General features: G+C 41.3%; 4 protein-coding genes, 2 long non-coding RNA genes and 2 other non-coding genes across 19 annotated transcripts; 4 read left to right on the plus strand and 4 right to left on the minus strand.

Moving 5' to 3' along the window:
* Positions 1-6104: 6104 nt before the first annotated feature.
* On the plus strand, positions 6105-105968 carry MAP1B (microtubule associated protein 1B). Of its 2 annotated transcripts, XM_042940688.1 has the most exons (7): positions 6105-6288; positions 14533-14634; positions 76807-76889; positions 79474-79614; positions 90381-96891; positions 100042-100280; positions 101482-105968. In XM_042940688.1, exons 1-7 carry the CDS (start codon positions 6105-6107, stop codon positions 101635-101637), a joined length of 7416 nt encoding a protein of 2471 aa, XP_042796622.1. In that variant the 3' UTR covers positions 101638-105968. The 2 variants fall into 2 exon arrangements, with proteins under 2 accessions (XP_042796622.1, XP_042796629.1); XM_042940695.1 differs by lacking the exons at positions 6105-6288; positions 14533-14634 and adding an exon at positions 73380-73657.
* Positions 45743-51619, minus strand: LOC122221426. The gene is made up of 3 exons (XR_006203217.1): positions 51446-51619; positions 46712-46969; positions 45743-46006 (listed from the first exon to the last, which is right to left on the minus strand). It is a non-coding gene; the product is annotated as an uncharacterized LOC122221426 (long non-coding RNA).
* Positions 105969-110333: 4365 nt separating the features above from the next.
* Positions 110334-241003, minus strand: MRPS27 (mitochondrial ribosomal protein S27). 5 transcript variants are annotated; one of them, XM_042940734.1, is made up of 16 exons: positions 240838-241003; positions 240490-240653; positions 222728-222839; positions 210947-211004; positions 207276-207380; positions 193102-193179; positions 184297-184469; positions 181812-181882; positions 179540-179598; positions 131121-131235; positions 127312-127390; positions 124013-124128; positions 120241-120343; positions 117494-117636; positions 115370-115537; positions 110334-112613 (listed from the first exon to the last, which is right to left on the minus strand). In XM_042940734.1, the coding sequence occupies exons 8-16, from the start codon at positions 181863-181865 to the stop codon at positions 112374-112376; spliced, it is 1077 nt and encodes a 358-aa protein (XP_042796668.1). In that variant the 5' UTR covers positions 181866-181882; positions 184297-184469; positions 193102-193179; positions 207276-207380; positions 210947-211004; positions 222728-222839; positions 240490-240653; positions 240838-241003; the 3' UTR covers positions 110334-112373. The 5 variants fall into 5 exon arrangements, with proteins under 5 accessions (XP_042796668.1, XP_042796658.1, XP_042796651.1 ...); XM_042940724.1 differs by lacking the exon at positions 184297-184469 and adding an exon at positions 238410-238453; XM_042940717.1 differs by lacking the exon at positions 184297-184469.
* On the plus strand, positions 198017-318229 carry PTCD2 (pentatricopeptide repeat domain 2). Of its 4 annotated transcripts, none has more exons than XR_006203247.1 (13): positions 198017-198178; positions 199163-199255; positions 202672-202801; positions 206790-206907; positions 210253-210331; positions 210991-211082; positions 213844-213957; positions 217465-217539; positions 225728-225841; positions 305301-305415; positions 313237-313559; positions 314984-315043; positions 317973-318229. XR_006203247.1 is itself a non-coding variant. In XM_042940749.1 (11 exons), exons 1-10 carry the CDS (start codon positions 198067-198069, stop codon positions 305376-305378), a joined length of 1005 nt encoding a protein of 334 aa, XP_042796683.1. In that variant the 5' UTR covers positions 198017-198066; the 3' UTR covers positions 305379-305415; positions 313237-313611. The 4 variants fall into 4 exon arrangements, 2 of the variants coding, with proteins under 2 accessions (XP_042796683.1, XP_042796697.1); XR_006203249.1 differs by having other exon boundaries at positions 313237-313383; positions 317973-318226; XM_042940749.1 differs by lacking the exons at positions 314984-315043; positions 317973-318229 and having other exon boundaries at positions 313237-313611.
* On the plus strand, positions 238256-257318 carry LOC122221496. Of its 3 annotated transcripts, none has more exons than XR_006203254.1 (3): positions 238256-238762; positions 241398-241538; positions 257257-257318. It is a non-coding gene; the product is annotated as an uncharacterized LOC122221496 (long non-coding RNA). The 3 variants fall into 3 exon arrangements; XR_006203251.1 differs by lacking the exon at positions 257257-257318 and adding an exon at positions 248028-248402; XR_006203250.1 differs by lacking the exon at positions 257257-257318 and adding an exon at positions 245314-245657.
* On the minus strand, positions 259837-259943 carry LOC122202373. The gene has a single exon (XR_006194624.1). It is a non-coding gene; the product is annotated as a U6 spliceosomal RNA (small nuclear RNA).
* Positions 311774-359220, minus strand: ZNF366 (zinc finger protein 366). 2 transcript variants are annotated; one of them, XM_042940703.1, is made up of 5 exons: positions 358970-359220; positions 330023-331368; positions 326445-326636; positions 316255-316429; positions 311774-313381 (listed from the first exon to the last, which is right to left on the minus strand). In XM_042940703.1, exons 2-5 carry the CDS (start codon positions 331352-331354, stop codon positions 312846-312848), a joined length of 2235 nt encoding a protein of 744 aa, XP_042796637.1. In that variant the 5' UTR covers positions 331355-331368; positions 358970-359220; the 3' UTR covers positions 311774-312845. The 2 variants fall into 2 exon arrangements, with proteins under 2 accessions (XP_042796637.1, XP_042796643.1); XM_042940709.1 differs by lacking the exon at positions 358970-359220 and adding an exon at positions 339987-340008.
* Positions 359221-517121: 157901 nt separating this feature from the next.
* On the plus strand, positions 517122-517227 carry LOC122202547. The gene has a single exon (XR_006194726.1). It is a non-coding gene; the product is annotated as a U6 spliceosomal RNA (small nuclear RNA).
* Positions 517228-576716: the final 59489 nt, after the last annotated feature.

The raw sequence follows: 576716 nt of genomic DNA on the forward strand, positions 1-576716 counted from the left end.
TTTTCATAGGTTTTCTGTGATTTATAGAAGATCGTCTAACTTTTCTGCATGTCAGTTTTTCATCTGCCAGCTAGCAAGATAATAACTTGTGGCAAAAAAAGAAGTCACAATGAAATTAGAAAATATGAAGTGAATATGATGAAAACACTGCAAATCAAAATGTATAGGGTGCAGCCAAGGCAGGACTTAGACATGTATCGTCTTTACTGCATATATCAGAAAAGAAGAAAAACTGAGAATCAGTTGTCTGAGCTTCTCAAGAGGCTAAAATAGGAAGTAAAATAAAACCCAAAGAAATCAGAAGGAGTGAAATAGGATAGCTAAGAACAGAATGAATGAAAATACATATGCACGTACATACAATAGGAAATGATTAGTAACATCAAATGTAGTTTTTTTGTAAAGATAATCAAAACTGATAACCCACTAGCAAGAATGAACAAGAAAAAAAAGACAGAAAATACAGACTACCAAGATGAGAAATGTAAAAGAGACCTTAAGGCCATGAAAATGATGAATAACAATACCAATTTCTTAAGAAGTTTGTGAGAATTCACTGAAGCAATATACTTGAACTACCTAGCACAATAACCTGGCTTGCAGAAACTACTCATGTCCCAGTTTGCTTGACAACAGAGTACATGTCACTGGTACACTTTGATTGAGCCCATGATCTGTACTGGGCACTGAGTTGATGGTTATGTGTGAGTGTCAAGGGATAGACATGGTTCTAGCCTCCATAGAGCAGAGAGTCCAGTGGTGAAGACAGACGAATTTTTTAAATTGCATATAAAAGTATGAAATTACACTGATGACAAAGGCTACAAATAAGAAGTGGAGCATGGAGCTGAGTGGTATAACTGCGCATAAAAAGGTTAACTGACCTAGTAAGGAAGGTCAAGGAAGGCTTCCCTAAGGAGGTGAGAGTTGAGATGCCAAATATAGGGCAAACAGACATTAACTAGTGAAGTTAACCACTAAGTGCTCTAGGCCAGTAAAAGAGAGCAAAAGTTCCTGCTTTTAGAAGTAGTGTGCTCTGGGGTGCCTGGGTGGTTCAGTTGGTTGAGCGTGCGACTTAGGCTCAGGTCATGATCTCGCGGTTCATGGGTTTGAGCCCTGCACGTTGGGGCTCTGTGCTGACAGCCTGCTTCAGATTCTGTGTCTCTCTCAATGTCTGTCCCTCCTCCACTCACACTCTCTGAAAATAAATAAATAAAATATTCAAAATAATAAAATTAAGAAAGAAGGAGCATGCTCTGGGGACATGGGTGGCTCAGTCGGTTGAGCATCTGACTCTTGATTTCAGCTCAAGTCATGATCTCATGGTAGCGAGATGGAGCCCCACGTTGGGCTCCAGGCTGGGCATGGAGCTCGCTGAAGAGTCTCTCTCTCTCCCTCTACTGCGTGTGTGCTCTTTCTCTCTCTAAAACCAAAGCAAAACAAAAACCAAAGTTAGAAAAAAAGGAAGTAGCATGCTCTGATATTATGTCATGTAGGTGAGGCTGGAAAGTAAGGATGAGGGGGCAGCTAGATAAAGCCGGGCAGATAAACGGGGGCCAGACTTTGTGAGACCTTGTAGGCCATGCTAGGGAGTTTGATCTTTATTCCAAAAACGATACGGAGCCACTTGAGAGTTTCAGGTAGGGGTGAGTAACATGATTGGATCAGAAGAGCTCACCCTCCATGGTGTGAAGATGGTTGGATGAAGGTCCCATTAGATATACTGATGCAAGTCAGGTGACCATTGCTACTGCACAGGACAAAACAACAGTTACAACTAGTGTTTATAATACAAATTAAACTGGAAATGGCTCAATGATGCCAATCAATAGTGGACTGGTTAAATAAATTATAGTAAATAAAGACAATGGGTTACCATGCAGCTATAAAAGGGATGAGACATATTCATCTCTGCTGTCATGAACATATCTCCAGGATATATTGTTAAGTGAAAAAAGCAAAATGGAAAAGTTGTGTGTATATATGCTGTTTATCTAAAAGAGGTAGGAAGGATATATATACATATATGCATATATATATATATATATGCATATATATATATATATTAGCATTTTTAATCTTTTTAAATGTTTATTTATTTTTGAGAGACAGAGACAGAGAGCCAGCAGTGGAGGGGGGCAGAGAGAGAGGGAGACACAGAATCCCTCCAAGTTGTCACAGACCCCAATTGAGGGCTCAAACTCACAAACTGTGAGATCACGACTTGAAGTTGGACACTCAACCAACTGAGCCACCCAGGCGCCCCTATAATAGCATTTTTAAAAATGGAAATCTAAACCTGGGGAAAAAGTTATAGGGGGAGAAGGAGGGGGGAAGGGCAGGAGGAAGAGAGGCTGAAGTTCTCTGAATACAAATTGTTTTGTAGATTTGATTTTGGGACCAAATATTTTAAATATTTATAAAGCAAAATTAAGTATAAAAATCAATTCATAAAAAGCAAAACCAAAACAAAACAAATAAACCCAATTATGTGCTGAGTTAGTGCCATAATCACATAAAAAGGAATTAATTGACGTGACTTTAAAACTGCATGGCTTTGCGATTTAGCTAATAACAAAGAAAATTGCAAAAAAAAAAAAAAAAAAAACCCCACAACACCCTAAACTGCTTTTAACATTTTTATTGTTATTCTGAGACTATTGTGTGAATGACTTCAGAAACCAATTTCTAACCTGAACACTACTACCTCTCACAATGAGAGTAGGTTGGACAGGCGTGCTGATGATAGAGAGAAGCGGATGGATTGAAGATATACTGAGGAGGTAACACTGACCAGACTTCATGCTAACTTGTACATGGGACTAGGGTTCAGGGAGGAGTCTCAGACACCTGTGAGGTTTCTGGCTTGCATCATAGGAGACATGGAGATACTATTCACTGAAATAGGAAAAGTGAGAGGATTAGGCTTGAGAGGCAAAGATGATTTTGGTTTGGAGCATGTTAAGTCTGAGATATCTTTGGGACATCCAGGTGATGACAGGTGTCAGCAGGTAACAGGCACTCTTCTATGTTAGTTTTCCCCATTTACCTCCTCAGAACTATATATATAATATATATATAATATATATAGTTATATATGTACTTATATATTATATACATATATATAGTTACATATATACATACATATATATATACACACACACATATAGTCGCAAAGCGATGCAGTTTTAAAGTCACATCAATTAATTCCTTTTTATATGATTATGGCACTATATATATAGTTTTATATATATACATATGTGTATGTATACAGATATATATGTATATATATATAAGAGATGGGGAAGCATGGGGACTACTTTTCTAGTTTGTACTGATACTTAACATTCTATTCCCATTTCAGAGGCGTTGGTATTTATGCCCAACTTGATGTCACCTGCACATTTAAAAAATGTTTATTTAATTTTGAGAGAGAGAGAGATGGAGAGAGAGAGAGAGAGAGAGGCAGAGAGAGAGAGGGAGACAGAGAATTCAAAGCAGGCTCTGCTATGTCAGCACAGAGCGCAATGTGGGGCTTGAACTCACGAACTGTGAGATCATGACATGAGCCGAAATCAGACGCTTAACTGACTGAGCCACCCAGGTGCCCTTCACCTACACATTTTGTGAGAATGCTTTTACTCCATTGTCCAGCAAACTGGGACAAAACAGGTGTATTCATCAACCATGCTTTGAATGCTTATTAGTCCAATCACTGTATTAGGTACTTACACGTTGTATCATTTACACCTTTCTTACAGTTACTCACACATTTATAAAGATACTATTCTCCCAGTATATTCATGAAGAGGCTGAAGATCAAGAATAAGTCACTTGCCCAAAGTTACAAAGCTGTACAGTAGCAGTCAGCATCTCTAGTCTGTTTTCTGGCATTATATTTCTATTTTTCAAAGTCTGGGCAATGACTTCGGTGGTTCGTGGTCATGGCATTTAATTGCACTGACTCACACAGTAAGAAAGGTCTTCTGTTATTTCCATCCAACCTTCTGTTATGACATGGAGAACAACTCAGTTAGGTGGTAATGTGTCTTAACACCACTCTAACACTTGCTAATCTCTGTCGTTAACCTAGAGAGAGTACACCTCCAGGTCAGAGTCTTCAGCAAATAACAGTGTAGAGCAGAAATTACATTACATTATTTTCATTATGTTTATGCTTAGGGATACCTTCTACTTATAAGTGTTATTAGTGTTTCCATTTATTTAGCAGTAAAGAATTTCACTAAAAAATAAATCTAAGTAAAAGGAATAGACCTACCGATATTACACAAATAAAAGTAAATGGTGGTTCAGAGAAAGGGAGGACAGTCACTAGATGCCAGCGGACTCCGATAGCTGACTTCTGGGAAACAATGCTCCTTACCAGAACTCATCACCCAATTATGGGCTTTGGTGCCGGCCTTACCTCTCTAACAGAAATTGAATGCCTCCTCTCGACCAAGAAGTAATGTTACTACCTCACTTGGGAACTCTTTGTCACTGTTCACTGGTGAATGTGGCTCACCAGTGAGCTTGTCACAGACCTCAACTGCTATGGGCCAGATGGTATCTTATTCCCCATTGATCAGACTGGCATGTAGAAAGGAATCATGACGTTTGGCTGCCTACCATGTCTCCCATGCCAGAGTTTCAGGAAAGAGCTAAAAGCAAAGAGTATATCGCCAATAAGTCATGGTGGTTAATAGGTAAGACAATGGGCTAATTTGGAAATCTTAGTCTATCCAAGTGTTTGTTTTTTTTTTTTACGAATACGCTTTCTAGTATTAAAAACTATACTGACTAGTCTAATTTCCACCCACTCCTCTTTCTTAAGCCTCTAATCCCTCAGTCTTTTATGGTAGGTAGATTTTGTCCCTTCTTCACCACCATGACCCCTTTCTTGGGACAGAAGCTATATTCAGTAGATCTGTGGGAAATGATTGTGGATGGGCTGCCTTTAAGCATTTTAATGTGTTCTAAACACAAAGGCAATAAAAATTCCCAATGCAATATATATATATACTTAAAGATATCCTTGTCACATGAAATAATTTTGCCTGTGTGTTCCCTAGGGAACTGAAAAGTACATAATAGTCACTGTAATCCTGCTGGGGTAGAGACAGTATCTTCTCTTTATTCTTTGTTATGCCTGATGCTATCTGTTCAGCATATAAAGAAAAGAAATCTGTATCTAGAAAAAAATGCATCTGTAGTCCTCTCATTTCCCGGGGTACCACGAAGCCAGTATTTTTTTTTTTTTTTTTTTTTTTTTTTTTAACCATTGGGACTTGGCAGACTAGTGTCCAAAGCCTGAACAATATTAGGCATCGGTTTGCATTTTTGATGTATTAAGTCAAGGTGGTAAATACTGGTAACTATGTCTTCTCAAGTCCACAAGGTCAAAGAAAAGACAGGTTCCATCTTCTTGGGCGGGGTACCCTCAGCACTACACCCGCTGTACTATCACAGCACCTGAAAATCTGGTTTCATCACAGGCGGGGACACTAGTCAGAGGCCTGACTTGTGCACCTCGCACAAGGTAAATCTCCCCACGATTGAAAATGGAAATCCAAGCGGGGTGGGTGGGTGCCTGCAGCCGGCAATGGGTGTGTGGGGGGTGTAAGAGGGGGAGTGTTTTCCCCCTTCACGGCCGCAGCAGGGGCCCTTCGGGTCCCCCAGGCCCTTGACTCGCGGCCCTGCCCCGACCATTGTCCGCACACCTCTTCCCTCCAGCTTCCGGGCCGCGGGCGAGTTGATTTGCTGCAGATGACATCAGCCTTGGGCCAACGGCTGGAAGAGCGGAGGCAGCCACCGCGTGAGGATGTGCCGGGTGGTCCTTTCCTCCTCCTCTTCCTCCTCCTCCCGGCTCCGAGCCTAGTCTCCATATAAAAGCGGCGCCGCCTCCCCGCCCTCTCACACTCCCCGCTCCTCTCCGCCGCGCTCTCTAGGAGAGGGCGGAGGGGGAGGCGGCGCGCAGCGCCAGGAGGAGGGGTACGCAGGGGGCGGAGCGGAGACAGCACCTTCGGTGATAATCCTTTCTCCTGCCGCAGAGGAGAGGAGCGGCGGGAGCGGGACACTTCGCCGAGGCATAGCGGGCCGGCAGGATGGCGACCGTGGTGGTGGAAGCCACCGAGCCGGAGCCGTCCGGCAGCATTGCCAACCCGGCGGCATCCACCTCGCCCAGCCTGTCGCATCGCTTCCTCGACAGCAAGTTCTACCTGCTGGTGGTCGTCGGCGAAATCGTGACCGAAGAGCACCTACGGCGCGCCATCGGCAACATCGAACTCGGTAAGAGGCCCTGCGTCCCCAGGGGACGCGCTCGAGGAGACTGGCAAACGCGACCCCACCCAGGGCGCGACGGCTGCCCTCCTCTTTAGGCGCACCCCGCACCCACATCTCTCCCCGCTACCTCCTGCACTCGGTCCAGACTCTTTCCTGGGCTCATTTCGGAGAATAATGCGGATTATTAAATTTGAGACCCAGTGGGAGAGTCTCTTCTAACCTTCAGGGATATGTCATCAGGCTGGGTCTGCAGATACTGGCTGGCCACCGCCTCTCCAGCTAAATGAAATGCAGGTGACAGAGGAGCGGCGGCCACAATAAAGCCCAAACCGTAGGGAGCAAACGGGGGTGGGGAGTTGATGCAAACACCCCGTTCAGTCCTCCTCTGTCCCCCGCAAAATGCTGGGTGTCCCCTCTTCCCCTTGCCGGCAGACCCGAGGCTGAAGCACCATGTGCCAGGGCCCGCATGGGAATCATCTTCACCACAGCCACCTCAGCCCCCGAGAAATGCCTTTTCTGGCTTAAAACCTCCCGATTTGTTCTTTCTTTGCAATGACTAGGCTAGTCCTGGGGCCACGCCCGTCCCCCCCCCCCCCCCCCCCCCCCCCCCCGCTTCACCCGGGACGCAGAGATGGAGAACCTCCTGCCTCCTGCGCTTGATTCCCAGACGGCGCCCGCCTCGCTACTGCCCCTGGGATCCTGGTTGCAGCTTTCAGAAAGGACGATGGGACCCCAAGTTGCGGGGTGGGGCTTCTTTCAAAAGTCTCAGCCTTGGTAGTGATGGCTCAGGGGGAAGGCGGGGTGGGGGGGGGGTGGTTAGCGGGTAGGGCCAGCGCCTCGCCCGGTGCGCGCACTAGGAGCGCGCTCTGCAGAGGCCGAATAGCGGTTCGCCTAGAACCCTGGGCGGGGCCGTGAGGGCCCGCCGGGCGCAGCCTCGGGCGCGCTGACCGACCCGCCCCCCAGCCCCACCCGGGCTGCCGCAGTGCCCCCATCCGCTCGCCGCACCTGCCCCCCGCACTGCGGCGCCCCCGTCGGGCGCGGTCCGCCTGGTGTGCGCTCTGCCGGGGCCTCGGGCTTGGTGCTGCGCACCCCCACCTCTCCGTCAGCCCGGCTTTGTTGCGCTCGAAGCCCCCCCCCCCTCCCCTCCCCGAGCAGGGCGCTCTGGTCTCTGCCTCCCCCCCAGTGTCCCGGACCTCCCCTCGCCGCTGACAGAGGTCGCCAGGTCCCTGCGCAGCCCCAGCCCGCGCTCTATTCTCTTGGGGTGGTGCTGAAGCGTTTCTGCCTGGAGACACCGGCTGGTGGGCGTGGTGCAGTCCGCACTGCGGTCTCTACGGCAGCCCGAGGCGGACAAAGGGCGTTCACGCAGCCCTCGATCCCCGCTCCCGGCGCACCCCCACCCCATAAAAGACGAAGACCTTATTTTCGATGAAAAAATTAACGCTTGTTTTCTGCCTCTGCATTTGGAAACGGCCCCTTGTCCCCAGAACAAAAGGCTGCAGGGTGGGGACTGGAGTTGCAGACCTGGGTCTTTTGTTTAACTTTAAAGCACTGATTTTTTCCTTCCAGCTTAAAAAAAAAAAAAAAAAAAAGAGCAGAATGCAGTCGTGTTATTTTATTCGAAAAAAAATTTCAAGAAGAGATTTCAATAGTGAAATGCCTTCTTTGAGCATCTCAAAAACCCTTCATTTTCAAACGTTAGGCCTTTAATCTGATCTTAGTTTGGTTGCACATTTTCTCCTTGGAAATTTCCTACGTACCGACTTTGGGTGTGGCTGCTCTACGAATCAATGACTTTGGATTAAAAACAATTACTGTCCACACCATTGCCGCGGAATAATAATACATTAAGAGGGGCTTTGCTATCTGTAAGATTTTCATAACCTCCCGATGTGGTGCCAGGAGAGGCACCGTCACCCCCATTTTAGAGATGGGGACCCAGAGAGGCAGGACGGATAAGAGGACCCGCTCAAGGTCACATCATTCATAAGTGACAGAAGTGCCAGCACGGCACCATTACTGTTGTTCTGGTCCTGTCATGATGTTAGTGCAGGGCAGGATAACATCAGAGGAAGATCAAACACGGGTTTTCCCAGCTTGTCTTTGTACGGTCATCCACTCGTGGGCAGCGCCCCGTGCAGCGAGGTGTTTTAGCAATCACCTTCCACCGCTGTTATCTTCCTGCTTTGTTATTCTGCTGGTCACCCTTTCAGTACCCCATTCCTCAGGGGGTTTATTCAGTCCTCTTCTGTTTGAGGAGAAAATTGATGTCTCCAAGTACTGCTATGAAGTGCTCTCTGTCTTTACTCCTTTTCATACAACTAGCATGCAGTCATAAAGTTCAGATTTGTCTTTTTGACATTAAAATTTAAAAAAATGAAATAAAAATAGAGAGGAAAAGTCACCGATCGTAGATGAGGAGCCTAGTGAATTTTCACAAAATGAACACACCCATGTTATCTAGATGGAGAAATGGACATTACTGGCATCCCAGAAGCCTCCTCATGTTCCCTTCTCAATCACCATGCCTTCCTGATTTTTAATTCCCTAATTTGGTCAGGTTTTTGCACAAAACTCCAAAATGGCTGTATTGATCCCATTAACAATCAATCAAGCCGGGGGGAGCAGAGCCATTTCCTCACATGTGGGAGCAGATGCTGCTTTTCCTCTGGAGATTGCTCTCCTGGGTCCTGGGATCCCGGATGCAGCTCGAGCTACAGGGCCTCGTGGTACTAAGTGACGCTGCTCCCCTAGCTTTTCAGACAGGCTGGGATGACTTAGCAACAGGGCAGGCTGGCTCTGTTTCTCTGTGCCTGACACGCTGCTGCCTCCGCCTGCGGATCCCAGCTGGGCCTCCTCCAGAGGTCACTCTGATACCACTGCTATTGTCGCTGGTGCCCGCGGGCCAGGGCCAGGTTGTGAGAAGCGCGATGGAGATGCTGCAGGGGGCTCCGCTTGGATTGTGTGCCGGCTGGGCATGCGGTTCGTCATTTGTTACGCTTGCGTCCTATTTCCCCTTTCGTCTTAACTGATGTTCTGTGGGTTGGGAGACCCTGGTGACTTGGAATTTTGCCATCTGATGACTGAGGGTTCTTTGGGGAGCCTAGAAAATAGATCCGTAGGAAGATGGTGATAATGCAATAAATTGACAGGCCTGAGACATCCCGATGTGACTGCTTAGGAAATGCTTTTTGAAACCAAGGATGAGAGATGGTCCCTCATTTTCTCAACTGTATTCAAAACGTACCATGTAAGGTTTGATTATTTCTTCTCAAGTCTGAAACACTTGGATGGGTCTAGCTTTATTTTGTTAGTTATGCAGCGCTTCATGCCTGACCACGGTTGCTACCACCAGATGCCATTCCTGGGCACCTCTTTCACCCTCTTCCTCATTAGCCCCCAACTTAGACTTAATAGCCATCGCCATTTTTCGCAGAGCCTCACTTCTCTAGTGTATATTAGAACATAGAGTATGATGCATCCATGCCTTGCGAACTGAATTCTAGAGCCTATGAAAGGAGTTGTCACTGCTTCATTTTATTGCTTTAAGGGAATCAAGACATCTAAGGAATACTAAGTGTCAGTTTGGTGCTTTCAATTACTGTGAAAGAGTGTAACTTTCCTGTAGGTAACACTGGGAATCAGCAAAGAATTTTTATAAAAAGGTAGACGTGTGTAACATCGACTCTCCTGAGTTTTTAGACGTGAGTTTAGCTGATAACATTGTAACTTTGTGATGTTACTTTATTGATTGTTTTCAGTTCAAGGTGGCTGAGAACCCAGGAAACATTTGGGGTTTAGTTTTCATTTTATTTTAACAGGGCAAAACCAACACATGGTGGAGGTTAGAAGAAATGTTGGAGAGTGTTAAATTTATTATGTTCATCTTTATACTTTTCAAAGTCAAAAGGCAGATGGATTTCTGCTTGTACTGCTTCATTGGTATTATCTAGTAAGGGCTCTGTGATCTATGCAGAAATCCAAGCCAGTCCTCAAACTTAAGGTTATTAGATTGATGATTCATGCTTAATCTTCTCTAAAGGTTTACTTTTTAAAGTAAGTTCTAACTTTTAAACCAATAATAGTCATAAATCACTTCTTTTATTTGTTTCCAATGTGGGATGCTATCAGAAGACCTAAAAATGATTTATCCCCAATGCTTTGAAATGATCTCTATGAGAGGTATTGTCTGCATTACACATAACATATATATTACGAACATCAAGTTGTTGGCTGAAAAAAAAAAAAAAAGAAAAAAGCCAATTGAAAGTTTGGTCAAAAGGGGAAAAATAGGAAAACTTCTTTGAGAGATAAACCTTGATTTTAGCTCTTTTTTTAAAAAAAATCTGTTTCTTTAGTTTATGATTCAAATCTGCCCTCTGATCACTTTTTAGCATAGTTTTACAAATAGAATCTTACAGTTAAGTTAATCATTTAGGTACTGGCAAAAAAAAAAAAAATACAAGCCTCTGGATCAGAGCGATCAACTAAAAAGTTCATAGAAAAAAATCAACTTTCAAAGGCCCAAATAACTGTCAGAACTCATGTGCCATTTCAACATGTAATGAATGGTCATTTTGTTGGATTTTTCCAACTTATTGCCTCTTTTAGGAGTACAGATTTTAGTCTTTACGTGAGAGGTGCTTTTTGAAAATTGTTGGCAAGGGGTGCCTGGGTGGCGCAGTCGGTTAAGCGTCCGACTTCAGCCAGGTCACGATCTCGCGGTCCGTGAGATTGAGCCCCGCGTCAGGCTCTGGGCTGATGGCTCCGAGCCTGGAGCCTGTTTCCGATTCTGTGTCTCCCTCTCTCTCTGTCCCTCCCCCGTTCATGCTCTGTCTCTCTCTGTCCCAACAATAAATAAAAAACGTTGAAAAAAAAATTAAAAAAAAAAGAAAATTGTTGGCTTTATTAAGTGATGTTGTAAAATGCTTGCATGATTACTCACTTGGCAAGATAGAACCTGTATAAAGTAAGGGAAAGTGGTTCCTTATTGTTCATCCTGTCTTGTCCGGTAATGAACACTTGCCCACCCCCAGCACGACACACACAACCTTTTCATTTCTCCCTTTTCCATCTGTAAATTTTATGCGCACTTTAGCCTCCCTTTTGTGCACTGCATTCCCCTGGATTCAGAGAACTGAGATGGGAAGATCCTTTGTTACCCTCAGTCACCTTGGCTGGAGGACTGGCCTGCGGACAGCGATGGTGCCCTGTTCCATGGCTGGGCAACAGACCCAGATTAGATGGGAGAGTTCTTAGGATGCCTCGCCATAGGCCAACTTCTCAGGGGTGACAGATGTCCTCTGGGCCCAGAAGTTTAATAAATGGAGGTTGACCTCCATTTGGTAGTTGTTCTGTTCTGGCCCAACCTAGGTAAGCCAGCATGGGGCACAGTCTTCGTAGAGTACTGGAGATGCAAAGGCTCAGGAAGTTTGACCTGGAGCATTTGGGGGGATAATTCTTAAAAAGGCTAGGAATTTATCTTGGCCTCTGTAGTATCCATGAGAGGCCAGGATGACCTGCTTCTGAAAGCCTCTCCTGAACCTCTTGATCAGCACCCTACTAGCCCCCAGCCAGGAATTTGGAGACAGAAGAATGTGGCAAGAGCCAAAGATGTCTTTCTGTCCTATGAACTTTAGAGGGCCCACTGTTGGCTTCCTCTTATGCACAGAGGGAAGATATTTAAACCTACTGAATGCAATATGAACCTTCTTTGAGAAATACTGTTTCTCTTTACTAGTATTATTCAGTGGAAGGTACGAAGTAATTACAAAATACGTTATTTCTAAAATTGGGATAGAAAGTGGCCTTGTTCCCAAATTTTCCTTTCCAATTAAAATAACCTTCAAATCTATTGTAGTCTTTATTTTATAAGTGGCATTAGTGACTTATGCATCGTTAAGGCATAATTTGGCTGGCTGGAAATTGCTCCCTTGAAAAGAGAACCCTAAATGTTTTCTTTCATTGGCATTATAAAAATGAGAACTATTATTTTTATCAACTGTTTCCTAGTGTAATTTAAAAATTAATTTCTAACTGGTTTGTGTGTTTTGTACTTTTTCCCTTGCTAAATTACAAATCATACAGCTAGGAGTTTATGAAGTACAAAGCAAACATTTAATTGCTTGTGTCATGACGAGTTTATTGAAGCCGAAGGGAAAATGGCAAACAACGATGTAAGAGCACGTCTACCTAGATGAAGTCATTCAAGTGATGTAGCAATTTGGACATAATGTAGAACAAAGGCCGAAAAATCGTATGAATTTAATTTAAATACATATGTCTCCTTATTAACTTAGTGACCCAGCTTGACAAGCCAGGATACAAAGTGGAGCTCAGACCTGGAGCAAAGAGAACCCACTTAACAATTACTAATTAAGCAGCTCAGACAGGAGCTCGACGGTTTTTCATACTAGCCGAGTATGTAGTGTATACATTGAAGTAAAATATTCTAATGAATTCAGGCCTCTCAACCTGTCAAGCTTTCTGTGAAACAAAAAGAACCCATTTATCATTTCTGCACTAAAAAGATCTGCAAAATCTCAACATGCCTTTCTTGTTAAAATTTAAATACTCCATTAGCACAAATGCAAGCTGAGGCTGTTGATGTTTCCAGGGAGACCCATAAAATTCTCCCTTATAATTTAGCCTCTCTTTAGGAATGTTAACTCTTCCACACCTGAATTCATCCCATTTGTTGTATGATAAATGTCTGCCTCTATTTAGTGGACATCCATCTGTGAAAATATTCCTCAGAGTCAAAAGGTGTTCGGCGTATAATCTGAAGATAGTCTAAATATGTAGTTAAGTGAGTTTCCAGAATCTTTGTGTGATATATTTATACATATACAAGACATATACATATGTATATGTACACGTGTATACGCATGTATATACACACATATATTTTGTTTCTTTGCAAGATAAGAAGACTGAACAAGATATAAATGGGGCTGAATACAGAGAAGCATTAAGGATTTACAGGTGTTCAAACAAAGCACTACCATTCGTACTGCCCCAAGTCTGTTTGAATGACTCATGACCAGCAAAAAATGGTTAAATGACGTGTTTATTTAGAGATAGTTCTTCTGCTGTATTTTACCTAGAGGGTCAATTCCCTGCTCTTAGTAGGTATGCAGTAAATGACTCTTGTCCCAGAGGTTTGTTCCTGGCAATTGAAGATGCTCCAGGAAGGGTACAATCATGGATGTTCCATAATGGCTCCACCATGAGCTACCTATTTGGGAAAGTATAAAAATACAGAAAAACAAACAAACACATTCCAGAGTTCTGTGGCTTCCCAGTTTTCCCTGGCTTGCTCCCCAGTTCTCCCTTCTTCCGTGTCCTCTGCGTCCCCCCTCTGGTCATCCCCTTCGGAAGGACGGGAGGAGAGGGGATGAAGGAGATAGTCCGTCTGAGTTCCTTGTACCCCAGCTATCAGCCTAGTGAATGGAATAGACAGTTCGTGGCCCCCGACTCTGTAGAATTTTTCAAAAGTATAAAATGTTGTCCCCCCCCCACCCTTTGTTTTTGCCTCGGGGTAGGAAAATTCAGTACAACTAACAATTGTGAAAGAAAGAACTACCCCGCTAAGCTTGTCCGGTAGAATAAATGGCGGAGGGGACAGATAGGTGAAGTCCTTAAGACTGAGATCCAGTCTTCTTATGAAAGGTCACGCAAGTTTTGGATTGATCTGTAGGAGTTGGGAAACCCAGGTCAAAATGAGGTGGGTAAAGAAAAGAAACCATACGTGCACACAGAATGCACATGCACACTGCAGAAAGTACCATTTGAAAACCAAAGGCCTGGACTTGAATGCTCGCTTTCCCACCCTCGTTCTACATTTTCTTGCCACCTACAAGGGGACCATGGGAGAGGTAGAGGTTATCTCCCGGCCTCTTAACTGCAACAGAACTTCCCATCTCCCTGTCCTTTCTGTTCATTCCCTCCCTAGAGTAAAGCCTGTCATTTTCCTAATAACTGTTTTCTTTACCCTCCCAGAAAAGCTGCATTTACGTTTTATGAGGGGCAGAAGTTCAACCCACACTGCTAGTCACCCCTCTCTTGTGGCCTGGTACAGAGACCTCCCCGGCCCTCCCATTTTGTGGGCATCCACTGCTAGCCAGCAAGCTCTTGAGAAAAGAGGTTTCCACATCCTCCCTTACAGCCTGAGAAATGTCACAGTGATGTTTTCCAAACCGCTCTGAAGTGACTAACTGGAACTCTGTCAATTCTCTTCCTTTTCCTCCCTAGGAATCCGATCATGGGACACAAACCTGATTGAATGCAACCTGGACCAAGAACTGAAACTTTTTGTGTCTCGACACTCTGCAAGATTCTCTCCTGAAGTCCCAGGTGAGGCTTTGGTTCAGTATTAGTCAGCCTAGACTTTGAAAGGACCTGGGGTGGGGGGGTGGGAGGGGTGGGGGGGGGGGGCGGGCAGGGATCGGCTGATGACTGGAAAGCTTTGCCTGGGGCATCAAAAAAACGTTCTTATTGCTAAAGATTTCTTTGTATTTGTTGTTATCAACGAGGTTAGCCAGAAGCACATTTTAAGAAAATCAATTCTGAGTTATCACTGTGTGGCTTATCAACTTTGCGGATTCTTAGTGAAAAGTTTTAAAGTTCTGGGGTACATTCTTTTTCTATTCCATTGCACTCTGACTTCAGGGGATTGCAAACTATTTAAATATTAACTTTATTCAAATAAATCTATGACTGTAAATTGGATGCCCCTCCCTGCCCATGCCACAACCTCTTTCCCTCCCTAGAAAATGGAAACATCTCCATTTCAAAATGAAATATACCTCATCATTTCATCATTCTATTATCACTCACTTTTCTTGGTGCGGGTAAAAGAGTCTGAAATTCCAAACTGCTGTTAAAATAGCCTTTCTTTCAGAGATGGCAAAGAATTCTACAGAGTAAAGGTAAGGACACAAAAATCTGTTATATGTGGAAAGGCTACCAAGAGCCAGCTGCCTCACTAGGGATGTACTCTGACCTATGCCTCTAAGCCTGGGGATATAGTGAGACGCGCCCACCTTATCTTCCTCTTGTGAGAGTGACCCGTAGGTGTCTCTCTTGGTCACCTTTGAGGATTATGAGCAGAGGTGCTGGACCATAAAGACCCTGAAACTCCAAACCTGTGTTTCTCAAAAGCTCTGCCATTGATCTATCATAGACAACTGTATTGCATTTTATTTCTTGGATATCACTCAAATTTTATGTAAAGTGGGGAAAACTCTTTTCTATCTGCATGATTCTGTTGGATGATTGCTAATTTTATTGGCATTGATATAAAATAGGGAATGGGGCTCAGTCTTTTTTTCCCCCCATTGATTACATCATATGCCATTAGCCTTGGACATGGCAAGAGTTGAAACCACTTGTAAAATGTCATCACTCCATGAATCACACTTGGCTGCAGCAACATGCCCACAAGACAATCCCAGTTCTTCGCTTTGAGTGTGAGATTAGAATAAAATCCCATACATTTCTGTTGTCCAAATGAATTGTTGCTTTCCAGCATGGAATTGAGTCAATGTGCTAAGAAAAACATAGCAGGAACGGGTTCATTAAAAGCTAACTTGCTGCACAGCCATGTGAAAAAATCAGCTTTTAAGTAACTTTGCTTTGAGATCAAAACAGAGAGATCCAGAGACTATCAGACAGCACATGGTTTGCTGAAGTAAAGGTATAGTATATGGTTCCTTCTTACATTATTGTGTTGTGTTTTTATGTCTTGCACATCTCCGTAACTTAAAAACACTTCGTAAAAATAAAAATAAGAGAAGTACCCTTTTCAACAAGTATGTTTCAAAATGTAAAAGGCAACTTTTTGTTTTTTCTCTGTAGAGTTTCTGGCTTTCTTATATGATTGTTTGTAAAGCCACTTTTTTTTTTTTTTGTAAACAAATCATGTGATTGCCATTGTGTTCATTCATCCTTGGATTGACTTTGTGGAATGACAGCTGTGTTTTGCAAAATGAAAGGCTACAAGAACCGCTGAGGAATTTACCATTTTCGGACCAAAGATCTAAGATTAGTTTTGTGAACTAGGAAGGTCAGGTTCTCCAAATCACCACTTTAGCCCAGTATACCCTGTTCTCCCTCCTTTTCCTGCTATGCTTGAAGTAGGGATTGGTTACCCACCTCGTTGTATCAGTGCTATGCTAGACACTCTGTTTAGAGATGGGCCTCTGGACCGGTAGCAATCCTCCCATTCTTGCTGACTCCAGAAAGGGTGGGTATTATGACCTTCCCTTTTAAGCCTAAGAGTGCAAGGTGCAGGGCTGGGCCTCCCCACTGAGGACTGAACATCTAGAACAGAGCCACTGGAGTATTGCCCTTGTGTGGAGAGCATTCAGAGTGGCTTGAAGGTGTTTAACCAAGACTATAATAGATGGTGAAAGCACATGTCAGATTCATTTTCAGGTAAGTGTGTTTTAGAGAGAAGAGACGTTATGTTAGAGGACACAGATGCCAAATTGGGGTGAGTAGACATCACAGGATGATGCTTGGCTTAGACCCAGTGAAGCCCTTAGCTTTTCCTGAACAAACTAGAAAGCTTTGAGGGGAAATTTGAAGTCTGTTTTTAAGTGGGTCCCAGTCTGGTGGTCTCTTCCCTACTCCCTGAAATTCTGGAGAAGCTAATATATGTACCTCAGGCCTCCTAAAATGGAGCCAGCTGCACCTCTTCCTTTAGTTTCAAGATTCTAAGTTAACCTAGAGTCAAGGCACACGATGAAGCGTGGGTTCATTAAAAGAATAAAGCCATTCAGTCAGTTACAAAGTACTTAAATAGCACCTGCAAGGTGCCAGGCACTCTGGGGTCAGGGTGGGTGAACAAAGTGATGAACAAAACCAACAGAGTCACTATTTTACTTGTGGGAGAGGAGGCATCCAGCAGTCACATGCGGACTAGCATAACCTCCAGTGCGCTGTACCAATTCCAAACAGTTTTTTATTTTATTTATTTTTTTAATTTATTTTTGAGAGAGAGAGAGAGAGAGACAGAGAGATAGAGAGAGACAGAGCACGAGTGGGGGAGGGGCAGAGAGAGAGAAGGAGACACAGAATCCGAAGCAGGCTCCAGGCTCTGAGCTGTGAGCACAGAGCCCAATGCGGGGCTCGAACCCACGGACCTTGAGATCACGACCTGAGCCAAAGTCGGGCGCTTAACCAGCTGAGCCACCCAGGCACTCCTGGTCTGGTATTTTTTTAGGCTAGCAGAGTTACAGTGGAACGTTCGTTGTCTTCCCTGACACAAATAGATTGGGAGCTAGGGTTGCTCTTACCTATTTTACAGTCATGTTATGCCTCTGTTGTTGTTTTTAAGGATTGGAGATGACTCATGAAAGACTGGTGATAGCCTCCAATGCAGCTAACAGATCATGCAGGTGGCACAGCCTCGTTTATTCTCTGGGACTAGTTTAACCCTTGTATTTGTTTTTAAATATGATTTTGAGATTCAGTTTGGCTAACTCTAAGACTGCAGGTCTCATTCAAGACCAGTCTGAAAGATTTAGTCATCTTGAACAAATACCCTTTGAACAGGAGTCTGAAATGTGAGTGCTTTCTCTGTACAAGGTGGGGGTCATGCGGTACGAATGGTGAGCTGGTGGCTCCCTGGGATCCCTGAAAATGTGTACTGGGATCCCTAAGCTCTCCCCCACTCTGACACACTATAATTCTCAGAATGATCGGTCATCTGGATCATCTTTTACCCTCTGGAACGTGTTGTAGCATTGACTTGCCTAAAAGAACATTCAGTAAACCTCTGCTGTGTGCCCTGGGCAGGTCTGCTGCCTCACCCTGTTGTAAGACCATTCTTGGCCACATCTAAGCTAGGGTCAAGCAAGACTAGTTATCTTGAGAGAAAAGGTTAGGTGGTCCATCATGAATGCTCTCCAGTCTTTTGCTCAAGTCAAGTCCAATAACTGAGTCTTTTCAAAATAGAGGAAATGTCTTGTTTCCTTATATTTATCAGTTCAAATACTATCAAAAAAGTTTTATTTATATATTATGGCATGTGTTTTGTACCTTGATCACGTTGAGTGAGAATCATTTTTGTAAGTCCCCACAAGAGTAGCTAGGTCGACCGTGCTGTATAGAATTTACTTCACTCTCTATTCTTATTTGCTTCCCTGCCTAATGTTACTTTCGATCTCTTGTAATAACAGAGGAGGATATCTCCTAGGGGTTACAAGAAGTGCCTCATAATTATCTGTGTTAGAAAGACATCATTTTAAAATGGCAAATGAAGGGTGCCTGGGGGACTCACTCAGTTAAGCATCCAACTCTTTCATTTTGGCTCAGGTCACGATTTCGCAGTTGTCGAGTTCAAGGCTACGACAGTGACAGTGCATAGCCTGCTTGGGTTTCTGTCTTCCTTTCTTTCTGCCCCTCCTCCACTTGGCTCTATCTTTTTCTCAAAATAAATAAAAATAAAACTAAAAAACTTAAAAAAAAAAAAGTACTTCATCCCAGGGCAAGGGACACCAGACTGAAAATTAATTTCAATTTTCCCCCCATCATTTGCCACTCTGATCTGCCTGTTAAAATAATTTTAAAAACTTGATAACCAAAATTCATACCAGCAACATAGCATAATGATTAAGAGTAGAGATCCTGGAGCTAACCTACCTGAATTTTTTTTTTTAAGTTTATTTATTCATTTTGAGAGAGAGAGAGAGAGAGAGAGAATGCATGATGCGTGAGCAGGGGAGGGGTGGAGAGGGGGAGAGAGAGAATCCCAAGCAGGCTCTATACTGTCAGTGCAGAGCCTGATGCAGGGCTTAAACTCACAAGAACTGTGAGGTCATGATTTGAGCCGAAACTAAGGGTTTGACGCTTAACTGACTGAGCCACCCAGGAGCCCCTAACCTACCCGAGTTTTGATCCTAGCTCTGACATTTATTTGCTGTAGGATCTTGGGCAAGTTATTTAATCATTCTAAGCCTTAGTTTAAATGTCTGTAAAACAGGGACAGTCACTTCTACCTCCTAGAATCTTCACGAGGATCAAATGAGTTAATGCGTGTGAAGATCTTGAAACAGTGCTTGTCACATGGTAAAATGTAAACTAGTGTTAAAATTGTCTCTTTTGTTGAAAGTCTATTTGCGTTGTGTATTTGCTGATTATTATTATCTGTGGGAAAAACTGGCCCGAGATAGCGGCTCCCTTTTGTAATAATATTAAAATTTTTATCAAAGATGTTTCTCAGAGAAACACTTGCCTTAGGCTTATCAGAAGACACATAACTGCTGGTTATGGGTCAGGGGCAGTAACATTGTAGGACTGAGTTTAGGAAGGTCCTTTGAGCATGAGAGCAAAAGGGAGGCAATCCGTGAAGGTGCTGGCATCACAGAACCTTTGGGCAGCACTGGGGACCATTTGTTAAAGGGTCTTGGTGTTAATGCCAAGAGGCTGATGTGGGTGGGGACACTAGTGTGCTTTCTCGCTGTGATAACCCATCTGTTGGTAACTCCTTCCCCTCCATTCTACTACTTGGTTCTCTCTCCTACCCTCTCCAATCAACAAGTGACCATAGCCTTTGCCAGTTTTAAGAAGCTGAGATTTCTGGTGGTTTATATTCTTAGTCAATTGGATACGTAGCGAGACCTTGGCATATTTACGTTTTGTCAGTAGTTTTATAATTCCTCGATCCCAAGATCCCAAAGATCTTCATGCAGATGTGTTTGGGTGGTTCTGCTTAAGAACCTTCTCTCTGGAAGACAAACCGTGGCTGAGCATCCTTAGATTTGTGCTGCTTGTGACTGCTAAAAATATCTGCCCTCTAGATTGGTTTCTGATGGAGAATTAAAATCAAGCCTTTTGAATTTAAGTCATGCGAATCCTCTACTCCCTTTGACATTAATGAGGCAGGGTTTTAACAATATTTGCCAGGAGAATGATAAGAAAATGCTAAAATGCTCTTAGAACAGGTCTGAGAATATTTTTAGTTGCCTTCTTACTCAGTCTAGACTTGTATGTTTAGTCTGTCGTTGTACAGAATTATAGCTTAATTGTATGTGCCTAGAATGCGTCAACTGCTCTATGACAATGAGTAATGAATGGGTTTTCAGCCCAGCTTCCAACCTTTAAACAATAAAGCACACAGATATACGTATTTAGTTGTATTCAAGAGGCTGACTTAACCCTCAGGGAACCTGTGTTTTCAGAGGGAAAGCAAATTCTTCATCTTCCTTTTCTCTCTCTTTCACATTGCACACACATAGGTACAGGCACTTGCCCACATGCCTGCAGGGCTTGTCTTTTCTCATGGTACCATCATCCAAGGTTATGGGAGGAACTGTGGTATGAGAAGAAAACCGCAGAGAGTCTTATTTTGTTGAAGCAACCAGACCTCTGTTTAACATCCATTGAGGTCAATGTGTGGTGCCTGGGAAGGGAACTCCCATTTTAATGCAAACCACTGGGCTTTCTCCCACTTGCCCCCTGCCCTCGGCCTTCCCACCCCGTTGTGGTTGGTGGGGAATTGGCAGCTCCTCCTGCTGCCAGCTCCCGCTCCACTGCTCCCATTCACACGTAGCCCAGAGCGCCCAGAGCGTGGAGCATCAAATTGCCTGGTCACCCCTACCTGCATTTATTTGACACAGTGAAAGGGTCAAACTTTCTGTGAAGAACTGGAGTTTTGTAGTGTATGCAACGCAAGGTAACTCCTGCAAGGTGTGTATTTGGCTCAACTTTGCAATTTGGGGATGCTTTATGTCCGCATATCCTCACACACTAGTGTGCTTTTTTTTCTGGTGGAAGTGTGGCCAACAGAGAGGAGTAAAATGGTGTTTGATTGCCGTGTTCATGTGCCTTTATTCCTCAGGGTTCTTAATGATGGCTCATTCAGACCACCCTGGAAATACCTATTCATCTCACATTTTTTTTTAGAGTAAAAGGGATGTTTTACTCTGCCGACTATAATGGTTTTGAAGCGGTTTCTAATGGGCACTGTGAAACCACTCAACACAGATATGCATAGGCAGGAAGGTGGCAGAAAATTGGCTGCCTGGGCCCAGTAGCCATTTTGGGGAATGTCAATAACCGCCATTAAATCCAACTAAGTGGATTTCAGAGCAGCTGTTAACATTGCCAACCAAGGACAGCATCTAACGCTGAACGTCAGTGCTTTTGTCTTCATTTCCAGTGAGCAAAGAAAGCCCATGGTTTTTGCTAGCAGAGTTTTATTATTGTTGTTGATTTGTTGTTCTTGTTGTTTTTGTAGTTGTTGTTGTTTTTAAAGCAGCAAAATGTCCTCAAACCACCAAGCAACTCCAGTCCCTTTACTTTTGATTGCCTGATTTTGCGTTTTCTCTCTGGGGCATTTTGTTCAGCCAACACGGACGTATGCTGGAAATAATGGTGGGAGATGAGGAATCAAGTATAAACTAATAGATTTCTTAAATAAATCAAGTCGTATTTTTGAGTGCTAATCAAGAAGCATGAAATTGTGAAGGGATGTTTGGGAGAATGAGGTATCCCACTGTTTGTGATTTACTTGGGAAAATAAGTCATTCCCAGCTTTAAAAAACACTAACAAAGGGTGTGTTCTTAGTTTACAAACTGTGTGTGTGAGGGAGACAGAGACACATGCAGAGAGAAAGAGAGAAAGAGGAGAGGGAAAAAGGAGTTTTACTCCCAATTCCTCCGGAAGACAAGGGGTAAGAATGGAGATCATAACAAGCATTGCGGTTTGTTCAGCCGCAGATTCAGTCATAATGACAAAGGTTACCCAGGTACCAGCACCCCCAGCCCCAGCCACAACCCGGAGCTAATTAAACGTTACCCAGGCAACCATCAAGTATCCTCAAACATCATACTCCAGGGCTTACGCCTTTTGTTTTCTCTCTGTGGTCTAAGGGTAATTTCTATTGCCTGTGAAGTCAGATTGCCTTGGTCCTAGAGAAATGTGAGAAAGTAAGAAGCGCCTCTGGGGAAGCACACTCAAAAAGGGACCACAGGGACCGTAGAAATTAACATAAACACAAGACAAAAATAATGTTATTTTACACAGTGTTCCAGCCGATGGTAAAGACCTGCCTATGGGTCGACCGCCGAGCAGTCTGCTGACACGAAACGCAACAAGAGGCTACAAATGTGATTTAAACATAAAATTATCTAATTAAAAACAACCACTCCGAGCCCAGGGCAGCCGGGGTTTCACTGGATGTCTCCTTCCTGCGGCAGTACCACACCTCATTTTAAACACTCCACCTGAGGTTGCCTCTAAAAATTGCCCTGCGGGATTAATTTCCTGAGGGGGTTCAGATACACTGTGAACCACTCGAACACTGCCTTGGTTTGGCAAGTTCTCCAAGCCTGCCCTTTTTAAAAAATTTTTTTTAACATTTATTCATCTTTGAGACACAGAGCATGAGCGGAGAGAGGGAGACACAGAATCGGAAGCAGGCTCCAGGCTGCCAGCACAGAGCCCAATGTGGGGTTCGAACTCACAAACAGTGAGATCATGACCTGAGCCGAAGTCGGACACTCCACCGACTGAGCCACCCGGGGGCCCCTCCAAGGCTGCCCTTTACCAGCCCTTTCTTTCTTAATCAAACAGGTTATCACTGGAGGCTATCAGTAAATGAGCCACAATTGAGCATTTTGGACCCGATTCACAGCTTCCTTGTTGGCGTCTCACAAGGATAGTCTAGGGAAGGAAGGACTGCTGCCCAGAGGGAGCACCACTTTCCCAGCCTACCTTGCCCCAAGGACATATCAATGTTGCATATAGATGTTGCTTTTTGGTTCCTGAAATGTCAGTCGATGCCACTGTCACATTTGAGCAAGGTAACTCGATAGCGGTAAACCTGAAGACGGCCTACATTCTGCAGCCCAAGCCAACGTTTTCTGGGTGCAGGGCCCCTCAGCCACTTGGAGCAGTTGTTTTCTGCCTTCTAAACTCTCCTGGGGTTTTGACGTCTGTTAAAGGCCAAAGAAACAGGTGTGAAAGCCGTTTGATGGAGCTCCTCCCTTTTTCATGTTTGTGACCAAGCGCTAGAGGGATGTGGGAAGGAAAGGAGGCAGGGAGGGATTCCTGATCATAGTCCAATCCATTGGAAAGAAGATCATCTTTTCACAGTCTATGGTATATCGTTTTAGAAGGTGCCCTATTTTGAGCAGTCTGTCATTACGTATTTATGTAGTAGTTCCTGCAGTTAGACACGGTTTCAGTTCTTGGCTCTGCAGGCCCTAAGAAGATGTATAAGTAATCCTGGCCTGAGAGTTATTTACAACTAAACGTGGAAATAAGATAACTAACAGAACAGGTCAGTGTATAGTCTGTGTCAAATGAGAATTTTGCAGGAGAATCCTTCCGTAAATTGTTTGTTCAGGCTGTTTAAAAACATACACATGCATAACAATATGCACAAAATCATATTACCTATACAAATAGAGGCACAAATACAACAGACCTAATGTACAGCCTTCTCTTTGTGATCAAGGAATTTCAACTCAAACTGAATTGGTCCCTAGTATGGGTTAAGCTCTTTAATTTATGAAAAGATTGAATGGCTCTTTACACCTCCTCTGAAAGCCTGTGAGAACAAAACTGCTGAACTGAATGTATGGGCTTGATATTAAGATTGTCTCCATCTTTGAGCGCTGAAAAATTGTCCATTGGTAGACTCTGGAGACACGTGGGAGAGACCATGAAATGAAACATTTTATGAAAATAAATGTGTAGTAATTGGTTGACTGCCCAAAGGCTAGAATGGACACTTTGGAGATGGAAAGCACCTGATTCAGTTGTTCCTCTATCCAGGGAAGCAGTGAAGTATGTGTTGTGAGCTGTTCCCCAGCACTTTCCCTTCCCCTGACCTCAAAGCCTGACCTCATGTTGCAGCTCTGAGGCACCTGACACTACTAATAGTACTCAAGTAGCCCCCTGCAAAGTTGCTGTGAAGGCTTTCCTCTTTTGCACCATAAAGGGATTAGACTCGATGAGGGTCTCTGGAACTTCCTTCCGGCAGCTGTGAGTTGTGTAAAACAATAGATGGTCAGTGGAGAAGAAGTCCATGTGAGATAAGTCTGGGAACCATGACATGCGAGATCTGATTTTTCAGGAGTCATAAAGTATGTAGCTCTATGTAAATAAACTTGTTTAGTTTTATATAACCACACATTTCCTTAACCTGTTTGATTAGTCCCTTTGACCACCACTCTTTCTCAGGGATCTAGATTTCTGTAGAACACAATTTGGGAGAGGAAGAACTAAATGATCTCGGAGTCCCTTCCAGTTTTTTTATTCCGTGTTTCCTTGAATTTTTACTAAATTGCCTCATCACTGACGTGTGGAAGAGAATTTGTCCTATTCTCTGTTTAGCTTAAAATAGTTTTTAATCCAGCTTTTAAAATATCAATGAAAGAATTTAGTTTAGCAAATCTGCCTGTCCCATCTGCTAGGATTAATTTTATTTTATTTTTTTTATTTTTTATTTTTTTTTATTTTTTAATATATGAAATTTACTGTCAAATTGGTTTCCATACAACACCCAGTGCTCATCCCAAAAGGTGCCCTCCTCAATACCCATCACCCACCCTGCCCTCCCTCCCACCCCCCATCAACCCTCAGTTTGTTCTCAGTTTTTAACAGTCTCTAATGCTTTGGCTCTCTCCCACTCTAACCTCTCTTTTTTTTTTTTTTTTTTCCTTCCCCTCCCCCATGGGTTTCTGTTATGTTTCTCAGGATCCACATAAGAGTGAAACCATATGGTATCTGTCTTTCTCTGTATGGCTTATTTCACTTAGCATCACACTCTCCAGTTCCATCCATGTTGCTACAAAAGGCCATATTTCATTTTTTCTCATTGCTACGTAGTATTCCATTGTGTATATAAACCACAATTTCTTTATTGCTAGGATTAATTTTAGGGGAAGATGCACAGCTTTATGACACTTAGGCTGATTTCCCAGTGGGAATTCTTGGCCCTTGACTTTTCCCATCTGTCTTTACCTCGCAGACAAACCAAATAAGACAAAACTTAAACATGTTTGCACAATGCCAAACACCTGCATTGAAAGTATCTCAAAAGTCAAATTCATGAGTGTTTTATCTACATAATGCCAAACTGTAAATAACCACATTTTTCCCCCATTAAAATGAGAATTTCCACATCGATGTTTGCTACTCCATTAAGCCTTAGATTAGCTACTTACTCACAGATCTTTGGAAGGAGGCTAAAGATTGAACCTCATGAGTTCATCTGTCAGTTGAGTGTGTTAAAAGTGCCAGGGACATCATTTGTTATGGACAATTGAGAATGGCCTGCATTTTAATAAGCATGATCAGCTATGCATATCTTGTCATGTGACCCATCAATTAGCACAACGTAATCTAACAAGTCAGTACATGTAGATATGAATGCCCTCGGGAAGCAAAGCTCAAAACAAATCATTACTGACAGTGAACAACTTGTATGCAGGTAATGATTATCAGGAAGCCATGATTATATGGAAGGAAAAGTGATTTTTATGTTGGTGCATCAAAAGGTATCTAACACCTTTTAGGTAATAATTTCAATTTGTGTTATTCCTAATGTGATCATGTTTGCCAAAAGTTTAAATCGCTCACTAGAACCTACTGATATTATTTTTATAATAAGTCTTACAGAGTATTCTAAAATCTGAATGAAATAAAATATGTACAACAACAAATTAATGAAATTCTCTCTGTGGATGAGAAGAATGGTGGTTTGGTTCATCAGGTGTTCTAGTTAACAGAGAGTTGCCAATAATTCCGTGTGTGATTATTATTATTTTAAGTTTTAGAATCCAGTGATACACTCCTTTCTGTTAAATGAATGCCTTAAACTTATCTAGGATACATTTAGAATTTCTAAAACAAATTTATATGATAGCCTAGGATTTTCTTACAACACATCCCCTTAGAAATCTGTAATTCATTTTTCCTCCAAAATAGCGTGGTATTTTCAAAGATAGCTTTTACAAGAGTCATTGCACTCAGATATTGGCATTTTATTGAAATGCAACCAAGGGAGGTTCACTCACACGGAAGAATGCACTTTCCCCCACCCTGTGGAACCCAAACTTAGAATAACCTAACTGAACCTTCCTCGGACGATTCAGGAGGAAAGTCCTCTGTGCCTCAGATCCTTATTGTTAATACTAATGGTCACTACGCTGTCCGTGTGGGAGTTTGCTGATGAGAAGTGAGTTCTTATTACTGAAATATTAGTGAGCAAACCATTTGTACGGAGTTGGCCAAATGGCCACGTCCATATGGATATGATTTTATTTCTGTGTAGGACAACAGATCTCCCTGACTATTACACTGCTTTAGAAAAAGAGTCATTGGTTCTAGATGTTGCAAAAGGACCTAGAGCTGCTGTAGAGAAACAGACAATGGCAGTTGTCCAGGTAGCTTAAAAAAAAAAAAAAAATCTCAGAGGTTGCAACATATGTATTAGCCAGCTGCATTTACGTTGTCCTGTTTTATATACAACTGGTGCATCCCACTCTTAAGTCCCAACCATTTTTCCTGCCTACTTCCTCTCTCTCTTGTATATGAAAACATAGTTTCTAAAATAGATAATTGTCTTCTCCCTTGCTCCATCGCCTTCCTGATGAACTAACAAACACAAAATCCCAACCAAGCGGTAAAAGAAATGAGAAGTGAGAGTATTTTTAAAGGTGTCTCGATCGCTCATGCTTTCAGATTGTCTAGAATAGCTGTAGATCCTAGAAGTAGAAAGGTTTTATGGCTAAAATTGCATGCACCCTTGCACACATGTATAGAATTGTATGTGTGTGGATGCTTTTGTTTTTATATTACTTCAAAAACATCCTTTCCATTTAAAGAAGCGTTAGAGCATCCAAGTCCATATCTGTTGATGAAAAAGTGACATTTCTTGTGGGTTCACCTTCTTTCCTTCCTTCCATTGTTTTCTCGTTTGGATCACTCATGCATGCCTTTTTCCCTCCACTTAATGTCACCTATGTCCTGCCTGCTTCTCTTCTCTTCTTCTTCCCTTTTTCCTAATTTGCCCTCTGCACTCCAATTGCAGCTTTCTTTTCTACAAATAATGCTGGTTCGGGTTATTTTATTTAAAAACATTTTTTTAGTGTTTATTTATTTTTGAGAGAGAGAGAGAGAGAGGCAGAGAGAGAGGGAGACGCAGAATCCGAAGCAGGCTCCAGGTTCCGAGCTGTCAGCACAGAGCCCAATGCAGGCTCGAACCCACAAGCTATGAGACCATGACCTGAGCCAAAGTTGGACGCTTAACCAACTGAGTCACCCACGCACCCCCAGATTATTTTAAAACATCTAATGAGATGGTTGTCTGCTTTTTAGAAGGAGCATTACATTATCTATTAGTTACACATATTATGCTGTGTCTCATTTTTGTTTTCTTATTTTATACATAGAACAGAGACTATTTGGAGCCTTTGGAATAACATTCCAGCATATAAATACACGGAAAATAATTTGGCAAATTGACTCAGTCCGAGGTCATTTAGAAATATGATTCCATCATCAGATAGAAATTTCTGTTGCTGGAATCCTTTAGCCGGCAAATGGGTTTCCTATGCTTGATAAGCAGACTCATCAAAAATATGAAATTAGTTCTCTTTTCCACCCCCACCCCCCCAAAGTTCCAACTTACAATTTAAAAGGAAGGAAAAGAAAAAACAACCAATCAAACAAAAACCTACTTTGAGTAGGTCTGAGAATGAGAAGATTAAAGACCAAAGAGCTTGAATCAAGTAGTCATAGGACTAGATTTTTTAAATCTTTTGGCACTTTACTTTCCAGGAATGACTTTTTCCCAATTGTAATTGAATGGTAAGAGAGAAGGAACACAATTGTCTCATAACCATAGAACTAAGGAGGCCTTAGGCTGATGTCCCTTGCTAAAGAGCTTTAGAACCGTGCCTGGCTCCTAGTACTGGCCTAGAACTTGTATGACAATGAATGATGAGGTGAAAAACTATATTTAGCTCCTTGGTTTGAAAAACAAGCTGCATAAGAAGCCTGAAAATTTGCACTGATTATTTGTATTGCAAACAGTTTCTTTATTGTAGATTTCCTTTAAACATTGATGTGTGGCAAAATGTTTATTTACAAACTACCAATTATTTTCAAAGTCTTGGCACTTGAGAAGCTCTGGTTAAGAGCCAATGTCTAGAGAAGCAAAGGACAGAACAACTGGAGTATGGGGATGAGGAGTGGAAAATCTGTGTTCTAATCCCACCTCTGCTGCTAAATAGATTTGGATTATTATGGACAAAATACTTAGCATTTATGAATTTAAGTTTTATTATCTCTAAGTTTCTTTTGTATTGTGTTTAATATTCTGTGATAGAATATTAACCCGTAGTGAAAAAAGCCATTCAGGTATTTAAAAAATGGCTTGCATATCAAGTTGATAAGCGCAGCTAATGTGTAAAGTCAAGCTGTGTTATTTATATAAAGTGCTTTGGAGTTCTTAGGATGCAGCGATCTGCTTGGCTTAGCAGTGAGTGAAAATATGTACACTCAGTCTATTCTTTGTACAGATATATATTGCTTCTCTTATAGATTCTGGTATGGTATGAAATAAGCAAAACAAATATAACCACAGTTTGTACCTGGTCTCTCAAGGAGCTCACGCTCAAGGTAAGGAGGTTGACATCAATCAAATGGTCGTACAGATATGTATTGCCATCTGTGCTAAGTACCAGGGAAGAGAATATGGTGCTATATAAGGATGTAAAGAGGAAACTGATCTAGGACGGGAGAAGTGAGAGAACTTTAAATTTGGGATTTGGGATGAATGCTTTTTATTTTACATTTAAGACATGGTACACTGTATTTATGTTTCCCTTTTAATGCATTAGCAATTCTGCCTGGTGTTATAGGTTCGAGGGTATACAGATATTTCTTGAATTTCACAGAGCTCAATGTGAAGTTACAATAGTATATTTCTTAGGAAACAGGAACGATTACATAGACATGATTTAAAGAGATTTCTGTGAAGATACAGACATTCTTGTAAAGGTTGTACCACTTTGCTCTGAGTCGAGAAAGAAAGTAAAGGAAGACTGAGTATTCATTGGCCTCTTAAAAAGCATGGGCTAATGCTGCAAACATCCTGATGATAGAGAAGTGAAGTAACCAACATTTCTGGATCAGAATTCGAAGGTTTGTATTGTAACTTAATTATGGTTCCTGTGTCCCTCTGGAATATACCTCATGTCCATGGCGCTTAGAAGTTCAGTATCTTTTTCCCAGCATCTTCCCTGTGCTCCTGCAGGGATACTTGGTGGTTGTCAAGGCTCTGTTAGGCCAGTCATCTCTTACTGATGTTTCTTTCATTCAGACTGAAGTGTCTGCTTCTTCTCTTCCATGTTAACTGGTATTTCTTGGTCCTAGTTGATGATAAAACATCTCAATGTTTGAATATAAGAATACTTTTCTTGTAGCTTCTAAGGTATGACTGAAGCAAATAACCCATGTGTTATATGAGACCAGTGCCTCTTATTGGAAAAAACAAAACCTGCCTTCACCATTAACTCCAATACAGAACAGATTTTCTTGTTCTTTATAGGATTTATTATGGAGGTGTTTAAAAATTCAGTTGCAGGCAGATTAACTTTCTCAGTCATTGGTGTACTCCCAAATCTTTGCTACTCTCCTGACTCTACCTGAAATTAAAATATGTTGTAAAGAAATCTTGAGCTACAAGTATGTTTCACCCAGCATGGGTGAAATGGTCTGAACTTTTTCAGTCTTCAGACTTCAGTCTTTTTCAAGTAGCAAAGTTCTTTTCGCATTTATCCTTTTCATTGTTTCTGTTACTGTTCTGATTTCAGCCTTAAGAATATGTATAATTCTTACAATATATCTTGTTTTTATACTCGTCCTCTGTCTCATCATTTTCTCTTTGATCTTTTCCCACACGTGTGTTTTGTACATCACTGTCAATATTCTGCAGTGGGCATTCTGCTCTTTACTTCCTTGGATGCAGATTTCATTCTGCTATTGCATTTGGTCTTTCTTGCAATTCTTTTGTTGATTCCTCTGGCTTCTTTTTGAATCTCTGCCTGTGATTCAGCCCAGTCTGTTTTCATTGTTCTCTGTCATCTCATAGAGACTGTGTCTGCCATCATTTGTAGATACCAAGTATCATTTTTCTAAAAATTTCTCTTGTTCCCTGTAGAAAGTCTTTTTTAGAGATAGGGTTTTCCATGAAGCCTCAAGACAGTGCTCAGTTTTTTCTTGTGCTGCAGAATCCTTTCAGAGGCCCCATTTTTCTATTTGTTTTCTCCTTCTTGTACAGGGAGAGGTCTGTCCGGACTCTGCAGTTGCTAACAGGCTTGTAGGGACTCCTTAGTGATTCTCACTGCCCACTTGGGTACTGTCAGTTTCACCTCTTCATACTTAGAACCTCTAAGCCTGTTTCAGGTGCGTATCCCCGGCCCAGACCCAGCCTATGTCCCTGGTCCAGCGGTCATTTGTTTGCTGGCCTGGGAAGAGATTGTGCTCACTGTCAGAGCTTCTGCCTCTGACAGAGAATTAGCGGGACCTGAGATACTCCTTTATACAAATAAGATACAGAGACCACACACCAGCGTGTGCTGCTCTCTGGGTTCTTCCTACTTCTGTTGGCCAGTGTGTTTCCTGAGAAACCATTGGGCTTAGGTGGTAATGCTGGGTGGGAATTCTGTAGCCCAGTCTCTGCTGGGTTTTGAAGGCGAGGAGCTGGAGAAGCTGGGAGCGGTGGGAAGGGAGGTATCCGTTTCCCTTCAATAAGGGACTCAGAGCTCTTTTTCTGGTCTTCGCGTTGTAGGCTTAGGGGCAGATATGTGAAGAGAGAGTCAGAGCTTTTCCAGCCTTCTTTGAGTCCAGCAGAATGGTGAAGGGTGGGGGCTCAGGAGGTGGGAGTGCCCAAATTCAAATACAGGTTCCGTCTCGTGCTTAAGTTCTCTGTGCCTCAGTTTTCTCTATAAACCTGTGCTGTAGAGAAGTTTTGAAAATTTGGTGGCTATCATGTAAAGCATTGGAAGAGTAGCTGGGACATATTAAGTGCTCTATAAATGTTAGCTATTGTTAATGTATGTATGGTTTTCCTGAGGTGGAGTGTATGCTCTAGAGCATTTAAGAATGTGTATTTCAATTCCTATCGATACACCTCTTCTTGCCCCCACTGAACCCCTCTTCTCTACCTTCCAGCGTATGGCCATTTCTTTCCTTTAATTCACCATGGCCAGTTTTTCTGGTCTTGTGTATTTTCATGAATATCTCAAAAATTCACAGATTTGGATAATGGTATATTCAGCTCTTTGTTCTGCCATCGTATTAACCCACCAGCCTTCCTAACTAATTCCAACCCAAAGTAATAATTAAATGATATAATCTTCATTTGAAAAAATCTGTAATGCTTGTAAAATGTGGTACCATTTTGGCATCTTGAATACACTTCAAAATCGTATTTTTAAAGAATTACACAGGTCATTTCTACAAAACATTCTCTGGTACACTTGATTGGTTCCATCAATCAGGCTACTATATTTACTCTAAATACTGTGTAGATATTTTATACTATAAACCAGTAGTTTACCAAATCTGTTATCTTTCTTAAAATATATTTTTAGATAAAAGTTTTTAAAAAAAGGAGAAAATTGTTCATGATTGATGCTTTTAACCTGCTCTTTAAGGAAATGAATAAGAAATGTTAGTCATGCAGGAAAAGCTGATTCATCTCGATGTAATGTTCAAATGATCTATAACCACTGGCTACTCTATAAAATCTACACTATTATTCAACTGTAATTTGTTCGGGCTTATGTTTTTTTTTTTAATTTTTAATTTTTTATAACATTATCAGTTCTCTGCACTTAAAGCTCCCTAGGGCCAAATATTTCCATTTCTCTTTATCTATCTAATAAGGACTTTGTACATTTCAAGTTTATATAAATCCCTCTTTTCTCTATGCTATTATGGAAAATCCCTTCCTGCAACCTCTAGCTTCTGCCCAAAGAAGTGCTACATTGATTCTTGTTACCATATGAAAACCTTATGAATTACAGCTTTGTGTTTTGCCTTTAGTTTCTGCGTGTGTGTGAGAGTTTTACGTGTTTACACATTGTCTTTTGTGATCCTACAGTTTGACTTGGTTGCATGAGAAAAATACAATTTTATTTGACTGGTCACTTGGGGGATAAAAAGTTTGCATCAGAAAATCAAGCCTGAACCCACGGCCAAGGTAGTCCTTTGATTTCTGATTCTGTTGTATTGCCTCAGCAAGACTCCACCACTGCATTAGAGGGTCCCATTGTGTCCCAGAGGGGGCAGCGGGACGGCTTGCCTGTACCCCACAGCCACCTCCCTTACCCTGCATATTAAGCCTGTGATTACAGCAGACGTGGCATTTGTCTCCAGCTTTTGTGGAATGATGTCATCGCATGCATGTCAAACAGGGGATTAGCATGAAGAGAGAAGTCTTACTGACATTTTTATTTTCATCAAGAAGAATCTGGTTTTATTTCATTTTGTTAACTGGAATTGTCGTCCTGCTTCATAGGAGAAATTTTTAAGTGGAAAAAAAGAACAGGGAAACCTTGAGAATGTAGAAGCAGACATGTACTGGCTGCATGGATGGAAATGTGTGCTGTTGTGCCACTCTGTCAATTAGTGAAAGAGTCCACGACACAAAGCATGCCTGAGAAATCTGCTTCTTTTCTTACAAAGGCAGAATATCATTCTTCTCAAGGCCCTTAATGGCCTGGGCCCTGCTACAGAAAATGCCCCTGAAAAGGGAAAGCAAAGACTGTGGCCACTGCTGGTAGAAAGGGTGTGCAGGCAGTTGGTCCCATAGACCTCTGCAATGTTTTCTCTTTTTCCTGATGGCATGGATCGAGTATGTCTTAAGGTTTCATTGCCTATGTCTGTCTCAGGGTCGAGCTGTTAGTTTCCTTCCCATATGAAAAAAAAAAAAAAAAATCAGGAAGAGAGGCCTAATGTCAAAGATGCTTTGAGCCCAGAGCTGAATCCATGGAAAAACGTAATTTTTCTCAATCATTTCCGACTCCTTCCACAAAAATAAACATAGGAGGAAAATTAAAGTCAGACTTGAGGAATGGGAGTCCTGTCTTCTTTTGAGCAATCTACCCATAACTGCATCCGAGAAGCTGTGTTCAAATACCAGCTCTGCCTTTTACTTAGCTCTGTGCCTTTGAGAAACTGAATGGATCTGCACCTCAGTTTGTCCATCTGGACAATGGAGTTAACTAGCAACAGTGCCTATACCTTACAGGTTGTGCCTGGTACCTATTGGTATTTGTTTTTCATCTCCAAAAATGAATTCCTTTTAGAAAACTAGATAGTGTTCTGAGGTGACCTTCTTACTCCAGTGAGTAAAGGTGGCAGCCTCCTCTTTTCCTTTTTCTCCCCCTCTTCTCTCAGGGTCTTGCAGACAGACTCTTGCTAATCCAGATTCCCTCCCTGGGCAGTAAACCTGGGAGCTAGGAGATTGAGGGTACCTGGAATAGACAGGCTCTGGAATTTCATTCTTTTTCAATTTTGCCAAAGCATTGGAAGTATTTTTAAAAGTTCCTGCAGATTTTCTTGGGAGATTTTCAAATCCTTATAATGTTTCCCACTTCTCTATATTTGGGCACCAGAATTTTCTTAGCATCCAGTTTCTTTGGAACAGAGTTCTCCTGTGAAGAAGGATGAATCCAATCCAAATCAGGCCCTCTTGCCAGGTGATAATTTTCCATCCAGATTGCCCTGGGGCCTTTCCATTTTCATTTTTGTTTTGCCTTGGAAGGCAACTGGTGAGCTATTTCTTTTTCCTCATTTGACTTTTCAGGTCCGATTACCTAGCCGATTGTTGCTTATTAGAATGGTATTTTAGAAATAAGATTCTGAATCACATTTGGTTTTGGGGTATAGCACAACTGGATTTGACCAAACGTCTTCAGTTGCAATTCTCCAAGGTCAGTGTGTTCCTGGTTGGAAGGAAACCTGGATATGCCAAGCTCTGTGAATGTTCTAGAAAGGACAAGACCATCCAAATCACATGGGCCATTGCCTTTGTGTGGAATGAGAGAAACGAGAAGGCAGTGACTCGTGTTGAGCATTTACCTGCTGTGTAAATTGCCAGTTACTGACATACACACACCCATGTGCCCTTTCTCTGAGATTCCCCTGAGTTTCTCTCCTAAGTTTGTAGAACATTGCCATTGTTTCCTTCATGCCTACCTCCAAGTGCTCCTTGGACTGTTGGAAATACAGGGCAGCTCTCTTATCACACGTTTCCTGAATATAAATGGAATTCGTAGAAAAAAACAGATTCCAAACAGGAAATCAGCAATTGCTTTTAGAAGCTGAAATTGTTGTGTGTAGATGGCCAGATGCTTTTTTTCCCAGGTGGCTGATGGGGCTATTGGGTCATGTTCCCAGTGCCTCAACTATGCCCTCTCTAAGCTCTCAACATGGTACTGTCATCTACGATTGTCCTCATCTGCAGGTTTAACTTAAAATCTGTTCTCCCCGCCATGCCCACCACCTCCTAGACCTAGATGGTAGGAAAAGGGAGATACTCTCAGTTGCTTTTCATTGGGAGATGTAATTGTTTTATTCCTACTGTGTGTCAGATTGTGCTCCAAATCAGACCTGGCCTAATGTTTTGTTCTCTCTACTTGAGTGTTGGCCAACCACTCCTTTCCCTTCCAATTAGAGTATGTTCTTGAATTGTTTTGCAACTGTTCTCCCCTGATTATAAACTACAAACTTGTAAATTTTGTCAATTACATCCAAGTCAGCCTTCACAAAAACTCTTGTCCGGAGGTTGCTAAGATGAATGAATAATATATGAAACTTTTTGTTTGACAAGGATAATATAAAATTTATTTTGTTAAAATTTATGAAATCGGTTTTGAATGTTTTACATTTGGTCATTACAAATTGTAGAGAGATTCAGATTTTTGCATCTTCTTTCATCCAATGGACTGAGTGCCTTCACTGTTACCAAAGCTGTAGTTAGGGCATGCCAGATCAGCAGGTTTATTGGAGTGATTGACGCTGTTATTTACAGCAGAACTTTCAAGGGCTGAGTAATAATTCACAGTGCCAAAAGTCGGTTCGATTCATTTATTGGGATGGGTTTTTACAAAGCAGCTGTTCCATTTATCTTCCCGGGGATGTCAGACCATTTGGTAATAGATCCTGTAGCTCGCCTGTTGACCTCCATGGATATGAGTGAAATCAATGACCTGTCTTGGCCCTGTTACTGTACTTAGTTGATCATCTTGACAGCTTGTTCCTGTAGAACCTTTGAGTGGATTGTGTTTCCTAGATCAGTTTATTAGAGGCATGCAGGCAACGGATGTGTTCTAGAACTGTTACTTTATGTAAGCCACACAGTAAACCATATTTTCCAGTTGAATTACATGGAAACCTTCTGAACTTGAACTGTCTTCATCCAGGATGAAGTAGCGGCAGCTTCTCTAATTTATTTACCTAAATCAAGTCTCTGTTGATTTTAAATGACCTACAGCTGGAACATATCAGCGTGTAGGAGAAACTCTGCTTTGAATAGGTGTCTTGCTAAAAATGCCTTGTATGAAAATAAATAGTAAGACTGCCTCTCTCCATTCATCTAATTGTTAAGTTTGGGTTTTCAGTGCTTCTACTTCCTTAATACCTGTGTTCACAAATGGCTTTGAAATGATTCAGGACTAAACTTTCCTTTCTCTTAATAATGTGTAATAGGTGCTTTTTTTTTGTCCAGTTAAGTGAAGTAAACTTTAAAAAATTTAAATGTGAATGAAGATTCTTAGTCATAAGATCCGTGTGTATGAAATATCATAAATAACCCCAGCTGACCATTTGTCTTTTGTTTCTAACACTTTAATATAATCAGCATGGAAGAGGCATTAACTCTGCATCCCATCTTGGAAATATGAAGAATTAATCAATTTTACCTTGTTTTGTTACCAGCAGGTGGCATGAGTTATTGCTATGCTAGTGACAGTGTAGAAACTAATGCATCTTGTCTCTTTAAATTTCATATATTTAAAATTGATTCCCAATGTATTTTACCCCAGGCAAAAGTTTAACATCTTTATTATATAGAGATCTCTTACAAATAAATAAGTGAAACCTTGACATTTCAGTAGAGAAATGGGTACAGATATGAACATTCAGTTTACACACACACACACACACACACACACACACACACACACACAGTGGGAAGGGAGGGGGTCTGGGAGAGAGTGAGAGAGGAAAATGGCCAATAAACCAACACATAAAAAATTTCAACCTGTAAATTAAGAAATACAAATGAACAGAACGAGATTAAAATGTTTACATGTAAGTTTCAAGTCTTTAAAAAATGATACTACTCATTATTGGCAAAGAGAACAAGATAGGTACCTACATATTCTCCTATTTGGATATAAACAACCTTTCTGGAATGGACTTTTCCAATATATATTAAGAGTCTTACCACTGCTCACACACTAACCCAGTAATTCCCTACTGTGAGTATATTCTGTAGAAATAAGCGGAGATAAAAAGCTGCTTACTGCCATGTTATTTATATCTGAAAAAGTGGAAAAACCCCATTTTCAATAATAGTGGATGGTGTAATGAATAATAATTCATCAGTAGGATGTAATATTTGGCCACAATACAAAGCTTATATTTAAAGAATCTTTACTGATGTGTAATGTTGAGTAAAAAGGCGGGATATATGAAGGTATTTGTCACTTTAATCACAGTTGTGCTCTGAAAGAATTTTTGTATCTTGATACATTAAATACACCCACATTTTAATATGGGTTATCACTGAGTAGTAGGTCAAGAAGTTAATTTAGTTTTCTTCCTTATCTTTTTCTGTAATAATTTACATTTTCTACGACAGGCAGATGTTGTTTTACGGTCAGAGAAAAGTATGCACATTTTCAAAAATCGTGTAAGCCTCGCATTGGAGACATGAATCATGATTGCTTTTGTATTTCTTATGAAAACGAGATTCAATAGTAAGTTATATGTTTGGGGAAAATAGAGCTCATTTGAGTCAGAGGTTGGAAAGCTCTTCTGCATACTAACCTCAGAAACCTCAAACTAGAATGTAGTGGAATAATGACATGGCACGAAAAGCCACAGATGTCACTTTGAGTTAAGGAGGTTAGAGTAGATACATAGAACAGCCAGTTGAGACAGAAATTCACTAATCTCTTATCTCCAGCTCTGGTAGCCTCTAGGGTCGTTCTGTGCCTCCACGTTTAATCTATATCAACGCGCACTGCACTGGGGCTGGGACTCCGAAGCCTGGATTCTGGTTCTGGCTGCTCTACTAATACATTTTGTACTTCCCCTTGGGCACGTCTCCAGAATTTCTGGATTCCGAGCTTTCTTCCAGTGCTGGATGTTTATTCTTTTTTTGCAGTTTGGCATTCTGATGCCGTTTTGAGCCTCACAAGGTGAGGGGTGAGGCTCTTGGTGGTGCCTGAGCGATGCTGAGGAAGCTTGAGGCTTCTTCTGGGTCACACCCTTGGATCAGATGTGGTTGACATCATCCCGGTCCTGTCTTTTTTGAATAATAAGTTACCATGACATGAGTCGGGGAAAAGGGCTGCAGTCGAGGCTCAGAAAGGCAGTTTAATTCTCTCTTGGAGATCATAAAATAGAAGGATACATCACAGAGTATGAACAAAGCTGGTTTATAGTTCTACAATATATATTTTTTCTATATAAAAATTCAAGTTAGCAATTATTAAGTTAATTCTGATCTTGTCAGTGGTTGTGGTAGTTTTAGAATTAAGACTACAGGGATGGCAGATATACATCCAGCATACAGCACATAAGAAGGGCCCGGTATGGGGGACTTTATCCTTTCACCTGACAGCAAACTTATATTCAGAGATGTATTGCATGGGAATGTTGTATAAACTTCTTTTGTCTTAACTACATTACAAAAAAATATATGGTGACCCGTGCTCACCTATAAAATTGAAGCAAGAAGTCTCACAAAACCCATCCTTAACTGTCTGCAATGCCTTGTGACATTTTCTCCTCCACGTTATTCTAATATTTGAAAAATACTGGTTGCAACGCACTAATTTGATTTTATGCCATGCTGAAGTTTTGCAGACTTTATCTTGAAGAACAGTGGTATAAAGCTTTTTTTTCCAGAATGGAGAGAAAAAATGTTAAACCTTGAGAACTATTAAATATCACAAATCTCTTTGCAGAGAAACAGGAAAAAAGAATAGATCCTTTCTATATTAAGCTCCTTGTGATAGAAACAAAAACTCGAACAACATAGTAGGAGCATGTTAAAGAGAAGATTTCCACATCTCCAATAATTTTCACTAAAAAATGCACCTGAAAAGAGGTAAAGCTGTACTATGGAAGCAATCACATTATGCTCACACAGTGGAATGAAATCCCTTTCAACTTCAGATAACTTGGGGGAATTAAAGGGCCAGGATCCAAGGGGGCCTTGTTTGGTTTCTGGTGTCCATCACGTTTTTTTTCCCCTTTGTGTCTCAATCCTGATCTCAGTGTGTGGGTCCTTGTGATGGAAATGCTGGCCTCACAATAACCCGGCCCCAGGCAGCAGCTCCCGCGGGTGGGGGCAGTGCATGGTCCATTCCTGCCCACCTTTTGGGCCGCTCTGTTACCGGAGTTGCCCTCAGTCTCACGTTCAGCAAGACTTCAGGTGCTTTTTCTAGCGTCTGTCTGTCTTGAGCCCTGCCCAGGACTTCACTCTCCCGCATGCTTCTCCGCAGCTGTTCCTGCACTTTGCTCTTCTCTCCCACTCCAGCTTCTTTCCTTGATCCCTCCCATCTTTTCCTCTCTTCCTCTCTCCTCTGCCCCTGATCTGCCAGTGGCTCTGGTGACCATGACATACCTCAGAGTGTGGCCGGCAGGGCTGAACAGTTGTCGCTCTGTGCTCTGGGATTTAAAGTGGTTGGAGGTCTTTGAATACGACTCGGTAGCCACAGGCCTTTAATTTCATCGGGCAGGCTTTTAATCGCCTCTGATACCCAGTTAGAAATAGATGAAAAGGCCTGAATTCTGAGCCTTCTTGCTGGGCATTTCACCAGCAGATCAGCCCTGTCTTCAGGCCAAATGGGTCTTTTGAAACCATTAACACGTGGAATGGAGACCAGTAGCCAGAGTGACCTTTCCTACTCATGGCCAGCCTGGACCTGGAAAAGGTTAGGCCCTTTCCCCAGTGAGTCACCCTCTCAGTTACCCCATAACGCATGACTCAGAGAGCTTGCAAGTGCCCTAGAATTACTTTCTCCATTCAGCCCAAGAAACAACGTGCAGAATCAGTCTGTCTGGAGACTCCTTATATGGAGAGGTTCTGAGACTATTTTATGTTTGGTTTGTAAGAGGATCATGGTTTAAAAAAAAGAGAGAAAAGAAAGAAAAGCCAAAGGCAATGATATCATATTACTAAGAGGCTTGGTAGAAAAAGAAAATACTCCTTCCAATTGTTTCCACCCTGATTCTGCATTATGGTGGGGGCGACAGCAAATCCATCATTTGTACTGGCTCTGGCTGACCTTCCCCTGCATCTTGAATGCTTCCCACCGAGACAGGCCTCACTGACCAGACACTGTCTGCCTGTAGTCTCCCAGCTCGGCTGCAGAGAGGCTGCGAGGCATACAGCCCTGCCACGTATTTCTGCAAATGGGTGGTTTTTATTATTTCTGGAACGCAGCCCCCAGCCCTAATTCCGAAAATGCTGACAGGGCTGAAGCTAAGAGACATGTGGAGCTTTAAGGAGCGACAGTTTGCTGACCCTCTCCACGTTGGGTCCCTGCTGGGAGGGGTGACAGCAATGAGGGACTGGCCCAGGGCTGGGCCACCCTCTCTGGGCCCACTGTGTGACACTCCCGCCCCCCCCAACCATCCCACTTTCCCTAGGAGGAAGAGGGCAAATTTGAACCCTTTTAAAGCCAAGGTTAAGGACTCATTAAACTTCCTCTCCCAGTAGAGGGGTCTGGGTGTGGTTCCAGGTGTGGATGGGACCTCAATGTGGAAGCCCGCCCACCTGTGAGAGGGGCCTGCATTTCCAAGTGCACATCATTTCATTCGGCAAGGAGGACGGGCAGTGTCCTGTAACCTCTGACTCATCAGGCAAGAGGCAGGGAAAACTGTGCCCGGATGACTCTAAGCCAGGATAGTGGAGCCGGTTGAGAAAGAGTGACAGGCAAACAAATATAATATCGACCCTTAAAAAGATCATTTTAAAAGTAATTACATAAAGTTGTGTGCTTCTCATTTTCAAAGATGATTTGAGGAGACTTAGACTTTTCAAGTTAAAGAGACTTGAAATGAAGAAAAAGAATTTCTCAGGAAAAGAAGTATACCCCAAGTGGAACAAGAAATTCCCCAGCATAAGTTTCAACGAAAAAAAAAAAAGCCTGGTAAACTGACTTCAGCACATGGTGTTCATGCAGAGACGAATAGACTAAATCAGAACTGATAACGGGCCATTTTTTATATGGGCCATAGCCTATATTTAAACATGTTTAGCTTCTGGTTTTTATTTTCCTTGTCTTAATAGAGGGGGAGGTGGTGGTAAATTGAGGCACAAGAGTTTTTAGGTGATTTGAAGACAAGATATAATCATTCTAAGGCCACCATCATAGTTCATCCTTCAGAAATAAGGTTTTCTGGTTCTTGTGTGAAATCCTTAGTGAAAGGTTTGATCGCCTAGGGTGTCACTAGGTTAGACTTTAAAGAAAGGATTTTTCTGTTGTGTTCTTAAGGGGTATGTGTGGTTTGTGTGTGTATGTGTGTATGAGCAGTTGCTATAGAAAGATACAAATATTGACTAAGTATATAGAAAAATTTTAACACATACTATAGATAAGCTGTATAGGTGGACCAGGATTCCCAGAAAAGGAAATACAAAATATTAGTCCCGAGGGTATAGGAATGAAAGAATACACTGCCATGTTGAGATATTAAATATAAAGAGAATGTTTAGTGCAATTCACGGAGCAAACAAATACATTTCCTTTTTAGGCCTGTAGGGTGAGACAGTGCAGAGAGGCCTCATTTGAACACCCTAAGCAGAATACAGCCCTTTAAAAACCAGATGAAGGTGATGATTTTGAATGTCCAGAGTCGGATTATGTCATTATGCCTTCAGCGTCTTACTGGAGAGAACCTGTTGGTTTGCCACCATGCGAAATGGTCCCAGCTGTGGTTTTTAAGTATAGCTATTTTTTAGAAAACATACTATCCATTTGGGACTCCTCCCTTGTACGGTGCTATAGTTGTTTCTTTCTAAATTACCTTTAGTTGTTTCTATGTACCCATTCTGGATCAGTTCCCTGGGGTTCCTTAACAAAGAATCCCAAACTGGGCAGTTGTAACAACCAAAGTGTGTTCTTTCATGCTTCTGGAGGCCAGAAGTCCAAAACCAAGATGTCAGGGAGGCTGGTTGCTTCTGGAGATTCTGAGGGAGAACTATTCTATGCCTGCTCCTGACTTCTGGGGGTTGCTGGCCATCCTTGGCATGGTTGGCTTACAGACGTATCACTCTAATATCTGCCTCTGTCATAACATGGTATGTTCTCCCTGTGTCTCAGTCTCTATTTTTTTTTTTCTTCTTATAATGGCATCAGTTGTTGGATTAGGGCCCATCCTAATCTGATAATGACCTTACCATCACTAATTATGTCTACAAAGACCCTATTTCCAAATAAGGTCATGTTCTGAAGTTCCAGGTGACCCAGTACCTTCCTTCAGTTTTATTCCTTCAAATCTTCAATAGAATCAAAACCTAGCCATTAAACCTATTAAAACTATCATAAGAAGAGAAAAAGAGACAGAGACAGAAAGGCTTGATCTGTGATAAACCTCGAGGGATCTCCCTAGAATAAAGTCCTTGAACTTTAGTGCTTTGACTTAGCAGTATCTATTTTTAGGACTCCCTCCCCCCCTGTTTTTACTGGATTCTAGGCTAAATGTCTTATAGTTGAGACTGCTGGATGAAGGACTTTTGCACACATGAAGTGTTATGCTTGGATCTTTTCAATAGTGCTTTTCAGAGTGCAAGGGAAAAAACAAGCCAGTAGTGCTCCTGAGGTGTAGTCTAGGCCGTAACCAGAAGTGTGGGAGAGGAGGCTGCATGGGGGGAATCCTAGAATACATTCCTTCTTACAACTAAAACACAAGTCCCTCTCTTGTCTTGGCCATCTGAGTTGCTGGCGACTGTTGCCTCTTGTGCATGATTTTAGAGAAGGGCCCCATCCCTGCCTGTCTCTAGAGCTGCCTGTGAATTACTCTCTGTGTCAGTGCAGATCACATTCTGTACAGCTGTGGGGGGCACTGTCTGGGACAAACTCCCTCCTCAGCTCAGTTTATTAATATTTTTGAGAACCACCCTTGTGCAGAATTACCCACTGGACTGTTGAAGGGAAGGGCATTGGCCTCTAGATAGAAACCCTGGTGGAAGATGCTCATCAGCACCATCTGAAATTATAGAGAAGATCTTCCTGGGAATTTGACATCTCTTGCATCAACCTTTCTATTTCTCTGCTGAAAGAAAATGCCAAAGCTCAGAGGAACGCAAAGAAAGAGAATGATATTAAACATAGAATGATTTTAATATTTGGCAGCAGCCTACGTTCTTAAAAAAATCCCGTTTTCATTGTCGTGCACCTGTCGTTACTCTGAATGAGTTCTCTCTTGATGGATGGTGGTCTTAAAAGCTTGCTGTTTTTCATTAGCAAAGTGAAATGGGGTGCCAGTGTGAATGCTTTGTCATTCTGATGGAGTATAATGCATGAATCAGTGTAATTATTCAGTGTTTGCGTAATCAGCAAATTTTGAAGGGGAATGTTGCACAACTCAGAAGTGGCCTAATTTCACCTGACAATATTCCATTCAGTCTCCAAGCATCTCCTCCAAGAAGCAGTGAAGTGTTGGTGGATTTCCTTAAGGCACAAGGCAGCGATGGTGGGAAATTGAGTTGCTCTAAATCACGTGCTAATTATGAGCATGCCCAGTGGGCCCTTAGAGGCTCTTACTCTAGATTGCAGATAGGTTCATCCCATTGTCTTAGAAATGCCATTTATTTATTATGCATGAAGCTCGGTATATTGTTCCACGTGGACCCAGTGATGAACAACCAGCCAAATCCATTAAATTCCATTCAGGAGTAGAGTGAGGCCCAGAAATATGGGCAGTTGGCTGGGAATCCTACCAGAAAGGCTGAAGCTGGATAAAGGGCTAGGCCAAATCAGGGACTCACTGAGAGTGATTTGAGAAAAGCTACATAGATTAAATGTCCACTCTTCTTTTTGAAGCAGAGAGTCTCTTTTACAAGGAAAGAGTTTGTTCAGTTGAGCTGTTTCAGAAACCTGTGCAAAACTGTTTGCAAAGAGGGCGACCGAATTTTTTATTAACTCATTTAAATCAATTTATTTCAGCCCAGCATGACGCCAGAACCAAAAAGTCTGAAGAGTGCCCCAAGGCTGTGTCTCACAGTCATGCAGCTCTCATCTAATTTGGACTAGATTGCTTTCTTCATTAAATCTAAAAATACTTTCAGGCAGGCCACCTTTCTAGGGATTTCATATGTGGTGAATCAGATTCTAGGGAAGAATCCTTGCCTTCCTTAGAGCTAGTGGCTTTTGAGTCTGGGTGTGTTTCCTTTCCTTCCATGAAGCCATCCTGACTTGATCTTTATTCTTGATGACAGCTCATATTAATAATAACTAACATTTGCTGAATGCTCACCATGTGCCAGGCACTGTTCTAGGCACTTCACGTGTATCAACTAATGTAATCCTCACATCCTCCCACAAGTAAGGTACTACAGTTATCCCCATTTAGCCCTGAGGAAATGGGCACAGAATGGTTAAGTAGCCTGCCCAAGGTCACACAGCCAGCGAGTAGTAGAGATGGCGCTAAGACTCCAGCCTTCTGGTTTCAGAGCTCACTACTCAATTCTGAATACCCTCGAATACCAGTGGAAGGTGTTCTTTAGTTACAGCACTCCAGTATCCCCAGGCAGAGAGTCTGAGGACCTTGTAGGTCTGGGGCAAATAGATTTCAAGCATAAGAAGTACATGCTTTTGACATGCAGTATCGGCTTCTTTCTGGGGTACCTAAAACCTTTTTAAAAAGCAGAGCCTAATTGGCAGTGGGATGTGCTAAAGTGTACTCTTATACACAGCTGATGGAAGGATCTGTTTTATCAAAATCCTCTTAAAAAAAAAAAAAAAAAGCAAAGCTTAGAATCAGCACTGCTGGCACCTTTCTCAGTGAAGCTGTATTAGAAAGGCCTGTCTTTGTTACGGGGCCAACATCTTGAAGAATACCTGTGCCTTATCAGTTGCTCTATAGCTATTTATGTTTCAGGTTATATGAGTTACTGGAAGAGTCCTTTTTAGTAATTAAAAAAAGAAAGGGGAGGTGCCTGGGTGGCTCAGTCAGTTAAGCGTCCGACTTTGGCTCAGGTCATGATCTCGCGGTTTGTGAGTTCGAGCCCCGTGTCGGGCTCTGTGCTGACACCTCAGAGCCTGGAACCTGCTTTGGATTCTGTCTCCCTCTCTCTCTGCCCCTCCGCCACTCGTGCTGTCTCTGTCTCTCAAAAATAAACAAACATTAAAAAAATTAAAAAAAAAAAAAAAAAGGAGGGAGGGAGATAATCTGGGAGGGAAAGAGGCCCTGACATGGCTGCTCAGTCCCTGGGTGAGTCCCTCAGTCCCTCTGTTCAGCTCAGAGTGAGGCCCACAGGGGACACCCCGCTAGGTGATTAGTTGTCTGGGATTCACGTGGCCTCGCTTGCACTGCCCATTCTCTCCCCCCGCTGCAGACAGAAGATTAGTGGGGTGGTGGGGATGGCCAGCTGGGAGGGGAGGGCTTGGGAGAGATGTCAAGGGAGAAAATTGGTGGCTATTCGATGGACTGGGGTTGGTGGCTGTTGCCTGGGAAACCCTGCCAATTACAGAGTGAACCAGAGGAGGATCCAGTTTGGTGTCTTCACGGACAGATTTATAGACTGAGAAACAAAACCTTGTTACCCAACCCAAAGGAAAAAATTAATGTGAGAATTAAGAGGGCCCAGGCAAAGTGGGGTTCAGGACAGTAGTTTCCGGAACTTCTTTTGGGTACAGAGGAGGGGCAATCACCCAAATTAGGGAAATGGTAACTTTCTTTGAATATAAGAACAATTCTTATCTATAAAAAATATATATATTTATCTTAGTGAATATTCACATGTAAATCCCAACACAGTTTTCTGCTCTTTCTAAACTTTAGAAAGCTACATGGTCGAGAATGTAGTATTCCACCCTGAGGTCTTGGGCAACACTGTTCCTTCAAAATATCTTGGAAGACATTTCCCGTTTCTAACCAAATGATTTATCTCCCCTTGGAAAAATGTATTAGTAAAGCACGTTGAGACTTAGGAGAGGTGGTAAGCAAAATCTTAATTTCCCTTTCTTCAGAACTGACATTTATTAGACTGTGCACTTTCGACATATATCTGATGAATGCATTTGACAAGAAGTGTTGGTGCTTTGCTGCCTTTGTTGAAAAGATTGTTAGGTCGGTAGTAAGACTGTGTCCAGCTTCCTGGGAATGGAGAACTTGATTTTCCAAACAGATTGTCTAAAGTCTCCCAGGATGCCCTCTGGATAGGGTCTGTTTGCTCAGTGGGGATGCCTCTGGCTTCTTCTGTCACTCCTCTCTACTTTCATTCAGAACCTGGGAGACACGCAGGTTGGAACAGAAAACAGAGGGCGGTGGGGACAGGAGATGGGAAAAAAAGAAACGTTTTCTCTTCTAGTTCTAGATAGACCCTGGAGCCAAAAGGCAGTGAGGCAAATGAAATTCAAAGAGGAATTTAAATTTATTCCTCAAAGCCAACTTCCCTGTGTATGTTTGGTTTTCTCTCCTGAATATTGGTGTAGCCACTTGAGTGCACCACGGAGAGGAAAATCTTAGTAGAATTAAGTTTATTTTAGGGTGTGTGTGTGTGTGTGTGTGTGTGTGTGTGTCATGTGGGATCCCACTGTCCTGAATAGGAGCTAGGCCTGGGCCATTTCTGTATCCTTTACACCCCTAAGTTTTCACCCATTTCTTACAATTGGGCAGTTACTTATTCCCACTTTGTTTTTACAAATATGAATGTGTTGACTTATTGTGCAACACAAGCAGGCTGGCTCACTTAAATCCACGCCATAGTTTTCTAGGTCTTGATGTCTGCTATTTTTATTTTATTATACACTTAATTGCGGATTGCACTTAAGATTTTATGCCAGTATTACTCCGGGCACTTAATTTCCATTCTGTGTTCTCATCTCAGATTTTCTCTGATGGTGACTGGTATTTTATTCTAAGCATCAGTAGCTGGCCACAGAGTCAGAATGGACCCAAACGTTCTGGAACAACCTGTTTTGTCGAATTTACCAGTGAGGAGTAACTAAAACCCAGAGAGAATTGGATACAGGACTGATTTTTTTCCTCAACTGCACAGCTGTAACTTTGAGGCACCCTGACGACAGCAGTTGATGTGTGGTTCCGTGAATTGAAAGCTGGTACACTGTGGAGTTAGTGGGCAGCCATTGACCCTTGTATTTGCAGAGCTTTGGATTAATGTGGGGAAGTCATCTGTGATAGGGCAGGAAGGGAAGACAGCAGGACCACGGTTTTCCAATATGCCCTCCACTGTAAAAAAAAAAAAAAAAAAAAAAAAAAAATGTAAGTATGGAAGTGAGAGAGGAGCAAGAAAGATTGCTTCCAGGGAAGGTGATTTAGGTGAATGCTGGCTGCTGCTTTGCTTATGGTGTCCCAGCTGTCCACAGTAGGCATGCATTTTCTTTCATAATTTGTTAAAGTCTTGGAATGGCCATCTCTTCAGGACTGAAAGGAGTGTGGTGTTACTGCCCTCCCTGTCATTCAGCTCCCGAACCCACCATGTGGGGCCAGCTTCACCCTGGGTCCTGGTTCTAGAATAATTCATGGTTCTCACAGCTCTCTCCCTTGTTTTTCAGATAGGAAATAACCACTGTTGGACTGAACATGTCTTTAATCACTTTTGACATTTATGTATTTAGGCATTTATTTTTGAATAATTTTAGATTTACAGAAAAATTTTTAGATTTTAGATATACAGAATTTTTAGTAATTTTAGATTTATGCAAAGGGTACAGAGCCTTCCTGTACACCCTTCACCCTGCTTCTCCTATTACATTATTAATAACTTATATAACCATGGCACTTTAATCAAAAGTACAAAATTAACATTGGTAGAATGCTATTAGATAAACTACAGATTTTATTTGGATTTCCCCATTTGTTCCATTCATGTCCTTTTACTGTTCCAGGATCTAATGTGGGGATTCCTCGGTTCATTTAGAAGGTAGTTGTTTTTATTTTTATTTTTTTTTAATGTTTATTTATTTATTTATTTTGAGAGAGAAAGACTGCACAAGCAGGGGAGGGGCAGAGAGAGAGAGAGAGAGAGAGAGAGAGAGAGAGAGACAGAATCCCAAGCAGGCTCTGTGCTGTCAGCACAGAGCCCAAAGTAGAGCTCGATCCCATGGAGCGTGAGATCATGACCTGAACTGAAATCAGGAGTCAGATGCTTAACTGACTGAGCCACTCAGGTGCCCCAAACGTAGTTCTTTTTAAAGGTAAAATCAGAACGGGATTCTGGCAGAGTAGGTATGTAGCTTTTCCTATCTTGTTTTATATACATAAAAAAACAAGGTTTTTTTTTTTTTTTCTAGGAGTGGTGTGATACAGTTAAGCAGTCAGCCCCTCACTTCTTAAAATGGGAATTTGTAAAATTCTGTAAAACCCAAGCCTCTAACCATGGTTTCTCCCCTGCCTACTCGAAGTGTTATTGTTGACCAAAAGCGGGTCTCTGAAGGAAACAGGCAGAAAAAAGAAAGTGTTTGGAAAATCTCATGCTATTTTTTTATGGCATTTCTTATAAATCAGCCAGGTTTTAAAAGAAGTGTAGCTTTGTTGAAAAAGACCATTTCAAGGGAGAACATGTACAGTTAAGCCTTTGCAATCAGTGTGGCTACAATGTGGATCCTGGGCCTGTGGCCGGCCTTGCTATAACCAGAAGCAATGTGGTTCCACAAGAGGAACCACAAGGAAACCAAGGCCGTCTGAAGTCTGAGAAGAAAGCTTGTCTAAGGTCCCAGGAGTGAGTATAAGAAAACAAAATTTAAGTCAGGAAATTGTACTATGGCTATGTTTGGCATCTGGCTCTATGAATTCTGAGCAGATTGTAGACAAATATTTACTCAGTTACCTTGTATTTGCCTCAGATATCTGTTTGCTGAGTCTTTTTGCACAGATTTGTCTCCCTTCCCTTCCCATTTGCACACATGAGACCACATGTTAGCTTTGCTCTGTTACATAGCAACAGGCTGTGCTGCTGGCCGCCTGAGTTCTCCTAGGAGGGGGCAGGGAGGGAGTGTACGGGTCCCAAACCTGCATTGTCTTCCCTGCTGTGAACGATTTCCCAAATGTGCAGGGACCAGATCTGCCTTGACAAGAATCCCCGAAGAATCACTGAAGCTTAGTCACGTGAAGGTAATGAGGTCTTTTAATTGGCTGGAAATAGTCTGGAAATATCTGTCAGGAGCAATAGTATTTTGCTGTTTTCGTGGGTACCGATCTTCCATTCCAGTCTTACTAAAGGGTAAAGTGACGACAAGCAGAATTGAGGGCTGGGGAGAGTGTGGTGATAATTTATAACTGTGGATTGGAACTGAGCAAGGCCACCCGGGCAGCGAGATGGTTTGCGGCTTTGGGTGGTAGTGGGGTGGGGTGGGGGGGATAAATAAGATGGGCAGTTAGGAATATAAACCGTTGAAGGTAACGAACTCAAGTCTCCTTTTCCTTATTAATTCTCCGGGTTCCCTTCTGTTGGTCCTCAAACAAGGAGAGAGGAAATCCCTCACCCTTTGTTTAGAGACCACAGGTCAACTTTGAATAACAAATGAAAATGGAAATGTCCAGATATCTCCCGCTCTCAGCTGTGGGACCTTGTGGCCAGGGTGCTTGCTACACAGACTCCTTCCTTCCCAAAGCCTTGTGCTGGTGTTTACGATTTCCATTAAAAGAAAAATCTTTCTTTAGATTGACAAGACAACTTTCAACACATAATTCCCAACTAAAACTTGCAGGTTGGAAATACAGTTAGCAAGCAGTTCTTGATTCGAATGCCCTGCACGTCTCTCATACTGAACACAAGCAAAACCAAAGCAAGTGTATTGTGATGGAGTTATTATTACTTTTATTATTTTGCTTATGTTTCCACCAGGGAATTAATTTCTTTCTTACTTGTCTCCCATGCCTAGGTCACTCTTGTGTATCTGTCACTGACACTGTCAGATTCTCTAGAAATGGTGTGTACCCGAAGTGTCCTCATGAGCAGAGGGCACAGGATTTAGGGCCCAAGGAGTTGTGACAGCCTTGCTCAGTGCCCATGTGTGACTCCACATAGACTGAGTGACTTTCCTCCAACTGTATGTTGGGTTGACTTGTTTTGGGACCATTTGGATGCCTTTGGTCCCATGCCAGTTTGCTGTAACTGCTTTGTCTATTTGTAGATAGACACAGAGGTAGTGCCTATGCAACACAAAAGGAGGTCTGATGAGTTTTAGTTAATGTGGCCAGTGCACATGGCCACAGGCAGGCGAGATCACAGGGAGTGGACGAGCATTGAGGCTTATCGTCTCAGCCGTGCCCAGCATCCTGCCCAGCCGAGCTCTTAAACTTTGCCAACCACGGTTTTCCTGAGTAAATAAACATGGGACCCCCACCAGCTAGAGAGGTACACGTAGAACAAGGCCTCCAGGCCTACCACTTGTACTGCTTTTTGTGACCAGCATCGGGGGATTTTGGAAGCTGCTTCTTACTCCTGGGGCCTCTTTTCCTCAGACCCACTGCTTCTGGGGATTCCAGCAGGTCCTGGGCGTTCTCGGGCCTTCCCCTTTGTGTATTTCTCCGTGCACTGTGAACAGGCACCTGAACAGTTCCTGTCAGCTTTTGTACATCTGGAGAGTGTCTTCTAAGCTGGGAGTCTTTCAGCTGGGGAGCCCTTACCCTGACAAATACAGGTGCACTGCAAGTTTTCATGTGTCATCATGGTGCTCCAAAGCCTAGATTATTCTAGCCTTCGGGCTGAACAATGGATTAGGTATTTTTCTGAAGAGAGTAGAAATGGAAGGCTGGGCATTCTGGTGAATGGGAGATAAATCTATGTCCTTACACACTGTGTCCTTTTCACTGGCTCAGTTACTGACTTTATACTAGAATACCTTATTTTCTAAACATTTTCTATGTAAAGATCTGGCCTCATTGACTAGAATATTAAACTCCTCAAGAGTGATAATCCCATGTTTTGTACGTTTGTTCCCTTCAGAGTATAGCAAAGAGCCAGCTTGTGAAAGAGCGTAAATTCTAGGCTGAAGAGTTTGGGTTCGGTCCTGAGGACACTTGGGAGCCATTGGTGGTTCTTGAGCGGTGGACTGACTTAACAAAAGCAGTGACTGAGAATATGATTTAGTGAGAATGTTTTGGCTCAGAAACAGAGGTTGTGGTTTCGTGTATTCCTGTCTTTAGAAGTTTCTGGTAGTTATACTAACAACAAAAATATGTGATGGATTAAATAAAATCTCTTTGTAAATAAGGCACAGTGTTTAAGTCTGTGCAAGGGTAATGTCCTTTATCAAGGGATTGCACAACCATCATTTCCAAGCACACACAAGCCACACTCAGGGTCTCCACACTGTGTTCTCAACATCAGCAGATTTGGGAGAGCAGTGGCCATCCATGATGGCCATTTTTAGGATGTTTCCTGAATCTTGTCATTTCTTTACAGTTTTCTCCTCGCTTTGAGTAGCATTTTGGTGGAACATCTGATACAAAGAGCACAGGAAGTTGTTGAAGGATTTTCATTTTGGACACATCTAGCTCCTCAGGCTTAAAGCTCGGTACCCCATTCCCTGCTTCTCACTTCCTCTGCTTCTCAAACACTGATTGCCCTTTACGACTTTCGCCATTGCACTGGACTGCACTTGCTACGCCAGACTGGCTGAAGGCAGTAGGGAAAAAGCACTAGCCTGGTGGGTGCAGACCTTACCCATGACATTGACCACTCCCTGCTCCTCAGCTTACCTTTCTTCAGTATGGAATTCCTTAAGTGCTCCCCTCCGACCACCATCATCACCCTAGGGAATGAGCATTTGATTTAGAAGACAAAACAGAAATCTTTCTGGCCAAATAAACACTTATGGACCAAGGAGTCAACAGATGGAGGCAGGAAATTTTAGAATCTCATCTTCTTAGGAAAGGAAAAAAAAAAGGCAACGTGAAAATGGAATTGCATGACCACATAATAAAAGCCATTGTGTGCTAATTGAGTAGTATAAGCATAAAATATGGCAGAGATGCTTAAGCACAGAAGAAAGAGGAGCTATTGATCCCTAATCCTGACGGTGATTGTTAAATTTCAGGATGTTAGTGACAACTCACATTTGTACCGTGCTTTCCAACACACTTCTCACACGTTACCTCTTTTAAGTCTTAGAACAACCCTGTAGATAAGAATTGTCATTGTTCCCATTTTGTATACTAGGAAACCAGGGCCTGGTAAGATTTAGGGACTGCACGGTACTCCTGGTTTCCAATTTCTGTTGCCATGCATTTTCCTGCACAATATGGGAAACGGTGTTTTCTCTGACATAAACAGGGACACAGAACAAGAACAAAGTGCCTGAGTTACCTTTGAATATCAGAGCATAAAGAGACTGTCAAAAGCAGCCAGTACAAACTCCCTCCCCATCTGCTGTCACTTTATAGTTGAGGAGACTGAGACCCAGGAAAACCTCTTGAGTCAACGCTGAGAAGCAGCATATGATGGACCAGATCTTTGGCCTTCCCGACTCCTAATCGCAGTAGGTTTATTTGTGTAGGGCAATGGATTGTAAGCTCCCCACGTCCACCCTAACTGGCTGGTGGCCCAGTGACTAGCGCTTAGTCAGTGCTTAGTAAATGTGTGTTAAACAGATGTATGAATGATTGACTGACTTTAATTGTAACCGTATGCAAATCAGTACATTTCTTTTATATCTGTCTTGACCTAGTTTTCCTACGCAAAGATGTTATTTTTCACTCTGCATTGAGAGGGTAATGTTTATAAAAATCCCGAGGTAATCAGCTGAGAGGCCCTGAATGTGTATAAAGTATCATCAGTGGTATCACTGAGTTGCTTTTCTGTGGTACTCTGGGTTAATCAAAGGCCTTTGTTATCGTTGTTTTAAGCACAAATCTCCAATTTATTATTTAGTTCATTGCTCTTATTAACTTATTTGAAATGCAAATAGCAGCAAAACATAGGTCAACAGCTGCAGCTGTGGGTTGCAGACAGTGGGGGCCAAAGCACAAGATGGAGACGGGATTCTTGGGGACGACCAGCAGTGGGCTCCCACACCCTCCCCGGGGATTGACTGCGGAGGACATCTTTGATTACAGGGGAGGAGGGAGAGTCTGGGGGACAAGTGGGCAGAAGAATCTAAAAGGAATTATTGATCTCAGTCCCTGAAAGTAGAAAAAATGAGTAGACAGCCCATACCTGCCTGGTAAGATTCATGGCCATCCCGTAATGGATCGTTGCTGGGGAAGCAAAGTCGAAACCTTCCAGTAATTGCTTTTGGACTATGGGAAATGACAGTAGTAAGGGAGATAATACGTGCAGCACGCTTGCCTTGCACGTAGAAAGCAGTTCCTAGATGCTAGCTAATATTATTCTTTTTCCTCTGATTTTTATTACAGTCCTTATAATCAGATGTATTGTACAGGATAGTCAGAAACTCTAAAATGATGCAGACCTCAATGAACCATAAATCTTGTCCTAATTTCACACAACTATTTAGGCAGCTAAAGCCATCAGAGAGAAGAGAGGTGTTTGGAAAATGTGACTGGATTCCCTTAAACATAGCAGCAGCGGATACCCAAGGGGCGTGTCATGTGGCCGAGTGGGGGAAGTTTTCAATGGTGTTTTGGTTGTGCGATTTTAGAATGACTAATTTGAAGAGAATCACCAATGTATTCATTGGTAGAGCAATGGCAACTTGGATTTTGGTCATTTCCTAATGAGATGCAAAAAGTGGCGTCAGTGGAAATGAAAAAGAAGTTGAGAGGCAAGATTGAGGTAATACAAGGCACTTGTGCTGTTTGGTTCTTGGACGGTCGTGGCAGAGCCGTTTAGGAGTGAGTGCTGCTGGTAGAGGACCCTGAATGACCCTGAATGAGTTGGAGCATCTTTGAGACAGGAAGAATTCTGGGGCTGCGGAGGTTTTACGTAATATATATAATTTGATTTTGAAAGGGTTCATTTATGGAGGAACTTTGGGATTTGGGCAATCTACCCATTTCAATTATTATAGTGATTATAGATATACCCATTTATTGAGCGCCCACATGCCAGGCTCCTATGGACAAGACCTCATTTTTCATTCTTCCTACAGCCCTACGAAATGTGGGTCCTGTTCATCCCATTTATTGATGAGGAACCTGAAGGTCAGAGCCAGAGAGGTTATAGCTAGCAAATTGCAACGTCTGGATTTGAACTCAGGTTGCCCATTTCCACAGCTTCTTTCATTGCCTCTGGGAGAGCAGTTGCCATATGCAGTCAAGACTTAAAAACAACAACAACAGCAACAACAACAACAACAACAACAACAACAACAAAACCCCGTCTTCTATAAAAAACTATAGAAAGATGATCCTTCCTTGAAGAAAGAATTTAGGAATCAGTCAATATATTACTGCTTAATAATATATTAAAGATATTAATTATATTAAATATATATCTATTATATTTAAATGACATAAGTATTATATACTTAATATATGAAGACAATATATTACACCCCATTATGCCTACATTTTGACTTACTTCATAGGAATCCTTAAAAGCAGCAACAACTCTCTAAGTCTTTGGAGGGAATAAAAATGTCTAGGGTGTGAACACTCCTGAAAAGGCAAATATGATATGTTAACATAAAGAAGAGTATTACTGGGTGCCTATTTCCTAAAGGGTGGAACGTAATTAATATCTCCCAGCTTGGCTTTGTATGTGAAAGTATGGGTTTAAATTGACGTTTTATATTGCTGAGAAACATTAGAACAGTGATTTATCTTACACCCTGGAGGATGAAGTGCCTTCTAGACTCTCTGAATGTTCACTAAAAGCAGGTATTGATGGATTTTAGAGGGAGCCTCGTAGGCATGGAATGATGGAAATCAAGAAAGGAACATTTGGGAAGATTCCACATGGATTTTAGGGGTCTTCCAGGAACTAGAGTTTCATGCCGAATTCATATGTGAGTCTGAGCCCAATTTTAAGGGGAACAATTTTCCGCGAATAGTGTGGGATCCAGACCTCACTCGTGGTTGTTTGAACTTGAGAAGCAGGGACATGCCGCCTCTGTCCACATGACATAATACCTTTAACCTGGTAAGATGATACCTGACTAGCTCCTTGTCATTGCCTTGTCTTTCTGGTGTCCTCTAGAGCTAAAACGCAGGACTGCTTTAGTTTTTGTGGAGGAGGGCAAAAATGTGCTTTTGAACCAAGCAAGGGAAGCAGTGCCACCCACTGCTTTATCTTCTTGTATTTCCATTTTCACTTAGAGCGTAGACGAGAATCTGGAAGCAGAGGAAAGATACTGTCGATGAGGGACAGAGAAAATGGGCGGTGTTGGGAACCCTCCTGTATGTTGTAGGTTGAGAACTTAAAAAAACAAACCCCGAAAACAAAACAAAACAAAACAAAACAAAACAAAACAAAACAAAACAAAAAACTCTTCTTGTAACCATTTCCCAGCTGTTTTTGAAAAGACTCTGAAAAGCAAATAGCATCTTTAATCAAGAGCAATAGTATTAGATCGTTTACTACAAGTTATACTTTTCTTTCAGCCTGTATTTATTTTGCAAGGCTAGAAATAGCTGGAGTTATTTCAGCACCCATGACTATTGTCTAGGAATTGAGTGTAGGTTGCAAATAGCCTGGATGACTACAGTGTTTAGAAATAAGCCTTTTTGTTTTGCCAGTCTCTTTAAGGCAGAAGGGTTTATAAACGTTCCTGTGGTTCGTTGTTTCATGGTGCCTTCTTTTGCATCAATTCAGTAGCCTCGCGATGCCATCATTTTATGCTAGAATATATTATTTTAGGTCTGTCGGAGAGTGACAGGGCTAGTCTGTGTTCCTTGAGACAGGTATAGAAGCAACTTCAGACTTGTAAGAGATCTGTTAATTCTCAGCAAGTAGAAAACAGACAAGGAGGAGGAATCATACCCTTTCCGTCTCAGGGACCAGAATCCTGTGTGACTTGCTAGAGGCTGTTGGAGAATCTTTGCCCGTGGGGATCTTTAAGAATAAGCTACAGTGGCCATGGAATTAAGTGCTCATTGGTCCTGGGGCTTGGAGTATTACCTGGATAGATGAGGTCTAGCCTTAGGCCTAGGGAATTGGTGATTCCATGTGCCAGAAAGATGGCAGAACATCTACCACTTGGTTGCTTAACTCCGGAGCACGTCACTTGCATCAGGTGAGTAGTTAATAGTGCTCCCAGACCTTGGCAACATGGTGGTCCTGTTAGAACATATTGCCTCTCCCTTAGATTTTGGTATCATCATCCGGAAGAATCCCAGGTCTGGGTCAGGTGACAGAAAAGAGCGCAAACTCAAGTCGGCCAGGGTGTTTGACTTGGTGGTTCTGAGGGGGCCAAAAGGATGAGCTTTGATTCCAGATGCACCTGGGTTCAAATCACAGCTTTGCCACTCACCAGCCATGGCTTTGGCCCAGTTACTGAATTTCTCTGTACTTAGTTTCTCCACATAGCCAGTGAAGTTCATTGGCTAGCTCTTGTTGACAATTCGAGTTAATGCTACAATATGCCAGGAACACATACTAAGCTGTCAATAAAGAGTAGCTGTATGGTTTGTATGGTTACTAGCACTGGTACTGGCCGGGATGAGCAAGCCGAAAACGCTTCTCTCAGAGACTGCGTGCCACTCAAAGGGCCTCCAGCCCCCACACCAGGAAGGAATCTGGCGGACAGACGGACAGGGGAAAATTCCAGTTAGTGTGGTCGGTGATGTTCCTGACGTCCTCTGCCCTGCTTTCCTACCCTTGGGATTTCTGCACTCTCAGCTCACATTTGGCTTTACTGATGGTGTGGTGAAAAAAACAGGTGCTGGAAAAGCCGGACTTGACAGCCAGTTCAGAGTCCTTACGGGCTGTTGAGTCTGAGACAGCGCCGTAGGCGACCTCACTCCACACGAGGAACCAGGGCGCTCGGCTGATCTGGTGGTGCTTAAGGCCTGATGTTCTGTGACCAGAGACATGGCATGTCACTTGGCAAAACGGTGGTGATTGACAAGATGAGTGTCTGAGCTGGGGAAAAAGGAAGAGCCGAAAGTTAGAGGCAGAAGTGGGGTTTTTTTTGTTTTGTTTTTCCATTCAAGTCATTGTTAATAGGATAGCGTAAAGGCCTCTTCGTTTCCTCTGACATCTCCTCAGAGTTGCTAACTTGAGAAATCTTTGATGGGGGTCCATGACATGATGGGAAGGACATCTTGTTCTCCCTTTTTATTTTATTCCTTGGAGGAGAGATGAGATGAAAATAAAATGGTTCTAAGGAAAAGGAAGGCACTTTTTTTTTTTTTGAAAGAGAGTTAACCTAAAATAGAAGGAAGTAGCTTTTTATAAACAGCTGACTACCTTACTCTTTCTGGTTACATGCATTACTGTATGGTCGTGTTCATGAAATATCTCTAAAGAATTAGAAGGATGATCACACAATTTTTGTTTCTGACCTTGGATTCTATTACCTCAGTGGAGCCCAGAGGCTTTGCTGTTTCCGTGCACTCTGAGGGACCCAACACAGTAGGGACTTAGTAAATATTACATCATTATCATTAAAAAACACTCCCTACACTCCGCTTGGAGACCTTTACGTTGTATGAACGCACACGGGTTGAATATTTAATTACAGCACCACGAGGGTTGCTCAGGGTGATTATGTCGCCCGGTGCAAAGCCTTCCAGTACAGTGTGTGGGGATTTTCATTTCATCCGTCTTTTGGAGTTTGCCACAAGGGGTCTCTGAGGGCTGTAAAAGCAAAACCTAGAGGAGCCCGAGGAGAGGAGACTCACTGGACATCCTGTGTTAGAGTCCCCTGCCTCCACTCTAAAGCGTTTTGTAAGTCAGGCAGTTAGGCTTTGCAGTCAGTCTGTTCTTTTTCTTTAAAAAAAAATTTTTTTAATGTTTATTTATTTTGGAGAGAGAAACAGAGCATGAGCTGGAGGAGGGGCAGAAAGAGAGGGACACAGAATCCGGAGCAGGCTCCAGGCTCTGAGCTGTCAGCACAGAGCCCGATGCGGGGCTCCAACCCATTAACCATGAGATCGTGACCTGTGCCGAAGTTGGACATTTAACCAACTGAGCCACCCAGGCACCCCAAGTGTATTCTTTTTCTAAAAGAAGAGAGGATGTGTGTCCAACAGTTTCAGCCTAAGTGGATGAGATTCCATATTTCTGCCATCATTGCCCCCAAATAGGTAACCTAAGAACTGAGCTTAAGTTGCTTCTCCAGCAGCCCATCTTTGGCTTCTACTAAGGAATCTGAGCAATGTTTAGGTTAAGAATCAAGGACCTTTGATGTCACTTGAGATGATACCACTTAATGGATGATACCACGGCATCTGTCTGCTGTATGAGTGCAGGTATAGGAGGAAGGCATCCCAGTCATACACAGGAAGCCTTGTGGGATCATCCTTAGTCTCTGCAGTGGCTCCTGTGGAAAGAAAAAGCTTGGGCTCCAGGATACCCATGCTTGACTCCGGGCTCTGCCATGATCTTGCTCTGTGACTCCGGACAAGTCACTGAGCCTTCCTGAAACTTAATGTCTGGAAAACAGGGATTTAGAATAGACTTGTCCAGATTCACATTTCTACAAACTGGGTTACTGGCAGTGAGCCCTCCCATTGGACTGCATCACCCCATCCCTGAGGGCTTGTTTTCCCCGGTCTTGGAGATAACCTGCTCTATGCCTTCTTGCTTCATTTTACCCACCATTTTTAGGTCCCATCTAGATGCCATCTTATATGGAAGCCTTCCTAAACCCCACATCTGCCTGGTGATCAGAATCATCACCTGGAGTTTTAAACTCACAGATTTTAACCCTGACTCCAAGGATTCTGATTTACCAGGTCTAGATTGGGATGGGTCGTATGTAATTTTAACAAGCACTCTATGTACTTCTGATGGGTCAGCTGGAGTCAGGAGCCACCTTTCTAGGACCGCTAGTTCCAGCTAGTTCCTGGTGAACCATTAGCTCTTAGCTTCATGTCTGTCTCCACAGTGGGTGCCTTACTACCTCATGAGGTAACCGACCCCATTCAGCCAGTCTTTGGAAATGTGCCTCGACTCTAAAGTGCTTTAAATTATCAGTTGATTGGATCTAAAACCCATCTTTGTAAGTAAAATATAGTCATTTATTTAATGACTACATTCAGTCAGTTACCTATTTTTAACAACTTGTTCCTGGATATTTATGAATAGGTAGAATCATAGCTTGTGTGGGATACATTTATGCAGCTATTTAAAAATCTCTAACTATAACTTTTAGTCTAAATCAACCTCTTTTCCTATCTACCTCATTTGCAAAGCCTCTTTACAACTATTCTACATCTGTTATTCCATCGATAATTACTGTGTTCTTTTCAAAAACCTTGAACTACAGTTTCAATTAGGGAGGCTTTTTCACATGGTCCTCTCCACTCACGAATAGTAAATAAATGCCCAAGCATCCGTCAGTGAGAAAGCACTGGATTCCATCTTGAAATCTGATCTCTGACATCAGAGTGGGCTTCCATGCTAACTGCGTGGAGAAGCCCCGTGTGGCATGTGTGGTCATAGGAAGCGAGCGGCAGCTGCTCCGGGATGGGCACTGGGGGAAGACTTGCCAAAGGTGCTGCTGTGTCTCCAAGACCTGAAGGAACGGTGGGAGGCAGTCAAGTAAATGGGAGGGGACAAGTATCCCAGACAGAGGGAACAGCATATGCAAAACCCCAGAAAGACCAGGAGGAGCAGACTGAAACATCCTAGCTGTGGTTTGCATCACTAACATAAAAACAGAATAATTTATGAGGCATGTCTCAGCTCTTTGAGTGTCAAGAATTTTTTTTTAAGTAAAAAAATTTTTTAAATGTTTATTTTTGAGAGGCAGAGACAAAGCATGAGTGGGGGAGGGGCAGAGAGAGAGGGAGACACACAATCTGAAGCAGGCTCCAGGCTCTGAGCCATCAGCACAGAGCCCGATGCGGGGCTCGAACCCACTGACCGTGAGACTCGACCTGAGCTGAAGTCGGATGCTTAACCGACTGAGCCAGCCGGGCTCCCCTTAAGTGTCAGAATGTTTTCTTGCTATTTTCTCCTGCGGTAACAGCTTCTGTGGCTTATACAGAGCCTTCCTCTGAGGAGTGCCACTGTGTGAGCCACATGGGAGTCCAGGGGAGTGAGGGCGGCATGTGAACCCGTTTCCATTCCTACCATCTTAGGGGAGAGCATGGGCCCCTGGAATCATGGTGGAGGGTATTCCAGGGTTCTGTTATATGACGGACACCTGTATGTAAAATGCATGGGATTTGGGCCCAATGAGTATTTGGTGTAGTCTAGTTCTCCCTGTCCTGCTGGACTGCAGCCCTGTGATGACAGAGCAGTGTTCCTACCAAAGAAGCTGGTTCCGAGCATCCAGAGGTGTGTCCCTCCCTTTCTCCCCCTGCTCTCTCAGGGACAGCCTTTAGCCCTTGTACTGTCTACAGTCAGCAAGGCCGCCTGATAACGTGAAGCCAAGAGGATCCTCCCCGTTGAAGTCCGATAGTGACAAGACTTGTCTTTCTGGCTGTTCTCTGATAATGTGTCAAGGGAAATGCAAGCCCCAGGCAGCAGTAGCTGGCTGGGTTCCAGAGCCAAAACTGAATTAGAAACTCATTAAATACTTCGAACCAGTAAAGCTGGCTGGGCTGTGCAGTGGCTGGGAAAGTTGCAGGCAGAGGAAGGGAAGGGCGGGCATCTCTAGTTGGCAACTGGCAGGCTGTGAACAGGGCAAGACGGTCCAGGAAACAAGACAAAACAGGGCCGACTTGTCCTTCACACAGACATGTTTGTGAGTATGCTAGTTTGGTGCAGCCGCATAATGTATGCTAATTGCTATATTTCTTTTTTCCCCTTTCACGGGAAATGCTCGGTCGGAGAGCTCCGAAACCAAAGAGGCAACACAGAAATGCCAAAATGTAGACATGACAAAAAAAGAGAGAGGGAACAAAGGGAAACAGAGGATTCGAGTTTACAAGATGGCTGAGCATTGCTGCTCGGTCAGCACCTGTCTTTTCTGTGCAAGTTGTAGAGAAAATCAGTAAGCACAATGGTGTGTGATGTTTTCTGCATCTGGTCCACAGTCTGAAATTGGTTAGTTGGATTTCTTAAATCCTGGCAAAGATTCCACCTGTGGCAAAAAGGGCAAGTTGGCAAGATGAATTCCTAGAGGAGTTACCATAACTTCCAGAAAATATGAGCTGGTTCCCTCTTTATAACCTCTGACAAGACACCTCTCTGGTTAGATAAGACACAAATGCGAACTTGAGAGGGGAAGGCACACAATGGAGCCCACTTAAATTAATTACCCACTAATAGGAAAGACTCACTTAGAATATTTTTTTGCCTATAGTGTTTGCTAAGATACCCTTGGGCAACTGTCATTCTTCAAATCAAATAAAAACAGACCAGCATATTAAAAGAATGGTTTCTCTAATGAAGCTTATAAAAATGCATAGGTATTTTATATTGGAAAGAAAAATGGGCTAGGGAAGAAAAATATTTTTTTTCACATCTGACATCAAAATTCCAAAGGTTGAAGTATTGGTGAGTGGACTTATCTTTACCACAAGAACACTTAATTTTTTAGAATAAGAAAAATATGTAATTTATTATTTTTTAAGTATGTTTTTAAGTTTAATTTTTTAAAAATTTATTTTGATAAAATAAATTTTTATTTTATTTTTTAATATAAATTAAATGTTTTTTTAAAATGTTTATTTTTTTAAATATTTATTTAAATATTTATTTTTTTAAATATTTATTTTTGAGAGACAGAGCGTGCACAAGAGGGGAAAGGGCAGAGAGAGAGGGAGAGGGACACACAGAATCTGAAGCAGGCTCCAAGGCCTGCTGCTAGTGTAGAGCCCAGTGAGGGGCTCGAACCCATGAACCGTGAGATCATGACCTGAGCTAAAGTTGGACGCTTAACTTATTGAGGCACCCAGGTGCCAAAAATCGTCCTTTTTCTTCCATGTGGTTTGCATAATAACTGGACTCTGGTAAACCCACTGGTACCTGCCTCTCCATGGAAGATAAGCTTGTACTGAATTCCAGATGCCAGACCGGGGAGAGCGCCAGGAATCATCTAGGACAAATGTGCATCCCTGATTGTGATCGTCACTAGGCCCTGACCTTCTGCACTCCAGCCTTGCAGTTAGGAATGTAGTAGACTTTTCTAGCCTCTTAGAAAAAAGTGCCAAAGACTTAAACCTGACCCAGGACGTATGTCACGACTTCCTAGGTGTTGGGGTCCCTCTTGTCTTTGAAGGAGCCAGGAATCAGGAACAGGTTAGGTTCTCCTGTCCTTGGACTGTGGACCTCAGGGGACAGGTCAAGCGCTGTTCACCTCTTTTTGGCTCCCCTCCCTGTGCAGCTCACACTGCTCCTCAAGGCCCTGAGCCAATGAGGACTCAGGCGTGCTCGGCTTCTGCCTTTCCAACCCTTAATTTTGAATCCTTGCCTTTTCTTGATATCTGAGTGTGTTGAGTGAGTAGTGCCCTCGACAACCTTTGTGTGCCTGTCTCATCGTTGTATCTTCTCTCGGGACAGCATCTCCTCCAAAACAGATGGGAAGTATTCAGTGCTACTTTCTGGAGCAGAATCAGATGCTCTTTCTTTCAGTTCTACTCTGGAGCTCCCTCTGAGGACACACTCTGGAGCCGGAGTCAGTGCATTCTTCTCCAGAGCTGGCTTACCCGTCAGCATTTTTACTGGGACAAAATGTACTCTCAGTGTACACGTTTTATTTGTGAAAGAGCAAAGAGTAGTGCATCATAAGAACTTTGCTTAGCGTGCATATGGATAATTGCATTATACTCCAACCCATAGGGAACAATGCAAGATAGGAGTGTAGAAAGTGATTTTATGCATGCTGATTTTCTTGGGGAAACCTGTTATTTCTCATGGAAATTAAAATCTGGAGATTTTCTGAAAAGCATTTTTGAAACTCCCCAGTTTATTTGCCTTCTTCTCTGAACTCATTCTAACCCAGAATTTTAGTTTTTGTTAAAAGAAGATCGAAGACAGTAGAATTTACTTGACTGCTTGTCTGAATCACTTCTGCATGGTAGGTTTTGGACCTTTATCCCCAGGAAAGCTATGTCTGTTGGTTCAGAATACATTTATCGATGGTTTGAAAACTCCCCTTAGCCAGATTTTATTGAATTGTATCAGAAACAAATCTCTGCTTGTTAAGTAAATCTTAAACCAACTACATGGCCCTGAACTTATTCCCTGTCTCCTATATCAAATTTACCCAGATCTGCAGATAGAGTTGTTCAGCTACAATCTTCTAGAGAAAGTCAAGTGTGGTATGGGGACATGTGGGAGTGCCCTTCCCTTGTAGTTGAATATAAAATCAAAATGAAATCTTCCTAACGATGCCCTCGTTTAATTTTTTTTAAGGAACAATAGGGGTGGCTGAATGGCCAGAGGCAAAATTCAGTGTACTTGTGAAAAAAACAAACAACTCTTGACACTTTGGGACGTTTGGAGGCTCTCATCATGTAAAAAGAACTAGACAATGCTTCCTTTTTATTTATGTAGGGCAGTGAGCTTTCTACGAATGGTGACTCAGGTGTATATTTTCCAGTTCCTGAAAGGTACATCACCTGACCTACTCATTTCTAAAGGCTGAATTTCAATCTACATGATTATATTAAATCCTATTCTGAAATTGCATGGATGGTGTGTACAGCAACAGGTATCTGTATTTTTAGCTGTCCTATTTTGAAAAAGACCGTTAATATCTGAATGCCTCTAAGTGGAATGCCTGATCTGGGTTCTCTGAGATTTACATGAAAATTGCCAACTTGGCACGTGATTTTCACAAGCTTGTGAAAGCATTTTGTTAACTAATACATTCTAATTTAGTTGGATGCCGTAGCTCATATAGAATTATGTGATCTAGGGACCATTAACCACCATCAGGACTTTGAGGGAAGAGACAACTCTGGGAGTTGGACAGGAGATCTTCCCAGAGGAAACAAAATGTGGGCAGGATCTGCAAGGGATTGATTAGATTTAAGTAGGTATGAGGGCTTACTCTATGACATAGTAAATGGTGTCATCAAACAACACCCTTTATTTAAAGCAACCTGTAAGCCAGCTGTCCCACTGGGGTGAAAAATAAATGCAGTGACCAGTTGGCATGAGTATCTGATACACTGAAAATTTCAGTTACTTCGTGTAAATTAAGTGAATACATAGACACTATAAATTACTGGTTTATTTCACGTAAACTTTTAATAGGATAACTCATTGAAGTGAAATGCTATTGGGTGAAATGAAGAAACTGAGTGGCTGAGTTGAAAGTCAAGGTCTTGCTTCCTGTTCATCAGCGTATGATTCCACATGAGGCCTGAGTCAGCAGTGAGCTGGGTTCCATACCCGCCCCTCCCCTCTAAAAATAAGAAGTGGTGCGAAGGGCCATAAGAAGGCAAACTCTATGTATGACGTTCTTAAGAGAATACTGAATTAGTTCATGCAACGGCTTCCTTTGCTCTTCTAATTGATATTTTGCCACTAAGAAGTAGGGTTTGGGTTTGGTTGAGGGTGGAGAGGTGAGAGGCAAAGGCTGTATGTAGTTGGAGAGAGTTCTTCTGATAAACGTTTCCTGTCTCTGGGCCCAACAAGAGGAGCTGCAACCACCCGATACACAGGGGCTCAGTATCCCCTGTGACAGAATCTCTGAGGACATGCTCAGAGCAGTTAGCCTGTGAAGACTTTGTTGCAATGGTCTTCAGTTTTTAGTCAGCAGGGCTCAAATATCACCCGAGGCTTTGTGTTCAGATGTCTTATGCAGTGCTCAAAAATGGCTCTCTTCTGCCAGTGCTGCCTATTAGAACAACATACAGAGAGTGGAAAAGAATAACGTGGAAATGGCCAGGGGAGACTTAACTTCTCCGTTAGAATGAGAGAAGGGGCACACTAAAGAGGAAAACCTGAACCAAGATGTTGGTCCTTCTGGGGCCATTTGTCAGAGCACAGCAAGGGATTGAAATGTGGTGGAGATCATGAAAGACGGTCTAGGAGCCACGAGTTTAATGAACAGACCTTTAAAAATAGAGAGAGTGTGCTGTGGAGTCAGGGAAATGTGAGGAGAGCACCTGACTGAGAGAAGGTGAGGACCAGGCTCTGAGTGAAACTTCACTCCGGGTCAGCAGACAGGGCACATAACTGAGGGCAAAGGACAGGAAGTACAAAGGAGTCAGGGCTGTGGTCCTGGTGTGCTGAGAATCCCCCTCCGGCCCCAGGACAGGGAAGACCCCAGGTTGGTAAGAACTGAGTGTACTTTTCTGGGCAGCCTGAGCGCCGAGCCGTGACCGGTTAACACAGACACGGTGCACAGTGGAAATATACAGGTGCCAATTCCACCAGCATGTGTGAATTAGCCGTCTCTGCCTCCGCCTTCTGAACGAGGCAGTATATAAATAAATAACACTAAAACAAACAACAAAAATCACACTTCCCTTGGTGTTGAGGCTTTATGCCAAATGCTTGAAAAGAAACGGCCAGATTTATTCCTACCAGCTGGAACATAGGATGTGACTATCTGCCTTTCTATTACCTGTCACAGATGGTGGTGGCTGAGGCACCACATCAGCTAAGATCAGATCTCAGGTCTCAGGTCATCAGCTAAGATCAGATCCCTCGAGCCTCATACTTTCAGGTCAGGATCCCTTTTTTTTTTTTTTTTTTTTAATGTTTATTTTTGAGAGTGAGAGAGCATGAGCTGGGGAGGGGCAGAAAGAGAGGCAGACAGAAGATCTGAAGCAGGCTCCATGCCCACAGCAGAGAACCTGATGCGGGGCTCGAACTCATGAGCCCTGAGATCACGACCTGAGCTGAAGTGGGACATTCAACTGACGGAGCCACCCAGGCGCTCCCCAGGTCAGGGTCTTGATCTTAAGAAGTAACCTTCCTGGTATGGTAGTTGACCAGGCTTGTTGCTTTGCCCTAGCCTAATGCCGCCACTGGAGGCAGCATCATCCTCCAGTCCATTTGGGACTTTACTGGGGGAAAAAAAAATCGATTCATGCTGTTTCTCCTTGGCCTAGAGCTTAAGAGTGTATCCAAGGGGTTCAATACTACGTGTGATATTTGTTATGTCAGCCATTTATAGTTTTCTTTTTCTGTTTCCTTTTCAATAGCCAGGACCAAAAGGACTAATTTGATTTCTGGTTTTAAGGTATCTGGCTTTGAGGGTGAATAGTGTGAAGATTTGGTTCTAAATAGTAACCGATGAGGGTGAAAGGTCGGCGGTTTCCCTGGATTTGATAAATGGCAGGAGTTGGATGGCAAATTAAATGTCAGATTAAACTGTCAGATGATTCCTAGAATCAATACTTACTGGGAAAAGTTTGAGCTTCTAATGATGACATTTGCTCTCAAGGGAAATAATTCTAGCACTATGTTCAGACATTAGGATAGGAATTCATTAAAAGCAGTGTGAGGATGACTTTAAATAAGATCACTCACTACGTTGTTGTTGATCAATAGTGTATTCTTTATACACACTGTCTTGTTTCTCAAAGAAGGGGCCACAGAATGATCAGAATTCTCTGAAAGATTGCAGAAATGCAGAGTCCCTGGCCCCACCCCTGCCTTCTGACCCAGACTGTCTGAGAGTGGGCCATGCAGATCCACATTTTTATTGAGTTCCTCAGAGCATCCTGGGGCATATTACACTCTGAGAACTGTACAGTCTTTGCTCCACCAGGCGGATGTGTCCCAGACAGAAGAAAAAGCCATGCCTGCCGGTTAAGCGATGTGATGCTGCTGTGGCTATGCAGGTCTCGGTGGTATATTTTGCGTTTGAAAAGCGCCTACGAGATGTTACTGGCTTCTTTAAGGTCTTTGGAATATTCTGTGTCTCCTCTCCTCTCTGTGGAGGTGGATTAGGTTTGCAAATCAAGATGGCATTGCAGGTATAGGTCACCTCCGGGGGGGTGAAGGGGAGGAGAGAAGGCAGTGGTACCATCGCTTTCCTTGTGCACCATCACCTTCACGGGTTTTTTGCTGCTTTTATCTGCCCTTTGTATAGTGGTGTTTCCTAAGACTTTTTGCAGCAAAAGGCTCTCAGCATTCTCTGAGAGCACCAACCTAAAAATACACTGATGCCCCCCAGATCTGGTCCAACCTATTGCCTCAGCCTCACATCCACATTTCTGCCTGCTTGTTGGACAGAACCACTGGGAACTCCCATAGGAACTTCAAACCCAGAGGGCCCCAAGTCAAACTGATTGTCATTTGTCTTCTGTCCTCCCTTTAAAATGTCTTCTTAGCTAAGAGCCTGGGTCTGGACACCGACCACCGGGTTTCCATCCTAGTTTCACTGTGTATTCCCGTGGGCTGTTGCTGAACTGCCCAATGCCTCATTTTCCTCATCAATAAAACGAGAATAGGGCCTTCCTCATAGGATTAGTGTACAGATTTAATGCAATAACCCAACATAAAGAACTTAGGTCAGTGTCTGACCCAGGTATGCAATATATCTTAGCCATTTTTATTATTCATTCCTTTATCAAATATTGATTGAGCTCCTGCTGTGTATGAGACACTACTTCTGACTTGTACTTCCCAAAGGAGACACTGTCAAAACTCCAAGTGTCCCCATTAAACTATCTTCCCTTCAGGCTAGGGCTAGCATCCCACCCATGTTTTAATCTCAATGCTAGTTTATGAAGGTAGCACTAACTTGCCCAAATTGAACTCTAGAAAACTGTGTCCTCCAACTAATTCACATTGTCTTAGTAAATAGGGAATATAGCATCTCTTACAAAGGCCAGGAGAAGCCCAGTAAGATTAAAAAACACTCTCTGAAACCTACTTTGATCTCAAGAAGGTGAGGTCTAATTGTTGAACCACAGGAAAAGTGCCATTTTTGAGTTGACGCGAGGTTGAGATTGGCAATCTCATGGTTTAACCGAACAGTTGGCAGGGTATCTGGCACAGGGCAGGTGTCCCTCAAAACAAAAAGAATTCCCAAACCTATATCCCAAATGCAGGGAGTATTCTATAATATCCTAAGGCAAATGTATCTCAAACACATCTTAATATTATTTTTTAATTTTTTAAATGTCTATTTTAGAGAGAGAGAGAGAGAGCAGGGGAGGGGCAGAGAGAGAGGGAGACAGAATCCCAAGCAGGCTCCGCACTGTCAGCACAGAGCCCCACGCAGGGGCCACACTCATGAGCTATGCGATCACGACCTGAGCCGAAACCGAGTCGGACGCTTCACCAGCTGTGCCACCCAGGCGCCCCAGGCAAATCTTATTTTTAAAAAATTAGGATTTAGACCTTGTAAACTCCTAAGACAATCTGAGAAGCATTGAGGGGCAATGACAAGAGTGGGGATCAGGAGTCAAATGGGCTAGATTTAACACCTAGTTTTATAGCTTATTTTATTCCTGTGTTGCTGGACAAGGCAGGTGGCTCTTACTAAAACAGCCTGCCCCACGAACTTCAATTTCTGTGTTTGTAAAGAAAGAATAATAATAACAATCTTTGTGATACACCGAGGTAACATGCAAGTCAAAAGATTTTATAGGGGCGCTTGGGTGGCTCAGTCGGGTGAGCATCCGACTTTGGCTCAGGTCATGATCTCGTGGGTTGATGGGTTCAAGCCCCACATTGGGCTCGCTACTGTCCGCGTGGAGCCTGCTTGGATCCTCTGTCCCCCTCTCTCTGTCTCTCCCCTGCTGCACTCTTTCTCTCTCAAAAATAAACAAACATGAAAAAAAAAAGGTTTTATAAACCATGCAGTGCGTCACAAATGAAAGGTAGTGCTCTTAGTATTTTAGCACCTATTCCCAAATAGAACTGTCTGGGGCAGGCATAGGAATTGCCTTTGGCAGCCGTACAAATGCAATAGTCACTCACCTATGATCAGGCCACGGTTCGCCCCTGAGGCTTGTCTTTTTCTTCTTTGAAGATAGTGGGGGGCATGGAATTGTCACCAGAGCTCCTTCAGGCACCCCCCCCCCCTTCCAGTTCTGTGAGATGAGGAAATTCTGATTTCTTATGCCATAGGAGTGACAAGTTCCTGTCACAGGCTCTCTCCTTGGCTGCTGGACTCCTTGAATTTTAAAGGCAGAAGGCATTTCTTTCTTGTGCGTGAGGAGCATACGTATTTTTCTTTGTCTGCAGCAGGTTTCATTTGGGGAACAGGGCACTGGGACCTCCCACCTTGCCCTGGCCCAGACGACCCAGTTCATAGGCCTGAAACACCATCATCAAGTTTTAAATGCACAAACCAGAGGAAAGTGCTCGTAAACGGGAAAGTACTAGATAGATGTGGATCTCTGTTTTTGCTGACAGTTGGAGTTGGCTCCCCTGACAGGTAATATATAGCCCTTCGCTAGCGGTGCCTTTTTTTTTTTCCCCCTCCATTTGTAGCATTCTAAAATCTGTACCTTGTTGAAGAAACAACTTTCAGGTTGTCGTCTCTCCCTTAGCTGGTGCCCATGGTGGTGTTGCTGTTTTTCCTTAGCTGTTCTCCAGGTAGCCAGGCCTTCATCCACACCGTCTATGGTACTTTCTACTTCTTTCAGCTAGGCCATAAAATAGATTAGAAGAAAAAGGAACCCAATTACTTTGTTCTACTCTCTCCCACTTGTAACCCTTCGTAGCCTGGATTTTCATTCCTCTCCCTTGAGGCCTTTAAAAAAGGGGAAGAGGGGAGAGGAGACCCTAGAAGAATGGGATTTGGGAGGAGAACAATGCCGTAGAGAGGATTGAGAAAGAGGGTAGTATGATGAGAACCCTACAGAAGGGATTGGGCCTGTTGCTGCCTGGCGTCCCCACCCCCACCAGGCCTGTGCCCCAGTGCGAGCAGTTCCCCAGTGGCTGGAACAGGAGGGGGTGCAAGATGAGGCTCCCTCTGCCACCAGGAGCAGGGCCTGCTGGCTGGCCTGTTGCTAAGGCTATGTCTGCATCTGCATGCACGGAACGCGGTTAGGACGAGGAGAAAGCCTCCGGGGTCCAGGAGGCATCCCTTATTTGATTATCTGGGTGGCTAATGGTGGGGAAAACATAGAGCAGAAGACAGTGCAGAACCCGAGAGAAGGATAGGGTGGAAGGACTGGTAAACCCATGAAAAACTAAACCAAATGACAACAAACAAGAAGAGCTAAATCCAGGAAATGTAGAGGAAAACCGGTATATTCTCAGATTCTATGATAACTAAATTCTGTATCACACAAAAGATGTCGAAGGTAAAATCCTTAAAAAGCTGTCTAATTCCCAAGCAATGATCAACGTGTTTAAATTAAAATCAATGGTTTATGAAGTTTCCTGAACGCGTTTATAATGGAATTCAAGTTCTTACTTACTCTCTTAAAACAAGTGAACCCTCAACATTCGGAGAGCGATGTGACTTGTTGGAACATACATCAGAGGTGAAACAGAAGCAGAGACAAACAAGTTTACTTCCAACTGAAAAGAAACGCCATTTCCAGGAATATCAGGGGAAAGGTGGGAGAGAACTGGGCTCCGACTGTGCAGCAGAAACAAAGAGGGAGTGAGTCTCAGGGTGCGTGTGGGAGGCCAGCGTGCCTGCCGAGGAGTGAGGGAGTCAGCAGGCACTGGCTGACCAGTGGCTGACCCAGGCTGTGTGTTCAAGGAGACTCTTGGCGTCACAATTTGAAGACCTTTCTTTTGGACAGAGGTGGGATCGGGAAGGGGGGTGAGGCTGAGAGCTATGTGAGCTGACAAAGGTGAACGATGAATGAGTTGCTTTTGATGTGTGAAGGCCCCTCCCTGGGAAATCCGACTCCTTCCAACGTCAGGAGTTTTACTTCCCTGGGGAGGGAAGCTGTGTGGGCTCCTGGCGATGCCTGGCTTTCTGTGTCCTGTGCTGACATTGTTGATCTTTGGGGACCATGTCATCAGGAGGTACCAAGCCTCCTAGCACCTCTGTTTTTTCTAAAGGCGTCGTGGTGGCAGGAACCAGGAGCTGAGCTATCTAGCCTCCCTCGTGGTCATGTTCTCCCTCATGTCTCAGGGGATTTCTTCCTTATTTCAGGGAACGGGGTGGCTGTTAGGTCGGGCTCCTCAGCCTTCCTGCATCCAGTTCTGAGCCCTCACGCTGGGGCCCCTGGGAAAGACATGGCTGCTTGTAGCCTCACAGAAGCACCGTGATTGTGTAACCCATGTCCACCCCCTTTTTTCTCATTCTCTTTTTCTTGCTTAGACATGATAAGGTGGGATAGAGGGAACACAGGGAGAACCAACAAAGGCTGCGGAGAATGGGCCTCTGCTGCTTGGGGGCTTCCTGGCTTGCCTCCCTCTGAGAAGGGAGCCCAGGAGCCAAGTTCCCACCAGGGCTGGGGGTTAGCTGCAAAGGATAGAGAAGGAAAGAGGATTCACAAGACCTTTGCTGATGCAGGCATCTCCCCTCTCTCCATACCAGCTCTCTCTCTCTCTTCAGACTTCCCCCAGCTCTTAGCATAGTTGCTTTGCATTATCCTGTGGATTCCTGCAGAAAGGGGGCCTGGATGTTATTCCAAATAAAAAACTTATTAAAAGCTGCTGGCAGACCCATCGGGAAATAATTTTTAGTTCCTGCACTGAGTACCATTCATTTCTTGATTTCACCCGTTTAGCTAAACTTTACCCTGGGGAGTGTTTTTTGCTCGTGGGGGTTGGAGGTGAGAGGTTTTCTCTTGGAAAATCCACTTTGGTGAGGAGGTAGAGTCAGAGAAGTCATTGCTTTTATTTTCTCTTTCCTTCCTTCCTCCCTGCCTCCCTCCTTTCTTTCTTTTCTCCCTCCAATGAAAACAGACTTTAACATCAAGACATTCTGTGCCTGTGGCCTTTTCTTGATCTCCCAGCCCTTGCTTTTGGCTAAATAATCCCAGTCCTTTACCCCAGGCTTTCCCTTTCTAACTCTAGAATCTTCTTTAACCCTTTTTAAGATTCTGCTTCTTCAAATTGGAAGTTTTTCTAGTGCTGAATCACAATATCAAATTCCATTTCCAAAAAGAATTCCCTCTGGTTTTCACCTGGGGATGGGGCAGGAGGAGTGAGGGGGTGGAGAGGGGGGAACAAGGGGCAGAGGTGGGTGGGTGCGAGGGCTCTTTGTCTTCCTGGAGGCCTTGGCCCTGACTCTCTCTCCTGGTCACCAGTGCATCTGCACCAGTGAGTCATGACCCTTCTCATTTTCTTCCTTCCATACTAAATAGATATTGAGGCTTTCTTTATTTTCTGTGACTTGCATTTCTAGATGATGCTTGCAAAGTGTTCATTTTTCAGGAAAAGGAAGTGGTAGAAATAAACTTCTGCATGGTGATCATTAATGGAGATGAAAATTAAACGTTCAGGCTCAAGACATACAGAGCGATTGCCCTCTTATGGGCGATCTGAAAGGTTTCATCATCGCTGGTTGTTATTTTCATCAGGGGCTCCCTCCTCCTCTTAGTGCTTCTCTGACTTTGGATCTGGCATTCTCTCCCTTGCGCTGGGCTCTTTCATTAAGCAGCTGCCTGTCTGTGCTGAGACTGTTGGGGGTCTTGCTCTGGCCCCAGCTGGGACGGTATCACTGCTAGGCCAGTGTGTTCTAGGACTGATGTGTGGGATATGTCTGGGAGAGAAGGCTCAGCTGGGTGCGAGAGAGAAGGTTCCAAGTCTTATAGGGATTGGTGGGTAGTGGGTGCCAGTGAATTCCGTCATGGTCAACCTGTTTAGAAACCAGGAAGGAGCCTGTATGTGTGTGTTTAGATGGATATTAAACTCTGTGGAGAAGAGACTCTATAAGCATCCTACAAGTTATATACTTAGAGAATAACATTTTGCTTTCAGAGATTTCAGTGTCTCCTGGATATAGTAAACCGTAAACCACTAAAACAGCCCAACCCTTAAAAATGCATAGATTGAAATAATCTGTCAGACTTGGAATGACTGAATAAAGTCCCAGCAATAACTGAAAATTACAGGCTTATGTGAGTCTCAAAGATAGCCTTTGGGAGTGTACGGACAGAGGTCTCATTGTCTGCAAGGACCCTGCTGCTTCAGGGGTCCCCCGGGCCATCCTCTTTTGATTTTACAGACTTCTTTTTTGTCATACAACAGTCCCTGCCCCATTCACCCCAGGATCGAGCCCTCACAATTACAGTGAGTTTTGTGGGGAATCCCTCAAAAGGCTTTTTCTTATCAAAGCAATAAGCAACACAGTCATTCCATCTCAAGCCCCTGCTTTTGCTTCCCTCAGATCGATGCTGAGGAGAGTTGACTATTCACGGGGGCTGCCTAATGGTTTGGCTGTGAGCAGCTTCTGGGGAAGGAAGACTATAATGGTAGAGAGAGAGAGAGAGAGGCCACAACCAGGTTGTCTTTCTTTCCTGGGAACTTCTTTTCTGAGGCAATTGAATGAGACCTTTGCAGGCGAGGGTGGTGGCCTCTCCTTCAGAATGCCTGGCCTGTTTCCCAGTGTGAAACATTCCCCAAATATGCAACTTTGCAAGCATCCCGGCTGCCTGCCGCCCGGGAGAGCTGGCGTTCCACTGGGGGGGTGGGGGGGGGGGGTTGTGCCGGGGCGGGGGCATGGGGCTCCAGCCCCTTCAGCAGCCCCTGCGCTCGCCAGATGCCAGCAAGGCCCAGCCCCTGGTTACATCGTCCAGGGAAAGAATCTGTCCAGCAGTCTGGCTGTGACAAGACCTTGAAGCTTCTCTCTCTCTCTCTCTCTCTAAATCCCCTCCTTCATTCAAATCCAATCCTATAAAAAGGCTTTTGTTGAAGGAGCAGCCATGGCATCTTGGTGCACGTCTGTGTCACTGCCTTCAGTCTTTCCAAAGATGGACAGAAAGTACATCGTTAGTTGAATTCCTGAGCAAACAGGTCTGAAAAATGACTTGGAGGGAGTAGAGGTAACCGGCGGCTGTCACATGTCATTTGTTGGGGCTGCAAGTGAGGAAGCCAAGGAGGAAGAGAGCTGCTCGTGGTTGGTAAGAAGCCCTCTGCCAGGGAGCGCCTGGGAAGCAGGGTCCTTGCTGTGTGTCTGGGGAAGGACCTGCTTGACTGGGCGAAGCTCGGACTGCCCTGGGCTATGGTTGCTTAGATGTGCATTTGGAAGCTGCGGTTAGCAGAATTGGGCACTGCGTAGATCCCTTTGGAAAGAAAGGGGCTCTAATTCCTTTACCATCTCTTGGGGAGGAAGCCGCTTGTGTGTACCTCGCTCAGGCCTCCCTTTGTGGGTTCCTACAGATAGAGCCAGGACTGCAGTCCTACCGTGGCATTGTGCTCCCTGCGCGCGGCTTTGTGTGTCGGAAATAGTCATGTCAAAAGTATGATCAAGGAAATGACCATTCATTTCTCCTTGGTCTTCAGCTTTTGCTTGATTTCATCTCAGCTCTGTGCTTTTGAACCTCCCCCACAGTCTTTGTTTCAAGGAGGCCACTGATGAAAGGACCTAGAAAGGGGGTGGTTTTCTGGGTTTTGCTGATTGTCATTCTATCATTTGCTTATTCAATTGGATGTTTTTTTGCTTTAGCGTTAAGTGCATATGGCTGTCCAAAGCAAAAACAACCAAGCCAAAAAAACAATGCCCAACAAATTATAGATTTTGGCATTCATAATAAGCATTCTTTCCCATGGCTTAAATTTATTTTTCTCGAAGCTCAGTCCTTCGTCTGCTCGAACTGTGTGCCATTGTTCTGTTTTGGGGTTTCTTCATTTTCAGGCATTTGGAGTAGGATACCACACACTTTTTTTCACCCTCTTTTTTTATGTGTCGGTACTCTGCCACCTTTGACTTTTTTTTCGCTTTTTGCCAATAATCTGTGAATGCTTTCTGGCTTCTTGCTTCTTGAAGCACATCCCTGCTATTACTCCCTTGGCTTTTCCCCTAACTCTCCCCTGGTGCTTACTGTTCTGCCGCGCCTGTTTTTCCAAATCCTGCTTCCAGTTACCACCCCCACAGAGCGGGGCAGCTGGGGGCTGTACAGCCAGGTGCACCAGGTGTAGGTCCTCACTCGAACACTCCCTAGTTGCGTGACCTGGGACTAGTTAGTGCTCCTTTGCAGACTTCTTTGTCCTCAGCAGTAAAAGGGGACAATCACAGTACCTCTGTCAAAGAGCCCTCCAGGCGATTAAATGAGTTAGTACTGGTGAGGTGCTTAGACCTTAGACTGACATCATTATTGTTTAGCTTGGGCTTCTTCTATTTCTAATGAAGGGTTTATTGAGAGATATTAGCTCTTGGGAAAGAAGACAATGGAGGAGAATGGGTTTGATGATGTGATGGTGGTATTTCAGTATGTTTGTTTCTATAGGACTTCTGGTCCTTCATGATATAAAGGAAGAAAATCCCTGTGGACCCTAGACTGGTTTCTTGAGGTACAGTTCACATGTCATACAGTTCACCCATTTAAAGTGTACTGTTCAACAGTTTTGGGTGTACTATTAATTTTAAGTTTTGGTAAAATACATAATTTTGGTAAAACACAAAATTTGCCAGTTTAACCATTTTTAAATGTACAATTCAGTGGCACTAGTTACATTTATAATGTTGTGTGACATCACCTCTATTTCCAAAGCTTTTTCATCACCCCAAAGAGAAACTCTGTGCCTATTAAGTAGTAACTCCCCATTCCTTCTCTCCCAGCTTCTGGTAACCTCTGATCTGCTCTCTGACTCTATGAATTAACCTATTCTAGATATTTCATGTAAGTGGAATCATACAGTATTTGTCCTTTTGTTCTGGCTTACTTCACTCCGCATACTTATTCCAAGGTTCATCCATGTTGTTGCACACATTGGAACTCCATTCCTTTTTATGCCCGAGTAATATTCCATTGCCTAGATATACCATTTTTTGTTTATCCAGTCATCAATAGGTGGACATTTGGGTTGTCTCCACCTTTTGGTTCTTGTAATAATGCTGCAGTGAACATTGGCATACAAGTATCTGTTCAAGTCCCTGCTTTCAATCTACCTCGGAGTGAAATTGCTGGATCGTATAGTAATTCTATTTTAGCTTTTTCAAGAACTGCCCAGCTATTTTTCTGGAAAGCAGTTGCTTTTTGATCATTCTCTATTCTTGTATTCCTTTCCTTTGGTGTTTATTTCCCCCAGATTTCACTCCATTCTGTCTTGTCACCCAAGTTTCCTTATACTTCCAAGCAGCAGACATATTCTTGTCTACCCTCCAACGACATGTTTCCCCTCCATATGTCTGAGGGAACACCACTCTTTTCTCTTCCTCATCAACTGGTAGAGCATATATAGCCCACTGTGGCCACACATCCACCTGGTCACTTGTTGTCTAATTGTCCAGGAAAGGGGAGAGTATATGTAGAAGGTCATCTACAGGCCTCAGTCTACTTCGACTGGAGATGGTTTCTGACACCCAGATGCCCCTAAAACCTTTAAGGTGTGGGAAATCAGTGATGTGGAACCAGAAGCCCTCTAAGATTTCAGTCCTCCTTAGGCTCCTTCACCCCTGCAACACCTTGCTTTGTTTTTCTCCATCAACTTTGCTTGTCTTTACAGGCAGTTTGACCACTCTGTCCGGCCGGAGAGTTGTTCTCCACTCTTCATTTGCTCACAGTTTCCCCACTTTTCTATGAGCAAGTGAATTAATTAACGAATACTCCAACAGCCTGTAAGCCTGCCTCAGACAGCCATTCTGGTTGTTGGGTAATTGTTAGCTGGGGTTTCTGGATGTCATTCATCTCACAATCGGGCTCCTAATTAATCTCCGCACCATTCTCACCAGAAGAAAGGCTGATGCGGAGAAACATCCCCAATTACCATGAGAAAGGAAATGTCAAGAGCCCCGTTGAGTTTTCCTGGCATCCACCCCTCATCTCAGATGAAAACCGCCATTAACGCTCTGAGGCAGCTTGGCGGGCAACCCTGAAAACTCGAGGGTTGTGCGAGCATGAGGAGCCCCAGACACCCGGACCCAACTCTGGGAGGAACCTGCAGGGTCCGTGCCCTTGTGTAGGAACACCAATTGTGTTTCCCAAGATCGCGTGGAGAGTCTCGGGGCTGCGTGCCCAGCAGAGTCTCTGCTGTCCCTGCAGCCAGCAGGGCAGTTTTAATCTGGAAAAGCTAAAGGTCTCCCCTTTTGTCTGTGTTTTTGTGTCTCTAGGACAAAAGATCCTTCATCACCGAAGTGATGTTTTAGAAACAGTGGTCCTGATCAACCCTTCAGATGAAGCAGTCAGCACTGAGGTAAGCATCTGGCTCTGCGGGGTCTGGGGCAGGGCCTCACGAGGTGGACAGAGACCACCATATTGGAAGGGCAGGGGCGGGTGGGGCAGAAGAAGGACGCAGGAGAGGAGAAGTTCTTTACCCCCAGTCAGCGGCTGGTTCTGTATCTGATTACCATGCCAGACTGCCCTTCCCGATGAGGACAAGGTGGAAGATGCTAGCCAGAACTAGAATACTTTGTATAGGCAGGGGGTTATGAAATCTTGGGTATTTATGGAGGGTGTGCTGCCAGGATAGTGTCTGGCTGGGATGTAGCAGGGGGAAATAGACTACAAGCCCTCAAACCAGGACATTCAGCACACAAATTTGGAGAAAAATGGTATCTTGAGGCAAACCCCCTTCAAGCCATTCTGCTCCCCCTCTAATCACCACTGAAAGGAGGATACATGGCTATCAGGAGTATAGCCTTTGGTGCCAGACTCCCTGAGTTCTGCCACTTTTTAGCTGGTGGCCTTGGGGAAGATTATTTATTGTCTTTTTGTCTCAGTTTCCATCTTTGTGAAATGGAGGTCACAACAGCACTTACCGTGTTGTGATTAGAAGTATCAAACGCTTAAAACAGAGTGTGTAACCACTGAAATATAAATGTTGGTTGTTCTTATTAATATTATTATTACTATCATTCGAAATCGTTGCCAAAAAGAATAGCTGGGTATTTCAGAGACTACTAGAAGATAAGAACTTGGCTGAAGCCAAGAATCCCTGGCCCCCTCCAGGCCAGAGGAATTGATATATCTCCATTTCCCACTTCTTTTATTACAGTTTAGTACTTTTGAGATTGGGTTGCTTCTTGGACATTAAAGTTGCCATAGTCCCTGGGGGGCCTTCATTATCCACAGCATCTCTTCTGCTCATGCTTTGAGCCTATTTTTAAAATTTGAGAAATAATCCACATACCACAAAATCCATCTTTTAAAGTGTGCAATTCATTGGTTTTTAGTATATTCACAAAGTTGTGTGCTTGTCATCGCTGTCTATTCCAAAACATGTCTGTCACCCCTCAACAGTCCCAAACCCATTAGCCAACAATCCCTATTCCTCCCACTTGCCAGCAAGCACTAATCTACTTTTTGCCTCGGTGGATTTGCCTTTTCTGAGTATTTTGGATAATGGAATCATACCATATTCTGTATGGCTTATTTCACTCAGCATAATGTCTTCAAGAGTCATCATATTGTAGCATGTATCAGTTTTTCATTTCTTTTTTATGGCTAAATACTATCCTACTGCATGGATGTACCACATTTTGTTTATCCATTCATCAGTTGATGGACGTTGGTTTGCTTCTACTTTGTGGCTCTCATTATGTAGACTATTTCTTTCTTTCTTTTTTTTTTTTTTAAAGATTATTTATTTATTTGACCGAGAGAGAGAGAATAAGCAGGGAGGAGCAGAGAGAGAGGGAGAGAGAGAATCCCAAGCAGGCTCCACACTGTCAGCACAGAGCCCGATGTGGGGCTCGAACTCACAAACTGAGATCATCACCTGAGTCGAGATCTAGAGTTGGATGCTTAACCAACTGAGCCACCCAGGTGCTCCTATGTAGACTGTTTTCATCCCACTTCCACTGGCTCCAGATCAGCAGGACCTGTTTGACGGTCCATGAAGGCGCAAGGTTGAGGCACATAGCAGGGTAGTAGTCTCTCTGTGACTAACAGAATCAGTAAGTAAAGACAACTTGAAATGGAAAAGGAAAAATGAGGAATTTCTTTAAGGAATTCAGGCTTGCTTGTAGAGCACATGGGGCTGGAACAGTTACTTCAGCCCATGTGTGTTTCCTTAATCAGAGCTTAGGGTTCTTGGGGGCCATGGGTCATATCCTGTTTACTTTTATATCCCTCCCTTGGTGTCTAGCATGCTGCCTGGCAATTTGTGCTGAACTGAGCTGTGATCAGAACGAATACCTTGGTGCTTGGAGCAGCGTGTCTGCTGAAGGACAGGCTGGCTTCCTGCCACTTAAAGAACAGAGAGTTCTTTCGTGCAAACCACTTACGATTCTCTTTAAAAGATTCCCATTTGCTGCAGCCTTTTATGTTCAATGTCGGGCACCTTGCTGATCCCACTGGAGCTGGCATTTGGAGATGAGCTTTTGGTGTATGGCTTGGAAGGAAAGGGGTCCTGTAAGGGAGGGCCTGACTTGGGACCCTCATTGGGAACCTGTGCTTCCTGAAGCAGCAGTCAGGGGATCTGGACTATACTTGGTGACTCAACCTGTGAGATATCCCCAAGTCTCACAGGCTGTGTGCTGCTAGCAGACACAGCTGTGGAGCAAATGATTGCCAACTGTATAGACTGCTTTGAGAAAGGCAAGGAAACTAGGGGGAGAAAGTCAACTACCACAGCTGGCTTGGCCATCACAAACATGGAAAATGGCATTCCTTGGCGAGCTGATGACCATAGTCGTTGGCTCTGTCCAGTTCCCTAGGGAAAATGAATGAGTTTCATTGGTAATAGATTTCAAGCCCTACCTGGGCCAGCCCTGTCCTGAAAGTGGGATGGTGGCATTGGATATGGCTCACGTCTTGCTCCCTGTGCTTTGTTTCAGGTGCGCTTAATGATCACTGATGCTGCTCGACACAAGCTGCTCGTGCTGACAGGACAGTGCTTTGAAAATACCGGAGAGCTCATTCTCCAGTCCGGCTCTTTCTCCTTCCAGAATTTCATAGAGATTTTCACCGATCAAGAGGTGGGCTCCTGTCTAAAAATATCTAAACTTTACAGTTGTTTGGTTACAGTTGTAGCCTTAGGCTCTACTTTGAAAGCACTGGGTGGAGCTGGGAGAAGGGGAGGGAATGTCTCACCTTTCAAATAAGTAAAACTGCATGATATGACATATGACAGTTCTGTGACTCATCACCAAAAGAATTTAGAGCACCCATCTCTAATGAATTGGTACCATTCTTAATGTGCTGGAGATACCAGTGGAGGGGGCTTAGATGGCAAAAATGATGGAGAAAATTGGAATGACAGAGCCAAAAAGAAAACCCAGGTTTCGTCTTCTCTGAGAGACTACTCCAAAGATCTCTTGGTCTTTTGGTAGGATTTAACTGCCCTGATCTCTTTTCAAATTTGTATTTACTTTTTCTGGTCTAATTATTTCTGATTGGTCTTACTCTTCATGCCTGGTCCCAATGTTTGAACAGCCCAACAAAGGCAGGGCTCAAGAAAGGAAGGCAAGTAGGAAAATGGGGCATATCCATGCCCCAAGAAAAAGATGGTTAAGGTCGCTGGACTAAACCTGGGCATTAATATTTCAAATAAATAAATCTTATTCGGTGATGATACAGGTGAGGTGTTAAATACTATAGGACATTAGTGGTATCTGGTAAAATCAGATTGAAGAGTTTAATTTGGTTATTTCTGCTGGAGAATTTATTTTGGCTGGGAAAATTCTCTTTCCAAAAAAACTGCCTCTTTCACTTTGTTTCTTTGTTTATAGTAGTTAGACACTTCAGGGCCACCAGCTTAGCAGGTTGGGACCTGGCCATAGTGGATGACAGGTTTCTACATGGAGGGGTTGAGGGATGTGTGCACGGAAGGAGTCTCTGTGTCCATTTGAAACCATCTTCCTGAGAACTTCCTGAGATACTGGCCCCTCTGTCCCCCACGTGTTGCAAAGGGCCATCTGTCTTTCTGCATTTAAGCTTCTTTAACCCTGGGGTTCACAGAGAGGTCCCTGTGTACCTGTCATCGCTGGCAAGAGCGGTAAATAAACCTCCCGGCTTTGTTTGGCTTGCCCGGAGGCTTTGTGAAAGCTCTGGCCAGGCGATATAACAGTGTTTCACTCTCCCCACACTGGGGGAATAAAAAACTGTGAAAAGGAACATTTCACTTAACATTTAAAGCCCTGGCTTTCAGAAGGTGTGATGTCAGCTGGGTTCTGAGGCAGACAGCCCTGGCTCCCCACAGCAAGAAGGGGCCCCAGGGTACACTCATGGCCCCTTTACCTTACCATCTTTACCACTTGAAAATGAAGGCTTTTGCCCCATCTTTCTCCAGAGCTTGTTATCTGTCCACCTCCAAGGCTACTAGAGTTTAGCCTGCATGATTGGAAATTGCTGGACTAGACCAATGGTCACCATGATTGCCTACTATGGCCTTGGAAAAAGGGTTTGAGTTCAGAATGAGTCAGTAACAAAGGGACCGTGAAGGTCACTGGTGTTTAGTTTTGTTACATTCATCCAGGCCTTGATAGATACTAGTCACTCCACAGAAACCAGAAACACCATTTAGGAAAAACAAAAGAAAACTGCAGTTTTTTAAGAATAAGAATAGCTAAAAATAAATGGACTGAAAAATATAATTATCAGTACATTTTGAGCTTCAGGTTTTGGGAGTCTTAGTCATTGGAAGTCAACTACAAAACCAGAATTTACAGATAGAACAGTCATCTGGCTGACCCATTCCTCCCTGAAATCTGAGGATGTGAAATCACATCTCCTGGGACATTTTTCAGTCTCTCTCTTAGTGAGTTTTTCCTTATTTGTCTCACTGTATCTTCAAGGAAGGAATGTGCTCCCTTTTCCACCTGATGATGTCTCTGACACCCTTCACCAACACTGCCAGGTTTTTTTTTTTTTCTTTTTCTTTCAGAATAATTATTTTCAGATCTGCACACTGTTCTTCATAAAAGAAGATAGTAAAAGTTTCTTACATTCTCTGGTCACTCTCAACCAAACCTGGTGGCAGGATGAGATGGATATGGGAGAAATTCAGGAGTTGTCTTGGTCATGTTTCAGTGCCTTGGCATTATGAGACAATTGGATACATGAGTTGAGGGCTCAAGGAACTCAGAGCTGAGCTGGAGATATGTGTAAGCCATCAGCATATTATAAACCAGATGACGTGATCTAGAGACAGAAGCATATTAGAAGAGAAAGGGGCTCTAGTCTAGCATTTAGAGGTCATGGCCAAGGAGAAGGAGCCAGCCATTTCAGTTGGCTTGTTCATTTGGTTTTAGTCTAATTTCTGTAAAATGTCATGACTCATACTGGACACCATACTACAAGGGCCACTAACCGGGTTAGGAATGTGTGTCAGTGATTTCTGTAGTTTTCAATGTAATCATCTTTTAAGTCTGAAAGTAACTTTTGACTGTCAACATCCTAATTAAATGTCAGTGGGGAGGGAATGCAGGCTTTAAGGAGTGCTGTCATTTACATAAATTGGGGGCTCCCCTTAAGAAAAAGAAAACAAAATTATCAATACACAGTTAAGTACAGGGCTTTGGGAGGGGACCATGCCAGTAAGAAGCCTTGAAGTTTAAGCTTCTTTAGCTTTATGATCAATCCATTTTACTGTCAGCTAAAATCCCTGAGTCTTTTTCATGAGTGTTGTTGTTAAGTCGCATTTTCCAATCTTGTACTTCATGCAGCTGGTTTATTGGACCCTGCATTTATCCCTTTAGAATGCCATCCTGTTAGAGTTAGCCATCATCATCCCAATGTCAAGAGCTTTTGTAAATGTTTTAGTTCTGCCATCCCACATTTTACTATGCCTCCCATTAGCAGGCCACGTACAGATTTGATAAGCATGTCTTCACCATTTTTATCCATGTCAGTGCTCACCAGGACATAGATGAGCCCTAGGGCAGCCCATCGTAGACCTCTGTCCAGGTTGACACTAAGCAGCAGGATTTATGACTGACTTCAAATCCATCTAATTCTGCTATCACACTGTTCAGAGATCTTATTAAACGTCTTGCTAAAACCCAGAGATACATTGTCCACTGTATTTCCTCATTAGCCAAGCAAGTAACTTAATCACAAAAGGAAATGTAGTTAGAGTAGGCCTCGTGGTTTAGAAATTCAAGTCTTACTTCATTATCTGCAATAAAGCCATTTATTTCCTATATCTTCCTTCCTCTTCCAGTATGCCTGCATTTAATTAGAAAAATTAGTTAACAAAAAAGACTGTCTTTGCCCCAGTATTTCTTCCAGTCATGTCTTTCATCTCTATTTGTGGGAACAAGGGAAGGGTAGTGTGCTTGAGAAGCATTAGCAGGCTCACGTCACTTCCAAAGCAGCCACTCCCGGAGGATAGTACATATTGAATTGGCCAAGTTCAGTGCAGTTTAACAAACATCTATGGAGCTGATGATGTATGAGGGAAACACAGATCATGATACAGAGTTACGAGGATGTGTTTCCTTCTGTTCGGGAGCTTTTACTATAATGGGCTACACTACCTACTATGATGATAATTTCCAAACTCTTTTAGAGGAAGACTGTTTCAGAATCCCAAGATTTACTCACAAGTTTCCTTGCCGCTGCTAACACTGTTGGCTCCTTGCGGTTCTCCTCTATGAGTTGCATAAGCATTGAGTGAGTAGACACTCTTAAGACTTAGTCTTTGTCCTGAGGCTCTCACTCCAGCATGCCTGATGGTATGCAGGTCTGGAAGCTGGCTTGGGAATGGGAGGAGGCAGGGGCTATTTCTGCTGTGTAGCTCCAGGACTGTGGCAGTTTTTCCTCCTAATCCATCTGTCTCCTTCACGACAGCCTCTCTGTAGCCCTGGCCTCTGCATCCCTACCTCCTCATGCCTGGTATGCTGCTGCTTCTCTAGAGGGACCAGGTTTTCCCTTTCTGAAATGAAACCTGTCCAGTGCTGACTTTCTTTCCTGCTTTCTCTTGTATTCCATACTTTTCACCAGGCTCTCTATGGTTTTTCAATACCCTTGACTTCCTCAAAATTCTGTGCAAACTTGCTTTCTTTTGGGGTCACATCTTCTTTGTTTCATAGGAACTTCCCAGCCAGAAGTGAAAAGATGGAAAGTAGAGAGGTATTCCTCAAGTCTTTTTACCTTCTTGAACTTTGTGATTAAAAACCCTCTACACACAGCTAGCTTGTACCCTTAGCTACCATACCCCTCAGAGGGAAATTTCAAAAACTGAAATGGACTAAGCTTAATTTTAAAATCTCACTATTAAAGACTCAGCAGTTTGAGTTTTCCTACATTTCTCACGTAAAATGTATATTATAAAGCATGAAGAGTTTGTATGTACTTTATGTGAAAATGAGGATTGAGAGAACCCTATTTTGGCTATAGTAATGGTGATGAGGGTCTAAGCTAATTATTGGATGACAAACCCTATTTGGTGCTCATGTTTGCTTTGGTCAGCAGATAATTTGAGTGAAAGCTCCCCCAGATGTGTTTTTTTTTCTTTTTTTTTTCAGTTTTCTTGCCTTCCAAAATAGTTGATATTTGAAATTGTTAAGTCAGAGGTAAACAGCAAAGTCAAAGTCTTCTTCTTCTTCTTTTTTTTTTTTTTTTTCAATAATTTATTGTCAAGTTAGCTAACATACAGTGTAGTCTTGGCTTCAAGAGTATATTCCCATGTACTTACATACAACACCCAGTTTTCATACCAACAAGTGCCCTCCTCAATGACCATCACCCATTTTCCCTGCACCTCTACCCCCACCCCCATCAACCCTCAGTTTATTTTCTGTATTTAAGAGTCTCTTTTTTTTTTTAAAGGATATTTATTTATTTTTGAGAGAGAATGAGAGAGAGAGAGAGAGAGAGAGAGAGAGAGAGAGAAGGGGTAGAGAGAGGGGGAGAGATTGGATCTAAAGTAGGCAGGCTCTTTGCTCACTGCACAGAGCCCGACATGGGGCTTTAACCCACAAACCGTGAGATCATGACCGGAGTAAAAATCAAGACTTAGACGCCTAACCGACTGAGCCACCCAGGTGCCCCTTTATTTAAGAGTCTCTTATGGTTTGCCTCCCTCTCTGTAACTTATTTTTCCTTCCCTATGGTCTTCTGTTAAGTTTCTCAAATTCCACGCATGAGTGAAAACACGATATCTATCTTTCTCTGATTGACTTATTTCACTTAGCATAATACACTGTAGTTCCATCCATGTTGTTGCAAATGGCAAGATTTCATTCTTTTTGATTACTGAGTAATATTTCATTGTATATATATGTATATATATACATATATATACAATATATATGTATATATGTATATATGTATATATGTATATATATATATATACCACATCTTCTTTATCCATTCATCAGCTGATAAACATTTGGGCTCTTCCCATAATTTGGCTATTGTTGACAGTGCTACTATAAACAGTGGAGTACATATACCCCTATAAATCAGCACTTTTGTATCCTTTGGATAAATATCTGGTAGTGCAATTGCTGGGTCATAGAATAGTTCTACTTTTAGTTTTTTGAGGAACCTCCATACTGTTTTCCAGAGTGGCTGTACCAGCTTGCATTCCCACCAACAATGCAAAAGAGATCCTCTTTCTCCGCATCCTCGCCAACTTCTGTTGTCGCCTGAGTTGTTAATGTTAGCCATTCTGACAGGTGTGTGGTGGTATCTCAGTGTAGTTTTGATTTGTATTTCCCTGATGATGAAAGATGTTGAGCATCTTTTCATGTGTCTGTGAGCAATCTGGATGTCTTCTTTGGAAAAGTGTCTATTCATGTCTTTTGCCCATCTCTTCACTGGATTATTTGTTTTAGGGGTGTTGAGTTTGGTAAGTTGTTTTTTTTTTTTAATTTTTAATGTTGAGTTTTGAGAGAGAGACAGAATGCAAATGGGGGAGGGGCAGAGAGAGGGAGACACAGAATCCAAACAGCCCTAGGCTCTGAGCTGTCAGCACAGAGCCTGACACGTGGCTTGAACCCACAAACTGTGAGATCACGACCGGAGCTGAAGTCAGACTCTCAACCGACTGTGCCACCCCAGTGCCCTGATAAATTCTTTATAGATTTTGGATACTAACCCTTTATCTGATATTTCATTTGCAAATATTTTCTCCCATTCCCATTGTGATCTGAAAATATGTGTGGTATGATCTCAATCCTTTTATATTTTTTGAGGGCTGTTTTGTGACCCAGTATGTGATCTATTTTGGAGAATGTTCCAAGTGCACTTGAGAAGAGTGTGTATTCTGCTGCTTTTGGATGAAAAGTTCTGAATATATCTGTTAGGTCCATCTGGTCCATTGTGTCATTCAGAGCCATTGTTTCCTTACTGATTTTCTGCCTAGATGATCTGTCCATTGCTGTAAGTGGAGCATTAAAGTCTCCTACAATCACAGTATTGTTATCTATACACTTATTTATGTTTGTGATTAACTGATTTATATATTTGAGTGCCTCCACAATGGGGGCATAAACATTTATAATTATTAGATCTTCTTAATGGATAGAGCCCTTATTTATGAAATAATGCCTTGTTCATCTCTTGTTACAGTCTTTGTTTTAAAATCGTTTGTCTGGTAGAAATATGGCTACTCCAGCTTCCTTTTGACATCCAGTAGCATGATAGATCGTTCTCCATACCCTCACTTTCAATCTGCAGGTGTCCTCAGGTCTAAAATGAGTTTCTTATAGGCAGCATATAGATGGATCTTGTTTTGTTTTGTTTTGGTTTGTCTTTATCCATTCTAATACCCTATGTTTTTTGATTGGGGCATTTAGTCCATTTACATTTAGAGTAATTATTGAAAGATGTGGATCTAGTGTCATTGTGTTACCTGTAGGTTTTGTGCTTGTGGTGAGGTCTCTGGTCCTTTGTAGTCTTTGTTGCTTTCTACTCACAGAGTCCCCCTTTAGGATCTCCTGCAGGGTTGGTTTAGTGGTCATGAACTCCTTTAATTTTTGTCTGGGAAAGCCTTTATCTCTCCTATTCTGAATGACAGCCTTGCTGGATAAAGGATTCTTGGTTGCATATTTTTCCTATTCAGCATGTTGAATATTTCCTGCCATGCCTTTCTGGCCTGCCAAGTTTCAGTGGACAGGTCTGCTACTACCCTTATGTGTCTACCCTTGAGTTAAGGCCCGTTTGTCCCTAGCTGCTTTCAGAATTCTCTCTTTATCTTTGTATTTTGCCAGCTTCACTATGATTTGTCTTGGTGTTAACCTGTTTTTGCTGATTTTCAATAGAGTTCTCTATGCCTCCTGGACTTGGATGTCCTTTTCCTTTCCTGGATTAGGGAAGTTCTCAGCTATAATTTGTTCACCTAAACCTTCTGCCCCTTCCTCTCTCTTCTTCTGGAACTCCTATGATAAGGATATTATTTTGTTTCATTGAATCACTTAGGTCTCTAATTCTCCCCTTGTGGTCTAGTAATTTCCTTTCCCTCTTTTCTCTGCCTCATCATTTTACATAATTTTATCTTCTGTATCACCTATTCTCTCATCTGCTTCTTCCATCCTTGCTGTAACTGCATCTAGTTTATTTTGCATCTCATTTATAGCATTTCTTAATTCATTGTGATTATTTCTTAGGTCCTTGATCTCTGCAGCAATAGATTCTCTGCTGCCTTCTATGCTTTAGTCTTATGACTATTATTCTAAGTTCATGTTTAGATATGTTGTTTATATCTGTTTTGAACAATTCTCTGGCTATCACTTCTTCCTGGAATTTCTTTTGAGGAGAATTCTTCTGTTTCATCATTTTAGCTAGTTTTCTGTCCTTTGTGTGTTTTAATAGCTTGTTATGTGTCTTGCACCTGTGAGTACTACTATATTAAAATGGGGTCATACACTGTCCAGGGCCTGGCACTTCAGGAAGTGTTTTTGGAATATGTTATGTGCTCTTTGTTGTTGTGACTCAGGTTGCTTTATCTCCCTACTCGTAGTGGTAGATTGTTTGGACCTTCCATCAGGTGTGCTTTGATTTGTGCCTAGAAAAAGTAAAAAAGCGGGGAGGGTTGGGGAAGCCTACCCCATACAAAGAGAGGAATGAAAGGAGCGGAAAAAAAAAAAAAAAAAAAAAAGACAAGGCACAGAATCAAAGAAACTCTAAGGCTTAATCCAGAAGGAGAGAGAGAAAGGGAAATAAAGAAGAAGGAGCCACATAAAAGGTATCAACAGAACAGAGTAAAAATGCCTGATTAAACAACCAGAACAGAAAAAGAAACAAAAACAAAAGACATATTTATATATAGCAGGAATTTACTAAAAGTCAAATCATAAACTATGAGCCTGATTCCAAAGTGGGGGGCGGGGGGAGGAAGAGGAGGGTAGAAAGAAAGGAAAGAAAAAGTGAAGAACGAAAACAAACCCATCAGCCTAACATACAAAACTGCAGGACAGTTGTCTGTTGGTGTCTTGGAACCTGTGGCTATGCTGGTCTGGAGGAGGGGCCCGCGGGCTCGCTCAGTGTCAGTCCCACTCCGGTAGATATGCAGTTACCAGGTACGGAGGGGTGGGGTTTGGTGTAGGCGGTCTGCCTCCACTGGGGACCGCTGTCCCCGTTCCCTGAAGCCCACCGAGTTGGTGACAGGGAGGAAAATGGCAACACCCCAGTCTCTCCTCCCCGGACCGGGTGTCTCAAACCACGCTGTTCAGGCAACCTTCCCAGAGCAGCACAGGTGGCTGGCTTGCCCCTGCTGCACAGTCTCCCAGTCTCCTGCGCCTCCAAGGTGCTCAGCTGGGATGCAAACCCCTATGTCTTAAAGGATCCTGCACCACACGGACCTGGTTCTTAGGGAGCGCCACTCTGCCCAGCTGACAAAGGGCCTCTTGGCTGGTACCTGAAGGGTCTTTTATCGTTGGGGGCGGGGAGCAATACACCTTCTTCCCACCGTACTCAAGGGAGGGGACTGTTCTCTCCCAGGGTGCCCTTGAGATCACTACTGAGCCCTGGGGCCTGCTCCTCTTCCCCCACCCAGGTGCATGCATTCCGCGGCAGCTCCGATTCAGAGAAAGTCGCGCTCCCCTGAAAACTCCGATCTTTAGCTCCTAAGGCTGTTTTTAAAGTAGAAACTGGCACACTCCATATTTCTCGTTCTCCAGTGCGTGTTCTGAAGAGGTTTTTCTCCTGTCCAAACAAATACCACACTTCCACAGCCTCTCTCTCTTCCGTCTCTCCACAGAAGGGGTTCCCCAACTCCGTGCCTAGGCTTCTAATTTTCTCTCTCCGACTTCACAAACACGCACCTCTGTCCCAGAAAACTCTCTTTCCACCTGTGGAGATTTTTCTGTCACTCCGCAACCTCTACTCCTGGCTGTTCCAAGTGTTCTGGCCTCAGTACAGCTGTGTTTGAGAACAAGGGAAATTCCGGTCTCCCTACTTGTCTGCCATCTTAACTCCTCTCCCAAAGGCTTCTTATTTTGCTATCTTGTGACCCTTCACATAAAATGTAGGACAGATACACTAACAAAACAAAAATGGCCATTTTACTGTAATCTAATGTAGGAAAATTCAGAGTCTATACATGGTCCCTCTACAAATACGCATACGAGTAGCCACACTAGGAGGTTGTGTGAGACAGAGGACACCACTCTAAGACCGGAAGGCAAGAGTTCAGACCTGCTGGCTTGGGGATGCCGGGGCCAAGTACAGTCTTTGCATTACCCTTTCATAGTTTAACATCAAAGACACAGAGCTCTTTTCACTTGAAACTCTGGGCTGATTTATGAGCTTTGCTGTAAGTGATAGAAGAGTGCAGTTTATAACATGATTCTTCCTCACTATTTACTAAGCCAAGACCATGAAACATATGGCTGTCATATGGAGTGAGAAAGAGAATAGCATTTTTATTAAACTGACATTCTCTGTTTTTATTCCAATTTACTCTTCTACATTCCCATCCTATGGTAGTAAACAATGCATTGAAAAAGTTTTGAGCCAAATTTGATCTTAGCCACTCATATCCAGTTTGCCCTGAGAAGAGCAGGAGTTGTGAGGGAGTAGAATGTCTCACCTTGAATTTAAACATGAGCAGACGGATATAATTATCCAATTGCTTTAATCATCATGATTTCAATCAAAGTATTTGTATTTGCAGAGAATCTACTGGGTGGACCACTCATGTTTTAAAGATGCTAGAATCAGTAATTTTTTGTCATGTGCAGTCTAGAACTATCTGTCTCCAATGGGAGGCAAATCACGTCAAACTTTTGTGTTTCGTATCTACCAAATTCTAAAAGTAGTCAACAAGTGCACTAGATCTAAATTCCTTTAGTGTGTCAGTAAGGCCTCTTTGCCAAGCCCAATGGAATAGAAGAAAACACTTTATATAGGTGGTGAAATGATTCACATAGGCTTCCCTGTGATTGTTTAAAGGGCATTTTTGCATGGCAGGTACCTGGGAATGAGATCCAAAGTATTTCATAACTGCTGTGGCACAGGCACTATTATTCAGATGGTCACTGGTCATAGAACTGGAGCAGAGGTCTGGAGTTCCCCTCCTGGGCAAGAACAGATGCCATAGGGGTCCCAGAGGAGGTGCTGGTGGTGAGGAGGGGTGGTTGAGGCAGAAGGGAGTGGTAGGAGGGGTCAGTACAGAGGCTATTCACCTACCAGAATGGAAATATTTCTGCATTTACCCAACTAGCATCTCTGAAATCAGCCCTGTGCACACCCAATGATCCTGCAATACTTAGTAATGGATGGAGGTGATGGATCAGTGATGACAGTTACTTAAAACTTTTCTTTCTTCCTTTATTATTATTTTTTTAAATCCCAGATTGGGGAATTACTGAGTACCACCCATCCTGCCAACAAAGCCAGCTTAACCCTGTTCTGTCCTGAAGAAGGGGACTGGAAGAACTCCAATCTTGACAGACACAATCTCCAAGACTTCATCAATATTAAACTCAACTCAGCTTCTATATTGCCAGAAATGGAAGGACTTTCCGAGTTTACTGAGTATCTCTCAGAATCAGTGGAAGTCCCATCTCCCTTTGATATCCTAGAACCTCCCACATCGGGTGGATTTCTAAAGCTCTCCAAGCCTTGTTGTTACATTTTTCCAGGAGGGAGGGGCGATTCTGCATTGTTTGCTGTGAATGGATTCAATATGCTCATCAATGGAGGATCGGAAAGGAAATCCTGCTTTTGGAAGCTCATCCGACACTTGGACAGAGTGGACTCCATCCTACTCACCCACATTGGGGATGACAATTTGCCTGGAATAAACAGCATGCTACAGCGGAAAATTGCAGAGCTCGAGGAAGAACAGTCCCAGGGCTCCACCACAAATAGTGACTGGATGAAAAACCTCATCTCCCCTGACTTGGGAGTTGTATTTCTCAATGTACCTGAAAATCTGAAAAACCCAGAGCCAAACATCAAGATGAAGAGAAGCATAGAAGAAGCTTGCTTCACTCTCCAGTACCTAAATAAATTGTCCATGAAACCAGAACCTCTCTTCAGAAGTGTAGGCAATACCATTGATCCTGTCATTCTTTTCCAAAAAATGGGAGTTGGTAAACTTGAGATGTATGTGCTCAACCCAGTTAAGAACAGCAAGGAAATGCTGTATTTTATGCAGCAGTGGACTGGCACCAACAAAGACAAGGCTGAACTAATCCTGCCTAATGGTCAAGAAATAGATATCCCAATTTCCTACTTAACTTCAGTCTCCTCTTTGATCGTGTGGCATCCGGCAAACCCCGCAGAGAAAATCATTCGAGTCCTGTTTCCCGGCAATAGCACCCAATACAATATCCTGGAAGGACTGGAAAAGCTCAAACATTTAGACTTTCTGAAACAGCCACTGGCCACCCAGAAGGACCTAACTGGCCAGGTGGCCGCCCCAGCTGTGAAACAAGTAAAACTGAAACAGAGAGCCGATAGCCGAGAAAGTCTGAAGCCAGCCGCAAAACCACTTCCTAGCAAATCTGTGCGAAAGGAGTCTAAAGAAGAAACCCCTGATGTTACAAAAGCTAATCATGTGGAAAAGCCGCCCAAAGTTGAAAGCAAAGAAAAGGTAACAGTGAAAAAAGACAAGCCAGTAAAAACAGAGACCAAACCTGTAGTGACTGAAAAGGAGGTGCCGAGCAAAGAAGAGCTGCCTCCGGTGAAAGCTGAGGTGGCCGAAAAGCAAGCCACAGATGTCAAACCCAAAGTCTCTAAGGAGAAGACAGTAAAAAAGGAAACCAAGGCAAAATCTGAGGAAAAGAAAGAGGAGAAAGAAAAGCCAAAGAAAGAAGTGGCTAAAAAGGAGGACAAAACACCCATTAAGAAGGAAGAAAAACCAAAAAAGGAAGAGGTGAAAAAGGAAGTGAAAAAAGAAATCAAGAAAGAAGAGAAGAAAGAACCCAAGAAAGAGGTTAAGAAGGAAACCCCACTGAAGGAAGCCAAGAAGGAGGTGAAGAAGGAAGAAAAGAAGGAAATTAAAAAGGAAGAAAAGGAACCCAAAAAAGAAATTAAGAAACTTCCTAAAGATGCAAAGAAACCATCTACTCCTCTATCTGAAGCAAAAAAACCAGCTGCATTAAAACCAAAAGTGCCCAAGAAGGAAGAGCCTGTCAAAAAAGATTCTGTTGCTGCTGGGAAGCCAAAGGAGAAGGGGAAGATTAAAGTCGTTAAGAAGGAAGGCAAGACACCAGAGGCCGCAGCTGCAGCCATTGGCTCTGTGGCCGCTGTGGCGGCTGTGGCGGCAGCAGCTGGAATGGCAAGTGCTGGCCCTGCCAAAGAACTCGAGGCCGAGAGGTCCCTTATGTCATCCCCTGAGGATCTGACTAAGGACTTTGAAGAGTTAAAGGCTGAAGAGGTCGATGTAGCAAAAGACATCAAGCCTCAGCTGGAGCTGATCGAAGACGAGGAGAAACTGAAGGAAACTGAACCAGTCGAAGCCTACGTCCTCCAGAAAGAGACAGAAGTCATCAAAGGCCCTGCCGAATCTCCCGATGAGGGGATCACCACCACTGAAGGGGAGGGTGAATGTGAACAAACCCCTGAGGAACTGGAGCCGGTGGAGAAACAGGGGGTAGACGACATTGAAAAATTTGAAGATGAAGGAACAGGTTTTGAAGAATCCTCAGAGACTGGAGACTATGAAGAGAAGGCAGAAACTGAGGAGGCTGAGGAGCCAGAAGAGGACGTTGAAGAAACCGTGTGCGTGAGCACCTCCAAGCACAGCCTCATGGAGGAGGAGGAAAGCGCAAAGGCTGAGGCAGATGTGCACATCAAGGAGAAGAGGGAGTCTCTGGCTAGTGGAGATGACCGAGCAGAAGAAGACATGGATGAGGTGGTGGAGAAGGGAGAAGCTGAACAATCTGAGGAGGAGGGTGATGAGGAGGACAGAGCTGAGGATGCCAGAGAGGAAGAATATGAGCCCGAAAAAGCCGAAGCTGAAGATTACGTCATGGCCGTGGTTGACAAGGCTGCAGAGGCTAGCGGTGTCGAGGATCAGTATGGATTCCTCACCACATCAATCAAGCAACCAGGAGCCCAGTCTCCTGCCCGAGAACCTGCATCTTCAATTCACGATGAGACTTTACCTGGAGGCTCAGAAAGTGAGGCCACCGCATCTGATGAGGAGAATCGAGAAGACCAGCCTGAAGAATTCACTGCCACCTCTGGCTACACTCAGTCTACCATTGAGATATCCAGTGAGCCCACCCCAATGGATGAGATGTCTACTCCTCGTGATGTGATGAGTGATGAGATCAACAATGAAGAGACAGAGTCCCCATCTCAAGAATTTGTAAACATCACCAAATACGAGTCTTCACTGTATTCTCAGGAATACTGCAAACCTGCTGTTACATCACTCAATGGATTATCTGAAGGATCAAAAACAGATGCCACAGATGGGAAGGACTACAACGCTTCAGCCTCCACCATCTCACCACCGTCATCCATGGAGGAAGACAAATTTAGCAGATCTGTTCTACGTGACGCTTACTACACTGAAGAGAAAGACATGAAAGCCAGTGCCACGCTGGTGATCAAAGACACCATCTCAGCAGTTTCAGATGAAAAACTTAGCCCACCCAAGAGCCCATCCCTGAGTCCATCTCCTCCATCACCCATAGAAAAGACCCCCCTGGGTGAACGCAGTGTGAACTTTTCTCTGACACCCAATGAGATTCAAGTCTCAGCGGAGGCAGAAGCAGTCCCAGTGTCTCCTGAGGTGACCCAAGAAGTAGTTGAAGAACATTGTGCTAGTCCTGAGGATAAGACCCTGGAAGTGGTGTCTCCATCTCAGTCTGTAACTGGCAGTGCTGGCCACACACCTTACTACCAGTCGCCCACTGAAGAGAAATCTAGTCACCTCCCCACAGAAGTAACTGAAAAACCACCAGCAGTTCCAGTGAGTTTTGAATTCAGTGATGCCAAAGATGAGAATGAAAGGGCTTCCATAAGCCCCATGGATGAACCTGTGCCTGACTCGGAATCTCCTATTGAAAAAGTTTTGTCTCCTTTACGGAGCCCTCCCCTAATTGGATCCGAATCTGCATATGAAAGTTTTCTAAGTGCTGATGACAAGACTTCTGGTAGAGGTACTGAAAGCCCCGTTGAAGGAAAGGATGGAAAACAAGGCTTTCCAGATGAAATAAGTCCCATCTCTGACATGACTTCTACTGGTCTTTCACAAGACAAACCAGAAGAGAAAAGCACAGACTTTATACCAATAAAGGAAGACTTTGGTCAAGAAAAGAAACCTGACGATGTTGAAGCCATGAGTTCTCAATCTGGATTGGCTTTAGATGAAAGAAAATTAGGAGGAGATGTTTCTCCTACACAAATAGATGTCAGTCAGTTTGGGTCTTTTAAAGAAGACACTAAGATGTCCATTTCAGAAGGCACTGTCTCAGACAAGTCAGCTACTCCTGTTGATGAGGGTGTAGCAGAAGACACATACTCTCACATGGAGGGCGTGGCCTCAGTATCCACAGCTTCTGTGGCTACGAGCTCATTTCCAGAGCCAACAACAGATGACGTGTCTCCTTCTCTGCATGCTGAGGTTGGCTCTCCACATTCTACAGAAGTCGATGACTCCCTTTCTGTGTCTGTTGTGCAAACGCCTACCACTTTCCAGGAAACAGAAATGTCTCCATCTAAAGAAGAATGTCCAAGACCAATGTCAATTTCTCCACCAGATTTCTCCCCTAAAACAGCCAAATCCAGGACACCAGTCCAAGATCACAGATCTGAACAGTCCTCAATGTCTATTGAATTTGGCCAAGAATCCCCTGAGCACTCACTTGCTATGGACTTTAGTCGACAGTCTCCAGATCACCCTACAGTGGGTGCAAGTATGCTTCACATCACTGAAAATGGGCCAACTGAAGTGGATTACAGTCCTGACATGCAGGACTCTAGTTTATCACATAAGATACCACCAATGGAGGAGCCATCCTACACCCAAGACAATGATCTTTCTGAGCTTATCTCAGTGTCTCAGGTTGAGGCCTCCCCATCCACCTCTTCAGCACATACCCCCTCTCAGATAGCTTCTCCTCTCCAAGAAGACACTCTATCTGACGTCGTTCCTCCCAGAGATATATCCTTATATGCCTCTCTCACCTCAGAAAAAGTGCAAAGTCTAGAAGGAGAGAAGCTGTCACCAAAATCTGATATCTCTCCACTCACCCCAAGAGAGTCCTCTCCTTTATATTCACCTAGCTTTTCAGATTCTACCTCTGCCGTCAAAGAGACCATAGCAGCTTGCCCCACTTCCTCTCCTCCACCGACGGATGCAGCATCCGCAGAGCCCTATGGCTTCCGTGCCTCGATGTTATTTGATACGGTGCAACACCAGCTGGCCTTGAACAGAGATTTGACCACATCTGGCATGGAGAAGGACATTGGAGGGAAGACACCTGGTGACTTCAGCTATGCCTATCAAAAGCCTGAGAAAACAACCAGGTCCCCAGATGAAGAGGGTTATGAGTATGAGTCTTATGAGAAAACCACCCGGACCCCAGATGTGAGTGGCTATTACTATGAGAAGACAGACAGTACCACAAAATCCCCATGTGACAGCAGCTACTCATATGAGATCATTGAGAAAACCGCCAAGACCCCGGAAGATGGTGGTTATGCCTATGAAATCACTGAGGAGACCACACGGACCCCTGAAGAGGGTGAATACAGCTACGAGGCAAGTGAGAAGACCATGAGGACCCCTGAAGTGAGTGGTTACAGCTATGAAAAGACCGAGAGGTCTTCTAGAAGGCTCCTGGATGATATCAGCAATGGCTATGATGACTCCGAAGATGGCGGCCACACGCTTGGGGATTCCAGCTACTCTTACGAGACCACTGAGAAAATCGCCAGTTTCCCTGAGTCTGAAAGTTATTCCTACGAGACATCGACGGCAACTACACGAGCCCCTGATACTTCCACCTATGATTATGAAGCCGTAGAGAAAATCACTAGAACCCCACAAGCATCTACGTATTCCTACGAGACTTCAGAGCAGTGCTACACCGTAGAAAAGAAGTCTCCCTCAGAGGCACGCCAGGATGTTGATTTATGCCTTGTGTCCTCCTGTGAATACAAGCATCCCAAGACAGAACTCTCACCCTCCTTCATTAATCCCAATCCTCTCGAGTGGTTTGCCAGTGAAGAGCCAACTGAAGAGGCTGAGAAGCCTCTCACCCAATCAGGGGGAGCCCCACCACCTCCAGGAGGAAAGCCACAGGGGCGACAGTGTGATGAAACCCCTCCCACCTCAGTCAGCGAGTCAGCTCCATCCCAGACCGATTCTGATGTCCCCCCGGAGACTGAAGAGTGCCCTTCCATCACAGCTGATGCAAATATCGACTCTGAAGATGAATCAGAAACTATCCCCACAGACAAAACTGTCACATACAAACACATGGACCCACCTCCGGCTCCCATGCAGGACCGCAGCCCTTCTCCACGCCACCCTGACGTGTCCATGATGGACCCGGAGGCCTTGGCCATTGAGCAGAACCTGGGCAAAGCTCTGAAGAAAGACCTGAAAGAGAAGACCAAAACCAAAAAACCAGGCACAAAGACCAAGTCATCTTCACCTGTCAAAAAGGGTGATGGGAAGTCTAAGCCTTCTGCAGCTTCACCAAAACCAGGGGGCTTGAAAGAATCCTCAGATAAAGTGTCCAGAGTGGCTTCTCCTAAGAAGAAGGAATCTGTGGAAAAAGCAACAAAAACCACTACCACTCCGGAGGTCAAAGCTGCACGCGGGGAAGAGAAAGACAAGGACACCAAGAATGCCGCCAACGCCTCCACATCCAAATCGGTAAAGACTGCAACTGCAGGTAGGTGGAAGGGTGCCAGTGTCCTGATATGGTCCACAGCTGTTCCGCCTTGACTGGAGTCTTTGAGGTGCCATGTAACTTGGTACTGGGAAGGGGAGAGGGTACATCTCTCCCTTCCCTTTTACTATTCTCTTCTGCCAAAAGGTGTGGATCTCAGCCCAACGTGGCTGCAGGCTTGAGGGTAGTGCAGCATATTGCCCAGAGCGGCTCTGATTCGCCAGGTAACCACTGTCTGGGTTTGCTCCGTCCTGCAATACAGTGACCATAGCCTTGTTCTAAATCTTCAGAACCAAGGACATGTGTTTTGAAACTCCTCTGGAAGCCTGTGCTGGCACAGGCCTCAGAATCAAGCTAAGGTGACACAGGCCAGGAGCTCCCAAAAGTCTAGGGAGAGCCAGAGTGCCAAGCCAAGCCTGGTGTGACCGGTGTGGGCCCAAGATTTAGATTTAATTTTTTCATAAAGAATTTTTTTTCAGTGAAGTTATAACATTTTTAAAATAAAAGTTGTAACACTTAAAATTAAAAATTGGAAAGTTTTTAATTAAAAAAATCACCATTTTAGACCTACATCCACATTAAAAGCAGTGCTATTTTCTTATTGGCCAGGGAACATCCTAATTTCAGCTGGTCAGTACCCAGTACAAATTGAGAGAAGAGCATCAAAGTCTCTTCTTATCCCCCTCTAACACCACAGTCTCACTCATAGAGAGTCAGAATTCTGTTCCAGGTTGAAATTCAGTTGGCAGGAGGAGATATCCCTGACTTCTGATCATTTCTGTTGGTAACAGTTCCCTTATTCATCAAGTTCTCAGTGATGACCTGGGTCTTCGATGGCCTAGCTTCATTTTGTTGCTTCAAACCAATCATAGGGTTTTGCATTAATACATTTTATTTCCTTTATGTAGTTATTCAGGGATTTTAGACCTCTATTCACAAAGTAATAAAATTGACCTAGACATGTAAAGCAAAAAATGACTTAAATAACATCTATTCATTTATTAGGGAAAAATCTGATAGCTGAACTGTGGGACTCTCAAATTCAGTACATTTTAAGAAGTATCACTTACAGTTGCCAAGTTTTGCTTTAAGCAACATGGGGGACCAATTTCCAGCTTGACTTCTCGTCAGTTTTCCTCTTTGTACAAGCATGCAGAAAACAAACTGAGTTTGTTCATGCTCAGAATTAATGGAAAACCACCAGGTAATTAACCTCTTGGTCTGAAAGAGTTGGCAACTGACCTATACTTAGGGGAACACGTGAAACCCTTTCAAACAGATAAAAGCCAACTGAAATTTGCTATCAAACTTGCCAAATATATACATTCTAGCCCACACAATTGTTTTTTTTAAATTTTTTTTGTCATTTAAAGAGATATTCTCAAGGCCAAGTAATAAAGATGAATTAATTTGAATTTACTTTTCCAAAAGATTTTTAAAACAACAAAACTGCATCATTAATTGATTTTTAAAACAAACCTGGGTTGACTGCTGTCAGCTTCCCTCAGTTTGTGCTTCTATGAGCAGCGTTCATTTGGTGTCGATGGTAGTGATTTCGTGCGCAAGAAAAACTTGCATTTTTAATTGTTGGAACTGTAACTCACAAGCTTCTGTTATAAGTCAGAATTCTTTGATAGGCCTAAATATGGACATCCTAACGGCTTTAGCTTACATTCATTAAAATGGCTAGGTATTCATTAAAATGAGTCCGTTTAACCAAGTATCAGTTTGGCTGATTCTCATCACTCGCTTCTACAAGTAAAACTGGACAAGTGATGGAATTCACTGGTGGTTTTGACTCTGGGGTGACAGTCTTTAATGATCCTATGGAGAAAGGAAAGAGGATTAAATATATAGGATCCAGCTGGTATTTTAAATGACTTTATAGTAGTGGTCTCAACCCAACTGCACATTAACATCATCCGAGATGCTTTTAAAAGATGGTGGTGCTCAGACCCTGCCCCAGTCCAGTGAAACCAGATTCTGGGGTATGGGGCCTGGGCATCAGTATTAAGCTTCCTAATCGATGCTAATTATGCAACTAGGCTGAATAACCACTGCCTTAGAATGCTAGTTCTATTACTGTTTCAAAAAGTTTAAACCTTCTAACCAGAACAAGTCAGAAAACCATCTCCTCAGACAAAGGTGCCAGGAAGGTTTTGGGTTAATCTGAATCTTTACTTTGCTTGGGTTCTCTTTCTTTCTTTTAAATATTTATTTTGAGAGAGACAAAGGCAGAGAGAGAGAGAGAGAGAGAGAGAGAGCGCAAATGGGGGAGGGGCAGAGAGAGAGAGGGAGGGAGAATCCCAACCAGGCTCCCCACTGTCAGCATAGAGCCCCATGTGGGACTCAATCCCACGAACTGTGAGATCACGACCTGAGCCAAAATCAAAAGTCGGTCACTCAACCGACTGAGTTACCAAGGTGCCCCTGCTTGGGCTTTCTGATTTAGACCAGGAGTTTAGACAGTGGATTCCCCTGTCCCCAGTCCGGTATGTCTTGATTGGCTAGAGAAAGCCCAGTCTTTCCGAACCTTTCTCTTGCCAAAGTTTGGTAGCCAACCTTGCCTAGGGAGAGATGTCTCACTTTTCAGAGTACTGTGCTAGGAGAGAATACAGCATTTCATCAGTTTATGAACAAGGTTGAGTTCTGGGGGCCTTGGAGATCATAGGAGGTTAAGATCTGAATCGTTTACTAAGTCAAATGTTGGGGTTTAATATTCAGCTTTGAGTAGAGTTGCTATCACATGAGATCCTAACATGGATTACTAAAGTTGTTTAACCATGGTTCGCCAAATGCAGAGGATTCCTTTTGACTTTCAAAATCTATTAGATCACTTTCCAAATTAGGGTGCACATTAGCAGCTTTTTGAGGAGTTATATTACTATCTAGTTCCATCTTTTGGGAAGGCCTTTAAACTCTCTTCCTTTCTAATGGGTTGTCCACAAAGGGAAACCATGCCATTCAACCATGTTGTATTTTCTCAAGTTGCCAGTGTTAAATGCCCTATACAAGAGAGAGAGAAATGTCCAGTGCCCCCTTTGGCATGTCCTGCAGGACCTCCTTGGGGAATGAGTAGGGAAGGAGTACCAGACCAGTGGGTCTCTTTGCATTTCTGTGACCCTGGCTTTTCTCTTTGTTTATTTACCAAAGGACCAGGAAACACCAAGCCCTCCAAGCCCTCAGCTGTGCCTCCAGGCCCCCCTGTGTATTTGGACCTGTGCTATATTCCCAATCACAGCAATAGTAAGAATGTTGATGTCGAATTTTTCAAGAGAGTGAGGTCATCCTACTACGTGGTGAGTGGGAATGACCCTGCTGCTGAGGAGCCCAGCCGGGCTGTGCTGGATGCCTTGTTGGAAGGGAAAGCCCAGTGGGGCAGCAACATGCAGGTAAGAGCCCTGGACAGTATCTGCACTGCACATGGAGCTGTGTCCAGAGGCAGAGGGAAGGAATCGTGTTTATCGCATAAGGTGCCCCATGGGTCTGTCACACATGAGATATCCGGAGGATGAAGTGGATTTCACACAGAGGAGACAGTCTAGAATATTATTCTTGGCACCACCAATAACCATGCCTGGGGGGAAAGCCACTTCACCATCCTAAGGCATAATTCACTTATCTACAAAATGGGCCCAAGACTACTTGTCCTTCCCCCTAATATACCAAGAATATGTGTGTATGAGTCAAAATGATATTTCCATGTGAGGGCTACTAGGGAACTGTCTTTACTACTTTGTGTTTCATGAATAGACCAAAGCTGGGGGCATGGTCATTTAGAAAATCACCTGTCCATGTGAAATCCCACAGGAGGAGCACTGCTGACATTGGTCCCCAACAGGACACTCCTAGCTCACATACATCCTAACTTGCTGTGAACCATGGTGTTATTTTGGCTGTGACCTTCGCTTATCTCAGTTTTACCTGTGATTTTGCACTGCCACGTAGTAAAATGTATTTGCATAATATTAATATTAAATAGAATTATTTGGTAGTTAACTACATCAAGTCCCATGAGAAGCACCCAGTGGCCTCCTAATGAATATTACATGGAATTTTTACTATTCAAACCAGTACCCACCTACCATCGCCAGCTGCGCGCGCGCGCACACACACACACACACACACACACACACACAGATATGAATCTTTGCTCTCAGGATGAAGTATTAGTTACACACAATTGGGCAGCACTGATAACTAAAGCTCCTGGATTTAATCCTCTGTATCTTTAATGCAAAATTTACCAAGTGTGTTAGAGGAAATACAAGCAATTCCACCTTAACTGAAGCCCTTCTTCTCTTACCACTAAAGAATTGAAAAACTGATGATGAGTAAAGATGAACTAATTGACTAGTCCTGAGTTGCTTTTGGTTCTAGTCTTCATCTCTCCCAGAAAAACTTCATTTTTTGCAGCTTTATTTTGATTCCTGGAAAATGTAACTTGAAAAGTCCTTTGTATGTCTGGGGAAAAACAGAAAATTTTCCTTTCTTCCCTTTTTCTTTTAATGGTCTAATACCTTATTATTGTCTTACTTTTTCATCTCATTTCTGGCTCTGCCCTTAAACAGGTATTTTTCTCTCTCCCTGCAGGTAACCCTGATCCCTACCCATGACTCAGAAGTGATGAGGGAATGGTACCAAGAGACCCATGAGAAACAACAAGACCTCAACATCATGGTTTTAGCCAGCAGCAGCACAGTGGTTATGCAAGATGAATCCTTCCCTGCATGCAAGATTGAACTGTAAAAGCCAAGGCCAGCCACACCACAGGATTTGAACTTTGTTTCCAGAAATTCTTCAATTTGAAACCACCTTTTCTAAAACGTCAATTCATCTAAATAAGTCACCGAACTGTTACCTGCCAAACGCTATACTGTGTCACGGTGATGCAAGTCACTAATATTTCTTAGTTTTTGCTGATTGCTAAGGGAAGTAACAGTATTCCCACAGTAGGGTTCAAGTTACTGCAAAATTACCTACCCCAGTTCATCTCTGCTAAACATTTGGAAACCATGCACTAGCAAACCCAACTGACTTCTGCTAGGTAGAGGCATTTGTCTTAGAGAGAGCGAGAGCGAGAGAGAGAGCGAGAGAAAGAAAGAGCGCGCGCGCACAATGAGAGAGAACACAGGAGAGAGAGAGGATGAGAAAGAAAAAGAATGCAGGAGAAGGAGACGGAATGGTAGAGTGCGGGTGAGATACCCAGAGAGAAAGAGAGAGAGCAAGGTGGGGTAAGGAGGAGAAAATAACCAACGCTTAGGTCTGCATTTTCTCAGGCAGTCTGTATTCTGTAGTCTACATACTAAACATTCTCAACTTGTGTCAGTCTGAGTCATCAAAAAGGTCTTAATTTTCCAAAACAGGTTAGCTGGAAGGAAACAAAAAGAACAAAACTCGTTATGAGGGCATGTGAGATTTTTCACGCCTTAATTAAGCTCCTTCAGTTTGAAGGCTGCACACTGACATAATGTAGTGCATGTAGACTGGATGTGCGAGTGATTTGAACCCCATTCAGAACTCTCAGACTCTTCAGACACACGAGTAGATTGATCTAAGGCATGCTCCCAGCATTTGTCCACCCGGTTAGTCCACTCTGAGTCGATGAACCTGCATGCAGAAACACCCAAGTCCACCCCAATTAATAAGCAAATACCAAAGCGGTTGGGAGTACATACGGTAGACAATTTGCCTTAGAAAGTGACTTGAATGTACAAAGATACTTGATGCACTTAATTTTTTAATGTGAGACCGCAAGTTTATAAAACATCCGTGTAGGATTATAGATACTCCAGTTAAAGGAGCAAGCGTGTGCGCGTGTGGGGGCCCTAGAAGCTGATCTGATTGGTGCAGTGGTTTGATGCTGAGTCACGTGTGTTGACCTCCACCTCAGTGTACCTGTGGCCCTCAGCCAAACAAGTTGAGCCTTTCATAGCTTCTTTACTACTGCAAGTTCCAAGACTGAAATGGCTTCTATGATCAGAACTGGGAAAACAGCGAGTCTTATGGTGGAAGAGGTTCTCGGCAAGTGTACAGTATTTACCTTCCTTTGTCTTACGTTGGCTTTTTGTTTTTGTTTAGTTTTCCATTAATTTCAGCATAATTATGGGAACAAGTGTACAGAATTTTTTTTTTAGATATGTGAGAACTTTTCATAGATGAACTTTTTAACAGGTGTTTTCATTTACAGGAAAATGCAAAGAAAATTTCAAGTGACAGTCTTTTTTTTTTTTTAAGTCTTTCATAAGACAAACAATGAAAAATGTTTTTTGAAGTTCTGGTGAGATTGAAGTCTGATATTGCAGTAATATTTATTAAAACCCATAACTATCAGGAATAGTGATACCTCCCACCCCTTGATTCCCATAACATAAAAATCTGAATATGTGTTATTTGAGAGTGGGGGAGAATAGCATGGTAGGCTGGCTACTTTTCTAGGCCTTTACATCACCCAGTGGTATTCTACATACTTCTTTCAAGATCTTTAACCATGAGGTAGAAGAGCCAAGACAAGATCAAAGAACCCTAGCAAAAACTTGCTTTGGGATTTCCTTTTCTGGAAAAAATGTAAAAGAAATAATTCATTGAAAGCAAATGAATTCCCATCTCCTACGATTCATCACGTAGAGTTCAGAGATCATTTCCATCATTGCCGTCATTGAACTATGAACCTGGAAGCCAGATCATGATTAAAACTGACGTCAAGTTTCAAGTTGCAGATCAATGCACCCAGTGTTCAGATGTGGCAAACTTCTCAGTGACAACTGTGCTGTGCTCTGTCACGTTGTGTTTCCTGCAGACTCTTAAGATCTATGGAGTAGTGAACAATGACCTCATTTTATTTTCTATGTTAGTTATTTATTTCAAAATTAACATTTTAGTTTATTTTTGTCTGATAAGTGTATGTTTTGCACTGCTAACTACTATGAGGGTTTAAACAACGCTTCTTCAGGGTCCCTTCACTGAGGACCTATGCAGTCTACTTAATGCTGTGAATTACATTTTTCAAATGTTTTAATTTTTTTAAAATTAATATTCTATTTTTTTTAGGCTTCTCTAGAAATGCAGCTTTTATTTATTACCCCAGTTCTTTCAAGTCCTTAAGAACAACACATTGATAAAGGGTACAAAAACTTAACACAAAATGGAAAACTCATTGTAAAAAAATGGATTGAGTATAAACTTTACTTCAAACTTATTTTATGAGACAACCTAAGATACTCATGATAGTAGTTATTTAATAATTAGTTATTAAGTTGAGTCAGTTGGATCCATGTAATACATGGGAAGAAAAACTGATTTCCGGCCTTCTTGCCAAATCCAGACCGCTGGTTGATTTTTCTTTGATAGAAGAGGGAATTATTTTCTGACTTCCCAAATTAAAGTTATTTAACAGGTGCATTATTTTGCTTTTTAAAAAAATACAAACATTTATAGCCGATCCTCTATAATAAGCATTCTATCTTACTCTTCTTTTTTTCTTTTTTTTTTTTTTTTGCTATGGGAGTTAATGGGAAAAATATACAAAAGCTGGCACTGGTCAGCTGGCTCTTTTTCCTATGAAATATATCAGTACCTTTTTCTATCCATTGTTCTCGGTGATGACCACAGAGCTTGAGTGTACCAGGAAAATCAATAAGTGCATTGCAGGTTTGCTCCTGTCTTTCCAGACACCTTTCCTACCTGTGTGACTAACCTAATTTTGCTAGTTCCATAAATACACAATTAGTTTAGTAACACCCATCACAATGTACCATGTACATTCATGGTGAGAGCTAAGGATTGACACAGACTTCTAGGAGCTTTATTCATACTGATTCTTTAATCCAATTGTACAGATTGAATATTTGCGTGAAAGGAATTTACACTCTGTTTAAATGATGAGACTCCATCAAGAGGACACTCATGATCATGAACTTTTTGGTAGTATTCTTAAGCAAAATTCTACAGAGACTAAATGTTAGAGATGATCCTCCACTTCCAATTTTAATGAATTCTATCCCCTTTCTCAAAACCCAATCCCCATGCATGCTTTCTCAGTCTTGTGGTGGGACTGGATACAATGACTGACCCCCCCCCCTCCCAATGCCATTTTCCATGAAGTTAAAAAAAAAAAAAATTTTTTTAAACCTTACATATCCTAGTGAATGGTTTCCCCAGTGTATATGAATGTTTTAAATGTCTCCAATAGCTTATGCAGTTTAGGAGCTTTTCAATACTCATTTAATAAGATTCAGTCATTTGCTAATGAAAATTCTACCACCTTCCATTTTCTGTTACCAAATTTCAGCTCTCAGGAGCTGCTCTATAATTCTGAAATTGCTTTTCTTGCCTCTTTAGTCACCTGTCACAGGAGGTTCTTGCTCGGTAATGATATTGTGAGTTAGATTAATAAGTTGTTTCTTCTGTTTTAATTTTATTTTTTTATTTTTTGTGTGCTTCAGATTTAGAAGATTTGTTTCCATTTGAAAGGAACTGTAAGCTTTTATCTTCTAACCAACTGAACAACACACCAAAAGCAGCCTAGGGACGAGCATTTCTTTGAAAGCAATTAGGTTATTCACCTGGTATTCAAACTATTTACTATTTTAAGAATCTGACTTTATTAATTTAAAAGGCAGCATCAAAAACTGAAAAGGAAGGGAAAAAAATAAGTAGCTTCTCTGCACTCGTTTGGAGCTCCCCAAATGGGAGCCATCAAGATGAGGCATCAAGACTGGGCTGCCCTTTCAAGAACACCATGCAGCGGCCGTTCAGAGTCCTGCTTACCCACGCTGTACGCAGCCCTCTTTCCGGCCCCGGAAAGTCTTGAGCCTGGCTGAGAAGCACCTCCACTCCTCTCTCTTGTTCTGAATGGTGTTTGTGTCAGTCTGCAGCTGTGTATGGTATTATGTCTTATAATCCTGCATCACTTCTATCCTATCCAGTCATATCTAATGTAGAAAATTAGTTTTCAGTGAAAGTAATATGTAGTGCTTTTATGATATTTGTGTGCAATATCCCCTCTTCCATTGAGGATATTTGATGTAAAAGAAAAAAAAAACTCAGTTCCACAATAAAATACAAAAGTGGCAAAAGTTCATGTGTGTGCTGTGCTGTCTTTTGTGTCCTGAGTCGGGCTCATAAGTTGGGATTTGCCACCCACAGTGGCGGGGGGGGGGGGGGGGCGGGGTGGGACACATTCATTCATGAGGACTGACTGTCTTTTCAGCGGTCCCTGGCTTTTGGCCAATTGCAGAGAGGGCCTTGCTACCATTTCAGTAACTGCTAACATCGTTCCCTTTTCTAACCAACCCCTAGAGAATGTTGGGGCCTAAGGACAGAAAGTGGGAGGTGAAGGAAAAAGATAATTACCATTACTGCTTAAGAAGAACAAGTAAATAGACCAGTGTAGATGAAGGGGTTATTGGGAGGGCTTCCTATACAAAGCAAAAAGCAGGTTTTGATCTTAACTCTGCCACAAACAGCGGCCTGACCTCAGTCACTTTATCTGTCAAGTTCCTTTACTTACCTGTAAAATGAGAGGATTTGACAGGATGGTCAAACTGGATAAATCCCTCCCGAGACTGACTTTCTGGGGCTCTACAAAGCCATCATATTCAGTAATTACATCCAATACCTTATCTCTCTCTTGCTTTCTTGTTCAGTTACAGAATAGGCTTATATAACTAACATAATACTCTGTGGATTTGACTGACACCCAAGAACTAAAAGCTGTTTAGGAAATGTGATTATAAATAACAAAGGGTATCTGAAAAAAGAAGGAATTCCTCTTAGTCATTCAAATGATCATTGTACCTTCACTCTACCCAGTGGTGGGTAATACTGTGGGGATAAACGTAAGTGCTGCCCTAAACTGACTGGAGTGACAGGCTTCTGAAATTCCAGGGTGCGCCTTGGTGACATAGGAGCACCAGAAGTGATGTCTAAGCTGAGACCTGGAGTGTGCGTGCATGGGTGTGTGTGCATGTGACAGCACATTCTAGACAGAGTCAACAGCTCACACAAAGGAGCAGGAGTAGTTATGTTGGGCAGCTCACTCAGCTCACATCAGCAGAGTATAGAGTAGGAGGCCTTGGCATCTCCATTCCCTCCATGTGGCCGGAGAAAATATGCCCACGAATGCTCAGTAGAGATCTCCAGGACACAGTCCTGTCTTCAGAGATGATCCTTTGGACTCAAAAGGCTATAGCATCCTGTCCTGAGTCATAACGACGTCCCTTTGTTACATACACTCCTTTTGATCTTAATATTGTGTCTCCAAAAAACTATGGGACTTCACTGACTGGCCCCATTAGAAGTTGCTGTTTGGCAGAAGGAACTCGGAAATGCCTTCAGAAATTCAAGGGTTAAGCAGGTGAGAACTCAGGATGGAAAATCATCATCAAGAGGTTTTAATTACATCGGTCATACTAAACATAGTTATTTTCTATTCCACTGCCGAACTATTCAGTTCCAGGAAGTGTCTGGCCAGATCCTAGGGTGCGGGACCATGTGGGTTAGCCCAGGTCTGCCCTAGTTCGGGCACTTCAAGTCCTGCGTCTCAGGAAGGTGGCAGTCCCAGGGAACCCCCCAACCGTTGTTCACACTCCCCAACACTCTCTGTGTGTTTATATCCCACTCTCTCCAGACCCAGGCACAGCAGGGATGGAGAAAGTTAATGCCCTTCCAGCTGGTCCTTTTCTAGACATTGGACGTAGTAGCTTCCTTCAGTTTTCTTCTGGTCTTCCAGGCAAATCAGCAAAGGTCTGGTAAGGTACTGACTCCACCTTCTCTCTCTTTATAATTATAGTGCAAATTCTAAATGTTTCTCTGTGTCCCTACAATGATCTTTCAATAAACTCCTCACTCTTGATTTCTTGGACTCTTGCATAATCCCAGATCACCATTTCCTCTTTGATCTTATCCTGTGCATCTTGAAAATCTATTGGAGTCATATATGCAGACTGGCTTTTGGTCACCCCAGGTTCCTTTAATATGAGCAGTTCTGGGTATTTCTTGGTGGGGGGGGGGGGGGCGGGGTACCTGGCAGTGTTTTCACAGATGATGCAGCATCATAATGACGCCTGCTTCCTGGGGTGATCTCACCATAAAAAACAGGCACAGCTCCGTGGCTCAGACTCTCCTCAGTCAAACCCAAACTGCATGTTACTGTAATGCAGTCTCATGGATTTGAATGCCACATGTAAGCTGATGACTTTTACAGTTTGTATCTCCAGTTTGTACCTCTTCTCTGGTCTCCAAACTCATATCCATCTGTCAATTAAGAGCCCCGTGTGAATGGCCAATAAGGACATTTAAAATAACCCAAATCAAATTTAACATGCCCCCAAACAAATCCCTAATTTCCCCAAACTCCTTCTCTCCCTAGGCTTTTCTACCTCAGGAAATGGCAAAGACATTACTCCACGTTGCTCAGATAAAAAATCTCAGGCGAGTCTGTGGATTCTACTTTCCAAATTCACCCAGTCCTACCCCTTCTCCTCACATTACTGTAACTACCTTTGTCTAAGCCTGCCATTTATCTCCTGGATTACTGCAGTAGCCTCCTAGCTGATCCTCCCGTCTCCGCGTTCACTCACCACAAAGCAGCTAGACCAGCAAACCCTCTGAAAATGTTACATCAGAGCATACCACTGGATCCTTCAGATGAGTCATCTCAGAGTGAAGGCCAGCACCCTTCCTAATGGGCCAGGAAGACTTATAAGCATCTGTCCCTTCCCTTACCCATCTCTCTGGCCTCTTCTCCAGCTCCTGTCCACCTTACACTTTCCACTCCAGCCACACCGACCTCCTTGCCAGTTGTCTGGCACTCTAGGCGGGCTTCCTTCTGGGCTCTGGTTCCTCTGTCTGCTGCGCCTTTCCACAGGTAACATCGTGATTCTCACCCTCACCCCCATGGATCTTTCTTCAACAGTCATCTTCTCAGGAAGGCCTTCCCTACCCAGTGTTCTCTTCCTTTCCTTGCTTTGTCTCTCTGCCACGTATTACCACATGACATTATTATGTACTTATGAATTAACTGTTGCCTTCCATAGAATGTATGTGCCATGAAGGAAGGGATCTTGGTCTACTTTGTTCCTTGCTGTATCCTCAGTGACTATTTTAATACTGCCCGACACATAATAGGTATTCAATAAATATTTGTTGAATGAATGAATGTACTTAGTCTCAGACTGGCACAGTGGTTATATGGTGTGATTGTTGGAAAGTGGGTTTGGAATCGGACAAATTTTGGTCCAAGTGCTGTGAACCCGCTTACTAGTTGTGTGGGCCTGGGCAAGTCATATGAGCCTCAGTTTTCTCCTCTGCAAAATGAGGGTAATAATCCCTGCCCTGCTTGTAAGTAGGTGGAATTAAATTAGGTAGAAAGGGGCATTCACAAAGAGGAGTTGTTGAATGTAATTTTTGTAGTCAAGATGGGTGCAACAATAAGCCAGAGCCTAGGAAACAGACATCCTAAAGCGGCCCAGCATACGGTTATTGGAGGAAGATTTTAATGGGCATTGGTTTTACTCCACATACTATTTTAGGCATATTAACCAGGGAGGGTATTTTAAAGATTAGAATTTTGCACTCTGCAGAGATGAAGCATCGTGGAAACCAAAAAAGCAAGTGACATTCTCTTACCACTGGGTCCATCAGAGAATGTACTTCTTAGAAATCCTTTATAAATCTTCCCTGTAGTCCTTGATCTAGCATTTAAATCCTAATATGGAATTTATTTTCAGATGCTTCTTACAAGAATAAACTTTGTTTTCTGAACATGTCCAGCTCAGATCTGGAATCCCTAACCTTCATATATAATAAACACAGCCTAAGAGTAAACAGCCTAAGAGTATTAAACAAAGATCCCAGTGGTAACCGCCACAATCTCAGGGGCATTGCTACTATCTTTTTTGGACTTCCTTGACACCATACCATAATAGCATCCTCATGGCAGTGTGTAATGTCAGCAAAAAGGCCCACTCAATGCGGGGAAGGAAAGGTTATTTTCAAGCTAAGAAGCTGTTACTTAGAATAAAAGGCAATTTCCCTGGCATAATGATGTTGAAAAGCATTCCCCACTTTCTAAGGTAAGATTTTAGTAAGTAAAGTAAGTAAAAAATTTATCATTGTCAGCGTTTGAAAAACTCAGCTCTGAAGATTAATTACCATTTAATGAAAATACCATCACACCACATTTTCTGCTTTTATGATTCACTATAGCCAAAGCTCTCTGAGCCCATTTCAAACTTCATCCCTTCCTCACCACGCACTCCCAGCAAGGTTACTGGGTGCAATGGTATTGAGTCCCAGTGACTCATAGGCCACATCACTGCAGATCCCCAGTTATATATTGCCATACAGCAAAATCATATAAATCATCATTTACTCTTTTCCATAATAGACTCTGTTTAGGAAGAATAATGGCCCACCCTATATTACTGCATATTTTATACTCATTTAGATAAGAAACCATTATTTTATTAAATATTAAAATAATTAGATATGTTAATTATTTTTTTAGCTTGAGAAATGCCATTTGTAAATGAGCCATTTGTACACACGTGCCCGTGGATGCCCTGCTCACACACCCTAGGCCATGGCTTCTGACCTCAGGGCACTACTGACATTTTGGACCAGATACTTCTCTGCCATGGGGGCTGTCCTATTGCATCGTACGATGTTTAGCAGCATCTACTCACTAGATGCTATTTGATTCACAGTGAAAAAATGACTTTAATAAACAAATTTTGGGGGCCTTTGACTGCATGTAAAACCTACAACAAAAATACCACGCACGTATCTGATATCCACGGCCAGCTACGAGGTATGAAAACAAAATGCAAAGTCTGGTGCCAAGACAACACAGCCGGAGAGGAGAGTAGGGCATTTCACTGCTGCTCAGCAGTTTTCATGCTCCCCACTCTGGTAATACTGGAAATCAAGTGCGACAGGGACAGATGGGGAGAAAAGAGAAGGCCAAATTATGAGCTGAAGTATTAACAACATGCTTCAGGCCGTGATGGTCAGTAATTTACTGAGCAAAGGGGCCTTCTGATTTATCTTGAACCTTCCTCTGGATATGGTAAAGGAGTGGCTGAAAAAGCCCAGCCCCTGATCAACTAAAATGTCACAAGTGACTTTTGGTCATGACCTTCTACCTAGGTACGACTCAGCTTTGCCCACCCACAAGACCCTGCGTTGGATGTGGCCTGCAGGTATGGATGGACATAACACGCAGGGTGAGCAGCAGTGCCAGCCAGTTTCCTCATTCAAGAATGGGATTGCTCTGGCCTCCGTCACAGGGCTGCCTGAGGTGTCGGCACAGTTAGCTCTCAAAAAATGTTAACGGGTGTGGTGCAAAGTTTGATGGAGACGAAAGGTTAAAAATTTGTTGTTCACAATCAGAATCACCATGCTGATGGTGTGACTTCCTCTCTCCCTCCCTTCCCACAAAGATAAAGAATATACCAAAATAATCCCAGAACATTTATTTCCACAGGTTCTTGATTAAAAGAACACGACCTTGAATAAAAGTATACCACTGTACTTACAGGCAAATGTATACAGCAAGCAGGAGCTGCCCCTGACCCCTTTCACAGAGAAACTTCAGGAAGGAATTTCCACTCCCTGGGAGGTTCACAGTTAATGTCGCCTATGCACTACAAACCCCATCCTACCTCTCGTTTTCTCCTATTTCTCCAACTGCAATGTGTGTTCACAAGTTGCACATGTGTGCATGCGTGGACACAAAAGGCTCACTTTACCTCCTCGAGGAAGGAGCTGAGACAATGCTTTGGAAAGAAGTTACCCCAACGTGATGGAGAAGCCAAGCTCAGGAGGGTTCAGAGCTAGAGTTATCTTTCTCCTCAAAAACGTTTCCATTCTAAAAATGTTACTGTGGGTGCCTAAAATTTGAAAGCCAGTGGGTTCATGGTGTCATGTTCATTCCTGTCCTCAACTTCTTCCCAGTTTAGGTCTGCAGAGCAGAGACATGGGGGAGGGAGAAAGTGAGATGTGTGGGCGTCCCACACCCAGCTCAGGCTGGGAGGACACTGAGGGGGAGGAGGCCTCAGGACGTGCAGTTTGCCTGCTGGGGAGAGAGGCCACTCAGAAGCCTGTGCTCAAGACCAGGCTTTCAAACACGGCCTCTCCCTCCACCACTGCTATGTATCAGGGACTTTCAACGTTCAACACTGATCCCTGACCCCGGAAACCCCACCATAAGCCTTGATAGCACCTTTTTAAGGTGTTTAGCTGGGGCTTCAGTCTGATCACCTGCCACTCAGAGCTCAGCAGCCCTCCTAGGCATCTGATGGGAAGTCACAGTGCCTTAATATGTTGAACACTGTGGCTTTCTGTCACAAGCAGCCTGCTTGAGGAAAAGGAGACAACAGGCAGAGGAAGCTGAGGCTGCCATCATGGTCAGCAAGAATCCTAGGACAGGGCCTAGTGAAGTTCCTCTGTGGGGCCTGAGGGCCTGAGGGCCTGAGGGCCTGTTAGGCAGATGCCTTTGCTGCCCTCCGGGCCTCATGCTCCTGCTTTGCCTTCTCCCTCTGCTCCTGTTCCCTCTGAATCAAGTGTACCCGTTCCAGATGCCATTGCTGCAGCTTCTGCTCATAGGTTGCGATATCCTCTGCTTCAAAGGTGGGGAGCTGTTCCTTGACGAGCTGGATGGTCAGAGTCAAAGGACTTTCTGATTCAACTTTGCCCAAAGCCTCAAGCTTAGAATGTAAGTCCTGTTGGAAGCAAAGAAAAAAAGAGGGGATGGGGTGAGGGAGGAGGGTGTAGGTGGGAGAATACAAAGAGGAAAAGAGATTAAATCACTTGCAAAATGTCCACATTCTGCTTACAGGCAAAGGCACTTTGCTGGGAACGTGTCATGCTGCCTTTCATCTAGGCACTGTTAGCATTTGCTTTTTTTTTTTTTTTTTTCAGTCCAGCAATTTTGCTAAGATGCACCACATGTGCTCTCTCTCCCTTCACTCACAAACGGTAAATGGAACTCCATATGCTGTGTTTCTGTATGTAATTTCTTGTTTTAAACCACAAAGACAGCACGAGTATAACAAATCTACATTTCCACTCTGACTTACACCAAACCAAGCAGCCAACTCCCAGAGCAAAGAACTCTTAAGATGCACACAAAATGGCAGAAGCAGCTGATAAACTGGAGCTAGCCGGTCTGTATCTTTTCCTTCTGAATAAGTGAGATAAATGCTTGTCTACCAGCATTCCCTTCAACAGATGGAAACCGGTGCAAGGAATTTTTTTTTTTTTTACTAATGGCATGCTAAACAGCTCCCAGGAGTCCTTGCACTATTATAAGCTTCCACCTGCTGTGTTCCATTGCAGGTCAGCCTTTACAAACTGACTGCTCACAGCTCCATCTGAAATGGCATCTTGGTTTGGTCGGTATTATATTCCCGGAGAAGTGAAGTACTAAAAACACTAATACACTTAAGTGCTTCAGGATGTAGATCATCAAGAGAGAGTCACTAATGGCTCCAGCTCTAGCTTAAACCACACCTCCCCACGTTCCAAAGACAAATGCCATTCACTGGCTTAGGTGATGAGGCCTGCTCCAATAAGGGGAGGAAGGTGGGCAGAATCCATGTGTCAAGCCGTGGCTACAGGCCTAGTGTGATGGATCAAGCCTATAAAAATGGACCCCAAACAAATTACCTGAGACTATAAAAATCAGGCAATAGGAAGAAAAGGAAATGTACAATGAAAATTATTTCGTTCTGGTATCACTTTCCATGTGGTTTGAGGCCAAGGAGACACCTTGGGACACCAGAAGGACAACTCAAATCTGAGCCAGCAAACTTCTGTTCAAATCCCCCATCAGTCACTTATGGGCAAGTTTCTCTCAGCCTGGTGTCATGTTAACGTAGGAAAAGCAGCACCGACCCGCAGAGCCACAGGGAAGATAAATGAAATGCACTGGTGCCTAATACACGGCTAGCAGCCAATAAATATTTGTCTCTTTTTGTTTTGATTTTCAAAAAAATGCATCTGTCGAAGAATGAGGACTAAGAATTTAATGCAGCACAGATTTCTACTCTCTTGAGATTAAATATAAGAAACAAGAGAAAGAAGTGGTCATCTTGAGGAGTGTTGTGGCAGCCTTGGTCAATATGAATATGGTAGATGATAAACTATGAGGCTAAACTATGGATGATTTTTTGTTTGTTCTTCAGCCTTTTTAAATCTGCAAAGTTAAGAGAAACGAACAGGTATGTAAATTCGTAACTTAGCTGCCAATTCTCTGTGTACCTAATATTAACCTTTCTTTCTTAGTTTTCAAATTATAAAAGAGGGACATTGAACGATGACTTTACAGAAGTACCAGGAGAAACAGCTGCTACGGGTACAGTGGAGTCCTCCCTATAACACGGGGAAATAGGTATCCCATAGCTGGTTCAATATAATTACTGAACAGATCTAAGTGTAATAATCAGGCAAAATGAGGGGCGCCTGGGTGGCACAGTCGGTTAAGCGTCCGACTTCAGCCAGGTCACGATCTCGCGGTCCATGAGTTCGAGCCCCGCGTCAGGCTCTGGGCTGATGGCTCGGAGCCTGGAGCCTGTTTCCGATTCTGTGTCTCCCTCTCTCTCTGCCCCTCCCCCGTTCATGCTCTGTCTCTCTCTGTCCCAAAAATAAATAAAAAACGTTGAAAAAAAAATTAAAAAAAAAAAAAATAATCAGGCAAAATGATACCTGTCTGTCTCAAAATGACACAACAGGTCAGCTGACATGGATGGGAAGGTTTTCTGTTTCATGCAAAGAATTCTCCTGTAGACAGCATTTTTTTTTTTTGCACTAAATATATTAAAAACAAAGCAAGGAAGAGGCCAAGGGGTTAACCTCTGAACATAGCTCTTCTTCCCTGAGTCTGATCACAGAGGATTTGGGGACATACAGTCGAAAGGTACCAATGGCAGCTTGAGCACTCAGATCTGTTCTGAAAAGACACGATGGAAACTTGTTCACCTCTTCCATGCGGTCCAAGTAAGTCTTCTCAGGGCCTGAGTGCACAACTCAAAGCCAAGCAACAGAAGATACCGGCATCTGATCTCCATCGTACTCAAATTTGGCTTTTTATTTCTACTTTGGTTTTTGGGTTATCGAGCACATTAGCGCAATATAGAGAAATGACCAGATCCTTTCCAGCTGGGGATGGAGTCAGGTGACTGCTCTGAGGCGGCAAGCTATTACCCATGCATCAGGCACATGTCAGGGATGAGTGGGTAATGACATGCTGCCCCAGTGACAAAACTGTGACTGATTAGCTCACGTACAAAAAGGAGCATAAAAATTCCATTTATTACTTTTAAAACCACTTCCTATTTGAAGCATGATTTTTGATGTCAGTTTTCATGCCTTTGTGTGGGACACTGATGCATGAAAGGGCTGCCTATCACGACAGAAAAGAAGCACGCATAATGCACAGCTTAGAGGGGCTCAATTCTGCAATTCTGCTACGACGCACCTTAAATCGTTCCAGGTATTGGGGAAGCTTGGACTGTTCAGTTTCCTCCACGTCCAACTGCTCCACCAGTTCTTCTGAGCCCTGGCTGTCTTCTTCTTGGGGCTGTGCCTCTGAAGACCCACAGGCTGGAGCAGTCACAGCCTTCAGCGCTCTGTCTAGCACATCCAGCTGTGGAGAGGACAAAGGGGCAGGGACTAAGCATCCTGTGAAGCACCCTGAAAACACGCTGTTAAGAGAGGGTAGGGAAGGGATAGGAAGGAACAGCTGGGATCTGAAGACTAGTGAACTCTTTCTCTTATAAAATTATAGGAAATAGACACGGTTATATGATTTTACATGAGAAACACCCTGTCAGATGGCATGGACAACTTAGTACAAAACAAATGGTACAGATCAGCAAGCTCAGAATTCTTTGTATATGAGTCAGCACAATGGCATTTGATTTCACCTTTAGTCAACTGGGCAGGAATCCAAAAATTATGTTCAATGGGTACTCAAAGTAATCCCTTTTCCAGGTCGTTCTTCCCCAACCAGTTTGGAAGTGGGAGAAGGAGAGAAAAACTGCCACAGAGCGCAACCAACAGAGGACCATTGTGAATGTGCGCAAGAGAGCCTCTGAATCCAGGCCAAGCACTTCCTTCACAGAAAGACTGTGGCTCGCGAGGTTTCTGTAAATTAGGGAGCTGCACAACCCTCATAAGCTACTGACAGAGACTTGACAGGCATACGTGAAATCCACAACGAGGTGATCTCTGTGACTTAGAAAGTAAATAAATTATAAAACAGAGGGTTTCTTTTTCTTTTGGCCTGTCGCCCACCACATTCACTTTGGGGCACACCTTCCCTTGACCCACCGAGGGCCTAACCATTCTACAACCTCAAGGTCAGCATTAGCACCTGCTTAGATACCAATTAATCCTACCATGTCACATTAGAACAAAAATCTAGGAAATACTCCAAGTCTTTTAATGCCATTACTACATTATACCCACACCTAACACATATCCCATTCTTGCTGACATCCGAATCATATTCCTATTAAGACAGATCACAAAGAATACAAATCTGGTTTAGGTTGGAAGGACTAATTTCCCTGGCAAAGGATTTATGTATAATACTGTGTTTTTTACCACTAGACTGACTACAACAGGGTTAAATATGAGTATGTATTTAGGAATGTGGATGTTCTGTTACAAATATCTACCAAAGAACATGATGATTCACTAGACATCAATATCTGGTCAATACAGGCACCAGACTTGCATATCTTCATGATGAAAATGAAGCCAAGGAGTGAGCCCTAGTGACTGGAATCAAGGGAAAACAAAGAATGAGCTCAAAGTTAACTTTTACATCCTGGTAATGCAACAACCAACGTCCACCTAGGCCTCCCTCTGAAGATGTAAACGGCTTGGACAGGAGCGGACACTGGCTGTCTGTGGGGCAGGAGGCTTTCATGTGGCTCTAAGATAATACGTTTCCTGTGGGCTAAGTCTGGTGGTTCCACAGTGTCAAGAGCCCTAGGTGACTGAGAGATGCGCTGGGGCCATAGGGAGACAGTGGCCCAGTCCAGCTAGAGTGAGCCCCTGAGGACTCTGCAGGGAACGTCCGACCCACATCCTCCAGCACCATGCGTTCACCACAGAATCGTTTCATAGAAGCAAAACAAGACTGTGCCATCTCTAGCCCCCAGATTCCTCTCTTGAGGGCTTTTATGGGGGATAATAATTGCCATGCAGTCTCCCAGGGCTACAAGGGTACAGAAAGGCCAAAAAATAAGATGAAATATTAACCTCTCTTGAGTTGCCACTGAGTTTTACTGGGGGAGAGGGTGGTAGTGTGGGCAGTGTTTTACTGAACTCAGTTTAAATTTCAGGAGACAGGGATAGTTTTCCTCCACACAGTGAGCTAGAGAGTCAACGCTACTCTTATTCTCTAATACTTCTGGTCAGGAACACTGAGAATGTGTGCCGTTTTTCATTCCCTTTCCACTGGAGAAGTACATGATTCCACTAGAAATACAGAAAGGAGGGGGAGGGGAAGAAAATGAAAACAGATTCACAGCCTGGCTCATAGGGAACAGGAGACGGCTAAAGCACACTGAATTAGAGCCGAAGGACGTACCGCTTCTGCACACAGCTTCCCGTCCTCCGGGGACGAGGCCACCTTCTCCATCACTTGAAGGGCTCTGTTGAGGTAGCCGGGTTGCCACAGCAGAGGCATGTTATGGTACACAGCCCGGAGCCCTCGCTGCAACTCCACCTTCCCTGTGGCCAAAAAGAACAATGAAGATGGCTCAGGCATGGCTTCCCACTACGTTTGAGGCTGAGGACTTGAAAGCAAAGTGAATATGCACCTGGCAGCTCTAGAAATCAAGAATCATTTCAAATATGTAACCAAGAGCTTCATCCTGGCGAGTGACCTGGTGCCATTTCAGATGGATGATGAAGAATATGGTAAATTCACCAAATCCATTTTTTAAATACGAAACTGTACAAATTTGCTTTTTTTCTTTTGCATTTGGGCTGGTGGAAATTATCATGAGGATGTATGAATCACAGGACTGAGGGAAGTTTAGAGAGGTTGATAATATCTGTCTCTTTAAGTGGAACTACCCTTATAAAACGAGTCAAACAACAGAAATACTATTTTTGTTTCAAGAACAAAATCTTCCTCAGAAAAAGAATTCCCACAATTCTCCTACAGTGAAAATCTTGTCAACATATGACAACTTTCCCTGCCAGCAAATGTTTGACATTTTTCAAAACGCTCCAAAACATCCCATCGACTGTCCTTTATTTGAGCTTCATCGGTACTTAAGCCATAAAGTCTGCATCATCCTTCTTGGATCTTAGGACATGAATGTTTTTCTTGATTCCTCAAACTGTCACAAGTGGAGCTCCAGACGTGGACACCAGACACCAGGGGCCTCAGGTGGGGCGAGGGGCTGTCTCTGTGTTCCTGGGGAATAGAAGCCCTCTCTGCACGGATGGCCAAAGTCACCTTGAGCTGCCAAGTCTTAAAGGACCTTAACTTATCGTTCCTGGGAAGGAGGATTGGGAGGGCTATAGTAGGGCAGAAATAGACAAAGCTTATCAGGTGACAGCTAATTTTAGACTTTAAGATACTTGGGGCTGGACTGCAGTCACATTCTGGGAAAGCTGCTTCCACTGGGGCCGGGTGAGGCCGTGCAGCACATGACGCAGTGAGAGCAAAGAGCTTTTCATCTGACAGCCACCGGTCCCGAAGCACCAGGGCCTCTGTGCAGAGACAGTGGTGACCACATACATTTTCTTAGTCCTGACAGCTCTCTGAATAATTCACATAGTATAACAGTCCCGAATGATCACCTGAAGGCAAAGGCAAAACACATAAGCCAACAGCAAAAAGAGATGGCATATAAGGAGAAAACGATTTTATTTTTTATTTAAAAAAATTAAAAAAAAATTTTTTTTAATGTTTATTTATTTTTGAGAGACAGAGACAGAGACAGAGCACGAGCAGGGGAAAGGCAGAGAGAAAAGGGAGACACAGAATCTGAAGCAGGCTCCAGGCTCTAAGCTGCCAGCACAGAGCCTACGTGGGGCTCAAACCCATGAACCATGAGATCATGACCTGAGCCTAAGTTGGATGCTTAACCAAATGAGCCACCCAGGGGCCCCTAAAATTTTTCTAATGTTTATTTATTTTTGAGAAAGAGACAGTGTGAGTGGGGGAGGAGCAGAAAGAGAGGGAGACACAGAATCCAGAGCAGGCTCCAGGCTCCAAGCTGTCAGCACAGAGCCTGATGCAGGGCTTGAACTTGCAAACTGCAAGATCATAACCTGAGCTGAGGTCAGACACTTAACCGAGTGCACCACCCAGGTGCTCCGAGAAAACAATTTTTAAAAAAGAGTGGTCAATTTCTTTTGCTAGTCTGATAGCCAATTGATAAACTCTAAATTCCTCTCCCTACATCAGTCTATATTAGAATCAGCACCCGAGAATGCCACACTACATTTTGTTGGTGAAGATCAATTTCAAAACTGCTAAAACTTTGATGATTTTCATAAAACAAAGGTAAGTCAAAGCAGTGCATGGTCAAGAGAAGGTACCTTCTGAAATGCCTGTCTACTTAAGACAATGGAAGAACAATGAAATAATATGCATTTAAGAAACTCTGTAAATCAGGACCCATTTTATGCACACTTAGGTTGGAGGTTAACTGCCCTGATTTCATACAACTCAGGTTCTGAGGCTTCGATCTCCTGACCTGTCTTTCAATTCAGTCAGGGCATGAAAGTAAAGCAACCAATCCCCTGCTTGGCACAGTCACACTGTGCCAAATGAACCGCTCTGCTTTCTCTAAGTGTTACTAGACATGCTGTCTGAGCTTCCCTTCCCTCACCTGAAAACGATACCAAGGATACGAGTTCAACCCTAAGTCTTGATTTCTTACCTCCTGGACTTCAGGTCTAAAAGAGACAGAAAGATCTTTGTTAATACTGGGAAACATTTTACTGGCTGGTTGGTTTTCCCAAAAGAAGGCCAGAACTTTCCATTCTTTATCCCTTCCTCACATTGATTACCACAAAATATGATCCAAAGCCACCAAAACTAGTTTTCACCTTACCAGTGGTAACAGGTTTTAGAAGCCTCTTTACTGTCTCTTAAGGCATAAGTCCATAAGTGTAAAGCTACCAAGGTCTATTTTTATGTATAAAAATGAAAGCTGTAGCATATGAATACAATCATACATGATATCGTATGAATAAAGCTGTATGAATAAAATCATTAGCACACTGAAATCAAAATAAAAATTTATTACAAAGTAGAAGACTGCATCAGTTCTATTCACGAAGAACAATATTTGTAAAGATCACTTAGCTTACCAAGAAGTGCATAGCCATACAACTGGGAACTCAACCCCACTGAGTTCTTTTGCTTTAGGCCTGGGAGTAATAGCGATGCACCAAAATTCCTCTCCTCTTCCCACTGCAACAGAATAAACCAGATCATGGTCCAGCCAAGCAACAAATTTGATTTTTAATGATTTTTAATGGGGGGGGGGGGAAACATGTTATAGCATTAAGTAAAAAAAACAAAAAACAAAACAAATAACAAAATAACAAAGCTATAGGTTCACTATGATCCTAATTTTATAAAGAGAAGATATTTATGTTTAATGAATAACATAGAAAAGAAATACCCTCTGTTTACAGATTTCTGGGTAATGAAATTATGAGCAGTTTTGGTTTTTTGCTTTATACTTTCATTATCTTCCACATTTCTGGCAATGAATAAGAGTTCCTTTTGCAATCAGAAAAGCAAAACAAAACAAAAATAAAGAGTACACTCTGGACCAACAATGCCTTGAGACAATCAGTAAAGATTACACATGCTGTCAGCCTAATATTCACCCACATTGCTATAGCATGCTGGGGCCAGCTTTTGAATTTTAAACAATTCAGCAATGGTAAGACTCCTTCTACTTCACAGTGTAAAAATAAATACAACTATTAGGTTGCTTTTAGATAGATTTGTGCCTCTTAAAAATAAATTGGACAATCAGAAACACTTAATGATCATTTCTTTCAATTCAGGGTGCAAAATTACACTTCATTAAAATTGGAGCTTTTTGAGACATGGTGGGGGGAGAAGGGGCAAAAATACAAGCATTGGTGAGCCTGCTGCAGGGCAGCAAGAATAGTGAAGAGGGCTCGCATAGACTCTGGGCTTAGAGGACAACCTTGGCAACAATCCAGACAATGAGAGCTGTGATCTTCCTGGTGCCATATGGGTGCACGTCAGCCAGGGCCCTTGTCCTGGCTTGAAAACAAACAACACAAAGCTCCGGGTGCCCTGCGCTGGTCTTTGCAGTCAGAGGTCAGGAAGGAAGCAGAGAACGAATGAGGCGTACAGGCTACAATTGTAGCCAGGTATAAGCGAGACACCCTGGGTGTTAATGGGCACCCAAGCCTCTTTCCTGGGAATGGCCTTTGTGTACTACAAGCGTAATTTCTTAAGGTTTTTCTCAACCTTTGAAAAAAGCAAAAATCTTGGGAGGAAAAACAAAGCCTCCTCAGGCACTTGTGCAGCACAGATAAGTAAAAGCTGGTAATTTGAAGACCAGGGCATTTCACTTTCAAAAGCAAATCGCCCTAAGGTTTGATTTCCCCCCACAAAAGCTGCATGAAAAGAAACCCAGTGAATAATAAATAAGGAGACTTAAATTTTTTTTTTTCTTTTCTTTAGGGAAAATCATGATCTGTAGTATCTAAATGTGATAGTGGTGAAAAGCCAAAAGAACGGTATCCTTGCTGCTCCGGGAATTGAGCAGGGGTGGCGATGGCAGCTGGAACAGGGACACTTCTGAAGGCACTTTTAGATGGATGAAAACCAACAAATGAAAGCCTTACAGATTTTTTTGGGATGATTCCCTGAAAATAATACAACCACCACTGCTCATATGAGAAGCTATTTATGTGTTAATGTATGAGTTCAGGTCTCTTCCAAACCTGTAGCTTCTGCTGTATGTACTATCAAGGACGAAGTCAGGTGCTATCGTACCAGGGTCCTCAAGGTTTTCCTACTTGGTGCTTCCCATTAATACAAAGCAAATCTCATTCTCCCTCTCTCCTCTCCACTCCCCTCCACTGCTAGGTATCTCAAAGCACCACCTACGCTAGCTGTCTCCTTTCTGCCCCTTGAACTTACTCCACAATCCACTCTAATTTCCTTTCCTGCTCCATTATTCTATGGAAACACAGGTTAAAATTGAGTGTCTTTAGGCCACTAAATTCAATGAATGTTTTAAAAGTCCTCATCTGACCTACCCTCTCAGAAGCATTCTAAACTGTAAACCACTCTCTTCCTGTGGTTTTTGTGACCCAATACAATCCTGATTGCCCATTTTCCTCTGTGCTTCACCTGCAAAAAGTTGTACCTATGTATATAAATTATGTCCCTGTCCAAATGTTTCCATGAAGATCTCAATTTCCCTCATGAAATCTCTTAGTTGTCTCAAAGGCATCTCAAACTGCAATATGTTCATAGCCAAATAAATCCAGTCTTTTTCCAGGGTTCCCCTTGCAAACACATGACAACCTTTCCATCCAGATACACAAGTCAAAAACTGAGGAGATGATTTCACCAGTATGTTCCTGCCTCCACATATAGTTCTCCACCATATGTTATCTGCCTCCCAAATATGTTCATTGGCTACTCTTAAGTCCATACATTCTGGTCCCCACCTGACCATTATTGCCTACTGAGACAACCATAGTTGATCTAATCTCCTAACCACATTACAGCCGATGTATCTGTTCAAAATTCAAATTGGATCATGTTACCCCTTCTTCTTAAAACTTTTCAAATGCCTCTATTTTTAGGATGTACATAATACAGCTTAGCATGAATTACATTCTCCAACCTTACCTCATCCCATGCCCTTCTTACCATGCTCTCTGTTGCATTTGCATTGACTGTCTTCCTATCTTTTTCCAGCCCCTTTCTGCTTGCCATGTTTTTTGTGCCACAGGGCTTTTGCATGTGTTATTTCCTCTTTTTGGACTGTTCTTCCTCTCTTCAACCAGTTAATTCCTATTCATCTTTCAAGTATTAACTCCAGAAAGATTTCCTGAAGGAAGCCATTCCTAACCTAAGTTTAGGATACAAACAAAAACTCCCCAATTTTGACATTTTTCATACAAGAGGTCTTTGTAGACCCACTGCAGCTATAATTTTAAATGCATGTATTTGGTTTGTTTTGCCTTGAATGCCTGTATTCTTTGACTGGAAGCAGGAAATGTTTGTTTACCACTGTACAACCAGTGCTTGGCAATATATGGAAGGCAGCAGTTGCTCAATATAAATTTAACGAACTAATGAATGTGAGCTGGATTCGATGGCCTTTTCAGTTCCTACCCAAACTAGGATTTTCTGATGTTACATTGGAAGTTGAGGGTAGACTGTAGGGCCAGACCGCCTGGCTTCTCCAGGTGGCTTCAGCACCTACTAGCCGGGTGGCTATTATGTAACATCACTGCGCTCCAGTCTGCTCATCTGCATAGAGTTGTGAGGATTATATGCATTAATAAATTTAAAACACCAAGAACAGAGTTTGGTGTAAAGTGGGTACTATTTAAATATTGGTTACTGTTGTTACTGTTGTTATTCTTAGGATAACAAGAAACAATGATTAAATAGCCTTATCTAAGAAAGGAAAATGAAACTTGGTCTTCTGGACTGACCAAGAGCAACCTTAGGAAAACACTGATGTGAAGTGAACACACCCAAGCTTGTGGTCAGTTAGCTGCCTCACTGCTTCTCTGATATGCAAGTCCCACTGTCAGTGAGAATCAGTTATCCAGTTCTGGATGTCTGAGGTGCATTCAGCTTAGCTCAAGTTTCAAAATGCGCCTAAGGACTTTGGCTTGAGATTCTTTCAAGTGAAGGGACATCCAGTTCCACGCTGTCAAAAGCCAGTCACTAAAATGTACAGAAGGAACACTCATTCCTGGTTGTTTGGGGTCTCAGAGCTGTATATCAGATGGCTTCTTTCATATTCTGGTGGCAAGGGTTTTCTCCAGGAACCTCATCCCTACTAAAGAGTTACTGCATGCTTCTAAGGCTCTCAGTACTACTTTACGGTCGATCACTTACACTGAAGTCTGTCTTCTTGGCCAGGCAATGGTATAAAACATAGAGGGACAGAAGCTGAGTAGAAGGCACTTCAAAGGCTTCTTGCAGCATGATCTCGAAAACCACGGATAAAGCATCTGGCAAGAAGACCAAGTAAAGAGAGGAAATTAGTTTCAGGTAACATCTCCAAATCTGTATTTAACTATAAACAGTCTTAAAAAGTAGGGCATGAGAGGGGTGCCTGGGTGGCTCAGTCAGTTAAGTGTCTGGACTCTAGATTTTGGCTCAGGTCATGATCTCACGGTTCATGGGTTTGAGCCCCACATCAGGCTCAGCACTGACAGTGCCGAGCCTGCTTGGGATTCTCTCTCTGCCTCTTTTCTCTCTCTCTCTCTCAAATAAAACGTTTTTTTTTTTTTTTTAAAGTAGGGCATGATAGAAAAACAAACAGAATTAAGAAGCAAAAAATGTGAGCTCTGATTCTAGTTCTTCCACAAACCAGATCTTTCCAAAGTCTTTAGCTTCTCTTGTGCTTATTATTATGTACTAAGTCAGGTGCTTTTGCACCAATCTTTTCAAGGACATTGAATAATCTTAATTTCTCTTAAATCTTTCCAGTATCATCTTCATAATGATTACCATTTGTCCCATCTACTTCAAAAGACTGTTGGACAGTCCATCAAGATAATACATATAAAAAATGCTCATAAATTGTGAAGCAAATTTAAGGCATCATGTCCATCAGCTGGAGGAGCTAAGGCATACAGAAAGGAGGCAAATATATTTTCCAGGTCACCCTGACAAGCAGAGCAGAAGCTGGGTTGACTGCCCCATTCTGTGTTCCAGAACCTTCTCCCCACTGGGGCAAAAGAAGACAAATGCTACAGAGGATCCTAAATCCCACATATTGTTTTAGAGACAGAAAACTGATGGCTATAAAAAGGATAATCAGGCTCAGTTTAAAAAGACTTGAAACAGTGGAAAGAAAAATGCTCATTCATAAACTATAAGGCTCTGACTATACCACACAATATATTTGTTTCCACATGAATGCTGATCATAGAAGTTCAGACCTTGAGCAATTTTTATTTTCCTTTAAGATTCTACAACATAGATGGAAGCCAAGAAAATCAAGTTCAGACAATTTCTTTTCCTTAATATTTGTTGTTAAATTAGAGAATGCTAATATTGGTTTAAAATATGGTGCCAGCACATAACATAGGCACAACACATGTTTTTGACTAAGCAAGTTGCTGTGTTAACCAATTTTTACATATAATCATAAGAGTTAGCACTGACTTGCAGCTGTTCCTATCCAGCTGGTTTTGTACATGTTGTTATGGTTCCTAATGAGGCCATAGGCAAGAACTTCTATATTCTTTTTGCAAACGGGGAAATGGAGATAGACCAAGAAGTCATCTACTAAGTCAGTAGCAAATAAGGACCTGGAACGGATTTAAAACAAACAAACACAAACTCCAAACAAACCAATATTTTAAAAGAACACAATTTTAAGCTAAAACTCCAGTTTAAAAAAAAAAAATCTGTTTTTTCAATTGTTCATTACTGAATCCAAAATTACACAAGAAAAATAAATCAAACTTACTTTATCTTTTATTTATATTCTGCAGATCATTCAGCTTGGGAAGTGAAATTAGACTGGCTTATATAATTAGCTAACTTTTCCTCCAAAATCATTTATGTACTTTGATATTGCCTATCCTATTAACAATAAAAACTATAATACTTTCTTTTTTTACTATTATTTGAGAGACAGAGAATGAGCAGGGGAGAGGGGCAGAGGGAGAAAGACAGAAAATCTTAAGCAGGCTCCATGATCACTGTGGAGCCCAATGCAGGGCTCCATCCCATGACCCTGCCTGCGATCATGGCCTGAGTTGAAATCCACAGTTGGATACTCAACCAACTAAGCCACCCAGGTGCCCCAAAAGTATAATAGCTTCTAAATCTTTGCCATAAATGACAATAATCTTCATTAAAACCTTATTTTTAGAAATCTTCAATATTATTTACTCCACATTTAGGGCAAAAAAAGTCCTTTAACCCCTCTAACATACCTTTTAAAGAAAGAGTGCAGGCAGAAAACTGCTTCTAATAATTTTCCAATGATATACTATTAAATGTAATGTTCATGGAGCATAGATTAAGAAACAGGGAAAAGCTAATTACCTTCCATTTGAATTCAGGAAATGTAGGTTTAACACTGAGTAAGAAATAGACAAGAGGGGATAATTGATATTTCAAAAAATAACATATAGCAAATAATCTTTGGCAGTCAACAACTGCAAGCCTTTTGAGGGAGAAGATAAAGCAGAGATCCAAAGAGAAAGGAGAGAGGTGTCCACACTCAGGGCAGAAAGGTCCAGTCCCCAGCCTGAGCAGCAGGAAAGGCCATCGGTGCTGGTGTGCAGGAATGAGGGGATGGAACCCAATGGCAGGAATCACAGGATAAAACTGCCCGCCAGGGCATAACCACGTTCCTGAGGTAGTAACTCCCCAAACACAGGCCTGGCTCCCTTCTGGCCTCTCAGTACCAACCCTGAGGATTAAATGGTAGAAGGGGAAAGCCAGTGTGTGTCTTTACACAGTGGCAAGATTCCTCTTTCCTCCTTCACTGTCAGCACAGCCACAAACACAAGCATGCCGTAATAGGATTCCCTGTCCCATGGAGACTGGCCGGGGTCCATCTGACTCCTCTGTAGTCTGTTGTAATCCCCATCTTTCCTCGGACTCCCTTATTGCAGTGGAAGTTGAGTCACTTTGAATTAATTGCACAGGATTAGAGAATTTTGAGGGTAAAGAGATCTCAGAGATTATTCATCCACTTATTCTACAGATGAGGAAACAAAAGCTTGGGGAGGTAAAATGACTCTCCTTGATAGCAAGTATACTGCTCTTTCCAGGAAGACAACTGATTTTATAGTCTTACATTCCACAAAGAATAACAACTGTGATTTAAATTAAAATTAGCAAATGGTACTAAAAAGAGTCAAGCTAAGAACTGCATTACTATAATCTTAACCAGCCATGGGAGCTCAGGCAAGGTTTATTGCTTAACTAAATTCATTGTCCTTTGCACAAAGAGACATGAACAAATAAACCTGACAAACTCAGAGGAAAAAACCTGGATATGATTGTCCTATCTGGCTAAGTAGTATGGTAAATCAACTATGCATCTATTTCTGACTGAGTGATGTAAAGAGATGTCATTCTGAAATTTAGAAAAGGAAATTGCCTGTATTTGCTTACCTTTAAGAGCTGAAGCTCCATTACAAATGGACCTGGGTTTGGTTTCTTACCTTTGTAATTTTCTTTTGTTATGAAAGAATCCATCAGTAAATTGAATGTAAAGTTATCTGGAAAAATTCCGTATTGGACCTGTAACGGCAATGAAAATAAAAGGAAAATAAGAGAAATATATTCACTTTCATTGTTTATAATATATGCCTATGCATTATTCATGACAAAACTTGCCACCATTAGCTTTCAGACATTTGACTATCATTTTACAGCATCTGTGACAGTGAAATAAAACCTGTGACTCATGAGGTTTAGTAATTGGAACTTGGTCAGGGTAAGAAAGTTGTGAGTGGGTGTCTGATATAAGACGGTATGTGAAAATTAAAGCTCAATTCTAACACCTCATCAAAGCTAACAACAACAACAACAAAACAAACCAAAACAACAACCCTCCCCCGCCCCGATATGCCACTGGTTCTGTGATTCTTTTTATAAGGTATGATTATCAATGCAAAACTGGACTCTCACGAGGAAGTACACATTATCACATTATGCAGCATTAAAACAATGCAGCATGGTTTTCTGGGTGTTATTTTTTTCTCTAACTTTATTGAGCTATAACTGACATGCAACATGTAAGTTTAAGGTGTACAACATGATGATATAATACATACATATATATACACACTGAAAATGATTATGATTACCACAATAAGGTTAGTTAACACATCCATCATCTCACATAAGTACCACTATGTGTGTGCATGTGCCTGTGTGTATGTGTGGTAATGATAACATTTATGATCTTAGCAATTGGAGATACCATTGACTATTGTTAACTATAGTCACCATGCTGTTCATTAGATCCTCAGAACTTACTTACCTTTTAACTTAAACTTTGTACCCTTTGACTAACATCTCTTCATTTCCCCCCGACCACCAGCCCCTGCAATCTACCATTCTATATTTCTATGAGTTTGGCTTTTTTGATTCCACATATAACTGAGATCATAGGGTATTTGTCTTTCCTTGACTGATTTATGTCACTTAGCATAGTGACCTTAAAGCTCGTTCATGTGGTCACAAATGGCAAGATCTCCTTCATTCTGATGGCTGAATAATATTCCATTGCATAGATATACACCACATTTTCTTTATCCATTCATCTGTCATTGGACAAGGGCTGTTTCTATTGGTTGGCTATTGTGAATAATGCTGCAATGAATATGGGGGAGTAGGTATCTCTCTGAGATCCTATTTTCATTTCCTTTGGGTATATACCCAGAAGTGGGATTGCTGGATCATATGGTAGTTCTTTTTTAAATTTCTTGAGGAATCTCCACACCATCTCCCATAGTGGCTGCACCCAGTGCACATTCCCACCAACAGTAAATAAGGGTTCTCTTTTTGCCACACCCACACCAGCACTTGGTATATCTTGTCTCTTAGACTGTTTTTTAAAGACCTTAGAAATATGCTAACAAAATATTACTAACTGAACTTCTGTTCATGAGCAGTAAAATATTCGAGAATCCAGATTTCCCAAAATGTGGATCCTTTAGCATCTGCCTAAGAATTTTCTAGGAGTGCTTTAAACAATGCAGATTTCTAAGCCTCAGACTTACAGAATTAGAATCTCTGGGAACAGGGCAAAGAAACCAGAAGTTTTAGTGAGCTTTCTATGTGATTTTCATGCACAATCAAGTGTGATTACTAATGATCTAGATTGTAGTTATATATTTATTTGTTTTAAATTCTTGCTTGAGGAGGATTAACTACCATCTTCCACCCTGCCCCATTCTTCCTCCACCAACTACCAGAAGTACCTGAGGAAAATTTTCAAATTATACACACCCCCTAGGGGAGTCTAATAGTCCTAACCCCCCAGTTGTGAATCACTGCTGAATTGAGTCACTGTTACAGTAGGCTGTATGGGATGCCTCAGATATGTTGAAATGAAAAAATGGTTTAGAAGCCATTGTTTTAAAGGCTGGAGCTCGTGGGAAGTTTCTCTATTTCTCAAAGCAGTCATCCAATTCAGCACTAGTCCTCAGGGGGGCATGGCAAAACCAAAATATTTTAGAATGATAAATCATTAAAGCTAGAAGGAGCCTTAGATATCAATCGGTTGGTGATTCTCAACCCTGGCTTCAAATGAGAATCAACTTGGGAGCTTTAAATGGATACCAATGAGGGATGAATAGGCAGTGCACAAAGGATTTTAAGGGCAGTGAAACTATATGATACTACGTGACACTATAAATATATACATATCATTATACATTTGTCCCAACCCACAGAATGTACAATACCAAGAGTGAGCCCTAATGTAAATTGTGGACTCTGGGTGATTATGATGTGCCAATATAGCTTCATCAATTGTAAAAGATGGATCACTCTGATAGGGGATGTTGATAATGGGGGAAGCTGTGCATGTGTGGGCAGGGAGCATACAGGAAATCTCTGTATCTTCTGCTCAATTTTGCTGTGAACCTAAAGCTGCTCTAAAAAATAAAGTCTATTAAAAAAATTTTTAAGACATTAAGAAAAAAAAAAGTTAAAGTCTGTGCTCCAGAAAGATTAGTTAGATTAGAATCTTGAGGGTGGTGAAAAGCATTTCTAATTTTTAAAAGTGTCTTGTGTGATTCTAATGGACAGCCAGGGTTGAAGATCACTGATTTAGTACAATTCACTTGACTCCGAGTTGAAAACACTAAGACCTAGACAGATAAAATTATGTGCCTGAACTTATGGGCACTTGGTGGAACTTATGAGGTTACAGCCTGGCTCTTCTGACTCCTTGTCCAGTATTCTTTCCACGAAAAGACCAGAGCAACAGAAAATGAGATAAACTTTTCTGCATTTCTGTACTCTTCTTGTTTTGTTTTCACAGACACCTTCTGTGAGTATAATCTGTGTCATTAAACTCTGAACTGATAAGAATAGGATTTGATTCATTCCTTCCTCTGGGCCTAACAGATTTATCAGTTAACCTGTTTATCTGCATTATTAAATGATAAGCTTCCTGAGGGCAAGGATAGGATACTGCTCATTTCTATAGACAATGCCATACCCAGTGCAATGTCTCACATACAAACTGTCTGCAATGTACATTACGTTGAATTGGGTCCAAGTCATGGGACCAAAAGCTACCAAAACCAAAAATTTTATACCCTTTTGAGTTCTAACATACAAGTCCAGTGACACTAAAGAGGTAATATATTTTCACAGAAATACTGTTAAAATCTTTTTATGGTCAAACTAGAGTTATACCTTGAGACTCACAAAAATAACATTCAAATATTTTGCTTATTTTATACTTCAATTCATACTATAAAGGTAATAAGACTCAACCCTTGGTGGAAGGTAATGTTCAGAAAAACCCCAATCATAGGGGACTCTGGGGCTCAAGGAGAGGAGTCAGGGAATTTAGAAGAAAGACATGCTTTGAGTAGCCTAGGAATACTTGTCTTTTAAAAATTGTGTAAGATAGGCTGAATATTCTGGAGATCATATTCCAGCAAAGTGGTCATGTCTTTTTCCCTAAACATCACCAAAGAGAACTGGGCAAGAAATCCACGTCTTAGGGATCAAGAATGAAATGACCATCAGTGCCAAGTTCTTTTGACTCAACTTCCTTTTGCTTTTACCTGTCCATTTCCAAGTCACTAGGTGTGGAGAAGCACAGGCTATGGGAATTTTTATATTTAATTGTTGATTAATTTCTATTCAGTTCCATTCTAAAAAGGATATCTGAGAGCAAATAAATATCAAAAGCTATTTCTTGTCCTATTCTTTGCTGTACTATATAGTAGGTGTATCATCTAAACTGAGGAAAAGAAGGTACAAATACCAGGAAACCACTCACCTTATTTACAAGAGTATATAAGGCTTTGTCTTGTGCACCGTATTTTAAACACTGCCTAATCCAGGTATGGATAGTCCAGTCTCTCAGGTACCAACAATTGGGGCTGTGTCGAAATCTAAATAAAGCATAAGAAGAGAGAAAACTGGTTGTTAACTCTGAAACATCAATGCCAAAATACATCCCTCATAAGAAGGTCCTTCCTTAGATATTTACAGATGTGAAGTCAGTGTGACCAAAAGTCATAAAAGTCAACGGTCAATAAAAACTTGAAGACAAAACTTGTTAACTATAAAGTATGAAATGGGAAAGGGGAGGTAGAATAATAATAAGTAACAAATAAAAGTATTATAAAAATTGTATTCCTTATTTAATGCCTCTTGATTCAACACCTTGTTTTAAAATAGGAAATTTAGGGGCACCTGGGTGGCTAGTTTCAGCTCAGGTCATGATATCACAGTTCATGGGACTGAACCCCACACTGGGCTCTGTTCTGACAGCATGGAGCTTGCTTGGGATTCTCTCTCTCTCTGCCCCTCCCCTGCTCAGGTGTGTGTGTGTGCGCGTGCTCTCTCTCACAAAAAATTAACTTAAAAAAATTTAAAATAGGAGATTTGTAAAAAATGATCTGGTGAAAATGTTCTACTAACCATGGCATTATATAAATATCATTTCATTAGAAGAGAGATATGACGCTAAAGCTGACACTTTTGAAGTTTAAAATAAAACAGGTGATGCAAAAATGAAGAAAGGAATGGCATAGCTACTCTGGAGGGGAATCAGCTTTGGGTTATACTGATATTTCTTATGGCATGTAGGAGATATTGGGATACTCTTCACTGAACCAAAAGAGAACAAAAAAGCACAAAGGAAAACAAAATTTAACATCCAGGTCGTCCAGGATCCATACTCCCAACCCACTGCCTCCTTCAAAGCTCCATTCTACCTCTTCAGTTTTTGCATTTCCTCTCCTCTTGCTTCCTGTAGCTCCCGACATGGTTTTAAAAAGCCTAAGCAGGCAGGTGTATGTGTCAATACTATCATACAAAAGAAGGAACTTCAAAAGGGATGCTGAGTGCTGCTCAGTGCCTCAAGTTTGCACACATTGGTGACACCTGGGGTTGGAGCCACTTCTTGTCCTGGGGGCATCCCTGCCACAGACTGAGGGAGAGAGGAAACAGAGCCATGAGCAGGGGTTTAAAGAGCTCCGTGGTTCCTTTTTTTGTTTATCTGCTTTGATTGGGACGCATCCTCACACTTTGTAACATGTCAGAGGAAGCAAGCTCCCGTCTTTTCTTTAATTGTCCAGGAAGCACATCAATCTTTAGGCTGTACAAAAATCAAACTGTTTTCTTAAATAAAAAAGGTAAGACAAAAACTTGGAGCGAAAGGATTTTATGTCATATATGAGTCAAGAATACAGCTAATACTAGTGTTTTTTAGAAGCTGGTTATTCAATCTGCCACCTGCTATTTCCTGCCATCTGCTATGGGGATAGTTTCCTGCTGAACAGGTTCTCTGCCAAAGTAAAAGCTGAGAAAAAGAGAGGAAGTGTGAAGTAGTATTTAATTTAGGATATTTATTAGTGCTCTGGTGAGAAATTTGGCAAAAATAAGATCTGAAGATGTTTTATGGATATGGAGTCACCCAGACCTCTCCAGACTTTTGAATATCTTACATTTTGTTGGAAATTATTTCTCACTCTTTCTCTTTAAAAGAGAAAAAACAGAAAGAATAGACGGGGCACCTGGCTGGGTTCGTTGGGTACAGCATGCAACTCTTGATCTTGGGGTCATGAGTTCGAGCCCTAAGTTGAGGGTAGTTTACTTAAAAAAATAAAAATAAATAAATATACAGCTCTTAAAACATAAAAGCAGAAAGAGAGAAATATGCCAATTTATGTTCAGGATGAGAATGACCCAGCCAGAGGAAGACACTGTAATAGGTGCCCAAGATACTAGATCTAATGAGATGCTCTGCAGAGACATGAAACAAAATATATCTTTTAGTATTTCATGCTTTCCCTCACATTTTAAAGTCAATAGTTGAGCTACTTGAGTTCTTCCCCTCGTTACTCTGAAAAATCTGAGATTTAAAGCATAATGGCCAGTTAAAAGTTTATTTTACTTTTCAAAGAATCGATTCAAGAGAAATACCAGGTGTACTGCCTAAATGATGGTGATGCTGCCTTGCTGGCCTGTGAGCTCCCTGGGCAAGGAGGGCCATGCCAACTTGCCCCACACTGGTTCCTCAGTGTCGGACACAACTGGTGGCCCAGAGGACATTTCCAGCAAGTAAAAAATGAGTTCAATCAACAAACGTATAAAACGCTATTATGTGCTAATTACTTTGCTAACATGTATGGCACATATGAAGAACTGTCAATTCCCTGTAATCGGCAGCATTTAAAATCTCATCACAAAAACAAAGTACACAAACATAGTTTAACAACAGTACAAGGTGGAACATAGTGCTAAGGAGACAAAGGGCATCATTAGTTGCTTAGAAGTGTTTGGGGTGGTAGTGACTGTTAGGTTCAGTACACTGACAAAGGGCATCATTAGTTGCTTAGAAGTGTTTGGGGTGGTAGTGACTGTTAGGTTCAGTACACTTTTCCTTTAAAAACAAACAAACAAACAAACAAACAAACAAACAAACAAACAAACATAATTTAAAAAGCCAATTGCCTTCTTTACCCAAGATTATTTTAAACTTAAACTTCATTTTAAGATCTAATCTTCTGCCCTAGGATGGCTCCGATAACTACAAAAGTTATGACTTTTCTTTCTGATAGACTTTAAGAGCACCACGACCAATTCCAACCAAATACCCTTTTCTTTTATTCACAATCAACAGACCGTTTTTAGGTTCTGAAGAAAACAAAGATAAATAGGATCTAGCTTTAGACCTTCAAAGCTCAAATTAAAATTTGTATAAACTTCTTAAAATTTGTATAAACTGCTTAAACTTCTGAGACTAACCTTCATACATGGAAGAACAGAAAAGTTTTATCTTCTCAAAGGTCTCGTCTTCTCATACCTATTTCTTAGAAGCCTAGAGGGAAAAGTTACTCAAGACTTCATACATCCAATATAATCATCTCAGCATAGGAGCAGCCTTTGAGAGATTTGTCAACAGACTCACAGTGGTCTTTAATAAGTCCATTCTCTCCCTCATCCTGGAACAGGGCTATTTGCTATGATCTCTTCTCTCTGAGGCCTAGTAATCCAGACACACACCAAGTCTATCAGATGTTCAACCAAGTGAACATATTAAATCAATTTAGAAATAAGAGGGAAACACACATTTAACATGAAATATGCTGTCCAAACTGCAATTCCTGCACTTTCCAGCCAGGCAGCATATAAGCTCCTTTCTAAGCCCTCACTGGTGTATGTTATCTAGCTGTCTAAAACACAAACAACACAAAACATTGAGAGAGTAGGGTCCATCCAACTTTGGATGGTGAGTCTGAGAAGAATGCCTCTATCAATGACATTTCAAGCAGTTCAGACAGATAAACTTGGGCCCTTTTCAGAACTGCTGGTGGTTAATATGATAGGCAGGTTAAGTCTCTGAAATGGGTACTTGCCGCGAATGATTCTGTGGACTGCTGGACGAGCATTCTCCCTTTCAGCTAGGAGAAAGGCAAAGAGACGAGAACACAACTAACACATTGATTTTCCAATCTGCCTGCAAACAGACTGGCTTTTGTTCTCGCCTGCTCTGACCACCGGCCTGGCAGATTACAGGCGGCCACTGTAGGAGTCCCCTCTGTGCCCTGTGCCATCAGCTGTTTGCTCACCTCGACAGAAGCTTTATTATTGTCCAGGCCAACAGGCTGCCAAGCTAGGCAAACCGTGTGAGTGTGGAAAACATAAACAAATGCAACCCAAACAACCTCAACAATGCTTGTGCTCATGAAGGCCAGGGACATTCTGAGTTTCCAACTTGTAAAAATATAAGTAAACTTACAACAATTCTAAGTACATGAGTATCTCCCGAGGTAAGGAAGGGCACAAGAAGGAGAAGGAGAGAATGAAGGAGTACACTCTCAAGCTCCACTTCTAGTTCTCAGAGGTGGTGTCCCAAAGCTGAAGATACTTTTGTCCACAGTGCTAAATAGAGTTTCCAGGCGAAGACAGAACTTGCCTAAAAAGCCAAATCATAGCCAGTCAAATAGCAGGAACTGGGAGGCTTCCTTTCCTTACACATCAGGCTATATTCAGGGCTGCTCAGGGCATTCGCCTGTACCATTGCCCATTCAAGATTAATGGCACCAGGAAGGAAGCAGAGCAGAATCACAGGATGGAAAACTGGGGGCAAAAGTCTTTGATACCGTAGAGATTTTTTTAGAGGGGAAGAGAGGTTATATCAAAGAAGTCAAGAGTGAAAAAAGCAAAACACCAGAGACTTAGTGTGATTACAGAAAAGGCACTTTACTGTGTGAAAAAGTCACCTGGGATTTCCTCTTTGTAATCAATTTCGTCATTTCATTGAAAAAATAAAAGTGGGAAACAGCCTTTTCTTCCGTGGGATTCATATAAAGGTTATCGTTGAAGGCAAATGTGGCAATGCTCATCAGCTCTTCCGAATAACAAGTGAAAGTGCTCCCGGCTGGGCAAGGCTAATGCACAGATGCCAGAGCCTGGAGCCCAGTGGCTGTACCATTTAGCTGCAGCACTGGCTCTTCCATATGAATGAGCAAGCTTTCCACAAGCTTTCTTTAAGGATGAGAGCCACCATCCTTAAACACACACATGCAGTATTCCCTCCTCCCTAGTGAATTCTGTATCCTGTGGCAACAGACTTTGCAGATGGAAACCTGCGCCTTTGAGCTGGGCAGACATGAAGACGATTGAGGGGCCAGGGTGAAGAGAGGAAAGAAAGAATGCCAAGAAGAAAATACAGCTGGCACCAAGGCGTGTCATGTGGACTGGGAATCTTATCTGTGAAGCAAAGTGTGTAATTATTAAAAGGTTTGAGCACTTTCCTGAACTGGAACCAAAGAGTAAGAGGGTGTCGTGTGACTATTTAAACCAGAATCTGATTCAATCACTGCCACTGACTTTCTCATTCTAAATGGGTAATTACGTTCTTTTGCATCCCTCTGGAAATTCTGCTTTCATCAATTATTAGTTGCTCCCCCAAAACCATAAATAAAATCAAATTTTGATGAGATAGTTTTCTAATAACTATTATATTGTTGTCAAGTATTAAAAAAGGAGTAGAGTCTACTACAGGAACTGATAATAAAGACACAGTATTATAAATTAAATCCTGTTCTCTGCTTGAGATCCCAGAGTCTTATTTTTTTATTTATTTATTGTTTGTTTGTTTGTTTCTTTTTGAGAGACAGAGACAGAGCACGAGTGGGGACGGAGCAAACAGAGAGAGAGACACAGAATCTGAAGCAGGCTCCAGGCTCTGAGCTGTCAGCACAGAGCCCAACGTGGGGCTCGAACTCACGAACTGTGAGATCATGACGTGAGCTGAAGTCGGCGCTTAACTGACTGAGCCACCCAGGCACCCCCCCCCCCCCAAGAGTCTTATTCTTATACAGGAACTTCAGTTAATTTTACTTTCAGCAAACTTGTCCTAAGAGTGCACTAAGAGAAGCCCTAGGAACGAAAGTCCGTTCCAAAACGCTCTTCCCTCAGATGGGCAACCAGTGTGGGCTCAAACACTTCCAGTGAATTCATTACCTACTTTGTAAAGCAGATTGAAAAAAAGATGTTTTTTTTTAAAGTTCTAATATTTTTTTCTTTTTTAAAAGACAAGTTTACAGAGATAGTGTACAGTCAAATTCATACTTCTCAGTGTATAGGTCTATCAAGTTTTGGCAAGTGTGTCCAGTTGTGTGATTACCACCACAAAGATTATGAGAACAGTTCTGCCACCCCTAAAAATTCCTTAACGCTTCCTTTGTAGTCCACCTCTCTAGGGTGTGCCGGTCAGTTTAAGCAAATTTTATATAGATAACCTCCTCAGGTTTCTTTCTACCCCCGGGGTGATTAATTTTATGAGAAGGAAAGCAAATAAGGTAATAAACCTACAATTTCTATAAGTTAGCTTATAATTCACATCCTGCCAATTTCCAAAAAGAATTTGAAAAAATTAAAACCCAGTTTGCATAAGACCTTCTGGTATCCTTGTTTGCCATTCTAAAAAGGGTGATAAGTAAGTGGATTTTGGTAGAGAATGACACAGGCATAGAATTTTGCAAATGTGAAGTGCTAAATAAATGCAGCATAACGACACATTTTTTGAAGTGAAGATGGATAACAGAGGGGCTTGTTAGATATCAAAGTCAAAGCCTAAATTTGTCAGACTCGGGGCTTAAAAATGTGTTTCACCTGGAAACACACCGGTATGACATATGAAAAAGTAAGAGAAATACTCAATTTTCCATGAGTCCTATCATGGAATAGGAAGAAAGCAATGATAAAGTAGGATATTATGGCCCCTGATTACTACCTCATTCTCTTCTTTCTGACCTGGCTATTGTTTTGCCAGATTGACCTTTCTCAATCCAGGACACATATTTTGTATTCATGAAGCAAGTTTTTACCAAATGGCTACCCTGTGCCAGGTAATCCATATTCTATCCCTGTGGGTCTACTTAATTTCCTTGAACTCCAGTCTTGAAGATGACCTCTCTCCCTTTCTGACACGGAGGGAAAACTTGAGAGAAAGAAAAACAGAGCAGGGGTGGACTGTTGTTCTTTCTCTCAAGGTATATAACATAAAGGGAAGGAGTGAGCCAGAATGAAGCGAACTGTTCTTTGTCTGAATCCTGGAACTCCCTTTTTATCAGCCTCCAAAAGGTGATGCATATGGGTGACAGGAGAGGATTATTTGTGAGAACGGGAGGAGAAAAAAATACAGTGATTGCTGGGGTGCTTTGACTGTCCGAAGAGCAGAAAATGGTTGTCTTCATGGCCCACAACTGACCTGTCAGTGAAACTACACCCAGAAGCACGTGGTGGGGTTCCTCAGCCACTTTAAAGCTGGACGCACAGGTTAGCTTCACACCTGAGATACAGTCACTAGAGGGCAAGGTGAGGCAAAAGGGAGGAACAGCAAGTTCTCTTAGCAAGGAACAGGAAGTTGGGAAAAACTGGATGTTGGAACCAGTCCCATATATAGAAGCACATAAAGTTGTGGGAACTGCCTTGGTTTAGGCAGAGACAATGGAAATATTTTTGGTTTTCGGTAGGAAATCTATAGCAATAAATGAGCCAGTTTCAAAAAGATGCAAACATTGCCTGATGTCTTCTATAGTTTGGCTAGGAACTTCAGACAAACTTCTGCAAAATCATGAATAATATGATGACTAAGACAGGAAAATCACATATATTTATTAATCACTGGTAGGCTGTACATATGAATAATTCCAAGGAAGGGGAAAGAGAGAAACAAAATGGAGAAAAACAAAGGCAGAAAATAAAAATAAAAATCACAATTTCTGGAGTATTCTCGGCTTAGTAAAGTTGTCAGGATTAAGTTTGCTACAAAAGAAATGAGCAGGCAAAGACACCTGGCCCAGGGATGAAGCATACCAGCAAAAAAGCAGGGAAGCATTAAGCTGATGTTGAGCTGATTTATATGTGTTTTTGTATGTGAGATTACAGATTTCTTTATGGGTAGGGAAGATAAGTTCAGCACTAATCTGGGTTTCTTAAGAGTCAGTTTTTTTTTTTTTTTTTTTTTTAAAGAAGAAAATTATCTCAGAGTTTTAAACATTCTGATTCTCTAATACATGGAAAAGTTGAATTCCCTGAGGATTCACTGTTTATAGCAAAAGGTAAGTTTGGATTTACTTCAGTTATGCACCCCAAGGTCACTGCTAGTTTCCATTTCTCTAACTCCACTGACTTCCCTATAAAGTTTTGGATCTCTTAAAAGTAGGGGAGAATTTTTCTATCCTCTCGTGTCCTGCCAAAGTAGGTGTTCGATGATTTGGCAATAGTGACTAGGCCTGCTCAGACTGTATAAATCCCAATAATACATGTTGAAATTCATGACCAGTGTTTATATTTGAAACAGTAATGCAATTTCAGTTTTGAAATATCATCCTGACTATAAACAGATGAAGGAAATGCTGCCTCTTTTTGTACAAGGCAGGAGGCAATCAGAGATGGCAGAGAACGTGGAATCATGTGGTCACTCTGCAAAGCCACCTACTCCTCACTTCCTCTACCTGCTGTTTCCCTCCCATCAAAAAGATCCATGGGTTCTGCAGTGTAGTAGTTTCAGGAAGAGACAAGCTGATGGAAGAGTAAAACCACAAACATGAGAATAGAAGACCAAATACATGGATTCAAAGAACTTCCCTAACGGGTTCTAAACCAAAAAACCTAAGACTCCTCTCAAGATGGGAAGAGACTCTGAAAGTCATCTAGGCCAAGTAAACTGGGGATAGGTGAAGGAAGAAACATTCCATACACAATTAGAGAATCTAATTTAGTGCTGGTAGGGACTGTCAATACCCACTGTTTATGGAACTATTTACTGAGAAGTTACTATTTTCTTTCCTTCTTCTTCCTCTTTTTTTAATGTTTATCTTTGAGACAGAGAGAGAGAGAGAGAGAGAGAGAGAGAGAGAGACAGAGCATGAGCAGGGGAGGGGGAGGGGTAGAGAGAGAGAGAGAGAGAGAGGGAGACACAGAATCTGAAGCAGGCTCCAGGCTCTCAGCTGTCAGCACAGAGCCTGACACGAGGCTTGAACCCACAAATTGTCAGATCATGCCCTGAGCTGGAGTCGGATGCTTAACTGACTGAGCCACCCAGGCTCCCTGAAAAGTTACTATTTTCTAAGCCCTGTACTGGGTGATGCAAAACCACCTAGTCCAATTCCTTTATATTATAGATGAGAAATCTTGGTGTCTAGTGAGATGAAAAGATTTAACCAAAGATAAGCACGGTTTGTAACAGGACCTAAACTAGACTCTTCACTCTTACTATTCCACCAGTGCCTCTCAGTTCTTTTATGTATAAGACATTTTTAAAAAGCATCTCTGCAGTTTGACAAAGGTCTCTAACATATTGAAATATAAATAACATCTCTTCTAAATGTAGCAGCAGAACTCAGAGAAATATACTCAAACTGTGAAATAGTTTTGGAATTAGTCAAACTAGCCGTTTGACTTTGGGAAGTCACTTGATCCTTCAGGGTTTCAATTCCTGCAACTGTAAACAGAAGAGGTAGGATTATCTGGAACTCAACTGTCCACAGGGGCCAGTCAGTTAACACAAATGCATGAAGAAAGAACCATGTAACACAATAGGTGCAAAGCTGTTTGTAGTACTATCAAATACAGTAGCGACTATTTTTGAAAGCACATTAGAAAAGTATACTGGGACTGTGGACTGGACCAGATCCCCTGAAACTCCTTCCAACTCTTTAGTTTAATGACTCTGAAGAATAATAAGCCTAATCTGCTCATTAAAACATCAGTCATTTACATGTTTCTATTAAGCCAGAAAAATGGCAGTGATACAAATAAGTGAATACAGATTCAAAGATAAACAAGCAGCCATTCAGCCCAAAGCCCATTCTACTCTTTTCCACTAGCCACTAGCCTCCATTACCCTACCAGCCGAACACCAATTAACCTAGTTTGGGCAGTCAACACAGATCATTATGGGGACAGCAGAACTTGCAAAGTGGCATCTAAAATTTCAAGATGAAGTGATAAAACCACTGAGGTTGAACTCAAGGCCCTGAAAGTAGATTTTAACTGGAGACCAAGTTTTGCAGGAAATAAAATTTTCAGTAATTGATCCGTCCATTAGTAAAGTATTTTCTACTCCAATGAATACTTTATTGTATTCAATTTATATCTAAGAGTCAGCCATCCAAAGTAACTTTCCTATACAACACAAATTGTTCTGTATGTTGCTATTTTCTCCTACTCCTTAAATGAATTACAGCTAAGCAGTCATAATCATCCAAAGAGCTTACCATCATAACTTGCTTATTTTTGGTATCAAACCCCCTATGATCTGATTATTTCTAGAGAATAAATAGCTGAACCCTTTAAAAAAGGGGGAGTGAAATAGGGGTGGTCATAGGGTTATTAAATTATTTGCCAGTTTCTGGAACCATAAAAGGGCACAATCACTTTTTTGTAGCTAAAGAGGAAAGACATTTGAAAACTGAGATTTGGATCTGTCAGTGCAATTGGTTTTCAGGAAGCCAATTCCTTTATTAATTCCTGGTAAATTCCTTAATTTACCAGTACAACACAATACAACGTAACTCCTTATTTATAGATGAAGGTTGGAAAATTAAGGTGGCCTTTCTTTCTTTCTTGTGCTGCCACATGGTTAAAATCAGCATGACTATACCCAATAAGCAGTTCTTCTATATTTAGCTCAGGCTAGCCCCCCGCCCACCACCACTAAAACCAAACTTAAAAAAACAACAACAACAAAAAAAAAACACCTGGAAATATTTGAAATTCTACAAATAAACATAATATACTAAGAAAATTCTTAAGGATGTCCAAATGCACACTTAATTCCATAGGAATGTTAAGGGTCCGAGACAATTCCTTTTAATATGATAATCAGTTATAAATTTTGAACAGCAAAGAGCTAATTTTTTAGTACTACACCAAACATAAAGATTTGGGTTCAACTGTTCTGGGTGTCAGATCTTCCATAAAACCACCATGCTACAGCTAAACAAAGGCTCTTTGGCTGGCCCAAAAGGAGGGAATGAACAAATTTGAAAAACATCTTTATTCCCCAAGAAAATTTTTTAAAATGTCTAAAAGTGCCAGGAGAGCTGTCTCAGTGTGACTGTGGGCAGCTTTCCAAAGTCCCTCTGCTTCTCTAAGTATGAGTCATAGGGAGAGGAGAGAGAGCATCTTGGCAAAGATACAGCCTTTCCTCTTTGGTTCCACCTTCCCGCCCCCTTTTATTCAAAAAACAAAACAACAACAAAAAAAAAACCCTTTGATGGATAATAGTTAAATAGAATCCAGACAGGCTTAACTGAAGAAGTTTGAACCCCAGAGAGGCAAAATATCATTGCAGAAGTCTCTATTGTTTGCATTGTGAGCCACAGACGCAGGGAAGGATCTTCTGCATCCTAAAAAGGGCTGGACCCATTGATCATGTGTCAGATCGTGGCTGTGCTTTGTAGGAGAGGAGAGAGAAATGAACTATGAAAATACCTCCCCTTCCCTAGCTTCAGAAACATCATTAGCTCATATGCTGGACAATTACAGCAAGCTGGAAGGGGCAGTAGCTCGTCCTTTATGAGTGCACATTAAGTGGATTTCAACCGCAACAGCTGTAGGCTATCCATCCATCTGTACATGGCTGCTACAGTGTGCGCAGCCTTCAATGAACAGGTACGATTTTTCCTTTGCTAATTTTAGGCAAAAAAGCAAGAGAGCTAGTTAATTTAAACAATAAAAATAAAAACAGAGAATACCGAAGGAAAAGCTGAATGCTCAACTAGAGAGAGAAGAGCTCTACTCTGGCACTGGCATGTGCTCATTTGTCAACCTACTATGAACCGAGATGTTATGCTGGGCACTAAGGGAAAGAGATAAACACACATACTCCTTGCCTCCAATTAGCTAGACCGGGAGTATCAAAACACAAGTATTTTGTGAGCTTCTAAAACAAGCTTAGAAGGTTAATTCATTACCATCAATGAAAGTCCTCATTTACTTTTATTTTGTAATGCCCAGGTAAAGAAATTTTTAAAAATTGGCTCTCAATAGGAAAATGAATCCAACTTTCCTCTCTTCTTCTTAGTATGTCTTTTCTTACTTATTTGCTTTCTTTGGACATAATTAAGAAATAAAATGTTACAGACAAAAATAAAGCTGTAACCTCCTCCTGCCGCTTTCTGAGGAGGAACGATGGTGTCCATCATGCTCATACATGTTTTTATACCTTTATCATCTAGGGATGCATCCAATTTAAGGTACATGTATCTGCCATTTAACTCTGCATTCAAGGCCTGTCTGATAGAGAACTGACCCAAACCACAGTAATAAATATGTGCTTCTCCAGGGGCAGAAGAGTAAGGACAGAAGTGACAAAATTATGGCTATCTCAGATAGGAGGGGGATCACTTGCCACTGTCACCGTGGAAATTAATCAGCACTGCTGCCAGAAAAATCCCTGACAAGGTGATTGCTCTGTATTTGACTGGAACGCAGCCCTGACTCACTGACTTGGTTAAATTAACCTGAGAATCAGTTTTATCATCTATGAAATAGAGGTGAAAAATACCTTTATCATTGGGTTATTGTGAAAATCAAAGGAGAATTAGGTAAGTATGTTAACAACTTTTAATCCTCTTTGGAACCAAAGAGAGTACAAATATGCAAAAAATGATAATATATACAATATGCATGTATGCAAGAAACGATCATAGTATCATTGTTACGGTTTACTTCATATAGAACTTGATGGCATTCTGTCCGGTACTGCTTACTAATTTCTGTGTTTATCTTTCCTAAGACTAAGCCCTGTGGTGTAACTGCTCTTGGTAGCAGAGTAGCAGTTAAGATCTACAATTTGGCATCAGGTAGACCTCATTCCTACTTTATAACCCCCAGGAAACGGACTCTAATCCTGAGGATGCTAACCTGTAAAATATGAGTAAAAGTTGTACCCACCTCACATGGCACAATCTGATTGCTCTGAGCATTAAGGAGATAAGACATGTAAACTCCTAAATACATGGCTAGCACACAGCACTTTCAGACCAGCTGGACAGAGCAGCTGACAGCACCCATGTGCAAAAGCCCACTGAGTTAAATGTGAGCTCTTATGACTATTCCCTTCACATGGGATGTGACTGCAAAGTGCTAGACACACACAAGCAGCAAATACTTGACTGTCATCAGCCAACTGGGAAGAGTAGGAAGGACAGGGTAAGAGGGTGAAGCATCCCATGTGCCCCATTCCTCTATAGACAATCTCAAATGAGGAGCTGGAAGGTGAACCAGAGGGGACAACAGAGAGGCTCTTCACAATCACAAAGGCCCAAAGCCAACCAGTACAGGGGTGTGCCAGTCAGTCTGATGACTGGTAGTAGGGTTTCTGATCTTATTTATGATAGAAAAAGGTCCAGGCAGGGAGATGGGAGTCAGGAGGTGACCTAATAAGGAGTTAGTTTACCCATTCCTGCTCTTCTGCCCTTGGACTGGTTTTCACAAGTTTGGCAAGGCAGAGTTACAACGCAACAGAGTTTATGCCTTGAGTCTTCTGTCGGTTCAATGCCCAGCAGCCTCTGGCTGGAGTCAACAACCAAGGAGTGTGAATACCTACTGAAGACAAATTGAACCACTCAAAAGAGAAGCTGCCAAGCACTGCTCATGGCTCTGGTCTATGCTTGGGACAGAATCTCAGAGGAAGGAAATAAGTATCTATATGGGACATACCACCCATCCAAGCCCAGGAAGTAAAGGAAAAAAGCAACAAAGGCAATGCATTTGCTGCTGAGCAAGCTGCTGTAATCTGTGCCAGCCCCAACCCCCTGCAGCCATGAGCCCTCTTTTCCTTGTCTTATCCACCAGTGGTAACCTAAAAGGACTTTAAGACTGAAAGCTCCCATTCCTGCCCCCAACCCAGATGGATCCATTAGCCCTTTCACAACCTGGAAAAAGTGTTTGATGGCACCCACATGATAGCAAAAGGGCCAGAGTTAACCTTTTTTCAAGTTAAAAAATATTGTGAATATAGCTAATCACTAATAACTGGGTTTTAGGATCCTATGTTAAGATAGGCTCAAAAATGAGACAGAGCTGTTGCTATGGTGACCACAGTATTTGATAATCTCTAGGATTTTCCATTAATCCCGTGCAAGTATAGAAAAGTCTAATTTATTAGCCACACTTGTACTAACTATATCTTTAGGAATGAATGCTTATAAAAAAGGGTGCAACATACTGAGAAACGTGATTTTTCTGGAATATTTAGATCTCAAAAAAAAAAAAAAAAAAAAAATCACACTGAAGGGAAGCTTCCTTTTCCCGGATCCTCATCTAACTGTGAGAATGATGAGGAGGATGAAAATAAGTAACAGCATTGTTAATTAAAAAGTACTGAACACTTCCTATCTGCATTATCTTAAGTACTTTATATACACTTTTTTGTTTTTACAGAGTAGGAAACTGAAAACTAAAAAGGATACAAATCGAGCCTAAGAGCTTGCAATCAAGCCAACCCAGGTGGTTTTTTATTTTTACTACAGTGTTTGAATAAAACTACTAGTTGCTGTCAAGCATCAGTAGTTAGTTTCCTTTAGACAGCCTGCTTTATAAGAAATGTGTCACCCTGAACACTAGGATTACACTTGGCACGGCAGGATGTTCATGTTATGAGGGGAACATGGAAGTGAGGACAGCAGGTTCTCACGTAGGGGAGGCTGACAGTGCTATTTTGTTGGATGATGTCCCCACCCTGCACCCAGCACCAAGAATCCACAGGTCTTTTCTCTTGGGGTGTTCAGTTTCCCCAGAGATGACTCATCCAGGCTCCTCCTTGAGAGGGATAACAGTCCTTGCATCTCCAAGTCCAGAGTCCTTCTGGTTCAATCTCTCCAGAAAGAAAAGTCTTCTACTAAGTTTGGAGAGAAACACTCTGGTATTTCGTTACTTCTTATGAAAACTTCCAATCAGTCCTCCTCTCCTACTACTTTATCTTTGTGATCTAGGGTCCTATGGTATGTATGCTCTTGCTGACAAATTTCTTCTCTTGCCAGCTTCAGCGGTAGCTTTCTCTTTCTGCTAAATGTGTTACTGCTTGTCCATCCATTTTCTAGCTTTCAAAATTTTGTTCCTGTTGTCTCCTCTTCTGTTCTCTTTATTTTGTAGTTTTTGTCTTTTCTTTTTTTTATCTTTTATTGTCATTTTTGTGGAGGTTTTACAAGGGAATGGAGATAAGAACGTATGTTCAATCTGTCCTGCTTAATCAGAAGGCGTTTATAAGCAGTTGATCTCTGTGAACTAATCAATGGAATGTACTTGAAAGCAATGATGTAAAGAAAATGGACTTCAAACATTCAAATGTATTTCAACAGTAATATCCTCTGTTTAAAAAAGAAGAACACAACTAGAGGAAGACATTTAACCCTCTGGATATCCATTTCAGTAAATTACAAAACAAAAGGTTAGATCAGAGAACGGTCCTTTAATAACCCTTTTAACTCTAAAATTCTTCAACGAAGGCCCAAAATAAATCACAGTGTTATAATTTGAATTATTTATTCAACCTAGAAAATTGTATTGAAAACATCTGGAGGTTGCCTGGGTGGCTCAGTCACTTAAGCATCTGACTTCAGCTCAGGTCATGATCTTACAGTTTGTGGGTTCGAGCCCCGCATCAGGCTCTGTACAGACAGCTCCGAGCCTGGAGCCTGCTTTGGATTCTGTGTCTTCCTCTCCCTCAGCCCCTCCCCTCCCCCTCCCCCTGCTCAAAAAAAAAAAAAAAAAAAAATTAAAAAAATATGTGTACATATATTAAAAGCCTAGTACATGGATGGTATGCTAAGTGTTGAAAACATTAAGACATAGTCCCTGAAGATACACGCAAATGACATATCGGATAAAGGGTTAATATCCAAAATCTATAACGAACTTGTCAAACTCAACACCCCAAAAAAAAATAATCCAGTGAAGAGATGGGCAGAAGACATGAACACTTTTCCAAAGAAGACATCCAGATGGCTAAACAAACACATGAAAAGATGCTCAACATCACTCATCATCAGGGAAATACAAATCAAAACCGCAATGAGATACCGCCTCACACCGGTCAGAATGGTGAAATAAACAACTCAGGAAATAACACATGTTGGTGAGGATGTAGAGAAAGGGGAGCCCTTTTGCACTGTTGGTGGGAATGCAAAATGATGCAGCCATCCTGGAAAACAGTATGGAGATTCCTCAAAAAGTTAAAAGTAGAACTACCCTATGACCCAGCAATTGCACTACTAGGTATTTATCTAAAGGATACAAAAATGCTGATTCAAAGGGGTACATGCCCCCCAATGTTTACAGCAGCACAATCAACAACAGCCAAATTATGGAAAGAGCCCAAATGTCCATCAACTGATGAATGGATAATGAAGATATGGTATGTGTATATATGTGTAAATATTAAGCGTGTGTGTGTGTGTGTATACACACACACACACACACACACACACACACACACATATATGAACAATGAAATATTACTCGGTGATCAAAAAGAGTGAAATCTTGCCATTTGCAACCACAAGGATGCAACCACAAGCATTATGTTAAGTGAATATAAGTCAAACAGAGAAATACAAATATATGACTTCACTCATGTGGAATTTAAGAAACACAACAGATGAACATAGGTGAAGAGAATGAAAAAAAAATAATAAAATAAAATAAAATAAAATAAAATAAAAACAGAGAGGGAGGCAAACCATAAGAGACTCTTAAATATTGAGAACTGAGGGTTGATGGAGGCAAGATTGGTGGGGGGATGGGCTAAATGCGTGATGGGCATCAAGGCCACTTGGGATGAGCACAAGATGATGAACCATTAAATTCTACTTCTGAAGCCAATACTATACTCTATGTTAATAACTTGAACCAAAAAAAAAAAAAAAAAAGAAAGAAAGAAAGAAAGAAAAAAAAGAAAAAAACATGGTCCCTAAATTGTATTATTTCCTCTTTTTTCTGGGAAAAAAAAAAAAGGATAATCACATCTAACAACATTATTCAGGATTTCTTGAGAAATGGAAACTAGTTTTGGCAAATTCTCTTTTAAGAAAGTAGGAAATTATGTAATATTGCAACAGTGTCTTAAAAGATGAAACTTTAGCCATATTCATAGAACTTTCTCTTTTCTGACGATTTTTTTTTAATAAGTGTTTTATCTATTATGTAAAGGGTCAAGAAGCTAGGGGAATGGATCTCACAAAATTGTGAAACCAGTACAACAGAATTGCCTAATTAGGTTGAAGTCCAGCAGAGCACCAAGGCATTTATGTGTTAACTTTTTTTTTTCTTTTTTACATTTATTTACTTTTGAGAGACAGAGAGGCAGACTGCAAGTGGGGGAGGGGAAGAGACAGAGGGAGATACAGAATCCAAAGCAGGCTCCGAGCTGACAGCACAGAGCCCGACGCGGGGCTCGAACTCACAAACTGTGAGATCATGACCGTGAGCCCAAGTTGGACGCTTAACCGACTGAGCCACCCAGGCGCCCCCTTATGTGTCAACTTCTTACAGCAGGTTACCATAAGCCTTGAGGAATCAGGGAGTACATCATGCCATATAGACATAGTCATCTATTTATCAGAAGAGAGGAAAAAAGAAAGGGAACAAGGGAAAGAGAGATACAATAACCACCCCTACTTACTGTCCTTAGGGTTAAAACAAAGTTAACACCATTTCCCCCAGTCCTGGAATTCTATACATGGACCCCTTTACTTTATATGGAAAGGACAGCCACAGTCTAAAAGACAGAAAAATGTCAGAAAATTTAATGAATACAGTGCCACATTAGAACAAGGAATAAGGACCTCTTCCTTTGCATATGTGGAGAAACACTGGCATTAGGACACAATACAGCACATAAAGCACCTGCTTCCTCGAGTATATACACTGAACTTTTCATTCTTTATAAATGCCACATAGGATGTGACATTACACACAAGCCATGTCACCCATTCAAGGGATAATAAAAACTCAAATGGTTGGGCTAAAAATTATACTTCAGTGAATTCAGGTCATTCAAAAATCAGGACTGTTTCCTATGTTTAATAATCTGTTGGGTTTCTGGTTACCACTGTCCTTTGCTTTAGAAAAGGGCCTGCCTCCAAGAAATGTGAATGTCATTTTTATTCACTGAATCAAATAAATATGCAAGATTTAGTAGCTCTGTAAAGAAGAGCTTATCTTTCACACCTATAATGTAACATATTTATTGATATGCATTCAACATACACATATACATCTGAATAAGGATGGCAGTCGTGGACAAAAGGCTTAAGGCCTATATATTAGGTCAGTACCTATCTGTCCCTGATATTACACTCATCGAGTAATATTACTTTACTACTGCCCAGGGCCATGCCTCGATAATTCTTCTCTCTGTAGGCACTCAACATGAAAACACCTACATGGTGTATTCAATGATAAAATAGTGCCCAACATTTCTGAACTCTTATGTTTTTCCAGTCAGTCTCTTCACTGCTTTCTAAAAATTATTTCATTCATGATCAGAACAACTCTATGTAAGGTAAGTATTTTATTATCTCCATTTTACAGATAAGGAACATCTGAGTTAGAACAAAAGAGTTAGATAGCTTCCCTAAGGTCACAGAGTTAGGATTTAAACCCAGACATTCTGACTCCAGAGCTCTTGACCACTCGTTTATACTGCCTGTTACTATAATCAGGTGATTGTATTTGTGTTTTAATTTTGTGACAACACTTTATTTTTTTAAGTAAGCTCTACACCCAACGTGGGGCTTCAACTCAGGACCCCGAGATCAAGAGTTACATGCTCCAATGACTGAGTTAGCCAGGCACCCCTAATCAGGTAGATTTGAAAAATTTTTTTAAATTATTATGTTTATCTATTTTGAGAGAGAGAGAGAGAGAGAGAGAGAGAGAGAGCGAGCAGTGGAGAGGCAGAAGGAGAGGGAGACAGAAACTGAAGCAGGCTCTGAGCTGTCAGCACAGAGCCTAACCCGGGGCTCAAACCCACAAACCATGAGATCCATGACCTGAGCCGAAGTCAGATGCTCAACTGACTGAGTCACCCAGGCACCCCAATCAGGTAGATTTTAAAGACAAAATTTCTGTTAACTTTCTACCAAAAAAACTGGGACTTCTTAATGTTCTAATCAGGGCATCAATAACAATACAGAAGGTGCTATTCCAGTTAAGACTACCCCCTAGAAAAAGGAGCTTTTGGCCAGAAAATTTGTCATTTTCAGAAATTAGAGATAAAATAATTTGGTTTGAATCATACTGAAAGTCATTGTCCTTTCTCTCCTGATCCTGGAATGCGATATTATAACTAGATGTTTAGCAAGCGACCTCAGCCCTCAGCCCTAGAATTTCCACTATTATTCACTAATGACAATCAAATGGCACCATTTGCTATCACATCTCCTTAATGACCATAATGCACCTAATGATATCACAGACAAGTATATCTGTGTATACCTGACATATTCCATGCATAATGGAATTATGTGTTTCATTCCTATGCATGTTTATATATATATACTCACATATAAGAAAATGCTATCACATGGAATAATATATACCTTATACCTAAACACAGCAACAGCCTTTCCAAAAATTTAAAAACCTAAAGGTATTAATAAATGAATAGTTAAAATTTAAGGGGAGGGGTAGGTAGAGATCTAAAATAAAATTTAAGAGGAGAAAAGACCCATGCTGACTCAGTGGCAAGGCATCCCATTGAAAGAATATTGTAGAGCTGTTAAGGGACGCTTCAACTTATCCATTCAACCCCTTTACTTTCCTCATAAAAAAGTGAGCTTAGAATGATCAGGCAAACTTGGCAAAGAGCTCTTTGACAATTTCATTATGTAAATTATATTAACTGAGCCTTCATGTATTGCCCTCTCTCTTTTTTCCCAGCTATCCAAAGTCATTTGGCATTGTAGTGGGTGTGACTGCAGAACTATATGGATGAGGCAAAGTGGAAGCAGTTCAGAAAGAAGCCTCACTGAGAAGGGGGAATTATTCCATGTGCCCTGATTTTGACATTTGCCTAAGTGATCCTCAAAACAATGAGCCTGTGACAGTACTCATTTTCTCATAAAATGCCCATCAATTTGGTACTCAGTGCCTCTATGCTGACTCATGCTCTGTTATTAGATCTCAAGAACAAGAAGAAAACATTAAGAGACTCCTTGAAGTCTAATGCCCTCATCCATTGATCATCAGAGGATAATACTATTCCTACAAGATGCTATTGTATGTCTTGTACAGAATAATCAGGCCATTCTTGGTAACCTCAGGATTTAAGGCAGGCTCTAAGATTATTTCCTAAAGAAATACAATATAAGTACAATAGATAAGTATCACAGATGTGTAACTATATGTCATTTACATACCACCAACAGGAAGGAAACCCAACCACCATAAGGTATACCACATACATAAACCTTGAGCTTTGACTCTTTACCCAACAACACTTCTTTATATCATTGCACTGTTTTTTGGTGGAATTTGTATATAGCTGTACCCTATTACAAATAGGTACATACCTTTGGGAAAATCTTTTATTCCTTCTCTCTTATAGTTTCCAACTCAGTAAATTACAATATTTTGAACAACTCGTTCAAATAGACTATGAGTCTATATATAACCCTGCCTTTGGAAGACCACAAATGCTTATAATATTTTTTCTCCCTACCTGAAAATGACTACAGATTTTTTTTCCTCCTGGCTAATCAATAAGTCTTTCTCTTCTCTCACCATGGGCCACTAGAGAAAAACTGACCACTGTGTCTGCTACATTTACCCACAAACCTGAATCAACTGAATCTGGTCTGGTGGTAGTTCTATTGCTCCCATGGAGATTCATGTGCACAGGTTTTATGGCTAGTGTGTTTCATTAAGACCAAAATTTCATATTCCAGGCCTGGTGGGGACAAAATAAGAATCAGACTTTTATGACACTTCAAATACAGTAGTATTTCAATCTTGTTAGTATTAATTCAGTGTAGTTTAAGGTAGTGGTGGTAAAGAGAAGAGATTTTAGAAATGACCGTCTCAGTTAAGATGGAATTTGGTGATTAATTAGAGTAGCAGAATGCCCTGCTTATTCACCCAAGGATCTGGTCTATAAGAAAGGTCAGAGACTTGGAAAGTGACTACGTTCTCTGATTTTTGTTTTTAGAGGCTTATCAAGTAAAGGGAAACAATACATTTTGTGCTTTCTAGGATCAAGACTGAGTAAGAACCATTTTGTTTTCATGATTTCAATGGCCAAAAAGACTTGGGGTAGAAATGTAGGTAACAAAATAGCTTAGATGCAGGTTAACTACTGAATCTACATCTCTAGCCCAAATATGGCCCATGGCTGCAGACCCATATATTCAACTGCTTCCTAGACATCTCCATTTGGACCCCACACACGTTCTTCACACACACCATATTCACAACTAAGCATATCTACTGTAACTCCCTCCTTCAACTATGGTTTAATCTTTCTGTATTCTTGATCTTTAATGACCTAAGATCACTAAAATCACCCAAATTCCATGATCTGAATTCTACTACCAGACCTCTTGAATATCTCAGCCTCTGTTCTAGTTCCTCTGTTCTAGTTCCTCAGTGGCTTCTTTACAAGCTTGAGTTTGAAAGCCCCCTCTCCCCTTTTTAAGTGTAAGAAACTATCTTTTCTGATAAAAATGCAGTAATTTAAATGTAAATTTAATCAGTATAGAAAAGTACAGAGAAGTAAAAATCATCTGAATTCTTAACACCAAGAGCTAGTGTTCCACTACTGATTTAACTAATTCTCTAGTCATTTACCTAATCTCCTCAGAATGGGCATATTTCACTATCATAAACAAAAACAGCTCATTTTCTTGACCTACGTACAAATTTCTCCTTAGGATAAATTCTACCCAAAAGTACCAATTTAAGTTCCTACCAGAGTTGGTTGAGAATGTCTGTTGCTATGAGAATGAATAGTGGTCCCTTTTAATCATCCTCATTACTGACAGGTAAAAACTATTTCATATGTTATTTGCTTGCATATTCTATTTAGTAGCAAGGCTGAACAGTTTTCCATATGCTTACTGGGCATTTGTCTTCCTTGTTTCTAGAATTGCCTTTGTAGTTTTTGTCTGTTTATCACTTATAGTTTAGAATGCATTATTTATTAAGGTTATTAACAAATTATTCATGTTTTAATTACTCTTTCTTATTTTTTTGCATCATGTTAATTAGATTAAGGAACTCTGCCTATATTTTACTTTTTAAATTTTCTTATGGACAAATTTGTTGTCCTTTATTGCATGATTCTTGACATTTATGTCATGTTCAAAAAGGTCTACATGTGTCAAGATTACAAGAGCATTTGCCTATTGTATTTTCACATAGTAAGATGGTTTCAGTTTTTAAACTTAAATCTTTAGTCACTTGGAATTTATTCTAGTATGAGAATATAAGAATACCTAAAGAGTATCTTCCTATTATGTATTTCTTAAGTTATATGTCCAGTCTTTCAGGCATTGATTGTTGCTTTCCCTACTATTTCTCAGAAATCTATCTGCTGATTCCTAATTTTAAGATAATCACACATAGGTTTTTGACTGCTGTGTTCTAAATCAAACAAGGCTCTAGTTACAACATATTTCATAGAGAGAAAAGTTTACCACAGTATAATTACAAAGGGCAGAGGGCATCTCCTGCTCCTTATCTTACAAACTTAAAAAAAAAAAAAAACCTATTTATCTTTTTGTGCTAAAAACAGTACAGAGATAAAATGGATGGCCATTGAGACAGCATGTAAATTCACTACATAATGAAATAGGTATCATATATAAAAGAATCTAGTCTTAACAGTGAAGCAGTCAAGTAGTCAAAACGTTATTACAAGTAATTAGGTGGTTCAAAATATACACGGAGCCAGTGTTTCCAGGGCAACTAAACACCAAGTTTCCTACTACTTCTACAATAATTAAATCATTTACATTTAAGTGGCACCTTCCCCATGCTTCTGAATATTGCTACCCTTGTGTGATTAAAATGCTGATCAGGAAACTGTAATTAAAAAAAATATATATATATGCAGCTGCTATACACTCATGGAAAAAAAAAAAGCCCAAAACTATTGGTACATTCTGGATGCTGTACTACATTTTTGTACTAGATTATGAAAGCATAATTAACAGTAGAAAAACTGGAAAAAAAAACCTTTTCAGCAGCAATAGCTCTGATCCTCATATAGTATTTATGAGTATCATGAGAGAATTGCTGACATGTAGTATCTCTATCATGAAGCAAAACAAAGATTAGTCGTAAAATTATCCACAATTTCATTCTTGTCCATTGCCCATTACCCTGCACTCCGCCACAGCCTTAAGATCAGTATAACATAGATTTCATTTGTAGGCCAATTCCAGTCTGTTGGCAGTGGTCAGTATATTGTTGCATTGAGGATTCTAAGGCTGAGTCACAACAGCTGAAATGTGTCCATGATCAAGTAGACAGGAGTACACAACAATTGGTGTGGTACAAATATAAGTTATCTGCCATACCTATAAAAACACCGATCTCCTCTGCCCCTAAAATCTGTCCATTCAGCAAGTTCCAACATATACACCCATGCACACTACACTAACTTCCATTTGGGAAAAATGGTATGGCATAGTGGCAAAAAAATTGGGCTTTAAACTCTTACAGCCTAGGTTTGACATCATGGCCAGCTACTTCCTAGCTGGTGTGGGATTTTAGGTAAGATACTTAATTTTTTCTGATTCCTGATGTCCTTGCCTACAACGTAAGGAAAATAAAAGGTCCACTGAAAAGGTTTTATGGCAACTCAATCAGTAACATATGATAATATGGTCAGCACTCAAAGGAGGGCTGTTGCTGTTGATATTATCATCCCTATGAAGTGCTGTTTTGTGGGGCCTGTTACTTTGTAGCATCCTCTCACCCCCCAATCAAAAAAACAACCACACCCATAAACAAACCCAGAAAAAGCATTTCAAAGTTCAGCACTTAACAACTCAGCAAACAGTAAATACTCACTAGATACCAGGCTCTGCTGAATGCTGGAGATACAAAGATAAATAAGACAAAGCCACCCCTGGATTGCTGTTGTACACTCCATTAGAAGGCAACCAAGTACTACATGCAAACTTCTTCATTCTAGTGAACATTAATGAACTAATTCTCCATAAGGATCGAGGGTAATAAAATCAAGTGGATGGAAGAAAAGGAGAAGAGCGCTCCATCTTGCTGATGGAAGGGAGAATGTACACTTCACAGGAATTATCCCAGGAATGCCTGCCTCCCATAAGCTATGCGATGGTGAATTCTGTGTCAAGTTGGTTGGGCCACAGGGTATTCGGATATTTGGTTAACATGATTTTGATATGCCTGTGGAGGTGTTTCTGAATGACACAAACACTTGAAAAATAAACAGATTGTCCTCCTCAGTGTGTGGGGGTCTTATTCAATCTGTTCAAGTCCTGAAAAGAACAAAAATGGCTAAGAGAAGACTCTCTTTATCTGTCTTTGAGCTGGCACATCAGTCTTTTCTCGCCTTTCACTCAGACTGGAATTAAACCATTGGCTCTCTTGGGTCTCCAGCTTGCTGACTCACCCTGCAGATTGTGTCACTTCCGAGCCTCTACAACCACATGAGCCAACTCCTTACAATAAAACAATCTAATAAAACAATCTCTCGGGGTGCCTGGGTGGCTCAGTTGGTTAAGAGTCTGACTTCGGCTCAGGTCATGATCTCACAGTTTTTGAGTTCAAGCCCCGCATCAGGCTCTGCACTGATAGTACAGAGCCTGCTTTGCATCCTCTGTCTCACCCTCTATGCCCCTTCCCAGCTTGCCTGTGCTCTCTCTCTCAAAAATAAACAAACATAAACCCAGCAATCTCTCAATCTCTATGTGATAGGATATAAATAATATAAAGGTATTATATTAAACAGAATCAATAAGAGACACACACACACACACAGTATAAAATGGATGAACCATGAAGACATTTTTATGTGTGTGTGTATCTATTGGTTCTGTTTTCTCTGGAGAACACAGACTAATATAACCTGTAAGTACTGAATGAAACCCCTATTTGATTCAATAATTTTCATGACTGGGTTCACTACATTACCCCACACACACTCCCCCAAAAAACACAGGTAAGGTTTATTCCTATTGCCAACAAGGTTGCCATGTTTCATGGTATGAAAGGCACTCTGGTTTTAATACCTGTTAAAGCATTTGTCCTTGATCATCTCCTAGGGCTTTTCTGTATTCGTAACACAGTGAATTAAAGAACATTAGATCATAAGGTATTTGAGGCAGGCGCTCTTCAATATTTGTGCACAGTATCCAGTTTTGTGCATATTAGGAACATAAATTCAAAACAGATCAGTTATCTAAACATAAGACCTAAACCCATGAAACTCTTAGAAGAAAACACGGGGCAAATCTTCAGGACACTGGATTTAGCAATGGATTCTTACATAAGACACTAAAAGCATAAACAACAAAAGAAAAATTAGATAAACTGGAATTCATCAAAAGCAAATTTTGTGCATTATCGGGCATTACCAAAAGGCAAAAAAACAACTTTCAGAGTAGGAGGAAATGCTTACAAATCATATATTGATAAGGGTCTAGTATTGAGAATACATAAAGAAACTAAGACACAATGGAGAAGCAAGTAGGTAGTAGGCTTAGAGAAGGAAATAAAGAAAAACATGGAAGAGCAATTAGACTGTGAAGAGGGCACAGACATGAAATTCGGAGCACTTTATGAAGCGAACTATAAAAAATGTTTAAGAAAACAACAAGATTTCATGGAAGAGTTGCAGATACTCATTTATTTAGCAGGCAATTATTGAACATTTATTGCATGTAGGATACTTTTTTTTTTTAATTTTTTTTTTAACGTTTATTTATTTTTGAGACAGAGAGAGATAGAGCATGAACGGGGGAGGGTCAGAGAGAGAGGGAGACACAGAATCTGAAACAGGCTCCAGGCTCTGAGCAGTCAGCACAGAGCCCAATGCGGGGCTCAAACTCACGGACCGCGAGATGGTGACCTGAGCTGAAGTCAGACACTTAACCGACTGAGCCACCCAGGCGCCCCTATAGGATACTTTTTAAGGCCTTTTGCTAATTATGATTTTATTAGACATGGTTTACTCAAAATGTAGACAATCCCATCATTTGATATTTTCACAAAGCTAGGCCACATGTGACCAATGTAACCTGAGTGATGCAAACTAAGTGCTACCAGTGTGCAAGTCAGGGGGTTACTGCTGGATGGAAGGATCTGAAATGGGATCATGGAGTCTGGACCCTTAATATCTGGAAGACTTTTAAAGGGAAAGGAATGAATTCCCAGGGCAAGAGCAAGACCCTTACAAAGGAAACACAATTAATACTTGTTAAGCAAACTGAATGAGCCAGAAAAGATAATTCCATAAATGTAGGCTTTTTGTTAGGCATTAGTGATACCAGGCTGGAAAATTAGGTTGGAACCAAATTATATAAACAGTCTGATCTATCTTTGAAATATGTAGCATCAAGGACAGGATTGAGCCATAAGGGGTGGGGAGGTTGGATAAACATTTTATTTCTCTTATAACTTCTAATCTAGTAAATGACAGTGGACCTACTGATGAATGTCAGAACATCTGAGTCACATAGTTTTATCACCTCAGTAAACAAAGTTTATTTTGATAGATGTCTTCTCAAAGAGTTATAAAATAGGTGGCTGATAATGTCCACATTTTTATTTTACCACTGGGAATTGTAAATCCAAGGAGCCATACATATAACTTGTAAAATACAAGCAATATCTAGTGTCTTAATTTTAAAAAGGAGCTTGGTTCTGTTAGGAAAACCAAGAATATGACTTCAAGTAGATCTACGACATTAATGAATTTAACTAAGGTCAATACCTTATTTTAAACCAATGATTAAAACTTTGAAATGAAAGCAGGATTCTGATTTGAAATCTGTTAATGATATTTTCTCTTCTTTGAAGATTTGCTGTATACAAAATTTGAATATGGACACCAGAAAGAAAAACAGAAAACAGGTTGGAGCTTGACATAGGATTATATTCTGTAGGAGAGAGAAGGGGAAGATACGAGAATATAGAGGGAGAAATAATAGGCCTTGCTGTAGTAGATAAAGAAATAAACCAAAGATGTTAGACTTTTTCAAGTAAGTCATGAAGAACAATAGAAAGGGGTGACAATTTGAGAGAATACATGTATATACCTATGCGTCAATTCCCTTAGTTTCACTGAACTGAAAAGATACTGGGTCTAGCAAATCAGATATCTGCAATGCTTCCTCTTATTTCTAAGACCCACACTTTTCTTGTCTGATGCACTCCTAATGTGTCAAGGAAGGGAGTATCTCTATCAGCTTCCCTCAAGGAAAACTAGTACAGTATATACACAACTGCCTCAAATCCTAACCTTTCCCAAGGCCTGGATTTGAATGGAGGTGGCGGTCCCCAAAGTGGCACCATGTGTTTTTTCATCTTCTATGTATCTGCTGCTGACTGGGTTCATAGTTATAGGCAGAGAAATGACAAGGAAAATGTTATTGAGAAGCAGCAATTGAGAAGGAACCAGGAATGTGCTATGTGTTACCATTATGTTCATGAACCTTTCTTCATAGTAAAAAAGTGCTGAGTTTTATGGCAAAAGGGACCCCAAACCTTCCCAAACTCTGGCTCAGAGCTCTAGGGAAAGCCATCAAGAAAGCAGTACCCCTGTGTACATCGAGAAAGCTTTTAACCTTTCCAGAACATTCCGACATGTATGAGCTAAGTGATTTCTGTGTAACTTTCCATCTTTATTTTAAAGATGAGAAAACTGAGGTCAGCAAGGCTAAGTGACCTGACCAGGATCAGACTATAATCATTTTCAAGAAGCACATCGAACTTCCAATTCCAGTCTAGGGCTTACTGCCAACCACATTACTTCTCTATTCTGTTTCACAATGAAATTTATTTGAAATGTCTAAAAAATTTATCCTTACTTGTTAAATGAGTTCAAACAATGTACAGACAAAAGAAGACAAAGTGTCAGAATTAAAAATGACGTTAATTTGCTACAGACTTCAATCCATCACTCATTTAACAGATATTTATTGAGAGTCAGCTATGTTCCAGGCATGGATTAAGCACTAGGAATACAAAATGAGACAAGATATAATCATTATCCTCAAAAAATTCACCTTAGATCGGTGGTTCTCTAGAAATGCATTTTGTTTGAAGTCAAAAATACCTACAGTGAAAACCCAATTTTCTGTTGCCAAATATGCAGATATCAAAACAAATTAAAAACAATCTGTACTATCTTGCAGTAATAAGATATCAAGATTTTTAAAAACAATGTGTGTTCAGATGCTGCTTTCTAAATAAATATCTTGGTGAACTATGTCAATCACTATAAAATACTTGGCCAGAAAGGTTTGACATGAGAGTCCAAATGATTACTATCTAAAAAGAAAAGTAATATTTAGAAAGAGAGAGAGAGAGAAAGGCAGGGAGAAATCTAGAGGCATTAAAAACTACTTTCACAGTGACTCCCAACCTCAAAAGCAGCTTCAGTAGTTTTCCTACTTGGTTCCAAATCTATATTGTATCCAGAGACTTGAAATTAACTTTTGTTTTTATGGCAGAGAAAGACCACATTAAAAAAAAAAGAATCAAAAAGCCAACTCCTTAAAATATGGTAATTTATAGAATCATAAACATGACAAACTTATCATAGGACTATACCCACAACATAACCTTACTCTCAAAATCATTTTCTTCTGATCGTCGAAAAGCCTGGAAGCTTATGGACCTCTACCAACACATCAAAACAATTATTATTCTCTTTGTATCACTGAGTATTTCTGAATAGGACGTATTCTAGTACCACTAGGGAAGGGTGATATGAACATGCCAGAAATATGAGAGTGTACTCTCAGCAAGATAAAACATACCACCACAATTTACTGATGATATACATTTAATCTGCCTGAATGCTTGTGGAATTAACAAATAATGTTTTTATAAGATTATGTGACATGTAAGGGAAATAAGTGTTCTTTCAGGTTGAGGGGAAGAACCTCAACCTCCAAAAGATGTAAGATCAAGTAAGCTGTCACTCACTAGCTGTTTGACTTTGGAAATGTTTCTGCTCTGGCTGCCTTCCTTTACCCACAAAAGAAGGGCAAAAACAATACCTGCCCTTTCTGTTTTGCAAACTTTTCCAAGAGGATGATAAACAAAAATGAGATGACAAGGTACTTTTGTATGGATACAAGTAATTATTATTATTTGACCTTTATCGTGATGGCCCACAATGTCACTCTAACTGATTGGGTGGCCAACTGGACTTTCAAGAGGTTTATCTACTCTGATCCCAATCTAGGCATTCCCGAAGGCAGGGAGTTGTTTAGTGTGAACAGCCACTTGTATTCCCACTTAAGGAAGCACATTATTGAGTGATGTAATTAGCCAGCTCTGGGGCTGGCAGCTCAGATGGGGAGGAGGAGGCAAGGGAAGGAATATGCATCTGGCTTTCCTGGTAATTCTTTCCCTGACTACATTATTTATATGGTGCAGTACAATTCAAGATTGTTATGATTGTAAAGTGGTTCATTTTGAGTGAGCACGGCCTAAAGGTGTGAAGAGAGACAAAACCCAGCCCTAGCAACTGTGTAATCAGGTACAAGGCTGCATTCTTCAGAAAAAGGTACTTTCCTCCAATTTATCTGTTTAGAAGAGGCAGTCTATTTCTTGTTTGCATAAAGATGACCTAAAGGCTATTTGAGGCCCAGGTCACATATCTGAGACTTTCAACCATCACTTGAGACCCCCCACTACAGGAAAAGAGGAAAGACTGTATATTCAAATAAGGTATTTGGAAAATATTTCTAACAATTTAACAAGGTTATTAAACAAAAGAGAAAGGGAAATAGTGGAAGTTGAGCAGAGAAGTGGACAGAATTGTGGACTTCCTCATCAGATATTAAAACATATTCAGAAGCTAATTAAAACAAGTATGATGCTACTGGATGAAAAGGCAGATCAGTAGAACAGCAGAGTTCAGAGACAGACCCAAACTCAAACAAGGAATTAGTATATGCTAACACAGCATAAAATATCAGCAGGCAAATGAGGGATTATTCAAAAAATGGCATTAGGATAACTGTGTAGCCATTTTTAAAAAATGTGGATATATGTATGTATGGATCTGTACTTCATATAATTAAACCAAAATAAACTACAGATCAATTGTATATTTACATGTTAAAAATGAAAGCATACATTCACCGAAAGAAAATAGGGGGAAATTTGTTGGGATGGAGAATGTCATTCTTAGTTTGATGTAAAAGCCATAAAAGAAAAGACTGATAAATTCAATCACATTTTTAAAAAAAGTCTACATAGCAAAAACTATCATAAAGCAAAATAATTTACAAAAAAAAAAAAAGAAATGAGAAAAATAAAAATATTCATCATTCAAAGCTATTCCCTAAACATTGAGAGGTCCTACAAACTAATAAAAGACCAACGATGCAGTCAAAAGACAGGATAAAAGATAAGAAAGTTCAAAGAAATATGAATGATCGTTAAGCATGTAAGAGTATGTCAACATCACCAATAAGGAAAAATGCAAACTAAAATTATATTGAGAAGATCCAAGTCTGTTCAAAAATATGAACTCCTAATTAAAATGATCTTTAAAAGAAAACTCCAGGCCCATTCAGGTGACTTCACTGATGAATGTTATCACATATTAAAGAAATAATATAAATCTTACACCAAATTTTAGAAAATTAAAGCAGAGAACACTTATCAGTATATTTTATGACATCACATAATCCTAACGCCAAAACCTCACAAGGATATTATAAGCAAAAAAATTTAGAGGCCAGTATTATCAGCAACACAGACACAAGTATCTCTGACAAATATTAGCAAATTTACTTTAAGAATACTTCTGAACAATACATTCTTGAGAATTCATCCCAAGAATGCAAGGCAGGGTTAACATCTGAAAACCAAAGCAATTCACTATTGTAACAGAATGGAGGAGTAAACCCATATGATCATCTTTATCTTTGAAGAAACAATATTTAACAGAATTCAGCATCCAATTATGATAAAAACTGTCAGGAAACTAGGACTAAAAGTGAACTTCCTCAAACTGATAAAGGGCAACTATGAAAAACCCACAACTAACATCATTCCTAAAGGTGTGATATTAAATACTTCCTGCCAAGACTGGGAACAAAAAGCAAGGATACCTGCCTCCACTACTTTTATTCAACATTGTGTTGGAGGTCCTAGCTAGTGCAATAAGGCAAGAAAAAGAAACTGAAAGGGATAAAATTTGGAAAGATATAAATGTATTTCTATTCATAAACAACATGACTGGATATGTAGAAAACACTAAGGAATCTACTACTAGGATTAATGAGTATGTTTATCAAGCTCTCAGGATATAAGGTCATGAGATAAAAATCAACTATTTCTAGAAGGAAAAATTTGGAAAACAAAATTCAGAAAAATAACTTCACTTACAGTAACATCAAAATCTGTAAAATATTTAGAAATAAATTTAACAAAAGACTTGCAAGGTCTCTACAATGAAATTTATAAAGCATTCCTGAGAGAAATAAGATCTTAAAAAAAAAAAAAGAGTTAAACCGTGTTCATGGGTTGGAAGATTCAATATTTTATGATGTCATATAAGGTCCCAATTAAGATGCCAATTCTTCTTAAATTGATCTATAGATTTAACAAAATTCCAACTGGAATCCAGGTAGGCCTGTTTAAGAAAAATTGACCACCCAATTCCAAAATGTTTATGGGAAGGTAAAGGAACTAAAATAACCAGAATAATATTAAAAAATAACAAAGCTGAAGGACTTACACTATCTGGTTTCAAGACTTACAGTAGTAAGAGTATAGTATTGCAGTAAGATAGACAAATGAATGGAAAACAATACAGAAAGCAGAAACATCCATAAAGAAAAAAAAAAAAAAGAATACCCACACTCATACCATATTCAAAAATTGGTTTGATATGTAAAATGAAATTGAGACATAAAATCTAAAATTTTGACACTTTAAAGAAGAAAATAGAAGAATATCTATGACTAAGGAGTAGGCATAACTACCTAGGACACAGAAAACAATAACCATAAAGTAAAAGATAGCTAAATTAGATTTCATCAAAATAAAAATTCTGCTCATCAAATCATGTCATTAAGAAAACAAATAGAAAAGCCTTATATACTGAGAGAGAATATTTGCAAAACCGATAGATGACAAAAGATACTGAGAATCAGATTTTTCACTGCCGGAAGAGAATTACAAAATTAGAGAAGGGACAAGTCCACAAGGAAACTTGAAGTGTTAGACTGGAATTGGAAACTTCAGGAAGAAGATAGTTTAAAGATATATATATATTTTTATATATAATATAAACATAATACATATAAAAATATATCCACATGAATGGATACAATGATATGCTAGCTCTGTCCACTGAGAAAGTCTGGGAAAAATAATAACTCAGTAGCAATGAGCACTTCCTATAAGCAGATTTTGACTTGTGAATGCCATTCTCCCTCTAAAAAGAACTGGGGCTCTTTAGAAAAATGGCTGGTGCCAAGGCTGGGGCAGGTATGGTGTAAGATGACATTAAAAGATGTTTTGTCTAGAAAAGTAAAAAATGCTCAAAGAAGGACAGAACATATCAAAACAATGCAAGAAGCAGGGTTTCCTACTCACTATATAGGGGACATTTTGAGTCTCAAAATAAGTAATGGATTATAACTTAGAGAATAAAATCAAGTCATGACATCTGGGAGATACCACCTTAATAAGGTGATCAAACTTAACATCACCAATACTGTAATAAATGATCAATACACATTGCCTGGTAAAATACACTGAGAACACAACATCACTTCTGTGGTACTCCTGTCCACAAATGCCTTCCTTCCTAGGAAATACCGTAACTGCATAACTGAAATATCATAGAAACCTAATTGGGTGACATTCTACAGTAAAACTGGCCTGTACTCTTAAAAAATGTCAAGGTTAGGAAACACACATACACACACACACATTAAAGCTGAGGAAGTGTTTCAAATTAAAGGAGACTGAAAAGATATATGATAACTAAATATAAAGTACAACCCTAGTTTGGATTCTGGGCTAGGACCCATAAAGAACATTAACGAGGCAACTGACAAAATTTGAATAGGGACTATATACTAGATCACACTCTTGTAGTCCTGCTAAATGTTCTGATTTTAATCATTGCATAGTAGTTATATAGGAGAAATGCCTAAGTAAAAGGTCAACTTATCAGTATTAATAAATAATATCTGTGTAAATTGGGTATCTATCAGTTAAAAAGGTCATCTTTCTTCTTCTGGGGCCTAGGTTAAAAAAAAAAAAAAAAAAAAGCACATGCCAGCCATTTGCTATTGTCCAGCATTTGTTACAGGGCTGATGAAATTTATACCTATGCCCCTCATGGGATACCAAATAGCCATGCAACTGATTGTCCCCCCTCAAGCTCCAAGCTGCAAAATCAAATAGCTCAGCAGTTAGTTTATATGTTAGTCTTTACTTCTTTCCCAACAAAACAAAACAGTAAGGATGGACGAAATGACATACAGGGATTTTTCTCTGAAAATTTTAAGGACAGGAGAAAATGAGGGTGTATATCAAAGGTTGGCAAACAAGGGTCTATGGACCACACCTGGTCTGCAGCCTATTTCTGTACAGGCTCTGGGCTAAAAAGAGTTTTTACATTTTTAAAGGATTGTATATAGAAAAGAGCCATATGAGGCCCAAGATTGTTATCCTTAGAAAGTGGGTAGTTACTTGGGGCACCTGGGTGGCTCAGTCAGTTGAGCGACTGACTTCGGCTCAGGTCATGATCTCACGGTTTGTGAGTTTGAGCCCCGCGTTGGGGTCTGTGCTGACAGTTCGGAGCCTGGAGCCTGCTTCAGATTCTGTGTCTCCCTCTCTCTCTCTCTGCCCCTCCCCCACTCATGCCCTGTCTCTGTGTCAGAAATAAACATTAAAAAAAAAATTAAAAAGAAAGAAAGTGGGTAGTTACCTCACCCAAACACGTATATTACCCTATCTTTCTGGGCAAGGTAGACTCTGCTCCAAGGTGGGCCAGTACTATCTCAAGATTTTTCAAGCAGGAAGTAAGAAGGAATTATCCTCAAATCTATTCAAATAAATTTCTTAACAAATGTAAAAATGGTTATTTTTCTGTGTGGTGGGAGAAGAGTTTAAATGCAGCTGAAGCCTCCTTATATACATCTCCTGATCCTATTCCTATCACATTGTCCTTCTTCACAGATAAATAATATCCTCAACTCTTTCTCATTCTAAAGCGTTTTCACACTCTTACATTTTCTACATGCATCCATATAAACATATAAGCCAGGGCATTGCTTTGCATGTTTTCAAACTACCTAAATGTTATGCTGTATGATTCTTTTTTTTTTTTTAATGTTTATTTTTGAGAGAGAGCATGAGCGGGGGGGCAGAGAGAGAGCGAGAGACAAGGATCTGAAGGGGCTCCATGCTGACAGCAGAGAGAGCCAGATGCGGGGCTCGAACTCAAACCATGAAATCATGATCTGAGCCAAAGTCAGACGCTTAACCAACTTAACCGAAACACCCAGGTGCCCCTGTATGAATGATTATTCACCATGCTTTTTTCCACTCATTACATTTTTGAGAGAGCCAAGCTGAGATGTACTGCTTTAGTTCATCCTTTCTCAATGATGGATGGCATTCCATTGTACAAGTCTATCATGGTAGTTTCCATATGTGTATAGATGCATCTCTGGGCTCTCTCCATTTAGTTCCAAAAGTCTAAGACAACATCTCATTTTTAGTTACCATAGCTTTCGAAGTCTTGTTATCTAGTAGACCAATCATTTTAGTCTTTTTGAAAATATCTTAGTTATTCTTAGCCCTTTACTCTTTCATTTGCATTTCAGGATCATCTTTTCAGGTTCCACAAAAAATTTTGCTGAGATTTTGGTTGGAACTGCATTAGCTTATAGAAGAAATCTGAGAGTTAGTGTCAACTAGTTTAAAACAAATTAAATGAAAAGATGTAGTTGAAAGCCTGGAGGGAAATACACTAAAAAGAAAGTGATTTTTCTTTTGTAAGTTGCAGCCCAATTTTCCAAAATACAATAGGCCACACAAATAGGAATTCTGAATTTCTACATCGGGGATGGGCGGGGGAACAGTAAAATAAAATAAATGGGAATGTTGACAGCATTAAAGATCTTCAGACATTCTGAGCTGCTCCTGTATACTCCAAACATCAGAGCTAACATCACTGGAAGCAGTCCCTCAATTTCTATCTCAACTGTTTAAATGTTCTGTCATGCTCCCAGCCCTCAGAGGAGACCTCTCCTTTCAGTTCCAATGTGCACTGTGATCATTGATTCAATAACATCTTATCGGACATCAGTTTTGGTGCAGGTTGTCCCTAACTGGCAACTGATCACTTCTGGGCTTCTCTCCCTTCTCCACAGATGAGAAGTAGATGACTTTCTGCTGCCCCCTTCTGGTTTTTGGCCGCTGTAAGCTTAGCAATAAGGGTAGATACATGGGACCTTCAATTAGTTGTCTCTTAGGGTCAGAGAGTGTCTCCCCAAATTGTGATATCCTTTCCATCTGAGTGTTAAACTAGGAGTATTCATAAGCATCTATTTCTCCCTATCCCTGAGTCCTGATACTCTGCACCTTGATGCCTTAGGTGAGGGTAGTGACAATAGTGAAGGACTACTTAGCAACTGAAATTAGAGTTCAAAATGTTTTCCCTAAGGAGAGAGATTTGAGGAAGAAATAGTCCTTGCTCTTCAAGATGTTACAATGCATCATAGACAATATTAAAGCTAAAACTTACTGAGCACCAACCTACTTGGTCCCAAGACTGTTCTAAGGATCTACTCTAAAGTACGAGAATTATTTTAATCCCTATTTTGATGAGGAAACTGAGGGACGGAGACTATAAGTGACTAAATCAAACAGCTAACAGATGGCACATCTGGGATTCAAATCTAGCCAGATTGGCTCCAGAGGCCATGCTCTTTTCCTTTATTTATTTATTTTAAAAATTTTTTAATGTTAATTTTTGAGAGAGACAGAACATGAGTGGGGGAGGGGCAGAGAGAGAGGGAGACACAGAATTTGAAGCAGGCTCCAGGCTCTGATCTGTCAGCACAGGCCCAACGTGGGGCTCAAACTCACGCACTGTGAGATCATGACCTGAGCCGAAGTCGGACGATCAACCAACTGAGCCACCCAGGCGCCCCTCCTTTTTTTTTAACCTTTATTCATTTTTGAGAGAGGGACAGAGTGCGAGAGGGGGAGGGGCAGAGAGAGAGGGAGACACAGAATCCAAAGCAGGATCCAGCCTCTGAGCTGGCAGCACAGAGCCTGACACGGGGCTCAACCTCACGAACTGTGAGGTCATGACCTGAGCTGAAGCCTGATGCTTAACTGACTGAGCCACCCAGGCACCCCATTCATGCTCTTATCTACTATACTATACTGTTCCTCAAGTAAAGAAAAAATAAGAAATACATATTTCTGACTAGTCAAAGAAAAAAAAAAAAAAAACCAACTAAGCACCCCTGAGTAGATAAAAGAAAATTCTCTGGAAGAGGGTCAGAGAGATCATATTCAAATGGCGAAAATCAGGGCAAATTTATGGATGTAGCAGTATTTGGTTGGGACAGGCCTTAAAAGAAAGGTTGCATTTTATCAGAAGGAGATGGGGAGAGGCCAAAGAGAAGAAAACATGTGGTGCACTCAGAGAATAGCAGTCCATTTCTGGTTGGAGTGTGAAAGCTCTGTGAAAGTGTGCCATCCGTGTTAACAGATAGTACCTGCTATTATCTCAGGAAATGGAGGGCTATAACAAGCTGTGTGTGTGTGTGTGTGTATACATACACACATATATATATCAAAACTCTGCGTGGCTTTCATCAATGAAGACAAATGGCAGATCTGCATTTCAGCTCTTGGTAACATCCAACACAGAGCCATCTAATAGCCAGTGTGTCATAAATATACTGATTATGTGCTATACTGGCCTGGAGTTGGACAACCTGGTTTTATGTCCCAGCCTTGCCCATTACTAGCTATGAAATGTGGTACACCATGGGTCTTAAAATCAGCATTGCTATTAAAAAGAAGAACAGAATAGATCTCAAAATATAAAGTCTGTATGGTAAAAACAAACATAACTGGAAATCTATCAAGAAAATCATTACAGCATGGGCACCAAAGAGAATTCACATCAATTACTTCTAGTTCCTCAAGTGTCCTGTTGCCTAGACACATGGCATCTGAAAATACTTCGGAATTTACTTGCCAGTGGCCTCAAAACTCATGATGAAATCAGTTCTCACAAAGGTCTTCTTGAAACTTCTGTGTAACTACTATCTTTCCCTTAAATACCATACCAGCTCCTGAGAAAATTTCTTAATTATCTCTAAATCAAACTGCCTTACATGCAAAATCCTGCTGAAGACACTCTAAGCATAAGACATTACAGTTATGTCTTTCTGTCCTATAGCTATAATTTCTGCTACCTTGATAATGACTTTGCAGTTATGAAAACAGCCAAGAAAATGATTTTTTCTTTTTCTGATCAAAGGACTTTATGCTCTGGAAAAAAACAACTTGGGATATATCTTTTTATATGAAACTACATAACTTTTTTTAGGTTTAATCCACAGAGGGTTCAGCAGCTATCAAAATAGATCTATTTTGCTTTTAAATTCCATGTATATGCAAGGCATCAAGAATAGGTGCTTTGTGGGCCCTCCAGAGAAAGATAATAGGAAAGTATCAAAAACATACAAAAAACTGGCTTCATGGAAAATAAGAGTGAATACCCAGCTTCTTATACCAAGAGATTTACTAAAAGTATTTACAAAGAAGACAGCAAATGAAGAATGTCACCCAAATCCAAAAGAGATTAAGAGATCCCCTTACACTTTCTGTTGTTTATCTATATTCACTAGTTTTTCTATGGATATTCATAGTTAATGTGGCTGAAAATTCAACTCCACTATTTAAGTAAAGTCCTGGGTAAGAAACTAAACAAAAACCAGAATCTCAGGCTTTCAAAGTCTGAGGTTTCTGGTGATAAGGTCTAGCTTCTAGATCAATGGGATTGAGAAACACAGAATTTTAGATATGCATGGTGACTTGGGAAGCATCCAAGATCAGATGCTCATCCAGAAAGCTAATCTCCAGAGAGTTCATTAACTGGCTCCAAGTTACAGATCAAAGTGGAAACTAAATTGGTCCTAAAATCCATGTCACCTATTTCCTGCCATCCTGATTCCTTCAGGGTCTTTACACTTTTTTTTTCATAATTATGCATTTTTCTTACAGTTGTATGTCTGTATATGCTAGTTTTTTTCTGAGTTTAATTAGTTTTATGTTACTCTGTTATAAGGTATTCAAGTATTCACTGAGTCTTTATGTTCTGCTTTATTCCTTAGACTGCCTTAGGACAAAGAACTGGCACTATGAGATACGTTGGTCTAACTGATGAGCCTGTGAATTGGAAGTGAGGCCTTCATCTGTAGCCAGTGCTTGGATTTGTTACGTGGCTCGTAAGAGATTGCTTAGCCTGCCTGCCCAAGTCTCAATTTCATAGACTCTGAAAGTTAACAGGACTTGAGAGAATGCCTACTCCAAAATTTCCCAGCTGGCACTAGGACATCAGGAAGACCCCAACATAGGTATAAGTTTTCCAGCTGTTCTTTCTCCAAAAGTCTGTGACTAGTTCCTCTGAAACAGTTCAAATGTGGTTGGTAGATATAAGATGTGATATAGCAAACTCAGAAATCTGTACATGTACAGTAAAAACACCAAAGAAAAACCTACCATCTTGCTGTCTTGCTGTCTAAATCTGCTTCCGGTTCAATACTTCCATCAATGGACTAGCCATTTTCTCATTTACCTGAAGTTCCATTTTCACCTCATTTTTGATCCTTGTTTTGTATCATCACATTCAACCTGTCACTAATCCTGTTGATCGATTTTTTTCCTTCCTATGTGTAAAACATTTCTCTCTTCATTTCCACTGTCAACTACCACGCAACAGGCCTTTTATCACCTTATGCAGACAATTAATTTCCCTTCAACACTTATCCCTTTCAATCCAAAATTTACTGTTATTAATATTCCTGAAATACCTTTATTATGATACATACTTCTCAAGAATCTACTGAGGGACACCTGGGTGGCTCAATCAGGTAAACATTCGACTTCGGCTCAGGTCATGATCTCGAGGGTCATGAGTTCGAGCCCTGCGTCGTACTCTGTGGTGACAGCTCAGACACTGGAGCCTGCTTTAGATTCTGCGTCTTACCCCCGCCCCCAGTCTCTCTGTTCCTCCCCCACTTGCACTCTGTCTCTCTCTCTCTCTCTCAAAAATAAAGATTTTTTAAAAATTTAAAAAAAGAATCTACTGATAACTATGTTGAGGATCTTTTTAAAATTTTTCTTTGAATAATATATATCTATGATATGAAATTCAGAAGGTACAAGAGAGAATTCAGTCAGTAGTCAACCCAGGTCTTTAAAAAAAAAAAAAAAAATCACCCAGGACTGTTCCCCCAAAGAAACCAGTTTTACCAATTTTTGTGGGTATATATATGCCATTCCAGAGACAGTCTATGCATATAAACACATATACACACATATGTATCAAAGTACATATACACATATTACATTTACATAGAATCCACGATGGTAATGTAATGAAAAAAGTCTATACTTTTTTTCACTGAATGCGTTTTATAACTTGTTCCATTGGAAATATGAATAAAGTTTTCATTCTTTTCATTGCCCTGTATTGTACTGTTAATAATTAATCACGCCCCTGTAGATCAACATAATCTTTTACTTTTTGTAATGGATATTATTTCATAGGTGTGTGTGTATGTGCATTATGTGTGTGAGAACACACCCTAAAACTGATATGGGATGCAAAGGACCTGAACCAGCCAAAATGATTCTGGAAAAGAACCGAGTTGGAGGACTTAGAATAGCTAATTTTAAGACTTATTATAAAACTAGAGGCATCAAGACAGTGTGGTACTGGCATCAAGATAGCAATGGAACATAGGTCAATGGAACAAAACAGTACTGAAGTAGACTCACACATATACAAACAACTGATTTTCCACAGAAACTCAAAGGTAATTCAGTTCAAAAAGAATAGACTTTTCAACAAACGGTGCCGATACAACCAGGTATTCTTATGCCAAAGAATTACCTTTGATTCTTACCTCACACCATATACAACACATAACCCAGAACGGATCACAGTCCAAACTATGAGGCCTAAAGCTAGGAACTTAAAGGAAACACAGGAGAAAAATCTTTATGCTGTTGGGCTAGGCAAAAACTTCTCCACTGGTGGCAAAAGCACAATCCATAAAAGAAAAGAACTGACAAACTGGACTTCCATCAAAACTAAAAACTGCCCTCTGAAAATCACTGTTAAGTGAACAAAAAGACACAACTATGAGATAAAGAATTCTTAACACCCACTAATAAAAACGCAAGCAATCAAATAAAAAGAAAAATAGGAAAAGGAGTTGAACAGTCACGTTACCAAAGGAGACGTAGACACGGCAGAAAAGCACATGAAAAGATGTTCTACATCATGAGTCATTTAGGCAAAAATAAATTAAGACCACAATGAGATACCACTAAACCCTATTAATAAGGCTAAACGTGTTGGCAACAATGTGGAGGATCTGGAACTGCTGTTGGGATGGTAAGACAGTAAAACCACTTTGAAAAACAGTTCGGAAAATGTCTACCTACCATATGCTCCACCCATTCCACTCCCAGGTATTTACCACAAAGAAATGAAGGCATCGGTCCCTACAAAGCTTCGTACATAGATGTTTGCAGCTGCCTGGACTGCTATGGACTCCTAGGATGAGAGCCTCCAGGGGACTCATCACTCCGGAAAAATAAAGTACCTATCTAAGGTATCAGATCCCGCTGGGAAAGCTAGGTAGCATGTGTGGACAAAAGCCAGGAAAATACCCTTGAAGGTCACCCCTCTGGTATGATGAGGCCCCCAGGCTGCAGTGAGACTGGTCAGGAGTTAAGTGCACAGTCTAAAGGAGCTGGGGACACAGTCCTCACCCTAACTCCCAGCACACTGCTCCAGCGGGTCTTTGGCAAGGTGCAGACAGTGCCCCTGACAATGGACTATTCTCTATTGCAGAGCCATTAACAGTAAGAAACTGTCTCCTAGGCCTGTGGTAAGGATTAGCAAATAAGAAGTAAATAAAGCACTCGGCAATATTAAAGAATGGAAGTGTTTTTTAAAAATGCTGTTACAAGTCATTTCCCTCCTCTTGGGCTCTTACTCATTTCTTAATAACGTTGAAACATAATGACACCTGGCAACAGGCTAACAGAAAAATCTCTGATTTCCTTTCATTGCTGTAATACACAATCCCCATGCCTGCAAAGGAAAATTACTACTGCTTAAGCTCCTCATCAGCTCCCACCTTCCCCTCTTTCGACAGACAGACACAGATTCTTACAACATGGGCCTAGGGTAGTGCGCTCACCTTCCAAGGAGCCACAGGGATATTTTTGTTTATTGAAAGAATGGAGCTATTTTGGACCGTCCTTTTTTAGACTGGCTGCCAACCTGGGACCTGGAGACATGCAGGCTGCCATCTGCCTCACCCCAGCTGTTGCTGACCTGCCATCCGTCCCCAACCACGGATGCCTGCTATCTGCCAGGTCAGTTAAGCAACTCAGGAGAGATGCTTGAGGCTAAGGTACGGTGTGGATGAACGTGTTGGCAGCACACAGCCTCCCACACTCACTACCTTGACTTACGCTCATTAATGGGTGGCAGGTCACTCCCCATGACAATACGGAGCTGTATTCTGAGGAAAAAAACCCTCTCATGCAGCTCTGTGACAATCTCTTCTTATTATAAGGCAATGAATTCAGTATTCCCCACATTTTTGCTAAAAACCAAGACTATTTTTAAAAAATGTTACATTCTTAAAATAGAGAGAATATGTTATGTACATCAGAAATTTCTATCACTTAGCCTTCAAGAATGATAATTGTGCTGCAGATTAAATTATCAGTTCTGATTACTGACACTCTGACAGTAAAAGGAACAAGTTTAATTTTATGCATGCTAAACTGCCATGGTCTCAAAAGTATCGGAAAGTCTAAATAAGACTTTAAAGATGTAATTTGCAAGCATCCTTGGTGAAGAGGAAGATACACATGGAAAGAAGGAGTTTTTATAGCTTGACTTTGCATTCAATTAATTCAGTAATCAAATACCAATACAGGAATTGTTAAAGCTTGTTAGAACCATGAAAACAATGGCTTTAACTGATGCCATAATTTTACCGATGACATACAGTTTTATCTCCTGAAAATGGAGATTACAGCCTGCCTCGGGGATCACGTGTATATATGTGGGCAGCACACATGGACTTGGGGAGTCCTGAGCTCAGAACTATTGACAAGGTAGCCTGACAAAGAGACGCTTTTCACCAACTGATAAAGGAAAACTCTAGGTAAGCTCACTATAACAGACTTCAAGTTGACAGATCTTAAAAGGGATGTCTTGTGGAGAAAAAGCTAAGACCACAGCCTCTAGAAACCAAGTACCATCAACAACCCAGAGACTACACAAAATATAACACATTTCCTCCTATCTCTTAATTTTAATTTTCTCCTGCTTTACCATGCTCTATACTCTGGTCTCTATGGAATTCCTTCTGTCTCAGTTTCCTCGAAAAAAAAGCATACTGGGACCCTTACTGATAATATCTTCCACTGTGCAAACACTACTGTTTTCACAGTACTGTCCCTCTGTTTACATTACATCCTTTTGGCTTCCCTTCTCTGCCTGGGTTAGGCAGCCGCTTACGTGCACACCATCTATGTTGGCTGCTCTCAGTGAATCTCTATGCTTTAGTCTGGGCATCAGTAAAATAAAGATGCAAATCTAATTCTTAGGAATGTTGTAAGTTTATAGTAAAGCAAAGACAGAAAGACATTTTTCTTCAAACGCCAAAGAGAGGGTACAGGGTAGGAAACAGAAATTAATCCTATGCCCGAGGGAAAAATATTTTGCTCAACTCCTTTTCACACTAACACGGGGCATATAAAACTCTTTTTTAGCAAATATAGAGCATAACTGAGCTGTCAGCTTCTTATGCATGCCTAGCAGTCAGATGCCCTGTGAAGGGCCCTTTCCTCTCAGCAGCCATCGGTTGCACAGTTACTTTTCTCCTCAGTGCCTTAACACCTCTGCTTACTGCTAAGCAGCATCATGGCTTCTCCCTCACCAAGCCCAGAGAACAGATGGGTGGCAATACCAAAACCAGGCAGAAGTGTATCCTGCTCAACCCCGCCCCTGCAATGATCTCCTGCCTACAGCATCTCTGGCCAGTCTGCATCTCTTCACTTTCCCCACATCTTCTTCAAGCTCTGTGGAGAAGCTTATGAGACTGGCTGTATTTAAGCTTTCATTTGGAAAACAGCACACCTATAAACCATATGTTCGTCTTACTCTATAAAGTCTAAACTAAAATAAGAAAAGAAAGCCTTCTTTGTAAGAAGGAAAAAACAAAGACCTAGAAAATTTCAAAAGGCCTGGAGGAAACCTAAGCAAAGGACTTTTCAAACACAATCTCATAGCAGGGTTCCTGACATTTCTTTGTGGCATGAATTCTCCGGCAGTCTGATGAAGCTCATAAACTCCTCAGAATGATGTTTTAAATGCATAAAATAAAAGCACACAGGATCACAAAGGAAACCAGTTACAGTGAAATTATCAAAATATTAAAAAAATCCTTAAGATGTGGGAACATGTGCTTCTGTATTAATGCACGAATTAACACTATCTAGCAGTAGTTTAATTCCAAATGCAATGTTTATGTATTATTATTATTTTTTTTTTGAGAGAAAGAGAGAGAGAATGAGTAGGGGGAGGGCAGAGAAAAGAGGGAGACACAGACTTTGAAGCAGGCTCCAGGCTCTCAACTGTCAGCACAGAGCCCAAAGCGAGGCTCAAACTCACGAACCACGAGATGATGACCGGAGCCAAATAAGCCACCCAGGGCCCCCCCAAATTTAATTTCTAAGCAGTGATGAGCATAATTTGTCAAGAGATCTGCAACAAACGTGTGAGATTTGAAAAATCTGCTTTTATTAGTGAGAAAGACACAGATGCTGCTTATAATACTGTGATCTGTTGCAAATATTCATAATTGAAGGAAATGCTAAATATTATTGAGAGTTTAGTGAAAATAAACACATAGTTTTATTCTCATTGAAGTTCACAGACCTCTCTACATTCTCTCCGCAGACCCCAACATATACATAAAGCAGTTGGAGGCACAGCTTCCCTGGCTTAAACAGAAGCAGAAACAGAAGCAGAGAGCTGGTGGCAGCATTGCCTGGCTTCTCTGTCACTGCCTTTTCCTCCCAGGCCCACAGCCCCGAGGCCCCTGTGAGCGATCAGCTCCAAGGCTTGTTGGAAGCAGCTTGAAAAGCACTCACAAAGAAGGTACTATTCGGCCTGTTGACAGTACGAGTGCAATAGCACGCCTATGCCTATTTTCCCACTCTCCCAGCCGTATCTATACATATGGTGTGAACAGAGTATGTGGGGGATCGGGTTCTTCTTACCTCATTTTCTGTTCACTTTTTTATTCTCCTATTTTAATCTTGTTTCCTTTATTTTGTTAGAGCCCACCAGTTCTTAGCATGCCTTCTCTTGTTTCTTACTGACGGATTTTGTTTATTGTACCTCAGTTTAGCGCTTGTGCTGTTGTACTCATTTTTACTCTTGGTTTTATTTTCCCATTAGATGTGTAGAATATTATCAGGGACTCTTTTTCTTGTCAACCTATATAGTGTCTGGTTTTAACTGCTTTAATCACCTTTAGTTCACATTATTCCTTTGTTTAAAGCATCACTGCCCTTTCCTCGTTTTTGATTTTGTTTGTTCGTTGTTGTTGTTTAATGAATGGTGGGGGGAAAAGCTGATCATCAGGTTGCAGTCCCCCAGGGGTCAAATAGGGGTGTTTGGATATTCTTTTCCCTCATACTCTCTCAAACGCAGCCTTTCTAACTCTCCTTAAAAGATCCCTGAAAATCTCAATCTTGAAGCCTCTAAACTTTTAAACCTGTGTCCCTCAGGAGAGTCAAAGGCTAAAATTCTCTCCTGGGAGGATAGAATGGTAACAAGCCGGCCTGTGCCAGCAGCACCCTGAACTGCTGGAACTTGTGCACCTGAGTCAACGGCAGATGCTCAGTCAGCCCTCCACTGGTCACGCAAGGTTCCAAACTTCTCTGGCTCTAATACTGCTTACATCATCAGTGGGGAGACCGATCACTAGAAGATGGGAGAACACAGCAGTTAGGCTCTACTTGCTGAGCCTGACCCGCACAGGCTGAGGCAGATAAAGAGTTGAGCTAATGACAGAGGTGGCAGCCCAAAGTCCTGTTGTGTGCCCTACCCTCAAAGATGGTACTGCCTGGGGAGTGAGAAATCCTCCCAAGAAGCTGTCAGTTATTTGGGATTAAGAAATGGCTTCATTTCCTTACTCTAGACTGGTGATCATAAACTTCTCTAAGATGTCTAAAGTCATCCCATGTGGGGATGCCGGGCACCACAACCACTACATGCTGAAGACCTAACTGGTGGCAATACCACAGGCCCTTGGTGTCTTTTGGATCGACATTCCTGACTTCAATTAATGCAGAGAAACCTTGAGAGTTCATTACTTGTAACTTCTAATTTTGCTGAGGCACAACCTTTATATATTCTCTAAAGCTAGAAAGCAGGAATGAGACATTTAGCTAATGAGTGAATGTAGCCAACCTCCATTATCTACATCTTGATGCAGTTTTTTGGGGTTATACCTAGTCCCATACACATATAACAGTAATTTCATGAAGTCACAAAAATGTTTATTTCTTTAAAAAAAAAAAGGCTGAGAAAAAAGAGAGCCAATTTTCTTGGCAATGGAAGGGAGGAGAAACAACAGAAATAAAGTGATGTCATTGTTAGAACAATAGTTTTGTTTTTTTTATTGAAGTATAGTTGACATTCAGTATATTAGAACCTCAGTTTTGATTAAGCAAAGGATGGGATGTCAAATTAAACAGTGACTCATCTTAAGATGGGTAAGAGTCTTCTATATAACCTATATGGAAACAGGAGAAAGAGTTTAGGAAACTTTCAGTAAGAGTCTAGGCCTAACAAAACTGACATCATGAGAGGAATCATGATGGTCTTAAAGGCGGGACTTAAATTTCTCAGTTAAACTTTAACGTATGAGGAATGGGACAGTCTTTAACTTGGTCTCTATACTCCAGCACCTTGGACACAGCCTAGGCATGTAACAGGTGCTCAGTAAACACTTGCTGAATGTTGAATCACTGAAATCAGTTATATACTACAGAGGTACTTGCAAATTTGGGTTGTATTTCTTCCAAAATCATGGCACTGTGTCCCACAGGACAGAATTCTAAGAAATAATTTCTCTTTAGACATTGGAACTATTTTCTGCATTTTGCCATCAACAAAGCAAAAGAACAAGAACTGGGAAGATGGTGGCCTGAATACACTTTCCACCACAGGCAAAAATAACTATCAAAGGAGCCCTACGGTGCCAAAGAACCACTAAAAAAGGCAGGGCTTACTCTCATTAAATAATACATTTATATTTAGGAGAGCACTTGCAATTATGATTTCAGGACTAGAATTTAAAATTATGAAATGATTAAAGGCAATCTTAAATTTCAAATAAATGCTTTTAATGGCGCCTGGGTAGCCCACTTGGTTGAACGTCTGACTCTTGGTTCCAGCTCAAGTCATGATCTCACTGTTCATGGGTTCGAGCCCTATATCAGGCTCTGAACTGGCAGCATGGAGCCTGCTTGGGATTCTTTCTGTCCCTCCCCTGCTACCACGTGCACACGGTATCTCTCTCTCAAAAATAAACTTTTAAATAAGTATATTTCAGGTGTGAAATCTAATGTAATTAAGATTTACATTTGTACACAAAACACCAAAAAGGTGGCAGAATTTACCCAATTCAGAAAGAAAGAAAAAAAAAGGCTCATTTCTGTGTAGCAAAATTATGTAAAAGAAAATTGAATACATTTTCATTAATATAAAGAAAGCTTTAAAAAATGTACCTAGGGGATACCTGCATGGCTCAGTTGGTTGAGTGTCTTACTTTGGCTCAGGTCATGATCTCAGGCTCATGAGTTCAAGCCACGCATCCAGTTCGTTGCTATCATTGTGGAACCCGCTTGGGAGCCTCTGTTCCCCTCTATGCCTGCCCCTCTCCCACTTATGCTCTCTCTCAAAAATAAAATAAACATTAAAAGAAATAATAAAAAATACCCAGATGGAAAAAATAAAAAACTCTCTTAAAACAAAGGACAAATGGCAAATTCTAATGTAATGCTTACTAAGAACATTTTTTAATTAATTTATGTATTTTGAGAGAGAGAAAGTGCAAGCTAGGGAGGGGTAGAGAGAGAGGGAGAGAGAGAGAGAGAATCTCACACAAGCTCCACTTTGTTAGCACGTAGCCAGATGTGGGGCTCGAACTCATAAACCATGCGACCATGACCTGAGCTGAAATCAAGAGTCAGGTGCTTAATCAACTGAACCACCCAGGCACCCCAAAACATTTTAAGCATCAGTTTGAATCTATTTTTGAAACCCAGGAATTGGAACAAATCATAAATCAGATTTTTTAAATCACAACAAGGAATCACAATAAAAAGTTGTAAGGTATCATTTTGATCTGATAGATGAAACTATAAGAAAAAAATCAGATTTATTTGACCAGTCCCTTATTTAACAAGCTTTAGGTTATTCACATCTTTTGCTACTACAGATGGTGCTGTAGTGAACAAGCTTCTTTTTCTTTGTACACACAGGTGAGTGTGTCTGTAGTTCACAGTAGGATTGTTCACAGCTGTGGGAAAGTATGAAGCAAATGTGGTAATGTCCGTAAAGTTTTAAAATATAGTGTTAATTAAAAATAGGTGCTGAATAGTGGATATAGACTGCACTTCCATCTGAATAAGAAAGGGAGAGAAGAGATATATAAAATTGTTCACCTATCAGACTGACAAAAAATCTCAAAGTGTGAAAACACCTGTTGACCAACCTGTAAAAACAGGCCTTTCTACTCCAGTGCTGGCAGTAATGTCAGCTGGTGAAATCTCAATAGAAAGAAATCTGGCAGCAGCTATTATAATTACAAATGTATACACTTATGGGGATTATGTGTAAAATTACATGTGTACAGGGTTGTTAATTACTATACTACACCTACTACAAAGAGACAGAGCAAACAACCTAAAGGTCCTGTAATAGAGAACTGGTTTAAATAATACATTCACAATAGGGAATATGATGCAGTTATAAAAAATGAGGAAGCTATCTATATACTGATATGGAAATATCTCCAAAACACAAACTTAAAAAGGTGCTAAACATTATGCATAATACCTACCACCCTTTGTGAGAGAATATATAGTCAAATCAAATGGAAAACTTACTTGTAAAGGTAATACTCTGCATGGTCTATCTCTTCTCTAGATGAAATGTTGTCCACAAACTGAAAGACAGAAAAATAAACTTTGAATACAGATTATGCTATATATTGGACCTGATTCACACAATGACCTTAAAAAAGATAGGACATCCAGGGGCACCTGGGTGGCTCAGCTGAGTAAGCATTCAACTTAAGCTCAGGTTATTATCTCATGGTTTGTGAGTTCGAGCCCCGTGTCGGGCTCTGTGCTGACAGCTCATAGCTTGGAGCCTGCTTTGGATTCTATGTTTCCCCTCTCTCTCTGCCCCTCCCCAGCTCATGCTCACTTGCTCTCTCTCTCAAAAATAAATAAACTTAAAAAAATTTTTTTTAAAAGATAGGACATCCATTTTATTCGAACACTGTTCCCATGGTACGGCTCCATTCTTGAAACCCTTCTGTGCTAATGCAAGGAACACACAAAGCCTTCTGTTTTTCTATGTGTAGATCAACCTTGATAAGAAAAACTGTTTGAAAACCAAACATGAAACTTGCCCAGAACGAGAGAGCTCCTCCTACTATGTTTATAATTAGTTATCAATATTTCTCACCTACATGAGAACAGGTAGGTGAAAGGAGAAAGACTCTAATGGCTGAAAAAATATGGCCCAAGAGATGAAAATCTAAATTTAGAAAATGTAGCCTTACGACCATTTTTCCTACTCTGACCCTGCTATGAACCAGTCAACCTGTGATCCTTCCACCAACAAAGTCTTCCTTTGAACCATAAAATCCTTGTGTATGCTCCTAACTCCAAAGTAAAGAAACAAACAAAAAAAATTATTCCAAGGATGTATTCTATCCTATAGGAGACACAGGCAAAAAGGATGGAGTAGGACAAAATGCATGTTGTGCCTAAAATTGAAACTTTATGAAGAAAAAGAGCAAAAGTGGAGAGGCTTTCTAAAAATGTCTAGGACTTAAGGATTTTATTTAGAAATCTCATTAAGGAGCAGATAAAACACAATTCAAACACAGGACTTAAAGTTGAGAACTCATTCTCCTGAGCGAGTGTTTGCTGTGTGGCACAGACAGATGGTACAGCCACTCCGGAACTTAGCTGGTCCATCTGCATTAAAAGAATAAGGGCACCTACACTGAAGAGTGTGAGACGCCAGTGAGAAAATGTACGTGAAAGCTCTTTAAGCTCTCAAGTGCTGCTTAAACAAGTATCAGGTATTATGGCATTCAGAAATCTTATCCATCATGTAAAAGATGAGCAATGGCTTTTCAGTCCCCCTCTGAAAATTGAGGCTACACAATTTAGGTTATGACCTAGTTAAAACTGCTTCCCTACTAAAAGGAAAATATCAAGAGGCAGAAAGAAAAGACTGAGACTAAAAAGGATAAGGGTTTCTTTACTTTTCCTCATGTAAATTTAAAAACATCCTGAATTTTATGGTGCCATTAATTTCTACAAAGAATTTTCACAATTAAGATCTCATTTTAGCATACCAGCCCTGTGGGGAGATCCCACACTAGAAATGAGGAAATTGAGAGGGGCTCAATTGCCTAATGTCACAAAATGAATTCATGATAAAGAAAAGATCAGATCTACTTGAGGGAGGCAACAGAGAAAGACTTTGATGTCACAGAGATTTGGGTTTGAAGCTCAATTTTTCTATTTATGAACTGTGTGTACTTGAGTAAGTTATCAACCAGTCTGAGTCTTACATATAAAATGCAGTTAACAGTGCTTATCTCATACGGCCGTTAAATGAATTAATAGAGGTAATGTACATTAAGAAGCTAGTACAATAGCTGGTATAGAAAGTGTTCAGTAACAGTTACTATCAATTACCATTCCTGATTTTCAGCCTAATATTACCCTCTGCTCCACTGCACTGCAGTATTAAACAGTAATATCCATTCTTTTATAGACTTTCTCAAATATCAAAATCACTTCCAATATTAACAAGTGAAATACTACTACTTTGAAGGGTGTATCAACATAAAAAAATCATAGTATCATAGAACAGAATATCATATCCTAGAAAAATTCAAATCAGATACACAACAATGATCACTGACACCAGAGTCTGGTAAATTTATTACTTTTTATTTCAATTATAGAAATTTGCTACTTTACCACAAAATATCTATTAGTAACTACAAAAACATACCCTACTATGCAAGAGTATTTCCTATGAAAGGTAGTCTTTATTTACACAGCTTCATTTAAATAAAGAGTCTCTCATCCTCCTCCTTTGAAAATATAGATGTTTAAGTTTTCTTACCCGTGATATTGTTAAAGAACTAACAGGCAGCTTTCTCTCATATGTTTTATCCATTAAAGATGCTAGATCAGCTGTGAAGACAAAGAAGGAAAAAGAACGTTGTCAAATACATATATTTCTTAAGAAAAATCTAACAGATAACAACTCCTACCAGATGGCTGCCAACATAGTGAAGTCATTATTAAAACAGATGCTCTTTCTTGCTCTTTTTATAAATCATTTTTGTATAAATTAGAAAGGATGAAGGAATATTAGTAATATTTTAAAAAATGGTTTACTTAACTGGAGTAAGGATTATTTTTAAAATCCTACCATATATTTAGCTTTTTAATTTTTTTAACGTTTATTTATTTTTAAGAGAGAGAGAGAGAGCACACAAGCCAGAAAGGGGCAGAGAGAGAGGGAGACACAGAATCTGAAACAGGCTCCAGGCTGTGAGCTGTCAGCACAAGCCCGACACGGGGCTTGAACTCGCAAACGGCGAGATCATGACCTGAGCTGAAGTCAGAAGCTTAACCCACTGAGCCACCCATGCCCTCGACCATATAGTTAGCTTTTAAACAGTGGATCAATAAAGTACCTCTGGAAGGAGATAGAATAAGGTGTTATCACTGACACTTTCCACGGAAAGGAATTACATAGTAGGGAACCAAAGAAAGGAGATCCTTCGTTGCTTACACATTTATTCTTTTTGCATTTTGAACCAGGTAGCTAGCTGTATTAGCTCTTCAAAAATTTAAAGATTGGAATTTATGAAATGACTTTTACACATTTTCTGAACAAATCTGAGACGCATTCTGACTATGTTTAGTAATTTTTGGCCTGAACTAATTCCTATTCTGGTTGCTTTGAGCAGAATATCCACAGAAATACTTGGCATTCCTGAGATTACATTGTTATCTCAGAGTCTAAAAAGATCTGAAACACCAAGCAACATACTCTCAAAAGAATTATTTCACACCTTCTCATTGCTTCTCAAAGTTACAATATGTTCTTTCCCCTTCTTTCCTCCCCTGAGCTCATGGTTTTGTGTCTTCTTTCCCTGAGTATAAAATAGAAGCAATCAACAGAACTTCATCCTCCTCCCACCAGGTCTCCAAGCTACCAGCATCTATGCACATATACTCTGCCTTCTATTTTTGAATAAAGGATGAACTTTATCAAACAAAAACCAAAATGACAAAAACCTCCCTTAACCTCCTATCTCCTTCCAGATAACTTCTCCGTTGCTCTGTTCCCCTCAGCAGCAAGAGTTCTCAAATCAGTCATCCCTGACACAACTATTACTACTTCCTTAGGTCCTTTCTCTCTTGAACACGTTCAAATCAGGTTTTAGTTTCCATTATTCCACTAACACCAAAGACCACCTCCACAGTGTTAAATCCAACGGTTAATATTTCATCCACATCTTACTTGACCTCTCACTAGCATGTTAACATAGTTGACCATCCTGTACTCTTTCTTCTCTTTCTTGGGTTCCTTTGCAAAATCTCCTCTTATTGACTTCTAAATGCTGGAGTCCCTAAGTCTCAGTGGTAGACTTTTCACCATCTTCTCAGTCCCTGGGTGATCTCATGCTCTCCCACAGCTTTAATATCATCTACAGATTATTTACTCCACGTATATATGCCTACCCTGACTTCTTTCTGCCTGTAACTTCAGACTTGTGTTTCCAACTGCAGAGGTGACATCTCCATTTGGATGCCTAACAGGTATCTAAACATGGCAGGTCCTCTTAATTCTCCAACCTTTCCCTCAGACTTGCTTTTCGCATCTCAGTAAACAGCTATTACATCTACTGGCTTATTCAGGTCAAAAACCTAGGTGTCTTCCTCAACCCCATTCTTTTTCACTCTATAACCAACTGTCAACAAGTACTAAAGGCTCTAGATTTGAAACATAAATATAAATATGTATTTTTTCCTACTACCACTGCTAATCTCACACCTCCCGACTAGTCATGTTAACTATTGCCCCCCCCCCTTACAATCTAACCTCTACACAGCAGTCTGATCAAGACTTTTAAAAAAAGATAAATCAAATACTGTCATTTTCTCTTCTCAACCAGCCAACAGCTTTCTATCATACTTGGAATAAAATCCAAAATATTTTCTATGACCTACAAATGCCTCCATAAGCTAGTCTGTGTTTGGTTTTTTTTTTTTTTTTTTGTATTTTCTGTCTTTTACACTTAGAAGAAGCAGAGGTAATCAGTCAACAAGTAATTATTGAAGACCTATTGCTGTGCATTTAGCCATTTTTTTTCCTCTTTCCTTTCCCTGGAGTAATGCTCTCAACGACTCAGTAGCTACTGGGGGAAAGCAACACAAAACCCTAAAAACCTGATATAATGTAAAAGTAATTACTTTTCTTACAAATACCTTAAAGGGATTGATACCAGGTAATTAAAGACTATTAAAACACACACACATGGAGGTCTCTCAAACCTCTTCACATTAAGGCAAATTACTATTGTTAAACCTACTTGCTCAGAAAGTGATATTAAACAGCAGTCTCATGGTACCAAATCTTTTTGATATACGTTGGATTGAGTTGGCTTCTGTAGCGTGGTAACTCAAGATTCCATTTTAATCCTTCACACCAAGACATCTTCTTCAGTCAAGTAAAATTGGTTGCGGGGCCTCAAAAAAGCAACAGCTGCATAGCAAACATCAGATGCATAACATTTGCATATTATAAGTCAGAGAGGGGTTTGCTGCTAAATATTCTATGTGACCAATCACCTTACACGATAGTGTTGGCGTGATGAATGAGGCAGAAAACTGCACAGAGCAGAGATGGCCAGGAAAGCTGGAGCAGCTGTGGCCTACAGAGGGCCAGCGCCATAGGGTTCTGGACCACGGACTTCAACAGCCAAAAAAACACTTCATGTTTCAGTGAGGGGCCCACAAATGCTCAGGTTTGGTTCAAAAAAATGTGCCACAGAAGATGCCTTCTTGCCTGTCATTCAGTTCCTCAGGAATATACACTGCAGCAGACAGCTGAGGTCCACAAGAGCCATATGGGAAAATACATCTTCATTTAACGAAACTTAAAGCTGTATAGACAATGTGAAAGTATGTCCAAGAAATGAAATGTATACTAGTATAAAATGCTCTTATCTGAAGAAAACAATACCATTGATGATTTAAGGTCATAAAAGATTTTATTTAAGGATCCTGCATGATTCCAAGTATAGGAGGGTACTTGTTCACAAACCCGGTTGAGGATTTGAATCATGTGCAGGATTTTAAAACTTTAAAACTTCAGGGGCACCAGCGTGGCTCAGTTGGTTAAGTGACCAACTCTTGATTTTGGCTTAGGTCATGATCTCACTGGTGTGTGAGATGGAGAGCCACTTAGGGCTCCAAGCTATCAGCATGGGATTCATTCTCTCTCTCTCTCTCTCTCTGTCGCTGCCCCTCTCCAACTTGCATTTTTTTCTCTCTCTCGAAATAAATAAACTTAAAAAAAAAAAAAAAAAGAACTTTAAAACTTCAGATTCCTATGCTTCACACCCAGAGAGCGATTTTAATTCTGTAGGCCTGAAGTGAGACCAAGGAAATACAAATTTTTAAACAAAGGCCCCAAGAGATTGCAATGCAACCTCACAAGAACTAGAGTGAATTATGTTTGAGAACTGCCATGGAGAGAACACAAAACACATCTTCAATATTGCTCTTAAGTTCAAAGATGATATTAAACTGAATTCCATTTCTGGAATAAGGTGGAAAACACCTAAATAAAATATTTTTTAAAAATTCATATATATGACAGTTTTAGGTGAGAAATTATTAGATGGTTTTGGTTTTTTATGATTTCTATGTAACTGTACATGACTGTTAATCAGTAAACACTAAACTCTTTCTGGGCTTAAGATCTGTGTACCTTGGGAAAAATGGGTGAAGGGCATTAAGGAGGATACTTGTTGGGATGAGCACTGATTGTTATCGATAAGTGATGTATCACTGGATTCTAACTCCTGCAGCCAAGACTATACTGTATGTTAACTAACTTGAGAATACATTAAAAAAAAAATCTGTGTACCTCATCGAACTTACATAATAAACTAGATACAAATTATTGTTGTTACCTCCTAGAAGTGATCAGAACATAGAATATGAAGCTATGTTTCTGTTTCCAGTATTAAAATGCAAATACAGGCACACATGACATATGTACAGAAGCAAAAGAAGGAAGGAGGGAGTAGGAAACACCTAGAAACCATTCTGAATGTAGATGTTTAGATTTTCATGTATCCACTTGTCGGTCACCAGAAGCTTTAAAACAAATAGTTTCAATAAAGGAAAAATCTAAAGGCAAGCTTTATACGCATATATACTAAGAAAAAGAGACTAAAGGAGGATGATATGGAACTGAAAGATTAGGAAAGCTGGTTTCAGAAAATGTCAGGCTTCAAGCAAGGTTTGAAAAATCACTGCAACAAGCCAAAGGCCTCCACAGCTGAAATGACACAAAACTAAACCTCAGCTAATGAGAGAAATGTTTGTAAGAGAGGACCACAGTGCTTTGCTTCACCCTAATTCAAACGAGTCAGCGGTGTATATACTTCTCTTTGATTCCGAAAGGGAGTTCTTTAAAAAAAAAAAAAAAAAAGAAGTGCTGAAAACCTAAAGGTATCCCTTACTTTATAATTACTTATAAACTGAAAAATCAGAAATAAAACATTTAATTCAGTAGGGCTCAGAAATCCAACTCAGCTCATCACCAGGGCCCTTACCCCTAGCAAGGTGATGCAAGCCAGAGACCTTTTTCTCATAGAAAGCAGGGAGCTTCCCCATCAGGCCTGCCCTCCTACTGGCACCCTATCAGTTTGCCAAAAAGGGTTTCTCCTTAGTCCCATTCACTGTGGGCCCTAGTCTGTAATTCAAAAGCTGCTCACTGGTTAATGCTGTTAACTTGCACCTTCTACTTCCTCAATAGATCTACATGGTTAGTGGAGGAATTTCAGAGGCGATGCTTTAATTCAGTGTTTATTTTAACCAAAGGGAAGCCCAATACAGAAACCAGTTTAAAACTGTAATCTTCTGACTTGAAATGGAAAGCCCAAGAACCCCTAGGGTTCTCTGAAGCTCAGTTGGTAAAAGTAAGGCCCTTTCAATAAAAATATCAACTGTTATGGGTTAAAATGTGTGGAATACTTAAATCCACGAGTTCATACTGATATTTAAAAAAATCTATCACCAGTGATCATTTTTGGAGGATGGCAGGTCAACCCATGATTTTGAAAGCTGCCTCTTTCATACAAACTGTACTGCTGATGAAAGAGATAACTAAACTGCTGATGAAAGAGAATTCTTCTAAGACATTTTCTGGGTAATAAATAAGAAACAATTGAATTAAAATGGTAACATTTTGCAGCTCCTAATAAAAGAGGAGATATAAGCAATAGTCATGACTGGCCTTTAACATCACAGAGGCCTTTAACATAAATGCTGTGTGCCTCTTGACAAAAGTAAACAACACTTATATTCATGCCAAAAGAAAAACAAAAAAACAAAAAACCTAAATCTGATCAAGTGTCCAACTCTAACTGCCAGCTTTAGCAGACAAACAGAAGGTAGAAGAACATGTTAAACACCACCAAAAGAATGAAAACAGCAAATCCAGAACGTGGGAAACAAAAGACCAGTTTTCCTCAACAAATAACAGCAAGAAAAAGAAACTTATAGATTAAAAAATATTTAATTAAAAGACATCTCAACACATTACAGTGTATGAACCTTACCTGGGCCCATTTCAACAAACTATAAATTAAAAAGAAATGTATAAGACATTTGGGGAAATGTAAACATTGATGGCACATCGAATGACGTTAAGGAATGACTAAGTTTTTTAAATGAGAATGGTATTATAATTGTATTTTTAAAAAATCCTTGTCTTTTAGAGGTACATGTGAAAATACACATAAAATGATCTGCTAACAAATGTTAAAAAGTAATCAGGTCATGGGAAAGGGGACTGATGAAACAAGTCTAGAAGGAATTGACAACTGCTGAAGCAGTTGTACCGGGTGACAGTACTCCGGAGGTTCATTACACCAACTTCTCTACTTCTATATATTTCTATAAAAAAGATTTTAAAAGAGGCAAGAGAAGGGGAGGATATAATGAATTGCACTGTATGGACCTTATCTGCATATTGATTCAACCAAACCATTAAAAAGATTTATGAAATTATCAGGGTAATTTGAACACTGTGTCTTTCACATTTAAATAATTATTAAAAATTTAAGTGTGATAGTGGTATTAAAAGTACCCTTATATTTGAGATATATATTAAAATACTTATGGATGAAATTAGATACTATCTGGGATTTGCCTCAAAATAAACCAAAGGATCAGCATGGTACAATCAGTAGAATTAGAGATGAAGTAAATATTAGCCATGAGCTGCTAATGGGAGCCAGTATTAGGACTTCTTGAGGGGGAGGAATGTTTTATTTCTTACATAGGTTTGTCCACCTTGTGATAGTATACCAATTTAAACATTATGATTTATGGACTTTTCAGTATACATTATACTGCAACCAAAAGGTATTTTTTAATTTTTAATGTTTATTTATTTAGTTTTTTGAGAGAGAGACAGTGTGAGCAGGGGAGGGGCAGAGAGAGAGACACACACACACACAGAATCCAAAGCAGGCTCCGGGCTCCGAGCTTGTCAGCAGAGAGCCCCACGCGGGGCTCGAACTCACGAACTGGGCCAAGGTGGGAGGCTTAACCGACTGAGCCACCCAGGCGCCCCAAAATGTATTTTTTTTTTAAAGCAAGAAATCCACTGTTCAGTGCGAGGGAAGACACTACTACAGATATCACTGAGAAAGCTATTTTTCAGCATAAAGGAAATGGGCTCAAGTAAATGTCAAAATATGGCCTCAGTTTCCTCATCTATAAGCTGCAGCTGCATTAGCTGGCTGTTGTGTGCATTAAATGGGATGGTGCGTCTTAAGTGCTCAGCACAGAACTAGTAACGAATGAAGGCTGCCTTTCGACTCTTTTGCCACAACACCTGACTTGCATTCATACCCTGCTTGATCCCTAAACTGCAGTGTAGGTACCAAATAGCACCCGCGGTTTTAATCAAGACCTCCGTAGTAATAAATTACCCTCCTACCGGGGCTGGACAGATCCCCATTAGGGCGCCCCCAAGGCTCTAATAGAAAACCACTGAGACTGAACAGGAGGCACCAGAGCCTCACGCCCGTCAGAGCAAGCACCGAACATCTCTCACGCGCAAGTAACCCGCGTGGAGGCGAAATCACGTAAGCAGATGGAAGCCAAAGCCGTACACCCACCCAGGAACCTTACCTCTCCCACCCAGCTCCACTCCACCCCACGCCCTCCAATGAAGACGCACGGAGTAAATGCCTCATATCGCCCCTCCTCCCTCCCCCAATCAACGAGCCCGCACCAGGTCCCAGCGCCCAATCACAGCGCTCCACATGCTAAGGGCAGGACTCCGCGCACGCGCGTGCACGCACGTACGGAGGAGGCTTCCCGAAAGGTCCGCACCCAAAAGCCCAGTTCCAAAGGCTGCGCAGCGGTCTCCTCAGAGGCGGCGCTGCCACCTACTGTACGATCCTCGGGATGCAGCCCTGGGCGCAGTGCCTCAATTCTGAGGACCCACATCTCAACCCAAACGCTCAACAGTTAGGGAAAATATGCGCGAAAGTTTTAATTACACTTTGTTACGTAGAAGGAAAAAAAAATACTGTCTCAGATAGCCTCTTTTCCTTTAGAGCAGTTGGAGTTTTAAAACCCTATCTCACTTCATGGCCTAATCTTTTATACAGCGTAGAATCAAGAGGCTAGGGATTCATTCATTTCACCTATTTCGGGAGCACCTATTATATGTCAGAGTGTTAACTGAAGCAGGCTTTATAATCCTCCCTAATTTATGGCAACAAGAACATGGGTTAAATAACAGTTTCTGAAAGCTGTCAGAGCTTGGGCTCACATCCAGATGTGTCCTCGAAGTGCAGACTTTTCACCACATCAAACGACACAACAAAGACACAAAGTGCTGTAAGAATACAGGGTGAGGAAAAAAATCAATTCTGACTGGATAGGGATCCAAGATGTACAGAGGATATTCTAGGCAGAGTACCATTCAGTAAATGGTAGCCGTTACTACTTTCCAAGTATACTAATCTTAAGAGAGAGAGGACAATTACCTACATTTGTTGCAGACTTATTATTCTCATTCTCTGGCAAATAGCTTCTGCTTATTCAGGAATCTATGACAAAGGTTCCATAATTTTGTCCCCTAATACACAGGGCTTACTACATCCTATACCAAGGCACCAAATACAATGGTCTTTTCTAAATTTCCCTTCGTACCTAGGAAAGTGTTAATAGCTGAATAGCTTTCCTGGCATATCATAACAACCTTGCAAGATAATTCATGGAGTCCATGTTGGTTTCATCATTGGAATGGTTGTTCCCAAAAAGAGCACTATTGGCCCCAGATGGCATAAATGCCCATTTTCTAAAGAAATATGGGGGTATTTTTTTTGACTCTCACAATGACTACAGGGAGTAGTGAGTGATCAGCAGACAAGAAAATTAGATAACCTGCAATGCAGAGACTGTACAACACATTAAAACACTGTCCCTGTTGGGGGCCAGAGTTTTCAGTATAGAAGGCTGATACAAATATGGACTAGAAGAAGGCAAGGAAGAACCCTCCGGGTATGAACTGGAATTGGAGGTTTTAGCATGAATTATTTGTAAAGTATGTACATGTAAGTTTATATGCATGTATGTGCATGTGTTTATGTGTATACGTACCTTTATTTTTCCTAGCTCTATCTACTGAATAGACCAAGAAGCAAAAATCCCATAGTAGCAAGAGTACAAGTAGTGCACAGATCTTGGTTTCTAACACCATTCCTTATTAAAAGGAAGCAGGACTCCTTGGAGAAAGAATTGATTCCAGGGATAGAGCAGGAAGATACAGGATGGAACATTGGGACTCAGGTTGAAAGGGCTTCTACCACCCAACTCTGAAACAATTTGACCACTAAAATAACAAGGATGGTAATGAATCATTAAAAGAAAAAGAGGAATCCACAACCCACAAGACCATACTGATAATAAACAGAGAAAGAAATGGGAGAAAAGGGAGGGCTCCTGCTTACATTAGAATACTGAGTACTAATCACGAAATGTGGAGGTATTAATAGAATTGGAAAACCATTGTTTTGCAAACATTATATTAAAGATTGATTCAGACAAGAAGCTGAATGGATACTAAATCTTAGGGGGAAACTCTTGATAAGCAGCAGGACACTGGCATGATATTAAAGTATCTGCCCACAAATTGCCCATTAGTCACAAAGGAGATAAACAGTAACTCTACATTGGAAAGATCAGACACATTTGACTGGGTGATCAAAGTTGACCTCAGCAGTGAGGGCAGAGGGACATCAGGTGTCTCCAGATGAGAAGTCGTCCTGAGAAGGACACAATATCCCTGACAATATTCTGGCCGGGGAGCCTTTTGAATCTACTTATGAAGAATATAAAACAAACCCCAAAAGACGAATATTCTGTTAAAAAAAGGGACTCGCTTCTTAAGAAACGTCGAGTAGTCTACACCAAAGCAGTTTAAAGGCAATAGTATATGCCACAAACTCCCAAATGGGTAAAAAAAAAAAAAAAAGAAAAAAGAAAAAAAAGTGTGACTGTAGATAAATGAGAAAGCAAAACAAAAAGGTCAAAATGATGACACCTGGTGAATCTAGGCAGAGACTATAGATGCTTTTTGTATTACTCTTACAATTTTTTGTAAGTTTAAAATTTGCAAATAAAAAGTTAAAATATTTGCCCCACATACCATGGCATATAGGACATGGCAGACAATTACACGATTAAAAAAAAGTCAACCTATTGATAATTAACAACTCCATTTTACATATAAACGCAAAGTACTTTTGGGGGCGTAATTTGAAAATAAGCTGAATTTTTCCATAGATGCAACTACCATGTAAACTGAAGAAAGCAGTCTGATTTGTTCAGAACTTTACCAAGAGTTGTTCACCATTTTGTGAATAAATCTGTGTCGCTCATGATAATGCCGCTCCTGGTATTAGAGTTTGCCAGTATACCACATCTATATCCATTTGCATTTCTATCTGATTTCTACATTTCAGTGCAAGTACATAGTGGCTCACCTTCAGATTCTCCACAGCTCTGCCTTGGTTAGTCCCTGTCTATACATCCATTCCAGGACACAGAAACCAACTCTGCTCTTGCAATAACAACATCAGGGGAGAAAATGAGTTATTTGCAACCCCTACCTCTTTCCTAAGCTAGCCACTGCACACAGCTACAAAACAGTGCCTCCCCCAGACCCCTGTTATGAGAAGAATCCATAAACAGAGGGGGACTTTATTCTTTAACATAAGCCCAAAAAAGACAAAGAAATCTGAGAAGATTAGATCAGCACTGGAACTGACAAAATATTAAATGAATCCCATAAAACTATCACCAATTGTCTGACTTTATTTATTTATTTTTAAGTTTATTGATTTATTTTGAGACATAGCAAGCAGGGGAGGGGCGGAGAGAGAGGGAGAGAGAGAATCCCAAGCACAGGGCTCAATGCCACAAACCATGAGGTCGTGAACTAAGCCGAAATCAAGAGACGGGTGATTGACTGAGCCACCCAGGTGCCCCCTCCCTTTTTTAATTGTCTGACTTTATTAATGTTCTGTTGATGTTATGCATAATATATATTACATATATGAAGTATTTACATTTCTACAAAGTGCTCATATGGTCAGTGATTTTCTCCAGGCCTTGTTATTTTAGAAAAGAAAGGCTGCTATCTGTGTAATATGACCTAAAGAACAGGGAAAGGGAAATAAATAAAATAGAAAAGAGTCAGAAACAACTCTGAAGACCACAAGTTAAGAAATAACAATAAAAAAGGATGAAAATATAAAAAATATTTTTCTCTGCAGATAATGTAAAACAGAGACAAGCTGCATGGTAACTAACTATATGACAAAAGTGGGCAAAAAACAAGAAAGAGTCGTTTACGTAATTTAGGGACACTAATCATCAAGGCAAAAATTAAAAAGAAATTTGCAGGATAGCAAAAATGATTTTGCCATGTGTGAAGTTACAGTCTAATTCTTTTTAAGACTTAAAATGTGCTTATCTAAATGGGATCATAAGAGCATCATTTCATAAATATAAAAACATGATGGTAAATATAGTGTGATTGACTTGACATATATAACAGCCTAATAGGTACCTACCAAGGTGACAATGTTCTTTTTCTCTTGCTTCCCATTTGTGGCTGTCCACATATGCTGCAGAAAGGAGGCATCTTTTACCTGAGGAAAAAGTCAATTATCAACAGGTGTGGTTTCACAACAGGTTCAGTTTATATGTCTTATTAAAAATATCTTTGTCCTATTTTCAATGTACTAGATTATGTAAAGATTCTTGTACAATACTCTAACCAATATTGCTCAGTTCATAATTCAGTACACGACAACATGCATTCAACATCTGCCAAGTAGAAGATGGAGAAAAAACTGACAATGCCTACAATGAGGTTATGGGTAAGAATGTTAGTAATTTTGTTCCTGTAAGTTTAGGACTGGAAACCACTTGTTCCCCCTAAATTATAGCATAGGTGAGCCCTAGAACTCCTTAGAACCCAAATACTTGCTGAACTATTGCTTAACTCACAAATTGAATGCTTTATAATTGTTAGTCCTAAAAACATTTCCGTCTGACTTGGATCAGCACATTTACCCTAACTTCACCTAAAGCAGAGTATCCTGCCCAGTAACCTAGCACCCTAGTTATGAATAAGAAAAACCTAACAAGCCAGATTTGAGGTAACTCACTAGAGGGCACAGCTGCATTCAGGGCACCTGGCGCAATGACTGGCATATGGCAATGCTCATAGACAGGAGTTCAAGGAATGAATGAGAATGAGCATAAACTTAAACAAAACTAGAAGCTCTTATGTTTCAAAGGACACCATTAAGAAAGTGAAAGGACAGGGTTGCCTGGGTGGCTCAGTTGGTTGGGTGTCCAACTTTGGCTCAAGTCATGATCTCACGGTTCATGGATCCGAGCCCCGCGTCAGGCTCTGTGCTGACAGTGCGGAGCCTGGAGCCTGCTTCAGATTCTGTGTCTCCTCTCCCTCTCTCTCCGCCCCTCCCCCACTTGCTCTTGCTCTCTCTCTCTCTCTCTCAAAAATAAACATTCAAAAAAAATTTTTTTAAACCAGGAAGGTCTCTCCTTTCTGTCAGAAACAGGAACAGCCCTTCTCGATGTGAGCAAGAGCTAAGGATACGACTGTTAAGCTATACACTTAAGGATACCAGTGACTTATTGTCTACTTATTATTATAATTTCTTATTCTCTATTTATTTTTCTAGAATATGCTTCATTCTAGCATAAAAAATCACCCCCCCCCCATTCTGGAGCCAGAAAAGACAATTATCTAGGTCAATGAAAAATTTCGAATTGGGAGATGAGACAAAAAGTAGGGGTGGTCAGAGTGGGGAAAGGTAGGAGTTCAAGAATGCCCTTTGTGTGCAGTTGTTCAAGGGCATCACATGAACTGAAAACAAAAAAACAAATAAGGACTAGTAAATCTACAAAAGGTAAGCTGAGCAACCTTTATATATATGTAAGCTGAGCAACCTTTATATATATGAACTATTTAATGTTTGCTTTTTAAGAAAGTAACCAGTAATCACTTTCCATCTCCATTGAGTGTAGAACAAAAGGATAAGGGTATAAGGATGAAGAATTTAAATTTAGCAAATAGAAAACTTTCCTAGACCAATAGAAACAAATAATAAATGTAGAAATGTATGGCCAAATTTGGTAGGCAGAATCATGTTCCTCCAAAAGATGTCCATGTCTTACTCTCCCAAACCTACGAATATGTTAGGGTAATAGCTAAGGGGGATTAAAGTTACAGATAGAATTAAGATCACAAATCATCTGATCTTAAAATGAGGTGACTGTATCGGCTTATCCAGGTGGGCCCAGTGTAATCACAAGGTCTTTAAAAGTGGAAAAGACAGACACCGAGATGAATGAAGGATGGAGTGATGTAAAGACGTGACTTGCTCTTACTCGTGTTAAATGTATTTGAAAAAGGGGAGCATCAGCCAAGGATTTCAAGTGGTTTCATGAAGAGGGACAAGACCTGGAAACAGATTGTCCCCTACAGAATTTGCAAGGAACCTGTCCCTTTCAACACCCTGATTTCAACATAGCAAGACCCTCTGTCAGACTTGTGACCTACAGAACTGTAATAGTTGTATTGTTTTATACCACTTTATTTGTAGTAATTTGTTAAAACTACAATAGGAAATCAGTGCACCTTAAAACAAACATTCTTTAAAGAATGTTTCTGTAAGCCTTTTAAAGATAGTAAGAGCCTCACAGGTTTAGGTTTAGGTGTCTGAGTCTGTAAATTCCGCTCTGAATAGGCCACCCAGCAGTATTTACAAACCTTTCTTGAACTTAATTATCCTTCAGCCAGTTAGCTTTGGTGGCAACCATATTCTCTAAAATAACTATCCACTATAAGAAGAAGTAATTTCTCCGTTTAATCTTAAAAAGGTACCTCCAAGGACCAGAATCTCAACGTTTAGTGAAAAGTGATTGGCTGTATCTATATTCTTAGTCATTTTGTAGTTACTTTGGCCTTTAGACCAATGTCTCCAAACATGTTTACCATCCAAAGAAAAGCAGTGTGATTGTCGATACAGATAGCCTTTTAGATAAAGTCACAAAATCTCAAGTTGGAATCCTTGGCTTGCTAAGAAATGGTATGAAATGGGGGCAAGTTGCACAAGCTGAGCTCCTTTCATGATACAAAAGACAGCGCCTACCTTGATCAGTTTAAATGAGGGCACATTATGTGTTTAATGTTCACTATGTAGGAGGTACCCAGTGAATTTCTTTTCTCTACCCTATTCATGTGTTATTTATTTTTAAAATACTTTTTTTTTTTTTTTTTTTTTTAAAGCTTATTTATGTGGGGGCAGGGGCAGATGGACAGAGAGAGAGGGAGAATCCCAAGCAGGCTCTGCAGAGTCAGTACAGAGCCCAATGTGTGGCTCCATGTCACGGTTTGTGAGATCACATCCCCAAGCCAAAACCAAGATTCAGATGTTTAACTGATTGAGCCACCCAGGTACTCCCCTCTTCGGGTATTTAAATCACTTTTCTAATTTGTACTAAGTATATTTTTTTCCTCTCTTACCCTGTAATGGCTCAAAATATTTTGATGACTTAATAGTCAAGCTCCTTATCAGCATTTTCAAATCCTGAATGGGTTATAATGCACTATCTTAGGTAATTTTTTATTTCAAGTTTTTATTTAAATTCTTAGTTAACATATAGAGTAAAATTAGTTTCAGGTGTAGAATTTAGTGATCACTTAAAACACCCAGTGCTCATCACAAGTACCCTCCTTGAGACCCATCACCCTTTTAGCCCATCTGCACTCGCCTCCCTCCATCAACCCGGTTTGTTCTCTCTAGTTAACAGTCTCTTACAGTTTGCTTCCCTCTTTTTTTTCCCTTCCCCTATGCTGATATGTTTTTTTGTATCTTAAATTGCACACAGGAGTGAAATCACATAGTATGTCTTTCCTGACTGAAGTTCCTACATAATTCTATTACTTGCCTTATAGTTTCCAGTTACTCGTTTCAAGACTCCTTTCTTCTATGGTCTAACCTAGTGCTTATTCAATAGAACTTCCTATAATGATGGAAATGTTCTGACCTATACAACTGTAGCCACCAAACATAGGTCTCTACTAAACATTTAAAAAATGTGTGACTAAAATTGAATTTAATCTCAATAGCCACATGTAGCTAGTAGCTACCACAATGGAAGAACACAGGTGTAAATTACATGTTCACCAGTTTAAGAACAAATGCTAACTTGAAAATTCTCGTAAGTCACCCTTCTCTAATTTCCATTCCCCTATCAGAATGATTGCCCCACACACAATGCAACCATGATGGTCTCCCTGATAAGCAATTCAAGGTCTTGTTTAAATTGAAAAGCATTTAGTAACCACCATAATTAAACATGCTAGCAAATAGGTACAGCAGCTAATTCTTAATGAGATGCCAGGTACTGTACATACTTTACTTAACATGTGAAGCTAAACACTTTCACCTGCCAGGTCAACCAATTAATTCTCAGAAAACCTGGTGGCTAACAATGAGGTTTCATGCCCATAGTTAATGGCTGTTGCTAAACAAGTGTGAACAACAGTGTATGTGCTGGTTTTTAACAGGAATTAGAGGAGGTATGTTGGAAACATCAACTGTGATTACTGCATTTTAATCATTTAATCATACTGTTAAGAATACAGTATAAAATTACATAAGACATAAAAAAGTGTTAATGGACTGTGATGGGTAAGGGAGGAGTCAAAACTTAAACACAAATTTTCAACTGCCTGGTATCATGTCCCTAATCCCTGACTTGTTCAAAACTCAAAGGTACTTCAGAAGTGCCTATTGTCTCTACACATGGAAAACTGTGGCATATAAATGTCATTCAAAAGTTGTGCCCCAGATCATTAAGTAATGCGAAATTAGTACTGAAATACTCATCCCATGTGGAAACGAAAGGTCTGGTCAAGTGTGAGGTGGTGAGGTTTTCGACGCCCCTCCAAGAACACTCAAGCGGGGAGGAAAAGTTCTAGCTCTGGGGTGGGCACATTTGGGCTCTTCATGGTCAGTGAAGAGACGACCACCCTAACACAAACCCTGCAAATCACAGGTAAGAGCCCTCATGCCATGACTTCCTTTACTCTTCGCGCTTTTGGGCTGGCAGGCACTATTCTAGGCAAGCATACAGGTCGGGGGCCTTACCTCCCCCTTCTGTGCTACCCAACGCTCCAAACGGTTTCTCTAGCAACTAGAACCCAGAAGCCTTTCCTATCCTGATGAAAACCCACAGCTCCTTTTACTTAAGGAAGAGTGTCCAGGTGCCTAATGAAGTACCCCACAAAAGGAAAGCAGCCACAAACCTGCCAGGGAGATTGGAGGCAGAGACACTCTCCGCGCCAGAAGAAACCAGCGCCTCGCTATGGGGGCTGCCATCTTGGAGCATACCAAGAGCAAGAACGCCCAGGGCTTGAGGGAAAGGAAGGGGTGGGGTCACAGGCTGATGCTCCGCCCCCTTCCCCGGCGCGCGTAGCTGTTGCGGCCCAGGATAACATGGCTGCTGCAGTTCGGCGTCCGAGTCACGTTTTGTGGTTTACGCTGCAGAGTTCCATGTCTCCCGGGGTGGGAGGCTCAGGCTCCACATGCTGCTGCTGCCCTCTCGGAGGTATCCGCGGGGTTCTGGTCGTGAAGGAGGGGAGGAATGGGACAGAAGGGAGATTGACACCTTAGCAGGCATCGTTTTTGGGGGAAATAAAAGCGCCTCAGTCGCTCACTGGCCTGGAGCAGCCTATGCTCTCGTGCCCTTTGGTTGCGCGCGTGTGCAGCACTGGCCCTTCGGTGTCGTCGAAGCCCCTTTGCTGGGAACCAGAGGACAGCCAGGCTGGGGTCTTGACCTGGGGGCTATAGTAGTCCTTCAGATGGGGCGACGCTGTTGTCTGGAAATCCCTCTCCCCCTTGGGTGTACTGTTCTGCAAAGTTTGGGAGTCGAGGTCTTAGACTGAGTTTGGTGTCCCAACTGGAGAGCTAACAGTCTAAAAGACCTTGAGCAGGTTTCTTCATTTGTAAGATTGTCCATTAATAGCTTTACGGGAATGATTAAATTTCATTATGCTGGTGAGTGATAATAAAATATTTGGCACTTAGTGTCAGCTATTACTCTGCATTTTAATTAAGTATATTCCTTTTCTCTTGAAACCACCCAGTGAGAGAGTTACCATTCTTTTCTTGGTTTACGAAGATGGGAACAGCAAGGCCAAGTAATTAGCCCAAGGTCAGAGGAATCTGGTAGAGGAGGGATTTGCCCTCAGGCAGCGCGACAGTATATTCCTACTGTAACCACTTCTCTGGACTGCCTTCTCATAAATAGACAACACTTTTTTTAAAAAAATATTTTTAATGTTTTATTTATTTTTGAGAGAGAGCACACGCAGGGGAAGGGCAGAGAGAGAGGGGGAGAGAGGATCCGAAGAAGGCTCTGTACTGACAGCTGTGAGCCCGATGTGGGGCTCTAACTGTAAGATCATAACCTGAGTCGAAGTCCGAGGCTTAACTAAGCCACCAGGCGCCCCAGAGACCATCAACCTCTATTCATGTTCTTCACTAACTATAAAAGAATTAAAATGATTTTGCTTTTTTCTTTTATTTGTAGCTAAAAGATATCTACTTACAGATAATGTTGTGAAATTAAAAGAATTTCAGCATAAGAAGGTGGTTATTGCAAATCATCTTCCTGGTACTAAAGGTAATTGAATCTATTTTGTTGGTTCTTTCATCGATATGTCATTCAGGTTTTTGGTTTTTGTTTTTTTTTTTTTTTTTTTTTTTTTGTCTTTATCCATTTGGTCTCCTCTAATGACCTTATGTCCGAGAAGAGATTGACATAGTTTATTCTTGATTTCCTAGTCTACTCTTAAACGTACTTTTCATCTCACTTTCTGCTACTACAGAGCCTACAGCTCTCCTCTTGTCACTTTTCCCAGGATCCCAGAGAAATACTAAAACTCGTGTTGGAACGAGTTCCCTCAGATCCCTGCCACCTAAACTAAGGGTCAAGGATTAGCAGCAACTGGGAGTTTCATAGAGATGCCCAACTTAAAGCCCAGACTATTAATATGCACAGTAAGGTCTGAGAAGAACTGCTCAAGATGACTGGCTTTAACATTTTTTGATACACCTCTGAGTAAAAAGTACATTTTGCATAGCATCCCCACTGTACACATACATATCTATACACAAATGAAACACAGTGAAACAAAACCATCTTGTGGGATGCATTTTCATATTTTTCTACTCTGCGAAAAAGTCAATAGGGTAAAACATTTTTTTTTTTTTAATTAGCAAAATATTGGTCATTTTGGAACCCAGGTGATGAGCACATGAGAGGTCATTATACTGTTCTCTTTCTGTTTTCGGGTATGTTTGAAAATTTTTATTACAAAAAGCTGAAAACTACTATCCTAGTTCTTATTCCTGTCAGCATCTGAGAACTCTTGTTGAATTCATTCCCTCTCTCCACATTTTTTCCAGTACTTTAAATTCCTTGATAAGCATAGCAAGACTTCCCTTTGTTAATAACAGTTTAGTTTGTTCCTACTAAATTTCTCAGATCTCCTTCCTCTCACTGTCAAATGTTTATGGGCACGTAATAAACACTGCTTCTAGCCCTCCAGAAATCAGTTTTTCCTCACCACTTTTCTATTCATATACATTATACCACCTAGGGAATGAGTAGATAAGCCTTCAGAGTGAGGGAGAATATGTTAATCTCCAGTGGACATTTTACTTCTGATTTTCTCAGCCTGGATTTTACTTCAGTCTTCTTTTTACTCATCACTTTTGGAGCTTTGTGAAGTTGGCAGTTAGGGCCTCATGTCATTTTTTAGTTACATCCAATTGTAGTGTTTCTAAAGCTGTCACAATTGAGCATATGTTCTGAAAGGCAGTTAATGTAATGAGTGCCGATCTACTCCATGGTCAGATTGATATTTATAAAAATCCTGTTAACATTTCTTCATTATAAGAACCGACAGTGGTCCTCTGTCCTACACCATATTATGTACATTCCCCCCACACACAGCCACCCACCCACTGCCACCAGCTTCCCAGCTCCTCCATAATGGGTCCCTTACCCTTTATGGAGTCCAGTATGATTTCCTGTTAATGTAATTACAGTTCTTCCCTCACCACTTTCCCCTGTGCCCAGTTCTATGCTATTATTCATGCTGATTCTTATACCAAGAATAATCCCCTCTCCTGAGTTTCTCCAGCCCTATCCAGCCACTTCCCTTCTGGTACCTTTCCACATCTGCCAAACCTGGTCTATTTCTGCCGCCCTGATTTCTTTCTATTTATATAGTTGGTCACCTGTCACTCCCTCAGTCATTGTTTTCAAAAAAAAAAAAAAATTTAATGTTTATTATTTTTGAGCAAGAGAGACAGATTGCGAGCAGGGGGAGGGGCAGAGAAGGAGACACAGAATCCACAGCAGGCTCCAGGCTCTGAGCTGTCAGCACAGAGCCTGACGCGGGGCTTGAACTCACAAACCGTGAGATCATAACCTGAGCAGAAGTCGGACGCTTAACCGACTGAGCCACTCATGTGCCCCTCAATCATTGTTTTCAGATAGCTTTGCGTAACTGTGTCATGTTTTTTTCAAATAGATTAAGTTCTTTCAGGAGGGGAACCCTGCCTTAGCCTTCCTTGTGTTGCTCACAAACACTTAAATCTTGATTTTTTGTTTGCAAGTGCAAATTATACTGTTGAAATTTTGGATTCTTAAGGCTATTGAAAAGTGTAAGTCATCCCATTAGAATTATTTACATTAGAAATTGTTTAGAAACAGTTAATAGTATAAATTCTCTTAAGTCTAATAAGTGATGGAATGAAAATGAGAACAAAAAATGATTTACTGGCAATTACTATATAGTAGGCCCTGTGCTAAATGCTTAACGTACGTTATGTCAGGATACCCCATGAGGTAGCTCTCACGATTCTCACTTTACACGTGGAATCAAGTCTAACAGACAAGGGTCTCCCCATAGCATGCAAGTAGCAGAGTCTAGCTTATAGCCCGGGCCTCTCCACCTCTGAAACCTTTAACCATGACCTGGCTCTGCAAATAAAGATTGGATGGTCCACAGTATTAACTTAAACCAGGTGGGCCTTCTTTTCTTTAAATTGAGAACAGTGTCTGCCTCAGCTTCCCAGTCTTGTGTTTTAATACATATTGTGCCATTCCTTTAAGCAGCCTTCCTTCAAAGCTCTGGGCCTTGGAGCAAAACCCGTAGACTTTTCTTGGCAGCTCCTGATACTGAGAACAGCTCTGCCTTCTAGAAAGCAGATGCTTCTTTAGTGCTGGGCTTGCATCTCACCCCACATTCTGCTGAGAATCTGATCCCTTCCTAATGCCAAGAAGCAGTGTTTCCTTTTCGTGTTTGACTGTCTCCACAGTTGATCAGATACAAGACGGGACAGAGATAAGAGATAAGTATAAGCATTTTGAAATGATTCTGTTACCAAGAGTGTTTGCTGCTGTTGAGAGGATGGGTTTTTTTTTTTTTTTACCCTGTGTATATTATGTAGTACTGTGTCATGCTGTCTAATAACTGAGTAGGGAGAGCAAGAGAAATGAAAGGTAGAGTTGAACCAAATGCTAGAGACTTGAAATATTGCTAAATCGTGTAGATCAACCACTGGGGCAAACCCATCTTCAGTACACATTTTCCTTTCAGTTTTCTTGCTAGATACCCTGCCAATTGTTGGTTTAGATGTCTTGGTTGCATTTTTTTTTTTTTTTTTTTCTAATGGGTCACCTGTCGATAGTTTTTTGGACCAAGCCTCTGGGACATAGTTCTTAAAACTTTAGTGTGCAGAAGGATCACCCAGGTAGTCAAAATTGCATATTCCTGTGTTCTTACCCTCAAAGATTGTATGTTAGAAAGTTTTGAGTGGGCCCCCATCCTGTGCTCCTGTAGCACAGATGGTTTGCTTCATAGACCTTCTGTCATACTGCTCTTAAGGACACTAGTCAGTGATGGGAGCCTCTCTCAGTGCCTCTTTGCAGTGTGCCAGAATCCAGCTTCCCCTTCTCCCTGAGGTGAGACTCCTGACAGTCCCAGTCAGCCTGAGTGATGGCCACCACACTATGCTTTCTTCCAGCAACCTACCTGAGAAACATGAAAGAGAAATTGGCCCAGAATAAGCTCATCTTGAAGGACGAGTTGAAAACCTTACTTCATTTGTGTGATACCCGGGATGATGTGGAACTGGCTAAAAATGTCATTTACAGGTGAGGCATTTCTGTACAATTCTGCCAGGTTTGGTTTCTTCTTTCTTTTTCCTGAAGAATCTCATCCATTTAACATGGATTCAGCTGGCAACTATGCATTGATGACTTTCACATCTCTTGTCCACATGCCTGCCCCCAGCTCCAGACGTTTATGTTCACTTAGCAATCGCTTCCTGGATTCCTTCTATATGCCAGGTACTAAGGATAGAAAACCAGAATTCATGTCCTAAGAAATCACCAGCCACTTACATATCCCCTAGGTCTTCACATTCAACTCACACAAATTGCTTCTTTTTACTATTTTCTGTCGTACTGACCCCTCAGGACGGATAACTGGGAGCCTCTTTCCTCTAACCTTACTTGCTCTCCTCCCTGACAGGATGAGAAATCCTACTGCTTCCACTTCCCTGGTTATCTCTCATCTCTGGCCTTCCTCTCTCTGTCCTCGTTACCAGTATCTTAGTTCAGGCCTCGTCATCTCTCACTTGGACCACTTCATAGACTCCTTGCTCATCTGTCTCCTCCAGGCGAATGTCTCTTTCTCTGATCCATTGTCATTTTCCCACGTCAGGGGAATTCCCGTGTAATCATAGTCTGCTGTTAGGAAACCTAGCAAAGGTTTCACTTACTCGGGAAGTGTATGAACCGAAATCAACAGGCTTTGTTTCTAAAATTAAATTCATGGCCTTTTTTTTTTTTTTTTAACCATTCCTGAAAGATAGGTTTCTACACGTGGACCTGCATTTATAATGTAGAGAGAGTAATAGAAGTGTGTTCATATGAAGAATACTGGAAGAGTATGTACCAAAAGTTAATTGTGGTTCTCTGGGAGTTATACATATTTTTTGGTTTAAATACGTAATTTTTTTAGTCTCAAACTTGTCTATAGTGGGCATTATCAATTTTATAATATGAAAAATTAATGTTATCTTTAAAAGGAAAAAACATAAAATTACACACAATCCATTGAAAGTTTGAAAAACACCAAAAAAGTAGAAGAAATACATCACAGATTCTGCTATTTCTGTTGTCTCTTGTTGCACACCAGAACATGATAACTGTTTTTTTCTGTTATCTATTGTTATCTATTATCTATTATTTCTGTGGGTCAGGAATTGAGGCCTGCTAGTTCTGTATTGGTGTCTGCTAAAGTCACTTGCTCCTCTATGGTCAGCTGCTGGCTGGTCTGAGCTGGAAGGTCCAAGAGGCTTTACTTGTATTTCTGATGCCTGAGTCCACGTGACCCCTCTCTCCTTGGAGTGTCTCGTCATTCATGAGTCTAGCCTGGCTGCACTAGCACCCTGCACAAGTGGAAGCTGCAGGCCTTGTAAAGCTGCCTGGAACTGGCACAGCTTCACTTCTGTCACATTGTCTTGGTCAAGGCAAGTTACCTGGCACACCCACACTCAGCAGGGAGGAGCAATAGTTCCACCTCCGGATGGATCAACCACTGTTGATATTTGATACATTTTGTCACTGATTTTTTTTTTAAACTTTTTTTCACTGTTTATTTTTGAGGGGGGGGCAGGCAGAGCATAAGTGGGGGAGGGGCAGAGAGAAAGGGAGACAGAATCTGAAGTAGGCTCCAGGCTCTGAGCTGTCAGCACAGAGCCTGATGCAGGGCTCGAATCCACAAACCACAAGATCATGACCTGAGTCGAGGCTGGATACTTAGCTGACTGAGCCACCAGACATCCCCATTTTCTCACTAATTTTTTACATGCAAAGATTGTATGGTTTTGATAGGGTTTATTTATACTTTTCTAATGATTACCGTATATATAATGATAGCGTTTTCTACTTAGTATTATAGCATAATTTTTTTGTTAACATACCTTAGGAGTTGTTAATATACCTTAGTCTATTTTAATGACTTTATAATATTCCATTGTATGTCAGGTACCCCTCTTGTTGAATGTCTGATTTTTGATATTTTCATCATATGAATAATGCCGTGATGAGCAACTCTATGCATAAAACATACTCTTTCTGTTTTGGAGATGATCAGAGAATATGAACATTTTAAAATTTGTTGATACAAATGCCAGATTATTTTCCAAAAGGGTTATGCTAATTTACATTTGCATGGTATTAGGAATCCTAATACTATCTCAGTTTCACAAAGATGAATCATATTAGACCCTCTGGCTTGTTTTATTGTCAGTTTTTACTACCCAAATCTAAATCATTGCTAATAACTCTGCCCAGTTGCTGTCTCTTCCCTCTACTGGTGGACAGCTGGAAAAGTGGGAAAATGGGCAGGTCCGTGGCCTAACCAACCTGTTCTCTGTCTTGCTGACACAGGCACCCCACTACTGGGGAAGAAGAGTAATGAGCTAGAACATAAGCTCTTTATGCATAGAGTCAAAAGTGAGGAGCAACTTAATCCCCCCCATAGTCTTGACCACATGCCGGTGTGTGGTTTATTAGGGGTATTTTAGATTCTCTGATTTGAACATTTCTTGTCAAGAAGAGGTAATACTTTGTGAATTTCTAGCACTTTTATTAGTGTATATGTTCTCTAAATTGGGAAAACTTTTGTTTTGCATTATTTTATTTTTAATCTGGCATAAATTTTTCATGACACTATTTTTGGAACGTATTGATTTTTAAAGATCTTTTCCACAGCATGCCTTATATTTTATAAGACCTGACACATATGGCAGATTTTCCGTGTGCTAGTAGGCATGTCATCTTAATTAATCGTTACAAAAAGTCTTTGAGTTGAACTTTTATCTCCATTTACAGATGAAGAAACTGAGGCATGGAGTGGTTAACTTATTTGCTCCTGGTTATACAGTTAGTAACTAAAAGAACTGGGATTTAAACTGTCAGCTTGGAATCAGAATCTAAAAATCCTTAGTCACTGTACTATATTGCGTTTAAATAACCTAATTCTTTCCCCCCCAGTATTATTGAGGTATGACTGACAACTAAAACTCATGTATATTTAAGGTGTACAACTGATATAATTTAATTCATAACTTGTAATGAAGCACTGAATATATTTTATAATTTCTATAATTTGACTACGAAGTGTATCTTTGAAAGTACATATCATCATTCTATTTGGCATTATGTATGTTTGGGATACACTATCCATGATGTTACTGTGACTGTCCTCCGTGATTTCGGCAGAAGTCTAAAAAGCGTTCTGGTTTTAAAGTCAGAGCTATTCCCCGTGGTATGTGTGATTTATTCACATAATGAGTCTTAGTAAAATCTGGTTTACAAGTAATCTTGCGATACTTATTTTGTCACCAGATTGTCTTCTTGGTGTCTAAAACAGAAAGAGTTGGTTATTGAAAGTAAATTTATGCTAGCAATTTTTAGTTCTGCATCCTAACTGGTGGACTGACTGCTTGTAGAAACCTCAAGGCACGTATAAGATGTCACTGTCTGAAATTAGCTTTTTGCTAAAACTAAACTTCAAAACAGCATTTAATTTGTTTAGCTAGGTGATGGTAGATCACATATGCCTTTTCCTGAGCAGAGGAAAACAGCGATGGATCTAAATTGTAAAGTACATCTGTAGGTTGTCTGTCATCCTCTATGGAGAAGTCACATTTGAGGAGGACAGAGCATCACTTCACTCCTTTGATTCGTTCCTCTCTAGATGGGGTCCATACAAAGACACAGTGCCATTCTCTTGAGTTTGCTGTGCAAGAGCCCTGTTGTTCCCTGACCTTTGCTAGCACTCATCCTAGCAGTTTGTTGATATATTGAGAAGATAATTACAATGTACATTTTTCCATTCTTTGATTTCATGTGGTTATGTGGGCCTCTCACAAACCCTTTCTATTTAAATGTCTGGCATACTTCACTCCAGAATTCCTCTGTCCTCGTTTCTGCACTTTTCTCCCTCAGGACTGTGAGAGTACCTCGTTCTTTATTGTGTCCCCAGCATCTAGCAGAGTACATGCCACAGTCGGTCTGTCCTTTTCCCTGCATCTCACTATTTGACTCACTGAATCATTTTCATTACCAGGTACCATACAGAGAACAGAAATGTCACTTTGGGAGAGTATAAATTTGGACCACTTTTCATGAGGTTGTGCTACGAGTTGGATCTTGAGGAATCTGCATTGGAACTCATCAAAGACCAGGTTATTGTCTCCCGATTACTGTCCCTGTCAGTGTGATTTCCTTGTGCTGAGCCTCTGGTGTTTTTAGTGATGTTAGGGAAGGCATCTCTCTTACATTATTCCTGGCTTAGATTTTTCAGATCAAGGTTCCTAAGCTGAAGGAATGAGCTCTTACCTGTATTTTAAGGTTTCCTTGGAGTCCATTGCTATGAAGAGGCCTTGCTCTTTTCAGACAGAGGTGTAGGACAGGTGTGGAAGAGATGTATGGACAAATTATAAGGGGTCTACCTTCCTTGGTTGTGACCTGGGACTAACCTCTCAGAGAAGCTTTTAGCGGGGGATTGTTTAAGACAGGCAGCCATTTTAAGATTGCCTTTCCTGTTACCCACCTGTGATTCTTCTTTCTTTTTATATTTTTTACTTCTTGTTGATGGCCACCTTGTATAGTGCTTTTCTGGTTTTCAGAATACCTTCACATCTTCTGATTTTCTTTTCTTAAAGACAAAAATAATGATAATTATTTCTGTAATTATTTATTGAACATATACTGTGTCCTCAGCACTGTGCTTAAGCACTATACCTGCCTGATTTATTTCGCACAGACCGTGGTGAGGTGGATACTGTCATTCTATCCATTTTTTTTTTAATTTTTTTTTTTTAACGTTTATTTATTTTTGAGACAGAGAGAGACAGAGCATGAATGGGGGAGGGGCAGAGAGAGAGAGGGAGACACAGAATCGGAAGCAGGCTCCAGGCTCTGAGCCATCAGCCCAGAGCCCGACACGGGGCTCGAACTCACGGACCGTGAGATCGTGACCTGAGCTGAAGTCGGAGGCTTAACTGACTGAGCCACCCAGGCGCCCCATCATTCTATCCATTTTACTGATGAGGAAACTGGTACTTACACACATGGTAAATTCATACATGGTCAGAAACATTTATTTTGGGGCCAGGGCTGGCAACCTGGGACCCTTTTGTATTTTTAGGAACCCTCTACTAAATTGTGTTTCTGTCTTGTACTCTTCATACAAAGTGTTCTTTCTTTTTTTTTTTTTTTTTTTAATGTTTGTTTATTTTTTGAGAGAGAGAGAGAGAGAGAGGGAGAGAGAGAACGAGCGGGGGAGGGGCAGAGAGAGGGAGACACAGAATCCGAAGCAGGCTCCAGGCTCCGTGCTGTGAGATCATGACCTGAGCCTAAGTCAGATACTTAACTGACTGAGCCACCCAGGCACCCTTAAAGTGTTCTTTCCATGGTAGAGCTGTGAACTCTTGACTTTCCCCTCTTTTAAGGACACGCATTATTTAGAAAGAGGATCATACTGTATTAGTAACCAGAGAAAAGGGGGTTTTACAACAGTGAGGATTAGTTTGAACCTATATTTTTCCTAAAAGAAAAATATACATATTTATATTTTAGTATATAGCTATTAAAAATCTGCAAGAATCTACATGAAATCCCTACTGCTTATCTTTAGGGGGTAGAATTACAGGAAATTCTTACTTTTTACTTTATATGTTTTTGTATTGTTTGACTTCAGTAATCATGTGTTGTAATTAAAGGAAAATGAAGGAAAATGAAAATTTCACTGTAATGACAGCCATGAGTCTAATGATTAAAAAGCAAAAAGAATATGCAACTTCAGTTGTTTTTTTGTTTTTTTTGTTTTAAACTTAGACCCATGCATGAAATAATCATATACAACCAAGTTGCCTGGAGTAGCAGATTAAACTGAATTTGAGTCCAGTGACATTAAAGCCTAATCCTGTTTCCACTCTTATTGTGTCCCCTACCCTGAACCCTGTAGTACTGCCCGTATCATAGCCACTGTCTGCATGTATCTATGGAGCCCTTGGACTGTGGCTAGTTGAAATTACATGGGCTGTAAGGGTAGAATGCATGATGGATTTTACATGCTTGATATAAAAAAGAAGAAGTGCTTAATTTTTTTTGATTACATGTTGAAATTATATTTTGCATTTAGTGGCTTAGATAACATCATTAAAACTGACTTCCTGTATTTCTACTTTTTTTAATGAAGCTACTTGAAAATGTAGAACCACATATATGGCTCACACTGTGGACAGGGCTGCTCTGGGCCTTCCCATCATACTCAGAGGAGAACTCAGACCCCTTACCATGACTTAGAGGTCCCTTGTAGTGTCTCATCACCTGCCATCCCCCTTGCTCACTCCACTCTTGGGCTTTCTTATTCTAAGAACTGCCACACCCATGGTCTCAGACTAGAATGGTCTACACCCTCGTCATCAAGGCCCTCCTTTACTCCATTGAGGTCTCCTCAGAAAGTCTTCCCTGATGACCTTCTATCATCTACTCTATCCCTTTTTCCCGCTTCATTGCTCTTCGTAGCCCTTATTGATAACTTGAAATTACATTTTTACTTCTTCACTGGTTTTACTCGTTCATCGTCTCCCATGCCAGAATTTAAGCTCTACTAGATTATAAGCCCCACTAGAGTTAGGGCAGGGTTATGTGTCTTGTTTATTATTTCTTTATTTTCAGCCCCTAGAACAGGGTCTGCATAGTGGGCTTTCAAAATAAGAACAAACTAGAGCAAGGAGGCATTTAATGGCATATTTGAATAGCATGTGTTACATTATCGTGATATTAAAAATGTTGAGGAAAAAATGTTGAGAACCACTCTTCTAGTGAATTATTTCAAAAAGTGAATATTATTCATTTGCCAAAAGAGCATCACAGCTTTGTAAGACTCTTCTTGCTTAGTCCTCATGCATACTTATACCTGCCTTTTCATATTTTTTTGACATTTATTCATTTTTGAGAGAGAGAGAAAAAGACAGAACACGAGCAGGGGAGGGGCAGAGAGAGGGAGACACAGAATCCAAAGCAGGCTCCAGGCTCTGAGCTGTCAGCACAGAGCCCGATGCAGGGCTTGAACCAGTGAGATCATAACCTGAGCCAAAATCTGAACGCTTAACCAATTGAGCCACCCAGGTGCCCCTGGCCTTTTCATATTAATATACTGCCACCCACATTGCAGGACCCCCTTACCAAAGTTAATTGACTTGTTTCTTTTTTTGTAAGCACAGGAGAGCCATGTATAATGAAGATGTCCTTCACTGTATTTCTGAAACCCAGAGAGCTCTTGCCATACTGCTTGCCTCGTTTGTATGCCCAGCCAAAGACATGACAGTCGAAAGAGTGGGCAGCATTTGAATTTTTTTGAAAAATAAATCCTGGTATATCAGAGATTTATTAGAGAATTCAGGGGACCAAGTGAATAAAGTATATGCAAAAATAAGTCCTGGATAGAGAAGATAGAATTATAAAAATATATCCTCAATAGTTAAAAACTTTTAACCAAACTGTGTTTGTTTTTTTATTAGCATTTACGAGGTTTCTTCTCAGACACCACGTCGTTCAATATTTTGATGGATATGTTATTTATGAAAGGCAAATATACAAGTGAGTATTAGAATTTGTTGAAAAATTCTGTCTTTGGTAGTATAGCAGTTAGGAAAAACAATGGAGCATGCAAAAGTGATCCTTATATACTTAAATTTTTTTTTTTTTAACGTTTATTTATTTTTGAGACAGAGAGAGACAGAGCATGAACAGGGGAGGGTCAAAGAGAGGGAGACACAGAATCTGAAACAGGCTCCAGGCTCTGAGCTGTCAGCACAGAGCCCGACTCGGAGCTTGAACTCACTGACCGCGAGATCATGACTTGAGCCGAAGTCGGCTGCTTAACCGACTGAGCCACCCAGGCGCCCCTATGATCCTTATATTCTTGATGAATGACTGAACTCTGGAGACTTCATTCTTTTAAGTTTGAAAACAACATTATTGCATCTCATGTCATACCTTAAACTAAACACCCTGATTTTACTTATGCTAAAAGTATAAGTAGGTTTAAAATATTAGTTCTTACTGTATCGTTTGATAATTTCTTTGAAATTTAGTTAATTGATAAATGACTTTGACAGATAGCTTTGACTTGCTCCTGGAATATACTTTTCAGTAGATGGTGCTAAACAGATTAGAATGCTGGGAATCAATAGTAGACGACTCTGAACTCACCTGAATGCATTTAACACTGTCCGCCCACTTCTCATTTTTGGTAGGTGCGCTGGAAGTGCTGATAGAGATGAAAAACCAAGATGTGAAATTCAACAAAGAAACCTATGTCCTTGCTTTTGCAATTTGCTACAAACTGGTAAAACTGTCTTCTCTTAACTTTTAGAGCACTGTGGGTAGTGTTTGAGAGAGGATTTTTTTTTTCTACAAAGAATAATTTTGTTTCTCTGAAGTCTTTTTTTCCATCTGGTGCAGATATTTCAATTTTAAATGTGTTCATTTTTAGAAAACTCAAGTTAGCCACGTCAGTTTTATCATGGAGAAAGCAATTTTATCATCTTTCACTCTTCTTTGGCAATTCTGTGGATAGGGAGAACAAGGAACAGTGTGCTGGCTGGGTTCAAGGTCTGCGAAGGATCCCCTTGCTATCAGTCTCATGCTGAACTCATTGAGACAAGACCTCTCTGTAGTTCTCTCCCATGGAAATCTGACCATCCTTCTTTGGTGAACTCAAGGGCTACTTTATTTATTTATTTATTTATTTATTTATTTATTTATTTATATTTTTTAATATATGAAATTTACTGTCAAATTGGTTTCCATACAACACCCAGTGCTCATCCCAAAAGGTGCCCTCCTCAATACCCATCACCCACCCTGTCCTCCCTCCCACCCTGCCCTCCCTCCCACCCCCCATCAACCCTCAGTTTGTTCTCAGTTTTTCAACAGTCTCTAATGCTTTGGCTCTCTCCCACTCTAACCTCTTTTTTTTTTTTTTTTCCTTCCCCTCCCCCATGGGTTTCCGTTATGTTTCTCAGGATCCACATAAGAGTGAAACCATATGGTATCTGTCTTTCTCTGTATGGCTTATTTCACTTAGCATCACACTCTCCAGTTCCATCCATGTTGCTACAAAAGGCCATATTTCATTTTTTCTCATTGCCACGTAGTATTCCATTGTGTATATAAACCACAGTTTCTTTATCCATTCATCAGTTGATGGACATTTAGGCTCTTTCCATAATTTGGCTATTGTTGAGAGTGTCAAGGGCTACTTTAATTTCATCTGAATATTTTCTGTGATTCAGAGTTGGAAGTAATATCCTTTAATTGTGCTCTATTTATATCACCTATGTGACATTTATCACTGCTTGATGTTATTCTAAGTAGATGTATGTTTCATCCTCCCCACTAGAGGATAAGTTTGAGGCATTTTTTGTACCAGCATTTAACAGTGCCTGGTGTACAGTTGATCTTTAATAAGTGTATGTGACACTAAGATAAACTCCTTCAAGACAGAAAACGTGACTTAGAAGTCCATGTCATTACTATATCAAGATTGTTTTTTTACATACAGAAACTATTTCTTCTTCACTGAGTGAATGAATCAGTGAATACATGACAGCTGATATAGTGCAGTGACCAAGGTTGCATGCTTTACTATAGACATTTGTGTTATTTAAACTTTGGAAACTTAACAAAACCTTTTTATGGGGAAAAAGAAGGAACCAGGTAAGGTGGAAGAGCATGGTCCATGAAAACGTTTCCCTAAAAAGGGTAGCAATAATTTTCCAAAATAAGAGAGGCAGTAAGTAGGGTGATAGTGGAAAGAAAAATCTTCTGGGAAATTGAGAAACATATAGTCTCAACTTTAGCATTCACTGGCTTTGAAGTGGTCATGTAATTCATTTGTGAAATGAAAGGGTTGATTTCAAGAGCCCCAAGCTTTTACTATAAAAGGCCGGATAGTAAACGCTTTAGGCTTTAGAGGCCATGTACAGTCTCTACCATATATGGTTTTTGTCACATATTCTATCTTTGTTTTTGTTTTTACAAACCTTAAAAATTTTGAAAACCATTTTTAGCCATAAGCTTGACTTGGCCAAGGTTCTTAGTTTGCTCCTTGCTGGATTATTAGGTGATCCTTTACAATCATATCATTTTCTTATTTTATGAAACAGAATGCCAAACACACAACACCTGAGCATCAGTTTATTCAGCTCTGTGTTACTGAGCTTTCTGACCTTTTTAGAGATGCCTTCCTGAGTGTGTGCTAAAGTGGAGAGAATTTAATTCTGCTCCTTAGGAAGGCCGGAGGACTTTTCTCCCCTGTACTGTGTCTGAAAATAACTTGTTTCACTCATTGAAGATGAGAGTAGAAAAATTGAACCAGTCAGCCATTATAGATTCCCAGCCAGTTCTGGAAACTGTCCTCGCTCATCGAATTCAGGTTTTACTTTGGGTTTTGAGTTGTGGATCACGTCATGACAGAAATACATAGATAGAAAGCTAATGCTGTTCTCACAAACCTAATCCACCTACAGCATATACAAAGGAAGACAATTCAGTTTTACTGCTGCTGTCTGCTTGTTTGTGTGTCATTTAGTTCTTGGATTTTTTTCAAGGTTTGTCTTTTCATGGGATTCTATCATGATTTCCATTCATATAAGTGTTCACGTTTTTAAGTATTTGACTTACATGGATATTTTCAGATTGGAAATCCCCTCAGGAAAACTTTTTAGTGTTGCTGGGCTTTACTCTGTTATTTCACAGAGTAACAGACTGAGTTTTTACAGTTTTAACGTTGTGGTACTTGTGTCTAGAAACCAGTCTGCCCAGATACAAAGAGACTTATACGCTCGGTAGTAAAAAGGCCCCAATTCAGAAAATTGACCAAAAGCTTTACAAATGAAGTTAATTTAGATTTGAACTGCTAATATATAGATAAGTTGGTCTTTTTGCAAGTAGCCTGTATATGGGGCTTAATCTATGAAATGGGTTGAAATAGGCTCTGGGAAATTCTTTTAGAAGGAAATCTGAAATACTGAGCACTATCAATCATTTTGTTAAACTTAAAGGTACATGACATTTATTTACTGAGCAATCCTGTCTCCTGCCAGAATAGCCCTGAATCTTTGAAAATCTGTACTACATTAAGAGAAGAAGCCCTAATCAAAGGAGAAGTCCTCTCCAGGAGAGCATCCTGTTTTGCTGTGGCACTAGCTCTGAATCAGGTAATAAGGCTTCAGGGTGTACATAAGTGAATTGGGAGTGGGAAGACTTGACTACTTGCATTTGTTCTTTTATTTATTTTTTTCCTTCTGACTGTATCCTAAAGAAAAAGTTCCCATAAAGAGACCAGTGCCTTTGGTGCCATGGCAACCTACATCTACACCTGTGCCTCCAAAGGATGTTTTTGTTTACAGTTGAGGACCTAACATGCATTGCTGTTTAGAAGGGGCTGGCCAAGATTTCTGTGGAGACTCAAGTGAGGGAAGCTCTACTCTGAGAGAAATTTGTCAAGTAATTCAAATGAAAATTTTAAATGATTGTTTTACCATGTAACGTTTCAGAACAGTTTAACTTAATGCTCTCCAAAGTGGAATTTACTTGAGGTGAATGAGGAATCCTGGGTCAGTTTGCTGTTTAAGTGGAGTCATCGTATATTTCTTAGTTAGACCCAAATACTCTATTTGGAAGAGGTTTTAGTGATCTTTTAGCCTCTCCATGTCTCAGGACAAATGAAGGCAACTGAGGTCAGAGAGAGGAGAGGTCTTTCCTGCCATCACATAGCAGTGAAGGACAATTAGAGCTGGAACCCTGGAATAATCTCATGGTTCGTGAGTTTGAACCCTGCATCGGGCTCTCTGCTGTCAGCCTGTCAGCACAGAGCCCAGTTCAGATTCTCTGTCCCTCTATCTCTGCCCCTGCCCCGCTTGTACTCTCCCAAAAATAAATAAATATTTTTTTAAAAAATTTAAAAAGTTATGCCATTTGGTGCTTAGATACATAGTTATGCTCTATCATTGATGTATATATCATTGTGAATCTGTCACTGTCGCATTACAAAGTGCCTCTTTTGGTTTTGTTGAGAATGCTTCTTTTTGGGATTTTACCTTGTCTAATGTTAATATCTCTCCCACCCCATCCCAGTTTTTTTTTTTTTTTTTTTTTTTTTTAAGTTTTTATTTTTGAGAGACAGAGTGTAAACATGGACAGGCAAAGAGAGAGGGAGACACAGAATCTGAAGCAGGCCCCAGACTCTGAGCTGTCAGCACAGAGCCCGATGTGGGGCTCAAACTCATGAACCATGAGATCATGACATGAGCTGAAGTTGGACGCTTAACCAAGCGTAATTGAGCCACCCAGGTGCCCCCCCCCCCACCCCTGCAACCCCAGTTTTTGTTTGCCTCTTTGGTTTAATTAGGTTTGCGTTCGCCTCCCACACCTTTTCCTATCCTTTTATTTGCCATCTTTTCTGAATTGTTTTGTGTGTATCTCTTGTACACTGCATAGATTTGAACATTGTCTTACGATATGCTGCTAGTCTTTTAATGTCCTCCATCTAGATAGACGTGGTGTATTTAATCTTAGGTTTCAGTTATGTTTTGTTTTTGTTTTTGTTTTCAACTTTTAAAATTGCTTCTAGCATGTGGTGGTTTTCTTTTTTTTTTTTGGTTTGTATTTTTGCATTAGTGGTTACTTTAAAACCATAAATTGATTTAATCTTCTTAGTATTCTAATGAATTTGACAGTACCTATTAGTTCCCTACTGTGAGTAATGCTGAAATTAGTATATTTCCTCTTTTTTCTCGTTTTCCTCCTCTCCACCACCCAATTTTGGTTGATATGTTACTTTTCATAGTACTCATTTTTCTCTTAAGTATGCTTATTTGTCAGCTTTAAATGCTATTTTTCTGACCACACATAATAAAGACAAGGCAACTAAGCATACTTTCTCTTATATATAGTCTTTCTCCCGTTGTCTTCATTATCCAACTACATAACACTTTGTGCTTCATTCTGTAACCGTATTCCCCACATTTTAGTCCTGTATGTATTTAAATATGTATTCTTACATATACTTGAACATATTCATATATTTTAAAATATTCATTTACTATTGGTTTTCCAGTCATCCCTTTGTTGATTGAAAGGCAGCTCTTCTTTTTCCTCATGGTGTCTTTATGTAGATCATGTGCTGGTTCATTTTTGAGTACTCATTGATAGACAAGTTTCTTAAACCAGCCATTTACAGAATATCCAGGTCAGAGAGAAAGCAGAGCCATGTTGTCATGTTCTAGACTAGTAGGAATTTTTTTTTATGTTTGAGTTTTGTCTACAAAAATGCCTAGGCCTTATTTCTCCTTGGCTACTGGGAATAGACGTGGAGGCAGTTTTCAGTGAAGAATCTCATTCTCTGCCCCTGTCGTAGTGACAGACTCTTTCCTGTGAGTATGGCTTATCTATGTAAGTTTTTGGTTAGCCTCACTTTTGCCACAAAAAGGATCCAGAGGAATTCTCCTTAGTAGCCCTAAATTCCATTGCCATTGTTGTAAACAGGAATTCAGATTTTGTACTTCAGATCGTGGCCCTCACCTTTGAGAACTACTTTGTGGGCTCCTAAGATAGGCAGCATTGTTCTCTGCTCACTGCTTTATCTAGAACTCACCCTGTTCTCTGTCTTCCATGTTGTTGGCAGTACTTCCATCTCTTGTGAGCTTTAAGGTTTCTGCTCTTCTAATTATGTCAGGCGTAGAGTTCGCATTTCTACTTCTCAATCTTGATTTCTTTTTCTTTTCTTCAAAACTTGTCCAGTGGGAGAAGAAGAAATGCCAACTGTATGCCCGCATCTTAAAAACTAGAACTCAGAGGCACCTAGGTGGCTCAGTTGGTTAAGTGTCTGACTCTTGATTTCAGCTCAGGTCATGATCTCATAGTTCGTGGGTTTGAACCTCTGTCACTGCAGAGCCCACTTGGGATTCTCTCTCTGCCTCTCCCTTGCTCATGCGCTGTCTCTCTCTGTCTCAAAATAAATAAATAAGCATTTTAAAAAAACGAACTCAGTTTATTAAAATGTTCGGTAATTTTCTAGATTTGGAGTGCATAGGTCACAGGATGAAAGACACCATAAGGAGTATAGTCGATAGCCTTGTAATAGCGTTGTATGGTGACAGATGACAGCTACACTTGTGGAGAGCACAATTTATTGTATAGACTTGTTGAGTCACTATGTTGTACGCCTAAAACTAATGTAACACTGTGTGTTGATTATACTTCAATAAAAATAAAGTATTTTGGAAACTATTTTTAAAATTTAGTAATATGCAAATGTAGGAAATATTTTGTAGAAAGTTCATTGTTTTTCCTGCAAACATACATTTATTTATTTATTTATTTATTTATTTATTTATTTAGAGCGCGTGTGAGCACATGAGTGGGGGAGGGGCAGAGAGAGGAATCCCAAGCAGGCTCTACACTGTCAGCACAGAGCCCATCTCAGGGCTTGGATTCATGAACCATGAGATCATGACCTGAACAAGAGTCAGGTGCTTAACCAACTGAGCCACCCAGGCGCCCCAAAAAGGTCATTTTTGATTACCAAAAAAACTTTTTCTTTGTGGACTTCACAACCCCTGGGGCACCATGAATAGGAATATCCTGCTGTCTTTAAAAAGTGTTTATGACAGCAGAGTAATGTTCATATGATTTGAAGTATAACTTGGTTTTCTTTCTTCTAGAACCAGGTGGCGAAAGCTATATCAATTTTTTCTCAAATCATGAAGCCAGAAAGCATTATCTGCACTAATTTAAATGTAAGTGACTTCTTTGTTTAAAGTAAGGCTTGAAAGGTAGTAAGATGATGTCTAGATTTTTTAAATCTGTGTATAAGGAATTTTGATCTCCTAAGATCTTGATTCAATTCAGTGATTTATTGAGCTCTGTGTTAAAGTTACATTATAACCCCTCTAACAGGAGTCAGTCGGCTGTGCTTCCAGGAGTTTATAAACGGGTGAGAAATGTAGATATGCTCAGATACAAGATGTAGCTAAATGCTGCAGGTATAACACATGACTACAGAAAGCTGTGGATACAGAGAGGAAGGAGATAGACTCTTAACTTTGTCTTGACTGAGACTTGAGAATAATCTTTGTGCTAATTGCATCCTGTTTATGGTACCTAACCCAGGGAGTTAGTATACCTATGGTGCATAAAATAGTGCTTGACATGGTAAGAACTCAACAAATGTTAGTTGTTTTCATTCTTGTGTTGCCAGCCTGCCATGACCCATCTGTCCCAGTGAGCAATGAGTCACCTACGCCTTACTGGTGCAATTAAAAAGACAACGAGACTCTTGTCATTAAAGACCCCATACACCCCATTCAGCTAACCCCTGCTGAGGCCCTGCTTGTATGCTGAGTATACTTGTGTTATGGGGAGTTGAAAAGAAAGCCCGTAACTTTCAAGAACTTAGTCTCCTGAAACATCACAAGGTCAAGATGAGGAAAACATTGTCAAAAGAACAGAAATGTGTTAATGCCAGTGTGGTATGAACTAGGACAAAGGGTCACAGCCAGGGCAGTATTGCAGCCTGGGGAGTGAAGTGCTGGCCAGTAGGAGCAAACTGAGCAGGTCTCAGTGAAAAGAGAATTGTTGAGCAGTGTCTGAAGGAGGACAGGACCATGGGATTGAAGGGATGAGGGTTAAAGGGCATTCTTTGTTAGGAGATTAGTTTTGCTGAGGGTTCCCATTAAAAGAATATAAACTTTTTAAAATATTTTTTATTTATTTACTTATTTTGAGGGGGATGTGGTGCAGAGAGAGCAGGGAGAGACGGAGGGAATCCCACGCAGGCTCTGCGCTGTCAGCACAAAGTCCAACCACGAGTCATGAGATCATGACCTTAGCCGAAATCGAGAGTTGGATGCTAAACTGACTGAGCCACCCAGGCACCCCTGCAAACTTTTAATTGTAACCACTTCTTACTAGCCTTAAGTCCTTAGGCAACTTATTTAACCTCTATGGTCTCCATTTTCCTTTTATCTGAAACAGCAATAGTAATAGAAATATTACCATCCTGTCATTGTGAAAATTGAAAGAATAATGCATATAAAGTAGATAACACAGTACCTGGCATGTAATCAGTGTTCAGTGAATGCTTGCTAATACCAGAAACATTTGTTTGAAATGAAGTGTGTTACATAAAGAGGAATATTTATATTTAACAAATCCTAGAACCCAGTGAGTAGGAATTAGGCATAACTCCAAGGTTCCATGGTTTTCTGTTCTTCCATAGTGATTATCCTCAAATGTCACCCCCAGACCAGGGCCCAGATGACTTTCAAGAAAGGACTAGGGGTGTTTGGGTGGCTCAGTGGGTTAGCGTCCAATTTTGGCTCAGGTCGGAATCTCATGGTTGGTAAGTTCAAGCCCCTCATTGGACTCTGTGCTGACAGCTCAGACCTGGAGACTGCTTCAGATTCTGTGTCTCCCTGTCTCTCTGACCCTCTCCCACTTGTTTTTTCTCTCTCTCTTAAAAATAAACATAAGAAAAAAAAGAGAGAGAGAAGGACTAGATGAGCCTTTCTGGTAAAGTTTGGAGAATAAGGTTGCCAAAAAATCTGAGATAAGAATACCTTATATTTGACCTCACATTGACTTTTCAAAGTCCTTTCGTGTGAGGGAAAGATGGCCAGGGAATGAGAAAGATGGATACAGTGATAATAGAGAAACTGAAAAAAAGCATGGTTTTGGGAGGGAAGAGACTAAATACTAGGAAAATATCCAAAAAAAGATCTTGTAGTTTTTAAAGGGCAGGAACCTAGATGGGGGTGAATATCATAGCTGTTAGTTAAGAGCTCATCTATATAAGACCAGCAGTGGGTCTGATATGAACTGACAAATGCCACAAAAAAGTGAAGAGGACCAAGAAGTGAGTTTAATAAGACAGCAGCGATGAGGCAGAGGAATCCCCAGAAAAAGACAGGGAAGAAATAGCACCAGTGTATAGAAATCTAAGAGGACTGATAACCCTGCCCGTCACAGCCTGCTGCAGACAGCCCCTGTCCCAAGACTGGGTGCCTATGCAGAAACTGCAGGTCAGAGCAGATGGGTCAGCCTGAAAAGCTCACAGGCATGAGATCTGGGAGGTCAAGGTGGCAAAGGTCCAGAGTCCAGAAGTTCAGGTCATTTGAGCCAATAGTATCAGTAAGCCAAACGGGAGGAAGCCTACTCTTCCAGCAGGTGCTGTGTGTGTTGTGCCTTCTCTGCTGGCTACTGGGTTTTGATGACTCTAGGTATCCAAGTACATAATTGCTTCTGAGAGAGGGAATGGCCTGCAGATGAACTCCTTTCAGGATTGGACAGAAGTAGAATTGCTAGGATTCCCAGTGTTCATAGTATCAGGTAGGAAAGAGGAGTGTTGTGTGGCTCATTGGTAGCTTTTCCTAGAGTTGAAATGAGCTTGGGAGGATCAGTAAGGATTGGTGGTGAGAAATTGAAGAGATACAGATCAGCACAGTTTTCATTTAATTGAGCTAAGGTACCACGCTAGGTACTTAATACTCATTGGTTCGTTTTATACAATGTAGGAACAATATTTCCCCATATCACACATGTGGAAAATGGAGATTCAAAGGGTAAATAAATTACCCAAGTTCTTGAAGCTACTTATGTACAGAGTCAGGCTGTAACACAAACACATCTGTTTGATTACAGAGCTTAGGGTTTCCCCACCACTCCAGACCTGCAGAGATAAGGGTTGTATCTTTTTATTCAGGATTGGGATTAGCTGATCCTCCTGAATGATGAAAAGGAATAGGATTGGATGTCAAAAAGCCAAGTTGCTGGTAGTGCACATGCTCCATGTTCTTGTGTTGAGAGGCTTCATCTCTTGCACTCCTTGGCTGTCACATTTATTATGAGAATCTAGTGATAATTGTTTTTTTCATCTGAGAAAGTGCTTTGGTGGAAATAAAACATAGCCTGAGAGTGAAGCTGTCCACTCACAGTAGGAGGAGAAATCCAGAGCCCAGAGCATGGTGGGGAATGCGCCCACCAGCCAGGACAGCAGGACTAGCTTCTTTTCTCTGAGAGCTGGGAAAGAAGCGCAGCCGATAAACTTGGTGGAATGGGTATGTTTTGGGCAAACACTATATAAGGAACCTTGAACTCATCTTGAATATGAATTGTCCCTCCATGAACTGGGTCACAGAAGTATACATTGTTCAGACACTTAAAGACCATTTTATTATTTATTGTATAAAAGTGCTCACTCAGGAACTTCTTCCAAATGTCCAACCCAGTTTCTTATATTTCAGGGTAAACCTGTTTTGGCTTCCTTAGGGATATTGAAAAAAGATGGTTGCCATTCTCAGGTTTAATAATCTTTCAGATTCAGATCTCTGTTATTAGAGCAGGCTTTTAAAAACTGATTTAATGGGCCCTAGCTTCTCTAAGGCTGAGTCATCTACTTGGAATCCCTAAGGGTAATTTGTTAATTATTAAGAAATGGAAACCTGACAAATAGGCTGTGGTAGAAAGTCAGTTCAGTCAGTATTAGCAGAAATAAATGAAGTTTTTTTTTTTTTCTGATCTACTTTAGAAATTAATGTCTTCTACTAAAATCTTTTCCTGCTGCCAGTTGGAATTTGAACTTACCTAATTTTTCCCCCTCAACTTAATTTTCTTTTCATCAAAATTGCTCTTGCTGCCAATATGACCCAGAGGGCCTGATTTTCCATTTTCCCAGCTAATACTTGCTACATACTGAATTGATTTCGCAGATGATCTCATGGAGGCACATGCATGTTGGCTCTGCTGTCTGAATTCAAACTCATCAATTTCAAAAGAACTGTAGCCCCCTCTTTAGCAATGTTAATCAATATCAAAAGATTAATCTCCACTTCTAAATAATGTTTGAAAGAGCTGAGACCAACATGGGATAGCTTTCCACTGATGCTATTTGAATTCCAATCATGTCTCTAGAAATAAGGCATGTCTCCAAGTGGATACCCATTTTGGAATTCAATTACCTTGCAGGGGAATTGACAATTGGTTAGTTTTGCTACTTTTACCATTATTTGTTAACACAGAAAAATGTTTTTTTTTAAATATTTATTTATTTTTGAGAAAGAGCATGTGCATGTGTGCTTATGTGAATAGGGAAGGGGCAGAGAGAGGAGAGAATTCCAAGCAGGCTCCATGCTGTCAGTGCAGAGTCCAGGGCGGGGCTTGATCCCACCAACCATGAGATCATGACCCAAGCTGAAATCAAGAGTCAGACGCTCAACTGACTGAGCCACTCAGGTTCCCCAACACAGATAGATGTTTTTCGGTTTTTGGGTTTTTTTTAAATGTTTGCTTATTTTTGAGACACAGGGAGACAGAGCACGAGTGAGGGAGGGGCAGAGAGAGAGGGAGACACAGAATCTGAAACAGGCTCCAGGCTCTGAGCTGTCAGCACACAGCCCGATGTGGGGCTCAAACCCACGAACCATGAGATCGTGACCTGAGCCGAAGTTGGATGCTTAACTGACTGAGCCACCCAGGCTCCCCCAGATAAATGTTTTAATGCCCCTTTCTGCAGTCACTAAGGTCCCCCTAAAGTTACAGTCCATGCTAGGAAGCCTCCTAGGCTGCATGGGGTAGGCAAGGAGATAGGACTCTTTCTCATAAATCCCTTAAGATTTTGGAACTTAAGAATTGCATTTTGGTTCAGAGCAATGTAGACTTGAGGGGAAAAAAAGGAGTCTGTACAACTGAGAAGCTTTGTTTTTCTTCCATGTATAAAAACCATGTAGATGGTCAGTCTAGGTCTGGTGTCACATTTTATGATAACATCAGGGACCCAGCCTCTTTCTGTGTTTCCCTACCACCATTGTAAGCATATGATTTTTATCTATTACGTCTTTTCCAGCGAGATAGAGGAAGAATGGAGGAGAAAGACACTGGACCCTTTTGAGGATGCTTTCCCAAATGTCTCACCCAGCCAGTTGTACTTACATGTTATTGGCCAGAACTGAATCCTGTAACCATACGTAGTAGTAGCAAAGAAACCTGAGAAATATAGTCTTAGAATTCTGTACATGACAGCATCAGTTGAAGTTAGGGAGTTCTGTTAATCAAAAAAGAAGGGGAGGACAGATATTGTTTAGAAAACTAGCAGTCTCTATTGCATTATGATATTCTACTTCAAATATAGCTAACTTAAAAGACAAAGACAAAATGCTAATTTCTGCATGTTCAGGGCTTCTGGTCCTTTATTTTGGTCAAAGGCACCCAATGACTTGTGAACATTTTTTGATGTTTCAGAAAACCAGAGGGGCAGGAGGTGTCCTTCTGTAGTTCTTGGAGTAGTTTTTCTTACCTAAATTCGCCCTATTCCTTGCTAATTTTCTTAGTCTTTGGTTTGAAATCTGTAAGATTGAAGCATTGTGCTGTACCTTGATCTAGTTTTCCTTAACTGTACCCTGAGGTTTCAGTTTGAGACCAATTCTAGCTTTAAATTCTCTCTTTGTCTTTTATCAGTAACTGCCTCATCTATATTGTCCTTCATCAGTCTATTTTGAGGTATTGAACTTTACTCTTGAAATCCCTTCTGAATCACAGATAGTTGCTGGAGGCAGGGAGGGAAATTGGGAAGACTTAAGAAGAGTTGAAATCTTCCAGGAGCACATCATTAATAGATCCTAGCATGGAGCTCCAGGAGGTTTATCTGTGTAAATTGCTAGGGGACCTCTGTTCTCCTTCTCATTCCTTATTGGCGAAGGTCTACTAGGTGCAAGGCACTAGAGACCTAACACCTAACAAGGTCAATTTCTCCTTGCCCTCAATAGGACAGACAATTGCCAACCCAATCAGAATTGGTTATTATTAATGTAAGAGCTTGAAGTACTATTGAGAGTCAGAGACTTTACCCTACTTTTAAGCTAATGAGTAAACCTTCCATAGTTTCATGGATGCTGGTAGAGTTCACAAGGCACTGAGAGGTGAAGGACATTTCCTTAAATCAGAGCAACAGTAGTAGCCACAACATTAGCATTTTTGCATCAGTTTCTTGAACCCAGTTCCCACATGGCAACCCAAGGTCTATATGCCTCTTACACATACAGGAGAACCCAGATCTCTCAAAATGGCAGTAAGCATGCCTGCCCTTTTCTCTACATGAGGCACCATGTCGGTCTTTCCAGGCTGTGGGTTCTATGAATATCCTTGAAAAGATAGTCTGGAATAAAGGCAGGTAGTACTTCTTCTGCTTGAATGTGAGAAGTCTGTAGAGTGTTGCCTCCCAGTGAAAAGTGTGCTCATGACTTGGCCTGTGCTTTACAACACTGAACTTAGATTGGGTTCTTTGGATTTAGCCTACTTGGAATCATTTCATTCTGTTCTTTGGGACCAAAGTTAGCCCCTCATCCCGATCAACTGCTAAACAAACTTAAATTGTTATAATGGTCTGTAGAAAGAACTAAGCTGGTTTGCTATATGAAAAGAAATATCTCTTCCAGAAAAACTCTTTTCCAAAGGATCAAGAGCCTTTAAAATGTTTATATTCTTTGACTTTATAATTTCACTTCTGGGAGTCAAGTCCTAGATATTAACAAGGTTTTTTTTTTTTTTTTTTAATGTATGCATTTATCAATATGTTGAGTTTATTAATATATTGAAGAGTGGTATTGCTTAAATTAACAAATTATCATATACGCATTCATCATTAAACATGAGGTATTCTATAATTTCTTAATGAGAAAATATTCACTGTATAATAGTTGACAGAAAGAATCAGATCTGGGGGAAAATTAATACATTTGGAAGATAATACATGAAATTGTAAACAGTGGATAACATTAGTTGGGGAATTCTGAGTCATTCTGATTTTCTTTTCTTTTTTAATGTTTTTATTTATTTTTGAGAGAGAGAGAGCACCAGCAGGGGAGGGGCAGAAAGAGAGGGAGACCCAGAATCCAAAGCAGGCTCCAGGCTCTGAGCTGTAGGCACAGAGCCCAACGCAGGGCTCGAACCCACAAACTGTGAGATCATGACCTGAGCCGAAGTTGGATGCTCAACCTGCTGAACCACACAGACGCCCTGTTATTTTCTTTAACCTTTTCTGTGTTTTTCAAATTGTACTAGTGAATGTTGGTAATGGGTGGAGCGAAGGGGGGAATGTGTTTTTTTCCTTGGGTTAAATATGTCTATCTGATGAAGGTAGTTAGTGGTACCATCTTAAAAGCCAAGTACAGTACCCAGTTTTAGAAGTTCCTTAATAGCCACAGTGTAAATAGGAGTACTTGAACCAGCTTCCTCTTGATACCTGCAACTGATTAGCCTGCAATTTCTAGGAAGGAAGGAAGGAAGGAAGGAAGGAAGGAAGGAAGGAAGGGAGGGAGGGAAGGAAGGAAGGAAGGAAGGAAGGAAGGAAGGAAAGAAGGAAAGAAGGAAAGAAGGAAAGAAGGAAAGAAGGAAAGAAGGAAAGAAGGAAAGAAAGGTAAAGGTATATTTCACCCCACAGTCGATCTTAGGAGATAGTCTCATAGTCCTCTGCTCCGAATCTGGAAGAAATAGGAAGAAACTGATAGTAATGTTTGAGTACCTGCTGTGTGCTGGTATTTTATTCCATATTCACAGTAATTCCAAATGTGAGATGTAAACCTATTTTACTAATTTTATAAATGCAAAAGTTGGAAGAGCTTAAATAGGTGGCCAGAGTTACATAGCTCATAATTGCCCATGCCAGGAGTCCAGCCCAAATATGCCAGACTCCAAAATCTGTATTTTCTCCGTTTCTATCTTTAGGTAAGTTTTGAAGTTGAGGTGTTTTAATTAGCTGTTGGAAACCCAAGTTCTGGCTGATAGACATATATTCGAAGCATTCTTTGAATTTGTGCAAGAGAATGAATTAGGTAATAGCATGAAAGCAGGTAGATGCCTATAAATGTAGGGTTCATACATCATTGTTGAGCGCTGGCTCAGTCTTGTTTTTGCTTGTTTGTTCTTTGTATTCAGATTTTGATTCATATCCAGTCAAATATGTTGAAAACCCTGATAAAGATATTAAAGGATGCTGCAGACGGAAATTTATCAAAATTTGTGAAAAGACAGGAGTTCTCAGAAGAAGTGGTGAGTATGAGATTGCTGCAGAAATGATTTAAAGGTGAAAGGACATACATTAGAGTGTCCACTTATTGTCTTCATTCTACAGGCCGCCACCTTAAAGAGCGTCAAGTATGGCAACATCTCTCTTTTTCCTGTTAAAAGATTTCTTTTTGGGTGCAAAGGTTTTTTTTCTTCCAACAGGAAGTATCCTCTGAAATTCTAGGAAAACTTGGTCCTCTTACATTATTTCCCCACCCCCCACATAGTGTTTTCCTGCGTCCTGGGTCCCCTTTTTCCTCAAGCCCTCCATACCTTCTGCCCACTCCCTGACCCCTGCGCCCTGGTTCATGGCGGAAGTAAGAGCAATGAGGAGAGAACTGCTGCCTCACCAACCACCTCCTGTCCCACCTGCTCATCTTCCCTCCTGAAGCCATGGCAATTGAATGCACCTCTCTGGAGCAGACTTCCCCACTGAGCCCTAGAGCCCATCCCTCAGACCCACTGCAGGACATCAGTTCAGAAGATATTTTACCCTCTTTTGAGCATCATGAACATCCCCGTCCCTGGGGATCATTCCCATCAGGAATAAGCTACAGTAGCTCTCATCTTAAAAATTAAAAAAAAAAAAAAAAAAGTGTCCCCACTTACACAAATAAAAAGACACACTGTGTGTTGAGATAGGAGGACTCAACCCCATAAAGTCAATTCTTCCCAACTTATTGTGATAATGTAACCTAATAAAAGTGCCATTAGTTTTGTTTGTGTGGTTAAAGTTTAGTAGGAAGAACAAACTAACAAGAATAACTGGGAAAACCCTGTGAGAGGAGAGCAGGGAGGGGTGCTAGACTTGCCAGAAATTTAGCCGTATTAATGCTTCTATAATCAGAACTTTGGTTTTAGGTACTGAGTAGACCAACTAATGGAACTGTATAAATGTTTTTGCAAAACTATAAAACAAAATTAAATAGAAATGATAAGCAGTTTCAAAAAATTGAAAGCAGAAGGAAACAAAGGAACCCATGTCTCACACTGATGGCTGAAGCACACAAAGAGGAGCTACTGTAAGTCCTTTGAAATTTAGTAATTTGTCCATCAGTAGCTAAAGGGAAAAAAACTGTAAGGAAATCGTAAATGACTGGCAGTGATGAGTTTGTTACTAATGATATTGGTATTGTTTTGACTAATGAAGAGGCCTGTTTGATTGGTTCGCCCTCCCTGCTTTCTTCCCTTGCCTTCTGACGGTACTGGTGCCTGCTGGTTGGCGGGAGAGGGTAGCAGGCTCCTTTCTCCCCCTCTGACACTCTGTTGCCCTCCCAGCCCTATCCCTTTTTTGGACTTGCACCCAAAGGCTTCTACCTGCTGGCAAAGGGAGCTTGTCAGGAAACTAACTGGATATGATTAATTTAAAGCTTCTGTTTGGATTCCTTAGCGCTGTGGAAGTTGTGATCCACCCAAACCCTTTTGGAGTATGTTTTAGGAAAGTAGGGTAACTGGAAATGTAAACCTGTTTTAAAGTGCACAGTTTGTGCATGTGCATCCATTACTGACACAACTTCAGTTTCCCCAACAGCACTAATGCTTATCACTCTACTTAGATCTGGTTTATCAATATGTTGTCCCCATTATATGACTGAAGCATCCAAACAAACACCACATTGAGAAATACTGATTTTTTTCCCTAAAGTCTGTAAGATTGACTTATTTCAAAAGCTCCCCCTCTAGCTGAGTGCGTTCCTGGCTGTTGTGAGGCTGCATGGGGAACTGCCGTTGAGAAATTATAAATAAACGCTCTAACTCCAGTAGCCTTTGAACAGCTCTAAATAACACTTGTAAGACTGTATGCAGAGTCCTCCATTATAAAACCTGCATCTTACAAGTGCTCTGGGTAGTGTTGATACCAACAGCTATTAAAGATGTCTCGTATGGGGCGCCTGGGTGGCTCGGTCGGTTAAGCGTCCGACTTTGGCTCAGATCATGATCTTGTGGTTTGTGAGTTCGAGCCCCGTGTCAGGCTCTGTGCTGGCAGCTCGTAGCCTGGAGCCTGCTTCCGATTCTGTGTCTCTCTTTCTCTCTCTCTCTTTCTCTCTGCCCCTCCCCCACTCACGCTCTGTCTCTGTCTCTCAAAAATGAATAAACTAGGGGCGCCTGGGTGGCTCAGTCGGTTAAGCATCCGACTTCAGCTCAGGTCATGATCTCGCGGTCTGTGAGTTCGAGCCCCGCGTCGGGGTCTGTGCTGACAGCTCAGAGCCTGGAGCCTGCTTCCGATTCTGTGTCTCCCTCTCTCTCTGCCCCTCCCCTGTTCATGCTCTGTCTCTCTCTGTCTCAAAAATAAATAAACGTTAAAAAAAAAAAAAAAAGATGCCTCGTGTGTGGAGATAAGGTTATACCTACCACCAAAGGAATGTTGAAAAGAATTGTTGGGTTGTTTTTTTTTTTAATTACTATGACTAAAATCTCTCCAAACATTCACTGTTTCTTCACTGATTTCTTTTTTGAAACTAACCTAACAATGGAGTAAAATCTCTTTTCTGCTTAAGTTGTAGAATGGTCCCTGTGACACCATTTGGTATTTGTGTAGTGATGGGAGAGAATTGATGCAGTATATGCAATTAGAGCAAAGTTATCTCCAGCTTGGCATGTTTGCTTGGCTGCTTTCGGAAACCATATGCTGCCCTAGGTCACCTCACCTTCAACATGGGGCAGGGACTAAACAAGCTATTCATTCTTCTTAAGAATAACATACATTGCTGAAACCTCTTACCTGAAGGTTCCTGGGAGCCCTTGTTTGAAAGGAAGGTATGTTGGCAGCAGATAGGGTTATGATCTATCTAGAAGGTGACCAGAGGATTTCTTAGGGACCTTGATCACACGTAAATTTTATAAGATGCGTTGTTGGATTGTATCATAAATAAGGATTGAATGAAGTCAACTATTGATTTTGTTCAAAAGTAGCTTTACATTGTTATTTAGAGCTCACCCATTTTTGTAGAATTAAATGCCATTCTTACACTTGTGAGTCCAATGTTTATACCTTTGGTTTAGACATCTCCATGTCTCATATTTGTGTATATCCAACAACCTCTTGACTTACCCACTTAGAACTTTCACAGGCATCTCAACCAGAACTCTTGATGTTTTTATGCTTCCAAATCTGTTCCTCCCATCTTGCCCATCTCCATTAATTACCTCACCCATCACCAAGTTACTAAAGCCCAAATTAGGAAGATGTCTTTGATTCCTCCCTTTCCTTGACCTCTTCCTCAATAAATCCTTTCAGTTTAACTCCCCAGATATACTTGATAGATGTCTACTTCAGCATGTTGTGTCTATGTTTTCCAGTCTAGACTGTGATCCTCTCTCATGTGGACTGTGGTATTGGCCTCTGGATTAGTCTCCACCCTCCCTTTCTCTACACGTTTAAACATTATCTGCAGATGTTTAAACCTAAATCAGATCCTGTCCTAATTTGGACCTTCTGACAGCTTCTAGAATACATTCCAGAAAACTTAATCATGTATAAAACCCTACATATTTGGCCGTGCCTCCTGCTCTGATTGTTAAATTTGGCAAACTTGTTCCATTGCTGTTTGACTCCTTTTCCTAGTATGTTTCATTGTATAGTATGTACCACATAAACACCCTTTTTTTTTTTAATATGAAATTTATTGTCACATTGGTTTCCATACAACACCCAGTGGTCATCCAACAGGTGCCCTCCTCAATAGCCATCACCCACCCTCTCCTCCCTCCCACCCCCATCAACCCTCAGTTTCTTCTCAGTTTTTAAGAGTCTCTTATGGTTTGGCTCCCTCCCTCTCTAACCTTTTTTTTTTTCCCCTTCCCCTCCCCCCTTGGTCTTGTGTTAAGTTTCTCAAGATCCACATAAGAGTGAAAACATACGGTATCTGTCTTTCTCTGTATGGCTTATTTCACTTAGCATCACACTCTCCAGTTCCGTCCACATTGCTACAAAAGGCCATATTTCATTCTTTCTCATTGCCACGTGGTATTCCATTGTGTATATAAACCACAATTTCTTTATCCATTCATCAGTTGATGGACATTTAGGCTCTTTCCATAATTTGGCTATTGTTGAGAGTGCTGCTATAAACATTGGGGTACAAGTGCCCCTATGCCTCAGCACTCCTGTATTTCTTGGGTAAATTCCTAGCAGTGCTATTGCTGGATCATAGGGTAGATCTATTTGTAATTTTTTGTGGAACCTTCACACTGTTTTCCAGAGCAGCTGCACCAGTTTGCATTCCCACCAACAGTGCCAGAGGGTTCCCATTTCTCCACATCCCCTCCAGCATCTATAGTCTCCTGATTTGTTCATTTTAGCCACTCTGACTGGCATGATGTGGTATCTGAGTGTGGTTTTGATTTGTATTTCCCTGATGAGGAGCGACATTGAGCATCTTTTCATGTGCCTGTTGGCCATCTGGATGGCTTCTTTAGAGAAGTGTCTGTTCATGTTTTCTGCCCATTTCTTAACTGGGTTATTTGTTTTTCGGGTGTGGAGTTTGGTAAGCTCTTTATATATTTTGGATACTAGCCCTTTGTCCGATATGTCATTTGCAAATATCTTTTCCCATTCCGTAGGTTGCCTTATAGTTTTGTTGATTGTTTCCTTTGCAGTGCAGAAGCTTTTTATCTTCATGAGGTCCCAGTAGTTCCTTTTTGCTTTTAATTCCCTTGCCTTTGGGGATGTGTCGAGTAAGAAGTTGCTGCGGCTGAGGTTAGAGAGGTTTTTTCCTGCTTTCTCCTCTAGAGTTTTGATGGTTTCCTGTCTCACATTCAGGTCCTTTATCCATTTTGAGTTTATTTTGGTGAGTGGTGTAAGAAAGTGGTCTAGTTTCAACCTTCTGCACGTTGCTGTCCAGTTCTCCCGGCACCGTTTGTTAAAGAGACTGTCTTTTTTCCATTGGATATTCTTTCCTGCTTTGTCAAAGATGAGTTGGCCATACCTTTGTGGGTCTAATTCTGGGGTTTCTATTCTATTCCATTCCATTGGTCTATGTGTCTGTTTTTGTGCCAATACCATGCTGTCTTGATGATTACAGCTTTGTAATAGAGGCTAAAGTCTGGGATTGTGATGCCTCCTGCTTTGGTCTTCTTCTTCAAATTACTTTGGCTATTCAGGGTCTTTTGTGGTTCCATACAAATTTTAGGATTGCTTGTTCTAGCTTCAAGAAGAACGCTGGTGTGATTTTGATTGGGATTGCTTTATTCGATACCAGGAATGATATTCAAGTACTAATTGTGAATTTTTTGTATAGCTTATAGAATCCCATGTAGTCATTCATACTTCTATGTGGCCCGGTACCTTGGTTTTCACCATTATAGGTATACACTATACGTTTTAGTGCATTTGGACCTCCGCTTCTTGGAGAATCAGAAGAACAAGGAAGAAATCTTGCATAGAGATAATGATCTGCTCTTTGGCTTTTTCCAGCTGGCCAAAGCAAGGAAAAAAGTGAAGGATGTACCTGCCCTTCTGGCCAAATTTGATGAGATCTATGGGAAACTCCACATTAATGGCCAGGTCACCACTTGCACTTTGGATACTCTCCTCTGCCACACCCCTGGGGACAGAAAATCCCACATGGTACTATTAAGTAAGAGGACAGTCAGCCATCGGACCTTCCAGCCTCTCAACCAGTCTCTGTGGGCTGAATAACCCTATGCTCAAGTCACTCATGGGTCTGAGCTGGAAGGGGCCTCCCAGTGAGTTAATGGCTTCCTAAGAAATCAGGCATTGTACTCCAGTGGATGCTATGTTAACAAACACTTGGTCTCCTTAAATTTCTGCGTTGATTTCGAACTGTCATGCTGATCTGAGAAGTTAATGTTGTGCCACCGTGAAGATCTAAATCGAGTCCAGCAGAAAGCTCCGCTCCCTCAGAAAGGACACTTCCTCTGTATAAAGTTCTAAGGATCCTTGAAGGAACATGACTGTGGTCTCCAGTCCAACTGCCGGTACCAGCGTAGAACCAAGTAAGCACTAATGGGAAGGAAATTGCCATAAGTGGTCAACTCCAGTAAATTTTGGGGGGAGTAGTTACTTGCAGACTATACTCTTGCTGAATTCAGGAGGTCTGGAACCCTATTTTGCTACTGTGAGCATTGGCTCAGGATGTTCTCACTGTTTCTGTCATCATCTGTCTGTGACCCTAAATAAGATGCTTGTGAATCTGCATATTGACTTGAAATTTTCATTTAAGTTTCATTAGGGTCACATTTTCTCAAAAATGAGAGAAATAAAAGATTCCTGAGAAGATACCTTGAAGTTATGTTTTGTTTTCTCAGTAGCACAAACTAACCCAGGACTTAGCTCTCAGAAGTGATAAGTTAACCAAAATTTAAATGGTTATTACTGTGGTCATAGGCAGGCCAATTGCTTTTCAAAATAAATGCCAGTAAAAACACATATGCTCTCTGTATTTTTTGTTTGTTTTTTAAATATTTGGTCCTACATTTCATCTTATTGATGATCTTCTCTTTTCTCTTGGAATGCTTTATTTTTTTGTAAAAGTAAATGTGTCCTGACAGCAGGTTAAAGTTTCCTCATTCTGATCGGTCACACAGTAGTTTGAAACACAGCACCGGTGAGTTGTGCCTTTTGTTTCTCAAGGCCCACGTGATGTTTGCACCTTTCACCCATCTTCCTAGAGTTCTGTACACTCTTTCTTCAGTGCTGCTTCAAAAAGCGAGGTTTGGGGATGCCTGGGTGGCTCAGTCGGTTAAGTGTCCGCCTTCAGCTCAGGTTATGATCTCACAGTTGGTGAGTTGGAGCCCTGCATCAGGCTCTGCTGACAACTCAGAGCCTGGAGCCTGCTTCAGATTCTGTATCTCCTTCTCTCTCTGCCCCTCCCCTGCTTGTGCGCACGTGCATGCTCGCTCTCGCTCTCTCTCTCTCAAAATAAACAAACATTAAAAATTTTTTTTAAAAAGTAAGGTTTGCTTTTAGCTGATTGTTATTCAGAGGCAAGAAGTGTGCATAGAATCAGCAATTTTAGAGTAGGAGGAATCTTCTGAATCTCCTAATTTAACTCCCTCGTCTTTCAGGTGAAAGAAATGACTTGTCCAAATTGGTATAATTAGTTGCAGGTGGAGCTGAGATGAAACTCCCGATCCCTGGTCTGATACCCTTCCCACTAGAGCACATGTCTCTTCAGAGTTCAAATACTAAAGGAGGGCTCCCACGACTCACAGTGTGGCGACTCACTGTGTGGCCATGGGCTCACTGCAGTTTCCTTGTTTGTTAAATGAGTTAATCATACCGACCTCCTAGGCCTGATGTGAGAGTGGAATGAGGTGATCAATGTAAAGCAAGCCAAACAGTGGCTGGCACCGAGCAAGTGCTGAGTGGACGTTAAGTATCGTCATTTCTGTCAGTAGCACTCAGAATGTGGGTACCTGGTTGAAGAATTATATAAACAAATGTGTTCTTCCTTCTGTAAAGAAAACCCGAAGAATTTCTTTTGCTTAAGCTTGGTGAGGCCTTACCCCTTTTAAAGAAAACTCTGGGCCTTCATAGAATCTTAATTGTATTTTTTATGCCTCCTGTTTGGATTTCTCTACCTTCAGTCTTAGGGAATAATAGGGCATGCTTCCTGTCCCCCAACTTACCTTTTATCTTGTCTCACTTTCACAAAGAGCACTAAAATGCCTTTTATGCCCTGTGTGAATAGCTAACAACCATTCATTACCAAAAAAAAAAAAAAACAGTAGATAGCAGCCATGACCTTCCTAAGCTCTGTTGCTCTGAACAGCTGGTGGCTATGGTGGCTCTGCTGACTGCAGAAACTGGGCGATTCGATCTGTTCCCAGAAGTGATGCTGAGAGGCAGCAGTACAGCATGAACTAATGAGCCTTATGTTTACCCCAAAATAATAGATGATTCTGAAGGCTAAAACCCCATCAAGGGGAAAGTTTGCTTAGTGGATCATGAGCATTTCATTCTTTAAAGTTTCATAATTTCCTTGAAAAATGATGTTTTCTTGCAATCGATAATTTGCCTAAAGCATGCACTTACTCTGTTAATGAGAATATTTGGACAGAACATCTTATTCCCCAACCCTGTTATGTGCCTTTGTAGATTGTTTCATTTATTATAAATGTCTCTTGCTTCAGAGTCCAGATGTCATCCTGGTGGATACAGCACAGTGTGAGGAGAGGAAAAGATCCCTCCTTCACTAGGTGTTATCGGGTAGTGTTCTGGTTATGTCTTGCTGTGTCTCTAAGCCACTAGAATTTAGTGGCTTGAAACACCAATCATTTTCTCATTATCATTAGAATTGACTGGCTCAGGCAGGCTGCTCTTACTCTGGGTCTCAGGTGGTTATCAGTTGTTGGTGGCTGGGATTAGAGTCACCTCAAAGGTTTCTTCACTTAATGTTTGTGGCAGTTGACACTAGGTCCTCAGCTGAGGCTCCCTGACAGCATAGTGGCCGAGTACTAGGGAGTGTGCCAAGAGGACCAGGCAGAAGCTGTTGTCACCTTTTACCACCTGGTTTCAGAAGTCCTGTGGCAGCACTTCCACTCAAATCACAAGCTCATCCACATTCAAGGCGAGGGCACATTCATTCCAGCTTTCAGTGGTGGCAATGTCGAGGGAACACATGTTTTAAACTACCAGAGACTTTTTTTCCAGCAAGCTCTTTAAACTTCTTTCCCATTGCTGCTTCTCTAATTAAAGTTACCATCATTAGTCCTGTGTCTTTCACCTATCTTCTCTACTATAGCCCACGAGGTTTCTAAAACAAATTTGTCCTTTTCAATTTAGAACCTGCTGAGGGCTCTTCACATCCCTCTGGATAAAGCTCTGTCTCTTCAACATGGTTTAGAAGGCCGTTCGTAATCTGGCCCCGGTTTGCCCAGCCAGCCCTATCCCTTGCTACTCCACACTCCTTCTTCCCTCCCACTCATTTTTCAGGCCATAACTTAGATATTTTTTCATCTGGAAAGGCTTTCTCTGTCTATCCACCTACCTCAAGTTCAGGTTAGGTGAACTGCTTCCGTGCCCCTGTGCCTCACTTAACAACACGTGTACCATGCTGCTGCCATTGTTCTCCATCCTTCACCACATTTAGGTTTCATGTCTATCTTGTTCTCTGCTGTTTGCCCAGAGCACGGTAGGGATCATATCAGAGGATGAGGACTCCTCAACTCACAAACTCTTTTATGCTGTGTAATGATGTTGGTTGTCATCATATCCCCCTGTGAACAGATTTTTCTCTCCAGTGACTTCCACTCAGTCCCAGACACTCCACATTTAGGCCTGACCCCAGGCTTTTGCTCAGCCTATTTTGTATCCTTTTCTCCTCCAACCTAAAATGCCCTCCCACTTTATCCATCCTTTTCTGCCTATTCAAGATCCACCTCACGTCACCTCTTCCATAAGATGTTCTCAAGATGGAGAGCCCTTATGGATTCTCCATTCACTCATTCACAAAGTCAATATTGAGCAGCTTACACTGGACAAGGCACTATGAAAGGCTCCTAAGATGCCACAGGAAGAACACATCATCTCCATTTCCCAAAGCAGAACATTTTTACCCTGCCATGTTGAACTTAAGGACCTTTTGGTCTAGTCATTTGTTCATTGCTCCTACAGACAGTACTCCTTACAGAGTGATCAAAATCTTCCCAAAGAATACTCAGTAGTGAAATAGACCAATCCTAAGCAATTCAGGCTGATATTTTTTTGACAGCAATCTAAGAAGTTAATACAAAATTGAACCAATTCCTAATGATTATTACTGAGAAATTATAATGGGGAGGTAAAGATTTATCTGCTATAATTTAGGTAGGCAGAATTGGAGGTTTCTCTATTTCTTTGCAAGCAAACAAATTTCTTTTTTTTTTTTTTTAACGTTTATTTGTTTCTGAGAGAGGCAGAGTGTGAGCAGGGGAGGTGCAGAGAGAGAGAGGGAGACACAGAATCCGAAGCAGGCTCCAGGCTCTGAGCTGTCAGCACAGAGCCCAGTGCAGGGCTCAAACTCAACAGACCACGAGATCAGACTGAGCCACCCAGGTGCCCCACAAGCAAACAAATTTCTTACGCACTCTGTACTCTCTGTTTAGAACCCCAGAGGAATTCATGGAAGACTTGATCTTGCTTAAAGGATATTTTGAGCTTTGATTTTTTTTTTCCTTTAGGTAAATGTTTGATCTTTCTGCATAGCTTCCTTTCACTCTTTTTCATAGACAAAATGACAGCTGGGTATAAGGCAGTGGTTCTCAGACTTCAGCAAGCATCAGAGATACCTGGAGAGTTTATTCAAACCCAGAATCCTGGGACCCATCTCAGAGTTTTTGATTCCACAGATCTGGAGCAGAGTCCGAGAATGTGTATTTCTAATAAATTTCTAATAAATTCTCTGTTGCTAGTCTGGGGACTGTAGTTTAAACCACTATTTTTTTTAGGAAGCTTATGTTTTCTTATGTGCAGGGGAGACTTGGGCTTCAGTTACCATCTCCGTTCTTCTGGTCTCTGCTGTGACAAGGAGGGAAGAGCAGGCAATGGGGCCTTGTCCCTGGACTCCTGAGCAAGTATCTGCTGAGGTGTGTATTGACTGCCATGTGCCTCCTGAGGACCCTTACTCTAATGTTGACCCACCTCCACCTCACACCCTCTCCACTGGAGTCAATGAATTAGGAATCCCAGGTCATTATGATTTAAGATCAATGAAAAATGTATTTAGTTTTTTCAAATTATACATACACACACAAATAGATACGTATACACATATGTATAAATATCCATGTAAACTAAGGCAGCATATGGCAGAATAACACAGAGCTTGACAACAGAAACCCAAGATTTAAATGTATTTAATAACATTTCTATCTACAAATTTGACATACATTATGCATTTAAAAATGTGCGGTGAGCCAAATCATTGTGAATTAACCCCCCAGTGGAAATATTTCAGAAAAGTAAAAGAGAGTTTTTAAAAGGAAATGGTTTGTACTGCATAAACAATGAATCGAGGAATTAAGTTGGCTTGAACAGCATTACCTCAAAAATATCTTGAGTGGGGCACGTGGGTGACTCGGTTGACCTTCCAACTTCGGCTCAGGTCATGATCTCACAGTTTGTGGGTTCGGGCCTGCATCCGGCATTGGGCTGACTGCTCCAGGCCTGCTTCAGAGTCTGTCTCCTTTCTTGCTCTCTCTGCCCCTCCCCCACTTGCACGCACTCTGTTTCTTTCAAAAATAAATGAACGCTAAAAAAAAAAACCGCTTAAATATCTTGAGCAAAACTTGATATTGGTGTAATTCTGATTGAAATTTTTGTTGTTGTTAATGTGTCAAAACAAGGGGATTAAAAAATGCCCTCTGTTTTCATGAACTTGGCATTCTCCAAGAGGAACAGACATTAAGTGAGTAACCCTGCAGGTGACCACATTGTTACAGTTGGGGTAAGGCCAGGGTGATACTTACTTCACTCTGTGGAATAGATAATAAGTGGCATGCGTTGTGAAAATACGTGCACATACACAGTAAGAGAGGACCTTTTCTGGTCTTTCATAGCACCAATTGTGTTGTTCATTTTGACATGTAAAGTGCATTACCTTGTGCTGTTAGAGAAATTTTTCCAAGTACAGTACATCTAGTGTCTCCTGAAGGACAAACTATCCTACCTGTGTTTTATGACCCCAAAGTGCCTGTGTAGCATATTCCTATACTATGATACTATAATGTGGCCTTTATATTTTTTGAAAGGGTGAATTAATTGGCATGTTTTAGTTAATGTGTATGGCCTCCCATGCTATGCTTTGAGTATTTCACAACTTTCTCATAAACTGGTTGCTCTTTCTTAGTTTTACATAAGACAGCCGAGACCTAGAGAAGTAGAATGCCCAAGAAGGGGGTATAGGTGACTAGTGTGCATTAACACACTGACCAGAGCCCTTTATCTTCGTTTCACTGCATGGGGTTTTCCCTCCAGTATTTCCAGGCTCTCAGCTAATCTGAGACAGAAGTGATTTGGGGAGAAAAGGGAATAGGGGGAGGGTACAAGAGTTTTACTCGAGTTTTCCCAGCTGCTAACGGAAGAGTTCAGAACCTTGCTGAACTGCACATTCTACCCACTTACGTACCTTACTGAGTTGATCTTCTGGGACTGTGACCTCCACGAGCCTCAGGGGCATATTTACCACAGTGATTAAAGGTGGGGTCTGGAGGGGCGCCTGGGTGGCTCAGTCGGTTGAGCGTCCGACTTCAGCTCAGGTCACGATCTCACGGCCTGTGAGTTCGAGCCCCGCGTCGGGCTCTGGGCTGATGGCTCAGAGCCTGGAGCCTGCTTCTGATTCTGTGTCTCCCTCTCTCTCTGCCCCTCCCCCGTTCATGCTCTGTCTCTCTCTGTCCCAAAAATAAATAAACGTTAAAAAAAAAAAAATTTAATAAAAAAAAAAAAAAAGTGGGGTCTGGAAAAGAAGGCCCAGCAGAAAGAAAAGAACCCCACATTTGGCTGCTAATCAGTGCCCGACAGCTGAAATACTCCAAAGCCGGGTGTCTGGGATAGAAGACCTCATTTGATTAGGCTCTGAGAGGAAAATGCACCAGCAGCTCCTGAGCCCACCTGGAAGACATCGAGGAATCGTGGTCTGTCACCTGCAGGCCTGCCTGGGAAATGCATTGCCTGATTAGTGATGTTCACATCCTTCATCTTTGCTGATTCCTTTTTCCTATCCCAAGTCAGGCCAACCTCCTCACCCAGAAGAGCCCAGCAGCACCACGTCACACATTCCACAGATCTCCCTTGTTGCCAGTCAGCAAGATCATCCCGTCCAATTACAAGTGACATCACAAAGGAAGACAGAACCTCCACAAAGTGACTGCCCTACAACTTGAATTGATTTTAAATCCACGAATCCAAGGGACATGCCTGGCAGCTCAGCAGCAGAGCCTCCTGATGGACCCCATTGCACTCCGGTGGGGCACATTATATAACCATTAAGGTTCAAGGGGATTAAGGAGGCCTTCCTTCACTTTCATGGCTGGGAATTACTGAATTAGTATCAGTTGAAAGAGTATGTTCTGATTGTAGCCAGTGCCATGATGGCTACGTGCACATCCACAGATAATTCAATAGGAATGCTGCTCACTGAGAAGCCAGGAGAGATCAAGCAACTCCACATGAGGCTTTGGGGCCATCGGGCTTATCATCCTCTTTAAAACTATGGAGAGCAGAGGAAATGTCATTTCCAATTTAGATTAGCAGAGCCATTTCTTTGACACATTGGTGCTGAAGTAACAGGGAATTTCACAACAACATGCTTTGTATGCTAGGGTTTATAACATTTAAAAAACCTGCTAACACATAATAAGACTTAATGATTGCGAGGCTGTCTGTACCAAGCACTTGGTAGACAGTATCTCATTTAACGTTCAGGAAAACCCCATTTCACCGATGAGGAAACAAGCTGAGAGAAGTTAAGTTCTTGACCATAGATGTAATATCAGGGAGTGGGCAAGCACAGGTGGTCTGATGCCAGAGCTCATGTTTTTAATTCTGTCTCTGTATTGTGTGTCCAAATGGTGGCTGTGTGTATATGTGTGCATGCACATGCTCATATGTGCACTTTTCAGCAGAACCTCGAAGGGGCCACTGAGTGAAAAAGGTTAAAATATACATGCATACACACATACATACATATATATGCATGTGCTATATACACATAGACACACATACATACTTAATGTTTGTGTAAGGTGTAATCCCTCCCCAGCTTCATGCTTTGCTCTTATCACTCATATACAGCTGAACAACTTAAGTAGACAGCAGAGGGCGCCCATAGTCACTATTTTTAAAAGGTGTTCGTTTTTGAAGGCATCTTTCATTTCTGGAATTCAGGGAGAACAGAGGTCCACGTTGCAGGCTAGAAGGCAAAGGTAGCTGTAGACAGACTTCAGGGAGGAAACAGAATATTCCCTTCACTCATATTGAGAATTCTCGTGTTGAAAGGGTGTTTTTAGAAGAGAGAAAACAGGATGATCCTCTGTAGATAGCATTCTGATGCAAGTGTATGTGGGCATACGCTAGATGTTTCATGAAAAAACATCTTCAGCTCCTTATGAAAGAAAAAGAATGAGCCTTTGTCTCACTTGGGAAGGGGTTTCCTCCTAAATTAAGAGGAAAAAATCCAGAATGAATGGTTTGCTATTTACTAAAATCATATTGGTATGGGAAAGAAGTAAAAAGGAATTAGGGGTGGCTCAGTCGGTTAAGCGTCTGACTTTGGCTCGGGTCATGATCTCACAGTTTGTGGGTTCGAGCCCCATGTTGGCTCTGTGCTGACAGCTCAGAGCCTAGAGCCTGCTTCACATTCTGGGTCCCCTTCTCTCTGCCCCTCCCCAACTTGTGTTCTGTGTCTCTATGTCTCTCAAAAAATAAATGTTAAAAAAAAATAACCAAACAAGAAATTAGGCTCTTAATTATTTGTTCTGTCATTTCTCCCTACTCAAATCCATCAAACAGCAACCTGTCTCTTCCTGCCATCATCACTGAGTTACTTGGAGCTTTCTCCTTTAAAGTAAGGGGGATCTCAGTATTCTGGTGTATTCATCCCTGTCCATTTCTAAGAGTAGGTCGAAGATCAACTTTTCATTATCACACATCTTTAATATACTTTGGGATTTCACAGAGTACTAATTATTACCATGAGCTGGGGTCGGGATTCTGGTGAAAGATGTCCTGACAAACACCCGAGACCCAGGAAGAGGCGAGCGGTGGGTGCTCTTGCTGAAGATGACTTTTGCTCATAAGTCTTCAGTAGATTACTTCTGGGAACGGCCAGAAGTACCTGGAAGAGATTCTGTGCCACTGGTGAAATTAAAGAGAGAAAGTGTTAAGTAGTCTAAATGTGGCCTACTGAGTTGGTATGGCTTGGGTGTAACAGTTCAGGGATAAAGGTACCGAAAAGAAGACCCAGGAGAAAATCCTATAGTACATGCTATTCCGCACATATAGTCTTTGATTTTTCTCACTTATGAAATGAAAAACTCACCGTCCACCTGGTTGATGGGCATTTGGTCACACTCCTCTAGGAGTCTGGAGTGCAGTGGCCAAAACTAAATCTGTCTTTACATGCTGGTTAGCAGGCTTTTATCCCATTAGATGTTGGATGTAGAGAGAGGGCCATATGAAGGTAACATTCCACTACACTGCACAGAGTGGAGGTGATCTCACTATGACATAATGCGTATATTGCAAGTAAAGAATCAGTGTCATGAAACTCACTCAGTCAGTCAGGATCTGTTTTGACAAGGTCGAGAGCTAAGCAGTTAACCAGTGAACCAACTTGTATGAATGGCAACTCTTGTATGAAGGGATACGTCTGTATCCCTGGGCTCCCACAACCTTTGTTATCCCCTTAGAGTCAAAATCCGAATCTCAGTGGGCCATGGTTCTGGAACAAAAGTGTAAATCTATTATTCATGTGGATCGTTCAGGTTCATTTTTAAAATCTTTTCCTCCTCCATACCATCTCAATTCCACATTTCACTTTGCATTTGTAGACATGGCTTATAAGTTATTGATTATGTCACTCTGTTGGAATCTCCTCAGGTGCAAAACATCTGGATACATAGGGGGAAACAAAGATAACCAGCACACCATTGGTACTAGCAAATCTCCTGACTTCATTTTGCAGATTCTGAGACAAATAGCTGATGGGAGTCCCATGTCGTTGAGTTAAAGTTTTGGCAGGTAAACCGGGCTGGAGTAGGTTGGGTGTGATTGTGCCTTCTGCTCACATTTCAATGGGCTAATGTCTTAAAATTTTTTTCCTCCTGAATTCTACTTCCTCTTTCTTCTTTCTCTGTTCTTCTATTTTGTGTCTTCCCCATCATTTTATTAATGTGTTCTCCTTTGGGAAAAAAAAAAGTATTTTAGATCCCTTTTTCTGGGGCTCTTCGGTGACGGAATTTAGCTTCCTGTGCCCTCACTGTTTCACTCACTGACTCAGAGTGGAGGCTGCTTTACTGGAACTTAAGAGAAACCTCAGTTTGTTTTCAGTCCTGTTTTCTCCCTAGCATAAAGCTCTAATTTTAAGGGAAGAAGTCTGAATAGGCCATATTGATAGAAGCAAGCAACAAGCCTAAACCCCATCTTCCTCACTAGCGCCTCTGGGGCTATATTCTGTAGAAAGGCAACAAAACCATTTGGAGCTGCCCATTTGCTCCCCAAATATAACTCCCATACCCAGGGTCTTATGTAGCCTTCCAAATGAGTTAAGTCCCTCAAAGTAGGGCTTGGGCAAGATTAACCTGCTAAAACTGTCTTTTACTGCAACCTAGGGTACATTTCCACTTTCCCAGTTCGTTCAACAGAGAATATTTAGCAAGTGTCCATTTTGCCCGGAAAACAGAGAGGACAGATTAGAAATAACAATGTGTGTGCCAGTTTAACATCTCCAGACCTAATATTAAGATACCTACTAACAACTCTGCAGTTCAGATCCAGGTTTAAAGTCCAATTTTGGGACTACATTTCCCATCCTCTGTTATAGCTTGGAAGATGCTTATTAGCACAAAATTAATATTATTTCATCACTTCCATCTTTATTGTTTTAAGCCAAGATCAAATTGCATTTGGCCGTGGCAACTAGGAGAGGAATATTTATTTTGGAGTTGATCCCCATTTGCTCATTCTTAGACATTGATAAATGAATAGAAGATGCTTAATCAGACCTGTGGGTAAAAAGTCAAAGACTGTATGCATGTGAGATTAGGGAAAATTGTACACCTAATGAAGACAACAATGGGAAAAGAATGAACCACGATGCTCATTATGACTCAGTTGACAACACTTTTAGGTAAAGTCCACACTGTTTGGAAAGCACATTTTCATCCGTGGTGTCAAAACCTCCAAAGCACACAGAAAAGTAAAAGATGCTGGCCCATGATGAGTTTGTCTAGGGTTATTTTGGAAGCCCCTGTAGTATTTAATGATAATGAAAATGTATTTTGTTTCTCCATCTTGTCTCTCAGACTCTCTGTCCAAAACAGTATGTCAAAAGGAAGGAAAAGCAACTAACAAATAGCCCATGACTGGATTTGTTCCAGTCAGATCCAATAAAACAGCCACATCAAGTTGCTAAAGAAATTTACCCACTGACAATGACCACAGCACAGCAGCATTTGTATCATATTCCCCATAGGTACTAAGCTGTTGTGGCTCAGGTTTTGAGAAATTTAACCTGCATGCAAATGTGTGACAGGGCTTTCCTGGCAACCTGTAGTTCAACAAAGAACAGGAAGTGAAACCATCATTGTCACCACAAGGTTTCTTTTACACAAGTTTCCATAACTTAGAGAGGTACCTTGCTGCTTACTCTCTGTCCTATTTCATCTATACTGCTCTACATTATCTCAAAATGAAGACAAGGAAGTACTTGTCTGAGAGGTGAAAGGTCTCAGGAATTGGATGTGACCCCTGGGGAAAAGGAACGGGCACCTCTAAGATTCAGCACCCTCCTGTTTGCCTCAAAACACTGAGATGGGGCCCCAGAAATCATTGCTTTAATTTGCGTATGAAAGATGTCAAAGTTCTAGAAAGTCTCAAGAATACTATTTGATACCATTTGATTTGGGGTTTCTTAGGCAACTTCAGCAGCACATAAGACTAAGGACCATGATGTACAGCTGTCCGAATTGTATCCCAACAATCCCAAGGACGCTTGTCAGAGGGACTAAGTGGAGACTAAAACCCAAGGCTGGATTTTCCTTTTCCTAATTGACCCAAATCCACGGAATGGACAAGTAGGGGATGTCAAAAGTCACCCTGACCCCTTCTTATTGGTTATTACCTCTCTCAAAACTTCCACAGGCTTCTCATCACACTGAGAATCAGCTCCAGGGCCACATGGTAACCCAGTCTGGTCCCTTTGACCTCTGCGACCTCAACTCTTACCTTCCTTGCTTGTATCTTTCCTGTTGCACGGGCCTTCTTACTGTCCCAGAAGACCCCCAGCATATTCCTGCTTCAGGGCCTTTGCACTGGCTCTTCCTCTGGCCTGCTCCCTCACTTCATTCAGATGTCTGTCAAATGTCATCTCCTCAGAGAGGCCTTCCCTGACCAACTGCTTTAAATTCCACCTTCTCTTCTTGCTATTCCTTATTCTGCTTTTTTTTTTTTTTTACTACTTGAATTTTATATTTAGTTATTTATTATTTGATTTCTCTCTAAAACTGAAAAACTACAGTATGAGGGCTAAATCATAACAGTCCTTTTTATTTACAAAAATGCTGCCTATTTTTGTAAATAAAGTTTTATTAGTATACAGCTGCTCGTGTTCATTTACATGTTGTGTTTGGTTGTTTTATTTAGAGTTAAGTAGTTGCAATAGAGACTGCATAGTCCATGAAGCCAAAAATATTTATTATCTGGCTCTTTACAGAAAAAGCTTGCCAACCGCTGCTCTAGAATGTAAGCCCTATGAGGACAGGGGATTTAATGCCTTTTGCTAACTCCTATATCTCCAACACTCATATTACGTGGCACTTAGTATTTGATAAATATTTATTAAATGGTTGAGCATCTGGATGAATGAGTATCCAAATATATCTAAAAAATTATTTTCTTGATTCAGTAATTACTGAGCACCAACTTGTGCCAGGGATTGGACTCTTTGCAGAAGATAGCACAGTGATAAGAAACCAATAAATTAAATTGTGCTATGAAGAATGTCATGTTCTTCATGACAGTTGTTTTGGGAGCCATAAAGAAAGATACCTGACCAAGGCATCAAAAGATAGTGATCCCTAGGGATGAGTTCTCCAAGCTAAGAGAATTGTGAAGGCATTTCAGGCAGAGGATAGGACATGTATTGGTACAGAGATAGGCAACCACAGTTGTCTAGGGGATCCACAATTTGTGTGGTAAATGAGAGTTGTTTGAAGGAGGTTTGAACAATTTCTTTATAGGTTTGAATAATCACTCTCTTCATCTTTCTGACTCTTGTTTCCTTGGTTGCTATTTAAAAATTGGAGAAAAGTAATTACTGCCTTCAAAAAGCCTACTATTCTCCTGCTGATGTTTTTGGCCCAACCCAAAACACATTAAGTGTATTTTTTAAAGAGATGTCTGGGATACATTATACCAAGATTTCTCAACCTTGGCACTAATGACGTTTGGACCAATACTTTTTGTTTTGGAGGCATCCTGTGCATTGTAGGAAGTTTAATAGCATCCCTGACCCCTACACCCTAGATGCCAGTAGCACTCCTGCAGTGTGACAATCAAACTGTCTGCAGATATCACTAAATGTCCTGTGGGGGGGCAATATCCCTCTTTTGGTTACTACTGCATTAGATGGTGCCAGTAACCTACACTGGGAAACCTGGGTCTCTGGAATAAAAACTGCCTATTCTTTTTTATCTCCAGATGATCATCCAACATGAGTATGACAAGTAGCTATAGAATCCGAGAAGTAAATATTAATTACTTCTTTACTTCGTTACCCAAGTGCCATTTCTTCTAGGGGCTCCTGGGGCCTGCGCCATACTGAAATGTGCCAAGTTAACTGTGCCTTAGGACAATAGAACCCTACTCAGCAATCAGCAATAAGAAGGAATATGCTTCTGATACGTGCAGCAATGTGGATGAGCCTCAAAGACATGATGCTGAGGGAAAGAAGACAGTCTCAAAAGGTTACATACTGCCTGACTTAATTTGTGTGTCTTTCTGGAAAAGGCAAAACTATAGTGAGCACAAATTAGTGGTTACAAGGGCTTAGAGTAGGGAGACTGTGTGACCACAAGGGGAGAGCATGAGAGCTTTGAGGGTGACAGAACTTATGTATCCTGATTGTGGTAGTTGTTACATGAATCCATACAGGCATTAAAACTCATAAAACTGCACATCAAAGAATTTAATTTAACTGTATGTTAATTAAAAAAACATAAGAATTGTTGCTGAAGAATATGATGGGCTTTTAATACTTAGCACATCTATTCTTCTAACCACAGTGAAGTATTGTGCCAGGCACAACGCCTTGACCACTGGTAATTGGAGTGTTCAAGGGAGAGGGGCAAGTAGATATTCTGGAACCAAATGAAGAGCTTCAGCTTCCTTGCTTCGATTCCTCTTTCACTTTCCATAGAACAAGGTGATCTTCACTTCCCAATCCAGGGTTGCCAAACTTCACCCCAGAATTGCTTGAGCCTCCTTGGGCAGAAGAGAGAAAGTATTTTCAAAACATGATGTATATTGGAGCAGGCTTACCACCATCCTTTGGGGTGTATACAACGTCACAACATTGTATCAATCTGACACTGTTGTGTAGTGATAAGAGAGTGCCTAAAAGTGTGGGGCTAGCTTTCCAGGGCCCAGGGTGAGAAAAGGAGCAGAGAGCATAATGAAACGAAGGGACTTGATTTTAAAAGAGATCAGTATCCTATTTTATTATTCATAGGAATAATGTTACCAGATTCATGCATATATGAAATAATTGTTATTTCTGAGGAATTTTGTACTCCCCTTCAATATCTAGTCTGTTCATCTATGATGACAATGGGGCCCAGGGTATATATGGGAAAGTGACCATGACCTTTATCTGGAATACTACCCCATTAGCATCCAGTTCAGGGTAAGGATAGTCAGCATCCTTCTGTGGTCGACATATGTGTGAAAAGGACTGTTCACAGGAAAACATTGCTCATCTGCTTATGCAATAATAATAGTAAACCACAGGATTATCACATCAGAAATGAATGTCCTTGACTTCTCAGAGAATGAAATGTATTGCAACAGTGAACATCAGAACATGTCATCTACCTGGTACTCGTCCTGAAAGCTACACAAAGCACGAATGATGTCACAGTCACAAACATTACACTTCTTTCTCTCTGTCCATCATCATCCAACAGTTACAGCAACATGACTTTGGATGGACAATTGAAGTGTCTCTAAAGTGTTTCAGAGGTTGCCTATTACATCAAGCATCCTCAGGAGCTATTATTTTCCCCCTTGGCTAAATTTAAACTGTGAAAATGAAGTCAAAATGACGGCCTCTCCATGTTTGTATGGTGGGCATAGGACAGGGTGGCAGTGGTAAGAAATAAGTTACAGAAGAACTAGCTCAGTTCTAGATGACTAGATGACTTCAGTCTTCTTGAAAGCAGAGCTTTGAACTTTTTAAATTTTTTCATCTTTTAACTTATTCAATTGTCATTACTACTCTCTCTCGCATGATGTAGGGAAAGACTACTTTATGCCCATTTAACAAAAACTAGAGCCAAGACATATGTACTTGAAGAATTTCCCAGAGGTCACATAGGGGGTTAGTGGAAAAACAAGGTGTGAAACCTGTGTCCTGATTCTGGAACCCCATGACTCCATTCGCGAGACCATATTATCAGGTGTCATCCAGCTTCACCAAACACACACCAAAACTAGGAGTTGAAGATGGTTACCCTATGTAGGAATCAGTGGAAGTCCCACTCCTATTCTCAGGCCTATAGGTAGTAACGCATCCATGGTTGAGAAAGTGCCCGATCCCTTTTAAGATGTCTTTCAAGCATCAAGCCTACAAGAAGGGTATTCCTACCCACAAAATAGTGATTACTTTCTTGGTTGAGCCCCACCATACCTTAAATACTTTGTGTATGTACTATCTTTGTGCATGTAACTCTTTAAAAAAATTTTTTTTAAGCTTATTTATTTTGAGACAGATCAAGTGGGGGAGGGGCAGAGAGGGAGAGAAAATCCCAAGCAGGCTCTGCACTGTCAGCACAGAGCCCAATGTGGGGCTGGAACTCACAAACCGTGAGATCATGACCTGAGCCAAAACCAAGAGTTGGACGCTCACCCTACTGAGCCACCCAGGCACCCCACATGTAACTCTTTCACATGCCTCAGGGCCTGGTCTTGCTATTCTTGGATTCCTAGATCCTAATAGTCTGTTTCATAGTAGGCACTCAGTGCTTGTGTGATGAAAGAAAAGCGTGGCATGAACTTTTTTCTTTAGAAGTGCAAATCAAGGGCAAAGTGGGCATGGAAAATCCTTGCAAAAGTCATTTACCCTCTCAAAGCCTCATCTGTAAAGTTTCCTCATCTGTAAAGTACGGATGATAAGGAATAACCCTTCAGGGTTATTGTATGTAAAATGCTTGGGAAGGTGCCTGTCTCACGGTAAATTCTCAGTAGAGTAGCTCAAGATGGCTCTCAGTGACTTTCACCTCCTCGTATCCACAGTTCTTTTTCACACTGAATAGGGCAAACTATGTGACCAATAGGACATCGGAGCATTGACAGAGTGGCTTATGAGACTAGGTCATAAAAATCATTGAGGCTTCCACTTTGTTCTCTCTGGATCATCTGCTCTGGTGGAGAGGAAGACACCATATCATGAAGATACTTCAAGCAGCCCTATCGAGAAGCCCATGTGGTGAAGAACTAGACTTCCTACCAACAGCCAGCATCAAGTCACCATTCATACAAGTGTGCCATCTTGTACTCTGATCCTCCAGCCCCAGTCGGTCCTTCAGATGATGCAACGCTGTCCAACATCTTGACTACAACCTCAAGAGAGACTTAGAGCCAGAAACCCCTGGTTAAGCATGTCCTGGATTCCTGACCCACAGAAATTGTCTGAAATAAATTCTTATTGTTGTGGGTTTTTAAAATTTTTTTTTAATGTTTATTTATTTTTGAGAGAGAGAGAGAAAAACAGAACACAAGCAGGGGAGGGACAGAGAGAGAGGGAGACTCAGAATCTGAAGGAGGCTCTAGGCTCTGAGCTATCAGCCCAGAGCCTGATGCAGGGCTTGAACTCACAAGCTCTGAGATCATGACCTGAGCTGAAGTTGGATACTTAACCAACTGAGCTACCCAGGCACCCCATCTTGGGGTAATTTGTTACAGAGCAATAAGTAAACAATACACTGTCATTATATGGTTGTGTGAGTATCAGTAAAGAGATATGTCCCACATGGTCAATCTTGGTTCTTGACCAACCTCAGTTCACAAGAGCTAATGGATAAGGAAGTCTGGTTTTAACCAAATTAGGACTTGTCCTTCCCTCCAACTGAAGAGGTAACTAAGATAGACATTCTCAGCAACCAACTTGAGGAAAGTGAGAAGGTCCCCCTGGTGCTATTTGCCACATTAGACAAATGTTGACTATCACTGCCTAATGTTATTTAATCATGTCAGGCCTATAGGTCAAGTCTCTAAATACAGTTCTGACCCCAAGAGCTAATCTTGGACTCTCTTTTTTCTCCCTGACCCCCTGCAGCTAGCATACCACCCAGACCAGTCCCTTACTTATGTTCACTTTCCCAAGTCTTTTATACCACAAAACTTGGATGAAAATGGCGATGACCTTAAAGGAGACAACGTTTCACTGAACATTGAGAAACCCTCATTTTTTGGGGGGTACACAGGCCTTGGTGATATTTAAAGCTTGAATTATGGGCAGGAAGGTATTTGGCTTTGATTTTTCACATGGTTGTGTTACTGTAACTCAACCTAAGTCCCTCCCTTCCCCAGTGATTGCTGGTATCTCAAAGGATTTGTCAGTTCTGTTAGACTGTTTCATTTTTCAATGAATGCTTTCATTCTTTCCTGCCATCTCCAATTCTTCTGTAGTCCCTGCTCTGCTCAGTTTCTCTCAAAACTAGAGGGTTTGTACCCTAGCCCCCACCCCAAGCAAATACAACTTTTCCAGATAAGTGAATAGTCTGACCCTTAGGTGACCACCGACATTGAAGGCCCCTTGAGGCAGCCTCTATGTAGGAATTTACTTGGTCCCTGGGCAGGAAGATACAACTCTCTGTTGTACTCAAAAGCATTCCTTGCCTATGAAAAATGCATGTCTCAAGATGGGGAATATGAGCCCTCCTTCACATCAGAGAGTCCTTTGCCTACTTGGAATCCCTCTTCCTGCTGAGAGGATGGCACAGACACAGTCTACTCTCATTGTTCAAGAATCCCACAATTCCCTTTGTTTTCTAGAGAGCTTAAATCAACAGATCTACCATGGCTAGTCTTCCCTGGATCCTGGAATTCCTACAGACAGAAACCGTATAGATATGACCATCACAAGTACCCTGGATTAGGACTAAATATCAACAAAACTGTGCACAAAGCTTGCCTGGACCAACTCCATTATGTTGAAAAGATCCTATTTTTCACTATTCCTACCTAAAACTCTTTTAACCCTTATATCCACCCAATGTATCTGTGACGGGATCAAGAGGAAGACATGGTGATTCTAGCCACCAGATTAAGCAATTAGTTTAAGGTTCACCCAGCACCTGGCCTTCTCCCATGTCTGACAGCAAAGCCCCATGACTTGATGGCTAGGACCTGCTTCCACATCCAGAGAGTCTCCAGAAAAGGCAGCTTTTTAAGGAATCCATGGGTCTCATATTGTCTGAAACATCTAATGGCCTATGCTTTAAGCACTAGACAATACATGAGTTGACTTCAGCACTCATCAGAGAAACCACTGGGTAAAGATTGTATCCTTGAGGTTGTTAAATAGAATTCAGAATTTTAACAACTTAGCTCTGCTTCAATAATGACTGTTAACTATGAAAGGACAAATTTTCTCTGTACCTAAACTTAAGGAAAAAGTATTCAGTGTTGGCTCCTAGCATAGTGCGGTACACATTGAGGGAAACCAATTAAGGTTTTTGATTTGGTTTCATTAATATTTCATTAAGTGGGAGGAATCACCAGTTTAACTTTTGCACAGAGGACTTCTTCCTCTGTTTTGTCAAGGTTGTAAGTTTGTTTTAGGACTTGAGCTATTTCAAGGAAGAGAGGCTCCAAGTTTAGCCTTGGGTAAAAGGAAAAGGCAGGTCAACCTGTCACCATTTTTATCCACTGGGTTTCCACCTATATTATTATTACATGACCCCTTGGGATCTAGGGGTTAAACTCCATCTTCTTTAGTCTTCTCTGCAATAAAGCTTACAAACCAACTCACCTCCAAACGTGGTACTTAATCTCTAGTGACAGAAAGACTTGTTTCAGTGCCAACATTATTTATGTTGTCTGGCATGCCCAAATTAAATAAATAGCCCTGATAGCTGCAAAATGCCAGGAAGAAAATAAAATTTACGGATTTTCACTCTTCCCAAGATAAATCCACGAGTAGCTTAGCCAGACTGCTGGCAACTTCTTGTAAGCAATTTCATGGTAATTTTACTATAGAAAAGAAAAAGGAGAAATAGAAGGTAAAGTCCTAGGAACTTCTCCTTTATCTCAGTCGTCCATCTCTTCTCACACTTGGAGTGACAGGAACAGAGAACAAGGATGGAAATGATATGAATGATACATATACAAAATCTCACTAGTGGTTAAGACTTTCAGGGGAAATTTAGACCACAGCCTCAGCTTCCCAGTGCTCACTACCCTTTGGAGTAGTTCTGTTTTTAAAAATAATAATAAAAAAATGCAACACTTGGAAGCTCCGTATTGGAAACATTATGAGAAATGAACAGCATTTCTCTCCATCAAAGGTGATGCTTTATAGGAGAGCTCATTTCCCAGAGGACTGACAGTTCCAAGCTTGTGACTGTCACAGAGAAGACGAGGAGGTAGAGGACTTGAAAGGGGTCCCTGCTTGAGACGATGAAGCCAGCTGTGAGACATGCTCTAAGATTACAGGGACCCGCCAAAGCTATGTGTGCCTAAATCACCTCAAGTCTTTTCCTATTCCTATCCTTCTGACACCTGTCTCCAGACTAATCCTTGTAATCTAAACAGCTGCCTTGGTCACATCATGCTTCGTCTTTAGTAACTCCCCAAGGCCTCCAAAAATGTCAGTTACACCCTAGGCTGGCCTTTATATTGTGCAAGAATCTGACTGCCTCTGACATTTAATCTCCCTCTCTCTTCTGCAGGAATCTGCCACTCCTGTCAAGAGTCTCTGCCTCACTTCCTATTTGCCTGCCTCTGTACCTTTACCTGTGATGGTCTCTATTCTCTTCACCCGGTATAGCCTCCTCTTCCTACCCCGCTCCTCAACACTCAACTCCAAAGCCTGATACAGAGAGTGGGATTCGGAATTAGGTAGATCTGGGTCAAATTTTAGCCCCACTACCTGCTTGCTGTGTGTCATTGGGCAAGTGCCTTATCTTCTAGGAACCTCTGTTCCCTCAACCATAAAATGAGAATGTTCACATCAGGTTCATGATATATGCTCAGTAAAGCTTAATTCCTTTTTTCTGCATATCTACCCAACCCCACACACATTCCCAAGGTCCTAACTCCTATCAAATGGGCCACAAAATATGGTTTACATATGACAATAAGACTTAGGTGCAGTAAAGTTATCAGCAAGGAATGGGCCAGGTCAGGAATGTAAAAATCACAAGACCCTCTCAGGACAAAACTCAGAGGCCAAGGCACATGGGTTCATTTCTGGCAATGACACACTGAAATTTCAGTTTCAAGGGAATGAACCCAATACAAGTACTTGGAAAAGAGCCAACCAGTCCACAGTTGGGAAATCACAGTATTGCCAGAACTCCCTGTTAGATAGTTGAAAAAATTCCTGAATAACACATTTTTCTAATACCTTAAAAATTGACAAAAGAGGCCAGTTGACAGATTCAGTTCCATGATACTTGAATCTTAAAAAGAAAAAAGAAAGCAGAGACATTAGATGTGCTTATGATTCCTCAGCCCCTTTGAAAGAAATCGACCCATTAACAGACCCTAAATTGGCAGTCAGTGTCATGTGAGGGAACCCCTCTTTGTGCACATCTGATTGGTGCAGGGATGGGCACCTGACCGAGGGGCAGCCAATCCCATAGTCTGGAGGCTAACTATGACTTATGTTCCAGTGCAAAAATATGAGCTAAGCCAATCAGATTCCCTGTCTTTCAAGAATTGGAACTAGGAAACACAGAAGGAATGAGCCTGTAGCAACAAGAGCAGAACCCGTGAGGATGCCCTGAGGGAGAGTCAGGGACATGGTAAGCAAAAGCCATGAGAAAGCCAGAGTTAAAGCTCAGAAACATCTTATAAACAGGATCAGCCAATTTAGTAGAGTGAGGAGAACTGAACAGAAGCACAAGCAGAAGCGAGAAGCCATAAGAAAGGGATAGAGAGAGCAGTGGGTCACTGGAGTTGACCAGTTCCTCAGGCTGTCTCAGTCTTTGGAGCTGTCTCAGTTCCTACAGTAAAACCCCCATCTCAAGCTAGCTTACATGAGTATTCCTTATAAACAAAAGAACCAGCTTACACAGTAGGAAAGCAGTGAGATATTTTACTACTTGAAGAATATAAATGCACCTATTCTGAATACACACACTATTCCACAAGTCACAAAACCAATAAGACCATGAGGATTATTCATTTTCAATAAGACACAATAAGTGCAGGGTTAGACTACCTTACAGTACAGATTAATGTTTTCTCAGAGCACTGGCAGCAGGGAGTCTCTTATCGCTTCACTTCTGAAGGAAACCACCACAGTCTGACACTTTGAAAATGTTCCCACCTCTCTGAGGACTGGGACCATCCCTGGTGGGAACGCCAGGGTGACTTGGAAGAGAGAGCAGTCTTTGGCAATGAGAAAGCATGCCACCTGTGCCCTGTGATTAGTGACCCCGAGCAAGTCACTTCAACTCTCTGTCAGTTTCTTCCCTTGTGACATCTGATCGCTAAAGTGACTTCTGGAATTAATAACATATTAATCTTCTAGGTAGAATTCTTCCTCCAGTTTAGATAAGAAAGAGACAGCCTAGAAAAAAAAGAAAGACTCTGTCTAGGTGGCACACACGACCCCTCTGGGTCTCGCCCATAAAACAAGGGAAGTGGTTTGTGCCTTATCAAAAGGGCATTTTCATTCCAAATGCCCGGATTCTAAGATCTCCAAACATCCCAAATCTATGACTCCAATGACTCCTTACATTTCTATTTAAAATTCCTTACCTTGTTTTTCTTTCTTATCCCTGATGATCCGGAAAGCAGTCTGTGACACAATTCTTAGGAAAACTTACTATTTCAGGTTGTCCAGCTACAGGCTAAGTATAAAAATGTTGGGGGGAAATCTGGTGTTTTTCAGTCCAAAGCTAGTTGGAACAGACACATGAACTAATTTAGGTTCCTAGTGGCACAAATTCTCCCGGTTGCTGATGGAGAACTGTGAAGTTGAAATGGGAAGACAGACCATATTCAAAAGGCAAGATGTATCTCCTTCCCAGAAAACCATAAATCCATAAATAGAAAATGAAAGCATGGAGCCCAAAGCATTCCACATGGCCTTTTAAATTTTCTTCTTTAAAAGATTAAATTGGTGGAAATTAAGAATTTGGGGGTCCACAGATCAAGGAGGTATGGGTCAACAGAATAAGGTCAGGAAAAAATATAGGTAATTATAAAAGAAATTAAATGCCCTGCAGTTTTAGTAAAACCTGAAAGACCCAAATGACTCCAAGATACTGAAGGTCATTGACTTTCACTGCTCCTCCAACACAGCAAATGCTCTAGTAAAACGATGCACAACACTACAGTAAAATTTTTAGTGGCCCAGAGATGCAGTTGACCTAAAGTATTCAGATACAAAAGGTGTGAACTGATAATTCACATAATAAATACCTACAGGAAAGAAAGGTATGAAAAGGTGTTCAGTCCCAGTAATAAATAAAATTTTAAATGAGATTTTTTTTTTTTAGGCCATCAGATTGGCAACAAATAAATTGCATCCAGGCTGCTAAGGGGGTAAGCAAATAAGCCAATCTTGTATGCAGCAGGTAATGCAAAATTTTAAATCTGCATAGCCATTGACTTAGTGATAGCAATCCTAGGAATTAAGCCATCAGAAATTTTTCTATGGGCATTTATTTAACAATGTCCATTTGCTCTTAATAGCAAAAATCAGGAAATTACTTGCATCAAAATTGGATTGGTTCAACAAATTTTGTACATCCAAATAATAGAGTGCTATATATAGCTCTTTTTAAAGCAATGAACTATATCTAAATGTACTGATGTGGGAAGATCTCTATGTGAAAAAACAAGTTTTGGAAGAGAATCCATAGTATGATCCAATTTCTTTAAAAGGTGCACAAGTGAGTACATGTGCATGGGCACACACAGATGCACACAGTGCTCTGAAAGGTCCCTTCCTGCTTCCACCCTCACAACTTGCCAGGTTCACCTCACATGCCTTTTTCTAGCATATACGGAGTCCCCAGCATCTCTACCACGTCCAGCATTCTCTTAAGAACACATGTTCTCTCAGCCCTGCCCCCGCCCCCTCAGTGCCTGGCTCCTTCCTAACCTTAATCCTCTGTTAATGCAGGAATCTGGGAGATTAGATACCAAAGTGTGAACATGGTTATCTGTGAGGCTGAGATGACAGAGTATTTTTTTTTTTAGTTTATTTATTTATTTTGAGAGAGAAAGAGAAAGTATGAGGGGGGGAGGGGAAGATAGGGAGAGAGAAAGAGAGAATCCCAGGCAGGCTTCCCTCTGTCTGCACAGAACCCAATGTGGGGCTCCAACTCACAAACTATGAGTTCATGACCTGAGCCTAAGTTGGATGCTTAACCAACTGAGCCACCCAGGCAGCCCAGGATGACAGAGTATTTTTCCCTTTCTGTATCATACTTTCCAGTACTATTTGAATTTCCAATAATGATAATTTTTTATGATTCATAATCAAGAAGAAGCCACTGTAAATATAAAGAATGAAACTGAAAAATCAAATGATCAGATTTTACCTCTTCCTTACTACTATTGCTACATTCAGTCTCCCAATTCCTCCAGTTCCAGTCAGATATCACCTATCTGTGGACTAAAAATCTCCAAATAAAGCTTCCCAGGAAAATCTAGGATAGAGGGAGTGAGACAGAGAGGAAAAGGAAGAGATGATTTACCAATGATATTTAAAAAGATGGTGCTACTTGCACATTTCAAGTTAGGAGACTAGGGTATTTTCAGTCCTATGGCATGAAAGCTGAAGCTTTGGTTCATTGTTCAACTGCTCAGAGAACCTAAACAGAGAAATAACTTCAACAGCTGCCTCAATGTATTCTTTTAATTACATTATGTAATTATATTATCAAGGCCCTCCCACCCCAACCAAGCCAAAAATTTTGTTTCAAAGACTACCCTTTTTTTAATTGTAAAATGAAACAAAGCCCCATCACTTAGTTAATATCATACAGATTGAAGAAGTATGATATATTTGAAAAACCCTAAGTATCAGAGCATCTGGATATAATCTGATTTCTATGGTAAAATGGGATGCTCATGTTAGTGTCTCCCACTTCAAATATAGGAGGTTCATCTTTAATTTCTTCCTCTCCAGCATGTGTTGATCTCCCCACCCTCCATCCAGTGAGTCTCCAGGCTCTGTTGATTCTTGTCCCTAGGTGCCTCGCAAACCCATTCACTGGCACTGCTCCACCTTAGGTCAACATTCTCCCTCACCTGAACCACAGCCTCCTTCCTATCTTGTCTTCTTAGTCTGAGCAGTCTATTCACACTATAGCTGGGCTAATGTTTTTCAGTCCAAAATGTGACCTCGTCTTTTCTCTGCTTTAATCCCTTTGGTGCTTTCCCAGTGCTCACAAGACAAAGTCCAAACTCTGAGTCAAAGTGAGGCTTAAGGCAGCTTTCCTACTAGGACCACCTTGATTAAAGCAGTGATTCTCAATCCTAAGGTTTACCCAAAAAATTTAATTCTGATGCATTTTGAAAATTCATCCCAGAAGATTGTGCCCTACTTGTCCAGATGCCTATACTTAGAGAAGCACTGATGAGACATAAGGAATAAGGAAAGTCAGAGGTACAGGTGTGGGTGCTAGCTGGAATTTTACATTAACCAAAGGTGGCTTTCTAGTCCAGTTAAATCACTGTTCTCGGGATCTGCACCAAAAAAGACTCATTTCATCTCATCCTCTGGCCCAGGAGGAAGGTTCTAGTCACATGCTCCACTGAGGGGCTCTTTTAAAAAGCAGTGCAGGGGCACCTGGGTGGCTCAGTCATTTGAGCATCTGACTTTGTCTCAAGTCATGTTTGCAAGGCTGGTGAATTCGAGCCCTGCTTTTGGCTCTGTGCTGACAGCTCAGAGCCTGGAACCTGTGTCTTCCTCTCTCTCTGCCACTTTCCTGCTTGTGCTCTCTCTCTCTCTCTCTCTCAAAAATAAATAAACATTAAAAATTTTTTAAAACAATGCAAATATTGAATCTTTCCTGTTGGAGGTTTATAAAAAGTGAATATTAAGCAGCAGTGTGGCAATTTTAATTTGGAAATTAATCCGTTTTCAAAATCCAAGAGCAAGATTCCACAAAGGCAGGACCAAATCATATAAATACTGAGTCTCCATCACTTCCCCAGCCCTTGTTCAAACACATAACACATGGTGGGTCAGGGGCAGGAGCAGGAAGTACACTGCATAGATTGCCTTTATCCCAGAGTTTCTCATTGAGCTTATTATCTCTCTGCCTTCATGTAGGACTGAAAAATGATTTCAGACAACATGCATCTATTGAATGTTTGAAAAAGACGAGGAGAGAGTGTCTCTTAGGTAACTATGCATTCTAATTTCTAGGTCTTATTACAAGGGCACTTTGTATCTATACTAATTATCTCCTTTTGTCATTATTATTCTTCAAACTAGATGGACGTAGGCTTGAATACCATCCTGTAGAGCTACTAGTTTTATGATTCTGGTCAATTTACTTACCCTCCCCTTGTCTGTTCTCTGGTTATTCTTTTTATTTAAAATAAGTAGGTAGGACCTGGGAAAAAACAAGTCAGTTGCCCAGTGAAAGTTATTGCCTTTCATTTCCCCTCTCCCCACTTCCCAACATGTACCATAGCATCAGCTCCGGAGAGTATTTGTGCAGTTGATAATCTCCTTTTGGTCTAGAATTAGCATGCATTTTCTTACAGTTACACACTCTGGGATAATGTCAGTTCGAAGGAAACGTTTGGTCCCTGCATGGTCCAGTGGAGTATCGTCTAAGAGAGCTACTTGTTAGCTGTCAAGGGGCCTTTCAAAGTGGCATTTATTCCGTGGGAATTCACGGTGGTCCAAGACCTCATCTTCAGCCTTGCAGTCATGGAACCTGATTTGTCCTATACTGCTGGAGGGTCTCTCCTTCCCAGGAACTCTGTGTTAACTGTAGTCACAGAGATTGATACATACAAACCGGAATGCTGATTCTTTAGCTTATAGTGAAAACTATACCAGTGGTGGTGATGGTGGTGGTGATGCTAGTGGAGAAGGGCGGACAATTGACTCGAGGTACAAAACAAGGGAAATTGGCTCCACAATGTCAGTTTTTAGCAGGCCCTGACAGCGTCCTCCCTCCTCTTACAACTAGAGCTTGCTGAGGTGGCCACCTCCCGCTTCTCGTGTTCTAGATTCCATTTTCTATGTTCTAGTCCATGCCTTTCTGTTCATGCATCTTTCTCCAACTAAAGCACAATAACATTCCAGTCCTGTCATTGAGTTCTCTGGGGGTGAAATCCTGGGTGCCCTCTACTCTCAAGTCACGCAGTTAGACTCCGTGGTCTACTCCTCACTACATCAGAATGCTTTTTCCTCTGGCCAATGTTTCCTTCTTTATGAGGGAAGATCAAACATTACAGTGGCCTGGACTTTCTTTTTTATTTATTATTTATTATTTTTTTTTAATATGAAATTTATTGTCAAATTGGTTTCCATACAACACCCAGTGCTCCTCCCAACAGGTGCCCTCCTCAGTGCCCATCATCCATCCTTCCCTCCCTCCCACTCCCCATCAACCCTCAGTTTATTCTCAGGTTTCACTCCCCCTTCACTCACCCCCTCCCCTCCTCACCCTCCAGGAAGATAGAGTGGCTTCTCTACTTGGTAACTTTGGGGGACAAATGGGTATACAAGGGCAGCTCCTTTTTTTCTCTTTGGCAGTAGACCTGCTCACAGAGAGTGGGATTTCTCCTGTGTGCCAAAGGTCATGCTTCCCATGTGAGAGGTCCAGCACTGCCTGAGTGGGAAAGTCTACCTCCTTATGGGGTTCAGTATTAGGGAGCCCCTCCCAAAGATAAAAGCCTTGTTACCTGATGTAGGTTTCTTCGTGAAAAAGGTGACCCCCATCTATGTTTCTTATTTCTCAGTTGTTTCAGAAGTTGAGCAGGGGCTAAATAATGCTATTTATTAGGCCCTATCAAGCATCCTGTGGCTGTTAGATGTTCACCACAGCTGCTGCCACTTCTTGCAGCACTATGCTGATCAACTCTCCTCATTCATGTGGGAGGTTGGGCTTCAGGTGCTAAGACTGGGACAGTCCCAGGCAAACCAGCATGATTGGTTACCTTACGGGGCCCACAGGAAGAATGTATTTCCCACTCTCTCTTGCAGTGGGTTGAAACCATGGAATGTGGGTGTTAGTGAGGCCCTGTTGTATTTTCCATTACCCTCTATGCCCTCTTTCTTTTTTATCTGAATGCCTGAAGGTAAAAGACACCAAGGTGGTGGGGCCATTCAATGGAAGAAGCCTAGGCCCTTGAATCAACACTTGGAGGAAAGCCTCACAATCCATATCAGATGTGATGAGAGTGATAAATAAAGTCTTAATTGTGTTAAGTGGCTGAGATTTGGGGATTATTTGTTTCAGCAGTGAGCCTGTTCTGTAAAGAGCTCTCTATCTTCTGTTGGGGAGCTGAATGTTGATTTCAGAGGAAAGCCTGATTTGCTTGTGGCTGAGTCCTACAACACTGTATTATCCTTTTACGGGTGGCATTTTGGAAGAAGTTCAAAGGTCAGGTCATCTGTATATCTGTGGTGTGCGTTCAGATCCAGTCCTTAAGTAGCTACAAAACCTTGGACCAATCACTTGGCTTTCTGAGCCTTATTCTTCCCATAATTTAAATTAAGGGGATAGATTTTATCAGTGGTTTATAAATATTTTTGGGTCACAATCCCTTGAAAATCTGTTGAAGGCTGTGTTCCCTTTCTCCAGAAAAATACACATACATCAGATCTTTGTAAACTGTCAGGAGGTTCCTATATTCACCTGAGAGTTGTCTTTTTTTTTTTTTCAATATAAAAAATATGGAATGCTTCACGAATTTGCGTGTCATCCTTGTGCAGGGGCCATGCTAATCTTCTCTGTATCGTTCCAATTTTAGTATATGTGCTGCCGAAGCGAGCACGAGAGTTGTCTTTTTAATCTCCCTCTTAGGGGTGCCTGGGTGGCTCAGTCGGTTGAGCATTCGACTTCAGCTCAGGTCGTGATCCCACAGTTCATGAGTTCAGGCCCTGCATCGGGCTCTGTGCTGACAGCTCAGAGCCTGGAGCCTGCTTTTGCTTTTGTGTCTCCCTCTCTCTCCGCCCCTAACCCACTCGCATTCTGTCTCTGTCTCTCTCAAAAATAAATAAACATTAAAAAAAAAATTTAACCTCCCACTGCATGTCCCCGCCCTGAGCTAGAATCTGTTGCTTTCAACACTTAATAAATGAAAAAATTTATGAAGGTCCTACTGTGTGCCAGTCACCATCCTGAGTTTTGGTGTTAAAATGGGGAACAGAATGGATGTGGTCTATCCTTCATGAAATTCACATTCTAATCTTATTATCAAGTCTTATTTTTGCATTCCTGGGAAGGCTCTGAATAGTATCTGACCACAGCACATTTTTATGACAGAGAAGGCTCTGAGCCTTGGAATCAGGCAGATCTGGGAGGAATCTCAGCTCTGCCACTTACCGGCTGTGTGACCGTAGACAAGCCAACTAACTGCTCTGAGTCACAGTTGTCTTTTTTTTTTAATTAAATTAAATTTAATTTAGTCCTCATATGAGTGAAGTCATGATATTTGTCTTTCTCTAATTTCGCTCAGCATGATACCTTCTAGCTGCATCCACGTAGTTGCAAATGGCAAGATTTCATTCTTTTTGATCGCTGAGTAATACTCCAATGTATATATATACACCACATCTTCTTTATCCATTCATCCATCGATGGACATTTGGGCTCTTTCCATACTTTGGCTATTGTTGATAGTGCTGCTATACACATTGGGGTGCATGTGCCCCTTCACAACAGCACACCTGTTTCGCTTGGATAAATACCTAGTAGTCCAATTGCTAGGTCATAGGGTAGTTCTATTTTTAGTTTTTTGAGGAACCTCCATACTGTTTTCCAGAGTGGCTGCACCAGCTTGCATTCCCACCAACAATGCAAAAGAGATCCTCTCCACATCCTTGCCAACATCTGTTGTTGCCTGAGTTATTAATGTAAGCCATTCTGACAGGTGTGAGGTTGTATCTCCCTGTGTTTTGATTTGTATTTCCCTGATGATGAGTGATATTGAGCATTTTTCCATGTGTCGGTTGGCGATCTGGATGTCTTCTTTGGAGAAGTGTCTGTTCATGTCTTTTGCCCATTTCTTCACTGGATTATTTGGTTTTTGGGTGTTGAGTTTGATAAGTTCTCTATAGATTTTGGATACTAAACCTGTATCTGATATGTCGTTTGCAAATATCTTCTCCCATTCCATCAGTTGCCTTTTAGTTTTGCTGATTGTTTCCTTCCCTGTGCAGAAGCTTTTATTTTGATGAGGTCCCAGTAGTTCATTTTTGTTTTGGTTTCCCTTGCCTCCGGAGACGTGTTGAGTAAGAAGTTGCTGCGACCTATATCAGAGAAATTTTGCCTGCTTTCTCCTTGAGGATTTTGATGGCTTCCTGTCTTGCATTTAGGTCTTTCATCCATTTTGAGTTTATTTTTGTGTATGGTGTAAGAAAGTGGTCCAGGTTCATTCTTCTGCATGTTGCTGTCCAGTTTTCCCAGCACCACTTGCTGAAGAGACTGTCTTTATTCCATCAGATATTCTTTCCTGCTTTGTCAAAGATTACTTGGCCATACATTTGTGGGTCCATTTCTGTATTCTCTATTCTGTTCCATTGATTTGAGTGCCTGTTTTTGTGCCAGTACCATACTGTCTTGATGATTACAGCTTTGTAATACAACTTGAAGTCCAGGATTGTGATGCCTCCTGCTTTGGTTTTCTTTTTCAAGATTGCTTTGGCTACACGGGGTCTTTTCTGGTTCCATACAAATTTTAAGGTTGTTTGTTCTAGCTCTGTGAAGAATGCTGGTGTTATTTTGATAGGGATTGCATTGAATATGTAGATTTCTTTGGCTAGTATTGACATTTTAACAATATTTGTTCTTCTTATCCAGGAGCATGGACTATTTTTTCATTTTTTGTGTCTTCAATTTCTTTCATAAGCTGTCTATAGTTTTTAGTGTATAGATTTTTTGCCTTTTTGGTTAGATTTATTCCTAGGTATTTTATGGGTTTTGGTGCAATTGAAAATAGGATCGATTCCTTGATTTCTTTCTGTTGCTTCATTATCGGTGTATAGGAATGCAACCGATTTTTGTGCATTGATTTTATATCCTCCACAGTTGTCTTAAATGTTAAATTGCTATATAAAGTACCTGATGTGTTATGGTGAGGATGAAATAAAATAGTGCATGTAAGGTATTAATAGAGAACTTGATAGTGAGCACTTAATATATGTAAGTAGGCACTTAATGATGTGATAAATGTAAAATGTAATAACCTATGTGCTACCTTTCTCCCCTAAACATAAGCTTCTGGCAGGGAGGGACCATGTCTATTCTTCTTGAGGTCATAGTAGAAGCTTAATAAAGGGCACCTGGATGGCTCAGTTGGTTAAACATCCGACTTTTGATCTCAGCTCAGGTCATGATCTTATGGTTTGTGGGATTGTGCCCCACGTCAGGCTCTGCGCTGACAGCGTGGAGCCTGCTTGGGATTCTCCCTCTCTCACTCTCTCTCTTTCTCTCTGTCTGTCTCTCTCTGCCCCTCCCCTGCATGCACACATGCTTTCTCCCTCTCAAAAAATAAACTTTAAAAAATGTTTAAAAAAAAACAAAGCTCAATAAATGTGTGTCAATTCAACTGACTAGTTATATGATACTCACATAAGCCCTTATCTTAATTAGTCTTTTGTCAGTAGCAACAATCATGGCTACTTTGTTTCAAAACTGTGGAATTATGTAGATAATATAAAGTATGTCTTGTAATAGCTTTATACTTAATTTTCTATATTTTGAATCCACCTTCTCATAAAATAACAGTGATTCCTATCTGTGATTTTGATTAAATCTTCACAAACATGCAAATAATTTTATTGTTGAAAACTAAAGAAATTTAAACTCTGATTGCTTTAATACTTCTGTGTGAACACATAAAAGAAATCTCACTGATTATAAACCTGAATGGAAGGAGACATTGATACCGAAACTTAAGAGAAGGTTAAAATATTTTCCTTTTTATTTTTGGGTAAAGATGTGTCAATGATCCTGGAATTCTCATTGTTTCAAATAAAGTGAGGTCATCGTGAAAAGATTTGGTTTGGGAGAGCTGAGTCATACTTTTTTATCCTATCCTATCAAACTGCTCCCCGATCTTTACCCCGTCAGAAAAATTGGCGATTGCACCTCTCAAACTGATGGAAAGCGAACATAAGCAACACTTTCTGTCTCAAAGCTGCCCCTTTTCTGTATCCTATTTCCTTGATGTTGACCTAGAATCTTTACTTACAGATTTTAACTGGAAAAGACATTAATAGATTTAGACTGCTATTGGCAGATTGCCCAGTAAAATTAAGTTGATAATGTTAACAAGAATGTTAGTGCAATTTTTGCTAATGATGACTCACACTCATGATACTGTAGGAGTTCATAACCTGGGCTTTCGTAAAAAAAATCCAATGACACTTATTCAAGATGGTGAGGCAGACTTTATTTGGTACCACTAGGTGTAGGGACCACTTTGATAGAATTTTGCAGTTGGGGAGAGAGATTGGATTCAACTTTGAATACCCCATGGGCAAGTGGGAATTTATAGCCAAGGAATTGAGTGGGAATCAGTGCTTGGAAAATTCCTTAGAGGAAACATCAGGGGTCGGGGCATTTTGGCTAAACCAACCTAACAGAATCCTTACTGAAGACAAACCAGGGTGATGGGACATGGCCTGAAGGATGGAGAGGGATGATCAGATATTCTGGTAGGAGGTTCTGGTTAAACTGACTCAGCAGGGTTCTTGCTAAGACAGGATTTTACAAGGAAGTGAACAGATAGGGTCTAGGAGAAGGTTCAGGAGCCTGACTCATGTATGGTCAAGCAAAGAATCTTTGTCAGTTCCCTAATCTCTATGGGTTCTTGTGGGTCCCTGAATGAAGCATTCAAAACACAAGCTCTCATGGTCCATCCCCACATGAAATTTTCAGCCACCTGGGGAGAGACAATAAACAAGTAATTATAGAGTATAGTAAGTAGTAAAATGGCACAAACAGGAATCTGTGAAGGAAAATAAGGAGGAACCACTTTGGTAAAGCCTACAGGGGAGACATTTTGAGGAGGCTTTGAGTAGAGGAAAGAAAAGGTGCTGGTTAAGGGAACAAGCAGAGAGTGAGCTCCCAGGCAGAGGAGAGCAGTGCAAAGCACTGAGGCAGGATGAGCCTGGTGTGGTTTCTGAAGTAGGGGAAAGCCTGTGTGGCTGGAGTGCAGGGGGGACGATGCCGAACGCTGAAGTGGAGAGCGAGCCAGACCCGTGTTTTATTCGACATACAGTGGTAAACCAGTGACGACTTTGTCAACCAGGTTGAGGTTAGACCTGGTTTGCCTCTTATTTGTTTACTTGTTTGTTTTCCCATACAAATAGATGTTTCTAAAATGTCAATCACAAAAGCACCAGGATCAGATGGTTTAACAGGCAGATTCTATCATTCTTTTATTATTATTATTATTATTATTATTATTCATTATTATTACCCTTGGTTTTTTCTTAAGTTCTTATTCAAATTCCAGTTAACATACATGTAATATTAGTTTCAGGTGTACAGTATAGTGATTCAACACTTCCATACATCACCTGATGCTCATCATAAGTGCACCCCTTATTCTCCATCACCTATTTCACCCATCCCCATCCCCTCCCTGCTGGTAACCATCAGTCTGTTCTCTACAGTTAAGACCATCAGTTTGTTCTCTACAGTTAAGAGTCTGTTTGTTTGTCTCTCTCTCTCTCTCTCTCTCTTTTTCCCCCTTTGCTTGTTTGTTTTGTTTCTTAAATTGCACATATGAGTGAAATCATACAGTATCTGTCTTTCTCTGACGGACTTATTTCATAGCTTCTTAAAGTGATTGCTTTGCATTATACGAAGAGAACCAGTTGTATTGGGGCCAGTACAAGAGCCAGGGAGACCAGTTAGGAGGCACTGCAGCAGTGAGTGAGAGGTGATGGGGCTTCTGTAGGCTGATGGCAGTGGGGCCCTGAAAATGCACAAATAAATATACCTCATAGTTAAATAAATGCTTTTTAAAAATAACAAGGATTGAGTGTCTTAATGTTGATGTTGCTCCCAAGAAATGCACTAACATTATGGAACAAATAATGTCCACTTTCCACATAAATGCATAGGATTGACTTGTAATTTTTATGTAACTTTTATTTTTATTGACTTCTCTTGCCTGGGTAGAAGGAAACACCTACACCAGCCATAACCATAGGAGCTGAGAGACAGTGACTGATTCTTCTGCCAAGCAAACTCCTGTTCTCTGTGTTTAGCAAAGCCTGAGTCATGCAGGCAACAGTCCATTTATATACAGTTGTCTTAAAATAGGCTGGATGGTAGAAGGAGAGAAGGAGGAAATCATACTCCCAAGTTGCCCTTACTAATATCCTTTTTGGGGCATTGGGTGCGTGATCCATTATCAAAGATGTATCAGCTCATCCTGAGAGGATGTAGAGAATGAAGATTCTGTGTGCATCTGTGTGTGTCTCGCTACTTTAATAACCCATACGTCACCATAGTTAACTATAAACAAAACAAGTTCACAGAAATTCCATTAGTGAAAAGGTTTCAAGAGAAATGGCTTCACTTGGTGACATAAATACCACCCCCCACCACCACCACCATAGTAAACTTCATGCGCATCTAAATTGCTTGGCAGCAAATAAACATGTTTGAAATAAATAATTTGGTCAAGTCCCTCTAGAGAAGCTACAGTCTGTAACGTAGACTCTGGGTCTGTAACTTGTTCTCTGGGTAATGACTTTATCACAGAAAATAGTGTTCTTTGTTTTGAGCCTCATTAGGGAAAGGAGACTCAGCACTCTGCTTCACCTTGGCCTTTAACCCCATTTCCTCTCTTGAGGCTGCAAGCTGTGGCTTGGGTGATTGACATGTTGCAGGCAGGAAGGAGGGGGACTCCTACCTGAGGCTACAACAAAAAACTGGGGTCAGCTGAGCTCCCGCTTTCCCACAGTGCAAAGCAGTCAGTTAATTTGTTTGCTTACTTACTTACAAACGACATTTTATGAATGGGGATGAAAGGAAAATGCTTACTATAAGATAATTTATTTTACAAGATTTTAAACATATTAATCAAGCATTAATCCGGGACGTAGAAGATGCTTTCCACCACCCATATGATTCAGAAATTGGCGGTAATCATTGAGGAAATGCTGGCAAAAATTTCAAACAATTCAGAAGCATAGAAAAAACTAACATTCCCTTTCTCCCTTCCCACACCTCCTCCTCCACTCAAACCAACCACTGTTAACATGTGGTCCAAATCCTTTCCCATTGCTTCTAAGAACACGCAGATTTATGTGTAATAGGTAACATAGAACTGACACATAGCATGTAGCATAGATTTAAAAAAAATTATTTTTAACGTTTATTTATTTTTGAGACAGAGAGAGACAAAGCATGAACGGGGGGAGGGCCAGAAAGAGAGGGAGAGAGACACAGAATCCGAAGCAGGCTCCAGGCTCTGAGCTGTCAGCACGGAGCCTGACAGGGGGCTCTAAATCACGGACCGTGAGATCATGACCTGAGCCAAAGTCAGACACCTAACCGACCGAGCCACCCAGGCACCCCTAGGATAGATTTTTAAAAATAGGGACTCTACTACATATATTGTTCTGCAAACTACTTTTTTACTCTCAAGAAACTGTACTTTAAGAGCCACTTCATACCTTTTAATGAATGGATCACTATCTTGCCAGCATCCCATTAGTAAACATTTAGAAATTTACTTTCAAATAAGAAGTTTTCTATGTAATGGTAGGATTCTTTCTATGTAAGGGGAGAATGTATGTACCTATGCTGTTGTACAATTTTTCTCTAAATGCTGAAACCAACTGTGGATATGAACTGAGAACCATTTGAATTTACGGAAAACAGGCCCTGAGACATTTAGGAACTTGTCCAAGTTTGAGGGGCACTGAGCTGTCCGCCTCCTTCTCAGCCTGGGGTCTTTCTTTTTGAGCCAGTGAAGCAACTGTCCCCTGGGGATTAGAAGGGCACCGAGAGGGGGAAGAAGCTTTCAGTGGAGAAAATAATACAAGGAAAGGAGGCAGGAAAGTGACACAACGGGCAAGGGAAGAAGGAAGGACAAAGGGAGTTGGTGACCTTGCCAGGGGCCCCGAAGAGAAGAGGGAGACCACAGGAGATCCTTGGAACCATTTTTTCAAAGGATATTTTGTTGCCAAAATAAAATTTAAGGAAGAAACCAGAAAGCATTCACATAGGAAGGACATTGTGAAATTTGAATTAAGTCCTGGCAGATGACTCAAAGAACATTGCTGTGACTCAGATTGGAATAAAAGAGCATGATGCAAGCTTTGGGGGGGTGGGGGATGATTTTTTGTGTGGTTATTTTGGGGCTTAAGCATGATGAAGGTTAATAAAAAATGAGGTATGTTGCCTCCTGGCAACATTGCAAAGGAGGTACCAACCCTGGCTGGGTCCCCACTTTCTCATCCTCAGCTTTCTCACACTTTGGATGGCATCCTCCACCATCTAATGCCCAATTTCTGTAGTGGGGGCGGGGGACATGCTTAAGGACTGCAATTTGAGAATGAGATACAGCAAGACAAATAACAGAGTTTCCAAAAGATGTTTTTATTCACATTCTACGAGTATTAAAAGAAAGTTAATTATTCACCTCAAACAGTATTTCTCTTACTTTATACGAAGTGTTCTGGGAGATTGGAGAAAGTGAAATCCTCCCCAAGTCACATACTTCATCCTTTGTACTGCTGGCCATGGCCTTCATGTTCTCTGCTTCCTTGTCATCAAAACTTGCTTTGAAAACAGGTCAGGATGAACTCGGAAAAGGCACTTCTGGATCAGAGACACAACTGTTACAGTGAGTGGGCTATCTGCATTATGTCAGGGGACGAAACCTAGGCCAAAGAATCCATCTATTTGGGGTGCAATATGAGTTGGAGGAGTGAGTACTCTGGAAGAGAAGTTGGTCTTCACAGGCTCTGATGTTTGTCTACCTCTCTGCCTGCTCCTGAGGCCAGGCCAAATAAGCATCCAGGGATGTAGCCAATGGTTTTAGGATGGGGAGAGATTACACCATCATTAGTCAAGTAAAATATTGGGTAGATTCTTGAGTATGCAAACATATACAAATGGAGAGTTCTTCATTGTGGGTGAAGTGTGCTATTTTAAATACATTGGGCCCTCTTCATGTGACCAAGGCGCAATGAGGACATAGGAGCTCTGGTGAGGGGCTCTTCAAGGCCTGAAAATAAGGACTGCCCCCAGGGAGTTTGTACGAGGATGTCAAAATGGAAGTTTCAGCCTAGTTGTTTGATGTTCCAGTGAATTTCATTCTGTGCTGCCTTTCCTAAGTGGAGGAGGTGGGTTAGTCAGAGACTGCAGGAAACAGAAACTACTCTAGATATTTTAATCAGAATGAGGTTTATTTCAAGGAATTTGGTGGTTAGGAAATTTTAGAAGGGCTGGAGGAGTGGATTGTAGGCTAGGCCTGCAGAAGTGACTTTCGGAACAGATCCACTGAATGGGCACCCAGGGGAGCTGTTGCTCTGGCCACCATCCAGAGGTGAGGCGTCAAGAAGCTGATACTAGAACATGAACCATGATGTCAAGTGCAAACCGCCGAAGCTGTGATCCAGAGATAAGGAAACCTCTACCATGACTGATGGAAATGCTTCTTCATGTTCGTGAAGATGATGGGTGGACACTGAAACACGGATGCAGAGGAGTGCTATCTCCACCTCTGTGGCCTTGCTCACACTGAGAGACCTCTTGCCCACCTCCCTGCTCTGTTCTGCCTTCTAAGTCTTGTTCAAGTGCCATCAATTAGCAGAACCTAATTTGTATCCAGAGCCCTAACTACAGGAGAATCTGAAAATGATTATTTTCAATTTTGCAGTATAGGAAGCTCACAAGAAAAGAAATCGGAAATGATGCTAGGGACCAATTCACTGTGTCTGCTATAGAAGGGAGGACTAGGTGGGGGGGTCGTGTCAGGGGGATGATTCCCATTTCCTTCAGGTGCAGGAAGATGAGCTTTAGGGACACTACTCAAAAAGCTAGAAATGTGTTCTTTGTGGCTTGCAGTTTCCAAGGGATGAGGGGGCGTGAATTCTGATCCCTGCCTGGGGAACCTAAAAATGAGAGGTGCTCTGACTGTAGGAACAAAGGTGATTTGGGTGCTGCATTGTGACTGGCCTGTTCTCCCAGAATTTGAGACTGAAAGGAAGAAAGTGAAAGGATGCATGAAGGTTTCTAATGGACATAATGGCCCCCAGTCAAGAGAAAGCTGGTGTGCAATTGACTCATGTCTGTGCAAATGGGTTTTCTGGATCAGAGGAGGAGCTTCAGCAGGAAGAGGATGGAGTTCAGCTGTGAATTCTTAGGGACTGAGCAAAGAGCCATAAGCACAGAGCAGGAGGAGAGTGTAGCAACCACATCAAGAAGGACTCCCAAGAACTGACAAACTTTAACCCGGGGAGAAGCAATCTCTTTTTACACTGTGCCAGGCCTGGGGAGTGTGCCGAAGGCTCAGGCCAGCTTCAGATAAGTACAAATGGTCGCTTCCTTAACTCTCTTCACTCCCCATATTTATGAGTCAGAAATTAGGTGTAAGAAGGAAGGAGCAGGAGCTGCATGGGGATGAAAGCAAGTTCTGTGGACTAAATTGTGTCCCTCAGCTTCATTTCAAATATTGAAGCCTAATTCCCACTGTAGCTGAATTTATGACAGAGCCTTTAAGAAAGTGCTTAGAGTTAAATGAAGTCATAAGGGTAGAGCCCTTATCCTACAGGATTAGTCCACTTATAAGAAGAGACACCAGAGAGAACTCTCTATCCACCTGGAAAGGATACAACAAGAAGGCAATTATCTCCAACCCAGGAAGATAGTCCTCACCAGGAACTGAACTGGCCAGGACCTTGATCTTGGACTTCCTAGCCTTCACACTGTGACAAATAGATGTGTGTTGTTGAAACTACCCAGTCTACAGTATTTTGTTGTGATAGCCTGAACAGACTACACAGTGAGAAGCCATCCAAGCCCCTTTATCTATCTGATTGTGACCTGCAAGCTGGAGGAAGGGAAGACTCTCAACTTTAAAATGAGTTTGGAGTTTCAGTGATCACATAAAGCTGGATATTTTGCTTACTAAACTGAGACCATAACCTATTACATGTTCTCAGAGAGTGAGCAGAAACATCATGGGATTGTTCTAGATATTTTTCCAGAGACTAGAGAAGAACTAGTGCAAAGAGTGAATTAAAAGAGACAGTCGGGACACAAGAGAAACCTGCTTGATGAGGACATCCCAAGAATTGTTCTTGTTTAATATCTTGATTACAAGTTCGCCTCAGAAATCAATTTATCATGTTTCATAGTCAAGATAACCCACATATCCTTAAGGAGATGGGATGACTACAGGCCTGTTAGAAATGACTATACCCAGGGGCACCTGGGTGGCGCAGTCGGTTAAGCGTCCGACTTCAGCCAGGTCACGATCTCGCGGTCCATGAGTTCGAGCCCCGCGTCAGGCTCTGGGCTGATGGCTCGGAGCCTGGAGCCTGTTTCCGATTCTGTGTCTCCCTCTCTCTCTGCCCCTCCCCTGTTCATGCTCTGTCTCTTCTGTCCCAAAAATAAATAAAAAACGTTGAAAAAAAATTTAAAAAAATAAAATAAAAGAAATGACTATACCTGGCTGAGTGTGCCAGTCAAAATTGAATCGGCTCACCATGGAAACAAAGAAAAGAGAGTGGGAGAGCAGGCTGAGGTTATTGATACCTCTCCAAGTCCAGCACAAGGGAGGGGTCTTGGCCCAACAACCTGAAATGTTTCCATTTCCATGGCAAACTGTCCCTCTGGTGGGTGAGAGGGCATCCATCTTTCTAAGTAGAGAGATCCTCCTTAAGATTGATTAATTACCATTGCTGTGATTCCATCATCATCTTTGGGTAAATTGGCTCACCATGTAACAAGTTGAGAGAGAAAGAGAATGAGAGAGGTGCTGAGGAGGGGGTTGGGGGAAAGGAGGGAGAGAGATGGTGCAGTGGGGGAAAGCTAAGATTATTTCAGCTTTACGGTTGCATTTCTCACACCGGCAGTTTTGATTTTACCTGGGCTTCCTGTGGCTGGGGGTGAGAGTAGGATGCACCCATTTGCTAACACAAGTTTTTGAGTCTTTGGGATAATGTGACAGTGCATGGTAAATTCACGGATTGACATTGTGGTTTGTGTATACCAGTCCCAGTGAGCTTGGTTAATGTGAGCCTGCCCCTGCAGGAAGAGTCCATTCTCAGTATCCCAAATATCAATCAGTCAAGCAATGGATTCGTAACATTTTAGTTTTAAGACTGTTACTCATGCACTAGTAAATTATCAAGGTAAATACCTTATGAGGAGTCTCTTGGCAACTAGCTTGCTGTACTTCTGGAGATAGGCATTATTAAAATGCTTTTCTGTTTTCAAATGTACCAATGACCTATATAAACAGAGGGAGAATTCACACTTGTAAGCCCTCAAGGAATCCATGAAGATCATAGCATTTAAGTTGGGGTTCTTTAATGAATCACAACCTAGTTTCCTCTATTGTTCATGACTGTTTCATGGTTGCTGAAAATGTTTGCTAAGCAAAGAATCTTACAACTTCTTACTTTAACATACTAATGTATTTGGCATGTGATAGGTAAATTGCCTCAGGTGTTCAGTGCAGAGACCAGTTATCATCGATGTGGCAATCACAATTGTGTAAATAGTCTGACAAGGAAATGTAATTTCTTTCCAGGTACCAAAAGCCAAATCAAGGAGAGTATATCCATTAGCCTCCTTTTGGCTGGTTTCTTCAGCCACTCTGGCCCTTTTCCCGAGCAGGATAATTCTCATTACTAAAATAGCACGGCTCTAAAGCAGGCCACATGATGTTTAGATGGGGTGAGGATTTGTGGCAAACATTCCTTTTACCAATGTGAAACCAGAATAGGTTAGTACCCTCTTTTTAGGAAGAAACCTTATCTGTTGGGTAAGGGAGGACCCAGATTTTGATGAGAAAAGTTGACTCTGATGAAAGCAAAATATGTGGTCTTTTTTCACCACTTGTCTTTAAATCTTTTAATTGACTAAACAAAATGAAACCATTCTTGCTCGCTTAGGAGTCAGCATTTCAAATATGTCAGTTTATTTAATGTTAGATTTTGAAGATGCTGACTAACATTATCAAGATCTTGTATATCCCGTAAGGAAATTAACATACACTTTCAAGTCTGATTGTAATTTAGATTGCTCAGTTTCCAAACAAGGGACAGTGTAATGTGTTTGGATTCGCTGTCCTATGTGATCCTAGGATTTTACCGGAAATGAATGAATGCATAGCAAAGTAGTGTGGGTTTATAGGTTGAAAAGTCAATAAAGCTAAAGATAAAAACTTAGCAAAATTGAGGTAAAGAACAATTCACTAATTTACATACCATAAAATTTACCCGTTGTGAGTGTTCAATTATTTTTAACCAATTGGCAGTTGTGCAGCCATCATCAGTCCCAGTTTTAGAACTTTTCTATGGCTCCAGAAAGTTCTCGTATGCCCATTTGCAGTAAATCTCCACTCTAGCCTCAGGCTCAGGAACTAATCTAATTTCTGTCTCTATAGATTTCATATAAATGGAATACAATATGTTCTCTTTTGTACATTTGGCTTCTTTCAATTGGCATCATTTGACTATTATGAATAACACTGTGATGAATATTCTGTATAAGTCTCTGTAGATGTTTGATTTTTATTTGGGGGGTAAATACTTCAGAGTGGGATTTCTAAATTGTAAGGTTATGTTTAACTTTTTAAGAAACTGCCAAACGGTTTTCCAAAGTGGCTCTACCATTTTCCATGCCCATCAGCAATGTATGAAAGTTCCCATTTCCCCATGTCCCCTCCAACACTTGTTACTGTCTATCTTGATTTTAGCTATTCTGATAAGTATGAAAAGGTAAGTCATTATTGTTTTAATTTGCATTTCCTTGATGAGTAATGGCGTGTACCCTTTTGCATATGCTTATTAAATATTGCTATATCTTCTTTGGTAAAATATCTATTTAAATCTTTTGCTTATTTTTTATTGGGTTTTTTGTCTTATTGAGTTGTGAGAATTCTTCATATATTCTGGATACAAGTCTTTCATTAGTCATATGACTTGCAAATATTTTTTCTCCCAGTCTGTGACCTGTTTCTTGTTTTCTTAGTTTTCTTTTGGAGCACCAAAGTTTTTAATATTGATGAAGTCCAATGTATCAATATTTTTATTTTATGGACCGTCTTTTGGTGTTACTGGCTTTTTGTTTTTCTTCCCTTTTTCTTTTTGGTTCTACGATAAACTGGTTCATGAGGACATATATTCTCCCCTGTCCCCTTTGCTATATCCCTAAAATTGCACAGAAATATTCTTTTACTTAAAACGTTTATTCATTTATTTATTCAGAGAGAGAGAGCACGAGCACATGTAGGGGGAGGGGCAGAGAAAGGAGATAAAGAGAATCCCAAACAGGCTCCACACTGTCAGTGCAGAGCCTGACGTGGGGCTCAAATCCACAAATTGTGAGATCATGACCTGAGCTGAAATCAACAGTTGGATGTTAACCAACTAAGCCACTCAGGGGCCCGATGCACAGCAATATTCTACTGAAGGAAAACTACAATACAGAAGAGTTTCCATACTGGCATATCTCTAAAAGACTGTCTCAAGAATGAAGACAAATGAGCTTGCATGAGATGAAGTGGGAGCAAAACTTAAAACACAACACGGAAGTTACTGTTACAGAAATGGTGTGGTAAACCTAACATTAAATTAATAGTCACAAGAGGATGGAGGAAAAGGGGTAAGAAGTGGCCAAAAAGTTAATATTGTGGATTCTTTCTGGGGATTATAAAAGAAAAAGAGGCCTTTGGGGAGACTTTAACTCTTGGTGGGCCATGAGAGGGGCTCGTGATGTCTTCTTCTCTATTATTCCCCTACCTCTCTTCTGGTGACACAGATTGAGTGACTTAGTAGAGTGTCAAAGAGTGGGAGGAACAGAGCACTCAGTCAGTAATATATATAGAAAATAATGTAGAAATGTTGGGAGTCAGAAAACTCAGGCTTATATCCTGGCTGTGTCCCAGCTTGATCTCAGAGTGTTGGTTTCTTCCCCCTTTAAGATGGGAACAACAATTCCACTTCAAAGGGGTTTATGAAGATCGGGTTGGGGGGGGGGGTCTACTTGTAAATGTGCCTGCTGCACAAGAGGACCTCAGTCAACTCAACCACAAGGACCCAGAGAAGTTCAGGGGCAAAGCATACTTAGGGGTGGAAAGTGTGCTGGCATTAGGTCCCACAAGTTGAGAGATTAAAACAACAATTTGTGGCAAAATTCTACATTCCTGCTGTAAATTTACCTAACCAGACACTAAGGAAAAGAATCCCAGTGTCATTAGTAATCTGATTTGAGGAGTGAAATATAGGAAAGGCTATCTGGGAGAAAGAAACCCCAGAGGTTTTTTTGTTGTTGTTTTTATCTGAAGTTATTAGAGGTATAGGCAATCTTAGACTCTAATTGAAAGATAAATGATACTGGAGGACAAAGAGGAAGAGATTAGTTGTTATCTAAGCACTATCATTAAAAAAGAAAAAAACAGGAAGAGTTTTTCTCACTAGTCAAATAAAGGGGTTGTCATAGCTAACCTCTGAGGCCATTTCTTGTTTAGGATTCTACCATGAGGAAAAGCTTTTCATAGAAGTAAGACTGTATTTGCCAGAAAGAGACTTTCCAGAGAGATTTTAAGGGTGTTGATAAGAGAGTTGCCCCAAAAACCCCCTAAAGAGGGAATGAATTTTGAATAAAATAAGAAAGCAGAAATAAAGAATTCCTCCCTTAAGACACATGCCAGTATTGAAAAATTAACATACAGAAAACACAGAGATAGAATCTTCTTTATATAGGAATTCATAAAATGTTGATATTTTGGAATGTGATGCTGGGGATGGGTAACTCTCAGATTGCAATGTTAGACATAGTAATTAAAGGTGGAAGGCCTGGAAATTTGCAATGGATTATGTGAATCAGGAAGACAATTGAAGGACAGATCATTTAAAGGGCCTGGGCCTACACCTGGGATTGCAGGAATACCGTGGCCCACGTATGTCATAATTAAATAGATTGTCATTGAAAAGAGTATTTCCAGAGACTGGCAATTTGCCCCTAATTTTCTAGGTCTGCAAACCTGGTTGCCAGCACCCAGCTGCCTAGACCCACCAGGCAGATTTATCTGTGGCTTATATAATGGCTATGACAAAGTTTTAAAATATATGCTTCAATACTTAAATATGATGTTCTATAAAAATATAAGTACTAAAATAACCTATTCCTCACACCTGTGCTGAATATTTCTCATTCTTTCTTCTTTATCTTTTCTCCACCCTCCACCACTTTGCTCTCAGCCCTGGGAGGCTGCCCTGTTTGGATTGTATCGCAGGGCCCTTTGCCCCCTAGATCCCTGGGGGGACCCTGGCAAATGCATACTTTAGTGCTAGGTTAGGAAAGAAACCTGATTAAATTTATCAACCTTGGGAGAATGGGAATTTTGTCTGTGTGTGTGTGTGTGTGTGTGTGTGTATAACTACAATAGCAACATATGCTGATTTTGAAATATTTCTGAATATATCAATCTGTATAGAGGCAACATTGAGAGGCACCTTTTCCTTTTGAATCACAAGTTTCTAAAGATACATCAAAATAACTTACATGGTTTTAGTTCAGAATTATCGATACTGTCTCTATGCTCAGCTTCATAGTGTCGTGCTCACAGCTCTTGGTTGTACGCTCACAGCTGAAACACAAGTAAAGGGAATGCTGACTTTGAGCAATACTCTCTCCCAGAGATTCACAGTCTCTATCTCTGTTTTCTTCCTCTTTTCAGCAAATAACGATTTATTTGTGAAAACCTGGATAGCCATTATCTTAGAGGAGTTTTTTCTTTCAGAACAATGTAAAGATATTTTTGAGTAAAAGAAATATTTTTTAATTTCAAATATAGTACATTACTATGAACACTTTAAGCAAAAATAAGTAAAATAAAATGTAAGGGTGCCCTGTTCCCCTCTCAATCCTCACCCCCAAACCACCCCAGTTCCATTCTCAAGGGTCACTGTTGCTTAAACATATTTTGAAAATACCTGAATAAGCAGAACACATTTTCTTAAGATGTTTTTAAGTTTTTAAAAAAGAAGTTGGAGTAAGAGAATTAGCCTGTATTTGCCCATTTTAGATTGGCAGGAAGGATAACACTGATACTAAACGGTTCAAGGTGAGAAAGAAGCTTGCAGAGGGGGAAGCAAAAGAGAGTAACAGCCAAGGTTTAAAAAAAAACATTCTGAGAGAAAAGTGTACCCCTAGAGAGGAATTCAGTTTGTTGGAGGGAAATGAAGAAGAGATTCAGTTTTACCAAGTTTTAAGAATTGAAACTTCCAGAGAGAAGTAGAGATAGAGTGTGGTTCACACGGCATGGGAAATGGCTCAGCCAAGGGAATGTGAAGGGCTCCAGCAGGAGAGTGACAAGGTCCCTCAAGGCTGTCAGTGAAATGAAGAACACAGTAGGTGACATCTGATTGCTAGATGCTCAGTTTTAAGCCCTTGGGCACAGCCCATTTAGTATAGAGGCAAAGGGATGATGGGATGGACTAAAAATGGCTGGTAATAAGAAAGTACTAGGCAGACAACAGAAAGCGAGACGTGAGAAGAGGGACATTAATGACCCTAATGTTACATTGATATTCTTAACAGAAGACTTATAATTCGAAAGTGTGACTAAGAAAATAAAGACTGATATTCACAAGGGCACATGTGAAAATCTTTCTGTTTTTTGTTAATGGCTCCAACGGTTTACAAACCCTACTCATTTGTAACCAGGCTTTTTAGAATTTCTTTTTTCTCCCAAAAATGGCCACTGTATTTTGGGAGATCTTTGTGTTGAGATTAGAGCCCTAAAAGCATTTTGCGTGAGAAAACATTCGAAAATAAGATCCCGCACAAACTTTCACAGGACTAATTATGGGCTTGAGCCCATTTAGGAAAGAGAGAAAAATCCTCCTTAAGGGGAAGTGGGAAGAAAAATGAGGAACAAAACTGTAAGAAAGAGGTAGGCTAGAAATGTTTATGCTCGGTGACTTTGTGTTATCGGTTTCTGAGTGTGGTGTGAAAAAAACTTAATAGAAATGATTGAATAGGAAGTTGGAAAGTAGAGAGAAATGAATGAATTGTCCAAAGTAGGGTTAAAGTATTTTTGTTATTATTGTTGTTAAGCACTTACTATTCGTTGAGCTAGATTTTTTTAAGTATAGGAATTATGAAGATAAGAGAGTTGTTGTCTAGGAAGACATAGGGCTTGTTTTGTTACTTTTTAAAAAATGTTTATTCATTTTTGAGAGAGAAAGCGCGAGCATGAGTAGGGGAGGGGCAGAGAGAGGGAGACAGAGGATTCCACGTGGGCTCTGTGCTGACAGCAGCAAGCCCAATGTGGGGCTCAAACTCTTGAACCGTGAGATCATGATCTGAGCCAAAGGATGCTTAACTGACTGAGCAACCCAGGCACCCTCGTTACCTTTTTTTTTAAGTTTATGTCTTTATTTTGAGAGAAAGAGCACATGCATATGTGAGCAGGAGAGAGACAGAGAGAGAGAGAGAGAGAGAGAGAGAAAGAGAGAGAGGGAGAATCCCAAGCAGACTCTGTGCTGTCAGCACAGAACCCGTTGTGGGGCTGATTCCAGGAGCTGTGAGATCATGACCTGAGCCAAAATCAAGAGTCAGATGTTTAACAGACTGAACTACCCAGGAGCCCCTGTTACTTATTTTTTAAAACCTCTTTTGTAGAACTTTTCACATTAGGGTATGTTGATCATTAAGTTGAAATCTGGCTTTGAAAAGTCAGCAGTATATTTCTCCTAATTATCCTGTAGATGGATGCCTAACTGTTGACCCTCAAGACCAGAGGGAGGACTTTAGAGCAAGCATTTCTTCAAGCGGGCAGACCCAAGCCAGTGAATAGCAGAGGGAGTGTTTGATAGAAGTGGCAGTAAATAAAGGAGTAAAACCAGCTGATTTCCACCTCTGGTCCTGAGTAGCTGTTTAAACCCAGAATATCAAGATGGCAATTTAATTGAACTACTCTTTGTAAGTCACATGCTTATCAGCCACATGCTTTAAAAAGATAAATAAAAATAAAAAAGCCCACTTGCATTTCAGTCTGTTGAATATCAAAAGAATTGAGAGCCCCTGTTATGGTTAGAATGCCTTTGATTATAAGGAGCAATGTGGCCACATGCTAATGCAAGAAAAGATCCACATGCAAAGATCCAGGGAATCTGACTACAGGCCATGGGAGGGGTGAGAACCAAGCCGGCTTTGGACATTGGCTATGTCCTCTCCTCTCCTGCTCTCCCCATCTTTGCCTTCCCCCTTCTTTTCCTCCTTTCCCCTCCCCTTCTCTCATCTTCTTGTCTTGGCAGCTTTCTTCTTTCCTCTGTCGACTCAGCTGATCCAAAATGACTTCTTCTGGATGGCCCACCTTCTCTCCTTCAACCCTCACATTTGTGAGTGCTGCGTCTTCACCCTGGACTGTCCTCCCTTCTCTTCCTAGCTTGGTTAGATCCTGTCTGCTGCTTCAGAGTTTTCTCAGGTGCAGCCTTTTGCAAGCAGCTGCCTTTGATCCCCCCAAGGCTGGGCAAGTATCCTGCCTTCCACAGGTTTGCCCATGCTAACTATTGCATCTTCCGACTTTCTACTCTGCATTGTACTTCCCTGAGCACTTGTGCCTTTCTCCCACTGCACTGGGAGCTCCTTGAAGGCAGGGACTGTCCATTGTTCCCCCAGAACTTTACACAGAGCATGGAAACATCTGTGGATGACCTGCACTGGGTAAGAGAGTGCCCCTCTGACCAAGAGCTCAATATATATTCATTGACTGGATGAGTGGGTGGATACCTGAATCTGTTGCTCACACTTTAGCATTACACATCAATCGTTTGTATTGTCACGACACTTAGTCTTCCCATTTTTGTCTTCCTTATCATGGAATGCATCACATTCCCTCGAGTTTAGACTTCAAGCCCAGTGATTTTATAGTGCAAATCAGTACAGGTATAGTACTAAGTAAAATTGTGCTGAAACCAATAGAGAAGGGCACTGACTCACCTCTTGTCTTGGATTCCCTGACTGAGAATTCCAGCTGGCAAAGAAACAGCACACCTGCAGGGAGATGGCTCAAGATGAGTGGCTTTGTCCACATCCAGGAGACAAAGTCTGCTTTGGATAGCAAGTGACTGAACTGGTTGCTACTCCTCTTGAAAACTTCCATTCACAGTGTATAAAGAAAATAATGGTTTCTGGTTTATATTTTTGTGATTTTAAGGACATTCCCAGGAGACACCTTTGTGTTCATTCTCTCACCAGGCTTATAAAATTCTTGTTTTGGTCCTTTAGCTAGACTACAGAAATTGATTTGAATGTTTCTCATTTGACTCCATCATAGTCTGTGAACACCACACATTAGCCTTGTCTATAAAGCAAAAATGGTCTGTTTTACAGTTACTGGTTCCTCCACAAGTCATTACTGCCCACTATAATCTAGGCTCATAGTCATCTGTAAAAGGAGGGTAAAAAGTGGATTTAAACCCTAAAATATTTCACAGTCTAATATAGGTGACACTATTCAAGCTCTTTTCCAAAAACAGCTCATCTTCCTGCTGAGTTATAGGTGGCATAGTCCCAGTGAGGCTTATTGTGAATTCTTGCGATCTCAGCATAAATAAAAACCATGTTCTGTTTCTAATTTGAAGCAAAAAGATATAAACTGTATTTTTTATGAGAAAATGGGATTTCCCTCCCAAACCCCTTAGGGAAATTTTTCGCTTGCATGATTTTGCTGCCACAACCATGGAGGTTAAAATATCCTTAAGTATAAAAAAAATACTTCCAGTTGTCAAACTCCATACCAATTGGGTATTAATTTCTCTCATGGCTAGTTACAGTACCCTTGTCCATAGTTAGGTTTCATTCTCAAGGATCATTTACTCAAAATAAATACACAAAAAAAATCTTCATAGTAGCCTCAGGGACTACTCCTTACATATGAACACAAGAGGAGTTTCCAAAAGCAAGTGATGTTCTGGGATGGGAAGGTCAGAGAGAGAAGTGGCTCAGTCTCGATTAAAAATGGCCACTTAACCAGTGAGACTTTAATATGGATAAGGGCAAGGAATTTTGCTTTTATGAAGCCATTGGATGTGTACTAAATATTTTGTTCCATTAATTTCAACTCTAGCTTTTGGTTTCAGTGACATTTTGGATTTGAAGAAGCTGAAAGGAGGTAGCTTTCAAGTAAATTATTTCCTTTTGCAGTACAAATAACCCAACTGGTGGTGTGTTGGCTGCTGGCCATACCCACTAATGAAGCTCCAAGCCAAGATTTGTTCTTTCCTGAGTTAAGGTTTTTCCAGATTTTTAAGATTTTTCCACATTTAGGAGCAACTGCATCCTTCCCTTATTAAGACTTGAGCGGTTGAAGGAGGAATAGAAAAGGAGGAAGCTTGTCTGCCGGCAAGGTCATTACGTATTTCATTCCCGAAAGCCAACTGGCACTTGGTCAGCCATTGAGAACTGAAAGGCCACAGAACACCTGGATCAGGTGCTTCCTTCCTTACCTTAAGAATAGAGGTGCCATATACTCGGACAATATCGAATGTGAACTGACCTTTCAGTCCCCCAAATCCCCCTGCAAATCACATGTCAGGCAACAGGTGATGCCAAGAATACTTTTTTTCTATTCAAAAACATCTGCCCCACTTTCCAGTCCCTGATGTCTGAACTGTATTAAGCCAGAGGTTTAGGATTGTCTTTGGGTTATTGTGGAAAGTCACTTAACCTCTATGACCTCATTTCTCATCTAAAAAATTGGATTGATAATGCTATCTTTCAGGTTGTTCTCACACTTTTGGCACATATGAAAATTATCTTGGGTGTTTGTTAAAAATGTAGATATCAGGCTTCCTTCAGAAGATGATGTGGAGTATGTGGGTGGCTCAGTCGGTTAAGTGTTCAGCTCTTGGTTTCAGCTCAGGTCATGATCTCACGGTTTCGTGAGTTCAAGGCCGGGTTGGGCTCTGCACTGGCAGCCCGGAGTCTTCTTAGGATTTTCTCTCTCCCTCTGTCTCTGCCCCTCCCCGACACGTGCTATCTTTGTCTCTCTCAAATAAACTTTAAAAAATCTTAAAAAATAAAAATAAAAGTTTGATGTTTATTAACTCATTTTATGAATGTAAAGACTTGTATAAATGTAAGTAATTGCTCTTATCATCTTGGGCATTCCTGGAAGGGTTAACACTTTGGGTGGTTATCAGCCTGTTATACATCTGGAAAGGGAGTTAAAGAGATTGATATTCATTGAATACTTAATATGGTCTAGGCCCATTACCCACATTATTTAATTATATGAGGTAGGGATTAGTATTCCCATTTTACATATGAGGAAATTGTGGCTGAGAGAAGTGAAGATTCTTGTTCAGCATCAAATGGCAGGGTCTATGAACCTGCCTCCAAAGTCCAGGTTCTTCCCACTATAGCTGAATTAATTAACTGATAGATAGAGATCCTTTTTCTAAGTGACCATAGCGGAGACCAGGCTTTTAGAAGAGGAAAAATGCAAATAAGAGGTCCTCCAAGTGTGGTTTCCGGAACAATATCTTTAGCATCATCCTGCGAACTTGTTAGAAATATGAACTCTTGGACCCTTATTCCAGGCTTTTGGATCAGACGCTGAGCCTGAGCACAGCTGAACAACTTGCCCAAGGTCACACAAAACTCCAACCAGTCCTCTCCACTCTCTCCTTCTGACCTTTTGGCAACCCCTGCAATGAACACATGCACTCTTCTCATGGGCTAACGAAGCTTGGGGTCATAGTTCTTTCTATTGCATCCCAGTCCTGATGACGCGCCCTGTTCCCTAGCAACCATTCACACATGCATCCAACATCATTGGCTCCTCGGGAGCATGAAGGGGCTCCTACCTGATGCCCTCATCTATGGGTGGAAAAAGACATAAGCTACCATTTACAGTGCAGGATGCTTTTGGAGAGACTAGGCCCATCAAACTTTACCTGAGGGTGTCAGGAAATGGTTATAATGGCTAACATTTATTGAGCACTTACCACACGCCAGGAACTGCTCCAATTTTTTTACACTTATTTAATCATCTCAACAATCCCCTGAGGAGGGACTATTATTATACCATCTTACTGATGAGAAAACAGTCACAGAGAGGTTATATAACTGGCCCCAAAGGCACACAGTTAGTGTAGGCTAAACATTTCCATTATGTTTTGTCTAAAAATTCAATTCAGAGGACAACATATGTGAGTTTTGTGGCACTTTGACATGACTCTTAAGAGCTGTATTGTTAGAGCTAATGTTTGATGATGTGGTAGCTAGGGTATTTTCTGTGGAGAAAGAATCATGTATGAATGTGCCCATGGAAACGGCTTTGATTTTTAACAGTGTGGTTGGCTCACCTTTGAGAGTGAGATTGGGGGCAAGAGAGTTAAATTGGTATAGACGTGTCGTTTTCAAAATTGATAATTTGGGGCACCTGGGTGGCTCAGTTGGTTGAGTGTCTGACTCTTGATTTTGGCTCAGGTCATGATCCCAGGGTCGTGGGATGGAGCCCTATGTTGAACTCTGTGCTGAGCATGGAGCCTGCTTAAGATTCTCTCTCTCTTTCTCTCTCTCTCTCTCTCTCTCTCTCTCTCTCTCCCTCTCCCTCTCCCCACCCTGCCCCTCTCCCCTGCTTGTGCTCTCTGTCTCCCTAAAATTTAAATTTAAAAAGATAACTAGAAAATTTTTATGTGAAAAAACAAAAACAAAAAACAACTGATAACTCATTTCATTTAGGTGCTATTGTGCCTGGATTAACTTTTCACTCCCTGCACTGGCCACCCAGCCTTCCTTCTGGGAAAAGTCCTGTTTTGCAGGGTATATAGTCAAAGACTATACCGCCCAGTCAGTCAATTTGCTTGACGTGTGACAGTGGTCACAAGAGAAACTAGCATGGGCGACTCACCGTGACCATCACTGCCACTAGAAAAATATCTCAAACCAAGACTTACTGGCTCTGATTTCCTGGTATCATTTACCTAAAGAGCAGTATCATCTCATTGATCCTAAAGGAATCCCCTTCAGAGAGGGGATTTCACAGAAGTGCCTAAGCATGCAAAATGAACAAGAATCCAAATTTGACATGGATGAGACCTGTGAGAAAGAGGACTCAAGAGGCATTTCAGAAACAGGTTGGCTTGGAATGGAATGTGGACTGGGCAAGGAAGACAGAAATGGTCTATCCTAGGAGAAGGTTTGAGATCTGTTCTCACAGAAGGACTAAGGGTAGGAGCTGGGAAAGGGAGTCAGGAGAGTAGCAGCTTCTTGGGGCAGTTTTCACTCTCTTGTTTTCCTTCTCAGGAAGACTGGCCCCATTACATGGTTGGTCTCTGAACTCCCATGTCCAAATTACACAACTCTATTCTTTGTGAGGCATAGTTGATTGGTACAGGGGACACCTGAGCTAAATGGGGCCAATAAGATTTGTCTCTGAAGGATTTGGAAGTTTGAACTGAGAAGTACAGATTTCAGTACATACTGTTGAGCTAGGGTAGTCTTCTGGAACTGTTGCTAATGCTAATGACCCAATCTGCCTTGAGTCCAGCCCTCCTTCAGGCTGGTTGTCCAGCTCTTCCTGGGATTTCCTTATTTATTTGTTAGTTACTTACTTGGTTATGTTTAAGTTAGCTAGGTTTGATTTCTATAATTCAGGATCAGGAGAGCTGTGTTTTAAGACTTTCCGCAACTTGACAAACACCTCTTCGGCTTCATTGCTATCTTCTCAATTCTGATGGAAGGAAACTAATTCTTCTAAGTGAGATTGACAGGTTAATTAGCCAGAAATTAAGACTCCATTGAAGTTTGAGACTACTTAAGAGTGGAAACCAAGAAAAGTGGCCTCTTTTTCTCTCTCTCTGTCTCTCAATTTAAACTATATTTCAGGGACCATGATTAAGGACCAACTGTGATTGACCTCAGCCACGGGTACCTGGGCAGCCTGCCACCTGATGATGGCTAAGATTTCTAAAACATATTACTGTCTTCTAAGCCAGACTCATTGCATCAGAATATCTAGGGCTCAGGAGCATTCATTTTGCAGGGGGAACATGGATTTTAAATAACCTCTCTCATTACATTTTATGCTACTTAAAAAAAATTTTTTTTAATGGTTTTTCTTTTAGAGAGAGAGAGAGAGAGAGACAAAGCGTGAGTGGGGGAGGGGCAGAGAGACTGAGACACAGAATCCGAAGCAGGCTCCAGGCTCTGAGCTGTCTGTGAGATCATGACCTGAGCCAAAGTCGGACACTTAACCCACTGAGCCACCTAGGCGTCTCTATGTTACTTTTTGAATATATTGTGTGTGTGTGTATGTGTATATATATATATATATATATATATATATACACATATATATAAATTTGTATATATATATACACACATATATAAATTTGTATATATATATAAATTTGTGTATATATATATATGTATACACAAATTTATATATATTTAATAGAACATTTAGTTCTTCTAAAACACTTATTCTCAGACTACTAAACAAATACCACAAATTAGGTGGCTTAAAATGACAGAAATTCTCTCACTGTTATGAAGGTTAGGGGTCTAAAACCTGTGTGTTGGCACATTCATGCTCCCACTGAAGACTCTTCTTGTAGCTTCCAGTGGTGTCTAGCAATCCTTGGCATTCCTTGGCGTGCAGCTGCATCCCTCCAGTCTTCACCTCCACCCTCACATGGCCTTCTCTCCTGTGCATCTGTCTCCATATTTCCCTCTTCTTATAAGGACACCATTCATTGGAGTAGGGCCCACTTTAATTGAGTATGGCTAATCTGAACTTAATTATACCTGTAAAGACCCTATTTCCAAATATGGTCACATTCATAGCTACCAGGGATTGGGACCTGAACATACATTCTTGGGGCACATAGTCCAACCCATAACACTTACTGCTGGACATTTATGTTGTTTCTAGTTTTTTCCAAATGATAATGCTACAGTGAACATTCTTTTATACAAATCTTTGATGTCATAGTCTCTGATTATTTCTCTATGATAGATTACCAGAAGTGAGTGGTGGGTCCAATGGAATGTCGATCAGAGTCTAATCTGGAAAACAAAATATGTATATAACAGTGGGAAATTCATGCAAAAAAAATGTTTATATAGGTTCTAGAAGTAACTGTGGAGCCACTCAGGGCAAATGAGGCAACCCAGAGTTTAGGGTTGAAGCCACTACTACCCCTGTGAGCCCCTGATGGAACCTAGAACTGCAGTCAGGCTGTTGGGTAGGAGGTAGATCCCTAGCAATGGATTTTGGAAGTACCACCAAGGTAAAAAGAGGGAGAGGAGCCTGCCTTCTCCTTTCCTCCCACCCCCCAGCTTCTGATTAGTATCTCCCAAAGGCAAGGGACCAGGGAGTCTAAAACACATGACTCACAGGGAGAAGCCAGCCCTCTGCAATTCAGAGCAGACCAGGCAAAGGCAGAAGTGACTTGGGGGCAAACGGGCAGAGGCTGGCTCAGATGTGTGGCACTGTAAGCATCTGTTACTTTGTTAAATATTTTCCAGAAAGTGTCTATCAATGTACACTCTCATAATAATAAATGAGGGCCTGTATGATAACACTTTTGCTTGTAGTGAGAATTTAAATCTAATAAGTAACATTTTCCTCTAATTCCAAAGGCAATGCATGTTTACTGTAAGAAATTTGGAAACTAGAAAAGCAAACAAAAAATACTAAAACCTTCTCTAACCTTACCACTTGGTGACAACCACTGTTAAGGAGGGTCTCGTACACATCAGCAAGTGTTCAATAAATATTCTAGAAACTGAATGGAATTATGTACTAATGGCCTCTTACATGCAAACTGAGAGTTGCTGTTCACAACCGTGTCTATTTTTTTAACATTTTTCTGAACATTTGCTCTCCTGAATTCTTGAACTTGCATCCCAGCATGATGCAACTAAAAAATCCAGCAAAAAATCCCACAGATTCTGCCTTCTGGTACCCCAGTTTAGTAATTCATATTGCTGCATGGCCAACATTCAGAAGGCCTTTTCTTCTCTGCTTTGTATCCCCAAATCCAGCCCAGCGTGAGGCCTATGGTAGGTGTTCTATATATAAGTGTGTGTGTGAGTTTAATGATAACAGAATGACTGCACGAGTACTCTCTTTGAAATTAACCACATCAGCACCATCAGCATTACATAAAGTCAAAAGTAAGATAGGGAATAATTTTCTCACGGAATAGCATAATAAAATTACCGTGCCTGGCAGTGTTCTCATCTTGGGCTCTGAAATATGCCACAAGTGCTAGAGTTTACTCTTCCTCAGGTAAGGCAGCTTCCTAGGTCTGTGTCCAAACAGATTTTCCAGTAAAGCGATATATGAACACATCCAAGATTCAGACCAAAAGACAATACTGCCTTAAGTATATAACAGCCTATAGGATCTTCAGAAAGAGACGAAGCAGTTTGTTCATGTTCATTTGCAGATAACTGAGGCAAAAACAGAACCTTGTTCCTAGCCCCCAGCCCTCAGCTCACAATATCAGAGACTCAGGCAAATCAAAGGCAGAGGCTGCCTTTAAGTTCCCATCACTGGACTCTGCTTTGTATTTTACCTCCCCACATTACTAAAGTGATGACAGAAAGGCTCCGCAGGCACTGTAAGAGATGTGAGGCATTTTGCAACTTTGTTGAACACTTGAAATAATTTCCAGATACTTGTTCTCCAAATGAGACAGACATTGTCCACCAAGATGCTGGGTGTCATGTTAGACAAGGTTGTGAGTTAGGAAGGAAGGGGAAGGATGCTTTCTGGTGTTAGGTCTAACCCAGGTGCTTCATAGGGAATTCAGGGGAGCAAGGCTGGATAAAGGGAACTAGAATCAGGACATGGGGGTTGTAGAAGTGTAGCTATCCCAAAGAGGAGCAGAGGAACAAGAGCCAGACACCTTGGCTCTTCTTGTCTGGGGTGTTCATGGAATTGAGTTCATCTTCCTTTATGATCTAGCTGCTGCCCGAGAGTAGTTTTTCCTTCCTACCCTTTTTAAGCCAAACTGTTCAATGGGAAACATCAGGGACTAATGTCAAGGCCAAGAGGTCCCCACACAGATTGGAAGTTCTGGAACATTTCTAAGCAGTTTCCATTGTTCCATGCTCTGCTTGTCACTCCAACATCTCTGCAGTTGACTGAGACTCCCAGGAGAAGGGGCTACAGCTCCTTTCCTTACCCCGCCATGCTCAAACATCACCTCACTCCTCTACCCCAAAGGTGTTTAAGAATTCAGAGAATGTAACAAGAGCTCCTTAGATTAGGCAAGTGATTCTTTCCACAAATATTTACTTACCCTGACTCAGGTTTTGCTCTTCTTGGTGCTGGCAATGCAACAGCAAGCAAAACAAATCCCTGCACTCGTGGGGCTTATGATTTGTGGGGAGAGCCAGACAATAGCAAACACATATATAATATGTTAGATGGCAATAGGTACTGTGGACAAACTAGGGCAGAATAAGGCAAGACAAAAGGAGATGAAGGTAGGATGGGGCAGGGTGGTCAGGAAAGGCCCCTCTGATAAAGGACATTTGAGCAGAACCAAAAGAAAGTGGGAGAATAACCTGTGGGATATGTGGGGGAGAATATTCTAGGCAGGGGAAATAGCAAATACAAAGGGCCAGGAGTCCAGGGTGAAGGTGGCTTGTTCGAGAAGCAGCAAGGAGGTCAGGATGCCTGGGACACGCTGAACACAGGAGGCTTTTGCAAACTTTCTACCCAGACACAGATGGTGCGGCTTGGCCTGAGGCAGTAGTGGTAGAACTGGTTGGGACAGGGTCAGATTCATGAGATTTTGAGGGCAGAGCTGTCAAGATTTGCTAATAGATAGGAGAGTCGAGTATTAACAACTTGGAAGCAGTGGAAGGAAATTGAGAGCTTTTTATTTTATTCATTTTTTCTTTTTTAGGTGTATTAGTTTGAGATATCTTTTAGATATTCAAGTGGAAATGTAGAAAACGCAGTTGACTGTTGAGGTCTGGAATTTAGGGGAGATACTAATTTGGGCATCTGAGGTTGGGGAGATGAGGAGGCTTCAGCAGGGGATAACGAGGAGGAGCTGTCAGTGAGCAGGGATGAGAGAGGAGAGGGAGAGGTCTGCTAGCACCAAGTGAGAAAATGTTGGAAGAAGGCGGTTGTGATGGGCTCTGTCCAAGCTTGAGGAGAGAGTAGGAGGAGGCCAGGGGAAGGGGCGATGCAGAGGTGAATAGTGACCCTGACTGGCGTTGTTGGTGGGGTACAGGGAGGGAACTCAAGAGAAGAGAGGGACTGATGCAGAAGCAGTGGGATAAGATTGGCTCTAAATGGAAATGGGAGATGGGGTAGAAGCTGGAAGTGACATGGGGCTAAAGGAGTGTTTCTTCATCATGGGAAGTAAAAGTATTAGTTTTTCTTTCATCTCGTGTTCCTTTAATTATTAATTACATGAGGAATACATGTTTCTCGTAGCCCCATTAGAGAATACAAAGAAGAAAACAGGAAGAATAAATGTATTGAAGAAGCCTCTGATCCTACCATGAAGCCCTGTAAGCTCGGTAAACATTTTGGTGTGTAACCTTCTGGACCTATGCAATGCTATGCAGTGCAAGCTGTTTAGTAACTTACTTTTTAAATTTCACAATATAATTTGAATACTTTTTTTTGTTGGTGCACATTTCCATCATCTTTATTCAGTGTCTGCACAACATTCCATTTAATGGAATATACCTAGATTTGCTTAGCCAATCTCTTATTAAATATTTAAATTGTTTTCTTCTTTTAACTACTAAAAAAACTTCTTTGTACTTACATCTCTGTGTACCTGTCCAATAATTTCCTTAGAACTGCTAGGTCTATGAACGTTTTTAAAAGATATTTTATATATGGTAGATAATTCTAATGTCCTAACTGTAAGGTCCTACATTTCCCAAGAGTATAAACAGTAATGTGATATCATGTTCTCCATGGCCCCTCTAGAACTGAAAATTAAAAGCCCTCAGGTTTTTTAATTCAGAAATTAAAATGGAACCAAAGATCAGAAGGTTTTAATAGTAGGAACGTTGAGGAAAAGAGAAACTTTGATGTATTGGCATAAGGCTTTGAGTATAAAGCTTTTATACAAACAAAGATTAAAAAAAGTGTTCAGATTGGGGTGGCTGGGTGGCTCAGTCAGTTGAGCATCTGACTCTTGGTTTCAGCTCAGGTCATGATCTCATGGCTTTGTGGGCTTGAGCCCCACATCAGGCTCTCTGCTGGCAGCACAGAGCCTGCTTGGGATTCTCTCTCTCTCCCTTTCTCTCTGTCCCTCCCCCACTCATGCTGTCTCTATCTCTCTCAAGATAAATAAATAAACTTTAAAAAAAATTTTCAGATCAGATATTTTGAAGATTATGAGAAAATAAAACTTAGTTTGAGTAAAGTTTTATTAAAAGTTGTCAAGTATGCTCTTTCTCTGTGTCTTGTCATCATAGAATTCAGTCTTGGCTGACTCATTTATAAGTAACTTTTCTATGAGCTGCTAACTGCCATTGCTTATGATTATATAACCTTGTTTTGAGATTATGGTGCTTGTTTTCTTTTTGTAGGAAATTTTATCGACTTGTACTTTTGTTAAAACAAATCGATTTTTAATTTATTCAGCAACCGTATAATTGTTAACTCATGGAGTATGACTTCAGATGATTGACCTTGTATTAATAAACCCAGTCGGTGTAAAACTTGTTCTGATTCTCCTAGAAATAAGAAAAATGTCCCCCGTCTACATCATGTAGAAACTTCTAATGTCTGTCATTTCTTTGGCTTGCACTTGGACAGTGGCTTCTTATAGATGGGTTTCCAAAGGTGTGTGTGTGTGTGTGTGTGTGTGTGTAGGGGACAGGAAACTCATCTGTTATCATTTCCCACTGGTTACCTCAATATCACTGCACCTTTTCCCAAATACTGCTGTTGTTGTGGACTGGCCCTCTGTTTGCTGGTGAGGCCACTCTAGACAGGTTTCAGCAGATCTGTGCCTTCACTAGAGCCTGGACATGAGTTCCCAGCTCTACTCTGAAGGCCAGCAGAGTCATTTGGCATCTGGTCTCTGCAGGTATCACATAGGTCCTGCAGGTCAGACCCTGCTCCATGACAACCCACAAGCCCTACCTCTCTCCTAGTATTCTGGAAACCAATGAACCCAATCAAACATACTCTCCTCTTTTATCTTTGAAACACAAAATGCTTTCTCCATGCAGGACAATCCCCAGGCACTTGAAAATAAGGGCTCTTTGGAGCTTCCTTCCTAGTACTGAAGATTTCCTTCTCTCTTAATCTCTCTCTCTCTTTCTCTTTGTGTGTGTGTGTGTGTGTGTGTGTGTGTGTGTGTGTGTGTGTGTGTGGCATTACTAAGGCATATAAAACCAATGTTAACTCCTATTTGTGGGGAGAAGGGGATAAAATCCCCTTTTGTCTCTTTCCAAAAGTCTAGAGTAAGGAGGAAAAAACAAAAAGGCAAAAATTAATATAACAATAACTCCTCTTGTTGCATATTAATCCGTGCCAGATTCAAAATCAGGTCACATCTGGATTCCAAAACGGAAATAAATATGAGCCAGAAGAAAATAGTGGGGTGGTGGGGTGGGAGCATTTATGCTAATAGCAACTGCATTCCTAAGGGGAGAAGGCAGGGGCCTATTGCATGTCTAAATGCCCAAAGATCTAGACTCCTAGATTCTAAAAAGTGGAGGGAATCATTGAGACTTGAACTTCCCTTCTAATTAAGCAATCTCTTTCAGGATATCTCTTGCAAATGATGACCTTGTCTCAGACTACACGTGCACAGCAGGAAAGAGCCTGCTTCTTTTGGAGGTGGTTCATTCCATCCCTGGACAGTTCTAACAGCTTTTAAAGTTCTTCCTTATCTTAAATCAAAAACATTCTATAGTTTGTCCTTTAGCCTTAGTTTTGCTTTTTAGGAGTAATGTGGGATAGGGCAGTGCAGCATTCAAACATTTAGAGCCAGCTTTTACACTCCCCCACCTGGTTCCTTGAGTTCCCCAATGTCCGCAGCTGGAGCTGCTGGCTTCCCCTCACTGCAGGTCAGTCAGGGTGATACACGAGTGCATGCCCCATTTAATCCTGGGAACCACCCTATTAGGTAGGTACTATTTTTATTCCCATTTTACAGGTGAGGAAATTGAGATCACATAGCTAGATCCTGCAGAGCTGGGATTTAAACCCAGGCATTCTGGCTCTACAGTTCACATGCTTCATCACTAAGCCAGTGGTCCTCAAACTTGAGCACGCATTAGAATCACAGTGGGTCTGTCCACACATAGATTGCCAGATGTTTCTAATGAATTCAACAGGCCTTGACTTGGCCCAAGTATGTGCATTTCTAACAGGTACCTAGGTGATGTTGGTGCTGGTAGTCTGAAAACTACATTTTGAGGACCACTAGTTGGTGCTAACTAAATCTTACTCTTGATCTGCATTTTTGAGTTCTCTCATTTGTTGCCCACACGGCACCCCAATGCCTCAGGAACTGGACAGCTCTTTCTAAGTTCCAGAGTATGACTGGGCTCCCACTCTTTGCTCTGAGATAACCCTAATACTACCAGTTTTCCCGAATCTCTGCCTGTTGTCATCATCTTCAAGGTGTTCCTGTTCTCCATCTTCCTTCCTGAGCCTCCAGCTGCTAGAAATCTCTGCAATTGCAGCCACTCGATGGTGGGTTTATCTTGTCTGTGGACTCCACTCTGTCCTGTCTGAATACTGACCAAGCTGTGGCTATGAGAGCCATCATCCCTTAAATCTTCTCTGACCTAGAACAATCAACATGGGCCACATGTTCGCAGGTAACATGGTCTTCAAATCTGTCACTGTTCAGCTGACCCTCCTCTGACCTCTCTCTAGGCCATCAATACTCATTTAGTGCACAGAGCTTAAAACTAGACATGGTGCTCCATATGAGGTCTGGCCACAATTCACTGGCACCATCACTTCATTTCTTTCTGACTTTTATATTCTATTAATACTGCCTGTGATCGCATCAGTTTACCCTTGTGGCACATATTGACTTTGGACCCAAGACTTCCGAATATTTTCAACTAAACCATTCTCAGACCCATCTTCCCTCCATTTTATGCTTCTATAAAATCTTCTTACTTTGACAGAGGGCTTTTCAGTTACTCATGTTAACTTTCATCTGGTGTGTTTTTATATTGTTCCAGTCAATGGATTGTTTTTTCTTTTTGAAATAAATCTCTATTATTTTTTCCTTATTTTGAAAGGAATACTTCTTCATTACCAAAAAAAGTCATAAGATATAAACAAAAATAAGAACACTAAAAATTTTATTATGCTACTCACCCAAAGTTAATCATTATGAATACCTTGGTGCATATCTGTCCACACCCTTGATAAACATCTTTCAAAAATGTCCATACATTTCTGTACATAAATGATCCATAGACATTATTTTTAGACTCACTATAAATCCAGTATATTTTGTATTCCTTCTAGTTCTGTAAGCCACAAAGTGACTTCTGTGCTTCGTTGATAAAATGTTGTGTAGGATGAGCAAGAACAGGTTCCTGCCACGTAGCCCCAGATTCTGCCCTCCAGAAGGCTACTGATTCATCATTCAAAATTCATTGGATAGCAGTTTTTAGCCAGTTGGAAATCCACATGTTAGTGTCCTTTAGTCCAGTTCTCCATCTTATACTGATAAATAGCATGAGAGGCTTCACCTGTTTCAGTTGTGATGAACATTGTACTACCTGCAAATGTAATCTGTCTGGTAATTCCTAAATAACCAGGGTTCACATTAAGTTGACAATTGTAGTTTCCAAAGCCCAAATTATACTATTCTCCCTCCTTTCAGGAATATAGTCATTTTTCCATTTCCAATTTTTCAAGCACCTTTTCCATTCTTTTTGATTTTCCAAAAATTACTGTCAGTAATTCTGTAATTTCTTTGGTTGGTTCTCTCAACACCTTGGGAGAGAATTCATCCAGGTCTGAAGAATGAAATCTTTAACAGAGGCTTCATGTTCCCTTACTATCTCAGCTCCTATCTTGGACTTCAGTCACCTCTTAACCATTGTTTGTTCCACACTTTCAGCTTTGAAGATCTTTCACTTTCATAGAGAAGATGGAAGCAAGAGTTGTGAGGAAGTTCTCCACTCCCCAAACCTCTTCACCACCATCATTTGTTAGAACATCAGACTCAGTACACTGTTCTGGTCATGTTGCTCTGGTCATATCCAACAAAAGACCCTTTTGATGCCTCCTGATTTTTTCCATTGTTTGATTCATTTTTTTTCTTGGCTCCAGCCTTCCAGCTATAATTCTAACTCTTTTATACCAACCTTTCTTTTTCCCCTTAGTAATATACTATTCTCTGACCCTGTGTGTGTGTGTGTGTGTGTGTGTGTGTGTGTGTGTGATCTTTCACAATCATATTTCATTGAAGTGGCCCATTATGCACTCATTTGCTTCCTTACATTCCTCTCTCTTTTCTTTTGTACCAGGTCATTTTTTAAAATCATATTTTCAGATTTGTTGTTTTGGTAGAGTCATAAGCCACTTACATATAGATTTGGAGCTATATCAACATACCTGTCTCTTCTTTGAGTTTTTGAAATATCACATAGATGCCTTACTATTCCCTCTGTTTTACTCTGGGTTACCACAAAGATGATATGGAGAGTCATATTCAATAAGGGGTATATGGATGTCAGACTTAACATGGCTATTAGCTTAGTAGCTGTAGAAATAGATGGTGGCTAAGTTAAACAAAAATGGAACTTGTTGGGAGAGTTGAAGGTTGAAACTGATGAGAAGATTTGGAACCAGGCTGTGAAACAGACAGAACCAAGGTGGTTCCAAGAGTTCACTCAGCAGGAATTATTCTCTCCGTGTGTCAATCTACTTAAGACCAAAAATTTTAGGAGAGACAGTGTATCTGACTGGCCTAACTATGGCTGACACCTATCCCTTAGCTAGGAGCAGGCAGGAAACCCTGACTGACATATGCAATAAGACTGTACTCAGTTGTGGGGGGTTGGGGGGGGATGTAATCACTCCATAGGGAATCAGGATGCATTTACCTGTAGTGGGATGAATAGAACTCTCGAGAACAGCAAATGCCCACTAGTTACTATTTCCCAAGGTGGACCTCACTTCTGCTTTACCAATACATTCTACCTTTTTTTCTTAGAATTAAGCATTAGTCAGTATTGGCTTTACTGATCCATCTGCTTCTGAAAAAAAATGGTGTTGTTAACAAGGGGTATTAGGAATTTATGAGATGCTCTGCTTTTAGCAGCAGAAGACTTCCCACAGGTATCTGAACAGTGTAAGTCTCAGGAATACCGGTAATCTCTGTGCCAATTTTAATAATACATCTGAGATTCTATTTACCTTGTGATCCCAAATCTTTTAGAAGAGTTATGCACAAACAAATGCACTTATCTCATATTAAAATATTGAATTACTCAAACAATCATGTTTTGAGCTTATCGGACATTGGGGATCATAAATATTGTTCCTGAACCTTTCCCATTATTTCTTTTTGAAAATTATGAGCTGTCTCCTCAATAACATTAATAACTCCTCCATGAGAGTGCTGACTCTGGACTTCCTGCTACTCTGTTTCATCTTTCTTACTCATACCTAGTATACCATTTATAATATTTGATATTATAGTTTTTCTTAGACTTTTCCTCCATTCCCATCATTTCAGGAATGTAATTTATCTTTATCCTATTAAATGTGTTCCTTCAAAGCTCCACAAGTGGTCCTCAACTTTTGCCAGGAATTTATGCCAGCCATGTAGCTAGCTGGTCATTTCTCAGGACCATCTTCCTTTAAAGACAGAATCTTCAACAAGGAGGGATAAAAAAATTATTGTGATGCCTATCTAGAATCAGAGATATGATAAGGCCCCTGGGTGGCTCAGGTCATGATCTCGTGGTTCATGGGTTTGAGCCCTGCTTTGGGCTCTGTGCTGACATCTCAGAGCTTGGAGTCTGCTTCAGATTCTGTCTCTCTCTCTCTCTTTCTCCCTCTCACACCTGCGTGCTCTTTCTGCCCTTCCTCTGCTCACGCTCTGTCTCTCTCTCTCAAGAATAAATAAACATTAAAAAAAATTTAGAATCAGATATATGAACGTTTCTTCTAATTTTACCATTTGCTCCCATGTGGTAGTTGACTGAAGGGAGACTTCCCTTGTCAAACGTTGTTCAAAACAGACAACTCAGTTCTAAAGGGACCAGGACAGGCTAGGTACAGTCATCTCCTTATCCCTCACTGTGGCTAAGCTCCACAAAGCACACCTTCCACATAGCAAATTGTTGGGCATATGGATGTTGGAGGAGTAAGAGCAATTCTTAGAACCATTGATTCAAAGACAAAGTCTTTGGAGGTGGTGATAGTGGTTGGAAATACAAGATTAAGGAGAAACATGGTAAATAGAAAAGAACAAAATTCCTGATGTTTTTCTGTAAATGAAGTTTCTCCTATTATCCTGGAGATCTCCCCTGCTTAACAAATCAGAGTGACAGTAGAACTGGGAGATTATTTTTTAAAACTTCTGACTTCCAGGGACTATATTTGAAATTAAAGCAGGACACACAAATAATCCTAAATATCATACACAGGTGTTATCAACCCCCAAAAGGCTTGGAGTTATCAACACCAAAAAGACTTATAGAAGTTGGTGATTCTTAAACCACAGCTACCTCGAGGAGTTGAGAGCCCCATTCGAAGTTTACATTGGAACCTGTCAATGGGATGCCCTTTTAGTTTCAGAGACATACTCATCTGGAAATTTGAAACTTCCCCATGACTCAGTTTCCCTTCCTTTCACCTGTCTTTAATGAAGTGACAGTATTTGACAATGGCCAAGCAAGCAGCCACGGATGGTTCCCAGGCTCTGGCACTTACTAGGCAAAGGAGTTTCTGGGGTACTTGCATGTGAGGGAGCTGATGACAAAATAACATCTGTATAAGAGAATGCTAAGAGTCAAACAGGGGAAGCCAAGTTCATGGTCCAGGGATTCAAGACAGAAGAAAAGAGGAGAAAAGGCGAGAGGAAGGAAAGGTCATTTTGCCCTGTGTGAGACCGGGAAACAAGCTCTCTCATATGACTGACTGACTCCCTAGGGTGTGGGTAGGGCAGCCTGGGTTGAAGGCACTGTATAGAGTGAATAAGAGGCCCCAGTTTTACACAAACATCCTTCATTCTCTTAACCTACTGGCAAAGTACAAATCTAGAGACTTTCTCCCAGAATGCTCCCCTCAGTGATTAGAAGCTGAAAAGGCAGAGGGATGGTTTGTTGTACAGTGTATCTAAACCAGCAGCCACTCCTGAACGTCCATGTAGGATGGTCTTGGGAATGAAAACGTTGTCGGTAGAAGGGGCTAGGAGGCCTAACTGAAGCTAGATTTAGTTGGATTGCACATTTATTTGGGGGCAGCTCTGAAGTTGATGGAAATGGGGGCGGTGGCTGTGGAAAGGCGAGACTCCTCAAACCACTTCTTGGCACCATTTCCTTCCACAACTAAATTAGTTTACTGATGATTAAGGCATGTTGTGAAAGATGCAGAGAAGGGTGGGGAAGATGTTTGCAGGGGCTGTGATGGTGGTGGAGGACAGAGCACATAAAGATACGGCCTGACTCCAGCAATTTAATATATACCAGTGATTGCAAGGGAATACAATTCAGAGTTCCAGGCTGTATTCCCATTTCATCCATGCAAATAGGGAAATAATGAAAAGAAGGGTGAAGGAAAAAGATATAATAGGAATGAGATTATTTAGCTCCATCAAGGAAAAGGGAGCAAAAGCATTAATCTTTAAGTTTAAAAAGGATACTTGGTAAATAATAAGCATACATTCTCCATGCCCAGAGTAGACATAACGAAAGAAAACGGACCACAGCCACAGCCAGAGGGGACATTGATCTGGGTAGTAGAATTTTCTCCTCACTAGGTCTCTGGAACAGAAAAGATGCCCTTGTTCTGATATGGCTTAGTTGTAGCTCCACCCCTCAGCACTGTTCTCACTGCCTCAGGCGTGGTAAGCACAGCCCATCTTTTCAAGATGCGCCCTGCCCCAGACTCTGCCCGACATGTTGACCATAACTGACATGCGGACCACAAACTCATGAGAGGACCATCAGCCAGAATAACCCAGACTAGCTGCTCCTGAATTCTAGACTTAGAAGATGATAATGCTTATTGTTGCTTTGAGCTGCGAAGTTTGGGAATAATTCATTACAGTAAATAACCAATATTTTAAAAACCTGAGGAACAGAAAGGGCAGAGCCAAGTTTGGGCCTAGGAAGCAGTTGAGCTGTGATCACCTCAGTCAACCTTATGAGAGTTTCTGAAGCTGGCATGACCCTTTAGAGTCATATGTATTCACACAGATCAAAATGTAGAACTACACCCTAGAGTTGGAATTGCTGATAGCCAGGCTTCTCATTCGTTGGCGGGCACTGATCTGTAGTTGCTTGGCCCTTTATGCTCTATCTCTCTACCCCTGGTTCTCACCTAAATGCCGGAACCTTTCTCCCCTATATACTGCCTGGAGATCCTACTGCACTCCTCACACAAAGGACACTTTATGTGAGCTTGGAGAACATACCTGAAAACATTATGGGTGAGTTATATCAAGACATTAATAGAGACCTATCTCAACAAGTCCCCCACCATGTCCTGCACAGACTCTCAGGTTAATACAAGGTTCTCAAACACTTATTGTGATGGGACACTGTGAGAGACTCAAAAGAACTAAGACTCGGTCTTTACTCTTCAGGAACTGAAAATCAAGTCTACCCGCTAACTGGGACCCACAGGAGCTGAATCCAATCAGCTAGTTTTTCTTCCTCACTGATACAGCTCTAGTTACCAGGGGAAGGAACTGTCTGAGGTCACTGAAGCTGTGAAGACACTCTTTAGTAGTCTTCCCTCCCTCCCACCACTGCCCTGTCTCCTTCCTTCCCTTTCTCCCACCCCCCACCCCCAACACAGTTTGTGATAAAGGAGAATTACGCCATTATGAACAGAAGGTATTGGCTGAATGACTTGGGTTTCCCATTATCTTCATTTAATTCTTTAATCCAGAGTGGGTATTTTCATTTGTTTTGTTAAAATGCACGTATGTATTGCCATACATCTAGTACTTCAGTGGCTTTCAAACTATTTTGACAATGACCAATAGTAAGAAAAAACATTTACCTTGTAATCTATCCAAGTATCCATCTATCTATATATATCTTTCTTTAAAAATATCACCAAAAGCATGTGGCCCTATATGCGCAATATTCTGGAATAGATCTTTTCTATTCTAGTCTATTTCTTTTTGTAAAAATACTGGTCTTAACCCACTTGATTTCATGAACCATTAATGGGTCGCGACCTGTAGTTTGAAAAACACTGCTGTCTTCTGCCATACCACAGGCCTGGCCTCAAATTCAGGTGTTGGCCTTGTGTAATACAAACCTTAAAAGCCAGTGCTGTCTGCTTGCTAAATTGTTCTTCCTTTAGAAGTTAAAAGTTATCCTCGCTAAATGTACTGGAAGCAACATAAATCTGAGACTTTCTCAGAAGTTGGCATTAATGGGCTGTAATTTGGTGCCAGCACTGGGAATATCAGTAAGTGCACCTGGCTCTGTCATTCTGCTTGATTGTCTGTCACAGTTGGGGAGGTACTTTCCCTCCAGATGCCCTTTGATGCAGCTCCCTTGAAAAGAATGCAAATTCTAGTCAACTCTGGCCAAGACTCCGATGGCCCTGGAGCTGATTGGATTACATGGCAAAGAGGCATGTGTGTCTGTCACTGGGAAGAGTGATGTGTTGTATGGGGAAACCAGGGGAGAAGGCAAGGAAAGGAGGGCAGGTATGGGAGAATTCTCCCTAACCTTATGCCAGCACTCCCAAAGCAGTAGTAATGATCCCACATTTGTGTTCAGTTCAGTCACGAGGATGAGGGAGAGAAGCCGACACGATCTGCAAGTCAAACTGTGTGTCAGGCCCTTCTGTGGGCACATTTCCATATGGTCACTGTAGTAAGGAGCTGACATGTATCAAGTGCTTATTTTGCTTTAGGCGTTTATGTGCATTATCCCTTTTTAATCTCACAATTCTTCGAGGCGGAGGCTATGTGAATCTCAATTCTGTAGGTGAGAAAACTGCAGCTTAAGGAGGGAGAATAATTTCCCCTAGGTGACACTGCCAGTATAAGAGGGAACCATGACTGGATCCCAGAGCTTCCCGAGCCCGGAGCTTGTGCTTGTCACCACCACTCTACATCGTCTCCATCGGGTAGATAGGAAACTGGCTCAGAAAGGTTGTGTCCAAGGTCACACAGCTAACAGGTGGCAGAGCCAGGATTCATGTGGAGTCTGTACTGACACCATGTTCTTTGACTAGAACCACTCAGCGCTGCCATATCCCAAGCCCACAATGACCTGGAGTAATTGAAGGGGAAATGTGGTTCTTCCAGGAATGTCAGCTTGAATAGGGCAGAGTGAAATAATCACAGGGCTGCTATTGAGAGACGTGTACTCTAGTGTGGATTCTCTACAAGCTTACTGGGGGTGGAGGGTGAGGAGGGCAATGTCTCAGATAAATCATCCTGCATCTTCAGACAACTAACAGTAATAATTCAATCTCCTGGACACTTCTGAGCTCCCTAAGGATCAGACTTAAAGATGGGAAGGCTTTGAAAATTTTTTAGTTTGGTAGAAAGACTCGACTCTTAAAATTCCTTCTTAAACCATGCACCTTATGAGAGGCCAAGAGAAATGTTATATTCTTCATTGCTTAGATAAATAGAAACAAACTCCTGGAGGGCAGGACCATGCTGCATGGTACTTCTACTTAGCACTCAAGTCTTTCTCCACTGTTACCTTGTAAAGCCCCAGAAAAGAAATTTCTAGTGCCAGGGAAGATATTTAAAATTGGGTGGAGGGAGGGAAGTGGCAACCCCTACCAATACCACTGGAGGCATTTAAGCAACAATTGTAATAGTTGTTAATATTATCTATATATGCGTATAATATTATATATAATGAATTAATATTACATATAATTAATTAACATAAGTAGAATTCTAGAATCATTATCTCAACAGGAACTTAATTATTCTGCTTATAATTTGGAAACTTTCCATATATTGGATGTATTGTTGTTTATTAGGGTCCTCATATCCATGCCCTTTATATATAATGGCCTCACAAGCTTATTTAGGACAGTGACTGTGTCTGTAATGCTCATTCTGGTGAGCACAGTGCCTGCCACATAGCAGGTGCTCAATAAATATTCACCGAATGATTGAAGTTGTTGATATCCTCCCTCTTTTTTAGTTCAAATGGGAAAATAATGGTTGACAAATACCACAGACCCATTTTTAATTTAAGAGTGAGGATCAAGGTTTTGATGAACGAACACTGTTCCATAGTCTTACAGGCTCAGTGGAGGCTTTTATCACTAAACTTAACTGACATTAGTACTAAACTAGCCACATTGGTTCTTGCTCTCCAAACAAACAAATGTCTCGTAGAGATTTTTTGGTTTGGGCGAAGTTTTTACAGTTTAAAATTTGCAACCCTGGACAAGAATATAGTTCCCAGCAACTTGCATCATGGCTGGATGTATGTTCCTCCCACTCCTGCTGTGTGCATGTGCGTCACCACCCTCCCTGCCCCCACCGAAATGGAAGATGCATTTCTCCCTACTGTTTACAGACAAGTCCCAGGAAAGACCAACCTCAGTCTCTTTGGTACAAGTTTTACAAGGGCCACCCAAGGGTACAGCCAGCTGACTCTAGCTGTTAGGACATCTGACAACTCAGGGTCAAGGGAAAATAGGATCTGAGGCCAAAAAAGAAAATAGACTGGTAAACTGGAGTAAAACAACTGGAATAAAGACTTCCTTTCAAAATTCAAACAGAGTCCTCACCCTTTGAAGGATAGGAGGTACAAAACAATGGCAAGACAACAGGAATAAAAGCCACATAAATCACTGGGCTTTTCAGTTTCTATTTACAAAGAAAAAGCTCCGGGTCATCCTTTATTTTCTGTGTTTATATTCATGAGAAAGAAAAAAAAAAAAAAAACAAGGAGACTATAAAACTGAATATGGATCTCAGCATTACCAGCTGAACAGATGAAGGAATTTAAATGTGTTAATTTAAAAATTATGATCACAATGAAATACCGCTTCATACTCATTAGAATGACTGTTATCCAAAAAATGGAAAATAACTAGTGTTGGAGAGGATGTGGAGAAATTGGAACCTTTGTGCATTGCTGATGGGAATGTAAACTGGTGCAGCTATTGTGGAAAACAGTCTGTCAGTCCCTCAAAAAGTTAAACATAGAATTAGCATATGACCCAGCAATTCCACTTTTAAGTATATACCCCAAAGAATTAAAAGTAGGGACTCAGGTAGATCTTTCCACCCACTGTTCCTGGCAGCATTGTTCTCAACAGCCAAAAGGTAAAAACAACACAGCTAACTGCTCATTACAAGACAGGTGAATGGATAAATGAAATGTGGTCTATTCTATACGTTCAATGGAATACTATTTAGCCTTAAAAAGGAATGAAGTTTTGACACATGCTACAAAATGGACGAACCTTGAAAATATTAATGCTGCATAAAATTAGCCGGACACAAAGGGCAAATATTGTATAATTCCGCTTATATGATGGCATCTAGAGTAGTCAAATTCATGGATCCAGAAAGCAGAATGTAGGTTACCAGGGGCTAGGAGTATGGACAGTGGAGAGTTAGTGTTTAGTGGGTACAGAGCTTCTGTATGAAACATTTCTGGAAATAGATAAGTGGTGATAGGTATGAATGAACTTCATGCCACTGAATTACACACTTTAAAATCATTAAAATGGTCATGTCTATGTTATGTATATTTTATCACAATAAAAAGAATATGTCGTCAAACCTGTGAACCGATTCATTACACTTGCAGTGTCATATCAATGTTACCACCAGCTCCTACCACCTCCCAGTGAATAGGGCTTGCGTAGCACATAGGCAGAGGAAGTGGGAGCTGCCAGTGTTCACCAGCTGCTCAGCTGGCCTTGAACCGCTCTCCTCCACCAGGAACCAGGGGAGATGGGAGCTGCTGCTTGGCTTCCAAGTCCCCTGGAATAGCACAGACTGTGGGGAAAGGAGGCGTTGCACTCACCAGCTGCCCCACCCCATTCCTCCTTACCAAGCAGGGGCTTGGTGGGGGGACCCCTTTCTGGCCACCCACCTGTAGGTTTGCACAGAGCTAGGGAAATGGGAATTGCTGTTTGGCCGTCAAGGTTACCTCAGCCTGCCACAACATGGATCTGGGTAGGTGGGATGGGTGCAGCCAGCCTTCCGCTGTTCCTACTGAGTTCCTGTAGGTTTTGTTGAAAAACTATTTCGTAAATTGTTGTCAGCCCTTTGATCAATCTCCAGAGATTTTGTATGATTGTCTTTGCTAATTTTTACTAGCTTAATACATGTCTCTCCAGGGATGAAGTTTCACTGGGATCCCTGCACCACCATTCTGGAAGCCACGCCTTCTCTGTAGAGCTTCAACTAACCATAATGGAAACATACATATTTTCGAACAGCAGCATTTTGTACAGGTCACTTTGAAGGATCTTCCTTCGTGTGTCAGTCTTCTACCTTTCTTACAGTATCCCAAGGAGAAACAGAGATAGTGGTCACATCCAATCTCAGGTTTGTCTAAAAACTTGGAGATGATGTGGTGGTGGCCAAGCCCTTTGCTCAGAGAGCTAACAGCCTGAATAAGAAGCATGATTTGATTAGATAAACCTGAGATCAAAAGTGAAGTGTCCCTGCAGGAAGGTAAGGGGATTAACAGTGTGGAGGCATGCAGAGCTTTTGGAAAGACAAGCCCTTTGAAATCCACACAATCATCTGCGTCTCAGATAGGGGCTTTGAGTGACTTCTGAGGGGATTAGACCCTGTCCGTGGTGTTTGCTTCATAGAGATGCATCATTATTCTCAATGATGTTTATTGAATGTCCCCTCAGAGGCTGGCATTGTAATTATCCGTTTCTAAGTCTCTGCATAGCCTTGCTTTGATTTTGCTTTTTTTTTTCCTTTAAAGACTTTGCTATTGCTGGGGATTTAATATTTCTCTTATTTTCTGTTGGTTTTTAAGGAGAAGAGGCAGTTGACTCAATGCTCTGTATATACAGCCTTGTAAAGCCACAGCTGAAGATTTTAAGTATTATCCTGCTTCGGATAACCTGCCACTGTACAAGAAGCTGTTTTCTTTGCTAGACTTGCTACAGGTTGGAAGGGAAGCTGTCCTTCAACAGTGGCAAATGACACAGCTATCATTTCTCAGGTCCAGAATGATTAATAGGTTTTGCCTCATCCATCCCCTCTTCTGACAAGGTTGGATAACAGTTTCATTATTACTACTTTCTGGAAGAAGAAACAAAATTATTTGCCAGCATGCTTAAAATGATGAATTGCTAAAATGAAAGAAGTATCTTTATAATCCTTTTAGATGTCTCTTAATGTAGCTCTTCATTTTCCTTCCAAAGACCATTTGTTTATTAAGATCTGCCATGTGAAAACTCGCAATGCGTATTTCAAACATCAGTTTAAAATGATTCTTCAGGTGCAATGCCAGTAACTTTAATAGCCCCCTTTGCAATGCTTCTGTGATCTCCCCGGCACGTCCTTCGAAGCTCCCTCCTGTCTCCCCTTCCCTACCCAAGTGCATTCTGAATAACAAAGAGTTTCTGGCTGGACTTACTGTTTGGGTCAAGTTCAGAGAGTGTCCTTGTGTTTCTTTCATCATCTAATAAAGATGGGGGGCGGTGTGGGCAGTGGTCAGGGAAAGCACGTCGTAGAGAGGAAAGGCAAATGGAGATTTTTTTATTCAAAAACTGTGGCCCCATCACTTTCTCTTACATAAAAATTGTATTCATCCCACACTTCCTACTGCAAATCACTCTGGTACGACGTGACAATGCAGCAGATACCCAAGGACTTTTCCCACATCACACTACAAACACAGTCACCCTCTCTGGGGAACCTAAGAGAAACTTTTGGGCTTCCACTTCCCCTCCATTTGTTTGAAGGATCAAGAGAACACAGTTCCATTTTCAACAAAAATTAAAAAGGAAAATCATGAAAAGAGCCAGCCTCCTCTTTTTTTCTCTCTCTTAATATATTGTTGCATCCAGGGAAGAGGAAGCGGTGAGCGCCACTGATACTGGGTCCCCAGGGACCCTATAAGGGTCACTCCCCAGCTATCAAATGAGCATGTCTTCCTCCACTTGCACAGCAAGTTTGTAATGGGACTGGAAGTTACTTTTGGCTCAGCTCTGCTGTGCAAAAATATGAAATGCCATGGTGCTTCAGAGATTCAGGCTGTGTTCACACCTGGGTTTTCGTAGGGAAGATAGTTTTCAGTTTTAAGGCTTTAGAGATTTGAAAAGCCATTAGCCATATTCCCGCCAGCCTCCATCTTAGCCAGGCCTTGATAAGATGTGTGTGTTCCTTAAGGACAGGAGCAAATTCCTTCCACACATTTTTGTTTTTTATTTCTTCTTTAGGTACTGTCGGTGGTGCCAATGGGCCAGTTCAGTTTGGGACTTAAAATATGACAACATCTCATTTATTCTGCATTGTTGCAAAGTAATGTGTCCAGTGGATAAAAATGGTCAGATGACTGAACTGTCACTCTTCGAAGAATTTAAAATGAAATGTATTTGGAGTGCATTTAGTTAATAAATAGGTAGAGATGATTAACCTGGTCTTTGACCATGCAAGTTCATTATTATTAACATGCTTTTACTGGCTGCATCAGAGATGTCCTCAGGGCCTATAGGGATGAAAAAGACTTTCTGCAGCCTCACTTATGGTCTTGGAGTCTTTCCTTGGTTTTCTGATTTCTAACTGTGTGCTCATTTGTCCTCACTTCTGCCATTCCTTCCCAGGATCTGTGTCTGACAAGTTTCATTATCGTCTTTGGTCCCAACTACTTCACCAGCAACTGTAACCCAGAACAAAACTGAGAGAAACCAGATTGCTTAATTCTACATACATTACTTGGTAAATATGCTCTCTTGTCAAATGAGTAAAAAGCATGGGTTTTATGGTAGCTCTGAGACTCTGATTCATCCCTTCTATCATTATGTGAGGAGATGGGCTTTATAGTAAGTGGCATTTTGTGCTTAGAAAAATACATATTTTTGTTACTATTATAATTAGCCTTCAACAGAACAAGTCACTTGGACCCCCAAAACAGATTTTGAACCGCCCACTTTAACTCTTCCTTGCTACCTCCTTAATCAAGGCCAATATTATCTCTCACAGACTATTAAAACTGCCTCCTTCAGGTCTCCCAATATTATTCTGGCTTCCTTCCAACCCATCCTCCACACTTTAGTCAAAATGAGTTTTGGAACATGTTAATCTCATTATCTTGCCCTCATTGCCCAGTGGCTTTCCATGTCAACCTTGCCCTACATCACTCTCCCTCTCCTGCTGTGTGCTGCCCACACCATCTTCTCTCTTTGGCCGTGTTCTCTATACCACAGTCCTTTGTGCATGCTGTCTTCTCTGTCTGGAATGCTCTTCTCCCAGTTTTCCCCATGGTTGGCTCCTGATGTCCTTAAGTTCTCAAATTAAATATAAGTTTTTCAGACAGACAATTCCTAACCACTGTAATTAAAGTAGGTATTCCCAATTATTCTCTGTCTAGGGTGGATAGACATATGGGAGTGAACACAAGTATGAAAATCTTTGTATCACATATTAACATCCATTGGGTCACATGCACCACGAAAGAGACATTTAAAAATCAGGCAGACAATGACTTTGCCAGTTGACTTCAGCCCTCTGTCAACAGCCACTCCAGTGCTAAAACAAAAAACATATGAATGAAGTGGCCACAGTAACAGATATGGAGGCTATACATGGGCCCAACAGCATGAAGTACATTTGCCAACGCTGATCTAACTCCTATCACTGCTGAATATCCAACATGCCAGCAACAGAGGCTGGTGCTGAGCTTCCAATATGACATCATTGCTCATGAAGATCAATCAATCACTTAGTGAGAAGTTGACTATATTGAATCCTTTTCATCTTGAAGAGCGAGTGGTCTTTTGGTCATAGGAATGGATGCATACTTCCAAGGGTAGAAAAAGGAGTTGGTCCCACCTGTCTGCACTGACAGTGACCACTGTTCTACTTTTCATCCCTGTAACTCTGCATTCTGCAGGGTTAGAATTCTCATCCTCAGAAAGGGATACACTTTCACTCGGGGACATAGCAAGATTATCCATTGAATTATAAGCTACAGCTGCCATGTGGGCATTTTTTGCTCCTTGTCTTCAGGGACCAGCAGACAAGGAAAAGAGTCACCATTCTGGCACAGGTAATCAACCCAATCATCAGGAGGGAGAAGGCTGTTGTTACAAAACGGGTCATGGAGGAATAAGTGTGGAACCCTGGTAACCCATTGCGGTTTCTTTTGGTACTTCTCTTCCCACTTGTGACTAAAAGAACAAGTGCAGCAACCCCTTGCTGAAAAGGGCATGTGTCTTAGTCCACTTGGGCTGCGATAACAAAATACATAGACTGAGTGGCTCAAGCAGTAACATTGATTTCTCACAGTTCTGGAGGTTGGGAATTTCAAGATCAAAGTGCCATCAGGTTCTTTGTCTAATGAGGGCCTGCTTCCTGTTTTGCAAATGGCTGCCTTCTTGCTATGTCCTCAAATGGTGCAGAAAGTCCTCACATGGCTCTGGTCTCCTCTCCTTGTAAGTGCACTAAGCCCATCATGGAGGGGCTTCCATCTTCATGACTTCATCTAAACCTAATTACCTCCCAAAGGCCCTACGTCCAGATACCATCACTCTAGGGTTAAGGGCTTCAACATGTAAATCTGGGGTGGGAGGACACAACAACGGAGCAACATGGTGGTTGAGGCTCAGATGCTTTGGGGATGAGGATATGGGTCACACTACCTGAAAAGCCACTGAGACTGGCAGAGGTGATACCTGATGGTGACAGGGATGCAGACAGGTAATGGAGGAAGGAGAAAATAAGCACGAGCTATTTCTCCTAGACTAATTACAGGAGCGGGGGCTAAAGCTGATCCCACTCATCTTCCTCTTCTAAGTTTTCCTTGAGAAAGAGAGACCCACTGGTATCCTGGAGGAGATGCCCATGAATATATACAAAGAAGTGGGTAGGAGTGAGCAAAGGGTGGGCTGTGGTAGACACAGAAATGAGCTAAGCAGTGTCTCTTCAAGGAAGGACTTGTACCGAGCTGTGGGGAGTGCAGTCAGCAGACAGCCTCCAGCCACTGGCTCCTTCAGGGTCTGTCCCTGCTACAGAGATCCTGAGATCATGCCCTTCCCAGGGCAGCCCATACCTGGTGACTGAGCGAGGTGGGTGTCAAAAGGCCTGGACATCACTGCCCAACCTGGTGCAACTTTTGGTGGGCAATCCTTGCCCAGAACTGCCTGCTTTGTTGGGTGAGGCTTGGTCACAGTTTGCCTTCTCTCTTTATTCAGTCTTCTTTCCTGCCCTTTGTTTTCACTGCTGCTAATCCCTATTAAACATCTTGCGCCCAGATTTGTCTCATCATCTACTTGCAAAGAAACCAACCTGGTATAGGCTACATGCTTTGGCAGCAGATGAAATTTGCTAACTAGGTCATTTGGAGGAAGTTATTTCACTCTGTTGCACCTCCATTTCTTCTTCAGTAAAATGGAAATAACAACATTTGCCTCTCAGGGTCATGTGAGGTTAAATAAAATCAAGTGTGTAATTACTTGGCACGGTGCTTGGTATTTTAGAGTGTATAACGTTTAAGAGAGAAGCTCTCTCAGAAACGGCAACTTCCCATGCCGACACAGCTTTGTGAGTTCTCTGTTGAGAAGGAGCTGAGTGTTCAGTTTTCTGGCCACTGTGTTGATAACAACGGCAAATTCTTACATAGCAGACACAGTGAGCCAAACACTTTTCAAGTGTCTTGCATATACTAACTCATTTAACCCACAAACAACTTGATCAGGAAGGTTCCTAATCCCATTTTACAGATGAGGAAACTGAGGCACAGAGGTTCACAAACTGGTTCACAGGTCTCAAAAATTGCAAGTAGCAGAGCTGGGCTTCAAATCCAGGAACCTGACACCAGAATCTGTGTCAGGTGCTCATGCCCAGTATAGTACATGGCCCCTTGGGTCAACTTTATCCTAGAAAGAGCTTGATGCAGAATAAGGCAATCTTGCCGCTAACCTCCTACTTCCTCATGACACCCTTCCAGAACTAGTTTTTCTGAATGGGAAATAAAAAGAGGATGAGGAAGATGTCACCTGCCTGCAGATAGTCTGAGGTTCACTAATCCTCTGTGAAGCCTTGAGACAGGGAGAATCCAAAATCTGTGTCTTCCTGGGATTGAGGCCCCAGCCAAACGGAACCTCCCTGGCAGAAGGTATGAGAGTAGGGATGAGAGACACTGACAATGGCAGTTTCCTTGTGAAATTTGGGGCATTTGCAAATAATCAACTCAGCCTTTTCAACAAGTCTTTATTTTGCTTAAATTAACAAAACATAGGTTACATGCTATTTTCAGGTAAACTGCTTTATCACTGAAGCAGAAAGCGATATTCACAACTTGGGTTGCTACACATTTGGAGTTTTAGTTTTTAAATAGCAAGCCAGAATTCTGTACAAAATCAACATTTGGTGTAATGTTGTCCAAATATGTGAAGGATTTTAAATGTTAGCTCTGTTACATTTTGTTCCAGCAAAGCAGACAAAGATCATGATTCAAAACGCGATGTTAATATTTTATTAAATGCCTTTAGGGCTTAATAAATACAGTATGAACATTGGGCTTTCTCATGCAGCTACTCATATACAAATATACCAGATACCCTTGTGGGGTTATGGAAGGTCAGCCTCAGTCTCATGGCCAATAGGGAGTCAAATTTTTAAAAAGAAAGAATGAAAGAGGAATTAGAAGGCAAACAGAGGGGGGTAATTATAGGCCTGAATAAAAAGGATAAAAGAAAAATATGCCTCTTGGCTGGTCAGTTGGCTGTTTCAGAGTGACAATGGTCAAAAGCCTGGAAAGCATTTGGTAGTGACCTATTTTCAGAGTGTCACAAGGAGATGAATGCCATGCTGTCCTGGCCCTTAGAGTGCTGGTAACCTTGGATGGTTTTATCCTTAATTCTCTCTAGATGATCCCCATGGGCTCTCCTTCAGGTGTGCATTCTGGCTAATTAGCTCATCAGGCAAGTTTGGCCAACTCTTCCCTTAGCTCTGCACTTAGGCACAGGGTGTCCATATAATTGGTCACCCAAACTGGGATACTTTTTTTTAAATTTTATTTGTATTTATTTTGAGAGAGAGCTAGAGAGCAAGTGGGGGAAAGTCAGAGAGAGAGGGAGACAGAAACCCAAGGAGACTGGGCACTGTCAGCACAGAGCCTGATGCGGGCTCCAACTCCCAAACCATGAGATCACGACCTAAGCCAAAATCAAGAGCTCAATGCTTAACTGACTGAGCCACTCAGACACCCTGAGGATCCTATTTATATTTTAAGTGTACTTGTTTATTGAGAGAGAGAGAGAGTGAGAGAGAATCCTAAGCAGGCTCTGCACAGTCAATGCGGAGCCTGACTCAGGGCTCAGTCTCATGAACCTCAAAATCATGACCTGAGCCAAAACCACGACTCAGACATTCAACCAACTGAGCCACCCAGGCACCCAAACTGGGATACTTTTGAGAGTTAAAGTGACACTCTTAGTAATTACTCTGGGACAAAGCTATAAACCAGGGTTGTTCCAGGTAAACCAGGATGTTGGTCACTCAACAACATACAACACCAAGATTTTGGCCACATTTCTCACAGAGTCAGTGTATATTTACCCTCAGGCTAGATCTAATTAAGTCTCTCATACCCAGAGTTAAGAACTAAAAACAGGCTTTATAATATACTTCATAACACTTTTTAAATTACTTTCCTTAGATATTTTTTTCTCCCTCAAAATGAAATTTTACTTGGAAGGCTAACATGAAAAACAAATGAAATTTGAACCACTTTGAGTGAAGTGGGAATGAGGGCTGAGAGTTTCTCCTTCTTCCCTGGCAGCTCTGGAGGGACCCAAGAGGGACCTCTGACTCCTCGATCCACAATTTGGAAACCTCCATTCTAGACCATCCTCTCTCCATCTCAACATGAACTTGTTCTTCAAACATACCCACATGATTCATTTGGTTGGAAAAGACTAGAGTTTGCTATTCTGGATTTCCTGGTTCCTGTTCCAGCCTGTTCCTGTTCCATACCCAGAATGAACCGGAAGTCTGCAGCCCTTACAGTATGTCTTTGACACAGGGCTACTGAAAGAATGAACACGTAACAGGACCCCAATAGCCAGAGGCCTCACAGACCATGCTGCCAGCCTTGTGAGTGATGTCATCAGAGGCACTAATGAGCGATATTCAAAATGAACGGAAGGCAAGTTGCCCCTCTGAAGACTTGGAACAGTTTCCTGGCACAGAGCTGTGCTTGCACCACAGAAACCCACACTATTCCACTCACCATCCCCTTTGCAGGTGCTTGACCTCAGGGCATGGGTGGCAGTAGGAAACCCAGGCAGCTTTGGCACTTTGTCATGGTGGTGAGGCTGAAAGAAAGAGCTTTAAGCAAGGTAGCAGGAGAAATGTGTCAAGACTGACAAAGCCCACGGGTGGATGATTCGAAGTAGATGCGGCTGAGGGGGAAGCACCTTGGCCAAAAGAAAAAGCCACATCCAGCAGTCAGAGATGGGCCAGGTGGTCTAAAGAAATGTACTGGGAACTTTAGGAGAAGAGAAAGCAAAGTAATAAACAGTACCTACCTCTACGAATAAGAGTTGAGACTACCAACCAAGAGGCAGTTTTTACATAAACACAGACACAGTACCAGAGGGTTACTGCTTATGGCTAGTCACAGGTATGCGACATCCTGTAGGCTCTGCTTTATTCGGCACCCATGCCTAAGGAAAGCCTACTGCTGGGCTCAACCCACCCACGGTAGTCTTCACCCCTGACTAGAATCACGATTCAAGCATCTAGGAAGAAATAATTAGTCACTGTAGGCGGGCTATGTATTTTTAGACTTATTAAGTGACCATAAACATCACAGGCATCATCTTCTAGTACACAATTGTGTGATTATACAAGAGTACGTGTGTGTGTATTGTGTGTGTGCATGTGCGTGTGTGTGTTCATGTCAAGAGGCTCTTACAGAACAGGTGAGAAGCCCTAAATCAGCAGGATGATTTCAAGGTCTCCTACTCCATATTTTAATGAATCTGAAGCCAGAAACAAATATTTATGGAGTCCCTGGGAGGAGTCTTGGCAGCCACCATTTTAACCTCGTCCGTCTTTCTCAACCCTGGCTGCACAGAAGAATCCTCTGGGGGAACCTTTTAAACAAATACCCATATTGGGGCTCCACTGGACCAATGAAATCAGACTCTCAGCGGCTGAGGCTCAGCCTTGGTATTATTTTTTAAGGTTCCCCTAGATGATTCTGATATGCAGGCAGCTTTGAGAACACAGCCCAGAATCTGCTTACCAGTAATTACCTGATGGTTAGCATAATACTCTAAATAAGCAGTGCTCAGATTTCAAGAATTCCTCCCCACATCCCTGGTCTGGCACTGAGAAGAAACCCACTGCGCCTAAGGCTTCCTGCGGCTGCCTTGTGGGGCATGAGGCCTCAGAGCAAGGTCTCCAGGAGGGGGCTCTGCTCAGGACACAAGGGGTGAGCTGGGACACACTGACCACTTTGGGGACCATCTGAAAATGCGCGCCACAAGCCATACCTGATGACGGAAGCTGCTGCAGAACAAGGCAGACCCAGGCAAGGATCTAAGTTCTGCTGGGTTTTCATTAGTTAAAAATTATTCCTGTTTTCTTAAACATGCGGAAACTACTTGAGAATATTCTCTTTAATACCTCACCCTCCTTTGGCATTTTTGGCATTGTGGATGATTCAATAAAGGTGATTTTTATATATACAACTACTAATATTTTCATCTATCTGGAAAAATATTATAACTTCCACACATTCAACTAAATCATCATTAATAAGGTAACATGTCAAGCACCGTATTTTTGCAACTAAAAAGAAATCTACCATGTATTATGTGTTAGTCAAAGGAAAATAGAATTTCTAAAAGCACCTCAGCATCTGCTTGGAATTAGGTATCTAGAATATGTACAGCTTATTATACTGGAGAAGCATGAAAAAGCACTGAAGAAGCCCCTGCATGCATGTTAAAAATCAAGGGCCCAAGGAATGACCTGAGAAGCATTTGTATTAGTGAGGACAATCCCTGCTCGTTTAGTCCAGGCCATTTGTAAAGATCTGCGCCATTTGCCAGTCTCCAGCAAATGACAGCTCGTGCAGAAAGCTATATTTGAACTGCCTATTCTCATTTTCCAAATGTAATTTTAGAGCTGTCCACTTAGATACCTAAAAGCACTGCTTGTTTTTCCATTTTCCTCTCCAGTAATTCCTTTAAACTCTCATCTCTGTGCTTGAAGTACAGGTAATCAGAAAAGGAGGGGCCCCTCCGAGCACTCTGCAGAGCCCTGAGACGGAGACACTCTTCCTTGTGGGCAGATTCTCTCTCCAGGCTGCCCTCTGCCCCCAGGCTGTCCTTGCTCCTCTCCTGGTGCTCTCTGTTTGGCTTGTCCTCCTTTTCCTCCTCACAGGTGTCCTCAAGCACCCTGGGAGCCTGCTCGGGCTGGGTGGTGAGATCCTGGGGGGTGCAGGGCTGCCTGGGTTGGGGGTCCAGGCCGGGGCTGTCTCCACCCACTTCATAGCTATTGTCCTCCTCCTCTTCCTCATGGCAGGAGCTGCCCCGGGCACTCTCTCCATCTGACTGGAACGCCGGCCCCTTCACTCCACGCTTCTGGGAAAGGTCAAAGGGCTCCTCCTGCTCCAGACCCCTCAGCACTCCTGCCGTCTGCGCCAGGGCGATTCGCCCCCTTCCAAAACCTGTGAGAGCAAAAGCAATGTTCAGGTCCCAGGAAAAGCTGTGAAAATGGCCCACTGGGTGGTACCCAAGGCCATTTAGTATAGTTTGATTTTACATTTTAAAAATAAATTCCCAGTAAGGCTGTGGAGAGATGGGCCTTGTCACAGATGAAGTTTGCATCCGTGTAACTTCCTTAAGGTAAATTTGGCAACATGCACTAAATGCTTAAAATAAACATAGCTCTGACTTAGCAATTATGCCACTGAGAATTTACACTATGAAAACAATCACACAGGTGCACAAAATATATGTGTAAGGATGCTCATCACCACATTTTTTATGGTGAAACTGAAATGATGGAGGTTTTTTAGATAAATAATACACTGAACCATGTGTAGAAGATGTAGAGACCTACAAATGGTTATAAAAAGGTATTCTCTATATATTTTAAGTAAAAATCATATTTACCATATATATTTATAGTGTAGACCAAATTTTATGAATCTTTATCAAAATATCTGGAAGAATTTACATCCAAATCTCAAAATTCCATGATTCGGACATTTTTCTCTTCAATTCTAATGTCTTTCTTATTTTCAGTGAGCAAATATTTTACCAGAAGAAGAAATAAAATCATAACAAAGGTATTTTCATCTTGAAAAAAAATGCACAAAAATATACCATTTGGGGACAAGAAGGCCGCCTCATAACCAGTGGTCCTAAGCACAGACTGGAGAGGGCACAAAGAGATCCCCTTGAGGAACTCTAAAGCCCCTGTGTCCAACCACAAGCATCCCTGCTATTGGGCACAGTGATGCAAAAGGGTCTCACTTTTAGTTTCAGTTGGAGGGCCCTGTTGGGAGGGACTTTTCAGGAGCCAGAAACACATAGTAGGGCTCCGCCTAATTTGATCTTGCAGGTCTCTGCCCCTGGTGAGCCAACAGCCAGGCCCTGAGGAGGAGGCGGGCAGAACCAGGCTTTTGGCGTGGGGGCAGACGTCCAGGTCTGCTTGCCTTATGATATCGTCAGGCAATGAATCTGTCTATAGCTTTAATCTTGTCAGGGGCACGGGAGGCTCTTTTTAATCTGAGTCATGATTTTTGAGCCATTTCAAACACTAGAGTGAAAAAGCACTAACACCTTTTGTAGATGAAAACATTTAAATTGTTGAAAGTCTGTTAACTTTCAAAGCATCTCTCTGATACATAGTGATGCTCTTTATTTTTTCAGAAGAATGACAGAGTCCTTAGGTGCCTTTTAGGATTTGAGCATCCATATGGGGTAAGTTGTGGTGACCAGGTTAAGCTTTCAAACGGATGAACATCTCACCATTGCCTTCTGTCCCCAACCCCGGCAACTGAACAAACTTCACCTATTCTGGAAAAATCCAGGTCTAGGTTGGAAATTGGCTCAGGCAACTAGAGATGCAAAGAACAATTCAGGAGAAAACCAGTCTCAGGGAAAGAAAACTGCTTTTGTTTTTTAACCAGAATATTTTCAGGGGTTTTGCCTAAACTCTGGGCTTTGTTTTATGATGACCACAGTTCTCTGTAACTCAGGAGCACTATAAGCTCAGTGGGTGAAAAATATGAAAACTATAATTATTCTGTTTCATGCTGCAGGTGCTTGTGTGCATCTTATTTATGAATACGTGTGCCTGCTTGACCAGCTCTCTGGAAAGGGTAAGAGAAGCAGGCAACACAAACAAATCTGTGTTTGCCTGGTGTAGTGAGCACTGGTGTAATTCAGAAATTCCCGAGATGGGATCCCAGTTCTGCCTTCAGACCTGCCATGCCCCCTTGGCCTCGGTCTCCTCTTATATAAAATGAGAACAACACAGTCTACCTTGGGACATTGTGGGCACAAGCAATAGGATTTCTGAAGTGCCTACTGCCGTGCTTTAATCATACTGGTATCAGCAAACAGTGGTTAACATGATTTTGTAAGGTCCATAAATGTGTGTCTTCTCTCCTCACACACAGACCTTCTAGGGAGCAAAGATGGTCTCATCCCCCCAGTATCTTCTGCAGCACCTAGGGCTCTGCTTTGGATACAGGTGCATTTATTGCCTGTTCATTGAAGGACTGCTTGATTAAGTAACTAGAGAACAACCTGGTGAACTCAGTGGATCTGGAACATAAACTCGTCACGGCTAAGGGCCGTGGCACTGAGGGGGCGAGAACTGCTTAGCAGTTCACTTCGGGCTCAGTGGGGGAGACGGAAGCCCCTGCTCTGCAGATGGGCCAGTGAGCCCTGCCAAGCAGGAAAGCCGTCCCTGGGTGCATCTAGTTATGAACAGGAGACCCAGCCTGCTACACACATCCTTCTGTGGAGGCAGAGCTTACATGCCTGTTTTTTAGAAAGGAAAGAAAAAGAAAAAAACCACATGTCCTTTAAGAGCAGCACGATGAAATGGATACAATAAAGACTTTAATGTCTGGAAGGTCTGTGTTCCAATCCTAACTCAGCCACTTTTTCAGTTGAGCAAGTTTGGGCAAATCACTCTCTTGAAGCCTCAGTTCCCCCCATCTGTAAAATGGGGAAAATATAAGTTCCTCCAGCCTTGAGTTGCTGTCAAGATTAAAGGAGGCAAGGCACCTGATGTGGTGTCTGAAGCAAGAGCTAATAATCGTACTGACTGGAGTGGTTATGATGTTCTCATCTGTCCTCTGTAATTCGCTTTTACCTACTACCTTCAGATAGTACTACTGTATTTGTTAGAATAACACTGTAAGCCTGTTTCTGCTCCTCTGCTGTGGTCTTGACACTATGATCCCTTTTTCAACAATAAGAATACCCCCCCCAAATAAAGCCCCCTAAAAACAAGTTCAGCTCCCTTTTTTGTCATCCACCAGCCCCAGCAGCCTTGGGTGCTTCCTGGAAGAGTGATTACCTTGAGAATGGAGGCCCCGCTCCATGACTCCATGCTTGACTTTCATGTGGCGTGTCAGGTTCCCCTTTAGGGTGAATTTGCTTGGGCAGTAGAGACACTTGAAGGGTTTGCTGTCGGAGTGCAGGTGCATGTGGCCCATTAGGTTGTGCATCCGGTTGAATTCCTTCCCACACAGCTGTCAGAAACAATGAAGAGGATGAGACAGGTTACTTGTGGAGTTGGGCCCTGACCCGCACCTAGGCCTGCATGAGGACGGATGTGCCTTCACTTTGTTTGGATCTTGGCATTTTAAGTGGCCTCCAAGTAGAATGTCCCCAGTGAAGTCAGGGAGGGTCTGGACTGCGCCCAGGCCCAGAGGTGGAGCAGGGAGGGATGGATTCATGGGCTTGTGTTCCTATGGCACAGGGATTTTTCAACTCATGGCAAAACTTGCAAAGCTAGTAAGGCTTCTTTTGAATGCGAGATGCAGAAAAGGAGAAAAGCTGAGCTGAGAAGCAATTGCTCAAAGTGTGCTTCATTTTAATAATAAGTATATGATTACCTGTTTAATATTTATGGAACATTTATAACATGGAAGAGACTGTCCTAAGTCTACCATGGAATATCACATTTAATTATATCAATCCTATAAGGTGGGTGCTGTATCATCCCCATTTTACAGATGGGCAAACTGAGGGATTAAGGCACTTGGCCAAGGCACACAGCTAATGGGTGTTGAAGCTGGGATAATGAACCCAGGCCACTAGACACCAGAGGTCACATGGTCAACCACCACACCATCCTCTGTGCCCTCAATATAACTCTTCTGTTAGACTGTATCATGCAATGCATTTCTAATTAAAAAAAAAAAAAATTTTTTTAACGTTTATTTATTTTTGAGACAGAGAGGCAGAGCATGAACAGGGGAGGGGCAGAGAGAGAGGGAGACACAGAATCTGAAACAGGCTCCAGGCTCCGAGCTGTCAGCACAGAGCCCGACTCGGGGCTTGAACTCACGGACCGTGAGATCGTGACCTGAGCCGAAGTCGGACGCTTAACCGACCGAGCCACCCAGGCGCCCCTGCATTTCTAATTTTTTAATTTGCTTATTATTGGAACGGATAGCAAAGTTAGAAGGAACAAAAGACAGATCTAAAGAAGGAGTGTGTCTTTTTCTCTGGGTAGAGATTTGAAGTCCTGAAAATATTATCTCAGGTGTAAACATGTTTTATTCATTTCTTTTTTTTTTTTTTTGTCATTTTGTCATTTCTATTTCTAACAAAGTGCAGATGCATGATGGATCAGAAAAGTGGTTCTCCAACTTCTTTTGAACAGAACTGCCTTTTCAAAGGCAATTCATGCAGATACGGAAGGTATAAAACAGAGTCCACTGCTCTGGGTCTTTCCGCCCTCTTCCTGTCCCCCGGCCCTAGCAGAGCAGGGTTCGGAGAACCCAGCCCTTCCTTGGCTGTGCTGGGAGGAATACAGAGAAGGGTTTTGTGTCTGTGCTCGGGCCCGAGTGTTAAGGAGGGAACATTTTCCTTCCCTTCCTAACCTCAGAGGCCCATGCTGTGAGGGCAGTGATATGGAGTGAAAGAAAGATCTTTGGAGAGAGAAGTCAGGGTACAGTGGCCCCTGAGGCTGACACCAGTTTTCCTTTTGCACTGAGAGACATTTTCAGGGACGATGTTGGGGGTACTGGATTGAGTATTTATGAATGAAGGCACTGTTTTCTTCAGGTGGCCATGGAGATGGGAGTTACAGGAGCCATGGAAGAATGCATAGACCTAACAAACAGAGACGTAGGAAGACCAACTGCAAAGAATGCCAGGTGGTAAGAGGCAGCCAGCTGGGGTGACAACTTTGTCACAGATAATCCACCCATGGATAATGAATAATTGTTTCTGTGTTTTTAAATGATTCACATTTGGGACTTTTAAGTACTTTTCCCCTTTTTACTTCCTTACTGGCAAGAATGAACTTGGCATACTGGTGTCCCACACTCAGTGTTCAGAGTAGCTGCACAGCACATTCATTTGGAAAGGGTGACCTGAGAGGGGAAAGGCTGGGAGTGCTGATCTAACTTTAACATCCCTACATATGGGATGGATACTCGCTTTCTTTTATTCTCAATAGAGACAGTTTTGTAAGATGCATCAGTCTGTGATTCAACTTTGCACAGGTGAAAGTTCTGGCAGAGTATTATTTATTAGCTTAGTTTAGTTTATCCAGTTCTCTATCCTGGCCAAGGGGGGAAAAAGCTTTGAATCTACTGATTTGAATTAGCTTTGAATCTACATTAGGTATTTCCAGTCTTGAGCCATTTTGGAGAAAGTAGATCTCATTTGGTTCATGGGACGGTTCCTGATTATTTGGAGTGAGCCTGCAGCAAAAGATCCGAGAACAGCACAAGCCATGGGTGATTAAACATATGACACAAAGGAGGAGAGAAGCTGGAGGCTGGAAGATTAATTAGACTACTGCACTAGTCCAAGCTTGGATGAGTCTCATGGTCGTTTAAGCCAGATAGAATTGAAGAGATGGGTGCCTTCTGTACTTCGCTCCTATAAAGGGGTAGGGATTCTACTTTTAGTTACTATCTCTGGTTGCTGAGATATCAGAAGCTGGACTAGTCTGAAAGGTTTTTATAAAGGAGAATTTTAGCTCAACCTTGAAGAATGTATAGAATGCCATTTGTTTTTATTTTGACACAGAATAAAGTCTCTTCATTAAGTATTTTCAGGCACTTTATTCAACATTGAACTAGAGGCAAGATAGAAATCACAGTTGTGATAATGACCAATTGTTTGTTGTTGCCACAGCTGCTGCAACTCAGTGGTCAGAACAGTCCTGGAATTCATGGGCCCCAAAGTCCTACCTCCCTTCCCCATCCTACTCCCACCCCAACACACAGAGAGGGGCACAAATATCAGAATGGCTACTAACAGGGGCACCTGGGTGGCTCAGTCGGTTAAGTGTCCAACTTCGGCTCAAATCATGATCTCACAGTTTGTGGGTTCCAGCCCTGCATCGGGCTCTGTGCTGACAGCTTAGAGCCTGGAGCCTGCTTAGATTCTGTGTCCCTCTCTCTCTCTCTACCTCTCCCCTGTTCATGCTCTGTCTCTCTCTGTCTCTCAAAGATAAGTAAATGTAAAAAAAAAAAAAAAAGAAAAAAGAAAAAAGAATGGCTACTGATAAGTATTTTCCACCTACTTCCTTAGCTTTGGACAAGCCACATTTTATGATCCTTTAACATAACCCAGTGTGTGTTTTTCTACTATAATGTTTTTCTGACTCAATTCATCCACCGCTGAACTTCCTGGGACATTTTTTAGTGGTACATGCATATATTAGGATATTAAAATGATATTGTCCCCTGAAGTCAAGGCATATGGCCTTAGGGAAGGTCCACTGTAGGGCATGTCTGGTCAGTTATATTATCTGAGGGTGACTGGTAAACAATGCACTTTTGTGCTGTTGGTAAAATCTATTTTTTGTGTATTATAATTCATGATTTATGGTAGCCTAACGGGCCGACCAATGGAGAGTGTTTGCAGGGTTGAATGGAGGTGTGTCAACTCTAAAAATGTTTGGAGCATTAAAAGGTACCCTAAGTTATCTTTTGAAATGCAAGAGCTTCCTTCCTTTTCTTTGTGGCCAACCTCAGTATCAAGCACAGGTCTACACACATAGTAACACTTAATAAATACCTAAGTATTTGGCTGGGGGAATAGACAAACAAGTCAGGAAAATATCACTACCCCGTGCAAAAATCCAAAAAGCAGCCATCGCCAACTCTCTTCTTTTCCCTCACTGTAATATGTACAACCCTATACACACTAGTTTGTAAGCCAAAATCCTCAGTGGCAGAAGGATAGAGACAGATAACTCAGGACCCAAGGTACTTGGACACTATTCACATCTCTGTGGTAGGCACCCTTCGCTTCTTCCTTTCAGCCCTTAGCTCTTCCACAAAGCCCTTTGGTCCTTATCCAGAATACTTGGGCTCTTCATCTTTCTTAGAAGACCATCCATCAGTATAGAAGACATTTTATGGCTCTGAAATTCAGAGGGGGACTTTTCAGTCACTGTTAGTAAAGAGAGGCCAGAGGAAGAGAACTGGGTGAATTAAAGGCAGTACCCTTGGGTGGGGTTTGAGATGTGAGCTCCCAGAAAAATTGTCATAGTAGAGAAGGGGAGGTAGACTGGAAGGAAGAAGAGTTGGGAGGGAGCACCAAAACTCTAGTTTCTTTCTTCTCCTGGGAAAAGCAGTCAGTCTATGTCAAGGCCCCCTATAATCATGACATGTGAGGCTAAGAGCTTGCCCAAGTCAAGACTTGCTGAATCATCTCCTGCCAAGGTCTGTGGGGATTGAAATAGGGGTAGGTACTGACACAGGAAGCTACTGGAGTGGTGATATCTCAGATTTCATGGGACATGTGGCCATCTCAACCAGTCTGCCCCTCTTGAACTTTCAGTTCCTCTAGTGAGGGGTATTAGTGTACCTCTGGCATTAAATCTCAGCTTTTCCATCAATACTCACATTTATTTATTTATTTATTTATTTATTTATTTATTTATTTATTTATTTATGAGAGAGAGAGAGAGAGAGAGAGAGAGCGCACGGGGAAGTGGGGCAGAGGGAGAGAGAGAGAGAGAGAGTGAGAATCTTAAGTGGGCTCTATGCTCAGCACAGAGCCTGACTTGGAACTTGATCCCACGACCCTGGGATCATGACCTGAGCCGAAATCAAGAGTTGGACACTGAACTGACTAAACCACCCAGGAGCCCCCATCAATACCCACTTTTATGCCTACTTTTTAAATGGAGGTGAACTTCAACATTTAATAGAAAATGGGAACAAAAGTTTTGTTTTAATTTTTTTAAGTTTTATTTATTTATTTTGAGAGGGAGAGCACAAACACAAGCAGGGGAGGGGCAGAGAGAGAATTCCAAGCAGGCTACATGCTGTTAGTGCAGAGCCCGATGCAGGGCTTGAACTCACAAATCGTGAGATCATAACCTGAGCCGAGATAGAGTCAGACACTTAACCGACTGAGCCATACAGGCACCCCTGCAACAAATGTTTCGAACTGTCCTTTAAAAATGGGTTGCATGGATCAGTAGGTTTTGAGATAGCAAAGCAGAGAGGTGATGGTGAGACCCCAGAAGGATAGAGAACTTGCCCCATTTTCTCTTCTGTAAAATGTCAGTGATAATAATAGTTTCTTATGAAGGTTGTTGTAAGGATCCAATGAGATAATTCATGTAAAGGGCTTGGCAAATAGTAAGAGCTCAATAAATAGTAGCTCTTATTACTATCATTATCATGTACATAGTAGACTCTTTTAAATTCTGGAAATAGTTCTTCAAAGATAAGACTACTTCTTAAACCAAATTATTTGGAGGAAATATGAAAGGGAGGACGAAGTAAGGAATCCTTTTGAGTAAATACTTGCCAGGTCACTTGAGGCATATAGAAATGGAAGCAGTTGTACCTGACCCAGCACTGAGAAATGTGGATGGAAAGACAAGATTCATCCTGAATTGCAGGCTTTGGGAGAGCCCTTTATGCAGCACCCAGACTCTCAGTTAGCCATTTAAACAGCTGGCCGATGCCCTTTTCTCTCATCCTTATAGCAGTTCCGAATTCTGGCCTCCTTGTGCTCCTTCCCTCCCTGGTTCAGGGCTAGAAACACCTCAGGTAACTTCTTGTGAGCTGCAGTGACAGCATGGACAGCCAGCCTCACCAAGAAGTCAGCTGGGTGCAGAGACTGGGTGATGGCAGTGGGCAGCACTGGGCCAGAGGTCCACAAAGCCAAGAAGAGGCACACTACTTCGTGCCAACCAGCCTAATCGGAGCCTGAGGACTGAGATGCACCAGGAAGCCTGTGCTTTCCTATTCTAAGAGAAAAGGTCAAAGAGCTGGAGCCTGCGGCCGAGGAGAATGGCCTCTGCTAAACTGCCCTTCCCTTACATTCTTCTCTCTCTCTCTCTTTTAATAAGAAGGGTGTTCCTTTCCTCAAAGGGAGAGAGAGGGAGGGAGGGAGAGAGAGACTGTAAACTGTCCAAAAGGACCGTGAGAAAACAGGAAGCTTTGAAAAGTACAAGAGAAAGCAAGATGAAATCTATTTGCAGGCGGGCCCCTGGGGACATGTGAGGCATTGTTAAGCAGGCAGTTCATACAGCTATATCCTTCCTTCTGCTGAGGAGGGCTTTGCTGCCAAAAGGCTGCTATCTGGTCACTGCCTTAACCCCCTCAATGCCAGCCTGAGTGCTTGGACCCAAAGTCCTGGGCCCCTAAAAGCCCCCACCTGGTTTGTCCCCCATGGGGCATCCAAGAGCTGGAGTAGGAAGCAAACCCATGGTGGCAAAGGTGGTGGGGACCTTTTTCAAGGAGACCTCATCCTCTTCTATCAGCCCTGCCCTCCGTCTTCAGGCCTCTACTTCAGACGAGGCTGCAGATGACCTGGTGATTCATAACTTAGGCAGCTCCCGGCTTCACCCATCTCAAAGGAGAATTTGTCCCGGAAATTCTGGATGGCTGCTTTTCCTGGACAGGTTTCCCAAAGACGGCAGCTGGTTCTTTGCTATTATGGAGTGTGGCTCTACAAGGATAGCATCCAAATCAACCCCTGCATGCTTACGCAGAATCTGGGAAGCATATTTCTGAAACATGGCTTAAGTCTACAGGCGCAGGTCTTTGGAGATACTCCAGCTGGCTCCAAGAAGCAGGGAGTCCAGAAGTGGAGCCAATAGCATAAGAGCCCAGAAGGGCAGTAATTTTTTTTATAAAAAAAAAAAAAAATAGAAACACAGAATGGAAACCTTTCCTCTCCTCTAATTTTCCATCCTATTGTTAATGCTTAATCTCACAGCAAGCGAATGTTTCTGCTTGCTGTGGACAGCTGTTTCCACTGAACACGGGGCAGAGAGAACAATTTCATGTTGCAACAGGGGGAGGGCTGTATGTTTGGAAGGATTTTTAGTGGTGCAAATCCTAAGAAATTAGAACCTGTTATTTAAACAGTCTCCCCTTTTTATAAGTTTTCGAGTAAAGGAGACAGAGCTGACGCTTGGAGTACAACTGGAGCAAGGCCTGTGTCTTTTTGCTAGCCATGTCAACCGTGTGAGGGGAATAACCCTTCCCTGTGACTACAATAAAGCTCGGGTTTAGTTGTCTGGGCCTTTTCTCCAACATCACTATGCAGCCAGCCAGTCACCCGTGTCTGATTGACTCTGAATTCTGTAGCAAGGAGCAAATGGCCCTCCATCCTGTATCTAACTCCCAAAGCACCATCAACCTCTACCCATTACCAGATCTCCAAGGATCCACAACAACACTGATGGGGAGCAAAGGCTACAGGACACCATCTCGAGATGGCCCACCCAACAGTGGGATCTGGATCTGGAGCCTGGACAGGACACAAAGAGCCCTGTCATGTGATCTGTAAACTCAGACATGCTCTGAGATTCCTCTGAAGTGAAGAAAGGCAGCATTTTGTGGGGACATGGGGACAAAGAGGAGGAGGACCCTGGCAGTGCTTCTGGCACTTCTCAGGAGGCAGAGGGCTCTCCATTGAGGTGACTGATGCCTGTCCTCGTTCAAGAAACATCTAAGAAGGGAGAAGGGCCACCTGTTTGACAAAAATACCCTTCAACATCCAATTATTTTTCTTCTGATAGTAGATACATTGTCCGAGGCAGCCACCTGACCCAAAGTGTGGTCTTCTGGGACAACCTGTCCCACCCCCCACCCCCAACCAGGAAAAGGAGGCCTTTGCAGATGACCAGTCCAATTCGTGCACCAGGCCCATCTGGTACTGAAGAGTATAAACTGTGCATCATTTCAGAGCTCATAACTTATACTGCAAGCCCTTCTCTTATGGAATCTGGTGGTGTGAGCATACATCCAGAGCCTAAACCATTCTCAGGGAGAGGTCATATTGAGTTTCTGAACCATAAAGCTGATCATCAGGCACCCTCTAAACCATGTATGTGCACTATCATTGGGGTGGATGGAGGAGGAGGGGGCAGTTATTCATGAAAGGAGACATAAAGCTTTGAGCAGGGCTGGTTCACTGCATCATTGGGCCCAGGTTGCACTACAGCATGCAGTCTTCTGTGCCCTGGTGCCAGAGAGAATCCCCTAAATCCTCGGGTACCACCTGGTCCAAGAAATCCTCCAGGCCACTCAGAGGCCCTTGAGGTAGGCAAACAGAACTGCCTCTGCGTCCCCAGATCAAACCCAGCCTGCAAGCCCTTTTCCTGCAGCGGCTCTGCTCCCTGACATATCCCTTATTTCAGAGGTATCTTCTGCCTGGTTTCACAACTACTCCTGGACCTGACTTGAAAAGGCAGAAGTGTGAGTTAGTTGGACCGGACACGGGTGGAAGGGACCACAAGCATGGCTACCTTCATGCCTTAACAATGTATGTGTTCTGCCACCAGTTGGTTTGATAAAAAATACAGTTCATGCTGGAAGCCCAAGAGTAAACTCAGCACAGCAAATGAGGAGTGGCAAGCAGTGCCCGTTTGCACCTTGACTTTAGGAGACAGCAAACTCCTGGCAGGCAGGAATAGCTCTGTTAAAAGCAAAAGGCTCAAAGTGGGAAGCGGGAAGGAAATCCAAGTGCCTAATCAGAGAGAGAAGAAGTGATATACGGAGTCCCTGGGCTCATGTGGCCAGGGCTAGCTTCGTGGGTGTGTGACCAATGCAGTCACACCCAGCCCCATCTCAGAAGCGTCCTGAGTTTGGTGTAATGTTCTATTTGTACCATCTCGAAATTTCTTAATAACATTTGAACAAGGGGCCTTACATTTTCATTTTGCATCAGGCACTATCAATTATGTAGCCCCTTCTGCACGCAGCTTCCTTCTCCTTCAACTCAGATGACTCAAGATGGACATAAATTGACTTGCAAACCACTGGGAACTTGAAGCAAAGGAGGGGAAACACAAGTGGGTGGCAGGAAAGGGCTGGAGGGAGAAACCTCCCTCCCCCACCTGCAGAGAATGCCCACACAGGTCTAGGGAAGCTCTGGTTCCTGACCCCGCTCACCCTGTCCAGGAGTGGCCAACACAGGAAAGCAGTCAGCTTCACAGGGGGTTCCTTCAAGAAGGGGGGGAAAGGGGACATGCTGTAGAGGGATTAAAGCAGGAACCGCCCCTCAGATGGACGGAGAATATCATCTGGACCCAATAAGACATGCAGTGACAGAGAAGGGAAACTTCCATTTCAAACAGAAGGCTCTAACAATATCTGAGGGTGTGATTTCCCTCTCCTTCCCCCTCAGCTCTCTCTCTTCATGATGGGGATGGCACGTGCCAGTACATTAAACTACCCAATCCTCATCAAGATTCCTTCTCATTCTAGAAGTGGAGAAGGGAAACAATGTGGGGAGAGGATGGGAAGAAGGGGGAAAAGCCTGGAAAGCCCAAGCATTTCTAAATAATACCAGTCAATGCCTTGAGTTTTACAAATCTCCAACTCACACATTTTCTCAGCTGATAAAATAGCAATTCAACCAAATGAATCTGATGCGGACATTTTAATGACGATGCTCAAAATCCCTGAGCTCCATGGTACTTAGGAACAAAGAAACACTTCAGATGACTGTGCTCACAGTTATTCCTTGGCCCAAACAAGCATTTCTAAGGTCGTCAGAGGACTAACCTTGGAGTCTCTTTCATCCTGCCTCAGAGACCTGTCCTCAAATTACACTTGAAGTCCAAGTGTCAGGAAGGCAGAGAGGGGTGGGGGAGTGCAGTGTGAGAAGGGAGGGGGCAGTGCTAGAAGACTCTGTGACTCCTTTCTGTGTTTCACTCATTGGCTTGTAAGGAGAAGAGTATTACACTCAATTGCTTCTTTCTGGAATGGGAACTTTCCACATCACCTTCATCCTTTAACAACCTCATTTCCCAATGGGCCTTCCACCCTCAGACTTCCTCTACTGGCTCCCTCCACCCCTGCACACTGATTCCACAGTGAGACCAATAGGACAGGCTTCTCAGGGACCAGCTAAAGGCTGGCGTGGTACAAAGAAGAGAGCAGCAGATGGGCCTGGGGTTAGCCAAAGACCTACTCTGAGCCTCAGTGACCCCACTGGTGAAACATAGTAGGAAGTTTCCTGGAGACTCTCTCCCCTTGGGCATTTGTACAACCCTCAGAGTCCTCCCTGTCTGCATTCCTCCCAGGGCCCACTGCCCACCTTGCATTTGAAAGGCTTCACATCAGAATGAACGATCATGTGTGCCTTGAGGGTCTGTTTCTGCACAAAACTCTTGTAGCACAGGTGACACTGGTAGGCGCGGATGTTGGTATGAATCAGCACGTGTCTCTTCATGTTGGCCAACAGAGTGAACTCCCGCCCGCAAATCCCACATTTGTGTTCCTTCACACCCTAGAGGGAAGCAGATTCAAAAATACTGTGGTTAGCAGGTAACAGGCTTTCATCAGAACTGTAGTCTTCATTCTTCTGTTTGCCACACAAATCCATGAAGAGCCTGGTGACAGATGTTGAGTTCCAAATGGTGTGGCTTTAGCCTTGTTAACTACTGTTTTCTTGAAAGGTGTTGATTACGTAATCTTTTTTTGTCTTCTGAAAACCATTAACTAAGCCAGAACTTTATTTTTTTTTAATTTTTTTTTAACGTTTATTTATTTTTGAGACAGAGAGAGACAGAGCATGAACAGGGGAGGGGCAGAGAGAGAGGGAGACACAGAATCTGAAACAGGCTCCAGGCTCTGAGCTGTCAGCACAGAGCCCGACGCGGGGCTCGAACTCACGGACCGTGAGATCATGACCTGAGCCGAAGTCGGACGCTTAACCGACCAAGCCACCCAGGCGCCCCTAAGCCAGAACTTTAGAGGAAAAGAATGCTACTGCTTTTGTTGTTCCTGATGCTACATGGGTTAATTCTACAATAACAGTTTCGGGGATTAAAAAGATTTTGGTAGGAGCACTGTGGAATGATAGGTGAAATGAGTCTATAATCTCCCTTCATGATAATGAAAAGAAATAAAACCTCCTAAAGTGATAATATCATTTCTCATATGAAAACCAATGTTTTCTTGAGTTCTCATTAATACACTTGAAAATCCCAGGAGAACAATTCATATCTACTGTTCAATAAATTATAATAGGTCACAGTGACCTGGGCTCCCATAGGTCATAGTGACCTCTATGTGATTTGGCTATGGAGCCTCCGCTCAGCTAGCTTCTGTCCTATAGAGAAATTTGGCAGTGGATATTTGAATACTTAAGCATTAATGTCCTCACTTGAAAACATTTCCAGGAACTCATAGCATGAGTAGAGTATTAGCTAGTCCCAACTAACCAGTGCTTCCCTGAAAAGGCCTTTGCAAGCTATCTTAACACAGAATGACTTTTCAGAAGGAAAACTTAGAGAACCATGGCATTAAAACTAAAATTATTATGGAATTATAACAAGTTGCTTAGTTAACAACTGTACCTAATAAAACACATATTGCCTGGTATCCATAATGACCTGGGAGAGAGGAGTTCCAAGCTTACCTCTGAGTCTCTCTGCCTATATGTCCATTTCTTTAATTTGGGACTTGATAATAAAACAGCACTCCTCAGTTTTGGTGAGCCCATGGCACCCAAGGACAAGTTCAGGTCTCTGCCCAACAATTTACTGGCTATGTAACTGTAGGCAAGTTTCATGGCCTTTCCTGGTGATGGTTCTCTCATTTGAAGATGGTGGGTCATGAGCCAGGGACTCTTTCCAGCTGGAATACTCTTGAGTCTAGATGATTGCAGAAGAGTATGGATATATACTAATGAAGAGACCTAAATTTTAAGGCCCTCCTAAGAAGATGAATTTTAAGTGTGTTGCATATTCAATCAGTGAATTTAAATTTTTGAAATTAACGAAAATTATGTTCTTGATGTTTTTTAAAAGTTACTTCAGCATTTTTCTTCTCAAGATTGCCTCTACACTCATCTATGATTCAGCTGACCTGGGACCAAGGAGAAGTATCTACTTATCACTGTTTTTGGAATTCTCTCAGAGAATTCTATGTCCACGGTAAAATTCACCTATGGGCTGGCCTAGAACTCAAGTGAATGAAAGCCCAGACACAACTCCGGGAACAAAGGAAGCCACCTTGTCACTAATAGGATCAGTGAAATCAGAGAGGGAGCCTGTAGGGGTTTTCAGGGGTGAGGGAGGGAAGGGGGTGGAGAAGAGAAAGACTTGACAGTAGTGTTTCAGAGTCAGATGCTGGAGTCCAAGATTCTGGGTGACCACCCCATGCCTCAGCGTCTTCATCTGCGAATCTAGAATAGTATCTGCAGGTTGCTCTTCCAGTTGTTAAAGAGGATTAAATGAGAAGTAAAGCACCTGATATACAGCAACCGTTATATAAACACTACCTCTCACTGCTGACACTATGGATTAAAATGCATTTTGTTTTCTAATTCCAGTGAGATGTTTCAGATACGAGGCTGCTTTGCCCATTTTGACTTCATTTTCTACTATCTTATGGAATTTTTATATGTTCTGAAATGCATCTTTGATTCCTTTTCCACACATGTAGGAGCCCCTGAAATCAGCAATGGTCTGCTTTGTGGGTGAATCTCAGTACAGGTTCTTTGCTGAGGGTTCCTGCACTTGGCAGGGGCCTCCTCTCTGGATGGTATCTACAGGTGCCTTTTGTGGGGCAGGAGTTGTTTGTGCACTGCCCACAAGGCAGCCACACATTTCATCTCCACTGCAGAGCCAAAAAAATGCCCCATGTTTTGTCCTAACCTATCAAATGAAACACACTATGGCCCGGTAGAGATGTTATCTCAGCTGAGCAAAGTCCTCCAGTGACCTTTCTGAATTAAAGAGTGTTTTTAGAAACTCTGGCTTGCTAGAAGTCTCTCCTGCCAAGAAAACCACTTGCAGTCAAAAGCGTGAGGGTAGTCAATGGGGCAAACCTCTCCTCTTGGAAGCTCAAAGCAGACCCAATCAGCTTAGCTGGGTAAGTTATCAGGGACACTACTGTGGCCTCGCCTTACTTCATCCTGAATGACTCCAGGGCTCTGGTTGCAAATTAGGCTGAATTTAGACATTTGTGCCTGTATATCTCCTCAAAGACCTGAGCCCAGGAAAGATAAAAACAAAGCAGACAGAGCAGGATGCTCTTTCATTCCCCCCACAAAACAAACCACAGGGCCCTACACCCACCTAGGCAGGGGCTCTACCAGGGGAAGCAGAGGCCTTGCTGGATCCAGAGCCATGTGCATATGTGAAGCACTTCTCACAGCTGAGGGTGAAAACACCCCAAAATGTAGGCACTACTTCTGCAGCAAAGGACCAAGAGAATTCTCTAGAAGGTGGCTCTGATTAGCATACCCCAGGCACAGAAATGGTTGGGGTAAATAATACCTGATGGCACACGCATGCTAGGGCCCTGGATGAAGTTTCCAGAAACAGAATTTTAGGGGTGGCAGGAGGCTAAGAAGCAACAGCACAAGGACCAGCTGTTTCCTTCCGCCTTCCTCACCCTCCTTTCCAAACTGCCCACATTATTTATTTCCAGGCCCATCTTAGACTCTAGAAGGCTGGATGGCAAAGGACTTGGTTGCTGGCCCCCCAGCGTCCCCCATTTCAAGGAGAGGAAGGAGGCCAGGACTCAGGGAGAAAGCCCCTCGCCCAGGGTTATACAGCTCCTCCCCGCCCAGGTGCGGGGCGGCGAAGGTCTGCGGGCCCCGCCCCCCCAGGGCTCTGCGCCTGCTCCCCGGGCGCCCGCCCGCGGCCTGGGTTCCGGGGGTACCTTGTGGGTGAGGGAATGCTGCTTGAGGTGGTGGGGCTGCACGAACTCCATGCCGCACTCGGAGCAGATGTAGGGCCGGATGTCCTTGTGCTTCATCATGTGGTTCTGCAGCTGGCTCGGGTACTGGAAGGTCTTGTCGCACTCGGAGCAGCTGTACTGGATGGGGCCCCGGTGAGTGGTGAGGTGCCTCTTGAGCTGGGCCAAGGTGGGGAAGTCGAGGCCGCATTCCACACAGATGTTCTCGCGCCCGCTGGCGTGCTTGGCCTCGTGGGCCTTGAGCTCGCTGGGGTAGGCAAAGCCCCGGCCACACACGCGGCAGTTGTGCGGCTTCACCTCGCTGTGCTGCATCATGTGGCGCTTCAGGTGGCTGGTCTGCGTGAAGGCCTTGTGGCACACCTGGCACTTGTGGGGCCGCGTGCCCTGGTGGGTGAGCATGTGGGTGTGCAGGTGGCTGAGCTGCTTGAAGAGCTTCCCGCAGCGGGTGCACGCGTGCGGCTTGATCCCGCTGTGGCCCAGGATGTGGGTCACCAGGTTGTACTTGGAGGTGTAGGACTTCTCGCAGGTGGGGCACTGCCAGCGCTTCTGCGCCCCGCCCACGTCCACGTAGTAACTGTCGTCGATGCGCACGTTCACGTCCACCCGCTCCACCTTCTGCTTGGCCTCCTCGCTCTCCTGAGGCTCGGCCTTGCGAGGCAGCGGCGCTTCCGGGGGCTGCTTGGGCAGAAAGGTGTGCCGGCTGAAGGGGAAGGGGGAGGCCGAGGGCATGAAGAAGGGGAACATGAGGCCCGGGGGGACCTTGGGGTAGTAGGGGTAGGGCGCGGGCAGAAACGGAGGGGGCGTCGGCTGGGGCCACACGGCGCTGGGCTTCACGGGCTCCTGCTTGACCGGCTTGCCCCCCAAGTGTTCCAGGGTGCGGTAGAACTGGAAGCCCACGTTGCACAGGTCGATCATTTGCAAGTCATACTTGGGGCGCGGGGGCTGCGGGAAGAGCAGGGAGAGGTTCGGAGGGCCGTGGTTTTTGCTCTCCTCGGAGTGGAGGGCCAGAGGGGCCTCTTCTGCAGGGTGGCTGTAGGGCATCTTCGTGGGCATGCTCTTCCGTTTCCGAGACCCTCCTCCTTCAAAGACCCCCGGGAATCCATCTAGGTGTCCTGGAGGAGGTTCATATCGAAACTGGGAAAAAGGCCCCCGGAGAGCTTCTGGGAAGGGGTGTCTTTGGGGAGCCTTCCCTCGGGAAACCACTGGCTGCAGGCAGTGGGGAAAGGAGGGGGCTCTCTTCACACCCAGATTGAAATGCACATCCTCATCTTTGATCATCTTCATTTCCTTCTGCATCCTTGGCAATTTTCCTTTAAAGAAAAAGAAACTTACTCTTTAAAAAAAAAAAAAAAAGAGCCCCCTTTTTCCTTAAGGGTTTTGTCTAGATGATCAGTACTAATTTATGATGAGTGATGTTTGTTTAATACTGACCCTCCCTTATCCTAGGGCCGCTCGAGGTATCACTGTTTTTTCCCCCTTAGGAACCCATTTACTAATGCGGAAAGCTGTGGCCTCCCAGAGTGGGACCCTAGAGCTCCAGTGTAAATCCACAGCCACAGAATATCATCTGGGGGTTGGGAGGCGTGGGAAGGAACCTGAGAACTCAGCCAGCCACTGTGCCCACTTAAGATGAGGGTACCTAGGCCCAGACAGATGAAGGGCACGTTCATGCCCATCGCCCCTCAGTACAGAAGTCAGAACTGGGATGTGTTCTGTGGGTTTTTTAACCTGAGAAAGAGTGCATCTGCCAGTGGTGACTTAAATGTGTCTTTTGGATTGTTTTCTGTTTTTAGGGAACCAATTTCCCCTGCTCTCCTCTCTGTCCTCGGGGCCTTTGCTGCTGGAGGAGACGGCGGTGGGGGGAGTATGCAAGCCCACACAGGTGAAGAGACTTTCCTGCTCAATTTGGATCTCAGATTTTCCGAGTCACCCACTCCAAGCAAGGTGTGCTGCTGGGGTACATCAAGTGGATGAGATCGGTGTGATTAAGAAAAGCATACAACCCAGTGTTACAAAGTCATCTTGGTAATTTACACACTTTAATCTTCCACCTGGAGCCACCTCAGGTGAAAAATTCCAAGACTGTGAATCTCTAAAACTTAGAGACACATGTGTCTAAGTAAAGCTTGGCCTTCGAGGACTCCTGAGGCACCTGACCTTGCCTTGCTGAGCCAGTTACTGCATCCTGGTGACTCTATCAGGTATGTGTGGGAGAGCCTGTGAGCTGGAGTCTAAACCAAGGATGAGGCTTCCTTTCCTGTGTCTCCTTGTCACTTTTCTATACTCCTCATGTGGGTAGTGGTAAAAACAACCAAGTGGCTGACTTGATGTTTCCATTGAGGGCCCTTTCTACCCAAATCCTCTGAGCTTGAATGGGATTGATCCCCTTTGCTCAACAGAGGCTTTCACAGAGCCATTTGCCCTGGCCGGGTATGCAGTCTGGTCTGGGACCAACGGAGACAGGGCTGGGATAGGGTCCTGGATTAACTGAGGGCCTTGGCCCTTGGGAATGGCTGCATGCTGAGCAGTTAGGGTGAGGGTCCCAGGGGTGAGAAGGCCAACAGCTGCTAGCGATTTTCTCCAGTCTTTGATGAGGCAAATGCGGTTTCTGCAAGCACCTGAGTACTCCCCAAATCACACATATGTCTTTGAGGTTTGAAAACTGCAGCACATTAAAGCAAAAATGGGCCTTTTTTTTTTTTTTTTATACTGGGTTACCAATTCCATACACAGACGATCTAACTGGGAGGAAAACCCTTGTGCCTTTATTATATGAATATTTGGCCATTACTTAAAAGTGTTACGTTAAATCATCAGAAAACTGAAAAGAAAATAATGTCTATTAATCTTTGCTTTGTGTTTATGTGATGGGAAGATAGTCCTGGTTTGTCCTCTTTCTGTGGACTTGGGGCTTGGGGTGAAGAGAAAGAGCTTGCTTGTTTAGCAGAAGGAAAGCCCAGACCTGTGCGTCCTATCCTTCTGCTTCCTCCTAAAATTGTTAACCAAATGCAAGGTTCTTCTACTGCTGACTCGAGGACCTGTCAGAGGTCCGGGAATGCTGCTCTGCTATCCTCAGTACCTAAGCGAGGATGGAGAGGGCAGAGGCTCTTGGGATAGTGTTCCACATTTACTAGGTCTCCGTTTGCATTTCAACAGGTTCTGATCCTTGAATTCACATGCAGTTATAAAGGGTGTGTTGGGCCCTGGTGTGAGACTTTGTTGCTCCTATAAGAATAACTGGCTTCCAGATCAGATTAATGTGTCCTATTGAAATAGAGAGGAAAAAATGGCAGCTCCTTTCTCTGGATGTCATTTTGTCTATGCTTGGTTGTATACCCTCTGTGGAGAGAAGATTCTCTTTGCAAAAAGGCTCCTTGGACTGGACCCAAATGCCAGGCTACACATGACTGTGACAGACACTGGCAGAGCCCATCTGAGTGCACACTGGTTCTGTTTTATTCTGATCTGGTTTAAAGAGCTAATGATTCCTATTTCATAGAGCTTCATAGAGCTTGATTGTAGAATTAGTTAAAAAAAAGAGGGGGGGACAGACATATCAGAACATGGGCCAGAATTTAATGAATTTTTTGTGTATTTTATTGTTAAGAAGGTATTTGAAAATGTATGACTAATGATGTCTGGTATCTTTAAACCGTGTGTTATATCTTATACTAGAAGGTACTTACTTGGAAATGAGTGTTATCACTAATGATGAAACAAAAGGTATTTTGGTATATACAATTATTACTGCTTTTGTTTAATATTCGTGTTTTCAGTTGTGACATAGTATACTAATTGAGTCACTTTACTGTATTAGAATTGACATCTTTTTTTTATTTAAAAAATTTTTTTAATGTTTATTTATTTTTGAGAGAGAGACAGAGGGTGAGTGGGGGAGGGGCAGAGGGAAAGGGAGACAGAATCCGGAGCAGCCTCCAGGCTCTGAGCAAGCTGTCAGTACAGAGCCTGATGTGAGGCTTGAACTCACAAACTGCGAGATCATGACCTGAGCTGAAGTTGGACACTTAACCGACTGAGCCAACCAGGCGCCCCTAGGATTGACATTTCTAATGCAATACTAATTTCAAAAGCATATTTATTTTCAGTGTTTGCATTTTTATTTGATCACCATCGACCTTCTAAGGCAAAGAACATCGTTGAACAGAGATGATGTGTCCTTTAACATCAACAGCAGAATTGTGTCCCCCAAATGCAGAGACTTTACATATGTGCATTGTAATTTCCTCCCTATTTTAATATGATAAAAATTTTCCCCAGTTTCTGACTTGTGTATATACACACCCCACCCCTAAAATAGTAGTGTGCCTGTTCTAGAATAAAATCATTAACTCAGGAGCTTTAAAAAGGCATTGAGATCCATCCATGGACATCTTTTCCAGATCTTTAAAACAGCAGTCCCCTCTACAAAAAGGTCCTAAGGGATGCTACCAATCTCTACAGAAGTCAAGGAGAACTAGATCTGCTTCCTCTCGGCATTCTTGAGAAATAAATCAGGTGTAGCTGCTACTAGTTATTAATATCCCTGTCTTCTGAGCACAGGGTGCTAAGGAGAAGCCCTAGGGTGTAAAAGAAAAACACAAAAAAGCAAACTCAGTGGGGATGGGGAGGGTTGAACGGAAGAGCAGGGAAAGGATGTCATCCTTGGGAGGTAATCTATGTTGAAATCAATCAACTTAAAACTCCCAGTGGACTCTACAAAAATATTAACAAACTCCTAGAAAACCTCACTGTGTGCCACCCGCATGCTTCCCTCTATTTCTAAAAATAGGCCCACAGACATCCATGGCACATAGGGATTCCCATGCAGGAGGCAAGAGAGATCTGAGAGCAGCAGTAATCTTGGCCAAGGACAGAGGGTAGGGGGGCTGCGGGCCCTCCCCCGGCCAGTAACCTGTGACTTTTCCCGAAAATTGCATGTTATAAGACAGTTCCCCACCGGGATGAGCAAGACAATATTCAAAGAAGAAGAACTGAAATTATAAAATAGCCACCTCTGGGATAATCGGGAGCCTTGCTTTGGAGGCTGAGGGTATCTGGGTTTGAATTCTTTGTGTTAGCAGTTTTGAGAAACTGAGCAAGTTAATTTTGGGGCTTGGTTTCCTCATCCATGGGGTTGGGATATCCTCCCCTGGGTTTTTAGAGACTTAAAACAGAGCATGTATGTGAAAGTGTGTTAAACACTAGTCAGTGTGGTGCTTGTGAGGCTAAGAAAGAGTGGACAGGAGGGGAGGACAGCTACTGGGATCAGTAGATAGACACTGACTGACAGCATCTCTCTTTTCCAAGCTGAAGCTCTTGTCCACATCTGGGTCTCTGCTTTGCAGGTCAAAACCAAGACTTGACCCATTTGCACTGAGTTGGTCTTGTCACAGCAGTGAACGTGAACCAGGCTAAAGGAGGCCATTGGGTGAGGCCAGGAAGTGTGTGTTCCCTCAGTGTGGAGATCAACCTTCTAGTTTGAGAATATTCCCCCATCTCTTCTCTGTGGATCTATTTTCTATTGGGGAGATAGCCCTGAGCTTACATTGATAACAGATGGTGAGTGGGGACAGAAGGGATTGAGTGGTCTCCTGAGCTACTTCAGCCAGTCTTTGGGACCCTGAAGTATCGCCCCCAGTATAAGATCAGAGGTCACCTTCCCAGGGACAGAAGGACCTGTTTGTCAAACCCTAAGTCTCCAATACAAGGATGGTGCTGAGTCAATACTGGCAAACTGACTCTTGAGACTCCCGCTGGAGTGTGAGGGCATGGGCTGGGTCTGTTTTGTTTACTGCTGCATTTCCAGTGTCCATCATGGACTGACAGCTAACCTCTCTGTGTCCATATGAGAGGTTCTTGTTATAACATCCCTCCAAAGTGGGATTTTTTGCAGAGCAGAGGCTCAGTAAACTGCTATGGGATGAGAGAAGGAATGAAAAGTTCTTGTTTTTAAAGTCTCCACCTGGAACTTTTAAGTGTATCATTTTATCTTACTTTATTTAGACTGCAGGTGACTTTTTGAAACATCCCTAATCAGAGCATGAGCACACTCATAAACTCTCAGGTAGCTATTGTGGGAAGAACTCGATATGTACACCTTGTGTGCACTGTTGTTTATCCCCCTGAGTTTTCAAGGGCTCCTTTCTCTGAACTGTCCCTCAAATCACGACAAACCATAAACCCTGGCTATATCCAAGATGGGAAATACATGGAAAATAATGCTAGGGAGCCATCTTCAAAGTGCCACAAAGTTCTGCAAACCACTCAGAAAACAGATGCCTGAAAGTCCAACGGGAAATAGTGGATACAAAGACCCTTGGATCAAGACTGGGAAACACAGATCAAGACTAGGTAGTCACCCTGCACTCTTCTACCCAAAGGAGATGTTTGAAAAGTTAGTAGCAGTCCACTTTGTGTACTATGAGGTAAGGGTGCAGGCTTAGAATAATGAATTGCTATGGTCAGAGAATGTTCCTGACTTTCTTCCTTGTATACTCAATCACCATAGCAAATAGGCTGTAAGTCAGAAGCACATAGCTTGGGGAGGAATATATTGTGTCGATCTGTGTTAGAGGCATCTGGGACTCAAGATTTCTTCTTTAACAGGTATCATCCACAAGAGTTAGTTATGAGGAAATAGAGAATGAAAAGATGTTAAAAATAAAATCTTCTTTTGAACCATAAAGACCAATTAGAAATGCAAAGCCTAAGATGAAACTGCATTTAGTTTGGAGAAAAAAAAATGCTTCTAATAATGCCCTTTAATCAGGAATTCACCTACTGCACAAAAATATAAATATTCCCCAGATAAAATTACTGGTATTTTGTGGTTCTCATTCAAATCGAAGGTCATTCCAGTAAATGCTATCAGAAGAGTCATGGTGAGTCAGCATGCCAGAGTCAGATCTATTATCTTGACTCCATAACACTGATTTTTGTTCATCTTGAAATTCATGAAGTAATATTCTCTTGTGTTCTTTATTCCTTGAAGATTTCCACGTTTCATTGGAAAATGTTACATTTTGCTACTGGAGACACTGGCTTCCCTTTTAATTTGAGAGAGTGGCACTTTCTTATGTGGTCTGCCCTGGAGCTCTGCTCTCAACAAAGATGGAAGCAGGGAGGAGATGGGAGTTGAGGGGACATTTCAGAATAAAGAGCAGTGCTAAGAGAAACAAAGGGGTAGGGAGTTGTGGGAAGGTAACAGGAAGGCGGGATGGCAGATGCATGGACTGACAACTAACCTCTCTCTGTCCATGTGGGAGGAATGTTACAACATTCCTCCACCGTGGGATTTTATTGGATCACCTGGTTCTTTGTGAATTTTTGGTAACAAAGGGAGACTTTGAGTCTTGAAATTAAATATTCTAATGATTGAACCCCATTGTCTTAATATGTACATAGTTATATTGCTAATTTATTCACCTGCATATATTTGGCAAATAATGAGTCAATCTTATTTTGCTGTAATTGGCAGGAATAGAAGGATCTGTGTATGCAGATGTTAGATTGGACGATATGTTCTAAAGAAGTGAATGGTCAGCAATGTCACTCCCTGGATTGTAGGATTGACAAGAAAAGGTAGTTAGATACCTGGTAGCCAGACCCCAGGTAGCCCCTTCTGGATGCCCATGTGGCCCTTATTTAATTTATAAACCTGAGTTCCTCCTATTTTGTTATAAAAAGTAATCCGTCAACCCATAGCATGAGCTGAGTCTTCTAGGGAGTCAGAAAATATTCATTGGTAATGAGACCTGTCTACATGTGAAATAGTCAATCAAACTCACACAGTTTATTTTTAAGTTCCTAAATATATCACCAAGACATTACATAGTTAAAGTCCAGTTTAGTTTTTCTTTTTCTTTTTTTAAATGCTTATTTTTGAGAGAGACAGAGCATGAGTGGGGAAGGGGCAGAGAGAGAGGGAGACACAGAATCCGAAGCAGGCTCCAGGTTCTGAGCTGTCAGCACAGAGCCCAACATGGGGCTTGAACCCACGAGCCTTGAGATCATGACCTGAGCTGAAGTCAGATGCCCAACAACTGAGCCCCCAGGCACCCCTCAAATTTAGTTTTACAATGTTTAAATTGTCCATGCTAGTTTTGCATATATTACCCCACACACACACATGTATTTTTTAAAGAGGCCTTATTAAAATAACGACAACAAAGTCTGGTACTAACTTGCATAGATTAAATAGATGTGGGGCAAATAAATAAATAAATAGATGTGGGTTTCAGTTAAGAAAGTGTTCAATGCCTAGGTCAAGTTTCTGGAAAGCAGGAATGAATATAATTACTTGAGCCCTGGGACAGCTGCTAGGGTGTTGGGGTTATCTCTGCCCTCGTGACCCATTTAAAGGAAGGAAATGAATTGGAGATGTGACTTAGCAGTTCTCTGTCCCAGCCCTCAGAGCTAATATATCTCTTGTGGATAGGGCCCTAACTAGAATGTTAAAAATTTTCTCCTACTTTCTTTTGGGGGAAATGTCTTTAGAATACATGTCAATTTTTTTTTTTTTTTTTGCTTTTATGATCATAGGTCGAGTACACTTGATATACCTACTCTTAGCTAAGCAAATATACACATGAATGTTAGAAAGCTTCATTTTGTCTGTCTCTGGGGAATGACAGCATATTTGGTAAGGTAGGCCTTAGAATGGGTAGTTAATGCCAGAAAATATGACCATCTGGCATCAAAAGTGGTAAGAATTAACATGTAATAAATGAGATGAGCCATTGATGGAGAAGGAACCTATCTTCAAAGTAGAACTTGAGGCAGTATTTTTGGGAGAGGGGAGGGAAGAACTGTTTTGTACCTTGATTATGGTGCTGGTTACACAACTATGTATTTGCCAAAACTCCTAAAACTCAAATGAATTTTACTGTATGTAATTTAAAAATAAGCTTAAAAATATTTTTTAAAAATGCCAAAAAATGCTGCTCTGCGCATTATTATAAAAAAGAGTAATGGAGGATATTTGAGAAATATTCAACAATAGTCAAGGAAACCAGATTCCATCCTCTAATCAAGTCTTATCTTTGTAATGCATCTAATAACATGCATATGGTATATGAAGAGGGGAGCTTTGTTGTAAGTATTTGATGATCTTAGTTACTGCTCTTTCCAAAGGGGAGACTCAGAATATGGCCAATATACCAGTTTTTTTTACTTTGTTTTGTTTTGTATGCTATTCAGCAAGAATATTATAGGGGCACAGACGGTGTTTTAAGTTATCCTTCAAGGTCTAATCTGTGGCCCTGATTGCATATTCAGTAAAGAATCTTCTGTAATTTCTCCAACATTTTTGAAATGTAAAGTCTACCGTCAATGGACAAGATCAGTCTGGTCATTAGGAAATATATTTCGGGGCGCCTGGGTGGCTCAGTCGGTTGAGTGGCCGACTTTGGCTCAGGTCATGATCTCGTGGTGCGTGAGTTCAAACCCCGCGTCAGGCTCTGTGCTGACAGCTCAGAGCCTGGAGCCTGTTTCGGATTCTGTGTCTCCCTCTCTCCCTGACCCTCCCCCATTCACGCTCTCTCTCTGTCTCAAAAATAAATAAACGTTAAAAAAAAATTAAAAAAAAAGGAAATATATTTCTACCCTTTGTAAGTCAATAGATTGGTATCGACATTCGGGTCCGTAGGTAACTCTTGTGAATGAACCGTTTCTTCTAAGAGTGGTTAACTGAGTGCTCTACAGGAGGCAGAGAGAACCTCACCTACTGGCGGCTTTATGGAGACTTACAGGTGAAACTTTCCTTTCTAGCAGAGCTGGAAGAAAATTCCTCACTTCTCTGATATTTATCACATTTGTCTGATGTTTTACTCATTGACTAGTTCCTGTGCTGCTAGTCAGCTTTCTGTGTAGGTAGGTATTTTATATTTCTAACACAATCTGGTCAGAGAGTCAGAAACTTGCCTGGTACCTTATCTATTGTTGGGATCCAGCGATTGTGTGGGAATTAATCAGACAAGTCCCATGCTCTAGCTTGCTCTTCTTCCCTGATTCCAAGCAGATTTTTGATGTTACCTGAAAGAAGGAATAACTGGTTGACTTGCCCTGGCCTAAGTCCAGCCCAGGTCAACTTCACATCAATAAGCTGCCAAGAACAACTGTGGTGAGGAAGGTGGTTTAGCTAAGGTGTAGCAATGACTAGAGTTTTGCTTTTCAGAAAGCATGGTCCCCCCTTGCTTCATCCTTTTATGCCATCCTTAGCCTATGTGCACCATATTCCTTTGACCTGGAAGGTGACACTGAAATAATATGAATGAATTTGGGAGGGCTCTGGAAATGCCCATTGGTCAAATGCTACAGAGGGTATGTGTCACCATAGAGTAGAACATGCCCACATTCTAACAAACAATATCCTAGAAAGGAGGGGCATAAGAATTTCTCTCAGTTTTTCCACAATTGCAAGTTCCCCCATGATTCTCTGGGCAAATGCCCATTAGTCTCGTGGAAATGCCTATCCTAATGGGCAGAGGGGTCTTTGATTTCACCTTTTCTTTTTATTTTTATGTGGAAAAAAATCCTGCTCTATTTCCATCTTCTGATGAGTGATCGCTTTGCATCCTGGATACCAGTTTTCCCCTCACACTTTTTAGTTCAAGGTCTTCTCATTGCCCTGCTTCATGTTGATTTTTCTGTTGATTCTGCTCACTAAAAGCATTCTTGGAAAATGCAGTATATACATTTATCACCTCATGTACTTGTACCTATAGCCTGTCTCTTGAAGGAAATACAAGAATCTGGTAATACTTGTTGCCTCTGAGGAGGAAGACTGTATAGCTGGTAGAGGTAGGGTGGGGAATCCAGCATTCGAGTTACCAATTCAGGGTGGAGCATTGCCGTCATAATCTGTAGGACGGTGCCCTGTGGGTGTAAGGTTCTCTGGGTGGAGAGGAAACTTTTAATTATATACCCTTCAACTATATTTTTGCACAATGTGACTGACTTAGCTATTCAAATACTTGCATTAATAAAATAAAAATACATATTGATTTTGAAACAGCAGACATTCAGACAAAATTAGACTTGGGATCCCCTTCTTTTTGAGTGCTGAAGAATTATTTTGAAACATTTCTTTGGACTCTTCAAGTTTTCTACCCAAGATCCCTGGTGCCCCTGGAATAGTTAACCCTGGTTTATATTTGGGCATGCATCTTTTTGACCCAGGCAAATAAAGCAACTGCAAAGACTCAGACTTGGAGAAGCCTTCTCGAAGGTGTCACTCAGCAAACTGCTTCAGGTGCTTCCTATGTGCCTGCACTGTGTGGGAGCCAGAGGATGATGTCTAATAAACCAAATGCTAACTTAAAAGTACTCACTATCTGGGAGAAGAAACTGACAGATATATGTGGAGAAAAATATTCTAGGAGCTACAATGGAGGATCCTTGGACTGGCAGGTTGATTAGCTGATGAGAGAACAAGAAGCCGAATGACATTTTCTTTCAAGGGATGCCTGGGCGGCTCAGTTGGTTAAGTGTCCAACTCTTGATTCTGGCTCAGGTCATGATCTCAAGGTTTGTGGGATTGAGCCCTGCATCAGGCTCTGCACTGACAGTACACAGATTCTTTCTCCTGCTGTCTCTTGCCCCTGCCCTGCTCACTCTGTCTCCATCTCCATCTCTCTCTCTTTCTCTCTCTCTCTCTCAAAATAAATAAAATTTATTCTTATTTATTTATTTTTTAAATGTTTATTTTTGAGAGAGAGAGCCCATGAGTGGGGGTGGGGCAGAGAGAGAGTAGGGGACAGAGGATCCAAAGTGGGCTCTGCACTGACAGCAGTGAGCCCGATATGGGACTTGAACTCACAAACCGCGAGATCATGCCCTGAGCCGCAGTTGGGTGCTCAACTGATGGAGCCACCCAGATGCTCCAATCTTAAAAAATATTTTCTTTCAAGGGAAACCCTCTTATACTGTTGGTGGCAATGCAAACTGGTGCAGCCACTCTGGAAAACAGTATAGAGGTTCCTCAAAAATTTAAAAGTAGAACTACCCTACGACCCAGCAGTTTCACTACTCGATATTTACCCAAAGGATACAAAAATACCAATGAAAAAAACATCGGCACATGCACCCCGATGTTTATAGCAGCATTATCAACTATAGCCAAATTATGGAAAAAGCCCAAATGTCTGATGATTGATGAATGGATAAAGAAGATATGGTGTGTGTACACACACACACACACAATGGAATATTAGCCATAAAAAAGAATGAAATATTGCCATTTGCAATGATGTGGTTGGAGCTAAAGTGTATTTTCCTAAGCGAAATTAGTCAGTTGGATGAAGACAAATACCATATGAATTCACTCATATTAGGAGTTAAAGAAATGAAGCAGATGAATATAGACGAAGGGGAAAAAAGAGGGAGGCAAACCATAAGAGACTCTTAACTAGAAAGAACAGACTTGAGGGTTGCTGGAGGAGAAGTGGGTGGGGGATGGGCCAAATGGGTGATGGGTATTAAGGAGGGCGCTTGTGATGAGCATTGGGTGTTCTGATGTAAGTGATGAATCACTAAATTCTACTTTTGAAACTAATGTTACAGTGTATGTCAATTAGCTAGAATTTAAGTAAAAACTTTAAAAAATATTTTCTTTGAAGATATTTCTCTATTTCCTTTTTTATCATTAAAACTTCAATTAGAGTACCATGAAACAGATGAAGGAGTATCTGTGGATGTGAGGAAAACCTTCCCTCTCCCCAACCAGTGCCCCAGCCTTCCCTATCATGTATCCTGCAGAGCAGATGAAGACTTTGGTGACTTGAAAAGTGGGCTGACCTTTAATTAGCTGCACCAAGAAAAGCAGGTGTATATAAGACAAAAATAAATTACATTCAACCTTGGAAGTTCAGATAAAGATGAGTTTGATGTGAAGATTCACAGTAATTACAGAGTCACACACTGCAAATACGACTAATCCAGTTTCTCCATTCCGCCCATCCCTGAGTTTTTCCTTGGCTCCTTCCCCAGTGCTGAGAAGCAACTTTGGGATGCTAAGGGTGAGACCCTTCGATTTGGGGCAATGTCAGGTCCTCCCCCGGTAATTACTGTGTAATTAAGTTGTGTAAAAGCTTCCAGGGTAAAAGTCAAATCCTATTTATGCCACTGCAGAATCATAAAATGTCAAAGCACAGGCATGCTCCAGCCCTCAGAGAGAATTAGTGCCTTCTTCCTCTCAACTCCCCTGGTTTGTGCCTCCAGTGACCTGCTTCCCCACAACACTGTCATCCCCTTGTAGTCCAGACTAATTCCTAAACTTTTCTGAGTCTTCACTGCTTTGTGAAATTACTGGGACTTATTAACATATTTAAGTGATAAAATTTCAAATTGTAATAGTTTTCTAGTCGTAAAATGATCTTGTTCTGTTTGTTAGCACAAACAAGTAGATAAAACCACAGAGAAGTCGTGGAATTCTTTCCTTGTACTCTTTCCCTTCTACCTCCCTTCTAACAAATAGGCAGAACGCTTTGTTACTGTTTAGAATTAGTCATCAAAAGAAACAATTTGTTTTCAGATCTGGTTCATCTTGCTTTTTAATCACAAATGTATTTTATATTCTAATCTGTTCTAATAATCTGTTATGTGTTGTCATTTAGAGAGTCGTCCTGGAGAGCAATACTTATTTACATTCCCAGGAAGGAGTACATTCATATTAGAATCCATAACTTTGATTATAACTCATTTCTTTTGCATACCTTGGGTGCTTATTACTTTAAAATGTAATAATACTCCAGGATTTGTAATTGCCTCAATATATCTCTTTCTAGCATTTTTCTTTGTTAATTTCTCCATTTAATAAGTTTTCTCCCATACACCCTAAATGCTAACTTTATGTAAAAAAAATAAGGAAGAAAGGGAGGAAGTGAAGGAAGGAGGGAGGGAGGAAACCAAGAAGTCACCCTGCCAACACCTTGCACATGGACCATGCATTTTGGGGTGATTATTAGAAAATCTTGTTCACTATTCCTTAGAAATGACTCTTAGCTTCTTTGTTTCCGTTCCTAGATCTAGGACTGTAGTTCAAGTGCCCACTTTACTCCTAGGTTACTTTCAACAGTTTCCATCCAATCTTTCAGACCTTTTTTCTCCATCTTTAAAAATTTCTTGAATACCAATGTCACATCCATCTTCTAAAAAGTCATCACTTTTTCTGAGACAACCCTGTTCAGGAACCTTACAACAGTAGAATATAGATACTGCTATACATAGTGTGTAGAATTTGCTAATTGCTATTTCAATATTCATTCCTCCTCCTTCCTTTAGAAAGGGTTTCTAAAGGAAATACAGGTTTTTGCTTGTGTTGACAATGTGCCCAGCCAAAACACTAGTCTTGTCAGACTAACCCCTTCAGTTAGGGGTTGCCTTGTACCACAGTTCTGACCAGTGAGATATAAGCAGCCAGCTGCTAGGGATTTCAGAGAAACCCTTTTGCATTTCTAATGTGGAAACCACTTGCTTTATCTTTTCCTTTTTTTCTTTTTTCTGCCTGGAATGTGGATAGGAGACTGGAAGTACAATAGTCATATTGCAACCATGGAGCAACCAGGTTAATGACAATGCTTTCCACAGAGTGTAGTAGAGGGGAAGAGGGAAATTTTCAGTATGAAACTCGTACTCTCTTGCTGGCTATCTTGTTATTAGATAAAATGAATCCTTTACTTGGTTAAGAAAATGTATTCAGAGTTCTATGGCTTATAACTAAACACAGTCCCCACCTGATGCACAGAGCAATGTAAACTCTTCTCCCTGACTCTCAGGTCCTTTAGAACAGATCCAACGCAATTCCGCTTCTCACTAAAATCGTCTCAACCCCAGTGAGACCAGGCTTTCACTATTCTGTACATGGAGCAAACTGATTTCTACCTCTCTGTCTTTGTTTAGACTGATCTGCCATGCAGGAATATTCTTTCCATTGATCCATTCCATCCTTCCAGGCTGAAGTTAAGTTCAGCTTCTTCCTGGAAACCTTTCCACCCTACTCTTATGCCCAGTTACTTTACCCTTCTTTCACATCCTATTGTATCGCCCCGCTCAATCCTGAGTTAAATACAGGTTTTTTTCTTTGCTTATTGCACTCTGGTTCTTTCATGCTTAGGTTTTGTTTACCCATAAGCTCCCTTCGGCCTGGATCCGTACTCTTCTGTCTGCCATTGTGCCTTGCATGGTAGTGATTGCCATGAAATTACTTAATACAGAGCTCTTACCTGGTTGGGATTCTTACTATGCACTGCTGTATCTACTTTTTAAAGAAATTTTTTTTTCAATTTTTTAATGTTTATTCATTTTTGAGAGAAAGAGACACAGAGTGCAAGTGAGGGAGGGGCAGAGAGAGGGAGACACAGAATCCAAAGCAGGCTCCAGGCTCTGAGCTGTCAGCACAGAGCCTACCCGGAGCTCAAACTCACAAACTGTGAGATCATGACCTGAGGCGAAGTCAGACACTTAACCAACTGAGCCACGCAGGCACTCCTGTGTCTGGTTTTTAAAACACGTTTGTCTATGGCTTTAAGAGGACATGTGAATTTAGGCTGTATTTCTGTCTAGTAAGTTAGTATTCCCATAGGCTGCCAATTCAGAATCAGTATGAATTTGCCAGTTGGAGAAAGTTGCAGCAGCAAACATTGTCATTGTGGATTGTTGCTGTGATCATTGTGTTGAAGTCACACATTATTGATAGAGCATTTGCGGGCATTGGAGATCACTCTCCAGGCCTTTAAATCTAGGTTTCAGCATCAGGAGGATGTGAGATGAGGACTCTTGGAGCCCATTTCTCCCTGCCTCACGAGGACTACAAAGGCGAGTTAAAACACTCCGTTTGGGTGAAGGGCCACAGATCTGCTCTCGAGCTCCTCTGTTGAGCTGGGCTGCCACAGTGGGTGAAGCCAGCCCAATACTCTACTTAGAGGGTGGCATTCCTGGTCTTCCACTGAATGCAAAGAAAGAAAGGAGGGGGAAGAGGGGAAAACAGCATCTTTGATTAAGTCTTTGGGGATTTAGTTACTCTTCTATGAATTGGAAATAATCACTGGACTTATGTCATGGACAGTTTTGTATTCTTCCTTGGACACTTCAACTGTGAAAAACAAAAAGGACATCAGCACAGGGAGGGGGTTCCAAATTCAGAACTGAAGTTCATTGTAATTTCTCACTTTTCTATTTTAATTTTTCTTCAATGAGATATCACCACATTAATATACTGGCTTTCTTTCTGTCTGAAACATACACATATATGCATGCATACACCCACAAGCCATGCAAAGCTATATTTTATACAAGTTGTTAAATTTTGTGTGTTATATTAACAAATATAGCCATTATGGAAATATGTATGGAGGTTCCTCAAGAAATTAAAAATAGAACTACCATATGATCAGCAATTCCACTTCTGAGTATATACCCAAAGGAAAAAAAAACATTATCTTGAAGAGTAACTACACTCCCATGTTTACTGCAGCATAATTCACAATAGTCAAGAGGTGGAAACAACCCAAGTGTCTGTCAATGGATGAATGAATCAAGAACATATATACAGTAGAATATTATTCAGCCTTAAAAAAGAAGGAATCCTGGCATTTGTGACAACATAAATGCACCTTGAGTGCATTATGCTAAGTGAAATAAGATAAATACTGCATGATATCATTCGCATGTGGAAATCTAAAGAAAAAAAATTGAACTCATACAAACAGAGAGTGAAGAAGTGGTTGCCAGGGGCTGGGGTGTAGGGGAAATAGAGGGAGCCTGATAAAAGTGTATAAACTTTCAGTTATGAGATGAAAAATCTGAGCATCTAATGTAAAACATGGTGGCTGTACCTGATAACACTGTACTGTGTATTTGAAATTTTCTAAAAGAGTAAAACTTAAATGTACTCACCAAAAAAAGAGGGGGGGGCATAAATATGTGGGGTAATGCATGTGTTAGTTAACTAGTTGGGGGGAATCCTTTCACAATGTATATGTGCATCCAGTCATCACATTGTTTAAATATTTTAGAATTTTGTTTGCCAATTTTACCTCAGTAAAGCCAGAAAAAAATGGGGAATTCTCTTCAAAGATAAAGTCCTCCTAATCCCTTAAAACATTGGCATGAGTGTGTATTATACAATAACAATCCCTAGTATAAGAAATTGCAATGGCTTTGTTATTTGGTGTATTAATCTCTATTTTAAAAAATTTTAATTAGCAAAACAAGCAAATAAAAATGATAGGGAACATGAAATAATTGTCTTTTGGGACAGACCTTGGGGAAGATGCCCACAGGACCCATTCATAAATGTCTGTGAGTTACTTTGGGGGCACTCTGAGGAGTCTCGGTGTTGTTTAGTAAAAACCTACCAGGCAGTCTTGACAGAAAAGAACAGAGTCAAAGCTTATGAGCAGCAACACTGGGGCTTGCAGGACTCACACGATTCCTTGAGGCCTCAAGGGCTCAGGAGTGACCTCCAGGCTGCCTCCATAAATTGATCTCTGATGTGTCTGTTGCTCACCTCAGGCAAGGCCCATGGGGGTGAGGAAAGAAGGGACTCTTCTGAAAAGATATATAAGATGCAGTGCCTTTCTTTTGGGAGCTTGCCACCTAGTTGAGGAAACAAGCTAGAGTCGGCAGGATCACAGATTGTCTGAGTTGGAGGGACGTAAAAAGTCTAAAACATAAGCCACATTGTAAGTTTCTTAACCATTCAGCGTTCTTGGTTTCCACATTTATGAAATGGGCTGATGTTGCCTACCTTAGTAGTGAATTGAATGAGATCACGTATCTTGTAGAGAGCCTGCCAATAATAAGTGTAGTTCAATCTGCTTTTAGTATTATCATTATTATAAAGTCAGCAAGTTGTGTTCAATAAGTGATGCTGATAATAGGATATCACTTCAAAGTGGAGCCATGAATTAATAGAGGGTGGAAGGGGAAAGAAGGAGGGGGAATGCTGTCAGTAAGTAACTGAGGAGAAGGTATGCCCTGTGAGGCTGCTTCTGGTTATAGTAATGGACCTGGGCTATCCAGAGAGTGTCTCCATTGGTGAGTCAGTCTATAAAAACTGGGCTCAGGGGACACAGTGGCACCACTTGTCCTGAACAAGAAGAAGGCATGTAACCACAGCCCCGTCCCTAGCCCTGAGTGCCAACAGAGCTTAATACAAGCAAAGAAGTAAAGTATGACCCCACAGTGATGGTGCCTGCATCATTTAAAGTTACATGATCTCCCATCCTCCAGCTTTTCACAGCCCCAAGCTTTATTTTCCAGTGTACTATCAGAAAAAAATCTTTGCCATTCATTTATTTATTCTCTGTTTTGCTCCACTAGACCATAAACTCCATGAGACTAGGTCCTTGCCTATTCTATTCACTGTTGTACCCACCTAGAAGAGTACCCTGCCCATAGTAGGTTAGCACGTTGGAATCACTTGGGAACTTTTAAATGTACAATACCCACCCACTCCCAACACCTAAAAACAATGCCATGCCTAGACCCCTCCCCAGATCTAAATTACACCAGGATCTCTGGAGGTGGGGGCCCAGCATTGGTGTATTTCAAGAGCTCTGTAGGTGATTCTTACAGCCACCCAAGATTAAGAATTACTTGAGGGAGGTTTGCGATAAAGCTCTGTTGAGTATAAATGCAAGAATGTATACAATAAGGGAAAGGTGAGTGGGCGTAGGGTGGTAGAGGAAGGATTCTGATGGAAGAAGCCCTGTGACATCCTCTTTCTGCCACATAACGAGGCTACTAGAAATGGGTCTATGGGTAATAAGATTCTTCTCTAGACAAGGCTGAGTTGATGAGGCATAACCCATGCAATGGCCATTTTGGAGTCCACGTAATCCACAAAGGGAAGCATCCTGAGCACGTCATGCTGTACCTGGTGGTGGTAGGGTACCACCAGTGCACCATTTGAGTACATATGAGTTTTAGACTAGAGAATCTTCCCCACCACTTTTTTTCCTCCCAAGCCCCAACCTACCCCCAAGGTCCTGCCTTGCTACCTGCTAAGAACCTGGGCTGCAGATATGGTCCCCACTAAGGGATGGCTCTTCTTGGCTCTGCTAACCTGCAAAGCTTGACAATGAGGAAGGAGCTCAAGAAGGTTTTCTCCCTGCATGACTATGATACTTCTGAAAGGTTGAGCTGTGGGATTTTTTTTTTCTCACTTCTCTCTTGGAAATCACCTCCATATGCTGATTGGACTGTAGGATAAGACTTCTTCTTTACATTGAGAAATCATTTCCCATTATATTTAGGAAGCAAAGTGGAGCTGCTGTTTTTTCAGCTTCCCTAGTGACTTTTAATGCCATTTGTTAAGTTTGGTTGTCTTTGAAAAAAAATATTTTTTTGTTTTTGTACAATAAATGACTAAGTGCAGAGTCTTCCCTTGTACTTTGATTGGGAGTTCACACCTTTTAGAATATCCAGCTCATATTTTTAGAAAGAAACAGCTGATACTATTGACATTTAATTCCATTAAAATGCCTCATCCAATTTCCCCTGCCCCATATAGGATACACAGGTTATTGGAAAATATTCAATGACACTAATCCAAATGTCTGTATTAAGTGTGGAGGAAAGGTAGAGTAATGCTTTTAATATCCCAGAAGCTGAGCTAATGACATCGAAATGGCTGATGTTTAGAAAGCCATTGTGGCAGGAAAAGGTGACTATTTTAGGTGCTGTTGATATCTGCAGTGGGTGGGGGGGGGTGGTCTTTGAAACTGGGGTTGAACAAGCAGGTTTTTATTCCTGGGTCATTGTGAGTTTTACACAAAGGGCTTTGCTATAAATCAATGCTACCAATAGTAAAATAATGGCTATAATTAACTGAGGATTCACCACATGCAAGGTTTTTAACGTGGATTATCTTGTTCAATTACTACTATTATCCCACAGATAGGGAATCCCACAGAGGCATTATAAGTATAAATTATTTGTCTAAGGTCACATAGCCTGAAAGTAGCAGCTCTTAGCCAGGTGTTGGTAAACTTTTACTGTAAGAGTCAGAGAGTGAATATTTTTGGCTTTGTGAGGCCTACAGTCTCTGTTGCAACTATTCAACCTGCTATTATTGTAAAGAAAGCAGCCATAGTAGCCATGTAAACAAATGGGAGTGGCTGTGTTCCAATAAAACTTTATATACAAAAACAGGTGGTGGGGTGGATTTGGCCTCAGGGCTGTCGTTTGCTAACTCCTACTCTTAGCCATGACACTAAGCTCTCTTCTGAGGCCTGTTGCGGGATTCTTCTGTTCTAATAACCCTCTTTCAAGATCTTTTACATTTACATATGGGCTATTGCAAACACTAATCAAGCCTACTTACACAAAGCCCTACTGGGCAAATAATTGAATTTTTTGATGAATCCTAATCCTCATTGCCAGCAGCACTCTAAATGTTATGATAGGAAAGGGCTTTTAGATGAGTGGGATTATAAACCACACAAGGACTCTTCAGAGGAAAGCTTCCAAGTGCATCTTAGCTCTCCAGAGTTTGTGAGCTGGCAGAGTAGAAGAGGAGTTAGGTTTTCGCAGCACCCACTCTGCGCCAGGCACTGTGCAGGGCTCTGCATGCTCTTCCAGTTCTCGAGAGTGTCTTTATGTACTACTCCTTCCATGCAAGTTTCAAGGTGGCACTCAAAAATATACAATACCAACAAGATAAGAGAACTAAAGAAGTTGGGGCATTCCATAACTTAATCCTCACATCAATCCTGCGAGACCATTATTCCTTATAGATGAGAAATAGAAGCTCAGAGGAGAAGTTACTTGCCTGAGGCCAAAGAACAAATAAGTGGCTGAGTTGACATTTCATCCCAGATGTGACCACTTTCTTTGCCTGTACACCTTCTGTTAGGTCACGCTGCCCGCTTCACAGTAGACTGTACCCCTCGCCTTGCTTCGAAACTCAATCACAGACTCACTTAAGTTTGGAAAGTCAGTTAAATTTGATATTGTATTTACTCCTTTCTCTAGAAAGGGTATTTTCTCTAGAAAATAGAAATATTTTCTCTAGAAATAGAAAGGGTATTTTCTCTAGAAAATAGAAAATATTTTCTCTAGAAAATAGAAAATATTTTCTCTAGAAAATAGAAAATATTTTCTCTAGAAAATAGAAAATATTTTCTCTAGAAAATACCCTTTCTAGAGAAAGGTATACCGCTTCTCTGATATACCCCACGTGCTTCACAGAGTTGCTGTAATAATCAAACATGGTACTGCAGGTGAAGGAAGGATCCTTGCAAAGGGTGAAACACACTGTAGATGTGTAGTAGTGTTATCTATCAGGGAACTGGTTGTAGTTCTGGTGAGGCAGGCCCCTTCCCCTCCTTACCACACTGCTGACCACTGAAAGTATTCCCCTGCACCCAGGGGACCCTGGCCACTGAATCATTCAGATTGCCCAGGTCTGGGAAGGAATTGGTCCCCAAAAATCCCCTGAAATCAACCCAAAGTCCAGGAACTTGGAAAAGGTTATAGAATAGTCATCCAATTTCTAATCACATAAGTGACTCTTATAAGCACACATATTAAGTGTCATTGCTGTGCCTCCCCACACTGTATTCATCCTATTTCTATTCCTCTAGTTTCAGAATGGACTTTTTACCCACAAGATGAGTGTAAATTCAACCAGATCTTCCAGACTGGTCCCCTGCCCAGTTGTTTCAACAACGTGGTAGGGAGCAGTGGTACCTGCTTCATTCAAAGCCTGGAGCTCCACCTCACTGGGCGGAGGCTTGCATGTGTCTTTGCCCTGAACTTGTGACTATTTATTTATTTATTTATGGTTATTTATGTATTTTGAGAGAGTCAGACAGTGAGCATGAGTGGGGGAGGGACAGAGAGAAAGGTGAGAGAGAATCCCAAGCAGGCTCCACACTGTCTGCGTGAGCTGGATGTGGGGCTCCATCCAATGAACCATGAGGTCACGACCTGAGCTGAAACCAAGAGTGGGATACTCAACCGACTGAGCCACCCAGGTGCCCCAAACCTGTGACCTTTTAAAACTCTTGGCTAAAAAAACTTGAAAAGTTTGAAAATAATTTGATTATACAAGGAGAAAAATTCCTGTATGTCAAAAATCATGTAAAATTCAAAAAGAAATGGCAGACTGGAAAAATAATTGCAACATATGACAGAGAAACAATATTACCTCGTATCGAAGAACTTCTACAAATCAGTCACAAATGTGACTACTTAAAGTGGAAAACTGGGCAAAAGCCATCAAAAGGGAATGCACATGAATAGTTCTAAAGACAGATTTAAAACAAACAAAAAAAATTTTTTGAGCTAGTTTCAAGTAACACCAGACACCCAATTCTCATGGAGTCACCAGTAATAGAAATGTTTTGACAAATCATACAGTATCATATCTGGCATGTGTGTAGTCTCTGTATAAACCCACACCTGCCTGAGGCAGTTTAGGTGATTGAAGAGAATGATACCAGAGACAAGGATTGGACTGAGTTTCAGATTTAAAGTTTATGAAAACACCATATACAAGTATAACCAATATTTCATCACTGATATTTTTGACACAGGGGGAAACAAATTATATATATATATATATATATATATATATATATATATATATATATACACACACACACACACACACACATACATATGTGCATATATATTTGCATATATATGCATATATATTTGCAGAGAGAGAGAGAGAGGAAAATGGAAGCAGCCTCGCAAACTCTTGTCTTGCAACAATGTCTGGAACTGAAGTATACAAGGCCTGAGGCTCATCTAAGGCTAAATTCACACAGGGAGAAAATCCATTCATGAAACTAAATCATCCTAATGCAGATGACATTTCATGAGTAGAGAGTACAACCAAAGTGTGAAGGACAGTTTCCAAATCAGTGTAAAAGTGTGAAGAAATAGCTGGATCTAAAGTGAGTAAGAATTGTGTGACAAATTGATGAGGTGGTGAGGAAAAGCCAATTAAGATACTGACAGGCTTACTCTGAAAGTCTGAATGGTACAGGACTGAATCTGGAAGATTCTGGGTAAAGATTATTTCTTTGGAAGGATTAGCAAAAGAAAGAATTCTTTTAAGTGCTTCCTCTTATCCTATTGTTTGTTCCTTGGAGCTTTTTGACTTTGAGCAGTTGGGAATAACTTGGTTTTAGCTGATCTCTCTGTCTCTGTGTCTCTCCCCCTCTCCTCCACTCTGCATTACGAGCAACAGGCTGATTCTGTTAGATTATTAACCTTCTATGTTTTTTTTTAACAAAAAGGGTACATTTGATAGATGACATCATTTAATGGGGTGTTTGGGATATAGCCCCTTTAAGTTTTCATCTTCATTTGTGCTGATTGAAGAAACGCTGAGGCTAACTTAAGATGAGCTGTATGAATAAATAATAGAACATCTTTTGACTTACCATCTAGTAAGAGGTAACTCATTTGGATTCCATTTCATAACAAAATATGAGCAAATTCAATCTAGAGTTTAGCGAATTATCTTTAATTTCTGAAACCTTTGGTTTTTCAGAGTAAAAGGCTATTCTGTAGTCATTCATGGGAAATTTGATGTGAGTGGAGAATGCCTCTGCCTGAGAACTTTTTAGGGAGAATCCAACAAGCCACACTTAAGAGTGTTGCTTGGTAGGTTTTATTCTCAAAGAAATGAGTCCTGGGCCGATTTGTATCTTGTGAACTTCATGTGAAGAAAGAATGTTTGGGATATTCTAGGAAAGAGCATCATATGTGGACAGTCTAAAACTGGATGGTAAATCAGACCTCTGGGTGCTCTGTAGACTGCTGGCAAATGACAGGCATGATATAAGGCCCACAGAGTGTTGTGGTTAGCAGAACAGGAAGAAAATCATGAAAGCAATTGAGATAAGCTGGCTATTGATCAGAATGAATTAAACACAAAATGAGTTAGCACCACAATTAGATGAAGGTGAGCAGCTCTATACAATTTATTTTTAATGACTTTTAAATAATATGAATTCATTACCATTGTAAAGTTTAACACTAAAATGTTTGAAGAAGAAAACGAGAAGAAGAATACCATTACCAAGAGTAACTGTTAATATTTTGGTTTGTTTCTTTCAAGTCTTTTATATGCATGAATATGTCTTCTTTTCCAACAGTATTTACTGTACGTCTCTATGCCATATACAAATACCACTGTAGTAGATAACTTTTATACATAGATATTGGTTGAGTCTCTAACATTTCCTTAGATTAGATTCTCTAGACATAGGATTACTGAGTCAAAGGATGTGAATCTTCAAGTCTTAGTACATATTACCAAATTGATTTCCAGGAAGGTCAACTACTCATTTCCTTAAATGCATCTTTTTACCATCTTTGAATCCTTTTGTTTTCCACCTGAAATTATATAAGCTGCTAAACTTAACCCAACATTTTTGTAATAGGAATAAAAAATAATTCCAGGTTTATTGAAAGAATTATTTTGCAATATTGTGGTAAATTACACTAAGATATTCTCAAGTTGTAAAAATAACTTTTATATCCACTATTACATTTAGTTTCCACAAAAACCCCATGAGATGAAGAGAATTAATTGTAGGTTGTTTCAAGCATGGGAGAGGATTTCAGGCATCATCTTGGTCAGATTGTATTAATATTTCTATGTGACAGAGGCACAGAGAGAAGATGAGAGTTTTAAAGTTCCAGAGCCCAAGTGTCTAGAATCTCAGATCATGTATTACTTCCCACTGGATGACCTTGACTCTATACTGGCTCCTGTAAGCCTTTTGTCATTCCCAAGTTCCTCCTCCCCTACACTTTGTTATCAATCCACTGGGAAGTATACCTCTCAGTCTCTCCCCATCACATGGATTTGCAGATAACTGGAAATCTAGACTCAGACTCATAAGCAGAGAGAGAGAGCAGTCTGGAAATGAGCATTTTATCTGTGATGTATATGATGATTTAGAAAAGAAGGATATGGGTGAAAATGAGCCATTGGAGTTGAGATAATCAGGTCTGAACTTGGAGTGAACTTGATAAACCAAGTGGTCAAGGGAAGCTTAGTAAGAACAAGTCTAGGGGCTGCAGGGTCAACATATTTTACTGCCAGACTGTTCTGATCATGAGGACTGCCCAATGCCAGAGTATGCTGACACAGGGAGAATCATTTCCATGGATAATTCTCACTTGCTCACGTGAATTAGATAGCACAGGTGAGTTGTGTCAACAGACAGGAAGAATCCTCAATGAAAATTGTCAAGACTTCTTCTACCCCAAAGATTTCTATACTCTGCAGATGATCATCTGGTTAATGCACTTATTTATTCTTTGGCCTCAGGCAAGTAACTTCTCCTCTGAGCTTCTATTTCTCATCTATAAGGAATAATGGTCTCGCAGGATTGATGTGAGGATTAAGTTATGGAATGCCCCATCTTCTTTAGTTCTCTTATCTTGTTGGTATTGTATATTTTTGAGTGCCACCTTGAAACTTGCATGGAAGGAGTAGTACATAAAGACACTCTGGAGAACTGGAAGAGCATGCAGAGCCCTGCACAGCGCCTGGCGCAGAGTGGGTGCTGCGAAAACCTAACTCCTCTTCTACCCTGCCAGCTCACATCTGGTTACGATATACTGCTTAGAAGCTAAAACAGCACTCTGCTGATGTTTGGCAGTCCAGAGGTCTGCCGTGGCCTCTGGTCAGCTGTTGCCTCATTTTATTTAGAAACATCTCAGTAGTATTTCCATTTTGGGGGTGTGTAATTTTAATTCAAAGAAACCATTTCTTAAAATGCTTGACATTTAAGAAAATCTGGCACTGGATTGCCACCACTGAAGCCAAGTATCATATGTGTGGAAAGTAGCATGGCTTAGCGTATTATGTTCGCCAAATCTTCCTTAAAATTAACATTTGTGCCATATGTTGGTACCCTAAACTCAGTACTCTTTTGGCTGATGAAAATGCAAAGGAAAACATTCTCAGACTAAATCCTGTTCTCTTTCTCTGTATACACTTTTGTGTAGTCACTAGCAGTGATATTCCTTTGGGAGTGAAAATGAGTGCCTGCCTTGTAATTCTCAATGAGAGGTCAAGTATCCAAAGGCTCGAAAGCGGGAAGATATGAGCCTGTCAGGCAAGGGTGTCTGAAGGTATCGAATCTGTGAGATATAGTCCTGTGTTCTCACTTTGCTATTCAGATCCTTGCAATGTCTTGGGCAAGAACTTGGACATAGACTCCAGCCTCCTCATCTCCCAATACAATGTTTTGGAGGGTTGAGTGGATAGGAGGTGGCTAGAAATCTCTCATGGAATTTAGAGAGAGCCTTACAACAGAATTTCACAAAATGCAAGACAACCTGACGTGACAAGGGATCTATACTCATATATCCTCCTTTGTGGGTCTTAAGTGCTATGCCCTGTGGTCTTTGAGGTTACATCCCCTCTGAGTTCCCTCCTCTGCTCCTACCTGTTCCCATCCCATGTAGCCTCCATGATGTGAGGAAGAGGTAATGGTCTTTATGGCTTTGGACCAGCCATCTGCACCATTCTGGGTTTGCAATGTACTTTGTCTCTATGGTTTATCACTATGCTCCCTGAGGCCCTGTGAGGCTCAGGCAGAGTGTGGGGATCTCCTTGACACCGAAGGCATAGGCTTTGCCTATACATGCGCACGCGCACACACACACACACATACACACACACACACGCACACATCCTAAACATGTACCAAAGTGTGGGATGAAAGGGCAAAGTTATGTTACCACTAAAAACACCAGAGGTTTAAACTATGATGGGAATTTTGGACCCAGGGCTTTGTTCCACTGCAGTGTTAAATAAGAGTGTGTGTTCTCGATGCTTAGGTAGGCCTCTTCATCTGTGCGATGAAGCATATGCAGTATTTAAAGGGAATGTTTGAAAATCCTACGTCTGGTAGTACCTAAGAAAGTCTGAAAATCTACCTTTGAAAAAGAAACATGTTTATTATGTAAATACTCAAACTATAAATGCAGAGAGAATACCACAATGAATCCCCATGTCTCACACCATGTTTCATTTATGACAAACCATATTCCATCTATTCCCTACCTTCTTTCCTACCTCCTAATTAGGATGATTTTGAAGTAGATTCACAACATCATATTTTATCTATAAATATATTTAGGATGTACCTCTTAAACATAAGGATTTTTCTTAAAACATAGGCACAGTACTCTATGTAATATCTAAAAAATAAAGAGTTTCCTTAATCGTCAGATATCCAGTTAGTATTCAAATTTCCCCAGTAAATCCAACTTCGTTTTTTGTTTTTTTTTTGCCTTGGAATGAAAATCATTCTTAGAATTTTGTCAGTTCACTATTGAACTAGCCAATTTTCTACCTTCAGATATCATAGAAGAATTTAGAAGTTTGGAAGGAAGGATATCTTTGGGAAATGATAATTAAAATAAAGAGAAAGAAAAGCCATTTGAATTTCCTTAACCTGGAGTCAATGATTGTTGAGACTGACAAGGTTGGTATACTTATGCAGCACCACAGCAGTTCCTTTTTGTAAACTGAGTCATGGAAAAGAAAACTAATTGCCTTGAATTCACACAATTAATCACAAAGTACTCAATTTTGAAATTTAAGAAGCTGTATTTAAACTAGTTCGTATAGGGGCGCCTGGGTGGCTCCGTCAGTTAAGCAACTAACTTTGGCTCAGGTCATGATCTCGCGGTCTGTGAGTTGGAGCCCCACATCGGGCTCTGTGGTGACAGCTCAGAGCCTGGAACTGCTTCAGATTCTGTGTCTCCCTCTCTCTCTGCCCCACCCCCGCTCATGCTCTCTCTTTCTCTCTCAAAAAGAAATAAACATTAAACAATATTAAAAAAAAATAAAGTAGTTCTTAGCATTTTAAATCACTGTAGAAGCAGCTATTTCCAGTGTTTTGTATGTGGTTTTAAGATCTGTGTGGCCGCTGGAATGGCTTAATGGCATGTCGTCCAGTTCAGTACTCACTAGCCCTGTGTGACTTTCGACCACACAAAATATGACTAATCCAAATTCAGTCATGCTATACATGTAAAAAGCACACTGGATTTCAATCATTTAGTTTAAAAAAAAAAAGCAAAGTACCTCACTGATAATTATTCTATTGATTACATGCTTAAATATTTTTTGATGTTTTGAGTTGAATAAGTTATTCAAATAAATTAAATTCATCTGCTTTTTTTTTTAAATATGGCTTTTAGAAAATATAAAATTACATTGTGGCTTGTATTATATAATGTTTCTATTGGACAACACTGGTTTAGAGATTGTGCTTTTTTTTTTTAATGTTTATTTTTGAGAGAGAGAGAGAGAGAGAGCGTGAGCAATGGAAGGAGGGCAGAGAGAGGAAGACACAGAACCCGAAGTAGGCTCCAGGCTCTGAGCTGTCAGCACAGAGCCTGATGCAGGGCTCACACTTACAAACTGCGAGATCATGACCTGAGCTGAAGTCCGACGCTTAACCGACTGAGCTACCCAGGCGCCCCAAGAGACATCGTGTTTTCTAAGCAGGACTGCATCAATTGATTATACAACAGGGCTGTGGGGCCGGAGAGGCCTGGGGACAGTCATCTGTCTCACCCTCTGTTCTTGGTAAGGCTGGACACTAACTAAACCATCCTACAGAAAATCCTATTTTTAAATATTTGTGGAAAAAAATAGATGTTCTTTCTGACTTACCCTCTGGCTTGGTCTAATACAAGTAGGTGAGTTCTACAAATAGGAGAGTCGTACATCTGCTGGCACAAGTATTTTAAACAAAGAACTGGGAATTCTTCTTGAACTCTCCCTCTCCGTCACCCCTCATGGCTGATCCAAACCCAAGCTCTACTTTCTAAATACCTCTCAGATCCCAGCCTTCATTTTCCTCTTGACCACAACAGCTCTCTCCCAGTCCAAGCAAGCACCAAGCACCAACTCACCAGAGCTGCTGTCCTTGTCTCGTATGTGGCCTTCCACATCCCTCTTACTCCACTCAGCAAGCACATGGGAACATCATTCCCCTGCTAAGGCCTCCAGTTGTTTCCCATTGATTTCAGGGTGAGGTTCACACTCTGAACTCAGCCAGCAAGCCCAACAGTCTGACCCTGTCCATTTCTCCAGCTGCATTTTGCTCATGTTCCCCAAGCTTTCTGCATTTTACTCATATTGGCTTTCTCTCAGTTCCTCATCCATACTGTGCTCCCCCTCCCTTCTTAACCTCTGTGCATGCCATTCTCCGGGCCTAGGACGCTCATCTCTCCCTCTGTCACCTTTGTCTGGTTGGCACATAGTTATTCAGATCCCAGCTCAAGTGTTCTTTCCTCAGCACCTCCCGACCAGGGCAGACATACCAATTTTGACACTCAGCATGTGTCACAGTGGTCATTTTACATTTGTTATTGTGATTATTCACTTAACACCTGACTCCCTTTGTGGACTGCTCTGTAAGGGCAGTGATCCTATTAGTTCACATTCACTGTTGTATCCCAACACAGTGCTTGGCACAAAATAGGCTCTCAATTAACAGGAAGGAAAAAAAGACAAAAGGTGAGGTGATTGCACCAACAAAAATCCTGCCTCTTCTTCCTTTCCTGGAAGTGAAGAAGGCACATCCTTTGTCACCATTCTGTCACAGCTCTCTGACATACTCCTGGACAGACTTCTGGGGTACCCCAGTATAGGGATTACCACACTTTCTGAGTTGTGTTTTAATTTCCTCTGCAGAATCCAACCATTTCTCACCACCGTCACTACCCCTACCCTGGCCCATGCCACAACAGCCTTCCTCCAGGAACTTTAGCTTTTACTCTAAAATGGATGGAAAATCACTTCCTCATAGCCTCCTAGCTCTTCTCCTGACTTCCAACTTTTGACTCCCTTTAGCCTACTCTTAACACAATAGTCAAATTGATTCTGTTAAAATGTAAGTTAGGTCTTTGGGCACTTGGGTGGCTCAGTTGGTTGAGCGTCTGACTTCAGCTCGGGTCATGATCTCATGGTTTGTGAGTTTGAGCCCCATGTCGGGGTCTGTGCAGACAGCTGGGGGCCTGGAGCTTGCTTCAGATTCCGTGTCTCCCTCTCTTTCTGCCCCTGCCCCGCTCATGCTCTGTCTCTCTCTCAAAAACAAACATTAAAAAAAAATTTTTAAATAAATAAATAGGGGCACCTGGGTGGCTCAGTCGATTGAGCGTCCGACTTCAGCTCAGGTCATGATCTCATGGTTTGTGAGTTTGAGCCCCACATCGGGCTCTGTGCTGACAGCTCAGAGCCTGGAGCCTGCTTCGGATTCTGTGTCTCCCTCTCTCTCTGCCCCTGCCCTGCTCACACTCTGTCTCTCAAAAGAGTGAATAAACATTAAAAAATATTTTTTAATAAATAAATAAATAAATAAATAAATAAATAAATAAAATGTAAGTCAGATCTTGTCATTCCCCTGCCTAAAATTCTCCTGTGATCTTTTTGGAGTAAAAGCCAAAGTCCACCCAGTGGCCTCCAAGGCTGTCCATGATGCAGTTACCCCTCGGAACTCATATCCTACCGCATCCTTTTGCTCACTGTACTTCAACCACACTGGCCTTTGGTTGTTTCCCACGCACAGCATGCAGGCTCTGACCTCCAGACCTTTGCACTTGCTGCTCTTTCTTCCTGGACAGCTCTTCCCCAGATACCTGCATGGCTCTCTTTTGCTTCCTTCAAGCATTTTCTTGGTACTACCTTTTCAGTGAGGCCACCCTAACCCTGCCTTCCTCAGCACTCTCTATTCACTCTTTCTCCTGCTTTCTCTTTCTCCATATCTTCTGACGTATAACTTACTTATTTTGTTCAGCGTCCATTTCCTTCCGCTAGGATGTAGTCTCCATAAGCATAGAGATGTTTGTCTTTTGTTTCATGATATATCCCCAGTGCCTAAAACAGTGTCTGCCGGGACAGGTTATTGCCAGATAAATGTTTGTTGAATGAAAAAGACGCAGCCCACGCCCCAGAAAAATAGGCAGGCTTGAAATCAGCCATCTAGTGTGAACATGCGGAACCTGCTTTTGTTGTCAGCAGGCTGACTTGGCTCTACCTCAGAGCTGCTTCAGGAATCTTGGAGGTTCCCTAAGCCCGGATTAGCTGCCCAGTTTCCCAGCTCCATTCTGGTAACTGTCTGTGAGGCCCAAGGAAGCAGTTTGTTTCCAGAGTGCATCTAAATGTCTCCCCCCAACATCTTCCCCTCCTCCTCCTCCTTCATCACACACAAATATACCACACAACCCTCTCACTTTCCAAGGACACAACTCAGGCTATTTCTAAAACTGAGATTCTGATCCAAAACAGTAGCCAACACATAGTGCGTCTCCACGTGCACAGGAAGAGACAGGAGACCTCTGAGCAATTTCCTGGCCCTATATTTTTCCATTCCAGTAAATGAGGCCTTCTTTAGCTCAGGAATCTCTCTCTGAACCAAGCCAATGCCTTAATGGTACATGCTATTTGTCACTGTCTGGGCTTGTTTCTTTGTTCTTTTATTTACTATTTTAAGTGATAAATGCCTGGGTCCCTTATGTCAAAAAATTTTCGACCTCCAGCTCTACCAGATGTTGACTACTAGTTAAGGCACATGTAATGCTAATGGAGAGTTCCTTTCCTAAATAGGCATTTTTATTTAATAACATATAATACTTAAATTGCACTCTCTGTCTCCAAAGGGTGTTGCAAGCTATGTACTCTGTTAGGCTGAGCAACACTTGAGTTCATGCTTTATGGCTCGGAAACCAGCAAGGTTATATAATTTGCTTAGTTTGTAGCTAGCTGTGCTTCAGACAAAGCACTTTGCTTTTGTAACAGATAAGGAAAATGTGACCAATAAAAAATGTTATTAACAACTGTCTTAATAAATAAATTAGTTTTGAGTTATTTCCGTATGCTTTAAAATTTTTTTTAAGTTTATTTATTTATTTTGAGAGAAATAGAGCACGTGAGTGGGGAAGGGGCAGAGAGGGAAAGAGAAAGAATACCAAGCAGGCTCTGCATGGTCAGCATGAAGCCCAACCCTGGGATCTTGAGCTGAGTCACAATCAAGAGCCTGATGCTCAACCGACTGAGCCAAGCCGTATTTGTAACTTGCTCACTAGGCTATGCTGGCTCCTCCCCCTCTCCAGATATCATTTCATGGTCCTCTTGTCCCTTCCTCCCTACCCCTTCTCTTCCTCCTTGTTCTCACCTTTATTCTCTCCTTGTTTCTGGGGGTACTCTCGCTGCCAAGGGAAACCCACCATACCCACAAGCCTAAAAGTAACCCTTATCCATATCCTTCTGGGACCCATTTTCATCTGATAAGCATATTGTTGTTCATGGATGGGGAGGGCTTGAGGTCTGGTTTCTAGGGGGTGCTGAAAATCAAGAATAAGTGTATTTTTCTGGTTTATTAATTTTATGTAGTGGTGAGTGATTTAAAATACTTTTTAAATATTTTTTTTGAGAGAGAGAGAGAATGAGAGAGAACAGGGGAGGAGCAGAGAGAGAGCGAAGGAAAGAGAGAATCCCAAGCAGGCCTTGCGCTGTCAGTGCAAAGCCCGACATGGGGCTCAATCTCACAAACCATGAGGCCATGACCTGAGCTGAAATCAAGAGACACTTAACTGACTAAGTCACTGTGGCACCCATAGAGCATTTTAAATACAAACAAATGTGGACATATAATGAAGCAGAATGTAAAACAACAAATACACCACACACACACACACAGGACTGGTTAAAGTTTGCAATTGCACCTGTGGCAGACCACTTAGGATTTCTCTTCTCTCCCATTAGGGTTACTTGGATTAGAAAAGTCTGAGGGGAACTAACATAGCATAGCATTTCCTCTGGGGTCCAGGGAGATGAAATATTGGGATTGATTTTCTAAGAGCTGGCACAGTAAGTATTGTTATTTCATTCTTTCTTTGAGCAAGAATTTTTTTTTTCTGGAGATTATCTTGAAAGTAATAGAGGGAATCTGTGACATCCTTTCCCCTGGACCTTGAACATCGACCAGGCAGCAGTCTTACCAAACTAAGGCCTGAGTGGCCCTTTTCTCATTAGGCACCAAATAAAAGCAATAAGTAAGGAAACCTGTTGCACTTGATACTGTGATGGAAAAGAAATGTGTTCAAAGATGAAGCTTCTGTTACATAGTGATTTCACACCAAGTGTGCTAAAGACCTTTATAGGGAGTAGAAATGGGGATGATAAAGGCTGAGCCACTATGACTTTGATTTGACTCTAACCTGTCCATACCCAGGTGCACGTACGTACCTCCTTCTTAGCCCCACAGACAATTTATTTGGAGAGAAGATACAGCACTACGTATGTAACACCATGCTTGTAGAATACACCTACTATATAGGAGAGCAGAGAGCCCAGGAGACCAAGTCAGAAAACCTGGCTTTGAATTCCAACTCCGTCAGCTACTAGCTTTCCTAAGCATCCATTTTCTCAGCTCCAATAACACTTTATTTATCAAATGTTTCTAACTCCCTGTACATATAGTTGGATTGCCTTTCTCTATTCCCTTTATAGGTAGACTGGCCTTGAGACTTGCTTTGGCCAACAGAATGTGAGCATATGTGACATGTGTCATTTCCTTGTGGAATCTTTGAGAAGTAGTTCATGATTTTGCATGATTTTCTATCCCTCTGCCATAGCAACCTGAAACATTTCCAGTAATAGCTATTCTGTCAGCCTGAGGCCTAAAGTTAAGATGACCTGGAACAAAGTCACATTTGATCCAGGTAATGGATATGAAATGGAAGTAAGATATAAATCCTTGTTTTCTTTCTTTCTTTCTTTCTTTCTTTCTTTCTTTCTTTCTTTCTTTCTTTCTTTCTTTCTTTTAAAACCATGGCAATTTGAAGGTTGTTTGTTATTAAAGTACAACCTAGCATATACCCTGACTAATATACTATTTCATGGATCTGGAGAAAGATTAAAATGAGATACCTAATAGGTAGTATGCATGGCCCATAATGGGTGCTAAGTAAGTGTTAGTTCTTCCCTCCTTCACCACAATTCTCTGCTTTGATCCTTCTCAGCCCTTCCTTATAAGCCCTGAGCTGTGCTACTCTGTAGAGAGTAATTTTCAATTAAGAGAGAATGAAAATGAACTTTAAGACTTCCTAAACAACTCCCTAAGACTCTTTAAAAAGTAAGAGAGCCAGAGTGGAGCAGAATGGAGAATTCCCAGGGTGGAAAGAGAACCTTCTCTCTGAAACTTATAAAAGAGAAAAGAGCTAAGGGTCTCATCAAGGAACTCGGCCAGAAAGCAAAACAAATGAAGTCTGTAAATATCCAACCACAGATAGGCTGCCACCCTATAGCATCGTTCTGCTGTCATGGGACTGGAATCCGGGCATGGGCAGACATCTCACGGGATTCCAGTTCTCTCTTTCCTTTATTTATTTTTTTAATATAATTTATTGTCAAATTGGCTTACATACAACACCCAGTGCTCATCCCAGCAAGTTCACCCTCCTTTAACAAGTTATCTGTCCTGCGGTGAAGTATATTCCTTGATCTACTTGGTACCAACTTCGTTGACATTTCACCAAGAATGAGGAAACCAGCCAGACCTCCAGCTTTTAGCATTTTTCTCACTGGTTTCTTAAGAGGCCTCTCCCTTCCTCCACTCACATCCAGACTGTAGCTTCATGGGTCTGAGAGAGGAAGCCTACCAGGGCTTCTGATGGTGCTTTGACCACATCACTTGAAGTTGACCACTTCACAATTCATCCATTGAGGTCATCAACCTAATACCCTCTTAGGGTATTTAAATCCACTTTAAAGGAAAAAAATTTTCTACTGAAAGTTACTGTAGAAAGGGGTGTCTTTGAGCTTCACTAAAAGGGTAAATCATAATTGATCAACTTAGACTTAGGTCTCCAAGTTGTTGAAAATTTTGAAAAGAGGGGAGGAAAAGAGGAATGGATGAGACAGCTATATGAGGTCTCCAAGTTTAAAGTTGCTTCCAGTAATTAGAGGCAAGTTGGACAGCTCTGTTTCAGAACCTCCACTGGTAGAAGAGATAGGCAGAAAATGGGAAGGGTGACAAAGGAGAACATTCATTTAAAAGACCTCTCTTAAGCATCTATGGAGGGGAAGGTACTGTGCTGGGCATGGAGGGACAATGGCAAGAAGACAGTCATGGCCCTGACCTTTTCAAAGGGAATATACATTATTGCTCTTTTGTGTGGGTTCATTGCAGAATTTTACCATCCCTGCCCATCCGCAACCACTAGATGCCAATAGTGGCCCCTATTCATTCTGATAAGCAAAAGGTATCCTCCCTGTTTTCGGATGTCTCAGCAGGGGACCAGACTGCCTCCAGTTGAGAACTACTGAGCTTGAGTAATGATAGCTACTGAAGGTGATATAACAGAGCCATCAAAGGGGCTTAGGGACCCCAGTGAGGGTAGAAGGAGTGAAAGAGGCCTACCCTGAGACCCCTTCCTCTCCCTGAGATGTCTCTTGATGTCTATGTATTTCCCCAAGGAAGACAAAGGATGATAGGAAAAAGGGGGCACATTCATTGTGTGCCCAATATGGCTGGGTAAAGTACTATGAATGTTCAAGGGTGTTATGTTAGAAAGAGGCTGAGCAATATGTGGGAGGAACACAAACTTGGAAGTCAGGCAACCCAGGGTTTGAGTTCTAGGTCCTCCACTTACCATCTGTTATAGGGCACGAACTGTCTGCATCCCAGTTTCCTCAGTTGTAAAATGGTGATTAAAAAATGAGTAAGCCACCTCACAGGGTTATTATGAGATCCCATAAAATAAGAAATATAAAGCACTTGATACCAAACAAACAAACAAAAAATGGCGCTCAAATAGTAACTATCATTTACTAGTATCCGGGCTTCCTAACAACACTGGTAAGAAGATATTCTATTAGTTGTAAAGAGGAAAGAAGAAGACCTAAGACAAGATTAGGGCTAGGAGCTAGAAAAATAATAAGGCAATCAGTAATTCTCATTTCAAGTTCCTTGATTTTTACTTCATCTGAACTGGCTGAGAGAGAATACCGGCAGTTACCATGGCCCTAAAAATGGGCCCCCTGGAGCCCAGTCTTTTGCATACTGACCAGACTACTGGGATGGGGGAAGGAGACATTTTGGGTCAAAGACGATGGACGGGGACAAACTAGTTTGCTGAGGTGTACAACATGCTGCTGGGGAGGTCTAGATTAAGTTGACTGAAGGAACCCGTGAGTTATGAAGGAGGTGGGTTGGAGGCCTGGGGCTTGGTAACATAGGTTTACATGCTTCCAAGAGCTGATACTTGAAGGACTGGATTTGTTCTGTGTGGTCCCAGGGGCAGGAACAGGGCCAGTGGATGGAGGTGACAGGGATGCATTCTTCTCTAGTCAGTACAGCCATTAATTTACTGGAAACTTGTGAAAGGCTCGAACTGGAATTTATTCACTGTAGTGATTGTAGCACGAGCCCAGAGCCTCACCCACGTGGGACAGCTGTGGAGTCATAGCTGCTAGGATTATTACCAGCTGGTCTTAGAAAAAGCAGCCAGCTCTGAAAAGCTGACTGTCTCTACATCTGAGACTTATGTTAAAAAAAAGTATGTCAGCCAGCACTGAAACTCAGGGCAGCCCATCTATTAAAGCCCAGCAACAGGTAGTTTACCGTTACCTTCAACACTGCCCTTTGCAAACACTGAAACAAACAAACAAAAAAACCCCTCTATTAGGCTCAAATATTGTTTAGGTAATAAAGCCAAATAACTATCCATGGGATAATCTGGAAGTGAAATTTTAAGCTAGATAAACATTGAGCCTGCTATGAAAGTTCATTCTAACTTCCTTTGACCCTCTTATAACTGTGGTCCTCAGCATTTTGGTTTGTGGTAAGAAAGCATTGCTTCTCTCCTATCTAGAAGGTCTACTGGGCCTGTTTCCTCTTGCAGTTTTTAAAGAGGAATATAACTTGCACTTGAGTTCCAAGCCCAGATCTTTCTGCCTAATTCTGTTTTGATGCATCTGATACATAAAGTTGATAGACTTGTAAAGTGTGCGGGACCAGAAGAGACAGAAGCACCATTATCTCTCTAGCTTGAGCTCACTGAAGTAATAGCTCCCAAACACAGCATTTGCATAAAAGCAGCTGTCCTAACTGCCTGCCTATGATGAAGGAAATACAGATGACGAATCACATATCTAGAATTGCCCTCTCTTCCTATTTCATGGTTTCAGTTATTCGTCGTTCATTCCAAAAACGTCTATCAAGTCCCGACTATGTGTCAAAAACAGTGCTCAGTGGTGCCTAATGCAACAATAATATTTTCTGAGTGTTTCCTATGTGTCAAGAATGTATGAAAGACATCACATGCATTAGCTCGTGTGACCGTCCCAGCATCATATGAGGTAGGTTCTTTTCCCCATCTTGCCAATGAGGAAATGGGTTAAACAAACTGCCCAAGGTCACACAGATAAGAAGGAAGGAATCAGTAGTTTTTTTTGAAGATAATTGTTTGATGAAGAAATTAAACAATAATGATACATACTTCCAGACACTTTCTAGACTTCTGTCAAATATACAAACTGGCTGTAGGCAGCAGTTTAAGAATGGGAAAGCTGCTTGCCACCCAAGACCTAGATTATTTAAAGTACCTCCCTGCATTTTATTAGTGAACCCCAGTTTTGGTCTCCTGCAGTGATTCCCAGACTTCTCAGCATGAGGACTCCATTGTAAATTATAAAAATAAACCCATTTTCAAAACCCCCAGTAGGTTAGAAACAATACAAAATAACCCAAAGCCCTTTGAATTCAGTAACATTTAAAAATTAATTTATACTTTATTAATCACCCTAATATAGTTATATTTGAAGAGCAGAGGTACATAGACATTCACAACACTGTTTAATCAGTAAATTTAATCTGAGTCCTCAGATCCCTAGAGATTCACAGAGCTGTATTGCTTCAGCCAAATTGTTTCCCTTTGAGCCTCAGTTTTCTCATCTCTAAATTGGAGATAATAAGAGCTTTTTTAGAGGATCTCAGAGAAAGTTAATGTGAGGCCAGCAGGACCGTGGAGGGCTCTTGTTCTTGAGACTACAACAATGCTTAAAAGCACAGTCCCTGACAAACATGATTCCAATCCAGTTAGGGAGAACAGAAGCACATGAGAGAGTTAGTGAGCTGGGCATCCCACTGAAGTAAACTGCCTTCTGCAACCTAGTTGTAGAATTTGACTTGATAATGTATAAGGCAGAGAGTGTGTGCACAACGGGTTCACTATCACCTTATACACGGGAAATTTAATTCACTTGAAAGCTATCAATTTTTCGTTGTGTTCGTGTTGGGTCGCTGTCTCTGACTGAGGCACTTGAAGTTACAGGGACCCCAGGTGGTCTGGGTTTAGATTCGTCCCTTGCTGTGCTGCCCGATGATTGCAATGGGGGAGCATGAGCCTGTGCACATCATGGTGATGGAAGATGTTTGATTTGGTTTGGTTTGAAGCTACAACTCACATTTATTGAATGGCTGCCATGGTGAGGGGGTTATGCAATGGCCCTAGTATTAATATTTGATGATATTTTGATCCAAATATAATTTAAAGCACATTTATCATGCAAATTGAAACTTGCTGTTTAACTTAGCTGGCTCAACCCCCAGCCTGAAGTCACAACCTTACACTTTTATAGCCTGCATTCACCACATTTTCAGGATATCGTTGACTCCAGGGATAGAATCTTCTAAGTTTCCCTCTGTGAGAGTGGCTTGGGGGCAGCAGAAATTACTCCAGTATCTCCCTTTGGGTTCTGGGACTAAGACAACAAACCGTTCTGTCACCCCCAAACCCCTACTTCATGGCTGTAGTGAGCACACAGCTGGATAACCTAGCTGCCTCTCTTCCTTCCACTGCCAGGAAAGTGGGTCCCATGAGCAGTGGAGTTCAGATTAATAATTAAAAGGCCAACATTTATTGAATATTACTGTGGGGCAGGCACTGTATGAAGCAATTATGTGAATTATCACCCTTCATCCTCACAACAAACCCTAAGAGGGTGGTGCTATTTTACACCTGTCATGCAGATGAGATTAGAACTGCCCATTTGTTGATTATCACACTGCTGGCAAGCAAGAGGGTTGGGACTTAATTTTAAGCAGCCACCCCCAGAATGTGAGTCGTGAGCACGCCTCTGTATGGTCTTGTCACTCCTCCCACATACACCTTGCTTGCTGGGATACCTTCTCACCCTGGTTGATGGCCACATTGTACATGTTGCCAGGAGGATGGGGACCAGATACATGGAGAGGCACCTGAGTGAGAAAGAACAAAGCCTTTGGTTGTGGCTTTATATATGGCAGTTGGCGATATGCTGAGAGGGGAAGATCAAGAGGGATCCGATGATATGAGATGATTGTCCTAAAGAAATTCTCAGAGTTTGAACTTGAAATCAGAAGCATCCTTAGGGATCAACTGACCAATCCCTTCATTTTACAGATAAGAAATAGAGGCTCAGATAATTGGCCACAGCCACGGAGCTGGTGTGGGACTCAAAACTCCTTTCTCTCTGTCTCCCTCTCTCCTCTCCTTATTTTTGATTTGGTACAAAAGGATATTTGGTGACAATGTTTCCTCTATACCCCTTCCCCTACCCCAGCCATCACATTCCCCTACCCAGAGGCAAATCCTATTAGCAGGTCTATTGTATCCTTTTAGAGATATTCTCTGCACCTCGAAAGTATACTTTTATTTCGTTATTAACAAAATTGGTAGCATTATGCAACCTGGCACAATCTTGCTTTTTGTACTCAACTATACAGGTTGGAGATCGCTCCATTATTACAACATATTTTTTTTCTTTCAAAATTATAACAGCTTTATTGAGATATAGTTTACATAATATAAAATTCATACATTTCCAATTGTCATTGTGATGAGTTTTAGAAAATTTATGTAGCTATACAATCATGACCAGAATCTACTTTTGGAAGAATTTCATTACCCCCAAAAAGTTCATTATGTTCATTTGCATTCACTTCCAGCCTCTACCTCCAGCCCAGGAACCACCCAGCAACTTTTCATCTCTATAGTTTTTTGCTTTTCAAAATTTCAAATACATGAAATCATTCAACATTTGTTCTATACCTGGCTCCTTAGATAACATGTGTCTGTTTATTTCACTTAACGAATTTTTGAGATTCAGGGCGCCTGGGTGGTTCAGTTGGTTAAGTGTCTGACTCTTGATTTCGGCTCAGGTCATGATCTCACGGTTCATGGGTTCAAGCCCCGTTGGGCTGGGCGCTGTCAGTGCAGAGCCCACTTGGGATTCTCTCTCTCCCTCTCTGTCTGCCTCTCCCCCACTCACTTGCTCTCCATCTCTCTCAAAATAAAGAAGTAAACTTTTAAAAAAAGGTTGCTTTTGAAATCCATCTACATTATTGCATATAACAGTATAGTTCCTTTTTGTTGTTGGGTAGTACTCCACTGTACAGATATAACAATTTTTATCTCCTCTTTGATTGACCTTTGAATTGTTTTCAATTTGGGGCAACTGTGAATAATGATGCTGCGAACCTTTGTGTGCAAGTCTTTTATATGGACGTTTGATTTCACTGTTGAGGAGTAGTTACCCAGAAGTAGAATTGCTGGGTTGCATGGTAAGTATATATTTAACTATTTAAGAAACCGCCAAGCTGTTTTCCAAAGTGTTATACCCTGTAACATTCCCAGGGGCGGTGTGTTAGAGCTCTAGTTTCTGCACATCCTCAACAGCATTTGGTACTTTCAGTCTTTTTGGTTTGGGACATTTTACTGGATGTGTACTGATGTCACGGTTTTAATTTGCATTTTCTTTTACATATCTTTTCATGTGCTTGTTTGCCATTTGGACATTGTCTGTGGTTAAGTATCCAAAATTTTTGCAGTTTTTAATTGGGTTGTGTGTCCTATTATTGAATTGTTAAGAGTAAGGGTTCTTTATATATTCCATATATATTCTTTATCAGCTCTGTTTTGCAAATATTTTCTCCTAGTTAATAGCTTGTCTATTTTTCTAAGGGTGGGTTTTTTTGAACAGCAAAAGGTTTTAATTTTGACGAAGTCCATTTTATCAATTTTTTTCATTGATTGTGCATTTTGTGCTGTAACTAAGAAATCATTGACTAACCATGGTTACAAAGATTTTCTCCTATGTTTTCTTTTAGAAATTTTATAATTTCAACTCTTACATTTAGGTCTATGATATACCCTAATTTTTTTTTCTAAATATAATATATTGTCAAATTAGCTAACATACAGTGTATACAGTGTGCTTTTGTTTTTTGGGGTAGAATCCCGTGGTCATTGCTTACATACAACACTCAGTGCTCATCCCAACAAGTGCCCTCCTCAATGCCCATCACCCCTTTTCCCCTTTCCCTCACCCCCCCCCCACCCTCAGTTTGTTCTCTGTATTTAAGAGTCTCTTATGGTTTGCCTCCCTCCCCCTCTGTTTGTAACTATTTTTTCCCCTTCCCTTCCCCCATCGTCTTCTGTTAAGTTCCTCAAGTTCCACATGTGAGTGAAAACATATGATATATGTCCTACTTTAAGTTAATGTATGTGTATGGTGTGAAGTAAGAGCCTGAGGTTGTGTTTTCTTTTGGATATAGTTATTCAGTTATTCCAGTGCTATTTGCTTCACAGATTGTCTTTCCCTCACTGCATTGCCTTTACACCTTTGTCACGGTTGAGCATACCTAGAGTCCATTCCTGGAGTTTATTATATTCGTTCTTTTGTAAGGCTGTATAATACTCCATTCTATAGATGCTTAATTCAATCATTTCTTATTGATGGACAATTATGCTATTTTTAATCTTTTTATCCTACTTCAAATAACGCTGTGGCAAATATATTGCATTGTAGGAATGTGTTTTTGCATCTTATAGGATTAATTCCAAGAGAAGCCAATTGTACATTTTGATAGACATTTACAGTTTGCTCTCTGTAGTAAGTTTTGATCATTCACTATCACACCAGCTGTATGAGCGTACTCTCCAGATCCCCAGAAACAAATATGCTAACAAATGTTTCATCTTTTATTTCATTAAGTAGGTAAAAAAAATAGTATCTGGTAGTTTTAATTTGTATTTTCTTATTATGAAGTAGGATGAGTATCTTATTCTTTACAAATTTTAGGGTCAAGTATATCTCATTTTACGTGAAATGTGGTTTATGTCCTTTGCCTCTTCTCTCACCATATTAAGTTCCTTGTGATAAACATTGTGTATATTTCCCCTAGTTTTGTGTTTGTCTTTTGACCTTGTTTATTGAGTTTTGGCCCTATAGAAGCCTTTTATTTTAAGTGATAATGTATAATAAATAAGTCTTCTGGGTAAAACCAGAAAACTTTTCCTACTCTGAGATTAGAAACAAAAATGAATCTCTCATTTTTTTGTATTTTTTACGTTCTTATTTATAACATTTAAAGTTTTTTATCTATCTGGAGTTCAACTTAAGAAATAAAGTAGGGATATAAGTTTTTCCCCCTTAAATAGCTACCTAGTGGCCCTAACATAGTTAATTATATAATCCAACATTCCCCTCTGATAGGCAGTGCTTTTTTTGTCACCTACTAAATTTCCATATGCATTTGGGTTTACTGATCTGATTTATGTATTCTCTGACTCCTTCTGTCCTGTGCTACTTATATTTTCAAAATAACACAGCAAATGAAGCACTTTATGAATTGCTTGCAGTAACACTTAAGTCCTTTCTCACCTTCTATCCTAGTGTTACTAGCTAACAAAATTCAAACTCTTTTTTTAACATCCCAAAGGAAAATATAATTAGGGTAGTAAGTCTCTTTGGAAGTATAGGCAAGTAATAATCAGATACTACATTTTTGAGTCAAATAATTCGGTGCTAATCCATGGTTTCCTTCTAGAACAACCAATGATTTTTGGATAGGCTGTATCTCTGTACATATGTGTATGTTTGCACACATGTGTGTAATGTCCATGTGCCATGAACAGAAGAAATAGCCCTTTATTGAGTAAACTGAATCCTCCTCCCCCCAAATCCGTATCGGTTGAAGAACAAATAAATCTAGCGTTTTATGTCTTAATCATTCTGGGGTGGGATTTGCTCATGATTCAGGGTCCTCCCTGGCCTCATGTATGAAATATGTGATGACAAAATTCCTCTCCTAGGAGGGTCAGAAGGAGCACAAAGGAGGCAGTGTAAGTCATAGTAAAGAATGGGATGTCTGAGCACTTAGAGGTTGTGAAGGCACACTAAATAGGATTGCTTTCTTCAGAATGATGTGGTCTTGTGCTGTACCTTCTTTTCCCAAAACTGGGCTCTCCACTCCTTCCCCAACATCCTGTACAGACCTGGGGCCCAGGCTGCAGCCAGGAGATAAGAACTCTCTACCCCTGGGAACCTGGACCGAGCCAGAGATGGGTCATTGTGCTGAGGAGGGACTGGGTGGCAGGAACACTGTGGCTGAAGTTGGAGGAGATGCCGACTTGCTTGCTGCTTTCCTGGATGTCTCCTGAATGTCAAGAAAGATGATGCTGGGAATAGTCCCTCCTTACCCAGCTCTCTAAAAACCCTGGCAAGAGGAGGGATTCTGCATATACCTATGAGTAACTGTGGAACTTTTTTTAATGTTCTTCACCCTAAAAGTTCAGTGTCTAATAATTCAGGAACCCCATCTTGATGGATTAAGTACAGTTCTCCTTAGCACCTTAAAAGTGTTTTATATATATATATGTGTGTGTGTATATATATATATATATATATATATATATATATGTATATAATATACATATATATATGTTTTATATATATGTGTGTATATATATATACACATATACGTATATTCATATACATAATTATTTTTATATATGTATATATAATTATTTTTAGCATAATGATGGAAGATCTCTCTTTATTTTTCTTTTTTAACTGAAAAAGTCCTGTAGGGTGGGAGTTGGGGGAGGGAGGATCCACTATGCTGTGGGGAAGAAAACTGCCTGAACTAGAAAAACAGCAAGAAAAAAGTGGTGGCATACTGTAATGAGTGTTCAATAAAACTGGGATGAAATCGTGAAGTTCTTCATCTCCCAGCACTTCCTGTGGAATAAGGCCAGAGGGCCTTGATTAAGGGGGAGAAGCCACCATCTCCAAGCAGGCAGAGGCCTGGATGAAGCAAACCAGAGGCTATTCCGGTCCTCTCCCTCACTCTCTTCCGGCCCTGCTTCCTTTCCCCACCCCTCCAACAATAGCCCCCTCTTGATTTCTGTTCCAAGACAGAACAGTGAGTGCAAAGGAAACTTTAAGGATTCTTTCCACAGAATTTTCTAACTGGGAAAAGTGAGGTGTATGTGTTGGCATCTGCTCCTTGGCTGTGATGCTGGAGACTGAGGCCCCCTTCCTTCTCCCAGGGGCAGACTCAAGGCAGGTGGCAGAGTTTCTTGTCCCCAGTGTCCAGCATTCCAAGGAAGAAGCTGGTAGAGAAGCTCTTCTTCCTGGAAGGACTCTGAGGTTATTCTCTCTTACATGGTTGCTTTTAATTTTTTTTTCAAGCTGCTGAAAGCTGAATGTCTTTTGGGGCTAATGTACCCCAAAATACTTGTCACTACCCCTGCTGGGACTTCCTTACCCTAAGCTAGTAGCTTGTAGGGTAGGCAGACCCCCATCCCCTCCCCAAGATTCATTAGATCTGGGGAAGTCCTGGGAATCTGCCCCAGGTGATTCGGATGTTTGGTGCTCAGAATACACTTGAAAAACAATACCCCAGATCTTTCCTCTCTCAGATTATCAGGGCCCCTTAATGTGGAGTTAACTTGTTTGGTGAGACCACAAAAATCATACCTAATGTTACTCAGAGCTGAATAGAGTCAAGACTTAGCCAGTAACCACTATAACCACTCTCCAAGAGGGAGTTATGTTGTCTTGGATAAGGTCAAAGTTAAAAAATGGCTTTGTAACTCTTTGGAACAGGAACCTACATTCTGAAATCACTCTGTATACAACAGGTCACAACCCTAAGGTAGTGCTGCTCAAACTTGAATTTGTACCTTCATCTCATGGAGATCAGGTTAAGATACTGATTCTTTTTTTTTTGTTTTGTTTATTTATTTTGAGAGGGAGAGAGTGTGTGCAAGTGGAGGAGGGGCAGAGAGAGAGAGAGAGAGAGAGAGAGAGAGAGAGAGAGAAAGAGAGAGAGAGAAAGAGAGAATCCCAAGCAGGCTCCTCACTGTCAGCACAGAGCCCATTGAGGGGCTCAGTCTCACAAACCATGAGATCTTGACCTGAGACGAAATCAGTAGTCAGACGCTTAACCGACTGAGCCACCCAGGTGCCCCAAGATACTGATTGTGACGCAGGAGGTCTAGGATGGAGCTAAAGGTTCTGCTTTTCCAACAAGAAAAATCATCATCCTGGGTGATGCCATGTTGTTGGTTTTTAAACTACATTTAAGGAACACTACCTTAAGGAATACTTAATTTTTAAAAATATTATCAGCTACAGGTAACACTTTCTCCTTAATGAGAAAGCTGAAAACAAGCCAACATCAATTTAGTGGCCTTGAGTAAATCACTTCCTTTCTATAATTTATCGGTTAAACAAGGTGGTTGTTTTTTTTTTTTTTCATTTCTGAAATGGGAGCAAGAGAGTATTAAGTGAAATGATGTGTATTAAGTCCTTAGCTGGCCCACTCCTCCACAAACACTGCCACTGGTGGTGGTGGTGCTCTGGCAGTGCTCATTCTCCTGTTGGATATCAGTGGCTGTCACAGATGGCCAAGGGAGGCCATAACCTATTATTGGAAAATGGGAGGATGGGTCAGACTTGCCTTTGAGTACCGTGGTACTTGGCTTAATTACTGTGAACAGAGAGTGCATTTTCCAGTTTCTGCAAATAACAGAAACCTTAGACCCCTCAGGCCCCTTGTTGTTATTCTGTATTTATATTTACCCCCTTATATTGGCCAAATAAGTGCAAAACTGCTTCATTCCAGTATTTATTCATTTGATTGTCTCCATTGCCCAATTATGTAAAGGAAAGGGTATTGTGCTCCACAAGGATATCACATTTCCCTCCCTGGCTTCGCCCCTTCATGTTTGTGTAAACTCAGCCTAAGTGGCATCCCTTTACTTGAATTTACAACCCTGCCTATAAAAAACCAGACAGTGCTGAGCATTTCCTACAAGGCTGAATTCTGGCTCACAGCTCTTGTAGCCAAGGAAAAACAAATTCATGCTTGCTCGCTCGCTCTCTCTCTCTCTCTCCCTCCCTCCCTCCTTCCCTCCCTCCCTCCAAAAACAATTTGCTAATCCATCATCTGCCCAGAAAACAAACGGAAAATAAAATGCAACTGAGTCTTTTTTGTGTATCTGATAAATGTTTATCTCCCATGAGCAAGTGGGTGGGGTCTTTGCCAAGATGACACATTAATATCCATGTAGTAGCCCCATGCACATAATGGTGGAAGGAGCCATAATTCCAGTCAATTCAAGTGGGGAATAAATATGTCAAGCTGGCAGTTTGGCATTGTCTAGACCCCAAAAAAGTTTGACTAACTTTTTCTTATTAACTGTTGCATTTGGCTTTATATAAAGATAGCAACTTTCTTTCTTTCTTTCTTTCTTTCTTTCTTTCTTTCTTTCTTTCTCTTTCTTTTTCTTTCTTTTCTTTTCTTTCTTTCTTTCTTTCTTTCTTTCTTTCTTTCTTTCTTTCTTTCTTTCTAGAGAGCACACGAACAAGGGAGAGGGGCAGAGAGAAAGAGAGGGGGGGAGAGAGAGAGGTAGAGAATCTTAGGCTCTATGCTCACTGCAGAGCAGTGATCCCAGTAGACCCTGGGATCATGACCCGAGTCAAAATCAAGAGTCAGACACTCAACTGACTGAGCCATCCAGGCACCCCTAAAGATAGCATATTTCACTCTAAAACCCACTTATATATTATCTATTCAACAAATATTTATTTTACATCTATTATATGTCATGTGCTATTCCAGGCTCTGGGCACGTAGCAGCGAACAGATGAAGTCCCTGTCCTCATGGTGCCTACTTTCTAGTGAACTCGTATAATACACATATCTCTTGGTGAAGACATGTTCTTTCTCTTTTTCTCTAAATGTCTTTGTTTTTATCTAAAAGTATTTAGTATTTGAATGGTCACAAAAGAGCAGTGATCGTTAGGCCATGTTTGTTGTCTCTCTGTTCCTGTCAGATGCAGACCTGCGTCCATTGCTGCTCTCTGAACATATGAGAAAAAAATTGAGTGATTTAGGTAGAAATAAGAACAACTTTTTCTGTAAGTTGCAGATTTTTCTTATAATTAAAGCAGACTTAACATGGCTTGTCAGTGCTGGTTTTTCACACACCATTATCTGTCTTTTGCCTTTCCATGTCACCATTAACTTAGGGATGAGGATCTAATGTCTAAAATAGGCTCAGCAAACATACATTATAAAAGTGTAAAAATAATAAAAAGCTTATGAGATTAAATCTAGCAATAATTTTTTAAACTTGAGTAGAAAAATTTAGTATCTGGTCTCTTTTTTTTTGACTAAATGAACAACGCATACTCACTATAAGATGAAAACAATGTAGAAATGCATCAAGCAAAAATGCTGTGCATGTGGCATTGCAATATTTATACACCTATGTAATTGCTCTTTTCTCTTTTTATGATTTATGTATGGTTATAGAACCCTGGTTAGTCTCATCAGATTACTTGAGTAAAGTTCTTCAGTAAAGTTCTTACTTTATAATACGAACAGCTTCTAGAATAACAACTGATAAATTCAAAACTAATTTTTAGAAAGAATATCCAATGCTGAATAGGAATTCCGCCTAAAAGCACGGTTCTTAAAACATGCATTTTTATTTAATGTCAGTGCAATCCTGAGGAAAACGAAGTAAGACACTTACCATTCATTTCAGAGAATCAAAGAACGTCTGTATCAGAACCAAATAGATCATCCAGGGCAGCGAGCAGGGGAGAAGAGTGGAAACCACCCCCCCAGGTGAATTCTGATATACACTGAACACACACAGACCACCGTGAGAATTCATCATTTTGCCGACGAGAAAACTGAGGTCTGAGCCAGTAAAGAAACCTTTCACGTCACACATACAGAGAATGGTAGAGGTCAGACCAGAACAGAACAACAGTGTTGTGCCTCCCAGTCTACTCCTTGTTCCACTACAGTAAGCCACATTAGAAGATACCTTTTGCACAACAGTGTAGAACAACTCAACTTCAATTTGTTCTCCGAAGATTAAGTATTCCAAACAAATCTATATTATATCAAAACCTCTTAGTCCAACAAAAGAACCTCAAAGTTTTACGTTATTAGTGATAGATTTCTGGTTGTTGTTGTGGTTGCACGTTTTCTTCTGGAAAGTGGAGGCGGAAGTTTAACCAAGACCTAAGTTAAAGTATCATTATTATTGACAAACTAATCAGCCTGTAGGTTTTAAAGTTTAGAGTGAGCGAAATAGCAGTTAAATGAACCACACCTCCCACCCCACCACCCCCACCTCCAGTCACACACACACTATTGGTGATCGTGGTGTTCTTTTTATCTGTGTGAAGCTAAGTGGCTCTTTACTAAAATGTTTGGGGAGAGAGATCACTGAGTGTGCTTTGCCCTCAGTAGGGAGAGAACGTGTCATTTCAAGTCCTTTCTGTCTAGCTGAATCGTGGAACTGCCACAGTGGTCTCCAAAAAACATGTCTCCAGCCCTCCAGGGCCAGGGAAAAGGTCACCAATGACCAGAGCTCAAGAGCTGGGGGAAATAGGTGAAAGGGAGAATAAACATCTACAGCATAATTGCAGTCTTTTAGAACATTCGTCTAGGTTGAAAACTTTTATTCCAAGGCAACCTTTCCCCTGTATTGAGCTCTTTTGAACACAGCTGGCATTTTAATGAGACTAAATCTGGTGTTTCTGCCATTAGCGGAGATGAGCATCAAAGCATTAAACTCTACCTTCCTTTGTTTTACAAGAACTTAGGGTTCAGGATACCTTCACTAAATATGTGTCCAACTCTAAAGCTATGAGGAATACATTTGTTCTGATAGACCTTCGGCATAGTATTGATCAAAGATAATAACACAAATTACAAAGGATGTATTCTATTATCAGCATGAAAAAAATAGAGCACCCTCAAGTATTAGCACCTGACTTAAAAAATTACAACTGACATTGATTGACTCCTAATCTTTGCCATGCATTGTCAACAATTGCCATGGTTAATGCATTGCATAAATAATCTTATTTAATCCCCACAACTGTATTATGTGGGTGCAGTTTTACCTTTGAGGAAACTGAGGCTTAGAGAAGTGAATAAGCTGTCCTAAAGGCCTGTGGTCAGTAAATGACAGAGCTGGAATTCAAACCCGAATTTGTATGACAACAGAGTCTATGCTTTTGATGTTCTGCTTTCTCCAATTTGATTCACATCCCAACACAAAGGCCTATAGGACACATCCTAACATAATTTAACATTTGTTTGACAAATTTGTAATTTTATTATAGGCACAGTTCAGGCACAAATAACAAAATCTTCTTTGTGTCAAATTCTGGATCATTCCACGCTGGAGTTCCCCTAGTGATATCACAAAAGAGCCTCTGATGACCCCAAAGAAGAATCACACAGTGGAAGTTTCCACACAGGCTAACTCACTCCTTGCAGTTGAGTGGAGACAGATTGGTAGCAACTAGACTAAATGAGTCAATGGCTTTTTTCTTTAGGGATCTGAATTTCTTCCCCCCAGCATCAAACACATATTCTCATGGCAAAGGCTTAACAACTTAAATGGAAATAATGAATATATATTTTTCTTTTAAAGAACACATCCTGAGATCCTTTATCTCGGGGGCCACAGTGAAGACGCATGCTAGAAGTGGGGCTGTTATCTGCACCACTGTCATCATGCCCACCTTTTGCCTCACTTGTCTTTAGTCCATGTGACTCTACTGTCACTTTTTTGTCACACCATGTTCCATCTGATGCTTTTATTCGGTAACCAAAACTACAGAGCTTTCTATGATGTTGTTTTAATTGAGCACAAAATTAAATACGTTATCAAGAAAAAATGAAACTGAAAGAAGCAAGTCAAGATCGCAACCAAAAGTTTTCCACAGGGGTCACAGTGGCTGACAAAAAAGATGCAAAATGCCCCAATCTGTCAGTCCTGCCTACTTTTTGACCCGAAGATCTATGAAACGGGTGGCTAGGGTAGGTGGTAGGGGCCTGGAAAGCATGTTCAAGTGCTCTTAGAACCATTTTGCATCCTCTAGCAAGCAGACGCTAATCATAGCTCTCTTAAATTGCTCGCTTTATAGTGCTCTTAAAGAAAGCCTCTTAAAAAAAGGAGAAGAAAAAAGAAGTCTGACTAATGGAACAAAATCTGCACAACAGCCTGGTTGTATCCTATATTCTCCCTCTTGTTAAGATGATGGCTCAGTTTTGACTCAAGATGAATTGCTTGATTATGGCTAATACACGGTCTGGCCAAATTAATTTATAAATGAGAAACTAGTTGCTTTTATCACACTCTTCCAACCAAGATTACTTCAATCCCTAAATTTTATAGAAATGAATATTTAAAAAAAACTCTGCATGATTTTGTCCTTCACCCATTCAACACCTCTCTGAATTAAATGATTAATATGAGTAAATATACGTTGTCTTTCCAAATGACCTTGCTGGCCTGTTTTGACAGTGCTCTTGGCTCCCTCATGGCTTGCCATCATGAGTTTTTGGTAATGTTATCCTTTCTGACAAATTTAATTGAGGCAAGTTAGACTTTCAAAAACTAGTTGTCTGCATAAGCTTGACCAGTTTGCTATGGAAAACCAGGTGCTGGGTGAATATTTTTCATCTGCGTCTATAGCTTAGTTTTTCACTTGTACTGTAAGAGGAGATCAATCTTAGTCTTCCTATTCTAGTCACATGTGGTTGTCCAAAACTAAAGCTCTATGACCCCAAATCTTTGCCGCCTTTTGTGTGGCAGATGACATCTTCCATCAACAGTGGATAATAAAATTTACATTCGATCCCCATGTGGAACCTGAACACGTAAGCACTCCCCCACACAGTACAATTCAAAGTGACATTCTCTTCTATTTTCCTTCAGCCTCAGTGATGCAGAATAACAGTTATACGTTAACATTCCTTTGGCAGGGGCGGGGGAGGGGTGGTCTTGAATATAAAAAAAAGAACACGAGAAGGCTACCCTCAGTCTAGACAATGAGTGACAAAAGTCCCAGAGCAAACCATAGTTGTTAGCAGACACCCTCCTAAGGTTCCCAGGATACAGCACTGAGAAGGAGTGAATTCTCCAATGAGACACATCACACACTCCAGGGCTCCTAGTTAACCCGGCCATGTTATCTGTGCCAAAAATCAGTTTTAACACCCTGTCCTCCTAAGCCCCAGTGCAATTTTATTTCCCGTTCTGCCAGCCTCAGCTCTGCAAAGCATCAGTATTCTCTTAAGAAAAAAAGTAAAAGCTTAAATTCTGGGTCATCCATCAGTCATACCATTTGATTAAGGATTCTACCCAGCAAGGTATTTTCCATTGAAGGTGCCCACGTCAGTATCCATCCCGGGGACATTGAAATGGAAGTAGAAATGATTGCATGGGTAACTTACCAGCTCCTGAGTCTGAATGGCTGCAGCAACCCCAGTGCTTTACCTGATCCCTTGCTCTCTGTCTCTCTCCCTCTCTCTCTCCCTCTTTCTCTTGTGTACAGATTGCAGGGAACTTAAAGAACTCGCAGGGACAATGTTTCAAATGACTTAAGAAAGAACAGGAACAATACTTCGTTCTCTTTTTCTCAGATGAGTACCTTCGGGAAGAAGGAAGGAAGGGAGGGGAGAGGGAGGAAGTCAACAACCCTTTGCTTTCCTGAAAAAAAATAAGGAAACAGAAGATAGACATCTCATTTTCTCTTAAACAAAATGTTGGAAGGGGCAAAAAAAAAAAAATCTTTGAAAAAAGGAATTCCTCAAATATGCTCTCTGCCCTAAGAGCTTTAAAGAGATGAAAAGCCTTACTGGCCTGTCCTGTCCAAACAAATGGTGTTCCAGAAAGGCAGGCTCTCCTGAGCTTGCAGCCTCTGGTATCTTGTTTGCAGAACTGACACAGCCAAAAGGGAACAAATCATGTCATGTTGCCTCTGAGCAAGGGAACGTTTGGTCTGTTGTGCTAACTGAGGCAATCCTCCAGCCTGTGAGGCTGGGCAGGGTGACGGTCAGCCAGGATGTTTGGCTCTTCCTGGGCTCTTTGAAACACCAGTGTTGCTGCAATTTTTGAGCATGATCCTAGAGCCTTAGAGTTCTTCCAGGAACAAACAGCCGATTTATGCACTGGTCACCGAACTTTATGCAGTGGGCCAAGTCAAAGCTTCCATCTTTGCTGATGTTTTCAAAAAGAAAAAAAAAAAAAAACAACTTGCCACACTGCTGTTGGACATAACTATCTTGTGTGGGATTTAGTCATCTCTGGAAAAACTGAAAGGCAATTTCTGTTTTCAAAATACTGTGAAGCAGCCTAGTCTTAGCGAAGTCAGCCACAGTTTGTGAAAAGCGACGGGGAGGCTGATGAGAAGGAGAGAAAACATGGAATGTTCTTTAACAAGTTTTAACGGTGCTTGGCAGTCCAACGGGTGGCATGAGCTCTGTTCAGAGTAGTTGCGCTCTGATTATGCCGTGTATCTTGTGCCCTCCATTCATCTGGTTAAGACCATTTTCACCACAAACAGGAACCAGCAGTTATGTGGACCTTTGTGGCAGCAGAAGAAAAACCAACTTTAGGGTACTTCCTTCTTTCACTCAATTGTGAAAAAAAAAGTGGGGTGGAGAGTCATACCTGATCCCAAGGAGCAATTAAAGTGAATTCAGGGAAAGAGAGATTCTGATTCAGTCTCTTTGAAAGGCATTTGTTGGGTTCTGTGGTCAATAAGGTTACTCTTTTATCCCCACAGTTTTCTTCCCCCGTCTATCATCTATCTGTGTATTTATCTATGTATCTATCTATGTATCTGTGTATCTATCTATCTATCTATCTATCTGTCTGTATCTATCTGTCTGAATATGTGTGTGTATATCAAAGAGGACATAGGGAGACTGTTACTCAGTAGGTTGGTAAGAGCCGGAATGGAGTTGTTCCTTGCGTTCCCCGTGGCACCATTCCTGGCACAACTTAAGGATTTCTGGCATGGGTTCCCCCAGCCCCACGTACAGATGAGAAGACTCACGCCCAGAGAGGCGTCCCTTGTACCACTGGCCCAAGGCCACACACATCAGTGGCAAAAGCCAACAGGCTCATCTGTCTCCTGAGTCAGCTCTAGTGCCCTTTGCCCCCTGCTGGCCTTCCTCTGTACCCTGCCTTTGTAGAAATGGGAAGGAAGCTCACAATGAAAATCTAGGAGAACAAAAGAAGAGCGCGAGGGAATGGAGTAGCTCTCCTGGGTGCAAACCTGTGAGTGATCTTGAGGCTGAGGGAGCCCTCTGCTGAGATGGTCGGTAGAAAGTGGAAGTAGGTGGGAGTGAGGTGAGGGTGAGTGAGGAGAAGTAGGGAGAGGCTGGGCTAGGTGTCTGTGGCATCAGTCAGCAGAGGGAGTGAGGGGCCGTGAAGGAACAAGGACGCTCAGGTTACAGAATTCTTGCAGGAAGGAGCAAGTGTCTGATCACCCGAAGACTGGAATCGAAGATTCGTGAGAGCTACAGGCACCCTTTGCGTATTGTTGTTCCTCCTGCAGCCTCAGGCGAGGCCAGGGCTGAGCCCCAGGAGCCCAGTCAGAGTCCAGAGGATTTCCCTTTCCAGTGCACAGAATGTGGGAACTGTCACGTTGAGGCCTGTTGTTTGCTCCAAGCCGGCTGACCCGCCCAAAGACAGGCCGGACTGGACGGGGGCCTGTGCCATCCACACCGCTGCGCAGCTTTGATGTGACGGGGCGGCATCCAGTCGGGGTCTGGCGACGTCACCTCTGGACAGACTGGAAGGCGATTTCTAACGTTTTCAAGACACTGTGAAGCGGCTCACGCCTTCGTAACACATCGGCCACAGTTTTCAAAAGAGAATTCTCAGCCCTGCCTGCGCCACGCCGTTCCATTCGTGTACCTCGTCGTAACCCTGCCTGTGAGCCTCCTAGGAAAGACGTCCCCCCTCCTTCCCTGCTCTGCCCAGCCCGCGGAAGGTCACCCTGTGGCCCTTGTAAAATCACCCACTGGGCGTCTAGAAGCTGAAATTCCTGAGCCCCTCCCACTAGGTTTCACAGGAGAGATTTCTAATCAGGTCACTCAAGCTGGTGAAGCTTACTGCCCCGCTGTCTCACGGCTCCTTCGGATTTTGACTAAAAGTGAAGGGAGTGGATGTTTGTACTAGAAACGACTGAGGAAACACATGTGCAGAAATGGAATATGGTCTGGTCACTCACCTCTCAGGTAAGCCCCATGTTGCTCTGGATATCATAGAGATCATTTGAGTAGAAAGAGGACTGTAAGAGCCTGTGACTGGACCGGAGGACAAGGAAAAAAACCAAGATATGAAATTTGGTGAGGCCGAAGCAGTGACTCAGAAGTCAGAACCAGCAGTACAGAAATATGAGGTCTACTCAAAATGGCTTCCCACTTCTGAAGCATCCTATTTGGTACTTCTCCATCTTCTGATTATCCCGAACTCTAGGGCTATCTGTTCACCGCAGGACTAACTTAACCCCAATCACAGAGGGTGAGGAAATGAAGGGTGGACTGAAATATAACATAGGGTCAGGACAGTACACCAAAAGTAAGTGTACGTGTCAGTGAACTTCCAAAATGAACATATCTGAGTGACAGAAACAGAAGACCTGCCCCCACCCCATGGCACTCCAGCCACTACCTCCTCTCAGGGGTCACGTGGCTCTGACATATCACACCTGATGCAGATGTGAATTACTGGGTTTTGAATTTACATAACAGATGATACCAGATTTTGTTTTTTGTTTTGGATTTCTTTGCCTCAATATTGCTGAGATTCAGCCCTATTGTAGAGTGTAGGTATGTTTCATTCTCTTTCCAGAGAGTATTTCACTCTGTGACAATACCACAATTTGTATATCCACTCTACTGAAGATAGATGTGTGGGTTGTTTCTAGTTGGGCACCATTACAAATGGGCTGCCAGGACTTTCTGTCTCTGCCAGATGTCTTTTAAAAAGTCTGATATAAGAATCACCTCTCTCTAGGATGATTATCCACAAGTGATTCACAACCTTTTTGCTTGGGTTATTTGTTTGTTTGGCATTTGCTTCCTCTCCCATGGGATGCATGGCATAGATTTTTTTTTTAACTCAAATAGATTCAGTTTGAGGATGTGATACCATTGGAGACACTGGCAGCGTTCCTGAACAGCTTTGGAAGGACTTGGGAGCCACAGAGCTGACTTCCTCCTGGAGCCTGGAGATGCTACTCTGAGTCAGACTCCATCGACTTCCCCTCTCCCATCGACATTCTGTGGAGAGTGGATCTGTTCTCCCCACTCTGAGCTTGTCCTGGACATGCTAAATTTCATCCTATTAATGTGCAGAAGACAGGGCCGAGTCCTGGGCCTAAATTGCTTTCTTCTGTCTCTCTCTCTCTTTTTTTTTCAGTTTATTTATTTATTTTGAGAGAGAAAGAGCATGCAGGGGGGAGGACCAGAGAGAGGGAGAGAGAGAATCCCAAGCAGGCTGTACACTGTCAGCACAGAGCCCAATGCAGGGCTTGAACCCACATTCCCATGAGATCATGACCTGAGCAGAGATCGAGAGTCAGACCAACTGAGCCATCCAGGCACCCCCTGAAATTGCTTTCAAACTTCCTTGGTTCCTTTGATTTATTCCCTTTGTCTTCGCCAAGTCCCATATCCTCCAAGTCTCAACTCTCAAAATGTGAGAATATTCATTTCTTCCTTTTTAGTTTTTTCTTAGCATGCAAAAATAATAACGAAATATTTACTTAAACAAGTTATTAAACACAGTCTTTTTATGCTTCTATTTTCCTCAATTTGACAAGAGGATATAATAACATTATTCCTAGTTTTCATAGTATTAGGGGTAAAGAAGAATAGCTCAGGTCTTTCACATATTTACCATGTACCAGGCACCCTTTTAAACACACTACATGTCATAACTTAATGGTGCTATTATTGTCCTTTCCCTCTTCTTTTTTTATAGATAAGGAAAACTGAGACATGGAGAAGTCTACTCCCCCAATATCACATAATTAGTAAGATTTCAAACCCAGGGAATTCTGGCCTAGAATCCTTATTCTTTTTACCACAAAGCTAACTTGCCCTGCCCTCTAAACAAACACTCCCTGGCACATAGTAACAACTCAATGAATGGTCCTTCAAATTGGAGAATAACATGTTTTATAACATAAAAGGTAACAATGCAGGGCACAGAACCTCTTTCTCAAGTCATTTTGTGAGCATGTCTTATGAACCAGTAAGCTCCGTGCTAGGTGTGGTTAATGTGCTTCTTGATATTGCTGCCTGGTAGAGGAGAGATATACCAAACGAATTGAACCAATGGCACCTGAATATATAAATACAATTGTAGTCAGTTCTTTGAAGAGGAAATACAGGAGTTAGGAGAGCTTAAAATAAGGTACTAAATCTGGACAAAAGGTCAAGGAAGGTCCTCCTAAGAAACTGACAAAAAAAATATTTAAAAAAAATTGAGACATGAAGATTGAGCAGGCATGTGCCAGGCAAAGATGGGGAGATGGCAACTTATGCAAAGAGAAGCCTGGTAGGTCTGATTCTGAACTTGATGCTAAGATGGGTGGGAAATCATTGAAGATTTTACACAGAGGAAGGACATACTCAGATTTGGATTCAGAAATCCTAGTTTGATCACAGTGCAAAGAATGGATTTTAGAGGGGCAAGAGTGAAAGCAGATGAACACTTGTAAAGTCTAGTCTAAACCTGATCATGCCATTAAGAGTTTATCAGGAGATGCAGTGGACATCTTAATGCCTAGAGAGGTCATGGGATGATAATATTTGAGAGTTATCCTGATACATTGTGTGAAAAGAGTGTGTTGGAAAATGAATATTGATAGTGCCTGGCATAAAAACAGCTGACTCATGAAAGATACATACCTTTGAATGGCAACACCTTCTACCATGTCCCCACCCCTCATCCTCAATATCTAGAGCCTCCAAAGCTGACTACTTACCTGCCCTGCTCCACTGCAGCCTCCTGGTCTGCTTGTCTTGCTGTCACTGTCCTAAGGTGTATCCATGTGCCTGATTTTTTTTTTAATTTGAGAGAGAGAGAGACAGACAGAGAATCCTAAGCACGCTTCATGTTCAGGGTGAAGTCTGACACAGGGCTCGATCCCATGACCCTGGGATCATGACCTCAGCCGAAATAAAGAATCGGAAGCTCAACCCACTGAGCCACCCAGGCACCCACCCCATGCCTAAATTTCTTAACATTTGCCCAACAGAGTTCCTCTTCCTCTAGGATATAACCAGTGCTGTCATTGAAAATCAGTGGCATCCTCAGACCTGGCCCAAGAGTGGTCAGTTTGAGGGATGGAGTGCAATTCCGTGTTTGAACTACTACAGTTGGGGGAAATGTGCTCTAGATATTCCACGTTGGAATCCAGGCTGGAATTTTCTAAGGAAAGTCTGTTGTATGTGGTAGATTCATAGCATTGTGTTTCAATTCCAGCGTATTATGGGTCTTAAGAACTGGCCTGTGGAATTAATCACCAAGGAACATGTGCTTTATATGGGAACATGCATTCCGAGCTCTGAATATCTGATACAAGCAAATGGGCATTTTTAAAAACATTTTATTTAATTTTAGAGAGAGAGAGCATGCACGTGTGCAGGGGAAAGGAAGAAAGAAAGAGAGAATCTTAAGCAGGCATCCATGCTCAGCACAGAGCCCATCGTGGAGCTTGATCCCACGACCCTGGGGTCATGACCTGAGCCAAAATAAAGAGTTGGACACTTAACCAACTCAGCCACCCAAGTGCCCCCAAATGGGTATTGTTAATTTACAGAATGGCAATCATTGTGTTAAGAAAAACAAACAAACAAACAAACACCTGCAGATTCATTATCTTGCTAGAGGTGGGCAAGCATTCTCCTCCAGTATTCATTTCTACAATCCAGTAGAGCTCATTTTTTGGTCTTCCTCCAAAGTGGTCACAAAGACCTTTTTCTCCACTTAATAAGCTCTCTCCAAACATCCTAAGATTGTATATTGCTGTGGCATGCAAGAGACAAGAAATAACTTTACATTTATAAATTAAATATGATGAGAGTGCCCTCTCCTTGATAATGCTGGCTAGCAATTCTGTATCATCACTTTTCATGGCTCTCAGGCCCCACCTTAGTCTGTAACTTTAACAGTCATAGGAACAGCACTGAGACTTGATGTATGTTGGCTGGTTCATGGTCCCCTCAGCGGTGGCCGATTCCAGTCATGGCTCTAGGCCCTCCGTGCCAAGTTCTGTACAGAAATGTCCACCAAATATTCCAAGACCATATTAATTAAAGCTCAGATCTTGGGTGACCCTTGTCATCTCTACAGCCCTACATGGGTGAGATCCAAGGTTGCTGCTACTCTAAGAAAATCTACAACCTGTCTCATTTCCTGATCTTCTGGGATCCAGCTCATGCAGTGTGGTCAGGCTTTTCTCTTCCTCAACCCCATTGCCACAGCTTTCAGCCTCCTTGGACGTAGATCATCGGTAAACCCAAATACTAAATTAACCAAGCAGGTAACACAGATCAGTGCCCCATGCGTAATACAAGAGGGTATAGTGGGGAACATGGCAAATCAGAGGGTCCGTGTCCCATCTAAGGTAGTTTGTAACCATGTGAGAACATAGGCCTAATGTAACTGGATTATCAAAATAATAATAATAATCATAAAAAATAAGAAATCTGAATTTTGATGTGGAATCTCTTGATTTTAAGATTTTAAAATTGAAAACATTGCTTTTAAAAGATATTAAGGAGTTATTAATTCAAGGGGATTGATAATGGTATGGTGGTTTTGCTTTTAAAATATATATAAAATCACATAAAATGTGATTTAAGATTCTACAAGAAAAATTAAATTTTATATGCAAAAGGAACCTAAATTTGATGGTTTTAAATGATGTCAGTTAAAATATGTCTATAAAGCCTTTGATATTCCTCTCTTTAAGAGAAGATGGGAACTAATTTTTCCCTCCTTTGAGATCTAATCACTTAGACTTAGTGATTTGTTTCTAAAAATAGAATAAGGCAGATGTGCTGGGGAGGGAGGGACGGGAGAGACCGGTCATAAGAGGCTCTGAGCTCTCCTCACTCTCTCAGATTGCTTCCTCTGAGGGAAGCAGTCCAACTGCCATATCATTAGGATACTTAAGTAACCTTTGGAAAGAGCCACATGAAGAGAAACTGAGGCCTCCTCTAACAGGCCTGTGAGCGTACCATTTTGGCAGTGGGCCATCCAGTCCAGGCAAGCCTTCAGATGCCACATTCCAAGGCAGTCTCATGAGAGCTCCTGAGCCAAATCACCCAGCTAAACTCTTCATGAATGCCTGACCCATAGAATGCATGAGGTAATAAATGTTTTTAAGCCCCTAGGTTTGGGGGAAATACGTTACACCCTGAAAGATAATTAATACATTAGCACCAGAGAGGCTGCTAGTGTACTTTTGACCTGAAATTTCCAAAGCAAAAATCCCAGGTGAGAATAGCTACTGGTGGGAATTGCAGTTTGACTCTGAAACTCCACAAAGCTATTAACTGCTCCAACCACTTCCACCTCACCACCAAACAAAGGGGATCAGTTTTTAAAGTATTCACATACTTACTGCATTCTTCCTGGGATACCTGAGCAGAGAATGTACTAGTGACCCCTGCTATGGGTATAACAGACTATGAGAGTTCAGCTAACCATCTGTATCATTTATTTGTTTGTGTATTTCTCTCCTACATTTGTCAGTGAGTGGGGCAAGTTTTCTTTTTAGGTGTCTTTTTTTGATAGGTTTCAAATTGCCAGGGGTTGGAAGATGAGCAACTAATTTGTTGTGTGTAGTGGCAAAATCTGCACTTAGTGTTGTGAGTGCTTGGTGAATATCAGTTAATGCTTCGAAAGCTAGATATGGGAAATCCTTTATTTTTTAAAAGGAGAAACGAACTAACAGAACCATTTTATCAAGAACATAATCTTCCTTAGAAACTAGTACAGACGACAGATTATTAAGTTCGTGGGAACCCAGACTTTGCTGATTCATTGTTGTATCTCTAGTGTCTAAAAGTTACCTGGCATGTGGAAATTGCTCAATAGACATTTGTTGAATGAATGAATGAATGAATGAGACCAAAGAGAAGAAGGTCCATTCGAGGGGAGAGTAGCATACCATCCATTAGGCATTCTTCTTAGCCCTTCCTTCCCCCATCCCCTCTCAAATGCCATCATTGCTCAGGTGTCTTTGAGGAAGCCAAGACTCCGTGAGAAACATGGTTTTAAATGCAAGGACCAGGAAGAACCCCCTGGGACTAAACATGAGGAGACCTGGCTCCCCATCTTTCCACTTACTGGCCACAAGGCCTGGCAGTAGGCTTCACCTCTCTTCTTTGGTCCTGATTTCTTCTTCTCTCAAATGATAGAAGCTTCCAGCCTTCATTCCAGAGGTGTCATGAGTTTTTCCAGGCTTCCCCTTCTTTTAACACTCACCCTGAAGGAGGCAAGTCACCACTTGTGAAGTGCTTTGAAGCTGACAAACCGGAGGCCTCAGGGTGATGTGACCAGAGGCGCACAGCTTGGCAGATGACCTGATACGACTGATGTTCAAAGCAGCTGTCAGTGAATAGAAGGCAGCTTGCACAAAGGAGCCAGCCAAAAATAATGAGGGAGGTGAAAAGAAAAAAAAGAAAGAAAGAAAGGAAAAACACACAGGGCAGGGCTTGGGGTCACTTGTGTTTCCTCTGGTCTCACCTCCTCCCTGTCCTCCTCCACCCAGTCCTCAAACAACCCCCTTCTGCCTCCTCCAAAAGAAAAGTTAAAAGCTTTCTTTTGGAAAAAGGGTAGTTTGCTTAGACTGCTGCTGTTTACCTTTGGTAGGATAGCCATTGGTGGTGAGTTCAAACACAGGAAAAGGCCTCTGCTTACAGGAAGAGCTGCAGACAGGCCTGGAAGACTTGCCGCGATGCTGTGAGGTTGCACCTTTCCCATTGGTGTGCAGCTCTGGGACCTGACGCTGGGCCCTTGCCTCCAGTCAGGCAGCCAACCTTCAGCCATTGCTTACCCTGCACTACTTCTCCCTTACCTCAACATTACTGATCCTGAAGCATAAAGATGGTGGAGGATGGCAGGTGGGTGGGCAGGGAAGGGAAAACAAAAAGAGGAAAAGAGGTTTACATCACAAACAAACTATAACCTTATTTCCAGTCTAGCATGGAAAATATAATTAGAAGCAGCAAACTTTGGGTTTACATTTGGGAGTTTTATTTATTTGTTTTCAACCATTAAAATCTCCCTCCATGAACTAAAGAGGCTGCATCTGCCAAAACGAGGTGATAACCCCTCTCTGGAAAACTGATCTCTCTACAGCTGCTTAGAACTCTGTGATTTATTCATGAAAGGTAAGGGAAAGAATAATCTGCCCTCTTTTCAAAGCACTTGCTCATGAGACCTAGCCACGCTAAGAAGGGTTAGACTACAGTGTGAGAGAAAGGAAGAAAATCACACTGAGGAAACAAATGCTGGCAAATAATCAAAATCTTCTGGGGCTTCCCCATTCCCCCCAAATTTCTTTCCTCTAATTCCACTTCAGAAATTCCCCTGGCTCCAAGAAGCACTAGACTTTCTGGTCAGGCCATTCTCAAGTTTACCATGAGGATCTCACTTCTCTCTTTCCCTGATTTTCGAGTTATTTGTTTCTGGCTTCAGAGAGCCCATGGCATCCTGTTTCCCCCCAAACCAAAAGGGAAATAAAAGGCTGTTAATGTCATCTCCAGGCACCCACCTCTACTTTGTTTGACACTCATTGTTAGTGAGCTCCTGACACACCTGATGTACTATGTAGTGAAAAGCAGCAATTTCTCCTCCAGTGAAGAATTTTCTCCAGTACTTCAAGCTCACCAAACCTTGGTTGCAGTATTTTACTTGGTGTGGAATCAGTTTGTAAAAGTCCTTTGGCTCTTTCAAGACTTTTTCTCTTCAAATTTCATTTTCAGCAGTTTGACCCTGATATCCCTGAGTGTGTGTGTGTGTGTGTGTGTGTGTGCGCGCACTTAAATCTATGCTGTGTGGGTTTGCTGCCCTTTCTAAATCTGTAAATATAAGTCCTTCTCCTAATTTGGAGATTTCCATCTATTCTTTTTTTAAATACTCTTTGCTTCCCCTTTTTAAACTCTCTTCTGCTTTGTTGACTCCAATTGCACATATATTAGACCTTTTGATAATGTCCACAGGTCTCTGAAGATTTACTCATTTTTTCAATCTCTCTTCTCTCTGTTCTTCATTTCTACTATTTTTTGAACTACTTTAACGTCCACTGATTTTTGTTCTGTTGTCTCTATTTTACTCTTAAGCCCAACCAGGAAATTCTTTTCAGTGTTGTAATTTTCAGTTCTAGAATTTTTATTTGGTTCTTTTTTAAAAAATCATTTTTTTAGAATCTCTTCCTGATCTTTTACCACACTTATCTGTGAAACAGCTATATGAAGAATGGTGGGATACTTTTCTTAGTCCTGTTTTTTATCTAGAGAAACCAAGGAATTGAGAGGCTAAACAAATGTGTCAAGATTAGAAAGGCAGCCACAAATGGAGCCAAGATATATAATATATAATATATAAAATGGTGGAGGAAGATGGAGAAAAGAAAGAAACAGGGAGATTAAGAAGTGTGGGAAAGAGACAGAGTTTACAATTTCAAATAGGATGTTTAGGGAAGGTGTCAGTGAGAAGGTAAGTATAGAGAAAACATCTGAAGGAAGCAAGGGAAGGGGTAGAATCTATTATTCAGTGGCAAGAGCAAGTGCCCACCGTAGGATATGTTACATATGTATGTCATGTATGATCGCTGGATCCTCCATTATATTTTTGCAAGTTGGTGGGGGCACAAGTTTATCATTTTAAAGTCCAAGGGCCAGAAGTAGTCAGGACTTTAAAATGTCTTATGAACTATTTCACATCATACAAGATGGGGTTCTTTGAAGGGATTTGATGAGTGCTACATAATAATTTTGGTTCTGTAGGATAACTTACATTCTTGGCAAATGCAAAGTACTTTATAGGAACTGACAAACTGATAAACATAGAAATAAGAGACTATGAAAAATTTTCTTTCTTCTGATGACTAGATAAGTTCTATCTGCTACTCCCAGTAACTGATGACTGGGAAATTTGGAACAACCCTCCCACTAAAAAAAAACCTAAAGAATTAGATGAAAATGAAAAACACCTTCTTAAAAGCATCAAAATGTCAACAAGGTAGTGAGGAGTTTAAAAGCCGAAATCTAGAAGAGGACAACCCAGAGAATAGGCTGATATTCAAATCTGACTTTGCCTGCTAGGCAGTTACCAGTCCTAAAGAAACAGCTGCAAAACTAAACCAAACTTCTGACAAATTCCTAGGGTTGGAGGCAAAAGGAAAGACCGGCAACCTACCAGAGGTGGGGAGTCTAGTAAACTACCTTCTCTTTAAACTGAGATCCCAAAGAGTTACAGCTTCAGGTAAGGTGAGTCATGAGTAAACCTCTCCCTGCAAGCAATTTCCTTCTGCCTTTATGCCATTTGGGTTGTCTAGGAAGTCTCAAGCCTTGAGCTTAGTTTGAGTTGGATCTAGACTGATAGCACCTCAGGTGTCTGGCAAAGTAAAATCCTTTTTGGAAGGAGATACTATTGTGTTGAACTTCAAATTATTCTTACAAATAATTTTTAAAATACAGTGTCCACTGTTGGTGGGAATGCAAACTGCTGCAGCCGCTCTGGAAAACAGTGTGGAGGTTCCTCAAAAAATTAAAAATAGAACTACCCTACGACCCAGCAAAAGCACTGCTAGGAATTTACCCAGGGGATACAGGAGTGCTGATGCATAGGAGCACATGTACCCCAATGTTTATGGCAGTGCTTTCAGCAATAGCTAAATTACGGAAAAAGCCTAAATGTCCTTAACTGATAAATGGATAAAGAAGATGTGGTTTATATATACAATGGAATACTACTTGACAATGAGAAAGAATGAAATCCTGCCATTTGCAGCAACGTGGGTGGAACTGGAAGGTATTATGCTGAGTGAAATAAGTCAGTCAGAGAAGGACAGATATAATATGTTTTCACTTATATGTGGATCTTGAGAAACTTAACAGAAGACCATAAGGGAAGAGAAGGACAGATATCATATGTTTTCACTTATATGTGGATATTGAGAAACTTAACAGAAGACCATAGGGGAAGAGAAGGGGGAAAAATAGTTACAGAGAGGGAGAGAGGCAAACCATAAGAGATTCTTAAATACAGAGAACACACTGAGGGTGGGTGGGGGCGGAGAGAGGGGAAAATGGGTGATGGGCATTGAGGACGGCATTTATTGGGATGAGCACTGGGTGTTGTATGTAAGCCAATTTGACAATAAATTATATTCATTAAAAAATTAAAAAAATAAAATACAGTGTCCAACACACTGTCAAAAATTTTATGGGAAAATAAAACACATTGAGCAAGAACCAGCAGAAAGACAACTCAAATAGGCCCTTAAGCACTGGAGATAATGTCTGTTGGAATTATTAGCTATAAACTATAAAACCACCTTGCTGTGTTTAAAGAAGAGAGAAATAAACTCTTGTTTGAAGGCTGTGTTTTAAGAAGAGAGAGAGTGAAAGGTAATGATTTAAGATATAATAGTGGAGAATATTCAGAATTCATGAAAGACATCTTTCCATAAATTCAAGAAGCCTAATAGATTCTACACAGTATATTTATACAGCACTTCCAGACACATTATAGTAAAAACATAGATAACCAAAAAACCCTGAACTGTCTCTATACCATACATTAAAAGCAGCCATAGGGAAAAGGATGTATTGCCTTCAAAAACATAAATTGACAGCTCACTTCTAAAATCAATAATGGAAGTCAGGGGATGCCTGGGTGGCTGAGTTGGTTAAGTATCCTTCTTTGGCTCAGGTCATGATCTCACAGTTGATGGGTTCAAGCCCCGCATGGGCCTCTCTGCTGACAGTTCAGAGACTGCTTCACATCCTCTCTCTCTCAAAAATAAAAATGTTAAAAAAAAATTTTTTAATGAAGTCAGAAGAGAGTAAATGATGTTTTTAACATGCTGAAAGAAAATAATTGCCTGCTTAGAATTCTTTTCCATATACATATAAATATACATAGATATATGGACTAGAATTACATATTGATACATATACTGATATATATGTATATATGTGTGTGTGCATATATATGTATATACATATATATACACATATATTCTATCAGTAACAAAGATTAATAAAGACTTTTTTTAAATGAGAGAATTTGGTAAATTCTAAAAGATCTATTTCAGGATAAAGTAAAATGATCCAGATGGAAAGTCTGAGACGCAGGAAAAATTTGAATTAGTTTAACAATGCAAGGTTAAAAATATAATAAATAGCAACACAAAAAGTTTTTAAGCTAGCCACTAAAAGAAGAGATAATTAGTGTAAATCTTCCAAAATAGTAAAGGGGAAAAACTAATGATAAACAAATCTTAGTCATTCAAAAGGGAGTCAGAAAACAGAAGTAAAAGGATTATTGAAGATGTAGGATGTATAGAAATCTTGAAATAAGATGATAGATTAAGATCCAGATGTGTCAGTAATTACATCATATGGAAATGGATCAGGGTTACTATTGCTTAACAAGTGCGTGTGAGAGGGCTGTGAGGAATATGAGAGTGCTCTGGGCTGAGGGTGGGGGTCCTGAATTCGGGTGCTGGCTTAGTCATTAGCTAACCATGGAATCCCGAGCAGTTCTCAGGACCTGAGTCCTCTCAGGAAATGAGGATGTTAGGTTGGATAAAGAATGAGCTTCATTCAGTCCTTATAGACATAGCGATTGCTCTCATGACCTCTTTTCTTAGGTCCCAGGTCTTAAGATAGCCTTTTGTTGCTAAGGGCTTGTCACATTCCTGGAAGGAAGGGACGCCCTCTGCTGAGATAAAATTGAATTCTCTTAAACCTCTGTCAGCTACTGGACAAGATATCTGACTGAGATTGGCATATGGAAATGGCATATGTTAGAGACAGAGAGGCCTTAGTTAAAGGTGAAATAAATGCCCCTTTCAATGACTGTGCATACCCTTGCTAGAATCTACAATAATCATTTACTTGAGTTAGCAAATGAAAAATACAACTTACTGGTCTCTAAAGAAGAGGGGACAGCACTTCCAAAGCTATTCATATTTATCCTGTGCATCAAAAATTTAGATTTATCCACACTTAATAGATCTTATGACACCGATGCCCTCACTTAGTCCGTATGTAAAATGGCCACAGTTCAAACAAAGCTGGAGTCATCCTGAGGGAAAGCTGGAAAACGGGTGACCCTTACACTATCACTCCCCTCCTGGCTCTCAGTGTATTGCAACCTAATGCAGCTTGTGTGTTGCCAGCTAAGAGTTTGGACATTTGGCTTCGAAGGATGCCTGCCAAAAAAATTACAAATTGAATAGGATATTAATAGTGCAAACTGAAGCGAAGAACAAGAAAACAGCACAGCTGACATTTTCCCTATTTCCTTCAACCGTATTACAAAGTAAAAACAGTGATAATGTAATCAGATCTGCAAAGAAGCCTGCCAGAAATACTAAACACTATCAAGAACGCTTTTGGAAATATAGATTTATACCCTTCGTCATTCATGACAGCCTCAAGTAGTAACAGCTGATATCAGTTCATGATGGAATGGGACTATCGTAATTAGTAGAAAACCTTGAAGTATGTTTCACTACATTTTTTTCATTCTTTTAAAAAATTTCTTCTCTGTATATTTTATAATGAATGAATGTTGCTTGTGTGTATAATTTGTAAGCAATCAGACAAACAGACGTTAGAGCTCAAATAATGGGGCAGGGGTGGAGGGAGTGGGGGCAGGAGGGGGAATATATAGACAAAGAAATCTGAAGACCTCAGGCCTAGTTAACAGCCAGATCACTGGGGCTCACCTCGAGAGTGAGATGAACATTAAGGCTACCTGGGAACTGAGCAGCCTTGGGTCCTCGGGTCCTGTAAGAGTTGAGCCCTGTGGTGGAGTGGCTCTTAAGGCAGACAGAGACTCCAGTTCCAGTCTGGGGGTCTCTCTACAAGTGGGACATTTCTAGCCATAGCTGGGGGGTCAGACACAGCTATTTCAGCCCCAGCTTGCTGGTTGGTGGTATTGTCCCAGCCCCCTGCCTAATACAGAAAACCTGGTCCACCATGATGCAGCGTTCACATGGCCCCCTTTGCCAAAGGAACTCTGACAGGACCTGGTTTCCACAAACCCCATGACTTCAACTTTCCACACATTTGCTGCTTTTTCTTTTAAAAAGAGATTTTTCCTTTTGTTTTTGAGTATGTGTGATTTGGTGGTATATAATAAGAAATCTGTGTATTTGGTTTTCCTCTCCTGTTTCTGACACACTTTCTAAAACGCTTGGAATTTCCTATGTGATGAGAGCTAAAAGGTATCTTTTGTTATGTTAACGAGGCGACTTTTGGACAGCACCTAAGGAGGAGAGCTGGTTGCCAGTGGAGCCAACCATATGATTAGAGGGTTAGAACTTTGAGTCCTCCTCTCACCCCAGAGAGGGGAGAGGGGCTGGAGTTTGGATCAATAGCCAGTCGCCATGATTTAATCATTGTGCCTATGTAAGGAAGCCTCAAACCCAGAAGCCATCCCAGCTTGGTGAACACAAGATTCAGGGACAATGATGCACCAGGAAAGGGCCTGGAACCTCTGTCTCTTTTCCCCACACCTTGCCCCGTGCATTTTTTCCATCTGGCTATTCCTGAGTTATAGCCTTTTTTTTTTTTTTTAAGTTTATTTATTTTGAGAAAGAGAGTGCAAGCAGGGAAGAGGCAGAGAGAGGGAGAGAGAGAATCCCAAGCAGGCTCCATGCTGTCAGTGCTGAGCCCAATGTGGGGCTCAAACTCATGAACCATAAGATCATGACATGAGCTGAAATCAAGAGTCAGATGCTTAAACGACTGAGCTACACAGGCACCCCTGAAGTTACATCCTTTTATACTAAATTGGTAATCAAGTAAGTAAACTGGTTTCCTGAGTTCTGTGAATCACTCTAGGAAATTAATTGAACTGGAGGGGTTGGGGAGAGTCACCAGAACCTCTAATTTATAGCAGCTTAGTCAGAAGTATCAATGATGATCTGGACTTGTGATTGGTGTCTGAAATGGAGTGGGAACAGTCTTCTGGAATTCAGTCGTTACCCTGTGGGTGACTCTGTCTTCTGGTAAACAGTATCAGAGTTGATTAGAACTGTAGGATACCCAGCTAGCTGGTATCCCAAGAATTGCTTGGTGATATATAGAAATATATGTATTTCTATATGTAGAAATCTTGCACACACATAAACATTGGATGGATCCCCCTCCCGTCTCGTACACACATACACATTGGAATTGGGTCCCAAACTCTTTAGTGTGATACCTATTTTTTTTAATGTTTTATATTCCATTTATATCACCATTTCCATGTGTTTGTATTAGAGTAGAGAGAAATACTCTTGTGATTACTTTGCTGTCTCAACTCAAAATCTTTGGACATTCATTTGAAATCCTTACCAACTGAAGCCCCGACAAGTTAGTGGAACTTGACAGGTACCATAGCGAGGTGTTTTTTAAAACCAAGTTTCTTGATTAGGATACAATGTGCTCTCCAGTTCACCACATTGAGTTATAGGATTTTATTTGCTTTGTTTGTCTTTTTATGTAAAATTATTTATTAAGCTTCAGTAGCCTGGGGATACAAACATAATAGCATCTCTTTTGTTTTTCAGACTAAAGCATTTCAGTTGGGATAGTAGAACGCATAGTGGCCCTGTGCCCTCTCTGTGAATTGTCCAAGAACATTAGTGGTTTGGTCCACAGTAGCCATTCCTGCTGTCGTGGTGCTTGTTCTTCTCTCCCCAAGAGATATCTCACTCCAGATTACTCCAAGCCATTCAGTATCCAATTATTTAGCCAGCAAGTGGCTCAGCATGCAATTTGTGACCCAATTCTAGCCAATTAATCATGAGAGCAGGGGGGAGAGGTAGGACAGGAGGGACTTCTGGGAAAGACTTTCTCACTCTTAATAAGAGAGATAAGACAGGAAGACTCTTGTTTCCTCTGGACATTGAAAATGTCTAGATGTGACTTGGGACTTCCACAAACACAGATTGACCTTGAGCTGAGCCAGATGAGAGTAGAGTGGGAAAATGAGAAGCACTGAACCCTCATGATGCCATTGCGCATCATTAACAACCCTAGCACTTCTCAGCTTCTGTTATCTCTATGAGATAATACATGTCTTTATTATTTATTCCACTCTGAGCTGAAGCTTGTTACCTGAACAGTAAAGCATCCCAGCTGATAATACCTGCTTTCCAAATGGCTCCAGCAGTGAGAATGGGATCACCTAGGCTGCATTGTCCAAGAGAAAAACAATGGAAGCCATCACTGGGGGCCACATACATCATTTAAGACTTTTTAGTTTCTACATTAAGATGAAATTAATTTTAATAATTTAAACCTACTCTATGCAAGATATTATCATTTTGACATGTAGCCAACATCAAAATTGATATTTTACAATATCTTAACATAAAATAACACAAACTGTAAGAGAAAAAATTTTTAAATTGGACTTCATCAAACTTAAAACTTTATGTTCTTTGGAAAATACCATTAAGAAAAAAAGACAAGTAACATTCTGGGAGAAAATATTCATGATACATGTATCTGATGAAGGACCAGAATATATACAGAGCTCCTACAACTCAATAGCAAAAAGACAAGTAATCAGTTAAAAAAAATAGGCATATTTGAGCAGTTGCCTCACAAAAGAGGACATAGGAATGGCAAGCAAGCACATGAGAAGATTCTCAACATCACGGATCATCAGAAGATGCAAACTAAAATCACAATGAACTACAACTACAAAACCTCTAAAATGGCAAAAATGAAAAACACTTAAAATGCTATGAATTGGCAAAGCTATGGAGCAACTAAACCCCTGACCCATTGTTGGTTGGTACAGTTTATTATGTGTAAGTTATATTCCACTTAAAGCTTTAAAAAAAAGAGTTAAGCCAATGAAGTTTCAAAATAATGGTAAATGATTCACATGAAAAGCAAAAAACAAAAATTATAAAGGTGTAATGGAGTTACTGCTAATATTTAAAGAGGCACTTTGCTAAATCTTCGCTTTATTTATTTCCTCATTCAGTCTTGAAAAAGAGCCTACGAGGGAGGTATACTTACTATCTCCATTTTAGAACTGACCACACTGAAGCTTATAGAGATTCAGTGGTCAGGCCTGAGTTAATGATCCTATCTAAACTCTTATGGCTGCTGTGTATTCCCTTCACATTTTTTCATTTGTAAAAGAAAATAAAATACCTCCTTAGAGATTTATGGGCAGGATGAAATAAATAACATAGGTAAAGTTCCTGGCACTCAGCATGCACTAAGATGTTTATTTTCTTCTCTTCCCTAATGGAAAGCAATATATTTCATATTCTGATAGAAAGTGAACCCTTAGGTTACATTGCAGTCTTGAATCTAGAACACACTGGAGGCCCTCTTTGGTTTGGATTTTGAGTATTCATACAGATACCCCCCCATTTACATTCGTCCCCTACTCCCAGACAAAACCCCATCTCCATATAAATGGGTCCAAAAGTGAGACATATTTATTCTAATTAACCTTGATGTTTGAGAGAAATAAAAACATGCTCACATCATTTCAGAGTCTGGGTACAAATACAGAAAGAATCTGAGTTTGGTTAATCAGAAGACTGTCCGTTTGAGCACACAGGTTAGTGGAAGTTACAAGGAACCAAGTAGGAAGCAGATTAAGTGGATTCTTCAAAAATTCAAACTGACCCCAGTGCCCTAATGCACTTATATTCCCAATTCTGCCAAACCCAGCCCTGTAAATCTGTCATTTGCTTTGTCTATCCCATCTCTCTAGATTTGGCTCTCATGTCCTTCGTATGCCTTGACGTGAGGACAAAGGCCATTTTTCCACAGAGGATCCAGCAGTTAGGCGGACATCTATCATAGCAAAGGAAAACCAGCCTTCAGTTAATGCCTCAATTTCTCGAAATTTTGAAAAATAAAATGGGGTGTGGAGTTACACCTGACAGCAAGGAGCTACCAGAGTGAGTCTGGAGTAAGAAACATTATGATCCAGCCTCTAGGGGTGTGTATGTGTGTGTGTGAGAGAGAGAGAGACAGAGAGAGGAAGAGAATGAGAACACTGAGGACATAAAGAGACTGTTACTCAGTAGGTTGGTAAGAGCCGGAATGGAGTTGTTCCTTGCGTTCCCCGTGGCACCACTTCTGGCACAACTTAAGGATTTCTGGCATGGGTTCCCCCAGCCCCACGTACAGATGAGAAGACTCACGCCCAGAGAGGCGTCCCTTGTACCACTGGCCCAAGGCCACACACATCAGTGGCAAAAGCCAACAGGCTCATCTGTCTCCTGAGTCAGCTCTAGTGCCCTTTGCCCCCTGCTGGCCTTCCTCTGTACCCTGCCTTTGTAGAAATGGGAAGGAAGCTCACAATGAAAATCTAGGAGAACAAAAGAAGAGCGCGAGGGAATGGAGTAGCTCTCCTGGGTGCAAACCTGTGAGTGATCTTGAGGCTGAGGGAGCCCTCTGCTGAGATGGTCGGTAGAAAGTGGAAGTAGGTGGGAGTGAGGTGAGGGTGAGTGAGGAGAAGTAGGGAGAGGCTGGGCTAGGTGTCTGTGGCATCAGTCAGCAGAGGGAGTGAGGGGCCGTGAAGGAACAAGGACGCTCAGGTTACAGAATTCTTGCAGGAAGGAGCAAGTGTCTGATCACCGAAGACTGGAATCGAAGATTCGTGAGAGCTACAGGCACCCTTTGCGTATTGTTGTTCCTCCTGCAGCCTCAGGCGAGGCCGGGGCTGAGCCCCAGGAGCCCAGTCAGAGTCCAGAGGATTTCCCTTTCCAGTGCACAGAATGTGGGAACTGTCACGTTGAGGCCTGTTGTTTGCTCCAAGCCGGCTGACCCGCCCAAAGACAGGCCGGACTGGACGGGGGCCTGTGCCATCCACACCGCTGCGCAGCTTTGATGTGACGGGGCGGCATCCAGTCGGGGTCTGGCGACGTCACCTCTGGACAGACTGGAAGGCGATTTCTAACGTTTTCAAGACACTGTGAAGCGGCTCACGCCTTCGTAACACATCGGCCACAGTTTTCAAAAGAGAATTCTCAGCCCTGCCTGCGCCACGCCGTTCCATTCGTGTACCTCGTCGTAACCCTGCCTGTGAGCCTCCTAGGAAAGACGTCCCCCCTCCTTCCCTGCTCTGCCCAGCCCAGCCCGCGGAAGGTCACCCTGTGGCCCTTGTAAAATCACCCACCGGGCGTCTAGAAGCTGAAATTCCTGAGCCCCTCCCACTAGGTTTCACAGGAGAGATTTCTAATCAGGTCACTCAAGCTGGTGAAGCTTACTGCCCCGCTGTCTCACGGCTCCTTCGGATTTTGACTAAAAGTGAGGGGAGTGGATGTTTGTACTAGAAACGACTGAGGAAACACATGTGCAGAAATGGAATATGGCCATGTGTCTGACCCAGCAGATGTGTTCCAAGTTATATGGAATGTACAGTTTAACTAAGAGGTAGAGGTCTGAAAGCCCTTGTGATGGGGTGTGGAGGAGGAGGAAGTTTGCAGCTGAAGGGTGAAGGGCGAAGCAGCACCGGCAGAACTCTGAACTCACACCCCCGTGTCCTAAACTGCGCACCATAGTTTCCCACCATCCAAGGCATCTTTATTCCTATTTCCCACTTTAGGTCCACTTATCCAGACCAGCAGGGCCATCATTCAGCCCAGGATTCATTTAACACGAGACTACTGCTATTTTTTTCTCCAGGAATTTTAAGTGTAACATATGTACGCACAAATCATAACAGTCAGCTTTATACACATCCAGGTCCTGACATGGAGCGTGACCGGTACCCAGGAGCCCCTCCTGCCCCTTTCAGCCTCTGCCTCAGATAACCATGACTCTGACTGACTGTAACCATGACAGTCTGCCTGTTCCTGAACTTGCTTTAAAAAATAGAATCCTATTGGGGCGCCTGGGTGGCACAGTCGGTTGGGCGTCCGACTTCAGCCAGGTCACGATCTCGCGGTTTGTGAGTTCGAGCCCCGCGTCAGGCTCTGGGCTGATGGCTCGGAGCCTGGAGCCTGTTTCCGATTCTGTGTCTCCCTCTCTCTCTGCCCCTCCCCCGTTCATGCTCTGTCTCTCTCTGTCCCAAAAATAAATAAAAAACGTTGAAAAAAAAATTAAAAAAAAAAAAATAGAATCCTATGGTGCATACTCTTTTATGTCATTTTTGTTACTCAAGCTTAGGTTTGTGAGAGCCAACCATGTTATGTGTAGTTGTGGCTCGTTGACTTTTGCACTCATTCTTGTAGGTATTCTGTTGCTTAAACAGGCAGGATTTATATATTCCTTATACTCAATAGGCCATTTGGGGTAGTTTGGTTTGTGACCACATGCATAGTGTTGCCATGAACATTCTAACACACGCCATATCATATTTTGGTTTTTTTAATGTTTACTTATTTATTTTGAGAGAGAGAGAGAGAGAGAGAAAGAGAAAGGGAGAGAGAGAATCCCAAGCAGGCTGTGCACTGTCCTCGCAGGGCTTGACACGGGTCTTGAGCTCAGGAACCATGAGATCATGACCTGAGCCAAAATCAGGAGTCACACACTTAACTGACTGAGCCACCCAGGTACCCGCCCATAACATATTTTAAAATTTTGATGCAGGACTGCCCATCATTGCTCTGATCCTTGTTACCAGGAAGATGGTTCACTCCTAAGATTTGCAACATTTTTTGAATTATGATGCACTATTTTATTTCATTAGTCACCCACTTCCTCCTGAAATGAAGCATGCATAGGTTTCTTTTTTTAAAATAAAATTAACCTGATTTAAGGACATGGCAGTGTCATTAGCATGTACTCACTTTTTTGTGCCCTTAGCAGCTTGTCCTGCACAAAGCAAATAATTTCATTTTTTCAGTTGCGGTGAATTGTTTGAGAACAATCTCCCCCATACATATTTTTCACAATTCGTCCTAAACAAAATACCATCACTCCCTTAACCATTCTTCATACCAGTTGTATTCTGTTCTTTTGCTTGGCTATACCCAGGGTAAAATATTTTTGGAAAACACCATACACAAACACACATTTTTAAGCTGACATCTAAAAGTTTTATTATCTGTTCAAATGAATCAAAAGGTGGAATTTCTGCCATATTTTTTTTTAAAGATGCAGGTGCTAGCTATTTATTTATTTATTTATTTATTTATTTATTTATTTATTTATTATTTTCAAGTAGGTTTCATGCCCAGTGTGGAGCCCAATGTGGGGCTTGAACCTCAAGATCAAGACCTGAGCTAAGATCAAGAGTCAGATGCTTAACCGACTAAGCCACCCATGTACCCCACAAATAAATGCTAATTTTTCCCCCAATGTGGGGCTCAAACTCATGACTCTGAGATCAAGAGTCATATGCTCTACTGACTCAGCCAGCCCCTCTGCCATTTTTTAAAATTGTTTAATACCTTAAATATTTTCTTTAACTTTGAAACTGTAAGCTTAGCTCATACAATTTATAAAAAATATCCACCATGTTACATGATCGACAAAGCTGTCCTCATGAAAATTGATTAGCAAAATCAGACTTACTTTCATTCATATGTGGCTTTCTGTTTTTTATTTTTATCATTTCAAATAAACCTGTAAATACCAATTCCTTGGCAAAGATTACATCTAAATTTAAATTCTAAGCTACATGGATGGATAGATGAATGGATGGATGGATGGGTGGGTGGGTGGGTGGATGAAAACTCACCATGACCTTTTCCCCTGAGTGAAACAAAGAGCCACACTTTGATATTTCCTCCCAATGCTTTCTTTGCTTTGATTTCATGTCACTCTCAGAAAGGATGCATTCTTGGGTTGTTTGGTACCCAGAAGTCTTTTACACTCCAGAGTAATAATACTCCACCGTAAGATCCAGAATGGGTGAGAGGTCTGTTTTTCTACTTTGTTAAAATGAGAGAAGGGAAAGGGGAGATGGAAAGCTGTGCTCTGAACCAATTTTCTCCACACTTTCTTTCTAAAACCATATGGAGGAGAAAATGGTGTTTTAAAGATGTTAGGTCCCTTTATTTTCTCATGCTTTAAATAGGCCACCTATAAGGCTTAGTTTCACCTTTATGTCAGGTATAAAATCTCCATGGGGATCCAGAAACTAGACAAAGGATAGGTTTTCCAGTCTCTGAAGAAAATGGATTGTAAGAGATTTTCTGATAGGATATTTGCTTACTGAGTATTTGGAAAGTTTAAAATTCTCCCTCTGAATTAGTCTATTTTGCTTGTTTATACTGTGTTCAGGTGTTTTCTAGATAGTATTAGAATCAGCACTATCATCAGTTCTTAATTATCTAACAATATTTATTCTGTTCATTACCTGAGGTCAATTTTTAATTTGGGTTGACTTTTTCTTGAAATTTAGCAGAACAAACATCTTGGCTCATTTGCCCCCCACAGCTCAACTAGTTTGAGCTCATGGAATGCAAACTAATTTTAAAATAAGCAGGAGACTCCAAAGGCAAGATTTTCTGCCAAAAAAAAAAAAATAATAGTAATGCATTAAGAGCCAACTGATATCACTCTGACATCTGGTACCCCCCATTCTCCACAACATCTGCAAACCTGAAAACATCCCCAAAAGCCTCTGGGAGTGAACACTCGGGAAAGATTCAAACCTTGAAGGTTACAGAAGATACAAGACAACCATTCTTCCCCCAGACAATAGTGCATTCCCAGGAGACCAGGACCTCTAAAGGTCATAGAAACCATCCACGGAGAATATCAAAATACAGAAGCCCAGGAGAACTAGGTGGGAGAAAAATGGAAGGAGCAGAAAAAAGTGATGAAAAATGAGAAGCAAGTGGCAAAAGAGAGAAGCCAGAGCAAAGCCTAGAAATTTTGATGATTCAGGAAGAAACAAACTCCCTATAAGAGAGGAGAAAGGACATGGGGAAACCCAGAAGACAACCAAGGAAAAGCAGCAGCAACCCAAAGAGCAGAGCAGACTGGAAGCCTTCAGCCCCAAACACCTCAGTCTTCTGAGGGCCTCTACACGGTATTCAGTGAGGGTCCCTGTTGTATTTCCATCTTTTGGGCTTTGATGAATAAAGATCCACTCATGACCCTAGGGAAAAGAGAAAGTCACTGAAAGAATCCATGTTATTAAAACACAATTTAGAACTGGAAAACTATCAGGAAGTAAGATGGCCTAAGCAATCAGCTCTTCCCTCCTCTTTCTGGATCACAGGATGCCCACAGACCCTGCTTCTCTCTGCATGTGGGCTCCTTCACTCTCCCTCACTCAGCCCTTTATCTGTTTCATCATAATTACTGCTTCCTCATAGCTGTGCTTACTTATAGACTGTCAGACAGTCTTCAGCTCCAACTTGTAGGTCACTCAGCTTGCCAGTCTGTTCCCATATCTGTTTATACCAGGAGTGCTTTTATTATAATTTTGTAATTTAATTAATTTATAGGTAAACTCAAAGCTTATAAATAGAAAAAAAGTTAATGTTTCTACAAAAACTAATTTGAATGCTTTGAGAAGACTCATAAAGTTGGGTTTCACACATGACAAAAACCTCACTATCAAATTAGGTGTGATAAAGACAATTCTAAAAGACTAGGGTAAAATACCAGAAAAAATCTATAAGTATTCTGCACTCAGCTTACTTAAAAATTGTCTTTAAATTGTTGATTCACTTGAAAGAAATCAAAACTGAAATTGGTAGATGATTCTCTATGAGTGTGATTTATTCCAGAAAGACAATATAGAACTTCAGTGAGCCAATCCATAATCAAAGCAGAGGTCTTAGCCTTACATGAAAAGATGGCAAATAAAATTATATGTATACATATTTATATTAACTCATGTGTTTACATGTTAATCTAGATATATCTGTACAGCTAAAACTTTTTAGGTGGTATTATTTTTAAAAATGTTTTTCCTCAGTAACTACTAGCCATCAGTGCAGTCGAATTAGGTAGGAGGATTTCTGCTGCAATTTTCATCCATTCTGGCCCTCCCCATTTAGTGACTTGCTTAGCACCAAGTACATAACAGGCACTAGTGAACCCTTGTTCCTTGACAACCTCAAAGGAGGTAAATAGGCCAAGCAGTGATAACCTAAACTCCGTCCCCAAATTATTTTTCTGGCCCAGTACTCCTCAAGGAGTGAGCCAACTGTAAGCAATAATGAACTCAACCCAGTTCCAAAGAAATAAAATAATGTGGTCCCTTGTTTTGAATTCATTGTTAAAGGTTTTTAAACAATCCTCTCAAACAGCAAGAAACCTGCCCTAAACACCGTCCTTTCCCTGAGGTAGGGTAAGCAAGAAAATAGGAACAATGAAAAATAGAGATCATGCATTTTTTTGCCCTACCCCTAGGCCAACGAGTAAGAGCACAACTCTAGAGTCTGAAGCTTCTCGGCATTAACTTGCCATGAGAACCCAGCGACTACCTAACCTTTCTAAGTCTCAGTTTCCTCTTTGTAAAATAGGTTGCCCTGAGAACTAAATGAGGTAATGCATGAATGGAAAGATAAGGTTTTCTTTTCCACTCCTACGCTTTCTTCTTTCTCTAACTACTCACCCACCATGGTACAGGGGAAGGTGGTAAAGACAAGAAACACCCCCCTAATAAGGACTAGAGTCATATGCAGAGTGCTTAACAATAAGAAGAAAGAGGAATATTATTATGTTTGCTGTTCTCTGAAGAATATGAAGGGCCTAAAAAGCCCACAGCTTACTGTAAAGCCCACAGCAGGAGCACCTTGAAACTGTTCTCCAGGATGCAATCATTCATTCATTTAATGAATACCATTTATGTGCCAGGCATTGTTTTTTGCACAACAGTGAACAGAGCCAAGTTCTCTCTCACTGAGCTTACATGGCATTTAAATTGAAGAAAAACCAGAAACTAAGAGGTTACCCATGAAACCTATGCACAATGCCTGTTGCAAAGTAAGCATTCAGTAAACACCAGCAGTGTTAATCATTGTTGTTATTAACCCAACTGAAAAATCTAATTTAGGATTATTAAAATGTCTTTCTTGACCTCACACCATATAGAGGATTTTCCGACCCTAAAGCTGGATCCACCTCACCCTGGCTTTCTCACCAACCAACCTCAGAACCCCTGTGTCTTTCTCAGCACAGAACTCCTTATTTTTCACCATCTTTCCCCTCCCCTACCTTCCTACTGTTTTCAGAAATCACAACTCTTTTTCCAGCTCTCCAGAGGTTAAGCATGGAAACTGGGGAAATCAGAGCTATAATGTTCTGTTAAAATATGAACAATTTGGTGTGTTTTTTTGTTTTTTGGGTTTTTTTTTAATTTTTTTATCGTTTATTTATTTTTGAGACAGAGACAGAGCATGAACGGGGGAGGGTCAGAGAGAGAGGGAGATACAGAATCTGAAGCAGGCTCCAAGCTCTGAGCCATCAGCCCAGAGCCCGACGCGGGGCTCGAACTCACAGACCGCAAGATCGTGACCTGAGTTGAAGTCGGACGCTTAACCGACTGAGCCACCCAGGTGCCCCAGCAATTTGGTGTTTTGATAGAGATTGCATTGGATCTGTAGATTGCTTTGTATAGTATGGACATTTTACATCTTCCAGTCCATGAGCATGGTATATCTTTCCATTAGAATATAGGTCTTTCATCTCCTTGGTTAAATTTATTCCTAGGTATTTTATCTTTTTTGGTGCCATTGTAAATGGGATTGTTTTCTTAATTTCTGTTCCCTCTGAACCCACTTTGTTGAGAGTTTTTATCATCAACAGATGTTGTATTTTGTCAAATGCTTTTTCCGTATATATTGATGATAATATGATTTCTATCCTTTCTCTTGTTAATGTGCTGTATTACAATGATTGATTTGCAAATATTGAACCACCCTTGCATCCCCGAAATAAATCCTGCTTGATCATGGTGAATGGTTTTTTTTAATGTACTGTTGTATGCAGTTTGCTAATAATTTGTTGAGAATTTTTACATCTATGTTCATCCTGGACATTGGCCTATAGTTTTCTTTTTTTGTAGTGTCTTTGTCTGGTTTTGGTATCAGGGTAATGCTGGCCTTGTAGAATGAATTTAGAAGTTTTCCTTTCTCTTGTATTCTTTAAAAATAGTTTGAGAAAAAATGTGTATTAACTCTTCTTTAAAAGTTTGGTAAAATTCACTCTCTTTCAGAAATTAATAGGGTGCCTGGGTGGCTCAGTCAGTTAAGTGTTTGACTTTGGCTCAGGTCACGATTTCATGGTTTGTGAGTTCAAGCCCTGCGTCAGGCTCTGTGCTGACAGTTCAGAGCCTGGAGCCCATTTCAGATTCTGTGTCTCCCTCTCTCTCTGCTCCTCCCCTGCACACACTCGGTCTGTCTTTCTCTCTCTCAAAAATAAACATTAAAAAAAAATCATCTTTGAAGCCATCTGGTCCTGGATGTTGTTTGTTGGGAGTTTATTGATTACTGATTTAATTTCAGTGCTAGTTATTAGTCTGTAACCCATCAAGATATGGAAGCAACTCCAGGGTCCATCAAGAGAGAATTGATAAATAAGATGTGAGCTACATGTGTAGGTGTATATACATACAAATATGTACACACACACACACACACACACACACACACACACACCTAGAGGGTATTATGCTAAGTGAAATAAAGGAAAGATAAATACCATATGATTTCAGTTATATGTGGAGTCTAAAAACCAAAACAAACAAACAAACAAACCAAACTTCTTAAAAAAGTAATCTCTATACCCATCATGGGGCTCAAACTCATGACCCTGAGATCAAGAGTCTCGTGCTCTACTGACCGAGCCAACCAGGCATCCCCCAAAATCAAACTCCTAAATACAGAGGACAAACTGGTGGCTGCCAGCGAAAAGGTAGATGGAGGGATGGGTGAAATAAATGAAGGGGATTAAGAGCTACAAATATCCAGTTATAAATTAAAATTTCCAAATATGAATGATTGATGGTCCACCTCTCATCCTATTCTAGAAGTAAAAGATAACCTCTCTGCAAGGGTCTCCAGCTCTGTGCACATCTGTTAACACAAAGAAGTGACCCTGAGAGGATGCCCTGGGACAGAGGCAGCTAATCTGCACATGGCCAAATTCCCACCTGGCAGGTGTCCATTGTGTGGTCTTCAGGGCTGCCACACAGCCACTTATTTTGAACTGGAACCCCCCACACTCTGATCCCCCCTTACCCACTTACCTATATTGTGACATTACCTTCTAACATGTGATTTATGTATTTATTAGGCTCTTTATTTTCCCTTTCCTCCATGAGAATGCAAATTCTTATGAGGGCAAATATGTTGGGTTTGTTCATTAGAACAATGCCTGGCACATACTAGTCACTCAGTAAGTATTTGCGGAATGAATGAATGAATTAAAACTTCAGAGGAAAAAGATTTCTTTCATTCCTAGAAGGGCCTTGGGGCCCTTAGTGGAGGCTCTGAAATGCAAAAGCAAGCAAAACTGAGACAACTGGCTGAGACTATTTTCTCATGTAAACTGGAAAGAAAGAGGAGTGGAGGTGGAGGCTCCAGCCCTTACGCCCTACAAAGGAGGCCAAGGCTGCAAAGCAGGGTAATGATGCCCCTTCAGCTTTCTGGAATACTGGCTGTGTTTCCTGTCTGTCTTGTTCCCATTCTTTTGACAGCCCTATTCCTGGCTTTCTATTGTGAGCCTGTTCTTTCAATATCATGGCTATTGTGATTAAATAAATTGAATAGGGATGAATGCATCATTTTCCCCCACTGCAGCATGAATAGCAGTTAGTTGGGCCCAGTAGACAGGAAACACAAATACATAATGAAACTGGGGTTTGAAAGCACCACCTTCAGCTGCAGGATCTGCTTCTTAAGAGAACTGACTGCAGTGCCCACACGAGCCCAGCTGCATGCAGGGCTTCATTCTCGGCCCTCCATGCGCTGGACCAGGCAAGGCAGGGATGAGAGGAGAGCAGGCAGTGTGGGGGATGTGGGAGGGGAGCACTAGCTCTCTACTCACGCCTCGTTCCCTCCCCCCCCCCCACCACCCCCACTAGCTGGAAAAGGCTGCATATTTTGGGCCTTCCATGGTTTCATAGCTGCTAGAGCAACAGCAGGTGACCAATGTAGTGGGAGGAGAAGACAGTGGGAGCAGGCTGCATGGAGCCTGGAGCAGGGGAAGGCCAAGCCACTGTGGGCTGGGTGGCCAGGGAAGCTCTGCCAGGATCTTATGCTCCTACGTACCCTGAGGACAAGCTAATACTTGCTGGGAGAACTAGGGGTCACCCTGTAGAGCCATTTTTGTGGTTTTAACCATCTTTGCTCCAGGACCTAGGGCTTGAGGGTAGAGGTGGGGTGGGAGGGTGGGGCTCTTCCCTTCCACGGGCCAAGAGAGAGAGAGACTTTCTGCTCTTGGCTCCCCTCCTTGCAGAACCAGCTGCAGGGCTCTCCTGGTAACCTCTCCACTTCCCCTGCAGATTCTCCTGACCACCTTGCCTCCTTGGGATCCCCCACCCCTGAATGGCTGCAGCACTTTAGCAGTTCACCTTATCTCTCAGCCCAGTTTGAGTCTCCCAGTTAAAATGTAAAACACATAAAGAACCACATGCTCTTTTTTCTTAAGCTTCCTTTTTTCTATTTATTAAGTGCTTCTGCAGTTTCTCTTGTGTTCAACCCAGAGTAATGACCCTCACCAGCTACTAATTGGGTGACTTCAGGAAAATCCTTCTGGACTGGTGGTGTTCTCAGCTGCAAAATGAGATGTATAAGGTCCTTCCCAGTTTTAAATGCAGGGACTTTCCAAAGAGACTTAAAGTTGGTTTACTAGGTAGAGCTGATCTGGCTACAGTGGTTTGGGATCTAAATGCATTGTTTCTGGAGGTCATGGGTTGATAGCATCTGTGAGCAGTCACCAGGAAGAGGTGACCCCTGGCTTCTTCCCTCCTGGACACTCACTACCTGCCCCAGATCTTCTAAAACTGAGTCCCCACTTCATAACGTGTGACCTCTCCAATACTGGCAGGGTATAGGAAAAATGCCTTCTCCTATAAGTTCAACGCTGAAAAGCAAGAAAATTTTCAGGAAGACTTTTTGCTAGGAAATTGTAAAATAGAAAAATGGAAAACCATAGATGCATCCAGTCAGAGCCCACATTTGCTAAACTTTAATAAAAGGCAGACATTGGTTAGCACATTTTAGGCAACCTTTAGCCCCAGGTCATTTCCCTGAGCTGAACCATGAAGGAGAAGGATGTCAAGCCAAAGATACTGAATCTTCCACCATGCAACATATGCTGCCCCCTTCCAGGGTCTATACAGAGGAAAGAACCCAGCTCAGAGATCATTCACATGTCAGTTTGACTTCAGTCCTGGCCTTTAATCGCTGGCTGGCATTGAACACGCTTCTTAAATTCTCTGATTCTCACTTTCCTCTCTGTCAGATGGGAATAGTATCTTCTATCCTGTTGAGTTGAATGAGTATTAAATAAGAATGTATGTGTATCATTCAGCATTCTTCATTGTAAGCAAGCACTTACCCCTGTGGGCTTAATAAACACAGCAGCAGTTTATCATTATTGGAGGCAGTGAAGTCAGAAAGTCTTCCCAAATTACACCAGCACGTGCTCCCAGGAGCCCCTCCTACTCCAGCAGCTGGCACAGGCCCCATAGCCTATACTACTGTTCCTAGGCCTGCAGGTCCTCATGGCAGCTTTTGCAACTGCTCCTTCCCAAAGCTAGACTTCCCAGGATGCCACCTTCACTGCAGCACTGCCTTCCAAACCAAAGTCTTACACAACCCTCTAGCCCTGGCATAGCCCACCCTCTCTGACCCATTTCCCTCCATCTTGTTTGATTAATTTGAGACAGTCATCTGCCTGTTTTTTAGGTTAATTGGACCCTTGGGTGAAATTCAGCTTTTTAACTCTTCTTCAGGAAAAGAACAGCATGACCATGGAGGGAAAGACCAGCTTCCCCTGCAAGCTCACCGCTTTACCCCCTCACAGCCCCAAGTTAGTACCTTATCCCTTCCTGTCAGAGCTTACACCATCTTTACACCTGATACATCCCTATGTCTAGTTCTGAGTCAAGGTCAGTTACCAGCAGAACCGCCACTTAGATGTTCTTTGATTCAGTTTACAAATGCTTCCAAGGTCCAAACTGGGGGTTCTCAGCCCCTGAGTGCATATTAGAATGCAGGGGGTGTGGGGGAGCTTATCCTTGGAGAGTCTAATTTATTTCATCTTGAGTGAGCCCAGCTGTAGGCATTTTTTAAATTTATTTATTTTGAGAGAGAGAGTGAGAGAGAGAGAGAGTCCCAAGCAGGGTCTGCGCTGTCAGTGCAGAGCCTGACGCAGGGCTCAATCTCATGAACCATGAGATCATGACCTGAGCCAAAATCAAGAGTTGGACCTTAACCAACTGAGCCACCCAGGTGTCCCTGAGCTGTAGGCATTTTTAGCAGCTCCTAGTTTATTTTATTGGGGGCACTGTCTTCTAAATTCCCATCAAGGTTTTACTTACAACAATGAAAGCTATAAGCAAGGGGTAAAAATTGAAAGCATAATATGAAACAAGAGTGGGAGAGGGAAATATATACTCCCAATCTCTAATAACTGTTGACAAATATTAATTTTTGAGTTGACATTTTTGCAAGTAGCAGAGACGAATTAACCTTTTGGGACCATTTTAGCTTCTGGGTTTGAAAGTCATGCAAATTCTTCTTAGCTCATGGGGTACCTATTAATATTGAATTTAAACAGAAAACGGGCTGGAGGAGAGAAAGGGGTCTTTAAGGGATGTGACACAATGCCTGGTTGTCAAGTATTTTTAAGATAAGTGAGGAATGGCAGATTCTAAATTCTGTTTATCTCACATGTTTGATTCATTAAATAACATGAGTCATCTGATGACAGAGTGATTGAGGTAAAAATATTGACAACTATGAAAATGCCAGGGTGTTTATTACTCGCCCCTGACTCCACACATCTCTTTTCAATTTCCCCATTTACGTACCATTCAGAACTGTCAATTACAGTGATAAGAAAGGAGCAGGAGGGGATCAGTATGCCTTCAGTGAAAGAATAGGGAAAATGCTATAGAATGGTGGAAAAGTATGAAAAAAACATCTCACCATGACTCACCTTATGTAGCTGACTCACGAGCGTCGTGAGGGTGTGGTGTGGATATCCATGAGAACACTGACGTGCAATTGCTCCTGCCCTTGTGGAAAAAGCTGAGAAGACTTGTCCAAACTGCCATTTGGTGCACAATCAGGCAGAAGCACAAGGACTAAGGAACAAAAGGAACCCACTGGTGGTGGACACATGTCATTCCTTTTTGGCCAGTTATTCTGAATCCCTGTCCTTTGCTTGGGAATTGCCCACCTCCCACTATAAAAGCTAAGAGTGTCAGGCACTCATTTTGCCTGCTGCTCTTGTAACCAGGACACAGGCATAGGGACCTGATGCAGACTCCCCCATCAAAGGTGACCTCCAGACAGAATCAGAAGACCAGTGACCAGAAATGGCGCATGGTGGCATTAGGCCGCGGTTCCAGCAGATGGGTCGTCAGCAGCAGCAGCAGCATGGTGGGGGCGGCTACAGCACTGAAGATGTCATACTTTGGGGGCTCAGTGCAGAGCCAGTTCTACACTGCAGTGGGGCTGGCTGTCAGACCTCTGAGCTCTTTGATGAGCTGCCCAATATCTATTTAATACAAGTTTTCTTTCCTCCTTAAATGACCCTGGATCATTACAGCAGTCATGTAATTGTTACTCTACCTCACACCTTGGCCTTCTATTGTCTGTTCTCAGTGAAGGATCTAGAACGTTCCTGTGAAAACATCAATCATGACATACTGTTGCTCAGCTCAGAACCTTTCCAGTGGTATCTCTTCTCGCTTACAGTAAAAGCCAAAGAGGGGCACCTGGGTGGCTCACTCGGTTGACCATCCGACTTCAGCTCGGGTCGTGATCTCATAGTTCATGATTTCAAGCCCCATATCAGTCTCTGTACTGACAGTTCAGAGCCTGAAGCCTGCTTCAGATTCTGTGTCTCCTTCTCTCTCTGCCCCTCCCCTGCTCACGCTCTGTCTCTCTCCCTTTCAAAAAAAAATAATAAAATTTACATTAAAAAAATTTTTTTTAGAAAGCCAAAGATGTCCAGTGACCTCAAAGGCCACTGGTCATCCCTCTGAACACACTGGCATTTCCATCCCTCCTCACTCAACCTATAACAGCCATGCAAACATTCCTGCCTCAAGGACCATTCACTTGCTGAAATTCTTCCTGGAAATTTATGTCAGTCTCTCAGCCACCACTAGAATGTAAGGTCCAAAAGGGGCAGGAATCTTGGTTTTGTTTGCTGCTGCGTCTACACTGCCTGGAAAAGTGAGTGCCTGACACAGAACAGGTTCTCAGTAAATATTTGCTGAAAGAATGGATGAATAGATGGATGGAGAGGATGTTAATGACTGGTGACAAGTGTACGTTTACCTGACAAGGGAAAGGTGGCAGGAATGAGAAGGTGAACTTGTAGATGCATGCCAGGTGCTATAGTTCGCATTGTAGGGCTCTGAACTGAGAAGTGTTGTGCCATGAATGGTTTCTTGCAAGGGACAGTCAGTGACAACATTTGAGGACTCCTTATTTTTGCTTTTTATGGAATAGGATGAATTTTGAGAGGAAGCCAGCAATCAGTCTTGGTTGTCGGAAATTCTGACATCAAACAAACAATTGTGCAAATTAATTTGAGGAAGAGTTGGGACAGTATAATAGCAGTAATAATAATAGCAGCTAAATTTATTGAGTATCAAATGTTGGGTAGTTCTTTAAGGACTTTACATGGACTGGGGTGCCTGGGTGATTCAGTCAGTTGAGTGTCTGACTCTTGATTTTGGCTCAGGTCATAATCTCACAGTTCATGAGATTGAGTCTTGCATTAGGCTCTTTGCTGATCGTGCAGAGCCTGCTTGGGATTCTCTCTCTCTCTCTCTCTCTCTCTCTCTCTCTCTCTGTCTCTCTCTCTCTCTTTCTCTCTTCTCTCTGCTCCTACCTGGCTGTGCACGCTCTCTCTCTCTCTCTCAAAATAAATAAATAAAACATTTTAAAAAAAGGACTTTACATGGACTATCTCATATTTTCCTTGCAACCGATTTATGAGGGAGGCACTATTGTTTTTTCCATTTTGGAAATAAGAAAATGAGAGGCTAAACAATTCGCCAAAGGCCATACATCTAGGAACATTTCACTTAATTATTTGGTTATGTTTCGAGCTGAGACAAGAAAAAATTTTAAAGTGATCTGATTGTCTTATATTCTACAAATGACTCTACAGAATTATATATTTCAAGTATGATGTTGTAGAACGTGATCGGGCAGATGGGTTTTGAACATCAGTTCTGCCACTCAGTGTCTGTATGACTTTAGACAAGTTACTGATCTCTCCGAGTCAATTCCCTCATTTGTAAAATGTGAAATCATATGCTTCTTGCATATGTTACCATGATTAAATATAATCGCACAAGCAAACACCTAATATAATGTCTGTCCCAAAGAAGTCACTCACAAAATGGTATTACTGTTGTTGCTGTTGTTGTTGTTACTGTTGCAGTTAATAGTGAAGGAATTCAGAGTCTGGCCTCTTGACTCCATTCTGTGAATGCCTACATCTGTGCTTTTGAAACATTAGTGGATGGCGTTTAGAATTGACTAGACTGCAATATAAAAATGTCAACTTCTGAGTTCCATCCCTCAACACTCTAATTTAGTATATATGATGGGGCCTAGAAATGTCACTCTTGGATGGAAAATTGGCCTTCTCTTAACTCCAGAAAGAGAGAGAACATCTACCTCTCCTTTCTAATGTGCCAGCTGAAATCCTTATATGACACTGACCTCTCACGCAGTGTGGTCTAATGGTTAAGGGATTGGGCTCTGGAGTCCCACAGCTCTTGGACCCTGTCTATGCCTGTCTTTATGTGTAAAATTGGGATAGCAATATACCTCTTAGAGATGAAGCAAGGCTTAGAATAAACACATAAAATAATTAGAGCTTGGCACAGATTAGGTTCAGTAAAGGTTAACTATTATCTTTTGAATCTACCCCCCATTCTTTGGACTTGTATTGATGGAAGGATTTAGAAACAAAACAAAACAAAACAAGTAGAAACTTTTCCAGTCCCAGACTCTGCAAACACGAATCCCTGGTTCGTGTCCATGCTGGAAAAAGATGACGCTCCAAGCCCACTTCTGCCAGGTCCTTGTTCCATAGGAGGTCAGGCCTGCTGAGGGCCCCAGACTTACCTTATAGAGCTTTTGCCAATGTTTCATGTATATGAACTTAGGATCTTACAAATCAGTGTTCCCCATATGTTGGTGTGGGAAAGAGGATGTGCATCGATCTCCTGAGCTGCTCAGGGGCTCCCTAAGTTCCTTGCCATGAGCCCCTCTCACCTGCTAGAGGCCACAGCACTTTTCCTCTACCTGGGGTCAGATCTGCACCCTTGCCAGATTTCACATGAAAGTTTACCTGTGCCAAGGGACCTTTTCTGAGTACACACTCACAGGAGCACCTCTGGGCTCCCAGCACCTAGACGGGCACACCGTCACCTCCATTTACTCTCTTGAAGCCCTCTGTCTCCTTCACAGCTTTCCTCACAAGACATCATAACTTATTTCCTGCTTTCCTGTTTGCATACTGCACTCCCTCCCCATGCACACATGTCCGCAAGAACACAGGGCTCACATCTGTCTTGTTCCCTCCTTTGTCACCAGCATCTACCTCAGTGCTAGCTCTCAACACATAGCAGTTCCCAACAAATATTGAATGAACAGTGAATGAATTTAACATCTTGAATCTAAGGAGGCATTTGCTCTGGACTCTTCTACCTGAAAGAAAAGGTGAGTGGATGGATCTGAATAAACAGTGAAGGACAAAAGCATTAGGCACAACCGCTGTAATTTCCCAGAGTGTAGCCGTCTGTGAGCTTCATAACAACGCTTTTAAGATCATTCAATGAAGATTTCCCACTTTCAATGTGAAAACCAGTAGTTAACATAGTTACACAGAGGCTGCTAACCTATTGAAGTCTTTGGAAGGGATTATGAGTAAAATAAAGTTCAGTATCTTTTTTTTTTTTATAAGAAGAGAGAAAAAACTTTGATGAGATCTAAAATTTCCTGATCTTTCTGAGAGGAGAGAAGTCAGGTTCTTTCTTCTCTTTACCATTTTTGTCATTTTGATTTTTAAACTTAAATTACTCCCTCGGCTTCCATTTGAACCACTATCTAAGCCCTGGGTACCCTCATTCCCTCCCCCTACCTGTTTGGATGAGTTTTGGAGTTGGAGGAACTTTAAAAGTAATCTTGTCTACTCCTTCCTTTTGTTGAAGAGGAAAAAGAAGTTCAGGCCATACTGTGAGAGGGTCTCAGGACCCAGGTCTCCTGAGTCCCCCGCTAACCCCCCCCTCCTCCATGTTAAGTTCAGCTCACTTTGACTCGTCCCCTCTGACATAGCGTCCACTCCACTTTTCAGCCCCAGTACAATAGTTTAGGAGGCACCTAGTCAATATCCTGTCTGCTCTGAAGATAAGAACAACCCCATAGATGTCAGCCAAGACCTTTCTTTTCTGACAGCACTAAATGAGCCTTCCTTTCTCCAGTCAGCAGGTCCAGCCAGGATATTTCCAACTAGGGACTGTCCCATCCGTGAAGATAGTTTCTTCTCTCCTTAATCTCTCCGGGTTTGCTCCATAAGCCTGACGGGCATTGCGAATGGAAGTGGGCCTAGGGAATGTCCCACAGTATACATCCTAATCCTCAGAAAGCCTTGCTTCTCTGCCCTTGAGACCGCCAAGAACAAGGCCACATCTTCCATCCTCTTTTATCCTGTTCCCACTCTAGCAGGAAAGAGGGCTCCTCAAATGCTTTGGCGATGTAAACAATAGGTCTGAGTCCTGACAGCCAGGTGAAGGTTGAGGAAAGACTATGTCCTCCTTCACAGCCAGGTTGGGGCCCTGCTCTGGACTCCCGAGTGGTGTTGGACAGAGCTGAATCAGGTGGTTCTGTCTCTCCCCTCCCTTCTGTCTTCCTCTACTGCAGAAACTGCGATGTTTCTGGCAGAAACTGAGATGTGCCAAGAAATCCTTGTCTCCCTAGAAACTCTGTTCACTCAGCAATAAGTCCCATGGGAAGTTCTTTTTTTTTTTTTTTTTTTTTTTTGCATGGTTCTCTTTATCGCCTAGTTCTGGTTTTTTCATGATTTTTGTGGTATTGGTTTGGGATTTGGGGCCAGGTCTGGGTGCAGATGGGGGAACAAGTAGGATCTGATGATTTTAGGACAAAGTGACTCACCTTCCTATCCATCTCTAAAATTGTCTCTGTCTGAGCTCATTTTCCCTTGATCACTTGATTCATCTCACCAATACCAGTATTTGAGTTTCGGATTCAGTTTATTATTATTGTTTATGAGTTTTCTTTTTTTATTTTTGTGAAAGTGTTATTTATTTTCAGATAAGGAGCCCACCTTCACTTCTAGAACAATCTCTTCCAAAAGTTAGATTCCCTACAGTGCTACTTTTCCAGGCACCTTCAGTGGCATCAATATCTTCATATTCCCTCAGTCCATGAACTAGATTATCTTCATCTCTTTCCCCTTTTCTTCACTTGGCCACCCATTTTTCTTAAAAGAGTTTCTCATAAGAACTTAATTTTGAGGGGCACCTGGGCAGCTCAGTCACTTAAATGTCCAGCTCTTGATTTCGGCTCAGATCATGCTCTCATAGTTCATCACAGTTCGTGGGTTCAAGCCCTGCATAGGGCTCAGTGCTGAAAGCACAGGGCCTCCTTGGGACTCTCTTTACCACTCTCTATCTCTCCCCACTCATGCTCTCTCTTTCTCTCTCAAAAATAAACATCTAAAGAAAAAAACTTAATTTTGATAACTTCCAGCTCTATATTCCTCATAAATTGTACAAATTATTGGTGTGAATTCTAGTTAAAATTGTGTTACAAGTTCAAATCTTGAGGCTTTGTTTTGCCTCAAAGACACTGCCATGGTATCTATAAAATAGAAAAAAAGAAAATCAAAAAGCATGACCATCTTCAAAACAAGGTAAATATCTCTATGTATTATAATTAGAAGAGAAACAAAAAAATGGCAAGTAAGTCCAATGGTGTCTGAATCATAAGTGAGCGGGGAAGTAATTCTAGCTCCTGTGGGATTGCTTTCTTGGTATATAAGATTGAGCTCCGCATCAGGCTCTGAGATGACAGTGTAGACCCTGCTTGGGATCCTCTCTCTCTCTCCCACTCTCTCTACCCCTCCCACCTCAAAATAAAGAAATAAAAACATTAAAAAATAATAACAATAAAGTAAAGGCAAAAGATCCTGAGGCTCAGAGGGGGCAAAAGGGCTCTGATGGATGGTTATCAAGCTGAAGTCATGAGGAAGCAGAAACTCTGAGGTCACAAAATTGAGAAGCTGAGAATAGAGGATGAAGTGCTTTTCCTGCTAAAAGAGGAAAGCAGACCCATGGAGAGATTTGGAGTCCTGTTAATGCGGAAAAGGAAAGCACAGTTCTGTAGCTCCTACCACGGAGATCCCTAGGAGTGCTCCAGATTTTGAAAGTCTTTCTGATTTCAGCTTCCTGGAGACCCAGCTGTGCAATCACAACAGCCTGTCCTCCCAGAGGCTGTTTGTTTGGCTTCACCTCGGTTACTATGAAGCTTGGCCCCAGCCTCGGACCTCTATTTCCTTGGTTCCATGGATATCTTTATGTCTGTCTCCTTTCTGCCACTCCAATTACTTAAGCTTATTTGAATGAGACTGTTCCTTACAACTGAAACACATGTTAAGTTACTTAATCCTTCCAACAACCCTACAAGGTAGAAATAATATTCCCATTTGTAAAACTGGGGGCTGTAAGACATCAAGCAGCTAGATCACATAAGTCCTGAGCTGGTCATTTGCCTGTTTGCTCTCGTCAGTATTTCCCAGCGCTGTCTTTGCTGACCATGCACACTACATTTCCCAGGCTCCCTTGCCAACTGGCTTCTGGCTCACAAAGGTCCACTGGCAGGAAATGAAAGAGTAAGAAAAAGGGAAAATCCAGGGTATTTCTCCCTCCTTGTGCTTTGGGCAGCGTCTCTGTCAGTGATTGCATCTTCTTCATGCCCTAGATCCCATGAGAGTGCCTTCCTTACATGTTCCAGGCTCCCACTGGGCAGCCCAGTCCTCTTTTTGACCCTTTAGGCCTAGAAGTGAGAGCAGCTTCCTACTTTTGCTAATCTTTGAGTGGTCTCGCTGTCTCCTGTATAGCTTTTCATCTCTTTCATTCCATTTGCAATTAGTTCGCTGTATTCAGTTTCTTCTGTTAACTGGGATGGCTTTGTTGTCCTGCATGGACCCTGACTCATGCAGCAATTAAGTAGCTGAGAAAGGATTCCAAATTCAGTCTGATTCCAAAACCATACTCTGAAGACCACATGATATTGACAGTTAAATCACAGATTTCTCTGAACTTTGACTACAAACTAAGTGATGTTTCCCCCAGAGCACGCCCGTAGAGAGGGCTTCCCACTTTGTGTTTTCACTGCTCACTGTCACAAGTGAACTCTGCAATGCCACCAACCAAAAGGTCAAAATCAGGCCAGGAGAGTTCATTTCTAAGGCCTTCTCTGGCACCACAACCCTGTTCTGACTCTACTCCCTGAACCCTCAGGGCCAGTCTAGTAGTACTGGATTTGATAAGTAGTAGCTCTGGATTTGCTTAGAGATGGGGAATTCTCATGGCACTGAACACTCACCGTTAAGGCAGTTTGAAATCTCAGGTTGCTCATTAGGGTTGCCACTGCTTGAAAGCAATGGTCTCTCCCTAGTGCTCTTGTTCTGGCCCTCCCCTAAGCTTCAACCCTTGGAGACCCTATTTGTTCACTATTATTCATCCTACTTGGATCCCCAAGTATTTTGCTTGTGCCCCCTCCCTCCTCTCCCCCAGATTCCTGACTTTCTGACCGTCTGACCTCCCAGGCTAGGAGATGCCTGCTAAAGTAAATCGCGTGTAAATAGTTCTCTGTTGGTCAGTCATCAAGATTCATGTTACTCCTGGTGAGCTACCATCATCTATTTAATGTTGCATAAGATCTGGCTTTCTATACTCTATTACATTTAGGGGAGCCTGGAGATGGGTAAATATAAGATTTCTCAAAACTAGATGCTCTTCCAGAGGGAGCAGAGTGTTCTGATCATCTTCCCTGAAAAATCTAAAAAAAAAAAGAAAAAAATCAGAGAAAGAAGCTTCAACTTTCTGGTCTTTAAATAAACCTATAATTGCTTCCCTAATTGTAAATGCCTCCTGCACCTGGTCTCAATCCTTTAAATACTAAGTTTAGTCCATTCATGGGTGAAGGTGGATAATTTCAGCATTCAATTAACAAGTGTATGATGGGAAATAGGCTAAGCTCTTGAGGTTTGTACTACACAATATCCTGTAACTACTGACAAGTGACAGTCTATGTTTTATAGACCACAGTTGAACAATCTGTACAATCATTTGTAAAAATAACCAAGTCCTGTTATAAAAATCAGTGTTATCTTTGGCATCTCCCTCCTTACTCCCTCCAGCCACCACCTCCCACATCCCAGCTGTCTCCTAATTCTGAGAGGGTTTTTGTTTCCCCAAAAAGCTTTAGTGGCTTCGCTGTTCTTCCTTTTCTCTCTCTAAGGAAATCTCAGTGTTACCAGAGACTAAAATGCATGGCCATATGTCACCGAGAATGAAATCTCCTTTCCCAATCCCTGTCTTTTGAGCTGACCTCGGAGCCTTTCCAGTAAGGCAGAAGGCTGGACTACAAACCCTGAGGAAGTCTCCTCACCCCACCAGCAGGCGGCTAGCTCCTGTTCACCCCTCAGGTCTCAGCAAAAGAATAATGTCCTTGGGAAAATACTCTCCAACCCTCAGCCTAAGTCTCTGTTTACAAATAGGTCTTTGTTTCACCTGGATAATAACTATCTACTCCAGTAGTCTGCAAGGTCCATGAGTATTTATGTCCCAAACTGTATTTCTTTTTTTTTTTAATTTTTTTTAATGTTTATTTATTTTTGAGAGACAGAGACAGAGTGTGAGCAGGGGAGGGGCAGAGAGAGAGAGAAAGACACAGAATCTGAAGAGGCTCCAGGCTCTGAGCTGGCAGCACAGAGCCCGACGCGGGGCTCGAACTCACAAGCCGTGAGATCATGACCTGAGCTGAAGTCGGATGCTTAACTGACTGAGCCACCCAGGCACCCCATGTATTTCATGAAAGTAGTGTGGGTGGGGGTGCTTTGGACTATGGCACATACATTTGGGAAATGCTGGTTTAATCCAAATGAAGCAAATTTCTTTACTGTAGGACTTCTTGAAGCATTTAAAATGCTAATGTGGGGGCGCCTGAGTGGAGCACTCAGTTAAGCATCCAGCTTCGGCTCAGTTCATGATCTCACAGTTTGTGAGTTTGAGCCCTGCATCATGCTCTGTGCAGACAGCTCAGAGCCTGGAGGCTGCTTCGGATTCTGTGTCTCTCTCTTTCTCTGTCCCTCCCCTGCTCACATTCTGTCTCTCTCTCTCTCAAAAATAAGTAAACATTAAAAAAAAAAATTTTTAATGCTAATGTGTGTAGTAATTTCCAGTATTTCGCAAACCATATTAACCATGAAACCTTTTTTCATAACACACGTAAACATTTGGAGCAACCTAGTGTTCTGTGGAATGTAGTTTGAGAAGAGCCAATATAAAGTGAATTCCAGTTTCTGCCTTTAACATTATAGCAGCTTGGTAATTGTCACTAGCATGCACATTTTAAATAACCTTGGAAGCTGCAGTAGAAAACTGACAAAACTTCAGAATGAAATAATCACATAGAAAGAGATAGTTAGGGGTGCCTGGGTGGCTCAGTTGGTTAAGCACCCGACTTCAGCTCAGGTCACCATGTCATGGTTGGTGGGTTCAAGCCTTGCGTTGGGCTCTGTGCTGCTGACAGCTTGGAACCTGGAGCCTCCTTCAAATTCTGTGTCTCTCTCTTTCTCTGCCCCTCCCCTGATTGTAGTCTGTCTCTCTCAAAAATGAATAAACATTAAAAAAAATATTTTTACATAAAGATAATAAAAAAAAGAGATAGTAGAGATAAGGTCAAGTTGAGGCAGAAACCCCAAAAAAGCAGAAGGTATGAGAAAGAAAGCTGGTTTGTAGGGTGTGCAATGATGGAGCTCCAATGAAAGTAGAATACATGCCAACCGGCTAAGTCAAAAGAGAGCTGACAAGATTCTCCTCAATACCTGATGCTGATGACTGAGAACCAGTGTGACCCTGGCTGACATCTGAGACAATAAAGGAAAGGAGTGGTGACCTCGGGTTTTCTGGCTGGCTTTTATATATAACAGAACCATATGGTTAGCTTGTTTGTGATAATGTGAATTTCAAGATTGGTGAATTTCAGTTCAAGTTCCACAGGGTTACATTATTCAGAAACACGGCAATATGCAAAATTATACTTCATTTTTTAAAATAATATAAACACATAAAAAAATCTCATTTTTTACTTTTGGGAAATTCATCTAAATAATTTTCAATGAAGACATGTAAGTACTACTATGAGCTATTTTTATACGTGTGAGGTAGCAGTAGATGTTTCTTGATATCCCAAAGGGCTGTCTCAGATCCTTTATGGAAATAGAGGTATAGACTTGATAAATGAATGTTGAACCAGTTATTCCAAGTTTTATGGCTAAGCAAGTGATGTCTACGTTACTATGGCTACAGATCATCTTTTGGAGTTAATCCGGTGGGTAGGGATTTTCTTTTTGAGTTTAATTTCTCAAGGCATGTGATCACACGTGAACAGTGGGGGCTCAGGATGGAAACCTTGCTTTGAAAATCAGCTACCATTTAGCTTTCCACTTCAGCCACTCAACTGAGGTGGCATTTTCGTGATGAAGATTCAAACCAACATTAAGTAAAATTTGTCTTAGTGGAAAAAATGTAGAAGTTAGTTGTTTGAGAGTTCGAAGGCTTTTAGACATTTGCATTACTGCTGAAAACCATAATTTAATGTAGGGTACTTCTGAATGATCCATAAACAGATATATAGTACAAAGGCAAAAATAGGAAGAGATCTTTGGACAATGCTAAATGGTAGGGATTTGACTTCATTGGGGCTGTCTTTTATATCAACCCTGGAATCCATCTTCAGTTTAAAAGTTGAATATTAAAACTGGATCAATTCCAAAAACTGGCCACCCTTCAAAAAAGGTTCTTGGGTCTTGACAAATAGATACAGAAGTAGAACTTGCATAGTCAGGACCTAGAGGTTGATTATCAAAGATTTTTTTTTTAAGCCTCTGTGTTCCTGAGGTCATGGCTGTTTCACTAAGTTCTGAACTGAGGAATCTGAAATGCTGGATGAAAAGTCAGAGAAAGAGTTAGTGTGGAAGGGGATGTGGACATGTCCCTAAGGGAAGGAGGTTTGGCCAGATGCGATGACCTGGTGCAAATCCACTCTGCTTTCTCATGTACAATCCCCCCATCTCTGTTCTCCATCTTCCCAGACTCAGGACATTCCTTTCAGTAACTTTTGGGTCCAGCTACTTCTGCCTCATTGACGCAGAACCTACCTTCTATCTTTCTTAACCCCCTAGAGGGACGACTCACTTCAAACTTTCTCAGGGGGCTTAAAAACATGTAAGCTCTTTACTTCCCCTGCCAGAGGGAGGGGTGTGTGTGTGCATTTAGAAGGGGTGGTTCTTTCAGCACAGGCTGTGATATGAGAACTTCTCAGACTTTAGAAACGTGGTACTAGCTTCTCGTTCCTGAGGGGAAGGTAAAGACTGGTAAGGCTTCTTCATACCTCACCCTACTGTGTGAAGAACAAGAGCCTGCTGTTTGGTCCCCAGTTTTTAACCAGATTTCCCTGCCCACTGAGTGGGGCTAGTGGGAGCATGCAAAACACAGCACCTGCCCCATCCTCCTGCTCACACATTTTTGCTTTTGCCTCCTCCATCTTTTGGATCTCCCCAGCCTGCTCCCATATGTGCCTCAGGCTGCTTGCTTTTCTAAAGGCTCTATCCTCAGGATTCCAGCTCTAACACAGTGTCAGAAAGCACTCTCAAGCCCCAGGAACCACAGCTGCCTTGGGACATTCTAGTGCCTTCTAGTAGAAACAGACCAGACACCTTTCAAAATATAGCCCCCAGAACAAGAGGTGTCTTTATCCTGTGTCCTCAGGGAAAGAAAATCTCTCTCTCAGGGGTGACAGATGCATGAATAATTTTATTTCTAGCCTTATTATCAGTTCCAGAGCATCCTGCACACTTACTGTAGTCACAGAACCACTGCCTCCTAACCCACTTTGGAGAAAGTCAAGCTGTCTCTCTCCTAAGGCTCAGCCCAGCTTTTCACCCCAAAGGGGGAAGCTGGGGTTGGAGCCACAGTGCCTAAACCCAGCCTGGAGTTCCCCCTCCCATTTTCTCACTCAAACCAGTCTTTCTCACTCAAACCAGGAGCCCACCACCAATTGTAAAAATTGCCCAGTTTCTTTCAGTACCCCTTTCATAGCCATCTTAGGCCTTTAGGTTTGGCTTTTCTTTGTGTAGAACACATCACTATGGGCAGAGTCACCTTTCAGCCTGTCTGGCAGCCATGTTGCACACACTACATACAAACTGTCATTGAGGGTGGAAAGGCCTTCCACCCAGCCTGTCTTCTAGATTAGAGATTGGCTTGGGTAGCCCCTCTGCCCCAAGAGCCCAGAGACAAGGCAGGCAGTCCTATGCTCCCTGTCAGCCCTGGGGCATCCCGAATATCCTCACTGAACTTCGGGGCCATTGTTGCGTCCCAGGCAAGCAATAGTTTTTGTTCAAGGCTCAGACCAGGAAAGTTACATACTTTGTAACCTATATTCTGTTTTATTCAAATGAGTACAGCTTCCTGGACTCCTCGGGGAATGTGTGTTCTTTCAACTTAGTTTACATTCATGAACAAGGAAAAAGAAAATTGTCATGGCTGTGTAAGCACCAAATGTTCATGTTCACATGTCTGAGAAGAAGCAACATGGAGGCAACTTTCTGATCTTTTATTCTGAATGGGACTGTGGGCACCATGGAAAAGACAGGCCACTTTCTCCCTGTATGCTGCCCATCACTGGCCTGTGCCTGTGACGATGAAACTAGATCTAGCATGGCCCCAAGCCCTTCTTCATGTCTTCTTCCCCCTCCTCCAGAACTTCAAACTCTAAGGCATATTGGGGGTGACTTAGGGAATGAGGTGCAGGCTTTGGGGACATCAGGAGTCGTGGGCTGGCATGGGTCCTTCTGATCTTTAAAAGGTCCTAAGCAGAAGCAGCTTCACTTTCGCCATTGAGAGCCACAAAGACAATGTGACTTCATCCTCCCTCTGTCCCTGGAGGCCCTACTGTGCACAAAAGGAAGAGGCATAGTGAGTTAAGTGAGTGAATGAGTTCTCCAAAGTGAGATTCCTGGAGGTTATCTTACTTTTCCACTTACAATAATCCTTAAACTATCTTAATAAGTTTTCCAACATTTCAATTCATTTCATTTATCTTCTTAAGATAAGATGGAAAAAAGTTTTAAAATTACCTCCAGGCTCTTTGCATCAACTAGATAAATGGGGAGGTCTGTGAGAGGTTAATACCTTACAGCCTAATCTTTCTTTGGTATCCCATCAGGGCAATTGTGATCTGTTTAATAGCAACAGGATGACTGCAGGTCTCCTGGAAGGAGTTATCAATGAATTTCAAACTAGAGATAAAAGCCTGTGAAATATGCAAACGCTCCTTTCTAATTAAATAATTCACTCACCAAATTTTGTTCAAATTTAGTTTCCCCATTTAGAGCAAGTTCTATCCAATACCCCAAGGAGAGATGGCAAGATGGGTGATGAATAAGTCTTTGGTGATCAAATTTGATGATTATCTGCTCACAGATGGTATGGCAACCATCTGTAGGGATTATGAAAAGAGGACATTAATGACTTTTTAAAAATCATATTTTGGTCTCTGCTCCATTCCACAAATCCTTTACAAAGAATCGACTCCCAACCATAGCAAGGTAGTAGGAGTCTCTGCTTCCACTCTGGGACATTCTACAGTTTTTGTACAGGTTGGGATTGGGGGGACAATGCCATGAAGGTTTGTATATATAGGACTACCAGCCATTCGGGGGAGTTCCAGAACAAGAGGTCAAGCTGGAAAATGGTATTATAAGAAAGCGTTCCCTGGAGGGAGGCCATACCTCTTGATCTGGGAGTTTATACTGAGGCCAGGAAACATTACAAAAAAGATGAGCCATTTTTGCTCTGGCTTTGGGAGTCAAATTTGTTCCAGTTTTTAAGAGTACAGCCAAAGGGTGAGTCCGAAAGAAGAGGGAGTTTGCTCCATAGTGGGAAATATGGGCTGCCAGTTCCCACAAGGGTGTCCCACCAAAAGGAATGGAGCTCCCACTTGTGGTCGCAATTTTAGTCAGGGGTCACACTGACCTAAAATAGGACTGGACCTTATGTATGGCAAATGACTACTGGAGTGTACCACCAAGGAGAGGGTTACAGCAAATGGCGATAGCAATTCCTGCTGGGATGTCCTCTGCAACAGGGAAAGCCAGACACCGGGTGGCCAAACCAGGTGGGGAAAAAGGAGGGGGTGGACTCACCATTCAGATGGGTAGGAACATGTTTTGCCCATAGATTGCTGGATCCGTCGGAACAAAGGAAAAAGGGAAGGGGACCGAAAGAAGCAAGGTAGCTGAGAGTCAGCCAGCATCAGGAAAGTATCCCAACCAAGTCCATAATGTGTGCATATCTGCCCTGGATGACCTACAGATGGAGTGGGAGAAGGAGGAAAGGGGTCGTTTGCCCTCATAGGCACAGGCAGTCTGACCTGCTCACCTTCAGAGTTTCACACCACACCAGGGAGCCACCCTGACCAGACACCTTCAGTTGTGTGAGGAGTACTAGGGTTATACTGTAGAAGGGCTGGAAAGAGAAAGGAAAAGGAGGAAAGCATCCCTCTGAGGGCATGAGGGGAAATCCCTCCCCTACCCAGGCAAGGACTGTCCACTTGTTCCTCCTGGGACTTTGGATCCTCCCCAAGGAGTAGCCTCTGCGGGGAGGTGGGTGGGGAGCGTCTTCACTTCCCCAAGGAGAAGTAGAGTTGGTCTACCGAGGGAAAGTCCTGAGAAATTCCCAGAGCATCCAGGGAGGGTCCCAGGCCAGAAGAGGGTCCCCAGATGGACTGCCAAATGTGGGAGCCTGGCAGCAGGAGGAGTAGAGAAGGAATTCACCCATGGCAGAACAAACCTCAAGTGAGCAGCAGACAGGACAACAAAGGAGAAACTGTCTGTGACGAGGCGGTGGTGAGGGTCCATAGTTATCGGTGGAGTGAGGAAGTATGGGGATCAATGGAATTTTCCCTTTTTTTATTTTTTGGTAATCTTAGGAACTGTGCCTGCTTGTAATTGCTCATTTAGGACCTATGGTTATTTTGAAGAGAGGTTACTTAATGAGCCTGTTTGCATCCAGGTCAGTGGTCGCTGTGGGCCTTTTCCCTTTCTCTACACAAGCTACCCCATGACTTCCCCATATGATTAGAATTGCCTTTGAAATGGACTCCCTTCTCCCTTTGTCTCCCTACAGTCTGTTCTCAACACAGGAGTCAGATGGCTTCTGTGAAACTGTGAGTCACATCATGAAATTCCTCTGCTCAAAACCCTCCAATAATTTCCCATCTCACCCAAAATAAAAGCCAAAGCCTTCACGGCCTACAGGGCCCTTCCTAATCTACCATCCACCCACAGCAATCTGACCTCCCTCTTACCCTCCTCAGCACCCTACTTACTGTCTTTGCCCATTTCCTTCCTTCCTTCTGTTTTTTTCTTATAGTCCTTTCAGTGAGTCCTTCTCTTACCCCTTTGTTTACTGTCACACCCCTCCAGTTTTCTCTGTTCTTCCCTGCTTTATTTCTTCTGAAATACATTTAAACATGAGACATCATACTTTGCATGTTCATTTTACTTTATTTTCTTCCCAATCCCCATCCCCCTCCCTACCACCACCTAGATTATAAGCTCTAGGAAGACAACCATTTTTGTTGCTTTTCTTCACTGCTTTATCCACAGGGCGTAGGGTAGTGCCTGCCACGTGTTAGGCACTCATTTAACACTTGTTGAATAGCTGAATGACTTGTGGCGTGAGTCAGCCACTTGGGAGGCCACGTGCAAGATCAGTAAGCAGAGGAGGGTAAAGGAAACGAGAACATACATGGGGCAGGGAGGGGAAGCCAAGAAAAGAGACTGTGAACCCCTGAGAGACAGAAAGAATAGCCTCCTTCATCAACCCTACCAGTTCCAGTTCTGACTCCCATCGGGTCTCTGAGATGTAGTTTATTTCCTGTCTTTGTATGGGTCCACATATGTCCATGATATTACCCACTTTATCTTTACAGCAACACTCTTTTACTTGATCCTGCTTCAAAGGGAGAATACAAAGAGACAACATTAGAAAAATAGGCAGCCCAGATCACCTGGGGTCTTATGGGCCATTGTACATACTTTAGCTTTTGCTCTGTTTGAAATGGGAGGCCACTGCAACATGTTTGTGTTCAGAGGCGTGACATGCTGATTTTTATTTGAAGGAGCTGCCTCTGACTGCTGTATGTAGATAAGTGTTGTGAGGAGGTGTATTAAGGCTCTCCAGGGAAGTAGAACCAATAGGGAGGGTGTGTGTGTGTGTGTGTGTGTGTGTGTGTGTGTGTGTGTGTATACATATACATAACGTACACATATGGAGAGAGAGAGAGAGAGAGAGAGAGAGAGAGAGAGAGAGAGAGAAGGAGATTTATTTTAAAGAATTGTCCCACACTGTTGTTGGGACTGGCAAGTTTAAAATCCATATTGCTGGACAACACCATTTTATACCCATTAGAATGACTACTCTCCAAAAACAAACCCCAGAAAATAACAAGTATTGGCAAGAATTGGAACCCTTATACACTGTTGATGGGGGTGTAAAATGGTATGGTTACTGTGGAAAACAGTATAGTCGTTCCTCAATCAATTAAAAGTAGAACTATCATATGATCCAAAATAGCTCTTCTGGGTATATACCTAAAAGAATAGAAAGCAGAGTCTCAAAGAGGTATTTGTACACTAATGTTCATAGCAGTGTTATTCATAGTAGTTAAAACATGGAAACAACCCAAGTGTCCATCACCAGATAGACGGATAAGCAAAATGTGGTATATATGTACAAAAGAATGTTATTCACCCTGTAGAAGGAAAGAATTTCTGACATCTGCTACACCATAGATGAACCTTGAAGACATTATACTGAGTGAAATGAGATAGTCACAGAAGGACAGATGCTATATGGTCCTACTTGCATGAGGAACTTAGGGTAGTCAACATCATAGAGACAGAAGTTGTAATGGTGGTTTCCAGGAACTGGAGGAAGTGAGGAATGGGGAATTATTGTTTAAGGTATTATAGAGTTTCAGTTTTACAAGATGAAAAGATTTGTGGAGATGTTATGGGGTGGTAGCTATACAACACTGTGAATATATTCAATACCAGTAAACTGTACACTTAAAAATGGTTAAGATGGTAAATTTTATGTTATATGCATTTTACCATAATAAAAAAAATGGGAGCAAAGAAGAAGAGGTGATGTTGCAGTCTTGAATCCAAAGGTGGAAACTCAGGTAGAATTTCTGGATTGCGGGGTGGAGGCAAAATTCTTTCTTCTTTGGAAGGCCTCGGTCTTTGCTTTTAAGACTTTCAAATGAATGGATAAGGCCCTCCGCATTACAGAGGATAATTTGCTTTACTTAAAGTCTACTGATTTAAATATTACTCACACCTAAAAAAAAATGCCTTCAGAGCCATATCTAGACAGGTATTTGATCAAACAACTGGACACCCTAGCCTAGCCAAGTTGACACATAAAAGTAACTGTCACAGGAGGCTAGGGTGGAATCAGGGAGACCAGTAAGGAAACAATTAGGACAATCCAGATGGGCAATAGCGGTAGCTTGGGCCAGTTTAGTAAGCAGTGGAGATGATGAGAAATGGTAAATTTTCAATGTATTTTGAAGGTTGAACTGACAGCATTTACTAATAAATTGTATGTCGGATGTGAGAGAAAATGAAGAATCCAGGATGATTTCAAAGCTCCTTGCCTGAGCAACCAGAAGATATTGTTTCCATCAACTAAAACGGAAAGGCTGCAGGGGGAGCAGTTTGCAGGGAGAATGAAAGAAAATCAGGAGTTCTATTTCAGACCTGCTCTGTTGGGATGCTCGATACCCATCCAAGTAAAGATGCTGAATAGCCAGTTAGATATATGAGCCTGGAGTTTAGAGGAAAGAAAGTCTAGATGGGAGATAGAAATGTAGACATTTCAGCATATACAGGTAATGTTAAAGTCATGAGACTAGTGACCTCAACTGTAGCTATTTTGGTGGAGTGATGGGGCCACAAGCTTGATTAGAGGAGCTTCAAGAGAGAATAAGAAAAAGAGATGGTAATGAATCTATAGACACTTCTTTTCAAGAGTTTTTCTATAAAAGGGAGAGCAATAGGCTAGTGGGGTCTGCAAGAGTTTTTTAATTAAATATATAATGGTATATTTATATGCTTATGGGAGTGGTCCAGTAGAGAGGAAAAAAAGTCAAGGATTTTAATGAATGTTTACTGTGTGTCAGGAGCTGTGCTAAGTACATATGTCTGGTCTCTCTTGATCATCACAGCAAGCCTATGAGGTTGGAACTGTTATTATCCCTCCTTCACAGCTGAGAAGACTGAGGAACAGAGAGTTAAAGTCACTGTCAAAGTCACACAGGTAGTAAGACAAGAGAGAGAGTAAGAACCTGAACTCAGGAGTGTCTGATTCCAGATCCATGGAGCACCTCCCTACACAGTCCCTACATTTAGCCCCCCATTTGTAGAATCCACTAAGGATATGAAGAGATATCTCAAAACTTTGTCTAAAACTTTAATGAATTTTATGGAGAAACCTCTGTATTATAATAATGTTTGCTAAAGTGGGGGTTCTGGGCTACTCCTCACTTCTCTTTGTTGGGTTAATTCCAGCCAAGTTCAGTCACCTTTTTGAGCTTCTCCCTAGTCATTCCCCGACAGTCTGCCCATGTGACATTATAGTATAGGCTCCATGTTTGTACAGTTTCAGGCAAGGGATCTACACTCCTTGTGTGTGCCAAGATCTGCTACCTGAAAAGCTCTCAGTACATCTTTGTCAAATGATTAATTAATCCATTTAGATAAAGCTGACAATCCCTTGTTCTCAGAGATGAGAAATTCTCAGAGAAGTGGAGGATCCCCTCCTCCCACCATGCCTGGGATTTCTGGCAATGTCTCTAGCATGTTTTGGTTATTGCAACTGGGGTTGAAAAGTTACTAGTGAGGTCAATTGGATAGAAGCCAGAGATGCTGTTAAACAGCCTACAGTGCACAGAGTAGTTCACCACAACAAAGAATTATCTGGCCAAACTCTCAACAGAACGGAGTTTGAAAACCTCTTTCATAGATTAAAACAGAAAATGAGGTTCTCAGATATATTCCAACAAGCATTTTTCCTGCCTTTTTTCCCCCTCATTCTTATTATTCCTAAGTTAGGGTGAGATGCTTATTTCATCAGATGTTGGGTTCCTTCTCCATCAGCTGTAGCCTAGACATTTTGTCCCAAAACTGAGGTAGTTCTCTAAATCGAAGAGACACTAGCCTATTACCCTTAGAATTAGGTTACAGCTCTCCAAATGAGGTGCTGAAAACAGCTGTTAACTTCCAGATTCTCTCAGGGATTTTCAGAATATTTAACAATAAATATATCAACACTAACTTCCTATCCATTCCGGAATACATTGGGGTCACTACTGCTAATAATCTATGCACCAATTCCCTCTAAAGCCACCAGATTCCAAAAATCTATAGACAAAAGCTCTTCCCAAGCTTGCTCCCATCTCCAAGTACAGAAATGGAAAACAGAAGAAAAATCTTCCTTAGATTGAGCCCCCTCCCCAGCAAATACAGAGAAACATTGGGTAAATGTTTTAACAATATATGTCACGTTCAAAAACAAAGAGAAAGGTCTAGGTGCCAGAAATGAAGATGGGCTCCTTGGTCCTGCGTGGAATTGGGGTTTTGTGACCTACAGGACTAAGCAAACTTGGCATCAGGTTTTCTTGCAATTTAGGGATCGGCATATGCAGGAAAAGGGGACAGGAACAAAGGCATAGGCCCTGCTCAAGTGACGAAATTGAAGTGACTTCCTGGACCAAGCTGGGAGTTGGGGGAATCTTTGTCTGCAGTTCAAGAGCTTGTTTTGGACGCAAGTGTGAACCACTCTTATTGGAGAAAAAGTTGTTTGTTTGTTTGTTTTTAATTGCTTTTAGTTTTTATTTATTTTCTTGTTTATTTATTTAGAGAGAGAGAGCATGTGTGTGAGCAGGGGTTAGGGGCAGAGGGGGAGAGAGAAAATCTTAAGCAGGCTCCACACTCAGCACAGAGCCCAACCCAGGGCTCAGTCCGCTCAATCTCATCTCTTGAGCTGAAATCAAGAGTTGGACGCTCAATCATCTGAGCCACCCAGGTTCCCCAGAGAATCGTTCTTGAAAAACCAGAGCCCCCAGGCTGCTCTGCATGCAGCTGTGTGGCCAGACTTGTGTACTACATAGAGAGAGAGACAGACGGACACAGAGAGAGACACACAGCTTTGAGAAATTGGCAAACCGCGTCAGAGGTGCTCTCAAAACTGAGCTAAAGAGTTGCGTCTACAACTCAGAAGTGCATAGGATACTTGAAGAAGGTAATTTCTGCTGCAGATAAGCTAAAAGCAAATAAGGAAATGCAGTTTGTTCAGAGATAATCAACTGGTGCTAAAATTGGAGAAATTAAACCAAAAGAACTATAAATATTAGGTTAATCTGAAACTGATATGAAAATAAATATGTTTAAGTGTTCATCAAGATGAGGAAAGAAATAGAGCTCATTAGGCGAGATGGGGCATTTTGAAACAAAAGAGTAGAGAGATTGGAAAGACACAAATAATGAAAGAAGTATTTTTAAAAAGAGAATCTCTCAACAGTGGAGAAAGTAGCAGCTAGAAAGCGTTTAAGACCCACTAAGACAATAAACTACCAATTATTTGCTGTACAACCAGGTTACTGAGGAGTAGTCTTAGCTTACTGAGGTATAAACATTTAAAATTTTAAATTTTTTCTAATTACTTCTAAATAGGCTCTCTTGACACCCTTCTTTCCTGTAGGGTAGATGGTCTAGCAATATCTCTTGGCTGGCTTCTATAACAATGTTTTCACAGTTACTGGAACTATCTCACTTTGATATTTAAGACTAATCTTACTTATTTTAAAACTTCATTCTGGTCTCATCTCTTCTCCTCCCCTAAGCTCTGAGATGAAAGTAAATGCAGGGTTCTCTTCACACTGTTTTTCTTTTCTTTTTTCTTCTTTTTTTAAATGTTTATTTATTTATTTTGAGAGAGAGAGGGAGGGAGCGGCAGAGGGAGACAGAGAATCCGAAGCAGTCTCCATGCTGTCAGCGCAAAGCCTGATGCGGGACTCAGTCCCACAAACCCTGAGGTCATGACCTGAGCCAAAATCAAGAGTAGGATGTTTAACTGACTGAGCCAACCAGGTGCCCCTCTTGTTCCTTTTTTACTGTCTTTGAACTTTCTCCTTCCCTACTTTTCAGATGTGGACCAAACTTTTGCCTACTTCTGGTGTCCTTTGCTGATGGGTGTTCTACTGGCAGATGGTCTTCCAGGCTTACTTAGTGTGGTGTCCAGCATCACTCCAGCCCCTCTGTTGTTGAACCCCTCTCTCCATGGGCCAGCTGTATCTCCATTGGAATCCATGCATACACTGTGATTCTTCTGCTGGGTTGGGCATCCCTTTGTATGACCCAGTCACATAGCTCCTGGCCCTCTACTACCCTCTGAGCTCCTTTATGTGTACATGAGGATCCAGATCCACATCCTTTCAGGTCCATGGATGGGGTGGGGTGTCCCCTCTTTTCCTCGTAGGCATGCTGGCTGTTCATTGAACTTGGAATGCAGAGTGCCCAGTGCCTGTTGTGCTCACTTTTGGTTTAGCTGCAATCCTCGGACAACAGGAACAGTCCCACTTAGCATCTTGCACTTCCACACTGTGCCATGTCACTACACTGGCTGAAGAACCAAGGCTCGGGGAGGTTAATAAATAACTGGCCCAACTAGTCACCTGAGGGGCATGGATACAAATATAAATTTTTCTGACTCCAACATGAATGTTTTCCACTATGCTCTGCTGTAAGAGAAGATATTCTTCTAGAAAAGATTTGGAGAAAATTAAACAACTTACTACTCTGGGAGAGTTAGCACAAAACTGCAGCAGGAGTAAAGCATTAGGGGAGAAGCACAGGGCTTGCAAGCCATGGCCCATTGTGGATCTGAAGCTTTAGCTGGGAGTCCTCTGATCTAAGGAATCTGGGGTGGTGTGATGATTTAAGGTGGAGGTCCTGGGGATCCTGGGGGATCAAGAGCAGAAAGACAGATGAAAGGACTGTCTTTTGTGCTTTGGAAGGTAAGCCCCAAAGAAGAGGAAGCAGGAAGCTCTGTCCTCCTGATGTCTCTAGAAGTAAAGGAGCCTCCTGATTCTCTTCCAGGCTGTCCACATAGGTCAGAGTATCAGGATTAGGAGGAGGGAAGGCAGCCAGGTTAGTAGCTCTTTCCAGGAGTCAATACTATACATTTTACTGGCATTTCCTTTAAACTCTCCTCCAGGAAGTATGGGTAGAGGAGTGGGCATTCACATCCACAATTTTCAGATGAAGAAATACAGGCCCAGAGAGTGAGCATGACTTGCCCAAAGATACACAGAGTCAGGACTTAATCCAGGGTGCAAAGTCTAGTGTTTGACTCATCTTGAGTCTGGTCGCCTGCTCTGCTGTGCCTTCCTTCTTGTGTCCCTCTTGGGGTCTGTTTTTTAGCAAAGGAGATATACAGCTGTAAGATACTCAAAAAATAATAGTAATAATATCTGTAAAAACATTTTTAAGACTGTAAAGCTATATAGATGCAAGAAAGAATTACTATCAAGTGTGGAAACGGTTTATAACATTATCCTTCTGTAATGACTAATTATTTTAATTTCTCATCTTCCCTGAGAATGGAACATTAAGTTAGGACAAATATGACTTAGGGTAGATGAGGTGAGTGCCAAAAATGGAACATTGTAAAGAAAGATTTCAGACCTTCTGGCAAAGAAATTGGGGAAGGAGCCCATCTCTCTAGGTGACTTCTCCCTGAATGCAAAACAGACCATGAAAATCAGTTGTGGAAGAAATCCTGATCCTTCAAAGAGGAGCTATCAAAACTTGATTTTTCAGGAAAATGACTCTGATTTTTTTTAAGTCATCTGCTTTGGGGTACCACCTACCTAGCCAAGAAGGAAAGGAAAAATATGAAAACTTCAGGAAGAATACATGTGCCCCAAGAATAAATGATTGACCAAACTTGGGGTCATGTGTGAAAGAAAGAAAATAGCATTAACCCAGAGTGTTTCTCACTTTCCCCCCAAGTCCTCAGCTGGCCAGGAAGGGAAATAACACAATTCCCTTTAAGGGCTTTTTTAGTGAGAAATTAGGCCAATCATCATCTAGCTGCTGAAGGCCATCTATTGAAGGAAATGAGACATGTTTACCAGTCTCAGACAGATGCATTTATGAGTGATTATCTAAGTGCGACCCCTCCTGTCCAGCTTGTGTGGCACTCACAGAGGAAACTCTAGGTTATTTTATGGGCTAGAAAGCATAGAAGCATGAAATGTTAGAGTTGGAAGGGGTTAGAGAACATCCAATCTAGTTTCCTATTTTACAAACCAGTGATAAGGGCCCAGAGTGATTAAGTGACTTACTCAGCATTACATAGAGAGTGCAACCCAGATCTCCTAATCCCCAGTCCAATATTTTCCTATCCTCTTGACAATATTTCCCATAAATGCCATTGGTTTGGGGTGCCTGGGTGGCTCAGTCGGTTAAGTGTCCAGCTTCGGTTCAGGTCATGATCCCACAGTTCATGAGTTCGAGCCCCATGTTTGACTGTGTGCCGACAGCTTGGAGCCTGGAGCCTGCTTTGGATTCTGTGTCTCCTTCTGTCTCTGCCTGTCTTCTGCTCATGCTCTGTCTCTCTCTGTCCCTCAAGAATAAATAAATGTTAAAAAAATTTTTTTTGAATGAATGAATGAATAAATAAATAAATAAATACATAAATAAATAAATAAATAAATGTTGGGGTTTTTATTTTTATTTAATTTAAAAAATTTTTTTTAATATTTATTTTGGAGAGAGAGAGAGAGACAGAGCACTAGCGGGGAAGGAGCAGAGAGAGAGGGAGTCACAGAATCCGAAACAGGCTCCAGGCTCTGAACTGTCAGCACAGAGCCCGATGTGGGGCCCGAACTCATGGACCATGAGATCATGACCTGAGCTGAAGTCGGATGCTCAACTGACTGAGCCACCCAGGAGCCCCAAAATGTAATTGGTTTTATGTAGTTGGTTACAAGACCTGTCTATGGAAGATCATGAAAACTAAGTATTTATTTCCTGTGGGCTGAATTATAAAGAGGATATTGACATCATTTACTTGATCTAAAGCAGTGCTAATCAATCAGTAATTGAATCTTAAGCTATTAATTTGAACTGTTAAAAAGATTTAAAACTCTTTCCATATTTTCCCCATTATACATCACACATTTATGTAAAAGATTACACCATTTCTTCTCAGCCCAGAGTTCATAGTGATTTTCAAAGGAAAGAAATTTCACCAGGTAACAGGAACAGTCAGTATGGAAATCAGAAGGCCCAGGTCTCCTGAGATTCCCCCCAATGGCCAGTTGTGTTGGCAGCTGTTGTTTTCTATTTCCTATCTTCCTGCTCACAGCCTGCTGAGTGCAGCCAGAGGGCATCATGCCACTGTGTGCACTGGATGTCCCACAGACACAGATGATCAAACCTGAGCTGCCTCCTCTCTACCATCCAGGAGCATTGGGCTCGCTCCCTCTCAAGTTCCTTCCAACCATTCTTTTACCTTCCCATGTTCTCAAGCTCTCATTCCTCTTGGTCCCTTCAGTCTATAGAATGATCTTGCCCCAATTTTTATGAAAAAACAGGCAAAGTCATTCAACGTGGCATAACAGAACTTACCTTTTCTTCACTCAAAAATGTCTCTTGATCTTCTGACCTTTTTCAAAGGAAAAAAAGGTTCCTTTTTTCCTTCAAAGTCTAGTTCTCTATTTGTGCTTGGGAATCCCTCCCAGGACAGTGCTCCATCAATTACCACTGCTTTCTTCTTCATTTCTCTTTTCTCTCTTTTCTTTCTGACTTCTCTCTTGCCTAGAAAAACACTCACATTTTTCCTGAACTTAGAAACGAATCTTTGACCAATTTCTCTCAAGCTAAACCTCTTCTCTACTGTTCCTATTATTGCTGGATTTGATGCACTCTTACCACCTCCTTAATACCTTTAATCTCAGTTTTATTCCATTTGTTTCCTGAAATCATTTTGTGGAAAGTGAAAATAATTGATATTTAATCACTAACCTCAATGGTCTATTCTTAGTTTTTAGTCTTTCTTGAGCTTCATGCAGGGTTTTGTTCACTCAGGAGATATTTACTAAAACACCTGTATTGGCAAGGCCCTGAGCTCAGCCCTGTGGGGAATAAAGATGAGTGATGTCCTGCCAGGAGCTTATAAACTACTGGAAGAAATAAATACAGAAATGCATCAAGTGAGTGCTTTTTCCTTTCCCAGGAATTTGGTTCTGTAATTTCAATGACATTTTTCACACTATTTATTTATGTGTCTGATCACCCAAGCTAGAATCTAAGTTCCTTGAGGAACAGGACACTTTTTTCTGTCCCCACTTGTGCTGTGTATAGAACCTTGGCCCTGATAAGTGTTTGTGGCAGTCAGCCTCTGAGATGGCCGCAAAGATCCTCACCCTCTGGTATTCATGTTCTTGTGTAGTGTCTTTCTATATTGAATAGGGCTGACCTATACCACCAGTAGGGTATTGAATAAATTACAGTTTGTCACTTTTGAGGCTAGTTCATAAAAGACATTACAGCTTTGTCTTGCTTTCTCTTGGATCACTCAGTGTAGCAGAAGGCTGTCATAAGAACACTCAAGCAGCCCTATGACTGAGGCCACCTGCCAATAGCCAAGTGAGTGGTCTTGGAAATGGATCTTCCAGTCCCAGTCAAGCCTTATAGTGACTGAAGCCCTAACTGACACCTCGGCTGCAATATTATGAGAGAACCTGAGCCAGAACCTCCGAACTAACCCGTCACCAAATTCCTAACCCACAGAGCTTGTGTGTGATTATACATATTTCTAGTGTTAAGATGTTATATTTTTGATAATTTGTTGTACACGAGTAGTTAATTCAGGGGCACCTGGGTGGCTCGGTCAGTTAAGCGTCCGACTTTGGCTCAGGTCATGATCTCACAGTTCATGAGTTTGAGCCCCATGTCAGTCTCTGTTCTGACAGCTCAGAGCCTGGAGCCTGCTTTGGATTCTGTGTCTTCCTCTCTCTTCCCCTCCCATGCTCGTGCTCTGTCTCTCTCTGTCTCTCAAAAATAAGCAAACATGTAAAAAAAAAAAAAAAAAGAGTAGTTAATTCAAATTTAGTACCTGAAAGTGCAGTAGTATTACTATAATAAAAACCTAAAACACGGGAGTGGCTTTTGAAGTGGGAAGCAGGCAGAAGTTGGAAGAACATAGAAGAAACTGTGAGAGAAGCCTGAAGGGCCTTGAAGGCTCTTATAGTAGAAGTTGATCACCTTTGAGGGAGCTGCAGGGCAAGTTTAAAGGACAATAAGGAAAAGGTTATTGGAAACTAGAGAAAAGTTGATTCTTCCTATGAAATGGCAAAATGAGCCCCAACAAAGTGGAAACTAGAAATATACCTGGTGAACTGGCTGACCTATCCAAGGAGATTTCCAGTCAGAGTGTTGATGCCACCTGGTTTCTTCTTGCTGCTTATAGTAAAATGTAAGAGGGGAGAGATAAGCTAAAGGAAGTACTGATAAACAAAAGAGCCCCAGAAGTATTGTATTTAAAGTTTCCCAGTTTGCCCAGAATTCTAGCATGCTCTTCTGAGTACTCTCAGAAAAACATGATCTAAAGATGAAGCCAAGGATTGACTATAAAATCCTCCATTAAGTTATCAGAAAGATCTAAGGCTGTGCTTCAAGAACTATTCATCCAAACAATATGGCTCCTAAGAAATCTAAGGATGCTGTGCCCTAGCAGTCTCAGAGAAGCTCAGGAAGAGAAGGGCTTATCTTGAAGCAATTTGTGGATGTGACTTTTACCTAATGAAATGAACCCCAATAAGAGTGCAAACCCACAACGTTTTGTCAAACCCACAGATTGTATTGTCATAAATATGGCCAACTTCACATGTACCCCAATGTTTATAGCAGCGTTTTCAACAATAGCCAAATTATGGAAAGAGCCCAAATGTCCATCAACTAATGAATGGATAAAGAAGATGTGGTTTATATATACAATGGAATACTACTTGGCAATGAGAAAGAATGAAATCTTGCCATTTGCAACAATGTGGATGGAACTGGAGGGTGTTACGCTAAGTGAAATAAGTCAGAGAAAGACAGAAATCACATGTCTTCACTCATGTAGAACTTGAGAAAGTTAACAGGAGACCGTGGGGGAAGGGAAGGGGAAAAATAGTTTCAAACAGAGAAGGAGGCAAACCATAAGAGACTCTTAAACACAGAGAACAAACAGGTTTGATGGGGGGAGGAGAGGGGAAAATGGATGATTGGCATTGAGGAGGGCACTTGTTGGGATGAGCACTGGGTGTTGTATAGAAGCAATGAATCACAGGAATCTATCCCCAAAACCAAAAGCACAATGTATACACTGTATGTTAGCCAACTTGACAATAAATTATATTAAAAAAAAAAGTGACAGAGGAAATCAGTACCAAGACACCATCCATGCACCCCAGGAGACTGTAGGGATTGTTTCCACATTGGGGCAGCCTGCTGGCCTTTCTTAATAAAGGAAATTAAACTGATTTATGATAATAAAAAACAAATATGGCCAACTTGTATTATAAGGGGCAGAGATAGTATGAAAGGATAAGTGGCCTCTAGATTCCCAAACTTCTGCAAGAGGAAATGAGCCGAGACAACTATGCAGCTGTCCACACAGATTACCTGTGATAGAAAAGAAGGAGGGTGGAACCAAGAGCCATTGAGAATCATTCTACAAAGGAATAGCACTGACTAGTGAGGCCTCCTAGGAACAGCCTGTGAAGAACTAAGGCCTCTTACCGACAGCCGTGGAAGTGAGCAGTACTAGAAGTGGATCCTGCGGCCTCAATCAAGCCTTCAGATGACTACAGCCTCACTGGTATCTTGACTTCAACCAGAATCACCAAGCTAAATGGATACCAAATTCTTGACTCTCAAACACTCTGTGAGATAATAAGTGCTTATTTTTGTTTTAGGCCACTAAGTTTTGGGGTGCTGTGTTATGTAGTAATTGATAACTAATATAGTGTTAAATAAATATTTGTTGATGAAATGAAATAAATCATATCTCAAGAAGGAATGTAACCAAATCCCCATTATGACCCATAGTTAAGTACAAGGAATCGGAAATGTGTACCAGTAGGCCTTTGGTAGGAACAAAAGTTGACTCTTAATCATAGTTCTCATGTAGACCCATTACATGAAGAGGAAGCATGTGGAGGTGTTACAATTCATGTCACCAGCTGACTACTGTTGTCCTCTTGAATGCTCAAGGAGTGTCCAGAGCATATGTGGAATGGCATGGCAAACACATTGTGACCCAGGAGATCATATTCCACGGGAATTAAGGTTCATCACCCTCTCATTCTCCCTTTGTTCCTCTCATCTACGTCTGAATTTATCTTTACTGTCATTGCTTCATTTCCCAGGATTATATGCAAGGACCAGAGTATGGCAGAAGAAAGCAGTATAGCCAGGAACCACCATCTTATTTTTATACTTATACAAACATTCCTTTGAACAGGAAGGATTTAAATACTAGTTCCCAAGAGAGCAAATGCAGATGAACCATCCCAAGAAAGCAGTAAGGAAGGTATAATCCTGCCTCTTTAATAAATCCACAGGAATCCATGGAAAGTTATCTCCCAAGAAGAGAATTGTCACCAGATGGAAAGGTTGAAGGGCCTGATGAGAACAGCATTCACACTGGCTCTGTATTCATGGGTCTGATGCAGAGTTCTTCCAAGGAGTTCATGTCACTGTCTGAAAATTCCTAATGTAAATTCTTACCATGAAGGATACAAGACGCAACTGTTGTTGTTTTAGTATTTAAAAAAAATTTTTTTTATGTTTATTTTATTTTTGACACAGAGAGAGACAGAGCATGAGGGGCAGAGAGAGAGAGAGAGAGAGAGGGAGACAGAGAATCAGAAGCAGGCTCCGGGCTCTGAGCTGTCAGCACAGAGCCTGACGTGGGGCTTGAATTCATAGACCACGAGATCCTGACCTGAGCCAAAGTCGGACGCTCAGCCAACTGAGCCACCCAGGCGCCCCTTTGTTGTTGTTTTACTTTTTTTTTAACAGTAAAACAGTTGTTTTACTGTTATTACTGTTAAACCCAACAGCACTGCTGAAGAATTACCCTCTGAGCTGAAAATCCTAAAATTAGGCTTATATTTGATTGCATACAACAAAAAAGCCTGCTGGAAATGGCTTAAAAATATGGGAGTTCTCTCAAGTGAGAAGGTGCCCAAGGAGTGGACAACCTGAGCCACCTTTGGCTTCCTGTTCTGCCATCCTTCAAACATCAGCTCCAGGCAGGCATCTCGGTCACCTTCCATGCAGGAAGGAGGGAGAAGGAAAAGGGGGCAAAAGGCAGAATGGGCATGCCAATCACATCAGTCCCTTTTGAAAAGCTTGCCCAGAACCTATATCCAGTGACTCCCACCCACATCTCAGTGGCCAGAACTGGGTTGCTTGACCGTTTCTACCTGTGAAGGAGCCTTAAAAGGTGAAGTTTTAGTTCTCTTGTCTCTTCAACAGAAGAAAGCAGGGAGAGGGGAGTTGCGAGTGCCACACTGAGGGATATAAGAGAGGCTGGTGCTCTGCTAATCTGTCCTTCTGCCTCAAATATGACTATTCCCCAAACATAATCCTCTGTAGTAGAATCCATAGTGAATACTGGAATAAAGAAAAAGATCTCTCGCCCCACTCCCCACTTGCAGCAGAACGAAACAGCAAGATTTGTCTTTTAGAGAACAAATGCCTTGGGAGTCCCTTCACTGGGGGTCAAACCTGTCCTCTCAGCAGGCATAGGTGATTATTTTTCTTAATTACATTGCTTCGCATCTTGTTATGTGAGCTGTCAGCGTCTTAATTTAGCTAAAGACTCTCCACAATCATATTAGATTTATTTGGTACCTAATTTACTTAACATAGCTTTTGCTGTGAGAGTTAATCAGAGGCCCCAAAACTCTTAATAAGCTCAATATTTTACAGCAAACACTACCCTGAGGAATGCTTTATGAAAATGATGACAAGGCACAGGGTCTGTAGCCTTCAGAATCAATAAGTTACTGACTAATGAATTAAGAAGGTCTTGAACTTACACTTCACTACAGGCTTCACGTAGCAGATGCACAAATGAGCTTTTGTAAATGCAGCTGGTTCTTAGTAGAAAATTTCTCTTAACCCAGCGGCTGGGTGTTGGAGAATCTCTGTAGTCTTCTAAATAACAACCAAATAACATTTACCATTCAGTAATTTAAATGATCTGGGTTTTGCCACTACTTCTTTCACTCTTTCTTTTGTGATAGACTTTTGTTTTCTTCTCATGTTTCTAGAAGTCCTGATTTTTTTAATGTTTATTTTTAAATTTATTTTGAGAGGGAGAGAGGGAGAATGAATGGAGGAGGGGTAGAGAGAGAGGGAGAGAACAAGAATCCCAAGTAGACTCTGCACTGTCAACACAGAGCCTGACTTGGAGCTCGAACTCATGAACTGTGAGATCATGACCTGAGCTGAGATCAAGAGTCAGAGGCTTACCCAACTGAGCCACCCAGACGCCCCAGTCCTGACTTTTGATATCAGCGGAAATCACTGAGGAGGATAAAAATACCGTGCTGAGGTATCTCTCTCCGTATATCAACTAGGGATGAGTTCAGTGCAAGGACCCAACATTGTGTAATTTATGATCCAAGACTGAAAAGACAAACGTGGAGGAACACAGGACAATCATAAAACAGACATACCATTTAAAAATACAAATAGCCACCATACCATCTATCTATCCTCTACCTTCACCACTAAATATCTAACTTGTGTCCTGCAAAAAGTAGCAACTCAAAGAACATTTGCTGAATAAATTATTTTTGTAGTGATGGAGAGTAAAAGGAAGGGAAGAGGGATAAGAACAGACAGAATATATGGTCTTGGGTAGACAAGCAGTAGGTGTTTGTGGCAAGGCTGGAATTTTTTTTTCTCCCAGATAAAGAATTAGATAGAAAACTTCAGATTAAAAGGAGCAAGAGAGAACACTTATGTTTAGGGTTGGATGGGAAGATCGACCCAAGTTTCTAGGCTCTAACCTGGAAGGCATGGAAGATCCAGAAACACTGACACGTGGGCCTTTGGGGAAGCAGAGAGAAGCTGGGGCGTTGGGAGAGGACAAAAGAAGTGAAGCACTCCTGGATGCTGAACCTCAGATCCCTCACCCCTTAAATAAAAATAATATTTGCTCTGCCTACTTCAGTAGTGTTGTGAGTATTTAAAAAAAATTTTTTTTTAACATTTATTTATTTTTGAGACAGAGCATGAACGGGGGAGGGTCAGAGAGAGGGAGACACAGAATCTGAAACAGACTCCAGGCTCTGAGCTGGCAGCACAGAGCCTGACGCGGCGCTTGAACTCACGGACCATGAGATCATGACCTGAGCCGAAGTCGGCCGCTTAACCGACTGAGCCACCCAGGCGCCCCGGTGTTGTGAGGATTTAATGAAATGGTGTTGTGAAAGTGTTTCTAAAGCTTGAAGACACTCTGTTAACACAATAGGTCCTTTTTAAACTAATTTCGGCAATGGAACGAGTGAGCAGGTGCTCATATGATGGTAAACTCTGCACAGAGGCAAGACAGGAAGGAATTATGGCCCTGGACAGAAATAGCCCAGGGCACTTTAAAGGTCACGGTAGGAATCTCAGATACCCTACGCTTTTTAGGGCCCCAAACTTCCTGAAATGTTTTCATATAAAGTTGTGTTTATCGCCAGTAGGACTTTATGCGGGATAAGGAGCCTGAGACTCCTGAGGTTAAGGTGCTTAGTAGGCACATACAATTGGTTAACAGCAGAGCCAGTACTAGGGCAAACTTCCTAGCTCCTACTGTAAAGCTCAGACCACTCCAGAAAAACCCTCCAGCATTATTCAAATCCTTGAGTGCCAATTTCCTTTGTTTCAAACCCATACAAGTTAATGAACAAAAACAAGAAGAGATGATATAATTTCCCTGTACTTCTGATACCTCACCTATGAACAGTTTTCACAGGGGAAGTAATGGGCACCATGTTGCATCTAAATTGGTTTCCTTGCTGCAAAGCCAAATCCATCTATTTTCAGGTGAGAAAAGCTGGGTGCTTATGGCCTCCCTGTGGAGTTCAACATGGAGATTTGACAAGGCAGAAGCATCATGATGGGCTCTTCTAATGAAAAAGCTAACCAGTATTAGATTGCAGAGGGGTCACATCTGTTTGTGAGGTTCTCTGCTTTGAGCTAGATTTCTTTATGTTGAAGCTGGCCAATACATTGATTTAAAGGGGTGCCTAGGTGGTTCAGTTGATTAAGCGTCCAACACTTGATATCGGCTTAGGTCATGATCTCACAGTTCATTGGGATTGAGAGCCACGATGGGCTCTGTGTTGACAGCACAGAGCCTGCTTGGGTTTCTCTCTCTCCCTCTCTCTCTTTGCCCCTCCCCTGCCCATGTACACATGTGCTCTTTCTCTCAAAATAAGTAAACTTAAAAAAAAAAGATTGCTATGTTAAAGAGTTTGTTCAGTTCAGGGTGCTATAACAAAAATACCATAGACTGGGTGTCTTAAACAAGAAATATCTATTTCTCACAGTCTTGGAGACTGGAAAGTCTGAGATCAAAGTGCAGATAGACCTATTCTCTCTTGAGGACCTGCCTCTTGGCTTGTAGATATGTTACCTTCTCCCTTATACTCACGTGCCTGAGAAAGAGATGGTGTCTTCTTACAAGGGCATTAATCCCATAAATGTGGACTCCACCATTATGACCTAATTATCATACCTCCATATACCAACACATTGAGGATTAGGCTTCAACATATGAATTTGGGGGGGAAACAAACATGTAATTCATAACTCCATTACCTTGCCTGTTCGACCTGATGTTGACTCTGTCTGATTTATATCCCTCTAAGAAGTGTAAGCAATAGCCCGTTTTTTATTTCAATTACACAGACCATTTTCCTTCCTACTGAAATGAGAATAGGATGAATTTGCAATAAAATAAGTAGTTTTGTGAAGTAAACACTCAAACTAATGAAGGCTTGTTGTGTAACAGAGGTGACCTTTCCTTCCCCCTTCACAGTATAAGTAATAGTGTTATCAAGGCAAATTTGTATTATAAACTTTTCATCAAAGAATTATATATGCATCATTTATATGTGCACACATATCGCTAGATTTTTATGAACCTTTGAAAACCTGGAAATACAATTTATATTGCTTTTGTAGTCTATACCACACAATTAAGCACTTAATTATGCAGTAATTCTTTTCACATGTTAGTTTTGAAAGCCCTTAGGAGTTGAAGGTCATGTACTAAACTTTTATGTCCTCCACCAGACCTAACACAATCTTAAGCATGTAGAAGGTGTTCAAGAAATATTTTTAATTGGTTGATTTCAACAGATAAAATATTTCTCCTTAAGTATTCACAAACAGCTGCAGAGGGAGGGAGGATCCAGTGGATGAAGAACTGTTAAGTGCCATGTCAAAGAAGATGTGATCACATTTTCAGCTTAGGAAGATGACTCTGAAGCCTGCGTGGGGGATGGGGCTGGAAGGGGAAAGGAGGTGGCAGATGATGGTAGCAGGAAGATCTTTTGGAAGCTGTTTATTGGCCCGGGTGGGAAAAATGTCTCAATAGTGGCAATGATGGGACATGGAAAAGATAAAACAGATGCAGGAGATATGTAGTAAATACAATCAGTGGAATCTCACTGGAGTAGAAAAGGGAATCTGCAATGACCCCTAGGTTTCAGGCTTAGATAGTTTTGTCATTATCCAAAATAGGAAACACTGCATGATGAGTAAGTCAGGAGTGGGAAGGGATAAAGAATTTCATATTGGACTTTTTGAGTTGGGGAACCAGCAGAAAATCTAGATAAAAAGTTCTAGTTAGAAATTATAAATGTGTGGGCCCATCTCACGGAGAAGAGGGAAGTTTGAAGCACAGATTTAGACTTGAGGGTTGTCAGAGCACGGATGGTAGTTGAAGGTGTGGGTGTCGATGAGAGGGAGTGAGGACAGGAGCATGTGCAGCTTTATGACAGGCCCAGGAAGGAACTTGAGAGGAAGCTACTGGGGGCTCAGGAGAGGTGAGGGTGGTGCCCTGAGGCCTCGCGGGGGCACACAATAAGTGACTACAGTCAATAAAATCAAAGGTCAAACTGCTGGAGAAAGGTGACTGGTGATCAGCACTCAGAGAAAGCAAATGTCAGATGATGGCAGTGCCCAGGTTGCAGCTGCAGGAGAAGCTCTTGAAGGTTCACTCCTGACACACTCCTGCACTGTGACCCTTACTAGAGCCTCAAACTTTACCTTTTTCCTTTGTATTCACACCTTCCCCCTGTCTCCAAATCTCACAATTCAACCATAGTCTCACTCTTGCATGCAATCTCTCTATCCGTTCCCAACATAGGTTCTGTTGTTTGTTTTGAAATGGTGCCATTGGGGCTGTGTTTGTTGGACAACAAAAAAAGGCTGTATGACCAAAAGACAAAACTGGGTTTCTTACAGATATAAAAGGAACCAATGACCAATTAGGAGGGAAATTGTGATTCAGTATAAAAAGCCTTGTCTAACTGGCAAAGCTACATAACAATGACATCGTCAGCCCAGTTGGGTGCTGAGTCATCTATGCCTGGAAACATCCAGGAATAGAGGTGATAATAATATCTCTTATTTGTATCCATTTTATGATTTCCAAGGTGCTGTATAGGGAGACTCCCTTTCTTGGCTTTGTGTTTAATGACCTTGCTGATGCTTCCCCATCTACTTTGGTCAAGAACTTCAAAGTAAAAGCCCACTGCTAACCACTGTCACTGACATTTGAGTTGGTTTCAGAAAGTCCCAAATGGTTTTTGACAACTGAGCAGCATTTGTTGAACCATTCAAGTATATTTGTGCACATGTGATATTCATTCATCTGTCCATTAATCTATAACATGTATTGAGCATCTATGCAGTGCCAAGCACTGTCCAGGTGCTAAGGATGCAGAGAGAAGGAAGCAAAGCCACGATCCCTGCAGCAGAGGGTGTTTATGCCCCAGTAATCATCTATTCATCCTGTAAATCGCCTGCTGACAGGTCCCATCCAGGCCAATGGCTTCCAGCTTCTCTGTGCCTCAGGGTGTTCTCTGGCCATGGCATACTTGGCCCATGCACAGGAGCGTTCCTCTGCCCATGATGGGGGTAAGTTGGTGAATAAGTGCCCCCACTTCCTTGTTCTTTGGTCAGACAATGTGAGGTGTGATCTTTTTAGAATGTCCAAGGCTTGCCAATAGAACTGAGCCCAGTTCTTGAGCCCACAGCAGAAACGTTATTAAAGCTCTGTCTCTTGTCTCTCTTCCATTCCCTGTCTCACTTCCTCACTTGAAAACTGTGCTTCTTTTTTTGTTTGTTTGTTTGTTTGTTTTTGAGAGAGAGAGAGACAGAGCCTGAGCAGTGGAGGGGCAGAGAGAGAGAGAGGGAGACACAGAATCCAAAGCAGGCTCCAGGCTGTGAGCTGTCAGCACAGAGCCCAATGCGGGGCTCGAACTGACAAACTGCGAGATCATGACCTGAGCCGAAGTCAGACGCTTAACCGACTGAGCCACCCAGGAGCCCCTGAAAACGGTGCTGCTTGGGAGCATCTTCTAAATAAACTACTTGCACTCAAATCCTTAATTCAGGAATTGCTTTTGGGGGAACATGTCCTCAGGGGCCTTCCAACCTAATAGGGCACATGCATTATTATTAAGGGTATAGATTCACTTGAGTAAACCATACTGAGAAAATCAGAGGCACCTTCCTTAGGAAGGACAAATGCATCATGTGGCTATCCCTTTCAGTGCCTTTAGGACAGAATTTAACTTGCAAAAAGACACTCAGGGACACCTGCAAGGCAAAGCCAGTCCAGAACACCTGTGCCGAGCTTTGGCACACAGAAATGAAATTTCCAAGTATCCCACAGGCACCACCATGCAGTACATGTACAAGAGGAAAATAGGGAGAGTACGGGAGGAAAAAGATCATTGTAAAGTGCCCTGTAATGGCCTCATTTTAGCCACTGGTTGTCTTTGTCTTCACTGGGGAGCACACACTCTGACTCAGTAAGACTTTTTATCCCTGGACACAAGGTCACTCCTGTGGCAGCTTTGGTTGTTGGCTGCTGGTTGGGAGGAATTTGAAAAATCTGGGACTTCATGCCCCCAAAAGAGCAGCATCATGGAGAAGGGGAAATAGTATCTGACAGGCAGCCTGATATCCTCCTTTTATACCAATGTCCTTGAAACACAGGTTTAAGTGATTAGGATCACAACCACAACCTTCTCTAAGGCCATCTAGTATCCCCTAGTCAGACATGGTTTGTGCAAAAAGGATCAGTGTGAGCTTTAGGGTCTGCTCCCCATTGAATTTCAGTTAAGTTTAAGCATGTCTAGCAAACTATTGGAAAAGCTTCAAGACCAGTCCATATCATAAGCTGATTTACCTGAGGGCTTTTATTGTTATAGGGAGGAAGCTTTGAGCTCTGTTTTCTGGGGCAGAGAAGGCAGATATGAGGTGACTGTCCTCTGTCAGTCCCCATGAGATGGGTCCTTCAAGCCCAGTGGAGAGGACTTGAGGAAGAGGCAGAAGGAGTTGTTATCCTTGTGGAGGCCCAAGCAGAGCAGCTTTGGGCATGTGTTAGCAATGGGTCAGAGTTCAGAAAGATGATCCTCTCCATTTCCCTCTGGACACAGCAGGGCGGTAAGGCCAGAGGAAATGCGGGACCGTGAGATCATTTGATGGGGTCTCTGGCATGGGGGAACCAACGGAGGGAACCAGGAGCCATGCTCCTTTGCTCTCTGGCTGTGTTGCAGCAGGCACACACCCCTCGTATGAATGAGACCGCAGAACACAATGAGGGGGCTGGGAAGGAGACATTAGAGAACTATGGGAACTCCTTTAAAATACCCACAGTGACCCCAGAAGTGATCAGCAGACATTTTGTACCGGGACAGAGAAAGAATTTGGTTCTTTTTTTTTTTCTTTTATTTTTAAAATTGAATTTATTTATTTATTTTTGAGAGAGAGAAAGAGAGAGCGCATGTATGCACACACATGTGAGAACATGAGAGGCAGAGAGAGAGAGGCAAAGAGAATCCCAAGCAGGCTCCAAGCTGTCAACGTGGAGTCCCATGTGGGGCTCACACTCATGAACCATGAGATCATGACTGAGCCAAAATCAAGAGTCAGACACTTAACCAACTGAGCCACCCAGGTGCCCTGAGAATTTGGTTCTTTTGCATGGAGATAGGAGTGAAATTTTCAGTTTAAAAATTCTAATTCAAAGATTGGGAGAACTGGCCCAAACTTGTATCTGTATATGGTGGAGAGGCTCGCCCAGTCAAGTGCTGTTCAACAGCTCCTGGGAATCCATAGGCAGAACCACGTGGTCTTCAAGGGTCTCCAAAAGTTACTGGTCTCCGTGCACGCCATCTCTGGGCACGAACAATGAACTACTGGCCAGGGAACCCAAATGTTTCCAAAGGCCATTTGTCCAAAATTTGACTTTACAGGTGTCCAAATCATGTTCAGAGTTTTAAACTATTATTATAAACTTGTTTTAATTTTGCAGCTTTATCCTTAGCTAATCTATGCATAGGTGCAAAAGCAAGTTACTTTTCTAGGATTTTTATCGCTCTGAATTAGGGCCACCAGATTGAGCTGATAAAACACAAGATATCTAGTTAAATTTGAATTTCAGATAAACAAATAATTTTCATTATAAAAAATTAGCATGCAATATTTGGGACATATTTATACTAAAAGTTATTCATTATTTATGTAAAATTCAAAATTATGCATCCCGTTTTTTATCTGGCATCCCCACTCTGAATAGATCTTTCCCTAGAGAGCAGAGCAACAAAACATCTGGAATAAGGGAAAACGTTCTGTGGCCCTTTTTCATGCCGGGTAAAACTTCAAATAGCTGATTGATTTGTCTTTCTTAGGTTATAGTCTCCATTTACTTCCCAAAAGGATTACAATGGCATAAAACAAAAGGCACAAACAATCAGACTATTAAAATAGAAACTGAAAATCAAAAGAAATAGAAAAAGATGGGAAAGTTTGAATTCCAAAAGCCTAGACTGATATGATTATGGTTGATCTTCACGTTTGCTTCTGAACTCTTTGGCAGGCCAAAGCCAAGAGAAAACATTGTTGAATACAAGGACACAGACGATTCAAGCTTTTTTTCTGGTCCTAACTCTTAGAGGACTCTACTGTGTGGGTCATTATACATAGAACAGCATGCTAGCCAGTGTGGTCTGACCTGACAGCAAGGTAGGGGGCTCCAATACCTGTAACACCTCACCCCCTTGCTTCAGCTCTCACCTTGTTTACTCATCTATAGCGAGACATCCCCCATTGAGTACATTACAAACATAAGATATTGTTACTAGACCCGGGACTAAGGATATCAACAATGGCAATAATAGTAATGTGTTCTGGGAGGGTTTTACAGAAGACACACAAACATTCTTCAAGTGACTGTTGTAACACTCACCCTTGATTTTAAAAGACTGAGACACAACTTTCCAATGTAATTCAGCAAAGGCCTTTCTTGCAAGGCAGGTCATAAAACCAAGTATATCCTGGCTAACCACTTGCCTCTTGAACTTCATAAATGGGATGAAGCTCAGGGCAGTCCGTGGGTGCTGTGGCTTCACAGAGCACCAGTAAACCAAAGAATCTTTCCTTTACCATTGCTCATAATCTCCCCAGCCTGGAACTTGAAAAATTGTCTGGACCGAAAAGTAAATGGGAGTGCCCATCTAAACCCAAAGCAGGGCTGCATGCAGTCCTTCTCTCAAGGAATTGGCAATGGTTGGCCACAGCACCAAGAGAAGGAAAGATACGTGTCTGTGGCTACCCCTGGATTTTCAGACTGGCTGTGGAATGCAAATGCTTGGTCACTGAGAATGGTTGCCAGGAGCCAGTGGAATATCAGTATGGCTACCACTGGGTTCTTTCTGCATCAGCCATATTTGTGTGTTGCCTGCTTCTCTTTCAAAGGGGAGGGTCAGAGGGCTCCCGTCCTACTCACAGAATCCCTGGAGATAACATGCTTCATCCTGGAAATAATGTAGTAACAGCAACAATCGTGAGATGCTGTGCTGTTTTATATGCCTGACCTCATTAAATCCCAATAAGAAGGGTCTAGTACTACTCTCATTTTACTATAAGAAAACAGATTTGAAAATGATTCTTTCTACCAAGTGACTAGGGGAGAAAAAGACCTCTGGGACTCAGGAAAGAAGACTGTTAAATTTTCTGTTCTTATTTGCAGGGGTGGTTAACTGGGAGAGGTGAAAAACCTGAGGGCCTTTCATTCACAAACTGAAATCACGATTAAGTCCTTAGTACAAGACTAGCATCAGGATAATCTCATGAAGAATGCACAGATGGCTGCTGTCCACACACACTTACAATCTAGTCCAGTTTACAAATTAACTGGTTTAGAATATACCATTGGAAAGGTGTCAACAAAACCTCCTGTCCCCCTACCATCCCTTCTGAGCCACAGCCTTTCTCAGATGCTTCATTTGAATATCAAAGGCAGCCAGAGGTGTTGATAAGGGGACATTATTTTGCACCTGACTGATTCCCTCAAGACACAGAGGGTTTAGAGGCCAAGTTGACTTTTAGGGTCTCAAGACGGTTTGGTCCAGCTGGCAGGCTGCTTCCCTGGCACCTTTGAATGAGGCCCCTGATTTTTCTAGATATATGCAGGCCTTTCAGACTTGAGGGGCTTCAGAGTGCCTTCATCCCATTGGAGATACTGGCCCACCTTATTTTCTGTCTAAAATAGTTACCATCACCTCTTGGGCAGAGAATGGAGGAGGAATGAGGTGGGTGCTGTAACTCATTCTAAAAATAGACCACACTGGTGAGTGAGGGTGAGAATGGTTGGCCATAGAGGTAGGGGGTGTGTGGTGCCTCTCTCCTTTGGAAGGGTGTTCCTCATTGGGGCATCAGAGCCACAGACAGCCCCCAAGAGCCACAGCTCTGAAGGACAAACAAGCCAGCCCTCCATGGGACCACAGAGCCCCATTTCCGGGATTTGAAGCAACTTGAAGCTTTCTCCATGGGAGCCTCCCCAGTTCTCCCTGTTTTCCAAGCAAGTAGCCCGAATTGTAAAGAGTTCTTCCTTTGCTTTGTGTACTTCTTGCATTTTTAAACAGCAGTTTCTCAGAACAGATGCTCTCTTCCCTTCTTTCTGGTGGCCTTTCTGCACAAACAGCAGATTGTCTGCTTCTGTCATCTTAATCAAGGGAAGGAGAGAAACATGTTAATCATGTTATTTTTCTCTTCCTTCTGCCTGCAATTAGTTATGTGAGCCAAGGGCCCCCCTCTCTTGTGCTAACACCCCACGCAGGTGATTTTCCTGTGCACGGCTCACCAAACCTGCTTCCCTTTGACTGGAGGGGTTCTTTTAAAACAGACACCTTGGTTTCTTTTTTAGATTTTGCTTCCTTTGACCTCGCCAGAAGTCAGGTTGCCTCGCAGTCCCTGGTTATGTCTTGATTTCTGCTCCCCCTGTATATTAAAGTCCCAAGACCAGGTTGAAATCTATGAGGACCATCCCATAGATGCACCACACAGCTCCAGGGGGCATCATTCACACAAGCTGTGTATCTATCTGATGGTCGCGCAATATGATGGACAGATGTTGTGCAAAACAAACACAGTACTAAGCCATAAAACAAACGTAATGAAATGCAATACAATTGTGGGGATTTTTCTCATGATAACTGCTTTAATGCTCGTTTCAAAATAACACATATAGATTCCCCTCCAACACTCTTTGTTTGGTGCTATAAACTCATGAGTAGCCCACCGAGTAAAACCACCAGAAGGCTCCTTGCATCTCTCTGCTTTGGCAGGTGCCCCCATGTGCCAGAGAACTAAAATGGGCATATTTAATCCTGAGAAAGAAAAGAGTAGGATGAGCATGAAGATTTGCCTTCCAGGGGCACCTGCGTGGCTCAGTCAGTTAAGTGTCTGTCTGACTCTTGACTTCGGCTCAGGTCATGGTCTCACGGTTCGTGGGATCAAGCCCTGCGTTGGGCTCTGCGCCAAGTGTGAAACCTTCTTGGGATTCTCTTTTTCCCTCTCTCTTCCCCTCCCCACTCAGAATAAATTTTAAAAAAGAAAAAGAAAAAGATTTGCCTTCTGGAAGAGTAAATCGCCGTAGACCAGTAGTGGGAATAGAGATTCTCTGCCTCTAATAGGTTCTCAACCTACATAATTTGCTCCAGGCTTCCTTTCAGGGCTGCTCTGAGGAACAGTGGCCTGGCAGGTCTCCTCCCCCTTCCAGCAAAGTAGAAAGGTGGGCTCTGCTGGGGTCCTGTGTGCAGGAATGTCAGTTGGCACCTAAGCAGGGGAAACAGAAACCATGCAAGTACTTAAAGCAGAGAAGATTTAATGCAGGAATAGGTTATGCAGGTTTCTTGCTTGGGGTCCCCAGAAGACCCAGAGACAAGGATTCAAATGCGTGTCGTTTCGCTGGGAGGTGATGCCAGGACATACAAGTAGAGAAGTATACAGCTGGTTGCTAAACACAGCCATTATTAAAAAATAAATCACATGAACTTGTAATTAAATATATTTTATTAAAAATGGGTCATAAATATTTAAAACATATCCCTATGTAATCATTTTACTTTTATCTGTGTTCTTTGGGTGATTTATGTCTATTGTACAGTATAGTAAAAACACTGTATAATGGTATGCCGCGGTGCTTTTCTTATCAGCTCCGTGTTCAGTGATGTTACATTGATGGCCTGAAATCAGTCACGATAGGAGTATTTACACCATGGAAATCAAAAAAATGCTATTAACTCAGGGCATGACTTACTGTTTTATTGTTTGTGTAGACTTACGAAAAAGAGAAAACGTTGATAATGTAGATCGAACTTAAAAGTTGTCATTATATAGACGTTGTTCTGTGGATAGCCCCCACACACAAATCGAGGAAGTATTCTCCCAGTATTCAAGAACTATAGTCCCAATTCAGCGAAGAAGTTGCTAACATCACTAATGGATAGGTGAAGTTCTGGCATGCATAGCACCAAAGCTGGAAGAGGGTTCAGTGTAATGGATATAGTCTGTGCAAAGGTAAGAAGTACTTTAACAATAGGTTACGTATCAGAGTAATGATGTCAACTTTATGGGGGAGAAAGGCAGGGAGGCACTTCCATTTGTCAAATCATGGTTGGCTGCAAATACAAGAGTTCAGCAAAAATCACTTAAATCATTCTGTGAGAATCCATTGGCTATATGGAATTTACAGTAAAGAGTTTGTATAGTTTATTATTAATTATAAATTGTGCACTGCGTATCCTTTATCCATAATAAACTTACATTCATGTAGTGTATTGGACATTTTCTTTTTCCTTGGAAAGCTAATTGTTAAACCTTTACCTGCATACCACTGGTGAAGTACATACATTTAAAGGTGATTCTGCTCCACAAGTTATACTATATTAAAACCCTGAACATCTTGGGGCGACTGGGTGGTTCAGTCGGTTAAGCATCCAACTTCAGCTCAAGTCTCGATCTCACAATCAGTGAGTTCAAGCCCCACATTGGGCTCTGTGCTGACAGCTCACAGCCTGGAGCCTGCTTTAGATTCTGTGTCTCCCTCTCTGTCTGCCTGTCCCCACTCATGCTCTGTCTCTCTCTGCTTCTCAAAAATGAATATATGTTTAAAAAAAATTTTTTTTAAACCCTGAATGTCTCATCTAATCCAGATATCTGTAAACGTAGGAAAGTATTTTCTCTCATCCAAAGAATAACACTCCAGTATTTCAATTTCACTTACCAAGTATTTATTAAACATCTATTGTGTATTAGAATGGTTTCATTAAATCATAGGAGCTTAAGAAATCTTTGAGACATTTGAATTTAACCTCATTTTTAAAAATGTTTATTTATCATTGAGGTATGGTTGATGTACAATGTTATATTACATTCAACGTAGTGATTTGACAATTCTGAATATCACTCAGTGCTTACTACTATGTAGTCGTCATCTGTCACCATACATAATTATTACAAGGTTGACCATATTCCCTGTACCGTACTGTTATCACTGTGACTTATTTATTTTGTAACTGGAAATTTGTATCTCTTTATCCCCCTCACCTATTTCAGCCATCTTTCACCCCACTTCTCCTCTGGCAATCATGAGTTTATTCTCTGAATTTAAGAGTCTCTTTGTTTGTTGGATTCTACATATAAGTGAAATCATTATCCTATTTGTCTTTCTCTGACTTATTTTACTTAACATGATACCCTCTAGGTCCATCCACGTTATCACAAATGGCAAGATTTCTTTCTTTTTTATGGCTGAGTAATACTCCATTGTATATCTATACCACATCTTCTTTATTCATTCATCTATGGACGAAGACTTGGGTTGCTTCCAGATCTCAGCTTTTGTAAACAGTGCTGCAATAAACACAGGAATGCATATATCTCTGCCAATTAGCGTTTTCATTTTCTTTGGGTAAATACAAAGAATAGAATTGCTGGTTCATATGGTATTTTTATTTTTAATTTTCCCAGGAACTTCCATACTATTTTCCACAGTGGCTGCACCAACTATACTTCCACCAACAGTACAGAAGCGTTCCTTTTTTTCCCACATCCTCTCCAACACTTGTTTATTCTTGTCTTTTTTAGTAGCCATTCTGACTGGTGTGAAGTAATATCTCATTGTGGTTTTGATTTGCATTTACCTGACGATTAGTGATGTTAAGCATCTTGCCACCCATGTGTCTGTTGGCCAAAAATGTCTATTCAGGTCTTCTGCCCATTTTTTAATTGGATTGTTTTGGGTTTGCTTCTTTTTAATTTAAATTTAAGTTAGTTCACATACAATGTAGTCTTGGCTTCAGGAGTAGAATCCAGTGATTCATCTCTTACATATGACACCCAGTACTCATCCCAAAAAGTGCCCTCCTTAATGCCCATCACCCATTTGGCCCATCCATCCACCCAGCACCCCTCCAGCAATGCTCACTTTGTTCTCTGTATTGATTTTTTTTAACATTTATTTTCCCACAGGTTTTTTATTTCAATTTTTGGTGTTTTGGTTTTTTGTTTTTTTTATTTTTTGTTTGTTTTAGTATAGCTGATACATTTATGTTACATTAGTTTCAGGTGTATAACTTAGTGATCTTACAAGTTTATACATTATGCTGTGTTCACCACAAGTGTAGTTACCATCTGTCCCATTACATGCCTATTACAGTATCACTGACTGTATTCCTTATGCTGTGCCTTTTATTCCTGTGACTTATTCATTTCATAACCAGAAGCCTGTATCTCCCTCTCTCCTTCACCCATTCTGCCCAACTCCCCATCCCCTCCTCTCTGGTAACCATCAGTTTGTTCTCTGTATTTGTAGTTCTGATTCTGCTTTTTGTTTGTTTATTCTTTTTTTTTTTTAGATTCCATTTATGAGTGGAATTACGTGGCATTTGTCTTTCTCAGTCTGACTTATTTCACTTAGCATGATACCTGCTAGGTCCATCTATGTTGTGTAAATGGCATGATCTCATCCTTTTTTATGGCTATGTAATATTACATTCCATATATATTCCATGTATATATACATATATAATTATTTATATTATATACATTATATAATTATGTAATTATAGATATATATGTATATATATATATGTATATATACCACATTTTCCTTATCTATTCATTGAACCGTGGGGTCTTTTTGTTTGTTTGTTTGTTTGTTTGTTTGGTTTTGAGTTACATAAGTTCTTTTCATATTTGGGATACTAATCCCTCATCAGATATATCATTTACAAATATTTTCTCTCATTCACTAGGTTGCTTTTTTGTGTTGTTAATGATTTCCTTTACTATGCAAAATCTTCTCATTTTTTTTAATTGAGATAAAACTCGTATGACATAAAATTCACCATTTTAAAGTGTACGATTCAGGGGCGCCTGGGTGGCTCAGTAGGTTGAGCATTCGACTTCGGCTCAGGTCATAATCTCACGTTTCGTGGGTTTGAGCCCTGCATCGGCTCTGTGCTGACAGCTTAGAGCCTGGAGCCTGCTTCCAATTCTATGTCTCTCTCTCTGCCCCTCCCCTGCTCATGCTCTGTCTCTGTCTTTCTCAAAAATAAATAAACATTAAAAATAAAAATAAATAAAGTGTATAATTCAGTGGTTTTTTAGTATATTCACAATGTTTTGCAACCATCACTAATATCTAGTTCCAGAACATTTTTATCATCCCCCAAAGTAAGTCTGTACCAATTAAGCAGTCACAACCCATTTTTCCTTCCCCCAGTCCCTGCCAAGCACTCATCCACCTTCTAGCTCTATGGATGTATCTATTATAGCCATTTCCTATAAATGAAATACTATAATAAATGACCTTTATCTCTGGTTTCTTTCACTAACATGTTTTCAAGTTTCACTCATTGTAGTGTGTATCCTTTTTATAGCTTCATTCTTTTTTATGGCTAAACACATCCATTATATGGATGTAACACACTTTTTAAACCATTTTTATTCATTCATCAGTTAATGCACATTGAGTTTTCTACTTTTTTGACTCTTTTGAATAATGTTGCTGTGAGCATTGATGTACGAGTTTCTATTTGAACATGTTTTAAGTTCCATCAAGTGTGGCCTTACTGGGTTCCATGGTAACTCCATGTGTGACTTTTTGAGGAACTACCAGACTATACTCCACAGCAGCTGCACCATTTTGCATTCGCATCAGCAGTGGATGACGAAAACACCTCAATTTCAAAATGAGGATTCTTAGGCCCAGGAAGGTTAAGGGACTTGCACAAAGTCACGATAGAACTAGATCTACAGTCAAAGCTCTCAATGGCCGCTCTGGTGCTCCTTTTACCAGTGGCTCTGCTCAAAGGCCAAGGCAGAATGCTCTTCCTGTTGTATAACATAGGGCAGCGAAGTGGACATTGTAGAAAAAAAATTAAACTTTGGTGAAAATAAAAAGGATGGGTTTTCAGGTAAACTGAACCAGAAATTTAATCAGCACCCCCACCTCGTTTGTCTCCCTACCCTGACCCTGCACTTCACCTGCATTGATTCAGCTCCTCACAGTTCTGCTCTACTAAAGCAATTCTTTTCTATTTTTTAAATTTTTTAATTTTTATTTTGTTTTAAACTTTATTTTGAGAGAGAGAGAGAGAGCGCGCAAGGGAGGGACAGAGAGAGAGGGAGAGAGAGAGGAATCCCAGGCAGGCTCCACACTGTCAGCACAGAGCTGGATGTGGGACTCAAACTCAGGAACCATGAGATCATGACCTGAGCCAAAATCAAGAATCAGATGCTCAACCAACTGAGCCACCCAGGCACTCCCTTTTTTGAGAAAGAGAGACAGAGAGAGAGCATAAGCAGGGGATGGGCAGAGAGAGAGGAAGACAGAGGACCTGAAGTGGGCTCTGCACTGACAGCAGGCGAGCCTGATATGGAGCTCGAACTCATGAACCATGCAATAATGACCTGAATCAAAGTCAGACCAACTGACAGAGCCACCCAGGTGCCGCTAGAGCAAACTCTTCTAATAACATGCTGGCCTTAGCGTAAACACTCAAGAATAATAAGATCACTGTTTAAGCCCATTTTTACAGTATTTTTCTGAGAGAAAAGCCTTGATTCTTTTTCTTTATTTCTAATTTTTGTTCTACTTTGGGCCCCGGTCATTCTTTACCCAGGCTTTTACAAAAGCAGCTTCTCAGGTCTCCGTGCTCCTGTTTTTACCCACTGCCCTGACACCTAGATCCTACCTGTCCCCTGCCAACTATCGAAAGACTAAGTTCTCCTATAAATAACATCAGTATTTTTCTCAGAGTTCACGATCTCTCAACATGCCCAGCATGTTCATGCTTTCAAGTGTTTTCCATATTATAGTTAACCTAAAAAACAATGGTAAGAGCCTTCTATGTGCCAGTCCAGGAATTTAAATTAACACATTTTCTGCCTTCAAAGAATAAACTCACAGGTGAAGCTCCCATTTAGCAAATACTAACAACAGGATCTTATATAAAATAAATACAATCTTTTATATAAAATAACAGATTTACAGGGTGCTTGGGTGGCTCAGTCACTTGAGCATCCAACTCTTGATCTTGGCTCAGGTCATGATCCCAGGGTCATGAGATGAAGCCCCAGTCGGGGTCTTTGCTGAGCACAGAGCATGCTTAAGAGTCTCTCATTCTCTCTCTGCCTCTGCCCCTTTCTCCTGCTAGCACTTGCTCTCTAAGATAAGATATAAGAGATGAGATGAGATGAGATGAGATGAGATGAGATGAGATGAGATAGGACAGGACAGGACAAGACAAGACATTTGCAAAGTCCAGAAGTAGAGCAAGGTAAGAAATTATTAACTTTCTAGGAGTAGTTCGTAAAAAGCATCACAGAGGATGTAATGCCAGTTTCAGCTTTGAAGGATGAAGAGGAGCTCACCAAATAAAATAGAGGAAAAGCAATCCACGCAGAAGGAACAGCCACTCAAAAGGCAGAGAGGCAAAAACAGAAAGATATGAAGGAATTCATGGCAGTTCTGGAGAGCAGGGAAGGAGATAGGCTGGAGAATGGCAGGAGTTGGCCCTAGGAAAGGTGTGGCTGTGTGCCAGACAAAAGTCTTGTGTGCCAACTAAGGAGTGTGCACTTTGTTTTAAACAGAAGAAGGACAGTTTGTGTTTAGCTAGATAATACAGGGATCACTTTAGGAAGTGGGTTTGAGGGGCCCCAAAGAGTAGAGGCAAGGAGACTCTTGATACAGTCCAAGTGACAGACAATGAAGGCCTGGCCTAAGACAGTGGGGGGTGATAGTGATAGAGCAAGGGACCTTCTTCACCTTGTCACCCATCACCTCCTAGCTGGAATTAACCACAGCCTCTACTGATATCTAGCACTTTGTACAAACCTCCACCACAGCCCTCCTCTCATGGAATGAGTTCTCTTTAATATATCAGTACTCCACACACCTCTGGACTATAGATCTGGAAAGACAGTGGCCAGGATACCTTGTGTCCCCAGCATTCAGTACCCTCTCTCTTCCTACAGTGCCTCTCAAACTTTCATTAAGACACAAATATTGGTCTAATAGTTCTTGGGTGGGAATAAGAATCTGCATTTCTAGCAAGCTCCAAGGGTTTATGCTATAGACTATGCATTGAGTGGCAAAGATTTAGCACACAGACTTGTTGGCTGGACAAGAACTGCTTCCAGAACCTAGGCTTACAGAGCACACCCCTCCTCTGCTTCCTGGTCCTCAGAAAAGGAGTTCATGTCATATGGCATTGTGTCCTCAGTGAAGGGGAGAAAATTTCCGGTGGAAATTCTTCGTGGCTAAACCGTTGTCTTTAATGGAAATGCACACCACTGTTGGTTGGGTCAGAATGGTGAGCAAATCCAGACCCTTTGGATGGACACAGAGTAACAGGGCAAAAAACCCCAATTAGGCCTCAATACATTAATGAATGTCCTTGGTAGGCATAGGGCCCTTGAATAATTGATGAATGGGACTGTTCAGTGTTTGCTGCAGTTCTAGCCAACAACTGCTCATGATGGGGGATGATTCACTCTGTTCTATGGAACACATTGTTCCAAGGTCTGACTCTACTTCCCTTGCCATTTTTTTAATAAAAAGCATGCACCTGTGGAATTCATATGCATGCAATTGTTTCCAGAATACAAATGAGAGAATTAATTTGTGTCCCATGGCCCATGATAGAGCAACCTTGGAGGACCCTGTCAGGAGACTTAGTGCTGGAACAACTGCTTTCCTCAGAGAAGAGGAAAGATATAGATATGTCAAGTCTTTGCTCATTGCAAAGATTTCATGAGCAGGATGAACTTCAAAGAGACCACCTTCCCCACTAAGGCTGGTTATTTCCTAGATTTGGCAAAGGGGTGATTGGTATGCAAACTGTATGCCTGTATTTTAGACTGCATCTGGGAGCTAATTTAGTGTGTCTAGTTTCTGTTAGCCACGTATTTCTAAGTGCTTAGAGTTGCCTTGTGAATTGGGTGCAGAGGACAGTTTAATTTTGATCTCAGTCTGATGGTTTAACAAACACATGTCAATCTGCTATGGTTTGTCTATATCCCTTTTCTGTCCTGAAAGCTTGGAAATTTCTCAGTTTCATTTTTCCAATTTATCATGTTGATAAAAAGATGCCTGTTTGTTTTATAAAACAAAGTAAAACCAACCATTTCGCTGAACATATTTCTCTCATGGCTGCCATGTGTGCAGATTCAGCCTGATGACACCCTGGGTGAGAGAAGAAGAAGGTAATGGCCCAGGACACAAGGGTCTCTTATTTATACAACCAGACAGTCTTCAAAATTGAGAGAGTTGGGTGGTCCGACAAACCCAACAGTCCTGAGCCCAAGCATGAGCCCTGGAAAACATCCACCCCTTTCTGGTCCACTCCGCAGATGCTAATATGGCTTGGCCCAGTCCCCAGAGTATAATCTGGATTGCATTGGACTCAAACCTGGACCTTGCCGTGGTTCTCTTCTCACTGTCTCCAGCAAAACCTCGGACTGACCCAAGCTCTGGACCCACTGTACGAGGGACTCAATATCCCTGCCAGATTGGAACGAAAATCCCTGAGGAATCCCAGAGACTCAGAATGACTAGCTCTGGTAGAACAGACAACCATGAGAGAAAGCAGCCTTCTTCATCCTCACTTTCTGACCACTTTCTTGAGACCTAATGAACCAGTGATCCTTTGTGAGTAGGAGATCTTTGCTTTAGGATCTTTGTTCTACATTTTCCAGGGAGATTTTCAAACGTTGTCCAAACATAGGAGCTAGAAATGTGGAAAGGCAGAGATCTTCCATCTCTTCTCTCTTGTTCTTTGGCTGCTGTGGCATCTACTGCCTGTTGTTGAAATTTGGCCTGGCTAGCAAACTGTCTTATTGCCCTCTGTGGTGCTCATTTGGAAGGAGCAGTGTCTGGACAGTGTCCGTTTGTCTTCTAGCCGATTCTAGAGCAACTGAGGATGTTGAACCAGATTCTCAAGTCCACCGGCTCTTCCTTTGTTCCCACCTCCACTGTTGCTTTCAAGTCCAGGTTCCCTTTAATGCCCAGATGTGTCAGAGTCCCACAGTGATGGCCCAGACAAGAAAGAGATGACAGCATGTGCTGGGTAAGGATGTCACGCCAGGCAGTTCTCCTCCACAGTTCCTCCTCTGCAGTGGAGGATGACCTCTTCTTTGGCCGAAGACTGGGAGGGTACTTCACCAAGATGCAGTTCTCATCCCAAGTGAAGGACAGAGCAGACTGCGTGAAAGCATCCCAGACTGTCCTGTAGTTCAAAGAAGTTTCTGCAAAGCCTTTGGGAAGTCCTTGAGTCCCATGCTGGCTACCAAAGGAGTCCCGTGTTTCCCTGGAATGGGTCTGCAGTAGTATCTCTGCCATGAGTGGTCACTAGCTGGGAACAGCCATGGGAGACATGCCCTCAGTGCAGATGCAGCAATGGTGTTTGTCTCCACCCCACTCCCTACACCAGGTCTTTATAGGCTTAACAGTCTAAGCTTCCCCATCACATCCTAGCACTCCCCCTCCCAGAACAGGAGAGAAAGGACAACAGACATTTGAGTGGAGCTACACCAAAGCAGAGGAAAGTGGACAAGCCTGGGTGGGGGGGGGCAGGAAACTGCAGAAACTCAAGCCTGCCTCCTGGGGCGTACTTAAAACAGGCATTTGACCAGTGCTCAAAGGTCACAGATCATAAGGCTCAGGCTGGTCCTGGTTGGAACAAGAAGGCTGTTTGCTGGGTCTACAGCATTTCAATTTAACCCAAAAGGTTACCTCTGCTTGTAATAAAAACCCAGTCAATATAAGTGCCCAGAAAGTCTTTCCTGCAATCCATTCCTAATTTTCACCTAACCCCACTCGACACATTTAAATAAATGCTGACCAGAATTTGGAAAGTGGGTTCCCAATGGAAATAAATGATTTAAAATGCCCACTGGTTCAAGATTCCATTATTTCCCTTCTCTTTAAAAACAGTAGCAGTTCTGAAGTAGCCGGAAATGGCTCTTTTGGAAAACTTTGAGTAAAAATACCATGAAATGGTAAAGTCCCATACAGATTCTTAGTGACAGTGTACAGCATCGTGACCATCAGACCCCTCAGTTTACCTGGAAAGCTACTGCATTCAGGGCCTAGGGCCTCTGATTGGACAATTACAGACCTTCATCTCTAGCCTCTGGCTTCTAATGTCTTCATGAAGAATCTGGGGTGTTGCCATGGAAAACATTCCCAGCTGGTGCACCAAATTCAGGCTGTTTTTAGGTTTGAGTCTGGCTGGTGCATATTATCTTGTGGCCAGGCTTTGATATAACCATATTCAGAGATTCACAACACATACACACACACACACACACACACACACACACATACACACACACACACACACACACACACACACACACACACCATGAAAAGAAAAATCAAATGGGAACAACTTCTGATGATATTCCATGATTTTCCCCCACTCAATTCCTATTTTGGTAAAATATGAGGAAATATGAGGTCTGAAATTTAGGAATATTATGAATCAAAGAATTTCTTGCTTTCTCTTACATCCTATGTATAGTGTGGCCAACATTATACACCAAGCAACTAGAGGAAGTAAACAAGAAAAAGGAGTTTTAAAGGAGGAAAGCTATGGTTTAAAGTATAGATTGTACTCCAGTAATGGACCAAAGATCCATACAAGGACAGAGATAATCTATAAGAAAACACAATGATTTTAAAATAGTGTCTTCCGCAACAACATGGATGAATATCTCAAGAATATTAAGTTGTGCAAAAGAAGCCACAAACAAAAGAATACACTATGTTGTACCATGTATACGGAGCTTAAAACTAATATTTGGCAATAAAAGTCAGAGTTGTGGTTTTCTAAGGCAGGTTGAAGGGTAGATTAACTCGAAAGGACCATGAGGGAATCTTCTGGAGTAACGAGATGTTCCATATCTTAATTTGGGTGATAGTTACACATCGGCAGTAGGCTGAGTCTGGCTCTCATGCTCCTGAGAGGCAGTTCCTAAATAATCGGGATAATTTTGTGAGCCAGTTGTTAAACCATTGCTAGCTTGAATCAGCCATGGTGGGAATATTTAAACCATGAAAATCAATAAAAGTTACAAATCAGGCTTTGTTTTTTGTCCACAGAGTTGGCTTACTAGCACATCCCTGAATACATTTATCAGATTCCATCACAGGGTACACTTAAGATTCATGAAGTTTCCTAGATATAAATTATGCCCCAGTAAAGCACTAACACACACACACACACACACACACACACACACACACACACACACAGAGAGAGAGAGAGAGAGAGAGAAAAGCTAAAACAGTGTCTTCAACTAGTGACCTAGTCCAGTTCATGCATGACTTTCATGCCCTCAAGTGTCCTTTCAAACCCTCATGGAGTTCTGTTTTCTAAAACCGAGGATCACGGTAACTAATTGCACACAGCTGGTTTGGCACTGGATACTCTTGAAGTCTTTGAACTTATTTAATTCACATATAACTACTTTTAATACAATATCTATCCTAATTTTTACCCCCACTCTTAAAAGATACTTCACATAACATATAGTTGCACCCCACTTTAAAAAAAAAAGTTTAATATGTAAAGATTTTGATATGCCAAACAGAGCAAATATTATATTACTGAATATTAACTTAGTTCACAAAGTATTCTTTTTAATTAGGTAAATCCTTTATAGGTTCTATGTTTTATTTTCATTACTTTTTGTAGGTTTTTCATCCATAAAAAGGGCACATTGGGTGCTATCCAACTCAAATAATACAAAAAGGCAAAAGAAAATGCCCCTCCCCAGACTCTATCCCAAGTGCCACTCTGTAAAGGTAGCCATGATTAAACATTAGGAGTTATCTGCCCAGTCTTTTTCTATACCTATATTGTTGTACCTGAATCAAAACATATAAATATATACACATGTAAATATAATACTCTCATTATGCATAATGGCACATAATTTGGTCTGTTTAATATTCTGTGGTCACCTTTCCTTTGCAGTATAGATTAGTTCCACCTTATGTTTTTTAAAAGCTTCATAAGGCATGCACCACTATTGATTTAATCAGTCTCTTTTGCAAAACGTTTAGGCTTTTTCCAAACCTTCATCATTGCAACATGCCAAAATGAACACCCTTGGGTTATGTGGAATCATTTGAAATTACTGTTTTTGAATATGAGAATGGTTGATCACAATAATTTTATATGATTCAGGCTATACAGTTGTGGGTTTTTTTTTAAATTTTTTTTAATCTTTATTCATTTTTGAGAAGACAGAACACAGCATGAACTGGGAAGGGGCAGAGAGAGAGAGCGAGACAGAATCCAAAGCAGGCTCCAGGCTCTGAGCTGTCAGCACAGAGCCGGACGTGGGGCTCTAACTCACTGACAGCGAGATCATGACCTGAGCCGAAGTCGTATGTTTAACCCACTGAACCACCCAGGCATCCATACATTTGCGTTTCTATAGGATATGCCTCCTGAAGTATGATTGGTGAGTCAAAGCATATGTGCATTTTAAAATTTTGTATCCACTGCTACACTGCCCACCTAAAAGGCTGTGTCACTTTACACTATGCTCATTTCCCCATCCCCTTGACAATAATAAATGCTTTTAATCTTTTTAGTTTTTGCCGGAAAAATTATACCTCGGTGCTTTGTTTGGCTTATATTATTATGGAGAAGGCTGAGCATCCTTTTGTATGCATATTGCTCCCATAACATTGAAAATATCATTTGATTCTCCTGCAACTCTCCAGACACACTTCTATTTTAAAAAAGAGTGTCAGACCTGTTTGTGAAAAAATTACAGAATATACACCTATCATTAAAATAATCTCTTGAGAAGCTGGAATGGATTATTTGTCGGCCTTCATATTCTCATTTGTTTCTGTTATGGACATACAGACATGGACTGTTTTTACCCACAGTGAACTCCTTTGACCTCAGTCTTCTGTTTTGTGAATTTGAACCACTTGGAAAGTCCCCTGGGCTCTGAGGACATCCAGCGATAGGCTCAGTAAAGAGTGTGGCCTGCCTGCCAGCAGGGGGCCTCTACAGCTCTGCCCACCTCCTGGATCGAGCTCCATTTTCTCCTAAACAAGCTTCATCTCTGGCTCCAACGCAGAGGCAATTGCTGGCTTCTGCTTAGGCAGACTAATTTACTGAATTAAAGTCGTTTGGCTTCCACCATAGCAATTAGTATGCAAATTACCGGTATATTACCTGCCGAGTCATAAATTACATTGACAAACTTAATATTCACAGATTCAACATTCCAGTGTGGGTAATTTTTCTATTTTTCAGTAGTTGTAGACCAGGGCGATTCATCGCCTTATTGAACCATTACACATTAAATCATCAGTTGAAAAATTAAGCGTTTTTCAAAGCATTTTGTTATGCATTTCTTTCAGCAAGCAGTAAAGTGGAACATTAAATATGCAATGTGTCTAAGTGTACTAAATGGCTGGTAAATACATTTAAACCTAAAAGAATTTTTTTTGTAACTTTAAAGAAGAGACCCAACAAAGGAAAATCTATACCATAATATAATCTATTGAATCTTCTGTCATTAGAACCAAATAGTTCCTAGTCCAAATTCCCATAAATGTGAAGAATCATTAATCTCCAATATGTGATTTCAAGCTAATGTTGCTCACAACTGGAAAATGGCTGGTCAATATGATTTAAATTTTGTAAGTTTTCACCAAGGTGTTTAGGTATGGACACAACATTTGAGCATTGGTCATTAACACTAAATTAATTATATCCACTTTATTTTTTGTTTTGAGCAAATAAGTAATTGAGCCTTCAAATTGGGAAAGGGGTGGAGTCATTCTTGGTGGGAATGGACATATAGGCGGGGTGCAAGAGCAGCTGGTTCCAGGGGTCCCAAATACACCAGGTTGGGCCATTTGCTGCTGACAGAATCCAAAGGCAGAGATGTGAGCGGTGGTAAAACAAGAAAGCGATTTATTTCAGTGAGGCCAACACTGGCAAAATAGCGACTATCTGTCTGAAAAGCTATCTGCAAAGTGCCAAAAATACTTCCAGGTTTATATCAGGAAAATGTGGGACAAAGGTCTGTGGGCACCTGCAGGTGGGCAGTAAAGGTCAGATCAGTCATTTGTCTTGGGGTCAATCATGGACGGGGTCTTGCTGGCTCAGGGTAGTCCTTATTGCTGGAGGGGGTAGTTTCAGTTCCCCTTAGGGGAAGCTTTGCCTGCAGGGTCCTTTGCCTGAGTTAAGAGATAAGCTGGAAAGAATTTATCAGTTAGAAAGTACAGACTGCAGTCAAAGTGGAGGTAGTTGAAGTCCTCTTTCAGACAGGTCAAGTCCAAACACACTGACACAGTCCTTTCTTCAGTCACCCATGAAGCAAACTGAGGCTGTGTTTTGTGCCAGGTCAGTGGGATGAATCCTGTCCCCAGGGAGACTTCAGGATTGTTAGGTTTGAAGTCTCTTAGCTTTGTACCAACTGATGGAAGAGCACCGGGAGCACTAATCACTCAAGATTCATGGGGACCCTTCTGGCACCAAATCCGCCCCCCCCCCCCCCCCCCCCCGCCCCCAGCTCCTCTCTGCACACTCCAACAAAATAGAACTACCTTTTCTTTAAAGGTTCTAACCTTGCTACTAAGGCAATCAAAAGACATATATTTATTGATCAATTAAGCAAGGAGATCTGAGAATGTTACTAGTTAACGGGAATATACTGAGACCCATTCACAGATGTGTGCATAATGCCAAATTGTACGTAAACCATGTGGCTGATATATTTGGTGCTTAATTTTGAAAAAGGTTTTGGTTCATACAGAGAATATTTTCTTCACATCAAACAAAAATGTCCACTGTGAAAACGGTGTGAGGGTTAATCTTAAATGCCTACTGGACGGCAACATAAGATGCCTAGATAGCTGGTTTAAACATTATTTCTGGGTGTGTCTGGTGAGAATATTTTCACAAGAGATTAGCATTTGAATTGGTGGACTGAGTAAAGCAGATGGCCCTCCCGGTGTGGGTGGGCCTCTTCCATTGGTCTGACTGAACAAAAGGAGGAGGAAAGAGGAAGTCACTGTCTGCCTTACTGCCTTAGCTGGGACATTTTCTCTTGCACTCCACTCTCTTGTTACTCAAGATTTCACACCCCGACTGGAATCTATACCATTGTCTTTCTGGCTTTCAGGCCTTGAACCTATACCACTGGCCTTCCTGGGCCTCTAGTCTGCAGCTGGAAATAAGTGGAAGAGATCCTCCTGTATGAGTACCGAGAAGTGAGGATAATTATATAAGCAAAAAGAAAAAATATGTGCATCTCATAGTTTCCTCCTCCTTTCCACAATCAGTCAATAACTGAGAGCATGGAGAGAGACAAAAAGAACAGACTTACACCAACTGCAAATAGTAATGTCTCTGTCCATAGATTGGAAGCTAAGGATATTTGAGCTCTTGTCCCATCAAATCCCACCATGCGCTGTGGTCTGTGGCCTGACTTCTCCTAAAGGTGAAAGGTGGGAAACTCCTCTCTTTTGTTAGAGGAAGGAAATATCTTTGCTACCTACATTGGCTCCTGATCTTTGTCTCAGCCAAGTGTAACCTGGGGCCATTATCGATGTTTAAAATTGTATTTCAAGGGGAAAAGTCCATATCCTTGTGATGTAGGCAGGCTGGGTCCAAGGAGCGAGAGAGGGGCTCCCGCAGGTCTAGCCAGGAGGATGGAAATCAAATGTGAGCTTCACGCAGGATGGAAAACAAACATAAGCCAGCAGCATCCAAGAGACTTGGAAAGGAAAGGAGCACAAGTCTCGTCTTTGCTTGGGGTCTTGCATTTTTATTGGCAATTGTGGCCTGGTGCGCATGTCCTCTTAGGCATCTAGGAACTGGTCAGAGCAAGGACAGCATCCAGGTGTCCTTCATAATTCATTCATTCCCTGAAATCAGGGGACTTGGTGTCAAGGTATTTGGAGTCAGTGGTCTTGGAGAACATTTAGGACCGCCCTACCCAGTCACTCCTTAGATGTTATCTCTTGTGCTGGAAGACTCCAAAGATAGTATTCTCTCCTTATCCCTTATAGGAGGACATATGCTATTTGCAGTACAAGGCATGTGTAGAGTGCAGTTGGGGTGCAGGCTATAGCCAGAATAGAAGCCGGAACAAAGGAAAAACATGGCTTTTTTCATGACGTCCTTTCAGTTACCCTGTCTGACCTGCACCTCTCATTCCATTTTCTCAGGAGCTTAAGTCTGTTGCCGAGTACTCAGAGAGGGACATAAGGCTGTGCCAGTTCTAAGGTGAGCTGAGATGTTGCTGAACTCCAGGATGGAATACAAATCTCCCTATTCACTCTGAACTAAAGGTGGAATCCCAGCTTCGCAAGGTGTGGGTCCGGAGGCTAGAAATGACCCCAAGTGACAGTGACCCAGACTGCTAGAAGGAGGCAGTGATTCAGCAGACCCAGAGGGTTGATCATAGTTTGTAAATAAGAGGAAGAAAATCTCCCATTTCCCTATCTCTACATAGACTGAGCACACATTTTTTAAATTTGAAAGAAATAATGGAGTATATATGGAGTAACTAAATATATATATGAGCATACTTTCCTGCTGTGTTGTGGAAACAAATTAATTGTACCATCTAGGAGTTTCTGTCCGTTGATCTTAGCCCTGTCTACCTGCTGTGTCATTGATGAGAGGGCAGGAGAGTGAGAGGAATATTTTCACTTTCTCTGCTTGGTCCAGGGGTTGGATTACAGTCACATGGTTCTAGAACTGTGGAACCAGCGTGTTTATATTTTTAGAGGCAACTGGCAAAGTATATGTGGAAAAGAGGTCAAAAGTGATAGGGGCAGACGGTAGGCAACCTGTAGTTACTCACTTCCTTTCCTAGTGTCATCTTACTTTGCAAATGTTAACCATATAAGCATTTCTTGTTTCCCTTTAGACACAGGGAAACAAGGGAGACAGTGATCAACCAACTTGAGTCAACCTAGCAAATTATTCCCAGTCGTTGAGAATTCAGCCCTACTAACTTCAAATCTATCCTCTTGCCTTTACACACATTTCCTCTTCAATGAAATAAACCTTATTGGGGCTTATGGGAAGGAACTTTCAGAATCCAAAATACATTTCCCAAGAGTAGCATAGTCACTCACTGCAAATTTTTTCTTAGAGCAAAATACATTTGTTTATCATCCAAAGAAAAGATACTGGAACTTACTGTTTCCTTGTCTAACAGTATTTATTGCTGTCTACTCCTAAATGAATGAAGGCAGTTTTCCAGAAAGGTGGAGGGATGCAACCCAAGTGCCCCATTCATTCAGTGCCAAGTACTTGATTAGAGAGGTCGGATAGGGGTGCCCGGGTGGCTCAGTCAGATAAGCGACCGACTTCGGCTCAGGTCATGATCTTGCAGTCTGTGGGTTCCAGCCCTGCGTCAGGCTCTGTACTGACAGCTCAAAGCCTGGAGCCTGCTTCAGATTCTGAGTCTTCCTCTCTCTGCCCCTCCCCACTCACACTCTGTCTCTCTCTCTCACTCTCTCAAAAATGGATAAACATTTAACAAATTTTTTTTTTTAAAAAGTCCAAATAGAGTCACAGTAAGGAAGCTTTGTGTATTCACCCAAGGGAGAATACCTTTAAGCAAGTTGTAATACATATATATGTGCATATGTATAGTTATTTTATATATATGTAATATATACATATGGTATATATGTTTTACATACATAAAACGTGTATATATTATATTATATTATATTATATTATATTATATTATATTATATTAAATGTATCATAAGAATAAGCAACAGGAAGATTGCCTTAAAAATCAGGACATTCATTCATCACCGTGAGGCAAAACCATTCAAATTTTTCTGTCTTCCTCCCAGCCTATCAACAGCTGAAGTCTGTAGACTCAGCTCAGAGAGAAAGAATTACTACAACATAGAGGAGATACACCCACCAATATAGCTTAGCTGGAACTAGAAAGAAGTAGGCCATAGTGCTGGGGAAACCAAAGAAATGTCAGCTCTGTTGCTGCCTTAGAGAAATTGGAAAGAGGACAGAGGAGACGTTAGAGAAGTCAGAAAGGTAAACAGACCTGTTCCTAACTTCTCCTTTCTGAGCCTTTGCCTACGGGAATGGGGGATATTAAAAACATTGAGGGTAGCATTAAGGGCAAGGTTGTATTCCCTTAGTTACCATGTTGGATTCAAAATGCATGGTCACACAGAGAGAGCGTCTGTTTGGTCCTCACAATCAAACCCCAGTTCTTGCATGGGATGAATAGTGTAATAAGAGCCAGCCGTAAGTCCCACTGTGGTGGGACAAGCTGACCTAGGAGCAGAGGCTCAAATGAGCCACCAGTCCATGGTACTTGATGAAGAAGTCATAGAAATCCTGTGGTCTGCCTCCTGTGACAAGGAGAGTTGAGTCATCAAGAGAGATGGCTTATATTTACTGCAAGCATATACACATCGAAAGAATGGATCACAAGTTCACTGGTCATAATAGCAATTTTGGAGGCCACCAGACCATTCAAAAAGTCTAAAGCCAGCCACTTTAAAGGGCAATCAAGAATGAGCTAGTGCAAACAGAGAACCAGCATGAGGCCAGTCATCCCATCTTTGCATAAGACCATCATGACATAGAAATTCCTCTCCCACTTGGTTGCCATCTTCAGAAAAGAAGCAGCAGGTGAAAGCAGCCTTCAGAGACTGTATTCAAATGACGTAATTTCCCAGGCAAATGGTTTAAATTATTGTATCAGGCTGAGTTAGTGTAAAGGCTTAGTGAAAAAAATCAAATTAGCGATTATCTGTTGAGCACTTAATTACAAAAAAATTCAAGAAGTTCTGTTTTCTCCTTCCATCTGATTTGTACAGCATACTAAAGTCTGCACATATCCAGTACTGTATGAGCTGTACCCGTTCTTAGCTCCGTTGTCTTCTTAAGGTATTGGTTAATATGTTCCATACTCTTATATTCAGGTTACATCAGAAGAGAGTACACATACCTAGGAATACTGGTTTTAAAAGCAGATCCCAAACTGAGAGGTAATGACGTAGAGTATGCTTTACTGATGGCACAAGTGCATCTCAATAGCTTAAAAGGAATAAAATGCAGATCTTGGACTGGGTGGTCTTGCAAAATGACTTGATAGCATTTTACTTCTGTTTTCTTTGTAAAATAAAATTATATTTAGCCTGAAAAAGGTTCAACAAATATGGCCATGTGTCCTGAATGTGTTTAGATCTCCTTGTCAAGAAAAAATACCTTCCAAGATATGAAAAGAGCTTGCATATGAGGGTACCCAACCACTGTCACTGACATTTATTTTGAGAAATTGGAAAGCTAAACATAATCACATGTAGAACAGATGTTTAAAGAGGAGAAAGTCAATGCTACAAACTAGAAAGTGATGACCTTGATATTAGTCCTAGACCAGAATCTAGAAGGGAGATTTAGGGCTGGCTGGTCCATGCCCCCTTAGCATAAGAAATTTTGCTCAGTTAAAGACAACACAAGTTCACAGTGAATAAATCTTGCCAGACTGCTCCTCCTTGCTTTCTGTGGCTGTAATGCTAGACTCAGTAGAAGCATGCCTTAGAAATTCTGCACTTGAATTTTAGCAAAGGATTTGGCAAGGTCTTCATGATGGACAAGAGGAAAAACATGTGAGCTGAATCACAGTACCATGGATTTGTAACTTGACCAGTGTGGTTATCAATGCCAATGTGATAGAGACTCTGATGTGCACTGGGGGGTCTGTCTTTGGCCTGGTTCTGTATTTTGAAGCAATGACTTGAATGAGATTAGTGATGGCAGCTGATGAAAACATGGGTGGCATAAAGCTTTAAGGGAACAGTCAATATATTGGGGGACAAGTCCAGGATCCAAAAGATCTCAGCAGGCTAGAAAGATGAGTCAGTCCAACCTGATTTATATTGATATTGTCCTCTGCATTCCCCCTTCTCAGAAAAGTTAGCCACCAAAATATCACACCAGTACAGAAGGCAGAATAGCATCAAGTTCAAGAGTACCTCCTTTGGAGTCAGAATTATTGAGGCAAGTCTCTACTCGTGTGAGTCTCAACCTATCCACAATACACTGTGAGGATACTTACTACGTCATTGGGTTGATGTGAGGATTAAATGAGATGCAAAAGATGCAAAGTATTTAGCACATTGCCTTGTCCATAAAAAGCACTCAACAGATAATAACCAAATATAGCTATATACACACACAGTGGCTTAGCAGGAGCATGTGTGAAATAGACTTGTGGTTTTAATTGAGTCCAAATTCAACATGAGCCAGTGATCTGATGTGGCCCCCCAAAATAACTGATTCAACTTAGGCTGTCTTTCAAGAGCCATAGTAGGCCAAATAAATGAAGCAACGATTCTTGCCAGATTCCATGTGGACAAGACACAATATGAGCCCCATATTCTCCCCATAGCTCACCATTAGAAAAGACCTTTGTAAAATGAAACCCACACAGCCAGGAAAGCCTAAGAGAAGAGCACTTAAAACCATGGCCTAGAAAGAACTGGGCTTGTTTAGCCTGGAGAGAATACTTAAGGGCATCATGACAGCTGTTTCAAATATTTTTAGGACAGTCACAAGGGAAAGGAATTAGTGTTGCTCAGTGTGGAGCCAAACTGGTATAAGAACTCTTTCTACAAAGGAAATGCCAGGGGTTTGGAAGAGAGGCACTAATTGATTGAAAATATAAACAACAATAATGAAATAAGAGATTTCACTGTGCTTTGAAGAAAGTCTAGTCCAGCTTTGAGCCTTTTTTAATTTTGCTTTGTTTATCATTAAGCATAGGGGACCATCTTTCTGAAAAAGCCTTTCCAGAGATTTTGATCAGCCTTGTGATTAGGTATATATCATCACCGTCACATTTTCAGGGGGTGAAAATTAAACAAAGGAAAGGTGCTTCAGTGATTTTCCCAGTTCCTCGGGGAGATTAGAATTCACCACTCCATCCTTCTCACTCTTTACCCCTCTAGCTGCTGAAATCGACAGGCTTCAATGTCTTTTATCTCAGTTAGCCATCTCCTTGAGTTCTGAACAGGACAGTAGTCTCCACCCCCTCACCTTTGTTTAAGCTGTATTTATTTTTATACTCTTACTTTTTAAAATGTAACACCCAAGAAGAGTTTTAGAAAAGCATTTCGGTGGAGAGGTATGCAGCCAGCTACCATGAAACCCAGAGCACGACACAGTGACTTCAGCATAAATGTGCATGGCTGCTTGAACACCATCTCAAATTCTCATTTCTGCATTGCCCTCATACTTTCCCTGCTTTAAAATAAGCTATGTTTCTTAAATAACCAGAATCAAGTGATTTGTATTCTGGTCACAATATAGATCTTTGATGGAACAGGCTCACATCTCTCTCACCTGATCACTGCATCCAAATGAGAAAAAATGGAATCTCGTTCACAATGCAAATATTACTGAAAACCAGATATCATTCTGCCTTATAATCAAAACCAGAAAGCTGTTATTGTAGCTCTATAGCATTTCCTACAGACTATTAATTCACTGCAGAAATCCTATTCTAAAATGAAAGTCTGGGCAGAATGACATTGTTTCTGCTAAAGAACCACTTTGTCTTAGTGGCATCATTTCTAAAGTCATGGATGAAACTGACAATAGCTGATTAATTTGTGTGCTTTGTTCTGGTCACATATTTGTTTGGAAATAAGAAGTTCACTTCAGTCAAAGCCAGACAGAAATTAAGTAATTAGGACAATGGCTGCCCTGGTGACATTTATTAGAGATGGAGAATTAGAGTGTTTTCTTGAGTTAATATTCTGTTTTACAATCACCATGAACTTCTTAAGGTAAATCTAACAACATGACTGTTGATTCTGAATTTTTAAAGTATTGTTTGAAGTTTCTCTTGGGTTTTTTTTTCTTTTTACATTTTTTCACAAAACGTTATTTGGCAGCAAACTTCAAAGGATCCAACAGTGATTTTCAATTATATTTATTATTAGCTCCATAATCAGCCAACATATTAAAAAGAGCAAAGGCAGTAACTTGGACCACTTGGGAATTGGCATCAAGTTTCAAAGTTACATTTGGCTTTTATAGAGGGTAACAGATTTGGTGAAGATTTTATCCCAGTTCTATTTTGTTTTGTTTTATTTCATTCAGTCTTTTACCAATAGTTTTCCAAGTTTAAGACAGCTCTGTTGCCTTTACTGAAAGGTAAAAATCATATAAAAGTATTTGAGGTGTTTTTCCTTTAAAAATGTTTCATGGGTCCTTATGCCACTAATCTACTTCTCTTTGTTATTTCCCTTGGACTTTTCTTTGGGAGGAGGGGTTTAGGATTCATTTTGATACATTATTGGATCTTTTCTAAAACTTTATGAAATTACAGTTGTCATGAATTTCAATGACGCTGATTGCTATTGACGTAGTAAAACACACACAAAAAAATGTTTTAATAAACATAGGTAAATGAGATCCCCCTGAATGGAAAGTCCTAAGGAAATAGCATCAGTGAGTCAGTAGATGATAGTATTTTTTCAGGCTTTCAAATAATGATTTCTAAGTGTCATCTCCAACTTGAACTAGAGACACCACTTTTGGCCTCCAGTCCTCACACTTCAGTGCCGTAGCCCTGTGAGTCCATTTCCCAGAGGGAAGCTGGGATTTATTCCACCAAGAAGAGGATGTTGCTTATACCAATAGCCACATCAGTCAGATTCTCTGGAATTCAAAATAACCATAATGACTGTATTCATGACAGAATGTTATGTTCTTTGAAAACCAAGGCAGTATTGGGGCGCCAGGGTGGATCAGTCAGTTAAACGTCCAACTTCGTCTCAGGTCATGATCTCGCAGTTTGTGAGTTCGAGCCCCGCGTTGGGCTCTGTGCTGACAGCTCAGAGCCTGGAGCCTGCTTCCAATTCTGTGTCTCCCCCTCTCTCTGCCCCTCCCCTGCTCATTCTCTGTCTCTCAATAATAAATAAACGTTAAAAACCAAGGCAGTATTGTTAAGGGGAGGAAAGACTGACATAATGAAAGGAAACAAGGGAGAGAGAGAGATTGGGCTTGAAACTGGGATGGAGAGGAAGGCTCTGAGGCTGTCACCCTACTCTGAATAGGACAGGTTCAGCTGTTGGTATCTATTTCTCTGCGGTTTCCAAATAGAAAAAGGGCTTCAAGTAACCTGCCTCTGACAGAGGCTTTCACAACCTTCCAGGGATTTATAACTGAGTTGGAGTGGTTATCACTGGACCAGGCCCAGCTGCAACTCTCAAACTTAACCATGTGGCAGCAGCCAAATTTCACAGGTCAGTTATAAAGCTCATACTGCACAGTGATCATCCATGGGCTTAGAGTGAATTGAACATATTGAAAAGTCCATTGCTTCAGTTTTCATTTGCCCCCAGGCGAATGCTCAGGGATGGCTCCCAGGTCAAGAGCTCCTCCATCCACAGTAGCTGCCACTGACTCTGGTTTTACAGGCAACTTGTGTAGATTTGTTGGGAGCATGTGGTATGGCTTGTCAGGTCCCCTTTTTCCCTTGGCCTCCTCATAATGTTGGAACGAGGCCTTAGCTCTTCATCTGATTTAATTCTCGGAATGTGATACTCAATGTCCACCAGCACTGAAATGAGAACATTTTGCATATTCTCAATTATAAGATGGTGGGAGCAAGGCCTTAGTCAGCAAAATACAGGCTAACACTTTCTCTCCTATTGAAAGTGCAAGATATTGTTAAATGTGCTGACAGTTCACAGCACTTTATGAGATCTACAGGTTACATTTTCAGAGTGTACGTCTCCTGCTTTATTGTGTCATTACAGGCGACAATTTTAGTTACTACCAACATGCACAGGTTGAATGAAGAGAGCAATATTCAGTTAAAAAGGAAGATGAAGAAACTCCGGTTAGCCAGAAGCTTGGTGGAAGTGCTTTTCCACCAACAAATCAAGACCCAGAAGATCTACATGGAGAAACCAACCACCTCCCAGTCCTTTGTGCTCTTACTTCAGTCATGTTGATGGTGAACGTCAAGAGCTTTGGGTACCATGAAAAAGAGAGCTACAGAGAGGGGCAAATAAAAGTTCTACTGGTTCAAGTAATTTATTACCATACAGAAATACATATTTTAATGTTTATTTATTTTGAGAGAGAGAGAGAGAAGGGGGAGGGGCTGAGAAAGAGGGAGAGAGAGAATCCCAAGCAGGCTCTGTGCTGTCAGCTCGGCTCAATCTCACGATCCATGGGATCAGGACCTGAGCTGAAATTAAGATCTTAACTGACTGAACCACCCAGGTGCCCCTGGAAATACATTTCTGAAAAGACCATCAAAAATGTGTATCAACCAAAGTAGAGGTTGTTGCCAACAGACCTCTAGTCTTTGGTCTACACACACAGACACAAACCTCAGTACGGCCTGCAGAAAGAAGGATTCTGAATCTGAGTTCATCTCAACTAATAAACAGATCCAATGGTAACACAGTGCCCCCCTCACCACCACCACCACCATGGAGATTCAACAGCCAATAGAAAACTACATAAAGGCTATGAATAAAATAAATTTAAAGATATAAGGACTAAGAAATTAGTGAGTGCTTAATATTTATGGTTCACTGAGTTTTCTGGATAGAAGGTATAATATAAAAGTATAAATGTATACTGTTACTACTCATTGTCACAAACTTCGGGTGCTCTCTGAATCTATCTCTCTTAAAAATGGTGTTCTTGGAGCAGCTGGGTGGCTCAGTCTGTTGAACATCTGACTTCAACTCAGGTCATGATCTCGCAGTTTGTGGGTTTGAGCCCCACATCAGGCTCACTGCTGTCAGTGTGTCAGCCCAGAGCCCACTTTGGATCCTTGGTCCTCCCCCCTGCCCCTCCCCCACTTGTGTTCTCCCAAAAATAAATCTTTTAAAATGGTGTTCTTGGGAAACATTTCCTTCTTTAATTGAAGTATAATTATCATACAGTGCTGTATCAGTTTCAGGTGTACAACATTGATGCGACAATTCTGTACATTACTAATTGCTCACCACGATAACTGTAGTCACCATCTGTCACCATACATCATTATTACAATATTGTTGACTATATTCCCTATGCTGTACTTTTCATCTCTGTGACTTACTTATTTTATAACTGGAAATTTGTACCTCTTCATCTCCTTTATCTATTTCACCTATCCCCCATTCCCTTTCTTCTGACAACCACCAATTTATTCTCTGTATTCGAGTCTGGGGCTTTTGTTTTATTTTTTTAGATTCCACAAAAAAAGGAAACCATATGGTATTAGTCTTTCCATAACTTATTTCACTTAGCATAATACCATCTAGGTCCATCCATGTTGTCACAAATGGCAAGATCTCACTCTTTTTTATGGCTGAATAATTTTCCATTGTGTATGTATATAAATATACCATATCTTCTTTATCCATTTATCTACCTGTGGATACTTGGCTGCTTCTGTATCTCAGCTGTTGTAAGTAATGCTGCAATAAATGTAGTGGCACATATATCTTTTTAAATTAGTGTTTTCATTTTCTTTTGATAAGTACCCAGTAGTGAAATCACTGGATCACATGGTAGTTCTATTGTTAATTTTTTGAGGAACCTCCAAACTGTTTTCCACAGTGGCTGCACAAATTTACATTCCTGCCAACAGTGCAGAAATGTTGCATTTTGCGCATATCCTCTTCAGCACTTGTTATTTGTCGTCTTGTTTAATCTAGCCTTTCTGACAGGTGTGAGTTGGTATCTCATGGTGGTTTTGATTTGCATTTGCCTGATGAATAGTGATGTTGAGCAGCTATTCATGTGTCTGTTGGCCATGTGAATGTCTTCTTTGGAAGTATGTTTTTTAATTTTTATTTTTGAGACAGAGACAGAGATAGAGACAGAGCATGAGCCGGGGAGGAGGATGGAGGGAGGGAACACAGAATCTGAACTGGGCTCCAGGCTCTGAGCTGTCAGCACAGAGCTCAACGCTGGGCTCAAACTCACGAATGGTGAGATCATGACCTGCGCTGAAGTCAGATGCTTAACTGACTGAGCCACCCAGGCGCCCTTCCTCTGCCCATTTTTAATCGGACTATTTGGGGGTTTTTTTGTTTTTGTTTTTGGGGTTTTTTTGGTGTTAAGTTGTATAAGTTTTTTACTTATTGTGAATATTAACCCCTTGTTGGCTGTGTCATTTACAAATACCTTCTCCCGTTGACTAGGTTGCCTTTTTCTTTTCTTGATGGTTTCCTTTCCTGTGAAAAACTTTTTAGTTTGATGTAGCCCCAATAATTTCTTTTTGCTTTGGTTTCCCTTGCCTGGAGAGACATATCATAAATATGTTGTTAAGAGTGATGTCCAGAAGATTACTGTCTGTGTTTTCTTCTAGGAGTCTTATAATTTCAGGTCTCACAGGTGTTTAATCCATTTTGAGTTTGTTTTTGTGTATGCTGTATGAAACTGGTCCAGCTTCATTCTTTTGCCTGTAACTGTTCAGTTTTCCCAGCACCATTCATTGAAAAGACTGTCTTTTCCCTATTACATATTCTAGCCTCCTTTGTTTTAGATTAAGTGACCATATAAGTATGGCTTTATTTTTGGCTGTCTATCCTCTTCCATTGATCTATGTGTCTGTCTTTGTGCTAGTATCATACTGTTTTGATGACTATAGCTTTGTTGTATATCTTGAAATCTGGGATTTTGATACCTCCAGCTTTGTTGTTTCTCAAGATTTCTTGAGCTATTCAAGGGCTTCTGTGGTTCTATACACATTTTAAAATTATTTGTTCTAGTTCTATGGAAATGCTATTGGTATTTTAATAGGTATTTTCTTGAATCTGTAGACTACTTTGGATAATATAGACATTTTAACAATACTAATTCTTAGAATCCATGAGCAAGGTATACCTTTTCACTTGTTTGTGTCATCTTCAGTTTCTTTCATCAGTGTATTATACTTTTTCACCTCTTTGGGTAAATTTATTCCTAGGCATTTTATTCTTTTCGGTGTTATTGTAAATGGGATTGTTTTGTTAATATATCTTTCTACTACTTTGTTATTAATGTATAGAAAGACAACAGATTTATGTATATTAATTTTATATTCTGCAACTTTACTGAATTTATTTATTAGTTCTAATAGCTTTATTTGTTCATTATGTTTGTTGAGAGAGAGAGAGCACGAGTGGGGGAGGAAGAAGAACAGAGAGAGAGGGGGAGAGAGAAGCCTGACATGGGGCTCTATCCCACAAACTGTGAGATTGTGAACTGAGCCTAAAATCAAGAGCCAGATGCCCTACCAACTGAGCCAACCATGTACCCCTTGTTCAAATAGTTTTGGGTAGAGTCTTCAGGGTTTTCAATTTATAGGTGCATAGATATATGGTATCATGTCATCTTCAAATAGTGAGTTTTACTTTTTCCTTACCAATTTGGATGGCTTTTATTTCTCTTTCTTGTCTGATTGCTGTGGCTAGGACTTCCAGTGCTATGTTGAGAGTGTCTTTGTCTTGTTTCTGATCTTAGAGGAAAAGCTTGCAGTTTTTCTCCAGAGTATAATGTAAGCTATGGAGTTTTTTAATATGGCTTCATTACATTGAGGTATGTTCCCTGTAAACCCACTTTGTTGAGAGTTTCTATTATGAATGGATATTGTATTTGTCAAATGCTTTTTGTTCATTTATTGAGATGATCATATGTTTTTTATCCTTCCTCTTGTTAATGTGATATATTACATTAATTGCTTTATGAATATTGAACCTCCTTTGTATCTTTGGAATAAGTCCCACTTAGTCGTGGTGAATGATTTTTTTAATGTATTGTTGAATTAAGTTTGCTAATATTTTGTTGAAGATTTTGCATCTATGTTCATCAGAGATAGTGGCTGGTAGTTTTCTCTTTTTGTAGTGTCTTTCTTTGTCCTCATAGAATGAATTTGGAAGTTTTCCTTCCTCTTCTATTTTGTAGAATAGTTTAAGAAGAATAGGTATTGACTCTTCCTTAAATGTTTGGTAGAATCAAATTCTGCATTAATCATTGACTAAAACTTGAATGTACATTAGCTCTCCTACTGCTAATCAGTTTTCTGGTGAATCACAAAGAGTTTCAAGCAGGCCCATGTTCCTTTCTAGCCACCAGTCTTGGATTAGTAAAAGGAAGGAATTATTCTGATTCCACAGTTCTTTGCTATTCAGACTGTATAATTGTTATGGATTAGAGATTGGTGCCTTAGATTTAAAAACTTTTTTATACACTAGCTCTTTTATATAGAAGGCAGAGATAATCATCCTAACATATGAGTTTCTAGTATTTTTCTGCACAAATGTCACATGTTGGAACACTCTGTTACGCCTCCATTTATACATGCTCTGTGAAATAAACTTTGCAGATAATGAATGAAGGTACGAATGAATACATACATACATACATACATACATACATACACACATAAATGGTAGAGTTGACCTGGAAGCCATCTTGTCCTGGGCTTTTGTTTATTTGGGATTTTTTTGATTACTGATTCAATTTCATTACTAGTAATTGGTCTGTTCAAATTTTCTATTTCTTCGTGATTCAGTTTTGGAAGATTATATGTTTCTAAGAATTTACCCATTTGTTATAAGTTGTCCAATTTGTCAGCCTATAAGTTTTCATAATCCTTTCTTCTAATCCTTTGTATTTCTGTGGTGTGCATTGTTATTTCTCCTTCATCTCTGATTTTATTTCTTTGAGTTTTCTCTCTTTTGTTTCTTTATCAGTACAGCTAAAGGTTTATCAATTCACTTGTCTTTTCAAAGATTTAGCTCTTGGTTTCAGTAATATTTTCTTTTTTTTTTAATGTTTATTTATTTATTTTGAGAGAGAAAGAAAGAGAAGGAGGAGCAGAGAGGGAGGGAGAAAAAGAATCCCAAGCAGGCTCTGTGCTGTCAGCAGAGCCCAACATGGAGCTTGATCTCACAAACTGTGAGATCATGACCTGAGCCAAAATCAAGAGTCAGACACTTAACCAATTGAACCATGCAGGCGCCCTTCTATTTTTTTTAATATCTATTTCACTTATTTTTCATTCTAGTCTTTTTATTTCTTTCCTTCTACTAGTTTTTGGCTTTGTTATTATTTTTCTAGCTTTTTTAGGGGTAAGATTAGGTTGTTTATTTGAGATTATGCTTGTTTCTTGAAGTAGGCCTGTATCACTATAAGCGTCTCTCTTAGTAGTGCATTTCCTGCATCCCAATGACTTTGGACTGTTGTGTTTTCATTTTTATTTGTCTCCATCTATTTTTTGATGTCCTCTTTGGAGTTTCTTTGGTTGTCTTTTTTTTAATCCCTCTGTAGTTAGCACACAGTGTTATATTAGTTTCAGGCATACAATATTGCGATTCAACAATTTTTTACATTACTCAGTGCTCATCATGATAAGTGTATTCTTAATCCCCTTAACCTATGTTACCCATCCACCCGCCTCCCCTCAGTTTGTTCTCTATATTTTAGAGTCTTTTTTTTGTCTCTTTTTTCTTTGTTCCTTTGTTTCTTAAATCCATATATGAATGAAATCATATGGTATTTGTTTTTCTCTCACTGGCTTATTTTTCTTAGCATTATACTCTCTAGATCCAACCATGTTGTTACAAATAGCAAGATTCTAATTTTCTTTTATGTCTGAGTAATTTTCCATTGTGTATATATATATATATATATATATATATATATATATATATATACCACATCTTTTTTATCCATTCATCTATCAATGGTAATGTCCTCTTCGATTTCTTGGTTGACCCGTTCATTGGGTCTAAACATGTTGTTTAGCTTCCATGTGTTTGTGCTTTTTCCAGGTTTTTTTTTTCTTTTTTTTTCTTTCCTTTTTTTTTTTTTTTTTGTTAACTGATTTGTAGTTTCATACTGTGTGGTTGCAAAAGATGCTTGATATGATTTCAGTCTTTTTGAATTTATTGAGATTTGTGTTATGGCCTAATATGTGATCTTTCCTGGAGAATGTTCACTGTGCACTTGAAAAGAATGTGTATTCTTTGTTTTTTGATGTAATGCTCTGTATATGTCTGTTAGAACCATCTGGTCCAATGTGTCATTCAAAGCCACTGTTTCCTTGTTGATTTTCTGTCTGGAAGATCTATCCATCGATGTAGTGGGGTGTTAAAGTCCCCTATTATTATTGTATTGCTGTCAATTTCTCCCTTTATGTCTGTTAATATTTGCTTTATGTATTTAGGTGTTCTTAAGTCAGTTGCATAGATATTTACAACTTTTATATCTTATTATTGGATTGATCCTTTTATCATTATGTAGTGTCCTTTGTCTCTTGCTATAGCCTTTGTTTTAAAATCTATTTGGTCTCAATAAATTATATAAAAAAATAAAATAAAATAAAGTCTATTTTGTCAGGTATAAGTAGTATTACCCCAGGGTGTTTTTCCCATTTCCATTTTCATGGTATATGTTTTTCCGTTTGGGAGAAATTTCTAAGACTTCACTGGTTTTGAACTTGACAAGAAAACCTGAGGGCTCTTTCTTCATGGAAATACAATAGTTTGTGTTTACATTTGGCCTATTATTTGATTTCAACTGGTTTAGCTTCCAAGGTTAGCAATGCAATTTTAGGACAATGCCAGTGGGAGGGTTATTCAATGTTTTAATTGTCTGTTGCTCCTGAAAGTCATACTGAGTGAATTTGGCCTAATACAGTGGTGTTGGAATCTGGTAGTTTCCTTGCAGTGGAAGGGAAAACTTTTTTTTTTTTATTACATACAAAGGCTATGACTAGTTCCATAATCACCATGATGGAGCACAGTGATCTTTCCTCATGTAAAAACCATCCTTTGCATTGAAGAGAACCTTTATGTAAAAACACCTATTTAAAACACAAACACACGCACACACACATACACACACACACACACCACTAATGATTTCTTTCTCCCTAAGAATCTCATCTAAAAACAAATCAAAACAAAACACTAAAATAGTTTTTAGGTTAAATTTTTTTTTCAAGAACAGATAAAGCTTTGTCAGGACAGGGAGATGTGAAGGAAACTACTTTAGACCATCATGGGACTTTCTAAGAATAGAAAGGCAATACAGTCCCCACTGTTTGCCTTCGACACTCTTCTCTTGCAGTAGGCCTTTGACTTGGGGCTTTGACAGAGTCCCATGTCTCTCTCCTAAGATTAATTTGACACCCATCACAGGACAGAGTCTATCTGAGGCATAATCTCTGCAGTTGTCAATTTCCAGTACACAGGAGAGTGCAAATTGGCTAATGTATCCCCCTGCCATAAACATTACAGGTGATATCCCTACCCTGATATGCTTATATCCAGTTTATCCCATTAGCAAAGAAAATAGAAAATGAAAATAGAAATCTCAAACCCATACAGGTCTAATATTCACTTACACATACTCACATGCACATGCATGAGCAAGATGCATCCAATCCTGAAGCATTTTGTTTTATTACTTGCAAAAAAAAACTGTCATGCCCATTCTAACAATTATGAGATAGATAGGGTGCTGGTGGAAGAGGCAGCTACAGTTGTCTCCTTTTTTTTTTTTTTTTCAGGTTAATCTAAGTCTTAGACAAGTAATGGTGATTTTTTTTTCCAGGATTTCTGAACGAAAAAAAAAAAAAAAAAAAAAGATGGAGTCAGGACTTCCTTGGATTATCAGGCCCTTACTACAATTGCCTTAAACCTAAAATTCACTTTTCCTCTGTTTCTAATTTTTACTTTCTCTACAGCCTTTAATCCTTCTGGAGTTTCCTCCCTGTTGAACTAATTAAATAGACAGATTTGAAGAAACCCAGGCTCCTAGAATCTGAGAAAACCCACACCACAAAGTGATGTGAATCAGAAAGGATTTGCATTTCACTCCCTGGGTATAACTCCATGCCAAAGTCATAGAATTCCCCCTTCTCTCCAAGTTTAGGTTAGCTGTGCCTCTTGTGGGTCACAAACTCCATTTTCTTCCTCCATCATGAAAACTGAAGCAATTCTGCTGTGTGCTGAAGAAGTTAAGGAAAGAACCTCTCAGCCACCACATGTCAATAGAAACGCTAACCCAAATCTGGTGTGTTGATGTGTTCGGTATCCAGAAGTTCTAGAACCCACATGCTGAATTTCCAGTGTATGGAGCAGCATGACTCTTCCCTAGGAGAGAAATTGTGAGGACAGAGAAAACATTAAGGTAAAAGAACAGAACCATGTCTGAAAGAGACAAGTCCATTCTGAGGGTAGAGACCATGCTGGTCATGCAGTGGTATATCTGAGAACAGTGGTTGTTGCCTGAATTTCTGAGTGTTAGACTCAGCCAAGAGCTAGTATTTAACTCCTTCTTCAGTTTTAAATGCCACACACAGAAAATGGCTAATAAGGATGTGAGTGCTATGCCCCATTCCTTCTTCTTCACCACCTGTTCCTTGAGGCAACAGCTTATTTGGAGGAGTCACCCTGGCAGGAGGACCCTCTGTATAGACCCCTTCAATGGCAGGAGGCAGAGAATGGCCATCCCTTGGGCATTTTTCACACTATGTTTCCCAAGCTGGCACTCCTAAGCAAAGATGAAAAATTGATTAGCTTCCTAAGGATAGCTGGAAATGAGTGATGCTGATGGGCCACAGTATGGCACCTTCTGGTAAGGGAAATCTTGCTGTGAGGAATCTTCTGGCCTGGTTAACATGACAGCCCCAGATGCCCAACTCCAGTGACAGTGCATCCCAAGGCCAGTAGCTTGAAAGCAGCTCACTTATCAGATTTACCCCCTAGATGACTTCCTTCTTAATAAGGAAAAGCAGGCCAGCAATGCTGTGCTGCTGTGTGCCTTCAAAGGCAAAGGAAGCCACAAAGATCCCCTTGGAAGCTACATGCTTGCCTATGATACAGACAAACCATATTGAAATCAGGTATATAATTCAGAGTTAATGTATAAAATAAATTTACCTTTGTATAAAGCTCACATTCCCTAACACTTTTGCATGGGTCATGCAATAACTAGAGCAAATTTCACTACTCTCATTTGAGGACTGAGGACATTCAAGCTTTCTGATTCCCAATCACAGGTATTTGTGCACATGTGGCCTGTGTAGTTATTTCTTCATATCCAGCTTACATTTTTATTATCCTGCTAAAGGAATTTTTCTCATCTCTTTTCTCTCTCACCAGCCGCATTGTCCCAGACTCCCACACATGAAGCGTACAGCAAAACAGAAGGGCGCACTCCTGGAGATGGGAGGTAGGTGGGAACCAGATGCTGCCACATTTTTTGCTGGCTACCTTGAGGTAATCCTGCCGGGCCTCCTCTCCCATTTCATGTTGGCAGGTCCTCAACATACCAAATGAATAGGGTTGGCCTTTTCTGAGCTTTCTCCCTCTGCCCCCAGAGCATGCTGGATGTTTTAAATGGATTGCATGGGAGTGGATGACTCACACGTGGGATGGTAATGAAATTTTAGAAATGAATATCTACAGAAAAGCAGAAAAACTGCAGGCCCTGCAGGACTTGAGGATGCTGAGAGCATATCCCCTGATGCAAAAGAAGTACAAGAACTCTCAATTTAGACTTATTAAATAAGGGGGCTAGGAAATAATGTAAAAATATGCTACAGTAATTTGCTTTTTAAAGAGGCTCTCTTTCTCTCTCCCCTTCTTTCCCTGTCTCCCTCTTTGACTAGCTACACACACACACACACACACACACACACACACACACACACAAATGGGTATGCATGCTCAGTAATCCTGTTCCCAATACAAGATGAGTTCCTCTCCTCTTTACTGTAGCCCAAAGGGGATTTTAGCATAATGACTAAGGTAGCAATTTTTGAATAACAGTTCTTCAGATACGAAGAGTGTTGTGTTTCCAGATTATAGACTCAAAGCTTTGGCAAACATTATGCCATTCTGAAATCTTCTCAAGGGTTCTATAGGAGTAGGCAACACACACAGTGTCCCCATGCTGCAGCAAGAAGACCATTGGGAAAGAGAGTTGGAGAAAGACCTTTGTCACGGAAAAGTACTAGCCTAGGAGTCAGGAGGGCTGGGGGCTGGCTCCGGCTCTGCCTCCCATCAGCTCTGCAGTCTCAGGTGAGTCCTCACACCTCCCTGGGACTCAGTGGATCATCTGGCTACTACCCAACTGGCCAAGGTAATTGCTCAGCTCTCTTCCAGCTGTGACAAGTGTTAAGACATTTGAACCGTGTGTTCCAGTTTACATAGCCCTTGCACGTCTGTTAACCCAGTCTTCACCACATCTCGTCTTCCAAATTGGGGAAACTGGGAACCCAGAGATGACAAAGGATTTGCTTGGGGATCACAGAGCCAATAGTTAGGAAAGCCAGGTTTGAGAACCAGGCTTCTGACTCTGGATCCACGTTGGTGTCAAAACCCCAGGCTGCCTCTGAAGGAAAGGCCCTCTGTGCTTTTACTTTCTAGAAGAGAAAAGTGAGAGTTTTCAACAGTTAAAACAAAAACAATGAGTGTTCAAGTTTGTCAATCCAAATATCATAGCCAGTCAAGAGCAGTAACTTTCCAAGGGCCAGACCATGAATTGCCTCCAGAGAATAAGCCTTGACCGCCCCTGGAGAAGACTACAGTGAAATGTGTACAATCCACATCCATATATCCATGCATTCAGTCCTAGGTAATGGGGGTATCTCTGGGAATGTTCTGTTTGTGAAAATGTATTTGGTAAGTCAAGTTAGAGATGTTGACATCACAAAGCACATCTGCACTTTAAAGTGGTCATCTTTGCACCTTTTGGGATGAGCACTGGGTGTTGTATGGAAACCAATTTGACAATAAATTTCATATATTGAAAAAAATAAATAAATAAAAATAAAGTGATCATCTTAGAAACTTCTTGCAGACTTTAAAAAGAAAGAAAATATTTTCCTAAACCAGTAGTTCCCTACCTGGTCACATTCCTGGCTAAGTAACAGAGCAAGTAGGCAAAGCGGGAAGACTTTGTGCAAGGGAGACATACAGTATGAACTCCCAGCGGTCAGTGCTACTCACCACCCATTCAGGCAGAAGCGCTCACTCCCACAGCTGCTGCTGATTGCTGGGTGTTGCTAGCTCACAGCTGAGCCCCCATGCCAGCACCTGCCCAAGCAGAAGACAGCTGCCTAGCACAAGCCCCCCGCCACCACCACCACCAGTTCCCTGGTGCAGCCTGGTTAATCATCTGTATACAAAAGTAGAATGAACCCTTTGCCCCAACTAAGGACAACCCTGCAAAGCCAGTCCAGCTCTAGAGCCCCACCAGGAGCTAGGCTTAAGTTTCTTTCGTGGCTGCATCGCAGCCCAGATTATCCCTCTGTCCGATCCTGCTTCCCTCGCTCCCCGTAAATACGTTGCACCCCATTCTCCATCTCAGAGTCTGCTTCACGGAAACCTGACCTGCCACGCGTATCTTCCTGTCTCTCAATCCTGAGCCAAAAGACATTCTAAAAACTCCACGTCTTTTTAATTGTTAAAAGCAACCATCCTGGAGGGGCACCTGGGTGGCTCAGTCGGTTAAGTGTCCAACTTCGGCTCAGGTGACAGCTCAGAGCCTGGAGCCTGCTTTGGATTCTGTGTCTCCCTCTCTCTCTGCCCCTCCCCTGCTCATTCATTCTCATTCTCTCTCTCTCTCTCTCTCTCTCTCTCTCTCTCTCAAAAATAAATGATAAACATTTTTTAAAAATTATAAAAAAAAAAAAAAGCAACCACCCTGGCAAGGACTACAGAGGTGGAACATAGTATTGAGGAAGATGGGGCATGGCTGTTTGTGAATACTGATCCACATGTACGTATGATTTGGGAGGTTGAGAACAGGCTTTCAAGACAAAGCCATATAAAGAATAGGTGATTTGGCATAATAAATAACATACAGAGAAAATGATGTTGCACCATAAAGAGGAAAGTCTACGGCATATTCAAGAACTTTAGCAGAAGAAATCAAAGCCCTATATGACTTTTCTTGAGGGTCCATGTTCTCAGGCCACATTATGTCTGCTGCAATGTGATTGCACTCACCTTCCATCTCTCATGAACACAACAGTGATGACTTTACCGATGATGTATTTTCCCATGAATTCTTCACCCTAAATTTCAGGGTATTGGTGTTGGTAACTTGATCAGCTTACTATGCTGTGATTTTTTCCCCCAGTCATGAAAGCAAATTATTCGGTTTCAGAACCTAAGTCTACATAAAGCTAGCTATATCCTAATTCATGATCAAACCATAATAGGCAGGTCCCATAATCAAGAGCATTTCTCAGGACCTCATGTTCATGGACAACTAAATTATCCATATGGTGGATAGCACAACTAAAAGAGTGGTTGTGCACAGGGAGTTTCAATTGACAATGTTGTCTAACTTTTTGAGACTCTGCATTTTTTACTATAGGTTAGAAAGTATATAAAAAAACAAAACAAAACAAAAAACTAGAAGACAGAAAAAAGTATGCCAGACTCTAACAATTGGGTCAGTTCTAATTTAATTGTGAGAATGTTAGGTACAAATTGTGACATGTAATTTGGAAAGAGCTCTGAGATGGGAATCTGATTTTGCCTGTTGGATAGCAGATTTAACTATAAGTGTTGAATGACTAAAATCTCCCAGAAGGTACTGACCACAGCACAACAGGTTTGCACATCAGTGAATATGAAGAAGGACGAGAGGGCAAAGAAGGACTAGGAATAGGACTTACAATTCGCATCATTCTGGAGCCCAGCAGGAAACAGAAGTACACCCACCAGAGGATGCTCCAAGAGTGGTCTATGTATGAAAGTGTGTGCAGGGTATCGGGAAACCATAAGGAGTAGTGCAGAACTCCAGGGCAAGGGACAGTGGAGCTGCTGCCATTCCTAGAGCTGAAGGAGACAGGGGAAGGAGCATTTACTAGAACCCAGAATGAGAAGTGGTGAGGAGAGGCAGAATGTAACAGAAGACATAACCTTGAGTCCAGAGAAACAGCAAGCCTGAGATGATGAGATGACCCCATTGGGAGGAAGCAGGAATAAATACCTCAATTTCCACCTTCCTCCTCTCTCTAATCTGCTCCCTCTCTCTCATCAGCCAAGACCAAATGGAGCCCCTTTATGTGGTCCAAGCAGGTTAGCCTACTGGCCAGAGAGCAGGTAGAGAAAGAAATTCTGGAGGGACCAAGGAGGATAGACCCTACTCCAAAAAATGGAAGCCCCTCAGGATGCAACAGTGCATCAAGATTGGAGCATTAGCATCATTTCCCCCCTTTCATTCCAACCTCTGTTTAAAAAAGAAGATAAAATCAGTTAAGAAAATCGTCCTGGAAATAAGTTATGTTTTAAGAAAGAAGGGAACGTGGCTAGGGGTAGTCAAGAGGACTGTAGGAAGAGATTATTGATGTTGCTGCCATCTTCATCTGATATTTCAAATACAGCAAAAATATATCACCTGGTATATCAAATACAAAAAAAAACTATGTACTGTCATCTTCCACATAGTTTCTGCTATATTTGAAGGCAAGTGTCCCAATGACCGGTCAAAAAAGAAAAGAGGAGGCAGACCTACATTTCAAGGAGCTGCTTTTCCCATGCTTCATAATGCTGTGCCCAGAAATAAGCTTTGTGAAGGCAGATTGTTGATCTTCTGGGGAAGAAAAGGTGGACATGTCCTGATTCACCACTGGTGGGACCAAACATCTTCTTGAAGTCCTGGCTCTAGAATTACATAGGCCTATGTAGATCTGCACCCTGGCTCAGCCACCTAATTGGTGATCTAGGGTCAAATTTTGGAAGCTTGCTAAGCCTTAATTTACTAATTTGACAACTGAGGACACAGTACCTCCCCCTGGCATTGTAGTGAAGATTAAAGAAAATAACGTATCTGTATTAGTAAAAGTTCTTTGGTTGCAAATAATAGCATCTGATTCTGGCTAATTTAAGCAAAAAAAAAAAAAAGAGAGAGAGAGAGACAGAGACAGACAGAGAGAGAGGAAAAGAGAAAGATTGGGTGAGAAATGGAGGGAAGGAGGGAAGAAGAAATAGAAGAAGAGTATTTGTTAATGCTGGGGTGTCTCGGTGTTTAAGGAAGAAGGGAAGAAGGAGTGGTTTGAATGTTCATATCACATACAGACCTCACCGTAATTCTTAATGGTTTCAATCTTGGCAAATGTCTGAGAAAGCAGGAACCGGGACCACTCTGGGATCCTGGCAGCAGCTGTTGTCTCCCTTCTTGCTGGAACAGATGGATATGTGGCTTGGTTTCAGTGACTACAGTCCGTGGCGTCTTCATTCCCAATGCAAATGCCAGAGAGAGAATCTCATTGGCTCAGCTTGGATCAGGTCAATCAACTAGGTCAACCAGCCACAGTGAGAATAGGGAAGGGGTCTTGCAGCACGGCAAGGACACAGCCATGCATGTCCACCCATGAATGTCTAGAAAGCATTCCTGGGGAAGGAAGGATATAATGAGCCATGCAGCCCCGGTACCTATAGAAAGCTGTACCATACAGAACCCAACACATAGAAGTCTTCATGAGGTGTTAGCTGTTGTTATTTCAGTGGTTGTGACAAGAGGTAGCATTTAGAAATTCAAGTTTCTTGTCCCTGAAGATCGTTTGCAGATCATTAGCCGTTACTGTTAATATCTATACCTTAAAAATTTTGGATTTATCTTCTCTCTCTCATTAGATTATAAATCCATGAGAAAAGGAACCATTATATTTCCCACTGTGTCTACGTCCTCATTATTTAATGAACAGTGGGTGCCCAATAGATGTGGCCTACTCCCTAAAGCTCATCAATCTATACTGATATCAGAGCTCCTATAAGCAAATTGTACTCCCATTTGCCCTTCGATAAAACCTAACTCATAAATCAGTGTCTGTTCAATAAACTAGATGTTTATGTAGTTTATATTACTAAAAAAAAAAACCTGTGTTTCAATTTGCAGAAAAAAAAATCATTTCAACCTCCACTTAACATTTTAGGAATTATTGGAAATGGCTTACAATAAATGTATGTCTGCTGCCAGCTGTGATCAAATGGTGAGAGCTGCCTGGCACTACGTTGAAAGGGTTTATGAGAAAGAGGCGGAGACACAGAAAATGCCATTATCAATTATTAATGTCCGGCATAGACACAGGATTGAGAAGTGGTGGCATGTATGTTAAGTATTTGGCATTCCTGGGTCATATTCAGAAACAAAAACAGGGGCACCTGGGTGGCTCAGTCGGTTGGGGTCTGACTTCAGCTCAGGTCATGATCTCATGGTTCATGAGTTCGAGCCCCGCGTCGGGCTCTGTGCTGACAGCTCAGAGCCTGGAGACCGTTTCAGATTCTGTGTCTCCCTCTCTCTCTGCCCCTCTCCCGTTCATGCTGTCTCTCTGTCTCTCAAAAATAAACATTAAGGAAAAAAAAAACTTTAAAAAAATGTTTTTTAAACCACCTACGGACAAGCTCACTGTTCCCACTGAGGGCAGGCCACATTTGCAGCATCTCTATGACAACTATAGTCGGCCAAGAGTCACCCTTGAACATGTCCTCTTTGACAATGAAAACCAATATGACGCATGTAAACGTGGGTGTTTAAAACCTGAGAATTTAAGTTTCTACTCTTCCCTTCTGGTGCTAATTATCAGGTTGTTGGTTTTTGTTTTTTTGGCTTTTTTTTTTGTTTTTTTACCTTGAGTGCCACAAAGCTGCAGAGAACCAACATATTTAGCATAGAATGTGCTGGTTGTCCGTCTAATCCAGGAGTCCAGCAGAGATAAAGATGGGCAAAGCATCTGGAAATAGTAAAGGCCCGAATTACGTCTGATATCCTTGTGACCAAGCACTGGCTCCCAGTTCTCTGGGAGCATTTGAACAACTCCATATTCACTAGATTTTATTTTGCTAACGATTATGTGGCCTGCATTTTCTTTCTAATTATTGCTTTATACGCATTTTACAAGGCTCTTGAAATAGGAACAAATTTGATTTATGTAGTGGAACCTAACATCAACAGTTGATTTAATTATGGGGCAGAAATGCATATGGAAATGTTTAAAAGACATTCCCATTGTCAATTAGTTCTTGAAAACAAAGAAAATTCAAAATTTTAAATATAAAGAGATACACAGTAAATATGGAAGGATATTTTAGGACCAACAATATGTAATTTATTTCCTTTGTGTATTTCTACTCGCACCCCTGCCAAAAAACAAAAAAATCTTGTTATTAAAATGTTTCAAAATATATTATTGTCTTTTTGTTTCCCAAATTGAATTACAGCCTGATGGATTAGTTTCATTAAAAAATTACAAAGAATTGAGGGGAAAATCCAGTAATAATAAAGATATAAATAGTAAATAGTAAAATATACCGACCCAAATAAAATAATAAAGACAAGTAGAAAAGGAAGCAAAATACTCAAGATACCATTATCTATATGACTCTCGATATCCTTAATTTGAGTGATTCGTAACCTATTTCTAGAATACTGACTGCATGTTCAATGAATTCATTACCGATTCAATTTTAGTTTTGATTAGTTCCCTTAGAATTTATGGGTCAAATATTCAAACATAGAAATTCCTGGCTTCTGTCTTTGCAACTTAAAATAGCCATTATTTATCCTTGTTTTCTCTAGAGACTCCTTTCAGACTTGAGGATATAATTGTTCCCACTTCATTAATTTCCCAAAGAGCAAAGTATTATTCTAAATATTTTGAGATTTCTGGACACTTTTTTGTTTAAGCATTTCCCGTTAGGCCTTGCATGCTTCTCTCTGTCCATTCCCAGTCCAACTCCCAGGCACTGAGAATTCAGGCAGAAATGATCTTAGATGCCATTATTAATATTCGTCAGGTCATGTGATCCATGCACTTTAGAACTTGAAGGAAACCAATAGGCTTGAAGATCTATCTGGTATTGTGAGATCTGTGGTCTGACTCTCTTTGATGTTTCTCTGGGTGTCATTGAATACCTAATCCTATTCATTGCCTGGACCACCTCATCTCATAAACTTTCCAAATGAATAATTCCTGATCAACCCAATGTGCCGTTTCACTTCACCTTTTCAAAGGTGGATTTATGAGAGAGAAAGTGACACCATTTTCGAAAAATTTGTCCAAATTTCCCAGCACATTTTTAAGCACTTCAAGGTTATAGTCCAAATGCAGCCAAATACCTTTTTTTCCATGAAATTCTAGAAGCATCCAAGCTTCTATTGCTATACTGATGAACTACCTCCAGCATTCATCCAAGGAACCTAATCTATATCACCATAACTCCTTGGCTGATGGAAAATGACATGTAAGTCAATATCACTCTAAAGAACTTCTGCTTACTTACTGCTCATAGACTTATTTTCAAAACATAGTAGGAAGCTATAACCCACTCTGAGCTCCCACTGAAGGCATAGATATAATTTTCAGCTGATACATCACTTAGCCTGAAAGCCAACTTTGTCACAATAGTGCTATTCTCATTCAAACCACAAATCCTTCTCTAAAATAAAATCCTCTGTCTTGTATGTGCAGGAAAAGAAAGTGCATTCTGGGCACGTTTAAAACCCATTGGTTTCTGAACAACTGCCAGCTGTTTTTTCTTTCAAACACCCACCAAAAACCCCAGCCTCTCCAGAAAAGCTCCCATATCTTGACAGTAATAAAGCCCAATGCGTGGCCACCAATCCAGAGAGGCCAGCACCACAGAGTCCATAATAATCCATTTAAAGAAAAAACTATCATTGTGTATACTTGGTCATTTATCTTAACTTATTTTTGTTCTGTGAGAATTTATCTTGATTCTGTAGCACATCGCATATAGAGATGCTGTGTTTATTTTACTTTCTTTCCTCTGGGTTCTCTGTTACCTGCCAACAACAGCACTTCTAACTCTTAAAGGACCCGAAGTGCTATTTTATGAGATTTCTCATATTTGAGGGTATTTCATAAAGACTGAATTCAAGTGAGCCTGGGTGGTTCAGTCGGTTAAGCATCTGACTCTTGATTTCAGCTCAAGTCGTGATCTAGAGGTTTATGGGATCAAGCCCCATGTTGAGCTCTGTGCTGCTTGAGATTCTGTCTCTCCCTCTCTCTCCTCGCCCCTCCCCTTCTCTCTCTCTCCCCCTCTCTGTCAAAATGAGTAAAATAAACATTAAAAAGACTGAGTTCAAATCTCCTCTTTTTTTAAGGTGTTTTTTTTTTTTTTTGAGAGAGAGTGCGAGTGAATGAGGTGGATAGAGGGGGAGTAGAGAGAGAGAGAATCCCACAAGGGGCAGAAAGAGATGGAGAGAGAAAGAGAGGGAGAAAGAGTTCAGAACCCAAAGCAGGACTCTCACGCACCCAATACGGGGCTCAAACTCACAAACCATGAGATCACAGCCTGAGCCAAAGTGGGACACTTAAACCAACTGTACCACCCAGGTACCCCAAATCTTCTCATTTTTTAACTCAAGAAAAGCAAAGCAAATTGATACATCCACCACAAATAACCACTGCTTTCTAGCTTGCAACGTCCTGGCCTTCTGTTACTCTCTAGTTGAACTCACCAAACAGACAAGAAGGACCAGGGCTCTTATTTAATGGAGGTGGACTACTGCTTATAGATTATTTAGGTAATCTGAGTGATCAAGGAACACAACAATAATACCTGCCTGCTCCCCTGGAAGGATTTATTTATTCATGCATTTCGTTGAAGGAATCTTGATGACTGTGTCTAGTTCCTGGCACAGAGCCCCGGAGTCTCACCGCATGAACTCAGATCTCAGCTCTACCCCTTCCACTGACCTCAGTGTTCTGACTGGTGAAACAGGCACTGTCCCCATAACCACACACGTTACAGGGCTGTGGTTGGGATGAAGAGAGAGGAGATGGCAGTTTGGGCAGGGGAGGTGGCCTCTGGGTATCTCACCCATGTTGTTTTCCTGCTGCTCTCAGAATCCAGGGGCTAACTGCAGACATCACAGACTGAAGAATTGCTGTCATCTGAGCATTTACCCCATGTGCAGTCAGCGGGTCACGCAGTGAACTCGTGTGATTTGGCAGGTCCCATTTATTTCCTCCACAGCTTGAACCTTCCTTGTAAAATATGGGATTCCACTCAGGCTAGGGTTCTTACGGAACAAGGCCTTCCAAGGCTCCATGTTGGAGTCTTACCTATTTTTATATTTGTACCTTAGGGCCATTGGCAGCCATATTCACTCTCCTGACCCCACAATCTACAATTCTGGCTACCATTATTAAGGGCCTACTATGTGCCAGACCCTCTCCTTGTCATTCACCTTACATGAAACTGTAAGGTGGGAATTGTCTTTTCTTCCTTTTAACTTATGGGGGAAGTGAAATTCAAAAACATACATAATTTACCCAAGACCACAAAGCTAGGAATGGGTCAAGCGGGTACTTAAAATTAGGTGTGAGTCTAAAGGCCATATTTTCTTCAGTATACTAGAGAAGGCAAATAAATTGTAACTCATATGCCCAATTGGATGCATTGGTGGTGAGTGAATTCTGTGTTAAAAAGCATTTTGAGGGGCGCCTGGGTGGCTCAGTCAGTTAAGCGTCCAACTTTGGCTCAGGTCATGATCTCACGGTTTGTGAGTTCGAGCCCCGCGTCAGGCTCTGTGCTGGCAGTTCAGAGCCTGGAGCCTGCCTCAGATTCCGCATCTGTGCCCTTCCCATGCTCATGCTCTGTCTCTCTCTATCAATAATAAATAAACATTAAAAAAATTTTTTTTAGACATTTTGAGGCTGGGCCTAAGGTCTGAAGAGAAAATCCTGTTAACAGTGAAAAATGTCTGCCATGGGCTCTGGTGGGGAGAAAGGCAGAGGGTGGTGGATACCAACCTGACTCCCAAATATCCCACCTTGTTTCTACTTACTAGAAAGGCTGTCAGTGCAGAGCCGGATGCAGGGCTTGATCCCACAAACCATGAGATCATGACTTGAGGCAAAATGAAGAGTAAGACATTTAACCAACTGAGCCACAAAGACATCCCTGCAAGTTTTTAAAAACACAGATTTTAGACAACTATTAAATATATTGGCTTTCCCATGGAACTGTTACATAATTATATTATTGGGTTTATTAGGCTTCTTCCTTTTGCAATGTGTAGTAGACTGATTTGTGTGGCATGCACTCCCAGACATATGTGGGAGTTTCTTAAACACTGCCTGATCGGTGTCAGTGTGGAACATAGAAAATACTGACTGTGACATTTGTGCATAGGCCTTCTATTGCTATTAAAAAAAAAAAAGCACGGGGCGCCTGGGTGGCTCAGTCGGTTAAGCGTCCGACTTCAGCTCAGGTCACGATCTCGCGGTCCGCGAGTTCGAGCCCCGAGCCGGGCTCTGGGCTGATGGCTCAGAGCCTGGAGCCTGTTTCCGATTCCGTGTCTCCCTCTCTCTGCCCCTCCCCCGTTCATGCTGTGTCTCTCTCTGTCTCAAAAATAAACGTTAAAAAAAAATTAAAAACAAAAAAAAAGCATACTCTTCCATTTTTACTTAACAGCCTCTGCTAAGCAAACTACTTTTTAATTGAGGAGAGCTGCTGAGTTTGTGTTTTTGTTTGATTTGGAGTGTTCCCCTCCTTTTTAACCACTTCAGTTAAATCCATACAGACCTTGAGGTTAAGAACAATGGCTCTTCTCTGACTAGCTTTCTAAACAGGCTTAGCCTTAAGGACTTGTTCCCTGCTACAGAAACTAACCATCCAGGTGTTGTGTGCAGGGAAACAATGTGTCCCTAGAATCTAGGTTTGAATATAGAAACCTCACTCTGATGTGTAACTAACTCTCTGCTGAGGAACTCAGAGCTAAGCCCATTCCCTGGATTCCTTGGTATTTGGTATGACTTAGAAAACCTGTCTGGTACCTGGTTTCTAAAGCCCAGTCATCATGAATGAGCCAGTGGATATAAAATCTTTTTTAATATCTGATGTGAAAGCCCCATTTCATGTACAAAGCAACTCTCATATTGCATTAGTACTGAAATGACTTGTTTTGGCAAATCTAGGATTCAGTTATGATGTTTTCTAACATGTAGATTTCACTACAGAGGCTTTCAGGAAATGGGAACTCATGTGTGAGTGATTTAAATGATTACAAAGTTTAGTTTTCATAAAGCCTGTTTCCCTCAAGGAGAAAGTTCTCCTCCTGGGGCTTTATGATCATTTTATTTATTTTTTTTTTTTGAAATTTTTTTTAACGTTTTATTTATTTTTGAGACAGAGAGAGACAGAGCATGAACGGGGGAGGGGCAGAGAGAGAGGGAGACACAGAATCGGAAGCAGGCTCCAGGCTCCGAGCCATCAGCCCAGAGCCCGACACGGGGCTCGAACTCACGGACCGCGAGATCGTGACCAGAGCTGAAGTCGGACGCTTAACCGACTGAGCCACCCAGGCACCCCTTTATGATCATTTTAGACTAGGGAGAGTTTGTAATGATGTCAAGAGCTGGCTTTCTCTAGAAGATGACTAGCCACCTTTAACAGGCTCCATGAGGTCATGTTTTCCCGTTCCCAGTGATTCCTGGGATAAATTTGAGTCACTTTTATAGTCTTAAACAAAATATAATTTTTTAAAGGATTCTTATTCTTACTTTATATTATAATAATGAAGCAAAGAAACCAGACTGTCAACCTTACGATCCGCATGTGCATCTAAACACATTGTCGTTGGCCACCAGATTCACCCGTTCAGATGCCCCTTGGTTTCAGTGCATGTGCCTTCGAGACAAATAGAATCTGGTTTAGGATAAAATGAGCTCATTCTCCTGGACAGAGGGAAAACCAAGCTTGCCAATTCTGGTCCTAATCTCACTTTTTTATTGTTATGATGCTTCAGTACAGCCACGACGTTTGCTTCTACTTTAGAATTCAAATCTCAACTCTGGAATGCTACAAAGATAATGATAATAAATAATTTCATAGTCCCCCTTCCTAGAAAAAGCTGGTGAGGCTGTTCATCATACATAGTCAAACAATAACAAACATCCGGCGGCACTATGTACCAGGCACTTTGCAAGTGCTTCATATACATTGTTTTATTTAGTCCCTACTGTAAGCCCTGGAGTCAGTACTCCTTATGATCCCATTTTATAGAAGGAACCGAAGCACATAGGTGTGCCACAGGTAGCAGTGGTCAGAGGAGCAGTTTGAACAGGTCTTTCTGACTCTGGAGACCATGCTCTTACCACATGATAGGTTAGATTGCTTTTGTAATAAAATAAAAATATTGTAACATTTAATATTAATTGAACGCTAGCTAGATGCCAGGCCAGGTAGATGAACTTTACATGTCATAACTCACCTTAGCAAGAAACTGTTACAATCAGCATTTTGCAGATGAGGAGTTGAAGCTGAAAGAGGTTAAACAGCTTGCCCAAAGTCTCCCAACAAGAAAGCGACAGAACTGAGTTCGTTGGACAGGCCTGCCCCATCAGTATCCATCTCCTAGTCTTCTGTGCTCTGACAGCTGTAGAATGACTGTCAAGAATAACAGAGTCACAAAGATTCTGTGGTTGTGATACAGAGAAAATTCAAATGGTCAGTCGTGTGCAACTATCTCTCCTGCACACACAGGAGGAGCAGGGCTCTCACCTGGGGCAGGGGGCTCTCGCGGCTGAGACCAGACATGAAAGAGAAGCAGGAGTCATTCCGCCAAAGCTGCAGGGCAGGGAACTGAGGAACAGGCTAAGGGTCAAATGCAACAAAGAAATACGTGGACAATGGACAGACGCAAAGTGGCTGGGCAGAGAGGAACAATCAGATCTAAGGCAGAAGAACTTCAATCAGGTAGCAAGACGGAATAGGCAAGTCTGGGAAGACAGCCACCGGCAAGACCCTGAAGCCTGGGAGAATGGAAGCCGAACCTGCTCGTGATTTACAAGTAAGGTGGTCGGAAAACCTGTCGGATGAGGGGCAAGGACGGACCTCTGCCACTGAGCTCTCCAGACTCCCGATAAACTGAGTTAATCCATCCCCAACTAAATAAAAATCGTGATCATCTGGACTTTATTTGTAATCTCTTCCCTGTAGAAATAGATAAAGAAGTCTATCATCCTCCCTTGCAGAGCTAGCGAACATTCCCATTTGCCATTTACCCAATTTACTTTGACTGGAACAGCCATCCGCTGAATTCATTAAAGGTTTCTGTTGTGAGGCTGCCTTGACTCTGGTTAGCGTCTTCAATAAAACATGTCTCACTTTGTTCTCTCTCAGTCAATCTCCCTGGACACCCCACATAATCATCCTTTTGTAAACAGAGCAGGCTTTGAAGCCGCAAGGAATCCTGCAAGGCTGAGAGAGAGAGAATGAGCTACAGACTCCCTGGTGGAAACCGGAGACTGAAAATCTTTCATAACCTTCATTGTTTTCCCTGATTGTGAAAGTAGCGAGTGTTCTTTGTAGAAAATACACCAAAGCATCAAGAAAAGAACTCTTCTCCAACAGAGAAAAGCAAATATAATATCTGGTTTAGAGTATTCTGGTGTGTGTGTGTATGTGTGTGTACATATATATATATATATATATATATATATATATATATATATATATATATTTTAATTTTTAGCATTAAATTTTGTGCAATTTTATTTCCTGTTTTTTTCTTTCTTTCACTTGACATAGATGGAAGGTTTCCCCGCCCCCCCCCCCCCCCCATGTCACATCAGTTTTTACTCTCAGCATTTTTGGTGACTCCATATTACATTATGTCACCTATTCTATCGAATGTCTGGTACTTACATGGAAGGGTTTCTTTTTTGTCTTTTTATATTAGGCTGCTGTATTTGCTCTGTGGTTACATATTCAAACCCTGCCTTACCATTTCCTCTCTACGCTTTCTGAAATTTAAGACACTAGTTTGGAGACTCAGAAGACCCTGCTACATAAGCCCTGGCAAACAGAAATTCTAGGTTTTGCCTTGAGTTCTACCGTCAATTCCCTAAGCAGCCATGGCCACCTCCCACTTTTCTGCATGTCCTATTCCACATCTGTCATGTTGCACTGTCTAATTGAGACACATAGCAGTTTGGCAAATGAGAAGATTCCACCTGGTCAGCGGGACACTGAACCTCGGAAGAACTAGTGTCTCCCAAGAGAAATGGTCATGATGGCATGTGCCAGGCATTGTGCTGAGTTACGATACATCCATTACCTCGTGTGCTGCTCTCAACATCCCATGAGGTATAAACGATTATTACCCATCTGTGGTAGAAGAGGAAGCTGAGGATCAGAGAGGCAGAGCACTAGCAAGTAACAAGAGGGGTGTCCAAGGCTCATAGTCCCCAGTGATGGGGTAAAGCCCTCTTCCCAAAAGACTCTGAGCTCTGTGACCACACCCTGTGAGACAGTGTTTGACCAGCTGCTTTTCAAAGATAACACATCTGTATGCACAGCTTAGAAGCCAATGGAAGATTGTACATGAGGCACTTTAAATTTTCAAACCAAATTTTTAAAAAAGCCCCAGGTCCTGAGATTTCCAAGGGCCCTGGTCTTCATTGTCTTTCTTGAGTATTTTAATTGTAAAAGCATGTACCTCTCTAACATCCCCCTTGTCTCTGTCATGGAGGGAAATGGTATTTTGAGTTTTGGTAACCAGCCTACAGACACGGGTCTATTTTTGTGAATCCGACATATCCCTCCATTTTCCCTCAGCACCCCTCCCCCACTGAGTTAGTCCGTCCCTCCCCCTCCCCCCCACCACACACACACACACACACACACACACACACACACACACACACACGAAGGCCCTCAGAAGAAAGCACCTCTCCCACCCTGCCTTCCAGCCTCCCTGCCCCCACCGTGACTTTTTTTTTCCAAGAATATTTATTTATTTATTATTATTTTTTAAATATATGAAATTTATTGTCAAATTGGTTTCCATACAACACCCAGGGCTCATCCCAAAAAATGCCCTCTTCAATACCCATCACCCACCCTCCCCTCCCTACCCCCCCCCCCCATCAGCCCTCAGTTTGTTCTCAGTTTTTAAGAGTCTCTTATGCTTTGGCTCTCCACCGTGACTCAAACTGGTCACAGAATGAGCCGGTTGCCCTCCTGTCTGAGCTTTCACAGCTGCCTCCACCATTGCAGCTGTCCCTCTGCCAGGCCTGCTACCACCTCTCTTCAGCCTCCAGGTGATAGTGACGTCTTCCTGGAAGAGGAAGAAAATGGGCGAGAGATCAAGGACAGCTTTCAGATCAGTAGCCACTGGCCCTGTGTGGTTAGGGAGCACTTGAAAGGTGGCTGGTCCCCAGGGAGATGTGCCATAACTGTACAATACACATCAGCTTTCTAAGATTTTTACATGAAGGAAAGAATGTAGAATATCTCAGTAATAACTTCCTGATTGTGTACATGTTGAAGTGATAACATGTTGTGTATGTTGGGTTCAATAAAATGTATTATTAAAATCAGGATCACTTGTTTCTTTTTACTTTTGTAATCTGGCAACTGAAAAATGGAAACTGCATATGTGGCTCATTTTACATGTCTATTATGTGTGTCTTGGGCTGGTCTGGAGATATTAGCATTTCCGCTGCCTCGAGTAGGTAAGATACTGCCTTGGCAGCCGTGGGGCCTGTCAAGTCTCACCTCAACCCAGCTCTGTCTCCGCCCGTCAGTCTTGAGGTACATCTGGATATCTTTGAAAGTCAGCACATAGGAATTCCGGGGCGATTGTCTCTAAAGCCCAGCCCCTCCCTGCCCTCTGCTGAGGTGAGGGGTTAGGAGGTAAAGCATACTATCTTCACTTTCAGAAACTTCCTTCTTCAGGACGGACAAAGCATTCCCATATGGCCCACACCCGTGCCCTGGGTCCTTCCACTGCATTCCCTTTTCCTTTCTTCTTCCTAAGACAGAATGTTTTAGGGAAGGATCTATAGGGGAAAGAGGCCTTCCCCAAAGGGACTTGGAGAAAGACTCATTATGTGATAGCTTTGGGTTGCCACACATGCATCCTTTGGCCAAGCCCGCCAGCTCCTGATCTACAGGAAGAGCAAAGAGGACAGTAATATCCAGGAAAACATGTCAAAGTAGACTTCTCTCTGGCCATATCACACAGACTCCTCAAGGGGACCTGCCTCCAGAACACACTATTCCAGAAGCTTCACGAGCAACTTGAGAAACTTAATGGTCAAAGAGCACCGTCGTGCCAGGAGCAGGCATAGGCAACATAAGCTCTCTTAGAAATGCAGATTCATGGGCCCTACTCCAGCTTTTCTGAATTAGAATCTTTAGTGTAAGCCCTAGGAATCTGTGTCTAACACGGTCCCCAGGTGGCTTGGGTGCACATTAAATTTGGAGTGATATGGGGGCATCTGGGTGGCTCAGTTGGTTAAATGTCTGACTTTGGCTCAGGTCATGATCCCACAGTCCATGAGTTCAAGCCCCACATTGGGCTCACTGTGCTGGCAGCTCAGAGCCTGGAGTGTGCTTCGGATTCTGTCTTCCTTGCCCTCTGCCCCACCCCCACTCATACCCTGTCTCTCTCTCTCTCTCAAAAATAAATAAATATTAAAAAAAAAAGTTGAAGTGATATGGCTAGAATTGACCTCTGTTGCTTTTGCATAGTCAGTGTCCACTGACTCGTCTACTAATGCCCTCTGATGCTTTCAGAGAGCACCTGTCTACCAGTCTCAGGATGCAGAGCTGGGACTGCCCTATTCCTTTAATTCAAAAAAGTGCACGTGACCTAGGCCTGGCCAGTCACAGCCTCAAGAGCAGCCGGAAGCTCCTACAGGTGGTCCCTGTGGTGGGCTGAGGGAGACATACGCAGGATATCAATAGCATCTGCTACAATCTCCCTATAAGGTTTCTTATGGATAACGTTTCTTCTGCTAAAGACACATTTGAACATCACTGGTCCAGATGATCTCCAAGGTCTCTTCCAAGCATGGGACTCTGTGGTCCAGTGCCTCACAAACTCCCTTATGGACATACCTCTGAAGGATGAGCAGGCATAGGAGATACTGCTGTGTCCTTGGAGAGAGAGTAAACCTCATTCTCTGAGGAAGGCAGTGTCCTCTCTAGACTCCTGTCTGCGCATTGAGGGAAGGTTTCTGCTGCAGCTCTAATCTATTTAGATGCCACAGGGTGAACAGAGGTGGGATAACCTGTTCCATGACTATTCATCCTGAAGTCCGGGCCTCAGAATACAGCCTCAAATAATGCCAAACGGCTAACCCATGCCCAGTTTCTAGGCCTCCCTTTATAAACAGTATGAATCATGGGGGTCTTGTATGTTACTCAGTTGGTTCCCAAGCGTCTCTCACCAGGCAACATTGGAGGGCAGGGTCAGGTGTGGTGGGGGGAAGATACTCTCCTTCTTTCCCAGCCCCTTTTTCTCTCCCTTTCTGTCTCTCTGTCTGCCTTTCCTTCTCTCTCCTTCTCTCTCTCTGTCCTCCTCTCATCTTAGAACTTCAGGCAACTCAGGGACGCCTGGGTGGCTCAGTTGGTTAAGCATCCTACTTCAGCTCAGGTCATGATATCGCAGTTCGTGAGTTTGAGCCCCACGGTGGGCTCTGGGCTGACAGCTCAGAGCCTGGAGCCTGCTTCGGATTCTGTGTCTCCCTCTCTCTCTGCCCCTCCCCCACTTGCAGTCTGCCTCCCTCTCTTTCTCTCAAAAATAAACATTAAAAAATAAAAAAGAACTTCAAGCAAGTGAGAGCCTCCCAGCCTCCATTTCTGCAGAGTGTTACTGTGGCTGTCACTTAGAACAATTGTGAAGGTTAGAAGAGTATGTGGGGGGCGCCTGGGTGGCTCAGTCGGTTGAGCATCCGACTTCAGCTCAGGTCACGATCTCGCGATCTCGCGGTCGTGAGTTCGAGCCCCGCGTCGGGCTCTGGGCTGATGGCTCAGAGCCTGGAGCCTGCTTCCGATTCTGTGTCTCCCTCTCTCTCTGCTCCTCCCCCATTCATGCTCTGTCTCTCTCTCTATCTCAAAAATAAATAAACGTTAAAAAAAAATTAAAAAAAAAATAAAAAAGAAGAGTATGTGGAACACTTCCAGCACATAGCAGATGCTCAGGAATTGACAGTGGGTGCAGTCTGGAGTGTCTGGGCTCAGTGTGGAAGGCTCTAGATTACTGGGAGAGATACTGCCCTGGCTTCTCCAGACAGCAAATACCTCCAGGTCTGGAGAAGCCAGTCAAGGAGAAAATAGAAGACAGATCAACAAAAAGAAAAGATCATTTGGGTTTGTAGATTTGAAGTCTCAGAAGAGAACTATTACTCAAGCAACCAGAAGAGAGGAGGCTCAGCTCAAGAGAATAACTAAATGGAGGCTGAGAATATAGGTTCTTTCTGTGAATATAAGGAATCTTTCAAGAACTTGACTAGTAACAGATATTTCAAGAAGAGCCATCTCCTAAACTGACCAAAGGCAAATTTTCTATTCTCTACACACACCTATTATTACCTGCCCGTGTGGCACATGTCTTCATGACAGCCTTATTCATAATTGAAGCTGTGTTTCTCATGCTTCAGACAACTAGCTTGAGACTGTGTTCCTAACTTCAGAGGAGGCCCCACAGAGTGGAGGGAAGAAACTTCGGGTGACACTGCTGGATCTGCTTTTTTAACACTGTGGCCTGGAGCAAGTCATTTCACATGTCTGAATCGATTAAAACTTCTATAAAATTATTGGCTTGAACCAGATGATCTCCAGGGTCCCGTCTTGCTCTAAGAGCATTCTAAGTGCAGACCCTGAAAAGGGGCTAGTCTGCATTCCCAATGCTGCAGACCCAAACAGCCCTTGCCCCCCGGAGGCAAAGAACACAGCGTCTGGGAAGCATGCCTCTGGAACCAGAGTCACACCCTGTTCCCTTTGCAGGCCTGTTAGACTTAGCCCATAGAGTAATGTCAGCCAGAAGCCTCCTTAGTGCAGAGTTGGGACAAAGAGCATCAAGGCCTCTCTCTTGGGCTTCCAGCACAAAAAAATTGAGCCCTAAGCAGGCTTCCATTGCCTTCTGGCACCCCCGCCCCCATTCCCCTGGAGCCAGCCACAGCCTGGTACTTGGAGCTCAGAACTTTAGAAGGGATGGACAGCTCCTGCCGAGCAGATGAGGCATCCTCACCTTGTGCTGAAGGCCATCCTGCTTCCCCCAGAACCAGGCCTTTTTAGCAGATGTGGGAGACCTCCTACAAGCCCTTCCATCTCTCCCAGAAGAGGGAGTGGTACACATGGTCTCTGTAAAGGACATCTTCCATGTATCTAGCCCTAAACAGCAAAACTAGAGCAAACCACACTTCAGTCCACCTTCCCAAGAGCCCAGATAGTGTGCAGTTGGGCTCTGGTGATAGGCCGAGACTTTCTTTCCACAGTTAAGGAGAAGGGACAGTTGAAGGCTGAACAGTGTCTTTCAAGACATTGCCTTTTCTGTCTAGAGCCTCTAGAACAGAGCTGGGAGTGGCTGGTTGTTATGGCTTGAATAGGGCTGACTATTTAGACTTGACTCTTCAGGAGAACAAGTTCCAAATAACGCTCAGCTGAATTCAGGACCCAAGGCAAGGATTTAACCGTGGTGCCACTGAAGAGCCCATGAGGGAATTGGACATGGCAGGTCCAGATTCTGTTCTAGTCCCATGAGGATTGGCAGCTGCCCAACATTTGGGGCTTAGAAATTGCTTCTGGAATTGCTTAGTATGCCTATCAGTTTCTTTTCTCTCTTAACTGGGCTATTACACTGCCTTTTGGTGCAACCTTTTGGTGAATTTTTTTTTTAATGTTTATTTTTTAGAGAGAGCAAGTGTACAGGGGAGGGCCAGAGAGAGGAAGAAAGAGAATCCCAAGCAGGCTCCAGGCTGTCAGCACAGAGCCCAATGAGGGGTTCAACTCATGAATCATGAGATCATGACCTAAGCCGAAATCAAGAGTCAGACACTCACCTGACTGAACCACCCAAGCACCCCACTTTTGATGGAGTTTCTTATTTTTTGGCAGTTTCTCCTTCTTTTTTGTCTACTGTGGTCATTGAACATGAGAAACAGTGGTCTGGATCCCCCCCCAAAATTGAAAATAGGATCTCAAAGAGGTATTTGAACACCGATATTCATAAACAGTGTTATTCACAGTAGCCAAGAGGTAGAAGCAACCTGACTGTCCATGAACAGATGAATGGACAATAAACAAAATGTGGTGTGTGAATCCGTGGAATACTATCCAGCTTTAAAAAAAAAGGAAGGGGGCGCCTGGGTGGCGCAGTCGGTTAAGCGTCCGACTTCAGCCAGGTCACGATCTCACGGTCCGTGAGTTCGAGCCCCGCGTCGGGCTCTGTGCTGACAGCTCAGAGCCTGGAGCCTGTTTCCGATTCTGTGTCTCCCTCTCTCTCTGCCCCTCCCCCGTTCATGCTCTGTCTCTCTCTGTCCCAAAAATAAATAAAAAACGTTGAAAAAAAATTAAAAAAAAAAAAAAAAAAAGGAAGTCCCGACACCTGCTACAACATGGATGAACCTTGAGGACATTATGCTAAGTGAAATAAGCCAACCAAAAAAATAAGTACTGTATGATTACAGTTAGATGAGATATTTAAAATATTCAAACTCATAGAGTCAAAAAGTAGAATGGTTATTGCTGGGGAGTGTGAATGAGGAATTGTTTAATGGGTGTAGAGTTTCAGTTTTGCGAGATGAAAAGAGTTCTGGACATTGGTTGCCAAACAATGTGAATACACTTAACACTACTAAATTGTGTGTTTCAAGTGGCTTAAATGTCAATTTTATGTTATGTGTAATTTACCACAGTTAAAAATTTTTAAAAGAATGACAGTGGCAATAGATGAGGTACACGATGAAGCAAGTCCTGTGGGGGTTCCATTTTCATGCATCCCAACTGTTTTGGTGGCAAGGCCATGGTACAAGAGTACTTGACATTCAAGTGTGTCTTAGGCTGAGCCTTTGGAAAGGGGGAAGCCGCTCTGCTCCACAGGCCACAGCTGCACCCAGTCAGAATTTATCTTGTTTCCCACTTAGGTTCCACCTGAGTCACAGAAGCCTTCTTTGCACGAGATACCTGAGCACACACCTGAATGACCCACTTAGATAGAAATACCTACTGGTGTGGTACATACTGTGTGGAAACGATCAGAGACTGCCCCTAATTCCACTCTGACTGGCTCAGACCTACAAGCATACTTGCCACCAAGGAAGCAGTGGATACAATCTTGTCCTGACACTCACTCATGGCCATGATCAGTGAAGAATGCTGCTTTTCCACCCCCATTTCTAACTTCTCTACCAGCCCCCTAAGAAATAGCACAGCAGTAGAGTGGTTCAGAATGGCTGCTAAAGAGGCAGGCTCTGGAAGCAGTTATTGTTTTCATATGAGCACATTATTTAATTCTTCTAACATTCATCTTAAATGGGAATAGTGATACAGATGCGTGTTTGGGTTTAGGGAGGATTAAAGGAAGGATATTCTGCTCAGGAACCCTTACCCCAGAGCCTGCACACAGGAAGTAGTTGATTAAGTGAGGATTAACACTATTCTCTTTGCCCAGCCAAGTCCTACCCATGATCCGGGTACCAGCTCCAGCCCTTTCCAAAGACTCCATAAAGTATTCCAGGAGCCCACGATGAAGCAAAAGCCCACGCTGAGCTCTTCTATCACACCAATTATCTGCACCCTTCATCTTGTTGGCAACTCTTTGGGGTTCAGGCCTCATCAGGTCCCTCCATATGGCAGGGTGCACAGGGTTAAGAACTGTCCTTCTTAGAACTCCCAAATATAAGTAATCATAAGCAATAGCTCATGGACTACACATAATAACTAATAGGGCAGGAACTCAAAACATGGCCTTGCTCATTCTTGCATCTGGGATTAACCTTATTGTATTCTTTGATTTGAGGCATGCCAAAAAAGACTGCCACCCCCAAATCTCTCCACACCTGCACAGAGGCTCTTCTTTGGGTTCATCTGTCGCCCTGTTTCCTCTTCTTTTAAATGTAAAATCTTTGCCAAAAGGGATCCACACTCACCTCACCTGAATGAGTTTCTTGATTTTTCTGAGATAGTGTTTTAATTGTGAACTAAAACAAGGGAGACGTATCCCAGAGAAAATGTAATCTACTTTATAATTAATCCATCTGCCCATTTGTATACTCATTCAGTATTTTTTGAATACCTCCTGTATGCCAGACTCTGTTTGCTCCTGCAGGGGTGGCTCTGCTAGGAAAGTCCTCTTCAAGAGTCTGAACAGGGGATTCTCCAGTCTTCCCAATGCTTCTTTGGAAGCCAGTGTATCAAATATCTCTGCCTGAGTATAAGGAAAATAAAAAGTCATTCAACTGAACAACTGTAGTTCAAGGGCAGTGATTTATTTATATCTTATCCTGAGTATCCCATATGTTTCCTGGCATTTGGTAGGTTGGTAAGGTTAAGTGGATGGATAGATGGATGGATGGATGTATGGATGGATGTTGTAGATAACATGAGTGTTAATTTGAGTTCCTCAGAAGCAGATCCTGAGATAAGGATTTGAGTGATTTATTTGGGAGGTTATCCCAGGAAGTGTTGATAAGGGAGACATGTAAGAGAAGGATGCCAACAAACCATATGTTATCAAGCAGGCTATCATTCTGATAAGCACCTGGTTACTTACCAGGCATTGAATACTGAATGTCTCTTCTGTCTTCCTTTCTCCCTGCTTAAGTGAATGGTCATGGAATTCAGATGTTCTAAATGGGGATGCAAATGCACAAATATTATACATGTTGGTTGCCTTCAAGTAAGGGAGCATCCTCTTTACCATCCCCTAAGACCAGAGGCTTTCCACAGACTGTCCAAGATCTTAGGTGAATTCAGCATGTGCTTGGGCAGGTTTAAGTAGTTTCTAGAAAATATATCTCCTTTTTCATATGTAAAGAAACAGCTTTTTGTTCAAAGCCACTCACCTATTCCAGGACAGGATAAGTTACTTTTAAGTCTACCTGACTTCATATCCCATCATCACTTCTTAGCTGTGTGACCTGGAACAGGCTACTTAAAGTCTCTTTGATGAGGTTTTGGGATGATGAGGGTTTTGGAGCTGATGGCCAAGAAAGAATTCTTAAAGAGGTCTCCGGTGCAAAAAGGTGATTTTATTAAAGCACGGGGACAGGACCCATGGGCAGGAAGAGCTGCACTGGGGTTGTGAAGAGTGGATTTTTATATACTGTGGGGCTGAGGGAGGTAAAGTCAAAAGGGAAGTTTTGAAAGAGATTTTCACATGCTAAAGACTCACAGATTACTGGAGGCCTAGCTATTGTCAAGCTAAGGTTGTTTTTCCTCTAGCAAAGCATTAACATTAAGACAGTAGGGAGTTCCTGGACTTTACGTTATTGATGAGATTGCATTTTTCTTGTAAACTGGTGAAGACTCTTATCAGTTTAACCACTTGTTTGGGGGTTTTTGTTTTGTTTTGTTTTGTTTTGTTTAGTACTTTCCTGTTTCTGGGTAGCTGGGAATGTCCAAGGAATATCACACATATCCCACCTGGGGTCAGGGGGAGGTGTGCAGGGACGTGCTAGCTTGCACTTTGCCCTCAGCCTGCATTATGCTTCCTCCTCACCTTTGCCTCAGTTTCCCCATCTGCAAAATGGCAGTAGTAATATCATGTCTCTCAATATGGACATTGAAGTAATTGAGACTATATTTGTTAAGTATTTATTAATGACTGGCAAAGCGTAAGTGCTCAGTAAGTGAAAACTATTATTATTGCTTGGAATGAGTAAAAATGTGTGCTATGTGAATTTAAAAACTTCTAAATTCCTTTAACATTATTAAAAATACAACTATAACAGGAATATGCAGATGGATAAAACAATCTGGGTTTCTTTTTTAAGTTTATTTATTTACTTAGAGAGAGCACACACATGCGCACAGCAGGGGCAGAGAGAGAGAGGGAGAGAGAATCCCAAGCAGGCTCCACAGTGTCAGCACAGAACCCAATACAGGGCTCAATCTAATGAACCCTGAGATCATGACCTGAGCCGAAATCAAGAGCCAGACACTTAACCAACTGAGCCACCCAGGTGCCCCAAGCAATCTGGGTTTCTGATAAATGTTTTGAGCCTTTGTGAGCCTTCTACTAAGAAAAATTATTCAAGGGCACGTGAGTGGCTCAGTTGGTTAAGCATCCAACTTTGGCTCAGGTCATGATCTCGTGGTTCATGAATTTGAGCCCTGTGTTGGGCTCTGTGCTGACTGCTCAGAGCCTTGAGCCTACTTTGGATTCTGTGTCTCCTTCTCTCTCTGCCCCTCCCCTGCTTGCATTCTGTCTCTCTGTCTGTCTGTCTCTCTCTCTCTCTCTCTCTCAAAAATAAATAAATATTTTTTAAAAAAAGAAAAAAGATTATTCAGGCTCATCATCCAGTGCCAACAAAGCTGAAATAAAAAATTTAATACTGTTAATTTAATTCCCCAGTGTCAAACCTTAGAGAGACTAGAATTTAAGGGTATTTCAAACTCAGCTTTCCTGTGGAGGCCATACAAAGAATAGGCAGGTTTAGTCAGCTTCTCTTGGTCTACCCTGGGAAAGATTAATGGGTGTCTTGGGTTTCAACATTAAGTTCTCATTTGTTAGATTTCTGTGACCTTCACTTCTTGACATTCGGGGGAAAAATTAGATCATTTTCTGTGCTCTGCTCTACATCTATTAGGTAGATCAACTAGAAATTGTGTTCAGCTACAAGTAACTGTGACTTAAAATATTGTTTTAAATCAAGCAGAGGTATTTTCCCCCTTATACAATAAGAAGTGTGGAATTAAGGGTCACCTGAGTGGCTCAGTTGGTTAAGCATCTGACTTTGGCTCAGGTCATGATCTCACAGTTCATGGGTTCAAGCCCCACATTGGGCTCTGAGCTGATAGTTCAGATCCTGGAGCCTGCTTCAGATTCTGTGTCTCCCTCTCTCTCTCTGCCCCTCCCCCATCACACTCTGTCTCTCTCCAAAAATAAATAAACATTAAAAAAAAAAATTTTATTGAAGTGTGGAGTTAAATAGTCTGAAGCAGATATGGTGACTCCAAAATGTCCTGAAGGACCTAGGCTCCTTCCAGCTTCTAGGGTATGATCTCCGTCCTCATACTCATAAGGTGAATACTGGAGTTCCAGCCATCACTTCAGTGCTCCAGGTAAAGAGAAGGAAGATGCAGGGAAAAGACAAGTGAGGCCTTCTGGCTGAGTCATCCCCCTTTAAAGAGCTTTCCCTGTAAGCTCCATTCATTGACTTCGGTTATATTTCATTGCCAACCCTCTACCACGTACATATCTCTAAAAAGAAGGCTAGGTGTTTTAGTGGGCACCTTGCCACACACAGCAATATATGGATTCTGTTAGTAAAAAGAAAGGGAAAGATTATACTGCTTAGAGATCTAGCCATCTTTGCCACAGTGAGCCCTAAACAAATTGTTTTAAAAATACAAAAGGAGAAGGATAATAAATAACCTGCTAACTAATCCCTTTGGCCTCCTTTGAGTTCTTTGAGGCCAAGAACTGTGCCCCATTCATCACTGTGTCCCTAAGGCCTAGCTCAGTACCTAACACACAGTAAGTGCTCAATAAGTGGGAGTTTGATGGTTGAACTAGAGAATGAGGTATGGGTATAAAATAACAAGACTGATTTTATATGCTTCCATACAAATCCATCTCCTGAATCCAGACTTGACCTTTAATGAACCATTTTCACAACAACTCAACAAGAGAGTATTATAATTATCCTCATTTTATAGATGAGGAAACTGAGGCTATGAGAGCTTAAGTAACATGCCCAAGGTGAGACATTTTCAGGGCATGCCCTCATGTAACAGCAGATGAAGTCGCCAGACCTTCCATCAAAGTGGAAATGACCATTATTCACCAGGGAGGAGCAGAGCAGTGTTTGCACAAGCAGGGAAGCCGGGCAGCATCGTGCTCTCCTGATCCCCTCAGCCACATCACCTGTCCACCATACAGGCCCTGGCCTGATGGCCACTGCCCCTGCTCCATGGGGCACAATGATTTAGATGGATTATCTCATTTTCTTCCTGTTTTGCAGTGGGGACATTGGATCCCCACAGAAGTTAGGCTTCTTATCCAAGGTTACACAGCTCAAAGAGGAAAGTGGAGATTAGAACGAGGTGTACCAACTCCTAGTCTGGTGCAAAATAGGACCCCAAGTTTCCATCAGCACCAACCTCTCAAGAAATCAGTGTGATTGCCTGGAAGCAGGACTAAGATGAATGTCGCTCTGTTCGAGGTACATCTTTCCACCACCCCTGGCCAATGCGTTCTACTCCTAGGGAGCACACGCCAGCATTTGTGACGGGAGGTGCAGTGTAGAGTCACAGACTGCATATTTCAGTAGCTCTTGGGAGAGAGGAGGCATTAACAACAATTGGGGGTGGGGACAATTGGTGGTATCAACGACATTGCCACCTTTCCATGCCAGTAGCCTCTAGGAGCAAACACCTCACTCTTGGCCCCAAAAATGGAAGATGCAGGTAGTAGTAGGGTACAGGCCCATCCCACTTTAAGACTGAAAATCCTGCATCCCAAGAAATTGCTCAGATCCTGGAAAACAAGGATTCACCCATCTTATCTCTGTTGTTCTTCATGGGCCATATGTTTAAAGATTTTCAGTGGAACCTGGGGAAGGGGAAAACAGGGAGGAACCAAAGGTAGCTAGTCTATTACATTGTATTCAACCCAGCAAAGAGTGATTTGTTGAGGGCTGAGCTGATGACAGGCACTGTGTCATGTCCTGCCTGGATGTGAGATGCAGGCACTCAGCCAGCACCAAGTGAAGGGCTTCTTGGGGATGAATGCATTAATCCTCACAGCACCCCTAGGAGGCAGATCCTATTGTTCCTCCACTTGCAGAGAGGGATCTGAAGCACAGGGCGATTACAGAATGTGCCCAAATTTAAACAGCAAGAAGGTAGCAGGGGCACCGTGTGAGCCTGGCAGAGCGATTCTAGGCTGTTTGTTCCCTTCTTCTTTGCACTGCCTCCCGGAGGGGAGATGGCCAGTAGCCTGGTGCTCGCTTCAGCAGCACATGTATTAAATTGGGACGAAACAGCGAAGATTAGCATGGCCCCTGTATAAGGATGACGTGCACATTCACGAAGCATTCCGTACTTTGTGCAGTTCCCCAGCAAACCACCACCCTTGGTGGATTAACTCGGAGGAAACGGTGTGAGTCAAAGCACAACATGAGGCACTGAATAATGAAATTGTGACGTTTCCCTAGAAAAATATTTCTGTAAAGCAGTCTATGACAGGTGAATGAAGCTGAGTTACACCTGAAATTGATGTGCAAACATGTCGTTTTTACAGATCTCTGAAATGAGAAAATGTCAACTTAAAAAAAAGAAACCGGTAGCCTGGGAGGCAGGACAAGGCAAAGGCTCAAACCCCTGAAGGAATAATAATGATGTTACCTTCACTGACATTCATTGAGCAGTGATCATGGGCCGGGCCTTTACTCAGCCTCTACACAAAATGTCTCGTTTAACCCTTACTACCAGGAGCATGGTGCTATCATCTCCATGTACAGAGGATCAGCCTGGCTGAGAGAGGTCAAGCCCCTTACCCAAAGTTATATAGGAGGTGGAGCTGGGATACAAAAACAGAAATCTAATCCCATGAGAGGGCAAAACTGGGTGGTAGTTAGGAGCTCTGGCTATTACCCATGGAGAGGCTAGGTGAGGGCCAGATGAGAGCCACTAAGTGCCCTGGACATTTAGCCATTCCTGTCTTCTTGTTTCTTGTGTGTGTGCCAAGCAGCATAGGACACTAGTCTTGAGCCCTGGGCTGTGCTCAGCTAGCAGCCCCAGAGCTGTTGGTGGCCACCATTGTTTTGCAAGGCGACGAACCAAAAGCCACCCTGAGAGTTTCACAGTGCAGCACAGAACTTTCAATCCTACCATAATAGTTTTTATTTAAGAATAAATGCCACAGCATGGTGCTATTTTGGGAAGCAGCTTTCCACACCCACCCCAGCCTATCCCTCAATTGTTGGTGTTTGCATCCTGTTCCAGAGAAAGGCTGAAAACACATTTTCTACCTACACACAACGGTGGCAGGGAGGAGGCCTTGTCAGGCCTGGCCCTGTCACAGAGCTGCACGCTCGGGTTATTATCACTGCATAAATGAAAGGCATTATTAGCACAGACATATTCCAGAAGCAGCTTGCTTAAAAATCATTCAAGGGGGTGGATACCTGAGAGTCCGTGCTGCCTTTATACCCACAGAGCTCTCCTGGCAGCAGCAAGTTCTGGGAGCTCTGACCTCCCACTGGAGAGTCACAGGCCTTGCAGGCCTGCAAGGCACAGAAAAGCTTTCAGAGAGAATTCCTACTCCTTTACCAGCCTGTATTGACTGCAAGTATAACTGAGGCTTCTGGTCAGTGGACTGGTCTCAAAGAGGGGCCACTTCATCCAACCATCAAGAGGGGACTGGGCTGGGGTGAGAAGTGGGTTCTTTAGAAAACAGAATGAACTCTACTGCTTCTCCCACAACAAAAAAGGGGAAAGTGAGCCCCAAAGCAGAGGGGAGCGTTACCTCTCCACAAACAAATAAACCACCTTCAAAGGTACTAAGGCCACGAAGGACCCTAACCTAGTCTGTACCAGAGATAGAGAATCTGGTGGAAAAGCAGTAGTAACCGCCCTGATCCAGCTGAGAACACTGGGGCTCATGTGTAATGTTGATGGTGATTAAAAACAATCATCATCATGTTTTGCCACATGCCAGGTACTAATCTAACTGCTTGACATAAGGATTTAATGTTTGTGACAACCCTATGAGGTAAGTTTTATTATCATCTCTATTTTACGGATGTGGAAAGTAAGGCACAGAGAAGTTAACTACTTATTCCACATCACACAGCTGGAAAATGGCAGAGCTGGGATTTGAACATGGGAGGTCCAGGGAAAACTGTGGGAGCATGCCTGTAGGGTATTTTTAGGGGTATTATAAAGCTGTGAAGTGTTGTGGGGTTCTGGGGTTCTAGCCTATTGCAGAATGTGAGTGTTAGTTTTCCTTTTTGTAGCAAAGCTGCCTTCTGGGCCCTGTACACAGGGAGCCAGAGGCCCAAAGCGCTGCTCAATGGAGACAATTCCCAGGTTCTAACCGGGAGCTGGAGCAAGAAAGTGTGTCATCTGACGTAAAAGTGTCGGACACCAGATTACCTGTAAATACACTGTGTTGCCCTCCTTCGTGACCTGAATGAAACTACTCTCTTTTATCTCTTCAAACCAAAGGTTTTCTTCACGTCTGCAAAGGAGATGAAAGAACAGGAGTCACCTGCCCAGGCTGAATTTGAAGGGTTCGAACTGCAGGCCTCAAAAGTATCACACTTCTGTATATTTCTCCTGAGACCTTGTGCCTTCTCCTCACTGGCCACTTCCCGAATCAGCCCCAAGAAAAATGTACCCCAGAATTGCCTGGGCACTTCATTAGAGACCAGCTAGTTGTTTCCTGGGTGGGTCAACCTGATTTACATCCACTACTGAGCAAGATCCATTCCTCTGAAGAAAGAACCCCAGGATCAGAAGCAATGTTCATGATATACTTCTAAATTTAAAAACCAGATTACAAAACAATTTGTAAGTTGTGATAGTATTTTGGGAGAAAAAATAACAATAACAGTTAATGTTTTTTGAGTGCTTATTATGTGCCAGACATGGTGCTACCTCTTCCATTAATCTTCAGAGAGACACAACGAGGCAGCTATGGCATGAGTTAGGAATGGCCCGAGGTGGGTATAGCATGAGGTGGATATGAAAACTCTTGAGACTGAAAAGATTAAATAAATCACTCAAGGCATAAGTGATAGGGTCAGGAATTAAACCCAGGCTGACTGACAACATGCCCTATTCACATCACCGTTTGACCCTTCAGCTTCCATAGTCACCATCTTTCCAAGAATGTTTGTACAATAAAAAAGCCTTCGATTATAGAACTAGTTTCCCCCTCTGGAGCAAAGGGCAGGCTTGCTTACTAGCCATTGTAAAATATCTGCATTCCTTAAGCTCAGGATTCTATGTAATGCAACCCACTGCCTCTGCAGGTTTCACCTTGTCCTAGTGCTTTCACACTATGAGAAGTAGGGCTCAGGGAAAATGCTCATTATTGTTGGCACTTTAGCTACTGCTATTGTTGTGAATAATAAGCTATTCTTTGTCTCTAACCCAAGAGTCTCGTATCTTCTATGAAACTGGCAGTCTAACTCAGAAGAGTAACATTTTGGTTTTCTTATTTTTATTTTTTTAACATTTATTCATTTTAGAGAGACAGAGAGACAGAGCATGAGTGGGAGAGGGGCAGTGAGAGAGAAGGAGAAACAGAGTCCGAAGCAGGGTCCAGGCTCTGAGTTGTGAGCACAGAGCCGGATGCAGGGCTCAAACTCATGGACCACGAGATCATGACCTGAGCTGAAGTCAGATGCCTAACCGACTGAACTACCAGGGTGCCCCCAAGAGAGTAACATTTTAGACACTTCATAGTTTGTGATGATTAGTCAGTGGTTCTAACATGGTATAGTCTACTTTTCTCAATCTGAGAGGGCCCTGTCCATTTTATTCATTCAGCTGAGATCTCTTATCCTGTCATTATTTTCTTTCTTGTAGATAATTTTGTTTAATAGTGAAAAAAAAAAGAGGGTATACAAGTGACCATGCCCCATCTGCTGAAAGTAAATTAGGAGATAATCCCACTGACCATTAAAAGGCAAGAATCACGGCAGCTCAAGTCTCCTTCATGAACGTGGTCAGGAAATCAAAGGTACAACAGGAAATAAGGGATTGGTTGAAATTCTCTGATGTAAAAAGAGAATTAAAACACCACTGTTCTGGGGCGACTGGGTAGCTCAGTCAGTTAAGTGTCTGACTCTTGATTTCGGCTCAGGTCATAATCTCATGGTTCATGGGTTCGAGCCCACATTGGGCTCAGAGCTGACAGTGGGGAGCCTGCTTGAGATTATCTCCCTCCCTCTCTTTTCCCCTTCCTTGCTCGTGTTCTCTCTCTCTCTCTCTCTCTCTCAAAATAAATAAACTTAAAAAAACACCCCTGTGCTTAGGGCAGATTGGTCAAAAGTTGCAAAAAGAATTGAAGAAAGTAAACAGTAGCCTATGTTTGCCTCTGAGAACACATCCTCACTGCAGATGTACCAGGAAGACCAACAATCACTGATTTCACATACAGATTCTGTCCTCAGGAGTGCATTTTCTAAATAGGATATGCCTTTGTTCCATCCTACGGCACAGATAGATACTATAGAATTTGTAAAATAGAGTCTGTGTTTGATTCCAGCCCTGCAGTAGGACAAAAGAGCATGTATAAATGTGGCCATATTGAGATTTTTGTCCTAAAATATTGCTGGAGAAAAAAGGTAATTATAAGGTTTACTCAAAAACATTTCACACAGTTATTCCCTTTAATTTTGTCCAGCTATGGGAAGTCATGACCATGTTACAAATAATAAGCTCTGAAAATAGAGCATTCAAGGAAAGAATTTAGTAATCAAAATGCATGATAAAATTATTCTGACTCAAATTTTCCAGTACAAACAATCATTGTGCTACCTGGTAACTCAGCATAAGCAAATCATGTAAATGAATGTAATTAGTATTACTTTGATACAAAAGCCAAGAGTTTGTAATTCTTTTCTTTTCTCTCATTTTTAGGACCTTTTACTCTAACCTCATACGTGGGCACTGAAGAACACTGAAGGGCTTCCATATTACAGTATCAAGATTTATTGGCTGTGAAAAGGGGGCCCAAATTAAGTTCCTTCTCTTAACTGCTTCACTTTGGAATGGAGAACTGGTTAATGAACTTCTTTAGGAACTGGGATGCCCTCAAGCAGTAAGAGTGTTACAAGGAGCTCAGTCCCGGGACTGAGTGGCAGAGAGACTCCCACACATTCAGCCCAAGTTTGCAAAATCGTAGAGCAGAAGCCAAAATTGGGAATGAAGAGCGTGCATGACAACAGTTGCCCATGATGTTCCTAGATGAACTCTCAGCAGAGGCTGATCTTTGAAAGATAGAAGTCATTTTCAACAATAGCCAAATTATGGAAAGAGCCTAAATGTCCATCAACTGATGAATGGATGAAGAAATTGTGGTTTATATACACAATGGAATACTACTTGGCAATGAGAAAGAATGAAATATGGCCTTTTGTAGCAACGTGGGTGGAACTGGAGAGTGTTATGCTAAGTGAAGTAAGTCATATGGAGAAAGACAGATACCATGTGTTTTCACTCTTATGTGGATCCTGAGAAACTTAATAGAAGACCATGGGGGAGGGGAAGGGAAAAATAAAGTTAGAAAGGGAGAGAGCCAAACCATAAGAAACTCTTAAAAACTGAGAATAAACTGAGGGTTAATGGGAGGGTGGGAGGGAAGGCAGGGTGGGTGATGGGCATTGAGGAGGGCACCTGTTGGGATGAGCACTGGGTGTTATATGGAAACCAATTTGACAATAAATTTCATATTAAAAAAAGAAAGAAAGATATAAGTCCAGGGCAGAAGAGGCAGGATAATATTAGTCTCCAGCTTGATCAACCTAAGTGGTTTCCCATTTACCATCTATAGTGCAATTTAATATTACCTACCTACCAATCTCTCTCCCTCTTTCTTTCTCTCTCTCTCTCTTTCTCTTCTCCTCTCCTCCCTATTACATACTTATAGTTTCATCCTTACTGAAACACATTGATCCTGAATCTCCCTGGCCCCAGTCCCATACGCATCCATCTTTGTGACTCTCCACACCCACGTCAAGTTGGTAAACACTTCTCAAGAGAAGTGAGCTCTCAGTTCCCTGAGAACTCAGAAGCCCTGCTTCACTAGATTGGAAAATAAATGTATTCACACAATGACTTTCTGAGGACTTACTGTCAAACCCCCGTTCCTCCCATTTAAGGAGTTTCCTCTTGGTCTTCTCATTGTTTTATAACAGTTTTGTTGAGATATAATTCACACTCCCATTAAAGGTATAATTCAGTAGGTTTTAGTATATTCAAAGAGTCTTGCATCACCTCAGAGGTGATGCCACTCCCATTTCTCCCCCAACCATCCCCCCTTCTAGTCCCACTGCAGCCCTTGGCAATCACTCATCTACTTTCTGTTTTTACGCACTTGCCTGTTCTGGACATTTGCACGAATGGATCATACAATATGTGATCTTCTGTGACTGGCTCCTTTCACTCAGGATAATGTTTTCAGAGTCCAGCTGTACTGTGCTGTTGCACGCATGAGTACTTCATTCCTTTTTATTGAGGAATATTATTCCATTGTATGGATATACCACATTTTATTTACCTCCTCATCAGTTGATGAGCGTTTGGGTTGTTTCCACTTTTGGGCTCTTATGAACAATGCTGCTGTGAGTATTCTTGTACAAGTTTTTGTGTAGATGTACGTTTTCATTTATCTTAGGAATATCTAGAAGTAGAATTGCTGTGTCATATGCTAAGATTGTGTTTAACCTTTTGAGGAACTGCTAGAGTGTTCTTCCAAGCAACTGCATTGTTTCATAGTCCCACTAGCAATGTCTGAGGGTTCTAATTTCTCCACATTCCCACCAACACTTGTTACTATTTGGTTTTGATTGTAGCTATCTTAATGGATGTGAAGTGGTATTGCATTGTGATTTTGATCTGCATTTTCCTGATGGCTAATAATGTTGAACCTCTTTGCATCTACTCACCCATCTTTTTTATATCTTCTTTGTGGACATCTATTAAGATATTTTGCCCATTTGTTTGAGAGAGAGAGAGCACACATATGTGCGACTAGGGGAGGGGTAGAGAGAGAGGGGGAGAGAGACAGAATCCCAAGGAGGCTCTGGACTCAGTGCGGAGCCCCACGTGGGGTTCCATCTCACAACCTTGAGATCATGACCTGTGCTGAAATCACGAGTCAGATGCTTAACCAACTGAACCACCCAGGTGCCTCTATTTTGCCCATTTTTAATCAGGTTATTTATCTTTTATTATTGAGTCATAGAAGTTCTTTCTATGTTCTAGAACTGTATCCCTTATCACATATATGACTTGCAAATATTTCTCCCTTTCTATGGGTTGTCTTTTCACTTTCTTGATGATATGTCATTTGAATCTGAAGCAAAAAAACAAACAAATGAACAAAAAAAAACTTAAAAGATTTTTTGAGTTTATTTATTTTGAGAGAGAGAGAGAGAACGAGCACAAATAGGGGAGAAGCAGAGAGAGGGAAGAGAGAATCCCAAGCAGGCTCTGCACTGTCTCTGCAGAGACCAACATGGGGCTTGAACTCACACACCGTGAGATTATAACTTGAGCCAAAACCAAGAGTTGAACACTTGACCCACTGAGCCACCCAGGCATTGCCCCCCAAAAATCTTTTAATTTTGATGAAGCCCATATTATCTATTTTCCTTGTTATTGCTTGTACTCATAGTATCATGTCTTAAAAAAAATGCATAATCCAAGACCATGAAGATTTACAACTCTTTTTTTCTAACCTGTTTTATAGTTTTAGCTCATACTTTTAGGTCTTTAATTTATTTTGAGTTAATTTTTTTATGTTTTATAAATTTTGTATGGAAGTAAATGCTCTACCTGGATTTTCAGGTAACCACAATTACCTTATGAAACTGAAACCTTTTTAATTTGGAAGGAGAAGTTATATGGTGGAATATAAGAGCCCTGTTACTGTAGCACTTTCTCTTACAAATGATTAAACACAGTGTCAGTGGGCCAAGCCCAGCAATAACTATTTTCCTTCTGAGCTCTGGCTTGGCCATCAGCAGCCTCCATGCAAAGTCAGCATTCAGAAAGGTAGAGTCAAGCCATAGGAAACAGCAGTACAACAAGCCGAAAATAGAACTCTTGATCTCAAAAATACAAAAAGATCTATTCTTCCACATGTCATTTTCAAGTTAGATGATGAGAATATTCCATCGGACAAGAAGTTGTTACCAGGACGCATCTCCTGGGGACCTTTGCTTACCCTGAGTAAGCATTTGGAACCGTCTTCAGTTATCTCCATTACTAATGCCTTACTTTTCAACTTTATTCAGGATCTTTATTACCTGGGGTGTTTATTAAAAACATATCTTTGAGGTGCCTGGGTGGTCAGTTGGTTAAGCGCCCAACTTTGGCTCAGGTCATGATCTCACGGTTTGTGAAATCAAGCTCCACGTTGGTCTCTGTGCTGACAATTCAGAGCCTGGACCCTGCTTCAGATTCTGTGTCTCCCTCTCTCTGCCCCTCCCCTGGTCACATTCTGTCTCTTTCAATCTCTTTCTCAAAAATAAATAAGCATTACTTTTTTTTTTTTTTTTTTTTTTTTGAAATCTATCTTCTGGAATGCCTGAATGGCTCAGTCAGTTAAGCATCTGACTTCAGTTCAGGTCATGATCTCATGGTTGGTGAGTTGGAGCCCCGCATTGGGCTCTGTGCTGACAGCTCAGAGCCTGGAACCTGCTTCAGTTTCTGTGTCTCCCTCTCTGTCTGCCCCTCCCCTCTCGCACTCTGTCCGTCTCTCTTTCAAAAATAAACAAACATTTAAAAAAAAAATCTATCTTCCTTGGTCCCACCCCAGAATGGAAACTGTATGTCTAATGAGTAGCCCATGTGACTCTGACGTGGGCCATTCCTACACCTATTTTGGCAATAGCTGTGCTGAAGATTACCTAAGGACTCTGAATTATATTTAATTCGACCCCTTAGTGTGGCTTTCTTGTGGCCCACGTGCTACCCAAGCCTGTGGAAGGGGGGTAAGATTTCTAGGGATTGAGAAAGGGAAGAGTAGAGTATCAGTATAAGTGAAATGGGGAAAAAGTTCAGCAGAGATCATCTGGAAGTCTTTTGAAGATACTCAGGACAGAAGGTAGAGAAAACTTGCCACATCTGAATATCACCTATATTATTATTATTTAACTAACATTTTTCTTTGTATCAACGCATGTAATATTGCACACTCCTTTAGACTTGTCCTGAGAAATAGTATCCAGGTTAGGTATTTTTTTTTTGCAAATACACATTACAAAAAATATATAATTGTTGACATTTTTTAAACTGCCTGTGTGCTTCTAAAGTCTTTACAGAACTGCCAGAGATCACAGCATCATCCTTAGGAAAACAGCCTTTTACTCTGTGAGCTTCTAGAGAGCAGAGATCACGTTCATTCCCTTGGCAATTCCTTGTGATGCCCACTCTTCCTCCAGGAGAAAGAAAGTTTTCAACGAAACCTCTGTATTCCAGAGTCAAGATTAACCTCTTGTCCACCTTCTAAACCAGGGCATAGTTCATTGGCAGGTGAGGGCTCTGAACAGTGTGATCTCCATGTCATGTAGATATATGATTGTCACTATAAAATGCAAATACACTGCAAATTAAAAGTTAATGCAACCTCTCCAGAAAGTATCAGAATTACTATTATTTCTTTACTATTATTACTCTTTATTTCTTTACTTTAAAAGTTCAACCTTTTAGGAAGGGCTTTAGAGTTAACAAAACATATATAATATTCCCAAGTGTATAAATTCAAAATGCTTACTTTTCTTGAAATGGGAAAAAAAGCGCAAATGTAACTTTTTACAGGTTTAAGTTCTGTTAAACACATGCAAAGGAATATGTTCAGATGAATTTCAAATATGTGTTTATCAATGGGTATGTCTCCTTCTCCAACATTCCTTAATAAAGAGGTTTTAAGGCAGCTGCCTGCATATGCAAGAGTAAATTCATATCCTGATCTTCCAGGAACATAATGCAATCATAGTTTGCAAATGCAAATTTAGGGGAGACACTAGATGCAGTAAATAGAGATTTACGAGGTTGTCTCATTAATATTTCTTGGAGCAGGTATTACACAAAAGGAGTGAAATGAAATCTTCTATAGCATTTGAGCACCCTACTCATAATGAGATATGTAAATGTTGCAAATCAGGAAGAATATAATAATGTTTTACATACCAATAGGGTAAGTTCAGTCCCGTTTATTATACATTTGGTTATGTTTCTTCATGAGTGCTGCATTCGTGCCAATCACCATTTTTCAGGACTTAAAATGGAAGCATACTTTGATGTTTCCTTTCCTGGCTTAATGTTTTCACAATGCCAGTTGAGTAAACACCTGCAGGAAAGACACATATGCTTTAGGCAGAGCAGGAATCATGTATTTTTATCAAAGCTCTAGACCCCTTTTGTTTGTGTAGCCAAAAGAAAACAAGTATCTCTATGTACTAAAAACACACTGGGGTGTAAAACCCAGAAGAGTTTGCTTTCTTTTCTTTTAAAGGATCTTATGTTTTGCAATATGTATGTGTGTGTGATGAGCCTGGTTTCAAAAAGCAAAACACCCCACCAGGACCAAACTAGACCATTTGCTTAGAGAATAACACAAATGCACATAAGATTCAACTTTCTATACTTTTCTTGGTAGAACAATCATTAAGATCCCAAGGACATTGGTGATTTCTTTAAAATGCGCTTACCTTAGGCTTTCAACAATAGCCAAATCGTGGAGAAAGCCTGTCCATCGTCTGATGAATGGTTAAAGAAGATGTGGTTTATATATACAACAGAATGCTACCTGGCTATGAGAAAGAATGAAATCCTGCCATTTGCAGCAATGTGGATGGAACTGGAAGGGATTATGCTGAGTGAAATAAGTCAGTCAGAGAAGGACAGATATCATATGTTTCACTCATATGTGGATCTTGAGAAACTTAACAGAGGACCATGGGGGAAGGAAGGGGGGACAAATAGATACAAACAGAGAAGGAGGGAGGCAAACCACAAGAGGCTCTTAAATGCTGAGAACAAACTGAAAGTGGATGGGGGTGGGGGAGAGGGAAAATGGGTGATGGGCACGGAGGAGGGCACTTGTTGGGATGAGTCCTGGGTGTTGTATATAAGCCAATTTGACAATAAATTATATTAAAAATAAAATAAAGTAAAATATGCTTACCCTGGATACTTCAGGGCATGTGTGCCCAAACAAAATGTTCATGTCTAGGGCTTTACTTGTCATTTCTCTCATATCTTTCAGGACAAGTCCTAACTGGTATAAAGATTTCATCAGATCCTAAAAATTAGCTAACTCAACTTGGATGGACAATTCAGAAGGATCAAAATTGAAAGTAAGATCCTTATTTGTATAATTACGTATGTGGTGGAATAACTTGACTGAGAAATTATACTGGGCCATCATTGCTTAGGAATAGGCTTGAGAAGAAAGTGAATGGCATTAGGCCCTCCCTTCTAAAGACAGTAAGGACTACCCTCTCTCCAGGGCAGAGTACAGAGCCTTTGGATTTAGTGTACCATGTATTAAATTCTACATCTCAAAAGATGAGGAACTAGATCACCTGAGGCAGGGAGGGATGAAACGAGCAGGTGAGGAAGGGTAGAGAGGTAGTCAGTCTGGGAGGGTTAGGCATGGATGCCTCTTCCACACAGCCTTTCCAAGATGGTGAGATCTCCAATGAAAAGTCTGTATGGAGCCACATACTGAACACCATACATCCTGGTCTTGTGGTCCTCAATCAAGACACTACAGGCCAAGCTTGAGCGAGCTGGGTCAGACCATGGCTGTCAGGGAATTTTTAGTGACTATTGGAGACTTCCAATGTGAAAGCCTCTGCAAAGTGCGAAAGGTAGGTCCACTGGCTTGGGATATCAAGCTTGAATTCTTATATCTTACTCATACTGGCACTATGGCTCTTGTCATATCATTCCTAACCAATAAGATATCTTAAATACAACTAATATTGCTCATTAAAAATTATTTCTAATATTTCTTTGGATACCATACCAATTTCAAGATGTTGACTCAGATTAACTTACTCACGCCTCCTCAAACTTAAATATTTCCAAGTAAAGTAGCATAAATCCAACAGAACACTGTGGCTTCAAGAGAGTGGGTGCCAAGAGCAGCAGCATCTCCTACTTTTAAGTTGACACCACAGGTTTGGACAGCAATCATCAATGGACTGAGGACCAGAGGCCTTTCCCCAGGTTTCCTTGATTTCGTAAATCCCCCAATTTCATTATCCTCTGAATTGTGCAAGCCCTGGGGAAGGGAGACAGACTACTCAGAAATTACATTTATATTCCTTGACCCAAAAGATTATGCGTCCAAGCTAAAATTAATTTGATTTTTTTTTAAAGTGATGTGGCATTTCTCATGCCCAACTGTTAGGACCAAACTTGAATCTATTTGTAATTTCTCTCATATCTTTCATACATTGGTTTAATATCTATCTCCTTCACTAGACTGTAAAGTTCTTAAGGGCTAGGACCAAATCGGTCTTGTTCACCACTGTATTCCACACCACATTATATACACTCATATATTTATGGAAAGAAGGGAACAGAGGAGGACATAGGTGAAGGGAAAGGGGCGAAAGAGAGTGGGTGGAAGGAATAGTGTTAGAATAGAAATGCTATAACTAAGCCCTCCCCGCATGTGTGCCTCGCTGTCCACTCTGAGGATTTCAACTCCAGGACTCAGTGCAGTCTTTCTTCAATATGTCATAAGCCCAGTGACATCTCCAAGACTAGACAAGGCACCAGAATGGAGTGACTACACAATAGTCCTGTCTTCTCAAGCTAAAATAAATTTCTATGTTTAAAAATACTCAGAAGGACAAATAGCGTGCTGAACCATAAATCAAGAGCTGACAGGCACAGGTGCCAGGCTCATGAAGGAATCCATGCTCTGTATCAAATGTCCAGACTAGAAAGAGGTTGCAAGATCTCCTAGAGCAACTCTGTCCATTACAGATGAGAAAAACTGAGGTGCAGGGAGGCTGACAAGAGTCTATAGGCACAGCCAGGATGACAACTGATGATTTTTAATGTATAATCTCATTTCTTTGAACTACTCCATGCTCTGCTCACCATATGAAGTCCTTGGGATGGGTTTCTTCAGAAGAATGGGAGAAAAGAAAAGTTTAGGAGATAGAAGACTTCGACATCTAAGGTAGCACATACAATGGAATATAAAAGCTGACTGAAGGGTGTGTGGCAGAATGGAGGTCCTGAAATCCCTGCTTCATAACATCTAATGCTCAATAAAATATAGCTTAATTATAGATAGATGATGGAGAGATAGATACTTTTAACTGAGTGTCTGAGGCTGCCAAAAGCTGAGAGCATAGTCCGCTGAGGTCTGGAACAAGAGTCTAGGAAGGTAAGTGAGCTTGGAAGCCACTGGTCTGTAGTCTGTGGGGCGTTTATGGTGGGGGAGGCTCTGTGTGAGTGGTGAGAGGGGTAGATGGAAACTCGGCATACTTCCCACTCAATTTTGCTGTGAACCTAAAATTTATCTAAAAGAATCAAGTCCACTAATTTTAAAAAAATGTTTATTTATTTACTTATTTTTGAGAGATAGAGAGAGAGCATGGAAAGGGCCAGAGGGAGAGGGAAAGAGAGAATCCCAAGCAGGCTCTGCACCATCAGCGTGGAGCCCGATGTGGGGCTTGTACTCACAAACCGTGAGATCATGACCTGAACCAAAGTCAGACACTTAACCAACTGAGCCACCCAGGCACCCCCCCACACACTAATTTTTTTTAAAAGAGAAATTATGAAAAAAACTCAGTGGATGAATTAAACAGCAGATTAAACATAGATGAAGAGAGAATTAAGCAATCACATACAATGTAACATAAAGAGACCAAAAATACACACACACACACACACACACACACACACACACACACACTTTACATGTAGAGATAAAATTCAGATTTACAGATAGGAAAGACCAACATATGTTTACTTGGAGTTCCACAGGAACAGAGGAGATTATAGAAAGAATAAAGGAGGGGCAACATTTGAAGAGAATATTCTGTGCATTCTCAAATCAAGAAGCACTGTGAATTCCAAAAAGGATAAATAAATGTGAAGACACACCTAAACACATCATAGTAAAATACAAGGGGGGTGGCGGGGGGGGAACCTAGGATAGAGAGGCTATTTTAAAAGCAAGGAGGAACAAAAAAAAATTATCTCCAAAGGAGAGGCAAGTGGACTCAAAGCTGACTTTTCAACACCAGCGGTGAACTAAATTCTTGAGTGTGCTCAGAAAAAATAAGTAAAAGTGAACCTAGAAGTTCATACTCCAAAAAACTGCCATTGAAGAAAAAAAGGTGAAATAAAAATACTCTCAGAAGAACAAAACCTCAAATTCTCCATAAATAATTTCTAAAGTATGTACTTTAAGAAGAAAAACTTTAAGAAGGCAGTCTGAGATACAAGAAGAAATGTTGGTAAAAATAAACCCTATGATCATGATATAGGCAACCCTAAACAAACTTTGACAAATTAAAACAATTATCAATAATACTGTGTAATTTTTAGTCTAAAAAAGATGAAGTTAAAATATCAGAATCAAAAAATGCTTGAATTCAGAAAGCAAGGATTGTGGTTTTCAAAATCTTAAGGTTCTTGTATTTTTCTGGGAGAGGAAAAGCATGTCCAGTAACACACAGATTATTTTATTAAAATTTCAAGGGTAAATATAAAATTACAGAGGGTCACCAAAGCCAGAGTTGTTCTTTAAAAGCCTTAAGCAAGAAGTTATCAAAAAATAAAAATAAAAGCAATATTAGGAATGAAGCCAGATATAAATCCAGATAAGGAAAAAATTTAAAAGAAAGAATAGTAACACTTTTGGGTTGCCTGGGTGGCTCAGTCTGTTAAGCGTCCAGCTCTTGATTTCAGCTCAGGTCATGATTTCACAGTTGGTGAATTCAAACCCCTCAATGGGCTCTGCACTGACAACATGAAGCCTGCTTGGGATTCTGTCTCTCCCTCTCTCTCTGCCCCTCCCCCGCCCCCACACACTCTTGCATATGCGTCCGATTTCCCACTCTCTCCCAAAATAAATAAATAAATAGATAGATACATAGATACATAGATAGATAAATAAATAAAATTTGAAAACAGTCAAAATGAAAAACTGTCTAGAAAAATATATTGCCAAAATAGAAAACCTTGATTAAAGAAGTCAAAGCAATAATTAAAATCTTCCCCCAAAGAAAATATTAGACACATAGGATATTTTCAAATATTCTAGAATCAAATCTTTCTAATTTTACGCATAATTTTTCATGGTGTGGTGGGGTGGAGGAATGGAAACAGTTATCAAGTTTTTCTAAAAAGGTAGTATAGCCTTAATACAAAATTTAGATAAGCCTGGTTTAAGGAAGGAAAATTATAGGTCAATAGTATTTATAAATATAGATGCACAAATCCTCAACAAAATATTAACAAACCAAATTGGTTTTTCCTAGGAATGCAAAAATATTTTAACACTTGAAAATTTACCATGTTAACAAATAAAAGTAGAAAAACTGTACAAGAATCACAACAGATATAGAAAAGTATTTGACAAAAAATATTCCTTTTATTCTCACAAAAAAACTTTTTAAGCAAATTTGGAATAGAGAATAAATTCTCTAATAAATGATAACTCTAAAAAGTCTACAGCAAACATTGTACTCCACAGTGAACACTTCCCTTCTAGAGGCATCTTCCTAATGATCAGGAATAAGACAATAAAATATTCCTGAATATTCCTGATTCCTTTGTTATCAAGAATAAGAAAAAATATCTGCTGTTTCACTACTTCTCTTCTATATTGTCCTGATTTATGTAGCAAGACGAGATAAAGAAATATAAAGTATAAGAATTGGATAGGAAAAAACAAAACTGCATTATTTGCCAATATTATGGTATCCTACATGGGAAAAACTATACCAAATTTTAGAATCAAGAGAGTTTTGCAAGGAAGTTGTATAAAAGATCAACACACAAAAATAATTGCACTTTTATATATTAATAATAAGCACTTACAAAATGGAAATTGTGTAAAGTTGTCCTTGTTCATTTTACTATTCTATTTTTGTATTCATTTTAAACTTTTGAAAGTAAGGGAGAAAGAGTGAGAAAATAATCAAAACACAGATGTAATATTGATGGTGGCCACAAAAACAAGAAGATTCCTAGGAATAAATCTAACAAAAGGAGAACATAACATTAATAAAGGAAATTACAAAACTTTACTTTGAAAGTCATTACAGAATACCAAAATAAAACAGAAAGTCATGTTCATGGATATGGAGACTCAGTATCATAAAGATGTCAGTTATCCTTCAATTGGTCAAATTGGTTACCAACCAGAATGATAACCCAAACCCTGGATACAGGAAAGTAATGAAGACCAGCTCATTGCACAGAAGACAAGGATCACATCTATGACCTCCCTATCCTCTAGGCAAAATTCATCACATCTCTCTGTGTGCAGTCATTGTGCATGCTTCTATTATGGCAGTGGTAACCATTCTTTCTTGCCTAAAGGCCCAGCCACAACTTTTAGTGAAGGATCTCTCAACCCTGGTGCCATTGACATTTTGAGCCAGATAATTATTTGTTGTCAGCGCTGTCCTGTGCATGGTAGGATGTTTAGCAGCATCCCAGGCCTCTACTCACTAGATTTCTAGTAGCATCCACACACACATGCCAGTTGTGGCCATCATAAATGTCTCCAGACTTTGCCAAATATCCCCTGCAGGGCAAAATCACCCTCTACAGGTTTAGCATACAGTGTGACAATGGACTACATTTCCTATGGATTTTTCTTCTTTATTCACCTGCATTTCCACTGTACTTTTATCAGTGAGTCACCAAATGAGACATCTCAGATGCAGAGAATTAGGAATTAGCAATGTGGAAAGCCAGAACACAAAAGAGGAATATCTTTTAAAACTATAAGGAGAAATGATCTCCAACTGTGGCTAGATTGCTATTTACTGTTCATAATATTCTTGTTTTTCTTCTTCCTGAACATGCAAGTATACTACATTTCTTAGTCTTTCATTTAGACAGTCCATGTGACTGAGTTTTGACCACTGATATGTGGGTGAAAGTGAAGGCTACTTCCAGGCCAGACTTGTAAAACCTTTCAGAAGATCCTCCACGTTCTTTTCCCTTTTCACCTGGAGGAATGCAGAAGACCTAGGCAAGGACACCAAGCCCCTGTTGGAGTCTCCAGATGGAAGAAACCTGGGTCTCTAAAACCTATAGAAAACTATCTCCTAAATAACTGCATTTCACGATGAATAGAGCAAAATTTTTTGTGTGTTAATCTACTGACATCTGAGGGTTGTTTGGTACAACACTTAGCCTATTCTAACACAGCACCTTGGAATTCTGTACCCATACAAACCATCAATTAAATTAGCAAATAGGAAGGCAGGGAAAGCAAGTAAATTTCAAAAATTTTATCTTCTCTGAATCCTTTCCCAGAAAAGCAAGTAGAGGATATACTCCATCAAAACAAAAAAGTTGTAGACTCCAGACAGCTAGCGATCTGATATAGGAGTCAAATGAAGAAAATTCACTGGTTGGTGGTGAAAAGCCTGGGTAAGACAGTTGGGTGGCAGGCTAAGAGAGCAACCAAAAAAGAGAGCAGGAGGACAGGGGCTTCTGAAAGGACCATCAAAAAATGTAATTAGTAAGTGATCTGGAGTCTTTGTTTTATACTGGTATGTTTTGTACAGTTCTACCACAGAGTTTGGAGCTCTATTAGTGATAAAACACAAAAGCTGAGACAATCAACTCCAAGGAAAACAAAAAGCTGAACAAGAAAGGAAACATAATCGTGATACACTTTGACATTTAGCTATTACAGTGTTTACGTAGTCATAGCGATGTATATACTGAACACTGACTTAACACCCCAGTTATTCCACCTCTATATTGGGAGAGTGGGAGGAGGAGGACTTTTCAGAGGCACATGAGAGGGTAGTGGAGGGAATTTCATAAGAAAAGTAAGTTCTTGTCTGCCATAGTAGCAAGTCCATGGGTAATGTCTACGATAGAAAAATCAAGAAATAGCAGTATAAGCATATTATTTAGAAACATTGAGGCAAATTGCTCCCTCCTGCCAAAAAAAAAATAACAACTAAAAGGAACAGAAATGGTTGCTTATTAGGAGAGGACTCAAGGGCAGAAAGGTTGGGAAAGAGCTGGTATTCATTGTTATTAGCCACTTAGTATTATTTCATTTTTATTTTATTTTATTTTACTTTATTTTAATGTTTATTTTTGAGAGACAGAGACAGAGCACAAGCAGGGGAGGGGGAGAGGGAGGGGGACACAGAATCCGAAGCAGGCTCCTGGCTCTGAGCTGTCAGCACAGAGCCCAATGTGGGGCTTGAACCCATGAACTGTGGGATCATGACCTGAGCCAAAGTTGGACGCTTAACTAACTGAGCCACCAAAGTGTTCCAGTATTATTTGACTTATAAATGACATATGCCAAAATTACTTTGTTTAAAAATTAGATTTAGGGACAGCTGAGTGGCTTAGTTGGTTAAGTACCCAACTCTTGATTTCAGTTCAGGTCATGATCTCAGTTATGAGATCAAACCCTGCGTCAGGCTCTGCTGGGCATCAGGCCTGCCTAAGATTCTCTCTCTCTCTCTCTCTCTCTCTCTCTCTCTCTCTCTCTGCCCCTCTCCCCCTGCCCCGCACTCTCTCTCAAAAAAACAAAAGTAAATAAAAAATGATAATTAGATTTAATATTTAGGAGATGAAAGAAGAAAGAAAGAAAAAGAATGAAAGAGAAAAAGGGAGGGAGGGAGGAAAGAGAGAAAGAAACTGCGATAATTTGTAATAGGAAACAGTCAATAATGATACAAATAATTATTTACTTTCAAAGAAAAATAAAATACAATTTGTTTTCATTAAAACTAGAAAAGGTTAAAAAAGAAATAAAGAAAGTTATTCCAAGTTGGGCATGGGAAAACACCCTCCCTGCCATATGAGCTTGCCTAGCCTCTCAGGCAGCCAATCTGGCTTCATACACCCTCCCACTCTGCCAAGCCCATCCCAAACGTGTAATGTAGCTATTGCTTATAATCCATGACTCTCTTCCCAGCTAGGCTTAAACTAGAGCTTCAGAATCTTTTTCAGTACTACCCTCAAGACAGTCATAACCAAGTGATCAGAATTAACACATAAGATCAAATGAAACTATTTGCCATCCTGGGATAAAAATACAAAAATAATACTCTCTTAGCCAAAATTCTCTAATAGAACTCAAAGCTAAAGCTTTTGAGCTAATGCTTTGTTGGAGGTACAGTCTTAGTAAAGCATTAATGAAGGAAAAAGGGAAGTGAGTCAGGGAAGGAGGGACAGCAAATACACTGTAGTGTGTTATCAAGCAATATAGCTGTTTGCTCTAAACAAAACCTCTGGCCAGAGAAGTGACATGTAACACTGCTCCTCAGAACAGTCTGTTGAGTGGAGGAAGGATGGACAACTTTTCTGCTTGTCCCTTCTTATCTTCCTTTCACTGGTCAGAGTCAACCCCACAGGACATTAGCCCTCACCTCCTTTCTCAATTGTATTACTTGATCTCTCCAGACAGCCCTGGGAGTGCAGTGGCCTCTGGAGGGTCCAGTCCAGCCAGATGCCAGGAACAGCATCCCTCCTTCTAGGTGGCAGAGGCAGTGGTGGCTCTGACACTTGCCAGGGCAGCTCCATCAGGGGAGCAAGGCAACCAGGGCCAAAAAGACTCAGGTGGTGCATAAACCAAGTTTGATACAAGTATGATCCCATTTTTGCAAAAATATTTAAAATCTATATAATAGAGGTATTTACCATGTATATTTGCATAGGAAAGACTGGAGGAATATGCACAAAAACATTTACAGAGGTTACATCTAAGTGATTTTTGCTTATCTATATTTTTTAGATTTGCTAAAATAAACTTTTATTTCCTGTACAAAATAAAGAAGGGGAGATAAATCCTGGTGATTAAAAATCATATTTTAAAGTATAATAGCATCTAATAAATCACAAAAAATTTAAAATATGATACTCATTAACAAAATTTGAAAGTAAAAATGACCTTTAAGGAATTTTTGTAATAAACAACAGAAGGTTTATATGACCAAATATGTATTGAATAATGAATACCAGAAAAATAGGCACATGGAATAAATAGGAAATCCATAAAAGAAAATATGTATATGTATGAAATAATTATTACAATTAGAATCACAAAAGACAAATTTTTAACCCATCAAATTGACAAATATTTAAATGTTAATACCCAGTGTTGGCAAGGGTACAGGGGAAAACTCTTCATGCATTGATGGTAGGTACATAAACTCTGTATCCTCTGGAGAACAATTTCAGAATCCATAGTGTTATAAATTAAATTGTGTTTCCACCTCTCCCCCCACCACAAAAAAATCCATATGTGAAGTCCTCACCCCCAACTTGACTATATTTAGAGATAGAGCCTTTAAGCAGATAATTAAGATTAAATGAGGACAAAAGGGTGGGACCCTAATCCAATGGGATTAGTGTCCTTATAAGAAGAAAAAAGAACTGAACTCACTCTCTGTATGTGAGGAGAGGAAGATCCATGTGAGGACATAACAAGATGGTGGCCATCTGCAAGCTAGGAAGAGACACCTCACCAGAAACCCAACCCCTGCCACCACCTTGATCTTTATCAGTTAAGCTGAGAAGGTCCAGAAATGTGGAATGAGTTTCTCAATGTCACATAGCTAATTGCTGTTATATGCTGTTATAAGACTGAGAGTTACTTATGCATAAAGAAATAAGATCATCATAAAGAATGGAGAGTCAAGACATATGTGGCAAGTAAAGGAGACTGAGAAGACAATGACAAGAATAGCTAATGCTAGAGAAGAAGTTGTGAGAAAATAAATTCCCATCATTAATGCCTGTGGTATCAGGTACGACTTTGGACAAGTTGCTAATTGCTTAGTTTTTCAGCTTCTCCATTGATACAAAGGGCATGATACTATCTACCTCACAGGTCTACAATGAAGATTAAGTCAGATAATGAGGTTATTGTAATTGAGGGCTACTCTAAGTCGTAGCCGCAGAGTGGGTACTTAGGATTCAGAGAGCCAAAGGATTTCAGACCAGGTCCAGCCTGCTCAGTTGTGTGACCTGTGTGGTCAGTTGTGCAAGTCATTTTACCGCTTCCATCTTCAGTTCTTCATCTTTTTTAATTTTGTTAACATTTATTTATTTTTGACAGAGAGAGAGAGAGAGAGAGAGCGCGCGCACAAGCAGGGGAGGGGCAGAGAGAGAGGGTGACACAGAATCCAAAGCAGGCTCCAGGCTCTGAGCTGTCAGCCCAGAGCCCGACGCAGAGCTCAACTCACAAACCATGAGATCATGACCTGAGTTGAAGTCGGACGCTCAACCAACTGAGCCACCCAGGTGCCCCCAGTTCTTCATCTTTAATGAGAGTTCTGACTAGCTCGAAGGGTCCTTGTGACCAAACCTCATAGGCAGGAAATCTGCATCACATCAATAATGGGAGGTGTTGTGACTTTAAGCAATATGAAGAGAACATAATAAACTGCATAGTGATGGATGCCCTGATCCTCTGGAGATAAGCAGTCGTTGCCAGCCTTCCGTGTTAGAGGAGATTTTCACACTAAACAATGCCATTGCCCACATGATAATTTCACAACAACTGATTACAAACATACATCATGACAAAAGCTTCTAAGCATTCGGCATTGCTCTTTAATTAATTTTTATTTTAATTAAACCCAATAGCAACCTCATTTACTTGAAAAATAGTAGCACTTACATGGGAGACACTTCCTTTACCTCACTTGCGGGCCATGGTTGGTGCCCCTAATCCTCTCGCAGACCCCTCTAGACTCCTCAAAGACCCTCGACTTAAGAACCACTCAGAGGGCAATTTGGGAACCACTAACAAAGAGGATGTCTTCTCAAGGCTTTACCAGGGAGAAAGATCTTTTCTTTCAGTGTCTGTCTCCAGTTTGAAACTGAGCCAAAAAGTGCAGTTTACTTGTAGCCTCTGGGAAGACTTCTCCTGGTTGGAGTGTCAGACAGCGTTTAGACACCTGTGTAGCCCCTGGGCATCCGTGGGGACTGCCTTTGACGTGAGTAATTCACCCTAGATCCAAGAGGCATCGCCCTCATAGAGCCAAAAGTATGAAAAGGTGACAGATTGAATGGTTTCCTCCTTGGATAATCTTCACGGTCAAAGAGACATTACCCTTGATTCCATGAAAGGCTCATCCCTTGAGCTGAAATCCTATTGTTCACTGTGATTTTGTTACTGAAAACACTGGAGCCTGTGCTTGAAATGTGTAGTTTCCAGTCACTGTCTCTTAGTCTCTATTTCCTCAGCAAAAAAATGAGTGAAAATAATGCCAAATTCAATGAGTTGTTAATAAGATAATTATTAACAACTTGGAATTTGATAAATTCCAAAGCACTATGGAAATGTTAATTATTGTTACTAGTAGTATCGTGTAATTTTTCAAGTTAAAAAATACTGTTTGTCTCTCTGTGGAAATCTGGCAACCCAGATAGAAAGTTTTTTAACAGCGTACAAAAATGACCAATTTAATCCCTAGGAAAATCCATCCCCGATCATCAGCCTGTCAAAGGTGCCTTCTGTGCGTAAGAATGATCTATAGAAGCCCGAAGGTTGATTATAAAATCTCAAGTGTCTGCTTGCCTCGAGCCATTTTAGATGAGCTATTCAAAATGCATCCAAGTAATCAGTTTGCTCTGATAGACAGGAATAACAAGGAGGAGGGCTTGATTTCCCCTGCTGAAGACGAGACACGTCCATTGTTGTCTACCTTTCCATAGATCACATATTCAGCTCTTTGTTCTTACTTTACAATATGGCTTGAGGCTTAAAATCTGTGTTCAAATTTATATGCTAGGGAGGACCATGTTAGTTACTTTACAAAGAATTCCAAAAACTCACAGGCAGAAATGAAACCAACCAACTCCGTTGGTATGCAGTGTTTTCTACAAATTAAGGGCATATTTGGAGTTTTGGAAGCGAATTATTATTTTATATGCATATGTGATAGTAAGGTCATGAAAGTAGAATCTTACTAAATGCATCATCAAATATTTACTCTGGTCTTGTCTGTTCTGTCTTAATGAGAGAATACTTCCCATACAAATTATTAATATCCAATTAAAATCCCAAAATCTTGTTAACCGGAACTTGGGTGCACTGCGCATGTCCTAGTAGTCACGAGTCATCACAGTGCACTGACAGAGCACAGAATTCAGACCCAGACTGACTGCATGTTATGTCAACTTGAGGAAGTCTATGTCATTTCTTGAGTCTCCATTTTTTCATCTATAAAATACGAGTAAAAATGCTTCCTAACAGAATGAAATGAGAAAATGGAGGTGAAAATATTGGCATCATTATATAAATGTTAGTGATTGTTGTTGCTATTATTGGCAAGCCATAAGGACAAGAACTGTTGGCCCAATTATTCTTGGTGGCCCAAATGCAGTGATTGATACTGAGATTATTGTCACTGCTCTCACCACCTCAGACGAGTATGAAGAACCTTAGGGAAAAGATGGGTGTATTCTGCAATATTTACAGAGGAAACTATGTAATTCCTGGGATTTGCTTCACAAATGAAAAAGCAAGTTGTAAAACAATACAAGCTATATGCTTCCTCAGAGATAGACATAAACATAAAAACAGACATGAATATAGGTACATAGACCACAGAGAAATTGATGCAGAGATGATTGTAGGTATAATGTCTCATAATACACAGGGATTATATGTAGGTATAATAAGAGGAGAGTTCTCTCCTTTGTGACATGCCTATATTTTCCACCTCCTTTGTAATGAATGAACATTTTTATTTCTACAATTTTTAAATAGTTATTTTTTTCATTGTTTAGTTTCTTTTTCAAAAAGATATTAGAAAAAAAGTTTAAGTTACAATATTCATGATAAGAATGCAAAGCACTAACTCCACTCTGTCGTAAAACTAACAAGACCTCCTGGTAATTTTAGCTTTGAACAGGCTAGTCCCTCCACTTGGACCATTCTCCCAGCTTCACAATCAATCCTGTTTTGCCTTCACGTGAATATCTAAATGCATCTCCTCAGAAATCTCCTAGCTGGTCTCTCAAGTGAACCTCATTGACTTTACTCATAGTGCCTGATATAATTTTATAATTATATATTCTTTTGTTTGTTTCCTTGTTTATTGGTAGTCTCACTTACCTGTGAGACTCAAAGTGCCAAGGCACAGAGACTGTGGTTGTTTTCTTCATCACTGTGTACCCAGTGCCTAGCGTAGAGCCTGGTGCATAAATATGTATTGAATGAATGAATGAATGAATGAGCGAGCCAACCAGGATCCATGCAGGAAGGCAGATGTCTTCACCCAGATAGACCCAGGTGCATCAGACTCTTAAGGTGACCGCAGGGGTTAAGTCAACAGGCATCAAAGGGCTGGCATATCAATAAATATTTGCCTGCTGTACTAGAAATGAAAATTGAAGTGGTCATGAATGACTTCTATTTAAACTCAAAGTACTCCTCAGGGCAAGGCTTACTTGAAAATTCTGGAGCTAAAACAGACCTTTAAAACCAAACTCTCTCCTGCAGACGGAGAAACTGAAACCAGAGAAATCTCATAGCCAGGATCTCTGGTCCTGGTCCCAGGTCCCACCTGCCAGGCCAGCAACCTGTCCCAGCTGCCCCTTGCTGACCCCAGTGTGATGGCAATATAACCCAGGCACTCACAGACTGAGAGCCTCAGAGGTTCTTCTTGGCATCTGCTAGCACAAGGAGTCTGAAAGTAAATGAAGAGACTTCCTTTTCCAATGCCCTTTTTTATACGTTGTTTATTACCCTAAATACAGATTCATATCTAGTTTGACACCACCATTCTTTTTATTGTAGAGCTGCCTCAGATCCCAAACCAATACAAAGCTCACTTTCTCCCCAGACTTTTCTACCACACGAACTCGCTAGTGTCTCTCAGAGCCACGTCTGGGTTTAATCATTATTTGGCTTCTCTTGGCATTTAATAATATATTTAAATACATGTAGTAAGTGCTTACTGTATGCCAGGCACTACTTTAGACCCTTCACGTGTTGTGATCATTCAACACCCACAACCGCCCTATAAGATAGGTGATATTATGTCTACTTGAAATGCGTAAACCGAGACAGAGAGAGCTTTAAATAGCTTGCCTAATCAGCAAGCAGTGAGCTGGAATTGGACCCAGGCAATCTGGCTCCAGAAAACACATTCAGAACTACACATGTTTTTTGGAGGCGGGGGTGGGGGTGGGGGTGTTGTTTTGTTTATTCCCTGTTTAAATAAAACGTGTTGATTTCTGTGTTGTGCATTATAGTACAGGGTACATGATCCAGGACTGCAGGGAAGAACGTTTTTTCCTCAACAGTGGCTTTTATCTCTAAATGCAAGGCTGTCACTCAACTCATTTCCACTTCCCAATCAGGGAAGTTGGGAGGAGGAAGGGGAAGGCAAACAGCTTCCCTCTCTTCCAGCAACTTCTCATTTTGAAACATTTTGAACCTACAGAACAAAATAGAAAGATTTTTTTTTTAAATGGAGCCAAGAGCCTTTTAGCTAGATTTATTAATTGTGGATATTTTGCCATCGGTTTTTAACTCTATATAAGTAGGATAATGCTGAAAGTTACACAAAGGAGCATGTCTTACCATATAAAAGGAAGATCAACAAGCCAGTTAGAAACATTCCAATGGAAACGGTTGATTTGATAAGAAATGTTGTGGATGATTTTCCTTTTTATTCCCTTTATTATTAGAATGCTTGCCCCACAAACAAAAACACAAATAAGAGAGAAGATTTTTTTAAAGAAGAAAAGCATCAAATCTGCAGCAGAACGCTAGCAGCCTAGCCTCTCCAAGTGAAGAATAAGAAGGTAGGTACCTGGTAGTGTGGAAACAGAAAGGGCTTCGGCTCTGGGTACAAACCCCAGCTCCATCACTTGCTGAGCTTTGCAATAAGCAGGCAAGTTATTTAGACTTTCTGAGCCTGTTTCCTCATATATGAACTATGTGAGGATTTAGTACAAATCTGTATTTCCAATGATTCTAGGGTGGAACCCAGCAGTTAGTCTTTTTAACAGATCCAGTGTAGGTGGTCCACAGAACAATATTCTGAGAAACAGTGAGTAGGAAGAGAACTAACTCGGTGTGTTTAATGGAGACCAATTACAAGAAAGAATCTAGAATGGGGGAAGAGGCCACCCCAACCCTTCACATGGTCTCCTCAGGTCTCTTCCTCCACCCCCTCTGCCTGCTCCCTTATCCTCTCCCACATTGGAGGCTGCACACAATTTTGCCTCTATGGCTCCAGTTTGGGCTTCTCCAGGTAAAGGCCTCCTATACCATTTTCACCACCACACCTCATCCACGTTTTCCACTGGTGTCCAACAAAAAGCTTCTGCTGCAGACAGCCCAGTGTGCTGGGCACCACTGGGACCCTCCCACCGGGCCTCACCCTCTATCTCCTATTCAGACCTCAGCTTCAGTTTTCTTCTTCCAAGAAACTCCCTACCACAGCCACTCTGAGTTCTCCCCTCGACCTTGCACTTAATTCTACTTTCCTTTATTCTCCACCTAGACCGTTGTTTCATTCTGGGCATCGCTACATGTGCTCTGAGCTCCATCAGAACAGAAGCAGTGATTCTCCTTCCTCTTCTTTCTTTGTGACGCTTAGCACAGTAGTACAGTACACATAGTAGGCACGCAACTCAGCCTCTATTGACTGCCTGATTATTTAGATGACGTACTGAGGAAAATGAGATGGGATAAAGGATGAGCACAAATGTGGAGCCTCTTGTAGTCTGATGAACCCACACAGGGGCCCTTGAGTATGGCTGAACCAGTCTTCAAGGGTGTTTTAAATAATGAGCTATATGTGGCTGAATAAAAGTAGAGTTCAAGATAAAATCAGAAATAAATGAAAAGCAATTGGTAAACAGCTGCTGTCACATGCTCTGTTGTGTCTTTGATGAGTTTCAATTAAAAATAGCCCTAATACATCAAAAAAAAAAAAAAAAAACCATGGTGAATTCCCTTTATTGTCCCTTTAATGTGTTACTAAGGAGTTATTGGTATCATTTCATGGCTCCAGCACAAATGCCTCTAGGATTTATTGCTGGGTTCACATCTCTGTTCTTTTATGGATTTCTTCCAAGAGGGGCTTGAATACGGGGCTCCCATTATATGTCCCTTGTGGTAGGTTGGCTAGAGCAAGCTGCATCAGCAAATGGCAATAAAGCTCACCAAGGCAACAACTGTTCCTCACCAGTGTAGTTTGATTTAGAGCAGAATGTTTCCAGATGGATTCTGATGTAACCCTTTTACTTCCATCTTTCGACAACACTGAAACTGAAAAATCAATTACAGCACCCAGGTTCTATAGAAGTTGCTGAATTTTGCTGAGGGTGGGAGGGGGTGGTAAAAAAAAATATACATACACATATATACACATAGATATATACATATACATTTCCCTGTAGACAAAAGCACATTTTGTAAATAACTAAAAAACAATGGGAGAACGTCCAGGAAGGTGATCGGTGTGTTTAATGGAGACCAATTACAAATAAGTACTATTAGAAAAGACCTTATTTATTTAAGAGCTTAAAAACAACTTTAATCACAAACTCTTAGTTTGTTATGTCAACAGGCTGTCAATAAAAATCTGGTTCCTGGGGTCAGTAGAGTCACTAGTGCATTCATCAGTCCTGCTTCTTTAACCAGAGGCAGAGGCCAAATCTCATTAGCTCGCTCTGTCTCCGGGAGGAGGGAGATCATCTATCAGTTACGTTACTGCGTGACAAACCATACAAAAAAGAGCTTTAAATCTGCTGGCGCTCTAAACCCAGGAAGGAGAGGATAAATGTCCTTGGATATCAGCTCTAACAGAAAGAATCTGCAGAAGGCGACCGGATGATTGCCTGTGGGTGGGTTGGGCTGTATGGCTGTTTTGTTTTAAATTAGCCAATGATTGTGAACTTCATACAGCAGACCTGACTTGCCCTTTCTGGATATTTTCTAATCTCAATCTCCATAGAGGGCTGCAAAACGAATGTTGTGAAATTAGCATGAGTTTAGTGACCCTGTAATTACATAACTTTCTCCCATGGAAATCCAACTCCTGAATCACTAAACAGATGTGATGGGCTGTTCACTGTGCATCTGGCTATAAAAGAAGGCAACAGATACAATACGTTTCTAATTATGTAAGTGACAGTGCAAGGAAGGACCATGATCAGACTGCCTTCTTCATTTCAATACCCTCAGGTGACTTCCTTTAATAGAAATCAACATGCCATTTGACCAATATTTTATTCCCACCTTATCCAACCTGTATTGATCTAAACGACTACCAGTCAAAATTGACTACCCCACCTCCCAGATGCTTAGCAAAATCTCAGTTCATTTGATTGTCCATTTCATAGAGTGATGTTTCTCGAATGCATTTACAAATCACGTGGGTATCTGGGTAAAATGTAGATTGTGACTCAGGAGGTCTAGGGTGGAATGTTGAGAGTCTGCATGTTCTCAGGTGATGCTGATGCTGCCAGTCTGAGAGTCACACACTGGACATAAATCACGTTAATAATATTCTCTAAAATTTCCAACAGGAAATATAAACACAGTTACATAATTTCATGTAATTTGTTTCCTGAAAGATAAGGATATGTTTACAGAGAAGTCAAAATGCGCCTGGGTGTCTCAGTCGGTTAAGTGTCCAACTTCTGCTCAGGTCATGATCTCGCGGTTTTGTGGGTTTGGGCCTCGCGTCAGGCTCTGTGCTGACAGCTCAGAACCTGGAGCCTGCTTCAGATTCTGTGTCTCTCTTTCTCTCTCTGCCCCTCCCATGCTCATGCTCTGTCTCTCTCTATCTCTCAATAATAAATAAACGTTAAAAAAAAATTTTTTAAGAGAAGTCGATATTGGGCATGAATTTTAAAACACAGTTGTAGTCGCCCTAAATGTTATTACCATGGATAAACATCTTTTGAGGCCTCAAAGAGGTCCTTTAAGGTCGATGAATATTGACTTCAGGAAGTGGTCCAAAACAGAACACAAACTGATTCATTTAAAGCAAAGCTTGAATTCAATACTTTTCCCCAGCTGCTCTATTGATGACTGCTTGGCTTTTTCTTTGCAGTAAATATACATAAACAAATCGAAATATGCTCTCCTTATTTTTAAAACCTCTTCCTGAGAATAGGATTCAAGTTCATTTGCTTACCTACAGCGTCTGTTGTGCAACATGTGTTTAAATATGACATACTTAAATAAGATTTCTGTTATATAAACTAATTTCCTTTGAAATTGATTAACCTAATACAGATTCAGCTGTGGAGATAAATGTAAGACACCAGAATATTCTAGTTCACCTTTAATCATATTAGGGCCCTGTACTTAATAACTACTTTCTTCTGAGGCGCTCATTACACCTCATATTCATCCTCCCACTAATCTTTTCTGAGCTTGGTAAAAAAAAAAAAGTTTTCTTTTTATAGATTTGGATTTGCAAGGCTAATACCTAAAGTCTATTTAATTTTTGTGTAATTTGAGAAAGTAGAACATAGTAACACCTTGGAGGTGATTCTCTTATTGAGCATAACTCAGTTTTCCAAAAGTATGGTTAATGGATTCTTGGCCCTAGGACAATTTCCTATGCACAAAAAGAACACTGTAATAAAACAGCTAAATATACACACTCCACAGATATTTATTTAACATCTATACTACTACTATTACTACTAATAATAATAATTAATGCTTATAATAAACTAGGGACAATTCTAAGCACTTCACACATAAATCGTATTCTTTACAACCTACATGGTAAATACTAATATTATCCCCATTTCACAGATAAAGAGAGTGAAGTACCTTGAGACTAAAAATTTACCCAAGGTTACAAAGCTGGTAAGTTGCTGTTACGGTCTCAATGTTTGTATCTTCCCAAAATCTGTATGTTACAATCCTCACCCCCCAAAATTATGGTATTAGGAGGTGGGGCCCCTGGAAGGTGCTTAGGTCATGAGGATAGACTTCATGAATGGGATTAATGTTTTATAAAAGTGACCCCAAGTTTCTGAGAGACACCAGGAAGAGGGATCTCACTAGAACTTGACCATGCTGGCTCCTTGATCTTGAACTTCCAGCCTCCAGAACTGTGAGAAATATATTTCTGTTGTTTAAAACCCACTCAGGCTGTGGTATTTTGTTATAGCAGCCCAAACACATTAATCTGACTAATCCTGCTCAATCCAGAATTAAAACCTAAACAGCCTAGCTTCTGTGTCCAAGCTCTGTCACCATGCTAGATAATGATCACAACATAAGTGCTTATGGGGATAACAAACATGTGGTATCCACAATACCTTCATCCCACTTCTAACCACCAGTAGTCATTACATTCTATAAATTTAGGTCGCTATTTCCCACAATATAAGTACATTGAGGTTTTAAAATTTTGTGTTATTTCAAAAAATCATACTGAGAAAATATGAGATTTTAGTTTTACAGTCATGGGGAGAGGACACCTTTCTCAAGTGTGACAAGAGTCTATAAAATACACAAACAGATTTCATTGTTTAATATTGCAAAACTTCTGTACACAAGGATACTATAAGCATAATTAAAAGATAAATGACATTACCGAATAGTGCAGGTAATGGTGGCCACCTAAATCTGAATCTCTCTACACATACTCCAAAAAACTATACAGGTCAACAAAAAGAAAAAAAAAAAGCACATACACAAATCCTTCACCTTCATTGTAACTAGAAAGCCAAAAATACTACAAACTTAAAATGCTCTTTAATGCAGAAAAAACACAGGTTACAGCAGCACTACACCTGGATCTCCCACCACCAGCCTTTGGAGAGACCTCGGAGTGCATCTCCAGAAACTCTGCATGGAAGAGAAAAGAGGGAAGGAAGCTGTGATAGTTCCCGGAAGGAGAAAGGCCACCGTAAGTGTGAAAATAGTAGAAGAGTTCCGGTAGCTAAGAGCATTGACTACAGGAAAGAAACTGCAGAGTGACCTGAGATTCAAAAAAGCAGTTCTGGAAAGACTGGGGAAGGAAAGGATGGAAAAGTAGAAGGAATCTTCATATACTTCATAGAGAAGGCAAAAAGAAACATCAGAGAAAGATTCAAAGACTCAAGATCCTCCAAGACAAAAGAAAACAAACAAACAAACAAACAAAAGGACACACAGACACTATTTGGGCCAAATAAAATTTTTTTCTTATTGAAGTATAGTGGGATTTATTCTGTGCATTGAACAATGTTTGGCAATACCCTTGGCCTCCAGGCGTCATTAGTAGACCAACCCCCCTCCTGCCCCCCTGCCCCCCCCCCACCAATTATGACAACCAAAAATGTCTCCAGTCTTTGGCAAATGTCCTCTGGAGGCAAAACCACTGACATAGAGCAATGATTTATTGCATTGCTGATTGGTTTGTTTGTTGTTTGAAGACTCATCTTTTTTTTTTTTAAGATTTATTTATTTATTTATTTATTTATTTATTTAAAGAGAGAGAGAGAGAGAGAGAGAGAGAGCGTGCTTGCATAAGCAGGGGAGAGGCAGATAGAGAGGAAGAGAGAGAATCCTAAGCAGTCTCCACACTGTCAATGTGGAGCCCGATGCAGGCAGTCCATAAGATCATGACCTGAGTCAAAATAAAGAGTCAGACATTTAACCAACTGAGCCACCCAGGCACCTCTGAAGACTCATCTTTATTATTTTTTTTTTTACTCTTATTATTTATTTTTTAAATTTACATCCAAGTTAGTGAGTATATAGTGCAATAATGATTTCAGTAGAATCCAGTGATTCATCCTATTATTTTTTAAGTTTATTTATTTACTTTGAGACAGAGTGAGTGAGCAGGGGAGGGGCAAGAGAGAGGGAGAGAGAAGATCCCAAGAAGGCTCTACACTGGCAGCGCAGAGCCCGATGCAGGGCTCTGACTCACAAACCGTGAGATCTTGACCTGAGACAAATTCAAGAGTCAGACGTTTAACCGAATGAGCCACCCAGGTGCCCCTTGAAGACTCATCTTTAAATGTTTGCCTTTTTGTGGTAAGTCGTTGAGAGGAAAAAAAGTAAAGAAAATCAGAGGAAGGAAAAGAAGTTCTACTCTCTCATTCATTTACTCATTCAACACATACCTATGGAATGCCTAAGTAATGTGCATTGTGTAAAAGATGAATAAGACATAGTCACAATCCAAATTTTATGCTTTCCATATTATTTCATTTAATAATATCATGGCTTGATTAACTTCTGTATGGCTTTGTTCCTTCTATCGTATCTTCTTCCTTCTATAGGCAGACTAGACTATGAATATTCTTCTCATGACAATGGCAAGGGCTCAAGAAAGTGGAATCACATGAGCCCTGGGCTCAGAAATGAAACACCATCACTTCTATGCTGTTTGCTTCAGTCAAACACAATATCACAGGGCAGAGAAAATGTACTTCACGAAGGGGGTTAAGGAGAACTACAAATTCACACAGCAAAGGACATGGACACAGAGTTGAAGAATTAGGGCCTATGCTGCAATTTGCCACAGTGGAGAAAAAAAACCTTAAATCTAGTTTTATTATCTCAAAGTTAAGATTTCTTTGTTTTTAAGTTCTTATTTATTTATTTATTTATTTATTGACAGTACATGCATGAGCAGGGGAGGCGCAGAGGGAAAGGGACAGAGAACCTAAAGCAGGCTCCACACCCTGTGCAGAGCCTGATGTGGGGCTCAATCTCATGACCATGAGATCATGACCGGGGCTGAAATTAAGACGCTTAACTTTGATTAAGGTTAGCATGGCTGAGCCACCCAGGCACCCTTTAAGTTTTTATTTTAAGTCCAGTTAGTTAACATGCAGTGGTATGTTAGTTTCAGGTGCACTATATGGTGATTCAGCAATTCCATACATCATCCAGTGTGCATCACAAGTGCACTCCTTAATCTCCATCATCTATTTCATCCATCCTCCCACCCACCTCCCCTGGTAACCCTCAGTTTGTTCTTTATAATAAGGGTCTGGTCTGTTTCTTGGTTTCTCTCTCTCTCTCTCTTTCCCTTTGCTTGTTTGTTTTGTTTCTTAAATTCCACATATGAGTGAAATCATAGGGCGCTTATCTTTCTCTAACTTACTTCACTTAGCGTAATACTCTCTAGCTCCATCTGTGTCATTGCAAATGGCAAGATTTCATTCCTTTTTATGGCTGAATAATATTCCATTATATATATATATATATATATATATATATATATATGCCATATATTCCATATATATATTCCATATATATATATACACACCATATATTCCATATATATATTCCATATATATACACACACCATACATTCCATATATATATTTTGTATATATATGGAATATATATTCTATATATATATTTTTTCTATATATATATTCTCTATATATTCTAATATGTTCTATATATATTCTATCTATATATCTATATATTCTATATATAATCTATACTCTATATATTCTATATATAGTATATATATATATATATATTCTATATATTCTATGTATATATTCTCTGCATATATGCTATCTATATATTCTATATATATGCCACATCTTCTTTATCCATTCGTCTATTGATGGACCCTTGAGCTGCTTCTGTATCTTGGCTATTGTAAATAATGCTGCTATACACATAGAGCTGCATGTATCCTTTTGAATTAGTGTTTTTGTATTCTTTATGTAAGTACCATGTAGTGTGATGGCTGAGTCATAGGGTAATTCTATTTTTGACTTTTTGAGGAAACTCCACACTGGTTTCCAGAGTGGCTGCACCAGTTTGCATTCCCACCAACAGTATAAGAGGGTTTCTTTTTCTCCACATCCTTGCCCACACCTGTTCTTTCTTGTGTTGTTGATTTTAGCCATTCTGACAGGCATGAGATGATATCTCATTGTAGTTGTGATTTACATTTCCCTAATGATAAATGATGATGATCATCTTTTTATGTGTCTGTTGGCCATCTGTATGTCTTTGGAGAAATATTTGTTCATGTCTTTTACCCACTTTTAATTGGATTATTTGGTTTTTGGGCATTGTTTTGTAAATCCTTTATATATTTTGGATACTAATCCTTTATCGAATATGTCACTTGCAAATACCTTCTCCCATTCAGTAGGTTGCCTTTTAGTTTTGTTGATTGTTTCTTTCACTCTGCAGCAGCTTTCTATTTTGATGTAGTCCCAGTAGTTTATTTTTCCTTAGGTTTCCCTTGCCTCAGGAGACATATCTAGAAAAAAGTTGCTATGGCCAATGTCAGAGAGGCCAGTACCTGTTATCTCTTCCATGATTTTTATGGTTTCAGGTCTCACATTTAGGTCTTTAATCCATTTTGGATTTATTTTTGTGTATGCTTTAATAAAATGGTACAGTTTCTTTCTTTTGCATATTGCTGTCCAATTTTCCTGACACTGTTTTTTTGAAAAAAACTGTCCTTTTCCCATAGAATATTCTTTCCTGCTTTGTTGAAGGTTAATTGACCATATAGTTGTGGATTTGTTTCTGGATTTTCTATTCTGTTCTATCTATCCATCTATTTATGAAAGTGATCATACAAATGGGAGGAAGAGAGAGAGAGAGAGAGAGAGAGAGAGAGAGAGAGAGAGAGAGAATCTTAAGCAGTCTCCCCACCCAGCATGGAGCCCAGTGCAGGGCTTGATTTCACCGGGGTGGGATCATGACCTGAACAGAAATCAAGAGTTGGATGCTTAACTGACTGAGCCACCCAGGTGCCCCTCTGTTCTATTGATCTATGTGTCTATTTTTGCACCAGTACCACACTGTTTTGATTACCAGAGCTTATAATATAACTTGAAGTCCAGAATTGTGATGCCTCCAGATTTGCTTTTCTTTTTCAATATTGCTTTGGCTATTCATGGTCTTTTGTTGTTCCATACAAATTTTAGGATTGTTTGTTTTAGTGCTGTGAAAAATAGTCTTGGTATTTTGATAAGGATTGCATAAGTGTGTAGATTCCTTTGGATAATATAAACATTTGAAAAATATTTATTCTTCCAACTCACGAGCATGAAATGTCTCTCCATTTCTTTGTATCATTCTCATTGTCTTTTATCAGTGTTCTATAGTGTTCAGAGTACAGGTCTTTCACCTCTTTGGTTAAGTTTATTCGTAGGTATTTTACTATTTGTTTTGCGATTTTAAATGGGAATATTTTCTTTTTTTTCTAAAGTTCACCCATTTAATGGGGTGCCTGAGTGGCTCAGTCAGTTAAGTCTCCGACTCTTGATTTCAGCTCAGGTCATGATCTCACAGTCGTGGAATTGAGACCCACATGGGGCTCTGTGCTGACAGTGTGGAGCCTGCTTGGGTTTCTCTGTCTCCTTTTCTCTCTACTCCTACCCTGCTTGTGCTCCTGTGTTCTCTCTCTCTCTCTCTCAAAATAAATAAATAAACACTAAAAAAATAAAACATTGCTCAAGTTCACCCATTTATTTGGGGGTGGGGGTAAAGGAGAGAGGGAGACAATCCCAAGTAGGCTCTGTGCTGTCAGCACAGAGCCTGATATGGGCCTCAATTCCACGACTGTGAGATCATGACTCAAGTCAAATCAAGAGTTGGATGCTCAACTGACCGAAACACCTAGGTGCCCCTGGGATTATTTCGTTAATTTCTCTTTCTGCTGCTTCATTTTTGGTGTATAGAAATGCAACAGATTTCTCTACCTTGATTTTGTGTCCTGTGACTTTACTAAATCCGTTTATCAGTTCTAGTAGAGTTTTGGTGGAGGCTTTGAAATGTTCATTATAGTATCATATCATCTGCAAATAGTGAACGTTTTACTTCTTAATTGTGGATTTGGATGCCTTTTACTTCTTTTTGTTGTCTGATTGCTATGTCTAGGACTTCCAATACTATGTTGAATAAAAGTGATGAGAGTGGACATCCTTGTCTTGTTCCTGCCTTAGGGTAAAAGCTGTTTTTCCCTACTTAGGATGATGTTAGCTGTGGGTTTTTGATACACAGCCTTTATTATGTTGAGGTATTTTCCCTCTAAATCTATTTTGTTGAGGGGTTTTATCATGAATGTATGTTATACTTTACCAAATGCTTTTTCTGCATCTGTTGAAATGATCATATAGTTCTTACCCTTTCTCTTATTGATGTGATGTATCACACTGATTGATTTGTGAATATTGAACCACCCTTACAACTCAGGAATAAATCCCACTTGATCGTGATGAATGATATTTTAATGTATTGTTGAATGCAATTTGCTAGTATTTTATTGAGGATTTTTGCATATATGTTCATGGGGGGATATTGGCCTGTGGTTCTCTTTTTTAGTGGGGTCTTTACCTGGTTTTGATATCAGGTAGCTACTGGGTCATAGAATGAATTTGGAAATTTTCCTTCCTTTTCTATTTTTTGGAATAGTTTCAGAAGAATAGGTATTAGCTCTACTTTAAATGTTTGATAGAATTCACTTGTGAAGCCGTCTTGTCCTGGACTTCTGTTTCTTGGGAGTTTTTGATTTCTGATTCAATTTCTTTGCTGAGTATTGGTCTATTCAAATTTTCTATTTCTTCCTGTCTCAGTTCTGGTAGTTTATATGTTTCTAGAAATTTATCCATTTCTTCTAGGTTCTACATTTGTTGGCATGTAGTTTTTCTCTTATAATTGTATTTCTGTGGTGTTGGTTGTTATTTCTCTTCTCTCATTTGTGATTTTATTTATTTGAATCCTTTCTCTTTTTCTCTTGATAAGTCTAGCTAGAGGTTTATCAATTTTATTGATTTTTTCAAAGAACCAGCTTCTGATTTCATTGATCTGTTCTATTGTTTTTTCAGTTTGTATATCATTTATTTCTGCTTTAATATTTATTATTTTTTTCCTTCTGCTGGTTTTAGCTTTTGTTTATTGCTCTTTTTTCTGTCTCCTTTAGGTGTAAGGTTAGGTTGTTTATTTGAGATTTTTATTGCCTCTTGGTATAGACCTGTACTGCTATAAACTTTCTTCTTAGAACCACTTTTGCTGTATCTCACAGGTTTTGGACCATTGTGTTTTCATGTTCATTTTTTTCCATGTACTTTTTCATTTCTGCTCCTAATTCCTGGTTGAGCCATTCATTGTTTAGTAGCATGTTATTTAACCTTCATGCATTTGTGGTCTTTCTATTTTTTCTTGTGGTTAACATCTACTTTCATAGCATTATGGTCAGAAAAGATGCATGGTATGACTTCAATCTTGAATTTGTTGAAAATTTTTGTATGGGCTAATATGTGACCTATTCTGCAGACTGTTCTATGTGCACTTGAAAAGAATGTGTATTCTGCTGTTTTAGAATGCAACATCTGAATATATCTGTTAAATCCATCTCTTCCAGCATGTCATTCAAAGCCATTGTTTCATTCTTGGTTTTCCGTTTAGATGATCTGTCCATTGATGTAAGTGAGGTGTAAAGTACCCTACTATTATTATATATTATCAATTAGTTGATCTAACAGTTATTATTAACTGTTTTATGTATTTGGGTGCTTCTACGTTGAGTACATAAATATTTACAATCATTATATCTTCTTGTTAGCTCGACTCCTTTATTATTATATAGTGTCCTTCTTTGTCTCTTGTTACATTCTTTCTCTTAAAGTCTATTTTTTCTGATGTAAATATTGCTACTCCAGCTTTCTTTTGACTTCTATTTGCGTGGCACGTGTTTCTCCATCCCCTCACTTTCAATCTCTAGGTGTCTTTAGGTCTAAAATGAATCTCTTGTAGGCATCATATAGATGGGTCCTGTTTGTTTGTTTTTTTTAATCCATTCTGTCATCCCATGTCTTTCGACTGGAGCATTTAGTCCATTTACATTCAAAGTAATCATTTATATATGTATTTATTGCCATTTATTACTTGTTTTGGGTTGTTTCTGAAGATTTTCTCTGATCCTTTCTTGTCTTTCTCTCTTTCATGTTTTGCTGATTTTCTTTAGCAATATATTTGGATTTGTTTCTCTTTATTCTTTGCATATTTATTAATGGTTTTTGATATGTAGTACCATTAGGTTTGTATATAACCTCTTCTGCAAATAGTAGTCTATATTAAATTGATGGTAGTTTAAGTTTGAACCCATTCTTTTCTCTCCCATCCACATTTTAGGCATATGTTATTATATTTTATATCCTTTGTGTATGTGTGTGTTCCTTGATTGATTTTTTAGGAAATATTTATACTGCTTTTGTGTTTCCTTACCTTTATTTGTCACTTTTGGTCTCTCCTTCCCATTCAAAGAATCCCCTTTAATATTTCTCGTAGGGTTGGTTTAGTGGTCATGAACTCCTTTAGTTTTTGTGTGTCTGGGAAACTTTTTATCTCTCCTCTGTTCCAAATGATAAGCTTGCTGGATAGAATATGCTTGGCTGAAGATTTTTCCCATTTAGCACTTTGAATAGATCATTCTACTCTTTTCTGGCTTGCAAAGTTTCTGTTGAAAAATCTCCTGCTAGCCTTATGGGTTTTCCCTTGCAAGTAACTCACTTCTTTTGTCTTTCTGCTTTCAAAATGTTTTCTTTACCACTATATTTTACAAATTTAATTACAATGTGTCTTTGTGCAGGTCAACTTTTGTTGATTTTGATGGGAGTTGTCTGTGCCCCATTTCTCTCTCTTCTTCTTCTGAGACTCCTATAATATGAAAGTTATTACATTTGATTGAGTCACTGAGTTCCCTAAGTCTATTCTTATTTTGCATAATTCTTTATTCTCTCTTTTGTTCAGTTTGATTACTTTCCCTTACTCTATCTTCTAGATCATTAATTCATTCCTCTGTTTCTTCCATCCTGCTGTTCATTTCATCAAGCATGTTTCTCATTTCATTTATTAGGCCCTTTATCTCTGCTATGCTATTCCTTATCTCTGTGTTAAAGATCTCATTAATGTCTTCCATTATTTTCTCAAGTCCAGTGTGCATCCTTATGATCATTGCTTTAAATTTTCTATCAGGCATGTTACTTACATCTGTTTTGCTTAGATCTCTGGCCATGGCTCTGTCCTGTTCTTTCATTTGGAGTAAATTTCTCTGTCTCCTCACTTTGTCTACCTCTCTGTGTCTGTTTCTGTGTGTTAAGAAAGTCACTTACATCTTCTGTTTTTGAAAGTAGTGACTTTATGCAGAAAGGGTCCTAGAGTTCCCTGCAGTGCAGTGTCCCTGTTCACCAGAGCCTGGCACTTCAGAAGAGTATTCTACATGTGTTGCTTACACCCTGCTGCTGAGTCTGAGTCACTTTGCAGATTACTGCACTGACTCTCCGCCTGTTGTGGACTATGCTGGCTCTCTGTGTTGTTAGTGGGACCCAGGCAGACCAATCCTGAAGGGGCACGCCCATTGGGGAAGTTGGAAGCAGGGCAGCGGTGTTAAGAAAATTCGTGCTGGGCCACTAGTCCTATGCCATATTCCCCAAAGCTCTACAGTGGCTAGGGACTGCAGGCTGGGGTAGCTAGAGGTGTAAGGCTGTGTCCAGTGCACATGGCACCAAAATTTGCCCTGAGCTTGGGGCCAAGGCTAGCAAACTTGAAGTGGGCAAGTCCTCAAGAGAACTCATGGGAGTGGCACACTGCTGGCTGGTTAGGTACCAAGTGTCTGTGCTGCACTGCCTCCCACAGGTGGCTCTGTGTTTATGCTGCTGGGCAGGGGAGGAAAATGATGCCTGCCAGCTCCCTCATGGAGAAGTCCCCCAATAAGCTCCTAAATCAGTATGAATAGATCTGTCTCCGTTTCCCCACCCCCACCCCCAGTGTTGTATAAACTGTCATTTTTACATTGCCTCTCTGCATAGGCTGCTGTCTCTTAGCGAGTGGTGACCCAGCTATCATTCACCATCCTGGCTCACCCAGTGCTGAGTCAGCTGACTTTTAAAGCTCCTGGTGCCAAGTCCCACTGGTTTTACAAACTCACAGAATTCAGTCCCTCTGGTTAAAGCCAAATGTTATAGGGATTAGTCTTTCTCATGTCAGCTCCCTGATGCAAGGGCCTGTTTCCCTGCCCTCTCCATGGACGCAGCTCCCTCCCTCCTGCCAGTGGCTTACCTCCACCTTTCTGACTTTCCTAATCTTTCAGATGCAGCTTCTGCTGTATATTTAGTTTGGAGTTTGCTCTGCCAGTCCTCAGATTGCTCTCAGGTTTATTGACTTGGATGTGGATGATACCTAGTTGTAAATGTGGGACAGAGAGAGCTCAGGGTCCTCCTACTCCACCATCTTCCCACCAAATTAAGATTTCTCAACACATATCCTCAAGTTAAATGAATGACTACAATAACAGAATCATAATTTTCAATGATGCAAAAAAAAAGATTAAATAAGCCATCAACTTCAGAGGATTTATTTTTTCAGTGTATTTTTATTAGAAGAGCAGCAATACACAATTTACCTATATTAAAGCAATTCATTTCTAAAGACCAATGTTTCAATGACAGATGCCAGTAAATGACTTTTACTATCATATATGTTACACCTTTTATAGCTGTTTTAGCAAGAAACTTTTCAGATGTCTTCATTTATCTTCTCTATTTGTTCTTAAAAGGAATTTTTCTGAAACATAATACTTCTTAAAATCAAGTCCTAATCCAATAGATTTAAATTTCTACATTCTGTATACTCCAGGGGAAAAAATAATTGGATTATGCTTTCTCATTCATGACTATTTAAGTATTCTGTTTCTGAGGTTACATTTTAGTATGTTTTTATGTTTTATTCAGGACACAATGTTCCAGCAAATATCACAAACCCAAGTCAATGGCTTATACTGACATTAAATATGCTATTAACATGCTTGCTCCCAGAAAAGTTCAATGAGAAGCTGTCAACAAACCTGTAGAGAAAGCCTTACTGCATTCAAAATAAATGATAAAAGAGGAGCCAGAAATAACTTAAAACTTTTAGGATAATAAAGAGAAGAAAAAGTAGTATGAAAATATCTAGCTCTCTGCTTGGCAAACAAAAATTACTCCAATTTTCATATGCCTTGAGCCGACAACAAAACAAAGTTCATGTCATTTTCCACAGTAATCATGAGGCTGTTCCTTTCACCTCTGTGACCTGGGTGCTTACAGTGTAATGACTAACACCAGAGCCCTGGTCTTTAATGTCCCCATCACCATGAGCAGCAATGAGATCCCACACAGCAGCTCTCTAAAAAATAGCATCAGAAGCTCATCAACTTGAATATAGCAACAAAAAAGAAGATAGCATATCTCAGATTATAGAATTATTTAATTGTTTTTTTATTCATTCACTTACGAAACAGAGAATGTGTGCTGGCCAAGTCTTTGAAAGGCAATACATGGCCCACCAGCTGAGATTCACCTTTAATTATTCATTTTTTTAATGTTTTATTTATTTTTTAGACAGAGAGAGACAGAGCATGAGCAGGGGAGGGGCAGAGAGAGAGGGAGACACAGAATCCGAAGCAGGTTCCAGGCTCTGAGCTGTCAGCACAGAGCCCGACATGGGGCTCGAACTCACGGACCGTGAGATCATGCCCTAAGCCAAAATCAGGCGCTTACCTGACTGAGCCACCCAGGCGCCCTGAGATTTACCTTTAAAATTAAGGAGAAGGAAGGCTGGGGATAACCCAAGGAAGCTGAGTGAGTGAGAGCTTCTCAGTACTGGGGAGTGAAGAATGAGATCTTCTGCTGAGATGGCTTCTGAGCTCTTTTCTGTAGAAGACTTTGACAACACACCTGAGGCCAATAGTGCATTCAATAACGTTTCAGTTCAGAAGAGGATGCACTGTTGACAGAAGGTCATGGAATATATATATATGGAATTATATATAATATATATATTATATGTTTATATATATATAAATATATATATATGCAAGTTTATTTTATATTTGTTTTTGAGAGAGACAGAGACAGCACAATTTGGGGAGGGGCAGAGAGAGGGAAAGAGAGAGAATCCCAAGCACTGTGCACTGTCAGCACAGAGCCAGATGAAGGGCTCTAATTCATGAAACTGTGAGATCATGACCTGAGCCAAAACCAAGAGTTGTACACTTAACCGACTGAGCCACCCAGACACCCCTGTTTGAGTTCATTTTTGAGGCTGTCTAATAATAATTCGCATTCATAATGATGACCCCAGAGTCAATCAGAAGGTATTAATCATATTCATTTAACTCTTTTAAGAAATGCAAGATAAAGGAAATTCTTTTTTGAAAGGTTTTCATTAAAAAAATTGTTGCATATTTTTAACATCTTCATTGAGGTATAATTTATATACATATTTAAAGTATACACTTGGGAGTTTCGACGTAAGTATTTATCTGTGAAACCGTCACAACTAAGATAATGAAAATACTTATTAATTCTGAACAATTATGCATGCCCCCTTAGAATGCCCCTTTCTTGTATCTCTGTCCCCATGACCAATCCCAAAACAACTACAGATCTATCTTCTATTTCTGTAGATTAGTTTGCATTTTCTACAATTTTATATCAATGAAATCATACCTTACATACCCTTTTTTGTTTGTCATCTTTCACTCAGCATGATTATTTTGAAATTCATATATACTGTGTATATCATTAGTTCAGTCTTTTAAAATTGCTGAATTAAATAAAAAATATAAATAATAAATAAAAATAAAATAAAATAAAATTGCCAAATAGAATTCCATTATATGAATATATCACAGTTTCTTTGTCTTTTCACCTATCGTTGGATATTTAAGTTGTTTCCAGTTAGAGTTATTAAAATTAAAGCTCTAAGAACAATTTGGGCATAAGTCTTTGTATGAACATAAGATTTTACTTCTCTTGTGTTAATAGCTAAGATTGGGATGACTGGATCATACAGTAGGTGTTGTTTAAGTAACCACCAAACTTTTTGGGGGTTTTCTGGGGTTTTTTTTAGTGGTTGTACCATTTTACTTTTCTACCAGCTGTGCATGAGAGTTCTGGTTGTTCCACATTCACACCAACACATGGTAGAATCAGTCATTTTATATTTACACATTCTAATAAACAATGTAATGGTATCTCAATGTAATTTTAATTTGTATTTTCCTAAGACTAACGGTGTTGAGCACATTGTCATGTGCTTATTTGTCATCCATATATCTTTTTTGGTGAAACGAGTGTCCAAGTCTTTTACTCATTTTTTAACCCGGTTGTTTGTTTTCTTATTATTAAGTTTTTCTTATTATTAAGAGAGTTCTTTATATAGATCTTCCTCAACTTATAATGCGGTTATGTTCTGATAAACCCATCCTAAGTTGAAAATACTGTTAAATTGAAAATGCATTTAAAACGGATTTTGCTAAGCTTTCTTAGCCCAGCTGCCTTAAACATTCTCAGAACACTTATATTGGCCTTCAGTTGAGAAAATCATTAAACACAAAGACTATTTTAAAATAAAGTATTGAATTTCATGTAATTTATTAAATACTGTACTGAAAGTGAAAAATAGGATGGTTGTCTGGGTACAGACTGGTTACAAGTTTATCAGTTGTTGACCCTGGTGATCATGTGGTTGACAGAGCTGTAGCTCACTGCACTTCCCAGCATCATGAGGGAGTATCATCACTAGCAAGCAAAAAATCAAAACTCAAAATTCAAAGTATAGTTTCAGCTGAATACATATCTCTTCATACCATCATAAAGTGGAAACATTGAAAGTCAAACCATCCTAAGTCTGGGACCATCTGTACATTCTTGATACATAAAAATCCTTTGTCAGATATATAATTTGCAATTATTTCCTCCCAATGATTGGTTTGTCTTTTCATTCTCTTAACACTGTCTTTTGAAGAGCAGAAGTTCTTAATTCTAATCCAGTACATTTTCATTTGTTCTCTTATGAATCATGTTTTTGATGTTGTCTCTAAGAAGTCTTTGCCTATCTTAAGGCCAGAAAGATTTTTGTCCCATGTTTTCTTCTAGAAGTTTTTTTTTTAGTTTTAGGTTTTACATTAATGTCTGTTGTCCATTTTGATCCAATTAATTGAATAAATTTTTATATAGGATGTCACGGCTTTCTTTTTCATATTCTATTGTGACAAAATCATTTGTTAAAAGGAGTACCTTTCTGGGGGTGCATGGGTGGCTCAGTAGGCTGAGCGTCAGACCTTGGCTCAGGTCATGATCTCATGGTTCATGGGTTCGAGTCCCACATCGGGCTCTGTGCTGACAGCTCAGAGCCTGGAGGCTGCTTCTGATTCTGTGTCTCCCTCTCTCTCTGCCCCTCCCTGGCTCACACTGTCTCTTTCTGTCTCCCAGAAATAAATAAACATAAAAAAATTTTTTTTAAAAAGGAGTTCCTTTCTCCATTGAAATGTCTTTGCTACCTTCTCAAAAGTCAGTTGACTCTATATCTATGGGTCAATTTCTGGACTCTCTATTATGTTCCATTGATTTATTTGTCCATTTTTATGCCAATACCACTATTGACCTGATTACCGTAGCTGTATAGTAAGTCTTAAAATCAGGTAGCATTAGCCTCCAACTTAATTCTTTTGGAAGTTGTTTGGCTATTCTAGTCCCTTTGCATTTTCATATGAATTTTAGAACCAGCTTATCAATTTATATTTAAAACCTATGGGAATCTAGATTTGGGTTGCATTGAATCTATGAGTCAATTTGGGAAGAATTGAAATCTTGAAAATTGTGAGTCTTCCAATCCATGAAGACAGTGTATCTCTCCATGGTTTTGGTCATCTTTAATCCTTCTCATCAATATTTTGTAGTTTTCAATGCAGGGTCTCACCCATACTTCTGATGCTGTTGTAAATGGTATTTTTAAAATTCAATTTCACATTGCTTGCTGCTGGTATATAGAAATACAGTTCTATTTATATATTGATCTTGTAACCTACAACGTTGCAAGCTCACTTACTAGTTTTAACAGCTTTTTTGTACAGTCCATAGGATCTTCCGTAAGACGTGGAAATGTGAATAAATGTACAATCCAAAGGATTTTCCATGAGACATGATCTGTGAATAAAGGCAATTTTACTTCTTCTTTTTTAATCTAGATGCTTTTTATTTCTTATTCTTGCCTTATTGCACTGACTGGAACATCCAGTTGTAGAGAAGTGTGATCCAGTTGTGTAGAAGTAAGATAACAACTTTGTTGCTTATCTTAGAAAGAATTTTGCATTTTTGTATTTAAGTATGATATTAGTTCTATATTGTTCATAAATGTCCTTAATTGGTTGAGGAAGTTCCTCTTCTATACCTACTTTGCTAACAGGCTATTTTTATTGTTGTTGTTATTGTTGCTGTTTTTAATCAGGAATGGACATTGAACTTTGTCAAAGCTTTTTCTGCATCTTTTGAAATGATTGTATGGTTATTTTTTTAATTTTTTAAAAATGTTTATTTTTGAAATAGAGAAAGAGTGGGGTAGGGGCAGAAACGGAGTCAAACGCTCACCTGGTTACTGCAGGGGCGCCTGGATGGCTCAGTCAGGTGAGCGTTTGACTTCGACTCAGGTCATGATCTGGCGGTCTGTGGCTTCTAGCCCCGCATCGGGCTCTGTGCTGACAGTTCAGAGCCTGGAGCCTGCTTTGGATTCTGGATTCTGTGTCTCCCTCTATCAAAAGATGCAGAAAAAGCTTGGACAAAATTCAATGTCCATTCCTGAATAAAAGCAACAACAACAAAAATAACTAGTTTGCATCTGGGAGTAGTTTGCATCTGGGTGCCCCTTATATGGTTAATTTTAAGGTTGTTATTATAGTAAAATATATTGATTATATTAGTGTTCAAATGTTAAACTTGCTTTGCATTCCTGATATGATGTATAATCATTTTTTATATTGCAGGGTTTGATTTGCTAAAATTCTGTTAAGAATCTGCATCTATGTTCATGAAGGATATTAGTTTTAAGAGCTGAACTAAGCTGGAGGGAGCTTAGCTGCCAGGTGTCAACTAAGAAAAGCCAGAATGAAAGTCATAGTCAAGCCTGTAAATCAATTACTGTTAGCAAACTGCTAAACAGGAGAAAATGCCAGCTTCTTCAGTGTTCCACTTTTTTCCCCAGGAACATGGCCAGTGAGGGTCAGATTTATCAGCACAAACTGAGAGAATGGTCTCACTGCTGAGGGAGCCCCATACAAAAGACTGCTGCCATTTTATGGACCCAGAGAGTGGGGTTGAGGGAGGAGGGAAGGGCCAGGAGTGGAAAAGTACGGAGTACTAAGTCAGAGTGGAGAAAAAAGTCCTTAAGTCTTCCCCTTCCTCTTTCCATCCCAGTAAAAAGAGTGATGTTGGCAGAGATACCTGAAGAAGGCCTTGGCCAAAGGACCCCAATAAAGAGGCCCTAAGTGGAGGCACCTGGGTTAGGAACGCATCTATGATTAAGAGTTTGGTCAGCGAGGGGAGTCTGAGTCCTTGATTGCAACTTCCTTCAGGGACTGCGGTGTCCTGTGGAGGCGGCAGCTTGTTTCCATAATGCCTGTGAGGTAAAGCCTTTGTAATTACCTATGGTCAGAGCTGGAAGATCTGGAATTCTGGTCAGGAGCCAAACCTTAGGTTTGTGATTTTTTTTTTTTCTTGTAATATTTTTGCTAGATTTTGATGTCAGAGCAATGCTGGTCCCATGAAATGAGTGGAAATATTCTCTCCTTTTCAATGTTCTGGAAGAGTTTGTGTAGGTTTGGACTGTTTTTGTCTTAAATGTTTGGTAGAATTTACCAGTGAGGTTATCTGGGCCTGGAGTTTTCTTTCTGAGATTTATATACTACAGACCTGATTTTAGTGGCTTATAGGGATATTTAGGCTATCTATTGTTTTCTTGAGGGAACTTTGATAATTTGTGTCTTTTAAGAAATTTGTCCATGTAATCTATTGTTGACTTTACTGTCAAAAACCTATTCATGCTTTTCCCTTATCCTTTTACTGTTTCTACAATCTGTAGTGATGTCGCCTCTCTCAATCCTGATCACTCTGGCTGTACGGTTATCAATTTTATTAATGCTAATCAGGTTTTTGCTTCATTCATTTTTCTCTATTATTTTTCTCTTTTTTTTCTTGTCATTTCGTTTACTCTTGTTTTACAAGATTCTTAAGGTGGACATTAAGGTCATTGATATGAGACCTTTCTTCTGTTCTAACATAGTTAATTAGTGCTATATATTTCCTTTTGAATCCTGCTTAAACTGCATCCCACAGATTTCGATATGTCATATTTTCATTTTCTTCAGTTCAAAATGCTTTGTAGTTTCTTTTTTAATTTCTTCTTCTGGTTATGGCTTCAAATTCACTACTTCTGTAGTAGCTAATCTGCCATTAATATGATCTAGTATATTTTTCATATTATTGGTTTTTTCACCTCTAGAATTTCAATTTGGGTCTTTTTAAATATATTTCATGTTTCTACTTAATATGTTCAATCTTTCATTTAGCCTTTTGAATATATAGCATATAGCTATTGCTATTTTAATGTCCTTTTCTACCAATTCCATTATTTGTGCCATTTTTGGTCCATTTCTTTTGATAAATTTTTTATGGGTATTTTATTTTATTTTATTTTATTTTCAATATATGAAATTTATTGTCAAATTGGTTTCCATACAACACCCAGTGCTCATCCCAAAAGGTGCCCTCCTCAGTACCCATCACCCACCCTCCCCTCCCTCCCACCCCCCTTGACAAATTTTTTAACCTTATGAGTTGTATTTCCCTCCTTCTTTGATCCTCTTGTTACCAGATGCCAAGTATTTACCATGTTGTTTAGCTTTGCTCTGGAATGTAGTCCAGTTACTTGTACACTTCAGGTCTTACTTTAAGGTTTTATTAGGCAGGACCAAACCAACATTTAGAACAGAACTAATTTTGTTCTGATACTGAGAGAAAACGTCTCTGAGTACTTCATCTGATGCCCCAAGAATTACGTTTTCTGCCCCTACTGGTGAAAACAGGCACGATTCCCTATGCTGGGTGAGCCAGAGAGATTGCTGCCTCTACCTGTTTTGAGTGGTTCTTCCCTCCATTACAATTGGTTTGTACATCTGCATGGGTGGGCCAGTACTCCACTAATCCTCAAGGAGACCCTGAGCAGACCTCTAAATTTCTTTGTGCATCTCCCGCTTTTCTGGTACTCTGTCCCTTGAATTCTTAACCATCTGGCCTTCCTGGACTTCTGTATTCAGCCCCTTATATTCAGGGAGTCTGCTCACCTCTGGTCTGGGTTCCCCTCCCTGCACCATACATAACCTAGAAACTATCTTAAGACGCTAAGTTGGGCCAATTATAGGACTCATGTTGCTTCTGTATCATCTCTCAGAGATAACTGTTTTTCATTATCTAATGTCTAGTATCTTGATAACCATTCTTTCATGTATTTTGTTCCGCTTGTCAGTTATTTCAGGTAAGAGGGTAAATCTAATCATTATCACCCCATTTGGGCCAGAAACAAAGGTCCAAAAAAATAGGTAAATATCGTAATATCAGCAAAATAGCTTTTTTTTTTAAGTTAAAGTATTTAAAAATAAACTTCCATTACACAAACATCTACTTTTTCCTCCAAGATGGCAGGTAAACCAGATTTTAATATAAATTGTCATTCATCATGAAATTGTCCAGCTGTAAACACCAGGAAATAATGGACTTTGCACTAAGAGTTTCATAGATCGTGATGCACATTTTCAAGGAGCAACAGGAAGAGATCAATAAACAATTAACTTATTTGAGAAGTCAACCTTTGAGATGTTACCAGACTGTTGAGCTTTGAATGTCTTCTCTAGATGGTGCCTAATAAACACGAAGGAAGCCTCCGCACCTGGACGCACACCCCTTGTGAGCACCTCCTTGTGAGGTGCCTTTCACCTATTCAGTAAATATTTACTGAGTTCCTTCTATCTGTCAGCGACTTTTCAAGGCTATGAAGATAAAGTAGGGAACAAAACAAAGGTCTCAACCTTCATGGAACTTGGTAGATAAAACAGACTCTACACCAACAAAAGATAGTTCCATTGAGAAAAATGAAATCGGGGTAAGGGGTTAGAGAGCTTCAATTTTAGCTTGGGTTGTCAGGGAAAGCCTCTCTGAGTAGGTTACATTGGATGTGAATGAAGTGAGAGGATGCCATGTGAAACTCTACAGAAGAACATTCTGGAGAAAGGGAACAAGTGTAAATATCCTGAGGTACAAATGAGTTGGGCTGATTTAAGGATTCTGGTAGTAACCTAATCTAAAATCAGCACGAGGAGGAACCCCTTAGTTTTGTTTACCCACATCTATTCATTCATTTATACATATAAACTACATATCAAGCACTCTGCTGTATGTTTGAATGCAAGGATGAGCTTCCAAAAAAAATCATAAACACAACTTAATAGGAGATAATCTGATACATAAATAACAAGAATGGTCATAATAATGGATGTAATTGGGCTTCAAGTTTAAGGGTCTAAAATGTATACTAATTGTAAGAGATCTGCCTACTTGGCTATGTGTGACTGTCCCACAGGGCCCTATTTTCATGAAACGCAAAAGTGTGTGCTAAGCATGGGAGATTTGGAGGACATGATCTGTGTAAAGATGAGAAGCAGCTGTTCAAAGAGAAGAACAATTTTGACCAGAGCAAAGGGCATGCTAGTCAGAGCCCTTTGCCTCTCTGGGTCCATGCCCAAGTTCTTGAGAAGAGAGATAAAGAGCTTTATTGCTGAAATCTCTGTAAGAAACCAGAGCATGAAGCCATGCTGCATGAGGAATAGTTCACACTGGACCCCCTTCACTGGAGTGGCTGCTGGAGAAATGGGGACAGGGATGAGGCAGCCAGAACCACCATGGACAGAGACCCATACCAGCCAGGGCCAAGAGTCAGAGCAGCCCCATGGGACCACTATCTGGGAGAGGAAATGCTTTTGTAGCCAGTAGGGCTGTGCTTCTGAGGATCAGAGGACATTCCTGGGGACTCCTAAAATTAGTCCCTGAATTTTTCCTGATGCAAATATGTGACTTTGGGATTATAAAATCTTTGGTTATAATCTTACAACAGCCACTTCTCACTTATTAGCTGTGTTATCTTGGACAAATTACTAACCATCTCCAGACTGCATTTTTTCATTTGTTAAGTATGAATAATAGTATCTGTTAGGTGTTAGGATTGCTATGAGGTTTAAAAAGCATGTGGTTGGGGTGCCTGGCTGGCTACGTCAGTAGGGCATATGATTCTTGATCGCGTTGAAAATTCAAGCTCAGTGTTAGGTGTAGAGATTACTTAAAAATAATAAAAAATTCTTAAAAATAAAATAAAAAGCATGTGGTAAGTGTTAAAATAATGTTGGCTGTGCTTTTATTATAATTGCTATTATTAGTAGTAGTATTAGTATTACTAAATTTTAGGAAACCTGGAATCCCCAAAAGTTGGTGAGTAAAGATTAAATTAATACTACTTAAAGACTACTATTAGGATCCAGTTCTCCCCTCAGGCTTTTGTGCCCTGGGAAGCATGGGATAACATTACAAGTAAGTACATGGCTTGGGCAATTTATTTAAGCCCCTTGAGCTCACTTTCTATGTAACAGAGTATTAGTAATATCTGCCCTTTGTCCCTCCTGGGGTTGTTGTGAGGTCCACTTCCAACAATGGGCACGGAAAGCATTTTGTAAAGAGCTGTTCAAATATCACTGATGTCCAGCTGTCGTCTCTCTCACCAGCTCTGCCTTATGTAGCTCTTGGGACAGAGAAAACTCATTTTCAGGCTATTTTCAGGTCTGCAAGCTGCAGCTGCTCAGAGTCAATCACTATATGGCTAGAAGGTTCTATAAGCCACCTGTTAAGGCTGCTGCATGCAGAAGCCTTGGGACAATCTTCCCTTAGCTCCTGACTCGTGTTGCTCAAGGGACCAAAGGTAAATATCTTTTTCCTACTGTTTTGTTGTATTTACTTCTTGTTGCCTGACTACTTGCCTCTAGCATCAGTAATAGCCTCTAGGCCCTTGAGTATATTTATTTTCCATCCTCTCCTTCCTTGCTAGCAGCAGCATTAAGGTGCCCCTAAAGATCCACATTCTGGAAATTATAGCCCAGAAAAGCACTCAAAATACTAGAGTGATAATTTTCTCCCTTGGGTTCTCATACACTGAATAGTGTGACTCCAGCCCTCAGGACCCAGAAAAACCGACTTGATATCACTGGGCTCACTTTTCTTGCTCAGATGCATACATGCAAAAGGGACAATACTGATTCCCTGAGAAGAAAATTAAATCCAAGTCAAAGGAAAAAAAAAACACTTGAACTTTAAATAACATTTAAATTTTGAATTTGTAGAAGAAGGAACATGTGAAGAAGTAAAAAATGCAAGAAGGGAGGTTGTAAGAACTTACAAATTTGAAATATGAGTTAGGGAACAGTAAACCAAAAAAGATGTGTGTTTATATAATTAGAAGGAAACACTGAAGATGATGCATAGCTATTCGGGGGCTTAAAAAAATTACAAGAAGGAAGAACCAGAATGATAGAAATCGTGGTCAGAGGTGCTGAGAATAGCTGAGAATTTGGAATGGAATACAGATTTGGGGACAGGGAGGGCAGACTCAGAAGTTCCTTCCAATCTTTCATGAAACTGAAAGAAACAGCAGACAGCTGGTGTCCACGCAAGGAGGGGCTTAACTTTCAATAGGAGGGATTTAGGATAGACGTTAGAAAATATCTGGGCATAAGAATTGTGAGAAAAATGTGAAAACTCCATCTCTGAGGGTGTTAAGAATTAATAAGGGTAGCCACTGTCTTTTAGTATTGGCTTAAGGGCAAACCTGGATACCTGAGCTTTCACCGATACCTCCATCCATATGCAACCATGATTCTGTGTTAGGTTTTCTGCACTCCAGTTCCTTCTTTATCATAGTATAATATAAGGAGAGTCTCTTAGAAGTCTTTGCTATTTTCTGAGTGTATCTGTCCTGAATCAACTTTTAAGTCTAGTCTGCTTCGCTGACCATCATCTCAAGTTCTCCTTAAAAATGTTTCCCATAGATCTTCAAGGGCAAGAGTCTGTGTTTCACTCTGTATCCCTGGTCCACACTGTGCCTGGCACACAGATAGTACTTGATAAAGAGCCCCCAAACAACTTTCGACTCTGAGAAGAAAAGAAAATCACTACAATAAAATAAAATAAGGGTCATGGAAACAACAGCAACAGCAAAGAGAAATGGATTGATTCCTGCCTCCTCCACAGAAAGTTGGCTGAAAAGAGCCCTTGACTTTCACCCATAAAAAGGCTGCAGGGCAGAGATCCCAGTAATTCTGCCTAAGTCTTTATGACTGCCCATCCTGAAGGGGAGAACTGACACATCAGGGGCCCGGTTTTCTGATTCAGACAACTTTATTGCATTCTTGAACACTCCAATCTGGAATAACTGAAGTTGCAAGAAGACTGCTAAAGTCCCAGAAAGTGAGTGAGCACTGATCCAACAATAATTGACACAGACCAGCACATACCTCTGGCCTTACCTCTAGACCTCAGGCCCGGCAGGGACCCCGTCTCCCCAGTGCCAACTGCTCACATATCATCTTCAAGATTTTGTCTTTTCTTGGGGTGCCTGGGTAACTCAGTTGGTTGAGTGTCCGACTCTTGATTTCGACTCAGCTCATGATCCCAGGATTGTGGGATTGACCCCATGTCAGGTTCCACACTGAGTATGGAGCCTGCTTGAGATTCTCTCTCTCTCTCTCTGTCTCTCTGTCTCTCTGTCTCTCTCTCTCTGCCTCTCCCCCTGCTCACATGTTTTCTCTAAATAAATAAATAAGATTTTGCCTTATCTTTATAATACCTGTTCCTGTTCCTTACTCAATATTCATATTCATTACTTAACATTTGTCTTTACATTGTCTTTAAGTCAATCACCTCTGGGTTTTGGCTTCTACTGATCCTATGTAATAAGAAATTGTGGCTTTATATACTGATCACAGTTTTTTTTTTAATGTACCTTAAATTAAACACATAATTTTAAAAATAAAAATATATATGAATGCACTACCCAGTATTTCCCCCAGTGGTAGGAAATTCAAACAGGGCTAAATTTTACACTATAGCCTAGCCCTTCTCAATTCTTTTTTCCCACCAAGATATCTGTAGGTGCTATTCACAAGCCCACCATACTCCCACATGAGTGCCTGAACTTCTGGGTAACTTCTAACAGAAAATCTGGAGCACCACTCTATTTTTCTCTCATTCAAGGAAGTGTATTAGAATGCAAGTGAATAAAACACAATTATACGGATAACCATGAAATCACAAGTATCTTCCTCACAGAACTGTTGAGAGGCTAGAACAATGAGCATTTAGCATTGTGCTTAGCACATAGTAGATACTCAATAATTTGTTCCTATTTGTTTACATGAATTATTCATCAATTTTGATGATTTTTATTCAATTAAAAAAAATTGAGATGACCTCATTGTTCATGGTCACCATGTCTGAACCCTGGCCACCACTCACACCAACAGGAGTTGCTCCAAAACGAGTGGTCACAACCCCTGCAAAGAGCACTTTCTGCTAGTCTCCAGGAAATTATTTTTCTATTAATTCATGAGCACCATGAATCCAGATTTATTTTCTGCTTACATTTGAGCTGAGAAAATTGAGATCCTTATAGTATCTTTTCCTTCTAGAACTTTATCTTATGTCTCCATGTAGAATTATTCTGGCTCTGACATGCTAGTGGTTTCTTTTTCTTTTTTAAAAAATGTTTATTTATTCTGAGGGCTCGAACCCCACAAACCATGAGACCATGATGTGAGCAGAAGTCAAGAGTTGGACGATCAACCGGCTGAGCCACCCAGGTGCCCCAGACATTGCTAGTGGTTTCTAAAGAAATCAACAATCACATCATTAAGAAAAATAGGCGCTTATGTTGGAGATTTACAAGGGATAAAATAGTTACCTCAGCTGCTATTACCACTTGTAATATATGGAATAGGGGAAGATAAACCCCAAAATTGTTATTGTAAATGAAGCTGCTCTGAGACACAAGCAAACTGTGACCAAGTCTAAAATAGTCATTGTATTCCAAAAGAATATCCATTTATTCTTTTACTAGTTCATTTTGTTGAATACATCATTTTTGGACCAATATTTTTTAAAGGCACTGTGATAAAAGCAATAGGGAATACAGAAACATTCTTTTTTATCAAATCATTTACAATTAGCAGGGAAGACAATACATGTGTAATATGAAGCAACATTAGATAAATGTCTTAACATCTGGCTTCTAACATCCCATCATGAAGATACCCTCAGAGCTTTGGGTTTCTGTGTTTGTGCACCCCCTAGGAATTTTTACTGACTGCTCTAAAGTACCCATGGTTAAGTACTAGTGAGCCAATTAAATTTTGTCTTGGCACAAGGCATCTTCAGACATAAAGCCAACATATCTCACCTGAGTTTTTTTTACAATTTTAAATATGTTGAAGAAAAACAAAATTAAAGAAAATAACATAACAGGCACCCATATTGCCATATTTGCATTAGACTTGTCTTTTCAAAAATAATTAAATAAAACATTACCGATACAGCTAAAGCCTCCCTCTGAACCTTCTCCATCCCTTTCTCTCTCCCCACAGGAGGTAACTACTACAGGGCAGCTGGAATCATTCCCATGTATTTTTCATATTTGTGCCACATATGCCTAAATCTATAAACAATCTGTGCTATTGTTTTAAGCTTCAATTTTTACATGAGGGATATCGTACCTTGCATATCATTTTGCACCTTGATTTTTTTCTCAACAATATTTAAGTTTTATGCAGGTAGACCCCAGTTCATTTGTTATAATTACTTCAGATTATTCCACCATATGAAAAACCGTAGTTTATTCAGCCATTTCCATACCAAGGGACAGCTGTTTCCACTTTTGTTCTGTACAAGCATTGCTCCCTGAATGTCCATGTGCTTTTCTCCTGACACACGTGTGCATGTGTTTCTCTAGAGTAGCTACACCACAGTGGGTGCTGTATTACAGGACATAAACATCTTCAAATATACCCAGTATTGCCAAAGTTGCCGCCCAAGGTGACCCTAGCAATTTATACTCCCACTTACAATATAAATAGTAACAATAATAACTCTTTCCTTACATTCTTGCTAACATTAGTGCTATCAGGGTAATTCATTTCTGTGAGTCAGTGGGTGTGAAATAAATTTTGTAATTTTACTTTGCATTGCCCTATTGCAGAGATGGGCATCATCTTTTTATATGCTCATTACCTTTTGGGAATTTCTTCTGTGAATCGCCTGATCATACCATTTGCCCATCTATCCAACAGGCTATTGTTTTAAACCTGATTTACAGGAAGCCTTTTTTTTTTTTTTTTTTTTACATATTCTGATTACTTATTTTTATATTAGTTACATACTTAACAAATATCTTCTCCAAGTCTGTGGCTTGTCATTTAATCTTGTTTACAGTCTCATTTATCATAGACTCAGTCCTTAAGTCTAATATAGGCAGAAAGGTCAACCTTTTCCTTTATGATTTGTGCTTTTCCTCCTGATTGTAACCCCTTCCCTAATCCCAAGTTCCTTAAAAATATTCTTTTACTTGTACCAAAAGCAGCTGAGTTTTTAAGCCCTGCTTGTTAATGGTTACCATTCTTGGATTGCAGTAGTCCATCATATGAAGGGCTTGGTCTAGAAAGGGGGGAAAGAATAATTCTATATTTCTTGACACGAGCCTCCGCCAGAACCTGGAAATGTAGGGGGTGCTGCACAGCCCACCCTAGCCCATAGGATTCCCCCTGCCCATGTCTCTTTGAGTTGTGTTCCTAGACTCACGATCATTACAAAGAATGTGCAGCAGAAAACAGAGCCAGGCTCATGTGAGCAGTATTTATTGGGGGGGGGGGGGGGGAGGTACTTCACAGATTCTTACAAAAAACAAGGACCTGCTCAACTCCAGGAAGAGACTGTCCAAGGAACCCTGCTAAATCCACTAAGGCTGCAGCATGGGCATGTGCTTTGTTACAGTAGCATAATCAGTGGAAATTTCTAGACTCAGCTTTACCAGACTCCTAGGTATCTGCCTTTGTAGCAAGGGGCATAATGTCTCCAAATGAAATTTCATCTGTTAAGCAGTTGGGCTACCCTGCCTACATCAACGGTTGTTGGGGAAATGGAAGGAGACGGCGTTTAAAACTTCTTTCCATTTGGTGGCCTCAACTTCCTCAAGATGATTAGATTCTCAACAGTGAAGATAAAATGCCATGAAGACAAGATGTCTCCTGAATTTGCAGGTCTGTTGGAAGCACCACTCAGGGAAGGACATTATTATTTCAGGTTCCTCAGTTATATCACAACCTTCCTCATCTGCACAGCTGAGAAACAGTAGTACTGCTAAGGTGTGTTCCATTGACCAGAGACACGTGGTAACAATATTCTCTGGTTCCGAGACAAGCCCACATGAGCAAGATGTCCTCTCAACCCGCCTTGTGGAAAAACCATCCATTCTCCTACGAGAGAGAAGAGGTACCTCATCAGGGAAACTGAGCAGGCCCACTAAAGAATATTATTCTTTGAATTCCTAAATTCCTGATACTTTGGAAAGTATAAAGTGCTCTGCAGGTGTGAGTCACATATTAGGATTTCAGGACACAACGGAATGGAGAGATCATGTCCTCAGAGGACAGCTTCCAGCATACTCCAGAGCAGGCTGGCCTCACTAACGCCATCATTCCTCCATCACTCCTCACTAATGCCATCATTCCTCCTCCATTCTGTAGTGACACAGCCTTGCCTAAAGAGATTAAGGGCAGACTGTACTACACCCAACGCTGGTCCTAAAATAAAACTCAGTGACAAAAGCATTGGAAACCAGTGCTGGTGTGAATGTCTTCAGTCTGAGTTGTTGAAAGACTTGTATTCTTTCACTGGGTTCGGGAGAGACAGTGGACTGGAGTATTGGGATTTGATTAATTTTAAGAACACTGGGGATTTTTTTCTCTGAGTATAACCAAGCAAGACTTTATTGCATCATTTAGGATGGGAAACAATTTTATGTACTTAAACAAAGAAACGTTGCAGGTCCTGCTTTCTTCTTCAGCTGTCTTGCAGTGAACATAATTTTCTTTCTGTGCTTATCAGCCTCTAATTTTGTGCTGCTTGAGATGTGTCTTTCTGGCTTCTTTGTCTGGGAACCAGCTTGAAAGGGCGTCACAGGACAAGTGAAGAAGAGATGTTTTAAAACCTTATTAGGATTCTCTGAGTATAGTTTCCCTTCCTAAAATCCCTTTTTCCCAATTTAGAATCAATCATTGTTTCCCTCTAGGAGAAGGTGTGTTTTTTCATTCTGACCTGTCTAGAATGTAAAGCTTTATGACGGCTGTCAGAATCCTCCCCCTTGTTGAGGAAAGGAATGATTCCTTCTTTATGTACACCACAGCCTCAGGGCCTCTAATGAATGTAAGGTGAGAAAAGCAACTTCCTGAGAGTGCTTAATATCACATTTTTCATCCTAAATTCTAAAATTACATCTTCTCCATTGCTCCAAATGTACTATTTTGGTTAATGAACTTTACTTTTTTTTTTTTTTCCTGATAGTAATCTAGAGATGAGGCTTTGGCCAGAGCCTAGAAGTGGAGTCAGAACATCTGGGTTCCAGCCTTGGTTCTTCCACTTATCTGTTGGCAACAGCCCAATTCACAGCGGTGAGGCAGGAGGTGCTGGTGTCCTGCCTGCTTGCCCGACTCTCCTGCAGGTGGAAAGTAGATGCAGTGGTCAAAAGCACGCAGCATGTAGAGCACCATACGTATAAGAGACGAGAGACGCAGGATGCTTGAGAGTGAGAAGCACGGGGCCTACAGCCAGGTGCTTGGGTTTGAATCCCATCCCGGCTACTCACCAGCTGTGTGATAGGACACAACTTACATCCCTGCTCTGTGTCTTTGTTTCCTCGCCTGTGCCAAGGAGATGCCGATGATGACGGGATCCATACCATAGTGTTGTTGTGAGAACTCACTGAGTTAGTATCTGGGAAGTACTTTGAACTGTGCCTAGATACATAGTCGTTGCTCAGTAAAGGTCAGCATGATAGCAGAGGCTTCCTTCTCCTTTCTTCCGAGTAGTAAATCAATCATCAAATCTTACCAACTCTCTCAAAAATAGCTTTCTTCCCATTCCCACTACCCCCAGTTCAGACCTCTATTGTCCGACTCTTGGGCCATTGCAATGACAATGCTGGGCTCTCTCCTCTCCCTTGTTCTAATCTCTCCTGCACCTGGCACCAGATCACCTCTCCCCAAATGTCACTTTGAATCAATTATGCCATGTTTCAAATTCTCAGTGACTCTCAAATACTTACAGAATAATTTTAACACTTTAGACTGTAATTTAAGACATCGTACAAATGAAGCCCACCTTTCTGTCTCTTTCAGCACTCTTAGACATAACCCTCCACCTGAGCAAACCAGTTTTCTCTCATTCTTGGATAGAGCTCTGGATCCATGCCTCCATGGTGTTGCTTATCCCTTTTCTCTTGCATGAAACAGCCTCCCTCCTTGGCCAACTAATGAGAGGCCATGTACTTGGTGGTTAAGAGCCCCAGCCTGGATGTCTGTCAGACCTCTCCTGGCTCCCCAAATCCTGGCCAGGTGACCTTGAGCAACTTTTATTCCTATTCTGCGTGTTTGGCAAGAGCACTCTTACTACCGTTAGAGGAAAATCCATTTTACAACGATAATCTATTGATTCAGGAGGTGTTTCATTACTTTTTACTTAATTGATGTTTTACTGTAATGTGCGAACCAGAACTCAAAACAGAATTAAAGTTTTTCTTATCTCTGTTGTCCCAATACATTTTCTGTTTTGTGCTAAAGAACATCAGACTCATCAGGAACTTCATCAGGAATTGACAACCTTCTTCTACTTACTTTCAAGGCTAATTCCTTTATGCTCTTACTCTGCACAAAGCTAATCTAATTACTCTTCCTCAGGTCACCTGAGAACAATGACCCAGCTTTCAGATTAGCCAAAGCAGGACACAGGTGACTCCGCTATGGGAGGGCGAGGGCTCTGCACCAGTGAGGTTAGGAGTGTCAGCCTCAGGAAACCAGCAAAAGCAAAAGTAGAATAAAAACAAAGAGAAATGACCTAGGCCAGAGAATTGTCAACAAATCAGTCAAGGGGAACATGGAAAGTTTGCTTTACTCCCCTTCGAATGGAAATGTAACACGGGTAAGACACCACAACAAAGTGGGCCTCAGCCTCGTTCCCCTGCTCTGTTCTCCCTGGTAAGTTCCTTATGAGCACTGAAAGAGCTTTTTGGCAAAGTTAGCCTCAGTTTAAATGCACTGAAACATGTTTGCCTCAAAGTCTGCCTGTCTTCATGGCTCTGAACCTAGAGTCCCATGACAAGAGAACATGGGTCACCCTCAGAGACACTCTCCATCACCCATCGGTTCCTCCATTCACCTCTCTACTCACCCGTATTCTCTACTCTCTTCCTCCAAACTGGTCCCCCCTTTTTTATGGTTACTACACGATGTTGTATTAGTTTCAGGTATATACAACATAGTGATTTGACAATTCTACGCATTACGAAATGTTCACCACAATAAGTATAGTCACCATCTGTGTCCATACAATGGTATTACAGTAGTATTGACTATATTCCCTATGAGGTACTACTCATCTCTGTAGATGGAATGGGAACTTTGTACTTTTGAATCCTCTTCATCTGTTTTACCCACCCCCCCCCACC

Source organism: Panthera leo, chromosome A1 (genome assembly GCF_018350215.1).
Source record: "Panthera leo isolate Ple1 chromosome A1, P.leo_Ple1_pat1.1, whole genome shotgun sequence".
NCBI lineage: Eukaryota > Metazoa > Chordata > Mammalia > Carnivora > Felidae > Panthera > Panthera leo.

What these genes read in the sequence shown, in the direction of transcription:
- MAP1B (XM_042940688.1), top strand. Translation starts at nt 6,105, where the DNA reads ATGGCGACCGTGGTGGTGGAAGCCACCGAGCCGGAGCCGTCCGGCAGC. An exon ending in ATGAAGCAGTCAGCACTGAG is followed by an intron (nt 76,890 to 79,473) that starts GTAAGCATCTGG and finishes GCTTTGTTTCAG; the next exon opens with GTGCGCTTAATGATCACTGA. An exon ending in GGTAAAGACTGCAACTGCAG is followed by an intron (nt 96,892 to 100,041) that starts GTAGGTGGAAGG and finishes TATTTACCAAAG; the next exon opens with GACCAGGAAACACCAAGCCC.
- MRPS27 (XM_042940713.1), bottom strand. Translation starts at nt 197,949, where the DNA reads ATGGCAGCCCCCATAGCGAGGCGCTGGTTTCTTCTGGCGCGGAGAGTG. An exon ending in GTTCTTTAACAATATCACGG is followed by an intron (nt 179,599 to 181,811) that starts GTAAGAAAACTT and finishes TCTGTCTTTCAG; the next exon opens with TTTGTGGACAACATTTCATC. An exon ending in TATATACTCTTGTAAATAAG is followed by an intron (nt 127,391 to 131,120) that starts GTGAGTGGTTTC and finishes TTGCCGTTACAG; the next exon opens with GTCCAATACGGAATTTTTCC.
- PTCD2 (XM_042940749.1), top strand. Translation starts at nt 198,067, where the DNA reads ATGGCTGCTGCAGTTCGGCGTCCGAGTCACGTTTTGTGGTTTACGCTG. An exon ending in CTGCTGCTGCCCTCTCGGAG is followed by an intron (nt 198,179 to 199,162) that starts GTATCCGCGGGG and finishes TTTTATTTGTAG; the next exon opens with CTAAAAGATATCTACTTACA. An exon ending in TCATCTTCCTGGTACTAAAG is followed by an intron (nt 199,256 to 202,671) that starts GTAATTGAATCT and finishes GCTTTCTTCCAG; the next exon opens with CAACCTACCTGAGAAACATG.
- ZNF366 (XM_042940703.1), bottom strand. Translation starts at nt 331,354, where the DNA reads ATGCAGAAGGAAATGAAGATGATCAAAGATGAGGATGTGCATTTCAAT. An exon ending in AGCATTCCCTCACCCACAAG is followed by an intron (nt 326,637 to 330,022) that starts GTACCCCCGGAA and finishes GCTTCCCTCTAG; the next exon opens with GGTGTGAAGGAACACAAATG. An exon ending in TGAAGCCTTTCAAATGCAAG is followed by an intron (nt 316,430 to 326,444) that starts GTGGGCAGTGGG and finishes TGTTTCTGACAG; the next exon opens with CTGTGTGGGAAGGAATTCAA.